The following is a 576,716-nucleotide window of genomic DNA, read 5'->3' on the forward strand; positions in this document are numbered from 1 at the left end:
CCGACCAATGGTGTTTCTACCACCAGCGGTGGGGCGCTGATGCCCGCAGGTGCTGGCCACCATGCAGGTTTCCAGGAAATGCCAGAGCCAGCTGCCGCTGATGGCTACGGCGGCTGGCCACCCGGATAGCCTCTTGCATGTGTGGGACAGGCATTCTGGATGTCATTTCCTAGTGGACACTGGAGCCGAAGTCAGAGTCATGCCTCCCAACAGCCACGAGACTCGCAACTGCACACCAGGACCCCCCCTCAGAGCTGCCAACAGCAGCGCCATTCGGACCTTTGGCACCCGATTGGTGCACCTCCAGTTTGGCACCTGCAACTTTACTTGGAAGTTCACCCTGGCCGCCATCGCGCAACCACTCCTCGGCAGACTTCCTTCATGCCAACAGTCTGCTGGTTGACCTGCGGGGTAAGCATTTGGTACATGCCAGGACCTTCCAAACGTTCTCCCTGGGTGAGGCCAAGCTACCGGCCCCACACCTCGCTTCCGTTACCACGTCGACCAACGAGTTCGCCAGGGTCCTGGCAGAGTCCCCGTCCGTACTAACGCCCCAGTTCTCCACCACCTTGCCTAAGCACGGCGTCCAGCATCACATCCCCACCCAGGGCCCTCTCCTCCACGCCCGGCGGCTACCCCTGGACAAGGTCCGCCTCGCGAAAGAGGAATTCGAAAAAATGGAGGGGTTGGGGATCATCCGCAGGTCGGACAGCCCATGGGCCTCTCTGCTACACATGGTCCCCAAGGCAGCTGGAGGCTGGCGACCCTGTGGCGATTACTGATGCCTCAACGCCATTACTACCCCGGACCGGTACCCCGTGTCGCATATTCAGGACTTCGCTGCCAACCTGCACAGGCGGTCCATTTTTCCAAGGTCGACCTCGTCCGCGGGTATCACCAGATCCCAGTGCATCTGGACGACATTCCGAAGATGGCGCTGATCACACCTCTCGGCCTCTTTGAATTCGTCCGGATGACCTTTGGCCCCAAGAATGCTGCACAGTCCTTCCAACGTCGGGCGCGACCTTGACTTCATCTTCATATACCTCGACGACATCTTGATCGCCAGCAGCAGCAGCCAGGAACATTTCACGCACCTCCGCCAACTCTTTTCTCGCTTGAGGGATTTCGGCCTGACCATCAACCCAGCCAAATGCCAATTCGGGCTTGAGACAATCGATATCCTGCGCCATCGGATGGACAAACACGGCGCCACACCCCTGCCTGCAAAGGTCGACGCCATCCGCCATTTCGCCAGACCCACCTCCATCAAGGGCCTGCAGAAATTCCTCAGTATGGTAAACTTTTATCACTGGTTCATACCGTCCGCGGCCCGCATCATGCGCCTGTTGATTGCTCTCCTGTCAGGCGGAAGCAAGGAGATTGTTTGGTCGGAAGAGGCTCACACCGCATTCGTCGAAACCAAGCAGGCCTTGGCGGACGCGATCATGTTGGTGCATCCTCGTACGGACGTCCCGACTGGCCTCACGGTCAACGCCTCCAGCACAGCGGTCGGAGGCCTTCTAGAGCAGCTTATCGAAGGGCGTTGGCAACCGCTGGCGTTCTTCAGCAGGCACCTTTGACCACCGGAGCTCAAATATAGCACCTTCGACCGCGAGCTGTTGGCGTAGTACCTGGCCATCAGATACTCCCGATACTTCTTGGAGGGCAGGCCGTTTACAGCTTTCACCGACCACAAGCTGTTGACCTTCGCTTTCAACAAGGTCTCAGATCCCTGGTTAGCGCGGCAACAGCGGCACTTGTCGTACATCTCAGAGTTCACCACTGATGTCCGCCATCTGTCTGGGAAAGAGAACGTGGTCGTGGATGCACTGTCACGGCCCACCATTCAAGTTTTGTCCGGGGGTGGAGTTTGGCGCCTTGGCGGAGGCACAGCAAACGGACATGGAGATGCCCAGCTATCGCACCGCAGTCTCGTGCCTGCAACTGCAAGACCCTGGTGAGCGCACCCTGCTGTGCAATATCTCCACAGGTAGACCCCGCCCCATTGTCCCAGCTGCCTGGTGTCGATGGGTGTTTGATTCCATCCACGGCCTTGCACACTGATCCATCCAGACTACTGTCCGGATGGTGTCCGACAACTTCGTCTGGCATGGCCTGCATAAACAGGTTTCCGAATGGGCCCAGTCCTGCACACACTGCCAGACCTCGAAAGTACAGCAGCATGTCAATGCCCCCCTGCAGGATTTTCAACCTACCTGCCGGAGGTTCGACCATATCCATGTCGACCTGGTCAGCCCCCTCCCAGTCTCCCGAGGAGCGCGGTACCTCCTCACGATTGTCGACCGTTTTACCTGCTGGCCTGAAGCCATTCCCCTTGCAGACACCTCCACCCAGTCCTGCACACGGGCCCTTTTGTCAACTTGGGTGGCCCGTTTCGGTGTCCCGACACATATCACCTCAGACAGGGGAGCTCAATTCATCTCCGGCCTGTGGTCTGCCATCGCCGACTTGTGGGGTTTCCAGATCCACCTCACCCGCAATCCAATGGGCTGGTGGAGAGGTTCCATTGACACCTAAAGTCGGCACTCATGGCCCGCCTTAAGGGGTCCAACTGGGTAGACGAACTCCCCTGGGTCCTGCTGGGGATACGCACCGTGCCAAAAGAGGACCTGCATGCCTCGTCTGTGGAGATGGTCTACGAAACGCCCTTAGTCGTCCCGGGCGAGTTCCTACCAGCCCCTCGGGGGCCAGAGGGAGAACCTGCCACGGCGCTCGACTGGCTGTGCAAGCAGCTTGGAAACCTAGCCCCGATACCCACCTCGCGACATGGACAGGCCCCAACCCGTATGCCAACTTCCCTCCAAGACTGTAAGTTTGTCTTCGTCAGGAGGGGCGCGCACCGAACACCGCTGCAGCGGCTGTACAAAGGGCCATTCTGGGTCGTCAGGAACAATGGGTCTACGTTTGTGCTGGACATTGGGGGGCGTGAGGAGGTTTTTACAATTGACTGGCTGAAGCCGGCTCATTTAGACTTGGACCAACCCGTGGTGGTCCAGCGAGCATTATGCAGGGGCAGGCCACCAAAGTCATAGTTTATTTAATTCTGGTTTTTGCGACAGTACCGCTGGTTCTGGGGGGGGGGGGGGGGGTGCGGGTAGTTATGTAGCGACTCAACGCACCAGCATCGAACCGGCTCCTGACATTGCGAACATCGCCAGAGGCCCCGATCCAAGATGGCGTGGGGCCCTCCTCCTTCCCCATTGTCAGGCTAGGAAAGCCCGCGCGCGGGAAGGTCAGGTGACCTGTGTGTGACGTCAGCGCGGGAACTGTAGCGTGGGAAGTTTTCGGATATTAAAGGTGCACCACGCCCGTGTCGTTCATTTGACTTCTGATTTCGAACCAGTGACTCTGTGTTTTCATTTCGTAGTGTGTAGCTGGCCGCTACAACAGCATCTAGTCAGTACTAACTGCACTGATTTTTGGATCAAAATGTAACCACAGAATCCAATTTCATAATTAGCTAGTGCTGATTGAAGCCATTCCTTTATATATTAAAGGAAGGTGCTGACTGATCCCAACTATTTTTGAAATTTACTTGAATAGTTTGGATGGTGGAGCATGGAAGAGAGCTGGTTTCCTGATTTTCTGACATGCCTCTGGATGCCTCTGTTGGCTTGGTGGAGAGGACGCGCAAGATCCTCTCCTCCCAGGTTTGCAGGAAGTATCTAGGCCCATACTGAAGACAGTAAAAGACAGTAATACATCTCCCCTCTCTCTTGTAGAATGAGATCCGAGGGCAATACAAACAAAAGCAAAATATTTGGCAGCAGCAGCAACAGGCCATTGGGGACAAGCATGTCTCCAGTTGCTCAGGGCCTCGAGGAGATGACCACCACAAAATCTGGGGATAGATGGATGGTTGGGATTTCTTTCAATAGACTTGGTGGTCTGGGTAACATTACTTTAGAGCAGTAATAAAAGATGTTGCTATGTCACCACAGGCATAGGCAAGACTTATTGTCTTCTCATTATTACTGGTGTTCCAGCTTGGCTTCTCGCTTCATGATGGGGTTTTTGCAGAAACAAACTATTGCACATTGGGCTAGATAATAATACTTCCGGAGCCACTGGGAAAGGTGTCTTGCATCGTGGTCCCAATCTGTTGAATGCTGCTGGAAATACTCTGTAATAATCTCAGTGGTATTATAGCCTCACTCTATTACAATCATAATGTTTACAGTTGCAGTAACAGTGTCAATTAGCCACAGCTTCTTGCATTCCATTGATTTCCAGGAATCTTGTTTCCTCTCTTAGTTCTATTTGAAATACAATTGCCAAAGATAATTGTTGTTCTATGAAAGCACAATGGGAATTCCAAGGAAAGGTGGCATTGACATCCGTGTGTGTGTGTGTGTGTGTGTGTGTGTGTGTGTGTGTGATAGTGGTGGGGGCGCATGGGGAGGAGTGTGGAAACGGCAGTCTTGGTTGAAGTAGGCAGTCCTCTTCTATGGCATCTATGGAATGTGATGAATAATACATCCACCACCTCTTGGTCTGTAAACTGAGAAATTCTCCAAGTGTGCCTAGTGCGGATTGAACAAACAAAGGTCAAAAACGTGCTGCAGACCGGACTGACTTATGAATTGGACTATCCCAATGGAAACCTCTAATGTATGTAATATTGGAACCAACATACGTAGGAAGTATAGGTTGGAAAATGGTTGATGCATGGTTTACAATTTCCCATCCATTAATATACAATGGTAGGATAAATCTTGGGCGTACTACTGGATTTTTCTGAGATGTATTTTTGTGATATTTATAGATGACTTAGATGAGGGGGTGGAGGGCTGGGTTAGTAAGTTTGCAGACAACACTAAGATAGGCGGTGTTGTGGATAGTGTGGAGGGCTGACGGAACTTACAGAGGGATATTGATAGGATGCAGAGCTAGGCTGACAAGTGGCAGATGGAGTTCAATCCGGAGAAGTGTGAGGTGGTACACTTTGGAAGGACAAACTCCAGGGCAGAGTACTGGGTAAATGACAAGGTACTTGGCAGTGTGGAGGAGCAGAGGGATCTGGGGGTTCATATTCACAGTTCATTGAAAGTTGCCTCACAGGTGGAAAGAGCAGTTAAGAAGGCCAATGGGATGTTGGCTTTCATAAATCGCGGGACTGAGTTTAAGAGCCGCGAGGTGATGATGCAGCTTTACAAAACTCTAGTTAGGCCACACTTAGAGTACTGTGTTCAGTTCTGGTCGCCTCATTATAGGAAGGATGTGGAGGCATTGGAGAGGGTGCAGAGGAGATTTACCAGGATGCTGCCTGGATTAGAGAGTATTGAATATGAGGAGAGGCTTAAGGTGCTAGGGCTTTATTCACTGGAAAGGAGGAGGATGAGAGGAGACATGATAGAGGTATATAAAATACTGAGAGGAATAGATAGACAGTCAGCGCCTCCTTCCCAGGGCACCAATGCTCAAGACGAGAGGGCATGGATTTAAGGTTATGGGTGGGAGGTTCAGGGGAGATGTCAGGGGGAGGTTTTTCACCCAAAGAGTGGTTGGTGCATGGAATGCACTGTCTGGGGTGGTGGTGGAGGCAGATACATTGGACAGGTTCAAGAGCTTGTTGGATAGGCATATGGAGGAGTGTGGGATGGGGGGATATGCGGGAGGAAAGGGTTAGATAGTGTGAGGGTGGTTTGATGGACGGCACAACATGGTGGGCCGAAGGGCCTGTTTTGTGCTGTATGGTTCTATGGTATGGTATTCTCTTTGTGCTCACAGTGATAGTCTTTACTTTTTTCTTGTTGGTCTTCCTCAACCAAATGACGTGCTCAAGAAAGAAATGGACAAGTATTTTGTGAACTGTAACATTAAGGTGCATTGGTTCCTTGAGTTCTCCCAAATGATAAGTTGGCTTAGCTACATCACCTGATAAGGAAGAGCACTGTGCATTGTAACTTAGTGCACTTTCTCCGTAATGGTTGATTTTGATGAAAGCAACAAACTAAACATTACTAAATCACCTCTGCTGAAAATTTCTACAGGAAAGACTCTTCCCCTTAAAAAGATTTGTAAACAATCCCAATTTTTCTGCTCAACCTTTAATCTTAGAACCATAGCTATTTACACAAGGAATGCTGTGTAAGATGAATTCTGTGAACAATATATAAAAAAGTTAGCCAAGCATTGACTAGACATTTCTTTAAATTGGAGAAATTATTTGAAATAACTGCAACAGCTTAATATCAAAGTGACCTATTTGGTGAGAATAGCTTGTTGCTAAGGGCTAAGAATTGATATCCAGCTTTTCCAAACTAGAGCAGCCTCATGGCCCAACACATTGGATTGAAAGAGAGGGGAAACAATTCAGCAAATTTGTTACCTACCAGAATCTGGATCATAATGTTGATAGTTAAGATCGTTATTTATTTGCATTAGAGAGTGTTTTGTGACAGCGAACGTTTCCACTAGGAATCATCAGCTGTCAGCTGTTTGCCACTTAGACTATCTCAGTCTTCTGCCTGTGTTTGGCCAAATGCAGAAGTTTGGTACATCCGATCTCTTGCTCCACTGCTGGACACACTATTGTGTCTTGCGTCGGAACTCTGGCATGCTAGAGAGAACACCCAGATCCGCTCAACGTTATAGGAGGGAGGTCTAGTGTACACGTGGTAATCCCATCATTTGAAATGACATTGCCAACTCTGTGGAAAGGCAGGTTATATTTTTTGACTATGCCTACTTTCACCATACAATACTGAGAAAGAATATACATCTACAACACCATAATCATGAACTCTGATTTGGATCATGTATTCTTAGGAGTTTGTAGTTTAATCTCCATAACTGATTTGAAAGTGGCGCACAGCTTTAATTTCAGCTGCAATGAATCTGAATAAACAACACTCTGCACAGTTTTGACCCAATAAACTAATTACTGTTACATGCACAAAATGTTTGGAGCTTCTGTGCCAAAACAGGCTGAGGGGAGGGTGAGGGGAGGTCAAATTGACTGTAGGATAAGACACCTGTTAAAGGAAGATTGCTCTTTCCTTTGGACCTGAGCACCAATGGCAACTACCACCAACAAAACCTCTCAAAAAGTGACATAAAATTTGCTTATTAGTGAAGATTTCAAATATTGAGAGAAGAAATGTCAATTTTCTTTATTAAAGTTTAGTTGCATTTCAGATGTTAAACATTGATATAGCTTTGTACAATCTCGTTGTAAATCCAGAATTATTTTTGTATCAGTAATAATTAAACATGGAAGAGAATGGTGGTTCTAGCACAGAAATCACATTAAACAGCAACCAAACATCCTGAACTCTTATTGCAATATCTTGTCAGGTGCCTTCAGACAAACATGTTTTGTCACTTTCTGCTTTTTTATAATCTCCTGAAGCTGAATCAACCCAGGGATGCTTCAAAGGACATTAGCACTCCTCCAAGGGATGATTCTTTATGTACAAGTCTTGAGTGCCAACACTATAGTGATTCCCAACTACTCACTCTCACATGTAACATATCAATCCCATCAACAGTGATGTTGTTAATAATAATAAAGCTTAATAGTATGTTAAAAAATTTAAAAATGTGCATACATGATTCTAATAGGTTTTGTCCAAATTCACCTGTTGGGTTCATATGAAAGCAAGTAATTGATCAGAAAATGCAAGGGAAGAGATTCTGCACAGCACCTTTGGTCAACTTGACGAAAAGAAATGCCCAGGTGAGCAGTGTTCTGGTGTGGAAAATTTTAAGAATGGGATTCAGGATCATTGATGTGTCAGGGTTAGCTAAGTAAGCAGCATTCTAGCCTCTGGGTCATAACAGTGTTGGTTCAATCTTCCCAGATACTTGAGCACAAAATCTGAGAATTACCAGGAGAGCACATCAATAATATGGTGCTGTGTTTTGGATAAACTGTTAAAACAAGGCCCTGCTTCCCTCTTTGCCAGTCATAAAAAATACTATTATTATTTGAAAAAGACAAGGGAGATGCAACCAAGTCCGGGCCCACATTTTTGCCTTAAGCTAATACAATTGAAATGCATTGATTATTTTTATAACTCATTATGAGTGGGACTTACTGTACAGATCATTAAAATATACAAAATAAACATAAAGGCTATTTGAACTCTGGCCGTCATACACAGAGGACTGGAGTACAAGGGATGGAATTAATATTACAGTTATACTAAGTCCTGGTTAGACTATACTTGGAGTGCTCTGAGCAGATTTGGTTCCACACTCTAGAAAGAATATATTGATCTTTGAGAAAGTGCACCAAAGCTTTACCTGAATAATAGCTAGGTTAAATTACAAAAAGAGATTACATGATTCTATGGAATTCAGAAGGTTAATGATAAACAATTTAAATTTTCTTTTCATTCTTAATCATGAATTCAATCATGATTAGCCAAACAACAGGAGCGGGTTTGAGGGGTTAACTGCCCTACTCATATTCCTATGTATTAGCTGCCATTTTGCCTTCCAGTGCAGGAGTTCAAAAATAGTTAATTAGCTGTGAGATGTTTTGAAATATACAGAATATATAAAAGGACCTACATTGATGCTTGTTGTTTTCTTTCTAAGTTAACCTACATGGCAATGGTTGTCATGACCACAATTTCGAAGTTGTCAATTATTAATTGAATAGAAATCCCATTATTATCCATCGCTCTCATATTTCATGTTTGTGTATAGTTTCTAGGATTAGATGTTAGTTGGTAGGTACTTTTCACAATCAGTATTTAAAGGCTTTATCACAGAATTAACTTTTTGATAATATTCCATGGTCCTATTTTCCTGGTCTCCTATCCATCCAACAGCATGCAAAAAAAGTCATCTATTACATGGAGATTGTTCCATATTATTTTTGACATTAAGTATCACTCTAATGTTGTTTGTGAAAATCACGTAAAGAGCGAGAACTTTGATTATAATGTTTACAGAGTTATTGGGTTTTCCTGTGTAAGACAGAACTGAAACTGACGTTGTTAATTTCCGCATTGTAAGCCCTATTGATGTATTGAAAGTTCTTACAATTCTCAGCAGTCATGCAGATATGATTTCTGTAGCCAGTTCTTAAAGAGACGTAACACATTACAAGTGTATGTCTCCCAGCTACAGAGGAGTGTTGCTACAGAATGAATGAATGCTACAATGATGAAAGGGCATGGGAGTGTACTTTCAGAGGGTTGGGTGGATCTGGATAGGCTGCTGAAGAACACTACCCTCTCGAAGCATGGTTTTTATGCCTGCACTTTGGGGAAGTGTATCATGCAATGCAGGCAAATGCACATCTGCACTACTTGCTTGATGGGGAAAAAAAGTAGCTGGACTCTCCTTGTGTATGGTGTTTGGGTGATCTCCCTAATGTACCAGTGAGTAGCAAACTGTGTCATGTGGCAGAGTTCAGCAGCAGCAGCCTACACTGATCCTGAGGCTAAGAAGCAGAGAGTGCCTGTGACCTGAGGTCCATGGGAGAGCAGTTAAAGGAAATGTAAGGTGGCTTTGAGGTCACTGCAGGTTACAAATCTCAGTGTGGACAAAAAGTCCAGTTTGAGTGTTCACCCTTCAAGCATCATTGGAGTTAGAAAAACCCGGTTGTTCTGTGAGTATATTTAAAAAAACACTACTTTTCAAACCAATTGAAAACCTCACTACAGACCAATGTTGCGTGTTGCATGTCTTGGTGTCATCTGGGGAAGTTTGACACTGGAAAAGAAGTGCTAAGGAGACAAAAATCCTGCAATTTCTGCTGTACACGGGGTTATATCAATTTTCAACAGCAGAGCATTATTTTCTTTCAAGTCACATGAACACATTTCTAGCTTAGGATATTTATCATGCACCAGATTATGTGCACAATTCAAACAATCTCAATTTTCTTTCATTCAACAGAATGGACTCATGGTGCCTGATATCACAAACTGTCAACGTCTCCTTCTGGGCTATACTTGTGTGGAGATTTTATGTTACTGTTCTCCTTTTCTTCTAATTTTACTGTCAATTTCTTTGTTATACTGCTGTTTTGTGACAAGCTTAAGCACTATTATTTTCACTTCACTTTACTCTTAGCTGGGCTAGTTCTATTTACAGTCCATACTTATTTTAATTACTTTAGGTTGCTGCTATTTACTGTATAAAAATTAAAATGTGAATAGTCTGATAAGGAAGTGAGATTCTTATTCCACTTCGATGCCATCACGGTTGTGATGTTTGGTTACATTCCTTAAATTTGCCAACACCAAGGAACACTCACTCCCTATAACTGGAGAGATGACTTTACACATGTACCTCACTGCATAGTGCAGGATCAAGAGAACCTCGAAATTGACACAAACCCATATGTTGGCATCAGAGTCCTTTAGTTAATAGAAGAACTATTACTCTTTATCTGCAATGAACAAATAAAGTTTATTAGAAGTAAAACTGGAACAGTTACAAATCATCAACAAATATATTTCATTACGTTGCAACATTTAACTTATCGCTCCTCACTAACTCTTGAACCTGGACAGTGTCAACCAATGATAGATCTGAATCTTAAGACATGAAATTATGCTGAGCCATATAAGGCCTTCAGCAGAATAAATATTGATGAGCTGGAGTGGGGTTGGGAATTGCTGGGGGGGGGGGGAGGGCGTGAAACTGATAATCATTTCCTTCCCCAATACCCGTCCCCACTACACTCACAGAAAGAAATTCAAAGTGACATCACTTGACTTGAAGCAATTTCACATTTAGCAGGTTCTTAAGACTGCAACTCATCATACTGAAAACATATATCATGGCACTTGACTGACTCTTTCCTGTGGAATATATTCCAAGTATTAGGAATTGTAATTATCAGTGGCATTTCACCCTCAAATATGTTATCAACAGCTTGAAGCACTTTGACTGACCAGTCAGAACAACTTGTGATTGCTTCCAGACTCCTGCCAGAACAAAAGGTAGACGGACTTACCAAGGCATTTTCGGCACACATGGGTTTGTGGATTTTCTGCCCAAGGGGTAAGAAGCTGCACCCAGTGGGGAAAGTGCCCACTTTACATCTGCCTGATGTTACTTTCCATTGACTTTAGGCAGCCAGCCTCTTTCAGTCAGTTTACCTCTCGGCAAGGTTGGATTCCTCCAAATTCAAAATTCCTCCAGGAAAACCAAAATCTTGAAATTATTCATGAATGGAAATCTTGGCAGAGGCGACAGGGTGATTCGGGTGTAGGGTGATGTGGAAATGGGAGGCCTGGGCAACTTTCTCCTCCTGGGTCCATCTCTACGAGTTGGTCAACAAATCACCCGAAGCAGGCAGGAAGTGGGGGTCGATAGTGCAGGCTGCAAGGGATCACCTGTTCGTGCAAAAGACAGGTTTTGTTGGTCTTCAGATAGTTCATGGGGGAAGTTTCAGAGGTGAAACTTTAGAAGTTTGTTTCAAACGGAAACAAAAGACCTATACTTCTCCAGAGAAAGCAGAAACACCAGAGCAGCTTCAACTTTCCAGCACAGGCCACAGTCTCAGACTGTCAGCTGCCTTTGCTCTCTGCTCAGGTGAACAGGTTTAGATCAAGTGGAGTGGGACTAATGAGGATAGTTGGTGGGTGAGTCACCTGGAGATTCTAACTCCCAGTCTCTACCAACTGATTCAGTTCCCAGTGTTAAGGAACGGAGATAAGAAGGCTCTTCTGTCTGAGGTTTTCTGCCAATCCTTTGCCAGAGTTAATGGTGGACAGTGAGAAGAGTACCCCAAGAAAATCTGTGCATCTCTGCAGCAACCAAAGCAAAATGACAACAGTTTCAGGCACACCTTCTGAGCAATTCTAATGATTGCAACAATAACCCACACACTGCAACCCACCCCCAGTCTTTACGGTGGACGTTAACGGAGCAAAAAACCCAATTTGCTGGAGGAACTCAGCAGGCCAGGCAGCGTCTGTGGAGGGAAAGGGACAGTCGATGTTTCGGGTCAAGACCCTTCATCTGGACGAGGTTTATTTTCCTCTCATTTAAATCGAGTCCATGTACTTTGACCTAATTGCTGATCTTAATTCTCTTTCAGCACAATGGGGAGAAGGCCATTCGGTATCCGAATTCTGCTGTTCTTGGCTGCACAATGACCGGCCTTGTTAAAGTGATAAGGAAAGCTGCAGAAAGAATCTCATCAGATCGTGAGACATAAATACCATACACTACATTAAAAAAAACAACTAATCAATGCTTCCCGAGGATCTGACCAGTGACCCACAATGAAGAAAAACACACAAAAAGCAAGGTTTGACTGGAGATAACAAGATAAGCTGGGGGCAGGATACCAGGGTCCATACTGTACCACTTCGAATACAACAGCTAAAATGCTACTTTTCACGTCTCGCACGTCGGTTGCATTACAAAGACATTTACACCGTGAGCCCATTTAGTGAAAATGTGCTGCATCTAACCCCGAAGAAAAGCATTCTGCACATCGCTTGCGCGGTTCTGGCGATAAATATCCGGAACTCCGCTCGCAGCCAATGTACTCCGCATTGTTACCCAACACAGGCGATGGGTGAGGAAGGGGGATTCCGAATCGCCCGTGGACTGAAGCCGCCCAGTGTTCGTCAGCGTTGGAGGGAGGGGGAGACATAGGACGTCAACATGGGGAGAGTGGGGGAGGAGAAGGTCTCCCCGGTTCAGCGCAGTGACGGGGCGGGGCGATGGGACGATTGACAGGGAGCGTTCAACCCCCTCCTTATGCTCTGGCAAGTGGTGCGCTCCACGGCTGAAATTGACACAGTTGCGGGTTACTCTGCGCTGCCTGGCAGATGCAGAAATGGCTGGAGTCGGGGCAAATCGGGGGGCGCTCCACTATGAACAAACTTTGGTAAGAACTTTGTTTTGTTATTAACCATTTTGTTACTAGGGGCCAGCGTGGCTCGGCATTTTGGCTGAGTAGTGACTAGCGTCGGCTCAGATTTGTGCGTTCCTGTCGGTTTAGTCTTATACGTTCTGCTGTCCAATCCAACCCCGTGAAGTCGGAGTTTCGCTGCAGCAATGTGCTCACGGTGTAGTTGGAACATCAGTGAAATCACGGCTGTTTTGCCAGATATAAGCAACGTTCCAGATGTATGGACCACGCGTATTCTTTTCCAACTAAAATCCGGCCTTGATAATTTGCAAAGGATAATACGGCAAACACACGCTGTAGATATTTTCTCTTTGGGATGGGGTGGAATGATTTGTTGGTAACATGGTACAGGTAAATCGCGCCATTCCCAAAGACACGTCCAGCGCTCTTTTTATTCACCGTCCAATAATTTCGAGATCCAGAAATACACCAGTGAAGCTTCAAAACAACACTTTCCTTTTAGAATTGTTAAGAATATCCTCCAAAGGCCTCGCCCAATGCCAACAATTGCTGGGATCAGTTGGTTAAATCTTCTGAGCGACTGTTTTGATTGCACAACCTCAGACTTGAGCTGGGAACTTTCCCCAGTGCTTTCTAAGTATTAACTGTCCAACTTCGATGGGGTAAATTTCAAAAATGGATAAGGATTGTCATTTGGTAAAGTAAGACCTCTGTTTGGAAAGGACGTACATTGATTAACAAATTACTTTTGCCCCAATTTATTTATCAGGAAATGTGAAAGAGTATAGATTTAGCATTGCACTTTTAAGTTGCATTTTCGAATTGAAATATCCTCTAATCTAGTTTCATCACTCTTTATCTTTGGTTGCAACACAGGGATATTGGAGAATAGTATGTGCATATGATAGTTGATGGATCCTAAGAATTGTGGGGACTAATTCCATTTGGAGATTGTGCTAGTGTATGTGCTGCTGTGCTTACCTCCTCTCCAGCTTTGGCATGGTTTATTGCCAATGGGTTTTTGATTCATCTGCTTTGGTTCGGATGGGGGACGTTGCATACCCAACTTCAGGAATGTGTGATGGTTGTGCTGACATGTTAAGGAAGTACTGGTGCTCAGCTAGGAATAGTGACCAGGTTATGGCCATTTTCCTCTTTACCTATCACCATAAAGGCCAAGGGAAGCAGGTGTGTGTGAATGCCACTGACTGCAGGTTCCCCTGTAAGTCACCCCGTGCGGTGCTACCAAGGAAATAAAGGCCTCCTTCAACTATATTAGAGGATGTTGAAGATTTTTTTTTCTGTGTGGGGGTGGGGAAGACTCCAAAAGTTCTTATTTTCAGTGAGCAGTGCTGGCCTTTGCCCTCTTTGCTATGATTTCTGGCCATGGGCTATCAGGTAATGCACACTTGCTTTCCAAATAATGTTTTATCTCACTGCTTTATTCTCATTGCTGGATCCAACTATCCTGGAACTCCTTATGATGGGGGGACTTTTACCAGAAGGACTGCAGTGGTCCCACCACCTTCATGCTCAATAATGAGCAAGGTGGATTGGGGGGGTGGGTGGGAAACTCCTTTGCAAGATCTCCCTCAATCCTGCTACTATTTCCAAATTATCAGACTGTAATCCAAAGTCCAGGATTAGGGTGAGCAGGCATATGACCCAAGTAAGCATTGGGAAGACCAAAAGCCTTTCTCTTTGGTCCCTAAAATGAGCTGCATTCCCCAGCAACAGACTCCATCCCTCTTCCTGGCAACTGTCTGAAATGAGGTGTTTGTCTATGGCACTCTCATAATATCACCTGACTCTGTCTATGCTTCAGATTATCAGCTGGTGGTTATCCATGCCTTTTGTTAGCTTTAAGACCGAAACACAATGCACTCCTAACCAGACTCCACATTATCTCTGTAAACACAGGATCATCCTAGGTGCAGATGTCTGTCTTGTAAATTGTAGCAGGTCCTGGAGTCATAGTGTCAGATAGCACAGAAATGGGTCCTTCAGCCCACTGTGTCCTCTTCAGCTCTTCTGCGCATTGGCTTCTGGTTTATCAATACATCGTCAATAATTCTGATTCTTGTTTTCAAATCGCTCCATGGCCTCTCTGTCTCGCGCTGTCTCTCTGTCTCGTTCTGTCTCATGCTGTCTCCCAGCTCTTGACATCCCTGAACTCTTCCACTGGCTATAGCTGTGCCTACATATCTAAGGTCTGGTTTCACTTCTTAAATCTCTCCTGCCTCTGCTTTTTAGTGAACTCTCAAGCATTCGTTATTGTTGCAGTTGAGGAATCCTGTTTCCGGGACACTCCAAAGTTCATCTCCTTCAATTGCTCTAATATCTCCTTACTGGCAATCTCAAATTTTGTTTGAAACCACTCCTGTGAAGTACTTGGGGTGTTTCACTGCAGAAAATTGCCATTCAAACAAAAGTCAAGATTACTTTCAGTTTTTAACTTTGATTTAAAATATTAGGGTGAGAAGTTCATCTTTGGTTGCTGGTATCCTGCATATGTAGGAATATTAGTTGTCAGTTGTACCTGCCTCCTGATGTGGACCAAAACGTTTCTCTTGTCTTTGAATTCCAAGTTTTCAGTTCACTTTCTTGGCTTCCATTTGTCATTCTCCTGTGAATTGGGTCTCATTCAACAATGTTACTCATTAGCATTTGGCCACAATTCACTATTATTTCAGCTTCATTTATTGTATCCTGTGTCATAAGGATTTTTCCTGTACCTTTAAGACTTTACCACTTATTCAGTCATCAGAAAACTCTCATTTTAATTTTGTTTTGTTGGTGACTCAAAATAAATGAGAAAACTGAAGCAGTATTCCTAAAGACCCCATTCTCCTCTGAATATCATAGATCACTTATTTCCAGCAAGACCAGAGACCCAATGGATACTCCCTATACCCTTCCCAAATCACTTGTCATAACATACTGCTGTCTTTGCTGACCAGCACAATGATATTCATATCATTACTACATTCGTTGATCAAGAGTTTTCTTTGGAAATCTAAACAAATAGAGGATCCCATTTTCAGACGCAGGATGTGCATGCTTTCCAGCTTTTCGCTTTCTTCACCAAACCGCAATGTCAAATGACATTTGAAATGCTTGTTTCTTGTTAATGTTGCAGTTGAGGAGTTCTGTTTCTGGAACACTTCGAAGCTTCCTTCTCGAAAACCACTTGAACCACGGATGTTGTGGTCCTTGTACAATTATAAGAGAGTCCTGTTTTGAAGTTGGTTTTCTGTATTTCTGATCTGAAAATTCTTGTTATGAATGGAAAATAGTCTCAAAGGTGGGAAAGAGGCTTGGGAGGGAAAATTTTGGTTGTTTTGGAGCAATGATAAGACACAGTGAGGAGTACGATATAAATTTGGGCCCTACACTTCCCCGAGGAGTACATTGGCTTTGCCAGGGGTGTATGTTATGTTAGATTAGAAGCAGGAGTGGTGATCCAATTGAACTGTTTAAAATATTAAAATGATTAGCTTCTGTTACTTCTAAGTGGTTTCTTTATCCCTATATTTAATGAAGGCAATAGAACATATTTGATCCCAGTTCAAGGTCTGGACCAAGGGGTTAGAGTGGGAGAAAGGGACTGACTACAGAGAGCAACCATGGACCTGATGGGCTGAATGGGCCCCTACTGTAATGATTACAGTAGCTTAAAATTGCCCATTTCTATTTCTGGTAAAATAATTTGTTATGACCTTGCCTCATCCTGTCCTGAACCATTATCCAGGACTTTGTTACCCCCCAGACTTGACTCTTCAAGTGCAATTCCTTGTTCTACTCTTCGTGATTGAAATTATTTAAAACTCTGCAGCCCATGTACAAACCTGCACAAAGTCCTGTTTTACCCCCCATCAAGCTGTGCCTCCTGACCTCGCTCCTGATTCTTTAACATTTTCATCCTTGTTTGTTAATCCTACCATTGATTTCGTGACTCTTGTGCATTTCCAAATTTAATTGTTCCACCATTGATACTACCCCCCTCACTTGCTACAGACCCTAGTTCCAGAGTTCCCTCGCAAAATCCTTCCCTCTCTCTTTAAAAGACAGCTTAAAGCCTGTGTCCTCTACATTGATATCTCCTTGTATAACTTCAATTTTGTTTTACTTGATGATGCTTTTCTAAAGTGTTTTGGATTTTTTTTTGCTACATTGAGGCCTGATGCAGTTAGCTCTATGTCAGTGGTAGGAAAGAATAATGGAATTTATTTTCTCAAAAGATGTGACAGAAAAGCAGCTGGATACTGAAAATATAATTAACCATAGCCTGCAGGGATTTCAATAGGAAAGACATATTTGATTGGCCTTTATTTGAGAATAACAGGAAAAGTGGACAAGGTTAATGCAATACATTTAATATATTTTGGTCTTCAATAAGATATGGCATGATTAAAGCAAGGGTTAAAGCAAGTCAATACAAGGAACTAATAATAAGCCACAAAACAGCAAGCAGGGAAATAAGGATTAAAGGTAATTACTCAGACTGGTAAAAATTTGGAAATGTTCTGCACAGATTAGTGTGAGATCACTGCAATTTACTTTAATGATATCGACTTGAGTGTTACAAGTACAAAATTTGCAGACTATATCATATTGGAGAGATGGAGTCAATGCAAAGAAAGATTGTGACAAAAAAGGACTTCTAATAAATTTGCAGAATTGTTGTGCAATTGGCAAAAAAGCTTCAGTGGAGATAAATGTGGGGCTGTGCATTTTGTGAAGAAGAATAGAATTGATGTACTAGCAGGGTAATAGAACATAAAACAGTACAGCACAGGAACAAGCCCTTCAGCCCACAATATCTGCACTGAACACTAAGTTGAATTAAACTAATTCTCTTCTGCCTGTACATGATCCAGTCATTCCCTGCATATTCATCTGTCTATCTAACAGCCTCTTAAACGTCACTTATTGTATCTGCTTTCACCACGCCTCCCTGGCAGCCCGTTCCAGGCACCTACCACTCTTTTTTTAAAACAAAAAAGAACTTTCCTTGCACATCTCCTTTACACTTTCCCCCTTTTCACCTTAAGTGCATGTTTTCTAGTACTTGACATTTCTACCCTGGGGAGAAAGATTCTGACTGTCTACCATATCTATGCCCCTCATAATCTTATAAACTTCTATCAGATTTCCTCTCGCCCTCTGCTCCAAAGAAAGCAATGCAAGTTTGTCCAATCTCTCCTTGTAGTTCATGCCCTCAAATCCAGGCAGCATCCTAGTCCAACCTGGTGGCATGAACCTCAAATTCTCTAACTTCCGATAACTGCTCCCCCCCCGTCCCTTTTGCCCCCTTTTTTTTCTTCTCTCCTCCTAATCCAGCAGCCCACATCACCCTCTCTTCTTCCCTCCCCCCGCCCACCCTCTCCATCTGCCCATCACCCACACACTCCTCCCACTGGTTCCCCTCCCCGTCTCCCTTCCTCTATTCCATGCTTCACCTTTCTGTCCTATCAGATTTCATCATCTTCAGCCCTTTGTCACTTCCTTCTATCACCGCCCAGCTTCTTGTGTCTCCTCCATCTCTCATCTGCCTTTCACCCACCTTGACTGGTTCCACCTAACACCTGCTAGCTCTTGCTCCACCCCTTCCCCACCCCCCCCCCCACCTTTTTATACTGGCTATCTCCCCTCTTTCTTTTAGTCCAGGTGAAGGGTTTCAACCCAAAACATCGACTATCCATTTCCTTAAGTAGATGCTGCTTGACCTGCTGAGTTCCTCCAGCACTTTGTGTTGCTCCAGACTCCAGCATCTACAGTCTCTGGTGTCTCCAGAATCCTGCTAAACCTCTTCTGCACCCTTTCCAAAGCCTCCACAGCCTTCCTGTAATGGGGTGACCAGAACTGCACACAGTACCCCAAATGTGGTCTAAGTAAACTTTTATTAAGCTGCAATATGACTTTCTGACTCTTGTACTCAATACCCCAACCAATGAAGGCAAGCCTTCTTTATCACCCTATATACTTGTGTGGCCACTGCTAGTGAGCTGCCAAAGAAATAAGGAATCGCAGAAGTTAACAGCACAGTTTGAAGTTTTTTTTTAAAGAAGGAAACCAAGCCATGGTGTTTTGTTTCCAGATGAATTGGAAACTTGTATTGATCTTTGGCAAGACAACAATTGCGGTACCATGCATGGTTCTGTCACCACTTCCTGAGAAGTTGTACACTAGTGGGGAAGGTGTGACAGTAACTCATACTGATGATGGCAGCATTGAGAGGTTCGACCATTTTGAGAAAAAGCAGAGGTTTCAAGAATAAGACAGCATAGTCATAAGATTAGAGCAAGGAAATTCAGGATCAGAATTAGGAAGCACTTTTCAACACACCTTGCTTTCCTGATTTCTTGTACTTGCATGTTAACTTCCAGTGATTCATGTAAAAGGACACTACAGGTCTCTCAAAAAACCAACATCTTTCAATCTCTCCCCATTTAAAAAAAATACCCTCCTCACTACAAAGTGAATGAAATCAATTTTTTTTGACATACTTTTCCCGCCAAGTCCTTGTTCATTTAGCCTGTTTATAACCCTTTGAAGCCTTTCTGCATTCTCCTTGCAATTTGAACTGCCACTCAGTTTTGCATCATTAGCAAACTTGGATGAAGGACCAAGGCAATTTATCTGGCCATTGATATGGATTGTAATGGCTGATGCCTTTTAAATGTTGTTCTTGCTCCTGCCTTGACCACCACTCTGGCAGCTCATTCCAGATACCAACTACTCTGTGTGAAACATTTACTCCTCAGATCACCTTTCAACCTCCTCCCTCTCACCTTAAATCTATGCCTTCTAGTTCTCGATGCCTCTCTCTCGGGAAACGTACACCGGCTATCTACCCTATTTATGCCTCATAATTATTATACTTCGATCATGTCACCTCTTAGTCTCCTTTTGCTTCAGGGAAAACAGACCTTGCCTATCCAATCTCTTATTATAACTCAAGCCCTCCAATCCAGGAAATGTCCTCATGAATTTTTTCTGCACCCTCAAGCTTAATGATATCCTTCCTATATATGGTGACCTGAACTACGCACAATATTCCAAGTGCGGACCAGCTGACATTTTGTACATGACGTCACAACCCTTGTACTCAATGTCTCGGTCAATGGAGCCAAGCACGTCATACACCTGCCTCCCCACCCTATCTACCTGTGTTGCCACTTTCAGGAAACTGTACTTGTATCCCAAGGCCTTTCTGTTCAACATCACTCCCCAGGGCCTTGCCATTCACTGCGCATGTCCTGCCCTGTTTTAACTTCCCAAAATGCATCACTTCACACTGTCCGAGTTAAATTCAATCTGCCTTTCCCTTGTCTGCTTTCTAGGTTGATCTATATCCTGTTGTAATGTTATTAAAAGCCTTTTGAAAATCTAAATATTATTACATCCTCTTGTTTGTCCTTATCTGTTCTATTAATGACAACCTCAAAAATCTCTAATGGATTTGTCAAACATGATTTCCTTTTCATTAATTTGTTTTGACTTTGCGCAACCGTGAGTGTCCTATTGCTACTTTCTTAAAAATAGACTGTCACTTTGTCTATGACTGATGTCGGGATATCCAGTCCGTAGTTCCCTGTTTTCTCTCTCCCTTTCCAAAATGATGAGGTTACATTTCCTTTCTTGGGAACCATTCTGTAGTAGATGGAATTTTTTTTGGAAGATGATAAACAGTACCTCTAGTGTTTCCATAGATGCTTTCTTCAAAATCTTGGGATTCAGGTCATCAGGTCCTGAGGATTTAACAATTTTCAGTCCCATAAATTTCGTTCAGCTCCTTATCCTCTCTGCACATGTTTTCCACTATTTTCCAGGAGGTGTTTTTGTGTCTTCTGTGATGACAAATATAAAATTTAATTTCCCTGCTTTTTTCTTATTCTTTTAATATAATTTCTCCTTCCCCAGTCTGTATGGGGCCCACATTGACTTTAGCTCATCGTTTCCATTCTACATCCGTATTTGTTTCTTGCTAGATTATTCTTGTATGTTGCTTTTCAGTGTATGGTCGTCCTTTGCCAAAACCTGCAATTTTCCAGTCCTCAAGTTTGTTGCCTGTTTGCCAAAATTAAACACCTTTTCCTTTGATCTATTATTGTCTTTAATTTCAACTGATTAGCCATAGTTGGACCACTCTTTGTGTTTTGGACTTTTTGTGCCTTAAAAGAGAGATTATTTATTGCAAACTGTCTACTAATTACTTGCCTGCTGTTGAAGTTTTAACATAGTGTTCCAGTCTTCATCCCATGCTTTATTTTCGGGCCTACCCCACTTTCTTCTGCATTTTGCCTAAATTTTCTAGTAAAAAATGTCTTGGAATATTTAATTCCCTACTTAGATCACTTTTGCAACCATATTTCTGTTATTCCCTATTAGATACTACCCGCATTTGCTGTCAATTCATGTCCTTTACAACTGCTACGTGCATCCAGAGGACCTTCAATTTTGTTATGTACAATTGTTTCTGAAGCATGTGTCTGCCTTAAGTCTTAATAAAAAGCTTATTGGAATTTCTGTTAATGTGACACTTCACTTAATGGTTGTAGCAATTATAGAAGATAGAACCTACAATTTTGGTGGGGTGTGAAGCTAGCAATATCATGTTGCCTGTTCATTTCACACCTGTTTGATTTTTACTTTCCACTAATGTAATTGCGAAGAGAAAATTTGCAATTTAAGTAACGAATGTACAATCTGATATTGCCCGTGTTAACACCTCATTGAAGTTCTGCCTTCACTCATAGTTTTTGAAACTTGTATACTTCCAGGTTCCAGAAGGTGACTTATCACTGCCCTCTCAAGGGTAATAAGGATGGATAATAAATCCTGGCCTTGTTAATGCTTCCCACATCTCATAAATGAAGAAAATTAAAGATTAGTTTTTAGATAAGTTAAAATTCATTAGGGATTTACTTATTGATAATAAAACCACCTTAAATTAACAGCTCATTAGATAGGTCCTTCATCAAAACAGATTCTTTTAGATAGCTAAACTGAGCCATCAGTTTAATCCATATTGGTACCAAAATTTTTCTTCTTAAAAATATGTGTAGAAAGTTTGTAGTTGAAACTGAGATCTTTTCATTCACATTACCTTTTGCCACAGTTCAGTCCACAATGTCTGGTTTGTTTTTCTTTTGGTATGTGAATCTATTCTGGAATAAACCTTAGAAGTAGCACAGGGGTTTTGCTGGACTGTAAGACACTTATGCCTTTAATTCCATTTTGGATGTTTTGAAGCACAGGGTACTCTTCTGAGTAGTGAGCCTAATAATCAGGGAGTGGCTGCAAAATTTAATGAAGATTTGATTCTTTCGTTTATTTTGTCACCATAAAGGAAGGGCCACAAATAAATATTTCTACAGTAAGCTTGGAATATTCCTCTGAATCTTCACCTTACCAGAGCAGAGGAAGAGATTTACCCATCTATTCATATAATGGAGTACTTTACATTCTCAGAAAATGCCTTGTGTAAATGCGGAAAATTCTGCAATTTCTTCAGACGAGAATCTGTGTAGTGCATGCTGTGTACTGACTTCTACCAGCCCCAAGTAAAAACCAAGTAATTAGCCCCATCTTTATCCTGGACTGATTTGAGTGAGTGAATAGAAAATATACTGTAACACGTAAATGGCAGATTATTTTGGTTCTGTATCACATCTTCTTATCCAGGAAAGTTCAGAACATGAAAGATGGGTGCTGGTTTCTCTTCTGTAAAAAAAAACTCTAGAATTTTTTTGACAGCTGGACATCGCTTTGCAATATTAAAATAATCCTACAACAAAGCTAAAAGTTTTGAGGAAGAAACTAAATTGAAGTCCATTGACAATACAAATTGAAGAAGAAAGATTGCAGATATAAAGGAAATAAAAGGAAGAGACCATTTTATAGAAAATGGAAGAAAATTATATATAAAAAATAAAGAAAATATAAGCGAGAGTAATGGCTCATGAGAGAAGCTTTTAGTCTGTGGCAGTAGTGCCTACAACTGTTTTCTGAATAGGTATTATTCATAATCACTAGATGATTTAACTATTCATCAATGATGGACCTTAATTCATTGACAAAGGGACAGCTATTTCTTTTATGTGGTACGTTATCAGATTACACTTTAATTTCCTGACAAGACAGTAACTCTAGATTTGAAGTAGGATCCACTTCATTGCAGCAATAAAACTTGCATGAGCTTTTTAAAAGCATTGTTTGTTCCTTTTCAAATTTTGTTTCCCTTGTAAATCTGAAGTTTTTCAGATTTTTTTTTTACCCCTGTCTCATTTTTCTCAAACTGTACGATTCCCTTCTATATCATTATAAAGGGACAGGCAGCACATATCTCCAATCTGAGTTAGTATCTTTTTGTGGAAGCTAACCTTCTGGACTTCAGCACCACTTCATTCCTAACGGAGATTAACTTCTTGCTGCATTTGGTCTTTTGTCATACCGTGGCCTTGACATTTAGTATTTTTAACTTGTATTGTCACTACAAATGAAAGTTATATTTGCTCTAATTGCCATATTTATGTTATTATGGCTAAGTGCTCAGTTCAAACCCAGCAGATTTTCAATGTTGTGTCAATTTACACCAGTAATAATGATAATATGAAATGCATTTCCTTTGTTTTTAAGTACGTTCAATTTAGTTGCAATATGCTATTAACTATCTGATACCTTATTTTGACTTGCTGAGTACTTTTTTGTAGTGGCACAGAATAATTTCTGATAATCTCAGTAAAAGGTAACTCATTTTATCGACTTGCACTGGCTCATTGTTTGTTGGAATCCTTGAATAATGTTGTACTCCGGCCCTGACTGCAGCACATCTCAGCATGAGATATCTATGAACATCTTCAAAGTAAAACACAACTACTACAGGTGCTGGAAATCTAAAGTAAAAATTGAAAATGGTGGAAATACCCAACAGGTCAGACTGCATCAGTGGGAAGAGAAACAGAGTTGACATTTCAGATTAATGACCCTTCGTCAGAACTGGGAAAGAGAGTAAATAAGCTCGAGCTTGAAGGGTCTTCAACTTGACACTTATAATTCTGTTTCTCTTCCCGCAGATGCTGCCTGACCTACTGAGTATTTTCAGTAACTATAGACATCTTAATTATTTATCTGCAATTGCAGTAGTGAAGTTTTTATGCTCTGCCAAACTTGTAACACTTAATTTTTTGTAAACTCCAATATTATTTCCATCTAATTTAGTGGCGATAGCTTGATATTCTCATGATCTGCCATTAATTCCCCCAATTTAAGATTAACTTTATTAAATTTTTGCATGGCAATATTTACAAATTGGTCCCCCAGCCTTTGGCTCACTTCTGGCAGCTCTTCTTCTAAATGCAATGTGAAAATAAACCTGCTGCCTGTTTTTTGCCCGCTACTGTTTGCCCTTTATTACCTGCCTTATTAAGGACAGTATTGTGACTATTGTTGTGGTGCCGTTGGCACATTGCAGTGGTAACACTGTGATGTAACATCAAAATGGTATTGCACATGCCCTCTATAGTAGCATCGTGACTTCAAATCTTCTTGCCTAAGGGCACCAACTAAAACCTTAATCAGTCTGCATATTGATGCAAAAAAGCTGTACAGTGCTCCTACAAATAAACATAGTTCGCTTTCTCTTAATGTAGAATGCAATATGAAAGTAATTTGCACTACATTTGGCCCTAAGTAGTGTAATCAAATAGAGCAAATGACTTTTGAGATTTTCAGAACGTGCAGCTAATATTTTAACTGTTGCATATTATTTGAACTGTTGCATATTAGAAGAAAGAAACAAATATAACAGAATAACAATATGTAGAAAAACTGAGCACACTGAGACCTTGCAAATCTTAAAAAGTAGAGCTTCACTGAAATAAAACTGTCTGGATTTGCACATTGCATCTGGGTGCGGGTGGACATTAGCCTGCTTGAAGCTGTACCAGGCAGTCAGTGAGGGAAGTGTTCCAGGGCAGTTCAAGTCAGACCACGGGCAGCTGGGGATTTCCTTTGCGTTGAAACTGGTGCTGGGGATTGAGGTCCCGGGACATCTTGGATGGACCCCAGCAGCTCTTGGACCAACAGTTCAGAGAGGAGGAAGTTTTTAAAACTTGATGTTTATTGGCCAAAAAGCCACTCCTGCTACAATTCTTTTTCAGGGCTGCAAATGGTGAGGAATTCTCCACACCCCCTCCTCTCCAATGCAACCAAGGAACTTGCGTCTGTCACTACCCCCATTGTATTTAACATTGTAACACCAATGGTGTCATTGGGCATGGGTGTCTGCATCTTGAGTAGGGCTGTTCTGCCTTGTTGGAACCAAGTGGTTGGAAATATGGGCTTGTGGGATAGGCATTCGGGAGCATGTTTTTGAATTTTCACTTCTGATTCCTTGGCTGAAAGATCCATGAAGCCATGACCACTGCCTCGTTATTCCTTCACGCACTTTATTTATTTTTTAATTTATAGCTTTTTGTCTTTGCACTGTACTGCTGCTGCAAAACAACAAATTTCAAGTCATATGTTAGTGATAATAAATCTGATTTTTGATTCCTTTCCTGCCCTTGTTGGATAATGGGTATGTCATGTACAGGCAGAAGAGATTTGGTTTAATTCAGCATAGTGTTTGGCATAGACATTATGGGCTTAGGGGCCTGTTCCTGTTCAATGTCTGGGATGAGTGGTGGGGAGATTAAAGCAATTCTGATGTGGCTAGATGTTTTTAAAAGGTTTCAGTTCACACTTTTTAGTGGAAGTTTTTTATTTGCATCAAATGTTTGAAATTGCCTCCTTGATGGGGATACTTTTTAGTGTGCATGCAATTAAAGAGTGAGAAGAGTTGAAGTCCAGTCATGGTGTATAGGAAGAACCAATTAGTGGTGATGTCAAAACCTCAGTTGGATTTGGGGTAACTGGTAGAGGATTAAGGAGTGTTGAGGGAAAATGATTTTGCTTGTAGTGGTGGGGCTCTGGAGCTGTTATTTAAAAGCATGGTGGAGGCAGAACTGCTCAATATATTTACAAAGTACCTGGATGAGTAGTTGGAAAGCAGGAACCTACAATGCAATGGAGTGAGAACTGGTGTGACCTCGTGAGTCCTTTGTCTTTTTGCCAGAATGGGCACATTGACTCAAATCACTGCCCTCTAAGTAAATTTCTGATTCTAAATTTTGATTCATTGATACTACATATTGTATAAAGGCTTTTGTCGATGACATCCCACCTTTTTGCCTGCTGTACACCCTTATACCTCCTCTTGACTTCCTTTGAAATGCATATATTTTGCATTTGGAAATTAAATACCCCTTTTTTTTGTCCCCTCTGAGATCAAATTTCACCCGTCTAGTTTTGAGTATTTCAATTTGCATTGATGACCAAATGGAGTTTGACCCCATCTATTTAAAGAAAGCTGTGAATAACAGGCTGTAATCGCATGATAAGGTTTATGCTCAACATTTTATAGACTACTTATAAACATTGGTTTAAGAGCTTGCTGGATTCTTCGAGATAAACCTGAGGGTAACTTCCTGAGTGAGTAGCCATAAAGTAGTAGCCACGGGCTTGGTTTGCTTTCCTTTTAATCCTTTGCCACTGAGAAAAGAAGCCAATGCTCAATAGACTGACTCCCAGAGGTTAAGGTTTCAAAGGAAGTTGTGTGCTGTGTTATGAAACAACTGATTTTAAATTTATTAATAGGAGCCATTGACTTCATGAGAAAGCTGCTTTGAGTGATCATTCCTCCATGGTTCTCGATTGAATACTGGTTGGTTCTTTCACTTGGAAGGCATCATATTGTACATGGTGTTATTCCAGTTGATATACACCCCAACATGTGCTCTCCTCATCCAGAGAGGCAAATCGCTATCAGAAATTTGAAGCCTGGCTGATTTTTGTACTCGGCTAAGTTCTTGCCTTTGAGAGTGTTGAAGCTAGCTGTACTGTTCCTCTTCGTGATAGCAAAGTCCAGGCAGAGTAGGGATTAACAATGAGACCTTTCTGATTATGAATATTTATGACTCAATTCAAGGTTAATCACCAAATTACTGATGACAAAACTATCTTGGTTCTTTATTTTTCCTCTCTCCCTCTGGAGAGAAGAGGCAAATAGATCAAGGTGAAGAGCATGAGAGTTGTTGTGATCCTTTAAAAATGGAGATTAAAAATTAGACCTCTCAGAGCTTGCATTTCCCTTTGTTATGATTTTTAAAATGTGCCAAATTTTACTGAAAGGCAGTCTGAAAAGTCTTTACTGGAGCAGATGGAAAATCACTGGTGAAATCACAAACCCACAATTTTATTTATGTGGCTTTCTGCCTTGCATGAGTGCAAAATTTACCAGCTAACCATGGAATGAGGCCCTAACCTGATGCAGAGTAAAATTCCAATGCCGTACCAACCCGTAGAAAATCCCTGCAGTCAGGGTCTTTCCTCAAGGATTGAAAGTTCAAATGCTTGTGCACGTACTGTGAAATCATTTAAAATTAATTGATTGGAAGGGAAGCTCCAAGGATTTATATAAACACCCATGTTTTTTGGCTGCGTGATGATAACCTGATTGAACATAACAACTTTGATGCACAGTTGAAAGAATAAAATGAAATGATGCTCACTGATTTCTTGCAGGCATGAGTTTTGCCCTTTTTTTTGTTAATAGAGCCATTAAGTTTAGTTACATCTCAACTGTGAGAATATGGGATGTGATCAGTTGCATAGAGTGTCTTGAGTGGAGATGTTTGCCAATATGCCAGTCAAAAATCCAATTTGATTCTCATGTTGGATGCTGCAAAGAGAAGAGGCAGAGACTAATTTTAATATTTTGGCCACTGGGGAGGATTGCACTGGTCTTTTAGTAATATGCAAGCTGTTTGTTGTGGCTTGATGTCCCTTGTTGATTCTAGTGTAAGGATATAAGAAATAGGAACAAGAGTGAGGTATACAAACCCTCAAGACTACCCCTCCATAAAATAAGATCTGCTCTTGACTTAACACTTTACTGCCTGATCCTCAGGGGTTTTTGAATTTTATAGGAAATTATTTAATACCCTGGAATCCAAAAGTCCTTAGAGTTTGAAAAATAGTGGAAGGGTACATACAACATAGCTAGAGTAATTTGTTCCTCCACTACTTATATATTCATTCAAGGGATGTGCATGTGACTAAAATTTTAATTTCAAAAAATTACCTAATTCATAAAATTTGCAAGTGTACAGTGCATTAATGTTGCCATTCTTGGAACGAGATGTATCATCCCATTTGCATGAAATAACCATGACATCCAATTTTCCTATGCATACATTCCTTGAGTAAATGATCCAAAAATGTTTTTAATATGTTGTTTCTAGCCACTTAGTGTACAGTGGGACAGGAGCTTTAAACCTGTGATCTTTTCCCACAGTCTTTGGGGGTGGGTGGGGCTATACAGAGTTTCAGAGTGTATTTCAACAGGTAGTCCTGAGTCATGGAATGGGACAATCCTCAGCCTTTGGTTGTCCACTGGAAGAACAGCAAGCTTTGAGTGACTGCCATTTAAGCATGTTCCTCATTGTCCTTGAACAACATTGCTTGCCAGAACGCTTCCAGGACGAGAGTAATGGTTGTGGAGTATCATTTTGGTGAGACTGGGCAAAGCCAGCCAATAGCCTTTCCTAGAGGGCACAGGTGAACAGTTGGGTTTTTAGCAACAGTTGGGTAGTCCAATGGTTGTCAACACTGTTTTCAGCATTTATTTAACTGAATATAGTGTGAGATTTGAACTTGACTCTGGTTCATCGATCCAGAGCCCTGGATAGTTTGATAGTAATTAAACCGTTACACTCTGCTCTCAAATTTTGCTTGCATCAAATTTCTCTGTCAGAAAAGGATAAAATTTGTAGATCTGCTTTGTGGGAGGTGGGGTGGGGTGCTGGGCTCAGTGCAAAACCTTTTTTTATATGGTGGCTGTTTAGTGTTTCACTATTTGAAAAGGTTGTTTTTTTCATCACTTTTTAAAGTCCATTCCTAATTTTGAGTAAGTATGTTAATGTGAAAACATAGTTTAGTTGTTTCTGTGTGAATGGAAGTAACCTGGTTGACTGACTTTTTTTTAATATATGATTGTTTTAAAGTGCGACCATTGCAACCAGAGGTTGAGTTGACTCTAAAAATTGAAACTGAAGCCTCTGGCTTGGAGTCTTAATTTATTTGAATGTAAACAATAAACCAAAAATTAAGTTTGAACTTGCCTTTTTAACTAACACCTCTTCTGTACTATTATTTTTGAGAACTCCTGCAACCACTCCCTCTCATCAAACAGTACCCCTCAACAATCCCACTGCAATGTTGTATCATACTTGCAGTGTAGCTGGAGGATACGGGGAAGATAATGTTAAATCTTTTTTTTCTTTGGCGTAGTGATTTTACTTTTATTCACTACAGATTAACAAATGTGACTTTGTTTTGATATGGGCTTGTTTTTGCCATTGTGGTTTCACAATTGACCGAATCAGAAAGTTTACAATTGGATGTGTAATGTCCATTATCATCCCTTGCCCAAAGCCTGCTGAAGATTTGGCCAAAAATGACTAACTCTGCTGAATGTGGCATCCTGTGCCAAACATGCTTGGGAATCAAATGGATGACTTTCTCATTGGGAGTCTAATGCTTCATTGCTTGATCTGGCAAACTGCCAGTAAGACCTTTGTCCTTGTCTGGTGACTCAGAACTAGTATCTGTTGGTGTTTGACATTGGTTACCTGTATTACAAATTTATTATTCCTGATCAGCTGCAATAAATTCCAATATTTTGATTCTAATGTTATAAGTGAGCACAAAGCCAATAATGTGTCCACAATTCCTGCCCAACTCAAAAGATTACTATAACTCCCAGAAAACTATTGCGACCACAGGTTTCAATCCCTTTCAATCTCCTTACTTCAATCAGGCATTTTGCAGCTGATATTTTCTCTTCTGAACATCCTTTCCAATGTTCAGTATGTTTTGTGGCAATGTAACATTTCAATTTTATAAATACGCAGCAATAGCCACCTTTTTTTTACATTTGTGGATTCACTATATTTTTAACTGGTAAATGCAAAATCAAAGAGAATGTTGGGCGACTGTGGCTTTTTGTCAACAAGACAAAATTCATGTGTTTATGCTGAATATGAAATTTGTAGAAGAATTTCTTTCTGTTAATTTCTCTGTGTTTTACATCATTGACGTATTTGGAGCTTGGAAACTATTTTGCACCACTTGATGTTTCAGTTTTATTTTTGTTTTTCAAAAAGTTGGCTTTACTGCATCACTGTAAGGGGGGAGAAAAACCTTTTTATGCTTTGGTGTAAAAGGCTTCCTGTGAATGTCTTGGCACAGAACGTTCCACTAAATACAGATTAATGCTGTGTATTGGTGGAAATGTAGAGCCTACAGAGCCTCTTCAGGATGTTGAAAGATGGCTTCAGATTAATTGGTGGTGTTGAAGCCACACAGAGGTTGCCTTTGTTTTCTACAGCCATGTGATTACAAAGTGAGGTTTGTTTAAGAAAACTTCTCAATGTATTTAATATACAATTTCTATTTAAATTGCCAAACCCAAATGCTATTTGAAAAGCTGTGGAAAGTTAGAAATTAAAGTAAACCAAATCTTTCTTTTGTAGATCAGGGTTTAAATGTATCTGTATATTCTAAAACAGACTTGCAACATAATGCCTACCTCTATGCTAGTATTGACATTGTGGGATCATGAGACACCACTAACATTACTAATGCATTTGTTAATGATGTGAAACTTATTGGGGAAAGGGTTTCATTTTATAGATATGGTCCAGATCAGTGTGCAACAAGTGAGTGGGAGGTAGATGAAGAAATTTCTTTTCCATAAGGAAGAAACATGGAATAATATTGTATCCAACTCTTATTTATGTTGCTTTGCCCTTGAATTGCACATTTTCCCCCAAACTGAATCTGAAGAGTCACCATGGGAAAAATCTACTTACTTCCCTCTGCTGAGAACTGGATGATTTTTGTTGCTGTTTCAGGAACACTTTTTAGCTCTGAGACTATGATCATGATGCATTATCCTTCCCGCTTCCTATTATTCAGCTACGTGGGAGAGTACTTGCTTGAAAATGGTAGGAGGCCATTGAACCACTTGACCCAATTGTGCCGTATCTCTGTTGCAGCCCAAACATATGCCTTTGTTCTGTAACCCTTGATGCACTCTCCTCACAAAGGATCTTGATTCCTAAAGTGACACATCTCTAACTTTAAAATTAATCCCCTTGTTCTGGATTCCCTCATGCATCACCAGTGCCACTGTTCTTGCTTTATCAGATCTCTCCAGCAATGAAACAGCTTGATTTTAAATTATCCTTGAACTGTAAACACGTGAATCAAAAGTGTTTGATCAGTTGTGATGTTGAGTATGAAAGTTGGGAAGTTGTGTTGCAGCTATATAAATCCTTGGTTGATGTGTGTAGTTCTAGCTACCACATTACAGGAAGGATGTGGAGGCTCTGGAGAGGATGCAGAAGAGGTTCACCAGGATGTTGCCTGGATTGGAGAGGATTAATTATAAGGAGACGTTGGACAGATTTGGATTATTTTCTCTGGAGCGTCAGAGGCTGAGGAAGCAACCTGATAGAAGTGTATATAGATGCAAAAGGCATAGCTTTAAGGTGAGAGGGGGAGATTTGAGGCGATAGGTGCCTGGAATGCACTGCCAAGGGAAGTGGTGGAAGCAGAAACGACAGGCATTTGGACAGGCACATGAACAGGGAGAAAATGGAGGGATATAAACCATGTACAGGCAGATGGGATTAGTTTAAATTGGCATCATGGTTGTTGCATTCATTGTGGGTCAAAGTGCCTGTACCTGTGCTGTTCTATGTTCTTGTGCTCTAAATCTTGACAAAGGAAGGTGGTTGTGGATGTTGGGAGGTCAATCATCTCCTCCCCAGGATGTCCCAGAAACAATTCGTGGCTGATATCCTTGTTGTGCCCCACCATCTTCAGCTGCTGCTTCAACAACCATCTGTCATGCAGTCGGAGTGGGAATGTTCACTGTGCAATTTGCAACTCCATTCCCAACTCCTCAGACACTGCGATCTATACCTGGATGTAATGAGACTTTGACAGAATTTTGGGCACAGAACAAATGGGTAAATAACACTTATGCTGTACAGGTGTCAGGCAATGACTATCTCAAATGAGGGAAGGTCTAACCTCTTAAGACTCAACGGCATTTCCAATGTCGAATCTCCCACCCTCGATAACATGGGAGTTATTATTGACTGGAAACTTAATTGGGCCAGCCACTAAATTACTGTGGAGATTAGAACATGCCAGGGATCTCTGCAGTGCATGACTTCTAAGCTGCCCCGCACCTTTTCCACCATCTATTTAGACAAGTCGGGAATGTAACAAGATTCCACCCATGTGTCTGGATGAGTGGAGTTCCAACAACTCTGGAAGCATGATGCCTATGCCACCTGGACAGTGCAACCAGGCTCCCTATTCTTCATCCAAAATATTCACTTCCCCGGCACTGATGGACGGAGGCTGCAGTGTGCATTCAGTAGGTCTCCAAGGTGACCACCACAGCAACTCCTAAGCTTGTGGCCTCAGCCATGTAGAAGGGCAATGGTAATAGGTGGGAATTCCACCACCTACATGCTCTTCCAAGTTGTGCACTTTCCAGACTTGGAAATATGTTGATGTTCCGTCAGTGCTGCTGGCAGCTTATACTAGAATTCCCTAATATTTTCTCAAAGGCAATAAATTTGGCCTTGCTAGTGACACTCACATCTCCACATGATGTGCAGCCCAGTAATAACAAATAAAAGACTTTCTCTATAGCTGGACGGCCTTGAGATTATCCACAATGAACTGGGCCTTTTTCCTCCTGATATCTCTAGTCCTGGAAGGGACCATCCCTCTAAAGACCTGCTTCTATGTTCAAGGCATGTACTGCTCATGAAGCATGTAATTGCATTGTGAATATCTCAACCATGTATTTTGACCATTGATGTCACTGCTACACCTTGGTGCACCATTGTGCCAAATGTAGAAAGGTTAGTGATGCAATATCCTAAAGTTGCTGATTGCAATCTATGTTCAGGTAAAATTCTACTGTCGTGCAGAAAAAACATTGCATTTTTGATGGACTTTCTAGCCCTTTATCTTTCCAATGCAGAATTTGCAGCAAGGCATTTTGCATTGATTTTGTATTTCAAGCTGCAAATTGGGTCCAGCAATGTAATGACTTAAATTTTCAGTACTCAGGACCCCAAGATTCCCAAACTCTGGCAAGGTTGTAAGATAAAACCCATTGCCTCAGCTCTTATAATTGAGGACCGAATTATTTGCATGCCTTCCTCTTGTTTCTCCTTCCATCTTTCTCTTTCACCTTTTTTTGCCTTTTATCTTTCTGTTGCTTTATTTATCTATTCTCCTCCCATTTCCACAACCCCCACCCCTTTTCCTTTTGTCTTTCTGCCTACCTTCACTCTTCGATTCTTCTGTTTCAATTTTTTCATATTAGTTGTTTTCATTCTGTCTTCTCTTCTGTGTTTATTCTTTCTCTGAGGAATGGAAAGAGTATGCAAACTCTGCATTTCCATGGAAAATCAAGCAGAAGGGTGATGTCAACCTACTTGTGACTGTCTGCCAGGAGATAATCAGATGCACAGCAATTTCGGATGAAGAATTTAAGCTGCTTGTTGGAACAAGAGAAGTTGTAATATATTGCTATACTTGGACATCCTTGCCGGAAACTTACGGCGACTTCTGCTACTTGTTTACAATGAGTGGTTAGCATTTAAACATCATTTCTTTAATGTATGCATACATCTGGATTATTTGGGACAGTATTTTGAATCTGTCGGAACAATGTATAACCTGCAGCTTTGGTTCTGCTATCTATACTCTGGGGACAATGAAGAAGACCAGCTTCATGGCTAAAACACTTTCTATTCAGTAGATTAGTGAATAATTCCCAACCTTTTGTATTTGTAATAGCAAAGACGTGTAGACCATTATTTTAAAACAAGGGTTTTGTAATTTGACATTGCTGATAATTATAGGGCTGTGAGTAAAATGTAATGTTATGCAGCTGCACTCATTATCTTGGTTCTGACAAAGCAGGTCTTGACACTTTCCCTAAACTGGGAGGTCTCCCTTTGCTTGGTGAAGGTTCTTTGCCAGAAATTGCCTGATCACATTTGAAGTGGTCTCAGGTGTTGAAAATTTCTTGCAGTTTGTGGAGTGACCCCATCTTTCCCTGTGGTTCTCAGACGTGAGAAATTTGCTTAGCTCGGATGGCCTCTGTTGGAATGTGCTGGCGAGTGGCTCTGTTTGCAATAGTTTTGGATTTCCTGGGGTGTGGAGAGAACAGAATTCAAGAGCTAGAGTGTGGCAAATGGCCCTTTTGAGTCTGCTCTGCTGTTTGTTAGCATCATCACTGATTTACCTCAGCGCTATTTTTCCCGCACATTCCGTGTCCTTTGATTTTAGTTTTCCCTACTATTCAGATATCTGATCTCTGTTTTGAGTGAACTTGATACCTAACCCTCAAAATCCCTCCAGGATCTAGAATTTCAAAGATTCACTATCCTCTGCACAAAGATATTTCTCCCTTCAGTCTGAGATGACCTACCGCTTTTTGAGACCGTGATGCCTGGTTCAAGACTCCTCAGTCGAACAGCTGCCTTGTTGGTTGGTAATTTTTTTTTGGAATCGAACTGACAGTTCTGTTGACTTTTTTTCCCCCTTTCAGCTCCTTTTTTTTTAAAAAAAGCATTTTAAAGAAACTGTTCTTAAGGGATACGGCAGGGTGACTGGTGCCCCTTCCAAAAATTTAAAATCTGTATCATAATGTTAGGTTTGTACCAGTTGTAGCAGAGGAAGGCAAGTAAAGCCCACCCTTTTGCTGCTGTAGCAGTGAGAGGAGTAAAAAGGCTGCAGTGCTTGCTTCTACTGGTGAGCTGGAATCTTGAGACTCTTGGACCCTTGTCCCACCATGAACTTGGACCATGCAAACTGATGCAAACATCAGCTTGGATAGCAGATCTGATCTGACCATCCTCACCACATTTCTGCTCGATATCAGGAACAACAGGACAATATTAAGAAATCCTGTGAAAGATTGTTCAATATTTTGTGCACATAAGAGAAGGTATGCCCATTTTGGACACCTAGGTTTTAACCTGTAACCTTTTAATAAGTACCAGATGTCATTATGCCCACTCATAAAGTGATGTTTGGGTCAGTCTAAACTTTGTATATTGCCATCAAGTCAATACATCTCAAAATAGTAAAAAAACAGGAAGTACTTTCAGCTGTTTCAGACAAGACTTGGGGTGTGGCAGCTGCTTGTGCAAGCAGCAACATCAGTCCTACAGTGCATGACCTATTAATCTGCTTCTTCAGGAAATTGTTGGAGGACAATGCTGTGAGAACTTCCTGCTCTTTAATAATAGCAGTGGGGAATCTTAACAATCTCAAGGATTGATGGCACTGTCTGGTTTACCAATTTCATTAAAGGACTACATTAACAAGATGGGAACTCGTCCGTGGTGTGCAAGATTGGCAGAAGGTACAATATTATGGCCATGAAAAATGAGCTGCCAACTAATCTAAGCTTAAACACTGCCCGGCTGTCCAGACTGGCTACAACACGAAACATTCTCCTACACCCTGGGTTGAAACTAACTCAAACATTGAATCTACAAACAATTGGCTTTGAGGGATTTAAATCATATTTGTCAGGATTTATATCCAGACTCTATTGATAAATATCCTGAACTGATGTTCTGAATCATTAACCTTGTTTTCTCTCTCTCCACAGATATAGTCTGACCTCCTGAGTATTTCCAGTGTTTATTTTTTTTAAAACTCTGATTTATTTTTTTGTTGTCCATTGTTGTACTCCTTGGCTAACCTGTGCAAGAGAACAGCTGAGTGGCTTCTTTATAGATTTCTCAGGGAAAAGAAACCCTTTTTTAACTTGGGCCATCCTAAATGATGTAACTGAAATCAGAATTCAGAAAATTTGGCCAAAACTTGCATTGTTTCACTCCTCTTGTGGCAACTTAGAAAGCAGCATTTTTGAGTGTAGTCTCTAGTTTGAATCACATCTTTTAAGTGGTTGGGTATGCAGTATTTTGTTCATTATCTGATCATTTGGCACACACAGCTATTGAGTGATCATTTGAACTCCAGTTTGTGGAATGCTAGTGATGACAAACAACAGACATACTGGTTAAATGCTAACTGTGTTAAGCAAGCTTAATTATGGGTATTGCAGTTGTGCATCACGAGGTTATCCTGTGTGAATACAATAATAATCACTTTGATTCAGATCGTGACTTCTGAATCAGCTTCGACTTGAGACAGTGGGACTTGTATGTTATCTTTCCCAATGGTTTGTCTGATGAATGACCTGAAGCAAGGTTGAAATGTACTTCACGAGAAAGTCAACTATTCCCAGCTTAGCTGATTTGAGTTGTTTTAGATATTTTGGAAAATATACTGGGGATTGATTTTTAACCCAAGGAATGAATGATGAAGCCTCCTAAAATTGATCATTTTGACTTTGGATGATTGCAACAAGACCAGGACTCTAGCAGCCATTTTAACAACCCTTGCTGCCAAAAAAAACAGACTTGTAAATACAAACAAAATGGGATATCATGAGGTGATGGGATTCGGGGTGGGGGTTATTTTAATGGGCTGTGACAGAAGCCCCAGCGGTTTTGGGTGGGACACCTACTGGAAGCACTATCTTGATTTACCAGGTCGGCTGTGGCTTTCCAAAAGAGATTGCCTTTTTCCATTTATTTCCTTTTGCTTTTGCCTTGACCAACATCCTTTCAAACTTTCACAGCTTGCCATGAATGCTACTTTCATTTATTTGCTTTGGGTAAAGGAAGAGATGGAATAAATGTATTAAAAGCTGTCTCACTGACCAGTGGTCGGGTCTGTTAGAGGAAGGATAGGTTGCTCTTTGTGCTTATTGCAGAGTCTTTGGGTACTGAGGAACATTGTCATGTGCAGCTGTTCTTTAGTTAGGTTGTTGCTAATCTGTGCAAACTCCTGCAGTAGTAGGTCTTGCTGCCTGTTGACTTTTAGGTGGCTGATCTTTGCCAGCAGCTACTAAAAAGGATAATTGCAGGTGAGCCCACTTTATGCCCCTTCAGGCAACAGAAATTCACCCTTTCAGAACTCTGAAATCCCTAACCAAAAATTTGAGATATGGAATAAAATTCACCCTCATGGAACTTGAGGTAAAGGTAATTAAGTGCAACTTTTTTTTCAACTCTTGTTTCTTGATGTTCATTAATGTAGCTTTGCATTACAGAAAGTCACAATTATGGGCCATTATCACAAAACGCAACCCCTAGTGTCCCTGTACCATTTACAGTTTTAATTTTTGATTGTGTGGCTCCTTCCACAATATTATAGAGGACATCACCTCATTGCCCAAACTGTGCGGCATTGAGCAGTTACTTTTACCACCTTCTGACCTTTGGTCAGCCAATAGATTGCCTTCCTCAAAAGTTGCAGCCACTCTGAATGAGAACTCCTGTAGTTCTAGCTGAATTTCCGTTGTGTGGCAAAGTCCTAGACGGTTTTCTCTGCCTATTTATTGTAATGCACCACATATCTCACATGATGATTTGGAGAGGATTGCTGTCGGAGGAGCTAAAGCAACGGGAAAACTCCACTTCTGATGAGGAAGATTTGAAAACAGGAGAGAGATGAATTGTAGTTGAATAGGTCAGAAATCATTTGCTCGAACAGCATTTCCAGTCACCTTCTCATTGAAGAATTGCACCAAGCTGCATTGCCAACCCAGTGATCTCTTTCACTGTTCCATTAATCCTGACTTCAAGTACATTGAAATGCTGAAAGCAGCTTCCAGGATTTCAAATATCCAGGCTTGAAGTCTAGGTTTCCTTGGCCTCACCTTAGTCCAGTTGTCAACTAGAGAGACCAGCAACTGAGAGAAAATAAAGATTTATTAAGTTGCCCTGAAATTTAGGGAAAACAAAATAAGACTGAAATCTGAATGAAAATCAGATCATGTATGAAAGAGGTCGGATTCCAATATTACTGACCTTTGTGTTTGTATCACTGTTGAAGTTCAGAGGGGTACAGTCAGGTCAAATGGAAGCTGGCTAATTTTTGATGAGAATGTGCAGAGTGCTCTTTTTCATTCTTAATTAAACAGCCACTTCTTGATTAGTTTGAAGGTTACATTTTATAATAGAGCTAATAAAAATATTATAATATAAATGAAGTTGCATCTGTGCAGATTGAAGAGCCCAGCAAAAATATTGAGATTACTTATTTGAGTTATGGTGGCTAGGATATTGAGTGGCATCCATGCTATTCCATGAATGACACTGGGAGGGCACTGGGCCATTGTTTAATGCTCGACTCTGAAGCCCATCTTGAACTTGGAAGCTTCTGATGAGAGTACTAAAACTGGACCAAGATGGATGGAATTTGATGAAATGCTCTCCATTTGCATGACTCAACAGTTCCAATAGCTCTTGAGTAACTCAGCAACCCATTTTGTTCATACCTATCTTCATCATCATCCTAATAATTCACTCCTTCCATCATTGTTGTGCAATGGCTGTAGTGTGCACCATTTATAAATGCAATTTGCGATTACATTTATAATGCATTACTCTGTTAGGCTGCACCATGATCACCTCTTGAACTCGCAGCCTCTATTGCCAAGAAAGATGAGAGCACCAGGGGTAAGGGCACACCACCACCCACAGGTTCTCCTCCAAATTGCTCAACATTCTGACTTGAAAATATTCTCGCCATTCCTTCATTGCCACTGGGTCTAAATTCTGGATCTCCCTACCCAACAGCACCCTGCATGTACGTGCACCAGAAAGAGGCAGATTTAAGAATTTGGCTCTCAATCACTTTTCCAAGCAGATGCCAGTGACCACATCCTGTAAATGAATTTTTAATTTAAAAAAAATTCAGATTAAAGTAGCCTACATTATCAGTACCCTATCTACACCTAGTTAAGATTCAGAGTACTTTGCTACGACTAATTATTTCCATCTTCTATAACACTGCCTGTTCTGCTACTGAATTCCCTGTCTCAATCCTTCCGTTGCTCAAGCTCCCCTTAATACACACATTTTTACATTTCTCTTGTTGACCAGGCTTTTGGTCATCAGTCTGAATGTACATTTGTGTTTCAATCTTGAAGTGCTTTGGGTTTACTTTCCTGTGTCAAAGGCACTACATACACTTTAGCTGCAGTGTACACTGCAGCCACTTGTTAAACTTCTGTGGCCTCTACAGACAAGGAGGACAGACTGTAGCTACGTAGCACCTTGAGCAATGCTCCCCTTCACATTGCACACTTTCCTCAAAGGAAACTGCATTAATGCTGTGGAGTTTTTAACATTGTTAAAAATGGTTGACTCACCTGATAAGCTTGACCTCCTACACTCCTTTTAAAGTATTAGGTACCACTGTTAATGTTGCTAAACTGGTTTTGCCACCATTCGTGGTGAGCCTTTCATTCCACCACAAATGGCAGTGGCCACCCTCCATGCCAGAAATACTTTGACATCTGGTTAAGCCACACTCCAAGTTTCCTAGCTATCAAAAGATATTGAGTGCATGCACATTCAGTGATCAGTATTAACATAACATAAGAAATAGGACTAGGCCATCTGGCCTATCGAGGTCATGGCTGACCTGGCCGTGGACTCAACTCCACCTACCTGCCTTTTCCCCATAGCCCTTAATTCCCCTACTATGCAAAAATCCATCTAACTGTTTTAAATATATTTAATGAGGTAGCCTTGACTGCTTCCCTGGGCAGAGAATTCCACAGATTCACTACCCTCTGGGGAAAAGCAGTTTCTCCTCCTCTCTGTTCTAAATCTATTTCCCCCTTAATTATTTAATTAAATATTAGATTGAAATTGTTTAAAAATAATGTTTTACTCAAACAGAGTACAATTTGATCAAAGGCTTTGGAAAACTTCCCTACCCATCCTCCTTGCAGAAGTCTAAATGAATGGAGTCACTCTTTTTGCACCAATTCTAACCTGCTGTGGTTTAAGCAGTCAGGTTTCCCAGCTCACCTGCTGGAAATGGCAGGAAATTGGAGTCCAGCCACAACAGTTCACAACTGTTGCATTGTGTGAGTGACCCTCGGAGAAGCCAAGGACTTCAGTCATGTTCTCCTCCTATAAGTGTTGTGCACCAGTGAGCTAAGCAGTGGTCTTTTATCAGTACATGTGATGTGGCTGTTTCGATACATCTTTTGTACCATTGTGTCACACTGGGCATTTTCTCAGGTCTGCACACCCTTTTGTGACTCTTATCCTTTTTGGCTTTGCACTTTTATTCTACTTGCTATGCTTTAAGGATATATTGTTTGTATTTCCTCATGACACAGGCTATTCAGTGTACTGGGTCTATGCCAACTTTGAGGATTCTCATCAGTCCCATGCCCTCATTTTTCCCTGTAATTTATTTTCTCACTCGTATCTCATCTACTTTTCCCCCCACCCCCCCATATCCCCCCCCCCACCCCGCCACATCTACACCACAGGATAACTTACAGTAACCAATTAACCTACCAACATGTCTCTGGGATGTGGGAGGACACCAATGCACCCAGGAGAAATGTATGTAGTTACAGGGAGAACCTGCAAATTCTACACAGTACCTGTGATTTAGGATCGAACTGGAACTGTGAGGCAAAAGTGCTAACTTCTGTGCCACATTGCCACACTATTAAATAACTGGAAATTTTAGCAAAGGAGGTCACTGAGTCCACTTGTGGTTGTTACAGCTCTTCAACCAGCCTTTCTTAATCTTATTTCCTTGTCCCATACCTACATTCGTCTATGGTCCTCTTCAAGTAGTAATCACTTAAGGAATAGGATATACTTATTGCCTCATAATGGGAGCTTGAGGTAAGGCATTGCATTTTCTAATAAATAACGTTGTAACTTATACCCTTGTTCTTCAGGTAATAAGGCTGTGTGAGCCTTGTTGCTGAATCACCAATGTGTGAGATCAATCTAAGCAGCGATCATTTACGTTCTGAAACTTCCCATTTATTTTGGAAACCTCTGTTCTAATTGAATGAACTTCTCCCCGATATCTTGGCTTCTGATAGGCCTTTGATTTTGTGATAAACCTGCTTTGTAATTAAATTGAGGTAACGTGCTTAAGGGTTTCATGTCAGGCTTTGCCTTGTGGAGAATTGTACTATTCTGTAATTTCATAAACATGGGTAGAAATTACCAAGCAACATGCACAACATTGCCAATTGATGACTGGTGTGGTTTAGAATGGCACCTCCGTTATTTGCTATGTTGATACATAGCCTTTTGGCAGATGTGGTAGGTCTCCATGTAATGAGAGTTCTTTATGTATTTAGTCTGTTTCAAAGCTTCTGGAAAAATAATCAAAATAGAACATTCACATTCATATCATATGAAAGCCATTCCATACTACTATTATGTTTTAAAACAAAATGACAGTCTAATTCAAGGTTGTATCCTGGAATTCAAAGCTCTGCTCTATACCATAACTACATTTTCTATCGCAACAAAAAAATTGTGAAAATCAATTAAAGAAACTCAATTGCATATGCAAATGTGACTCCCACAGTCATTTTGGAGATGCTTTTGCACAACTACTTTGATATCTTTGGGATGCTGGGAAATGCTCCACTGTAGTAGAAATACTCCGGATGGAAGTTTTGCTTTTTAGGTGAAAACGAGCAGCCAATTTGCACAGAAGGTGACTGGGAGAATAATCACATCTTGTTCCAAAAAGTGGCATGGATAGATGTACATTCTTCCTCAAATAATAATACGGTTTGTGTGGGTTTATTGTTATGAGAAAGGGTTTAAGTCTTGCTCTAAAGGTACCTTCAGTAATCCAGAGACATTTCAGCCAATCCTGGGGTTCCCAACCACCCTCACCCACCCCCACTCTTTTGACACTCCTGTGGTCTCTAAGCCTAAGGCCCATCCTCTCTGCCATTCCTACAGTCTCTAAAGCCCAACACCCACTTCTCCTCAGCCACTGTTGGGATCTCTGAGATCTCCCTTCCTGCTCTGGATACTCTTGGGATGATCAACCCCTCAGCTGCTCCTCGAGTCTCTGAACACACCCTTCTCTCTTCCCACATTCCACCAACCCCCCCCCCCCCAGGTCACTTCTAGGGTGACCACCCCAACCCTGTCACCTCCTGAGGACTCTGACCTTCCCTCATGTGTCCATTCTTTCGGCCACTTCCTGGGGTCTCTAACCTTGCTAATTGCACTGTGGTTTTCTTAGGTAATCCTACATTGACAATGAAGTCCTGGGCTTTAATGAGTTGGTTGATCTTTGCCGCTATAATGGTAGACTTGCTGTACTTTTCCTTCCCCTTTGAAGGAAAGGCCAGCTCATCTCCCGATTGTTATTGTGGGAATGCCATCGAAGATGAGATTACCCATTGTTTTGCTGCTTATAACTGAAGATTGTTGCTGTTTTGGGCAGTAAAAGATGTTTCAATCAATGAGCAGGCAGATGTTTCTTTTGGATCACTTTAAATGATGACACATTGCTACTGTACGATTCAAATTATCAGCTATCCCTTGGGAGCAACTGAAGGGATAACTGAAAAAACAATTTGATTACCATTATTGTGTTAGACAATTCCACATATTTTTGTCTATAATATTATGTGTAAAAACTGTCCAATTACATTTAGGAAATTAGATTACGTGTGATATAAAAATAATGGAGATGTGAGAGCCACTGATCAGGGCTTGAACCTTTGCTAATTAGCTCATTGAAAAGCTAATGAAGTATTAAGTTTGAATAAATGCATAAACAGCTGCTAAAGGACACAGATTTTGAAGGTAATTGCTGGTGGAACTGGTTTAATATGGCATTGCATTCAGCTCCAAAACTTGCTCTGTCTGCAAATTGAACCTTGAGAAGAAATGTGTGGGCTGCGGATACTGGGGACTAATTTACATTCTTATAATGTCATCGTGTCACGAGTGTATGTGAAAGCTGAATAAAATTTATTTTTTACTAGCATAATAGCTGCTTGTTGTTTTTGATTTGAATAATATAGCAAATTTGTGACAAATTGAAAGTGCAGATGGACAAAAAGAAACTGCATTAATGCACCAGTTCTGTGTTGTAAATGTTTGTACCAAGATGAGGAAGGATTGGGGGTGGGGGAAAGGGGGTTTAAAAAAAATCTTGAGCAACCCTTAACTTTTTGAATAAACTGCTTTAGTTAAACCATGTATCAACTATAGATTAGTTTCTCTTCTAATTGCAGACTTCCCTAGGTTACTGATTTAGTTTTTATGAAACAATGACCTTTTATTTAATTCTCATTGTACTATTTTGGTTTAAACCTACTGTTTTCATAGAATGCAGAAAGTATTTTGCATGATGATGAATTTGTATTTCAGCTGGAATTGGGTCAATAGTTTTCCCTGCTGAAAGCAGCAATTACTCATTGGAAATGGTTTCCAAGTGGGTAAAGAACAGTGGCAATTGGAAGATAATTCAGCGATGGGGGAGTGGAGTTGTGCAGCGCTGCATGCTTCTGCCTTCGCTAGAATTCCATAATTGCACTTTCCAACAGGTGTCACAGAGGCAGAAACTCTGGATGGTTTTCCACTTCCAGAACAGGATGCAATAAGGACCATTAAATGCTATTTCTTGATCTGGCTGTAATTTTCTAATTAGCTGAATTTTGGAAAATGCATTGTACCTACCATGATTTTATCTGTAGAGCCAACAATTTTTCTCCCATTTTCTGAAGTTATAAATGATCATTTTAATTACTAATGCAAATATCTTGCACACAAAAACAAAATACTTTAGATGCTGAAAGCAAATAAAAACTAAATGCTAGAAATGTTCTGCAGGTCAGGAAGCATCTCTGGAAAGAGAAATAGTGAACACATGTTGGTTCTTGCATCAGAACCCAGCTAACTCATCTATTGGATCTCATTTTATGTCATTTTAGCTGACAACCTATTATCAAAGTGTAGTAGTTTAAACAATTTATTATTTTAACAAATTGGTAAAACACTGGTATAATAAATCTGTAAATGTAACTCTTCCTTCAATCCTTCCCACCCTCTATGCTAATTCTACACGTGTATACTTTGTAAAATACTTTAAAGCAAAGAAACAAATGGATTGCCAATGCCTACACAAGGCAAAAGTGGTTATATTCAAGGTGTTACATAGCGTCCTGCAAATACAATTTTGCTACAAAAGTTTTCAACCTTGACTATTTTGTATTTTAGAAATCTTGAGAAGGGATATAAGATAAAATCCAGCTCTTTCTAAGTACAGAGTCTCACTTGCTGTTGAGGGCTTCCTAAAAGGATAAGATATAATATGGAACAGACGATGAAGAGATGCATCAGATCAATGCTATCTTTTAACATCAGCATTTCCTTTTTGTGCAAAGTCAGAATCTAGCAAAAATCCCGTGGTTTAGAAGGGGAAATGATGGTAGTGATTTTTTTAAACTCCTCTATATGGAGAGGTAATCTGAGAATACAGGTCGAGACATTCGAAGAAATGTTTCCTAATATTTGTGAATAGAGTGATTAAGCCTGTTGGAAAATAAAACTTTTTGAAAATGAAAAGTACAATGCATGAAGTATGTGTGGGTAAATACAGGACAACATATGCATTCATTTTGTTCCACACTCCCCTTTTATTCCCATTCACTCTCCTGAACAAGGTGAATTGTAATGGGTAATGTACAACTTAAGCATTTGGCTTTCCTCAATTCTTCTGCTTGTATGTATGAATCTTTTCTGAAATAACACTGGCTGTTGACATGCTGAACAGAGAGCTGCTGCAAATGATCTCCACCTCTCTTGGTTTGAAATGTTTTATTTACTACTTTAAAAGGACTGAAATCTTAAAGATGTGAAAAGAGCTGCAAAGTAACATGCTGCAAAAGCTGGAAATGTGAAGTAAAAACAATGTTCAGAGTGTCAGGCAGTATCTATGAAGAGAGAAACAGATTTAAGGCATTGTTAACTGCCTCTCTCTCCATAGATACTGCCTGACTTCGAGCATTTCTAGTAATTTGATAGAAAAGTAATGTAAATCAAAAACTGTAATACCAGATCTGCTTAATTGATTGCACATAATACGTCACTGGAAGACAATATAATTTTTGATGTTAATGCTTTTTTTGAAAAATCTTTCTTTATTTCTAGTTATCTTTCTGTAGCCTGTGTTGGTCATTCTTCAGATCACTGAAGGAGAAAGGACAAGGGGTCTTCATTTAATTTTGTAGCCAAAGTTGGCATCACCTTCTCTTTAGGAAAAATACTGCAAAAATAGAAGGCATTTCAACCCAGTCTGTAATCTAGTCCAGTGCATAATGAACTACCCACACACTAAAATACCTTTTGTTAAATCTGTAAGACAAATAACTTCACACAAATCTGTTTTGTTTTTTCATTTGTGGTTCTGAACTGAAGGAGAATTAATTAAATTTATTTTTTTCATTTTCATGAAGGAAATGTTGGATTTGTGCTTTGTAATGGAGTGTTCATTCCTTTAACAACACATGGGAAAATGCCATTTGAATTTTTAGTTCTTCAGTTAATTTGCATAGAACAGAGTTGACGTACAGTTGCTATGGTTTACATTGCTGTTCATTGCCAGTTCTCAGAGCCAGTTCATTGGTCTTGTTCCGAGATTGATGAGATTAAAATTTGGATGGCAAAACACAAACTAGACCTGTAATAAATGGGGATCATACTGTACTAGTTTTGAGGTAAGGGATGGAGTGTGTTTTTGCTTGAGGCTACTGAGGATTCTACAATGTTTCATTATGGAGTGTTAAAGGCAATTTTTGTTTTAAAACCTGGAGATAATGAAGATTTGTGTAATTCCGCCTAGCCCACGATCCTGAGATCATTGAAAGCACTGAGAATTTCCAATAGTGGCTAATTTCTCAATGGTGAGTATGAATAGGTGATCCCATTTTATTGTTTAAACAATGTGTTCAGAGTGTAGATTACTGGTAACCCAGTCGTATTCAAAGACCTTGGCGCTTTTAAAATCAGCTAAATCTGGAATTAAACAATAAAATCTCATTGTTTTGAATTCACAGCTAAAGTTGTACACTACTTTCTTCATATTTTGTTTCTTTTATTCTTGAACTCTTCCAGTTTGGGGAGTTAAAATCCTTTCAGTCCAGCTACAGCTGGGTGTGGAGCTGCTGCCCCATATTCTGCCGCGGTACCGTGCTTCTGACCACAGCTTTATATTTGTGCCAAAGCACTTCTCTTGGCTGTACTTCCATTTTTAAGGCCAGTATTTGAACTTCTGCTGATGTGGTGTTACGCTCTTCATCCTATTGAACTGGGCTAGTCCAGGTTTGGCCTAATTCAGTGCCCGTTAACAATCGGCTGGAAATAATACAATCTTGTGATCTACCTAAAGTAAGGTAACAGCACTTCATTATTGAGACAATCCAGTTAGTTGAAGTATAGGCAACCCTGCCTGGCTGCCGGCTGTGTGGACACTGTGGCTCACCAATGCAGTCAAAGGCTTGGATGAGGTTTCAGTATCCAGTGGAACCTACAATGGGCTCCCATGGGACCTTTTTAAATTTTCTGTTTGTGTGTTTTTATATTCAATACCCTCTCTTACATTTTGCTGAATTTTTCCTTCAATTTTCTATTTTACGTAGGAGGTTGAGCGTCCCATCTTTTAATAGAGATGGCATTGTTAAGTTTTATATTTGGTACAAAACTAGTTGTGGAGCACAGGTCTTCAGTAGTGTGGCTGGGATGTTAACTGGTCCCATAGCATTTTCTGTATCCAGTGCTCTAAGCCATTTTTTAATGTCACATGGAGTGAATGAAAATGAATTGGCTGGAGACTGACTTCTGTGATGGTGAGGAGCTTGGGAGAAAGCTGAGATGGCTTAATCCATAGGCACTTCTAGCTGAACGTGGTTGTGATTGCTTCAACCTTTTCTTCAGTACTCAACTTGGGCAGGGCCCAGCATCTTGATGCTGATTCCTGGTGCTATTTCCTCCCATTAGCTTTTTAATTGTCCCCCCACCATTCGTGACTAGATGTGGTAGTGCTGCAGAGCTTCTGTCTGATTTGGTTATGAGATTGCATGATGTTTTTGCTGCTTAGCATGCGAGTAATCCTTCATTGCACCTTCATTGTTTTTCGGTATGCTTGCTCATTGCATGTCCTTCTGCACTCCATCGATTCTGACTTGATAGTGATGATAGAGTGAGAGATGTGTTGGCCATGAGATTACAGACTATGGCAGTGTGCATTTCTGATGCTGCTGATGGTTCACAGTGCCTCATTAATGCCTAGTTTTGGGCTGCCAGATCTATTCTAAATCGTATTTATAGTGCCATACAACATGATGGAGGGTGTCCTCTGGCTGAAGACAGAAATTTCTCCACAACTCTCGTGGAGACTTCTACCAGCAATAGCAGGGCTGATGCATCTGCCACGAATAGATTGGTGAGAATGAGGTCAAATAGGTTTATCCCTTGTGTTGAACTACTCACTACCTGTTGCAGACTCAGTCTTGCAGTTATGTCCTTCAGGACTTGGCCAGCTCGAGCGGTGGTGGTGTAAACAAGCTGCCTTGTTGATAGACATTGAAGTTCCCCCATCCAGAGGGCATTCTGTGCCCTTGCCACTTTCAGTAGGCACAGAAGACTTCCAGGGCTATTCCCTTCTGCTTGTATAGCACTGTTTCTTTACCTGTGGTGGGCATGTTCTACCAATGGGCCAAGAGATGGCCAGGGATTGTGATGGATATGTCTGGCACATCATCTGTAAGGTATAATTCCGTCAGTATGATTTATGTCAGGCTGTTGTTTGACTTTTCTGTGAGACAGCTCTCCCAATTTATATACCACTCTCCACACATTCATAAGGAACACTTTGCAAGGTCAACTGGACTGTCTGATTTCAGTCCCTCCATTGATGCCAAGTCTGAAATATTGTATTCTGTTATTCTTTCTCTGTTTAAACATAGCCTAGTAAGCCACTCGTTTGCTAACTCAGAGGGCATCTGAGAGTCAACCACACAGGGATCTGGGGTAACAGGTAGATCGGATCAGATTGGGACAATGGGTTTTCTCCCCAAAGGACATTAGTGAATCAGATGCTAAGACTAGTTGATGTTTGCTTATCACCAAATTCCAAATTATTCACTGAATTTAGCTGCCATGATTTGTACTCTGGTCTCTAGATTGCTCATCCACCAACTGTTATACCACCACGCTGCTTCCAGTTGCTTAAGTTACCATTAAGCTTTTGCTTTCACTGGGCCTTGTGGGCTGCCCCCAGAACATTCTACGCAAAAGATGCATTTCGCTGTGTGTTTCGATGTACATGTGACTAATAAAGATACAGTATCTTATCAAGTCAATTTCATATTTTGGGGATTCTTTCTAAAAGAACCAACAAATATCCATTTTAAAATTTGCATTATAAAAGTTTGAATGTCCTGCCTGGGATGAATTCATCATTTTCCAGCTTTATTTTTCTTCCATTCCATTCACAAGGTTTAGGTACACTTGTCCCTGGAGGTTTGCCTGCATTGAATGGTGTAGGGACTGTGAGAATTGGCTGAACTCCTTTGGATTGTTTATTCTGGTGGAGTGAGGGGGGGGAGGGGAAGAGGAGATATTATTCAGGTGTAGAAGATACCTTTTTTGAAGAAAAATCTTTGATAATGTTCACCCATAGAAGAGAAAAGTCACACAGGTCTTTGACAAAGTGGTGAATCAGTAAAATCAATACCCAAGAAATATTTAATTGTTTTGCGGAACACCTGCAGTCTGTCCGCAATGGCTGTCTTGAGCTCCCAGCTGCATGCCATTTCAACTCCCCTTCCCATTCCCACAATGACCTGTCTGTCCTCTGCCTTTGCCTTTTCCACTGCTAGGGTGAGGCCGAACACAAACTGAAGAATAATGCCTCGTATTCTACCAGGTTAGTCTACAACCCAATGCTATGAACAGGGAATTTTCCAATTTTAGGTAACCTGCACATGATCTCTCTCCCTCTCTCCCTCTCTCCCCCCCCCTCTCTCCCTCTCTCTCTCTTCCCCCCCCGTTATCCAGTTTCGTTTCCCTCCCCCACCTGGTTCCTGGTTCCATCTACCTATCACTCGTATACTTCATCTACTGGGTCTCCTGTCCCTTCACCCAGCAGCTGCCCATCATCCCTCCCTTATCAGGTTCCACTTATTACCTTCCTCATCGGATTCCAGTGTCTCCGTCCATCACCTTTCAGCCACTGTATCCAGCTCTACCACCCCCCCCGCGCCCCCCCCCCCACCCACATGGCTCCATCTGCCCATCATCGCCCTCTGTACCTGGTTCCACCTATCACCTGCCAGATCCTGCCTCTCCTCTCCCCTCCCCTTTGCATCATTATACCGGCTATCTTCCCTCTATACACTCAGTCCTGATGCAGGGTCTCAACGCAAAATGTTAACTATCCCTCTGCCTCCACAGATGCTGCCTGACCTACTGAGTTCCTCCAGCAGCTGGTAGTATGTAGTTTGATGATTTTGCTGTGGGGGGGGGGGTACTGCAGGGATTTGGGTGGATAACTTTTTTGGGATTGACCCCATGTGTGGCACTTTCCAATATATTAAGCCCGCTATCGAGCTCCCTTTCCAAATGACTTTTGTACTCTGCTTTCTAGTGTTTTCATTTCTTTGCCTTGGTGATCAAAGTTGCATTTGGTATTTGATGTAGATTGGTTGGTTTTAGCATAACACTCTCAGACTTGTATTCTTCTAATTGGTGACACAGTTCACAATTCTATTTGCTTAATTAGCTATAAATTCCAATGTTATCCTGTGAAGATAATATTTCTGGATATTTAAAGTTAATCGTCTATTTTTGACAATATATGCATTAGATCATTTTGTTTTTTTCTCTCTGGTGTGTAACTTTAATCTAAATTGGAAGATTATCTTCAGTTTTTTTTTCAGAAGAGTCCTTGTGTGCAACTCCTGGCTGTATTCCTATCTTCCACACTTCACTAACTTACTCACATCCAATATTCCGCTTGCCATAATCGAACTTGTGCCAAATCTGCTTTTTCCAATGGCCCTGTTTGTGGACCGAAGTTGATTCTCTGTGGGGCAATACTTAATGGTTTTAAGAGTTGAAGCCCTTTTTAAATCTCTCCAAGGCCTTGCCCCCCTCCACCTCTGCAACACTCCATTCTGAGTGGCTGTCTGTCCAACTGTTGAGGATTTGACCTCTCAAATGCCTTCCCTAAATCCCTCTACCTCTCCATCTCTTTCCTCCCTTGGGATGTTCCTTTAAAAATTTGCCTCTTTGATCCCCTGCCTTAATATCCTCTTGTGTGACATAGGGTCAATTTTGGTTAATAAAATTTCTGTGTGAAATGACTGGAATATTTTATTGCATTAAATAGGATATAAATGCAGGCTGTTAGTGATATTGTCGTTGACCTGATATTTTTATTTCTGAGAACCAGCATAAACTTGATGGGCCTAATGGTCACTTCCATGTAAATTGATTCAAGACCATACTCCTGAATGCTGACAGTCACTCAGTGGTGCTGTTGACTTGATTTGACCCCTTCTGAAATCCAGCACTAGCTGAAATCAGGATTTGAAGATGTAAGATGATATATAAAGAAAAATGTAAAATAATTCAGTTCTGCTTTTTATAATTTTAAAGCTCAAAAATAGAATGGATCTTACAGCAATGAGAACAGGTCATATAGTCCCTTGAGCTAATGAGACTGATGACCTTTGAACAGTTGGCTGATATTCATAGCTGATATCAACTGATTTCTGACCTAATTCCATACAGCCATCATCGCCTCGTTATTCGTTAATACCTTTGGTGGAATCTCACAATGAAAATTAATGATTGATGCAGTATTAACTTCCTTTTATGGAGTAGTTTCAGAGTCCTCTTATCCCCTTCCATGTTGAGATGTGTGCTAGCTTCACTCATGAAAATCTAGCTCCAATTTCAGGCTAAATTATTTGTGCTATTCCGTATCCACCCTTTTACTTCTAATTTCTTCAAACGTTGATTAAGTTGCCCTTAATCTTCTAGATTCTGAGAAATATAGTTCTGGTTTGAATAATATCAGCTTTTCATAATTTAACCCTCGGAGACCAGATTTTCTTCTATCAAATTTATTCTGTACTACTTTTTTTTCCTGCCCTTACCTGGTTTGGCCTACATGTGTGTCATGACCCTGTGGTTGACTCTGAACAATCTTTTGATGTAACTTAGCATTTCCTGATAACAATAACTTGCTATGACAAAACATGAATAGAATTGGACCGGCTCTCCGAAGTTGACCCCAGTCCCAGAATAGTGCAGTCGGTCCAATTGACTACAAAGTCTTCCCACTGAATGTCTGGAAGCTTGTGCCTAAATTGGCAGAGCTGTCCCACAGACACAGTAATACTCAGAATTATACATTTTAGCCAATGTCCCAGTCACCTCCATCACCCCCTTTCTGAGGATGACCTTTGCCAATACAGAATAGTCCACTTGATGACCGTGCTGTGCAGGTTGAGGGGTGAGTGGATGGCTGCTTGGTGTGGTCTTGAGAGGCTTCTTCATTAATTCTGGATCCCAAGGAGACGCAACATCATGGACAAGGAAATCTCTGCTGTCACCTCCCACCCACCCTCAGCAGATAAATGATGTTGAACACCAATTTAAAGAAGTATGGATGCAGGATATTGTAGAGTTGATATTGTACAGTGAGTGATTCAGTCCCTGACTTTCTTAACTTCCCACCATCTACAAGGTATATCAGAAGTGTGAAGGAATAATCTCACTTGCCTGAATAAGTGAAGTTCCAGTGATGCTCAAGATTTTCAACATCATCCAAGACAAAATAGTCCATCTGATGGCACCCCTTCCCCCATCTTAAATGTTCATTCTCTCCACCACTGTTGCACCACATGCTGCAAAATGATCTCCAGTAATGTGCTATTGCAACTTCTGTACCATCCAGAAGGATAAGGGCGGAAGCTACAGGGGAACACGAACAATACCTCTTCGTGTCACGGACCATCCTGATTTGGAAATATAAAAGCAATCCCTCAAAGTCCTTGGGGGAAAAATCCTGGAACCGTCTGCATAATAGTTCTGCGGAAGACCCTTCAGTGCACGGACAGCAGCAGTGCAAAGAGACAGCATATTAACACTTTCAGCAGGCTATGCTGTCCGTGGCAGTGATGTCCCCATCTTTTTGGAAGGATAAAAATAACTCGTATGGTGCTGAGAATTGCGGGTGTGGTCTAATCATGACCTTGTATAGCTGTAGCATTCCTTCTAGCCCCAAAAGATCAGCATTCCATTGGCCTTTGTGACTAATTTTGTGCCTATGTTGATGGACTGCAGATCCTTTCGGGACTCTAGTTTTATGGGCATTTATGCTATGTTCTGATCTCTCTCTGGGTCCAGAGACTTACCTGTATTGAAATTTAATTGTAGGCTTTTGTCTTTTTCACAGCTTCAATGTAATTGTATGGTTTGATCTCGGCTGTTTAAAATGTTACTCATCTTTGTGCCACCTACACAAAGCTACGGGCTTGGGTGTGTACCTCTCTATTTTGTCAACTAGTCATCTATGAATACATTCACTATGAGGTTCCATCATAAATCCCCAAGAAACACTATAAGTTGCATACCGCCAACTGGTGTATTTGCTCATTATCCCTATTCTCTTTCACCTGCTATTCTGCTGATTTTTTTTTTCCCCGAACAGATCAATAATTTGCCAATGTTCTTATTCTTCAATTTCAACTTCAGCTGATAAATTCTCAGATAAGACACTATCACATGTGTTCTGGAAGTCCACTCAGGTATTACATGTAGACCTTCCCTGGCACCTCTTCCAAAAACAAAACAGTTCATTCAGGTTTGTTCCTGTATGGTAGATCTGATCCGCTGAGAATTTTCAACGTGTTCTGTGACTCCCTAATTGTGGGCAGTATTAATTTTCCAGCAACATATGTTAGACTAATTGGACTATAATTCCCTCCTTTCTCTTTAGTCTGTCTCAAATTGTAGAGTGACATGTGCAACTTTACAGTCCAGATAATTAGTTCCTGAATCAAGAGACCATTGGAAGATTTAAAGTTATGGGATTGATCACCTACATTCTTCAAAACCCTGGGGTAAAAATCATGTAGTTCTGGGGATATGTCAACTTTTAGAACCATTATTGTCTTCATTACTGTTAATTTGTTCATCTTATTTATCCATCATTGATTCAAAATTGGTTCCTTGAGAAGTCTGGCATATCATCCCTTTACTTTCTGCTGGTGTTCACACAAAGTAATTAACTGTAATGATTTGCAATTTTTTTCAAAAAAAAACTTGCATCTTTCTCCAGAATTATTTTCCAGAATTAGTGATTTATATATATGCTGATTGTAAGATTGCAATATCTTTTTCTTTAAAATGGATTTTTATTTTCTAAATAAAGAAATCTCTGCCAGTTAATATATTTTAATGGCTTCAGTGCATCATGCTTTTTAGTAAGAAGTTGCAATGATTAACAAAAGCCTGGTGAATTGATGGTGATGGAGTAATTGATTTGATAATTGAGCCACAAGTCAATGAAAGTTTCAGCCTACCAGTGGATGTGGAGACCAAAACATCAGGGACTCGAGGTCAGGCATAGAATTTCATCATGGAGTCATAGAGTTATAAAGCACAGAAACAGGCCCTTTGGCCCAACTGGTCCATGGCAACCAAGATGCTCCATTCAAGCTAGTCCCATTTGCCAGCATTTGGCCCATAACCTTCTAAACCCTTCCAATCCATGTACCTGTCCAACTGCCTTTTAAAAGTTGTTATTGTACCTGCCTCAACCACTTCCTCTGGTAGCTGATTCCACATAGATACCACCCTTTGTGTAAAAATAAAATAAAAGTTGCCCCTCAGTGTTGTTCCTGTTAAATCTTTCCCCTCTCACCTTAAACCTATGTACTCTAGTTCTTGATTCCCCAATCCTAGGGAAAAAGACTGAGTGCATTCACCTTATCTATGCCCCTCATTGATTTTATACGTCTCTGTAAGATCATCTCTCAGTCTCCTACGCTCTAAGGAATAAAGTCCTAGCCTGTCCAACCTCTCCTGTAATTCAGTCCCTCAAGTCCTGGCAGCATCCTTGTAAATCTTTTCTGCACTCTTTCCAATTTAATAACATCTTTCCTATAGCAGGGTGACCAGAACTGAACACAATACTGCAAGTGCAGCCTCACCAGCGTCCTGTACAACCACACCATGACCTCCCATCTTTTATACTCAATATCCTGACTTATGAAGTGCCAACAGCTGCCTTCGCCACCCTGTCTACCTGTGCCTCCATGTTCTGTCAATGATGTACTTGTACTCCAAGGTCCCTCTGTTCTACAACACTCCCCAGGGCTCTGCTGTTTACTGTGAAGGTCCTGCATGGATTTGACTTTCCAAAATGCTGCTACTCCCATTTATTCGAATTAAACGTCATTTGCTATTCCTCAGTCTTTTTACTCAGCTGATAAGATCCCCCTGTAATTTTTGATAACCTTCTTCATTGTCCACTATACCACCTACTTCAGTGTCATCTGCAAACTTACTAACTATGCCCTGTACATTCCTATCCAAATCGTTGATAGAGCTGACAAACATAAATGGGCCCAGCACTGACCCCCTGAGGAACGCTACTAATCACAGGCCTCTAGTCTGAGGAAACAACCTTCCACCATCATTTGCTGCTTTCTACCATCAAGCCAATTGTGTATCCAATTAGCCAGCTCTCCCTGGATTCTGTGTGATCTAACTTTCCAGAGCAGCCTACCTTATCAAAAGCCTTACTGAAGTCCATATAAACCATGTCTACTGCCCTGCCCTCATCAACTTCTTGGTTACATCATCAAAAAAACTCAATCAAGTTTTTAAGACATGATCTCCCATACACAAAGCCATGCTGACTACCCCTAATAAACCCCTGTCTTTCCAGATGCACATACATCTTATCCCTCAGAATCCTCTCCAGTAACATACCTACAACAGATGTTAGACTTAGTGGTCTATAATTCCCAGGTTTTTCTTTGCCACCCTTTTAATAAAGAGACAACATTTGCTACCCTCCAGTCTACTGGCACCTCACCAGTAATGATGTAAATATCTCTGCCAGGATGTCCACAGTTTCTCCTCTAGCCTTGGATATACCTGGTCAGGCCCTGGAGATTTGTCTACCTTCATACTTTTTAAGACATCCAGCACCTCCTCTACTGTAATGCCGACTATCCCCAAGACCTCCCCATTTACTTTTCCTAGTTCTGAAGTCTTCACGTCTTTCTCCACAGTAAAAACAGAAGAGAAATATTCATTAAGAACCTTGCCCACCTCGTGTGGCTCCATACAAAGGTGCCCCCTTTGGTTTTTGAGGGGCCCTATTCTCTCTCTTGACCCCTTAATCTACTTATAAAAATCTCTTTGGATTTTCCTTAATCTTCTCTGCTAAAGTTAAGTCGTGCCTCCTTTTTGCCCTCCTGATTTCCTCCTTGAGTACACACCTGCATCCCCTATACTCTGCCAGGGATTCGCTTGATCCCAGCTGCTTGCACCTGATCCATGTTGCCTCCTTTTCCCTGGCCAGGGCCTCAATATCCCTCGTCATCCAGGGTTCTCTACTCCTACCATTCTTGCCTTTCACTCTAACAGGAACATGCAGACCTTGAGCTCTCACTATCTCACTTTTAAAAGCCTCCCACTTGCCTGTGGTCCCTTTGCCCACAAACATCCTACTCCAATCAACCTTTACAAGCTCCTGTTTCCTACCATCAAAATTTGCCTTTCTCCAATTTAGAACTTGAACCTGTGGACCAGTTCTGTCCCTTTCCACAACTATTTTAAAACTAATAGAACTATGGTCACTGGTCCCAAAGTTCTCCCCCACTGTCACCTCAGTCACCTGTCCCACCCTATTACCCAAGAGTAGGTCGAGCTTGGCCCTCTATGTATTGCCCAAGGGAAGTTTCCTGAATGCACTTAACAAATTCCACCCCATCTAAGCACTTAACAGTATGGCAGTCCCAGTCTATGCTAGGAAAATTAAAATTCCCTACTACGACAACCCTATTATTCTTACAACTCTGCAAAATCTCCCTCCATATTTGTTCTTCTAATTTCTGTTGATTATTTGGGAGTCTATAGTACAATCCCAACAATGTGATCATTCTCTTCTTATTTCTCAGCTCCACCTGTTAGAGCCTCACTGGATGATCATTCAGTAATTTCATCTCTGACTACTGCTGTGTCATTCCCCTTAATCAAAAATGCAACACCCCATCCTCTCTTTCCTCCACCTTGTATTGAAGACAAATGTGAAGCAAAATCAAAAACAAGTTGCAATAATAAATCTTTAGTCTGTAAAACTAGGAAGAAACGTTTGATCGCTTGTCAAGCTACAAGGGATCATAACAATGAACTTGCAGCCAACACCAAACCATGAAGGAATATCTTCATATTGTGCATTTCTGCAGGATGTACTAAATCATTTTAATACTCAGTGAAGCACTTTGGAAAAATTGATGCTGTTTTAATGAAGCAAGGATGATCACTAATGCACTAGTACAGCGAAGAAGAGCTTAGACTAAGATGGTTTACAAATTATAGACATAGATGATTTATGAATGAAAGGATGCCATTGTATTATTTGGATGTTGTGTTGATTTATTAGGACGCAGAGTAGTGCATGCTGACATTAGACAGAACACGCTGGGCTGATAATTTAAGCAGATATTTGAGCTTGGACATTCTTAAAAACAGAGATTGGATAAATGGGTCATTTTTGGATTGGCAATCAGTAACCAATGGGTACCACAGGGATCAGTGCTGAGGCATTAACTATTTATCTGTATTGATGACTTTGATGAAGGGACTGAATGCATTTTAGCCATTTTTGCTGATGGGATAAAGATAGGTGTGATGAGGACATAGAGAGCAAAAGGATATAAAGGGGAAGAATTTGGCGGGTCCAGCATTATATGGGAAAATGTGAAGTTTTCCACTTTGGAAGGAAGATTGAAAAGCAAACAATTATTTAAATAGTGAGACTACAAAATGTTGCAGTACAAAGGGAGCAGGTGGTCAAAATGCATGAAGTAAAAATGGGTAATGGCAGGTAATTAGAGATGCTAATGGAATGTTGTCCTTTTTTGCAAGGAATATATAGTCTAAAAGTAGAAGTTTTGTTGCAACTTTACAGGTCACTGGTGAGACCCGGTGTACCACGCAGTTTTGGCTTCCATGTTTAAGGAATGATGTACTCGCAGTGGAGAGAAGATTCAGTAGGCTGATTCCTGGGATGAAGGGTTTGATATATAATGAGAAGTCGGGCAGGTTGGACCTATACTCATTGGAGTTCAGTAAAATGAGAAATGATCTTATTCAAACATATAATATTGTAAGATGGGTGGTGAGAGGATGTTTTCCCGAATGGGGCACAGTTTCAGAATAAAGGGCTGCCCATTTCAGACAGAGATGAGGATGGATTTCTTCTCTTTCAGTTGTGACTCTTTGGAATTCTCTAATTCAGAATGCAGAATCTGACTGTATTCAAGGTGGAGAATGACATTTAAACTGTATGGGAGTTAAGTAGTACTGGGGGGGGGGGGGGGGGAAGTGGTGTTGAGGCCATGATCTATTGAATGACAGAATGTGCTTAAGGGGAGGATACTATAAAGAGAATATCAGATGTCATAAAGAGGAAATGACATTGTGGAAAAGATAAAATGGATTTGAAGCTGTGGATTTTCCTAAAATCTGGGATGTTGAATAAATTGCATTACTGGTGTTAGGGGAAGAAAATTGATGCTAGCAACCGGGTGGAGGGCCAGGAACACTGAGAATATGAAAGCCTGGTGCAAGAGAAGTGAGCTGTATCCAACCCATGTAGGAGCAAAGAAATTTGTGAAGAAGATAAGGTAGCTAAGAAAAATTATTCTAATAAGGGAGGAAACAGTTATGTCCTTCCAGGAGCAAATAGTGACCGCAGATTAAATTTTAGTGGAACTGAAGGGTTCTCTAAATGGAAAAGGCAGCATACAATGTTAAAAGTTTAAGATTAAATTCAAAGAGACCTTGGGAGTCTAAGTAGAATTGAAGACAAATAGGTCCAAGCAATATAAAGCAGGAATCAAATAATCAATACAGTTTTGAACTAAATAGCCCAAACCAATTGAATACACATTACAGGAAGTTGTGATCTAACTGTAAGAAAGTTCTTGTCAATTGAGTTTTCACAATTTTCTTACAGCTGCTGAGAAGATTTTTCTCCCAAAGTTTTTGCTCTAGCTTATTTGCACTTCACCAGACACATTTCTTAAAAAAAAGAATTCCTTGATATTTTTAGGATGAAAATTTTGACTAGTTTGATATAAGTGAAAACCAGATTATCAAAACAAAATATGCATCTTAGTTCCACTGAGTAAATTAATTGTTGAAAGGTTTTGGCTATTAGTTGTGATGTTTTTAGATATGCCTGTGTACCATTGCCAAATTTTTACTTGCATTGGAATAATTTTATTAACCACTTTTTAAAGCCTTGCTATTTATTCCTTGAGTTGACGCATTTCAATCTTCTGTACCTTTTATTACAATTCCCATGTATTGTTTATCCACCTGGTAATTAATTAATCCCCAAAATACCAACTATAACATTTGCATCTTGTTTTCTGCCTGTTTTATTTTACCCTTCTTCAAGCATCTCAGTTGATTTGAGTCAGTTATGCAATACAGAAACGAGCCCTTCGGCCCAACTCGTCCAAGTTGTCTACAGTATGCTTTTCTTGTTTTACCTTTTTTGTTATGGACAGGCATCATTCATTTTTAAACCAGTTGCAATATTATAATAATTAGTAGCAGTGTACACTGATCAGATCAAAAGTACTTTCCTGATATTGGGACATTATACAAGTTTCATATATAATGCAAGTCAGTTAAGGGATAACTCTTGGGTCAGGAGACCCACAATCAATGTGTCAATATAAAGAAACAACAATGCATGGTAGATGGAACTGCAGTGAGTTGCTTACTCCAGCAGGGAGGGTCTGAACCTTGCCAGATCAGAGAGAGTACAGTGCTTTCTAGAATGGCATGATTTATGTGAAATTCGTTACCTGCCAGAATACTTCAATGCTGTTTGTGTCTTTAACATTCATTATGCATTTTAATGAGAAATTCAGTTTAAATGACTGTAAGATTGTTGAAAAGAAGCACTCAAGGTTCTTTGCATACTTCAGTGGGTAATTACATTAAATTATGTGAACCAGGGAGATTGGGAAGTTCTCTGGACTGTGTGGGATCTCACTTTGGCTAGATCAGCAGTGGGGGTGTGCTCTTCGTCATTTGGACTTTCCGAAAGCATGTCAGAGATGAGGGAAGGTGAGTGCTCTGCCAGGTTTTGCACTCCAAATTGCTCTCCACTGGTGGCTGAGCGGTGTTTGTGTATGGCTCTAGTGAGGCCAGGGACACTACTGACATAGTCCAAGGGCTGGCCGCCTTTGTTTAGCTTCATGCATGAAGAGCAGCCAGTTTGCTGAGACAGTGGAGGATTCCCGTGAGTCTTCGGAAACTTGGAATTTACTGCTTGGCCATTTACAATTACCTGGACTGGGCACAGACTCCAAGGATCAGATGCCTGCTATAGAAACCATTGAATTTTCACTCCATTGTAATGGAATAAGGGATTCATTTTATTCCCTTAGAATCATTAAAAACCTATCACTTTAAATGCAAAATCTGTTCCTTTCAATGTTTGCTCAGGCAGTCCTTAATAAGCAGTCATTCAAGTTTACACATCTAGATTTTGGAGGGGATGGATGCAGATACTCTCAGGTGGGCAAAGAGGATAAACCAAAAACTGCTGATGCTGGAAATCTGAAATAAAACTCTACTAACTTCAGAGTTTGATATAAATTGGCAATTAAAAAAATTCTGCCCAAATTTTGACAAGTAATGTTACTGATATAGATTCGCACCATTGGGCAGTCCGATTGCTGGCTCCGAACGCATTGCCAGATGCTTCAGCTTCTCGATGGCCAGTTATTAAATGGCAAGCCTCACAATCAGCACCCTGTCCACAAATGTTTGGTTAAATTAAATGTCAGGAGTTGTCAAATGGTCATGAAATTGATCTCGTGCTGTTCCATACAGCACATAATCCATTCTTTGGTTAACCAGTGCAGTGATGTAAGATTGAGAAAGAGCAATGAAGTTTGCTGAGTAATTGGTAATTCATCTGCTAACATGGACAATAAGAATGTGCTGACAGATATGTGACAGAATAGCAGAGTTTGGTACTGAAAGTAATACTGCCTCTGGGAGAAAGGAATTTGATAGTTGAGACTCCTTTTAATCTAGGCTGGTATTTCAGTGTTGTATTCCGATGGTCAATCCAAAAGTTATTAAACTGTGGCACATTCACCTTTTTGGACATCGAGGTACCCTCTGTGCAATATTCCTTCTTTTTGTGTCTCTGCTTGTCGCTTCTGCCTTCTCTCCTTCCTCCCTCTTACCCCTGCTGGCCCCCAACCCCGTGCACCCTCCCTGCCACCCTGTCTCTCTCTTTTGGTGATTACTTCTGATTAACAAGATGAAAATAAAAGTCATGGTGTGAATAATATTCATGCAGAACACTAGATGGCCCTCAGATGGCAGTAAGCACATTGAAGCAATTGGTCTCCCAGGTGTCCTCCTTATTGATTCTGTTACTCTTTCGAAGGAAGGTCTGGCAATAAAAGGCAGTTACTTAAGACCGCACCAGCATGCGTGGTTATATGGACAAAGTATATGTTTTCTTTTGTGTCTCTTTAATATTTGCTGCGTTCCTTTTGGTTCCTTTTGCTTACTGTTTCTTCATTTACGCTTTTCTCTCTCCACCCCAACCACCACCAATGTCTTACTGTTCCTATATTATGACCTCCTTTTAACTTGCATAATATTATGCTCGTTCTAAGTATTCAGCTGGAGTTGCAGAAAATTGCTTCCTTGCCAGACCACCAGTTTGGAAGTGACATGCTGTGGGTGTTTGACTTTGACAGCTGTTCAAAGGGAGTTCTCGGCTGACAAATTAATTTACTGCAAAATTCCTAGAAAAACAAAACATTGGGAGACTAAGTATTATGCTGCCTGGAGGAAAGATGACCTCATTTCACTCTCTCACTTTGCTCTGGCTCATATTTACAAACTCCTGTCATACTGCCTCCTGCTGCCAACCATGTGTGACGGACTAGTAACTTGTATTAGAAACAAAAATTTATAAATGTTATGAAACCCACATGCATGAAATTCCCCTCCCTTTACTTTAGACTTCCTTCTCACTGTGAAAGGAGCCCTGTTTACATTACCATCAACATTTTTGTCAGTTAAATGCACAAAGCAAGTTACATTTAGGAGTTTATTTGATGAACAGCTACATATTTTTTCCCCATCTTTTTTATTTTTAAAGCTTCACTGAAATAAGCTGGGAACTTAGCCTAAGTGAAACTGATTGTACAAGTTCTATGTCCAGCCCTTTACTAAAATGCCTGCTTCTCTGAAAATGAGCTAGCTTGACATTCCATCTGTTAATAATTGTTTGTTAATACAGATATATTATTGATATGATATGATCCTCAACTTCCAACTGCAGGGTAGATTTTGTGACTCAGTAATTTAAAAAAAAGCTGTATCTTTGTGATAAAATGAGAACAGAATCTATCAATAAGCACCATCAGTAACTGGAGCATTCTGCAGTTAGATTTTCCAAGATTGCCTTTATTTTTTAAGGATTGGAAGTGAGCACAGAAAGGGATTCTTCACAGTTTTTTACTGCATGTCATTTTGAAGGGCGCTATCTTTTTTTTTGAAATAGCTATTTTAAAAAAAAATGACTTCAATGTGGTAAACTATCCCAGAACTTTGTAACAGTGTTGTCAAAATTTGAACTCAAACCACATACGGAAATATTAAGATAAATAGAAATTTTTATGAAGTAGGTTGAAAGATGGAGTGATCTAAGTTGCAAATTCTAGATTTTGATACCAAGGCGGCTGAAAATGTAACCCCCAAAGGTGGGAAACAGAAACCATTTAAGCTGCGGGTACCGGCCTTGGGGGTCATGCATATGTAAGATAATAAGTGCTGGAAGAGTTACTTATGCTTTGTGAACATTCACCACCGTGGATGTGAGGTCATTGCAAACTGGGCCCTAAGTTGTTGCAGGTCATGATTAGTAATATTATGTTTAACAAATGGTGCTCTAGCCAATGTATAAAATAAACAGTACAGATAGCATCTGATCTGACTCTCAGCCACTGGTAGTCTTCAGTGCTCAGGATCTTACTGAACAGAAGTGATTTTGCCCAATACCTACTCCCTGCTCATTCCCTCCCCCAAATTCCACTCACCCGTCCTCCATTGCATCAGTGAAAAGTGCTAAACCTTATACATTCCATAACACCCATGCCACAATTATTTGCCACAAGAATTTATTAATATAATCACAATTTAGATTAGTTTATCAGTGTCATAACTATATTCAACACATACTTGGGCACTGAACAAAATAGTTCGGGCAATTATGATAACCTTTTAGAAAAGGAATGTTATTTGACAATACAAGAAATGGGTTTCAAATTGACCAGTAGGTCTTTGTTTCCTTGTCACTTATTTTTAAAAAAAACAAAAGGAACTGGGCTGTGTATTCAAATCAAGGAAGGTCTAAAGTGACTTAACTACAGATTTTTCTGTAGTATTATTTTGATTGCTGGCAGAGGTAAATGATTGAGGAAAAAATGACCTCCTTATCCAGGAGCAAATATGTTAATAGAGATAAGGGGGTTTAAGACTGTTTATTCCCATTAGTGAGTACTGGCTTCCAAAATGGATTTTCTTTATGATTGTATGCTTGGTTGAATGAAATTAAAAAAAAAGTCAAATTTGGAGCTTGTTGTTATTGCCAAATCAGATAACACTACACTGAATATGCTAGGCAATCTGCATAAAATATCCCATTGAATATCTAATGTTCCATTGTATACAATGCTAATGTCAATGCACATACACTGGTCATAAAGTCTAAAGGAGTGTGTGTGTATGTATGCCCCAAGTGCCCCTTTCAAAGTGATCACATCTGAATTTCATGCCTGACTCATTTTATTTGATAAATTCCATAGCCCAGAAGTAATGTGTGTGTGGAAAATAGAATACATTGTTTTTGCTTTGTTCATTGGGGTGGCAGTGTAAGTTGCTGTGTTGATGTTTGCATGAATTTCTGTTCTAAATAAGTTGAAGCAGAAATTGTATCTTCCAGTTTCATGTTCTTGCTGTGGCAGTACACTCTGTAGTTTGCTGATTTTTTTTATCAGTTGTGTGCTTATGGGTTGAAATTCTGCATTATCTCTAAGAGCAGCACCCTCTGATGGATAAAAATGCAATTGGATGAAATAATCTTTTTCCGCCAAAGTTTGAATGCACAAAGATGAATTACTAAATTTTGTTAGTGTGGATTCTTGATGCTCAATGAGAGTGATGTACATTTGTAGTTTGTTAAATGTGCTTCAAGTAATTATTAAATTTGCATAAATAATTTATTTCTTTAATGTTTCATTTGTAACTGTTTCCAAAATTATTACATCAACATCTTGTATTACAAGATCAGGTGAATATTTTTTATTATTCATTCAAGGGATGTGGGCTTTGCAGGCTGTACCAGCATTTAATTGCCCATCCCTAATTGCCCTTGAGAAGGTGAGCTGCCTTCTCGAGTCACTGAAGTCCTTGAATTGTGGGTATACCCACCATGCTGTTGGGAAAAGAGCTGCAAGGTTTTGACCCAGTGATGGTGAAGGATCAGCAATGTATTTCCAAATCAGGATAGTGTGTGCAGACATTATACAGGCATTAACTCAAGCATTTGATTCCTTTAACAGTAACCTCAGCAAAATGGTGCAGATAATAGACTGAATTTAATGCTGTTCCAGAGTAATTGACTGATTGGGGAGTTTGAGATTTGCCCTTTCTGAGGTAACATTTAGAACAAATAAGATGTTAAGGTATGTCATCATGCTTCCAGACTATCAAAAGCAAAAGAGTTACTGAATCTTGTGTTGCTTCTGGCCATCCATCTCCAAGTACCTCTGTGTAAGAAGTATACCATTTTTCTAACACTGAAGTTTCAGGCAACATTTTTTGGAATGTGATTTTTGGAACAGGAGACCACATATCCACAATTTCCCTCTAAGTAAAGCAAGTTAGACAAAGGAGCAGGAGCAGGCCATTCAGGACCACTTTAAGAGAAGAGTCTCAATCCCAACCCCACAAACCAGATTGTTTCCTAATGACAAATGTACAAGTGGATTACCACCAGTGTTCATTGGATGTGCATCAGCATTCATATAATGCATTTTCTAAATGAAGAAGAACTCTGAGCTACGGTGGAACAATGTCCACGTACATGTAAGTAAAATCAAGTACAGGTAGAAAACTTACTAAAGAGGCTTAAGGAATGTTTGTCTTCATCTCAAGGGTTTAGAAAACAAAATAAAAACAGAAAATGCTGGAAATACTCAGCGGCTCAGGCAGGATCTGTGGAAAGTGAATCAGTTATCATTTCGGGTCAGATCCCAGATTCCTTAATGGGAATTGGACAACAGTGGAAGACTGAGAAGTAATGAAGGCAAATACCAAAATCCTTTACCACTTGAGGTACAGAGGAAGATGGGATTCTTTTTAGAATTCCAAATTCCGTCAATGTCATCAAACTCAGAATCAGGTTTATTATCACTGACATGTTGTGAAATTTGTTGTTTTGCAGCAGCAGTACAGTGCAAGACAAAGACATAAAAATTACTATAAGTTACAAAAATAAATAGTACAAAAGAGGAAGAACGAGGTAGTGTTCATAGGTTCATGGACCGTTCAGAAATCTGACGGCGGAGGGAAAGAAGCTCTTCCTGAAACATTGAGTGTGGGTCTTCAGGCTCCTGTACCACCTCTGTGATGGTAGTAACGTGAAGAGGGCATGTCCCGGGTGGTGAGGGTCCTTAATGATGGATGCTGCCTTCTTGAGGCACCGCCTCTTGAAGATGTCGTCAGTGGTGGGAAGGGTTGTGCCTGTGATGGAGCTGACTGAGTCTACAACCCTCTGCAGTCTCCTTCGATCCTGCACATTGGAGCCTCCATACCAGGCGGTGATGCAGCCAGTCAGAATGCTCTCCACTGTACATCTGTAGAAATTTGCAAGAGTCTTTGGTGACGTACCAAACCTCCTCAAACTCCTAATGAAGTAGAGCCACTGGTGTGCCGCCTTCATGATTGCATCAATGTGTTGGCCCAGGATAGATCCTCTGAGGTGTTGACGCTCAGGAACTTGAACCTGTTCACCATTCCTACCGCTGACCCCTCAATGAGAACTGGTGTGTGTTCTCCTGACTTCCCCTTCCCGAAGTCCACAATCAGTTCCTTGGTCTTGCTGACGCTGAGTGCAAGGCTGTTGTTGCAACACCACTCAACCAGCCGATCTATCTCACTCCTGTATGCCTCCTCGTCACAAACTGAGATTCTGCCAACAACAGTGGTGTCATTGGCGAATTTATAGATGGCGTTTGCTATCAACTCAATTCAAGACTCACTGGCCTACAATTCCTTGTCTTATCTCTGTCTCTCTGTGGCTGTGCCGAGCCACACGGTCATGAGTATAGAGAGAGTAGGGCAGTGGGCTAAGCACACATCTTTGAGGTGCACTTATGTTGATTGTTAGCGAGGAGGAGATGTTACTACCGATCTACACTGAATGTAGTCTTTCATTAAGGAAGTCGAGGATCCAGTTGCAGAGGGAGGTACAGAGGCCCAGGTTTTGAAGCTTGTTGATTAGTATTGAGGGGATGATGGTGTTGAATGCAGAGCTGTAATCAATAAATAGCAGCCTGACGTATGATATGCTGTTGTCTAGGTGCTCCAAAGCCGAGTGGAGAACCAGTGAGATTGCGTCTGTTGTAGACCTGTTGTGGCAACAGGCAAATTGGAGCAGGTCCAGGTCCCTGCTCAGGGAGGAGTTAATTCTAGCCATGACCGATCTCTCAAAGCATTTCATCACAGATGTGGGTGCTGTTGGGCAATAGTCGTTGAGGCAGCTCACCCTGTTCTCCTTGGGCACCGGTATGAATGATGCCCTCTTGACGCAGGTGGGAACCTCCGACTGCAGCAGTGAGAGATTGAAGATGTCCTTGAACACCCCAGCCAGTTGGTTGGCACAGATTTTCAGTCCCCTGCCAGGTACACCATCAGGGCCTGACGCCTTGTGAGGGTTTGCCCTCTTGAAGGATGTTCTGACGTCAGCCTCCGACACAGATAACAGGGTTGCTGTGGGGATTCACACAGGCGTAGTGTTATTCTCCCTTTCAAATTGTACATTAAAGGCATTGAGCTCATCGGGGAGTGAGGCGTCACTGCTATTTATGCTGTTTGGTTTCCCCTTATTGGAAGTAATGGCATGCAAACCCTGCCACAGCTGTCGTGCATCCGATTGTGTCTCTAACTTCACAGGGAATTGCCTTTTTACTCTCACAATGGCCTTCTGTACGATCGTACCTGGACTTCTTGTAGGATTCTGGATCACTGGTCTTGAATACCATAGACCTAGCCCTCAGCAGACTCTGAATCTCCTGGTTCATCCAGGGCTTCTGGTTTGGGAAAACATGGTATGTTCTCAATGGCACTCATCTGCACAGGTCTTGATGAAGTTGGTGACGGCCACGACATATTCATTCGGATCCGAAGATGAATCCCTGAACGTGTTCCAGTCCACCGATTCAAAGCAGTCCTGTAATTGCTCCTCCGCTTCCGTTGACCATGCCTTTGCAGTCCTCACCACTGGTGCTGTGGTCTTCAGTCTCTGCCTATATGTTGGGAGTAGACGTACAGCCAGGTGGTCGGACTTGCCAAAGTGCGGGAGCTGGATGGCATGGGGTGCACACAGAAAAGTTGCCTCTTTCCAGTGCCACCTTCATTAAGTTCACAAACAAGTACAAGAACATTGTGGACAATGGAATTTATTTCCAACCTGTCAAAAATTAAACTTGTTTCCAAAGCATAGTCTTGCACATTGTTTCATGCATTTGCTACATTAGCAGCATATTTTAATTGAACTTTCCAGTGTCAGGAAAATAATTTTGTTTAACAATTGGGCACGGAGCTGAAACCGCTCATATGAATAATAAATCCATTTCATCCTCTTTTGTGACGTTTTGAGATACAGTACAAAAAATGCAATTAGGGAAATTTCTACCAAAATAAAAATAACCCATGAATGATTGCAAACATACACACAAACACATTTGCATTTTTCATCAGAATGCAACTAAATTTATGAACAATGGTTATAAGTTGTACTTTGTTGTTCCTTCCTTTAGCAATGAAATTTTATAAAGATGTGAGTCATAGGTTTGCAACAGTCATGAGCTTTTGGAATAACTTGTCTGCTAATATTTTGGCCTTTAGATTGATGGTTTTATATCAGGTTTATATATTATAGATTATTCACTTCAACTTCTCTTCCTGTCTTGATTGTAGAGGTGTGAATCTCACTAACATCCCAGATAAACCCCATCAAACCAGGCTGTTGGAGGTGTGGAAGCATCATTTACGCACCACTTTCTTTTCTTGGGAATCTTGTCCACATTAACTGGACAGTTATTGGAGCAGAGCTTGCTGGCACAAGCCCACCATTTGCACTTATGACCTGTGGTCATACCATGTCTATTCTTAGCTGGCCTGGATGCAAAGTTTCTATCTTGCTGGTCCAAAGCATCCTGATCTCAAATGGACAGGGCTCTGTCACAGTGAAAATGCCCTTCTCCTGAAAATGCCTTGAAAGCTTTGACTGGTGAGAAAGCCCTGTTCACAACATCAGCTGTCAAAGAGCATAAAAGCTATTAAAAATGAAACATAATTTTAGAAAGTAATATCCATCAAATGTATTAATTAAAAAGATTAAACAAATCTGAAATAATTTGAAGTAAGGAACTTGCTTATCTTGCCTTCAGCCCTACCGTCCCATTGAAATCAATGGGGTCAAAAATCCTGTGCCGGATCAAATGGTGCCGGATTTAAGAGCTGAAATTTACACTGTCCCTGTCCCCATTCCCTGCCCGAGCATAAATGTTGGGGAATCTCTCCTAGATGGAGCTCCACTGCTGGACTCGGTAAAATTCTGATAATCTTGCACTCCAGTTATTTGCAAGTCCTGATGGTTCAGCACCTGGCTCACTGGGAAATGCTTCCTCCACTGCCTTTAAACTCACTGGGGCCCCATGTTCCCATTAAACTGACTAGATTCTGCTACCTGCAATCCTTTTAAACTCAACGGGGCACCATTTCCTGTGCTGCTTTTAAACTTAACAGCTTCACGACTGTTTTAGACCTTAATAAAAAAGTGAATTTATGTGTTTTGGTGTATTAGTAGAAGTAGTATCCAAAAATCTGGAAAATCTGCCAGTCTGGCACCTTCAAAGTTCTAAGGGTGCCAGATTATTGGAGTTTTACTGTTGTCTTGACAGATATGGTGGTATCTTTCAGAGAGTTGAGGATTTCTGCATGCATGGAAGTAATGGATTTGTTGTCTTTTAAAATGGGTAGTTGCCAGTAGTATCCATGCCAATGGGTTTAAAATGAGAAGCTGATTGACAAACACTTTGCTGCAGCCACAAGATCACAAGCCATGTAAACTAAACAAAGATTCAATTTAGAAAGCAGTTTTCAAAAGGGGTAACAATCACTTTGTAACACTGGAAAGATCAGTGACTGTTCAGTATTTCACCAGTTTGAATGACTCTCATTTGCTTTTATTTCTTTGCTGAAAGACTGAGAAGTGGGACATAGAACTCAAAATGACTTGCAGAGTAGAAGCACCAGTATGGACTTGTTGGGGTGAGTGGCTTGTTATTGCACAGTACCATCAAACTAGTCTAATTCCATCCGTCTACTGCATTTAGCCAGTCTCAGCACCCAAACAGTATTAGTATTTTCCCTTCCTTACCTCATCTTGTCCACAATCATGCAAGGATAAGCAAATTTAACTGTTGATCTATGCAGAAGTTTTAAGCCCTCCGACTCTTACACTGTTCTGTTCACGATAACACATTACTTTGAGTGCACGGTGACTTATGTGCAATAGTGTAAGATAAGTCACAGCAAATTAACAGAAAATTTCACCTTTTTACTCTCTGCAACTTTTATTCCCACTGATACCAACTGAGATAAAGAGAGAGGGAGATAAAATTGGCAGCTGAATTGCTACCACCAGTTTTGCACCATGGAGCAAGTGTGTTCACAATGTGTGAACTAATCCTGTGAGAATTTTTTAATGGGAATTTCATCATGTGCTCCTACTCTGAAAGTCTGCTCCAAATGATAGATCCACACATCACACCCTTCCCAAGCGTAAACTGATCTTGTAAACAAGAAATTCATGCAGTTGTTTAATATAATTTTGTTGTTGTGGATCTGTCAAATTATTATCAAAAGAAATAGCACTAGGCAAATGGACTCCTTTGGGATTGTCATACTCACTTCTCTGCTCAGATTTCTTTTGATGTAACTTGGCAACTTGATGAGCCCCAATGTCACCATATAATGAATGTTTTGTCAATTCTAGGTATTGGCAGGCAAACTGGAAATCTCTGACACATGCTTTTAAACTCTTTTGAATACTGAACTCTTTTGAATACTGAAGATGTAGTCCAGGGTGACTAAGTGCCTCCTGGACTGTTTGGATTTCATTTTCACCTTTTTATGTGTTGATATCTCTAGTCTTTTAATTGGACCAGAAGCAAAAGTGCCAGTGATTTTACATAACAAAATATCCATAATTGAGCAACAGCCACTCCCTTGGAAGAAAAAAAATCTGACGTCTGCAGAGCGACCTTTCTTTAGTGCAAATTGTGTTCATTGAAAAGGTCAAACACTTCAAAGATACTGGAAAGGAACTTTTTGCTCAACATGGTGGGGTGTAGAGAATTGAAACAGGCTAATTGACCTTCATAGCCAATGGCCGCCTCTTTTTGATATGTGCAAAACTACGGCACATTAGCCTTTCCTAGTTATCTCTGAATAAGGATTAACCTTCATGCATTTGAAGAAGATGAGGAGTCTGCAAGTGGTATGAAATTGATACACCTGTCCGGTTGTGTTTTCTTTCCCCTCTTGAAAATGCTGACTATTTCTGGGTTCATTTCCACAAACATAGCTGGCTACGTCAAATAGAGAAAAATGCATTTGATTTAAAAAAAAATTGGGTTAAATTTTGCTCCATAGATGAATGGATTTAAACTATATTGACAGTACAGTGCAAACCAAAAGCTATTTGACCCTTCAAATCCACACTGGTGTTTCTATTCCACAAGTCACTTGCCTTTCTTCTACCATTTCTCAGCAGACAAATGGCACTGGCTACTTATTATGTGTGCACTTGTTTGCAAACATTGTGGGTTTTTGCACTGGAGCTTGTGGTTAATTAAAATCCAAAACGCCACAATAATATCGACAGGGAATAGAGGATAAGTGTAGGCAGGACAAGCAGAAAAATCTGTAATGGCTTTGCAGAGTCTGAACTAGGAAGTGATAGGATAGTAAAACTAAATTCCAAAATGGTGCTGGACATTGAGTGGAGAAAGAAGGAAAGGTGGTGTTGAGAGAGTGAACAGGGAAACAGTTTTTGTTTTAGGAAAATAGACTTCTTAAAATTTGAGGACTTGCTTTTAATTTCCAGTGCTATTAAGGTCAATTAGAAGTAATGAAGTCCTGATCAATTTATTAAAAGTGGTCTCGTATTGGAATGGTAATTTCTAACATTTTCTGCCAAACTGTCCCTATATTATTCTGAGTTTAGAGGAATGAGTGGTGATATCATTGAAATGTACAAAACTCTTACAGGGTTTGGAAAGGTAAATTAGGAGTTGGTTTCCCCTGTCACAATCAAGAATGGGGTAGGCAATTTAGGACAAAGAGTTCTTCATACAAAGTGTTGTGAATCTTTGCGATTCTCTATCCAAGAGGGATGTGTAGGCTCAATCACTCAATAACTTCAGAATAGAGATTCTTAGATATTAAAGAAATCAAGGGATATGGCATGAATATAGGAAAGTGGTACTTGGGTGAAAGATCAGCCCTGATAATAAATGGCAGAGCTGGCAAGGAGGGTTGAATGGTCTCCCTCTGCTGTTCCTTATACGATAGGTGAACATAAAAACAGAAGTAATGCAGTGACGAGTTGGTGCCTGGACTTCCACTCCAAGTCTGTGGGCAAACATCTGTTACAGCAAATCTCTTGGAGGAGGAGAGTAACTCGAGCAACAATGTGCTGATTTTCTGTATGTTGTACTTTTATGATTATTAGCTGCTGCTGTCTAAATTTACACTTTAACATCAATGAACGTGGACAGCCTCCCTGTTATTTCTAATGTAAGGATTGCACACCTACATTGCAAAGCATGCCAATATTTTATATCATAAATGTAGAGGTGAAAATTTATAATGGAAACTGCTTAAATAAACTCTGAACACTGTCAAATCTCTGTTGTGGGGAGGTTTAATTACAATGTAGAATGTGGTTATGCAAGATTATAATGGAAAAGTTGACAGGAAGTGCTTGCAGATGTAGGATTTTTAATAATATACTGGTTGGTTTCCTAGGCATTGTGCACAGGGAGTTGCGATCAAGGGTACATTTTAGGTGGCATGGATTAGATGACGAGGAATATTTGAACAGCAGCAGGCAAATGTGATTCTTTTCTTACGTTCAGATCATATATTGTGACTTTCAGTTGTGTATTTTCTGTCTCTATACATCCTTCAACAGTTTGTCTTTCTGACTTTGATATGATTTACTTGGTTAGTTTTCAGTTGTGAATTAAACATTGCTGATGTACAATGGCATAAAGGAAATATATGGACTCTGACATCAGCAGCCATTCTAGCATACTTTTTTAACCCTGGTGAGAGGAATGCAAAGCTGGATAGATAAAGTAGATTGATTTTTAATGAGGAACGTTAACTTCCACATTGATGGGGATAAGTGGACAAGCGGATAAATGGGTAAGAAGAGTTGTGAGTTGTTGAGTGTTCAGGACTGTTTTCCGCAATTAGTTATTCTAGACTAACAAAGAATTGGGCCAAATTAACTTTAATAATCAGGATTTAGTTAACCGACTAAGAATACGTGAATGTTTATCTAATAACCACCCTAATACTAGAGAATCATAGAATGGCTATAGCATAGAAGGACACCATTCGATCCATAGTATCCATGCCAGCTCCCAATCAGAGCAATTCTCCAGTTCTATCTTTTCTTTTCCATAGCCTTACAATTTTTTTTTCTCCACCATTTATTTCTCCAGTTTCCTCTGGAAGGTGACAAAATTTCAAAGCTATAAAAAGCTGGGAAACATAAAATACTGGATGTACCAAGTGGGTCAGGTGGGATGTTTGGAGAAAGTAACAGTTCAGTAATTGACATTTCATAATAACTGCGAAAAGTTAGAAATCAAAATGTTCTAAGCTGCAGAAAATAAAGTTGCATAATAAAGAAAGGTGATTCAGAAGCTTTCATTTCATCTCTCTATTGTTACTGCTACCATTTACATTATGCAGTCTCTCTCCATTTTCAACCCATAACAGACATTCCCTCTGTTCTGTCCATCCATCTCGCCTCTAATTTATAACATGCTTTTTTTAAAGCATTTTTAAGCAAGTTCATCAACCTGAAGTTTTAACTGTTTTTTTTCTTCACAGATGCTGCCTGACTTGCTGTGTGTTTAAAGCACCTTTTTTATTGTTTCAAATAACTATAATATGTTAAGAGTTCAATGTAAAGTTTGAAGGGGAAATGTGAATGAGAAACAGCAGCAAAGTTTCTGGACATGGACAGACCACATCACAGGGATGAGGCACAGATTATTCATGTTAGACTGGACAAATCTGTAAAGGGTAAAAAAAAAATTTTAGGGTTTTCATAAGAAAGGATTTATCATGATACAGAACCAGATGATAGCATTTTTTTGTTTAAAAAAAAACACATCTATTGCACAACTGAAGATGTAAGGGAAAATAAAATAAAATCACTGGCACAAATTCAAAACATAGCGAAAGATCCCGAGGGGAAGTGTTACAAAGGGAACATGTACGGAAGAATAACAAATTTAACACTTTTACACTGTGGCCCCATTAAAAGTGTTTTTCTAAATGGAATGGGGAAATGCCAGGTAAGTTAATTGTAGAATCTTTGGCTCCTTATTCCCTGATGTATTGATTTAAAAGTCCCTGTTTTGTGTTCAGGTTTTTCTGTAGCTTCATTTCTTTCTCTCATTGCAACCTTCTCTAAGTCCCCCATGTTAAATGGTAACAGCATAGAAGGCCTTTTCACCCTTTGGGTCAATGACTGTAAGAATAATGCTGCCAGTCTCAATCCCCCTTTTTTTTGAGTCCTGATCCAATTTCTTTGGTAATACCGTGATTGAACTTGCCTTCAATGCAGTGTCAGGCAGTACATTCCAGATGTACTGCATACAAAATGATTTTCTATGAGTCACCTTTGGTTCTTTGCCACGCATCTTATACCTGTATATTCTGAGTGTTGACCCTTCCACAAATGGAAACAGTTTCTCTTTGTTCACTTGGTTTGGACCCCACATTATTTTGAACATGTCTCAATCTTCTCTTTAACAATTTCAGGTTCTCAAGCTTCCCAACCCCACTGCCTGCTCTTCCCCACACAGTGAATAATGTAGCTTCCTCAATCCTGGATTCATTCTTGTAAATCTTTTTGAACCTTCATCAAGGCATTTACATCCTTCTTAAAGTACAGTGACTAGATGTTTGTTTAACTGGGCATTGGAAGTTGCATCAGAGATTTCAATGAACAGGTTTAAGAGACACGAGATTGCAGGGCCAAAAAATAAACTGCTGGAAGAACTCAGTAGGTCAAATTGCATCGGTGGAGGCAAAGGGATGGTCGATGTTACAAGTCAAGACCCTTCTTGATTAAATTCTAACAGGAATATGTCCTCTGTATTTTAATCAACTTTGGTTAGTAGACAATTAAATATATTGTATTGTGGCAGCCTGCACACGCGGGACTCGAACCGCCATCGGGAGCCACGGGCAGACACGCGGTAGCGCGCTTGGAACTACCTGCTCTGGATGGACCCTCCGGGGACAGTCAGACGTCACGTCCGCCCCGCAGGTCGCAGGGGCCCATGGGATGGGAGATTTAAGCGCGTGATTTTGTATCAGTAAAGGGTTTTTTGAGTTCAGCACTCTCTGCCTCCGTGTGTTCCTTTAGTAGCGCGTTGCGTGCGGCTACATTGGTGACCCCGATGTTCCAGACAGCATCTGGAGCCGGCGACTCAGCGACCAGCCATGAGTTTGAACAACTCGCACAGCGCGGTCTCTCTGAAGCTCCCGACTTTGTGGGCCACTCAGCCCCACATTTGGTTCGAGCAGGCTGAGGCCCAGTTCAATATTAGAGACATCACAGCCGACGCCACGCGGTACTACTACGTGGTCAGCACGCTCGACCAGGACACGGCAGGCCAGATCATCGACTTCTTACGCCAGTCACCAACGGAGGACAAGTACACTAAGCTTAAGGCGCTCTTGATCTGTACCTTCGGACTCTCCTGCCGTGAACTGGCCGCGCGGCCCCAACACATGGACAGTCTGGGCGACTGCACGCCATCCGAGCTCATGAATGATGTGCTGGCACTTATGGACGGCCATAAGCCATGCCTTTTATTTGAACAGTTGTTCTCGAGCAAATGCCAGAGGATATTTGCCGCCTCCTCGCGAGTGAGGATTTCAGCGACCCACACAGGGTCGCGGCTAAAGCAGACGTCCTTTGGCAGAGTAAGCAATGTGGAGCAGCCTCCATTGGTCTAGCCACGAGTGCGCGCCCCAAAGCCCAGGCCCCGCAACTGAAGGCGTCGAGACCCATGGGAGAAAAAGACGAAAGTTCGGAACAATGGTGTTTCTATCACCAAAGATGGGGTTCAGGCGTGCGCCGCTGCCGTTCACCATGTGCTTTTCTGGGAAACGCCGGTGCCAGCTGTCACTAGTGGCTACGACGGCTGGCCACCGAGACAGCCTCCTCTACCTCTGGGACCGACACTCCGGGCGGCGCTTCCTGGTAGACATTGGGGCCGAAGTCAGCGTACTTCCCCCCTCGAACATGGACACTCGTAACATGGTCCCAGGCCCCAAACTCATCGCTGCAAGTGTCACCAGTATTCAGACGTATGGCCCACAAACTATCTCACTGCATTTGGGGTCCAGCTGTTTCACTTGGACTTTCACGTTGGCAGCGGTGTCACAGCCACTACTAGGGGCAGATTTCCTACGAGCCAACTGCCTCCTGGTTGACCTAAAAGGCTGGCGTTTGGTCCACACCGAGACGTTCCAGACTTTCCAGCTCAGAGAAGCCAAGCTACCGGCCCTCCACCTAGATTCTGTGACCCTCTTGGGTAACGAATTTGCCAGGGTGTTGGTGGAATTCCCCTCCGTAGTCACCCTGCAGTTCTCCACGGCCGACCCCAAGCACGGCGTGCAGCACCACATCCCCACGCAAGGACCGCTGCTGCATGCCCGAGCTCGCAGGCTCCCACCCAACAAGCTCTATCTCGCTAAGGAGGAGTTCCGTAAGATGGAAGAGATGGGAATCGTACGCCACTCAGACAGCCCGTGGGCATCCCCGCTGCACATGGTGCCCAAGTCCGCAGGAGGATGGAGGCCCTGCGGAGACTACAGGAGGCTCAATGATGCCACAACCGCCGACAGATACCCGGTACCCCACATCCAGGACTTCACGGCGAACCTGCATGGAGCGACCATCTTCTCGAAAATCGACCTGTTCAGGAGATACCATCAGATCCCAGTGCACCCCAACGATGTGCCCAAGACAGCCCTCATCACCCCATTCGGCTTGTTCGAGTTCCTGAGGATGCAGCCCAAACTTTCCAAAGGCTCATGGACTCGGTGGGACGCAGCCTGGATTTCGTTTTCATTTACTTGGATGATATCCTGGTGGCCAGCAGTTCGCACCAAGAGCACGTGGCACATTTGTGCCAGATCTGCCAATGCCTGAGCAACCACGGACTGGCAATCAATCCGGCGAAGTACCAGTTCGGGCTGACGGAGATCGACTTCTTGGGCCACGGAGTCAACTGACATGGCGCAGTTCCCCTACTGGACAGGGTCCAGGCCATCCGCCAATTCCCCAAGCCCAGCATGGTCAAGGGCCTGCAGGAGTTCGTAGGGATGGTCAACTTTTATCATAGGTTTGTGCCGGCGGCGGCACGCATCATGAGACCCTTGTTCAGCCTGATGGCCAGCAAGGCCAAAGAGGTGGTGTGGGACGCGGAGTCCACGGAGGCATTCGAGCAGGCCAAGGAGGCACTGGCAAAGGCGGCCCTCCTAGTGCACCTGAGAGTCGATGTACCCACTGCACTCACAGTCGACGCTTCTGACACGGCAGTTGGCGGAGTCTTGGAGCAGCTCGTCAGGGGCCAGTGGCGACCACTCGCTTTCTTCAGCCGGCACCTACGGCCACCAGAGGTGAAGTACAGCGCTTTTGACAGAGAGTTGCTAGCACTCTACCTGGCTGTCCGGCATTTCTGGTACTTCCTCGAGGGAAGTGAGTTCACCATGTATACGGACCACAAGCCCCTCACCTTTGCACTGGCCAAGGTATTGGACCCATGGTCAGCTCGGCAGCAGAGGCACCTGTCCTTTATTTCAGAATTCACTACTGATGTCCGCCACATCACAGGGAAGAACAACGTCATCGCCGACACACTGTCTCACCCCTGCCTCCACTTGGCGGGCATATCGTCCTCAGGAATACACTACGCAGCACTGGCGGAAGCCTGGCTTACCGCACCGCCGTTTTGGGGCTCCAGTTGGAGGACGTCCCCATCGGCCTGGCAGTGGATCGACTCCTGTGTGACGTGTCTACCGGCAAGCCCCGACCCCTGGTACCAGCAGCATGGAGGCGCCGGGTGTTCGACACGCTGCACGACCTGGCCCACCCGTCCATCTGGGCGTCCATCAAGCTGGTGGCGGACAGATTCGTCTGGCACGGTTTGCGCAAACAGGTCGGACACTGGGCCAGGACCTGCGTACATTGCCAGACCGCCAAAGTCCAGCAGCACGTGAAGGCTCCCCTCCAGCAGTTCCAGCCAACACACAGGAGGTTCCAACACATCCACATGGACATCGTCGGCCCCCTGCCAGTCTCCCGGGGCACGAGGTATATCTTTACCATGGTAGACGGGTTCACCAGATGGCTGGAAGCCGTACTGCTTGCAGACACGTCCACTGAGTCCTGCGCCAGGATGCTCGTTGCAAACTGGGTCGCCAGATTCGGCCTCCCAGTGGACATCACCTCCGACAGGGGCGCAGTTCACGTCTGGTTTGTGGACAGCACTGGCACAGCTCCTGGGCACCCAGCTGCATCACACCACAGTATACGATCCCCAGTCCAATGGTTTGGTAGAGCGATTCCGCTGGCATCTCAAGTCGGCCTTGATGCCGCGCCTCAGGGGCCCCAACTGGACAGATGAGCTTCCCTGGGTCCTGGGCATCCGCACAGCCCCCAAGGAGGACCTGGGCACTTCCTTGGTGGAATTGGTCTACGGCGCCCCCCTGACGGTCCCAGGCGAGTTCGTACCAGAGGCCCAAGGTTCGGAAGAAACTCCAGCAGCGGTGCTAACGAGGTTGCGGGACGAGGTAGGGACTCTGGCACCGGTCCCGACCTCCAGGCGTGGTCCCACGCCATCCTTCACCCCCAAAGACCTCTGAGTCTGTGAGTGTGTTTTTATTTGCAGGGGCATGCACAGGTCACCTCTACAGCGGCCGTATGAGGGACCCTTCAAGGTGATCCGGTACAATGGATCCACGTGTGTCGTGGAGGTGGGTGGCTGGGAAGAGACTTTTACAGTGGACCACCTCAAACTGGTGCACTTGGACATTGAGCAACCAGTGAGGGTACCCGCACCGCGCTGGCGAGGCCGGACACCCAGGCAAGCCACACAGACTGGAGGCTCCACTTCCCTGATGGACATTTCTGGGGGGGGGGGGGGGTGGTGTGGCGGCCCACACACGCGGGACTCGAACCGCCATCAGGAGTCGCGGGCAGACACGCGGTAGCGCGTTTGGAACTACCCGCTCGGGGCAGACCCTCTTGGGGACAGTCGGACATCACATCCGCCCCACGGGTCGCAGGGGCCCATGGGGTGGGAGATTTAAGCGTGCGATTTTGAATCAGTAAAGGATTTTTGAGTTCAGCACTCTCTGCCTCCGTGTGTTCCTTTAGTAGCATGTTGCGTGCAGCTACAGTATTACCATAGTATATTGAAGGGCAATTAGAAAGGTATATCCATGGCCTTTTAAAAACTACTGTTAAACCTTTCCCCAAGCTCCTGCAGAGTGTTCTAGATACAATGGAGAGAAACCCAATAAATTTACTTCTGTTGGAGTAAGATTTGTTTTAAGATCTTGTAATAATCTGAAATGAGTTTTAAGGAACAAGGCTGCAGAATAGGTTAGACTGCTGTTCGTGCACCTCTAATCATTTCAATAAAAGTAAGGTCATACAATAGTTGCCTGTGATCTGGCAATAAGTTGACACTTTGATTAGTTGATATGTGAGATGCAAGCTGATATCAGAGAAATATAATGTGGGCTGAAGCAACTTGTACTTATGCCATACCTTCTGCATTTTCAGGACAGCTGAAAGCACAAACGAGCCAATAAACAACATTTAAACTCTCATCATTTGTTATTTAGGCAAATGCTACAGGAAGTTTGTGCACAGCTAGGTCCCATAAAGAGCACGTAAATAACAAGATGCTCTGTTGGTATTGGTGTAGATTTTGGGAGAACATTGAATAGTGCCTTGAGATCTTTTATGTTTACCTGAGAGAGTAGGCCTTGATGTCAGTGCTTCAACTCGAAAGGCAATACCTTTAATTACCGATTTATCACATTGAAGTGATAGCCTGATTGTTTTGCAACCTTTAATTACATGATACTGAGGAATGAAAAGGAATAGTATTACATTCCCCCTGGTGTTGGCCATTGTAATGGACACACATTCACCAATGACAAAAAATGAAAGCATTTGTTTTCTTTTCTTTCACACAGTCTTCATCGCTGCCAAAACCTGAAGCACAACTGCATTTTGTTTCTCATGAATACTTGTTCATCTGAAGATCACACTTCCCAACAGTTGACCTGGTTGAAAATTTGCTATATCTATAGGGTCATACAGCACAGAAAAAGGCCCTTTGGCTCCACTCATCAATGCTGACCAAGATGCCCATCTAAGTTAGTCCCATTTGCCTGTGCTAGACCCATATCCCTCTAAAACCTTTCCAGCCATATACCTGTCCAAATGTCTTTTAAGTGTTGTACCTGCCTCAATCATTTCCTCTGACAGCTCATTCCATATATGTACCATGATCTGTATGCAAAATAGTTGCCCCTCAGTTCACTATTAAATCTCTCCCCTCTCACCTTAAACCTATGCCCTCTAGTTATTGATTCCCCAACCCTGGGAAAAAGACTGAGTGCATTAACCCTATCTATGCCCCTCATGATTTTATAAACCTCTTTAACACTCAGTCTCCTATGCTCCAAGGAATGAAGTCCTAGTCTACGCAACCTCTCCTTGTAACCCAGTCCCTTGAGTCCTGGCAACATCCTCGTAAATCTTTTCTGCACTCTTTTCAGCTTAATGGCACCTTGCCTACTGCAGGGTGACCAAAACAACATAAAACTTCAAATGCGGCCTTACCAACATCTTGTAGAATTGCAACATAACATCCCAACTTCTATACTCATTGCCCTTACTGATGAAGGCCAGGGTGCCAAAAGCTGCTTTCACCACCCTCTCTCTGCCTGTGATGCCACTTTCACGGAACTATGTCCTTTTCTCCTCTGTCCTCTTCTCCGTTCACTGTGAAAGTCCTACCCTGGTTTGACTTCCCAATTCCTCTTCCAAGACTATTCCCCTTGCTTGTGATGAAGTAACCTAGTTATTTGATCCACTCATACTTACTACCATTGTGTACAAATTATGTAGAAATTCCAATAATTAAACAGGTCAGTCTGTTTATCCTGCCCCCGGGCAGCAGGCCTGATCCATATGCAGTCCCTGTTTCCATTTCCCATTATTTCTCTTTTCTTTAGCTGTGTGTCCAAAACTATTCTGCATTGTTGATCTGGCTTCTGCCTGTCATTAATTTAGAGAGGTAATGCATTCCATAACTTGAGTTTCTTCTTCTATGGTCCTAATGCTTTTGTATTTTACCTTATTATGATATCCCCTTGTTCTCTGGGACATCTGTTTTTATCTATTTTATCCAATTTATGAAATTATCTCCTCCACTTCAATGAAAACAACAACAATTTTCAGCTTCTTGTGCTTTTTTTTTAGCACCAGGAAATATCACAATGAATCTGTGCTACCCCTCTATCATTTCAATGTCCTTTCAAAGTTTACAGAGCAGAACAGCACAGAGTGCTTCAGTGGTGGTGTTATTACTATTTTGTATAGATTTACAATTACATTTTCTTTCCAATTTTGGATCTCTGAACACAAAACACAGAATGACATTGGTTGTTTTTCTGGCTGTATTGGCCTGTGACGTTGCTTTCAATATTTTGTGTTCTTGAGTTCTTCGTCCCCTCTGATCCTTCATATCATCTATCAAAAATACTTCTTAATCAAAATTTCACACTTTTCCCGATTTCACCATCCTATCCATGTCCATAAATGGCACGCTTTGTTTCATAATTATTTACTGTCATTCTTCTTTTGCATTCTCCAACAAACTTACAAGCTTTTCCTTCCAGCTTAATATCTAAATTATTGATATAAATGATGGAAGTGCAACCTTGTGTGATGTTTTTCTACTTTTTCTACCCCTCCTCATCTCAAAGCCTAAGTTGTTCTTACCTTGAATTCCATGTTCTCAATTGTATCTTATGTGGTATCCAACAATGAGCTCTCTGAAAGTCTATGTATGTCACATTCACTGCATTATCTTCATCCATTATCTAGCAGCTTCCTCATAGAACATAAAACATTATCTTCCATCCCTCCTGAAATCTTTCTTCACTGACGTGTGATTATTTTGTTCATCTAGACATTTAGTAATCTTTAATTTAAAAAAAAAGTCTGGAATTTTCTCAATTACATATGTTAAACTGGGCCTGTAGTTATTCTGTTTCCCCTTTGAAAATGGATATTGCTATTGACTACTCCAATTCACCAGTGTATAGCCACTATTAACAGAAGTTTGATGCACTTTTTCTTGTTTGCTGTTTTTCTGAGTTCCTGGATATATCACTCAAGGCCCTTGAATGTTGTTCTTTTCACTTAAATTACCTCTAACAATTAATTTCTGTTATAACAACTTTTTGTTTTAGCCAATTGACCACTTACCTCAATATTATTTTTCCCTTCTGTGAATTCCCTGCATATTTCTGCTCAGTGTCTTGCTTTGGTGTTAGTATGCCATGAAAGGGGACAGCTCCATCTCTTTCTTGTCCCAAAGGGATTAGTGAATCTTCAGAATCAGAACTAGATTTATTATCACTGACTTGTATGTCATGAAATTTGTTCTTTTGTGGCAGCAGTACCGTGCAAAGATATAAAATTACTATAATTTACAAATAAAAATCTTTCAAACCAAGCTTCTGTGTTTCATTAATACAGCTGAGATCAAACTGCTTAGCTCCAAAGGCTGTTGGGACGTAACTGAGGATGTGAGAGATGTTATGTAACCAACAGATTATTCTTCATTACTGCTAAATTTTTGTATTGCTAAATCTTTGTGTTTACATTTTGGTGGCTGTGCTTTTCTATTAATGTTGGTCAGCTACTGGGATCTAATCCATGATAAAGGAAAAATTAATTTGGGACATTCATGGAAGATGCCAAATATATCATCGCTAATTTTAAGCAATTCTAGTTTAGCTGCACATCTATGCTACATTACAACGCGTACCAAAGACTAATGCAAAGCTTTTATTTCCAGAATCCTGAACTTTAATTCAAGCGCACAACTGAAATGCATTTACAGTGACTAGAAAAGTTGCTTTTTCATCCAAGACGTACTTTTAAGCAATCTTTAGAAAAAACACATCATGCCAAGTGGCAATACTTTTATTTTTGCTAATGATTGTATAATGCAGGGCAGTAGGTTAATTGTGGGTGGACGTTTTTTTCCTGATCTCTGGGGTCTTTTATTATTTAAACCAAAGCTTTTCAAACTAGAGGTTTAAGTCTCAGATAAATATATTGCCCTGGGGACCCAATGTACCTTCATTGTTCTTGAGCCAAAGTAAATTACACCAGACAAAAGGCTGTATTTCATTTAGAATTATAAACGTGCACCAGGAAATGAGATTAGTGATTATCATTGCTTGTGCATTATCTGCAGGAAGTAACCAAATATGTTGTCGTCTAGGTTTGATTTTGTTAATCATTTGAACATAATAGTAATTCAAATTGTTCATGGTTGGAAATCCCTGATGATGCCCTCACTGTTGTAGATGTATTGCACCATCCATGGTGCTTTTCTCCCCTTTGTTTTTACATGGGTTGCCTTGTCTGTTGGTTCAGCTCTGTGGCTTTGTAACATGCATTGAGAGATGTGCATTGGATCTCTGAGGGTCGATGGTTTTCTGGGATGTAGTTATCAAGTTATTGTCAGCAGTGGGTGTATAAAAGGTAAGAAATTACCAGAGAAACAATTAACTGTGTGCTGTAATGGTGTAAAACAATCTAGGGAGTCCAATGGTATCTTAATCCAACAAAGCAGGGATCAGCCTACTTGAGCTGACGCCAGAAGAGCAGCATTATGGACCTCACATGGTGCCAATGTCATTTTTACTTTGTAAAACTTTATATATGGGGAATATTCCTAATTTTGTGAGCACATGTAAAATGGATAACAGGCAAACTATCAGCATGTTGAGCCAAACTTTCAAATACTGTATAATGCAGTTGAATTTATTTTCTGTTGGGACTTGAAGATAAATCCATCCTTCCTGCAATTAAGAATATCTTTTTGTCCAATGAATATATTTGTAATCTTATTTTAAAGCTGTTACAGGTTGATTCCTTTATTTACCTGGTGTTTAAAAGCAGTGAACGTAAGCTGTCTACTGTAATGCAGCATACAACAAGGAGAGAAATCTTATTGTTTTACTGGTGTGACGTAAAATATCTTGTGTCGTACAGTGAGTGGCTGATCCATACTTGGGTTCTTTTTTGCCTTTTGTTTTGTGAGGTGGTCATTTCATAATATTAGTCTAATTTTCAGAGAGCAGGTTAATTCACCAGTAAAGCTTCAGTAGTTGAGCAACATTAGGATTTGGTTGATGGTTATGTTGGGAGCAATTGTATAATCAAAGACAAGGCATCAATTCAGGGTGAGAGAGATGTTGGCCACCTGTATATGATGACTGGATGTGGCTGATAATCAGATCACTGTTTCTGCACATTTTTTTTTACCAAGTCCTCTATTAATTATTTGAGGATTGAGTCTTAATAAGAATAATAATGATAAAAATGCAGAGTCTTTATTTTTCTTGGAATGTGCTGTGCTGTGGGCACTACTCATTTTAAAGTTCATTATTTCCTTTTTCATTTTATTTTGATATTTTTGTTAAAAGCATCTATGGCTTTATTGGAAATGCTGATGGACAAGACGGGCACAAGAAGTTTGAGGCTGCTGATTCATTGGAAATAGATGCACAATTAATAACTTATAGATGCATTCCTCCCACTTTCTTTTGCAGTGACCATATGTAAATGCATATCCCAGTTTATGATATAGAATTAAAATAATATTTTCTGTAGCCAACTGCATTCAAGGAACAATTCTGCAATGGCAATTTCTTTGCTATCTGAAATATAGTTATTGCAGTAGGACTGTCTAGAATGCATAGCCTTGCACCATAGGTTCTACACCGTTTATATCACTTAATATGGAGATGTATATCTGTGTTTATGATGGAATACAATGTGCACAATTGACCGTATGTAAACAGGATTCTCAGATGGTTGAGATTTGCCCCTCTTTTAGCATTGGATGTATGCACGCACAGTACAATCCCATGCTGTCTGTTCAGCTAATACCAATACCAGTTTGGAAGACACTGAGACAACCCAAGCAAGCCAGAAAACTGAAGAAAAGTAGCTGAAAGCCAGGTTAAATATCTTTCTGGACTTCACAAGATCACAAGACAAGGGAGCAGAAGTAGGCCATTCGGCCCATCGAGTCTGCTCCAAAGAAAAGGGAAAAAGAAAAAGAAATGAGAAATTGGGGGGGGGGGGTGTGGGGGGGAACAAGAAAAAACACACTATTCTAACCCCAATTTCCGGCCTTATCCCCATATGCCTTGATACACCGACTATTTAGATATCTATCTATCTATCTCTTCCTTAAATGCCTCCAATGATCTGGCCTCCACTGCTGTACGTGGCAAGGAGTTCCACAAATTCACCACCCTCTGGCTAAAGAAATTTCTCCTCATCTCTGTTTTAAATCTGTACCCTCTAATTCTAAGATTGTGCCCTCTGGTCCTGGACTCACCCACCAAGGGAAACAGCTTGACCACATCTACTCTGTCCAGTCCTTTCAACACTTTAAATGTCTCTATGAGGTCCCCTCTCATTCTTCTGTACTCCAGTGAGTACAGTCCAAGAGCTGACAAGCACTCATCATACATAAGCTGTTTCATTCCAGGAATCATCCTCGTAAATCTCCTCTGAACCCTCTCCGACATCAGCACATCTTTCCTAAGATATGGGGCCCAAAACTGTGCACAGTATTCCAAATGAGGCCTCACTAGTTCCCCGTAGAGCCTCATCAACACTTCCTTACTTTTATACACTATACCTCTCGAAATGAATGCCAACATAGCATTTGCTTTCTTTACCACCGATCCGACCTGGTGGTTAACCTTTAAGGTATCCTGCACGAGTACCCAAAGTGTATTTCTGTTTCCACAGTGTACAACGGCACATTTCTCAACATTGAATCTCATCTGCCATTTCCTTGCCCATTCTCCTAAACTATCCAGGTCTCTCTGCAACCTTCCTGTCTCCTCAATACTCCCTACTTCTCCACCTACCTTGGTGTCATTCGCAAACTTAGCCACAAAACCATTTACTCCTTCATCCAAATAGTTAATGTACAAGGTAAAAAGAAGTGGCCCCAACACCGACCCCTGCGGAACACCACTAGTAACCGGTAGCCAACCAGAACAAGATCCTTTTATTCCCACCCTTTGCTTCCTGCCAACCAGCCAATGCTCCACCCATTCTATTATCCTACCTGTAATTCCATGACCTCTCTCATCTTATTAATCAGTCTCTTATGCGGCACCTTGTCGAAGGCCTTTTGAAAGTCTAAATACACAACATCTACCGCCTCTCCCTTATCCACCCTACCTGTGATTTCCTCAAAAACTCCAATAGGTTGGTCAGGCAGGATCTTACCTTCACGAAACCATGCTGGCTTGGACCTATCTTGCCTCGCACCTCTAGGTATTCCATAACCTCATCCTTGAGGATCTATTCCAATAACTTTCCCACCACCGATGTCAGACTAATAGGTCTGTAATTTCCTTTATGCTGCCTCCCACCTTTCTTATACAGCGGAACTACATTTGCGACTTCTGGAATCTCAAAGGGGAAGGGAGCTAAAATCACAAAATATATCAACAATGTTAATTCCAATTCATTCAGGGAAGAAAGACTTGCATTTATACAGCACTGTTGATGACTTCTGGATATCTGCAGATCAGCATTTGTAATGTCCAGTTTATGAAGGGCTTTCCTAAAAGCTAGTTTAATTTCTGGGCTCTGCAACTAAACTCATTGAAACATTAAACAAAGCGCACAAACATGTTTAGAGAACGAACAGGAATGTTCAACCACGATCTCACAATTGAATGTTTTAAGATGATCATTATTTCCCCATGTCTCAACTTGTTTTAGTCTCCATGATGTGATTTGCTGAGGCTGGGTAGCCAATTTGATAAAATGTACCTGCTTTCTTTAGAATAAAACTTGACAAACCTGCATTTATGTATCACCTTACATAACCTCAAATGTCTTGATATGCTCTCCAAATAACAAAGAACTTTTGAAAAATATTCACCGTTATAACGTAGTGGCAATTTGTGAGAAAGGGATTTCCATTTGAACGTGATAATGATCAGAGAACCAAACAACTGGGAGAAAGAAATTATGACCAAGGCTCTCTGGGTATTTCCCTAGCTGGATCAAAGGTAGATTGTGCTTTGCTTTAACATTTAATCTGAAAGGCAGCATTTCCAACAGTGCAGCACTCCCCCAGCACTGCGCTAGAGTCTCAGCCTAGGTTTTTACACCAGCTGCAGTAACTGACGCTGAATCTCTCCCATTAATGTTCGGTAAGGCGGATTATTATTTGTGTTGTATATTTTCCAACATGCATTTTTCTTTTTAAATGAATGACTTTCCAGCTAGCTCCTTACCAGTAAACTTTTTTTTTCTCCACATGAGAGGTTGTGCATTAATTTTCCTGATTCTAACCAGTACTATAGATTGGTTGAGGAAGATGAATTTGTGTACATAGAACATAGAACAGTACAGCACAATACAGGCCCTTCGGCCCACCATGTTGTGCCGACCTTTAAACCTCGCCCAAGACTATCTAACCCCTTCCTCCCACATATCCCTCTATTTTAAATTCCTCCATATGCTTATATAGTAATCTCTTGAATTTGACCAATGTACCTGCCTCCACCTCCGCCTCAGGCAGCGCATTCCATGCCCCAACCACTCTCTGGGTAAGAAAACTTCCTCTGATATCTCCCTTGAACTACCCACCCATTACTTTAAAGCCATGCCCTCTTGTATTGAGCATTGGTGCCCTGGGAAAAAGGCGCTGGCTGTCCACTCCATCTATTCCTCTTAATATTTTGTGCACCTCTATCATGTCCCCTCTCATCCTCCCCCTCGCCAAAGGGTAAAGCCCTAGCTCCCTTAGTCTCTCCTCATAATGCATACTCTCTAAACCAGGCAGCATCCTGGTAAATCTCCTCTGCACCCTTTCCAACGTTTCCACATGCTTCCTATAATGAGGCGACCAGAACTGGACACAGTACTCCAAGTGTGGTCTAACCAGAGTTTTATAGGGCTGCATCATTACCTCGCGGCTCTTAAACTCGATCCCACAACTTATGCATGCTAACATCCCATAAGCTTTCTTAACTACCCTATCCACCTGTGAGGCAACTTTCAGGGATCTGCCCTTCACAAAGCCATGCTGGCTGTCCCTGATCAGACCATGATTCTCTAAATGCCCATAGATTCTATCTCTCAGAATCCCTTCCAATAGTTTGCCCACCGCAGGCGTAAGGCTCACTGGTCTATAATTCCCTGGACTATCCCTACTACGTTTTTTGAATAAGGGGACAGCATTTGCCACTCTCCAATCCTCCAGTACCATTCCCGTGGACAACGAGGACTCAAAGGTCCTAGCCAAAGACTCAGCAATCTCCTCCCTTGCCTCGCGGAGCAGCCTGGGGAATATTCCATCAGGCCCTGGGGACTTATATGTCCTAATCTTTTCTAACAGCTCCAACACATCCTCTCTCTTGATATCAGCATGCTCCAGAACATTAACCTTACCAACACTGTCCTCCGCATCATCAAGGTCCCTCTCCATGGTGAATGCTGAAGGGAAGTATTCATTGAGGACCTCACCCACTTCCACAGCTTCCAGGCACATCTTCCCACCTTTATCCCTAATCGGTCCTGCCTTTACTCCCGTCATCCTTCTGCTCTTCACATAAGTGAAAAATGCCTTGGGGTTTTCCTTAACCCTACTCGCCAAGGCCTTTTCATGTCCCCTTCTTGCTGTCCTCAGCCCCTTCTTAAGTTCCTTCCTTGCTACCCCATATTCCTCAAGAGACCTATCTGATCCTTGCTGCCTAAACTTTATGTATGCTGCCTTCTTCCTCTTAACTAGATGTTCCACCTCTCTTGTCACCCATGGTTCCTTCACCCTGCCATTCTTTCTCTGCCTCACCAGGACAAATTTATCCCTAACATCATACAAGAGATCCCTGAACAACGACCACATCTCCACAGTACATTTCCCTTCAATAATGTCTTCCCAATTCACACTCGCAAGTTCTAGCCTTATAGTCTCATAATTTGCCCTTCCTCAATTCAATATTTTCCTGTCCTCTTTGCTCCTATCCTTGTCTACGACAATGCTAAATGTTAGGGAGCGGTGGTCACTGTCCCCCAAATGCTCTCCCACTGAGAGATCTGTCACCTGACCCGGTTAACTCTATGGACATGCTCAGGAGAAGTGCATATGATCAGTTTTAACATTGCAATTTTTGAATAAATTCCAAAAGACTTTTTGGCGACTGTTCATAGGTTCTCAGCAAGTCAGACTGACGTCAGTGTTGGGGAAGTTACTGGAGGGAATTCTGAGCAATAGGATTACCAGCACTTGGATAAACAATGTCTGATTAGTAAGAGTCAGCATGGCTTTGTGCATGGAAAGTCGTGCTTGACGAATCATTTTTAGAGTTTTTTGAAGAGGTAACCAAAAGGTTAGGTAAGGGTAGGGCAGTGGACGTTGTCTACTTGGACTTTAGCAAGGCCTTCGAAAAGGTCCCACATGGTAAACTGGTCTGTAAAGTTAGGTCCCATGGAATCCAGGGAGAGCTAGATAGCTGGATTCAAAATTGGCTCACAGGTAGGAAGCAGAGGGTGGTGGTTGAAAGTGGTTTCTCGGAATGAAGGCCAGTGACTAGTGGTGTGCTGCAAGAGTCAGTGTTGGGACCCTTGTTATTCGTTATTTATATAAGTGATTTGGGTGCAATTGCACAAGGCTTGATCAGTAAGTTTGCAGATGACGCAAAATTAGGGGGTGTTGATAGTGAAGAAGGTTATCGTAGAATACGGGGGGATCTTTATCAGCTGGGGAAGTGGCCAAGGAGTAGCAAATGGATTTGAATACAGATAAGTGTGAGGTGATGCATTTTAGAAAGTCAAACCAGTATAGGACTTGTACTATGAATGGTAGAGCACTAGGGAGTGTAATGGAACAGAGGGACCTAGGGGTAGAAGTGCATAGTTCGTTGAAAGCGACATCACTGGCAGACAGGGTGGTGAAAAAGGTGTTTAGCACACTGGCCTTCATCAGTCAGCGCACTGAGTACAGGAGTTGGGACATTATGTTGCAGTTGTACAAGTCATTGGTGAGGCTGCAGTTGGAGTGCTGTGTACAGTTTTGGTCACTCTGTTATGGGAAAGCTATGGTTAAACTGGAAAGAGTGCAGGAAAGATTTACGAGGATTTTGCCAGGACTAGAGAGGTTGGCCAGGCTAGGTCTTTATTCCTTGGAATGTAGGAGAATGAGGGCAACCTGAAAGAAGTGTTTAAAATTATGAGAGGCATAGATAAGGTGGATGGTAAGTCTTTTCCCCAGGGTAGGGGAGACCAAAACTCAGGATCATGGGTTTAGGGTGAGAGGGGAAAGATTTAAAAGGGACCTGAGGGGCAACTTTTTCACAGGGTATATGGAATGAGCTGCCAGAGGAAGTGGTTGAGGCAGGTACAATAGTGCCATTTAAGAAGCATTTGGATAGGTGCATGGAGGGACGGGGCTTAGAGGGATATGGGTCAAACACAGGAAATTGGGACTAGTTGGGTGGGCACCGTGGTCGGCATGGACTGGTTGGGCCGAAGGGTCTGTATCCTTGCTGTGTTTCTCTCTGACTCTAAGTAATTGAATGCAAAACTTCAACTGAAAATTCTTCCAACTTGTTGCCTACCAACATTGTATTTGGCAACTAGTGACTGTGGCTCTGTTTCAGAGACACTATAGGGAAAAAAAAATTAATTTGACTGTCTCTGTCATGTTGGATCTCAATGTAATCTATCACACCCAAGCCAACTGAGTATAAAATAGGTCACTGCAAAGACCTCCTATCGTTCACTGTAGGGCACTGCCTTCCAGTTTCATGAGATGTGGCATTTAGTGCAGGCAACTATTTACAATGTGTGTTGTTGAGAAGCTCCTAACTTTACCTGTCCTGGAAAGGCCAGAGACAGCAAACTAGCAGCCAGCCACACAGGGTGGAAAACAGTTTGTGAAAACTAAGGATTTTTTTGAATTATTTTCATTAAATGCATTATATATTTTTGAAAAAAGCAGCAGCTTGACGGTGACAGTAACGTGACAGCGCAGATCACAATGAGACGTATTATTATGCCTTGTAAGTATTGTCCAGCCACTAAGTATGATATCATAGTGGAGAAAGTAACCTTTTCCATTCTTCCTTCTTTCTCCCTCACCTCAAAGGCAAGTGATGTTATAAACAAAATAAACTCCTGTTGAGAAAAATGACTTCAACTTTGTGACAGGAGTTCAATGTCAAATGAATTGATTTCAAACCAGGTATTATGTTTTAAAAAAAAATCTTCTTGCATGTATATAGATGCTCAGTGCATGCCAAAATACATCAGGTAGTTTTTGTAGCAGAGTCACCATTGTATTCCCAAGAATCCCCCCCGACCCCTATCCCAGCTAATTTGCACGTAGTAATTTCTCACAATGTTGAGGTAAATGATAATAATCTGTTTTCAAAGCACTTTTGCAGTACTGCTGTGGATTACTTTGTACTTTGTATGATTACTTTGTTCAAGCACTTTGGAGAGGGGCATATGAATAAGAATATGAATATGAATAAGAGATTGGCATTTTGTATGACACTGCAATATAATGAACTGCAATATAAAATTTCCCCTGTGTGCAGATCTCCCTTCCCCTCTTTAAAAAGAACATTTTATTATTTGTTGTTCCCACCCATTAATTGGTTCATTCACAACAGCTAGCCTATGCATTTTTATCAAGTAAATGAGAATTAAAAACTGGGTTAGTCCTGAGTTAACTGGTGTTTTGTCGCAAAAAAAGTGATGATTTCAGTCCACGAAATGTGCCAAACACACAGTGGTAATGCAACTATAATCATGCACCTCAGCTACATCTGTCAACAGTATTTGCAGCCAGCTCTTAATTCTAGGCATTCATCTTGATAAACTCAATCTGCAGTTGGTTTCCATTGTAGACAAAAGTTGACTTGACAGAATGCTTGTCAAATCAACGGAGGTGAGGAAGGCAAACAGATGGTTGAATTTGGGACTGTAATCTGGCCCATCATTGTTATATTGTTAACAATGCCTCTCTTGTTATGTTATTTACCTGATTCTGCTTTTCCATTTTATTTCTAGATGTATGGCAGATATACCCAAGACTTGGGAGTATTTGCCAAAGAGGAAGCAGCTCGTTTGCGACAGGAGAAGGACCAGATAAGAATATTTTCCAGAGAGCATGCCAAGCGTGCGGAGTTGATAGAGTATGATCGAAGCCGTTGTGCTAGATGTAGAAGTAAGTCATTTTAAACCATATCTGTGTCTGTATATTGAAGCTACCAGAAAACAGCAGCAAATATTAATATTTCATATAGCTTGTTTAATTGGAACTAATGTAACCTGGCAAAATCTAATCTACCATTTTCCTTAATATTTCATTGTAAGATAATTGGGAGTCAGTGGTTTGGGGTACAAAATAGTGGACTTTTTATTATTCTGGTTTTCATTAGATGGTGATTTTATTGTTTAAATTTAGTTGTTTAATAGGTGTCCTTGTAATTTTGTGTAATTCTGAAAGCGATATTGTGGTGTCATGCTTTAGTAAAGAAATCCTTTTTAACAAATGAACACTTTTTTTTGGTTATTCATGCAGTTTTTTTTTGTTTTACCTGAGCTTAGAATAATAATGGATAACATTTTCTGTGGAAAATTTTGAACTTTCTCTAAGTAGACCACTACACTAATTGAAACCTGTCCTAAGTCGGGAAAAGAAGTATATAGTTTAGAATTTTTCTTGATAAGATATTAGTGGATTTTTTTCTGGTGCAAGAGGGAAATTTGTTGTTTAATTTGGCCGGAGAGCACTTTCTCTGTTAAAGGGAAGTGGAAAAGGAAGGAAAGTATTTTATCCATCCTATGTGAAAGTAAGCCTAATCAGGAAATCCAAACAGGAAGGATGGAACAATCCCTGTGAATGGAAGATTTTTTCCTCCATCCTCTGTGTGACTATGTTCCCTCGCAAGCATGCAGGGCATCTCCCTGCTTGCATCATTTGGTTACTTTCACATTTTCTCCTTCTGTAAGCTAAAGTGATATATTATTAGCAATTAATTCAAACTTCACAATATTTGAAACAACTTAGTTTATAATACCGTGGTATTTTAAAATTTCTAGCCTCTACCTTGTATCATAGTTTGTGCCTCAACTACTTCCCCACACCAATTGATTTTGTCCAAAGTCAATTTTATCTTAATGTATTCAAAAACAAGTAGCTGATAAGTTAGATAATGAAGGTTAGAATTTTGTTTCAAGTGTAGATGGCGATGTGGGCACAAATTATTCCCAAAATTTACTGGTCTCTGCTCAAATCCAATGCTCGTTATTGAATGCAAAATATGCTTTGAACTGACCTAGTGCATTGAATCAACACAGCTTAAATTAATCTGATATAAAAGGTAAATATTAAGCAATCTGTAGCCTGGTTTTAAGAAGCTGAAAAGGGCTTTTTTTTAAAAAAAGGAATCATTTGCTAGATAAATTAGTATATTAAAAAAAAGCTTTTAAAATATCCCAAAAAACTTGTTTTTTTTGAGCCAACAAGCAAACACAGCAGAAACTCTCAAAGGTGATTAATTCAACTTAAAGCTCTGGCCATTTTTGTATGTAATGTGCCTTCTTGTGCAATGGGTTTTTATTTAAACTGAGGCAATTTGTGTTTAATATTCTGCAATCCTTTGTGTTAGTTTTGCCAATTTTGGATAAATTGTGCAGAATAAAAGAGTGCAATTGAGTGGAAACTCCAGGCTCAAGCGATTTGCTTCATGAACAAGCCTAAGAAATATGCTGCCACTCTGCAAAAAGTTTTACTTTGGCTGCAGTTTCGAGACACCAAGAGGCTGTTAGTTCCCTAAGGCAACTATAATATGTTCACACACAAAGGACTATTGATTTTGGAGACAGAAGAGACTGCAGATGCTGGAATCTGGAGCAACAAACAATCTGCTGGAGGGACTCAGTGGGTCGAGCAGCATCTGTGGGGAGAAAGAAATTGTTGACATTGTGGGTCAAAACTGCTTCAGGGCTGAAAGTAGGGAGGGAAGATAACCAGTGTTAAGAGAGGGGGAGTGGTGAGACGGGCCAGTAGGTTATTGGTGGACCGAAGAGGGGTGAAGGGTGTTGGGCAGATGAAACCAGGTAGGGGAGGGGTAGGGTGGAGGCAGAGAAAAAAAAATGGCAGATGGAGCCAGGGGAGGGTGAAGGTGGAGACAGGGAGACAGCTAGCAGGGTGATAAGCGGGAACACAAAAGCTACCGGTGTTGGAATTATGATAAGGAAGGAGGGAAGGTGATAATTTTACCCCAATGTATTGCTGCTTTTTACTACTTCCCCCTTTGTGTGCCCTGTATGGGAAATGACATTGAACAATAATCCGGGTGCCACTCCTGTATTGATAAAATGATGGTTAATTTCTTGTCCTGCTCAATTGCATTCTATGACAGAGTGCTGACTTTTGATCTGGTAGTTGTTCCACCAGTGAAATATCTGCTACTACACTGCAATGGTGCAGGTATAAGGCAAGTGGACACATCCTTGCTCATTTTCCATCCAGCAATTGAACCATATCCCTCTGTTCCTTTCCTATCCATGTACCTGTCCAAATGTGTTTTAAAAATTGTGGTGGTACCTGCCTCTTCTACCTCTAACCATATACCCATTACCCTCTGCATGGAAAAAGTTGCCTCTCAGATCTCCTTTAAATATTTCCTCTCTCACCATAAACCTATGTCCTCTAGTTTTACATTCTCTTATCCCTGGAAAAAGACCATTCACCTTATCTATGATTATCTATCTATGATTTTATAAACCTCTGTAAGGTTGGATTAGGTTGGGTTGCTGGTTTTCAATTGACACAGGCATGATACAATGAATGGTTACCTCTTGTGAATCTTCTGTGGTTCTGTGACTTCATTGTGCAACTTGGGTTATAAAATTTGCAACTCTCCTTTGCAAATGGCAACTGATGCTCAGGTAATTGTTTATTTTAAATCTGAAATATAACACATTTTGTAAGCTATGGGTTTTGAGGGAACATGGGGCAAGTATGGAATAAGGTCACAGATCAGGCATGATCTCATTGAATGGTGGAGCAGGCTTAATGGGCCTGATTCTGTTCCTGTATTCTTGCTGCCTTACTATCAATAAGCACTGAAAGCTTCTGACTGATGGTGCCTTTACTCTGTGCACTGAGTAGAGGAGGAGAAATTGCAGCATGAGTAGAGATTTCCACTTACTGATGGTCTGTGCAGAAGATGGCAAATTAGGATCTGGATTGCAAAAAGCTTTTCTTAACCCATTGGGCCCCTTTATAAGTCTGAAAAAGCTCTGGTTGTCAAGATAGGATGTTTCTGCAGGAAAACTTGCTGTGTAATATATCAGGGCTCAAAACCACGTCTGGGCAGTAAAAGGGACCAGTGCCCTGCACTACTCCTCCATGGGATCATTTCAGGGTGCTACTGAGATATCTTGCACACCTTGCAGTTAATAGACTGCTAATACAACCAGCATAGACTAGATGGGCTGTAACCAATCTTTGATTCCATGCGCTATTCAGTAAGATGAACAAGTCAAAACATGTGGTACTATTGACGGTACTCTGCACCAGGTACAAGTCAGGAGATTTTGAAATCCCTAAGAGGCTTTGCTCCAATAATGTGCAGCTTGAATATAATAACAGAAATGCAGGTTCAAGTTCAAGTTTATTCCCGTAAGCATACATACCCAGGGTATACAGTAAATGCAACAGCAGCACAGTACATTACAAACATAAATTACATAAACTTAATTTAACATAAATTGTACATAACTTGCACAACAAAATAAAAATAGACATAACGGCATTAGTGCAAGTTGAGGGAAATGTAGTCCGAGGTAGAATTAGGTTTTTCAGGTCAGTTCAAGAACCTGACGGCAGTGGGGAAGAGGCTGTTGTTGAACCTTGAGCTGTGGGTCTTCGGGGTCCTATACCTCTACCTGATGGCAGGATCAAGAAGAGGGCATAGCCCAGATGGTGGGGGTCCTTAATGATGGATATCGCCTTCCTGAGACATCACCATTGTAGATGTCCTCGGTAGTGGGGAGAGCTGTATCTGTGATGGAACTGGTTGAGTCCACCACTCTCTGTAGCCTCTTGCATTCCTGTGAATTGGAGTTTCCATACCAGGCCACGATGCCATCAGTCAGAATGCTTTCCACTGTACATCTGTAGAAGTTTGTCAGAGTCTTCGATGACATGCCGAATCTCCTTAAATTTCCTAAGAAAGGGTCTTCCCCCTTTTAGCAGGAAACTGTCAGGACACATTCTACTTTGAATTGTCAAATAGTCCCAAAGCCCCAGCCCCACCAACCCTCAAACAGTTTGGCAGCAAACTTTGAGCAGGTTTCCAATACAGTTGCTTCCACTGTCTGATCTAGCAATTAATTCAAAAGACGGAAGAGAGGATGAAAAGTCATTTCTCCGGTGCACTGATGATTTAAAACCGTGCTGTTAGGAATCCTGACAGTGAGTGAGAACAGATTTTCATTGCCATCCAGGAGAGATCTCTTGTCAGTGGAACAGAGTAAGCCCCAAAATACTGCATTCAAACCAGAAAATTATTTTGTGGTTGGCCTGGTCTTGTAATGCTGTTAGAACCTTTGGCTGTGGACTTGTCAATCAATGTCTGCGACACTTGCAAGTAACAGGGTTTAAAATGTGAACGTTTGTAATGTGGTCTTCTATTTGTCTCACAATCTGGAGTATCTTTTAGCAAGTTTAAGGTTTATATCTGTCAGCAGTCTACAATTGGCACCAGCATCCAGGATTTTGCTTGATAGAATTTGGATTAATCCTTTACATGTTTACAGGCTCTGCTGTTTGGATTTAACTGCATTACACAGACTGCTGGTCATGGCAACGTATTATTGGTCCCTGCACCCTTTCGAGTTGTATACTCTACTGTATCACTAAGACATGGGAAGCGTGCTTTATGAAGAAAAGGGACATGGGACATCTAATAAGGTTGCCTTTTTTTCCATTGGAGGCCACGAATCTGCATGCAACAATTCTACCTACCAGACCTTATAGCAAGCAATACTTATGGATTAGAGAGTAATTGTTTGGTCCACAGTTAATACTGAATGCATTGTAAAATGAATTTTAGAGTTCCAAATCACAATAAGTATTCAAAGTGGATTGGTTCGTAGATTTGTATGGGATCAGATTGGAAAGCGTGGAGTGACAAAGAGAGAAAATTTGCATTTATGAAATCGACTTTCGCCTGTCTGTAACAAGATTGATGTTTTTAATACGCATGCAAGATGCATTGATTCCCCAGAACCAATCAACTAAGCTTCATTCCAACTTTAAGAGGATGCATATTATGAGAATGACTATTCCACAATGTGGGTCATTTGTCTTTTGAAAACGTGTGTTCTGGCCCGTGGGATATGCAAGGGAAGCATTATGTGGACCCGGGAGACTTTAACTCACAGGGTCTATCTCCCACGTTCATAGTCATACACCAGCCCAATCACTTCCTGGCCAGCAGGTGGGAGCGGGATCACATAGAGCAAGAGGCTGCCAGCTGGCAACAGAGGGCAAATGAGGTCAGGGAAGGGGTGGTGGAGTGGAATTGAGGGTAATTGAATTGGAGATGCCCAATGTTTGGTTATTGCCCCAGATGGGTCACTGCTGCTCTTGACAGCTTACAGAAACAAACAGAAATTCTTTTGTTTTCTAGCTCAGATTTGCTGGATATAAAATAAGTCCATGGTGATCAGGACTGCTTTCAAAATTCTGTCAAAGAATTTCATTTAATATTAATATGGCACTTGCTGGTTTTTAGTGTGAAATATCCTGTGCATGTCTCTACAGGTAATGGACTTTATTGTTTATCCTGCGGCCTGCTACCCCATGCATTTTCCTCAAGTCCAAGTATAATTTTCACAGGAAGCACATGCTTGTTTATGGAAGTGGGTGTTTCCATTGAATGTGACCTTAAGTAATTAGAGGGAGCTCCTAACAGGAGTTTTCCTATTGCTTTTACAGCTGCTTGTTTCTCTGGAATGAGTGATAATGTAGTGGCCTAAGTTCATTTTGTTAATGGTAATAAAAACCTGGTTCATTACTGCATTTGACAGACAATGACCACTGGAGGTAATCATAACAAAATAACTCTGTCTGACATGTTTCCAGAAGTATTTAAGAGTGACATTAACATAATTATTTCAACCTAGAGTTCCTGTTTTAAAAAAAAAGTAACTTGGCTTGTTTTGTTTTGTTTCATTTAGCTAAATCAGTATTCTAAAAATTTCAATGAACTCAAAATAGCATTATTAATTTTCTTTCTGGAACATAAAACATTGAGTGATTTGCTAATAGAATTTCTCACAGATATATATTTCCCTTCTCAAAAATATATAGTTTTGGACAACATATTGGAAACACCAGGATGGTGGTGGATGCCATTTGCTCTGAAGGTTTTTTGTGTATGCTGAATCTATTGGTGTCAGCAAAGGGTTAATGGGCCCGTTCTCGATCTGGCTGCAATGATGCTATCTCCGTGCATCTTAGGCACTGAATCAGCACAAAACCTATTTCACACAGCCAGTGTTGAAGTGCACAAAGATGAACTGAATTAGCACAACAGCAATTTTGCCAAGTTCATTTTGGAGCTGCAGTGAGATTGCTGTGTTGAAGTACCTAGTAAAGTTTCTGGCTGAGCATTCCATCTGACAAATTTCAAAAGCAGTGGCAAATTTAGGAGTGTGATTGACTGCAACTCATTCTTAAACTGCCATTGGGCACGCAGACCTTGTTGCTAATAGTTCTTCTAAGCAGATCCGACCTGTCCTGGCCCACCAAATCCAACCCTGCTGCTGTTGAATTTGAAGTGTACCAGGGCTATAATTATCTGTCTGATCCATACACACCTAGCTATTACATTTATGTCTGCTGCACTTGGGTAGTTAATGAGCTATGCTTGTCTTCTTTACAATTTTCTTATTGAAACTGTGTATGTCAGAAAGTTGATTCATGGAATTTTAGAATTCCAGGTTGAAGGAGGCTATTCAACCCAGCGTGCCTGTATCATCTCTTTGAAAGAACATTTCACGGAATAGATACAGTACAGGAGGTGGTCATTTGAGTCATCCCCGCCTCCATGTGAGAGCAAAGCAGCCAAACCCACTCCCCTGTCCTCTGCCCACAACCCTGCACGTGGTTTCCTCTTTCAGTTAGTCTCACACCCATGTTCTTGCCTTATAGCCCTGCAAAAGTTTGTTTTTGTTTTTTGCCAGCCGATTTTTCCCAGGCCTGTTGGCAGCTTATAGACTTGTTGCATCTCTATCAATCCAATAAAGGCTCTGTCCTTGATTGTTCCAGGATACTTTTCTCCACAGCACTACAATATTTTCTATTACCACTCCCCTATCTACCTTGCATGCAGAAATATTTAGAGCCCATTCCTGCCTGTTTCCTTAGCCATAACTTTATTGTTGCCACAATATTGTGATCCAACATGGTTAATTGTCCCTGCGGCATGTCAACTTCGTGAAATATGCTTCTTGTGTATACACACACACTCTGGAAACCCATCTTAGATCTTCTTGTATTGTCTCCATCTGGTTCTGTTGTAAAACTTTCTATTTCTCCCTTTGGTGCTATTTACTGTATCTCTTTCAATCCTGTGCGTGTGTGTGTGTTTTAAATCTCACCTCGCTTGCGGGTCCTTTGCCAAGTTCCTTCACGGAGTGTCCTCTGGATGATGCCCCTACTGCCAAGGTCATTAGCATGTCTTTGTTTACTCTTCAAAACTGCTGATAATCTAGAGCACCTGCAGTGAATCTCACCTAAACTTTCAACACTGTAAGGAGAACGATATCCCAGTATATCTAGTCTCTCTGCATAACAGAAGTCCTTCATCCTTTGCATGCAATTACATAATTATTTCTGCTGGATGTTTACATTTCCAAATCTTATCAATTCATCTTCGTGACTCCAGATACCACCTCGTTCACCCCCAGCAGAGGAAAGGTCAGAATATTTATCAATGTCTACTTGCCTTATTCTACCACGTGCAATCAGAACATTGCCCACAGGCTGATTTTCAAGAGGGGGAAGGGGGAAGCGAGAAGCGAGGGTCCCGGACCGTGCGGTGAGCTCAGCAGGTGCATGTGGTTTATCCGAGTGTGCTCCGGATACAGACTCGTGGGGGGGAGGTGGTTGTGTGGTTGTGACCGGGGCGATGCCGGTGGTGCCAGCGGCCTTTCCCACCCTGCCCCTGCCCGGCCTGGGCAGCTGGTGAGGCCCTGACCCTGGCACTTGCATTGCGAGACCCGCAGGCACACAGACTTCCTAGAGTGGCCCAGGTAACGGGTGGTCTGACGGGACATTTGTGCTTGAATTCATGTCATAAAATCCCAGGGAGCAGCAAAACCCCAGTCCCCTCCTGAGCCGAGGGATCTGACAGCCGCCCTTGGAGGGGGACTGCAGGTGACTTCAGTTCTTCTGGGAGGGAATCAACAGCCCGAGGTCCTGCTGGTTCAATGGGAAGCCCTTTGGAAGGAGGACAAATGGGCACCTTCCCCATTGGCCTGTCCTCCAGTCGGAAAAGGCCACAGATCCCCAACAGTGGTGGTGGTAACTGGCAGTGGGTCTTTGGAAAGTTCGGCCCAATGAATGATCGCACTGCGTTAGACAGGTACTTTGCTGGGGTTCGGGAATTTTTGCTGGGTTCTCTCCAATTCACCCTTTCAACGTCAAAGTTGGTGACCACCTTAAGCATTGGTATGAAAATCAATAGTGCCCATGTGGTTGTTGGATTTTCTCTTCATCTGCTTTGGGGAACTGGATGCTCTCATGTGGATCCTGAATGGTGTGTTTCAGGTTACCTTGTTAAGGAGCTGATGTTTATCTTGCAATGTACTCTCATGGAAACCTATGCCACAATCAACAGCTGAAACATTCAGTGTTATCCATTAACTTCCAGGCCAAATCTTGCTTAAGTTGACCAAATCTGGCCTGGAATTTCTTTTGGATAGTACTTGCTGTTTAAGCTCCACAAGTCAGAGCTATAGTGTAAGATCTAGTAGCTGGTAGTGTGTCATGTGCAGAGTGAATTAGTCAAACGCACTTTTACTTGGGTGTCTAGTGCATGCCCAAAGCTCTCGGGGCCATGTTGGTCATCAGGCAATGCCTGCCCCGTGAGCAACAACCTGCTGGAGGAACTCAGCGGGTCAAGCAGTGTGGAAAACACTATGAAGCTGGAGGAACTCAGCAGGCCAGGCAGCATCCGTGGAGAAAAGCAGGCGGTCAACGTTTCGGGTCGGGACCCTTCTTCAGGACTGAAGATAGGAAAAGGGGGAAGCCAAATATATAGGAGGGAAAAGCAGAGCAGTGATAGGTGGATTAAAGAGGGGAGATGGGGTGGGCACAAGGTGGTGGTAGGTAGATGCAGGTAAGAGATAGTGATAGGCAGGTGGGGAGGAGGTGGGCAGAGCAGATCCTCCGGGGGATAAGTGAAAGGTAAGGGGAGAGAGGGGAAAAAAAGATAGGGAAAAAAAAGGCTAGGAAAGGGAAGAAGAGAAGAAGCAAGGTGTGAAAGAGGGCGGGGATTACCTAAAGTGGGAGAATTCAATGTTCGTGCCATTAGGCTGCAAGGTTCCAAGATGGAAAATGAGGTGCTGTTCCTCCAGTTTGCACTTGGAATTCTCCTGGCAGTGGAGGAGGCCAAGGACTGTCATATCTGTGATAGTGTGGGAGGGGGAGTTGAAGTGACTGGCAACGGGGAGATACAGATCACAGTTACGGACAAAGCGCAGGTGTTCCGTGAAACGGTCACCTAGTCTGCGTTTGGTCTCACCAATATACAGCAGAGGAGGCCACACTTGGAGCACCGAATGCAGTAGGTGATATTAAGGGAGGTGCAGGTGAATCTGTCTCACCTGAAAGGACTCATTGGGTCCCTGGATGGAGGGATGGAGGTGGTGTAGGGGCAGGTGTTGTGTGTGTGGGTGTGTGTGGGGTGGGGGCAGAGAGGAATTGTTGATGTTTTGAGTCAAGACATTTGGACAGGTACATGGATAGGAAAGATTTAGAGGGATATGGGCCAAAAAAATGGGGCTAGCTCAGGAAGACACCTTGGTCAGCATGGACAAGTTGGGCCGATAGGCCTATTTCCCTGCAGTACAACCCGACGACTCCATTGTGTGCAGATGGGTAAATTGCAATCACTGGTGCTCGTTCAGTGATGGAATCATCCCACAAGCTGCACACAAAAATCCTCTGCTTGAGGGCATTTGATGGCATTCAAAGGGATTGAGAAAAAGTCGTAACTAGTGTTCCTAATTGTAAATTCACAGATAATGTATACAAACTGAAAATAATGTTCATGCTTAGAATCAAATCCAGCTCAAAGTCTTAGGTTTGGAATTTACTCAGCTGTTTTCTCAAAAGCAACAAATTGGTTACAGTTGGCAACTTTTGCAGTTATCTCTTCAAAGGAATCCGTCAGATTTGTGGGAGCTTCTGCACATGAAATTAATGGAAATAGTGTCCTGTGAAGTGGCCTTGGGCATTTTTCCCACTCCAGATGTCAGGCTGTGCTTCACCAATTCCCGTTATATTCCTCTTTGAGGAACAAAGTCATGTTTTTCCACCCCTCTGCCCTGTATATGTATATTTTGGGTTGTGCCTTTTGCAAAGTCCTGATGCCTTTGTCCTGTATGTATTTTAAGTTTTGCATCTCATACTGACTTTTCTTTTGTCAAAGCTTGCCAGGCCTGTTCTGACTGGACTTTCAGTTTACCTGCTCGTGTTTTTGTTGCTGAAGGACTTGGAATATTTTTCATCTTCATTCTTCTTACTGGCGTTTTTCAGATGATTTATATATTCGTGCTACCAGTGGAGAATACCTTGTTTTGAAAGTGGTCAACTTCACCCTTACTTTCCAATACAATTTGTACCCTGTTCTAAGGATAAATTGTAAAATGTGACAGCCCCTTGTTTCACGAACTGGCATCTTTATCTCAGATGAAGCTAAGGGCACTGTGGGTTTTGGTAAAGACTTTGTATTTCCTGCCACCTGCTGGCTGACCATTATTACTGCAGCAATACAGGTTATTAATGTGCAATCCAACAAAGTATAAATTTAGCTCTAAAGTTCTTTTGCGTCTTATGTGATGAATATTTAAGAACATAAGCAACATTTAACCATCTGTTCATGAATAATGCTGAAGTTTTCTGTCCTTTTATTTCTATTTGTTTCTATTAAGATTTAAATGGCTGTAATTGTCAGTGTTTCAGGGTTTATCATTAATGTTAAGTTGCTATTCCATATTTCCTTATGAAGGAATGAAGCCATTTCACAGAGCAATCCCATTCCCCTACTCACTTTCTTTACAACCTATTTTTCTCCCCTCTCTCCCCCCCCCCCAACCCCTCCCAATCAATTCCCATTAAATCTCCCCAGATTCTACCATTCACCTAACACAGGGAATTTACAATGGGCAATTCACCTACTATCCTGCATGCCTTTGGGACGTGGGAGGAACAGACCACTGGGAAACCTATGTTGTAGCAGGGAGAACATGCAAACTCCAAACAAACGGTGTTGTAGTTCAGGATCGAACCCGGGTCGCTGGAGCTGTTAGACCAGATCTTTAATCACTATGTCACAGTACTGAAGGATACAAAGTAAATAGACAATTAAAAGCACGACATTCGGATCGTAGAACATTTCCATAGAGTCATGGAAATTTATGCCATTTAGCCCATGATTAAAAAAAAGAGATTAGTCTAAATCCATTTCCTAGCTCTCAGTCTGCTCAGTTTTGATTGGTGCAGAATTAAAGCTATTTGACCAATGCAGGGTGTCCAGTATAACAGTTCCAGAAATACATCCTGAGGGAAAGTTGACTGTTTCTGACAGACTCTGTAATTCAGATCTGCACTAACAGAAAAAGACTGTTCGATTTGGGAATTATCACATAGTTTGGGCATCCTGTTTGAAGGAATAATTGCTGCAGGTAGCCTAGATATTCAGAGCCCTGAGAGCCTTGGCTTGTATACTCTCTGGGCTATCTGCAGCATTTATTGCAAATGTGTTAAAATGCACCTCGTTCTAAGTAGCAATGATTGTGGCTGTAAAAGGTTTTTAGTTTTGTAGGTGATAATTAAATGATCAAAAAGTAATTAATTGCTTGTATTCCAGTAGACTTGGAATGATTACCACGATCTGACTTGCACTAATGTCGTTGGATATTGACACTTCCTTTGTCGCTGAGAATACTAAAGTGGAAATGCTTTAACCGTGTCTGAGCACTGCTGTGTGATATTGAAAATGTCAGTGCAAGGATGAGTTTCTCTCAGCTTTATTAACAAAAAACGGTGGCAGTGTCAATTTGATTGGTGTCGAGTAACAGTCGAGAAAGCTGCCAGCTCTTCCTTAAGTAATGGAATATGCCACATTGGGCTGTGGGATTTGAGGTCAATTCCAGCAGGCACGTGCCTTTCCTACCAACAATTTTGATTATTATATGACTTGCATTTAGTACATTTGACAGAATTGGCCAGGCAAAAACGCTGCATAAAAGCCAGGATTTGACATCCTGATAAGTATAAGCCTGGGTTGCAAATGGATTCTTTATTCTTCTTTTAAAACTATGCTAAGGAATTGGGGGAATGGGATTCATGGCTTAAACCGATCCTTTGGCATGGACAACTCGGGTTGAAGGGCTTGTTTCCGTGCTGTATAACTCTATGACTTTATAATGCAGCTTGGAGCCAACATGGACCTGATGGGTTGAATGTTCACCTCTTCCAATAATAAGCAGCTAACTGCAGGCAAGTTCTGAAGGACATTGCACATTGTCTGGTCTAGGGAGTTGGGATGTGGGTGGTGAAAGAGAGGCCCAGTTGTCCCAGGCCCAGTTGGGGCCTGGTCTTGGGATGGGTCAGCAATCAGCTAAGAAGACCGGGGGGGGGGGGGGGGGGGGGGGGAGGAGGGTAGTCACCAAGGTCAGATTGGGTCGGTGGCTTTGGTCAGGTCACAGTTGGGTTAAACAGCTGGTGGCAAAGTGAGGATGGGTCTGTGTGGCAGCAGTTGGACGGGGCCTAGTTGAGTAGTGCAGGGAGTGGGGAAGGTTAACAGGTAGGAGTAAGTTGGAGCCTGAGCTGACCAGTGGGTTGAGGGGATTTGTATTTGTTGGGAGGGGATTGGGGGGGGGGGGTGCAGTGGGAAGAGTGGGTTACCTGAGGATAAAAGGTAAGTGTAGCACCTGGTTTAGTGAGGCCCACACTGCACAAATTGAGCTGTCTCAAGGTTGCCTAATGATTATTGCTCCCACTGCGGAGGGAACAATGTAATTTGCTGCTCAGCTGATGCAGAAATCACTTTGTAAGATTATCTTTATTTTCTCCTAGTTCATATAGATTTAGATCCTTTGAAGAAAAAATAAATTTTTGTTGATTTTCTTCCCGTGGTTAGTCCGCAGCATTCACTTTCCCAGAGATTTCTTTACCAGAGTGCTCTTTTCCTTTAAGAGTTATGAAATGTCTGATTCCATGGAGCCACTGATGCGCACACTCTTACTGAATTATCCAGCTGGGAAATGCCCTGCGATGGCCCTCTAAGGCCAAACAGTTCATCCAAGCCAATATGGCAAATAGACTTCCTAAGTAAAAGAGCAAATATCTACTGATTAAATACTCAGTAGGTCAGATGTCATTTTATTTAATTGCTCATCATCTCTAGGGTGAATAACCGTCTGACGCTATTGTTAACATATTGGAAGGAAGCATGTTCAGAACTAGTCCAATTTCACTTTGGATGTACACTTTTAGTTGTGCTGCCTCAGGCAGAACCACAAAGCACTGGACATTTTTGCTCCCAAGCACAATCTGGACATTCCACTCCCACACCCACCCCCCCCCCCCCCCCCCCCACCCCACTCCCCCACATCCACTGCTTTGCAAAGCAGGTTCTGCCTGAGTGGTACAGAGGAGGTTGACCCAGTGCTAAGTTGCCAGAGTGCTCAAGCTATACCTGCAACATCAATGCAGAGATCATAGTTAAAGTTGTGTTCTTTACGGCATCTGTAATCGTAACATTTAATTAATTACATTAAAAATAAAATATCTAATCTAGTTGGTCATTTTCTGAGTTCTGACCACATGTCGGTGCTGTCACTAAGGTTGCCTGTTTCCACCTCCAGAACAACTCCCATTTGACCTTCACCTCAGTTCATCAGCTGCTGAAACTCTCATCTATGTCTTTCTGGTCACCAGACTTGATTATTCCAGCTCCCTTCACTCTGTAAATTTTAGCTCATCCAGCACTCTGTTGCATGTGTCCTATTCACTCCTCACACCTGTCCCATTATTTAAAAATAAACATTTTGTTTTGTATTTTCTTTGTCATAGAAGGTGGTTATTTGGCCCACTGAGTCTTTGCTGGCTCTTAGAGCAATCTCATCAATCCATTCCAACCTGTTTCCTTATAATGAATTCTCTCTCTCACATGTCCACCAACTCCCCACCACCAGCCCCAAGATTCTTCTGTCACTCACCTACTCAAGGGGCAATTTACAGTAGCCAGTCAATCTGCAATCTAGCCTTTGGTATGTGGGAGGAAACCGAAGCACCCAGGGGAAACCCACATGGTCACAGGGAGAATGTGAGAATTCCACACAGGCAGCAGCTCAGTCAGGACTGAACCCAGGTCACTGGCTCAGTGTGGGGACAGCATGACCTATGGTGGGGCAATAAACAATCTGCTGGAGGAACTCAACAGGCTGAGCAGCGTCTGATGCAGGGTTTTGACCCAAAATGTCAAAATGAGTTCCTTCAGCAGATTATTTGTTGCCCCAGATGCCAGAACCTGCAGTCTCCTGGTGTCTCCTGACTTATGTCGGCTCCTTTTTAGTCAATGCACCAATTTTAAAATTCTTTTCCTTGTTTTCAAAGTTCTGCATGGGCTGCTGTCACCTCCACCAGCCCTACAGCTCTCCAATATATTACGGCCTCTTGAGAATCCCAATTGACGTTGGCCTTCCATTGATGGTTGTGCTTGCAGGAGTCAAGGCAGCCAAGCCAGTCTGCCTCACTAACTCTCTTTTCGTTCTCCAAGATGCTTGTTCATATCTATCTCTTTGACCAAGCTTCCCTAGTTTTCCTATAAGTGGCATAGACAAATTTTATTTGATAGCACTCGTGTGAAGCATATTGGGAAGATTTATTGCATTGAAGGTGCTATATAAATATGGGTGGCTGCGTTGTCTTTCCTAATCTGATTAATAGTGATTTCTGTCTTAATTGACCAATCACAACATCAGCAGCATGTGGATTGATGCTGTTGGTCTTCTGACTGACTGCATTTGTTTCTTTTTGTCATGCACCATTCAAACATCACAAATCTTGACAAGATTATTTTTGTCAGCATTATTAAAGAAATGTAAAATACCTTTCTGATATTTTTAATTCATACTGAACTAACATTTCACCAAGGAATAGTGCTGCACTGCGTCTTTATTTCAATAGTTATTTAAATAAGTTTGCCCTAATTTTGTGTTTTCTTTTTTAAAAAAAAACAAGTGATCTGGAAATTTGTGCTTGATGTTTTTTTCCAATGCTACATGTATGAAAATCAATTATTTTCCTTGCTTCCTGTTTATGACCATTTCCAGGTCAAATCACGTACTTCAGAAAATTGACCAGGCAATTACAATTGTTGTGAGTCAGCATCGCACACCTAGTGAACCTCCCTGTACTGTGTTCCTTTTGGATGATTGCCGGGGAAATTAGTCCATGTTGAGCTGGGAGTGCCCCTCACTGGGCACTCCAAGAGAAACTGTGACCAAGCTGAGCTCAGTCAGATAAGCCTCATTATTTCAATCCTGACCCCATCTCCTTTAATCAATCCTCCCTCTGCACCTTCCCCCAAGGTCTTGATCAGGCAGCCCTCTCTTACCTCTGGATGTTGTATTCAGTAACACTCAAGGTAGCCTCAGGTGCTGGTGAAGTTTTGCAGTGACTTTCCCTGTGTCTGCACAGTGTAGCGATCCACCACGGAGTAAACAACCATTTCTATGTGAGTGTGTCTGTTTGGTTTTAAGTTTTTAATTCACTTTTCATTTGAATCTTATTGACCAATTCCTGTACCTTAAATTATGTTCTATTTTGGTTGATAGAGATTAGGGAGGCATGAAGAAAGATGCATGCTGCATTTGAATCTAATGTCAGTCCTATAATTTAGCTGAGCTTGCAGTGCATGAGGTCTCAAACAGCAACCCAGTTTCAGAATGGCCATGGAAATGGAATGGAATGGAAATAGCTATCGATTGAACTTGCTGTCTGTCCATAACACTGTCTGATTCCATCCTGTAAATGTAAGGAAATCAAGACGCTGCAGGAAATCTGAAATAAAAACAGAAAATGCTGGAAACGCTCAACAGTTTAGGTGGCATCTGCAGAGAGAGAGGAATTGACCCTTCGTCAAATCCTTTGCTGCCTGATCTGCTGAATGTTTCCAGCTTCTTGTTCCAGTAAGTGTAAACCTAGAATGGCTTACTGTGTCCTTTGCTTGTGTAAGCGGCACTGTCTCACTTTTGTGTACCTGGCAGCGATTGTGTACATGCCATCAGTTCACTAAGGCAGTTAGATGCACTGGAGACCAACGTACAATGACAACTCGCTCAACAAGGTGTACTCAACAGCGCTAAACTCCACACCCACAACGGTGACAATTAAGAATGCCAACTTGAGAAGACTGGGTAGGAAGAAGGGAAGAAAACCTGCATATACAACAAATCAGTGCACGAGTTAGGAAGAAGCCTTAGAACGAAACACAACAGAATTGAACATTTGGCTTGTCTGCTGACATGTTCCAGGAGTACTGGGGCTAATGCTTATACTCATGATTCCCCATGCTGTGATCCTGATCTCAGATACATTATGGCATGTGCTGTGAGCTGAAGGATCACTTCTTCCCTGGGGGAGGTAAAGCAGATGAGTGAAAACACACTTCCCTTGGCATTTGTTCTGTCTCAGAAAATGACAGCCAATTGCTTTCCAGCTCTGTCCATCAGGGAATCAGCAAACCAGAAAAATAGAGAAGACAGTCTCTTGAGTTGGAGTACAGCAACATTCTGAAGCTGGAAGGCAGTAATATTCTGTTTGATGCTGTTGCAAGCCACTTCCAGATGTGGCTTAGTGATATTGAAAATTGGGGGCCAGTCCTTGATGTCCAGCAGAGAAACAAAGGACTGCAGATGCTGGAATCCAGATGAAAAACAGCATGACGCTGGAGGAACTCAGCAGGCCAGGCAGCATCTGTGGAGAAAAGCAGACGGTCAATGTTTTGGGTCAGGACCCTTCTTTAGCACTGAAGATAGGAAAAGGGGAAGCCCAAATATATAGGGGGGAAAAGCAGAGCAGTGATAGGTGGACAAAAGAGGGGAGGCAGGTTGGGCACAAGGTGGTGATAGGTAGATGCAGGTAAGAGATAGTGATAGGCAGGTGCGGAGGAGGAGGGGAGAGGTAAGGAAAGTGAGGGGGAAAAAAGGCTAGGAAAGAGAAGAAGCATGGACGGTGGGGGGTGGGCGGTGGGTTGTTTGTGGGGAAGAGGAGTGGGGATTGCCTAAAGTGGGAGAAATCAATGTTCATGCCATTAGGCTGCAAGGTTCCAAGGTGGAAAATGAGGTGCTGTTCCTCCAGTTTGCGCTTGGAATTCTTCTGGCAGTGGAGGAGGCTGAGGACTGACATATCTGTGATGGAGTGGGAGGGGGAGTTGAAGTGACTGGCAACAGGGAGATAAAGATCGTGGTTACGGACAGAGCGCAGGTGTTCTGTGAAATGGTCACCTCGTCTGCTTTAGGTCTCACCAATGTAGAGGAGACCACACTTGGAGCACTGAACACAGTAGATGATATTAAGGGAGGTGCAGGTGAATCTGTCTCACCTGAAAGGACTGTTTGGGTCCCTGGGTGGAGGTGGTGTCGGGGCAGATGTTGCACCAATGGCAGGGCAGTGGGAAAGTTCCCAAGGGTGGGAGTGGGATGGGTCAGGATGGAGGAGTGAAACTTAGGGAGTCGCGGAGAGAGCGGTCCCTGCGAAAGGCCGAAAGGGGTGGGGGAGGGGAAGATGTACTTGGTGGTGGGGTCCCACTGGAGATGGCGGAAGTGGCGGAGAATGACGTGTTGATGTCCAGCAGTTCTGTATCCCAAGAAGAGGCGTGACAGGTGGAGTATCCTATATCAAGAAGATCAAGAGAAGAAGAGGGAGTTCCAGCACAATGCACCCATCTCCCTGGCCAGTCTAGAGTCTCAGCCCAAGATTCCAGTTTCCCAAGTGTCATGCCAGCTGCTTAGCTCAAGACTTCCCAACCAGCAGTGAACCATCTGCGGCCCGTGTGGGAATTCTTGATTACTGAGAGATGATCTGCTGCTTCCTGCAACAATATTCTCTTCTGTTATATGGCTGCATGGTTTGGACCAACGTGGTTCTTTTCCCTTGAAGAAACAGGCACCATTCTGGATGCTCTAAGTGTGCCAGTCCACCCTCAGTTAGCCACCTCATTAGTTCTCTAGCCTACGTGGCTGCATCTAAAAGTCACTGCTGCTTGATTCTAAAATTATTGCATAAAAGTCCTGGGAATGCTTTTCAATTGTACTTTGATTTTTCTTCTTGTTAGAGTTTTTGGGAGCTGTGTCAGCATTTTAAAAAAAATTATCTGTCAGCTTTTTTGAGTTTGAATGCATACTGCTGAAAACTGTTTGACACTAAATTAGTATTTCACAGCTTGCTTCATGCAAAGGAGAAAAGTATCATCAGCGGCTTTTTAAAACCTGATATTACCTTGAGAGGAGAATGTTTGGAGTTATTTCGGAGGTCCTGCAATTAGCCAACATAGAGGAAAAAGACTGAAAAGCCATAGAGCATTTAGCTTCCTGTTTATTAAACTAGCTCCAACCTGTGTTAGTGCCTGAGAGTAAAGGGTTTCCTACAAGCTTCCAACACAGTTAATGGCTTCCCAAAGACTGCAGTTTGATGCCTGTTTTTAACAGCAAGAGGAAAATACAAACTTTTAAATGGTAGTCATTCAGTAACTTCCTTTTAAACAATCTATGAAATTAAGACTCTGGTAAAACTTTACTGCATAAAAATGCTTGGTTTATTTCTTAAAAAGAGATAAAGATGTTTCTGTAATAATATATTTAACTGAACGTCAGTGTAATAATTCCTTTGTTATTTTCAGAAAATTATGGAATGTGGCTTTTGGTTTGATTTTTTTAGATCTGTTTTTGTGCCCAATTTATTTCTGTACTTTTCAATTATCTTAACAGGTTCCTTTCATTGCAACAATTCTCAGTGAACTTTTGTTTTTCTCAATTAAAAAGGAATGTACAAGCGATGCCTCTTTTGCACTATTAATTTATTTTGCAATATATGGTAATTTTTTGTCTTGCACTGTACTGCTGTCGCAAAACAACAATATTTCATGTCGTATGTCAGTGATAATAAACCTGATTCTGATGCCTGATTTTAAATAGAATCTGAAATAGTAGCTGGAAGTTTCTTAGTCTTGGTGTTGCTATATGAAGTTCAAAGCATATCATGGTTTTTTGAAGACTAGGCCTTAACCATAATGGCTTTTCCATTTTATGGCATTTCTTGCAACCCATTCTCAGTGTTTTCAGTCCTTTGGTAACCACATCAAATCATGAAGGTTATGATGTGCTGTATTCCCTGAAGTGCCACATTTTGCATGGGTATACTAACGTCAGCTAAGTAAACTGTCAGCAACTGGGTGTTTCTCAGCTTGACAGCTATTATCTTACCATTTATATTTGTTAAATTCTCTTTTACAAGAACATATCTGGGTATATCTTTAATGTACAGTTTAACTGATTCCTGGAAAGAAGTTGTCCAATTTCCTTAATTATAGAATTTAAATCTATAAAGTGCATTAATCAAAATGTAAAATTAAATCCACAAATTCTGGAATTATTCAGCAGGTGAGACAGCATCTGTAGAGATGGAAACAGAGCAAAAACCTGGACTGTCTACCAATGTTACATTAAGACCATTGAGGGCTTCACCATTAGCTTGTACTTCAGATCCTGTGGATCAAATAGGACCACAGGACCAATCCAAGCAACCTGCATGAAGTTAAATCCAGCAGCATCAAAGCCTTTCTCTTGAGAAAGAAGCTCTTGTGGATTGGTCACTGTGTCTGGATGCCCAAGAACCATTTCCTTGCCTGGTTCTTTTCACTCAGCTCTCTGTTTGCCAGTGTTCAAAAGGTGGCCAAAAGGACCAGTACAAAGATGTGCTCAAAATAGCCCATAATCAAGAAGACACTGACAGCAATGACTGGAGGAGTAAGCAACTAACTGTCCAGTCAATGCCAGTGGCATTTTGACGTCAACTGTTGAGGTCGGACTACAGAGGAAAGAGAAGGGAATCATCTTGGGGCTGCAAACCCTACTCCCCCCAGCAATAATGAGACCCTATTGTCGAAGAACAAATGCATCCAAAATCTGGCTCTTCTGTCATTTGAAGACCTTCAAGACTTCTAGACATTGTCCTCGATTCTGTGTGACCACTGCCAATGATGATTATCAAGCCACAGGACCAACCATGGTGTGGGGTGCAGAGGAGCACTGGCAGGCATATCAATGAAGTGACAGTATGAAAGGAGTGAATTTTCAACACAAGACTACATTTGTGCTGAACCGCAGAAGCAGCATGTGTTGTCAAAATCAAGCAATCCCACAACCAATGAATCAGACCAAAGTTGTGCCTGTCTAGTCTTGAGTGTTGGTGGATAATTAAGCAACAAAGAGGAAAATACACTAAGAACATCTCCATCATTTTTTGTAAGTTCCAAGGTAAAGCCTAAATCATTTGCAACTATTTTTAGTCAGAAGTAGGTGATTCATCTCATCTTCCTCCAGAGAACTTGGCCAACCCAGTTTGATTCCCTGAACACAATATCAAGAAATGATTGAGATTACTGGATATAACCAATGGACCAGACAACATCCTGAATGAACTGCAGATTTATCTTCAAGAAACAGCCACACCACCAGTCAAGCTGTTTCAGTACGAATAGAAGATGCATCTGCAAGACAATTTTTTTAACACGTGGTTTATTTACATAATTACATAATTTTCAATTCATTATTTACAAATCTACATTAAATTTAAAATATCAAATTAAAATATTGCCAGTCCTGTCCAGGATACACTCGAGTCTCTGTGACGCTCAACAGTCCTGGAAAGCTTTTGGAAAGCCAGTGGACACCATGTGAAGTTGACACCGTATGACGAGTAGAGGGAACTGATATCAAGGGAGACCTGTCAAAAGTATAAAAAGTGTAGGGAGGTGCTTTTTTTTTTAAAAAAAAAAGTAACTTAGAAAGGCAAAGGGGGGGCCATGAGGACCTCTATGACTAAGGAGGACATGCAGCAGGTGCATGGGAACACCACAACTTGCAGGTTCCCCTCCAAGTTTTAGCTTTGAAATATATAGCTGTTCCTTCATCATTTCTTAGTTTAAATCCTGGAACTTCCTACACAATAGCACTACTTGTGTATCTTCCTCAGAAGGATGGATAGGGATGGCAGTATATGATAACAATGATTTGAATGTTCACTTTTAAGATTAGCGCAACATCCAATGTAGTGAGGTTGATGCATGCGAGGTGTATGTGTTCTGTATGTTTGTGTATAATATGCATGTATTTTTCTGTGTAGTGATGTTTAATCCAGTGAGAATTGTGTGTGAAGTATGAAATCCTGATTAACTCAACTCTTTCCAAGAACATAGCTCTTTAGTTATTTCTGAGATCTTTTGTTCTGCCATCTCTCATTCACTCCCAGAGCCTAGCACACTCCCCAATTCAATGTCATAATTTGTAAATTAACCATGATTGCACCCTGAAAGATTTGTCTGTGTTACAAGAAAATAAGTGATCCAAACATTTTTTGCATCAGGAAATTTGCCTTTTATGTAAGCTTTGATAGCTTAAATAAATTCGTTTCTCAAGCTGCTTTGGGACAATCCTTCATCTGATTCTGTGTTGTAATGCAATGTTTTGTTTTTTTATTTTTAAGCGTGGAGCCTATAGATAAAATGTAGTTTCTCTAATCTAGCACCTAATATTTTCCACCCAAAGCCATGGATTTCCATGGCTTGATCTAATTGTGTACAAGCAAACTAGTGTGCGCAGCAGTACTGTTGAGCTGAATCTCTCCTACGTCAATCTGTCTCATTCACTCAAAAGAGCCTCTTTCATCCTGCACTTCTTGCGTATTGATAATGCTGCTGTTTTGTTCCCTTCGGCACAAGTAGCCTGAAAAGGAACCTCCTGACTTTACTATTTTCCAGTGCTCATTTTTAGTTGCTATTCCCTCTGCTGATTAGTTTTTTTTATAATATGCAAAGTGTATTAAAAGGAAACTGTTTTTAAAAAAACCTTTAATCTTAATGTATTTGGCAAAACTTATACATTCAATTGCTCTTTCAAATACTGCAAGAACCTCGTCCTAATGGGTCAACAATCTGCTGTAATCTGAAAGCTACTTTAATGTACAGGATATATTTTACTGACTGAATAAATTGGGAATCAAAGCCATGTTAAATGTATATTTACATTTAGCTGGAAAATACTGTATAATTTCATCTGCTTCAATGGGAATTCAAGGTGAAATATCCGAGAACCATATCATCAAATGGATGTATATGAAAAAAAACCTTAAATTTTTCACTAATCTTTTAGTTTTTGCTGTTTATATCACTCTGCTAAGGATATCCTATAGATAACTTTTGGTTGATCTCTGTGGTGGGTTTTCATTGTAGATCTTGGTGCGCTTAATATGTGGATCATTCCACAAATTAATACTGAGGTCACATGAAATTGTCTTGCTTGTTTTCTCAGCATCAGTTTGAAATGGAAGCTTGAGCAGTGAGGTTGCAGAGCATGAGAGAGAACAGGGAGAGTCACAGTGATGCCATATTTGAGGAAATATTATCATATTTTCGAATCATGCCCAAGTAAGGACTTAAGTATATTTTCTCTTGAGTTTATTTTGTGGTTCATGTGTTAATTGTTGTCTCTTAAGATGGGAAATTAGAAAGCATTGCCGTCATATCTTAAATGTTTGATTAGAATTGATATTTGGCAATGTTTCATTAGTTACCATATAATTAGAAGAAAATTTTTCTCACCAGATTCAGGGTTTTTGCATTTGAAATATTTGCATTATTTACTTATCATATGTTCAGGTACTCTTAAACAATATTGGTTATTTTGCTTTATATTGTCGAATGATTTTGCACTGTGTGAATGTTTGAGAAATTTCAGTTTTTTATCTGTTCTGGTGGTGTTGGAGAACTATGTGCTTTATTCACTTCTTGTTGGTTTGTGTTTATGAGTTTACCATCAGTGTGGTGAACTTTTAAAGTCCAGAAAACCTGGGTTTGGGAGCAGTTGAGGGACTAATTTTGGGAAACAACAGCATGTCAGGAAACTGATTTCAATCTGATGACTTCTGGGTTTTATTGGGGCAGGGCAAAGAACAGGTAGCTAATCTACTTCCTGACGTGAGTGGCATTACAAATATTGAGGCTGGAAGCCTCTGATTTAACCTTTGCAATTTACTGTCTAGGTCCCTTGGAATCAGGCAGCCACAGAGAAATGTGAGTGTTTTCACAGCCATGACTTGAGGGCCAGGGGAGACATGAGTGATTTCTTTCTGAGGTAAAGGATCAGATAACTTGGGCATTGGGCAATGGTCTTAATTGGCCTGAGACCAGTCTAGAGCATTCACTTCCAATCAGGCCAGCTTTGGGGTGGAGAGTCTGTCAGGGCCAAAAGACGCTGCATTTTAACTCCAAAGGATGCAAGGAAATTCTGACTTTTTGGGTTTTTTACCTGAAAACCCGTCTGCGCAATTCTGTATAAGCATCCAAGTCGATGTTTAGTTGGGCTGCATCATACTTACCTGTGGCTGGCAAAACCACTTCAAGTTACCAACTATGTCCTCTTCATGGATCAATTTTTCTGACTTTCACGGATGTGCATTGCAACATGTAAGCCAGAGATGAGCTGGGGGTCAGAAGCTGGCAGATTCAATCTCCAGTTGCGCTGCTGGACCTGGTACTGACTCCAGGGACAGAGCACAAATGTAAGGTGCTGGAGGAATTCAGCGGGTCAAACAGCATCTGTGGGAGGAAAGGAACTGTCAACATTTCAAGTTGAAACCCTGCATCAATTCCTTTCTTCTCACAGATGCTGCTTGACCCACTGAGTTCCTTCAGCAGGTTTATTGTTGCTCCATATTTCAGCAACTGTAGTCTCTTGTGTCTTTTAATGTGCTCAGGGGCCAGATGCCCTTTGTATCCAGCTCCATAGCTTTGTGCCAGGGTGGCAGGCATAGGTAGTGTGACCCCTTTCATTGGAATGGAGTCAATGAGCCCGAGTTAAAAGGCAAATGTTTCACTCAATTTTCTTTATCTTATCTAACTGGAGAGGGTCGATCTGTTTTCCTGGAATGGAAGAGGTTAAGAGGGGACACGATTGAGGTATATAAAATTATGAGAGCCATAGATATGGTAGGCTACAAGAAACGTTTCCCCATGTCAGAGGTTGATAAAACTAGAGAACATGGATTTTGGGGTAAGGGGTAATAGATTTAGATGGGATCTGAGAGGATTTTTTTTTCACCCAGAGGGGTGAGTAGCTGGAGCACACTTCCTGAGAGAGTGGTGGAAGCAGTCACTGACAGCATTTAAGAAGTGTCTAGATGAGAAGCTGAATCACCCAGGCATAGAAGGCTGTGGGGCAAGTGCTGGAAGGTAGGATTAATATGGAAGGGAGTCCATTGGTTGATATGGATGTGGTGGGTCATGTGGCCTGTTTCCCTGCTGTATGACTTAACATTTGGAATTAAATCCTTTGACTTTCTAGGTTTTTCTAATGAAATTTATTGATTTTTTTAAAAATCTATTTGAACTGTTCTTAAATGTATCTGATCATCAGAGAAATTTAAAGACAGTTTAAAAATACCTTTGATAGAAGCAAGCTGTTTAGAAAAAGTCATGAGGGCAGCACAGGTGGGTGAGGCCTTGGGTTCAATGACTATCTGCTTCACAGGATAGCCACAGTAGGCAGACCGTGAACCCAACTGGTCTCGCAGAGCCTCAAGTGGTTAGTATGTCTGCGGGAGAAACTCGGACCAAGTGTGGGTAGTGGGCCAGAGTGAGCACAGTCCAGTCCAATTCATTTATTTTTATTCTATGTGATGGGCTTTTGTCAGTCTGCCATTGTCTAGATTTTAAAAAAAATTGAATTAATGGCTCCAATTAAAATACTTCACCAGAATTTCATCCAGATCATTTTAAGCATCTGTACAATAACATGCTTGTGAAATAGTTTTGAGGCCTTGTCTAAGATTAGGCATTTTATTTGGGCATATATTTTCCTTTACACAGGACCATGAGCATTTTCTATGTCTTTGGGAACTGCACCATGACATTGCTTGGCATTTATGTTCTGCATCTTTCTTAATCTAAGATGCTGGGCCAGTTTTTTTAACTGTCCTCACTCACAAGAGCAGGGTGAATGGATGATTTAAATTGCTGTTTAATATTTACTGCTCTATTCCCATGAATAGCCATTTTATAGGCATAATTATTTTCACTTGTCTGATACCTTGTCCCCATGAATATGGGAAAATCAGGGTCTTCTGTTATTAAGATCCCAACACCTTTTCAATAAATTCAATCAAATCTTACCTAATAAACCTTTCTGATGGAAGGTCATTGACCTGAAACGTTAACTCTGTTTCTCTCTCCACAGATGCTGCCTGATCTGCTGTGTATTTCCAGCAATCTCTGTTTTTATGTTACATAAAATCTAACTTTCCTGTAGGAACTGCTGAGTTTGGTCTTCTGAATCTCCTGGAACCACTATTTACAGGGTCGTTCTGTCAAACGTTATTGGATCACATGATCTGACTGCATGCCTCAAACTCGATGTCTCAAAGTGCTTTATGGTCAGTCACTATTTTTGAGTACAGTAGGAATGTAGGAAACATGGCTGCTAATTTGCACACAATAATTTCTCACAAGCAGCAATATGGTGATGGCCAGATACGCTTTTGTAATTGTTGTTAGCTGAGGGATAGCTGTTTGCCAGGAAGCTACGGGAGACCACCTACTCTTCTACAGATATGCTCGTGGGATCTTTTGCTCCTGTCCGAGATGGCGTTGGCTTACAGTTTCGTCCCAAAGCTGCACCTTCAACGGTGCTGCAGCACTGCCTCCGTGTAGCTCCTAAGTGTCAGCCTGGACTATATGATCAACTGTCCAGCGTGGCACTCATATTCATAACCTTCTGGTTCCGGGGTGGGAATGCTGCCAAAGCTGATGCCACCCTTCTCCCATTCAAATTGCCCAGGTAGGCTTCCAGCTTTGATTGCTTCTGATATTTTTGTCTCATTTGCTCCCAAGCTCTATTTACTTACCTTGGGTTTGTTTCATTGGGATGAATGAAGAAGTGGAATTCAAGGACCAGGAGTGGCCTCAGCAACCAGTATGAGTGCCTGCTGAAGAACGTAGGAGTGGAGCCAGTTAAGGGATGTTAGGCTCTGCACAGTGTTTCTTAAGCCTCACTGAGGTGAGCTGTATCAAGCTGCTCTGTATGTCAGAGATGTCTGCAAGGCACAGCCACATTAAGCAGATCACTGTTGCCCTGTTTGCCAGTTCCAACCATTACATCATTTTCCTCAGTGATATCAATAGGGATTTGGAAGCAGTGGCTAACTTCCCTCACACCCAGGAAGTCCTAGACTCATTTGTTGCCAACAGGGTGCCAAGAGCATCAACCAATAACCATTGTGGGTGGGAATCGTGTTCATGTCCAAGTAGTCTCCAATCACAAACAAGATAATGCACAATTTGCCAATAGGTGCCATGGTGATTTTAATGGTTTAACATTCAACTATGTAACTATTATATGTCCCTTTCAACATGTGGCAGTATGCTTGCAGATGACAACATAAGGTTGCAAATGACAACAGATCATCCTGTTCCTCTATTACCTTACAATAGTTAAGCAACACAGAAACAATCAAAGCCAGTGGATCACCAGGATTAGTACTGAGCACGCAATAGACCACTTCAAACTGAGAAAGCAGAACAGCAGGTGTCTTCAAGGCTAAGAGGACACAGCAGAAAATGGAGTGCCAGCTTGCAGGAGCTTGGTGTAACTGGGAAGGGGCCAGTGTCACCCACATTCTAAACTGCATTCACAGTTCTAACAAGGGTCGAAAGAAATGTTTTAGATGAGGGATTGGAGGGAAATATCTTGCTGTGGTCCATGGGGGGTAAAAAAACATTGAATTGATGATTCACAGTTGATTAATGAAGAACTAAAAAGGAAAAAATGGTTGATGAAATTTCTTTTAGCATGACTTAGGAGTTTGATTGCTGAAACCTTAAATTATAGTTTGCAGAACAGTAACATTGGCATCAGTTTTGTGCTGATTTTTCAAAGTGTTTGGCTTTTTCTTAACCTGGTTCCTACCTTTTCATTCCGAAAATTCAGTGACAGTAGGTTCTGGTTAACTCTTGTAGAAGTTTGAAGTGGAAGTGCTGATTGGAGTTTTTGTCACCATTACACAAGCAGCACATCTTTCTGCTGTACTTAGTGTCACAATTTAAGAATGTGGTTTGTTGGCACCAGTTACTAGTTCTGGCAAAAGCCTTTGTACACCCAGCAAGCAATTTTGTAAAAACAAATATTGAAATTTGTTCATCCTACTTTCTCTTTCTGAATTCTTAATTTGAAATTATGCTGAAACAATTGATGAAGACTTGACTGAAGATCCTGAGAGGGTATAACTAGCACTCCTCCAGCTTTGAAATGTCTGCAATTACTAGCCAAAGGGCTTTGTGAACCTCTGTAGTGTCCTTTAATCCTGCATTGTTTAGTGCATAGTTTCCAGTGTCATTGCAAGTGAAGATGATAAGATTCTTCAAGATAGGTGGTCTTTGATGAGACAGATCAGTGATTGGATTGAGGATGAGCCATGCAGTATTGTGGCAGGAAGCATAGTCAGGCATTGGGCAGGATAAAAAGTTAAATTTCATGCAAGGAAAATTAGTGTCCATCAAACAGAATATCAGATACTATGGCAACTCACCTTACCGGTATCGAACCAGATCCTGAGATCGCGAGCGTCGTCGGAGGCCCCGACCCAAGATGGCGCTGGGCCCTCTTTTTTTCCCTCCATCGTTGGGCTAGGAAAGCCCGTGCGCGGGAAGGTCAGGTGACCCACGCGTGACGTCAGCGTGGGAACTGAAGCGCGGGAAGAGTTTCGGTATTAAAAGGCGCACAGCGCCCCTGTCGAGCAATCAACTTCTGACTCCAAGCAACAGATTCCGTGTCTTTATTCTATAGTAGTGTAGCTAGCCGGTACAATACCACCATTTTCAAAAATGAATTCAAAAGATGGGAGCTGGTAAAAAAAGACTAAAAGCATGACCACTTCCTGGGAATGAATTATATTTACATATATGAAATTCTGAGGCATCTGCAAATGATAGTGGTTCTTGAAAGGATTTTTAGAGACACAATTGTGTTCCACATGATATTGAAATCATCACACTGCATTGTTTGGTCAACATTAGTCTGACCTGTTCTTCCAACACCAGTCTGACCTGTTCTTCCAACACCAACCTTCAAAGCATTCCCAGCACTTGGACAATCCTTTTCTTTAAGCAACCTGCTTCTGTGACGTGCCTATTGTGTCCGTAGGGGAATGCTGCCGACTGGCACATTCCAGGCTGCAGGAGTACGTGCTGAGGGACGCACTGAAGCTGGGTGCAGCCAACACAAGGGCTCGGTGGGGAAGGACGACAGTTTAGGGTTCTTCTGCCACTGGAGAGGGAGGGACGGGGTCAGGCGAGAAAGCCCCTTAAATATTGTAAATATGGGATTGGGGTAACACCCCAGGGAGCCACATGAGTGGCATCGGAGCTGTGGTTTTTTTTATATAAAAAGGTAACACTAATGATTGATCTGTACAAGAATGTAAAGGTTTGCACTGTTTTATTGTTGTATATGGTTTGTTTTTTTATTATGAATAAAGTTTATTTTGGATATTAAAAAAAATTGGTACTCAAGGGAGGGAAACGAAACTTAAACATTTATTTGATATTGCATTAATGCATTATTTTGAAGTTTGTTTAATGTTTTGAGGTTCATGTGCATTATCACTGTGCTCTTGCCCATCCTTGGATCTATGGAGGAGAGTTTCAGCACACACAGGCTAGTGTCCATAGCCAGTGAGAGAGCCAAAGTCCTAAATGCTATGAGTTAAATATAAACTCCAGATAGATCATTTTTTTAATGTAAAGAAATTTATAAGTGATTGAAAGAATTCATGTGCGTCTTGGATGATTCTTGAGGCACTTAATTATTGACGCTAAAAACTGTGTAGTGTAGCATTCTAGGCAGAAGGTGTAAAATGTTGTGTACACGCTGTCCCCAGTAACGAACAGGTTCCACTTTTATAGACGTCCATGTCGATTTTTGTCCATCAGTCAGAAAATACACAAAAATCGCTCAGTATGGTAAACATACCTCCATAGTATTGTAATGAATGCCATCAAAAGCACATAAGACTGATGAGAAAGAACAATTATTAAGAGTGGAGAGAGAAAGGAGACTAGTTCTGCTGTTCATAGGTACGAACGTATGTACTTTGCATCAGACTTTAGAATTTAATAAAATTTTGGGAACTTGTTCGTATGTCGAGGTGTCCATGTCCAGCCTGTACTAGAATGTGGTCCTTTGATAACAATGTGGGAGAAGGAACAAGCAGAAACACTTGATACTTCAATCATTATTAGTAACCAATAGCCTGTAAGTTTGAAGGAAAGAGAGTTGGTGACTTTCATGGTTCTCTGGTCTGTAATAAAGCAGCTCTGTTTGGAAAGTGTTATCATATTTTGTGGGCTAAAATACGTGAGTTGTTTGTTTCTGCAATGTTACAGATTAACTACTATTCCATTATCTACGTACTGCTTCATCAACAATGTTTTTATGTGAATAGGTTTTAGATAACTCCATAGCCATGCTGCTTCTGAAATGATTGCTAGGGCTAGGCTGTCTACTCACAATTGGTACTAATTGTCCTTGGAATTGTACTGATTTCATGAAATGAATTTATGGTTCAAGTTTTTGTCCAGAATTATTTGCATAACCACGAATGTGAATTGTCCAAGTGTGACTGTCAATTGGTGAGTTCAATAGAATGCATTTTTTTTACTCTTTTTCTATGTTTAAAAACCATTCCCAACTGTAGCTAAGTATTGTAACACAAGGCAAGTTGATAAAGCAGAAGATGGGAAGACCACAAATTGTCAAATGACTGTTTGGACAACCTAGGATTAACCTAATATAAAATCACTGAAAATTACTTTTTAAAAAAAAATACTTTTCCTTGGTGTACACAAGTCAGTTTCTTAATAAATTAAATATTTTGAATGTTTGAAATTTAAAAAAAAATGTCAACTTGAGTCAGAAAAATATGAGCTCACTTCCTAAGCCACCTTGACTATACAGAATACTTGGTATTATGACTTGGGGTTGTGGACAATTTTGTGAGTGAGCTAATTTTTCAATCAGTGTTAAAGGTTGTTGAATCTTAATTTGCACTTCATGTAATGAACACTTAAAATGATGCCATTCCCTGTGGTTTGATTGTCAATGTTTAGCTGGATAGTACTCATAAAATTAATCTTGGCCTGTGGTAGCTCCTAGGTATAGAAATTCTATTGAATAACTCATATCCACCACACAATAGAACTTCATCCAAATCCTGATCACTGACCATAAGCTATTTCATGTACCTGTAGTGTGCTCCTGTAAATTCTGTCCTAGACTTTTGTGTTATGATGTGTTAGTGCACAGACGCTAGAGGTTGTTGGGAAAAGACAGTGACGTCAATGGGTAAACTCTGCAGAATAGTCTTTGTCAGTGCATTGTGGATTTACATTAATGAACAACGCAAGCCTTGAGCAATTGAGTGGATTGCAACTAAGACAAAACTCTGTAGCAATAGGTAAATTTCTGCCTTGTCTTCCCCTCCAGCTTGATTGCCCCAACCACCTATTCCCCCCCACAGCTGAGCTCCTCAACCTACTGATGTCCTTCATGACATCTCAGACATCCATCTGCTACCCTTACTCAATCTGTGATTCACTTCTTGGGGCTGCAACTCTTCCTCAGCTTTCATCTTCTGTTTCCTCTCCAAACGCCTCCTCAGTACCATTCCTCTTCTGTACCCATCCCATCTGTCTGCAAATACCCAACACCCCCCCCCCGTGTTTAATTATGTATCTAAATAATATTAGCAAACATACTTGATAGCTGTGAATTTAATTACATTGCAAGTTTAAGTTCATTATTCTATTAATCAAATGGTACAAACCCTAATTTTATTTTCATTCTCTTGGAGTTTACAAAAAGAACACATGGCAAGGTCTATAAACCTGATCTTGTTCATGTGCATCACTTCATAGGCTTCAACTCCGCAGGAGTAACTCACGGGTAATCTGACAGCATTTCTGTTAGCGAGGGTGAGGAAGGAGATAGGTTAGCTTGTATTTTCTCAACTTTCATGGTTCTCCTCTATTTTGTGCCACTTTACATTTTGTACATTGCACTGTCATAGCACGAGATAAATTACAGTTTTGTGCAATGAAAATTGTATCAACACCACACCATTTTGTTCAATCAAAATGTTGATTTTCCTCACAAACCAACTCCTTAGCCTTCATTTATTTTATTATCATTTAATTTTTGGTCACAAATAATTGCAGAGTGAAAATGTTAATTCTGTTTCATTCAGCATCAGCCTGATTTTTGCACAATCTCACATCCACTACTGCCGCAGAAACCTTACCATTTCGGAAAGTATTATCATTTAATTTTAATTTCGCAAGGTCACCTGTTGTTCTTGCACCTGTTGGTTACTGCTCCCTGAGACTTAGAAACCAGCATGTACTGGCTCTCTTCTCAGTTGTGGCAGGGAATCGTGTCCCAAGCCCTGCTGATAATGGAAGTTTCACTCAACTTAAAGCAATCAGCTCTTGACGTTAATAATCACATCTCCATGGGAAAATAAATTATGAAAATGGTTAGGAATGTTGGTGAAGGAGAAGTTTCAAATAATTTTCCTATCCTTTACAGTTGCACCTGGATAACATTGCAAAATAAATGGTATGGCCTGTTCCTCAGTATTCTGATAATGCCACATTGACTTCTTCCCAGTTTACAGAATTGAAATAGCAGAGATCCCATTGAGTTAAAAGTCAAAGTACTTTATATTTTTAAAAATGAGGAGATAAGTTTAGGGAGGCATAATTGATATTATATTAACAAAATTGTCCAGAAGCTCAACGGCATAGTGTATGTAATTGAAAAATAACTAAACCTTGCATAACAACCTTTTCAGAGCCATTTCCCATCACTTGGGAAGTACAACCAGGCACAAGTAACCTTTCCTTTCCTGTCTAAGCAAGTTGTGCATGGGATGATGTCATTCCCCATGCAAGACTCCTTTTGGAGAACTGCAGGAACTTGGACTAAGTTCTCCTAGGAGTGACTACTACCATCACTGCCCTCAATGTTGTTCCTAGCCCTCTGTGGCCCATAATCTGACTTTCCAATCCTCCAGTGGCACAATGATATCAAAGGTCTTCATCCAGCGAATCCTCAAAGCAATCAAAAGAGGCACTGAATTTGAACCTCTACCTCTCTGCCATAGTGCTTGGCTAATTGCTGCCCCCAATTGCAAGCACAATATCTTTTTTTATATGAAGTATTAAAATGTGATGCAGTTTAAGATTTCTTTTTCTGGTATACATAAAGTGAAATTAGTCTTAAGACAGTGAGAGAAAAGGTCATGTGGAACGTAAAACTGGCTCTGCTTTACCAGTGCTCATTTGGTACCAGTGCCCCAGATGAATTTCATCATATTGACTCTTAGAATCAACAGATGCAACACCATTATGTCTTTGCTGTTGATATACTGTCCCACTTTTGAAATTCTACATTTAAATGAAATGTTTATGTGTCAGTTTTGACAAGTCTTAATTTAGCTTCTAATTGTAACCTTTATTTCATGTGTTGTATTGACTTTTCACTAACTGAAGATGCATTTCAGTGTGGAATGACACCTTACTGGGTACATTTTGTGCATCTGTAGGAGCGAACTCTAGAGTGACTGACCAGCCTCCTGTACTGAAAAGCAGCTTGGTAATGGTTAACCTTTTTAAACTTTTTTTTCCATAAACCGAAGACCTTGCAGATAACTTGGAGATAAAAAATTGCAGAGGACCATCACAGGATATCTTGCTGATATTATGTGGAAATCATGTTGGAAATGGCACAGAAATTCTCAAATACTTATTCCTACACTCTCCTTTTCATTCTTGATTACAATTAACTGAACATTCAGAGATAAAAGATAAATAACTGGGCTTTACTGCAAATATACTTGCATCATCCTTATTAGCAAAAGCTACACCTACAGAATCACTATGGTCACAGTATGTAAGGAGGTCCATTCATTCCATTGTCCATACTGGCTCTTCGTGAGAGCAATGCAGCTACACCCACTCCCCTAACCTTTCTCCGTAGCCCTGAAAATTCTTTCCTTTTAAGATACTTATCCAGTTCACTTTTAAATGGTTCCAATGTTTGAGAATGAGCCAGACATGGATAAAGATATGGAAATGTAGTTAGTATTTACTTAGAAAAAGTTAGGAGCTTGATTTGATCTTGAAGTATACCACTTTATTTCATTAGTCTTTTACAATCCAATTAAAGCAAGAACCACTGGAACCATTAAAGAATTTTAGCTTTGAATTATTATTAGTTCACCCTTTTAGCATTTGGTCATCTTCACAGCATAATTCACGAGCTTGGATAATTTACAGGCACCAATACTCAAGTGATTGAATATGTAGAAGAATCATTTTTAAATAACATATTTTAGTTCTGTAAAATTTTTATCTACATTTCCAAAATGAGTATCCATTTTGAAATAGCAAACCGTCCAAAACTGGCCTTTCTGGCAGTACTACAAATAATAAGACAACCAACTAATGATTCTTATTTAAGTCGTGTGATATCCATGAATGAACAGGCACTTATAGCTAAGAAACCATTAACTTATTGAAACCCCTGGAAGTGTTTCAAATCAAATTGACCATCAAACCTCATGCCAGATAATTGGTTTTCCAAGCAAAGCATTTTGATAAATGCTGCAGGTTCTACTTATTAAAATAAAGTCAATACTTATGGCACCTAGACAACAGCAAAACATGCATCAGGCTGTTGTTTATTGATTACAGCTTGGTATTCAACACCATCATCCCCTCAGTTTTAATCAACAAGCTTCAAAACCTAGGCCTCTGTACCTCCCTCTGCAACTGGATCCTCAACTTCCTTATTGGGAGACCACAGTCAGTGTGGATCGGTAACAGCATCTCCTCCTTGCTGACAATCAACACAGGCGCACCTCAAGTATGTGTGCTTAGCCCACTACTCTACTCTCTTTACACTCATGACTGTGTGGCCAAGCTCAGCTCTAGTGCCATCTATAAATTTGCCAATGACACTACTATTGTTGGTAGAATCTCAAACAGCAACAAGGAGGTGTACAGGAATGAGATAGATTGGTTGGTTGAGTGGTGTTGCAACGGCAACCTCGCACTGAATGTCAGCAAGACCAAGGAATTGATTGTGAACTTCAGGAATGGGAAGTCAGGAGAACACACACCAGTCCTCATTAAAGGGTCAGCAGTAAAAAGGGTGAGCAGCTTCAAGTTCCTGGGCATCAACATCTCAAAGGATCTATCCTGGGCTCAATACATTGATGCAATCATGAAGAAGGCACGTCAGTGACTCTACTTCATGAGGAGATTTGGTATGTCATCAAAGACTCTTGCAAATTTCTACAGATGTACGGTGGAGAGCATTCTGACTGGTTGCATCGCTGCCTGGTATGGAGGCTTCAATGCACAGGATTGCAAGAGGCTGCAGAAGGTTGTAGACTCAGCCAGCTGCATCACAGGCACAACTCTCCCCTTAATCGAGGATATCTTTAAGAGGCGGTTCCTCAAGAAGGTGGCATCCATCATTAAAGACCCTCGCCATCTGAGATGTGCTCTCTTCTTGTTACTACTATCAGGGGGGAGGTACAGGAGCCTGAAGACCTACATTCAGCGATTCGAAAGAGCTTCTTCCCCTCTGCCATCAGATTTATGAACCATCTGTGAACACTACCTCGTTATTCCTTTTTTTATATACAATTTATTTATTTTGTAATTTTACATCTTTGTAAACCTGATGATAAACCTGATTTCGAATTCCGATTTGCACTACATCCAATTGTGTCAAGTGTGGATGAAGAAGGAACCATAATGTACAGTTTATCCTCTTGCATGATTTACAAAGAGCTTACCTTACCTATGTGATCCCTGCAGGACTTTGTAGAACTTGGATTGTAAGCTGTGGACATAATATGGCTCACCGTCTTCATGGGATATAAGAGCTGTCAGACTCTCACTGGGTTCAGTACACATACTTGATGTACTGCCAGTGGATTTTCTGTATTATCTGTACTCAGTCATTAAAATTTTAAATTAAGCCATGTAAATAATGCACAGAAATTAGTATTCTGTGCTTAAAAAGTTAGCATGAACTGTGAAGAATAGACTCACCTTGTTTATCTTCCTTTTCTGTTCAACATTTGCATGGTATGTCATTTCTATCCTTGCACCATGCAATGAGCGAACGGCACTCATGGCAAAGTGAAGTTATCAACTGTAACCCCTGGCTCCTAACTATTAAAGCCAATATTTATGTTCTATGATTTTCTTTTTACCTGAAGTGTGGCATTTTTGATGTGTGATTCAGTGTATCACTGGACCTAATGGATGCAGTTACTGTCAAAATAACAAGCAAGGACTTGTAAATGAAGCAAGGCTTCTTTAGCAGGTACCAGAATTCCTTAAGTTAACATTCTTTTTCATTATTCACATTAATGATCAATAATCCTTTGACTGTCTTCAAAGAAAATGTTTGGATTGGCTTTTCTTTCCTCAATAAAGTCATCATGTAAGGTTTGATTTTGGATGAATGAAAATATGTGTTGAAAATTTAGAAATTGTGATATCCTGTGCCTTCATGAGATACACAATTTCAGTACATGAATTCAACAAAGAGACATTGATTTTTTTGTGATTGTCAACATTTTGTACATGCAAAATGTTGAAAATGCTGGTTGGTACAAAAAAACTGCAGACACTGGAAATCCAAAACAGAGAAAAAATACAAGATGCACTTGACATGACAGGCAGCATTAATAAAATGTTGGGTTTGGTTGAAAGAGGCTTAAGTGAACTTTTAAAGTCTTATCATGATTAGTAATTGTTGCTCAAACTTGCAGGCACTGGAAACTAATTAAATGTGTTGATTTCATTCCCTTAAAAATTACAGGGTTTTGCAAATAATATCAAATAATTTATTTTTTCAAAGTTTGTTTACCATCAAACACTGGCCTGGATTATTCCACTGTCTCAGATTGGTCCCACTGAACAATGAGCAGGAATTTCTATAACTAGGTATGGATAGACTGATGCTACTGTCTTTGGTTCCCACAACAAACCCAGTTCCTCACCACTACTTCCACTGCAATGACTTAAGCTGTATCTCACACTGAACTGAGTTTACTTCCACACATTTCAACATTGAAACTGCCTCACTCAATCCCGTAACTGGATAAACTCAGTTTTTGCCTCAGCTCATCTACTGCTGAAATCCTCCTTCATGCCTTTGTTACCTCTTGACGTAACCATCTCTGTGCTCTGGTGGATAACCGCCATCAACTTGTGCTCATCCAAAATTCTCTCCAAATTGAGTTAATGAACTCTGCTTGATCTTGCTGACCTGCACTAGCTCCCACTATGACAATGATTCAGCTATACAATCCATGGGCTTTCTAGATCTCTTATCCCGTAGCTCTGTAACAACTTCTAGTCCTGCAAGAATTGAGGATCTCTCTGCACCTCTGATTCTGGTTTCACTGTCCCCCGTCCCCCCACCCACAGTTTAATAGTTCCACTGTGGAACATTTTAATAGTTCCACGGTGGCTGTGGTTTCAGCTGCCTTGGCCAAAAGGTCTGGAATTCTTTCCTTAAAACATTTGGCCTCAATATCTCTAGTTCCTTCTTTAAAAATCCATAGCTTCGACCAGGTTTGTGGTTATTTGTCCTAATATCTCTTCCCTTCTTCCTACCTTTCCCTTGTATCAGATTTTTGTTTTATGATGTTCTTTTTTCAGTACCTTGGAGCATTTAATTGTGATGGAGCTGTCATATGAATAAGAGCTATTATTCTTGATGAATTTTCAGCTGCTACTTTAATTCCAAATGCATTGACCCCAAACATTATAAAATCTATGGTGAGTTGGTAAATGGGATCCAAAATTGGCTAGGTCATATTAGACAGAGGGTAGTGGTAGAGGGGTGTTTTTCTGACTGGAGATCTGTGACCTGTGGTGTTGTGTTTATGATTTGGATGAAAGTGTAGGTGGTTTGATTCGCAAGTTTGCAGATGACGTGAAGATGGTTGGAGTTGTGAATGGCAAGAATACAGCAGGATGTTGATCAATTGGAAATTTGGCACATAAATGGCAGATGGAGTTTAATCCAGGCAAGTGTGAAGTGATGCATTTTGGGAGGTCAAATTCAAGAGGAAAGTGCATAGTAAACTGTAGGCCCCTGAGGAGCATTGACGTACAAGGGAATCTTAGGATGCAAGTCCATAGCTCCCTGAAAGTGACAACACGAGTGGACAGGGTGGTAAAGAAGGCATACGGCATCCTTGCTGCCTTTGGTCGTGGCACTGAGTATAAAAGTTGGGAGGTTGTATTGCAGCTACATAAAACTTATGCCACATTTGGAGTATTGTGCACTGTTCTGGTTAGGAAGGTTGTGGAGAGGGCGCAGGAGAGGCTCACCAGGATGTTGCCTGGATTGGAGTGCATTAGCTATAATGAAAGATTGGACAAACTTGGATTATTTTCTCTGGGATGCTGGAGGGTGAGGGGTGACCTGATAGAAGTATATAAAATTATGAGGGGTATAGATAAGGTAGATAGTTGGGGTCTTTTTTCCCCAGGGTGGAAATGTCAAATACTAGAGGGCATAGGTTTAAGATGAGAGGGGAAAAGTTTAAAGGAGATTTGTGAGGCAAGTTTTTAGTTTAAACACAAAGTGGTAGGTAGATACAATAGCAACATTTAAGAGACTTTCAGGCAGACACATGCACAGACATGGAATAGAGGGATATAGACTAAGTGCAGGCAGATGGGATTAGTGTACATTGGCATCGTGGTTGGCACAAACCTGGTGGGCCGAAGGGCCTGTGACTTTGCTCTACTGTTCTATTTTAAGCTTTTACTTCCTGGTTTGCTCCTCGTAAGTGTCCTTCATGCTTTTCTGGGTGACATCATGGATCCCCTTCACACCTTGCCTGATTTAGATCATGTTACAAAAAACTCAGTCCACATTACAGCTTTGTCTTTATGGGTAGGTTCCATTTGATGTCCATGGCCAGTGTTGTGCCTTCATTACAGACGAAAATCCTAGAGGTAACTTACTTTAAGAATGATCATAACTGCCTGAAAGTTTTGCTGCCATTTCTTGCATGAGAAATTTCTGCATTAGTATTTAGCCCTAACAAAATTTCAACAAATATGCATGATAACTGAGTAGGATAATAATATCTGTTTTCCAGTAGGAGGTGTGATTAGCCTTTAAAATGTTCCCTGCACTGAAGCAATTGATTCTATTTTCCTTAGAAGCTGTTTTTTTCCGATCTGCATGAATTGTTATAGTTATTAGGATATGGCAGAGCAGATCTTGTTTTTCTGTCACTTTTGACATCCAAGAATATTTATAGTATTCATGTTGGTGTTAAATTGTTTTTTTTGACAAATGGTAGGAAGTATACATTATTCACGAGAGACTTTCCCTCCAACAAGCCTTTATTATCCCCTTTTTAGTTAGAATTTTTCCCAGTTCCTTTCAGCTCTAAAACTTTCCACAGCTAATTTGCTAGAAGTACAAGTTGATGACAGCACAGCGAGAACAAATGTATATCTGGGGTCTTTTTAAATGGAGTGGGGAAGGGGGCGAACCTGTAACCAATGAGAATCAGGAAGTAAATGGTGAATTAGAGTGAAAAGATTTGATGTCAAATTAGTTATAGAAATAGAAGTAAGCAGGAGGAACAAAAGATTGGATTGAGGGAGGGAAAAAAGACAAAACTTGACAAAAACATTAAATTTTGGACAAGTTTTCCAGTATAATATTTTATTCTGAAGAAATGAGAAATCATAGATAAATTGTTAATTTTTCTCGACGGGTTGGGGGGACGGTTTGTGAGTAAACATTAACTATGATCACGTTGCTAAAGAGGCAATAAAAGCTATTAATTAGTAACTTGTGCTATTAAATATATGACAATTTTCTGTGGTGGTTTTATTGTGTAATTAATGCACGAATCCAGCACATTCTTGTAAAATATGTGTGCTCAGTGTGTTCTTAACCTATAAGAAAGACTAATATAGGATGTGCAGGTTTACACATGAGACATGAGGAGCTCAAACAAAGTGTAATTTGTTAATTGAAGGGCTCTCATAAATTGTTGCTGCAACTGGGAGGATAGTTAGTCACATGACTCAATCCATAAAGGGGGTGTCAGCTTTAAGGTAACTGTCATTGTTCTCCGTTTTTCTCCCACATACCAAAGACGTACAGGTTAGGAAGTTGTGGGCATGCTATGTTGGCGCCGGAAGCGTGGCGACACTTGTGGGCTGCCCCCAGAACACTCTACGCAAATGATGCGTTTTACTATGCATTTTGATATAGATGTGACTAATAAAGAAATCTTACCTTATCTACTGTTCTTAAAACTAATGGGAGAACTGCAGTTAAGATGCTGTTTTCCCAAAAGAAACACGGAAGCTTTGTATACTGGCCAATGCTACAGATTTGCAATTCACAGGCTTAGAAATTCTATTATGTGATGTAATGCTTTAGTACATTATGTAGTGGAATTTTATCAGAAATTGTATTTGCGTCATGATTCTTGCAGGAAGCCAGACTGTTTCTGGTCTTTTGGTGCTTATTTATGTACTTGCGTGCAGAGGGGCCTTGATGTGCATAATGTCATCCAGTATGCGTTTGGGTGCCGTTTTGCTTAAAGTTCTGTGGCTTGTGATTTTCAAGGCCACTACTGTAGAAGCAGGTTTTCACAAAAACCATGAGGTCCACTTCAGTGCAAGTTAATGGGGAATATCCATATTTCTTTACAACATAGAAGAAGGCCTTTCCAGCCCACTGAATCTATTGACGGCTCGTTGAGCAACATGATTCTTCTAATTGTCCTACAACTTATTCTTATCACTATCCCCGATTCTACCACTTAACTACATACTAGAGCCATATTAGTGCCCAATATATCTACCAAATGGCTTCCTCTTTTCCTATTTTCAGTCCTGAAGAAGGGTCCTGACCCAAAACGTTGACCGTCTGCTTTCCTCCATGGATGCTGCCTGGCCTGCTGAGTTCCTGCAGCATCATGGTGCTTTTCATCTAGATTTCAGCATCTGGTCCTTTGTTTCTCTATCTACCAAATGGCTTGCCAGATTTTTCACCCTGGATATGTGGGTCATCTTTCAGATTTCTGATGTTAAGACTAACAATTTTTCTGCCTATAACTGGACCCCACTTGCCATTTCCCAATCTCACCTTTGTCTCTTCCTCGAGCCCTCTGTCCCTGGCCTCCATCCAAATCCTATGACCACTCTGCTTTTGCTCTGTATCTACAATACTGCATATAACGTTGGTCTCATTTAAGGAAGGATGTTAATGGACTGTAAGAAATTCAGAGAAAGTTTACTTAACACACAAGGAAAGGTTGTCTGATCTAGCCTTATATCTGCTGGAGTTAAGAAAATTGAGAGTAGACCTTGTTACGTATGCACAAAGCAAGAATGACAACTATGCAGTACATTGGTATTGGTTTATTGTTGTCATTTGTACTGATGGACAGTAAAAAAAACTTGTCTTGCATACTGTTTGTACAGATCAATTCATTACACAGTGCATTGAGATAGTACAGGGTAAAAACAATAACAAAATACAGAGTAAAATGTCACAGCTACAGGGAGGTGCATTGCAGGTAGACAATAAGGTGCAAGGTCATAACAAGGTAGATTGTGAGGTCAAGAGTCCATCTTATTGTATAAGGGAACCATTCAATAGCCTTATGACAGTAAGATAGAAGCTGTCCTTGAGCCTGGTGGTATGTGCCCTTAGGCTCCTTTATCTTCTGCCCGATAATAAACATCTTTACTGATTCATCTTAACTAAAAGAAAGAAATTGAGCAACTTGCAGTTGGACATCAACGAGAGGCCGACGGAGACCTAAAGGCGCACGAGCCGCTGAAGTCCCATGCCAAAACGTGTTTCCTTTTGTGGGAGAATGTAGAACTAGGGATCATTGTTTAAAAATAAGGGGGTCATGTTTTAAGACAGCTGCGTTTTTATTTCCTCCGAGTGTCCTTGGAACTCTCTTCCTCAGGGCGGTGGAAGCACTCTCAAGGTGTCCTTGAATATTTTTAAGGCATTGGTTGATACCTGATGAGCAAGAGGGTGAAAGTTACCATGGGTACATGAGAATATGAGGTGAGGTTACAATCAGATCTAATCGAAAGGAAGGGCAGACATTAATTAGAGCTCTCCAATGTTGGGAATATTGTACAAATATCATATTTGTTGTAGATTGCTGTAGGTGACATCTGTTATGCTGCAGTGAATTAATGTAAGATGCCAAATAATGTTTTTTGCAATGCTCATTACAAAGAGAGAAACAATTTTCCAAATTCTCTGGAACATGGGGGTAAGCTTTCATCTGCATATGGGGTATAAAGGTGGTCCTACTTATCAGCTAGCCAGTGTAGAAACGTTGAATTCCATTGAAAATTTATCCCATGAGGAACAGTTTCTGTCAGTAATGGATGGTTGTTTTTAAAACCCAGGAAGGGTAAGAATGCAGAGAATGATGAAAAGCAGATGCGGTGCATGGAGAAGGTCACCAAGCGTAGCATGAAAGGAGTTTGAGCACATGGATTGAAACTGCTGTGAATTTCACCCTGATACAATCATCTGACTGGTCAACTCTCTTAATTTTAAAGCTACATTACTGAGACAAATCTGATCTGGACAATTAAGCACATAGTAACAAAGGGGCATGTAAAAGTTAGGTATCCAGGCATACCTTAGAACAGACATTCTACTCTAATGATTTAGGGAAATAATTTTTGACCACACAGTAAAATTACTCTCTTTTCTTCTTTCTTGATTGGTGACCCCGATAATGATAACAATCCCTGCCCTGGGATGCCCTCCTTCAAAGGCACACTTTCCCATTTGCTGTTGAAGGTGTGTAGTGACCCAACTATTTGAAGTGGGGTTTCCCAGCCACTTTAAGAACTTACTACCATGGTGAGAGATGGCAGGAAATTGGGATGAACATATGTTTTGTGCATGATTCAAAGAGAGCCTAAGATTCAAATGTGGTAGACATTAGAATATTGGTCCCCTGCGGCCTCGCACAAAATTGTTCCTGCTACCCATGCACGGTGATCTTAACCCACAATCATATATGTCTGAGAATTACTAGGCAAGTGTGTTTCCAGAATTTGAGGATTTTTCTCAGACTACCAGCATTAGGGATATTCTACAGACTAAAACTTAGTAGGAAACAATAACACAATAATGAGGTTTATTTTGGGGGCAAACCAAAAGGAATTTTATTCTGGATATTGCTGTAATGATTAACTACCTTGGGACGACTGGCTTCTGTCACTGTTACCAATATACTGGGAGTCTCCTGATGATCTCAATAATTCACTATATTTAAAAATAAATGCCTACAATTCTGATTCTTCAGCGACAGCCCACGAATTCTTTAATGCTTTAAGTATGTGATGCATAGTTGCCCAACGTGTATTTTGTGCAGGTGCTTGCTGTTACAAAATTCTCTTGTGCACAGAGCCCAAGGTCTCGTGTGTTAAAGAGCATAGCATCTTGTGCCGCTGCTTCACAGCTCAAGGGACCTGGGTTTGATTCAGACCTCGGGAGCTGTCTGTGTGATTCTGTGGGTTTCCACCAGGTACTCCAGTTTCCTCCCATACTCCAAAAAAAAATGTATGGACTTGATGAGCTGAATGGCCTCCTTCTGTGTCATTATAAGAGCTTGCATGTTTAATGTGCTCAAGAGTCTTTCCTCTAAGAATTGGATATGGGTCCAGGTTACAGGACCCATATCCAATTATTGAAGTGTTACAAGCTGGGTTGTAATTTAATATAGATGAGGATCAGAACCTCAAGGGTTGATTTGGGACATCAGTGAAGGGTTGGTTTGGGGTTTGTGATCAATTTGTGTGTCAGGGCTGTACGTTGTAGTGATGTTGTTTGAGATGTAATGCATAAGGGGAAGCATTCAAATCAAGTTGGGGCAGTCTGACGGAGAGCCATGGTGAGGGATGAATTTGTAATAAAGGGTATCTAACTATTGGCCAGATCTTAAATTGATAAGGCTCTTGCCAAAGCAAGCTTCATACTTGCTCATGGGTTATGCTTGAGTAAATGAAGTTTGTTTCATGTCTGTCACTGAATAATATTGGGGTGCACTGTGGGTGGGAACTGGTCTGTCATGTGTTAGACATTACTGCACATGTTTGGCTACTGCTGTGTGTTAGCTCATCACACAGGTGGAAAGCTGGGAAGGGAAATCACAAACTTTAAGATCAGCACATTAAGTTGCAAAGATCAGTTTTCAGATGAAATATTATTGCGCATTGCAAATAAATACTGCACCATGTGATGTTATTTCTAGGCCTTCATACTAACAATCTGAAGTGCAGATTAAACAGAGAAATGTAACCAGTCCTACTTGGCTCTCCAAATGGGGTTTCTGCTGTGAATAATTCTGTGTCTGCAATTATTTTATGCACTGAAATAAATTTTACTTTTTTCAGTTGAGATTTTTGTTTATTAACAAACAGCTTTTAGTAGGTGTTCCAGGAAGGGTCAGCAGAACGATGGCTTTACTTTAACTATTTTATCCTCCTACATATCTAGGGAGGAGTTTCATTTCATGCTGTGTGATTTGTTTTCTAAATATATTTCCCGAATGAGAACAGCAAATATCTTTCCATAGAGATAGTGATAGGCAGATACGGCTATCTCTTACCTGCATCTACCTATCACCGCCTTGTGCCCACGCTGCCTCCCCTCTTGTTCACCTATCACTGCTCTGTTTTTCCCTCCTATATATTGGGCTTCCCCTTTCCTATCTTTAGTCCTGAAGAAGGCTTCTGACCCAAGACGTTGACTGTCTGCTTTTCTCCACAGATGCTGCCTGACCTGCTGAGTTCCTCCAGCATTCTTGTTGTTTTTTCATCTAGATTCCAGCATCTGCAGTCCTTTGTTTCTCATTGATCAAAACAAAATGTTAATTACTCTGTGAAAATTTATTTTATGTCTATTTTGTTTGGATTTGCAAATTATCCATAAAGTACACAGGAACACAGGACAATATGAACAGGAGTAGGCCCCTGGCGACTTGCACAAGAGAATTTTGCAACAGCAGTCAGTTCCTGCCGACTTCACTGCCCTTAGCCCCCTGAGTATGGAGTGAAATGTTGAAAAATATTTTGATTTCTGGTAAGTCTGTGTACAAAGCACTGAAGATCACTATGATGCTGCATGAACTTTCTAAAGGTGGCAATTTTGATATGTCTCCTGTGACAAAATAGGGTAAGAATGGAAGTACATCCCTGGCAAAACTTTCTAGCACCGTTAATAGTGTAGAAAGATGGACAAAAATCACTTGGAGGACCTACAACTCTTGTCCTCCAGATTGGCATTCCTTAACCGCAGTCTGGAGCAAAATTAATGTAAAAATGTACAAATAATAATCTCCCTATGGAAATCTTCATAATGAGTATTATAAGAGCTGTTTAACTGAAGCAGGAATGGATAATTTTTACTTTGCTCAGATATGATATGAGCAAAATGTCAGCTTCTTCTGGTAAACCTCAATTGCAATCCAAATGTAGTCCAACTCATTAGTTGCTCAGGTTTGATGAAGATCTTCAATTTTAACCCAGCTCACTTGGGCTAGGCTTGTTAAAATGCCAGTCAACTGCTTAAAAACAATATATTTAACTCTTTTGGAATAATTTGTATTTAAATATTTAAGACTGAAGATCATGAAGAGGCAAAGAAATGCAAATGCGTTAGCAAATGCAGTCTTTTTGGTAATGTGTAATGAAGCCTTCAGCGTGGGTGTGTAAAGTGGAGAGAAAAACAGAATTAATCTTTAAGTTAGTAACTTTGCATTTGAACTGGGAAAGTTAAATACATGAAGAAGTGGGGAAAGGGGAGCGAGAGAACTAAAGGGAAGATCAGTGATAAAATAGAAAGCAAGAGAGATTAAATGACAAAAATGATAATCTAAGGTGAAAGAAGATGGTGCTATTTTAAACAAAAGATCAACCTGGAGGAGGTGTATGTGGGGAAGCAGAATCATTATCTTAAGCAGATACAGTATTGATATTATCACTAAATACTATTATGGTACTTAATCATTTTATTAATTTGCAATTGGTTTATAATTAAATTCATCATACCATGGCAAGTAGTTTGGTTTGTTTATCCATTGGTGGGAAACATTTTGGAGGGAACAGTAACTTAAACAAAAGGATTGAAACCTTTATAAGCGAATAAGTCACCTGTGATTAAATGTCTCTGTTGGAGTTCAATATTTACGTACTGTATTTGGTACATTTGAATGGCTTAGGATAAATTCCACGTCATTTTTTTCAGGCAGTATTGTAGATCCTATAATGACGGTTGATAAATTAAAGTGTACATTGAATTTTGAAGAGATTTTATGATACTATTTGACTGGTTTCAAAATTTTTGATATTATTATAATTTACAATGGATCCTTTCCTGAGTTTATACATATGCCTACCCTCCCGTCCCACCCGAAAGTACTTGATGGAACATAATTTGTAATTGAATATCATAAATATTTAAAAATAAAGAGAACAGTATGTGAAATTAGTAAGCTGCTGATTTTTCCCTTGCTGGTGGATTCCTGCACCCTTTGGGTCAGGATTGTAGGTGGTGTGTCTATTCTCAGTACTGTTGCAGTTTTATATGAACAAATAAGAAAGAGTGCCTTTTGCCCAGTCAACAATAAACTTTCTTGAGTCAACTGTATCTGCTTGCTGATCTGGCCAGAGACTACCTTATTCCTCAGTAAACAGCCATTTAGCTGTCATTAAAGAATTGGAATTGATTTATTATTGTCACATGTGCCAAGGTACAGTGGAAAAATTTATCTTGCATACTGTTCATACAGATCAATTCATTACATAGTGCATTGAGAAGTACAAGGTAAGACAATACAGAATGCAGAGTAAAGTGTCACAGCTACATAGAAAGTGCAGTGCAGGTAGACAATAAGGTGCAAGGTCATATGAGGTAGATTGTGAAGTCAAGAGTCCATCTTATCATACTAGGGAACTGTTCAATAGTCTTATAACGGTGGGATAGAAGCTGTCCTTGAGCCTGGTGGTATGTGCTTTCAGGCTTTTGTATCTTCTGCCCGATAGGAGAGGCAAGAAGAGAGAATGTCCCAGGTGGGTGGGTAAAGTCACGAAAATTCATGACTGTTAATCTTGGAAGAGATGTGACTTGTGGCCCACACTCAATTTCTGTCCATAAGGACAGGGTGTACACATTGGCAGGTGAAGCAATGCCTGCACGCCCAACATCAGTAATAAAATAACATGGAAGCTGATGCAACTATGGCAACTTATTATTTTGCATGTTGACTGAAATTGGAAACCATTTTGGGGAAGGGGATAAAACAGGCAGTAATCATAGTCTTCACAGCAATGAAAAGGACGTGATGAAAAGGTCCAGGTTTATTTGTCGGCTGTCAATTTATTTAAAATATTATCAGTGGGGAGTCATTACTTTCTCATGAGTTAATAGTTATGATTCTTTTCTCCATTGGTTATAATGATGTAGAGTGTGTCAGTTATAGTTTTTGTATTTCTAAATACAGAAGTCAATTGTCTGAATACATCTGTTAAAGCCAGCAGCAGTGGAGATGGAGCAGAGGGGTTTGAATGTCTGAATGTCTATGAATAATCAATGTGTAATATTCAGTTGGTAAATTGCACCGGAATTCTTTTTTTAATATGACGCAGAAATATCAGGAAGCTCGAGACTCCACTGCAATTAATCCAGATGTCCCAAAATTTCAGAGAGGTACTCCCAAGGATTTTGCCACCACTGTGCACTTCATTGACTCTATGAGCAGAGTGCAAACCTCCTGCAATTTCCTGACACTGGGGAATCTGCCCACTGAACCAACACATGGTTGGACCTGGCACAAGTGGAGAGGAACAGTTGTAATGTATTTTTATTCATTGAATTTACTTACATAATTTATTCTATTTTAAGCAGTTTGATTAATTTTTAATTGGTTTTGGATGTCTAAGACATTCAGAAACATTTAGTGCTTTGACATTTTTGACATCTTGCTAAACCATGAAGCATAACGGGTAGCCAGCTATCAAAGAAGTTTCAGCATTTCTCTAGACATTGCTTGTTCTGGCCCCATCACGTGATAACATTTGGTTATGCACAGGGTCTTGCAGATGAGGATTGAGACAGTTTTGTAAGGAGTTTTTTGTAAGGAGTTTCTTGCTAGGTGTGCTGCAGAAAATAACTGCAGTCTCTGCTGCATGGTAATTTCTGGCGGCCTGTCGCTGCCAGGGTATTCTGTGCCTACTTTTCTCCTACGCAGACATCAGCTTTGAAGCCAAGCTATTCCTGCCCCAAATATGTTGTGATGCAAAATTGGCTATTGTAATAGTATGCAGTACACTTCAGTTAGTGCAATTCAAATATGAATCATTATAATTTCACTACTAGGTTGTTTTGTGCTACCTGGAAAATACATTTTCATTTCAATTACAGGTTTAGCTAATTAATCAAACATTTTATATAACTTTTAGGAAAACAATGAAAAAAAATTAAGATGAGTTTCTGTAGGTCCAGGCAAGGTAGTGTAGCAGTTAGAGTAACACTATTACAGCGCCAGTGACCCGGATTCAATTCCAGACGCTGTCTGTAAGGAGTTTGTACGTTCTCCCCGTATCTGCGTGGGCTTCCTCCGGGTGCTCCGGTTTCCTCCCACATTCCAAAGACGTACAGGTTAGGAGCTGTGGGCATGCTGTGTCGGTGCTGGAAGCATGGTGACACTTGTGGGCTGCCCCCAGCACGTTCTCAGTAATGCAAAAAGACGCATTTCACTGTGTGTGTTCGATGTACATGTGACTAATAAATAAATACCTTAAATATCTTAATACCTAATTCTTACCTCTTGTTGTTTGACAAATTTGCACTGGGGAGTGTTGTTGAATAGAGAGACCCGGGGCACAAGTACATAATTCCCTGAAAGTGGCAACACAGGTAGAGAGAGTGGATACGGACCAAACACAGGCAAATGGGACCAGCTTAGATAGACATATTGATCAGCGTGGATGAGTTGGGCTGAATGGCCTGTTTCTGTGCCATATAACTCTATGAATCTATGAAGAATTGCCCTCCAGTCTATCAGCTTCAATTTATAGCAGTTCTGTGTGTTCAGCATTTTTAATATAATGACAACTTGTATTCGACAGCACCTTAATTGTTGAAAGATATCCCAAGGCGCTTCAGAGGCATTATGAGACAAGAATGAGCCTAAGCCAAAGAAGCAGATAGAGGTTCTTTGTCACTGCAGGTTTTATGGAAGAGAGGGAGGAAAGGCAAGCATAGATGTTTATGAAGTGTTTAACACTCCATGGGGTCTGGAATCTTGGTGTACAGTGACTGCATTTGATTGCCAGTGATGCTTTCAAGAAATACTATGGAGATGGTTGGAGTAGGAGAATCATGTTGGGACCTAGCTTCTGGGCCAGGAATGTGGTGGAGATGATGGTCTTTTACAGATATTATTCTTCTTAAAAGAGAATCTAATACTTCCTGAAGTTGGCATAATTAATTCGGTGATATGGAAAACACAACGATGCTGGAGGAACTCAGCAGGCCAGGCAGCATCCGTGGAGCATCCGCATCCGTTTCTCGTATTTCTCCATGGATGCTGCCTGGCCTGCTGAGTTCCTCCAGCATCATTATGTTTTTCATCTAGATTCCAGTATCTGCGGTTGTTTGTTTCTCCAGCTGATATGGAAAGTGAAATACTGACTTGACACAGGGAATTTCAATATTTCTTAATATTTTTTTAACTAATCTAACCTGCCTGCCAACAAGGCAGTCTGAACAAGTATAAAATAATCACTCTGTTCGACTGCAAAGCTGTAACAAAGTTTTCAGCATTTATTTCCATTTCTTTCTCTGCCTAGCAACCATTGAAGCATATTATCACTCTCAGCATATAGAATATGATTTAGGATTGATGCGAGCAGACATTTTGGCATGTTGCCTTCTATTTGATGACCTGAGGATTTGATTCCCATAGTACAATTCAGTTATTTCCTTTTGGGAGCTTACTGCTGCAGTGTGACCCAGAATTTGCAATGTGTGTGATATTCTTGATAGTGAAAGGTTTAGTGGGGCTGATGTCTCCTTCCCCAATACATGGATCTGATGGGCAACTTTGCATGTTGTGCTCCATCTTTTATGATATTAAACATGGGAAGTATAGGGAATAAAATAGTTACTACACCCAGCTTGATAAAGCTGCTGGAATAAACTCTATAAAGGCTTTCTTGCTGTTTTTTTCTGAAATTTGGATAATTTTTAATACTACATCAAAGGAATATTTCACAGAACATATAATGTTTAATAAAAGTTAATAACCATTTATTAAGAAAACATTTCAGATCTAGTAATCATACAATTACTGAATTTTCATATTAACCTACCTAGTTCACTGACTTGCTTCAGGAGAGGAAATCGCCATCCTTGCCTGGTCTGACCTACGTGGTTACTCTCAAACATGGTTGACTCTCAACTGCTGCTTCAGTTTAGAAGCATTTAGGGTAGCACACAGCACTGATGTTAGCAGCAATGGCTACATCATGGGATTGAATAAATAAAAAGAAACAAAATAACTTGCTCTGGAGTTTGTTGTTATTTCAGAAAAAGAAAATGCAGGAAATACTCAGCTGGTCAGGCAGTATCCATGGAGTCAGACAAGTAGTTAGGTGTTCTGATGGAAGGTCATTATCCTAAAATATTAACTCTGTTTCTCTTTCCTTTAATGCTGCCTGACTGTTGAACATTTTTAGCATTTTCTATTTTAATTTTAGGTTTCCAGAAACTTCATACCAAGATTTGAGTTCTGCATTTTATTGGAATAATTTATACCTCTTATTTGAATTGTATAGATAATATTGTATCTGCCATGGGAGCATTAAGTCTACATTGAAATTGGTTTAAAATAACATCTGGATGACTTATTGCATTGATGTCAAAATGTGTGAAAGCCAGCTCGAAGATCCTTGTACATAACAAGATGGAAATGCAGTGTTTTAACATGGATGTCATCTGTGCCACATATAAAAAAAAATTCTCAGCAACATTTGCGGTGTCTTTTGGTAAATTTAAGCATTACTTTTTGATAATGGTTAGTAATAATGAGGATGTGTAACCCTTAAATGTTTTAAATATTTGATGATGTCTGTAGTGAGAGATTTCTATTACCAGTGCATTTACTAATTTCATGAGAAGGAGCAATTGACCTTGAGCACAGTGCAGTTATACTTGCTTGCTGGCCTAGTGAATTTTTCTAGCATGGTAGAACTGGATTTAGATATAACTGGATGAGAGAGGTGACCAGCAATGTACTGAGCCACATTGGTGGAACAATTACAGGGAATGTTTTTCCAATTTTTTTAATATATATGTTTGTATTTTGATCATTTCTGCCTTGGAGACAGGAATTTATTTCTAGATTTCTGCCTTCTGAATTCTGTTTTAGTTTTATTACATTCTGGTCCAGCCCACGAAGGAATTAAAACCACTTGCATCAGTGAACCAGCCTTTGACAGTGACAGTCAAGGCAGCAGTACTTGCTTGGGGGACTTAGTTACATCTTCCTCCCTTGGCCAGCTCAGCTCTCATTTTAGTCTGCAATCCTAAAATGACACAGAGCTCACTTCCTAGTACCGGCGGATTGAGTATTGCGAAATGATTTTCTGGCACTCAACCAACCTCAAGTTCTTTGTGCGTCAGGTTCAAATGGAAATGTGCCTCTATGACCATCATGGCTATTTCTTCTCTTAAAATGCTCTTTACATTTTATTCCATTATGTTTTATTGACATCAGTCACTCCTTGCTTCAGAACTAATTCATTACATTTGTATCCACAGCCAAATTAAGTGTGATGTTAGAAAGAAAGTCATAGATACCATAAGCATATATCAGAGGCAAAACTGAGGGTGCCTGAATTATAAAGGTCTATCCATTGAAGTTTGAAATTTGCTTTTATCCAGGTGGAAAATATTTGGGTATGTGGAATGAACTGCCAGAGGAAGTGGTAGAGGCGAGTACCTCCTAGAGTCATACAGCATGGAAACAGGCCCTTCGGCCCAATTGGTCCATGCCAACCAAGATGCCCCATCCAAGCTAGTCCATAACCTTCTAAACCTTTCCAATCCATGTACCTGTCCAACCGTCTTTTATAAGTTGTTATTGTACCTGTCTCAACCACTTCCTCTGGCAGCTCATTCCACACACATACCGCCCTTTGTGTAAAAAAAGTTGCCCCTCAGGTTCCTATTAAATCTCTCCCCTCATACCTATGCCCTGTAGTTTTTGATTTCCCAACCCAAGGAAAAAGACTTGAGTGCGTTCACCCTATCTATGCCCCTCATGATTTCGTACATCTCTATAAGGTCACCCCTCAGCCTCCTATGCAAACAACCTCCTGCACTGTCACAATGACACCCAACGCCAGCTTGAGGAACAACCCCTTATCTTCCGTCTGGGCAGAATGCAGCTTTCTGGCCTCACATCACACTCTCCAACTGTAGGGAACGCACTCCTCCTTCCAGCCACCATCTGTTACATCGGCTCAGTGTTTCTGTCCCCAGTCCCACATCACACAGACAACAAACTGCAACAATAACGCATCTAGTCTCACCCTATCAGTGATATTCCCCATGTTCTCCCCATCCCTTCCCCACCTTCACTACCATTTCTGACTTGAAACATTAACACTGGTCCTCTCTCCACAGATGCTGCCTGACCTGCTGAGCGTTTCCAGCATTATTTAGCTCATTGATCAGTTCACATGGACAGCAGGCAGCCCTCTCCACGTGTACGCACCAAACTGACCACAGAGTGCCCCTCCCACCTTTACCATCCAGCAGTAACCAGGACAGTGGCCTGACATCCTTCCCCTCACACCGCCATTTCAGTCCCACAGACACCACCTACCATGGGGCCGTGTTCAAAGTCAAACATGTAGGTCATGATCTTCTGTAAAATAAAGAGTCCGTCAGTGGAATGATCAGTAACGCGGGGAGGGGGAGCTGACATAATGTGGAGGGGGGGGGAGGAGGAGACGGAGGGGGAGGAGAGGGGGGGAGCCCGGGACCAGAAAGACCATGGTGAACGGGACGTCTCCCCAATCGCACCTACGACCCCCACCCCCTCCCCCTCCCCCTCCGGCAAAGACACAGCCTCACATTGATGTACTTGTAGTTGCTGTTGGTGACCAGAAACACTTTGCCAACTTCATTCATCCGACTGAGCAGCAGCGGCAGTTTCAGTTACAACGTTTAAAAGACATTTGGTCAGGTACATGGATTGGAAAGGTTTAGAGTGATATGGGACAAGCTTAGCTTGGTCAGTATGGACTGAAGGGTCTGTTTCCGTGCTGTGTAACACCGACTCTATAATGACAGACATTAATGGCACTAATTGCCTGTTGATTACATTGGAGGGAATAACATTTGCAAGTACAGGAGATCCTGCTTGTAGTATGAGACAACACCCTGGGTCATTGGTGCTGGAAACCCAGGAGAAAGGGCTAAGCCTTCTGCATTAGCTACAGAGCTACAGGAAGAGTTCAGCTATATGCCAAAGAGAATGGGAATGATATACAGTACGTCACAGCAAAGGAAAGGGAAGAATTAGGTCAATGCAAAGGCTCCCAGTGGACAAAATGGATGCTGAGAGGAAATTGGATTATAAGAGAAGAGTTGCATGGGTGCATTGTCACTATACATTGGCCTGGAAGGGAATTGTGAATGAAAGGGGAGTTTAAGTACAGCGTTTGTGGGTTGGATATGGGAGAATGACTCTCAAAAATGCTGAAAAGTTTGCCTTCTGTTCCTGTTGTTTAAATTTTTCCTCAATTTAAACATAATGATTTCTCCTATTTGAGTAATGCTATGGAAATATCTATTGTGTTATTTACATACATGTATGTATAATATGTATCGTATGTGATAATTTCCATGATTTTTTTGTATCAGTGAGTCTGAAATGTGTTGTTACCTTTGCACCTACATAGCCTTGCTATGTTATACTCAAGAATATTACCATCAGTGTATCTGTTGTTATTCAATCGGTAGTACTCTTTCAGAAAGATAAGGGTTCAAGTCCTGCTCCTATGCAATATTAAAGGAGAGTTAGATGGTCAAAGGTATTGTTTTTCTGATGAGAAAACCTGTTACTCTCTCAGGTGGATGTGGAAGATGCCAAAGCACTAATTCAAAGAAAAGTAAGGACATAAGCCCCAATATACGTCTCTAGCTTGACAGTACCAAAACAGATTATATGTTTGTTGCTATCTGTAGAAGCACTTCATTGTTTATAGACCAGTATGTGATGTCCTGAAAAGTATATGAAAGGCATTATATAAATGCAAATCTATCTTTCTTCAGATTGGGTATAAACCAAGTCAATTGTGACATATTTAAATTATCATTTAAAAATAGTGAATCATTAAAGTATCCTGTTGGTATCATTGTTCTGCTGATGTGATTGTCTGTGATCTATGACTCATTGCCTAAAGTGGAGTTACATGATGTGCTGCTATATGGATCAAAGTGCCTTTGGAAGCATTATGAAGTACATCAAAAAGTGAAAAGGAGAAAAATGTGTTAGAAGTTAGAGCATTAATGTTTTAAACATCTGTACTTGATTTTTGTTTGTGTTTTATTTGCTTCTATATTGTTCTCAAGGAAAGGATTTTTTTTTACTTGTATTATACAAACAGGAAAATTATTTCAACTGGTCCATGCCAATATTTGTTTCACGAAAGATGCCTCCAATCCCATCAGCATAACATAAATTCTGTCCCTTTGCCTCCTCTGTGTTTGTGCCATGAGCTTCAACTGCTCATTGTAAAAGAACACAGAATATTGTCAGCCATTCCTTCCCCAACACCTTGCTGTACATTTTTGACTGCAATAGACATTTTGTAATGTACAGAATGATGGGAAAGCTGAAAGAAAAAGTGGTAATCCATGTGTGTATCCTACCACCTCCATTGCTCCCTCCTTTCTCAATAATTGCTGGACCTCATCTTTTCTGGGTTATTGCTATACTTTCTGACTTCATGGTCTTTATTGCCATTAAACTTCTCTGCTTAAATTCGGGGAGTGCTTCACCGGTATGCATCAACAGGCTAGATCATAAGATAAAATTTCTTTATTAGTCACATGTACATCGAAACACACAGTGAAATGTACCTTTTGTGTAGAGTGTTCTGTGGGCAGCCCGCAAGTGTTGCCATGCTTTCTGGCACCAACATAGCATGCCCACAACTTCCTAACCCATACATCTTTGGAATGTGGGAGGAAACTGGAGCACCCGGAGGAAACCCATGCAGACATGGGAGAACATACAAACTCCTTACAGACAGTGGCCGGAATTGAACCCGCGTCCGCTGGCGCTGTAAAGCCTTACACTAACTGCTACACTACCATGCATGTGGCTGGATCCACCGCCAAAATTGTTGCCTCTCTATTGCCTATGTCCAAACTTATCTTGTCCTGAAATGGAGGAACAATACTGCTGCTCTTCCATGTCCCAGAGACTAGTGGTGTGGTCTTAGCAGCAAAAGGGCCTGAAGCATACATTGAAGAGGCCCACCTCTGAAACACCCTTTGGTCACCCTTAGCTAATTGAAATTTAATTGATTTTATATTTTCAGACTAATCAGAATCAGGTATATTATCACTGACATATATCCTGAAATTTGTTGTCTTGCGGCAGCAGTATAGGTAAAAACATAAAAATTACTGTATGTTACAAAAATAAATAAATAGTGCAAAAGACGAATAATGAAGTAGTTCATGGACCGTTCAGAAATCTGATGGCGGAGGGGAAGAAGCTGTTCTTGAAACGTTGAGTGCGGGTCTTCAGGCTCCTGTACCTCCTCCCTGATGGTAGTAACATGAAGAGGGCATGTCCAGAGTGGTAGGGGCCTTTAATGATGGATGCTGCCTTCTTGAGGCAACACCTCTTGAAGGTGGCCTCGATGGCAGGGAGGGTTGTGCCCATGATAGAGCTGGCTGAGTCTACAACCCTCTGCATCATCTTTCGATCCTGTGCATTGCAGCCTTCATACCAGGCTGTGATGCAACCAGTCAGAATGCTCTCCACTGTACATCTGTAGAAATTTGCAAGAGTCTTTGGTGACACACCAAATCTCCTCAAACTCTTCATCAAATAGAGCCACTGGTGTGCCTTCTTCGTGATTGCATCAATGTGTTGGGCCCAGGACAGATCCTCTGAGATTTTGACTCCCAGAAACTTGAAGCTGCTCACCCTTTCCACCGCTGACCCCTTAATGAAGATTGGTTTGTGTTCTCCTGAAGTCCACAATCAATTCCTTGGTCTTGCTGACGTTGAGTGTGAGGTTGTTGTTGCGACATCACTCAGCCAGCCGACCTACCTCACTCCTGTACACCTTCTCATCGCCATCTGAGATTCTGCCAACGACAGTGGTGTCATCGGCGAATTTATAGGTGGTGTTTGATCTGTGCCTAGCCACACAGTTGTGAGTATAGAGAGAGTAGAGCAGTGAGCTAAGCACACATCCTTGAGGTGCGCCTGTGTTGATTGTCAGCGAGGAGGAAATGTTACTACCGATCTGCACTGACTGTGGTTTCCCAATAAGGAAGTTGAGGATCCAGTTGCAGAGGGAGGTCCAGAGGTGCAGGTTTTGAAGCATGTTGATTAGTACTGAGGGGATGATGGTGTTGAACGCTAAGCTGTAATCGATAAAGAGCAGCCTGACGTAACTTTTGCTGCCGTTTAGGTATTCCAAAGTGGAGTGGAGAGCCAGTGAGATTGCATCTGCTGTAGACCTGTTGTGGCAACAGGCAAATTGGAGTGGGTCCAAGAGCTTGCTCAGGCAGGAGTTAATTCTAGCCATGACCAACCTCTCAAAGCACTTCATCACAGTTGATGTGACTGCTACTGGGCAATAGTCGTTGAGGCAGCTCACCCTGTTCTGGGGCACCAGTATGATTGGTGCCCTTCTGAAGAAGGTGGGAACCTCCGACTGCAGCAGTGAGAGGTTGAAGATGATGACCAACATTCAGATACATTGATAAACTTGTTATATTTAAAAAGTAAATAAATAAAATTATCTAAAACACCCCAAATCTCTTTTAAAAAAAGAACTGTTAAGGACATTTGAATAAAGGAAAATGATTAAAAATAGTTTCTTCCCTTCCTCTTTGCCTCTGGTTTCAGGTCAGACATGGCCTAGGTTCCAAGAGGCAGCTATCCAATGTAATACTGGGGACCCAGCAAAACCGGGCTCCATCATCTAGGGAGTGAACTCAGTGGTCTCTGAATTTATAAGCAAGTGCTGCACTTCCGTGTTTGACTTCACTTATGTGGACATCTGGGAGTTAATGCAGTTTCAGTGGCTGCAGTTGTTGGGATGTAAGATAAGAAGCAACCAGGAGTAGCCCATTTGGTCCTCATGCCTGCTCTGCCATTCAATAAAAACATGACTGATCTTTTACCTCAGTGTCGTCTTTCTTTCACTAATCCCATATCCTTTGATTCCCTTAACATCTAAAATCTTGCAATCTCTGTCCTGAAAATATTCAGCAACTCGGCTTCTCCAGCACTCCTGGGTCAACAAATCCAGTGACTCACTACCCTCTAGATGAAAAAGTTCCTCATTTCTGAACGGCTAACTCATTATTTTGAGACTGTGACCTTTGTTCTAGACATCTCATCATTGGAATCTGTCAAGCCCCTTAAGAATTTTGTATTTTTCAATGAGATCATGTCTCATTTTTCTAAGCTTTGGAGAGAAGAGGCCCAGTCTGCTTAATTTCTGCTCATATAACAAACACACCAACCCAGGCATCAACCTGATGAACCTTCACTGTACACACACCCTTCGGTAGGGAGACCGGACCTGCACACAATATTCCAAATGCAGTCTCACCAGGCCTCTATAAAATTAAAGCAAGGCATTTCTACTCTTGCACTCAAGTCTTTTGAAGTGCTCCTTCGCTGTCTTTAAGTTCACCTTGATCCTTAACACTGGTACTTTTGACTCCATCCCACTGCAGCTGATTTGATCCAGTCTCGCTGCCAGTCCTGATGGAAAAGAAGTTGAAAAGTTCAAATGCCAACTAAAAGACGATGCTTGGGATTAGTGCAGGAAAGCTGATATGGAAGTAGAAGATCAGCCATAAACTTATTGAATGGCAGAGCAGGCATGAGGAACCAAATGACCTACTGCTGCTGCTTTTTCTTTGTTATATTCTGACAATTGCAGCAATTGAAACCGCATTAAGTCCCAGGCTTTCATGCAAGTGCAGTCAATTGTGGAAGTGTAGGACTTACTGACACATATGGTGGCCAGCCAAGTTCACTCTTTATCATTGATGGAGTCGAGTCTTGCTGAGTCCCCACAATTACGCTGGGTTTACCTGCCTTTTGGATCCTGGGCCACATCTGACCTGAAACTGGAGGCAAAGAGGAAGGGAAGAAATAATTTTTAATTGTTTTCCTTTACTCTGCTTTATGCTTGATTCATGATGGTATGTGAGATCCTAACCAAGTCCACAATAGAGCCAGTCTCTGTGCAGACTGGTGTGAAGTAAGGCTGCATCGTTGTCCCAAAACTTCAGTCTTTCTCAGGACAGTGTTATACTTTGCACCCTTCAGACTTCCTGATGGTATGGAACTATTGTGTAAAAATAATGGGAAACTGTTCAGCCTGCACCCTCACTCAAGAACCGAGGCCAACCAACTTGATAGTTGATCTATAGTACAGCTATACTTGCATACGTTCAAAGGCTGAACTTCAAGCCATCATCAACTTGTTCACTGAAGCATCTGTGAAGGTGGTACTTGCACAGAGTATCCACAAGACAAGGTTCTGTACCAGCTTGTCACCATGCACAGCACTGCCCTCTGACAATGAGGGGCCATGATAAGACCCTGGAAAGCAGGGATAGTTTTGCATTTCTTGGGAGCTACCCACTGGTGAATGCCAACATCAGTGATGAAGTTCGCTATTGCCTTCACTATGCCAACACAGTCTTTGTCTTTCTGAGGGATAGGGTGCTCAAAGATCAAGCCCACAAATCTATTAGTTTTAATGTACATCTGCAGTATTTCGCTTTGTTTCAGTCATTTCAAAAAGATTTCCAAGTTTGTAGGTTAAACAGGTTCAGAATTGGGTTTGTTATCACTGTCTTAATATGATGAGAAATTTGTTGTTTTGCAGAAGCAGAACAGTGCAAAGACATAAAAACTAAAAATTACAAAATAAATAGTGCAATAACAAGGAATAATGAGGGAGTGTTCATACACTGTTCAGAAATCTGATGGCGGAGGGGAAGAAGCTGCTCCTGAAACGTTGAGTGTGGGTCTTCAGCTCCTGTACCTCCTTCCTGATGGTCGTACCATGAAGAGGGCATGGTGAGGGTCCTTGCTGATGGACGCGACCTGCTTGACGCACCGCCTCTTGAAGATGTCCTCGATGGTGGGGAGGGTTGTGCCCGTGATGGAGCTGGCTGAGTCTACAACTCTCTGCAGCCTCTTGCGATCCAGAGCATTGGAGCCTCCATACCAGGCGGTGATGCAACCAGTCAGAATGCCCTCCACCATACATCTGTAGAAATTTGCAAGAGTCTCTGGTGACATATCAAATCTCCTCAGACTCCTCATGAAGTAGTGCCACTGGCATGCCTTCTTCGTGATTGCATCAATGTGTTGGGCCCATGGTAGATCCTCCAAGATGTTGCTGCCCAGGAACTTGAAGCTGCTCACCCTTTCCACCGCTGACCCCTCAATGAGAACTGGTGTGTATTCTCCCGACTTCCCCTTCCTGAAGTCCACAATCAATGCCTTGGTCTTACTGATACTGAGTGCGATGTTATTGTTGCGACACCACTCAAGGAGCTGATCTATCTCATTCCTGTACACCACCTCGTTGCCATCTGAGATTTTTACCAATAACAGTGGTGTCATCTGTGACTTTAAATGGCATTTGAGCTGTGCTTAACCACACTGTCATGAGTGTAGAGAGAGTAGAGCAGTGGGCTAAGCTCACATGTTTGAGTTGCACCTGTGTTGATTGTCAGCGAGGAGAAGATGCTATCACTGATCCGTACTGACTGTGGTCTCCTGATGAGGAAGTCGAGGATCCAGTTGCAGAGGGAGGTGCGGAGGCCCAGGTTTAGAAGCTTGGTGATTAATGCTGAAGGGATGATATTGAATGCTGAACTGTAATCAATAAACAGCAGCCTGCCATACAGCTGAAGTGAAAACTGATCTGAAACCTATGGAGGAGACTTTTTAAAAGTTACTTTTAATTTTATATTCTTAATATGAGAAGAGCCTCTGTTAACTCTTTAAATGTTGTGAACCTTGCTGCTTCACTTGAGTGATGATCAGACCCACTGCACCATGATTAAGTCTGTTGCAAATATTTCTGAAGCTGGCCTTGTCATCCATGCCAAAATGTATGCAGCAGGCAAGTTTTCATCATTTCTTTTAATGATTGAATTGATTGATCCTGTGAGGAAACCTATATAGAGGCTGCTTGTTACTTGTTGTGGTTTCCAGTATGCACTGTTACTGGGCTGTTAAAAATATCTTGTCCACCATGAGATGAGCTGGCTCACTATGGTGCAAGTGTGATGAATATCTTACACATTATTACAGCATAAATTTCTTCTTCTACATTGTTAATGGACACCACACAAAATTTGTGGCTTAATTAAATCATTCACCCATTCGTCCAGTGGCGAGAATATTTGACTTTTGCATCTCAGCCCTGTGTTTTCCCCCCCAACTAATCTCACTTTACCTCTGGGCCGGACGTGGTCTTTATTTCCACTTAAGTGCAGTGGGAGTTGAATTCATCCTATTTGATAAATCATTGAAGAGTAAATCATTTTTACCTTCAAGTACATCAAACACACTTGTTTTCTCAGCTTTCTTAGGCCTTAGCTATTTTCGTTAGCTTTTCCAGGTTTTGCAGGTTATCATTTCTGAATGGCTATAGTCTACTCTCCCTTCCTGCCACCGGGATGTGTCTCAGTGGAGTGGGGGGGCTGTCACTTTTTGCCAGTTTTGGAGACCCCCAGCTCTATTCTCTGACTCAATCGATGTTATAACTACTGGCGTGTTTTCTGACTGCTCATGGAATGCATTTTTCTGACCCTGTCTTCTATGTGTGCCAGCCTTTGCTCTATTTCACCTTAATGCCACAGATCTCAGCTGTTCATTCTGGCATAATCACCCTAAATCCCTCTGCATAGCTCTCTCTCTTCCTTTCTTCATACAGCATATCAAGGTCCATCATTCTGACTGTGTCTTCATACATCTCCCCTAATCCTTTTCCCAGGATCTGCATTTACCTCTGAACCACTGTGCAATGCTTCGCTATGTTGATCATTTTATATAATGTTTCACGTTCCTATTCTTGAAATGTGCCATTTCATCATTCAAAATTAAGGTATATTTTAGGAAGTGAAAAACAAATTAACTGCACTATTGCAAAAGCTGAGCACACACCACCGGATATGTTGAAACAGTTATCTTGGGAATGGTTCTGAAACAAAAGTATATTTTTACCTCTTGATGTTTAGAAACTCTGCCTTGCAATTTATCACATTAGCAGCTTTACTCTTGTGATGTAAGCAGAAGCCAAGGTACGTCATGCTTTTATAATGAAGACATTATGTGAATATAAAACCTGTCACTGAATTTAAAGTCTGGTGTGAAAGTTTTGAGTTGTACTTGCATATTGTTGATTTTCATCTTTGTACTGCATTGCATGGGTGAAATTCCTAATGTTTCTAACCTTCACCTCCACTAAGTAAGCATAGACAAAGTAGCAGGTTATGCTAGTCATGATGCATGAATGAGTGATGTCTGAGATTTACTCTGCACAGTTTTGCAACACTGCTGCATGTAGTTGATAGTGTCTCAGGAAGGTTAATGTATATTTTTCATGGTAGTCTAAGATCACGTGTTTGGCATGAAAATATCTGTCTGGAAAATGAAGTTAATTATTCATTTATAAATATGATAATCAACTATTATATGTTCATAAGTGAACAAATCAAATTGTCGCACATCATCTGTGTGTGAGAATTGATAGTAAATATCAGCAGGCTATATGACTGTACAGCATTAAAACTTCAAGGCTTCACTGTTTTGATTGTTATTAATGTACTGATTATAATTTTGTTTGATCCAAAAGCATATCTATTGGGCTTTGTCAGGAAGCAAGAAAAAAATTCAAGGGCAGAAGTTTTTTTTTGTCTGTTTTGGATCGGACTGGAAGAAAAAATAGAAAAATTTGTTCATGCTTGTTACAAATTTAAATTTGCTGTTTCTGATATGAAATTACTTTCCAATGCAGATAAGATTAAGAAAAGTCTAGGTAGTAGTTTCCTTCTATATTTACTAATGTAAACGTTTGATGGACTAAAACTTTCACACGTCTGGTGACAACTATACATGTGAAGTATATGGAAACTTGATTTCTGAAATATGAATGAAGTAAACACACAAAGATGACAAAAAGTGTTTCATTCCTTGTATCAATCATTTTTTGAATTTGCTCCTGGGATTTGGGTAATGTCGGGAATGCCACATTTATTGTCTTCAATTTTTCCAGGGCATAAAGGATGAACTACATAAAAGTTGTGGGATGACACATAGTTGTACCATCAGGTGAGGCAGGCTTCCTTCACTGCAGGTCATTAATCAATCAGTTAATCAATTGCAATTGGTGATAATACAGTAGCTTTCATTGGCAGCCTTTTTAGTACTAGTCCACAAATTCGCTTCTACAACTTATCAGCTCAGCCTCTTATTTTCAGGTTTGACACCGATGCCACTGCTTAAGTAACTGATATTTTGCAAGGAAAATCAATTTCATTCACACGGGTTAGATGGTGCCAGTCATATATCAGTCATTTAGAAGGCAAGTGTGTAAACTGAGAAAGTGGTTCAGAGAATGGTACAATGACCTAATGATTATATGAATAGATTAGTACAGTGGTTTTCAACCTTTTTCATGCTGCGGCCCTCCAGAACATGTCCTTGTTAGATGGTGGACCCCCAAGGCCCACATACCCGTGGTGGTATGTGCGACAAACATACACGTATGTCATCCTCAATATTCAGTCTTGATCTGTATTTGGTTTTCATGGCAGTGACTGCAGAAAATGCTATTTCGCACAAGTAAGTGGTTGTAAATGGTATCAGAACATTGACGGCTTTGCCGGACAGCAGTGGATACTCCTGGGAACACGTTATCCAGAATGACAACAGTGACGTTCGGTTGAACTGCAAGTGCAAAGTCTTGTCAGATAACAGTTCAGCCAATTCTTCTTGTTCACATCCAGTTAAATCAGTAAGCATGCATTCAAATAGATTTCGAATCCAATCAAACATGCTCGTGTCATCGTCGCTGAAATACTCATGGAAGTAATGTGACAGCTGTTGAATATGGTTCAAAACGATGCTCACAATGGCCTCTGTCTTACACTGTCACTGTCGGAAAGTCAGCCAGCAACGGAAACATATCATAGATGCCTTGCTCACATCTTCCCTTCCAGACACGGAGTTTTTTCTGGAAGGCATTGATTTTGTCATGCGTTTTCAGAACATTTGAGCCAGGTCCTTGCAATGATAGATTTAAGCTGTTCAAAATGTTGAAAATATCGGCAAGATAAGCTAATCTGGCAACCCACATCTCATCTGTCAAGAACTGTGCCAATGATCCGTTATGCTCATTTAGAAAAATGAGCAGTTCATCTCGCAATTCATATACACGTTGCACAACGTGGCCTCGTGACAGCCATCTGACTTTTGTATGTATCAACAAATGCTTATGCTCGGCTTCCATTTCACAGCATATGTTTTCAAACAAACGATGATTGAGCGGCCTGGCTTTGATAAAGTCAACGATTTTAATGCACGTGGAAAACACATCCTCAAGACTTTCATCCATATCCTTTGTAGCCAAAGCCTCACGGTGAATCATGCAGTGGGTTGCTGCTACATGTGGAGCTACTTCTTTCACTCGTGCGACTAGACCTGACTTCTGTCCCGTCATTGCAGCAGCACCATCCGTGCATACACCAATACACTGTGTTCACACCAATGCCGATTGTACAAAAAAACAGCGTCAAGCACACAGAAAAGTTCTTCACCGGTTGTACGCCCTGGGAGCGCCTTGCAAAACAAAGTCTTCCAAAGCCTCTCCTTCCCAGCAATATTGAACATAAACCAACAACTGCGCAGCACTGGCAACATCAGTACTTTCATCGAGCTGAATCGCAAATCTGACTTGCTGAAGATGTGCTGTCAGCTGGCTCTGTATATCTTCCGCCATATCGCCAATTCTTCTGCTTACTGTGTTATCAGACAGTGGAATGGCTTTCAGTTTTTGACTGGATTCTTTTCCCAGTACAACTTCACACATATCTACTGCTGCAGGCAGTATAAGCTCTTCTCCAATTGTGTGAGGCTTTCTGGAACATGCTATTCATAATGCTACCAAATATGATGCGCGAAGAGCCTTCTCACTTACAGTGGCGCAAGCTGCCATTTTGCCTTTCTGCTTGAGGTACAGCTTCTTTCACCGCTCAAAATATTCCTTCGGCTTACTGGCAATATCTGGATGCACTGTTGTTAAATGGTGCTTCAATTTTGCTGGTTTTGTTGCATTGTTGGACAGTGTTTGCAAACACACAACACAGAGGTTGGTCCGCATTTGACCCCACTGCGATGAAGCCATATGAAATGTATTCTGGATCGTACTTGCGTTGTTTTCTCTTTCGGTCACCCTTATCCTCTTTGTCATCAGAATCTTCCCGTTTCTGGTCAGCTTTTCTCTTCAGAAATTTCTCCATACTCAGCAATACATGCTAGATAGTTTGTTTACTATTACTGATAAACAATATTATCAAAACTAATCTAAAATTTACACACTTGTGCACTTTTCGTTTAATAGTGAAGTCACTGTGGCGTAAATGCACGGTAAGTAAGCAATATTATTAAGGCACACCAACAACGTCACTCAGTCTCGCTAACACTACAGTACACAACAGAATAGTAGTGAATAGTGAACACTACCTGACTACACAAATCAAATATTAAGAGGTAGCTTATCAGAAGGGAACACTGTCTAAGTCTCTAAGATTGTCACTTATAACAGGTAGAATAGATATGGCCGATTTTCTGAATAGTGGAAAACTGGAACAAGCAAGTAAGCTACGTCTTTGTAACAGGTCGCTTTTCCATTTTTTTCTTGGCTTGCTCGCGAACCCCCTGACAACCCGCCATGGACCCTCAGGGGTCCGCAGACCACAGGTTGAAAACCTCTGGATTAGTAATCCACTCTGAGAGGTAATTGATCTGAAAAATTGATCTGTTTCCCTTTTTAATGTTAAGTATATCCAGTTTTTTATATAATTTCAGATTTTAAATATCTATTGTGTTTTTCTTTTATGTTAGTCTCAGGGTCTGAACTAATCCGATGATTTTTGAGTTCAAGTTCAGCCAGGCAATTTGAAAATCTGAGTTTAACGTTCAAAAAAAACTGGAATAAAATCTGGTCTCAGTAAAAGTTATTATGAAATTATTAGGTTCTTATTAAAAACTCACATGGTCCTTTTTAAAGTCCCACTTTACTTTCAATGTAACTCCTTATCTTCATTTGTTATTACTGCACACACATCTTTATCACTTTACTAATTTTGGAGGATTATACTTGTGTTCTTCAAATTTTGCTAGTTTACTAGCAGGGCCTATATTTAAGAATAAACAAAATTGAGGTCACATGATCAGGATAAAAATTTGTCTGCACTATCTCTTGCAAGTATATCCCTACTTTAAATATGGAGACTAGAACTGGAGGCATTACTCCAGGTTTTGTCTCATCAGTGCCCCGGACAATTATAGGAAGACTTTCTGACTTTTATTCTCCATGCCCTTTACTGTCAAGGTCAACATTTCATTTATCTTTCTACTTAATTGCTCTGCACAAATAGCAACTTTTTGCTTCAGAAATAAGGAAATTTTAAGGCCTCTGTACAGCATTTTTATGCAGCCTTTCTCCATCTAAACAGTGTTCTGTTTCTGTACTCGTCTGACCAAAGTGGATAACCTCCCATTTCCCCACATTATATTCCACCTTCCATCTTTTAACCACTCCCTTAACCTATCTATGTATCTGTGCAAACTCTTCGCATCCTGCTTTCACTACCTATCTTTATATTGTCAGCAAAGTTGGTCACTTTAGCTAAATCATCAAGGTACTGTAGATTGTAAATAGTTGAGGCCCTAGTACTAGTCCTTATGGCACCCCAATAGTTACTGCTTGTCAACCTGAAAATGATCCATTTATCCCAACTCTCCATTTTCTGTCAATTTGCCAATCCTCCAGCCTTGCCAATATATTATACCAATACCTTGAGCTCTTCCCTTGGTGAGTAAGCTTTTATTTCGCACTTTGTTGAATGACTTCTAGAAATCCATTGTTTGCCATTTATCCATCATACTCATTACATCCTCAAAGAAATCTAATAAACTTGTTAAATGTGATTTCCCACTTATAAAATCATGTTTGATTGTGTTATGGCTTTCTAAATGTCCTGCTATTTAATGGATTCCAACATTTTTCCAATGACTGATATCAGGTTAACTGGCCTGGAGTTTCCCCATTCTCTCTCCCTCCTTTCCTGAATCAGGATGTTCCATTTGCAATTTTCCAATATGCTGGAAATTTTGTGAGTTCGTAGAAACTCAGCCACTTCTTTTAACACCTCCAGAATGCAGGTCTGGGGAATGTAACAGCTTTTAGTTTGCCTAGTACTACTACTATTTCAGTGATTTTGTTACGTTCCTCCCTCATTTTGCCTCTGTGTTATTCTATTGTAGGGATGATTTTTAGAATCTATTGCCATGAGATAGATACAAGACTCTGCTTATTCCTTAACTAATTCCAGTTTCATATTTTATGAAATGTTAATTTACTCCCATTTTGTCTACTTATAAAAGCTCTTGCTTTTTTTTTCTTGCTATGATGACATATATATATTCTCTCTCCTCACTAGGACTTCAACATAAATGCAGAAGAACAAAATATTTATTCATAGGAACAACTTTCCATGAGTACAGTCTCCCTAAAAATCAAATGTACCACTACCACAGCAGTTGGGGATTTAAAAGTTCCTGAATAATGTGCACTTCATTGTTTACATTCCTGACAAAATTGGATCCCTTCACCAGAGCAATATTTCTCTGTGCTTTTCTAATAAAATTAAGAAAGTCATGCTGGAATTGTTAAACTTAACAACAGCCTGTTGCTGGGAAACACCAGCAAATACAAAACCCTTTTCTGATAAAATGCAGATAAATGCTTCTAATGGAATAGCATCCCAAAAATGCAACCTTCAAGTCCGAAATACTTAAGAATTTTAAATTGTTGGCTGAACTGTCAAAAAGAACCTAGAAATGACTGCAAATTAGTGAAAGGACACTTGTGTTTCAGGAGCATATCTTGGACTGAAGTTTTACTAGAGACTATTTACATAGATTAATGATGGTACCAAATAGATATCCCATTCAAATCCACTCAGAGTAATTTTGGCTCAATATTTCTTAAGATTGTTAAATTTATTGAATATTGTGGCTGATATTTTGAATGGGAATTTCATGTACAGTTTCACCTTAATGAATGAAAATTCAAAGAGTAATCCTGCAATAAAACAGAAAATGCTGGAAATACTCAAAGATCAGGTTGCATCTGTGGGAAGAGAAACAGACTTAACATTTCAGGTTGAAGAGCCTTTGTCAGAACTGCGAAGGAGACAGAAGAAGCTTGTTAAACTACAGGGAGTGGGAATATCACTGACAGGGTAAATGATCCTCCTGACTTGCTTTTCCAACCAGCAAGGCTCCACTTGTAAACTCACCAAAACAGAGTAATTTTCAAACTGTAATCATTTTTATTTTGTATTCTGCATACATATGAATGCTTGCCATGTGCATTGAAATATCTCAAATATTTTTGTGTGGAGTCATAGTTATTTTTTGACAATATCTTGGGTAGCAAAACGATTTGAAACTTTTGCTAGTTTTTATTAGGATTAGAGACTACCGTAATAAAACAGGACTGACTTGTGGTAAATAGCACGTTTTGAGGATGAAATTGATTTTAGTTTTTTTTATAGCACAAAGAAGGGATCCCAGTGAATCAGCACCATATATTGCACTGCACCCAATTTTATTTATAATTGCATGAACGCAGTGAGCTATTGATTTGCACTTCTGGCTTGGACGAAGTTCACCCCCGTAGACACAACAGTACAGCTTGGCCCCAAATTAAGACCCACTTTCCAAATGGAGGTCTGGAAATGAGGTTCTTGGGTCTGAACATTAGTTTGATTAGAACCCTATTAAATGTGCTGATCAAGCTAAATGCAGTCAGCTTAGGTGTTTATTATCTCCATTCATCATTGCTTAGAATTTGGATTTCACTCATTTTTCAAGTGCTTTGCCTGAGTTTGGCTGTAACACCAGTTAGTAGGATTGTATCTAGCCACGAGAAAGTTGAAAGCAGTTTTTAGAAGCCAATCATCTCACTCTCAGGACACTGCTGCAAATTTTCTCAGAGCTTAGTTGCAGGTCCATTTCTTTTTATTTGCCTCATCATAAGATTGGAAGTAGAAATGTTCATTGACTTCAAGGTTTCCATTTCCATTAGTAATTCCTTAGAAAATGAAGCAGTCTGTGACTACATGGAGCAAGACTAAATCAAATTTCAGGCTGCTGCTGAGAAGTGGCGAGGAGTAATCATTCTACGCAATGACAGTCTCCATATTGAGAGAATCTGGATATCTCCTCTTGATAATTAACCACATTACCAAAGTGCTTTCCCAAATGAGTACAGCTCCAACGAAAGCTGAGGCTCGGCATCATCCATGGAAGGACAACGTATTTGATTGTCGCTACAAATTCCACCCCCGTCTCCAAGATTTACACTTGGCACACCATGGCTGCAGTGTGAACAAAATACATGGGCATAACTCACCGTTGCCTTTCCAATAGCACCTACAAACTACCTGACAACTTGCCCAAAGGGACAAGCATCACAACGTTTGGGATCCCATTGCCTGCAACTCCCAATTCAAGCTGGATACAGTTCTGACCTGGGGGGAAAAGAAGATTAAATCCTGGAATTCTGTATCCATCATCACTGGGGCAATATCTTTGCCATATAGACTGCAGTAGTTCAAGAAGACAGCTCACCATCGCCTACTCAAAGCCACTTAGAGATGGGTAAGATATGCTGGCTCTACCACCAACCTCCCAAGAGGAAATAGGAAAAAGAAACTCTGTCGTGCTGTGACAACACAGAAACCATTGTGAAAACTACATTGAGTTCTCATCAAGCTGATCTGTATAGGTCATGACCTCAAGGTTTATATTGAGGCTGCACATAAAAGTGACTGCTCTGTGTGTTTGTTATTGGTCTGACTCACCTATTCATATTTGCTGTCTGTAAAGGGCAGAATGTTCAGAGCAGCTTTGATATCAGTTTGCTATGAATCCCATTCTTCATGGTATTGCTCAACCGTGCAGTGAGACAGCAGGAGCTTTCATACTGAAATCTTGTCAGAATAAGCACACTTCTTCAGGCCAATGAAGCTTGGATGTAGATTGCAACCTGCAGCCAAAGATTCTTCTTTCTTCCTCCTTCAGGCTCCTCTACTTTCTACAATCTTCAATACGATGCCACCACTGGACACCCCTTTGCCTCCCTCCTTGCTGCTCACAGCCTTTGAGCCTGAAAGGACTGTTCCCTCTGTGATTCCTTGGTTCACTCTTCCATCTCCAATATCTGCTCCCCTGCTCATGGCATCTTCCCGTGTGACCAAGGAGATGCAACACCTGACTTTTTATTTCTTCCCTTCTTACCATCCAGGGATCTAAACAGTCCTATAGGTGAAGCAGCAATTTGCTCATATTATTTCCAATCCAGTGTTCTGTATTTGAAACTTGCAATGTGGTCTCCCCTACATTGAAGAAAGCAAATACAGGTCGAGTGACTACTTTGCAGAACATCTTTGCTCAGTCCACAAAACTGATCCTGAGATTCCAGTTGCCTGTCACTTTAATTCTCTGTCTCATTCCCACTCCAAATTCAGTCTTGGCCTCTTGCACTGTTTTACAAGTGGCAGCAACACATTCTGCATCTTGATGTGCTACAGCCCTCACAATTCAACAGTTTCAGATAACCAGCCTTTGTCAGAACTGGCCAGATTTGCTGAACAGTTGTCAAGCTGTAATGTTCATTCAGTTTTTTTCCCCTCTCAATATATTCTGCCTGCCTTGATGGATATTTCCTGCAACGTCTTTTATTTTCAGAATTCTAGCAACTGTGATGTTTTGTTTTTCCACAGTTGCAACATCTTTTTTCCTCTCTTTGCCCTCATTTATCTCCTTTTATTTACATGTCACCAGCAGATGAATTGCAATTCACAATCCTTTCCACCCTTCCTCAACCTGAGCCACCACCTTTGGTGTCATTCTCTCTCGGTTTCCACCCCATCACAGACATTTCCTTTGTTCTCTCCACTCTGCTCCCTTATAGTTTGTTTAATTTCTAATTTTTCTTTGTTGTGATGAAAGATCATCAACCTGAAATGTACACGCCATCTCTCCCTGCACAGATTCTGCTGACCTACTTCTGTGTTTAATTCTGATTTCTAGCAGCTGCACTTTGTTGTTTTTCAATTAAGAACAGTAGTTTAATGGCTTCTTATTTAAATTGGATTCATGTCATTTTATACTACTATTTGCAAACCAGAATCAGTGTGCCCCACCTATAAGCTGCCCTGTTATGTAGTTCTTCTGCAAAATAAACAGTAACACTGCCAACATGTGCATTATACTTATAGACAGCCACAGTGGCAGTAGTGTGAGTGCTGATTTAGCAGGGATGTAAAAACTTCATGTGTAATCTTTTAAATGGGAGTTGATGTAAGTGTTGAGCCACAAGACCAAGGAAGTTTATTAATCTTGTATAATTTAATTCTGTAAGTAATAGCACCTTTGTAGTCATTCCATGTATATCTCGCACAGCATCAAAATATTGGCAGTGAATCTGCAACTGTGATATTGACGATGAAAACTGCAAGTTAGTTTTCGACACCCACTGATTAAAGTGTACATTAGGGGAAACAAACCACTGATCATCTCCCAAGTTGGCCTGCGGCCCCACAGGGCAAGCGACAAATTTGGGAACACCGATACCAGAGCAATGACCAATGCAGAGTATTGGAAGAAGACAACATGAAGACTGGAGGAGGCTTTAGCATTAAGAAATGTAGGGGATGTTAAATTTTAAAACTGGGATGAGAATTTAAAACTGACAGATATTGCAGCATTGGGAGCTGTGGTCAGAAAGTGGTGGTGGGTGAAGTATAAAATAGGATATGGTTAGGAGTTTTGGGTGAGCAAAATTGGGGTAGACCTGAAGACCATTAGAATATGACACGAAGGTTGGAGGTGTTGTGGATAGTGTAGAAGGTTGCTGTAGGTTGCAACAGGATATAGACAGGATGCAGAGTTGGGTGGGGAAGTGGCAGATGAAGTTCAATTCGGAAAAGTGTGAAGTGATGCACTTTGGAAAAACGAACTTGAAGGTGGAGTACAAGGTTAATGGCAGGATTCTTAGCAGTGTGGAGGAACAGAGGGACCTTGGGGTCCAAGTCCAAAGATCCCTCAAAGTTGTCGCGCTAGTTGATAGGGTGGTTAAGAATGCATATGGTGTGCTGGCCTTCATTAGTCGAGGGATTGAGTTCAAGAGCTGTGAGGTAATGTTGCAGCTCTACAAAACTCTGGTTAGACCACACTTAGAGTACTGTGCTCAGTTGTGGTCACTCTTGTAGGAAGGATGTGGAAGCTTTAGAGAGGGTGCAGTGGAGATTTACCAGGATGCTGCCTGGATTAGAGCATGTGTCTTATGAGGATAGGTTGAAGGAGCTAGGGCTTTTCTCTTTGGAGCGATGCAGGATGAAAGGTGACTTGATAGAGGTGTATAAGATTATGAGGGGCATAGATAGAGTGGACAGCCAGCACCTTTTCCCCAGAGCGGCAAAGGCCAATACCAGAGGACATTAGTTTAAGGTCAGAGGAGGAAAATTTGCAGGAGATGTCAGAGGTAGGTTTTTTTTTTCTACACAGAGTGGTGGGTGCCTGAAATGCACTGCTGGGGGTGGCGGTAGAGGCTGATACAGTAGGGACATTTAAGAGACTCTTGGATAGGCACATGGATGTAAGATAAATGGAGGGTTATATGCTGTGTAGGAGGGAAGGGTTAGATTGATCAAGGAGTAGATTTATAAGGGTTGGCACAACATCGTGGGCTGAAGGGCCTGTACTGTTCTATGTAATAGTTAGATTTGGTGGAAGCTGAGTTGGGACGAGTGTTTTGCAGCAGTTGCACTTCAAGTCGGCAGATTTAGCGTCTGACAATCCTTTCTGCTATGCTGAAATCGCAAGAGCTTTTGCTCACACAGTTATTTTCACAATGATATCAATTAAAAACTGTACTTTACCACATCTCAATCCCCAAACCTTAAAATGTTTCCAACTAATCATAATCTGACACTTGAAAATTAAACACTATTCAAATGCTGAATTGCAAGTTGAAAATAGCCTCACGGTACAATAAATGTTTTAAAACTTGGACTGCTACATTGTGCCACACTTGGCAGAGTCCTTTGTGCTTAAGTTGGCGCAGTTTGCTGGCATGGTAGTCATCTATTGTGCACTGCTGCATTTGGTTTGTAATGTAACAGAAGTAGATTAATTACAAAAGCTTTGTCAATAATGTGCTTTGAACTCCCAAATAATTCTAAACACACAAATAAATAAAACATTGTATTTTTCCTGAAGATACAGAAGTTCCACAATTAATATCAGCCTTTCCTAAATTTATAATCCTTAATTTTTAGAAGCCACTTTCTGAGACATTGAATCAGGGTTTCAGAGACTTAACACAATCACTTACTGCATCTGTGTTGCCTTTTCATCATGATTGCAGGCCCAGGGCTGGAGGAGTAAGCCAATTAAATGATGACCAGAGCACTGCCAGCCACACCATTCAAAATATTAAAAGAAACAAAATGGACCCAAGTTCTAAAAGAAAACAAGAAATAGAAGAAGGAATAAACTATTTGGCCCCTCCCATCCACTCTTGCATTCAATAAGGTCAAGAATGATATGTCACCTTGGTGCCACATCCCTTTAGTTTCCTATATCCCTTAATTTCTTTAATGTTATCAAATGTTTCATCTGTGCTGATACCATGTGAACTTGAAGGCTATGCTGGCATTGCCCTGATCATCATTTAATTGGCTTAATGCTCGAGCACTAGGCCTATGATCGTGATGAAAAAACACAGATTCAGTAGCTGATTGTGTTAAAAGTCTCTGAGAGTCTGATCCTATGTCTCGGAAGGTGGCTATTCTCTCACAAACAAACCCACGGAATTCTCCATGAGTTATTATCTGATTAAAATCTTCCCATTAATCCAAAATCCACCAACAGGTATATTCTCCAGCACTTCCATTATTATCTACCATTATTCTTGCATTAAGATTATCACTCCCTCAGGCTTTTTGTACTTTAAGTAATTCTTTACATTCCCATTTATCATGTCATGTTGGTACGCAGAGCTCCTTGGATTTTTGTCTACTAATTCCCAATCTGAAATATTAATATGCTGTTAGTGTGATTTCATCTTTTTCTAACAGTCACAGATCTTGGTGCTCAAAGGCAAGGGCAAATAAATAGTTTTGTTAGTTTTCAGTATATTCACCTTTATTATTAAGCAGATTCTTCAACACAGCAGACTTGAAATCCTTTGTGTGCAGACTGGCTGGACTTTCAAGAACCTTCCACATGCTTAAGTTTGAATTGCTCTTTCTAGACTTTGAATCGTGGATGCCACAGTTCACCAGAATGACCTTCCTACATGAAATGTTGCAAAATATATACGTTGGTGTCAGAAGTCAGTGGCCCAAGCTAGTGCAGAGATGATTCTTTTGGGACACAAACATCCATTTGCCCCCCAAGAAAATGAAAATGAAAGCTGGGAAGCAGCTAACAAGACCACTGAACCCATCCCATTCAAGTCCAGAAAATAAAAGGGAACAGATCAAGAAGTATCTTATACAAGTGCAATATGTAGCTTAGAATTTTTTTTCATTTTACATGAGCCTTTAAGTTAAACTAGAAACAAACCTAAATACATTTCAACAATAGCCTTTGATTTCAGCTGTAAACAGGAAATTAGAAATTATTTCCAAACATGTGCTCTATGTGCTAACACCTATGCAGTCATTGATTGTATTCCTCCCCATTTCTGCACTAATAATTATCTGTGTAGAGCACCCAGTTCTTCTCATGCAGACTGGTGTCCGAATTTTTATGAAGAGCCACTCCAGGGTAGTGAAATAAACATGCTGAAACAAGTTTGATTCATTTGAATTCTCCCAAATTAGTTATCCGAGAGTAGAATTGTGGAGTGTTTCAGGGATCAGTGCTGGAGCTTCATTTTTTAACAACCTATTTTAATGGTTTGGATGAGAAGGCCAAGTGTAAAGTATCCATGCTTGCTGGTGATACAGTAGGTGTGAAAACAAGTTGTAAGGAGGATGTGAAGAGTCTGCAGATATAGACAGATTACGTGAGAGGGCAGAAATGTAGCAGATGGAGTATAATGTGAGGGAAAGTGTGCGTTTACTTTGGAAGGAAGAATAGAAAAGCAACAAATTATTTGATAGGAGTGAATCTGTTGCATATTAATGTTCGGAGAGATCTGGGTGCCCTACTACAAGAAACTGCAAATAGAGGAAATAATTGGGAAGGCATGTGATATAGCAGCCTATGTTGCACGGGAGATAGAGAACAAGAGGAGGATGTTCCGTTGGAAGCATACAAATCTTTGGTGAGATTACATTTGCAGGAAAGCATACTGTTCTGGTTTTATTTAAGGAACTATATATTTGCCTTGGAGGCAGTGTGGTGTAGATTTACTAAAGTGGACAAGCTCCTCATCCCAAAAGTCAATGAGGCAAGATTAAGAAGAATAGGTCAATGCTTTTTTAGAGTTTATAAGAATGAGAAGTGATCCTGTAAAAACAGGGTAAATACTGTAAGAATATCTTGGTGGTGGAACTTGGAACCAGTAGGTTTTTAGTCATATAATAATAGGTCAGTGACTTAACATTGAGAAGGGAAGGAATTTCCTTCTTTGAAGATTGCAAATCTTTGATATATTTCCCAATACCAGGAGAGGGATATCAAATCATTAATTATCTTCAAGTCTGTGCTAGATTGTTGGTCTATTGTGCAGTCATTGGTTCTAGGGATAAGGCAGGAAAGTAACATTAAGATCAAAGGTTGGGTTAGTTATACTCGAGAGGCTTTCTGGCCTACTCGTGCTCCTATCTGTTATTTTCTTTAATGGGAAACTGCAAACCAATTCATTGAGTGTGCCACAGTTATCTTAAATTGGAACTAGATGTGTGCAGTTCCCCAGAGGTTGTAGTAGTAGTGGATTGCTGTGATAATTGAACAGAGAAGGCAAAGGAATGGGAGGAGAGATGGATTTCATGGACTCACAAAGAACAGAAGGGATTTGCTTTGTATCCCTGGACCTGATAACTTTGTGCAAAACCAAGCACTATAAAACGTACGTGTGAGGAACTTTAGTATGTTTTTTACTTAATTTCCTTTCTTTGGTTGAGGAACAAATGCATTTTTTTTCTAATATCTTGCAGTTTGCTCATCTGATCCGGAAATGTTTTCGTAGCATTGGATGTGTGGCTCTTCAGGTGCAATGTCATTCACTCATAACTGGACTTATCCAATGCTTTAGTGGGAATCTAACATTGCTCCATGGCTCAGTTGCTGAGAGAAATAGAAAAAGATCTTATTTTGAATATGTTTTAATATTATGTAATTCTGTACCACTGGATGGCTAGATAAACCTTAATTAAAAATATACCCTGTTGAACTTTTATGTTCCTTTTGATTTTCTTGATGTCTGTGGAGAAATGGCCACGTGGATTGCCACTGCTTAAATCATCAGCTTACCACTAGAGAAAACAATACCTTCATTTGTTAGTTATTCCTTTCTGATCTCAACTTGATATTAGTTTTATTTGAATCAGAAGTACCGCTAAATGCAGCCAAGAAACCACTTCTCTGAAGCTCTTAACTGTGCCATTTTAAGAAGATCCCCTCCAGTAGATGACGTGCAGTTTTAACTATCAAATTTGATCTCTGGTGTGAGATGTCAGACTGAGGCAGGTGGAGGCAATTTGTGCCATCTGTAGTTCCACATCTGATTCACCCTGCCCCTTTAATAGCAACTCAGCATGAAAATCCTGTGTTTCTGTGGTTCTGGAATGGAGGGGGTGGGGGTGGGGGGTGGGTGAGTTGCTGGGAGGTGGAGTACGTTGCTTTTTGCTTGTTGCTAAACAACATCAGTAACAGATTTTTTCTTTTAATGTGCTTCAGATGGCATAACCACAGGGTGCTTAAGGAAGTAACTGTAACTGGGACAGATGTCTTGTATGTTTGACCCTTTTGACTGCTGACAGCACAGTGATATTTGGAGAACTTTCGGTGTAATTGGCAACCTGCTTTCCTCGTTTCCAAGCACATGATCAACAAGCTGTCTCTTGTGATTGTTTTTGTGTATAATGGACAGAGTTTGAGGACACATTTGGTAGAAATTGCATCTAAAACTTTATTGCATATGTTCTTTTGTATTAATTCAGAGTTCTAGAGGTTTAATAAAATTCAGCTCTTCTTGGCAGACACATGGAAAATTTAAGAGTATTTCATTGTAGGGATGGTCTCATTGCTGCATTGTTGGAGTGGATGGTCTGCACTTGTGGATGGCTGACTTCCTCGAGGCAATTAAACAACCAAATTTTTGGATTGTTTCAACTGGTTTAGCAAACAGATTACTGAGAGGATCTCTAAGATTAATCAACATTGAGATCGATAATCTTGTAGAGTAGTGATATTGTTAGTGCTGAGTGTTTTTTCTTGTTTTATGGCTGTTCCAGCTTTTCCTCCAATATTTCTGAACATAAACAGATTATCTGATCAATGCTGTTTGTGAGTGCTTGCTGCATGCAAAATGGCTGTCGTGTTTATTACATTGCAATAGGGGTTACACTACTTTGGCTCTAGAGTGCTTTGGGTTGTCCATAAAGGGACCTAAGATTCCATGGAATGCAAGTCTTTTCTTTTTATTTTCTAGGTTTCTTTGCAACAAAGTTGAATATTTGCTTCCTGAATGAAGTTTGAAGTTTGTAGTGTGTAAAGCGTCTACAGTAGGAACGTAATCCACGGTGGATATAATTGCTTGTGCGTGCACTGTGCAATTACATCTAAAGGAATGAATAATTTGGCTTGAATGGAAAGAAGTCAAGCAGTGCTTCCAGGGGATGATTGGCAAATCTTTTCTTAATGGGTGTTGAAAGGTAGTATTACTGTAGGCTGAAATTTTGCCATACAAGTGTTTTGTTTTCGATTGACAGCCCTGGTAAAGTCACTACATTCTTCTTGCATTGCTTTCAGCCACACAGTATATTCCTCTTGGCATATGCTCTGGTTATTAGCCTTTGTTGTTCTAGTGGACTGTGTTATTCAGAATCTGCTCCGAAGCCTTCCCTGCCTCACATAGAGAAAGGGGACACCCTGAAGTACTTTTGATTGTAATGCTGCCTTAATCACTGTATCTTTCCCTTTTAAACCGCCACAGCAGAAGGAAAATCGCTAACTTCCAACAGGTATTGTTCACAATGGGAGTTTGCCTCTAATAAGCAAACAATGCTGATCCCAGAAATGTGTTTCTACTGTCCTCAAATTCAGACATTGGAGCTCAGTTTGGTCTGCTGCAACTTGTACACCAAAGTGCATGTTTTAAACAAAATGGTTCAAGACCCAGTCGATCTTAGAACCTGTGGTGACTTGAGTTGAGAACGTTTTCACTTGAGCCATGTTGATCCCTTAGGTGCAGAAGTAGGAAGTTGCATTCCTGTCATCATCATCTTATTGGCAGTAACAACAGGCTATTTCATTATGGACCACTATACTGTCTACTCTTGATCGTTTGAATTATTCCAAATATGACCCTGAGAGCAGCAGCAGTAACAGTTAGAATCTGACTGTTCCCTATCTACAATTTAAATGTATGTAAAGATGATCTTTATGAGTTGCAGTGGGATCCTGGCTGCCATCCAAGCAGTGGGAGTTTTGCAAACACCAATAAATAGATACACTGAAATAAATAATTAGATTTAAATTATTCTTCTGTTACATAATTTTGATTTTCTGCCTTTTGAAACTTCTACCATGCTGTGCGTAATGATTTCAGCTCTCCCTGGGTTTGGGAGGATAGAACATTCGCACAGTTTTAGTGTTGGCTTCATGGCCATCAAAGGTCCTGGCAGGAGGGGCCTTGTGCAAGAAAGGTGGGACTTGCTGAATGAAGTCTTTACTGTCTCCTTATTCCACCCTTGCACCCAGCCACTTTTGTAGTCAGTGCAAACTTTGCCTGCATCAAGCAGGAGCATTTGCGACAACAGGAAAGAAGTGAAGAATGTGTGGAATTTGCTGGCACATAGATTGATTGAAATAGATAGCCAAGCATTTAAAGGGAGCCTTGAGAATCATATCTGAGCTGAAGGGAGATACAGAGATATGGAAGGAGGGAACAGATGAAAAAGTGTACATGAAGAGCAAACGTTGATGTAGACTAGTGGGTCAATTGCTTGCTTCTGCTGATTCTATGTATTATAAATATGGAAATGATAGGATGGTGGGAAAAGGGAGGGGAGTCAAGTTCTGAAAGGCAACATAGTTCATTTTTGCTATTGCAAATTATTAGGTACATTTAGGAAATATTAGAGCAGTTAACCCAGTATTTTTATATCTACTCACAAATTCTCTGCTGCAGCTTCTACAGACACTAAGGATTTAATGATTTACTGAAAACTGTACTTAAAGCAATTAACAGTCTAAAGGAGTTTGAGATATTTCGTACAAAAAGATGCTGTGTAAAATCAAGTATCATCTCTGTGTCTCAGTTTTTTTTCAATTCCTTGATGGCATTAAGAGTTGGGAGGTGTGCTTGTATTTGTAACTTTTGTACTGATGCAACCACGTGTTTACTATAACAGTACAAGATTACAATTTGAAGGGTTAACATGGTAGTGGCTGTGAAATAATCAGCAGCTGATAACAATAATATAAATCATATTCAAATTCAATATTGGCTTCAATACTTACTAATAATCAGAGATCCCCCTTTTTCAGGCTTTTTCGAGGCACTAGGCAAGGCTGCCCTTTAAGTCCTTTATTATTTGATATTGCTTTGGAACCCTTGGCAATTGCCTTTCGGGACTCAACATATTTGGTACTACTCGTGGAAAGGGGATCCATAAAATATCACTATATGCAGATGACCTGTACTCTATATCTCTAACCTGGAGAAATCTATCCCTGCAGCATTATCACTGCTTGCTCAGTTTAGTGTTTTCTCTGGTTATAGATTAAATCTTAATAAGAGTGAACTTTTCCCATTAAATATGCAAGTCCCAATTTATAGGCAATTACCATTTAGATTAGTGACTGGTTATTTTACGTATCTGGGTGTTAAAATTGCCAAGAAGCATAAGGACTTATTCAAAGTTAACTTTTTACCTTTAATTGACCATGTTAAACAATTGTTTACTAAATGGTCCCCATTATCTCTATCATTGATTGACCTAATTAATGCGGTTAAGATGAATATTTTACCAAAATTTTTGTATTTATTTCAGGTGGTTCCAATTTTCATCTCGAAATCCTTTTTCGATACTATTGATTCTAAAATTCTTTCATATATATGGCAGAACAAAAACCCAAGGTTAAGTAAAAACTATTTACAAAAATTAAAAAAGAATGGCTGTATGGCTTTGCCTAACTTTAGATTTTACTGTTGGGCAATTAATATTAGATATTTAATTTTCTGGGCACAAGATTTAGATGTAATTCAATGTCCTCGATGGGTGTATCTTGAGTATGAGTCCGTGCAAGGATTTTCATTAGCTTCTATTTTAGGAGCCTCACTCGCTTTTGCACTTACTAAATTGAGTAAACAAATGATTAACCCAATAGTTAAACATACAATACGAATATGGTTTCAATTTTGTAAATTTTTTGGATTGAATAAATTCATTTTATCAAGTCCTATCCAATCCAATTTTTTCTTTCAACCATCCAGAATTGATTTAGCTTTTTCTTTATGGAAAATGAAGGGAATAATATGCTTTCGTGATTTATTCATTGGTAACTGTTTTACGTCTTTTGTTTTTTGTACGGCTATCTAATAAATACAATTTGCCTAGATCACATTTTTTTCGATATTTACAGATTAGAAATTTTTAAAAAGTTATTTTACCTACTTTTCCGATACCATATAAAATTGAAATTATGGAAAAAATTTAGGTTTTAATCCTTATCAGAAGGGCTTGATAGCAATAATTTATGATCTGATTATGAAAATACGTCCAGAAACACTTGATAAAATTAAGAACGAATGGGAAAGAGAACTCCAGATACTTTTACCTATAGAGACATGGAAGAAAATTCTCCAATTAGTTAATACATCTTCAATGTGTACCAGACACTCTTTGATACAGTTTAAGGTGGTTCACAGGACCCATATGTCTAAGGACAAGTTAGCCCGTTTTTATCACCATATAAATGGTATATGTGACAGATGTAATTTGGAGGTGGCCTCCCTGACACACACGTTTTGGTCCTGTCCTCCTTTGGAAAAATATTGGAAAGACATTTTTAATATTATTTCAACTGTGTTGAATATTGATATACAACCCCATCATATTACTGCAATTTTTGGGTTACCAATGATGGATGCTGGCCATTTATCCGCTTCTGCTTGTCGTATGATTGCTTTTGTTACATTAATGGCCAAGAGATCCATTCTATTTAAATGGAAGGATTCTATACCTCCTACCACATTTCAATGGTTTTCTCAAACTATATCATGTTTAAACTTAGAAAAAAAAATAGAAGTGGTACTGTTGATCCTTCGCTTAAAATTGAGGAAGTTTAGAGTCCATTTATTCAGTATTTCCATATGATATAAGCAGACCTTTTTCGAATCCCTTTCAATAACCTTTGAATATAGAGGAGTGGAGCTAACGACATTTTTTTTAAAACTGAAGAAATATCAGTCCAGTTTCTTTATTTTTTGAAGTTTTTGGTTTGCTTTTATTATTTTTTTTTGATTTGGGGGTTCTCTTTTCATATTATTAAATTTCTTTTCAAATTTTTTTTGTATCATGCTCACTTAGTAAGAGGTTGGGAGGTTCAGATTATATATTTTACTCCCTGTGAGTATAAATATTAACTGTTATTATTGTTATCCCGATCTCTTCGCACCACGTGTATAATCACTAATGTTATGTATATTAATTTGAAATTAATTTGAAACTCTAAGATGATTGAAAAAGAAGAAGAAATTCAATATTAATCTCAATTCAAATTAAAACTTATGATTTTAAACTTTGAATGCATTGACATTGGTCCTGAAGGCTCTGCTCCACATACTTTGCATGGTCCACCTGGATAATGAAAGACCATGTCAGACAAGAACACGCACACAATGTTCTTTCATTGTAAAAGCGGCAGCCTCCACATTCATGAGCTTCTAATATTTTTCTCAAGTTCCATCATATGAAAACAGCCCCTAATTGGTCATCTGGACACATTGGATTTGTCTTTCTAAATCATTACATCTGCTGTCTTATTTTTCAGTTCATTTTCCATCTCCCATCACCCCCACCTACCTTCCCAGTTCCTCCACAAATGCCTTAAACTAATAATACTTTAATGAATTAAATATCAAAATTAGATGGTAGAACCAGAGATTAGAAGAGGCATTATAAGAAAACTTTGGTTTTATTCAGTGGAAAGGATTGTAAGACCTATGTTTATTGCCCATCAGTAATTGTTCATATAAAGCAATATAGAGCCCAGATTAATCCAAAAGTCACCAATTTTAAAATTAATTTTAATTTTAAATATTTCCTTGTGTTTAATGAATTGAAAAATCACCTGAAAACATGACATTTCTAGCAAATTACTGCAGCTACTATTTACTCTAAATGTGAAAGTTCAGATGTTTTTGCAAAGCAGTTGTAACGAAATCATTGTAGGATCGACTTTTGTTATGTAGTGTAGGATATGCACGTTTTTTTTCTATTCCTCATGTTATGTGGAAAGCGCACACATGAGTTGGACAAGATGGGTCACAATTCTGTACATTACACCAACTTGCTCTTGGTTCCCTTAAATTGTACATATTTGAATTGGAAGCAAAGAGGCTAAGAACTATGTGATTAACCACATTGTCTCTGCTTGCTACAAGAGGCTCTCTAGGGTATCTATTGGCCTAAAAAGTTCAATAAATGAGTGCTGGCTGAACAGATTGCAACCATTACAGCTTCTGTCATGTGACTCAGCCCTTACTCTATAATGTGCACCTTTCATAATGAGAAATGATTGTAATGTAGGGCAGTGAAAGTCCTGGGGAGAAATTCACACCAGAAGAGATTTATAAAACAAGCTCCATGAGAGGGAAGCAGCATGGTTCACAATTTGTCTATGCCAATGCTGTCATTTATCCCGTATGGGGATTTTCTCTTGTACATTTGAGGCATCTTGTTCCAATCATTTAAATCCTTTAATTTTCTTCATATTGCGCATTTCTTTTCTTTTGAGCTGTTGTTTAACTGGAGAGGTATATAGCAAGTTAGAAAGAGTAACAGCGATGTTTAAAAGGTTCACTATATAGAGTCATTCTGTTAAAAGGTCATCCCTATGGCAACTGATGTAGTTGCTAGGGAGAGGGATGGTTGTAGAATCTATTCCTTTTAGAGATTTAAAGAAATAATCGCAGTCTGCCACACTTGAGTTCAGGTGATTATGGCAACTTAGAGTTGATGTCTGCTGCTGCTATGGAAATGGGAGTCTACGCAAAGAGTAGTACGAGGCAATAGAGGTTCTGTCTCCATGGCAACAAAAGCTGATGCTCCAGGGAAATCAGGCTAATCACAGCCGACTGGTTTTCATGCTTGAGCTCAGCAGATAAAAGGGTTGCTACGTTATAAATTTGCTGAGAATTACAATCATTATTTCTAATACTCTGATACTTGGTGAACAGTATTTTACATGAGGTTCCTGTGAAGAAGCATAGATTGTAACTACTAGGCTGTTGAATTAAAGCATTCTGTTCACTTTGGGTAAACAGGAATACCATGAGGCCTTGCAAGTTATTTGTGTACCTAAATGCTTTTGTGAAATTAATGCATTTGTCGCCAATAGTATCCTATTCTTAAAAAAGCAAGTGTATTCATTTTGATAATGAAGTTTCAGTAAAATTACAAGTGCCACCTGTAACTTTTATCTTTCTCATAAGAGTATAAAGAGTTAGTTTCCCTTCACCCAAAAGTACAATGGACAGGATGCTAATTGATCCTCAACTATGTTACCTTACATTTTGCAACTGTAAAGAAACTTACTATCATTATACTTCTAGTTCAATGTTGCAGTATGCAGTCAAGGTTGCAACTTTCATCATGTTCCTCATCATTTACATTGTTATTAGACTCCATGCAAGGGAGGACAAATCTTACCACAACAATAAATATCTCAAACCAGATTCATTAACTTTATCGGATGAGTTAAATAAAAAATAACGTTTGGTAGCATTACAGCTGCTTTTTGTATTCCTCTGAAAAATCGAACCATTATCATAAATTGTTTCGATGGTATTGTATTCTTTTAATTGGGCAGGACATCTATATAATTGGCTATAATAATCTATGATGACATCTTTTAGTTCAGTTTAATCTGTTACATTGTGACCCAAAAACAATCCATATGTCATGAATCACAAGCCTCTGAGTGTATCTGTAATCTGTTTGTAATGACCAATATAGGCCATGTTCTTTCAGCCTTTTCTGGCAGCACTTTTTCTCATCTTAGTAAATGCCAAGAGTGCTGGTAATTGAAATAATATGAGTGGAAGAACGCAAAATCAGACACGTTATAATGTTGCATCTGCCAACAGAGAATATTCTCGGTAGTAAAGAATATTGCACTGATAAATCTTTGAGTGTTGATTCAAGAGACTCCATTTTAAGAGTTCCAATGCAGCATTGAATTTGTAGCTTGCCTCAATGATAACTTCTAATGCTGTCGTTATAAGTTTAAAGTTTCTTTTAGCTTTGCATGAATATGATGGTTGGTTTGAGGAAAGTTTATCCTTGCATACTGATGTTTATATTAGTTGAGATTAACAGGAAGGTAAAGATACTATTTTGAGCCCCACTTTTGAAAATTTTATTTTGGCCAAAATGAGGAAAATGTATTTTGAAACAGATTTTGCTGCACCACTGCATTTAGCACTTGCCTTTGCAACAAATATTTTGCTTTAAATCGCATGTCAACATCTGGACTCCTTTTGGGTATTGTCTTGAAATAAGAGTCTGATATGTATTTCATTCATTTTGAGAAAGAAAATAGCCAGCAGAATTTTAGGGAAAGTTTGGAATGACTTGTTTCTGGTTAGGTGTACTGCTCCCTTTCGTGATGACAGGTGGAGATAACATAGAAAAACTACAGCACAATTCAGGCCCTTTGGCCCACAAAGCTGTGCCAAACATGTCCCTACCTTAGAAATTACTAGGCTTACCCATAGCCCTCTATTTTTCTCAGCTCCATGTACCTATCTAACAGTCTCTTAAAAGACCCTATCGTATCCGCCTCCACCACTGTTGCCGGCAGCCCATTGCACGCACTCACCACTCTCTGAGTAAAAGAAACTTACCCCTGACATCTCCTCTATACCTACTCCCCAGCACCTTAAACCTAGGTCCTCTTGTGGCTACCATTTCAGCCCTGGGGAAAGGCCTCTGAATATCTACCCGATCAATACCTCTCATCATCTTATATACCTCTATCAGGTCCCCCTTCATCCTCCGTCGCTCCAAGGAGAAAAGGCCGAGTTCCCTCAACCTACTTTCATAAGGCATGCTCCGCATTCCAGGCAGCATTCCTAGTAAATCTTCTCTGCACCCTTTCTATGGCTTCCACATCCTTCCTGTAGTGAGGCGACCAGAACTGAGCACAGTACTCCAAGTGGAGTCTGACCAGGGACCTATATAGCTGCAACAATACCTCTCGGCTCCTAAGTTCAATTCCCCGATTGATGAAGGACAATACACCATATGCCTTCTTAACCACAGAGTCAACCTGCACAGCCGCTTTGAGCGTCCTATGGACTCGGACCCCAGGATCCCTCTGATCCTCCACACTGCCAAGAGTCCTATCATTAAGACTATATTCTGCCATCATATTTGACCTACCAAAATGAACCACTTCACACTTATCTGGGTTGAACTGCATCTGCCACTTCTCAGTCCAACTTTGCATCCTATCTATGTCCCTCTGTAACCTCTGACAGCCCTCCAAACTATCCACAACACCCCCAACCTTTGTGTCATCCGCAAACTTACTAACCCACCCCTCCACTTCCTCATCCAGGTCGTTTATAAAAATCGCAAAGAGTAAGGGTCCCACTACAGATCCCTGAGGTATACCACTGGTCACCGACCTCCACGCAGAATACGACCCTTCAACAACCACTCTTTGCCTTCTGTGGGCCAGCCAGTTCTGGATCCACAATGTAATGTCCCTTTGGATCCCATGCCTCCTTACTTTCTCAATAAGCCTTGCATGGGGTATCTTATAAAACGCTTTGCTGAAATCCATATACACTACATCTACTGCTCTCCCTTCATCGATGTGTTTAGTCACATCCTCAAAAAATTCAATCAGGCTCGTAAGGCAGTACCTGCCCTTGACAAAGCCATGCTGACTATTTCTAATCATATTATACCTCTCCAAATGTTCATAAATCCTGCCTCTCAGGATCTTTTCCATTAGCTTACCAACCACTGAGGTGAGACTCACCGGTCTATAATTCCCTGGGCTATCCCTACTCCCTTTCTTGAACAAGGGAACAACATCTGCAACCCTGCAATCTTCCAGAACCTGTCCCGTCTCCATCGACGATGCAAAGGTCATCGTTGGAGGCTCCGCAATCTCTTCCCTCGCCTCCCACAGCAGCCTGGGGTACATCTCATCTGGTCCCGGCGACTTTTCCAACTTGATGCTTTCCAAAAGTTTCAGCACCTCCCCTTTCCTAATATCTACATGCTCAAGCTTTTCAGCCAGCTGCAAGTCCCCACTACAATCCCCCAGAACTTTTTCTGTCGTGAATACAGATGTAAAATATTCATTAAGTACCTCCGCCATTTCTTCCGGATCCATACACACTTTCCCACTACTGCACTTGATAGGCCCTATTCTTTCGCATCTTATCCCCTTGCTCTTCACATACCTGTAGATTGCCTTGGGGTTTTCCTTAATCCTGCCCGCCAAGGCCTTCTCAAGCCGCCTTCTGGCTCTCCTAATCTCCTTAAGCTCCTTCCTATTAGCCATATGCTCTTCCAGATCTCTACCGTTACCTAGCTCTCTGTACCTTTTGTAAGCTTTTCTTTTCCTTTTGACTAGATTTAGTATAGCCTTTGTACACCACGGTTCCTGTATCCTCTCGTGACTCCCCTGTCTCATTGGAACATGCCTATGCAGAACTCCACACAAATATCCCCTGAATATTTGCCACATTTCTTCCGTACTTTTGCCTGAGAACATCTGTTCCCAATCTAATCTTCCAATTTCCTGCCTGGGAGCCTCATTAATTCCCTTTACTCCAAGTAAACGCCTTTCTAGTCTGTCTGTTCCTATCTCTCTCCAGTGCTAACATAAAGGAGATGGAATTATGATCACTATCACATGATAACATGGTGGCTCAGATTTTTCATTAAAGGTAGCAGTGACCCTCCTTGTTATTGAAGAGTAAATCTGGACTCAGATGGCTGCAGGAGCACAGTTAAGCATTAAAAGCTAAAAGTTAGTGCCTTGCTCCACCAAAAGATTTTGTCCAGTACCTCATCCGGAGACTCAGTAATTCAGTGTTGAAATGCATGGAATGCCTGAAATTGCTGAATATACTTGACACTTACAAAGTTGATCAGACAATGAAAAACCAGATCTATTCAAGAATGAGTGCATTTTTAATGGTGTGAATTTAATGATTTTAATCATACTAAATCTGGGAAAAAAAATTTTTGTTACTTTTTCTTGGTCGATATTTTTTCCTCTGCCTTTATCCCAGCATTATTCCCTTATTTTATTTTGCTTTCTATAAATGTCTTGCCACTGAATTAAGTACTTATTGCTGCATATGTATATCTGCAGTACTAAATGCACTTCATAGCAGTGGCTTCATTTCCATGAAGTGGAACCAAATTTCAGAATCAGAGTAGAATGAACCATTGCAACACTATAGTATACTTTGGAATGTCAATTGAAGATGAATTTTTGGTCTTTGATGGCTATTTTTTCTGATTTGGACTCTGCAAGCCTCTGTGAAAACGCTTCAGAACGAAAGGTTGAGAGGATCCATGGTTGGTTGTCTTGTTTATTCAGATTCCAAACAATCTTAGAGGGTGCAGGATTCACTTAGATTTAAAAGCATGGCAACTTCCAGTGTAACAGCTCCCAATAAGTCCCTGTGCAAGTTTACGTTTACTGACCAGCTGCTGATGTTCATTTAGTATTGGCCTCAAATTTCAGCTGTTATCTGCATTGCAAAGAGGCTGTCGTTCACTGAGTCTTTTACTTTTGTGAAGGTGTAGGGAAAAAGGCAGCAGGCACTAAACAAAGTGGAAAATTGCTCGGGTGCATTCTGCCCACAAAAACAGGATGGGTGCAGTTTGCCCAGTTAATGCTCCATCATTCTGCTCCCAAGTGCAAGCAACACTTTCACCAACTCACTGGGATACTAAGACAAGTGTGACATCAAGGAGTAAAACTGGAGTTAGTAAGAATCAAAGGGAACATTTCAAAAGTTTCAAAAATTATCTATGATGTTTGGGCCTAAGTTTCATTCAATGTGTCATGCTTTGTGATACCTTTACTGGTTGTAAAATGATGCTATAGGCAACAGTGTTTTGACAGGACCACTGGCTGTTTCAGCATTTCTGGCGAAAACTAGATTCTCAGCAAAGAAATCACAAAAAGTATCCTCGGGGTCTTCCTAAAGGAAAAAAGTGTGCAAAGAAGGTAGAGTTGAGAAACTTGTAGAAAAACCATCTTAACACCTTTGAGAAGATTTGCACAAATGATAAACAGCAAATCAGAATAATGGAGTGGGTGTAAGAGGCAGTAAATTCATTTTATCTTTTGTGGCATGTTCCCCACAAACCAGTATCACTCAGCAGGGATCCCAGTCCCAGCATGTGCTTGAATATTCCTCAACTGAAATTGAATACCCATATTTCATGGTTCCAAATGAAATAAAAATAATTTCTGGAAAAGGTGAAAGTACTGTATGTTTGCATGTCAGCAATGAATGCTGGTTTTGCAGGTTTGTACACAATGTATGAAGAAGGCCACTGTATTGTTTGGAAATACTTTAGTTGATTTTGTGTTCTGCAATAGTATATACTCTTTGATAGATCACCAACCAGATAGTGAAATAGAATAAGGATGGTTGACTGCAAAGTCAAAAGATAAGTATACATAATAGAGACAATCTTTGCTGATCTGTCCAATGAGAAACAAAAGTCTGGATGTTGTTAGCAATGAAGTTGACACATGCCCTCTCATCTCGAAGAAGGTTGTCCACAAACGTCTGGCAGTTCCTGAGTCTGGATTTGTTGACCTGTGTTGTCAAGCGCCAATTCTTGGGATCTGTGGTGTCCAGCAATAGTGATGACATCAAGCTGACTGAGCAGCCAATGGCAATGAAGATTTTTCACAAACATGAGTACAATTATGATTTTTTAAATTTAAAATTGCAGACAAAATGAAATAAACGTGCAGGTGAAATTAAGGTCAAGGTGTGATGTTGTACGTTATTAAAATCCATTATATTTTTAAATATTTATAAAGAATTCATAATGCACATTATTTTATGACCAGTGAGGATATTTAGCAGTGGTTTAGTTAGTAGTGTATAGAAACTCATTTACACCTTGGGCAACAAGAGTGTAATGTTTTCAGGGTTATTTAAAGTGAGCACAGCTTGTAAATACTCAAACTCTCATTAGGTAACAGATTTCTCAAAATTATCTTGGAGAAGCTTGAAAAACAGTGTTCTCCATGGATGAGTAGGGAACCACTGACAGCAACTTCTGGACTGAATGTGTGTGCTTACTTTGGCAAGTGCTGCCACTTTCATAGTTAAATGACAATAAATGCCGACTCTCATTTCAACCACAAAATCTGGGCCATCTGGTTTACCATCCCTTGCCTCCCAATTAACACATCCTTGCTTGGCACATTGCTTCACTGTCAACTTTGAATATTAGTTACATTTAGAATGAAATAATCTTTATCAACATCAGTCCTAGATTGTTTTTTCACTTGTGTTGGATGATACCACCATTTGTACTCGTGGTTTATTACATTCGGACCAGTTCAGATCTTACATATTTTGTATATCTGCTCTGTTATCCTTTATGTAAAACAAAAGTCAAGTAAGGCTGAAATTTAACCCGGCACTATGAATTGGTTTTGTGGTTCCTCTCAGCAAGATTTGAATGTTTTCATGTGCTTTGGCAACCAAGACCAGACAAAATAGTCTGAGTATGTTCTGATCCAAGCCTTGTACAGGTTTAGCATCATATTCTCCAACATACATTTTTCAAATTATCATTATACTTGTGTATTCAATTACTTACTTTGTTGCAGCTGTACAATGGGTCAGTATGTTTAGTTTTGTCTATTACCCTCGGGTGTCTACATGTGACACTTTCATTTGCATCATGCATAACAATGTATTTGTTATTCCCGTCAACAATATGCTCATTAACACTTTTCATCAAAAAGCCATTGGTGGAAGCTATAAATCCATTCTGAGCAGAACATCGGCGGGGAAAAAATATTGAATAGAAACACTGCCATTGCTTTCACAGAATCTTTTGCTGTGAAATCAAAGTCTCTATGAGCCGTCTTAGAGTTGTGTTGACTTTTCCTGGGAATGATTTTTTTCTTGTGTATTTCCTCAGTACACAAGCCTTCAAACTCAATTACGATTTGGTATGCCCCCAATCAGTGAAGCTCTGCATTGAGTCACAGTGTGATACAGCAGGGAAAGAGGCCCTTCAGTCCACCACGTCTGTGTCAAGCACCAAGCGTCTATTTGTAAACCAATCCTATCCTAACCCATTTTTTTTTACTTTCCAAAATTTCAACAATTGCCACTTCCCAGATTCTACCAACCCCACATGTCTTTGAGACATGGGAGGAAATTGGAGCAGTTAAAGGAAACCCCCAAAGTCACAGGGACATTGTGCAAACTGTACACTGACAGTGCTGAAGGTCAGGATTGAAACAGGGTCGCTGAACCTTTGAGGTAGCAGCTCTACTAGGCTGCACCACTGTCTCACCCTAATAATTAATAATTCTAATTAGCAGAACTGTTTATTAAAAATTGCAGCAATAAATCTTTCCCTTGCACAAATTTTCCGATCCAAAAGAAGATTGAATTATTGACTGGGAGAAACCTGATGACAGTTCTAGGTTCCTTCTCTACAGTTACTGGTGTTACGGATTAGGTTACTATTGGTGAATGGCCCTTTAAGACATAGCATGGTAGTGTGTGTGTGGCGTGATTACGACAACAACAGGAGATAAGGACGTGATGACGTTTTTGGAGCAGTCAGTCAGAGAGAAGGAGAGAGACACCTGCCTGCTGGTCTCTGTATCAATGGACGAAAAACAATAACTGCGTCTGTCACTACAATCCATGTGTGGATTTTTGGAATAATCCAGTGGAGTCCACTTTGTCGTTAACCTGTGGAAGGAAACAGGTATTTGTGTGGACGGCCGTGTCTTGGATGCCTTTCGGGGTGGCAGATACTTTGGAACAAAAGAATAGAGATCATCAGTGATTGAGGTGTCGTATGGGTTCCATCGTGGAACATCTGGATTTCGTAATTGCTCTCTATTTTCTGTCTACATTTCCTCTTCAGTCAATGGTGGTTTTTCAGAAGCCATTGCTCACATTTCACCTTACGGCTTGCTGAACTGAACTTTGAGAACTATTCCTGGACTTGGAGTTTGGGAATTTGCCACACACACACTTTGAGTATAGTTTTTGGGGTTAATGTTTAAGATCTAACATTTTTACTTTTATTTTCCTTATTATCATAGGTAGTTATTAATAAAATAGTTTTTAACACTTATACATGACTCGGTGTGTTTCTTTTGTTCCTGGTATGTGACAAAATTGTTTTCATCCATCAATACAGGGACCAGCAGGCAGGTATCTCGCTCTCTCTCGCTCTCTTCCAAAAACATCGTCACGTCCTTATTTCCTGTTGTTGTGGTAATCTCCCCCCCCCCCCCCCCCCACACACACACACACACACACACACACACAACTATGCTATGTCTTAAAGGGACATTCACCAATAGTAACCTAATCCGTAACACTGGTAGAATCCGTCCAGTTAAAGCTTCATTTCCCTGGAATGATAGGGGAATCAGGAGTCAACATATAAGACTTTGAAAGTCTTCAGACCTCTTTAAAAGTGGTAAACAATAGGCATACTCTCACAGCTATTACCATCCAGTAATGAATGTCATGGATCTTAGTGGCTGATTGGATCACATTTGTCGGGAAAATCTTCAAAGATAGGTATGAGAAAACTTGGCTGTTATAGAAACTTGATAAGCTTGATGGTCTGAATGACTTGATCCCATATTTGACCATGTATATTTGGGCTTCACTTTTAAGAGGATCTGTGTTTTGTGATAGGTGTGAGATAGAAACTCAAATGGCAATTGTGCATGACACAAATTATAACATTTCTACATCATTAAACGACATGTAAATCTGCCCTGAAGTAAAACGTTGACTGCTAATCCTTGTTGTTTACCCCAACACTTTATCAAACTTAGTACTAAATAACCATCCTATTTACTGATCATTCATAAAACAATTTAGTAAATTTCACCGAAGTAGCCTTTGATCTTATTGTAATGTAATATGCAATTCTGTTACGATGCTTTACATCTATAATTTGTGTTTCTCACATACTTTTCATGCTGGAAATGGTTTACAATAGATCTTCAGGGGATTACACTGTCTGCTGTCTCCCTCGTAGGTAATAACTGGTAAACAGCAGAATACCCATCTAGTCCTTTTAGTGGATTTGCCTGCTCCTTCCTCATTCCTTTTTCTGATTTGAGAGAAAGCTTGACGTGGGATTTTTTGGCTTGTTTAGCAAAAGGATACAAAGCTTAAATCCAGCGAGAGTGTCTGAACAAAAGAGGAACGGTTCCAGCTGGCTGGGTGTATGCCAGCCAAGAACGGTGACTTTAAAAATGATTGTACTCCAATTGTGCTAACGTGAAAACGTTACATTGTCTGCCAACAGTATGACTTCAGAAGAATAATATAGCCATTCTTTTATAGAAATGAAAAATGATTGAAAAGAAAAGTCAGGGAGATTAGCAAAATCCGAGCTAGAAATAAAAATGAACTTTCATTAAAACACAATTGATGTCCAATTATCTAAGGGCATGACTGGAGTTTTTTTTAGGTGAAAAGAAAACTGATTTTACTCAGACAATTTTATATTGAATCAAGCTTAGATAGCAATTCTGTGGATGTACCCTTATGATAAAAGGGGTCAATGCTCAATGTAGCTTCATTGTGCAGATGATGCTGCTGGCCATTTGGTGGTTCAGTGGCAAACCAGTGGCCAGCTGTAGTGCATAAGTCAGCTCATTCCTGACATTTACTCCTGCGCATTGGACGCAGAAGATGTGAACAAGCTGGAGATCAGATGATGCCATGTATGACCTCTCATTCCACGACTGGGCTCAGCTCTGAATCCAGTGTCAGAGCTCAGCTGTGCTGAACCAAGGGGCTAGAAGCACTTCACATTTGGCCCCTCAGCTTTGCATCTGCCACAGCTGGTGAATGTAGCACAACCTCGTTCATTTGAATGGGGGAGTAGACCTGGTTAGTGGTTTGGTTTTTTTTTCTTATCTTCATATTAATATTTTTAATCAATTTCTATCACTTAAACGTTTTTGTAAGTATATGTATTTATATTTAATTTTTGAAATGTTTGATTTTTTTTACTATTTGCATCTATTTCATCAGTTTAATTTTTAGATATTATTAAAAAAAATTAAAATGGCCTTTGACAGTAAGTTGTCAAACTACGATTAAGGCAATGCAGGCGCATGGGATCCGCCCCTGAGGCCTACTTCACCATTCACGGGCTGCTCTGCCTTGTAGGATGGCTACATGCATGGAAAAAAACACTTTCATGCTGTTACACACAGCTAAAACGTTGAAGAAATACAGCTTAGCTATTGTCCGGGAAAGCACACTAGAACTTCAAGTGAAGAAGGCTTCACACACTAATATGAATGTAACATTGTTACTTGTGAAAGGAATTCTGAACCTGAAGAACATTTACCTTTGGAGAATACAAAATGATGGCAGAGCATTGCTCACCACATCACCCTAAAATTGTTTGAATTTTGGATGCATTATCGTATATTTTTTAAGTAAATATTGCACTGAAATGTTCTGAGGTCTTCTATAAATATTGAGCCATTTGTCAAATTCAATTAACTATATGTCCAATGTAGTTAACTTATTTTTTTCAGAAGTTGGCATGGTTTACATTGTGTTAAGCCAACATCATATCAACAAAAATACAATCAATTTATTTTCCATTTATTACCAATATCTTTGAAATTCCATTTGACTCTAGCTTCTGCATGATGTAATACATCCAGAGAGTGGCACTGCAGAGCTTCCAGTTCTTCACTCCATTATCATGGGCCAGAAAGAAAGTTAGTTTATAACAAGAGTTAATCCCAGTAATGCATTTAGGATGTTCACAGGACAACCAGAACATAGGAACAGAGCACCCATTTCATCATTCAGCTAGATTGACGATGTTAGTCCATTTATCTGCCTTTTCCCCATATCCCTCACCATTGGTTAAGAAACACCAACATCATTGGTTAAGAAACATGTCAATCTCAGATTTAAAATAACCTTTGACGTGGCAACAAATTCTGTTTGAGGAAGAGAGTTCTGAATTTTTACCACTTTCCACCTCTAAAGGCTAGGTTCTAATTTTGACTATGCCCACCTATATTACTCAATAAGTGAAAATATTGTAGGTCCTCACCACCTTTCCCATCAGTTCCCTCTGTATATCTTTAAAAACTTCATTCAGATTCCCCTCAAGCTAAATTTTAGGGAATACAAAGTCAGTTTCTGTAATCTATTAATAATTTAACCATTGGAGTCCAGTTATCACTCTAATAAATCTCTATACTCTGCAGTCTTTACAAAACTAATATACCTGATTTAAAGAGCACATTCATTTTTATTCATTTACAGGATGTTTGGGGATACTAACTGCCTTTGAGGGTGAGTTGCCGTGCTCCATGTAATGAAAGTAAGTCCACAGTACTGGAAAGTTGGGAGTTTCTCCATTCAGATAAAAGAAAGGGCAATTTTATTCCAAGCCTGGATAGTGTGTGACCTGGAAGAGGACTTGCATATGGCGGCACTTCCATGTGCCACCTTTCCTTGTCCTTCTAGTTCCACAGGTCTTCAGCACTATCAACTGAGCACTGTTGATCCTGAAGGCCTCCTTGTATGAGTGCTTCCACTATATTTCCGATGCCCAACGTAGTTAAGATTGGCTTTTCAGATGGAAGGATCTTCAAGAAGAAGCTGGCTGAATCTCACACTCAGCCATTCTGTCTGAAATTGATTGCAAATACTTCAGCCTTGTGTTTGGCACTCTTGTGCTGGATGCTCCCCACAACTGAAGATGAGGATGTTCTTGGAATGTCCTTATTCCTCACTATTCATGGCTGCTTATGACATAACTACAAAACTTTCACTTAATCATTCAGATGTTCTATCATATGTTGCATGTGCTGGTATGCACCCAATCCTGTGTTGTAAATTTACTAGGTTAGCATTTCGTTTAATGTTGCTTCTGGCATCTTCTCTTAAGCTCCTTATTGAACCAGGAATGGTATCTGATTTGATAATGTCAGGCCATGAGGTTATATATCATGGGATATGACTCTGCTAATGATGACCCACAGTGCCTCATGGAAGTTTCCGGCTTTCATTTTTGTTCTGAATATATCCTGTTTAGGACATTGTTAATGCCATATTGCAAGTTGTCCTCAGCATGAAGACAAGAATTTGTTTCTGCAGGGTTACTCCTCCCAAATACGGTCATGACAAGATCCAAGTGCAATGGGTAGGTTGGTGAGAATGAGGTCAATAGATTAGACTTGTCTCACTACCTGCTGCTGATCCAGTGCACCCGCTACATGCTTCACATGCTGGCAAGCTCCGTCTTTACGACTGCCACTGAGGAACTCTTTGTGACGGAGCTCTACTATAGATGGACTTCAGCAAGAGGGTTTTTTGCCTGTTCCTGAAGGATCTAGAGCCAACATTGAAGACTCTCAGTGATATTTCTTCCTACCACCTTCCCTCCACCATCCTGCATACTGTTGTACCATCACCTTTGGTGGAACAGGACATGCTTGAAGATCATGATGGCAGAAGGCAGGATATTGTTTCAAAGGTATGATCCTGCAAGTGTTATTTCAGGCTGCTATTTGATAAGTTTGTGTGAAAGTTGTCCTAACTTTGGCACAGGTCACCAGATGTTCATAAGGAGGATCTTAAGCAAATTGTGTTGGGTTGTATGAATGTCTTTACTATCTCCAGTTCCATGCCTCGGTTGATGCCAGGTAGTCCATACAGTTTTATCCTTATATTATTTAGAAATTGTGGTGTGATTCAAGTGATGGATTGCTATGGCATTTCTGAGGACAGTTGGTTTTCCAACCATTTTGCTGTGGGTTGGTATCAAATATAGGCCAGAGCAGGACTTGCGGGATTCCTTCCCTAAAGGATATTAGTGAACCAGATGGGTTTTTATGACAATAAAACTAGTTTCATAATCATACAGTTAATAACTTATTATTCTAGATTTATTTGAATTAACTAAATTTGAATTTTCCAGCTATGTTGGTGGTATTTGAACTAGACCTTCAAATCATTGGCCCAAGCCTCAGTAATTACAGTAATCACCATTCGTGTTGTAGTTGCTGACAACTACTTGTTTATTAGCATATAAAGGGCCATTGGCCCACAGTACATATGGCTAACATCAGCAGGTACTGCAGATTACTAGCTGAGAAGAAATGTGGTTTCACAGATGCTGCTTTCTACAAACTTCCAAACCTTTGAGAGTGAATTAGATAAACAATGATACAGATGAAAGGAATAGAATGTGTAGGCATATATTTTAACATTCTCTTGTGAAGTTGTTTAATCTTGTTCGAGCTCTGAGTTGTAGAGACGTACAACATAACAGAAGGCCAATCAGCCCATTGTATCTATACTGGCCCTTTTAAAGCTGCTGTCCAATTTAAGGCTCTTCCCTCATAGCCTTGCCTACTTTTCCTTTTCAAAATATGGCCATTTTATATTTGAAAATTATTTCCATCAGATTAAAGTTTTGCATTGATTGTAACAACTTAATGTGCGAAAAATTGTCTTTTCCACCTTTTTTTTAAGCAATTATCTTAAATCTGATATTGCTGACCCTCCTGCCAGAAACAATTTGTCCCTGTCTACTCTAGCAAAAGCTCTCTAGTTTTGAACACCCCTATTAAATGCTTTGTTCCAAGGAGACCAGCGTACCTAATCTCTTCATTTAACTGAAATCACTCATTCCAGGTACTATTATGCCAGACTGCATCTGCATATTCTCTTGGGTCTTGACATTATTATAGACTAAAGGAATTGGAGAAATGTAGGAGACAGAACAATCATGTATGTCCATGCCAGCCAAATGAATATAACCTTTAAATTGGAGCTTGGCTGCTTGGGTATGACTGAACACACTAGATATAAAAGGTACTAAGAATCTGAAACACTGTCCCAAAAAGCTGTTGAGTTTTGCATCAATTTAAAACTTAATCTGAGTTAAATAAATTTTTATTATGCAATCATTGACAGTAGTTGATTTCAGATATTGAAGCTGGGCATCCTTGTAAGTGTGTTGATATTTACAGTGTTATCATTCCCATTCCTCCTCCTCCTCCAACAACAACTTTTGAATCACATATATAGGAGTTAGACTATGCATTTCTTGCCTGATTCCAACTATACTAGGAAGCAATAGTAGGGTTACCAGAAACATTTTATATTTTGTCAGTTTAGAAGAGCCACTCTGGGTTATTTGATTTCTTGCTATGGGGATCTTGGTGAATCTTCTCCAGTGAGTTTGAAAAGAGAGGAACAGAATGAGATGTTGCATAAACCTGTGCTCTCTTGAGGAAGAGGAATGAAGGAGTAGAATTAATAAACCACCATTTGGTTTTATGCTTGACCACCTGCCTATTGGGAAGCATTTAGGAAGACAGACAATGCATTGCTCTTTATTGCAAAGGGATTTGAGTAGAAGAGTAAAAGGCATCTTGCTTCAGTTGCATGGAACCCTGGTGCAAATTCACCCGAAGTATTGTGTACCAGGCTGTCCTGCTTAACAAGGATTCACTGGATTGATTACAGGATTGGCATTTTGTTCCATGTGGAGAGAGATGAAGCAGCCTGGGTCTGTACCCTGCAGAGAAGTATGAGAGGTGATCTCATCGAAACACACAAAATCTCATAGGGCTTGACGTGATAGATGCAGAGTTGATGTTTCTCCTGGCTTGAGTGGTTAGGACCAGGAGTTATAGAGTCAAAATAAGGGGTTGGCCATTAAGGGCAGAGCTGTCAAGATATTTCTTCATCCACAGGGTGGAGAATCTTTGGAATTTACTGTCCAAGAGGCCTTTGGAGGCTCAATTGGTCAGTATATTCAAGACTTTTGGGTATTATGGGACTTGAGGAATATGAGGTTAGTGCAGTAAAGTAGTGGTGAAGTTAAAGTTCAGCTCTGACCTTATTGAATGGTGGAGCGAACGTGAAAGGCCAAATCGCCTAATCCTTCTGTTTCTGATGTTCGTATTTGACTTGCCACCTTCATAATTGAGCAATTTATGATGTTTCTGGGCCAACTCAGCCTGCATTGTGGGTAACCTGCCACAAATTGAGCAATGTCAAATGCAAAACAAAAGTAAATGATCTGCTTTGGTAGTCTTCTAAAGCTTACAGTAAGATGGGCACCATTATAATTTGATTGGTGTTTCATCCCTATGATGAAATATAATTGGTTGAGTTGGTTTTCCATTGTATTTAGGAATGAATGTGGTAAAAGTGATCTGCGAAACTTTACCCTGTTTTACCAATCAGGTGGGTTATTGCTGATATGAAATCCAGTTTGATAATATTATCATAATGCACTAAAATATCCTGCAGTATCACCACCAGAGCTTCACAATATTAATAAAACAGAAGTTGTTTTATTGATACGGTCCTGCAAAACTGTGGGTGAATTTACTGAGCATGTTCTATCCTTGGCTGCATAATTCAGATACGAAATAGAAGAATAAATGATGAGTTTCATTTGATCTAATTCAATTCTTAGATAGAGTGAATTTATAATAATCTTGCCTAAGTTGTCACATAACTAATTACAATTCAATTTGCATTTTTAATTTCATAATTTCTTAGTTTCATCTGTCCTTTTTTTTTAAACCCTGGAAAGGCTAGAAGAGGCAATTGAAGCAGGAAAAGAACTTTCAGAAGTATATTAATGAACCATGGCATTTAAGCAAGGTTCGGAACACACGTATTTTTGGTTGGATGACGATGGTATCGCCATACCAGCAGGATTTTTGGTTTTTGAATGATTAATATATGTGTGAAAGTTATATAGCTCAGTGGCTATCAGGAAAAGAGGCTCATGTGGCTGATTGTTACCTACAAGTATAAATATGATGGCTTATGTCCAGTTTAGAGAAGCTTGATCATTAATTTGAGAATCACTTTTTAGTCTGTCTGTTCATTAACACGTGTGAAAGTTAAATGCCTTAGTGGCTGTCAGGGAAAGAGACTCGTGTTGTGGCTGATTGTTACCTAAAATCATAAATGTGGTAGCTTATGTCCAGTTTGGAAGCACTTGATCATTAATTTGGGAATCACTTTCTAGTCTGTCTGTCCATTGGAAATAGATCATGAAAAATGAATTGGAAAAATACCTCCTCAGAACCCAAACATTACATATTTTAGTGACAATAAGATTTGTTCTTACCCACAGAGAGAAACATGAGTGAGAGCTGGTCCAGCAATTCATCAGCCTTTCAATGACATGCAAAGGGTTTGTAGTACTGCCTGCCTTTGACCATTTTGGTTGTGAGCTTCTTGCAAAATTCAATAGTGCCCAAGGCACAAACATAAAAGCAATTACATTTAAACAAATTGATTTAAATCAAATAATGAGGTTTGCTTATTTGATTTCAACAGGGCTACTGTACTTAAAACTGGCCCAGGTTCAGTGGGCAGATTTCCCACTCTGAGAACTTGGAAATCTGCAGAGATTTGTGCTTCCCCAAAGGACTTGGTAAGGAGTCCACAGGCACAATGCAGAACAGTCCAGGTGGCATAGCCTAAGCTCATGCCCGTGCTGGGGTTTAAGACCACCATGGAGAAATGCAATAAGTTCTGGCAGAAGTTTTGGTGTCTGGCCAGAGTCTGCACAATATATTTTTTCCAACAATTATTGTCCACCTCTATGTGATCTCCTTGGTTTTGAAGCCTTAGAAACAGATTTTAACCTAAAGCAGTTTTCATGTAGAAAGGTACTCACTGGCCTATATTTCTGGTCTCCAAGACTGACTCTCCAGTTGGTGATGAGATACTTTTCTGTTGCAATTCTGGGTGGGAAGAGCAGCTACCAGGAGGTAAAGACCAGGTTTTCCAGATAATGTTGGGGTGAGGGGTATGGAGAAGCTCAAGGAAAGAAATGTGGGTCCAAGGGAGGTAGCAGTTTTCCTTGAGGAGTATTGAAATGTTTCCACTTTTGGATCAGTGGATCCTCCTTGGAAGCTACCAATCTGCTACTGCCTGTAGCAACCTACTGCTCAGGTCTTGGGTAAAAGGTCACTGAGATCTTATTGACGTTATAGCCCTCCTAATTAGCATAAATGATTAAGAATTCTGCCCAAGTTCAGAAGGCATTCCATCCACTGCCAAAGTTTGAATCAAGAGATCAGTAAGTAAGAACTGGAACAACTTTGTATTTGTAGGTTCTTCGTTCAGTTCCTAGCAAGTGAAGAGAATTAGCTTTCCACAATAAAATTCTCCTGTCTTTGGCTTTTATGTCAAACCCTGACATTAGGAGTCAGCCTTATAGTATTTCTCTAGTTGCCTTTCAATGCTTGTTTGGTCTTTTTACTTATCCAAGCAGAATACTACACAGTTTCATTATGTCTCGCTCTGGCATGTATCCTTCTGCATTAGCTATAAAGTTAAGTATTCTGTAGGTTAAGCTGATTGCTGCACTCAGATAATTAGATATGATTGATGTATGTACTAATATCACTAAGTCTCTTCCAACTTTATCACTGATCATTTCAGTACATTCATGGAGTCTGTATGTTGACCCTGTTGTCTTCACACATGTAGTGCTTTATACGGAAATGCATTAAAATTTCTTCTGTTATTTATTAATCCAGTTATATATTTTAATTTATCATCTTGCTGTTTCTGACCACTTCCTTCAATTCCACCATCATTCATGGTTTGGTATTACCTGGCTATTTGATAAAATTTGCTTTGGATTTTTGATACCATGTTATTGATGTATATTTAAAACAGCCTGATGTTGTGGCTACTGCCCTGAGGTTATTTCTTTCATTTTTGCCAGATATTTCCATCCATAAAATTATTTATTTTTTATTTATTCATCCCTTGTTGCACTTAAATCTTCTGTCCATTAGATATAGCTTAAAGTTTATATACAAAAGGGCTTCAACAAATGCTGTGCAGAAGTCTCGAGTAAATAACAGTACAATGTTTATCACAGTCCATTTTGTTTTGGGGAGCTAGTGTATACTTTATATGAAATGAAGTGTTTTAGTAGAAGGCTAAAGGAGGTAATACTCTGGTTTCCTCCTGATAACAGATTTCACTGTTTTACATGGAATATAAATTAATCCAAGGATCTGTGTCTGCTTGGCCACCCTCTTAAAGGTAGAAACCACCCTGGCCCATCAACTCTCATATATTGATTGCCAATATCAGATCTCCAAACTGGTATTGTTCAACATTGGAAATAAAAACAATTTAATTTGTGGGATTAATTTCTTTCAAACCCTTGCCCAGTTTCTCCATCTTATTTATGCTAGTTATGTATGTATATTGCTTTGGTACGTTTATTTCTGGAGTTATTTTAAAGAATGAAAGTTATCTTTTCTCAAGTTTTTCCAAATAACTCGATCCTCTGATTGTTTGACAACAATCTTAACTGTCTTTTGTGCCATCAGTGAAATATATTGAAAAGGCAAAATGCTAAAACATGCACAGAGAATTTCTTGCATGTGCTGAAAGGTAACAGGAGTTGGTACCAACATTTCTCTCAGTAGGATCATTGCAGCCAACCTGTCACCATTTGGCCGTATGCCAAGCTTTGCTCTCAATTTACAGCAATTGAACACAGGAGCACTTAATGCTGCTGTGGTTTTAGCCATTTTAAGCATTCAGTTAGCGACAAAGTATAACAGGCCGCAAATGAACAGAATTAAGAATTCATTTTGCATGATTCAAATGAATAGAACCCCAGGTCAAAAATAATTCTGTGATTTCACAGATATGGGTTTGTCATCGAAGCCATGTCAGTTCTTCAGCAGCACATATTAGCCATGTCAATTCCAGAGCGCTCTCGGCATGTAATGGAGCTCCTGGTGGAGATATGAATATTTACCACTCTGTGATTTAATTGTTTTTTTCCCCATTTATTTTAATTTATGAGCATCTCAGATGAAGACATTATGTATATTGTTTCCTTTAGGAACACTTTTATCACATTTTTTACACAACTCCAGTCTCTTGCAAGTGCAGAGTACAGCTGTGCTTCAACCAGGATTCAAGAATCAACAGGCCCTTCCAAGATGCAAGGGGGATGAGTGTGGAAGTTATTTCATAACTTACTGTTGTTTGAAGAGCTGCACAAAATCTGAACTACCAAATAAAAGGAATCTCCTTTTTGAAGTGCCTGAGTCAGAGGACAAAAACAAAGTAATGAAGTCAACCTGCTCAATTTTGGACCATTATAAAATTGAACTAGTTTTAAACATGAACGATTGTTCCTTGGTCAGAGTGTGTTTGGCCTTGTCAAAGTTTAGCAAAGTTTAGTTGTAATTCCTTGACAGTAACTGGCAAAAACTTTCACTTTCAACTGAGTTTGTCAATAAGCCAAATGCAACATTATTGCTTAAGAATTTAATCAATCTTGTCAGTCCAGGCAACTGGCTGAGTGCCATCCTGAAATAGAAAGGAAGTTCCTTTTAAATTTTTAGGCCAAGCTTCATTTCTTTTTGTTGATGCCTGCAGCTGTGTGAAGTCCAGCAGGTTTTCTTTTTAATTTACACTTTTGGTTTTCTTGACTGAAAAGTTTTTCATCATCTTCCTATGAAAAATTCAGCTTATGGGTTTGTTATATATAATTCATGTAAATAGAAATGAAACAATAAATAGGAACCAATAATATGAATTTAAAACAAGAAAACTGAGATGTTTTATGAATTGTAATAATATAAATTATGATTTCAAAGCTTGAAGGACATGGATGCAATTATATCAATTTTATGTGCAATTAAAATCAGAATTAAATGAGATTAACATTTAAAATTGTGAAATGAATCATTTTTAATAACTTGACAGGCCTGACTATATAGTTCAATAGTCTATATTTTTATAATATATTAAATTGTCATTACATTTCATAGTTCACTGATTAGATTTAATAATATTACTGCGGATGTTAATGATCAAGTTACCTATTGCATTCATTAAATAACTAACTGCCTGAATTTGGTAATTCAATTACTACAGTATATTTTATAAATTGGTGACAATTCACAATGGTATTGAGAAATAATTCTCAGTTTATTAATTTATGACTTCAGGTCTGTTATTGTGATTCAATGCATCTTGTCCATGAGTGATGCCATGAGAATCAACTAATTTTATAATTTCTGTGAGACAATGCAGGAAAGAACTTCCTGAATGTATTATCACATTGTAACTGACTTTTTTCTGTCTTTTCTGCCATGGGCCAATGATGTGCATAGCATGCACGTCTTTCCTTGGTGATATTAAATGTAAAGATAATTAATAAAATAGACCAAATCAACGGAAAGAGCAAAAATTAGCCACCATCTTAACTAATGGTCCAGAATTTGCCGTTGCGATGACCACAGCATGTTGTTGTTCACTGTTTTTCCTCTATAAAACTGATAGCAACTTCTGTGAAACAGATGTCAGGATGTTACTGTCCGTGACAACCTGCTCTTTCATAAGGTGCACTGTTAATTCATTGGCAGTGCAGTCATCGCAATCAAGGAACTAATATGATTTTACTGTTTTATAGTTTTCAAGCTGTAAAAAAAAAGTAAAATATTAAGTCTCAATGAATGAAGTTTAATTGAATTTTTAAGAAGTATCTTAAGTTTTAATTTGTACGAAACAGTCAACCTGGCCTGGGACAAAGCAGATTTAATGTGTTGAATTATATTCCCTCAGAAAAACATATAAAATTTCATTATCTTCTCAATCTTCATTTTGCTTTTTGTGAAATAACTAATAGTCAAAATGTTTTATTTCCTGGTTTCCTGTTTGATAATTATTTAATTTGATTGGCTGCTCAATCTGTTCTGTGACATCGTGTCTAGGGAGTTTGACACCAAGTAGTATTTAAAAAAAAGTGTAAATCCGTGTCACAGAGCCAACTAGATTTCCATTGAGAGGTTTCTTCACAATCAGCAGCAAACAACATCTCTTTCTGCTAATCGCCAAATCTGGAACAATTTTTTTTCTCCATTTTCAGCACAAGTCTCAATGGTTTGGCATGTCTTCATTTATTCCTAACTAATCGATTGAATACGCATTAGTAGGAATTTAATAAATTTGGAAAGTAAACTACTAATTTGCCACATCTAATTTGATCAAGCATTTTTTTAGGCAGCCCTCATTTCTTCAATCATTTAACATTGGCTTCGAAGTCTATACATCAGTAAATGATGGATTATTCTCCATTTTGCACTCCCTGATGCTCAGTGTCACATACACCAAGGCCCTCTTCATATTGGAATCTTAATTGGTGGCTGTGACTTAGCAGTGGATTTGAGCAAAAGAATAAGTACTGTACATGATCTTGGTGGCCCTTACTAGTTCGTGATCAGTCCTTCCCACCTTTCGATCCAGCCTCTCTGGCATCCCTGGGTTTTTGCCTTCAAAGCAACAGGTTCAAGAGTCACCCTTTTGAATTGGGCATGTTGACCCAGCAGGTATGATGGGGCTTGTCTGCTCACTAAAATTATTAACTTTGTGGAGGACCATTTGCCTTCTGTCCTACGATTGGCCATATACACAAAAAGCAAATTTGGTCCTATGAACCAAAATGAGCCTGTTACTCCAATCTAGTCTTCAGCTCAGTGTTGAAGGCACTATTCACTGAATACTTTTCCATTTACAAATGAATCCTGGTAATTTTCATTTCAAAAGAACACAAATTTACCATATCACTTGGGAACTATAATAGAAGTCTCTAAATGGTTATAAATATTTCCACACAAATTTACCATATCACTTGGGAACTATAATAGAAGTCTCTAAATGGTTATAAATATTTCCTTCCAAATTGTATATTACTCTCATAGCCACTTCCTTTGTTTGTGTTTATTACTAAATTAATATTTGTGATGAAAAATTGCCAGACTTCTTTTTCACCTAACAAAAAATAGAGAATAGTACTGACAACAGTGAGCATACACTGTGTATGATTTCTGGCTGTAAACCGTGATGTTCTGCAAAGCATTTTCTATCATTTTGTTTGGATGGAACAACTGTTTGACTACAGCCTAAGTGAAATCTACAAGTCTGTGGATAGACCTTAGGTGCTGGCAGAAAAGCAGCGTTTAATGTTGAATCCTTAACAAGTATTTGACACTCTGGGTTGTTTCAGAACAGCTCTTCATTGGCCATAGACATCTATTGAATCACCATAGGCATTGCTGTATGTGAGGCTTCTTGGGAAGCCACATATTTATACAGCTGGAAAACTAATACTGTAATTTATAGGAAGTAATTTCAAGATATAAATATCTTCCAGATTTGGCCAGTTTCAAATAAAATTGGGTAAAGTAATTCTTGATATGGTTTATACTTCAAAGGTAATTGGCCAATTGTTTGAAAAGTACACAGCTAACGTAAGTAGGTATCCATTGGTGTTCCTGGTTCTAGCAAATGGGTGTGAGAATTATTTCATGTTATATTTGTGGCTATGTGGCAACTGTCATTGTATAATGGGTACCCAATGGGATGGCATGTTAACTATAAAATAGCAGCAGTATATTTACAGAAATAGCAGACCTGGTGAGGTGAATTAACAAGACTCGCTAATACAACTTAAGAACCAATGTACTCCATATTAACACCTAGGATGCCTATAGCAGTCCCAAGTTGTTGTAGCTTTATACAAGGATGTATCTGGAAATAATGGGGCTAGCTCCTGGGCGGTTCTCATTGTATTGAAGATAACTTCAGAATGTCCTCTATGGATGTCTCTATAACGATCAGGGGTGTGATTAGAGTGGCACAAACCTACAGAATTAGATCTGATCATGATGCCACCAGAGACTGATCATACAGGGCTATTGGTCACAGTCCTCTGTACAGGATTGGCTCAGTGTTAATAACTGAATGTTTGTACCTTGGGTGAAGATACTGCAATTTATTTCAAAGTGCATTTAAGAATGCCATGCTTTGTACAATCAGTGAGTGTGTGGAGCACGTCCAGTAATATGAATGGGCTCCTCGCCCTCCTGCTGGTGTAAGATTGATTGAAGTAAGTACTCCTCTGCTTGACCTGAGAACAGACGAGTGTGAGTGATTCTTTGCCGCACAAAATTCCAGTTCAGTTCCGTTTAAATACCTGTCATTGTCCTGGACCAGAACAGTAAAGTTAAAGGATATTATCAAAACAGAATTTTTATGGCAGATTTTGTAGTGTGACAACTTTGAAATTGTAAGATGATAGATTGAGTGTGTTTTTTGAAAAAAAAGATCTAGTTGGAATATAATGTTATTCTGGTATCTGATCTGATTAGTACCTTGCTGGTATTTCTGATGACATCAGCACACCATTCCCATTTATAGTTGTTAACTGTCTTACACGACATGTCAAGATGGTGAGATTGTGTCATTAAGTAAAAGCTATGATATGTTGGAAATGAAGGCCTGTTGCTCTTGCAGCTTGTAACAGAATTGAGAAAACAATGTGAAAGCTACTGACTGTGAAGATAATTAATAACGACATTGTTACCTGTTGACAAGTTGACAGGTGATCTCTTAAGTCAATGTTTGCAAATGATCTCATCTGTAATCTGTTGCACTATAACACCTTCCATTTCTTTTCGTCTGCAGTATTGAGCGTGCGATGCCAAACATTCCTTATCTCAAAAGTGGGGGAAGACTGGATTTTCCTGATTTTGTTGGGATTGTTGATGGCCTTAGTGAGCTGGGCCATGGACTTTGCCATTGCTATGTGCTTACAAGGTAAGAACACAACATTGCTGATGGTGAATGAAAATATTAAGCTCCACAGAAAGAGCCACTACTAAAAATGTTGTTTTTTTCCCAGCTGAGCTTTTCATTAGGGGTGACATAGGGGTGCAGCAATAGCAGCTGGTGCTGCTGCCTCTCAGCTCCAGGGATCCAAGTTTGATTCTGTCCTCCGGAGACGTGCTGTTAGGTGAATTGGTCACTGTAAATTACCCCTAATGTAGGGAGAAAGCAGGAAAATTGGGGGAGTTAATGGCCAAGTGAGAGAGAATAGGTTAAAGGAAAATATGTTGGGGAATGGGATCGATTGAATTGTTCTGAGAGCCAGTGTGTTTCCAATGAGCTGAACGGCCACCTTCTGTGTTATGAAGGAAAAAGTAACCAGTGTGGGAAATCTCCCATCATTTGGCTTATTCTGATGACTGTGAAGTATCTCCTGATGTTATAAGGCCACTTTAACAGAAATTGATAAGAATTTGCTTCCTTACGGGAAGGAGAGGCGGGCTTTCTCTGTAATTTCTCTGGTAGGTGATGGTTAATTGGTTAGAATGGAAACAGTAGCCACTAAAATAGACTCAAAGTTGGGCTATTTTTGAATTGGACAATATTACCAAGTTTTTTTGACCCTGTTATATTCAAATCCATTTGTACTCCAGATGACACTCTCATAGACCATGAAGGTAAGTGTAACTTCAAGGTTATGCAATAGCGAGAGGGTAGGAGAACTGAAAATTTAATGTGAACACAATCATCTGACGATGCGATAACAGAGTGAGATAACTTATTTGATTAAGATGAGCCAGATTATCTTCCCTTTGTACTTCAGTAACCTGGCAATATTTCAACAATTTTATCATTTCCTTGCCCTTCATAGAATACCTTGGCTCTGATATTTTTCTGGTAGGAATGAGGGTGATGTTGGGGGTGGGGTGAAAAAGCTGAGAATCCTGGGAAGTGCTGAATTTAACAATAGGTCCTAACTAGCATGATGCAGGTAACACAAAATTTGGTGGACTTGTGGATAGCTAGGAAGGTTTTCAAAGGATGCAATAGGAGATAGGTCAGCATATTGCAGCTGTATAAAACTTCAGTTAGGCCACATTTGGAATATTGTGTGCAGCTCTGGTTACCACACTATAGGAAGGATATGGAGAGTTTGGAGGGGATGTGGAAGAGGTTCACCAGGATGTTACTTGGATAGGAATGTATTACATATGAAGGAGAAGTTGGACATGGATAATTTTCTCTGGAGTAGCGGAGGTTGAAGGGCAACTTGAAAGAAGTATATAAAATTATGAGAGGCATAGATCGGGTAGGTAGTCAGGATCTTTTTCCCAGAGTGGAATTGTTAAACACTGGAGGGCATAGCTCCAAAGGTGAGAGGGGGAAAGTTTAAAGGAGATGTTGAGAGGCAAGTTTCTTTTGCACTGAGAGTGGTAGGTGCCCTGAACATGCTGCTAGAGGAGGTGATCAAAGCAGATACAATAGCAATGTTTAAGAGGCATTTAGACAGACACATGAACAGGCAGGGAACAGAAGAATACAGACCACGTACAGGCTGGTGGGATTAGTTAGATGGGCATCATAATTGCGTAGACATGGTGGGCCGAAGGGCCTGTTCCTGTGCTGTGCTTCTCTGTTTTTCTAAAAACCTGTGGGTTGGTAGGTGAATTGACCACTGTAAATTGACCGTAGTGTGCAGGTGAATCTGAGGGGGAGGTGATATGACTGTGGGGAGAATAAAAAGAAAACTAGGATTAATGTAGGGTGACTGTAACTGGGTCGTTTCTGGTTAGTTTGAACTTGATGAGCCAAAGAGCCTATTTCTGAGCTGCATCTCTCTGACTCTATCATTTTCTTCTCTTGTGGGATGGGTAGATTATCAGTGGATGGGTGGTGTTAAGGATGTCAGCTAATTGGAAGGCAGACTAGAGATTGGGATTAAAATAGAGGGCACAAGTTTGGCTGATGATGGGACAGACTGCAGATTAGAATTTGGATTCCCCTGAGTTCCTGGTTTGCCCATGGGCGGTCTGGAGCATGGGTTTGTGGGGTGGGGATGTTGATTAATCGCAGGTTAGGTTGAAGATTAGGATTTAGTTGAAGGAGATTTGGAGAAATTAGCCAATTATGGGGCAGGTTGGAGATGAGAGTTTGGATATTGGGGGATTTGGATCAGACTATTTATGGGGTAGTTTGAAAGGTTATAATTTCAAAGGGTTGACCTAACACAGAGCAGGTTAAAATTGGATTTGTGTTGAAGCTGTAAGAAGGTCAGCCAATCAAGGTTGTATTTAACATTTAGTTGACTGGCTGGCATTCTGATTGATCAATGGCAAATTGGAGACCGGAGTTTGGGAGATGAGCTCCAACCAATCACATATTAAGGCTGAAAATTAGTGTTAGTGTGGGATTAATCTATCTTTTAACTGACTCCTCTAGTGATGATCTGCACACTTGCTGAGTGCACTAAACAAGAAAATGATAAAAGATTCACATTGTTAAATTCACTTTTCAGAATTCTTACCTCCCCTTTCGCCATCCTTTCCTTGCATCCCCCAGCCAATCAAGTAGCACATTGTAGATTGAAGCTTGGGTGGGTTCGGCGAACCAACAGGTTGTTGATCAGTATTTGGGCGTGGCCAGACTGGAACAATATGACAAGTGGATAAGTGTTGGGTGGTCAAAGGCATCCAACCTTTGGGATTTATTGGGGATTATGGATTGGTCAGGGAGAGCTTGGATTTCCTAATCCTGACCCACAGATTTGTTAAGGGCAAATTGTCTTTAACCTCAATTTGATAGAATTTTTTGATGAGGTAGCAAATGGAGTTGTTGAGGGTATAGACTACCAGAAGGGTTTTGATAAGGTACAACAAAACAAACATTTACGTATGGTTATAAAGTTGGCTGAGTAATAGACAACAGAAGGTCGTGGTGAATGATTGTTTTTTTTGGACTGGACTGAATAATGCTATTTCCCCAGGGATCAGTATTAGGACCAGTTGTTTCTTTGATCTCAATTAATGACTTTTGTGCAACAATTCAACAAAAAGGGAAAGATACTAAAACACCACAAATTTTTGAATTAATTACATACATCTATCGTAGGGTCATTAATTTCCTCCTCATGCACTTCGTACAAATTTACCTTCCTCTTCTAATTGTGACTAGTTCAATTCACTCAAGTATTGATTTTAGCTCTCCCCCCGCCCCCCCCCAACTCCCCCTTTCAAAAGAACCAATAGCACCACTGCATGTCAAACACCTGTTGCTATGGTGATTTTCCTTTTGGTATTAAAACTGTAAAGGATTTATATCTCAACTATAATGGAGAAAGATTACAGTGGTGTTCCCCAGGGATCGGTATTAGGGCCATTACTTTTTTTTAAAATCTATATGCGAGCCACAATTTCTAAGTTTACAGATCACACAAAAGTTGGCAGTATTGTGAACTGCGAAGAGGATAGTGATGAATCATAGCAGATGGGTGGAATGGGCGGACGCCTGGACAAATGTGAGGTGATACATGAGGATGGGAAGAATGAGGGGAGTCAACATAAAATAAGAGATACTATTTTTTAAAGAGGTGCAGGAGCTGAGAAACCTGGAGTTATGGGTGCACAATTCACAGATCATGGCAGGATAGGTTGAGAAAGCAATTAAAGCATACACAATTCTGAGCTTTATCAGTAGAGATATAGTGTATAAAAGCATGTAAGATATGTTGAACCTTCATAAAATATAGTTCCAGCCTCAAATGGAGTATTGTGATCGGTTCATTATAGGAATGATATGAAAGTACTTGTATCTGGAAAAGATTTATGGAAATGATTCATAGGATGAGAGACTCCAATTACAAGGATAGGTTAGGACTGTCTTCATTAGAGAAGAGAAAATGGAGGGACATTTGATAGAAGGATATAAAAGGATAAGGGGTGTGGACAGAATGGGTGGTGGGAGACTGATCCTTTTGGTGGACAGGTCAAGGCCTGAGTTCATAAAGGGGAAGGGAATCGCGAGTGACTTGGACATTTTTTGTTACACAGCATATGGTTGGAATCTGGAAGACATGGTGGAGGCAGGTTCCATTGTGGCTCTCATTAGGAAATAGAATAAATTTATGGTGAGGAAAAATTTGCAAGGCTATGGAGAAGGGGCTGAGGGATGGAATCTGTTTGCTGGCATGGACATGATGGGCCAAATAGCTGCCTGCTGTGTTATAACTAATCTATGATCTCATAAGCAGGGCTCTGAAATGCCATTGCTATTTGATTGGCGCCTTTCATCTGTTTTCTCTCAGGGTTCCTATGTGCTTGGAAACCTGGTCAGCAGACAGTAAAGTGTATTACAGGCTCCCAAACGAATTGCAGGAGACTGATTTAAGTACTATACTTTTGGCCAGTAGGCTGAGAGTACACCATAGCCACATTAACCTTGAGTGACATTTAACCAGTACACTTTATCCTGCTCTCCCATTTTCAAGTGGTGGATTAATATTCTTAATCTCTCCACCACATTGCTGAATAACGATAGTTGTGAAATTTATGGGTTGGTATCTTGGATATCTCCTGTCCTCTCATCAGAAGGAAAACAGAGGTTGCTTATAATAACCAGTGGATAAATAACACATTGAATCTCATAAAACTCAATATTTTAACCTGCAGATGTAAAGGTTTTGCAGTACCAACTTGATATATCTCCAGCTACTCATGCAGAAATATTTTACAATACCATTTTAAGAGCACTATTTCACACAATGTATCTCTTTGGAATATTGGAATATACTGGTAAATATAGTTATTGTGTTTAAATCTGGAAGTCCTGATGGAGTAGGTGGTTCAATCTTGATTTTGATGGCAGGCTGCATTTGTCTTTTCTATAATACCAAACCTAGTTTTAAACTGAAATGGTGTGGGTGGTTTGGGGTGGGGGGAGCTGTGGATCAAGCCAGTCACAGAGTAGTTTGAAGATGAGGCTTTGAACTGGTTAGCAGTCACAAAGCAAGTTGGAGGCTAGGTTTGCGTTGAAGCTGGTGTGGATTTCCATTTGTGATCCTGTGTGGTCCTTGTACTTGACATTGTATTAGAGATCAGAATGTTGATTTGATACAAGGTTTTTTGAGGGGATGAACTTAATTGTAACTCGGAGCTACAAGGATTTTATATTTTTCAGATTCAACAACAGTTTGATACTTTCTAAATATTATTCAATTGGTTTGAGGGTAATTTTATATTCTAACAAGAAGGTTCTTTGCTGGGGAATGAAACAAAGATTTGGCTTTCAGTCCACAACCAACACATTGAGCATTCCTGGTTTAGGTTTTGGAAACCTAGGAATCTGTAAGCACTGCTATATTTATTGGTTTCAGCCCTCAGTCTCACAAGTTCATCAGTATTGGACAAGATTCACATTTCCATTTGCTGTTTTAACAAATATTTATAGACACTGTGTAGATTAACAAAGCAGTTCTGAATTTTGAATAATCTTGTGTTTTTGAGGTTTTATCTATTGAAATTGAATTCTGATTATCCAGACTTAATATACAAGCTATCCACAATTGACGTGGGTTTGTGCATGTTTAAAAACTTTGCTTAGCTTTAGGTGTGCAGGCAGATTGCAGAAGGGTGTAAGAGCAATAGAATTGTAGATGTGGGGGATTTTAACTTTATTTATTGGGATTTCCTTAGTGCAAGGGGCTTAGTTGGGGTGAAATCCATAAAATGCATTTGTGGGTTTTATGAAGCGGTATGTTGAGAGTTGTACAAGGGAGCAGGATGAACTTAACCTTGGGGAATGAAGATGGGCAAGTGATAGACGTCTCTCTGCAGGAACCATTTGGGAACAGTGACCATAGCTCGGTAAGCTTCAAGTAGTCAAGGATAAAGAAAAGGCTGGTCCCCGAGGTAGGACCCTGAGCTGGAGGAAGGTAGATCTCAATAGTGTAAGACGGGACCTGGCAGAAGTAGATTGAGAGCAGCTGCTAGGAGTGAAAACAACATCTGACAAGTTGCTCCAGATTTCCAGCATCTCTCATGTCTCTGATAGGTGAGAGGTAGTTAAAAACAAGATATTAAGAGTTCAGAGGCGACATGTCCCTGTAAGGATATGAAGTAATGTTTGATCAAGAAAAAGAAGGAAGCATATGTCAGGCTTTGGAAGTTGGTATCGAACCAGTCCTTTGAGGTTTATAGGGGATATAGGAGAGAACTTAAGGAAGAAATTAGGAGAACAAAAAGGGGCCATGAAATGACCTTGGCAAGTAGGATTGAGGAGAATCCTAAAATCTTTTTGTAAAAATGAATACTTGTCATCGGTATTCATCGGAGAAGGATGTGGTGACTGGACAGTAAAGGGAGGTGCACCCTGATATTCTGGAGCATTGCATGTCAGGAAAAAGGAAGTGTTAAAAATATTGGAGCACATTAAGGTGGATAATTCCTTGGGGCCTGACAGGATCTATCCCAGGATGCTAAGCAAAGCAAGGGAGGAGATTGCTGCGGCTCTGATAGAGATTTATGCTTCTTCGTTAACCATGGGTGAGGTTCCAGAAGACTGGAGGATAGCTAATATTGTCCCTTTATTCAAAAAGGGCAGTAGGGATAAGCCTGGAAACTACATGACAATGAGCCTTGCGTCAGTGGTAGGGAAGTTCTTGGACAAGATCCTGAAGGACAAGATTTATATTCAGAAAGGCAGGGATTGATTAGGTGGAGTCAGCATGGTTTTGTGCAGGCGAGACCACGTGGTTAAACTGGAAAGAGCGTAGAAAAGATTTCCAAGGATGTTGCCAGGACTGGAGGGCCTGAGTTACAGGGAGAGGTCGGCCAGGCTGGGTCTTTATTCCTTGGAACGTAGGAGAATGAGGAGCGACCTTATAGAGGTGTTTAAAATAATGAGAGGCAGAGATAAGGTGGATGGAAACAGTCTTTGCCGCAGGGTAGGGGAGTCCAACACTTAGGGGCACAGGTTTAGGGTGAGAGGGGAAAGATTTAAAAGGGACCTGAGGGGCAACTTTTCCACACAGAGGGTGGTGAGTGTATGGAATGAGCTGCCAGAGGCAGTGGGTGAGGCAGGTACAACAGGATCATTGAAGAAGCACTTGGATAGGTTGGTGGAGGGGTGGGGCTTGGAGGGATATGGCCCAACGCAGGAAATTGGGACTAACTGGGTGGGCACCGTGGTCGGCATGGACTGGTTGGGCCGAAGGGCCTGTATCCGTGCTGTATTGCTCTGTGACTCTGTGAAATCTGATTGAGTTTCTGAGGAGGCAGCTAAGAAAATGGATGAAGGCAGCATGGGGAACATAGTTTACATGGACTTTAATAAAGCTTTCGATAAGGTCCCATATGGTAGGCTGGTCCAGTAGGTTAAGGTACAAGGCATCCAAGGCGTATTGGCAAACTGGATCCAAAATTCGCTTGGTGATATGAGGTAGAGGGTCCTGGTGGATGGGTGTTCATCTGACTGGAAGCCTTGTATATGTGGTGTACTGCAGGGACCTTTGTTGTTTGTCATATATATAAAAGAGTGTAGGTGGTTCGATTAGTAAATTTGCAGATAACATGAAAATTGGTCGAACTGTAGATAATGAAGAAGGTTGTTTAAGGATGCAGAGGGAGATGGATCAGCTGGAAAGTTGGGCAGACCAATGGCAGATGGAAATTCATCCAGACAACTGCGAGGTAATGTATTTTAGGAAGTGAAATTCTGGTCGGGCATATAGAGTCAACGGCAGGGTCCTGAGGAGCTTTAATGTGCAGAGGGACCTTGGAGGTGCAAGTCCATAGCTTGCTGAAAGTAGCGACAGAGTTGGATAGGGCAGTGATATTTGGTGTTCTTGCCTTCATAGGCCGGCGTATTGAGTTTAAGAACTGGGGCATCATGTTGCAACTGTAATTTTTAAAAAAAGACAGCATTTGAAATGTAGTGTGCAGTTCTGGTTGCCACACCACAAGAAGGATGTGGAAGCAATAGAGAGAGTGCACAAGCGATTCACCAGAGTATTGCCCAGAATGGAGAGTTGTAGTTTTAAGAAGAAATTGGATAGACTGGGTTTATCCTCAGTGGAACATAAAAGACTTAGGGGTGACCTTGTAGAGATTTGTAAAATTATGAGGGGGCATAGACAGCACAGCTAATCAGGGCAGGGGAATCTAGAACCAGAGGGCCTGAGCTTAAAGTGAGAGGGGAGAAATTTAAAGCAGATCCGAACGGTAAATTTTTCATATCGAGGGTGGTGGTTAACTGGAATGAGCTCCAGAACAGGTAGTGGAGGCAGACAGAATTAAAAGGCATTTGGACAGGTACTTAGGCAGGAAAGGAATAGAGGGATGTGGGCCTAATGCAGGCATATGGGATTAGCATAGATAGGCATTATGGTGAGCATGAACAAGGAGGGCCAAAAGGGCTCATTTCTGTCCTGTATGATTCACTCCAAAAGACACATTGAACAAATATTCAACAGCTGCACCCAATGACTGATCTTGAAACATCAAACCTACTTTAGAGGAAATTTACAATTATGGGTGGAAATTTAGCAGCTTCACAATTTGACAGACACCACTTTATTGTATTCTGGACTGAAATTAGTTCCCAGTTTCTAGAGATGGAGGGAAGGTGTTACTTGTCACTTCATTAAACAGCTTGTAGGTATTAAGTGAGAATGAGAAATTGCTTTTCTTTTAATTTGATCTGGGCTAAATTTGAATTCAGTAGCCTGTGGGATAAGCTATGATGGTACAAGATGCATAGAAATGTCTTTACGCTTGTACTTCTCATCTTTCAGATGTGTTAAGATAATTTGAAGAGAAAATTATTACAAAACAAATGCTCTTTATAAATCAATCTCATTGTTGTTGATATTTTAAGTACTTGTGGCCTGTCTGGCCTCAACCATTACAGATTAGATTTCCTGAATATTGGGTAAATCGGTGTAAATCTGCACTATCTTCACAAAGAGTTTCTCTTCCAATGATTATTTTGCTGCAAAAATATTGTTCCTGACTCACCTGCTTTCCCCAAACTTACTGACAGGGCTGTTGTAGAACAGACTTCAATTCTTGCATCTTTTCATTGATATTATCATCATGATCAAACTCCCCAATGTGTACACAAAAAGATGATCAAGTAATTTTTGTGTTTCTCAGTTGACTCATTCCATCTTCAGACACTTTGATACTGTCATGACCTAATGTTAATATTGATTAAATACCCCAGTATTCCTAGCATTATGTTTTTTTGTTCATATTAAAACTGCGGTGCTATTTCTCCACACTGGGTTCTATATTTTGAGTATTTTCTCATCTGGATTTCACTTCAAATCTTTCACCCATGATACCTATCTACCGAAACATAGTCTTTGGGACAAGCTTTGCAGTTCATTTGATTCTATCAAGTCTTCAAGTAACGGAGAAATTCTTCCAAAACAGAAAGTCAACCCTTGAGGCTGATTCATTTCCAGAATATCAGTCAAAGTTTTGTATCAAGTTGGGCAGAGATAGAGAACAGTTCAATTGCCTCATAACATTGTTTTACAGTTCTTGCCCTCTAACCTTGGTATCCAGAAGCATCACATGGACTAATTTAAATTAATGGTAATGCATGTTAAGCTTTGGGTGATCAGTTTGTCCTCTTTGTAACTCAGATGCCTTATGGCACTTCCATGTTTAATGTTAAGAATGCATCTTTATTTCTCATCTGATGATTAGTTACCAACATCTTCTATTATGGATGGCAATAATTTCTAAGTAGTTGCTTTAAAAATATAACCTATTATTCTTTGAGGAAGTGGTTATGCTGCTTGGATGTATGGTGAATACCATTATTTAAGATATATATAACTTGTACCTGAATATATGAATATTACCAGTTTCTCCATAGCTAATATAAGGCAGTGAGAAAAGTCCTAATGTATTTTGATTCATTGAATACGTGATACTTTTAAGCTATGTCTTTTGTTTTCTGATCTTGATTAATCTCTGAACCTACTGCTTAACAAAATCCCCTGTGTTGTGTTTTGTCTTTTATCTGCCACTTGCAAGTTCTCTTGATCTAGTCTGTATAAATTAAATGCACAAGGCATTGTCACAGACATTTTTTAAATTCAGATTTTGGTTTGATTTACGACAGTTGACTATAACTGGAATAGTTGAAAACAACTGCTTTTGATGTTTTTTCATTGCTTTTAATGCAATTTCAATAGGATTCATGAAAATTCATCTTACTAGAGAACAAGGTGATTTTTTTCCTTCAGCAATGCCATTTTTTTAATCTCGGGTTACGTGAATCAAATAATATGGCATATAGATAAAGCTGAAACACATATGAATGAATTTGAAACAAATGATGCTTGTGGATTAAGACGTACGGGTAGGTTAATTTGGGTTTAAAATGGGCGGCGTGGACTCGTTGGGCCGGAAGGGCCTGTTACCACGCTGTAAATAAAAAAAATAAGTACTGATGCTGTGCAAAAGCAAAAGACTGCAGAAGCTGGAAATTTGAAATGAAAATGGGTGAAGCTGGAAATTCTCATCAGGTCAGGCAGCACCTGTGATTTAAAAAAAAAGAGAGTTAACACTTCAAGGTGACATTCTTTCATCACACTGAGCATTTCACTCATTTCCTGTTTATGTTGATGTATTAAACTCTCTTTTCTTATCACAGATGCTGGTGCAATGCACTTAATCTGATGACCTGCCCAAACAGTGATGAGAAAGATTTATTCACAGCGCTGTTTGCTGTATAGAGCAGGTTGACATGTAGACACATTGCCACATGTCCTTCAAACAATAACATATAGCTTGTTAACATTCAATGAACTGTCGATACTTGATTTTTCGTAAAAAATCAACTATAGTAAAGTTGGTCACCGTGAATTTCATGCACAATTCTGAAAGTTTTGTGAAGCTAATCTTAATTGAATGATTAGTGAGTTTTGCATTTATAGAATAGGGTCTAATTCAAGAGTCAAATTAGTAGAAGAATAAGAAATATAGCTTAGGGTTTAATAAGGATGATTAAAATAGGGAAAATAATGAACCAGAATATTACAGGGCTTTTCACTCTGTTGCATCCTTTGTAAAGGATAGGGAGTAAATGAATCAGAGTTTAACGCATCTTCCAGTTCAGACAAAGAACTGTGAACCTGGAAAACAAACGCTACCTTCTGCTCCTACCAGGTACTGCCAAACTTTCTGTATATAGTGCTGTGAAAGAATCTTACTCATCTCAGGTTGGGCAGATCATCAGAGTAGGTGCATCACATCAGCAGTTTAATACATCGTTATAAACAGAAAAAGATAGAAAATAAAAGAATGTCACCTTGAAGTGTTAACTCTCTTCACTTATCACAGATGCTGCCTGACCTGATGACAATTTCCAGCTTCACCCATTTTCATTTCAAGTTTCCAGTTTCTGCAGTCTTTTGCTTTTGCTCAGCATCTTGTTGTGAAATTAAATCCACAAGCATCATTGGCTTCAACTTTATGTCAAATTTGTTTCAGCTTTATCTATATGCCATATTATTTGATTCACAAAACCAGCTCCTGAGATCAAAACAAAACATGGCATTGCTGAAGATAAATCACTCCTTTCTATGTTTTGATTAATTTAATGAATATTATTAAAATTGCATTAAAAGCAATAATATATTTGCCATAAATTTTGTTAAATTTTTTAAATGAGTTGTACAAAGTCTTGGATTTTTGTCACATGCTATTTAGATATGATCTAGTTAATAATGTGCTTATAGGATGAATGGAAACAGTTTTCTAAGAGGTTATGAATGGAGTGAGCCTCATTAGTGCATACTCGTAAATTAATGTTTAGCTTGGGTCATAAGATAAATACAAAGGGGAACAGTCATTCAGCTTGTCTTGGCTCATCTGTTTGGAAAAGGCTGCTTAGAGCATGATAACTAAAGAGGATCTCAGAATGCCATACTGAGACATATCTGGTTCTAATGAGGCCAGTATGAATGGTGTGATGCCATGTAGGCATTATTTAGTTTCTTTCTATTTGAAAGTGATAGATGGTACTTAAGAGAAAATTTAACCAACTATTGCATTTGCACTGCAGTCATTTTTTGTTTGTCTGGATTGCTCTAGTTTTACTACATTTTTTGATTAGGTTCAGTTCCAAGTAAAAAGTTTATTTTCTAAAGATCACAATTTGTATAAATAATTAGTTCTCATGAATGTTATTTGCAATGGTGCATTCTGTCTTTCAAGTTTCATAAAGATATACTTTAAGGAGTGTTAATATGTTGTAATGAACTTGCCATACATTATGTAACAGCAGTACTTCTACAATTTTTGTAGTTAGTTCTTGAATTATTTAAGTTATTTGTAGTTTAATGAAAACTTTTCTTTCTGTTAAAGGAGTATATTATAACATAGCCGTTGTTACCTTATTCCTTCGTGGAACTTGGCTCCATTGCACAAAGTAAATGATGGTAGTACAGTGATTAATTTGCCAGAAGTTCAGGGGCCTCGATCAGTAATCCACAGACTCATGGTAGCTATGGAATTTAAATTCAATTAATAATCTGGAATCTTAAAAAAAATCATTGATGAGCCTCCTGAAGAAGACACACCCACAATATTTTTGGTTAGAGACTTCAAACTTTACGGAACTGTTGATGAAAGAACAGTGATATATTTTCAAGTCAGGATGCTGTGTGATTAGAGGGAATCCTGCAGATGGTGGCGCACCCATGCACCTGCCTCACTTTTCTTCCTTGGTGGATTCGGGAGATGCTGTCAGAGCAGCCTGGATAAGTTACTGCAGGGTGTTTTGTGGATGGTATACACTGCACTATGGTGTGCTTGTGGTGGAGGGAGTGAATGTTTGAGGCTGATGGCATTCCAGTTGGAAACATTTATCCTGGATGATGTCAAGCAATTCGAATGTTGTTGGAGCTGCCCTCATCCAGGCAAGTGGAGAGTATTTGATCACAGTTTTATGAATTATAAGTGATAGACAGGCATAGAGTGTCAGGAGGTGAGTCACTCACTGCAGGATACTCAGCTTCTGGCTAGTAGCCAGGGCGTTTATGTTGCTGATATGGTTCTGTTTCTCGTCATTGTTGGCCACAGGATAATAATGGTGGAGAACTCGGGTGGGAATGCTATTGAATATCAAAGATAAGTATTTGGACTCTCTCTTGGAGATTGTCATTGTCTGGCACTTGTGTTACTTACCACTTATCAGCCATGCCTTACTGTCATTTATGTCCTGCAGCTATCCGGCATGGGCTACTTCATCTGCAGTACATTGTGAATTCAATTGAACATTTGAATATCCACCACTTTGCCAATTATGTATCTAAGCCACCAATATCCTATGAATAATTTTCCCAGTAATCTTGCACATAGAATCTTATAGCTGTGTTTCTACGTTTCGTGGAATCGCACTGCCGGCGCACAAGGTTACGGGGGCAGGTACATTAGGGACATTTAAGAGACTCTTAGATAGACACATGAATGATAGAGAAATGGAGAGCTACGTGGGAGGGAAGGATTAGATAGATATGAGAGCAGGATAAAATATTGGCACAACATTGTGGGCCGAAGGGCCTGTACTGTGCTGTAATGTTCTGTATTCTATATACATCTGCTATGTGAGACTTTGATAAATCTTCCCTTTAACTGCAGCCAATAACTCTGAATTTCACCATCGAACCCTGACCAAAGTATGACTGTGCTGCAAATGAAGACCACCATGTTTGAATGCCTTTTCAGCCATTGTTTTGAAGGGGAGTGCACTATCTGTTGTACCACAGAGATGATCATGTCTTAAGTGAATGCCTGTTGCAGGGAAGGCTCAAACTCACGGCCATGGTTTAAACAAGACTGCATTCCCAAACAAGGACAGAAGACCAATCTGTTGTGCACTTAGACTTGTGCGTCACAATTGGTCAGTTTAATCATTTTGGCCTCCTGCGTTGGAAAGAATCTTAAATTGAGAGGTGTTCGTAATGAAAATTAAAACATTGATATTTTCATTTATGAGAGAAGCCGTCTTTTTGGCAGCATGGCATATATCAGTGATTCATTCACTGCAGGAACATGGCTACTGCGGCTCATAAATACCAGCTCTCAGCATTTGACACCTGTATTTCGATTCATGTGTCAGCCTTCCACAGGAACAAATAGCTTCTGTCCCCACCGGGACTGGAGGTCACCGGCCAAAGAAAAATGTTTGAGGGCAAGGCTGGAGCTCAGTAAAAACAATCTTCTTGATTGTTTAATTTAATTAGTCTAATGCTTCAATGAAAATAAGAGATGGAGGATTGCTATTTGAGAGCATTGAACATTTATGATTTTCACCAATGTTTTAAGGCTTTAAACACAATGACCTCAAATCTCATTAGTGTCCAGGCAAGCATGCCAAGGTATTGTGCTATGTGTCAGTAACTCTTTTTTATTCTGAGCCTCCCACAGCAAAATTCAGCTGTGCCTGAGGTCCAGGGAATTGGGCACAACTGAATAGCCTTTACACATTTTCTTTTGGACACTGCATGGTGCAGAGCATTGGGTAAGCCTGGGCAAGTGGAGGGTCTCAGGATTAAGTTAGGGCCCTAGTCAGGGGTGACGCAAATTCGATTATGGTAATCAGGGGTTTGTTGGGTGTGAGATCAGTGGACGGAAATAGGGTCAGTGCCACGGTACAAGGGGACATCTGGTAGCATAGTGGGGAAATCAGCAGCATCAAACAAACAGCTGGAGGAACTCAGTGGGTCATGCAGCATCTGTGCGAGGAAAGGAACTGTCGACATTTCAGGTCAAAACCCTGCACCAGAATTGAGCAGTCAGGACTGGGAAATCAGCAATCTGGGCACTGGGTAAACAGTTGAAGCAATGGTATGCCTCCAAAACCAATTGGGCTGAAAGACTGCAAAATTAATAGGCCAAAGACAGAGAGGCAATTGTAAATTAGACTGGAGAATTCAATTTCACATTAGTTTTAAAAACAGAAAAGATTGGAAAGTTCATATTAAGAGAGAGAGAAAAACAAAACTATCAATAAATTAAATGTTTTGAAATTTTATATATTAAAATAATGAATAACAATTCCTATCTGGAAATGTGAATTACAACATGTAATATTTTATATTCAGCCCCACGAATATTGTCTGGCATTAGTATTACAACACCTTGTTAAGCTGGGACTTAAACTGAACAAAGCAGGTCAGCTTTCTCCGGTCAGTTGAACTCAGTTTCTTTATACTGTGCAGTGGATCTCACCAGTCAGACACCAAGCTATTTCCATTGTTAAGTCTGGATCTACATAACTCGAATAACTAATGTATTTCTGAGTTTTTCAACATGTGCGCTCTGTGTACAATAAACCCCCCAGCCCCCAACCATCTTGAGAGCTTTTTATGGATCATGATGTTTGTTTAATTGCTAAATCAGCATAACATCAGCCTCTTGGATAAGGATGTGGGGAAGGGAGGGAATTTTTTAAAATAAATTCATTTACATGGATATCACTGAACATGCCTGAAAGCATGTACCACCAGGCTGAAGGACAGCTTTTATCCCACTGTTATAAGACTATCCAACAGTCCCCTAGTATGATAAAGTGGACTCTTGACCTCACAATCTGTCTTGCACCTTATGGTCTACCTGCACTGCACTTTCTCTGTAGCTGTGACACTTTATTCTGCATTCTGTTATTGTTTTACCTTTTCTTACCTCGATGCACTGTGTGATGAATTGATCTGTACGAATAGTATGCAAGACAAGTTTTTCACTGTACCTCGGTACAAGTGACAATAATATTCCAATTCCCCTGATGATGCTGGCATTTATTGTCCATCCTTAATTGACTCTCAACTGAGCACGCTGATAAGAGTCAACCTTACTGATGGGTCTGGACTCGTATATAGGCCAGATTGAGTAAGGATGGCAGATTTTTCTTTCTCTAAAGATACAAGTAAACCAAATTTTTTTTTCACAAGAATCCAGCAATTTCACAGATTTATATTTTAAATTGCCATGGTGGGCTTTGAATTTGTCAGTATCAAAGACCCAGAATTCTGGCTGCAAGTCTAGTTACCAAACCACCTATGTACTGTACTGGAACTTGTACTTCAATAGCATGGTGGAGGCCACTCAGCCATGCTGGCTCCCAGCAGTCTCATTGTTTCAGTTCTCTTCTCTTTATTCCCCTGTACTCCCACAGCTAATTCTCTCTTGCACTTGCCCATCAACTCCCACCAATTCTCCTGCCCCGCACCTACACCAGGGGCAATTTACAGTAGCCAAGTAATCTACCAGCACATCTCTGGGATGTGTGAAGAAGTCAAAGGAAACCCACACAAACTCAAGAAAATGGTGTCCAAAATCAGGATTGAACCTTGGCGCCTGGAACTTTGAGTTTAGATTCCAAATGTGGTAAAATTGCACCGATTGCCTTTCAACTATTTATTTGCATTGTTAAAATATCTATGACACTTCCTCCATAAAAGAAACGTGTCTTGATAAGCTTGGATTACAACAAACTCTAAAATGCTGAAAACAGCACCAAATAAAAATTGGACTTTATGGGACATGAAGATTGGTGGAGTTGTTGGATAGTCTTAAGCTACAGGGTGATATTGATGTGTCAGAGGAATGGCAGATGAAATCAGATGTATGTGAGGGAATGTGTTTTGGGAGCACTAATGAGTGCGGGACATGCACTATGAATGGTAGGGTCCTAGGGAGTATAGAGGAACACATGGACCTTCATGTACATCCAGAGCTCCTTGTAGATAGCAGCACAGATGGATAATGTAGTTAAGAATGCATATGGGAAACTGCCCTTCATTAGTTAGGGCAGTGAACACAAGAGCGGGGATGTTATGCTCCAACTTTATAAAACATTGGTCAGACCACAGTACTGTGTGGAGTTCTGGTCATCATACTATAGGAAAGGTGTGATAGCACAAGAGGGTGCAGAAGAGATTCACCAGGATGTTGTCAGGGATGAAGCATTTCAGATATCAGGAGAGACTGGAGAGGCTAGCTCTGCTTTCCCTGCAGCGGAGAAAGTTAAGAGGGTACATGAATGAGGTGCGTAAAATTATGAAGGGTATAGTTAGGATAGAGGCAGGAAACTTTTCCCCATATCAGAGGTCAATAAAACTAGAGGACATGGATGTAGAGTAGGAGGTAGACTATCCAGAGGGGATCTGAGGGAATTTTTTCACCCAGACAGTGTTGAGTGCTCAGAATATACTGCCTGAAAGAGTGGTGAAAGCAGAGTCATTGACAACATTTTAGAAGTGCTAAACGAGCACTTAAATCACCTAGGCATAGAAGAGCAGGTGCTGGAAGGTGGCATTAATATAGATGGATGCCCACGTCAGCATAGGTGTAGTGGGCGGAATGGCCCTGTTTCCATGCTGAATGACTCTACTGACTAGGAGGGGTAATTTCCCAGACTGCACCAGCAAATTTGAGATGAGTAAGGGTCAATAGGTGTCAAGATTTGATGGCAGAACATTAAGAGTATTGTGAGCTGTTGTATATTCAATACAAATTTACACTGGTCAGATGGACTTGTACTCCATACACTTTGACAATGTCAATGTCAAAATATTTTTTAAAACCCCCTCCCTCAGTATTGTGTTCTTTGGAAGCTATTTATCTACAGGTCTGATTACTTATTTTAACACCATCCAACCCCATCCAAAAATGGACAATTTGACTCCCGGATGGGTTGTCATGGGTTGTCAAAACTGTGCGCAGTTTTGGGCCCCGCATCTTAGGAAGGATGTGCTGACGTTGGAGAGGGTTCAGAGGAGATTTACGAGAATGATTCCAGGAATGAAAGGGCTTAAGTATGATGAGCGTTTGTCGGCTCTTGGACTGTACTCGCTGGAGTACAGAAGGATGAGAGGGGACCTCGTAGCGACATTTAAAATGTTGACAGGTAAGGATAGAGTAGATGTGGCTAGGCTGTTTCCCTTGGTGGGCGTGTCCAGGACCAGAGGGCACAATCTTAGAATTAGAGGGTACAGTTTCAAGACAGAGATGAGGAGAAGTTTCTTTACCCAGAGGGTGGTGAAATTGTGGAACTCCTTGCCACGCACAGCAGTGGAGGCCAGATCAGTGGGGGTATTCAAGGAGGAGATAGACAGATATCTAAATAGTCAGGGTATCAAGGGATATGGGGATAAGGCTGGCAAATGGGATTAGAATAGTTTTTTTTTCTCTCTCTCTCTTTTTTCCCACCCCATTTCTTTTTCCCTTTTCCTTGGAGCAGACTCGATGGGCCGAATGGCCTGCTTCTGCTCCCTTATCTTGTGATCTTGTGAACTTCAATAAACCTGTTAACAAACCAGCCGATCCTATCAGCTCTGTACTGACCTTCCCTCAGTTAATATTAGGCCTTGGATTCAGTGAAAGGAACTGATGAAAGGCGTGACACTGTTCTTTGTAAATGTGGATTTACATTATTTTTGAGAATTATATGATTGTTAATGCAGCGAAAATAAGACCATCACACAAGCAACTACTGACAAATAATCTCAGAAGTTTCTTTAAGCATGTTAAACAGAACAATAAAAATAAAACAATTAATGTACAGGTTTTATTGAGAATTCACAAATTAGTGTTGATGATTATTATATCATAGCATGGTAAAAGTCAGGTGAACAGAATTAAAGATACCTTTACCAAGTACCCCTTAGACTTCATTTTAACATTGGTTGCAATGCTTATTTCCACAGCTCAGAAATGGATGTACGGTGGCCTGGAACACAATGTCTTTCTTCAGTACTTGGCCTGGGTTACTTACCCTGTTGTTCTCATAACCTTCTCAGCAGGATTTGTCCAGATCATTGCTCCTCAGGCAGTAGGTATGTACCCCTTGATCTAAAATATTTAATACTGCAATGACTTTGTGTAGCAGCGCTGATCATTTCTATGTTGCACCTATTCTCAATATCATTTATATGTTTGCCTTTTCTTGGTGCCAGTCAGTAGCTGCTCTTGAAGGTGGCTTTCAGTTAACTTAAATAACTCAAAAATACCAAATGTACAATAAACTTTAGAACTTATTACAATCAAAAATGATGGGAACATACTCTGCATTAACCCAGCTAAGTGGTGCTGGCCAAGCATCTATGTAGTTACTGATTCTTCCTATTTAAATCAGGACTTTAGTTCACGTTGTCATGGGTCACTAATGTTCACCAATAATGCTATGCAGCCCAAATGTCTACCAAGTTCATGCTTTTCTCCCACATGGAGGAAATATTCTGATTTATTTTTTGCATGGACTTGTTTGTGATTTTGCTGATCAGGAAGATCTTCGCAGTGAAATTTAGTTGTGGTCGTCATTACTGTCTGTCTTGTTTTTAGCTGTGCTCACTCGCTTGGTTCAATGCAGCAACCTATTTACGTTATGGTGACCAGGAGGAAGGAACCTGGCTCCCTTTGTATAGTTGAATTTGTGAACAATCACCCATCATAAATACAACTCCCCACATCTCTTTGATGTTGACATAGTGCCACGGAGCATGTGGAGATTAATTCAGAGTGACGACTGGCATCTGCAGTATCACTGGGAATAACTGCTGCCTTCTCGCTCTCTACCACAAAAGACATTTTGGTTCATGCCATAAAAAATATTGACACAAAATGCAATGTACATTTGAGGTAGCACATGCTTGCATACACTTGCACACAGATGAACACCAGCTTGCATGTTTCTTAAGTGTCAAAGACTGCTATTTCATTTTACATTCAGTTTGGTAAAGGAGAGAGATGCAATCTATAATGATCAAGAATTTATATTTGCAAGAAATACAACCTGATTGTTACAATATGTGTGACAGGGACCAAGAATGTTGATCATTTAGTTTTCTTCCTTTATGTTGGAAAATGTCAGACTTCTGGGTTGTTTCCATCAATGACACAGCCTTGATTTCAAGTACGGTTGTTAACAAAAATACAACTGACAGCATTGTGCTATTGCATCACTTTTGAGGACAGATGAAATATGTATCAAGGTGTGCATCATTTACATTAAGTCCAAATCCCACTCCAGATAAATGGATAGAATTAAAATAATATAATTTAAATTTGGTTTTTGTGTTTGTCTAGTGCATTTTTCCTTCGAGGGAGACCCTTGGGCGTGGGTAGAACTGGTTTTGTATTTACTGCAGGAAGTTAATGAGGCTAAGCCTGCTTGTAAACAAAAAGACATGGATGCCAATTATGCTTCTGACACACACCACAAGAAGGTTGCAAATTATTATTGGATATGTTTCCATTTTTGCTGCACTTTGTTGGTTCATTAATCTCAAATGCACGGGCCATATTGTTTTCTTGCTGTTGTGACAGTGTGTGACTGATGATGAGCGGCAACCCAAGGTCTTGTTCAAATTAAGTCTTATTAATCCCATTTGGAAAAGAAATGAAAATTGAATCTTAATAACGCAGTTTATCTAGCTTGAGCTGCAAAGGTTAGGTTAGCAAAAGTTCTGCAGCAGTCTGCATTTACAAAATATCTTTAAATTCCAAATCTGTCACACAGGCTTGTACTGAAAATTAACTGTTGAGTGACATGACAGGAACAATATAGCCATTGCATTAAATTGAATTACTCAAACTAAAAAGAGGACCCTGGAAATTTGAAACATAAGCAGGGGAAAAAAAACCTGAAAATGAACAACAATTCAGTTAGGAGAAAGGATGGACGGTATCCTCAATAGAATAGATAATAAAGAGCACACCAGTAATGTCAACACCTGACTCTTTCTCTTAATGGATGCTAATTGACTAATTCATTGTTTGCTTTATTTTACACGAGATTGTATATTGTACTAGTTTACTTTTGATGGTATAGGATGTTATCAAATGTTTTTTGCATAGTTATGGGTATTTTTGGTGCTGATGGGGCTTTTTGATTTATTTAGAATCTACTCTGTTGGACATAGTGAAAAAGGCACATACACATAGCAAACTATTCTGATTAATATTTCCACAAAGCTTCAGTACACTGGAAAATTGCTTGGTTTATAAAAATGTACAAAGTGAAACTTTGGTTTTCAGAAGCAATGGCGTCTGCAAAATATTCTGCAAGGTGAAAGAGAAAGATTTGCCTTTACTCAGCACATTTCATGACCGGGACATCCAAAGGGCTTAACAGCAAATGAATTATTTTGAAGTATAGTTACAGTTACAGCACGGGAAATGCAGCAGCCAGTTTGGCCAGAGCAAGCTCTAATGGACAACAATGTGATACTGACCACATTTAATATCGATTAGGACACCCAAAATAGATTCCCTTTCCCTTCTTTGAAAGAATGCCATGGGATCTTTTGTATTAGCCCGAGAGAGCCAATGGGCCTCTTTTTAACATCAGCAGCATTAATCAGGTCACATCCAGGTATACGTGAACAGATGTTGTCCTGACGAAATTGTCATTTCTGAGTTCCTCATCTGTTAGACAAGCTTACAACCTACAATTACCGAAGTAAAGGATTTGTTAATAAACTCTTCCTGACTTAATTGAAGCAATGATTAATTTATTATTCTTTTGCATCTGTCCAATTTTCCTAATCGGTTCTGCACTTTCATGATCCTTTCAATAATGGCAGCACGATTATGGTACATACTTGAATGGTGTAGTACATCATTCATAAGTATCAACCATGACCAAGACTAATGGTTGTGGGGAGATGTTTTTATTTTTTGGGGCTGAATCATGGTACTTTCTCCTGGCTTGGGAATTCTTGCAGGTGAATAACAGTCTCTCTGCAGGAGCAGGGCAGCCCAGGATATGGCAATAAAGAGAAATCCCAGTCCACATCTGGGCCTGACTCTCCTGCTGTACAGCGGCTGGGAGACAGCAGGATATCCTGGTGGGGGGAGGTCCCTGCCGGCAGATTGCATTGCAATCAGGCCTACCAGCTGAATTTGAACCCATTCTCTGCACCGTTTCTACTTGTGATCGAGAAGAATTTTCCTGCTTTTACTGAAAGCAGTATGAAACTATCCTTAAAAAAAAGTTCAGAACTCCTTTAGAATAAAGTCTCTGTCCCTATCATTGCAAAATTAATTCTTTCCACGCACTTTACAGTGAAAAACATTTCTTCTATCCTGTTGCCATGGCACTTGCTCACCCACATACAATAATAGTCTTAAAAATAACATAATGTAACAAATACACGGAAGTTCAATAATGCAGTGAAAATCTTGGCTTGTCATTAACCCATTCTGCAAGAGCTTCAGCTGCCTCTACCTTGTCACACCTCAGCATTTCCCAGTGCCCCCTGTACCATTGCAGACCAGCCTAATGAGCCCCACTTTTACCACTGCATGCACGAGTAGGGAGATATCATAACTCCTTTTCTTTCTCCTGAACGTCTTTTGCAATGAGTGGCAGACAGACTGATTCCATGGCCTGTTTGTTCTCAAGGTCCCATGCTCCCCGATGCATTTCAGTTTCAGGAATGAATTACAGGCAGTCCCTGGGTTACGACAAGGTTCCAGTTCTGAGAACTGTCTGTAACCCAAACTGTTCTTAAGTTGGAAGTGAACAAAAACAGTGAGTGGGAGCCAGCAAATCCATCCCAGTGGTCTCCCAAACGTTCGTTCGTATGTACGGGGCTGACCATAAGGCAGCTGTTCGTAACCTGGGGAAGACCTGTAAATCATAGGCTTTATATCAAACTGGCATTCCAAATGGCATGAGAGATGACAGCGCAGCCTCTTCAACCTCACTCGGGCCACTGCGTTTTAGAACTACGTGCCTGCTATTGCCACTTGCACTGTAGAGTTTTCATGCACCTCCACCTGTCTGCTGTCTCTACAACACACACATAAGGCAGAGAAAATGGTACCCATATCCCCACCTTGTCATGTTAGCTCACTTTCTCCATGTTTTGCAGCACATCTAACTGTTATTTTTAACCTTAACATAGCCACGATTCAATAGCCTAGCTGGGCATCCCAAAATTCCTCAATTGTTCCTTGAACGGGTAAGTTTCTTGCTGTATTTTTCTATGTTAAAGATCATTTCTACATGTAAGCTTGCATACATTTGTTCGAGCAGTGAGTTTTGTTTTTAAGTGCTTGAAATTTCTCTTCCTATGGACCCATTGTTTGTTTATTCAGGTTATATTCCTTTTACCTGCCTCTCTTGTATTTATTGGCATTGAAAGACGCTGAGAAAATGATCTATCCTTTGTGTGTTGCAATAGCAGTCTTTGTAGCATGTGATATTGTTTGAAATCTGCTGGAGTGTGAACACCTTCAGAGCCTTTCATTACACAGGTGCAATTCAAGAAAGAGGGAGAACACAATAATGGATTCTTGCCTCACAACTTTGACAAGACCATAGGAAAAGAGAAAGTATTGAACTGAAGCTGCTGGCAGAAGTGGGCAAGTCAAATATTGTTTGGGGATGGGTTTGAAGTATCACAAAAGTTAGGGAAGTATTGTATTCATATATTACCTTTATAGCCCATTCAGGATGACTCATTGGAGTACAAGCAGGTAGAATTCTTACTTCAATTGTATAGGGCATTAGTAAGTTCACTCTTCAAGTGCTGTGTGCGGTTTTGATTTCAAAGGTATACATACTCTGGGATGCTGCAGCACAGATCAGTTGATTGATTGCTGGGATGACTAGTGAGTGAGTACAACTGACCATGTTTACTGGAGTTTAGAAGAGAGCTGATCTCATTGAGGTTTTCAAAGGTATTAACAGAGTATGTGCTGAGAGGCTGAATTCTTGGGGTGAGAATCCAGAGCTAGTTTTGGAATAAAATTTCAGCCATTTGGCATGAGGATGAGGAAAATGGAGGATGTGGATGTTCAGTCTTTGCGCATGTTCCGAGAATTTAGGCAGGTTCAAGAACAGCTACTTCTCCAACCATTTGGTTCTTGAACCAACAGGCACAACCCTAATCACTACAATTAAGCAACACTATAATCACTTTGATTACTGCACTAAAATTGACTTTTTTTTCTTTCTAATTGTGTTCTTTCTTGTAAACATTCTGTTTAATTAATGTTTTTCTTGTGAATGCTGCTTATATGATGCTATGTGCCTGGTTTGCTGCTGCAACTAAGTTTTTCATTGCACCTGTGCATGTACTTGTGCATTTGACAATAATCTCGATTTATAGACATGCAATTAAGGGATATCAGGATACTGAATTATGAAGCAGACTTGATGGACAGGGCCCACTCCTGCTTCTGGTCCAGTGAAACAGCATTGTATCTCGATAGTATCTGTCCTGTTCTTCAACCAAAACAAGATTAGCACTATCAAAAAGCTTAATTGATAAATTTAAATACCCTTCATCATAATCATCTGTCTATATTCCATTTCATTTTTGCATATTCTTTGGTAAATTTCCAGCACCAAGACCAATTTTCTAGAATATCCTTGATCTGTGAGGTATTGTTCTAGATTATGTGTTAATTAACAAGGAACCAACTGAAAAAATGTTCGAAAAAGTTTAGAAGGATTGAATCTGTGGATATCTTTATTTTTTGAGGAAATGTTGCCCAAATTTGATCATGATTTTGTAGAGCAGTTATTGTGTGGATGTTTAATAGCAAATGAGGAATTATTAGCCATTTTTTTTATAATTGAGTATCTATTGACAACACCCTATCAACCAATCAGTTGAAGACAAGGCAAATTGTACACCAGTCAATTAATCACAGAACAGAGACTATTTAAATAACTAATGGAAGTTATGGCCAAAACTATATCAATTATTTGTATAAGAATATATAAGGCATGGTTAGTAAGTTTGCAGATGACACTAAAAGAGGTAGTACAGTGGACAATGAAGAAGGTTATCAAAAATTACAGGGGGTTCTTGATCAGCCCAGTAAGTGGGCTGAGGAATGGCAAATGGAGCTTAATTCAGATAAGTGTGAGGTGTTCCATTTTGAAAAGTCAATCCATATAGGACTTTGACAGTGATCAGCAGGGCCCTGGGGAGTGTTGTAGTACAAGTACATGGTTCATTAAAAGTGGAGGCACAGGTAGACAGGGTGGTGAAGAAGGATTTTGGCACATTGGCCTTCGTAAGTCAAGGCATTGAGTGTAGAAGTTGGGAGGTCATGGTATGGTTGTACAGGATGCTGGTGAGGCCACACTTAGGAATATTGTGTTCAGTTTTGGTTGCTGTGCTAAAGGAAAGATATTATTAAACTGGGAATAGTGCAGAAAAGATTTACAAGGATGCTGCTGGGACTTGAGGGACTGACTTACAGGGAGAGGTTGGACAGGCTAGGACTTTATTCCTTAAAGCATAGGAGACTGAGAGGTGATCATATAGAGGTGTATAAATTCATGAGGGGTATAGATAGGGTGAATGCACTCAATCCTTTTCCCAGGGTTGTGGAATCAAGAATTAGATGGCATAGATTTAAGGTGAAAATGGAAAGATTTAAGAGGAACTTGAGGGGCAACTTTTTTTACACAGAGAGTGGTATCTATGTGGAATCAGCTGCCAGTGGAAGTGGTTGAGGCAGGTACAATAACAACTTTTAACAGACAGTTGGACAGGTACGTGGATTGGAAGGGTTTAGAATGTTTTGGGCCAAACACTGGCAAATGGGACAAGCTTGGCTGGGGCATCTTGGTCAGCTTGGGCCAGTTGGGCCGAAGGGCCTGTTTCCATACTCGATAACTTTATGACTCTAATGACAGCAACTTTGCCAAATAAAAACAAGGTAATTTCTCCAGAAAAAATGCAGTGAACAATGGACGGTTTCAAGTTACATGCATAAAATCAGCCCAGCTCTTGTGGCAGAATGCGTACCAGCCTTTCTTTCCTGGAGAATTACTCCGTCTCCACTTGTTGGGAATAGTGTCATCACTCTATGCAATTTTTTTTAAAATAGGCAACTCAAAAGACCCAAATAATTTTAAAATGCTGTGGTGTAATTTCTAATTCTACTTTTCAATTTGTATTGAAGAATCTATATCTCCACCAATTGTAGCTCTTTCCTGTCCAGTACTGTATCTCTTGTTATGACAAAATGATGTCTGGTTATCTTTTGGCTGGGCTTTAGATTGGCTTTGTACACTACTCCTTTAATTCTAACTCCTGTTGTTGGAAGTAATTACATTACAAACAATTTTTGAACATTGGACTTGAATAACTTATGTGCATCACCTATCTGAACACTATGTTTGGGCTTGTTTCATTTTGCACATTAATTCACAAGAACCTTGAATGATGTGAACAGACTCTATAGCTTATTGTAGGCTGTTAACTGCCCCTATATTGCAATACAATTCTTGTCTTTTCGGGAAAAAAAATGCTGGAGTTCAAACACTTTAACTTGTTGCTTTCTTATCTGAATGTAATCAAGTATTCATCATATTGATTTGATGAACAAATGAAAAGATTTAGTGAATGTAAATGCATGATGTTTCACACATCAGTCAATATTCAAATGCTGACGTAGCAGGCAGAATGATTAACTTGTGTCTCTGGAAGAGCTGGGTGCAGGACTTTAAATTTGCTGGCTTTTGTGGGGACCTGCATCTTTAAAATCTTAAATCATGTTGGGGAACAAATGTTTGGATATAATATTATAGCAGCTGATTTAATAGACTAAGTCATCAATGCTTCAGAGATACAAGTTTGAATGGAACCTGGCAGCTGTGGAATCTCAGCTTGGGCGATGAACTAAAATCTGGAAATGGAAGAAAAGTTATTCTCAGTAAACAGTAACCGTGAATCTACCAGAGTGTACTGAAAAGTGGTCTGGTTCACTGTGACATTTAGGGAAAGAAATCTTCTATCTTGCATGGCCTGCATATGTAACTCCAGATACACCACTGTGGTTGACTTTTTACTGCTTCATCAGTTATGGCAATAAGGGAATGGACTATAAATGTCAGTATAACCAACAAAAACCACATCCACATCTCATAACAAATAACTTCTTAAAAAATTTATCCAAAATCTAATGTTATACATTTTCCATGGATGATGATGGTGTGGGAGTGGGGGGATGCCCGTGTTCCCCTGCTCCTCCTCCATCTGCATGTTTTTGGTTTCTTGTGTGTTTTGTTTGCTATAATAAAAATATTGAGGTTAATAAGTTGTCCTTTACATCAAACATTTTTATCTCTTACTCTATAGCTGAGAGTAGATGGAGAATAGAAAAACAAATGTCGTCAACCAGATGCATTCTATTTTTTTCTATGTGTAACTATCTTTGTCAATTCCATGTGTAAAAGGTAGATCATTAATCAGTTCATGAATTAAGTCAATTCACTGAGCCCTCACTGCTGTCAGGAAGCCTTTTGCTGAGCAATCTCTTGTTAGGTTTCATAATAACGACAACGCTCTGGTCAAAATGGAATCATACATTTGAATGTTCTCAACATGTGGGAACTGAAGTTAAAAGACTATAAATATGCAACAACTAGTGAAATAACAATTACCAATTGTAAATGTTATGAACTGGATTGCAAAAAAAGTCTTATTTATTTTGGAGCTCTATGTATAGATTGGCTTAGCACCAAGCAGACAACAATTTAAGTAGAAAGATGCTGCAAGGCTATTGCAATTTCAAATGTTTAATCACATCTTGACTACTGTGTCAGTATTAATCTCCTTATTTAAGGAAGGATGTTAAAATGTTGGGAATAGTTCCGGAAAGTTTTACTAGACTAATAGCTGGGTTGGGCAGGTTGTTTTATGAGGAAAGGTTAGACAGGTTAGGGGTGTGTGTGTGTGTGTGTGTGTGTGTTGTTACGGACTCAGTGAAAGTCCCTTTAAGATAGAGAGTGTGTGTGTATGTGTGTGTGGGGCGTGCTTACGTCAATAGAAGATAAAGGACGTAATGATGTTGTTGAAGAAGTTAGAAGAAGGAGAGAGAGAGAGAAGGGAGAGAGACACCAGCCTGCTAGTTTTCTCTATCGATGGATGAGAAACCATAACTGTGTCAGCCACTGAAATCCATGTATGGAAGTTGGAAGTAATCCGGTGGAGTTCACTTTGTTGCTGACCTGTAGAAGGAAACAGGTATTTGTGTGTGGACGACCACGATTCGGATGCTTTTCGGGGTGAGGAAGTCACTACCGAGTAAACCCTGAAGTGTCATTTGGGTTCCATCGTGGAACATTTGGATTTTGTATTTACTCTCTCTATGTTTCTCTACGTCTACGTCTTATCTTCAGACAACGGTGGTTGTTGAAGAAGCCCTTGCTCAGGTTTCACCTTATGGCTTGTGGAACTGAACTTTAAGAACCATTCCGGAACTGGGAGTTTTGGACTTTGCCACACACACACACGACGAGTTTAGTTTTGGGGTTAACGTTCAAGGTTTAACATTTTTGAATTCTAACATACTAACATTTTTACTTTTATTTTACGTATTATCATAAGTAGTGATTAATAAAATAGTTGTTAACACTGAATCATAACTCAGTGTGTTTCTTTTGTTGCTGGTTCGTGACAGTGTGTTTTATATATATAATATACATATGTAGGAATTTGGAAGAGAGAGGGATGTTGATTGAAATGCGTAAAATACTGAGGGATCTTAATTGGGTGGATGTAAAAAAATGTTTCTTCTAGTGGAAGAATCTAGAAGGTCACTGTTTTTAAATAAGGGGTTGTTCATTTAAGATGGATGAGGTGAAATATTTTTTGAGTGGTTTCTATTAGAGTCTTTGGAACTTATTCTCAAAGGGCAATGAAGCAGAGTCTGAATTTTTTTATGACAGCTAAATGGTTGATAAGCAAGGCTGTGAAAAGTTAGCATGTGTGGGCGAGATTGTGGAGTTGAGGTAACAATTAGATCAGTCGTGATCTTGCTAAATAGCACAGCAGGCTTTGGAAGCGGCCTACTCCTGCTCCGAATTGGCAGGTTATCCCTGGCCCAACTCTTCCCTTCCAGCCAGGCAACCCTTAACATCCGCCTGATAATGAGCTGTTTCGAGTTATGACATCGAGTGTTGACAGTGGAATTATTTAAGAAACTCAGAGGAAAATTGAGTCAAGTTCTGATTCCAAAAATTGATGGGGAAGGAATGTTTAATCCAGGTTAGGAAAATTATTGTAATTGTTTTGACTGAATTCTAAAATGGGACAAAGAGATAGAACAGGATAGAAGAGATAGAAATAACTAACATCACATAATACTGTGAAAATGATCATATGCTGGATCATTTTCTGCTACTGTGGAGAACTTAGATCATTTGTAAGCATGTGGGATTTGCATGCCTTTGGTCCTTCTGCATGTATCGGTTTATTATTGTCACTTGTACCGAGGTACAGTGAAAAGCTTGTCTTACAAACCAATCATACAGGTCAATTCATTACACAGTGCAGTTACATTGAGTTAGTACAAAGTGCATTGATGTAGTACAGGTAAAAAGAGTAACAGTACAGAGTAAAGTGTCACAGCTACAGAGAAAGTGCAGTGCAATAAGGTGCAAGGTCACAAGGTAGATCGTGAGGTCATAGTCCATCTCATTGTATAAGGGAACTGTTCAATAGTCTTATCACAGTGGGGTAGTGTAGAGGGAATACAATAAATACAAATGCACTCTTTTACGTTGATAGGAAGTATTAATGCTGGAAGCAATATGCTAATACTATTTGAAGACAGCATTACCAATGGTAGTCTTTTGTTGCAGTAAACATTGTTTTATTAACCTCATACTTTTAATGTGTACTCATTATTGATTAAAATACTGAACAATCAGTAAGTTTTCTCCTGGGCACGATTTGAACTCAAAATGCATGTTCTTTTCTCACAGGTTCTGGGATCCCAGAGATGAAGACGATCCTACGTGGAGTGGTGCTAAAGGAATACCTCACCTTAAAAACTTTTGTAGCAAAAGTAATCGGGTTAACTTGTGCATTAGGAAGTGGAATGCCGTTAGGTAAAGAGGTAAGAGACTTGAAAATGGTCAGTAATGTTTTAGGACTTTTCTCCTTTTTACCAAATATGTGATTCAAGCAGTTAATGTAAAATTAGATTTGTATTCTGAGGAATATTTCCTGAAGGTTCAGGATACTTTTTGTATCTTGGTGAATGGTAATGAAAGGTTAAAGTTGTTAGAATGCAAGGGGTATTAAGTATTTAGCAAAGATATTGTTAAAGAGAATGTTCTGTATAACTGAGAGACAATAGTGGGGCATGTTAATATATTCTAATAACCAGTAATTTCAGACTTGGGTTTCTGCAAGTCTTCTGTAGCCTTGATTTGCCTGCCCAAAGGTCGCGATTACTGCTTTTACAGCCACCATCCCCGTTCTCTCCTCCTACGACATAACATTTCTCAAACGTTTCCGCCCATTGCCATTGTAAAGCTAAACCTATACGGTGCTTGTAAGTGGGAGAAAAGGGCGAGTATTATACAGGTCGATTCCCTGTTTATCCGTGAGTTGCTTCTGTTACTTTGAAGCTCTAGTTCTTGAGGATTTATAATTGCTTTGTGAAAACTGCTGTAAAATTGCTTCCGTGAGAAATTGAAATTGAAATTCGGGAGGGCTGCACTCTACTGACCAATTTACAGATGATGCTAGAAAAACCCAGGCTATAATGGGAGCTTACCTGAACACAATGTAGACACTGTAAGAGGAGGTTTCTATTCCAGCATAAAGGGATGGATGGTTATGGAGATTATGGGGATTGAGCATTACAGAAGTTCTGTTTGAGTTTTCAGATGGGCAATGTCTGAACATGCTGCAGTTTCATCCTGTTCCTGAAACAGAGTTTGTGTCAATTGTTGAAACTTGCCCTGCCATCTCTTTCCCAGGGGTCATGGCCTTTGTGGCTGTGATGAGCACAATAGCACTTGTATGAGTTAGTCAATGGCCTCTGACAACAAGGCTTCCCTCTATCTGTGTGATGCAATGAAGCTTCATACCTTTCTATCAGGCATCTAATATCCTCTCTATAACGGGACAGCCAATCACCATGTAAATTGGATAAATCTCTGGGAAAAGGCACATTATCAGTAATGAAAATTATTGCTACTGTATTTTCTATTCATTGTGCCATATTACTTACTGCATTTTCTTACCATTGTTGTACTGCTGAAACCGTAACTTCTTAAACACGTGTGATCCTAATGTCTTATCCTTGATGGTGTTAATATATTGTCTGGAGATTTTGTATTAACTTTGGAACTGAACCAGTGGAATGCTCCAACCCAGTCAACCCTGTTAGCGTGAAGAATGTTAAATCCCACTGAGCGGACCTGAAAGGGAAAAGGCAGGGTGGTGGCATAGCGGACCGTGGAGGGTGAACCGGGAGTAGGACAGCGCAGAGAGGAGGGACAACTCGGCAACGAAGGCGCGACAGTGATTGGCGGCAGGGAGAGCAGGGTGACTGGAAGTGCACCGCACAAAGTGAAGAGGTGCGGGGCGATAACCCGACGCTCCGCCACTGGAAACGGCAAACTGGGAGCGGACCCGGCGGAGGGGAGCGCAAGCGGACGTGAAAGGGAGAAGGCAGGCTGAAACTCAGGCGGACCTGTTAGGAAGACGGCGAGCTTAAGGGCTCAAGCGGACCTGAAAGGGAGAACTTTGGGTGGGGCTCAGGCGGACCTGAAAGGGCGGTGGCATAGCGGACCGAGCAGTGTGAACCGGGAATAGGAAAGCGCAGGGCGAGGGGAGAGCAGGGTGCCTGGAAGTGCACCGCGGAAAGTGAGGAGTCAGCGCACCAGGTACGGTGAAGCACGAACTGTCCAAGAAAACACAGCGGAGCGAGAGTGAACTTCAAGAGCGCCGAGGCAGCAGGCGGTGGGGGAAGGCGCAGAGGCGGCAGGATGACCCGGAGCGGAAATAGCAAACTGCGTGCGGACCCGGCAGGGTGGAGTCCAGACGGACCTGACCGGGGGGAGGGAAGGGAATGGAATGTGGCTCAGGCCGACCTGAAAGGGAGGAGTCAGGACAGTGGAAATTGTAAACTGCGAGCGGACCCGGTGGGGTGGCGCCCAAGCGGACGTGAAAAGGGGCAAGGCAGGGTGTGGTTTAGGCGGACCTGGGAGGAAGACGACGGGGTGGCGCTCAGGCGGACTTAGAGAAGTCAGAATGTGGCTCAAGCGGACCGTGTAGGGTGAACCAGGAGCCGGGATGGACCGAGTGAAGGGCCAGCTGAGCAAGGGATGCGCAACCGCAGGGTGAAGCAGGGAGATTGGAAGTGGGCTGGGCAGTGTGAAAAGGGTGCGGACACGGCATGATGGCATTGGTGCACAGAGGTGCAAAGGCGGCATAGACGTGGGCCGAAGGGCCTGTTTTTATGTTATGCTACGACTAATGTATGTATTGCTGGAGTATGTGGCACACAGGTTTAAGGTGAGAGGGGAAAGATTTAAAGAGAACAACTTTTTCACACAGCAGGCGGGTATATGGAGTGAGCTGCCAGATGAAGTGGTTGAGCTGGGTATAATTACACCTTTTAAAAGGTGTTTGCTCATGTTCATGAATAGGAAAGGTTTATAGTGATAGGGACCAAATGCAGGCAAATGCGAGTAGCTCAGGTTGGCAAGGACGAGTTGGGCCAGAGGGCCTGTCCGTGCTGTAGAACTCCAACCCCAGTAACCTGCTTTTGGTGTCACCTCACTTGCACATCCATTGCCTGATGTGATACAAAGCTCTTTGTGCAGGTTTAGATGGGGCCATGTTAATTCAGTTCCATTGCAATGTCATGAGAAGTAATAATATGTGCAACCAATCCTTGAAGCCCACTTGCACTTGCACCACACAGGTGGAACAGGCCCATTACTGGCGTAAATGTCCGCAGCTTGGATGTTCTTCGTGACATTACTCATGACAGCTGTGTGAAGGTGGCAGGTGCCGCTCCCTGATTTTTGAGGTTACGTTGATCTCCGGGGCTAGCACACTCGCCATGATGTTTCTCACTTTATGTCAAGCTTCTTGCATGGCACTGGTAATGATGAAATGATTTACCTCCATACCACCCACCACAACTGAGTAACAATGGGTCCTTTTCAGGCTGGAGTGATGAAACTGGGATAGAAAAGAAATTGGGGCAACCTGCATCAGAAAAGCAGGTGGCATCATTGAAACAGCCAGAAACATTGAGGGACGGGGAGAACAAGTGGAAAGAGAAGGATATAAGATAAGGTGTCTTTATTAGTCACATGTACATCGAAACACACAGCGAAATGCATCTTTGCGTGTCGCCACAGTTCCAGCACCAACGTAGCATGCCCACAACTTCCTAACCTGTACGTCTTTGGAATGTGAGAGGAAACCGGAGGAAACCCAAACAGACACGGGGAGAACGTACAAACTCTTTACAGACAGCGGCCGGAATTGAACTCGGGTCGCTCGCGCTGTAATGGCATTACGCTAACTGCTACACTACCGTGCCTGCCTATCCAATATACACTTTTAATATTGCAAGGTTATGGAGAGAGGAGCACTCCACTGACCACTTCATAGATGATGCCAGAACAATTCAGGCTACAATGGGAGCCTACCTGAACACACCATTGCAGTCGGGGAGGTTTCTAATCCAGCAGAAAAGGCAGCTCAAGTAGCATTGCTGTACAGGAAATACTGGGGGAAATCCAAAGTCAAACCTTAGATTTCTCATTAAATTAAGAAAAGACACAGACACAGATCCTTTCAGATTTGATGAGGGGAAGTAACCAAACTTATTGTGGACCTGCTTAGAATCAGAATCAGGTTTATTATTACTAACGTATGTCATGAAATCTGTTATTTTGCGGCAGCGGTACAGTGCAAGACATGAAGACATAAAAATTACTGTAAGTTACAAGAATAAATAGTGCAAAAGAGGAATAACAAGGAGGTGTTCATGAGTTTGTGGACCGTTCAGAAATCTGATGGTGGAGAGGAAGAAGCTGTTTTTGAAACATTGAGAGTGGGTCTTCAGGCTCCTGTACCTCCTCCCCAATGGTAGTAACGTGAAGAGGGCATGTCCTGGGTGGTGACGGTCCGTAATGACGGATGCCGCCTTCTTGAGATACTGCCTCTTGAAGATATCCTCGATGGCGGGGAGGGTTGTGCCTGTGATGGAGCTGGCCGAGTCTACAATCCTTTGCAGCCTCTTGCGATCCTGCGCATTGGGGCCTCCATACCAGGCGGTGATGCAACCAGTCAGAATGCCCTCCTCCAAACATATGTAGAAATTTGCAAGAGTCTTTGGTGACGTACCAAATCTCCTCAAACTCCTAATGAAGGGCCAGTTCTTTGAGTAATCACTGATCCTCTAAATAGATTGTGTAGCATGTTTTGTTATTTTTAATTACGGAAATCAGAAGAGCTTCTAAAATGAAGGGAGGGGAGGAGGAGGATTAGGAAGAGTCGTGCTGTAATCTCCAATGGTCTTGGACCTGCCTCTAGCCATTGGCTCTTTCATAACCATTCCATTTATGGCATGCACTCTGGTGAGGAACAAGGTGATGCAGCTGATAGGATCCTTGCTGATTTGCTGCTGCCTCCAATTGTGTGGCATCTTGTCTGGCAAGAGAAGAAATGTCAGTGAGTATTCGACATCGTGCTCGGAGCTTAGTGAGGATCATAGAAACGTGCAGCACACAAACGGGCTCTTTTGGCCCGTCTCGCCATGCCGACCATGACACCTGTCTGTGCTAATGGTCGTTTTGTGCTAATGGTCGTTTAGTGCATCTGGACAGCATCCTGTTTCCCCTGCAGACAAACATCATTCCAACTCGTCAACCGTGATCTCCCGTGTTCTCTCAGACAGCTGTGGACTCTTCCCTGTCCAGCATTGTGCTGTACTTGTAGCACGTTACAGTCACTTCCAGAATGATTTCCAGCACCTGCCACAGGCAAAATGGACCTTCCCTTTAGGAGGACTTGGCTGGCTTTAAGCTATGCAAGCCTTAAACAGTGGTCAGAAAACCTAGGCCCTGTAATGATGCACCAAAGCAATCAACAGCAAGACTCAATTGGATACTTGCACTATTAAAGCAGCAGAAATTTCATGAGTGGTATGCAATGAGCCAAACTGGCCCAGGTTAATCACACCTCACAATCCCAGCAGTTCTTCCCTAGTCTTATCAAGATTAGGCCACAAAATTTAATGTAATGTTCAGTTGAATTCCCATATGGATAGCTCTTCGGTGTTTTAAAATTGTTTTGGGTTTAGATTATTGAGAAACTTGTATTTAATATGTGTTTTAGGTGTCAGGGTGTTTGTCTAAGGGTATTATTATAGGCTATTCAGCAGCCATTTAATGCTGTGAGTTTATGCTACCAATATAAGTGAAACAAGAACTATATTTGGCTCCCATTGGATTTCTGAGAAATTGGCAATCATAAAACTATATTTAGTCTACTAATAGGAATACCGTGTTGCTTCACTGATGAAATCTACCAGCATTTGCTCTCCACTAACATTATTGATTCAGGCATAATTGATTTTATGGATTAGAACATTTATGGTGTTCTGAAGAGAGGAAATCTGTATAATATTTCAACCTGATAGAAAAGTGTTGGAAATCATCATCGGTCAATCAACTTAATGGAAGAAGAACTTTAATTTTGCATCCAAATACATTGTTTGTACAATGTGTCTTTACATTATGAGATTTGTGGTGGTTGCACTTTTTATTTCCCAGGATCAACACAATTCAGAAATTGCAATTCCATTTACAGTTTCTGACATCAGTAAACAACGTATGCAGGAACTCTAAAAATAGACTACATTCTAACAGTGCTGTTGTACTTTACTTTTTGATAAATTTTGTTTTTCTACCCTTTGGGTCCTTTTGCTGAGTATGGCAGTACTTGAAATTATTATGTCAATACTGACAGCTTGCAAACATTTGATATTGCATAAACCAGAGCCAGGAACTGGAGGAGCAGGTTAAACACCGGTTGCCTGATTAACCAACTGTGCAGCTTCCAATCTCCCTGTGAGTAAAATATTATAAAAGCCACTGTGATGTGACCATCCCCCAAAAAGATGCTTGGACAGTCAAGTCATTGGCCATAAACATTGCACGATGTCTCCATATAATATTTTGATGTTTTATAAAGATATAGGTGGAATACAGACCTTAACCATGCAATCCTTGTAAATTTATACTGTGGCTAAGATTTTTGCATACCCAAATTGTTTGGAGCCTTTTATGTGTCGTTGCCCTGCAGAGTGAACATGGTCTCATAACAAGTTGGGAGTTTTTTGGGCTTACCACCCCTCGTTAGCCTCTGCAAATTGGATCTTGTGACTCCATTTAGATCCCGTTCCAGACTACCTGCGGAAATCCAGTATTAGATTCTTGAAGTCTGTTGGAGAAGGTCAATGAAATAGTGAATTTATGTCCCTTAAATTGTCTGCTCTTCAAATATCAAATGACTCACCATTTTCTAAATAAGTTTTTAATATCAAGGAGAGTAAATAATCTGATGTGTAAATTGAAGTAGCAATACCCTGGAGCAGCAAGCTTGGTACTTACCAGTATCATGCCGGCTGAACTTTGTGGATTTGTTCGGGTAGATATTCATAGCAGGGTGTCACCTAGAGTAGGCCTGTTGGGTAGTGACCAAGGTAAGGATGACAAATATAATAATGTAGCAACTGGATGAGCAATGTCTAGAGGTCTTTGTATGTCTCCTTTCACCTTTGCATGCCATGTTTTTACATGAAAAGCTCTCTGCAAAATTCACATGGTCCCAAAGCACACTTTATTTCTGTTGTGTGAAAACTGAATACTTGGCTCTTTCAGAATTTGAACACAAAGCAATGATGGATGTTCAATTTGCACACAAAATGGGAAACAGAACAGCTATTTAACTAACCTTCATCTAATCAAATTACTTGTACAATGATTTATGGTGTTCAGCTGTAACATGACAGTGCAGATCAGTGCTGGGGGTGGGGGGCACTCTCCATTGAGTCCCTCAGCTGATACAAGTGAGTGGTAGTGAAACTGGAAATCTCTCAATGCCTTCAGTTTGGAATCATCCCTTGCTTGTTATTTTGCCCTCATTCACACTCTCGCTCCAGCAAATCAGTATGGTGTCATCAGCTTTGAGGTACTTTAGGGGGGGATAATTCAGCCACCATTCATTTCCTTCATGATTTTAACTGCAGTGAGGGAGGAAAAACTGGCTAGTTCAATCACTTGATTGTGGGTTCCCCTTGGAAGTCGAATTTACTGAACTTCATAGCATTCAGGTTCTACCAAGCATCCTTTGTTTTCTTTCACTAAATCTATCTGCCGATGAACAGTTTGAGAAAGACTAACCAGCGCTCGATTATCTCTATCATTATCGAATCTCCAGGGATAAAGAAACTTCATGTAAGAGCACACAAATTGCTACAATTTTCATGGCAAAGTGAGATTAAAATACCAGGGAATACCTTTAAAATATAATTGGTGAAAATGGAATTAATATTGATTATGAATATTAATAATCAAGGATGGGGTTATGGAATACCTAGGGGTGCAAGACAAGGTAGGTCCAAGCCAGCATGGGTTCGTGAAGGGAAGATCCTGCCTGACCAACCTATTGGAGTTTTTTGAGGAAATCTCAGGCAGGGTGGATAAGGGAGAGGTTGTGGATGTTGTGTATTTAGACTTTCAAAAGGCCTTCTACAAGGTGTCACACAAGAGGCTGATTAATAAGGTGAGAGGTCATGGAATTAAAGGTAGGATAACAGAATGGGTGGAGCGTTGGCAGAAAGCAGAGGGTGGGAATAAAAGAATCCTGTTCTGGCTGGCTACCGGTTACTAGTGGTGTTCCGCAGGGGTCGGTGTTGGGGCCGCTTCTTTTTACTCTGTACATTAACGATTGTGGCTAAGTTTGCAGATGACACCAAGATAGGTGGAGGAGTAGGAAGTATTGAGGAGACAGGAAGGTTGCAGAGAGACCTGGATAGTTTAGGAGAATGGGCAAGGAAATGACATGAGATTCAATGTTGAGAAATGTGCAGTTGTCCACTTTGGAAACAGAAATAAACGGGCAGATTATTATCTAGAAGGGGAGAAAATTCAAAGTACAGAAGTACAAAGGGACTTGGGGGTACTCGTGCAGGATACCCTAAAGGTCAACCACCAGGTCAGATCGGCAGTAAGGAAAGCAAGTGCTATGTTGGCATTCATTTCGAGAGGTATAGTGTATAAAAGTAAGGAAGTGTTGATGAGGCTGTACGGGGCACTAGTGAGATCTCATTTGGAATATTGTGTACAGTTTTGGGCCCCATATCTTAGGAAGGATGTGCTGATGTTGGAGAGGGTTCAAAGGAGATTTACGAGGTTGATTCCTGGAACAAAAGGGGTTACATATGATGAATGTTTGTCGGCTCTTGGATCGTACTCACTGGAGTACAGAAGAATGAGAGGGGACTTCATAGAAACATTTAAACTGTTGAAAGGACTGGACAGAGTAGATGTGTCCAAGCTGTTTCCCTTGGTGGGTGAGTCTATGACCAGAGGGCACAATCTTAGAATTAGAGGGTACAGGTTTAAAACAGAGATGAGGAGAAATTTCTTTAGCCAGAGGGTAGTGAATTTATGGAATTCCTTGCCACGTACAGCAGTGGAGGCCAGATCATTGGAGACGTTTAAGGAGGAGATAGATAGATACCTAATTAGTCAAGGTATCAAGGGATATGGGGATAAGGGCAGAAATTGGGGTTAGAATAGTTTTTTGTTGCCCATTTCTCATTTTTCTTTTTCTTTTTCCCCTTTTCTTTGGAGCAGACTCGATGGGCCGAGTGGCCTACTGCTCCCTTGTCTTGTGATCTTGTGAATATACTGTTCACTTGTATTAAATTCAACATACTGGCGCTGTTAAACTTTCTGATTAATTCTTTTACTTGCATTCATAATAGAAACCATTCATATAAATATGGACAGGATATTTTACATTGGATCAATGTAGTCAGCCACATCATCTCTTTAGCTATTCTTGAGTAACAGGAGCATGATGTCACTGGAATGATACATTACCCAAAGGACCAATATCTGGATAAAAATGTGCCAGAGATTACATGGCGAGGTTTTTGCAGAATGAATATTGGAACAAGTGCCTGGTGTATGTTTCTATTCACTTTCCTTAGCATTGGCTGTCTTCTTTTAATCTGTTCCCAGGTCATGTGGATAATGGACTTCATGTTAACCAGATCTTTTGGCCGCAGCCTCCTTTTTCCTGTCTTCACGTATATTTTGCTCTTCGTTGGTTTATCCTCAAACAACTTATGAAAACATTTATCTTAAATTATATGTGCAACTTTAAATTTGCATCTATATATGGCCACCTACTTTTCCAATTGCATTCTTTTTAATTTTCCACCATAAACCACAAGCTGCTGGTACGTGCATCCTGCTATCTCTGAAGAGAGCACAAAGAATCAGTCCCAATTCAGCACGTCACAAATATTTTCCCCAATGGTGAGAACTTATCATTGTGTCTTTGACAGCTTTAACAATTTCTGAGCCTCAGCCTGCTGAGCTCATAGAATACCTGACCTAAAGGAAACTTTAACAGATTAAAAATTCATGATTAGTCCAAATGTCAGCAAACATTAAGCTTGTACGTTGACTCATCATGAGGATTTTGTGAGTTCCAAAATCTGGATGGTGGTAAACTGGCAGTTTTAAGGAATGCATAATGTTTTAACATCAGCTCCAACCTTCAGTTTGAGAAGCCACTATTATGAGTATTATTCCACATAACCAAAAGCTTTACTGTGCTCTGCAGTTGCAAGCTGAAACTATGCTGTACTCGGTTGATGCTAATTTATGAAATCACTTTGAGCAGGAATACTGCACAGTTTTGTTGCGGACATGAGTGATGGATGTTCAGAGCTATTATTAGCTGCAGGATTTCTTTCCTACTGATCTGCTTGCCATTGTTCATCAATACAAATGTCAATGAGCCAGAACCATTCCTCAATCAATTATTGCAGTATTTTTGAGGTTATTTGAATGTTCAATTCAAAGTGACTACAGTAACTCTAAGCAGATAAGCTCAGCCTTTACTCAGAAACATAAAACGTGTCCCATCTTTCTGTCAAAATGGCTAGAAACACCATTAGATTGGAAAGCAGAACAGTTGCTTGGTATTTTCATTCATACATGATGTAGTCAATGCCATTTGCATTTTAGAGCAATTTTAGCAAAGAAAAACATTTCAAAGCACATTACACAAGCCAAGTCAGCCAAATACTAAATGTAAAGACAAAGAAGGATTTGTTAAAATGCTGTTCAGAGAAATAGGTTTCAAGGAGTGAAGCAGAGGGATATGAAGGTGCAGAGGGGCTTTGAGAAGAATGCCAGCATAAAGAGCCCAGATGCTGAAGACATCTTGCATTTGTAGTGGGAAGGAGAAAGGTGGCTGATATGTGATGAAGGAAATTATGAGCATAAACCAGGAAAAAACAAGGAAACCACCAGGAATGAGTCATAAATCTGTGTGGTCTTTAGGGCATGGTTGTTTACAATGATTTATTTGGAAACTCCGCTCAGGACTGGGCATCAAAGTTGTGAACAAGCTGGACCCAGGTGGGGAGGAAGGGAATCAGTGGAGAAGGTTTGGAGTTGTTTTCTGTTAGCTGGTGGAAATAGCTCAGTCACGACCAATTATTGGGCTGCATCTCTTGATGACCACTGCGTTGTCTGTACACTGTGCCTGGAGCACATCATGGGTGCAATCTCCTGAGATGAGACCAACCCCGAAATGACTCGGAAAACTATGTGCTGTGGAGTCGGTGGCCAGCTCCTCCCTGAATGTCTCCAGTGTGTTAAGGTCACAAGATCACAAGACAAGGGAGCAGAAGCAGGCCATTCGGCCCATCGAGTCTGCTCCAAGGAAAGGGAAATAGAAATGAGAAATGGGGAATGGGGGAAGAAGAAGAAAAAAAAACTATTCTAATCCCAATTACCGGCCTTATCCCCATATCCCTTGATATCCTGACTATTTAGATATCTATCTACCTCCTCCTTGAACGCCCCCACTGATCTGGCCTCCACTGCTGTACATGGCAAGGAGTTCCACAAATTCACCACCCTCTGGCTAAAGAAATTTTTCCTCATCTCTGTTTTGAAACTGTACCGTCTAATTCTAAGATTGTGCCCTCTGGTCCTGGACTCACCCACCAAGGGAAACAGCCTAGCCACATTTACTCTGTCCTTTCCTATCAATATTTTAAATGTCGCTATGAGGTCCCCTCTCATTCTTCTGTACTCCAGCAAGTACAGTCCAAGAGCCGACAAACGCTCCTCATACTTAAGCCCTTTCATTCCTGGAATCATCCTCGTAAATCTCCTCTGAACCCTCTCCAATGTCAACACATCCTTCCTAAGATGTGGGGCCCAAAACGGCACACAGTATTCCAAATGAGGCCTCACTAGTTCCCCGTAGAGCCTCATTAACACTTCCTTACTTTTATACACTATACCTCTCGAAATGAATGCCAACATAGCATTCGCTTTCTTTACCACCGATCCGACCTGGTGGTTAACCTTTAAGGTATCCTGCACGAGTACCCCCAAGTCCCTTTGTACTTCCGTGCTTTGGATTTTCTCTCCTCCTAGATAGTAATCTGCCCGCTTATTTCTGCTGACTTCCATCTCACTGGCTGCCACAGCAGTGGGATCCAGTGATCAAATTGATAGGGATTTCCTATAAATAGGCCAAAATATAATTTCCATCCAGCTCCTGGCAGCAGTGTGAAATAGCTCCAATGTAACACAAGGGATTGGCAAACACATAGATAAATGCAATTGTTTTGTAGCACATTGATTTCTATCCTGATTGCAGGAGAATTTGGACCAGAACATGTGCTTTTTAATGATTATCTAATTATGAAAGAGCCCTGAATTTGAGTTGGAATTGAGTTTAAATTAAAGGCACAGATAAATGTACCAGAAAGTACCTGGAAAGTGCAATATAGATTTCAAACTTCTAAGAAACATCTGGTGGGCACTCTGTCTCTTGGATAAATAAAGGTTCTCACTCCCAACTGGGACTGATTGGTCGGGTCTGGTCTAAACTCACAGGAGCACCTTTCAGCTGCATTGGCCTTAAACAAACATTCAAAACAATACAAAGGCATCAAGACACTTGCCTTCAGTGTAGTACCTTGGCAGAATTATGCCATTGCCAGTTGCAATTGCAATTCAATCCCGATCATATATCTGATTGGGAACCTTGTATTATTTTATTATTTGCATCATTCTCCTGCTGAATTTCCTGAATTTGTTGCATTGGCACTGAGATTTCAGCCTTCAACAAATTTCCACAGATGAGCTCAAATACCACACTTCATTATCCAGGAAAAACATTTGGCCAGGATGTAATGAGGATAGAGTCGTAGAACAATACAGCATGGATACAGGCCCTTCGGCCCAACCGGTCCATGCCAACCATGGTGCCCACCCAACTAGACCCAATTTCCTGCATTCAGCCCATTACCCTCCAAGCCCGGCCTCTCCATGTACCTATCGATGTTCATGTCCCAGCCATGCCAGGATTCCCCTATGCTGCTGGGTTCTCATGTTCTCTCCACAAGCATCACAACTCTAATTGTCATTAACTTATATTACCCAAAAACAACTTACAGTCTTCAGCTCCCTTTTGGTGCCTGGGTCACCAGTTTAGGATATTGTTCAGCAGCCCCGGGCTGTTTTTCCCATTGAACACCAGGCTGGGGCACTGAGCCATGCGGGTGCCAGGAGATTTCAGGTTACTGACGTCAGTGGACAGCTCAGAGTCCCGTGGAGGCCCTTACTGGAGTCAGAGATCAGCTGGTGGAGTAGAAGATGTGCAAGTGGCAATCTGCTGATGAGAAAAGCCAGCTATTGTGGGAGTAAATGACAGGGGGCCATCAGAGGATATGAAAACAGAGGAATTATAGAGCAATTAGCTGTAGTATTGAGAAAGCATAAGAAACTGTTGTCAGCTTCTGACCCCGTGACCTGAATTTTAGTCCAGAGGAATTCCTGGGCAGGGGATGCTGTTGAAGGGTTGGGGAATCTGCCAGAATTTAACCATGCTTGATGAGCTGGAGACCTTGGGGTGGGACAGCTGCTTCATGAAGCCAGAGCCCTTCAGTCAGGTGTGTTGCAAGAGTGGGGTCGTGAGGGGTGGGTAATGAGGTGTGGTATTTGTGCCCTGATGTGCTCATTTGTGGAAATTTGTTGAAGGAAGACACTTCAGCGCCAATGTAGCAAATTCAGTACGTTGAGCAAGAAAACGATGGGGCGGGGTCGACGGTCTGTGGGATATTCTGATGGGCAGGGAGGGTATGGGATCCTCATGGGGGTGGGGCAGTGACTGGGGTGCACTGATTGGTTGCGAGGACGAGGGCGAGACCTGTTTTCTGTGTGGGAAATAAAGCCAGAAAATGCTGGAAATAATCAAATCACCCAGTATCTGTAAAGAGGAAAAACAGTTAACGTTACAGGTCAACAACCTTCAATCAGAGCCTGGAAAAGTTAGGAAATGAGCATGTTTTAAGTTGCATTGAAGGCGAAGGGGTGGAGAGAACAAGAAAGACTGCATGATGCAGCTGGGGGTTGCTCCCAGCTGCGGGAGGGAGATGAAGGCTGTTTGATAGCAGCTGATCCATCTGGATGAAATGCAAATAGAAGGGGATAAACGAAGTTAGGAAAGGTGGGGAGGCGGGAAATAAAGTTCTGGAACTGTAATGCAGTGCTGTTGGTGGAATGCCAAGCAATAGAGTTGTACAGTGCAGAAATGGGCTCTTCGGCTCATCACATCCATGCTGACCCTTTGCCTATCTACACTAAGTCCCATTTGCCTGTATTAGATCTCTATCTTTCTATGCCTCTCCTATCTGAGTGCCTGAATAAATGTCTCTTAAACATATAGTTGTTACTGATCCCACCACCTCCTATGGCAGCAAGTTCCAGATATCAACCATTCTTTGTGTAAAAAAAAATTCCTTCAAATCCTCTTTAAAACTCCTTGCTCTTGCTTGCCATAAATCTATGACTTTTTTTTGATAATTCAACCATGGGTAAAAGATGCTGACTATCTACCTTATCCATGTCCTTTTTTAAAAATTTTATATATCTCAGGTCACCCCTCTGCCTCCTTTGCTCCAGGAAAACAAATGCAGCCTATCTAATCTCTTTCCATTACTAATGTCCTCCAGTTCAGGCAGCATCCTGGTGAATTTCCTCTGCACTCTCTCAAGTGTAACCATGACCTTCCTAGAGTGTGGAGACAAGAACTGCACACAATGATCTAATGTGGTCTAACCAGTGTTTTGTAAAGTTGTAAGATAACCTTCCAACTTTTACATTCTGTGCCCGATCCTCTGAAAGCAAGCATGGCATATGCCTTCTTCACCACCTCTCTAGCTGTGCTGCCATTTTCAGGGAACTATTGACCTGAACCCCAAGCTCCCTGTGTTCATCAATATTTCTTAGCACCCTATCATTTTCTTTATATGTTCTACCCCTATTTGACTTCCCAGAATACACACTTGTCGGATTAAATTCCATCTGCCAAGCACCGCCCAACTTTCCATCTGATCCATATCCTACTGTAGCCCAAGGCAACCTCCCTTGATATCCACAACACCACCAACATTTTGTGTCATCCGCAAACTTACTAATCATACCTCCTACATTAACATCCAGATCATTAATATATATCACAAACGACAAGGGTTCCAGCACCAACCCCTGCGGTACACCACTGGTCATAGACTTCCTGTCAGAGAAACGTCCTCTGACTCCTATTACCAAGCCAAATGTAGATCCACCTTGATCCCATGTGGCTTAACCTTCTAGACCAGCTGACTATGCAGGATCTTGTCAAATGCCATTCTATAGTCCACAAAGACAAGGTCTATTGCTCTGCCTTAATCAATCTTCTGAGTTACCTCCTCAAGAAAAGTCAATCAAATTGGTAAGACAGAATTTCCCTTCATAATGCCATGCTGATTATCTCTGATCAGCCCCTGCATTCCCAAATGTGCATAAATCCCACCCTAAGGATTTTCTCCAATAGTTTCCCAACCACTGACGTAAGACTTGTAGTCACCTGGCTTATCCCTGCTGCCTTTCTTGTATAAGGGAAGAACATTAGCTTTCCTCCAGTCTTCTGTCACCCCACCTATGGCTAATGAAGATGACCAAATCTCCATCATGGCAACCTAGGATAGATCTCATCTGGCTTTGGAGATTTATCAAGATCACAAGACAAGGGAGCAGAAGTAGGCCATTTGGCCCATCGAGTCTGCTCCAAAGAAAAGGGAAAAAAGAAAAAAAAGAAAAAGGGAAAAAGAAAAGAGAAATGGGGAAGGGGGGAAACTATTCTAACCCCAATTTCTGGCCTTATCCCCATATCCCTTGATACCTTGACTAATTAGATATCTATCTATCTCCTCCTCAAATGCCTCCAATGATCGGGCCTCCACTGCTGTACATGGCAAGGAATTCCATAAATTCACTACCCTCTGGCTAAAGAAATTTCCCCTCATCTCTGTTTTAAACCTGTACCCTCTAATTCTAAGATTGTGCCCTCTGGTCCTGGACTCACCCACCAAGGGAAACAGCTTGGCCACATCTGCTCTGTCCAGTCCTTTCAACATTTTAAATGTTTCTATGAGGTCCCCTCTCATTCTCTGTACTCCAGTGAGTACAATCCAAGAGCCGACAAACGCTCATCATATGTAAGCTCTTTCATTCCAGGAATCATCCTCATGAACCCTCTCCAACATCAGCACATCCTTCCTAAGATATGGGGCCCAAAACTGTATTCCAAATGAGGCCTCACTACTGCCCCATAGAGCCTCATCAACACTTCCCTACTTTTATACACTATACCTTTCGAAATGAATGCCAACATAGCATTCGCTTTCTTTACTGCCGATCCGACCTGGTGGTTGACCTTTAGGGTATCCTGCACGAGTACCCCCAAGTCCCTTTGTACTTTGAATTTTCTCTCCTTCTAGATAATAATCTGCCCATTTATTTCTGTTTCCAGAGTGGACAACAGCACATTTCTCAACATTGAATCTCATCTGCCATTTCCTTGCCCATTCAGCCTCTTGTGCGGCACCTTGTAGAAGGCCTTTTGAAAGTCTAAATACACAACACCTACCGTCTCTCCCTTATCCACCCTACCTGAGATTTCCTCAAAAAAAAACTCCAATAGTTTAGGCAGGATCTTCCCTTCATGAAACCATGTTGGCTTAGACCTATCTTGCCTTGCACCTCTAGGTATTCCATAACCTTATCCTTGAGGATCGATTCTAATAACTTTCCCACCACCGATGTCAGACTAATAGGTCTGTAATTTCCGTTATGCTGCCTCCCACCTTTCTTATACAGAAGAACTACATTTGCGACCCTCCAGTCCTCCGGAACCATGCCGGACTCTCTTGATTCCTGGAAAATTATCACCAGTGCCTCCACAATCTCTAAAGCCACCACCTTCAGAACCCGGGGGTGCACCTCATCTGGTCCAGGAGACTTACCGGTCTTATCTGATCAGTTGACTTATCAGTCAACCCTTTGTGTCCCGTGACATTGTAACATCTCCTCCTTCTTAACACTTTGACCTACTCCAGATTATCCATTACCCCTCCCTGAACTCAGCATCTTCCATCTTCTGGAAATACCTAGCATATGTGAGTGAGCAACAACTGAGTTAATGTTAGGAATTATAAACACTCAGTAGCTCAGGCAGAATCTGCCAATGAGAAGGAGAGTCAATGTTTCAGGTCAAAACTCTTCATCAGAATTTTCCACAGATACTGTCTGAGCTGATGGGTGTTTCTAGCATTTTCTGTTTTTATTTCCTATTTCCAGTGTTGACAATTTTTTGATTTTATTTACTGTCTCAGATTGAAGACTTCTCATCAGAGCTGGCCAGTTTTGGTACAAACTCTAAAGACTCGTTATCCATAATTGTCAAATTCCACATGGAGACCTGAGGGCTATAGTTGAAAAATGAAATGTTGTTTCCTGGGCTTTATTAGAATGCTGCAGGGGGGCCAAAGAAAGAGGTCAGAGTGGGAGAGGGATGGAGAATTAAATTAATGTGAGTGGGGAGGAGAGTTCCCTTTTCGGGGGAGTGGGCTCTGATGGTGGTTGTGGTAGAGGGACAGTTTACTTAGTAGTTTGTTGTTCTTGAAGGAAACTGTAGCTCCTTCTGCTGCACAAGTAGCATTGTAAGGTAAATACTAAGGGGATTCAGCCTTTGTTGAATTTGATCATCTGCTGAGTTTTCCAAGGCCAGGAAGCTCTGCCTTCTCTGGTTAAATATAGAATGACTATTAAAAGGAAGGCTGACGATCTTGAATTTAAATGAACAACTGTTTCCTGAGAGCAGTTTAGCCAATTCTCTGACCATTGCTGAAGTGAGGTCAAGTGAACCCTAACCCAGCTCCGTTCTTCCAGAATTTTTTTTCCCATTTTGTCATCCGCAACAGGGTTCCACAAAACCCTGAGACAGATTAATCGGAAATTTGGGCAGAGAAATGTCGGATGAAGTTTAATCTGGATAAGTGTGAGGTGATGCATTTTGGGAGGTCCAATGCAAGAGAAGAGTATACGGTGAACTGTTGGACACTTAAGATATCCATTAGTCACATAGACATCGAAACACAGTGAAATGCATCTTTTGCATAGAATGGTCTGGGGGCAGCCCGCAAGTGCCGTCACGCTTCCGGTGCCAACATAGCATGCCCACAGCTTCCTAACCCGTACATCTTTGGAATGTGGGAGGAAACCGGAGCACCCAGAGGAAACCCACGCAGACACGGGGAGAACGTACAAATTCCTTACAGACAGCAGCCAGAATTGAACCCGGGTTGCTGGCGCTGTAATAGCGTTACGCTAACTGCTGCACAACTGTGCCTGCCCCTAAATTAACCTAACTGGCCATGGTGAGATTTGAACCCATGCCTCCGTAGAGACTGGAGCCTAGAGCCAGCGCCTAAGATCGCTCGGCCACACTACTCGGAGCATTGATGTACAGAAGGATCTTGGGGTGCAAGTCCATAGCTCCCTGAAAGTGGCAACACGTGGACAGGGTAGTAAAGATGTATGATATGTTTGCCTTTATTAGTTGGGACATTGAGCATAAAAGTCGGGAAGTCATGTTGCATCTGTATAAAGCTTTGGTTAGGCCACATATGGAGTATTATGTGCAGTTCTGGTCACCATTACTTAGGAAGTATGTGGAGGCTTTGGAGAGGGTACAGAAGAGGTTCTCTGGGTTGTTGCCTGGATTGTTTTCCCTGGGGCACAGGGGTGACCTGATAGAAGTGTATAAAATTATGAGAGGCGTAGATAGGAAAGACGGTCAGCCTTTCTCCCAGGGTGGTAATGTCAAATGCTGCAGGCCATAGGTTTAAGGTGAGGGGGGGAGATGTGCAAGGCAAGTTTTTTTTATATACAGAGAGTGGTAGTTGCCTGAAAAGTGCTGCCAGGGGAAATGGTAGAAGCAGATACAATAACAATGTTTAAGAGAAATTTAGACAAACACGTGAACAGGCAGGGAATAGAGGGACAGGAACCACGTGTAGGTAGATGGGATTAGCTAGATTGGGATCATGAATGGCGCAGACACAGTTTCCTGCGCTGTACTGCTCTCTGTTCTACATTCAATATAGGTGAGACCCTAACTCACCCATTTCTAGGGGTGAAGATTCAGTCTCTTGTCTTTGGATTATTTCACTGAGGAGCAGTAAACACATAGGAGAGTGATATGGGCTTATAGTGAATCCTTTGGAGGCTCCAGTATTAACAGCACATTGATGGGAAGGGAGGATTCTCTGCCCATGATTGGATAGGCTGCAGGGAGTAGACCTGCAGGGACTAGGCAGTGGAGGAGAAGTTGTTGAGGAGGCTGGTGTGATATATCAGCGACAAAGAAAACTGATGTACTACTGTCATAGGGGGCTTCAAGACTGAAAGCAATAGTAGGAGCAAAGGGTGAGTAAGGTGTAGCTATTCATAGTGTAAGAAGCTATGTCGTGGTGCTCCACAAGGATTGTTGCTGGGACAACTGCTATTCACAATTTTTAAAAATAGTTTAGTCTTTGGGATATGAAGTTGTAGAAGATAGCAAAATGGGTTGTTTGTGGGTGGGGTGGCAATACTAAAGAAAAATAATAGGGTTAAGGTAGAGTAATACTAAAGAAAGTAAGCTATAGGTGAACTTACTTTTCTCTCTGCACTGGGCTTTTCCTACAGCTCTATCCTGCATTTCACAGTCTCTCTCTTCCCCCCTTCACCCCCACCCCCACTGTCTGCAACTTAAAACAAGTTTGTTTTCTCTTCTTCCCGGTTCTAACAAAGGGCTTTTGACCTGGAAATATTCTGCTGCCTGATCTACTGAGTGCTTCTGGCATTTTCTGTTTATATTTCAGATTTTCAGCATCTGCAGTTTTTAAAAATTTTTCATTAAAAATGAAAGGTTTGGAGTGATAAATCACTAATAAATGTTTTGAGTGAGTAAATTATTCAAGGGAAGTATATATATATGTAATTTGAAAACTCTGCATTCAAGAAGTAACAATGAATCAATTTTCAGTGCATAAATCTGATTTTAAATATCAGTGGTATGGTGTTTCTATGCATCATTCAACTTGTTTAAATTCAACATTCTTTCAGTAACTCCAATGTTCTTATTAAAATATTGATTTTAGATGAAAATATGTTTTTAAAATATACTTAGATTGCAGTATAATCTTCTTATATAGATTTTTTTTCTGCTCACTACTTGTGTTGATTTAGGTACAAATAATGCAGCTTCCTCCTTCCCTTGGCTGACCTCTGCTTTATAGACCAGATGTATTGGTTTATTATTGTCACTTGTACCAAGGTACAGTGAAAAGCTTGTCTTACAAACCGATCGTACAGGTCAATTCATTACACAGTGCAGTTACGTTGAGTTAGTACGAAGTGCATTGATGTAGTACAGGTAAAAAACAGTAACAGTACAGAGTAAAGTGTAACAGCTACAGAGAAAGTGCAGTGCAATAAGATGCAAGGTCACAACAAAGTAGATCGTGAGGTCATAGTCCATCTCATTTTATAAGGGAACCGTTCGATAGTCTCATCACAGTGGGGTAGAAGCTGTCCTCAAGTCTGGTGGTACATGCCTTCAGGCTCCTCTATCTTCTACCCGATGGAAGAGGAGAGAGGAGAGAATGTCCCGGGTGGGTGGGATCTTTGATTATGCTGGCTGCTTCACCCAGATAACGAGAGGTAAAGACAGAGTCCAAGGAGGGGAGGCTGGTGTCCATAATGCACTGGGCTGTGTCCACAACTCTCTGCAGTTTCTTGTGGTCCTGGGCAGAGCAGTTGCTGTACCAAGCAGTGATACATTCAGATAGGATGCTTTCTATGGTGCATTGGTAAAAGTTGGTGAGAGTCAAAGGGGACAAACCAAATTTCTTTAGCCTCCTGAGGAAGTAGAGGCACTGGTGAGCTTTCTTGGCCATGGCATCTACATGATTTGACCAGGACAAGCTGTTGGTGGTGCTCACACCCAGGAACTTGAAGCTCTCAACCCTCTCGACCTCAGCACCATTGATGCAGACAGGTGCATGTACACCACCCACTTTCCTGAAGTCAATGACCAGCTCTTTTGTTTTCTTGACATTGAGGGAAAGGTTGTTGTCATGACACCATTCCACTAAGCCCTCTATCTCCTTCTTGTACTCCAACTCATCGCTGTTTGAGATACGGCCTATGGCGGTGGTATCATCTGCAAACTTGTAGATGGAGTTAGAGCAGAATCTGGCCACACAGTTGTGAGTGTATAGGGAGTAGAGTAGAGGGCTGAGGATGCAGCCTTGTGGGGCACCAGTGTTGAGAATAATCGTGCCAGAGGTATTGCTGCCTATTCTCACTGAGTGTGGTCTGTTTGTTAGAAAGTCAAGGATCCAGTTACAGAGGGAGGTGTTGAGTCTTAGGTCTCAGAGCCTGGTGACAAGCTTGCTTGGAACTATTGTTGGTCATATTTATATCTCACTTTTTGTTTTTCCTCCTCTGATCCACAGGGACCTTTTGTTCACATTGCAAGCATGTGTGCTGCATTGCTGAGTAAATTCATGTCACTCTTTGGTGGGATTTATGAGGTAAGACTTTTTTTTACACAGTTAAAACTGCCAATTGAAGCAAGACAATTATATTCTCTTTTGCTTTCATCCATTGTTCACTTTTACTCTCTCTCTCATCCCTTTATCTCAACACTTCTAACTAGAACTATTGTAGCCAAAAGACTTAAAATCTAAGCTTTGTAACTTGACACTTAACCACGATTTCCTGGTTTATTTCTCCTTCTCTCTTCCCTTTTCAAACTTGGTGATGTCTTGCTCTTTCACCTGGACTTCTCTGTAAAGAGTTGGAAATATATTGAAAGGTCACAAACTTTGAGAGTTGCCCTGGTGAACTAAAGTCCAAAATTATTTCTATGTAGCCAAATGGGGCAGAGGAATCCAAGTGATGCACACTTTTAATTCTTTTCATAGATTAATTAATGAGTGGCAATAAGGCCAGAGTAGGGAAATTGAAAGAAGAAACTAGTTAACATTTAGACGATCACCTTTGCTGTAGCTCATGAATAAGGAGCATCTGGAAGACTGACCAGTAGTTCAATACAGAGAAAAGGATACCTTAAGCAAGAAGCTTGATAATGAGCAATCATGCATCCGAGGAGTGCGAGAACAAGCAATTATCACACCTGACCCTCATAACTCTGATTGACTTTCGTCAAGTCCTCACTCGATCTAAATGCCAGATGGCCGTGGAGCATGCCTTTGGGCACCGTGAATGGGAGAGAACTGTATATGATTTATATCCTTGAAACAGAGAGAGAGAGATGTACAATAACAATGGGATCTCTCACAGAAGTTATTACTAAGACATATGTTATAATCGTACACTGTTACTGATGCCATTTCCTAAATTGAAAGGGCTTGAGGGCTGTCAGCATTCTAACTTGGGACAGATTCCAAAGCTGCTTATGCCATATGTGAACCCCAGCGGAAAATTAAGGCTCAGATTTTAAATATATTCTATCAGTTTTTTTTTGGTTAACTGCATTCCACTGATTACCGATGTTGCCCACGATATCTCCAATTTCAGGATTAGTGTTGCGCATTGTAAGTGAATTGCTACATGTTAGATTGTTTACTTAAAGAAATGAAGTAAATAGCTGTGAATTAAATACATTGGTCTTTTTAAGCACCGCACAATTGAAAATCAGTGGGGTTTTTTATAGAGTAAATTGTGAAGTTTGGTTAATTTTGCTGATGCACAATAATCAGGAACCTTGATCTAGCACTGCACTTTGTGGTGCCTGTTAGTGCACCTTAGATGTTTGATGCCCAGGGTGAACACAGAATAATATCAGTCATCCTGCATTGGTTGTTTAGAGCTGGATGAAACTGCATCATGTTTTTCTGCTCGAGGCAAGTTGCCAGCCAATGATAGGGAGTCAAGTTTTCTCAGTGTTCCATTTTCTCAGCTGACCAATTTAAATGGCCAGTCACAGAATTGACACTTCTATGATCTGCTGTAGGATGCTCTGGAGAATGTTGATGTTCTTTATTTACTCATTCATAGGATATGGACGTTACTGGCAGTACCAGCATTTATTGCCAATATCTAATTATTCTTGAGTGAAAGAGATAGTTGATATTTAACCTCATAGGTGGGTCTGGCCACATATCAGCCAGACCTAGTAAAGATGATAGGTTACTTTCCTTGAAAGATATGATTGAACATGATGGTTTTTGACAGCTGTCTAATAGCTTTGAAATTACTTAGATAAGTGTTTTTTAAAGTCCAGATTTATTTTATTGTTTAATAACATAAGAAATGGAAGCAAGAGTAGGCCATTTGGTCCCTCATGCCTGTTTTTCCATTCAACAATATCATGGCTATCTTTCACCTCAGCTCCACCTTCCTGTGTGAACCCTGTATTCCTTGCTTTCCTGAATATCCAAAAATCTGATATGCGACGAATAACATTTACCCCACAAAAGTGCTAGGCAATGATCATCTCCAACAAGAGAGAATCAAACCACCTGTCCTTGATATTCAATGACATCACTATCACTGAATACCCCACTGAGGGTCAACACTGATCAGAAAATCAACTGGACCAGCCACACGAATACTGTAGCTACATGAACAGGTCAGAGAGTTGGTATACTGCAGCGAGTAACTCATTTTATGACACGCTTCCTCCCCCCCCCACCCACCAAGGTGATTCTTCCATCTGTAAGGCACTAATCTGAAACATGATGAAATACCTTGCATTTGCTTGGTTCAGTGCAGTGTCAACAAACTCAACAACATCTGGGGCAAAGTTGACCACGATAGGCGTAGCATAGGCCACCCTAAATACTCCTTCCCTTCACCTCCAGCACATACTGTCTGCAGTGTGCACCATCTACAAAACATGCACTCAGGTGATTCCTTCAGCACCTTGCAAATCTGCAATCTCTACCGCCAAGAACGATCAGAGGAGCAGGTTCCTCTTCAAGTTGTACACCATGCTGACTTAGGTATATCGGTGGTCCTTTATCATCAACGAGTCTAAATCCTGAAATTTCCTTCCTAACAGTACTGTGGAAGTACCTTCACTAGAAGGACTTGAAACAGTTCAAGAAAATGGCTTAACAGCACCTTCTCAAGGGCAGTTAGAGATGGGCAGAACATGCTGGCCTTGCTGCTGTCCAGATCCTGGAAACAAATTTTTAAAGAATTGTCAATCTCTGGTTTGAAGATACTCAGCGACTGATCTTCCACAACCCCCCTGCCTAGGGAATTCCAAATATTTACTGCCCTCTGGATAAAGCAATTTCTTCTCACTTTCTGTCCTGAATGGCCGACCCCTTATTTTGAGATTGTGTTCCTGGTTCTATACACCCCTGGTAACATCTCAGCAGCTACCCTGTCAAGCTTTGTAGGAATTTTTTTATGTTCAATAGAGATCACTTCTCTTTTCTAAACTCTAGAGAAGATAGGACCAGTCTGCTTAATCTCTCTAAAGGACTATCCTGCAGCTCAAAATGCCCCATCCCACCCATTCCACAAATCCATCTGTTAAATGTCCTTCCTCAGATAGGAGCCCAGATTCACACAATATTTTAGGTGTGGCCTCACCAAAGTCTGATATAATTTCAGGAAAATTTCTTTACTCTTCTACTCAAATGCTCTTGCAATAAGGATCAACATACAATTTGCATTCCTAATTACCTGCTGTATCTGCATGTTAACTTTCAGTGATTTGTGTACATCCAGATCCTTCTGAAGACCAACACTTTCAATCTCGCATCATTTAAAAAAAAATACTCCGGGTTCCTGTTTTTCCTACCTATGTGGATGACCTTGCATGTTTAACATTATGTCCCATCTACCATGACCTCATTCATTCACTTAACCAATCTATAGCCCCTTGAAGATTCTCTGCATACTCTCAATTCATGCTATCATGTAGCTTAGTATCAAGACAAGTGGAAAGTATGCCTTTACTCCTGTCTTGTGCTTTAGTGGGAAGATTATGTGTTAAGTTGGTTATCACAGAATACCGAGTCTCTGACCTGTTCTTATAATCACAATGGTTATATAGTTGCTTCTGTTAGGTTTTTAGTTGGTGATTACTGGCATGTCATTCAGTGAAGACACAAGAGATTTTGCTGATGCTGGAAATCTGGAGCAACACATACAGAATGCTAGAGGAACTCAGCAGGTCAGGCAGCATCTGTGGAGGGAAATGAACAGTTGACGTTTGGGACCAAGACCCTTCACAGGACTTCATGAGTCCTAATGAAGGGTCTCTGCCCAAAGCGTCGACTGTTCATTTCCCTCCACAGATGCTGCCTGACCTGCTGAGTTCCTCTAGCATTTTGTATGTGTTGCTTATGTCATTCAGTGAGTAAGGATTCAAATACCAATGCAACCAAATTAAGTACAAACCTAAAATGCTGGAAATAATGAGTAGATCAGGTAGCATCTATGGAAAGAGAAACAGTGTTAATGTTTCAGGTTGTTGACCTATTAAGAGAAGTGAGTTGCACCCAGCATAGATATAATTTCCAATAGTGCCAATGAGGATTCCTCAGCATGCTCATAATTCATTACAATCAAGTGGATTCATTGAGAATACTCGCAGAGAACTGGTGTGAGAAGGCAATCATTTTTATTTCAGATTTCCAGCATCTGCAGTTTTTTTTTTGCTTTTCAGCCAAATTAAGTATCTAGCAGCTATGAGTAAGAAGGGAAATTTGCAGCCTTACGCCATAACTTTACAAGTCCTCCCCAGGTTCTGAATACCCGATTTATGTACAGCCTGTACATATGAATGAATGTTTGGGTTACAAACCGTTCACAGGAACGGAACGCTGAGAAGAACCTGTACAGGGCAGACCACTAAACCACATAATTCCTGCATTTACCATGGATTTACTATATTTAATTTGGGAAGCATGCAGCAAGGTTCATTTTTACTGTTTAAGTGTAAAGAAGCTACACATTGATTAAAACTGCAAAAGAATGCTTTGGCGGACAGCATATAAATCCTTCTGGAGAAAGTGATGAATTACCTCCTTTTTGCCATCTAAATGGTTTTAACTTTAAAGAACCCATATCAAGAGTTTCAATCTTTCTGGAAGACCTTTGATGTTATACTGCATGTGTACAAGATTGCAAAAGTGCTGATGTTGCACATCGAGTACCAGAATACTGTTGCTTGGTTACTGCTGCAATACCAGCTAGTGTGGTTTTTATTAACAATTTTTCACAAGGTGACTCTGAAATATCCATGTTGGATCAGAGCACCTTAACTTAGCAAAAGTCATCAGCCATTTTCATCTAATGTTACTGACAATTGCTTCAGATTCTAGTTGGAATTTGTGTTTCTTGTATTTTGTAGTTTTAATTCCAGAGCTGCAGTTCTGAAGGATTGACTTGGCAGCCTCACTGGGATCAACCCTTCATTAGAATTCTGTTACAGTCTTCTGTATTTTATGCTAGATATATGAAGTGATAGGATGTCACTGGGACCAGGGAAGAGGAATATATAAAACAGTGTTTTGCAAAATCTTTACCAATGCCAAAAGTGTTTAAGGAACGTGAACCATGGGGGAATAAGTGAATATTCTGAATGAGGAGCTAGAAAGGCTCAGGATCAGATTTTTCTTTTTTTTTACCTAATATGGGCCTTATAGTTATTTCAAAATACCAAAATACAGCTTTAATGTGAATAATTATGGTAATACTAAACTCCAATATGTCTTCCAACAACTGGCAGTTAACAGCATTAATTACTATTTTATTTTTTTAGCAGCCATGGCTGTGTGCAACCTATTTCTTTTTAAGACAGGATTGAAATAAATGGCTTTTGCAGGCATTATAATAATGGAAAGTCTGGACTATTTCTGCACTAAACTAGAGTTTAGTGCAGAAAAATTGGGGAAAAAATGAAACTTTAATTGAATAGCCTGATTCAATGATCAGTCCTCCTGAGCACAATTTAAGACTTTATATCTTTAGGTTATTTACAAGAGTACATTGAGATGTAATTTGTATGTAATTCTTGAACAGCAAAATAGTAGATCAGACTACCTGTCATAATATACTGGTGAAAATAAGCACATAATTTATCACTGCAAGTAGTAATGTGAACTGGAGCAAATAACAACTAAATATGTCACTGATCAGGATAATTCTCTATATTTGAGATGTTTTTCTGATGCATATTTTTGCAGTTAGATAATACTTTCAATACCATTACTGCCTATTTATTTAAATAAACTCTTATTCAAGGGACTATGCAGCAAATTTTCACAAATGTTGGATGGTTCAATACACAGAGTTGAGAGATGGAAACAGATTAATGGCCAAGAGGGTTTTAATGTGAAGGCTGCTAGGACTACTGAGGGATTAAAATGAATTTTGTGGTTGGTAATGGCATTGCAGACAAAGCTTAATGAGAAACTGATAAGGAAGGGCATTCATTTTATTGGCAAATGGGGCAGTGTTGTTTTCTTTAACAGTGTTGGTGGAGATGAGAATTGGAGTGGATAGGAATACAGAATATTAAAATATGTAAAACACAAAGAAGCAGCACTTGTGTTCAGCGTTATGTAAGTGCAGTCTGTCTTCTTGCTGACAGATTGTAAGATCACGACTGAATAGTTCAAGTTGGTTTGGTTGTGGTGACCTCCCATGCAAAACACTGTACTACAAACACAGTGAAATTTTCTATTTGGGTAAATAGTTCTTCCTTTTTATTGTGAGCAAAGCACTCTTCTTTGTCCAGTGCCTGGAGTTGTAGTCCTGGAATTTTGTCAGTGGATTTCTTAATCTCCGACCATAACTTTGGCAGGCGATCAGCGGGAGCATTTGGGTACGTGGTATTGGACCACTAATGTTGATTTTCAGAGGTTTCTACTGAAGTTATAATGGGAGATCAGGAGAGTCCCAACAAGAATTCTGTCACTAAGTAACACTGCCTCAGCAAACACTGAGCTCTGGCATAGGTTGTTGAAATCAACAGACTGCAGTCTTTTCCTTGGAGCCAACATTATTGGAATTACAAATGTACAAGTTATCAGAAATGATCAATTTTCTTATCATGAATTTAATTTCTGAAGCAAGAATGCGTAATCCAACCCTTCAAAATAACACTCTTAGCTTCAAATACAGGTTATATTTTTTGCCACCTGAAACCTGAAGAATTTACAATATTATCAAGTACTTATCATTTTTATAGATGCTTCAGTCAAATCTGAATTACAATCTAGTTGGGTAATAATTTCAGTGGTGTGTATCAGTGTGAGTTGTATGAACAGGTTACTTGCCTATAATGAGTCTGAATGTGTCTGAGTTGATAAAATTATTCAAGCAGTGCTGGACTGTACAGACTTGATCCATATTTGAAATAAGATTGAAAAGAGGGGATGTGATTCTAACATATTACAATCAATTTTAAAGGGATACCAGAACAGCTTTTCATTTGTACTCACTGGCTGAGATTCCAGGAAAGCAGATTGTCCACATTATGTAGCACTTGCCTTTTCGGACAGGATTTTAGCCCCATCGGATTAGTGACCAAGAAGCAGTTTACTATTTGTAAAAAAAATACTAAATAGTTTCGACACCAAATTTTTACATAAGATATACCTCTGTCTCTTCACCAGTTTATTCTACACAGGGCATTGTTAAACTGCAACCTAATTTCTACCCCCTTGCATAATAAAGTCAGCATTCAAATAGCTTTCAAAGTACTTGTATTCCTATCCATGATACTTTAATGGTGTATGTGCCAGGGCTTTTGGAACTATCATTGTTTCTTGCTTTTCCCATTTGGTTGGTCCTTTTTCCTTTTTAAACCCAAAACGCTTGCCTAGATGTGCTATTTGCCATATTTGTCCAACTCAATCCATTCCTATCCCTTCATAATTTGATACTTCCATTTACAATATTTACAATGCTAGCTATCCTGGTGTCATCAGAAAATTTGAATGTTTGACTCCCTATCCCTTCATCTGAATTGTTAATAATTGATACTTGTGGGGAAACCACTGAATCCTACCAGCCAGAGTATTTGCCTGTTATTATTTGTGCTCCATTTCCTGCTGCTTAGCCATTCTTCTAACTTGGTTAATAACCTGCCTTCAGATGCATGAGCCTCATCTTTAGCTCGCAGTCTGTTTTGAGAAATATAATGAAGGCCTTGGTATGTGGAAATACCATCTATAGACATTCCCTTGTTTGCTTACTTTAGTCACATTCTCAAAAATTCTGATGTGACTTGCCATTTAAGATAAATACATGTCATAGGTTTTGTTGAGCAATTGCGTGCTCCATAATAAGAGCAACCAATCTCCTGGCAGCCAAACTCTTCCATAGATCCACAGTTTCCATCTCTCAGCCTCCTTAATGTTTGAGTGGAATGCACAAATTTCCATTCCAAGTGAGTATTACTGACTGAAATATATTTTGAGTATCTGCACTAAAATTCTGGGATGAAAACTGGAGATTTGTTGCTCTTTGTGCCATTACTTTATTGTTAAAATGGATAAATGACAGAAGATCAGTAGGAGGAGTTCAGAAATTTAGTTAGCATAATATAGCACCACTTTCTGTCCTGAAGAGGCGAGATTACTATTTGACAAAACAAAATTGACTTGGACAACTAAAAAGACATAAAGAAAAGGATTGTAATATATATTAATGACTTGGATGAGAATGTAGGTGGCATGATTAGTAAGTTCGTGGATGACACCACAATTGGTTTTGTAGAGGACAGTGAAGAAGATTATCTAAGGTTATAACAGGATCTAGATTAACTGGGAAAGTGAGCAGAGGAATGACTAGTGGGATTTAACTCAAACAAGTGTGAATGATGCAGTTTAGGAAGTTAGACCAAGGAGGAATTGCACTGTAAATGATAGGGCCCTGGGTAGTGTTGTAGAACAGAGACAGAAGGGTAAAGTACATATTTCCCTGAAAGTGCTGACACAGGTAGACAGGGTGGCAAAGAGGGCGTATGGCATGCTTGCCTTCATTGGTCAGAGCACTGAGTATGAGAGTTGGAATGTCATGTTACAACTGTACAAGATGTTGGTGAGATCACACTTGGAGTAGTTTGTGCTGTTCTGGTTGCCATGTGATTAAGCTGGAGAGGATTCAGAAAAGAGTCACGAGGATGTTACTGGGACTAGAGGATGTGAGTTATAAGGAGAGCCTGGATGGGCTGGGATGCTTTTCCCTGTAGCATGCAAGGCTCAGGGTTGACCTTTGTAGAGGTTTATCAAATCATGAGGGGCATCGATAAGCTGGATGATCACAGTCTTCCTCCCAGGGTAGGGGAGTGTAAAACTAGAGGGCATAGGTTTAATGCGAGAGAAGAAAGATTTGAAAAGAACCTGAAGGGCAATTTTTTCACACAGAGGGTGGTGGGTATATGGAATGAGCTGCCATAGGAAGTGGGTGAGGCAGGAACAGTTACAAAGTTTAAAAGACATCCAGCAGGTACATGGTTATAAAGCGCTTTAGAGGGATATGGGCTAAACACAGGCAACTGGGACTAGCTCAGGTAGGCACTTGTTCAGCATGGATGAATTGGGCCAAAGGGTCTGTTTCCTTGCTGTATGACACTCTGACTCAGTGTGGATGTGCAAGATGCAGAAAAATAGCACAGGTCCTGTTTAAAAAAAAAGCTGAGACACAAAGCAGAGCAAGGGGTGATATGTTTGTGCTGGGATTGCCTCATTGAAGCAGAATCACACCACACATTACTCCTCACTAAAGTGTATTTAGCAGAATCACTCCCTGAACATCTTCATTGGAAAGGACTTCCTGCCAAGGGCATGTTTCCTTTATCTTCTCAACTCTCTTTGAGTTGGTTGCTCTGTTATACTGGCCCTCTCCTCATTGCCCTTGTGCTGTACTCCTAGGGGAATGTAACCATAGCACTTGTGACATTGAATTGGAGAAATCTAGTACTTCCTCAGCCATACTTTGCAGATTCCATAAACACTGTCTCTGAAATTACTCCAAACAATATTTTGTGCAAATACATCAGTAATTAAATAAAATTCTAAACAAATTTGCAGATGCTGGGAATCTAAAATAAATTAAGAACATTCTGGAAATACTCAGCAGGTCAGACCCCATCTGTAGGAAAAGAAACTGTTCAAGGTTTAGCTCAGAGCCCCTCTGTCAGAACTGGGAAGGAGACAGAAGATGTTTGTTAAGTTATAGGGAGGGTGGGGGAGGGGGATGTCTCTGATAGGGTAAAACAGAGCGACCATGGGGATAAACTGTAAATAAGGTTATCTTGTCCATGAGTGAATGGGAGTAGCTGGAGAGTGAGAACATGGACAAAAAAATACAGGAGTTGCAAAGTGCAGACCAAGAAGACATGCCCATCAGGTTAGGCTGGGCATGTCCTCCACTCCCAGAGGAAAAAAAGCAAACAAGCTGAGCCAATATCACAGATAATTAATCTGAAAGTAAATGATGATCCCAGTGAAGATCCCATGTAGGTCAACGTATCCTTCTGCAAATCATTGGATTCTCCACGTGTTGAAATTGGATCTTGTAATGGCTGCTTTTTCCGCTCTGTGATTGAACTTATATGAAAAGTAGAATGTCTTTGAAAATTGGGGTCTTATGTTGACTTTGAGGTCCCTGAATTTTCCTCTGGGTCCTCCATGCATTTGTTGCTTTGGCATTGCGGAAAGCTACTGCGGTGAAGCAAGGGAATCGTTCACCAAGTCCATTCTCTGGTCGAACAATATCATATTTATTCAACCAATTTTTTTTTACCACAAGGAGGACTAGAAAGGCCTCTTCATCTTAACAGTGCAGTCCACACACTCTCTCACCAATGGTATTTTATACACATCTGGAGATAAGGTAAAACATCTTCATCAATACATAGGCTTTCAGCTGTCACTCCTTGACCAATCCACGACAAAAGGCATGTGATCAGTATTTTCTGATATTACCATGCTATATCTTGTGCTGGTCAGTGTTTGATCTGGTGACCATATGCCTCAAGTTTCCTTTTGTTCAGTTAAGATTTTGTTTATCATGGTGATGGTGCTAGAACCAGGCGAGCTCTCTCCAAATACCACCTTCCTCACAGGGACCTTTCTGTATGTCTTATTTTGTATTCTCCTACACAAACAGGACCTGAATTTACTTTGAGCAGTAGAAATATAGGATCTTACACTATGATATCTATAATTTATAATATGCAAATTAATCCTTCAGGCTTTGTCCAACCACTTCATGACTGATGTGAGCAGTAGCATCTAATGATGTGCACTTTATGTCTGCATACTATTTTTGAGATTTTCAGTTGAGTGTATATGTGTGATGGATAGCTTTTTCTCCTGTAAGACTAGTTCAGTAGCACATGGGGCTTTATGCACTACTGAAACTTCCTAGCTGCTGGTCCACACAATAAGAATTTGTTGGCTTACCATGCAGTGTCTAATTAATGTGTCCTTTTGATACTAACTAATTTTTAGGTGATGGAGTGTTGAGGATGAACTTGGCAGTATTGGTATCATTGGAGTGACAACCATGCATGAAAACAATGCAACCAATCTTTTTAATTTTTTTATATATCAATACATAGAAGGAAGTTGACCAGGATGGAAGTATTAACCAGTATTAAAATTTTACCAAGAGTTGGAACTGCAGAGGGGCCATTGGATTAACATGAAATTACTCAGGACTAAATGTTCTCATGTTCTCATCTTCTCTCTGAAAGCTTATGTTGGCACAAACTACATTATTTTGATTTTTTTAAATATTTCTACATTTTTCTATGTGACTAAAATAATCATTATCTTTTCCACTTCATTCTTGTGTTTAAGTAAAGATTAGTTTGATAGTTTACTTCCTCTTTTAAGCAAGGCTTTCTTTTTGTTAGGAGGCAGAAGCACACTATTTTAACTGCCAATTTATTTACTTTTTTTTTCAGAATGAATCCCGCAACATTGAGATGCTGGCAGCTGCCTGTGCTGTTGGAGTTGGCTGTTGCTTTGCTGCACCAATAGGAGGTAAGAATACTTCTCCATTGGAGGGAAAATTATCCAAAATGCATGGTCTCCATTTGTATTCCAGATCTATGGATTTAAAAATAGTCAAATTTCACTTCAATAAAATGATTTAAGTCTTGAGGCGTGGGTAGTTGTGGTATATGGCTGCCTGATGAGAACCTCCTTTTAAGATAAAGACACTTTAAAGGGTTGGGACTCTTCTTCAAAAAGTCATTTTTATATCAAAAAAGTCTGCTTACCATTTAATACATTTTTCTAAAACGAGCACCAATTGACCTATGGAGGAATTCTTAATTGGATAAGGTATTAAAAATGTATGATAAAGAGGTTGCAGTGATTTATAAGTGATTAAAACATAATTGTCGAAATTAAACTTTCAAGAGTTAAGATGCAGTCTGTTTTCCCATTTTCACCACAATTCCCTTCTAATTTGTAAAGTGACTGTATTAAGGATCAGTGAGTGACTTGTGTTACATGTATGATCAATGAATTTTTAAAAATGAGCAAATTCACAGCAATCTTCCTATACGGGAGGTCAATGAAGAATTCATCAGCCTTTTTATAAATTTATTGAAATTAATAATTGATCTCAGATTTGGATTATCTAATATATTTGATAGTCTTGCCAATTTGATTTAAAATTTTTGAAGTAAAATTAATTTAAAGGATAGGAAAACTCTTGCTGCCAGCTTTTATCTGGCTTAGGATGAAGTTTATAGGCAGCTGAAATAACAGGTGTCTTGAAAGTCCCAGCTGTTTCTGAGAGCAGAAACAGTTGGTAAAATTAGACGGAGAAGCCAACTGGCAAGCCAGAGATTGTCCGTTACATACTGGCAGCTATATATTGGTGGGTGATGGTTAACTCTGCTGTATTCAAGAGACTCTGGAAGATAACATTTCTGAAGAGGTTGGCATGCATAGTGGGAAGTTTATGTGGAGGTAAACAACTTGTATTGTGTATTTTCCTAACCAACCATAAGCATGGTTCCAACTGCACATTTGCATGTATTCAGGAACTACATGGTTTTGGAAAAAATATATTGTTTGTCCGTAATGAAATAATTGAAGAACATATTTCCAGACCCATTGAAACATTTCCAAGTCTGCATGAGATGGCATTGGGACATTATCACTTTTCATACTGCTGACTTTTGTCCTCACAAATGAACTGTGCATCTTTGGTGGAAGGAATAGGAATCTGTGCTCATTCTGGCTGTCAGCTGGCTGCAACGTCTGACTATAATGCTATATTGATACTGCTGGGTAGAGGTCCTGAAGTCTGTCCTTGCAGTTGGCAGTATCTTGATAGATGCAACAGATTAGTCTATACTAGGTGACTCGTGCAGTACCTATGGCACAGTACTGTGAATGGCGTAGTTTGAAGGAAGTATTCAATGTCATCTATCGTCTGGAAGTCATAATGGTTGGAGCATAGGAAACAGGATCACATGATGGAATCAAAATATGAACCTTCTTGCTCTACATGACTCAGTTAATCATGTTGTCATGAATCTGGGATGGGAAGCTATGATTCCTCGAGAACTCATGCTTAACAGTGGAAGTATTTTTTGCTACCCTAAGTGCTTGTTGACCTACATTGATTCTTGGTCTGGCAGTGCATCAGTTCCCAAATTCTCATTCATGTTTTTAAATTCCTTCATGGCCTCGGGCCTCCCTAAACCTCTCTGCTCTTACAATCTTTTATGGTCACTTTGCTCCTTCAATTCTGCCTTCATGCATGTTAATTTCAATCTGCACAACATCAATCTTGGCTCTAATATTTGGAATTCCTTCCCTTAAACTCTCTGCCTCCTCTCTTCCTTTCCCTCTTTTCAAAAAATTCATTGCAGCCTAATACTTTTTGAACAAGTTTATGGTCATCCATCCTAGTTTCACTCCGCCTGGTTCACGACAAACCTTGTTTGATAACTCTGCTGGGAAGTCTTTGGAATATTTTTCATAAAGGTACTATATAGATGCATTTTAATTCATTCTTGGGATTTGGGCATTGATTATCAGGTCAGAAATGATGGGCCCTCTTCATTTTTCTTGAATGTAGTGATCTATTAAGTTAAGTTGATTCAGAAGTTAGCTGAAGTTAATTAAGTTAAGAAGGATTGCAGAAACTTTGTCCTAGGAACCAAATTGTAGTCCAAAAGCTACATTGTCACTTCTGCTAACACCAGCACTTGATTTCCATTGTTTCTTGGGATTTGCCTGTGTTCTCATGATTGCACCAAGCCTTCGGCTTGTTTGTCTAATGCCTTAAACACAATGCCAAATGACTTCATGTCTGGGTTACAAAAACAACAAGCTTCTAATGTGGAGCAAATGCTAGAAATCCAAAACTAAAAGCAGAAAATACTGGAGGCACTCCGCAGGCTGGGCAGCATCAGTGGGGGCGAGAAACTGAGTCAGTGTTACAGGTCAGGGGCACTTTATCAGAATTTGGAAAAGTGAGAAGACAAGTGGGTTTTAATTTGCAAAGAGGGAGAAGGAATTTCTGTATTTAGGTGCCAGCCAAGGTTGTCAAGGTAACAATCATCTTAAAAACTGGCATTTGGATACTGAAGAGAAAAATTAAATGCATTGAAACAGAAAGATACAGCCACGTCCATGTGAGGGGGTAAGAAGAGAGGCTCCCTGAAATTGTGAACTTCAGTATTCATATTTGCATCTGAGAGCTCCAAGTTATTCCTTGAAGGAGAAAAATGAGAACTATTGCTCCACCCGTAGGACAAGAACAAAGTCAAGTATCTTAAGGTGTGGTTACTCACTAAAGGTTTTATAGTTTCAAGTTTACTGAAAGTTGAGTCCCACCAATTAAGTAAAACTGTCCCATATAAGATTATTTAACTGGAACTAATAGAATGATTTAGCCACAGTTTAACATTACTTTTCTCTTTCTGACTCTTTTCCCTTTTTCCATTTTTTAACAGATTAACAACAGCAATGATATATTTATTATACAGATTTCTTAATTCCTTTGGCAGTGTCAGTATTTTTAATCCATTCTCATTTAACCTAATTGTAATCCTAACTAATAGCCACAGATAGTGACCTGGTGGCTTTTGCTGATCTTGCAGTTATTGCTTTTAGGTTAGCAGAGCCTAGCTGCCCCCTTATTTGAATGTTGGCATTGTGTTACCCTTTGACTTGTGCTTCTCTGACTGCTCTGGTGCTGCTGTGGCTGCTCAACTTTATTTGCATGTTTGCAATAGTCCTTGAACAAAGGCAAGTTATATGCTTGCTTTAGAATTTATTTTATTTGTATGCTGTTTCCTTCCTGGAATGTTTGTTTTGTATTTATTAAAAAATGTGCAGAATTAACTTTCATCCCATATCGATAAATTTGTTAAAATTGTTGATCAGTTTCTTCTGGCTTCCTTCTAATAGGTGTTCTTTTCAGTATTGAAGTAACATCAACATTTTTTGCTGTCAGAAATTACTGGCGTGGCTTCTTTGCTGCTACCTTCAGTGCCTTTATCTTCCGTGTCCTGGCTGTCTGGAACAAAGATGAAGGTATATCAAAGTAGCAAGTAGATTGTGATTCTAAAATCATGTCCTATTTTTGAGAAATACTGCCCATCTGTCCTTAAATAATTAACAAGATATGAACTTTCATCCATCTTTTGCAGAAACCATCACTGCCTTATTTAAAACTCGATTCCGTCTCGATTTTCCATTTGATCTTCAAGAGCTCCCTGCTTTTGCAGTAATTGGGTATGTTTTTGTAATGAGGCAGTTATAATTTGTTTAAATAGCTTAAAGCAATGTGCAGTTATTATAACAGAATTTAGAATAAATCAATATGTAAATGTGAGATAGGTCACTTTTGTAAATTAAAATGGTTTGATCTGCAATATTGGATTAGTAATCTTCATAAGTGTGCCTAATAGGATGCAGGTGATGTCAGTAGTGAAACTTAATGCCATTGTATTGCAGGTAACATTTGGTATCTGCTCCAGATCAAGGACTTTGGAGCATTGAGTAATAGTGCCCTCTTTACAGCTCTTTCTGATCAATAAAATAAAATGCAGGGACATGCTAATCATGATGTGACCAATGTTTTGACGTTATTCTGACTGAAGTTCTGTGACCAGCAGTTGTTCTGCAAGCATCAGTGCTGGGACCTCTTTTATTTTTCTGATGCATGTAAATGATTTGGATAAAAATGTAGATTAGTAAGTTTGTAGATGATACAAAAGTTGGTTGAGTTGTGGATAGTGAGAAAGGTTGTCAAAGGATTCAGCAGGATATAGACCAGTTGGAAATGTGGACAGAGAAATGGCAGATGGAGTTTAATCTGAACAATGTGAGGTGTTGCAATTTGGGAGGTCAAATTTAAGAGGAAAGTATACAGTAAATGGCAGGACCCTTAGCATTGATGTACAGAAGGATTTTGGAGGTGCAAGTCCATAGCTCCCTGAAAGTGGCAACACTGGTAGATAGGATGGTAAGGAAGGTGTATGGCTTACTTGCCTTCGTTGGTCAGGGTGTTGAGCTGTATGGACTTTGTTTGGGCCACATTTGGAGCATTGCATGCAGTTCTTGTTGCAGTATTACAGGAAGGATGTGGGGCTTTGAAGAGGATGCAAAAGAGGTTAACTAGGGCATTGCCTGGGTTAGGGAGTATTAGCTATGAGCAGAGGTTGGACAAACTTGGAATGTTTTGTCTCCAGAGCATCAGAGGCTTTGAGGCGAGACCTGATAGAAGTAGATAAAATAATGAGAGGCATAGTCAGGGTCTTTTTTTCAGGGTGGAAAAGACAAATACTAGAGGGCATAGCTTTAAGGTGAGAGGGGGAATATTTAAAGGAGATTTTCGAGACAAATTTTTTTTTTACACAAAGAGTGTAGGTGCCTGGAATGTGCTGCCAGGTGTTACGGACTCAGTGAAAGTCCCTTTAAGATAGAGAGTGTGTGTGTATGTGTGTGTGGGGCGTGCTTACGTCAATAGAAGATAAAGGACGTAATGACGTTGTTGAAGAAGTTAGAAGAAGAAGAAGAAGAGAGAGAGAGAAGGGAGAGAGACACCAGCCTGCTTGTTTTTCTCTATCGATGGATGAGAAACAATAACTGTGTTTGCCACTGAAATCCATGTATGGAAGTTGGAAGTAATCCGGTGGAGTTCACTTTGTTGCTGACCTGTAGAAAGAAACAGGTATTTGTATGTGGACGACCACGGTTCGGATGCTTTTCGGGGTGAGGAAGTCACTACCGAGTAAACACTGAAGTGTCGTTTGGGTTCCATCGTGGAACATTTGGATTTCGTATGTACTCTCTCTATGTTTTTCTACATCTACATCTTATCTTCAGACAACGGTGGTTGCTGAAGAAGCCCTTGCTCATGTTTCACCTTATGGCTTGCGGAACTGAACTTTAAGAACCATTCCGGAACTGGGAGTTTTGGACTTTGTCACACACACACACGAAGAGTTTAGTTTTGGGGTTAACGTTCGAGGTTTAACATTCTTGAATTCTAACATACTAACATTTTTTACTTTTATTTTACGTATTATCATAAGTAGTGATTAATAAAATAGTTTTTAACACTGAATCATGCTCAGTGTGTTTCTTTTGTTGCTGGTTTGTGACAAAATTGGGGGCTCGTCCGGGATAGTTCCCAAGGTTAACGAGTGTCGTCTGGGATTGTACCCCAGATTGACGAGATTTGTTCGAGATTCAATCCAAAGATTTTTGAGGGAGCTCTGATAAATTCTTTTTTAATTGGCTTGTGTGTGTGGAAACCAGCAGCAATGGATATTAAGGCATTTTTGGAGTCACCAACCTAAAAGGGATTGGAGGTGGCGAAAAAGGATGATCTGATAAAGATTGCTACAAGGTTAAACCTTACAGAAGTAAAGCAGTCTATGAGAAAGGCAGATATTCAGAGACTGATAGCTGGCCATTATGTGGAAAAGAAGGTGTTTGAGAAGGAAGTGTTAAAACAGTTTCCTGGCAGTGAAATAGCAATTTCTGAGGCACAGGTGCAGCTGGCAAAGATAGAGGCCGAACGAGAGCAAACCCAGTTAAAGATAGAGGCCGAGCGAGAGAAATTAGAGGCCGAACAAAAGAAATTAGAGACTGAACAAAAGATAACTCAGATGAAGATAGAGGCTGATCTAGCAATGAAGCAGATGGAATTGAAGAGGATGGAGCTGGATAGTGAGGAGAAGGAGAAACAGAGGCAGCATGAGTTACAAATGAAGCGTAGGAGTTCGGAATCTGATTCTGATGATGGTTTTTCAGCCAGCAGGGAGGTTCGATTAGTCCCTCCGTTTGAAGAAGATCAGGTTGATCAGTATTTCCAACATTTTGAAAAGGTTGCTGTGAGTTCAAACTGGCCAAGGAAAGGATGGGCTCTTATGGTACAGAGTGTGATTAAAGGTAAAGCTCAAAAAGCTTATTCTGCTTTGTCTGTTGAGGATGCAGCTGATTATACCAAGGTAAAACAAGCTATTTTGAAGGCCTATGAATTGGTCCCTGAGGCTTATAGACAAAAATTCAGAGACTTGAGGAAATCTGCAGATCAGACTTATATGGAATTTGCCAATGGAAAGAGAATATGTTTTGAACGATGGTGCCTGGCTAAAAATGTAGATGGGGATTACGATAAATTGACAGAATTGATACTGGTGGAAGACTTTAAAAGATGTGTTCCAGCTGAATTAACAACATATTTAAATGAAAAGGCAGTGGAAACTTTACAAGAAACTGCTAGGTTGGCAGATGATTATGCTTTAACCCATAAATCCAAATGGGGACAACCTAAAACCTTTCAAAAGAGTTACAAAGACAATCCAGGTAAACCAGAGATTAAATTGGGAGGTAATCAAAAAGGAAAAGATGAAAAGAAGCCAGGGCTGGAGAAACCTGTTGAGCGTACTTGTTATTACTGTAGGAAACCTGGCCACGTGATATCTAATTGTGCCCTTTTGAAGAAAAAGAAGGAAGCTGGGCCCAATGCTTGCTTTCAGGCAATTAAAAATCAAAAAGGTTCAGGAGATGCTGTTAAAGATCAGTCCTTGCAAGAGGGAAAAGCGGAAAAGTTGGAGGAGGTGAGAAAGGAATTCCGTTCGTATGTATCAGAGGGTTTTGTTTCACTGAATGATGAGTCACCCCAGGTGCCAGTGAAAATTCTTAGAGATACTGGGGCTAGTCAATCTCTCTTGCTGGACAGTGTTTTAAATTTTGGTGAAGAAAGTGACACTGGTGAAGTAAATCTAATACGAGGCGTTACAGGTGAGACCATGTCTGTCCCTTTTCACAGGGTGATTTTAAAGTCAAAGTTCGTAGAAGGACCAGTCGAGATAGGGATAAGACCTAGTTTGCCAGTGGAAGGAGTTTCTTTGTTATTGGGAAATGACCTTGCAAATGGAGAAAGTGATCCTGTGGTACGGTTAACAACCAAACCAAGGATTGATGAGTCTGAGGATGATTCAGATGTTTACCCATCATGTGCGGTGACTCGAGCTAGAGCTAAAGAATTAGCCAAGACAGACAGTCCGATGCAGTCTGATGTAGTTCCTTGTGACAGTCCTAAACAGGAAGAAAATTTTGATGCCTTATCTGAGACTTTTCTGTCTTCACTGGAGGATCAACATCCTTATAGTGAGCCTGAATTTAAAGATTTGTCTTTGTCGAGGAAGGATTTTATGGTGGAACAGACAAAGGACCCTGAATTGACAGAATTGAAAGAAAAAGCACTCTCATGTGAGGAGATTGAAAAGGTGCCAACTGGATACTATGTCAAAAATGGAGTGTTAATGAGGAAATGGAGACCTCCTCATGTTCCTGTTAATGAGGAATGGGAAGTTATTCATCAGGTTGTTGTTCCAAAAGTTTATAGGGATGAGATTTTAAACCTGGCCCATAGTATGCCTTTGGGTGGTCATTTTGGTGTGAATAAAACTGTAGGGAAGATCTTGAAACAATTCTATTGGCCTGGTTTGAGAAAAGATGTGGTGATGTTTTGTCGAACCTGCCACACATGTCAGATGGTAGGTAAACCAAATCAAAAACCCCCTGTGGCTCCTTTGAAACCAATTCCTGCTTTTGGTGAACCCTTTTTGAAGGTGATTGTGGACTGTGTTGGCCCCTTACCAAAGTCTAAGACTGGAAATCAGTATTTGTTAACCATCATGTGTGCCACTTCTAGATTTCCAGAGGCAATACCCCTTAGAAATATTAAGGCCAAGACGGTGTCAAAGGCTCTTGTAAAATTTTTTACCTTGTTTGGTTTGCCAAAAGAAATCCAATCTGATCAAGGTAGTAATTTTATGTCAAAAATTTTTCAACAAATAGTCTATGAGCTGGGAGCAAAGCAGATTGTATCATCTGCATATCACCCAGAATCTCAAGGAGCTCTGGAGAGATTTCATTCTACTCTCAAAAATATGCTGAAGACTTATTGCTTTGAAAACACCAAGGATTGGGATGAAGGTATCCATTTACTTTTGTTTGCCGTTAGAGAATCGATCCAGGAGTCAATCGGATTTAGTCCGTTTGAGCTTGTGTTTGGACATAGGGTGAGAGGACCTTTGGAGTTGTTAAGAGAGCAATGGGTTAATGAGGAAGTTCACTTGAGTCTGTTGGACTATGTCCAAAAATTTAAAACTCGGTTGGAGAGAGTCTGCCAGCTAGCGAGAGAGAATTTGAAAACAAGCCAGATAAGAATGAAGACATATTTTGATAGACGTGCTCGGCCTAGGACATTTGCAGTGGGGCAAAAGGTGTTGGTATTTTTCCCTAGCCAAAATAATCCCTTGCAAGCTCGTTTTTCTGGACCCTATGTTATTGAATCTCGAGTGACTGATCTAACATATATAATCAAAACACCAGATAGACGCAAGAAAACACAACTCTGTCATGTAAACATGCTAAAACCTTATTATGAGAGGGATTCAGTTGTGGCCTTGGTGGATGGTGAAAAGGTTGTTTCTAGAATGCCTGATGTTGATGTTGAGGAAGGCCAATTTAGACCAAATATTGTTCCATCGAAACTGAAAAACCAAAATATCATGGAGAACCTTGAAACGAAGTTGGACCATTTACAAGTTTCACAAAAACAACAGATGAGAGAATTAATTTTAAAATTTAAAAATCTGTTCCCAGATGTTCCAAACAGAACATCGATAATTACCCATGATGTTGATGTTGGGGATGCAAAACCAATCAAACAACACCCATATCGAATGAATGTGGAAAAAAGTAAACTTGTTGATCAGGAAATCAAATACATGTTGGAAAATGATATTATTAGACATTCTACTTCAAATTGGAGTTCGCCCTGTGTTATTGTACCTAAACCTGATGGAACTGTTAGATTTTGCACAGATTACAGGAAAGTGAATGCTGTAACAAAGTCAGATGCTTACCCTATTCCTAGGGTGGATGATTGCATAGACAGAGTGGGAAAGGCAAAATTTCTTACAAAGATTGACCTATTAAAAGGGTACTGGTGTGTTCCATTAACAGATAGAGGACGGGAGATTTCAGCCTTTGTAACCCCTTCTGGATTGTATGAATACAATGTTTTGCCATTTGGAATGAAAAATGCTCCGGCAACATTTCAAAGAATGATTAATTCAGTGATTCATGGGTTAAAACATACAGATGCCTACATTGACGACTTAGTGACTGGGAATGATACTTGGGAAGATCACATCTCTGCGTTAGAAAGGTTGTTTGAAAGACTTTCCAAGGCTAACCTTACAGTTAACTTGGCTAAAAGTGAATTTGGCCATGCCACTGTGACGTATCTTGGTTATGTTGTAGGTCAAGGCAAGCAAGCTCCTGTTCAGGCAAAAGTTCAAGCAATATCTGAGTTCCCTATTCCCACAGGTACGAGGACTGTTAGAAGATTTTTGGGAATGGTTGGATATTATCGAAAATTTTGTAAAAATTTTGCTGATATTGCTCTTCCCCTAACTAATCTTCAGAAGAAGGGAGTAAAGTTTGTTTGGACAGATTCTTGTCAAGAAGCATTTGAGAAGCTGAAAGCCATTTTATGCTACCATCCTGTGCTCAGAACACCTGACTTTGAAAAGCCATTTTCATTAGCAGTAGATGCCAGTGATGAAGCTGCAGGAGCTGTGTTGTTGCAGAAGGGTGACCTTGATGATATTGACCATCCTGTAGCTTACTTTTCAAAGAAATTTAATGAGCATCAAAAGAATTATTCCACCATAGAGAAAGAATTACTGTCACTTGTTTTAGCCTTGCAACATTTCAGTGTATATGTTTGCACCGCTCAGAAACCATTGACTGTGTATACAGATCATAACCCACTGGTGTTTCTGAGCCGAGTCAAAAACAAGAACAGAAGGCTGTTAAATTGGAGTTTAATTTTGCAAGAGTTTGATCTCATGATAACTCACATTAAAGGCAAAGATAATGTGATTGCTGATTGTCTTTCTCGATGTTAAATGGGAAACATGTATCTGTACTAATCTGATAGTCTGTAGTTGTGTAGCGTGATAATTAACATTACTAACTCTATGCGCGGTTAAAATTTTCTTGGGAAAATTTTTTTTTTAGGTGGGAGGTGTTACGGACTCAGTGAAAGTCCCTTTAAGATAGAGAGTGTGTGTGTATGTGTGTGTGGGGCGTGCTTACGTCAATAGAAGATAAAGGACGTAATGACGTTGTTGAAGAAGTTAGAAGAAGAAGAAGAGAGAGAGAGAAGGGAGAGAGACACCAGCCTGCTTGTTTTTCTCTATCGATGGATGAGAAACAATAACTGTGTTTGCCACTGAAATCCATGTATGGAAGTTGGAAGTAATCCGGTGGAGTTCACTTTGTTGCTGACCTGTAGAAAGAAACAGGTATTTGTATGTGGACGACCACGGTTCGGATGCTTTTCGGGGTGAGGAAGTCACTACCGAGTAAACACTGAAGTGTCGTTTGGGTTCCATCGTGGAACATTTGGATTTCGTATGTACTCTCTCTATGTTTTTCTACATCTACATCTTATCTTCAGACAACGGTGGTTGCTGAAGAAGCCCTTGCTCATGTTTCACCTTATGGCTTGCGGAACTGAACTTTAAGAACCATTCCGGAACTGGGAGTTTTGGACTTTGTCACACACACACACGAAGAGTTTAGTTTTGGGGTTAACGTTCGAGGTTTAACATTCTTGAATTCTAACATACTAACATTTTTTACTTTTATTTTACGTATTATCATAAGTAGTGATTAATAAAATAGTTTTTAACACTGAATCATGCTCAGTGTGTTTCTTTTGTTGCTGGTTTGTGACACAGGGGAAGTGGAAAGCAGACATGATAGTAAGAGGCATTTAGACAGGCACATGAATAAGCAGTGAATGGAGAGATATAGACCATGTGCAGGCATATAGGATTAGTTAAATTGGTATGTGTGGCAAAGTCGTTGTTGGCTGAAGGGCCTATTCCTGTGCTGTACTGTTCTCTGTACTCCATGAATAGCTTTGCCTTCAGCTGCCATGCTCCTAAACTCTGGAACTCTCTCTCTAAATCTCTCTGCCTCTTTGCTACTCTTTCCTTCTTTTGAATGTTTCATCAAGTATCATCAATGCCAATGTTCTTCCTATCTGTCTCTAAGTAAATTTTGTGCAGTTATGCCCATGTGAGACACCTGGATGTTTTACTACTTCAAAGACTGCTTGTGGAAATTGTTGCTGGTGTTAGTAGGTTAGAGAAATTTGACACAAGTTAAATCAGTAGGAATAAAAGTTAGTGATTTAATATTAGAATAAAAAGGAGAAAAATTGTAATTCAATCCTACTTACATGGCACATACCACCAGGCTCAAGGACAGCTTCTATCCCACTGTTATAAGACTATTGAACGGTTCCCTTATATGATGAGATGGACTCTTGACCTCACAATCTACCTTGTTATGACCTTGAACCCTATTGTCTACCTGCACTGCACTTCCTCTGTAGCTGTGACACTTTACTCTGTATTCTGTTATTGCTTTTACCCTGTACTACCTCAATGCACTGTGTAATGAATTGATCTGTATGAACAGTATGCAAGACAAGTTTTTCATTGTACCTCGGTACAGGTGACAATAATAAACCAATACATGGCTGCAATTCAAGTGTTAAAGCCTTCCACATGTGCATCCAGGGTGCTGCTGAAGAAGATAAGGGCTCGGTTAGTAGACAGTTTAGTGATGGCAATGAGGGACATGCTGGAAATCAAACATAGTGAGTGGTCAGGTATTTTAAAGACTCAGAGCATAAATCAAAATGGTGTCCTACCAGTTTAAAGATAAAATTACAAAATAAGTTATGGAAAGTGTCATCAATGGTGCTGTTAAGTGGCAATTACACACTACTAACCTGTTTACCAATGCTCAGAATGTCCTGATGAATGGTCTTCAACCTGAAACATTAACTGTTTCTTTTTCCACAGATGCTGCCTGACCTGATGAGTTTTTCTAGCATCTTCTCTTTTTATGTCAGATTTGCAGCATCTGTGGGTTTTTTGATTACCATAACTTGCCTGTTATCCTCCAAGTTGTACACCATCCTAACTTGGGAATGTATCATTGTTCCCAACACATGAAGTAGCTTCACCAGAAGGATTGCAGCTGTTCAAGTTTTTGGCTACCCATGCCTTTGAAGGGCAGTTAGGGATAGGCAATAAATCTTGTCATTGACACCCCAAATTCTGAAAAATGAATAAATGAGAAAACCTCATTGTTATAGTTCCATACATATTAAAGTAAATGGATTTTACAAATTTATTGCAGTTATGCTATTTTTGATTCCACTACAACAGAACAATAATAATGTGGTAGTATTGTGATTTACAGTATACTTGGTTATTTTATTTTCCAAGCTTTGCTGGGGAGGATGGGATACTTGAATAGAAATTGGATCCCATTTTGCCAGGGCAGCAAAATCTTTATTGTGGAATGCTGTTCCTCCTAGCTGAAAGTTGATGATGGCAGGCAAACAGAAGAAATTGTGAACCAACAGAAGAGTAAGCTCCCTGTGGAAAGTTGAATGGTTTCCGGTCTTCAGCAGATTTCCACCTGTGAGAGTCTTTGTGGGGCTCAGCATAGGTCATGATCAATCACTCGCTCATTATCTTAAATTAGCAGGCAATGTAAATTAATGGATCTTTCCCGGATTGACCAATTAATGCACTTGTAATTTAAAAAAAACATGCGATATGGATGCATGTGTACATCAGCTGAACATGCCTATGTGTAGCTAGAAGGAGTTTACCACTGATGGTAATTATTGTTGAGGGCAGGTTTCTGTTAACTTGGGAAACAATCTGGTCCATTGTGAGATTGTCCATAAATCCAAAAAAAATCTTATTCACAACCAGGCACTTTTTCCGAGAGATCACTTAAACCCCTGTTGTTAAAACAGCCATTGCCATTTAGCTTGGAAGTAAAGCTGTTAGAAATTTTAAGCCTCTGCAAATGGATAGTAGTCTTCATTATTCAGGAATTGATGTTGTAATCCCCAAATATCTGTTGAAGGTATTTGGAAGTATTGTAATGGTTTTTGGAATAGGGCACACAATAGTCCCAGTAGTGTATATTAGCAATTAGAGCAAATTCTGGACAACTTCTCCTCGGGGTTATGAAAAAGGAAATATCTTCAAAGGTTATTCCACACCTGAAGGAGACTGTCTCATTCTCAGGGATAAGAAATTGTTCAAATATTGTTTTTGTTACTTGGGAATATGCAATAATTGCTAAGGCAAGTTACTATAGAAACCCAGAAGTGGAAGTTGGAATTTATGCTGTGAGGAAACAGGAGAAAATCAGGGCCTCAGCTGTGCAAATGTTAGCTGTGATTACCTTTAAAGAGTGAATTGTAGAATTAGCATATTAGGCAATTAATAATCTTTTAGTATTTACAATAACCTTTTGCATTTTATTCTACTAAATTTCATCCTAAGTTGCAATACAGTTTTTCATATTATTCTTAATGATCTTGTTGAAAATAGTTTTGATAATTTTGAACAGTTGCTTTAAAACAGTCTCGACGGTGTGTTAATCAGCCTGCAAAAGTGTTTGAATGGTACTTTGAATTCACAGCAGTGATTCAAACGCTGCAATATGGTGAGGTTATTTTTCCCTTTCCATCTAGTTACAACTTCCTGTGCTATTATTAATGATGTTTGTGTCTCGTCTCCTTCAGCAGTTTGATTTTTCGATAGAAATTTGCTTTTGAAAATATTCTTGTTGAATAATGACAATTTAAAAAGGCCTTTGGATTTGTCTTCTAAATAAAATTTGATGGAAGTATGAGGAGGAAGTGATCATTACAATCGCGGAACAGAAATGGATTCGTAGTGGTCTAAGGATCGAATGTTTAATTAGGGGGCTTAATGCCGGGAACTGAAACTCACCTGCAGTGATAAAGATACTAATTCATATCATCTTTCTGGCTACATATTGGAATCTTCAGCTGTAATGGCCTCCATACAAGCACAATTTTTTTAATGACAAGTACAGGAAGAGGTTTTAGGATCAATAGTTCACACAAACATTTTAGACAATAGTTAATGGATTATTGAAATCAATCAGATATTTTAAGGCAGCTTATAGTGAAGTGGTTGGAAGGAGTTGCTGCACAATCCATCATTGGTCTGTTTGGTATAAAATTCCCTTATTATGGGACAGATGTGAGCAAAGAAACACTTGTATGTGTAAGTGGAAAACTTGATTTGCACTAACATGAAAGACAAATATATTGGAATAAAACAAAAAGTGCTAAAAGCACTCAGCAGATCATGTAGTGTCTGTGGAAGGAGAGTTAATGTTTCAGGTCTGAGACTCTTTGTATGAACTTTTTTAGTTCTGAAGAAGTCTTAGACCTGAAATATTAACTCAGTTTTTCTTTCCACAGATGTGACCTAACATGCTCAGGTTTTGCAGCATCTTCTGTTTTCATTTCAGATTTCCAGCACCTGCAGTTTCCTGGATTTTCAGAAATGTATGGGAGTCAGTTTGTCATGGATATTTTTCTCAGTATGACTGAGAGCGAGGATTTTGGATTTTTCTTTAAAGTTTATTTGATTATTTTATTATAGAAGTAATTTGTACATTATTGAGTAGAAATAAGGAGCCCTCTGGTATCAAACAGAATGCTGTGTCCCATGATGATGAACATTTGAACAACTTGTTCTGTTTATTTTCTTCCTTGTCTTTTGTTAAACCAAGAGCATAGTTTAAACTGAGCAAGTTTTTAATTACCAAAATAAACATAGTAACAGTGAATGTTTGATCGTATTAGTTCAAAATAAGAAATCAGTGTAAAAAAATTTCATTCTGTTTGTCATTGGCAATCCCACAATTTGAGGATATTCTCTATCACAGATTTACTAATTACTCCTGAGATGACTTGTGAGTCTGATTGTGGAACCACAAACCCAAGCTGCACAAGGTGCAAAAATCTTTGTGCAGGTCAGCTGCCTGCTGGCGATGGTTCTTTCCTTTTCCTTACTATGGGATTCTCCTCTGAGCCAGCCATTGCCTGATTCAGCATGAAGGCCCATTATTGGCCTGCTCGTCCAAGCTTGTGATGGTGACAGCTTTTTTCAGCTGTCCTTGTAGTATTTCTTCTGACCACCATAGGACTTATGGCTATGGGTGAGCTTGAGAGTGGATGGTTTGTTTGAGAAGTCGAATCTTGCATCTGCTTAATCTCTTGTCTTGTGTAGTTGGTGCATGAAGACCATTGCCTCAGTGCTGGTGGCATTGCCTTCACTGAGTTCATTGGCACTAGTGTGGTGATCTTCCCACTTGATGAGGAGGATCTTCCCCAGTTACCTCACCAGACATTTCAGATACAGCTGGTAGGTCACCCAGGTTTCATCTTCACAGAGAAGTATAGAGGTGATCACTGCATTATAAACCTTATGTTGGTCAACATAGAGGGTAGCTTCCCAAAGGAAGCACTTGTGCTCTTGATAGTGTGTTGAATTCTGCAGCTGATGCTCGGATTTTAAGAAGGGTGGCCACCAAAATAATAAAAGTGCTCAACTGCCTCCAATCTTTGGTTTATGGAGGGTTATGTACTGGTCTCCTCAATGTTACAGGAGAATCCTGGGCTACATTAACTTTGCGCAAGAAGTTTCAATCTAGATTTGTATGCAATAGTCATGACAGAAATATGAAAGTATATTGGGCATCGTAGAAAGCAAATGCTGTGGCTGATACGTTTACTTTCATGTCAGATTTAGATAGAGCTAACTGCTCAAACCCATGCTAAATAGGAAATTCTTGGAGGAAGCCAACAAATATTTACAAGGTGGACTGAGAGATGGTCACAGCAATTCAATCAACTACATTTATGTTTATCCAGAGGCTCACACAATGCCAGCATTCAATGGTGTTGCATTTCTTGAGAATATGAGGATAGGTTGAGTGAGCTAGGGCTTTTCTCTTTGGAGAGGAGGCGGATGAGAGGTGACTTGGTAGAGGTCTACAAGATAATAAGAGGCGTAGATCAAGTGGACAGTCAGAGACATTTTCCCAAGGTGAAAATGGCTAACATGAGAGGGCATAATTTTAAGGTGATTGGAGGAAGGTATGAGGGGGATGTCAGGGGAAAGTTTGTTTTTCCACAGAGTGGTGGGTGTATGGAATGCAGAGGTTATGGGGGCAGATACATTAGGGACATTTTAAGAGACTCTTCGATAGACACATGAATGATAGAAAAATGGAGGGCTATGTGGGTGGTAGAGAAATGGAGGGCTATGTGGGAGGAAAGGGTTAGGTAGATATTAGAGCAGGATAAAATGTCGGCACAACGTCGTGGGCCAAAGGGCCTGTACTGTGCTGATATATTCTACAAAAGTACGACTTTGGTTGGAGAATCTTGAGCTCTGGAGTTCTTTAGAATAAAGGGTCAGCCATGGAGAGTTGAGGTGAGGAGAAATTACTACATTCAGAAGTTTGTATATCTTTGGAATTCTCTGTCCCAAAGATCAGAGAATGCTCTGTTGTTGAGTACATTCTGGACTGAGGTTGATTGGTTTTTGGACACTGGGAAATGGGGACTGGTCAGCAAAATGGATGAGGTTCAGAATCAACTGTGATATAATTGAATAGGGAGGCAAGCTTGAGGAGCCATTTGGCTTCTGCTGCCTGTATTTAATAATGTAAATGTTGTAAAATCTCCAGAATTTTGAACTTGGATCAAGAGCAGGTATCAATGACTAGATGCTCCAACTTCAAGTCCTAAGGCTGCAAATTAAAGAATGTTTTCTCAGGTCATATGTTTATCATTCGGGGGCAAAGTGACATTATTCAGATCAAAATAACTAAATGTGTACATCAGGGTAAATAATGTGCATTAGCCACTTAATTACATTCTAATATCTTAAATATAATGTTCTGGCTAATATGTTTGGTGTCAATCTGTCAAGTGACCACTCATTCTTCAATCATTCATGCAATCCTCTTTATGCTTGAAGTGGCTTGTAAGGCTTCCAAAGACAAACTGTTGCCACTAATCTGTGGCCCATCCTATGTCGGTATAATACATCTATCCTCATGCCTTTATCTCATGTTTGTATGTTAGTTACCTTGTTGCCCGAGACTACATTTTAGGGTTCCTGCCTGATGCCCCACGTAGGACTATGTGGGCAATGATTTTATTGCACTGTTACATTGTCACATCAAAATAGAATCCTGTATTTGCTAGCAAGATAATTTAGAAGCAGATTTTTTTAAATTCCACATAACTTGCCAAGTAATTTCATTACTTTGTGCCCTTGATATACATTTCAATAAACATGTTAAATCAAAATAACTGCAATGTGTGAAAATAAATTCATGGAAAAAAGAAAACAACTTAGAATGTTCGTCTTCTAGAGCAAGTTGTCCTGATGCTAAAAGAGAATTTCAAAAATTAGCAAATTATCTTTATTTTTTTTAAATATTAAGTTTAAAAATTAAATTTACTAGCAAATATGATAAATGAGGTCAGGTATGGGGCAGAAGATGTAAGATGTTTAGAGTTTCAAGAGATGTCTATCCAGCTTTTTGTTTTTGTAGTGCTTTTGTTTAAAAAGACATTGGTCCCAATTCTGTTTTTAGACACAATTACCATTTTTCCAATGCAGAAACTATTTCTATATTTGTATTTTAATCTGTAAAAATGAAATCAGATGAATGCCAGGCAAGCTAGCCAGTAATACATAAGTAATATGCTATGGTTGCAAAAAATCAGAACATGTTAGAAATGCTTAGGAGGTCGGGCAGCATCTATGGAGAGATATACAAGGTGAATGATTCAAGTTATTGAGCTCCCTTCAAAAATGAACACTCATTCAGTCCTAATAGGAGATTATTGACTGAAATGTTAATTATTTCCCTTTCCACTGAGGCTCCCTGGCTTGTTGAGTATTTTGATGGAGATATGTAAGTGATCAACAGCATGTATAATGGTGGTTGCACAGGGAAGTCATGATAATGGGCAGGACACAAAGGTACCTTGCTATCTGTTTTTACATTGAAAGTGGTGCACACAAGGTAATATGAATTCCCATATTATTTCCAAGGATGATCTCATCTAGTTCTCCCCTCACACCCTCCTTAAGGTGTTAACAGATTGTCTGAAATGGAATTACTTCAATCTGATAGCATTGAATTCTCTTCCTGCTATTTTCTTTGAACATTGGATAGAGCTACCAATTTAAGCACATTTAAAGTACAAAAGATGTCAAGATTTTTATCACTTTTGTACTCGAGGAATTCAATTCCAGAAAACATTGAAGGAAACACTAATTTCATGCATCTTTTTCTTAACCAATTGGAAGAAATCATATCATACAATTGAAACGTGGTAAATATTTGATTATATTCACTAATGCTGCCCAATAGGTAATTCCATGCTGCTATCTGAAACAAAATCCAACTCCCAAGCGAGCAACGTTTGCTGTGGCCAGGAGAGTGAAATGAAAGCACTACTGTGGCAAGCTGAACCGCTTTTATCTCATCTGTAATGTATTTCTGGCCAGAGTGCAAAACCCACTTTGATTTGATTGTCTTTTTACAAGAGGTTGACACGAATGTTTTACCTTGAGAATGAGTCACTTGGCACAGCAACCTGAGCTAAGGATACATTAATTGAAGTAACTCGACAAGAGACTGCTGTTGCCATGCTGACCAGATCGTACCTGATTTAGTAGCATGGTTGGATTTACCTGAAGCTTTGTCCTTCACTGTCACCTCTGGAGCTATTTGTGGTGTAATACTAGCAAACAATTTGTTTTGAAGCTTAGATATTTCAACTCGTGTGCCTTTTCTTCTTTGAAGAAGTGAAGATTTTATAGCAAAATGTTGACTGCTTTGGTGATTTCTGTAACCTCTAGGGCTTGTATGAGGAAGGACATTGAAGCTGATTGAAGTTTTGGCTCAAGTATGAAAAGTCTGCCAAAGTATGCTGAAAGCTTCACTTAGCTAAATCTAAAGCAATTCTACCAATATAGATACTCCATCTCTTGAAATCTTTGCAAATTATCCATTTCTCAAATAAAAGTATGTCACTGATTCCCTGATGTTTTGCAGGTGATAAATAGCCTTTCGTTGCTGTGTGATCTCTTCTCCAAGGTCCATTGCTGTTCAACAAGATCATGGCTAAGCTTCTAGCTTGACTGCATTTTCCTACCTTATCCCATATCCCTTGATATTCCAGAAATCAATTGACTTCTGTTTGAAATGCAATCTATGACTGAGCCTCCACAGCTCTCTGGGGGAAAGAAATCTAAAGACTCACAACCCTCTGAGTGAAAATATTTCTTCTAATTTCTTTTCTAAAATGCATATGCCATATGTTGAGACTCCCAGTTCTAGACTCATCAGCTATGGGAAATATCCTCCCCATATCCAAACCTTTAATGCCCTCTAAGAATTTTACATGTTTCAGTGAGGGCCCTAGAGAATAGAGGCCCAGGCCACTCAATTTCTCCTTGTATGACAGACCTACTATCCCAGGAACCAGTTTGGCTGTACTCCTTCTTAAAGCAAGTAGATTTTTTTCAGATATCGGACCAGAACTGTGCATTGGGTGTGGTCTCACCAAGACCCCATGTAGTTCTTGTTGGACGTGTTTACTCTTGTACTCAAATTCTCTTGCAACAAAGGCCAACATACCATTTTCCTTGCTGATTGACTGCAGCACCTGCATGTTTGCTTTCAGTAACTTGTGTATAAGGCCACCCGGGTCCCTCTGAAAAACAACATCTACCAATCTTTCACCATTTGAAAAATGCTCAGAAGTTCTATATTTTTCTTAGTGGATGATCTTGCATTTTCTAGCTCCTTCTCCCATGCTGTTACCCACTCACTCAGCTTGTCTGTGTCCCCTTAACACCCTTTGCATCCTCTTCACTTCTCAAATTTTATGTCACTTAGAAATGTTACATTTGGAGCCCTCGGCCAAATTATTGAGACAGATTGTGATTAGTTGGGGCCAAAGCACTGATCCCATTGGTACCTTAATAGTTCCAGACCAAGGAGAACTCATTTCTTCCTGCTCTTACACTGGCTATCTTCTCTCTCTACCTTCAGTCCTAATGCAGGGTTTCAACCCAAACTGTCAACAATTTCTTTTGCCCGAATGATCTGCTGAGTTCCTCCAGCAGGTTGTTTCTTGCTCCAGATTGCAGCATCTGCACTCTCTTTTATCTTCTTTCTCTTAAAAAATAAGATATATTTATTAGTCACATGTACATTGAAACACACAGCGAAATGCATCTTTTGCGTAGAGCGTTTTTGCGTAGAGAACATACAAACTCCTTACAGACAGCAGCCAGCATTGAACCTGGGTCACTGTCACTGCAATAGCGTTATGCTAACTGTTACACTACCATGCATCCTACTCTTTGTTTTATATACATTAGCCAACAGTCAATTAACGCTAGAATATTACCTCCATTTCCATAGCTCTAATCCTGTTTACCACCACCTTCATGGGATAGAACATAGAACACTACAACACAGTACGGGCCCTTCTGCCCACAATGTTGTTGAAAATTCAAATGCCCCGTGCCCACTGGTTTTCCCCTCAACTATTCACCTGGATACATCATCAAAGAACTCCAATAGTCATATGTAATTTCCTTTTCATAAATCCATGCTGAATCTGGTCAATCATATTCTTATCTGTGTCTTGAAGTCACATCACTTATTAATAATTCCAGCATTTTCCCCACCACTGTGTGTCAGGCTAACAGGTTGGTAGTTTTCTTTCGTCCTCTTTACTGAAACAGTGGGGTCACATTTACTATTTTTCCAATCTGTAGAAACATCAGCAACAAACTTAGTGGGACCACTTTTCCTTTTCTTCCCTGAGTTATTTACATTTCCCTACATTTTAACTGCAACTGCACTTCAAGAAGTAATTCTTTGGCTGTGAAATGTCAGATGTCATGAGAAGGCACTGTGCAAGTGCATAGTTGTTCTTTCCTATCTGAAAACTGGAACTAGAGGGCAAGCTTTCACTCTGTATTCTGTTATTGTTTTTACCCTGTACTACCTCAACGCACAGTGTAATGAATTGACCTGTACGATTGGTATGCAAGACAAGTTTTTCACTGTACCTTGGTACAAGTGACAATAATAAACCAATACCATTGCTGGATTCCTTTAAGAAGTGTATGAAGTAATAACCATTGTTTTCTTTTGGCAGGGGGGCGGTGGGGGTGGGGGTCTCCTGACCATGGCCCAGAGGCAGCACTCTAGGACCTGAAGCAGCGAACTCAGTCAGCACTCAACCTGTTGCCATTCTGTCTCCAGTGTCATTCTAAGAGAATGCTCTTGGCAGTAGTCTTCCAAAGTAGTCAGTAAACCCAAGCCTCTTCTACCTTCTGGGATTGGTGTAAAATATTTCATGATGCTTTTGAAGGAAGAACAGGGAGGGTCCCTAGCTGCACCCCCGCTTCTAAACCCCCCAAAACCTGACAAATATTTATCACTCAGCCATGATCCTTGAGGAAAAGTGAAATATTTGGTTGACTATCTCAAAACTATGTTTAGGAATTTATTAAATTATTTACAACACTTTCCTACATTATTACAGCAACTGCACTTCAGAAATTAATTCTTTGGATGTGAAATACTAAGGATGTCTGATGGCATGAAAGGCACTGTGTAAATGCACATTTGTTCTTCCCTTCTATTTGAAAAGTGAAGCTAGAGGACCACAAGCTCCATTGATCCCCTGCAGTCCCCAAAGTATAAATAAAAGTTGCATAGTAGGAGATGGAAAGAGGTTTCTTTCAAGTTTTTCCAGTCTGAGTAGGGTGTGTGAAACCTCTAATGGCCTGCTGCTGCTGACACATCTTCAACCTCCACTTGGATGGAATCACTGGAAAAAGAGGCAGACTGATTGTTTCTTATTTGCCTTTCGTTGTTTGCTTCCCTCTCTTTTAGGCTTCTGGACTCTGCAATACCTCCAGAAATGAGCATGAGACACTGAGGAGGCTTGGTATATATTGTGTTTTATCCAGTTTTGATTGTGCTTAGGAATTACAAGTTATGTTAGGAGAGCAGGGAGAAATCAGTTACAGTGTGTTGCAGAAATAAATCACATTGAAAATATTAATATCACCGTTCTTGTTTCTTGCAGGATTGCAAGTGGCTTTGGTGGTGCCTTGTTTGTTTACTTCCACAGAAAAATCGTGGCTATAATGAGAAAACAAAAAACAATTAACAAGTTTTTAATGAAAAAGTAAGTATGAAATGCTGTTTCATTACTTAAATGGGTAGGGCTTGTTCGTATTTCCAGTGTATGAGAGCTGATTTGATGAAGGTCTTCAAAATAATGAAACGTCTTCACAGAATAAGTAAAGGAAAACTCTTCCCATTGGCTGAAGGACTGAGATACAGAGGAAGTAGATCTAAGATGTTTGGCAGAGGTGGCAGGAGTGATGTTTGGAAAATCTATTTCACCTGGTGAGTAGATGTGATCTGGAATTCACTGGAAGAGTATTGGAAGCAGATCCAGTCGAGTTTTCAAAATGAAATTGGACAGAGTCTAGAAGAGAAAATATTTCAGGGTTATGGGGAAGGAGCTGAAGAATGTGACTGAGTAGATTGCTCTTGCAGGGAACTGGCGTGGATTCACTAGCCTGAATGGCCTCCTTCTGTTCTGTAATGATTCAATGACTATTTCTTTACTCTCATGTAATGATGCTGCTGTTATCTCTAGAAGCCAATATATTTTCCTGAACTGCAAATGGAGAGGTTATACCAAGGTTTGCATTTCTTCAAACCTGTTTTGTTACACAGAGGCCAACAATATGGCTACAGAAAGTTGTTCAGATGGTGTCAGCCACCATTCTGCTCCATGTTCACCCACAAATACAGTGTAGGCAAAACCAAAATGAGACTCAGCATAATTATTTGAGTCATAAAGATTTTATTGACAAGGTGTTACTGTAGTTTTATATTTTAAATTGAACAAAATTCCTGCTCCAAACTACCATGTATTGGCACAGTGTTTTTTAACGCTTATTTTTCAAGCACTGGTTCCAGAATTTGGATAATCTGATTCAAATATGATGCAGAATATATTATAATAGATTTTGAATTCTAGTTATGAATTTAGCTATTCAAAAAGAGAAGATATCTTGAGCTTCTAAAATAACACAGACCATGCTGGGAATACTCAGCAGGTGAGGCAGCATCAGTTGAGAGAGGAATAGATTTGTATTTTCAGGTTAATAACCCATCCTATGAACCTTTAATTTCATGGAAGGCTATTGATCTGCAGGGTTAGCTCTGAGACTTTTTTCACAGCCATGCCTGACCAGCTGAGTACTTCCTACACTTAGTTCTATTTCAGATTTACAGCATCTGTAGTATTTTATTTATGGATTTTTCTTAAATTGAATTTAAGAAAAGTTGAACTTTTCTGAAGCTCTTAACTTGGGTGCAAGTATGCATTTGGTGTTTAAACAGAACCTAATGCCAGTGGAATAGCATTTCAACATGTATGTTGCATTTACACCGTATAAAGAGGGTATAGACAATGCAGCTTTGTGTGATGTGTAGGATCTGCTGGAATGAAACATAAGATTGAATGAACCTGTCTCCCTTTCTTTTAGGCGCCTACTTTATCCAGCACTGGTGACTTTGCTTGTTGCCACTCTCTCATTTCCTCCTGGTTTTGGCCAGTTCATGGCTGGAGAGGTATGTCTCATTTTTATAAATCCATCTGCATTGAATTCTACTATCAAGTAGGGTATTGCTACTGTAGTTCTGAAATAATAGAGGAATATATTATTTATCGTGATGGAATTCCGAATGAGTGTGGTGGAACATAAGAGCTCTATCTGGAGAGCCAGAAATTTAACAAAACAGCCCAATTATTAAACGTAGCAGCAGAAGAGGGAAGAATCTTGGGGGAGGGGGAAAGCCTTGAAGGTTTACTGATGGTGAAGTTGTGAAATGCAGAATTTGGTCCTTCAGGATACTTAAAGAAATAGTACTCTTCCTGATGTTTGGTGTGGTCTGAAGCATCCTTGAGACATTGATGATTGGAGTTCTAAAGGACTCAGAGGAGATGTAAACAAAATATAGGATTTTAATGGTGCAGAAGGAGATAGCTCTGCAAAGCTTTCAAGATTCAAACCCTGATGGACTGATCTTGTAACAGAGTCATAGCTATGTCCAGCGTAAGATAGGCCCTTCAGCCCACTGTGTCTACGCCGAACATCATGCCTATCTATACTAATCCCACTTGCCTACATTAATTTCATATTCCTCTACGCATTACTCATTCCAATACATGTCCAGATGCCTCTTAAATCTTGTTACTGTTGCTGCTGCACCACCTCCTCTGGCAGTTCATTTCAGATACCAACTACTCTTTGCATGAAACATTCACACTTCAAATCCCCTTTAAACCTCCTCCTCCCTCTCACCTTAAACCTATGCCGTCTAGTTTTAGGCACCCCTACCATGGGATCTATCTTATCAAGGCCTCTCATAATTTTATATACCTCAACTTTAGCTTTTATAGGATTACTGCTCTAATAATGAGCATGAAATTAAATGGGTAAGGCTTGAGCCTTGCAAATGGTTGCAATATTTTTCCATTCAGATGGTCAGCCTAAGTGGGTTCATGTGAATGAGTTTACCATAAAGTGTGTTAAACAGCATTGAATAAGTACCTTAAGGAATTTTCATGGTAGGAAAACTCCATCAGGGACATGGGAGCCCCCAGTAATCATTAATTATGCTAAGGGCAAGTGCTTTTGCACACACAAATGTAAAATATGCCTCTATTTAAAGTATTCTTCCAAATGCCATCAAATTTAAATTCCTAAACATGTTATCCTCCAGTGTCTCTCCACCATCATACATCAGGGTGGAACAGTACTGATTAGGTTCTTCATTATCCAGTTGTGGTCAGAGAATTGTCTGAACTGGCTTCTCTTCCTTGCCTGCACCGGTCCTGTAGTAGCCTTCACGCATCAGGACCTTACCTTTGCTATCGTACAGACTTCAATTGGATGTTGTATTTGGAAAATCAACATCTAATATCTGGAGGGCTAATCAATAATAAGAAAGGTGTGTATCCACTTAGCTTGTGCTTGTTGGACAGTCTCATCTGAAATATGAACTTTGTGTTGTTTCTCTGTGTGTTTGAATCATTGAGGATGAATACCAACCAGGTGTAGTTTTTGCTTCCCTGTCACGAGATTTTTGGGTTTGGGGATTGGGTTTGCGGCCAGGTTGCATTTGCCTGGGGAGATGGGCCTGAGTCAACATGTTGCAGTTGTAAGCTTTCAACCTGAAACTATTTGGAATCTTTGCTGCATCAGTCGAAATAGCAATGATTGTTCCTTGAGATTCCTTTACCAGTGTAGTCAAGTCATGGACAAAATATGAAGAAACTTTTTTCATTCCAGCAGGAAAAAAATTGTCCATTGTACTCCCATCTGTAGGTACTGAAACATATAAGTTGATATGAACTTGCTGGCTTCAGCTGAACAAGGAGACATTTGTGGAGTTGATTAAACAACATGAGTGCTCCACCCAGTTTCCTAGATCAGCAGTACAAGTTTAACAGCAGGAATCAATATGCTGATAAACCTGTTGAAGACTTTGTCACAGATTGGTACAAATCTGGAGACGTCAGTTCGCAGCATCAGGAGTTACTATCATGAGGACAAGTAACACCATTAGCATCTGTGAGGTTTATAAGAGAACTATCAATGGAAAAAAAAGAAAAAAAATGTCTGACATTCCCCTACCTCTGACGATTTGTTGGGCCAACTAGATGAAGGGCAAATTTTCACAGCGCTTGACATATGCTTACCAGAAGGTCTTATTTGAGAAAGTTTTGAAGGAGTACTTAATGATAAAAACTCGCCTCAATCTGTTCCAATGCAACACGTTGTTATTTGGGGTAATGTCAGCTCCGAACATCTTCCAGAGCATAATGGATAGTTTGATTGAAAATTCTGCCAGGCTACTTAAGTTAACTAGATGACATAACAAATTGTGACTCTATCCACCTATGGGTGTATGACCTCATCAAGCATACTGTAGATGGGGTGAAGAAGGTGTAGATAATTGTTAGCATGTTACACTGTCCAGAGTGGTGTGGTTCTTTGAGGATCCAGGTTGTTGTTCCGCCAGAAGGAAGACCAGCAACTTTCAAGCCGTTACATGAAGTATACCAAAGTGCAAATGGTATCAAGTCAGAGGTTGCCAGAAGGTTTGATTGGAGGCCTGGAACAGCTAAGCAGTTGGAGGACGCTATGAAGGAATCTAAACAACGTCAAGGTGATTGCAAGAATCTACCAGCCGCTTCTTTCAACGCACATCCTTGTCTGAACAAACTGTGGTCAAGAATACAAGTGAATTTTGCAGGTCTATTGTTAAGATATGCTGGTACTAAATATGATCTTATATTTGGAATAGCACTATCCAGATGGCTGCACAAAACTTCCACATGTTGGCCATCTCATGGTGAATTAGGACTTGTTGTTTCTACACATGTTTGGATCAGATAAGTAGTGCTACTGTGATTGTCCATTTCATTCTCTCATCTAAGTGCAGTTAGAGCAATACAGCATGCTGACCATGGTGCCCACCCAGCTAGTCCCAATTTCCTGCATTCGGCCCATATCCCTCTAAGCACCGCCCCTCCATGTACCCATCCAAGTGCTTCTTGAATAATATTATTGTACCTGCCTCAATCACTTCCTCTGGCAGCTCGTTCCATATACTCGCCACCCTCTGTATGGAAACGGTTACCTCTCAGGTCCCTTTTAAATCTTTCCCATCTCATCCTAAACCTATGGCCCCTAGTTTTGGACTCCCCTGCCATGGGGAAAAGATTGTTAACATCCACCTTATCTATGTCTGTCATAATTTTACGCACTTCTATAAGGTCACCCCTCATTCTCCTATGTTCCAAGGAATAAAGACCTCGCCTGGCCAACCCCTCACTATAACTCAGGCCCTCTAGTCCTGGCAACACCCTCGTAAATCTTTCCTGCACTCTTCCCAGTTTAACCATATCTCTCCTATAACAGGGTGACCAAAACTGTACACAGCACACCAAGTGCGACCTCACCGACGATTTGTACAACTGCAACGTAATGTCCCAACTCCTATACTCAATGCCCTGACTGATGAAGGCCAGCGTGCTAAATGACCTTTTCACCACTCTGAAAGCAGCATCACTGGTAGACAGCGAGCTATGCATTTGTTCTCCTAGGTCCCTCTGTTCCCTTACACTCCCTAATACTCTACCATTCATAGGATAAGCCCTACGCTGGTTTGACTTTCCAAAGTGCATCACCTCACACTTATCTGTATTGAAATCCATTTGCCACTCCTCAGCCCACTCTTAGGAATCATCATCCAGATGTGTGCTAATGGCACACAGCTGTATTCTGCCTCCATTTTCTAAGACCTTTTCCACTTCCTCTAAATTTTCAGACTGTTTGTCTGATCTTCAGTACTGGATGGGCAAAAATTTCCTCCACCTAATGTTTGAGACAACTGAAACGACATCCTTGATCCCTGTGACAAACTGTGACTGCTCATTGACTCTACCCTTCTTGCATTCGTTTCAAACCAAACAAGACTTTGCTGTCATGTTTGTCCCTGACTATCTGCAGCATCACTAAAATCACCTATTTTCATCTCCCTACTGTTGCCTGACTCCATTCATACCCTGGCTCGTCTACTGCAGAAATGTTTATCCAATTCTTCACTACCTTTAACCTCAACTCCCCCATTAGCCCTGTACTTAATAACCTACACTGACTCCTGGTTAAGCAATGCCTTGGTTTCAAGACTAAAATCCTTGTTTACAAATCCTCCCCATTTCAACCCATCTAACATGTAGAGAGGCTTTGAGGAAGGAGAAGCAGAGTACAGGGTATAAAAGTAGAAAGGTGAATGGGCTAAAGTGCATTTACTTAAATGCAAGAAGTATCAGGAATAAGGGTGATGAACTGAGAGCTTGGATAAGTACATGGGACTATGATATTGTGACTCTTGCAGAGACTTGGCTGTCACCAGGGCAGGAATGGATATTGAATATTCCTGGATTTCAGTGTTTTAAAAGGGATGGGGGGGGGGGGGAGGAGGAGGGGTGGCATTACTGGTCAGGGATACTATTACAGCTGCAGAAAGGGTGGATAATGTAGAAGGATCCTCTCTAGAGTCAGTATGGGTGGAAGTTAGGAAGAAGAAAAGGGCAGTTATTCTACTGGGAGTATTCTATAGGCCCCCCGGTAGCAGTAGGGATACTGAGGAGCAGATTGGGAGGCAGATTTTGGAAAGATGCAAAAATAACAGGGTTGTTATCATGGGAGACTTCAACTTCCCAAATATTGATTGGCACCTGCTTAGTGCCAAAGGTTTAGATGGGGCGGAGTTTGTTAAGTGTGTCCAGAATGGATTCCTGTCACAGTATGTTGACAAGCCTACAAGAGGGAATGCCATATTAGATCTAGTATTAGGTAATGAATCGGGTCAGGTGACAGATCTCTCGGTGGGTGAGCATTTGGGGGACAGTGACCACTGCTCCCTAACCTTCAGCATTGTCATGGACAATGAGGAGCAAAGAGGACGGGAAGATATTTAATTGGGGAAGGGCAAATTATGAGGCTATAAGGCTGGAACTTGAGAGTGTAAATTGGGATGACATTTTTGAAGGGAAGTGTACTGTGCAGATGTGGTTGTTGTTCAGGGATCTCTTGCAGGATGTTAGGGATAAATTTGTCCCGGTGAGGCAGAGAAGGAATGGCAGGGTGAAGGAACCATGGGTGACAAGAGAGGTGGAACAACTAGTTAGGAAGAAGAAGGAAGCATACATAAGGTGTAAGCAGCAAGGATCAGATAGAGCTCATGAAGAATATAGAGTAGCAAGGAAGGAACTTAGGAAGGGGCTGAGGAGAGCAAGAAGGGATCATGAAAAGGCTTTGGCAAGTAGGGTTAAGGAGAATCCCAAGGCTTTTTTCACGTACGTGAAGAGCAGAAGGATGACGAGAGTTAAGGTAGGGCCGATTAGAGACAATGGTGGGAAGATGTGCCTGGAAGCCATGGAAGTGGGTGAGGTTCTCAATGAGTACTTCAGTATTCACCAAAGAGAGTGGCCTTGATGACACTGAGGACAGTGTTGGTAAGGTTAATGTTCTAGAGCATGTAGATATCAAGAGAGAGGATGTGTTGGAGCTGTTAGAAAATATTAGGACAGATAAGTCCCTGGGGCCTGACGGAATATTCCCCAGGCTGCTTCGCGAGGTGAGGGAGGAGATTGCTGAACCATTGGCTAGGATCTTTGAGTCCTTGTTGTCCACGGAAATGGTACCGGAGGATTGGAGGGTGGCAAATGTTGTTCCCTTATTCAAAAAAGGTAGTAGGGGTAGTCCAGGGAATTACAGACTGGTGAGCCTTATGTCTGTGGTGGGCAAGCTGTTGGAAAGGACAGCCAGCATGGCTTTGTGAAGGGAAGATCATGTCTCACAAGCCTGGTAGGGTTCTTTGAGGAGGTGACCAGGAAGATTGATGAGAGTAGTGTCGTAGGTGTGGTCTACATGGATTTTAGTAAGGTGTTTGACAAGGTTCCACATGGTAGGCTTCTTCAGAAGGTCAGAGGGCATGGGATCAGGGAGGCTTAGCTGTGTGGATTCAGAATTGGCTTGCCTGTAGAAAGCAGAGGGTTGTGGTGGAGGGAGTGCATTCAGATTGGAGGGCTGTGACTCGTGGTGTCCCACAAGGATAGGTTCTGGGACCTCTACTTTTCGTGATATTTATTAATGACTTGGATGAGGGGGTAGAAGGATGGGTTAGCAAGTTTGCAGACGACACAAAGATTGGTGGTGTTGTGGATAGTGTGGAGGACTGTTGAAGCTTGCAGAGGGATATTGATAGGATGCAGAGCTGGGCTGAAAAGTGGTAGATGGAGTTCAATCCGGAGAAGTGTGAGGTGGTACACTTTGGAAGGACAAACTCCAAGGTGGAGTACAAGGTTAATGGCAGGATTCTGGGTAGTGTGGAGGAGCAGAGGGATCTGGAGGTTCATATAAACAGATCACTGAAAGTTGCCTCACAGGTGGATAGGGTAGTTAAGAAAGTTTATGGGATGTTAGCTTTCATAAGTCATGGGATCAAGTTTAAGAGCCATGAGGTAATGATGCAGCTCTACAAAACTCTGGTTAGACCACACTTGGAGTACTGTGTCCAGATCTGAGAGATAAGATGAGATATCTTTATTGGTCACATGTACATCAAAACACACAGTGAAATACATCTTTTGCGTAGACTGTTCTGTGGGCAGCCCACAAGTGTCGCCACGCTTCTGGCGCCAACATAGCATACCCACAACTTCCTAATCCGTACGTTTTTGGAATGTGGGAGGAAACCGGAGCACCTGGAGGAAACCCACGCAGACACGGGGAGAACGTACAAACTCCTTACAGATAGTGGCCGGAATTGAACCCGGGTCGCTGACGCTGTAATAGCGTTACGCTAACCGCTACACTACCGTGCCTGCCTCATTGTAGGAAGGATGTGGAAGCGTTGGAAAGAGTGCAGAGGAGATATACCAGGACGCTGCCTGGATTGGAGAGTATGGATTATGAGGAGAGACTAAGGGAGCTAGGTCTTTACTCTTTGGAGAGAGGGAGGATGAGGGGAGACATGATAGAGGTATACAAAATATTAAGAGGAATAGATAGAGTAGACAACCAGCGCCTCTTTCCCAAGGCACTAATGCTCAATACAAGAGGGCATGGCTTTAAAGTAATGGGTGGGAAGTTCAAGGGAGATATCAGAGGGAGGTTTTTCACCCAGAGAGTGGTTGGTGCATGGAATGCACTGCCTGGGGTAGTGGTGGAGGCAGATACATTGGTCAAGTTCAAGAGATTGTTAGATAAGCATATGGAGGAATTTAAAATAGGGGGATATGTGGGAGGAAGGGGTTAGATAGTATTAGGTGTGGTTTAAAGGTCGGCACAACATGGTGAGCCAAAGAGCCTGTATTGTGCTGTATTGCTCTATGGTTTTTACGGTAATCACCTCCATCCCTCTCACCATTAGAACTGTTTGGGCTTATCTAATTCTGCCCTCTTGAAAAGCCCTGGATTTAATTATTCCAGTTTTAGACTGCAAGAAGCAATAAATGAGCAGGAAGATGACAAAAGGAATTTGATGAAGTGAAATGTGAGCTAATGATAGGAAGGATATCAGTAAGATTGAAAGAGTACAGAGAAGATTTACTAGAATGTTGCTGGGTTTTCAGGAGTTGAGTTATGGGAAAAGATTGAACGGGTTAGGACTTTATTCCTTGGAGCACAGAAGAATGAGGGGAGATTTGATAGAGGTTTACAAATTTATGAGGGGTATAGACAGAGTAAATGCGACTAGGCTCTTTCCACCTAGATTAGGAGAGATAAGTACGAGAGGACATGGCTTTAGGGTGAAAGGGGAAAGATTTAGGGGAAACATCAGGGGGAACTTCTTCACTCAGAGAGTGGTGGGAGTGCGGAACGAGCTGCCATCTGACGTGGTAAATGCGGGCTCACTCTTAAGTTTTAAGAATAAGTTGGATAGATACATGGATGGGAGAGGTCTGGAGGGTTATGGACTGGGCGCAGGTCAATAGGACTAGCGGAATAAAGTTTCAGCACAGACTAGAAGGGCCGAATGGCCTGTTTTCTGTGCTGTAGTGTTCTATGGTCTGGGGGATGGTTGGGGGGAGCAGTGGGTGCAGCACAGCAAGGAAAAGTACAATAAGTGGGAGGATATTGAGTAGTGTAGAGAAACATGGGGACCGAGCAGTGTATGTGCACAGATCCTTAAAGATAGCAGGACAGGTCAATGAGAAGGTTTAAAAGTCTTGAAAGGATGCTTTCCTCTGCGAGCTAAGGCACCGAATATAAGAGCAGGAACATTAGGCTAGAACTATATTTGATGTTAGTTAGGCCACAGCTTGAGTACTGTTCTGGTCACTAAATTACTGGAAGAATGTAAATGCACTGAAGAGAATGCAAAAGAGATTTGAAAGGATACTGCAATTTATAGCCAGCAGAAAAGATTAGAAAAGCTGGGGTTCTCTTTGGAATGGAGGAGATGAAACTTAATTAAGGAGTATAAAAGTATGAGGAATCCAGAGAGAATAAATAGGAAGGACCTATTTCCCTTTGGAAAGGGGTCAAAATAGGTCATCACACATTTAACATAATTGGTAGAAGGATTAGAGAGGAGATAAATATGTCCCGGTGAGGCAGAGAAGGAATGGCAGGGTGAAGGAACCGTGGGTGACGAGAGAGGTGGAACGACTTGTTAGGGAGAAGAAGGTAACATACGTGAGGTATAAGCAGCAAGGTTCAGACAGGGCCCGTGAGGAATATAGGGTAGCGAGGAAGGAACTTAACAAAGGGCTGAGGAGAGCTAGAAGGGGACATGAAAAGGCTTAGGCTAGTAGGGTTAAGGAAAATCCCAAGGCCTTTTTCAAGTACGTGAAGGGTAGGAGGATGGCTAGGGTGAAGGTAGGTCCGATTAAGGACAAAGGTGGGAGAATTTGCCTGGAGGCGGTGGAAGTGGGAGAAGTTCTGAATGAGTACTTCTCTTCGGTATTCACCAGGGAGAGGGGTCTTGATGATGAGGAAGGGAGTGCTGGTAGGGGTAATGTTCTCGAGGTTGTTGATATCAAGAGAGAGGATGTGTTGAAGTTGTTAAATAATATTAAGACAGATAAATCTCCGGGGCCTGACGGGATTTTCCCCAGGCTGCTTCGAGAGGCGAGGGAGGAGATTGCTGAACCGCTGGTAAGGATCTTTGAGTCCTCGTTGTCTACGGGGGTGGTGCCGGAGGATTGGAGGATTGCGAATGTGGTCCCCTTGTTCAAAAAAGGTAATAGGGATAGGCCAGGGAATTATAGACCGGTGAGTCTCACATCTGTGGTGGGTAAACTGTTAGAAAGGATTCTAAGGGATAGGATTTATGAACACCTAGAGAATCATGGTCTGATTAGGGACAGCCAGCATGGCTTTGTGAAGGGAAGATCTTGCCTCACAAGCTTGATAGAGTTCTTTGAGGAGGTGACCAGGAAGATTGATGAGGGCAGTGTGGTGGATGTGGTTTACATGGATTTTAGTAAGGCATTTCATAAGGTTCCTCATGGTAGGCTTCTTCAGAAGGTCAGAGGCCAAGGGATCCAAGGAAGCTTGGCTGTGTGGATTAGGAATTGGCTTGCATGTAGAAAGCAGAGGGTTGTGGTGGAAGGAGTGCCCTCGGATTGGAAGGCAGTGACTAGTGGTGTCCTGCAGGGATCGGTTCTGGGACCTCTACTTTTTGTGATATTTATAGATGACTTAGATGAGGAGGTGGAGGGCTGGGTTAGTAAGTTTGCGGACGACACTAAGATAGGCGGTGTTGTGGATAGTGTGGAGGGCTGTTGGAGCTTACAGAGGGATATTGATAGGATGCAGAGCTGGGCTGAGAAGTGGCAGATGGAGTTCAATCCGGAGAAGTGTGAGGTGGTACACTTTGGAAGGACAAACTCCAGGGCAGAGTACAGGGTAAACGGCAAGGTACTTGGCAGTGTGGAGGAGCAGAGGGATCTGGGGGTTCATATTCACAGTTCGTTGAAAGTTGCCTCACAGGTGGAAAGAGCAGTTAAGAAGGCCAATGGGATGTTGGCTTTCATAAGTCGCGGGATTGAGTTTAAGAGCCGCGAGGTTATGATGCAGCTTTACAAAACTCTAGTTAGGCCACATTTAGAGTACTGTGTTCAGTTCTGGTCGCCTCATTATAGGAAGGATGTGGAGGCATTGGAGAGGGTGCAGAGGAGATTTACCAGGATGCTGCCTGGATTGGAGAGTATTGAATATGAGGAGAGGCTTAAGGTGCTAGGGCTTTATTCACTGGAAAGGAGGAGGATGAGAGGAGACATGATAGAGGTATATAAAATATTGAGAGGAATAGATAGAGTAGACAGTCAGTGCCTCCTTCCCAGGGCACCAATGCTCAAGACGAGAGGTCACGGCTTTAAGGTTATGGGTGGGAGGTTCAGGGGAGATGTCAGAGGGAGGTTTTTCACCCAAAGAGTGGTTGGTGCATGGAATGCACTGCCTGGGTGGTGGTGGAGGCAGATACATTGAACAGGTTCAAGAGCTTGTTGGATAGGCATATGGAGGAACGTGAGATAGAGGGATATGCGGGAGGAAGGAGTTAGGTAGTGTGAGGGTGGTCTGATGTACGGCACGACACAGTGGGCCGAAGGGCTTGTTTTGTGCTGTATGGTTCTATGGAGATGAGGATTTTTCTTTTGACCCAGAGAGAGATAGGGCTCTGGAAATCATTGTCTGCAAAGGTGATAGAGACAGAAATCCATATCAGACTTAAAACAATATTTGGATGCATACTTGAAGAGCCGTGGCCTGCAGGGTTACTCAGCTGGAGGTGGGAGGTAGGATTAGGTTGGGTAGCTCTTTTGATATCAGCAAGGATGCATGGACTGAAGAGCCTTTTTCTGTGTCGCAAATTTTTCATGACCTGTCAAAAGGCCAGACTTTTAGAATTCCCTTCCCCTCGCATTCTTTCCAAAGTTCTCTCCTTCCTCCATTTGGACACTCCTCAAAAGCTACCTCTTTGACCAGGCTGCAGTTATTGTGCTGCCCTCTGTGGCTCAGGGTCAGATCTTATTTCCTAATGCTCCACTGAAGTACCTTGGGATATTTCACTAGTTTAAGAATATCGGCTTGGGAATTCTACTTTGTGACATAACGTATACTACCCCATTAAATTTCTGTGAAAAATTTTTGTTACAGAAAATCTGCTCCTATGTTTTATGGTCTAAAATTGAGAATTTACCGAGCAGGTCATATTTCTGCGGAATTCCATGCATGTGGTCTTGTGGTCTTATGGTCTTGAGGCTAAGATACCTGTCCTGCACAAGGTCACCCAGTGGTTTGCATAAAACACCCAAAGATACTTGCCCACCAGGAGCCACTTAACTTGAAGTGGGACTATGCATTTCATCCTCAGTTAAAGGGAACCACTCTATATGACGATACAGAAACTAGTGTTCTGAACCAACCCCTCTGACTGCCAATCTTCTGGTATGAGTACCCCTCACTCTCTGATTTGTTTCCTGCCCATTCCTGACACCCTGATTAGTGATCTGACCTCATGCTCCAGACTACTGACCTCCCATTGGACCCCTCTTCTGCCTCCCAACCCCCAACTCCTCCCTCAGTCTTGCTGACCTAACAACCTCCACTTTGATCCTGGCTGCCAAAGTTCTTCCAGTCATTGACCCATCAATACTCGTGCAATCCCTGGCTCTAATTCCCATTCCCTGTCCTCTGCCAGCACTCAGACCCAGTTTATCAGATTTCCCATGCAGAATGATTATGTAAAGCCTGTCCAGTAGTCCATGGCACCTTGAACAATGCTTCTGAACTTTGTAGCAGTGGCCCTTTGAGCAAACAGTTCATTGACTCACTCTGGATTGACTGTTTAACTCATCCCATATCAGCATAGCATTCTTCATAAAAGGCAGCAGTCTTTAAATACCTTTTCGTAGGTCTCCTCTAATCCTTGTGAAAGGTCGCATGGAATTAAACATTTGCAGTTTCTGTCAACCTGGAATTAAAATTGATTGAATTAAAGAGGGAAACTTTTCAAATCAAATTACTTTGACGATTTGCTAAATGGTTAGCTTGAATTGTTGATAATTTAATTAGTTTGGAAAGCAGTCTTTGTAAGCCTTCAAAAGAGTTTGTATCCCTTTATAAAATGCTCTCTTATTAATCTCCTATTTGACATTTTAGTTTAGTATTACACAAAGTTCAGTTGCTTCTTGTGAGTGCTGAAAATGTATTCACAGAAACAGCCGCCACAAGAGGACTTAGTAATTTCCTTTTGTAGGTTTTAGAAGCAAAGACCGTGTGTTTTTACATTCCAAACATATAAACAATTGAATTGCTGCTGGACTTTCTTAGGGGAAATTAATTAATGGCCTTCCTTCCTGTGGCTTTGACATTTATATACATAAACTATATATGACTAGCCAGAATGAAGGATTTTCTAAAGACTTTAATCTTTCATTACAATAAACATGGGATATGTGAGCAGCATAGTTGGCAGCCTATTCTTCAATTATCTGCCCAGTGACTCATCACTGCAGTGCCCATTCTTGCAATCCCTTTTGCAGATTGCTTTGGGCATGATTTTAATCAATTCTGTAAGCCTATGTTCTTTCATGACGGCTATCATTTTAAAAGTCACTAATAAATGCATATTTCTTGCAAATTGGAGCAGCTGGCTGCAGTCTGGTTATTATACTATTTTATAATTAAGCATTGTCTCGAAGAGAATTCAAACCAATGAGCTGAGATTGCCCAGCTCCGTCTACCTAATTGGTTCCCATGTCAGCATAGCATTGTTCATAAAAGGCTGATTGGTCTATCAAAAAGACTGAAATATTATCACTCTGGTATAGTTAGAAAAAAATCTAATTATTCTGAGTATAAAGTGCAAATTGAGACAATTTGTCTTCCAAAATTGCAGCATATGTCATGGTGTTTGAAATACCATTGTATTTGTTAAATAGTTGAAGTACTACAAGCTAATAAAATTTATGAAGTTTTGTATTATAGGAAATTGTCAACAGAGAAAGCAGTGTTTACACACGGGGCTAAAGATCTGTCCATGAAGAATTTTTATATTTCTGGTTTGAGAGCTATTATAAATTAGTAATTCTCGTTGGTCTCTGCATGGTTAAAGAATTTTCTTCTTGCTTTTTTACAGTGTTACAGTTTTCAGTTGGGGGGTGGGAATTTGTGAAATTTCTCTTCTACATAATGAACCAGCTAATGCAAGGTACAGGGAGCAGAAGTAGGTCATTTGGCCCCTTGAATTACATCTCATGGAGTTAAACCATGCTGATCATAAGAGCAGTGTTTTTTTTATTCATTCAAGGGATGTGGGCTTCACAGGCTGAGCCAGCATTTAATTACCCATCCCTTGATGCCCTTCAGAAGGTGGTGGTGAGCTATTTTCTTGAACCGCTGAGATATGATTATACCTACAATGCTGTTAGGGAGGGAGATCCAGGCTTTTGACCCAACAATGGCAGAGGAACGGCAATGCATTTCCAAGTCAGGATGCTGTGTGGCTAGGAAGACAACTTTACAGTGGTGGTGTTCCCATGCTTCAGCTACCCTTGTCCTTTTAGTCGGTAGAGGTCGTGGGTTTGGAAGATGCTGTCCAAGGAGTTTTGGTGAATTACTACAGTGCATCCCGTAAGTGGTACAAACTGCTTCTACTGTGCGTCAGTAGTGGATAGAGTGAATGGTTGTGGTTGGGGTACCTATTAAGTGAGCTGCCATGTCCTATATGATCTTGAGTTTCTTGAGTGTTGTTGAAGCTGCACTCACCCAGGCAAATGGAGAGTGTTCCATCACACTCCTGACTCGAGCCTTGTAGATGGTGGTCAGGCTCTGGGGAGTTGGGAGGTGAGTTACTCACCACAGGATTCCCAGCTTCTGACCTGCTCTTGTAGTCACATTGTGTATATGGCTACTTCACTTTACTTTCTGGTTGAATAGCTACTTTCTTTCCCAATTTGTTTGTCTTTTCTGAAGACAAACAAATAACTAGTTTATAACTAGTCCAACAGGCTTATAACTAGTCCAACAATCCTTTTGAAGACCTCACAATCCAAAAAGACGAGTAATTGCAAGATGTATTTTTGATCAAAGAGACTCTGTCCAAAGGGTGCGTGTTTCTGATTGGAGGGAAGAGATGAACAGCCAGTCCTTATCCCTTTTCATGATGATGCACTGTTAATGGAAATGTATATTTTATATCCACTGACACATATTGGTGGCACATCATAAATACATAATGCTGAACAGCTCAAGGTTAGTGTCTCCACTACTGAAGAAATGAGTCTTTATTTAAGCATGGAACCTTGTGACAACATTAAGTACCTGCACCTTGGGTGGGATTCCTATGTGCCCTGTCAACTACCTGATCTGAAATATGTGAAATAAATAATTTTGCAGTTTTGAAAAGATATGCAGGTTGTGATTTCTTCGATGTTCATTGTTATGCAGTGACATTTACGGTGATGTTTACCTTTTGGTAGCGTTAACAAACAGTGTAATGATATAAATAGTAAAATAATTACTTCTGTGCTAAATATTTTTCAGGTTTAATATGTTCATTGTTGTGTTTCAAAGAGGTACCACTGTATAATGTCTAACCAGTGTTTGGTTGCTAAAGAATTGGAGAGCTGCAGTTCAGTCTCAAAGCCAGTTCATCTGGTTCATCGGCCACCAGGTGTCTTGAGCAGACTTTGTTTAACTCATCATTTGTTTGATGTGCATGTATAAATTCTACTAAACGAGTTCATTATGTTTGTCTGCTAGCTCACCCAGAAGGAAACTTTGGTAACCCTCTTTGATAATCGGACATGGGCAAAGCAAGGTGTCGCAGAGGAATTTGACTACATTGAAATTTCAAAGGCCTGGAAAAATCCTCAAGCAAATGTTTTTGTGACACTAGTGACATTCATCCTGATGAAGGTAAGTCATTAATAAATTATTTCTAACAGTAAATGTAAACAACAGTGACATGGCACTTATTTTTAAGTAAAAGAACAACAGTTATCCTTCACCTTTTAATGTGAGTGTTGCCAACATAAAGCAAGGAGCAGCTTGTTGTTATTCCTCCTCCCTTAGGCTTTCCTGAAGTTTACATTGGGGAATGGAGCTTTTCTCCCACCACCTGTTTGGGGAAAGAAAACTCCAGAGTTTCAATTATCTTCCTCAAGTCTTTCAAAATGACAGATCTTGGTTAAAATTTAAACATAGCTACTACTTTTCAGTGTCATTTTTACATAAGAACGTTATGCTTTTTGTTATTATGACTGATTCCTCAAGGTCCAGATCCACTAATGTCGATCTCATGTAAATTACTAATTGAAGACTGTATCAAAGTTGTCTGTTCACGCAAATAAGCAGATACACAAGTGCTTCATTGGCTGCAGTTTCAGGGCTTCAAAGGATCCAACAACTGATGCCAGAAATCTGAAACAAAAAATAGAAAATATTGCAAAACTCAGCAGGTCAAGCAGCATTTGTGGAAAGAGAGACCAAGTTAACATTAAATGCTCTTCATCAGAACTGGGAAGGAGAGAATGCAAGTTTATTTTAAATTTCAGAGAGGGTGGAGAGGGATGGATAGGACAAAGGGAATATCTGAGTGAGTGAGGCCAGGATTGTGTTTGGGATAAACTGTAGATGGAGTCATCCAGTTGATAGATTAACAAGGGTTGCGTGTGCACGCGTGCATGCATGAGAGAATATGAACAAAGGAAAATATAATCAATGAAATGAGAGCAGTTATAAGGAGAGAAAACAATCAAAGGAACATCAAAGCTGCAAACTGCAGAGCTGTAGCAAGTGCCTGGTAGGTCAAGTGCTCAAAAAGAGAAAAAAAATCTGCCACCTTCCACCACCAGACACATTTTCTTTTCCTTTCCTTTCCTCCTTTCAGCATTCTGAAGGCAACTGTTCCCATCACAATTCTTTGATCCACTCATCCATCTCCATCAACCACTCTCCTTCCTGCACTTTCCCATGCAGTCACGGGAGATGCAACTCCTGTTCCTTTTCCTTGCCCCCTTTCCATTATTCTGAGGCCTACTCAATCCTTCCAGATGAAAAACTTGCATTTCTTTCAATCTGGTGCACTGCATTTGGTGGTCACAATGTGGTCGCTCCTACAATGGAAAACTAAATGTCTTTGAGTGACTGTATGTTGGAATGGCTGCATTCAGCCAGGAGGCAACCCTGAGTTTCTAGTTGCCTACCACTTTAATTCTCCATCCTGGTCTCACTCTGACTTATCTGTCTGGATCTCCTGCACTGTTATATGAGCAAGCTTAAGGAACAGCACTTCATTTTCTGTTTGGGCATGATGCAGCTTTCCAGATTTAACATGAACTTTACTACCTCAGGTACCTCACATTCTCTGTATCAGAACCAGTCAGTTCTACTGTAGGTAATCCATCAGTAATATTAGCTCAATTATTTTTTCTCTCTCCATTCACAGTACCTGACCAGCTGGACATTTCCTACAGGTCTGCATTCACAGCTTTTATGTCTCTTTGATTCTTTTTCCCTCCAACAGCCCTTCTTAACCTATCAATGCAATAACTCCATTTACAACTTATCCTCACCACAATCCATGCTCACCCTATCAGAGATATTCCCTTTGCCCTATCTGTCTCTTCCCCCACCATCTCATTTTTCTCCTTCCCAATTCTGATAGCAGTCTGTTGATTTATAAGTTGATCAGTAGAATGGCACTAACTTCCTAGGCTGTCTCTTCTGACTCTCTGAGGTTCAATCTGCTGCTTTTCTGTGTCCCTGGATCAAATGACTATCAACATAACTACCTTTGTGCTCGGGCGTGAGGTTGTGGATGATTCAAATTTCTTCCAGTAAAGCAATGGGAAGACCAAAGATGTTGCCTTTAGAATCCATCATAAACTTGCAGTGACCTTAACTATACATGCAGAGTCATTGAACTTCATGTGGCACTGTGCTGAGGCCCTTGGGACTAAACCCTTAGTTTTAACCTCTTTGGCTATCTGTCCCTAAGTGCACAGCATGTAGCTTGTTCTCTCACGCTGTGCTGTTCCTCAAAGCCTTCCAGGTTAAATGAAGTGTGGAGCACCAAGCAGTATTGACACAGTCACAATTCACCACCACCTTTAAATAACGTCGGCTGGCTTCAGCTGGCGCCTGCATCTCATGCTATTGACCACCTGTAGAGGCATGCAGATAGTGAACAGTATGGTTAATGCTGGCTGCACACAGCATCTTGCAAATGAACAGGCGTGCTGCCTGTATCAGAACCAACAGGCACAGCTTAATCATTCATCTCAAACCCATGTTGTTTTCACAGGCTATCGAATTTGTCTACTAGGGAACAGATCCTGAAAGCAGAAATCCAAATACATAAAAGAGACTCTGTAAAGAAATTGAAATTTCTAGATTTTTGTTAAGTTGTGCTCTCTTGTGTCTAAATCACAATGTTTGTTCTCATCTGTATTAGAAAAGACCGTATGCTGATTTGCTTCTGTTGTGCTTTCTCCAATGAGAAGTGCTATGTTAAAACAATTATTTTTGCTGCTGCCTAAATGATTAATCAGACTTCACCAGCAAAATCTCCAAATGTTTCTCAAATTACTGGCAGCCTCCAGTCACACAAAATATTGCATGAGATACAATTTCAGTGATAGATAGCAAATGGATGCCCAAAATTATCTCAATGTTCCTTATTGAAGGAAAAGTTTTCATTTTGTTATAAAGGGGGGAAAAGCCTTCATGGGGTTATAATTTTATTTCTGTTTTAAATGGCTTTGTAATTGCCTATTTATTTGTCAGCTTTGACTTGGTTCTGGTTCCTCTTTGTGTAATTTAGTGTAGTTGAGGGTGTAAATGTCCTCCCTAAAATGAAACTAATTATATATGCCCCTGATTTACTGCTGGTTCCAACTGACGTCAGTCACAGCAGGCTTATAACTGCCTGATTATTGCAGCCCTGGTATTAATACTCTGTCAGATTTTGGAGCTTGTGTGAAGCTACCCTGCAGGTTGTGCTTGTAATTAGACAAGGCTTGAAGCATGAGTTTAAGCCCAATAAATGAAAGCAGCTTAGCATACGCAGTTATTAAGGACCCCTAACAAGAGGTGAGATGCTAAGGCTAATTATGTGGAAGTACTGTAGAGTTGTTGAAAGACAATACATTTGTAAAATAAGGTGGTTCAAATTTAGCATGTGTTGTTTTTTTTCAAAAAGAAAGGCATGCCATTGCAGTTGGAATGCACAGAAAATAGCTCTTATAAGGCATGTTAAAGAGTGAACTTTTTGCCATTTCAGCTTTAATTTATAAGCATGATTCTAGAAATTATGTTTCTAGTTGCTGTATTTGGCTTCCCCAGTAGACACAGTGTGTGATATTTATATGACATGCTTTATTAGAAAAGCATCCCTTGTACTTCCCAAAAGTGTAAGGGAAGATGGACATTGAGACAGAGAAGTAAGTATTACAGAGGATTGCAAAAAGGTTGATCAAAGAGCTACATTTTAAAGGGGGCCTTAAAGGGCAAAGTGAGTGGAGGTGCAAGAAACAGTGGCAAGGTGAAGGGATTCGGATGCTCAAACTCAGGTCATAGGTATGGGAGGTTCAGGAACTGCAGCACCAGAGGAACCACTGAGCTACAGATTAGGTTGGGGCAAGGAATTGAGGGACTTAAGCAGAAGACAAGTGTAATTTTAAGGAATTAAAGGATTGAGTACAAATGAAATGAAGGGTAATAGCAAGTGGGATTTGTGCAGGAAAAAATATGATAAGCAGGGTACTGAATGTGCTGATGTTTGTGTGTGAAAGACTGAAGGCTGACTGAGATTCAGGAGGAAGAAAAAATAAGTGCTTCAGCAAAGAATAATTTGAGGATCAATGCCGGGTGATGTTATTAAAATCTTTGTGAGAGGGAGCATTTGCTTTGGGTGCTGTGTTGCAGCATTCATGTTACTGGGCTGGTAAAACAGAGGGAGGGATTAACAAGAGTTCAACCGATATCCCTGGGGATGAGGGTATGGAGCTGAGGACCACATTCCAACTGGCTGATTTTTAGGAATCACACCCACTGCTGTTCTTTCAATTGGCACTCACTACTCACTCCTTTGGGGTCTGAGGTTAACCATTGGGTGAGTTCTGAACTTGGGCCTCCATCTTAAGGTGTGCAGATTTGTGTTCAACATGCACAGTCTTGGCCCATTGCACTGGAGTGGCTCAAGAGGAAATTTTCAAGAATGTTGCCATGACTGTATAGATTCCTGACCTGAAATGTTGACCGCCTGCTTTTCTCCACGGATGCTGCATAGCCTGCTGAGTTCCTCCAGCATCATAATGTTTTTCATCTAGATTCCAGTATCTGCAGTCCTTTGTTTCTCTTACATAGATTCAAGTTGTCTACTTTGGAACAGAGGAGGCTAAGAGAGGCGGAAATGAATTGTATAAAATTATGATCTTGATGTGCAAGTCCTCAGCTCCCTGAAAGTGGCCGCACAAGTTGATAGGGTGGTGAAGAAGCCGTACGGCATGCTTGCCTTTATTGGTCGAGGCTCTGAGTTCAAGAGTCAGGAAGTTAGGTTGCAGCTTTATAAAGCTCTGGTTAGGCCATATTGCATTCAATTCTGGTTGCCCCATTATAGGGAGGATGTGGAAGCTTGAGAGGGTGCAGAAGAGTTTCACTGGGAAGCTATGTGCTATAAGGAGAGGCTGGGCAAACTTGAGTTGTTTTCTCTGGAGCAGTGGAGGCTGAGGGGATACCGGATAAAATTTTATAAAATTATGAGAGGTACAGATAGACAGCTGGTATCTTTCTCCTGGGGTTGAAATGTCTAATAGTAGAGGACATGCATTTAAGGTGAGAGGGGGAAAGTTTAAAGGAGATGTGCGGGGCCCAAGTTTTTTTTACACACAGAGAGTGGTGGGTGCCTGGAATGCGCTACCAGAGATGGTGGTGGAGGCAAATACAATAGAGGCCTTTAAGAGACTCTTAGGTAGGCACGTGAATGTGCAGAGAATGGAGGGATATGGACCATGTGCAGGCAGAAGGGATTAGATGTCATTAGCTTAATTAGTTCAGCACAACATTGTGGGCCGAAGGGCCTGTTCCTGTGTTTTGCTGTTCTGATTTTGTGATAGTTAAAAATACACAAGACCAGCAAACTGTTAGTATTGTGAAAACTCAGCTGGTTCACTGAAACCCTTAAGAGAAGGAAACCTTACCTAGCCTGGCCATTAGTGACATCAATCCCATATTGGTACAGTTGACACTTCACTGACATTTGATGTGGTTTAACAAGTGACTTTATCCTCAACGTGTCAAAAATCATACCCAGAGCATATTCCTAACACATTTTCATACAGAATATTGAGGCAGTTAGTTCCTTATTCTAGCTACTCTCTGTGTGGAAAAAAAATCCTCCTCAAATCCTCTCTAAATCTCCTACCACTTAAACATATCCCCTCTTGTCATGGACACCTCTGCTAAGTGGAAAGATTTCCTACCATCTCCCCTCATTTTATCCCTCATGGCATTATATGCCTCAATCAGATTACCCCTCAGTCTTCTCCTCTCAAAAGAAAACTAACTCAGCCTAACCAATCCTTCAGAACTGAAATGCTCCATCTGCACCCTCTCCAATACAATCACATCCTTCCTACAGCATGGTGACTGGAACTGCACACTTTATTTCAGCCATGTCCTAACTAATGTTTCATTAAGTTGTACTATAACCTTCTTGTTCCTGTATTCTATGCTCCCACTAACGAAGGCAAGTATGCAGTGTCCCTTCTTAATCATATTGTCTAACTGTGCTTCTGCCTTCAGGGATCCTTGGCCACGTACACCAAGATCTTCCTGTTCCTCAGGCCCTACCATTCATTGTTCTTAGGGCTAACAGTGCAGTGAAATACCTCTCAGCTGTGTGGAGTTCATGATGCATGGCCTTACGAGTAGAGGAAATGGCACTGCCCAGAATTGAGTTAAAAATGCTCATTAGTTGAGTAGCGTGTCTCTGCCTCTTTTGCACTCCTTCTCGGTGCTAACCCAAAGTACTGGTAGAAAGCTGCTGACTTTCAGTGGAAGAGGAGACCTCAGAGGATGGCCTCCTACAGCTCTGGGCCTGCAAGGCCGGGTATTGGCCTGCACTTAGTGGCCTTGAGCAGAACAAGTCTGTGCTGGCCAGCTCTCTGGCCACCTAAACACTGATGGGAGCTGCGGTGGGATCTTGAAAGAGAACACAGATTTATGCCCCACAAAAAACATGTTGGGCAACACCACAGCAATGCTGGTTACTTCTTGGAGGATGGATTACTGGACAACAGTGACACCCTGCTGGTCACTGTGAACACTGATGCCCAGAGCGATGAAGGCTGAGCTTACATGGCAGAAATCTGTGCTCATGCTGCATTGTTCATTGGGTTACAGATGTCAAGAATCAGGTCTATTATCACTGACATATAATGTGAAATTTTTTGTTTTGTTGCAGCAGTACAGTGAAAAGTCATGAAAATCTATAAATTACAAAAATAAATGGTGCAAAAAAAATGAGTAACAAGAAATAAGATATCTTTATTAGTCACATGTACATCGAAACACACAATAAAATGCATCTTTTGCGTAGAGTGTTCTGAGGGCAGCCGGCAGATGTCGCTACGCTTCCGGCATCAACATAGCATGCCCACAACTTCCTAACCCGTACGTCTTTGGAATGTGGGAGGAAACCAGAGCACCCGGAGGAAACCCACACAGACACGGAGAACGTACAAACTCCTTACAGATAGTGGTCAGAATTGAACCCAGGTCGCTGGTGCTGTAAAGCGTCACGCTAACCGCTACACTACCATATGTCAAAGGACCATTCAGAAATTTGATGGCGGAGGGGAAGAAGCTGTTCCTGAAATGTTGAGTATGGGTCTTCAGGCTCCTGTACCTCCTCCCCGTAGTAACGAGAGCATGTTCTGGATGGTAAGGGTCCTTAATGATGGATGCTGTCTTCTTGAGACACCGCCTCTTGAAGATGTCCGCAATGGTAGGGAGAGTTGTGCCTGTGATGGAGATGACTAAGTCTACAACCCTCTGCAGTCTCTTACGATCCTATGCATTGGAGTCTCTATACCAGGCAATGATGCAACCAGTTAGAATGCTCTCCAACGTACATCTGTAGAAATTTGCAAGAGTCTTTGGTGACATACCAAATCTCCTCAAACTCCTAATGCAGTAGAGCTGCGTTCTTCATGATTGCATCAATATGTTGGGCCCAGGATAGATCGTGAACGCCCAGGAATTTGAAACTACTCACCCTTTCCACTGCTGACCCCTCAATGAGGACTGGTGTGTGTTCTACTGACTTCCCCTTCCTGGAGTTCACAATCATTTCTTTGGTCTTGCTGACATTGAGTGCGAGGTTGTTGTTGCAACACCACTCAACCAGCCCATCTATCGCACTCCTGTAACCCTCCTCATTGCCAGCTGAGATTCTACCAGCAACAGTGGTGTCATCAGAAAATTTATAGATGGCCCCTGAGCTGTGCTCAGTCACACAGTCATGAGTGTAGAGAGAGTAAAGCAGCGGGCTAAGCACGCATCCTTGAGGTGCACCTGTGTTGATCGTCAGTGAGGAGGAGTTGTTACTACCAATGCGCACTGACTTTGGTCTCCAAGTAAGAAAGTTGAGGATCCAGTTGCAGAAGGAGGTACAGAGGCCCAGGTTTTGAAGCTTGGTTATTAGTACTGAGGGAATGATGGTGTTGAACACTGAGCTGTAATTGATAAACAGTATCAATTGGATATCTAGGTGCTCCAAAGCAGAGTGGAGAGCCAGTGACATTGCCTCTGCTGTAGGCCCGTTGTGGCGGGAGGCAAATTGCTGTGGGTGCAGGTGCTTGCTCAGGCAGAAGTTAGTTCTAGCCATAACCAACCTCTCATGGCACGTCATCACAGTTGATATGAGTGCTGTCAAGTGATAGTTGTTGAAGCAGCTCACCCTGCTCTTCTTGAGCACCAGAATGATTGCTGCACTTTTGAAGCAGGTGGGAACCTCCGACTGCAGCAGTGAGAGGTTGAAGATATCCTTGAATACTCCAGCCAGTTGGTCAGCACAGGTTTTCAGTACCTGGCCAGGTACATCAACGGAGCCTGATGCCTTGCGAGGGTTCACCCTCTTGAAGGATGTTCCAACGTCGGCCTCCAAGGCAGGGATCACAGGTTCACTGGATTCTTAACGGGTTAATTGTAAGTGTGGTAATGGAGTTACCCACCATCTTTTTGTTGGAAAGGATGAGTTCAAAACTCTGCTCAAATCCCTCTGCATGGTTGATGCTAGACTCCTCCATTCTGTCTGCATTGTGCCCAGGCATTTTGAGAACCCTACATTGCATAAAGCGTTCCCTTTTGCCTTCTCTTGTGGCTGTTTTCAGTTTCCATATCTGAGCACACTACTGCAGAAATCTTGTTCATTCTGGGGAGCAGGGACCTGGAGAGCAGTGACCGTAAACTGTACTTGGTGGCTCTCTCCTATATTATGCCCTGGGTCTTCTGACAAGTTAAATTCAACTTCACAGTGAATTACACCGGCCATGATATATCAGCATTTGAAGAGCTGAATTTAACCTGAGTAGTGTATCTTGAATTGCTGTTGGCCACTAGGCAATTGGAATTCCCATGTTGATATAATGAGGAAAGTAAGATGATTAGCACTGGTTTCCTGCTAAAATCATGGTAATGAGTGGGCAGCATGAATTGATGTACTGCCTGCACTATGTCGATTGTGCATTGTGATCATTATGCCTGCTTTCAGGAAATATTCTGTTCACTCCTTTTGGAGTCATAGAGCATGGAAACAGGCCTTCCATATTAATCCCATCTTCGAGAACTTGGCCCATAGCCACCTATGCCTAGTTGGTTCAAGTGTTCATTTAGCACCTAATGCTGTCAGTGACTCTGCTTGGTATTGGTTTATTATTGTCGCATGTACCGAGGTACAGTGGAAAAACTTGTCTTGCATACTCTTCATACAGATCAATTCATTATACAGTGCATTGAGGTAGTACCGGGTAAAAACAATAACAGAATAAAGTGTCACAGCTACAGAGCAGTGCATTGCGGGTAGACAATAAGGAGCAAGGTCGTAACGGTAGATTGTGAGTTTAAGAGTCCATCTCATCGTATAAGGGAACAATTCAATAGTCTTGTCACAGTGGGACAGAAGCTGTCCTTGAGCCTAGTAGTGTGTGTCCTCAGGCTCCTGTATCTTCTGCCTGATGGGAGAGGGGAGAAGAGAGAATGTCCTGCGTGGGTGGGGTCTTTGATTATGTTGGCTGCGAGAGGTATAGAGGGGAGTCCACGGAGGGGAGGCTGGTTTCCGTGATGCGCTGGGCTGTGTCCACAACTCTGCAGTTTCTTGCGGTTCCGGGCAGAGCAGTTACCATACCAAGCCATGATGCATCTGGATTGGATGTTTTCTATGGTTTATAGGTAAAACTTGGTGAGTGTCAAAGGGGACATGCCAAATTTCTTTAGCCTCCTGAGGAAGTAGAGGTGCTGGTGAGCTTTCTTGGCCATGGCATCTATGTGGTTGGACCAGGACAAGCCTATTGGTGATGTTCACTCCTAGGAACTCGAAGCTTTCAACCCTCTCAACCTCAACACCATTGATGTAGACAGGTGCATGTACACTGCCCCCTTTCCTGAAGTCAATGACCAGCTCTTTTGTTCTGCTGACATGGAGGGAAATGTTGTTGTCATGACACCATGTCACTAAGCTCTCTATCTCCTTCCTGTACTCTGGCTCATTGTTATTTGAGATATGGCCCACTAAGGTGGTATCATCTGCAAACTTGTAGATGGAGTTAAAGCAGAATCTGGCCACGCAGTCATGAGTGTATAGGGAGTAGAGTAGGGGGCTGGGGACGCAGCCTTGTGGGACACCAGTGTTGAGAATAATCGGGCTGGAGGTGTTGCTGCCTATCCTCACTGATTGCGATTTGTTGGTCAGGAAGTCAAGGATCCAGTTGCAGAGGGAGGTGTGGAGTCTTATGTCTCTGAGTTTGGTGATGAGTGGTTCTACCATTCTTTCAGGCAATGTATACCAGATACTCACTACTCTTGCTGCAAAAGCTCCTCCTCAGATCCTCTCTATGTCTCCTACACTTTACCCTACATCTATGCCCACTAGTTTTATGTAGCTCCAATATGGGGGGAGAAGTTTCCTCCAGTCTGTCCTAATTATATCCCTCATAATTTTATCTACCTCAGTCATGTCCCCTCTTTACCTTCTCCACTCCAGGGAAAACAGAGCTAGCCTCTCCAGTCTTTCTCCATAACTGAAATGATCCAACCCAGGCAACATCCTGGTGAATCTCCTCTGCACCCTCTCCAGCGCTATCACATCTTTCCTATAGTGTGGTGGCCAGGACCATGTGTCTAAAGCACCAAACTTACTAATCATGCCACCTACATTCTCATCCAAATCATTAATATTTATGACAAACAATAGGGGACCCAGCACCAATTCCCTGTGGCACACCTCTGGTCGTAGGCTTCCAATCTGGGAAAAACAACCCTCCACAACCACTTTCTGACTCCTTCCACCAAGCCAATTCTGTATCCAATTGGCTAGCTCATCCCAGGTCCCATGAGATCAGCCCACCTTGTAAGAAGCTCTGCGAAAGTCCAAGGAACAGCATATGATTTTCTTTCTCTGTGTTACAGCCTTCAGGACTCAACATTGAATTCAACAATTCCAGATAACTAGCCTAGAGTTCTAATAAAGAGTCATTAATCTGTTCTATTAACTTATTTTTTCCTCTTTCCCCACCTGCTACCTGACCTGCTGAGTATTTCTTGTTTCCTTTATTTCAGATTGCCAGCAACTGCTGTGCTTTGAACCTCATGATTCCAGCCTTGTTTTCTCCTCCTCCTCTCAGTTCCCATTCATTTTCATTCATGTCCCCTCCAGACAGATCAGCAATGTTTAATAAGCCTTGACTATCTTCTCTCAGCCACCATCACTTCTGTCATTTAGACTTTCCTGATCTCTACCCTATCACAAACATTACTTCTGTTTTCGCCATCCATGTCTGAATTCTTACTTTTCCAAATTTTGGTGAATGGTCATGAACCTATTATGTTAACTCTGTTTCTCTCTCTACTGATGCTGTCTGACCTGCAGAATATTTTCAGTATTCTGTTAATATTTTAGAAATTCCCTTAATGCCTTTTAATAGCACCAAAGCAGCATTATGAGTTATCATAACCTTATTTCACATTAAGTTACATCAAGATCAAGAACTTGAATTCTGAAATTCACCAAGAAGTGTTGTTAGGTTTCCCTGTACATTGATGCACTAAAACGTATTGTTGCATTGCAAGTTCTTGCAGCTGTTGGCTTTTAGCCCAGCAGGTGTGCTCACTGAAGCCAACTCTTAAAGAAAGAACAGTGCAAGCAGCATTCTTCCGGCTACTGAGGAGCGATACTGCCAGATGTGGAGGTGATTCAGTGATGGAAGCAATGTAGGATAGTGTTCCAGGAACACAGACACAGTGGTGATCCACGGTGCCCGCAAGACAGAATTTCTTTGTGCAAGGAGGGGATAGAGATCTTCCAGGGCTACAGTTTGCCACTTCTGGCAGGAGATTACTGGGGCAGTCTCCGTAAGAGCATGAGTGTGGTCTATGAGGGCCTTGACTTTGGAGAAGCTTGCAGTGCAGGCAAATGTTAGTACCTACTCTCACCCTACTTGTAAGCTGAAGGTAAATTTGATGAAGTCTTTCCTTCAAATGTAGTTGGGTGATCTTCCTAATGCAGCAAACTATGAGATGTGGTAGCGATCAGGAGCAGCAACCTGGTATATGCCTGAATCTAAGAACCAGAGAGTTACTGTGACCTTGACCTCTACGGGCAAAACACCCAATGCACACAAGCTTGTATTTGAGCTCATTGGATGTCACAGAACTCGAAGCTGATAAAGAATGTAGTTGAGTGTCGGCCGTTTAAATAACCCCATCTGAAAGGAAACCAGATTCGTCATACATTTTTCTTTCCTAAGTTAACAAAAACCCTCACTTTTCAGGACAGTGAGGTTGAAGGTCTCACTGCAGATAATATTTGTCACTTCACTATTGATGTCATTTGGGGGAGTTTTATACTGGGGAGGAAGGTCCTGGGGCAAGTAAAGATCTTGCTGAAAAATTAGGGGTTGTATTTCCTGATGCTAAAGCACCCAGGAATGTGTGCAGTGTTGCTCTATCCTGACACGACATGGCTTTTTTTCCTGTGATTTCTATGCCATTGTGTCTTTTTATCTCTGAGCTCTGAACTTACTGGAGGGTAAAATAAAAGAAAGCAAAGGAGGAAAGAGATGATATATTTCTGATCTGAGCTCAATTCCATCTTTTCATGTTTTAGACCAAGCTGAGGATTGAAGATCAGTGTGGGAATTCCCTTTATCTAACCCCTACAATTTGCTTGAATATCATGGTGGGCATGCACAGAAAGCAGTGTGATTGATCTTGCACTGAAGTGGAAGATTCATTACACTGATCAATCTTCAATCATTAACACAGGGGCAGGTGGTCACTCACCTGGGTCCAGTCCAGACCAGCTGATTGGCACCAACATTTGTATGGAGCTCGTGTCAATGGATTCCATTCATATTTCCCTCTAACTCTGATGCAAACAGCAATTCCCCCTGGTATCACAAAAAAAAATAAATTTCATTAGTCTGTAATGATTATTTAATTTTTAAACTACCATGGAAAGAAAATCTGTTCATTTTTGAGTGTTTGCTAGTACTTGGGCTTTGCAGTTGTTCATAAATTGTCTGCCTGGTTGCCACAGCAACTTGCAAATTTGTAGTTCCACTGGAGCAGAGTTGAAAATGAGCAGTATTATGACATGCCTTTCTTCACTGATGCATCTCGTTCATCAGATGGTGGCACAGCTCTGCTGTGACTTAATCAGTGGTGTTTAAACCCCTCTCAGATTCTGGGTTGAAGTCCAACTCCAGACACAAGCAGAAAAATTCAGGCAGCAATTCCAATGCAGTACTGAGGGGGAGCTGCATTGTCAGAGGTACAGTCATTTGGTTGGGATATTAAACTGACCCAGGCTTCACTCTCAAGTGGATGTTACTGATCCCATATTGATGTTGTAAAGGCCAGTATACTAGCCAATGTTTATTCCTCAATTAACATGTTAAAAACAGTTTATTTAGTTATCACAATGGTGTTTGTGGGAGCTTGCTATGATCCTTGTATTGCATTACCCTCATGACTACACTTTAAAAATATTTAATCCTTTGTGAACCACTTTGGGGTATTCTGAAAGGTTCAGGAATTAGTGCTAGATAAATATCATTTTTTCTTTCAAACTTTTCTTCAGGGTGTTATGTTATACACATTATTATCAGACACTTAGATATTCTAGATCTACATGGGAAGGGCAAAAATAGCAATCCAGTAGCAACTCCACAGTGCACATTCTAATTCACATGGAATTAAATGCGCTAACAAAGATGCCAGATTACTGCCCAGTTTGTAAGGATGAAAGTTACCACCTGTGACCAACACTAACATAAATGCTCATTTATAATATGAATAGGATACAAAATTTTAAAACGTAAGGTACCACAAGCCTGTAGTCAGCTGTGGTGTCACAGACACCAAATAAAAACAAGTGAAAAATATCTAGGCATTGTAAATTGTCCCTGAAGAAATGGTTTGCAATTTAGCCTTTCTTTAAATTATTTAGAAAAGTCTTTGAACAAACACTGTTGCAATATTCCATAGATACAGCTGACCACACAATATTGAAACAGTTTGGAAAATTCAGTTAAATCCACATATCACTCCATAGTCACCCACCTGGGCCCCGACCTCTGGAAAGGCCGAGCTCATCGAGTACTGAACAATCCAGAGGAATAATTATTTTTCTCTTTGTTCACAATTTCATTAATGTCACTGGCAAGGCGAGTGGTTATTTTTCATCCTGAATTGCCCTTGGTCTGTCAAGGCACTCAGTTCATTTCAGTGGGCATTTCAGAGTCAATCACAACAGTGGGTCAGGAATTGCATGTAGGCTAGACCAGGTTGTTTGAGAAAGTGGGGAGAGTGACAGTTTTGTTCCCTAAGATAGGTGTGAGCCTCATGGGTTTGTAACCACAGCTGGGTTGTTTCGTGGTCATCATTACTTGTTACTAGCTTTTTATTCCAAATTTATTTAAATAACTGAATATAAATTTCCCTAGTGCTGTGGTGGGATTTGAACTTGTGTCTCTGGATCAGTGGGCTTGACATCTGGATTCTAGTCCCATAACTACAATACTACTGTATTGTAATGTTGCTCTTTCTTGAGGAAAAAAATGCTTTAAACCCTTAAAATTAGTCCTATCAATACTGAGTAAAGTTTATATAAAAAAAAGGAACACATTTTGAATGATTGCAGAAATCTATTTGTCAGCCTACGCAACCTAAGTGATTAAAAACTGTCATCGTAAGTGTGAATACAAAAATTTATAATGGTGCAAATTTGACTCAAAAATGTACTAAAACGACTTATGATTCTTTTGGAACTGTGTGCAGATGTCAGGTTTTCTTTAATAGCCATAGATTTTACAATTATGTATAATAGTCTAAACTATTGTGTAATGGTTGTAAAAGAACCAGGAAACTAAATGGGAAAATGATGTACATTCACACATTTGTCATATTAATGTCCATACAGTACTGATGGCCAATGCAGCTATTATAAGCAGTATGAAATGCACTTAACACTATGTTGCAGAGAATTTAGAACTACTTTGATTATTTTGTATGATAAACTGCAATTAGAATTACTAATCAGAATAGCTATTACGTCATTGTAGCAGATCTTGGACAGAAGAGCTGCAGGCATCAGCTTCCTCAGGAAATGAATTTTCATGCACATGATTATAGTTGTTGGACTTGGCACCTAACTGTTCTAACCACAGGACACCCTGGTGGTATTGCATCTTTGACTTGTCTATCATTATGTTAACTCTTGCCCTCCAGAATATAGACATATCTGATGCAGTGAGGATTTTGCTTATTAATTTGCACTTTGAAATTCACATTCCTAGTTAGTTTAAAACTCAGTGAGCATTTTTTTTCTTTTTCATTGTCTAACTCGATGAATTATTGATTTGTTCATAAGTACATCAAAATAGATGGTAATTGTAAAAATGTTACAAAATGAATGGTGGGCATGGTTAAAAGAGTAGTTTTTCAGAGAATTTTGAATGTGAGACAGGAATGTGGGGTGATTTAAAGAAAGCAAAAGATTATAGGGTTAGGAAGAAAGCTGTACCACACAAAATAGAGTAGAGGAGGGGAAAAAACTGTGTCTGTAGTGAACATAACGTTTGGGAGTGATTACAAAATAGTTTCAAACATATTGTCCCTGGAATTCTATTTCAGAGGTTGCCTATTATAATAAAACCTATGAATATTGAAATCAGATCCAGTAACTTGTGGGTGCAGAATTGAAAGCTGTGTGTCTAAAAGAGAACATCACTGCAAATTATCTCGCTCCAACTTAATCACTTCATGCTTTCAGAACTCATCCATGTAATTAAATGAAAATATAACTGGGAAAGCTGACAAATGAACATTTACATTTATCTAATTACGTTTTTCAATAAATTAGTTTATCTGATTTTTAAACTCAGGGATGTTATTGGTCACTTTACTCTACACCAAGATCTTAGTGTATGTATTCTTAAAGGGGAGGTATTAGATTAGATTAACACATCAGGTTAGAAATTATGGGGTTCAAGTGCTGCTTTAACTCTCCTGAAGTAATGTCTGAATCCATTCAATTTTTAAGTGATGAAAATCTCCTTTACTAACTATAAGTATTCTATGTGAAATCAGCTTGAATATTAAGCTAGTTTCTAATCAGCATTAAATTAGAATTAAGCATGAAATGGCACCAAATAAGCCATTTCATTTCAAAGCCATGTGGATAGCTGATGTGGAAACCACATATGTTGGAAGCATTTGGAATATGCTCAGTTGGAACATCAACTTTGGTTAATGTCAATGTGAATAATGGCAGAACCAAGGGAGCTTAACCCAGTAAAAGCGCTGATTGTGTGGTAGGTGTAAGTGCAGATATGTCCTGTAACTGCATGTTTAACAATCAAGTACTTTCATTTACATCCTTCTTTAATATGCCTTTTGTGTATTAATATGTGATGTTTGTTCAGGAGTAGTTAACATAGAACATTACAGCATAGTGCGGGCACTTTGGCCCATCGTGTTGTGCCGACCTCGCATCAATGAAATTTAAGGGCACCTGTAAATGTCCATTAATGGGCAATGTAAATTGTCCAAAGAACATTTTGTACAAGGGTGCATCACTGCAAAATTCTGCAGTGCTCAAGCATGCTAAGGAGGGCGGGTAAGCCCTAGTCTGTGTTGTAAAGGTCCAGGCTCATTAGAGAGAGTAGTTCAGAGGGTGAGGGGTGGGTTGGGACAAAAGTCCAGTGAATCAACACACGAAGATTTGAGGGGATTGATAATCAGCTGTCAGGAGTCAGTGGAGGTGTTGGGGTGAGGATGAATGCTGAGAATCAATAGAAACATTGGTGGGAGGTCAGCTGGAGGGGTTGGGCTGGGAGACCGTTTTGGGCAATGAGATGACGATCAATTTCCTGGGGTCAGCAGGGGTTGGTGGGGGAAGGAAGACAAGTGTGATAGATTGGTTGTTGGGAGGGGTGGGGGAAGGGTGTATAGCGAGGTTTGTGAGCGGTGGGGTGGGATGGCAGTTCCTGAAAGAGAGCTGCCACATTGGTATGAAGGCTTACCTGAGGCTGGTTTGCATCAGTGGCCTCCATGATCCATGTCTGGGCAACTCCCTCAGCATAATGATATGGCTGGCCTTACAAACAGTGCAGAGGCCTGGCTCTGCGTGTGTGCCCTATACTGTCCTTATGCATGATCCCCAATCCTGCAAGTGGCAATCAGACTGTGGGATGATACTGGACATACAAGAACAATTCTGTTCCACACCATGAGGAAGACCTGGAAGGAAAGTTGTGGAATTCACAGATCTACAGCTATTGGTTAAGTGCCATATTGGAAAGCTATTTTGAAATTTAAAAGGATGCTGAAAACAGTAAAAGTTAGTCTGGGCTACCTGATGGGTCAAGACACAATGCTGTACAAGCTCTAATGCGTGATAGGAACTGGTTTTATCAGAATGTTTTTGATGCCTCTTTGAAACAGCCTTAAACTTAATCCACTAACTATTTGACTAATTCCTCTGTGAAAGCAATTAATGAATTTGCTTCCACTACATCACAACTTGCAGGAAAATGTTTTCTCCGTGGCCTCTGGTTCTCTGGTTGGTTATTTTAAACCTTGCCTTTGGTTGGTATCTGAAGAATCCTAGGTCCAATGTTCTTATCAGTGACTAATATTTCAAATTTTAGGAAACTTTACATCTATTTAGTTGCCTGGGAAACCTACAAACAGACCTCAAGATTTGACCGCAATCCATCCCTGAATTCAATTGGTATGCTTTATGCTTACTTTATATTCATAAATTGGGCGAAAGGTGAACCAGTTTCTGCCCCATTAAGTTCTGAGCATCTATGAATCTTTGTGAAGTTGGAGTCCACTTCACAGCCGGTCAAATCAATTAAGTTCATCAGTCAGTAGAATATGTTTTAACATTCTGAGTCTCATTAAAGCAATATGAGGAACTTTCTGCAGTGTATGTATGGAAGGCCTCCTTCAGTACCTTCTGAAGCTACAGCAGTGGCACTAAGAAAGAGTAGAGAAGCAATCACGTCAGTCCCATTATTGGCATCGCCTCTACCCAATTTGTGCACCATCCTGACTAATTAATCATTTACTGTCATTTACAAGAAATCCTACAATTCCCATACCAGTGGCACTGTAAGAGTAGTCAAGTTCACAAGAGCTGCAGCATTTCAAGATGTTAGCCCCCACCACCTTCACAAGGGCATTTAGGGGTGGGCAATAAAATGCTGGTCTTGCTACATGCCATAGCAAAAGAAAACATGCTAGAACTTATTCCCAGAAAACCATGCCATGCAGGATCTGTTATTGGTTGTTTTTCCCCTAACCATCATAAAACAGCTTTGATGTCATAAAGTATTCCCTTATTACAGCTATAAATGTCTTTCTTTTTAAATAACCACTCATCAGCTCTTCAGATATAGATAGTTCATGATGCAGACCAGAACTGAATATTAATATTATTTGTAAGAATGCAGAACCTGCTCGACAAAGTCATAATTGTACCCACCTCCACCACTTCCTCTGGCAGCTCGCTCCATTTGCCCACCATCTTCTTTGTGGAAAAAGTTGCCCCTCAAGTCCCCTTTAAATCTTTCCACTCTCACCTGATTTCCCTCTCGTGTACTCCTATATCTTTATACTCAAGGGATTCACTTGATTCCAGCCTCCTATACCTAATATGTGCCACCTCATTTTCATGACCAGAACCTCATTATCCTTCATCAAACAAAGGGTTCCCTAATCCTGCCAGCATTGCCCTTACCTCTGACAAGAACATGTTGGCCCTGAACTTCCCCCTATATCACTTTTAAAAGTCTTCTACTTGTCAGACATCTCTTTACCTGCAAGCAGCCTCTCCCAATCAACCTTTGCAAGTTCCTGTCAAAATTAACCTTGCCCCAATTTAGGACTTTAACTTGTGGACCAGTTCTGTCTTTTACCATAACTATTTTAAAACAAACAGAATTATGATCACTGGTCCGAAAGTGCTCCCCCACTGACACTTCAGTCACTTTCCCAGCCTCGTTTACCAATAAAAAAGTCGAGTTCTGCCCCCTATCTGGTTGGGCCATCTACATTTTGCATAAGAAAACTTTCCTGGACACGCTTAGCAAATTCTGCCCCATCCAAGCCCTTTGCACTATAGCAGCAGTCAATGATATTGAAATTAAAATCACCTACTGTTACGAGCCTACTATTCTTGCAGCTATCTATGATCTCCCTACATATTTGCTCCTTTAATTCCTTCTGACTATTGGGGGAGGGCCTATATATAATCCCATCAAAGTGATCAACCCCTTATTTCTAAGCTCCAACAATATAGCCTCATTGGATGATCCTGCAGAAATATCCACTCTACTGCCATTGTTCTCCCTAATCAAAAACTCAACTCCGCCTCCTCTCTCATCTCCACTTCTATCACGCCTGTAGTATTTGTACCCCAGAACATTGAGCTACCAGTCCTGCCTGTCCTTCAACAATGTTTCTTTAGTAGCTATAATATCCTAGTCCCACGTAACTGTCCATGCCCTGAATTCATCTGCCTTGCCTGTTAGGCTTCTTGCATTAAAATAAATGCAACTTAGTCTATCAGACCTTCTTTGTTCCCTGCCCTGCCCCTGCCTACTGAAGTTGCTTGCTTCAACTTTTACATTTACCTTGACTTTCTCATCTGCCACACTACTGCATTGGGTGCCACCCCTCTGTCAGACCAGTTTAAACGCTCCTGAGTAGCTCTGGCAAATCACCCTGCAAAAGAGATTTGTGACTCCAAGGTTGCTGTGTTATTGGGATGTTCTTTTGCCCCATTCCTGTAAGCAAATTACCAAAAATTTGGAGAAGGCAATGTTTCTATTACCTTTGTCATGATAGGAGGAATACTTGACGTATTCCAGGAATGCTTGTAACATATGTGGGTGTTATATTTTTGATGAAAGTGTTCATGGCAAACTGAAAATTAAAATTATTGGAGGCAAGCATCTGCATAGGTATTACTTCAAAGTTTGGGTTGTCCGCAATGTAGCTAAAATGATTGACGTTGGTGGATTCTGCAATATCAAGAAGAAAACTGAATGTTCTCCTTACTGAAACTTTGAAGCTCTTTGATCTAAATACATTTTTTGTTAAAGCTTCCCACCATAAATCAACCCAATTTTACTTACTTGGTCTGAAACTCCAGCATCCATTAGTGAGGATATCTGTGTGTACACTTGTCCTATCTAAGTTGTAGCTGTGAGGACTGAAGAAGTCCCACCCAGGCTATCTCTGTAAAATCTTCAAATTCTTCAGCAGGATAAGTGTACCAACATCAGGCTTAGAACCCCAGTATCAAGTCTTATTAGAATCAGTTAATCCAGTAGGTGACCAAGGCTTTGTCACGGGAGATGGGTCATTCACTACAGGACATCCAGCCTATGTATTGTTGGACAGGTCGTTGTCTGACACTTTTGTAGTGTGAATATTACTTGCCATTTATCAGTCTGTGCCTGAACGTTGTGTAGGTCTTGCTGCACGGGTAGTTTCAACTAGAAGTGAACACCCACAAACATCCTCAATTCAGCCTTCAACCACAACTATCTCCCTTTGTGCAGAGTATCACAAAGTTGCTACCCATTGATTTCATTGTTCCTAGGGCTACCTGATACCACACTTGGTAAAATGCCTCCTTGATGTCAAGGGCAGTAATTTTTACCTCACCTATGGAATTCCATTATTTGGCTAATGTTTGAAAAATGGCTAAAATGAGGTCTGGAGCTGGTGGTCCTGGCAAAACCCAATCTGGACATTGGTGGATAAATGCTGCCTGCTTGCATCATTGACAGCTTCCATTATTTTTGCTGATGATTGAGAATATATTGAGTGGTCACTAGCCAATTGGACTTGTGCTGCCCTTTGTTAACTGGACATATCTGGGCAACTTTCCAGATTGTCAGGAAGATGCTGATATTGTAACTGTTCTGGAACAGCTCCGCTAGAGGAAGGGCTCGTTCTGGAGTGCAGGTCTTCAGTATGACAGTTGGAATGTAAGGGACATACTGGGTTATAAGGTTACCCATTGTGGTGGTGTACATTTCTGTTGTTGATTTTGGTTTCAAGGCTCAACTGTACCTCACAATTGCAAGATTATGGTGCCACATGGCACAGGACAAAGAGACTGCAGGTGCTGGAATCTGGAGCAAAAAAAAACTGCTGGAGGAACATAGTGGATTGAGCAGCATCTGTATCCTGATCAGTCTTTTGTGGAATCTTAGTTGTAGCATTTCAGTACAGTTGTGTTCAGTCTGAACCACAGGTAACTAGCAAAATTTGGGTTGTTGCTCATAGTGTCATAATAGATTCAGAGGTAACTGAGAAATAACTGCTCTATCAATGTAGTTTAGAAGAGATCATGTTTAATTTAACAATTTAAGTCTGTACGTTTTGAAGGGATCACAAATACCAAAATTTGTTTGGTCATCTGGTACTTGACATAATATCTCTTGACTTGTGGGGAGAGAAAGAACAGAACAATGTAACTGGGACAATATCAAGACCACTTCATGAATTCGCTACTATTTTCTTCTGTTTGTAATTTCAGAGTTCTTACTGAGTAAATGAAACAGTTGAACAGAAGCAATTTTGGAATTGACTTATCCAAATCAAAATTAGCATTCCAACGTAGATAGTTCAGAAGGATAATGTATGGGTAAAGGCTAACTATTCTAGTTCTTTGCTCAAATTTTCTTAATTAGCTTAAGGACCTCATGGTTTGGCTTTATTTCCAGTATTCCAAGGCACTCTTATCGTTCATTATTACTTGCTTTCCACATGAGCCATTGGGTCAAATGCCTTAGACCCATGCGAAACCTATGTATTCCTTGCTGCATTTTGATCAATGAATTCCCCCTTTTTTTGTTATCAATATTGTTTTATCCAAAGGCACATTTGTCACCCAGCACATTGCAAGAGCAGCAAGCTGAACATTTTAAATACTGCTGCTGAAATAAGATCTTATTGAATTTGGATTTGATGCCCCAGATAAAAACAGTAAAAAATCAATCTGAATGAGTATATTTCATTGCATTATTTTCGACTGACTGTTTTAAAGCACTGTAAATGCACTGTAGCATGCTGCTGTTAGTTTGATTTTTGGGGGGGGGGAGTTTTGTTTGGCCAGAGTTTAAACATTAGCTATATTGTTTGTACTCTTCATATGGAGGATCAGTTGAAGTACATCCATAAACAAAGGTCACTTACAATGACAACCATACTTTTGGCTGTTTTTTGTATATGTTTTGATTAAAGTTTCTTCAGTGTTTAATATATATTTCCCTTTTATATTTCCCCTTGGTAGTGTGGAACAAATAAATCAATTGCTAATTAGGTTAAAAGCCCTTTTTTTTATTATTTCATTCCTTGAATTATAATGTTGTACATTACATGAAATCCATTGTGGTCTCAGACTCTGATTTTTTTTAAAAGGCTAAAACATTTGTAATGCTGTCGAGGGGTCAGTGTTGGACAACATTACAGATGTAATAGCAATAATTCTGTTTGTGAGTACATTTTCTTCATCCTGATTAACAGCCTGCAGCTTTTAGAATTTGCCTTTTAAAAATTATTTTTTGGATGTACACAGAGAATCTCACAAAGAGCCCTGTGAGAAGACTTTTTAAAACATTGGCTTCAATATCATGCAGTGCATGGCTTTACTGTGTTACGCAATTGATTTGGAAACTAAACTCTGTACAATTGGGATTTTATAGAACAATGCACATGTTGAAACTTTGGATTATGTGCTTCCATGTGAACGATGTGCTTACACCCAAAGGCAAACACAGTGGTGATATCAATCATCATGTAGCACGTGTTTGGTATCTCTCTTTCTACATTGACCTGCAGATGTTCAGTAAAGAAACATTGTGAGCCGCAAACAGGAAAGCATTGCTAACAGAAGGAAATAATTGTTCAAGAGCATTTTGAAGGCACCATCTTAGCTTATTTTTGTTGGCATGTCCATTACGGAAGACATTGATCAGTTCAGCTCACATCCAACACTGGACCAGATTTCTGATCATTATTCTAATGAAGCCTACTATATTTTGGCAGGGGGGCCTCAAGTGTTCTGATTTTCTTCCTGGTTGTCCATCTCTGTCACCAAGGTCTCCAGTGCATGGCAGAGAAGTAGGTTACCAACAGCAGATTCAATTGAGAACTGTTGTATTAAGTGTTCCAACCAGGAATGAACACAACACAGGCTAGTTTGTAGTCACCAGATGGCTACCAGGCTTGCATGCAGTTAGTCTGTGGAACAGCTCAAGATATTGCCAATCACACTTCTTATTCACATGCTGTTTTGTATGATAGACATATGTCGAAATCTTTCCCCAGCAGCACTGGAACAAATGTCATGCTTCTACCATTCCCTACCTCCACTCCATCACCACCACCTATGTTTTTAAGCATGGTGGGATTTCTAGTCCATTTTCTATTTTTCTTTCATGTTGCCAGCATGTCAGAGCTCTGTTGTGGCAGTTATGGCAGAGACAGTTTCTTTTCCCCATATATGAGCTGCAGTATGTTCTGTAGTTTTAGAGGAGATGGGTTACACAAGGAGACCAGTGACTGACAACAGAGTCTCATGCTTTAAAGTAGCTTGAGGTCAAATTCATCCACTGGAACTGTACTTTTAATAGTTATAAAGATCATAACAGTTGTTTGGGGCCTAAAGCTGGTTTGCAATATCCCATGTGTACTTGTCTCAGTTTTTCTTGTTCTACAACAGCCTCACCAGTGATCCTCACAGGGACCACAAAGGTAACATAAGCCTTCATTTCTAAGTCAAAGTTGAGTTATTGTCAAATGCACAAGTACACGTATCCAATGAAAAACTTACTTGCAACTGCATCACAGGCACATAACATCATATAAATAGCATTCACAAGAAAAAAACATAAAATAAACAAAAATTAAACATAATTTTTTTTACAAGAAAGACTACAATTAGAACAAAGAAAAGAAAAGCAAAGTCCATTTTAGTGCAAAGTGATCAAAGTGGTCATAGTATTGCTGAACTATGGTGATTATGGTTGTGCAGGTTGGTCAAGAATTGAGTGGTTGAAGGGAAGTAGCTTTTGTAAATTGACCTATCATGGAGCCAGGAGAGGAAGGTACATTCTGCCCAACTCCACAGCAATATTATGAATATCCACCAATCTGCCCTTGTCCCACTCCAGTGGGACTCAGCCACAACCAATCCCTTTGCAAGGTTGGCTGGATTTTCCAGGGCTCTGACTGGTGAAATACATTGAGATATCATCAAGCATTGACATGAAAATACTCAGCATTATTTAAACTTCTTTCTGTGAGCCCACTGCATCTCATCCAGGCATGCACCCAGCTTATGTCATGACTATACAGTGTAGTCTACAGTATATCTGCTCCTCTATCAGTGCAGGAGCCTTTAACCTTCATGACTTGACATTCTGGAACTCTCATCTGTCACTCTAATTAATGGAAGTATGGAGAACTGTTAACTAAGAGGTGTGATAATTCATGAACTGTACATAATATGGTTTATAATTAAATCAGAAGATTGATTAAAAAATAAATAAATCTATCTAACATCCTGATAAAGTTGGTAGTGGGTTAGAGTCATTGTAGCAGCCTTTTATAGAACACAGCTACTATCACTGGATTGGCAAAACAGTACTGAAATTGAAGTCATTATTTTGCTTCAAATTAAATTCATTTCTTGTATCAACAGTATAAAGAAGAAAATAATAGTGCTGACTTTGCTATTTTGCTGTGAGTTAGACTTGTGTATACTTGGGGTGAGTTGACAGCAGTGAGGCGAGAGAAACAGGAAACCTAGGTCTTGGCATGATGATTGTTAATTACTGCAAATAAAACACTCTGGTACTGAACAATAACCATTACAAGTATGGCCTCATTCCTTCAACTGTTGTGTCAACTGTGCATCTCCTTGACTAATGTGACTGTAGGACTGAGAAACAGAGGAAGGTTGAAGAAGGAAGTAAGAGTGTTTAAAGGAGTGACGATGTAAAGCAATAGTTGAAGGAATGGTTGTGCACTTGTAATAGTTCATGTTCAGTGCTGGATAGTTTGGCAATAATTAACAATTGTGCAATTATCATATTGTGTCCTTTTGCCTGTAATAACAAGACAGTTTTATGCATTGCATTTAGTTCATGTGTCGACTACTAATTCAAAATTTGTCAAAGGTGAAGCAGACAGCAAAATTCCGATTTTTTTCAAAGCTAATCATGGGCAACAAGCACTGATCATATTTAGCTGCGCATGTTCTGTGACTGAATTTGCTGAAGCGTTTTCTATTAATAATTGCAAACATCATTCACCATATCAGCGTTTTTGCTGCAAAATTTGGACCTGTGTCTTCATAGTGATGTATTTTGTTATGAAAGAGAATGTTGTTCAAGCACTTACTGCTTGGTACAATGTGATTCTAAAGGGTCACGTGAAAAGTTGTTTCCATGATTAATGATAAATTCATTACACTTTAATAAATGATATTACTCTTATCAACTATCTCAATCTGCTAATTTACACTTTCCAAATCTAACATTGCACTCTTGATGGTATTTTATCTATTCAATGTCAAAGTTGAGTTTATTGTCAAATGCACAGGTGCAATGAAAAACTTACTTGCAGCAGCATCACAGGCACAGAGCATCGTATAAGCAGCATTCACAAGAAAAATATAAATTAAACATAAATTATACACAATTTTTACAAGAGAACAACACAAAACAAAAAAAAAGTCAATTTTAGTGCAAAGTGATCAGAGTCCTTATGATTTTGCTAAACTGTAGTGGTAATTAGGGTTTTGCCAGTTGGTTTAAGAACTGAATGGTTGAAGGAAAGTAGCTGTTCTTGAACTTGGCAGTGTGGGACTTAAGGCTTCTGTACCTTCTGCCCAATAGTAGCTGTGAAAATATGGCATGGACTGGATGGTGGAGATCTTTGATGATGGATGTTGCTTTCTTGAGGGATCACCTCTTGTAGATACTACCAATGGTGGGGAGGGATGGGCCCATGATGTATCGGGCAGAGTCAACTACTCTCTGCAGCTTCTTGCATTCCTGTGCTTTCGAATTGCCACACCAGGCTATGATGCAACCAGTCAGGAAACCTTTAACAGTACATCTGTAGAAGTTTGTTGGAATGTTTGGTGACAAGCTGAACCTCCTAAGAAAATAAAGATGCTGGCACACTTTCTGTATGATTGCATCAATGTGCTGGGCCCAGGACAGACATAGTTACACCCAGGAATGCTGCCAGGCATTAACATGTTGTTAGCATTAACATGTTACTAATGTTCACTGGATATTAACACATTAACATAAAGCTGCTGACTTTCTCCACCACCAATCCCCCAATGTAGACTGGCACATGTTTGCCCCCCTCCTCCTTCCCGAGGTCAACAATCAGCTCTTTAGTTTCACTGACATTTAATGAGAGGAGGTTGTTATAGCACCACTCAACCAGGTGTCCTGACTTACGCTGATTATATTTCATAATGTAATTCTTAATCTTATTTATTTTGGCTTTATTAATTAAAATAAGATTAAAAATGTAATATGTATGGACATATAGCTGATACCAAGAGCATGCATCTGAAATGTTCGATTAACAACAATGCAAATTAACAAAAATTGGGATCTATTGTTCAGTAATTCAGTCACACCTAGAAGGTGATTTCCAGCTGTTTGGAATTTGCATCAGTTGCAGTGTATCTTCTGCCTGGTGCAAAAATGTGAAAAAAATTACTTGGTGGTTTATTAGATCTTCTGGGAACTCTTGACCTTCATATGGGACTTGTGTAATGAATCATGCACTTGCAGATCTCTGCTACTAAGTTTCAATGCAACTTATAATGAGGTTCAGTCAGGTATAAGGCTATTTATAGCTTTTTTTATACACATACCAATCTCGGGCCATTATGTAATATCAATATTGTACATTGACGTGTTAAAGATTCAATTTGCATGTATTCTATCTGATTTCCAATTTATAAGATAAGATATCTTTAGTAGTCACAAGTACATCGAAACACACAGTGAAATGCATCTTTTGCGTAGAGTGTTCTGGGGGCAGCCGTAAGTGTTGACATGCTTTCCGGCACCAACATAGCATGCCCGCAACTTCCTAACCTGTACGTCTTTGGAATGCGCGAGGAAACAGGAGCACCTGGAGGAAACCCATGCAGACTTGGGGAAAACGTACAAACTCCTTACAGACAGTGGCCAGAATTGAACCCAGGTCGCTGGCGCTGTAATAGCGTTACCCTAACCGCTATACCACCATACCTGATTTTGATGCAAATGTATATTCATACCTCAATTGCTTGCATTTTCCATCTCTGACAGCAAGTATATAGAACATATAACAGTATAGCACGGGAACAGACCCTTTGGCTCACAATGTTTGTGCCAACCTTGATGCCAATTTAAACTGCACATGGTCAATGTCTCTCCATTCCCTGCTTGTTCACGTGCCTGTCTAAATACTACTTAACTGTTGCTATCGTACCTGCTTCCACCACCTCCAGTCAGAAAAACACCCCATTCACCACTACCCTCTGTCTTCTATGGTCTCCTGTTTTGAATCCAATCTACCAAGTCACCATGGATCCCTTATTCTGAATCTTTTGCAACAGCTGCCATGAGGGACCTTGTCAAATGCTTTACTAAAGTCCATGTATACAACGTCCACTTCCCTACCCTCATCAATCATCTTTGTCACCACCTCAAAAAGCTCAATTGAGTAGAGGTGGTCTTTTCTCAAATATGAGAGCTCCCAAACTGTGATTACCCCGAATCTATCATTAGTTCAACTGGGCTTTTTTTTTCCATTTATAAGATGCACTCCAGGAAAAATAATTGATGAGATTCTGACTTTTTTGCTATTACCTCATTAATAATTAATTACGTTTGAATAAGGGTATCACAATGAGATTTTTCCAATCTTTTCCTACCTTCTAGAATTTGAGGATTTTTGGAAGATACAGCCAAGGCATCCACTGTCTCTGTAGCAACTTCATCAAATCCTGGGGACTTAGCAGCCTTCAGACCCACCAGTTTGCCTTATACCAATTCGCTAGTGTTGGTGACGGTACTTAATTCCATATCTGTATTTTTTAGTATCAGTGGGATGCTCATAGTATCTTCTACTGTAAAAAGCTGATACAAGATATCTGTTTCACTCCCATGGCACTTCTGTGTTCTTCATAAGTATTTCTGCCGCCTCATTCTCTGTGGGGCCACTGTTCACTATGACCTCACTCTCTCTCACTTGTCGGTTTTTAATTTCCTCACAAGTTTACCCTCATAGTTTATTTTCTCCTTGATGATTTGTTTAGTCTTCCTATGCTAGATTCTGAATTTATCCCAATCTTTGGACCTACCATTAACCATTGATTTGAATTCCTATTTTCTATATTCCCATTTCTTTCTGCCATGATAGGCCTAGTGGCCTCTTTCTGAATCTCTGCTGGTTCTCAGAGCATTCACATCAGTCCCATTCCTCCATTTTTTTGTTCTCTGTAGTCTATTCTCTCACAAGCTCATCCAATTCCCCTAATTCTCCTACTACTTACCCCACTACAGTCATGAATTAACTCACTGGCATGTTGTGGGCTGTGGGAGGAAACCAGAGAACCTGTTTTGTTTACATTGTTCCTTAGTTCCAAAATGATTTGTCAAAACATTGCTTCAGGTTTAAAGCAGTAGAAATGGCTCTGTAGGTTGAAATAAATTTAACTGCCTTTCAGTATGTGGTCACAGTATTTTGAGAAAGTTTGCAGCAATCTGTTAAATGTAACCTGCCAAAATGTATAACATCAAAGCTTTGGTGCATGTTCATCCATTAGGAAATTATTCATTCTAGTTACAGTGAACTAATGTTTTAACACACATCAATGCTTGAACAATCCACAAAGGGTAGGCAGCATATTGGTATTAAATGATTTCTTGCAAATAATCTTGTATTTGGATAAACCTACATCTTTCTGTGGATTTAATTTTCAAACTGCTTTTTCCCTAATGGCAGAGAATGCTTTCTCTTAAAAATGGTCAAAAGTTTAGTATTGAATTAGCTTCACACTGAAGCAGTTCAGATGATCAACATCTCCTTGCATTGGTTAGAATTGTGTGAATAGCCAATGGATTGGTCTTGGCACATAATTAATTAATTAATGGCAGATTGCTGTAATGCATCTGTTGCATCTTATATAAAATCAATCTTGTTTGCCTTCTTTCTCAGATGAAAGCACTCCCTGGGTTAAGGTCACACTTTTCATTTATTTATGTTTTGGTGGAGAAGGAAGGGAAGATAGTTATTGTAAGTGTTAGGGTGAAGGTTGGTAGTTTACCCTTTTTCAAATATTCTGTAATTACAACTGAACAGAAAATTTGACCAGAAATTTCTCTTGTTCACTCACTTGTTGACCAAGAAGCAAATTTGAGCAAAAACTGATCCCTTGATTAGTTGTCCTAATTCCTCACTAAAGATGTTGGAGATGTAAACATTCCCATTCAACTTTAGGGCAATGGATTATAGAGTCATAGAATCTTACAGGATGGAAACAGGCCCTTCAGCTCACCAAGTCCAAGCCAACCATCAAGCACTAATCCCATTTTTATTCTCCCCTCACTTCCGTCACTTGCCAACACACTTGGTGTAATTTGCAACGGCTGATTAACCTGCCAATCAACACATCTTATGGATGTGGAATGCAACCAGAGGAAACCCATACAGTCACAGAGAAAATGTGCAAACTCCACACAGACAGCATCAGAAGCCAGGATTAAACCCAGATCACTGGAGCTGCACCACCATATTGCCCCTTCCGGGAAAAGCAAGAAAGCAGAGAGGGTATCACCAACCATACCTCCTGATTGTTGATTTAAGCAGAACTATCAAAGACAAGGCATCACTTACCAGCAGCAATGAATTAATGATAATGAGAAAGTTATATTTGAGCTGGGTATGAGGATTCTGGGCACTGAGCTGGGTACAAACAGGAAACATGGTAGAGCCATGGAGTTTCTGCTCAGCCTGGCAAAAGGTGGGACATGCTGTAATGCTGGGCTAACTGATGTTTGCAATTTCTATTTGTGATTTGGACTTTGGAACTTCAAGTGCAATTTCTAAATGTGCAGAAAATACCAAGTGCATATTGTTAGCAGAGAGGAGGATTGTGATATAATACAGGACATTGGTACTACATTCTGAAAATATTATTGGCAAACAAATTTCAAAAGGGACAAGCGTAAGATGGAGTACCTTAGCTGGCAGAAGGCGGAATGTGTGAATGGGATTTGAGGAGCTAGGTGAACTAGGAGCAAAGTTATGTACATCTTTATAATCAGTAACAAAGACTAGTGCTACAAATAAAACAAATCAAAGCTGGTCTTCATTTCTGGAGGGGGGTAAAATTCAGAAACAAGGAAGTCATCCCAGACTTCTACAGTGCCATGGTTAGGTCACATTTGGGATATTGTATGACATTTCTGGTCTCTCTATGAAAAAAGGGGAAAAAGAAATATTGTTGTGGGTCAAAGCAATATTCACAGTGGTGATACTAAAACTGAAATGTTATAAGTATCAGGAAATAAATTGCTTAAGGGTAACCTTAGAAGTCTAAAATAATTGAGAGTTTACTAGAACAAACATGGAGAAAATGTTTCTGCGTGGGGTCAGTGAAAACCGGTGGCCATACGTGTAAGACGGTCACTAACAAATTCAAGAATTTTGGGAGAGTGGAGCCAAATTGAGAGCAACTAAGTTTTTAGGAAGGATGGGTGGAAGGATGCAGAATGCACAAACCTTGGCATAAATCATTAGGGCTGAATGGCTTGCTCCTGTGCTGCATATTTGATCCATCCTTTTCCAATGTCTCATCACAATCCATTCCTCCAACTTTTTCCAGCTCTATATCGCTCCTTGAATGCTCTATTTGTTTATTGAAAACTTCTTTCCTTCTTCCCTTTTTGACTCTCCCAGTGGTGGCGAATTAACCTTCTTGGATTTCAGTTACAGTGGTCACTGTCTAAATGTTTCCATCTCTCTACTTGCTCTTCAAACAAACATTAGGTCCCTAACTTAATTTCTCTTATCACAATGTCTGGCATGGGGCCAATGGGACACTGAAGAATAGCAATTATATTTGGTTCTACGTACATGTTCTGTAAAGTACCTCAGGACTTGTTGAAGAAACCAAGTATAATTACTATTCTTCAGTGTCCCATTGGCCCCTACCTTCCTCCCACCCTCCCTTAGACCCTTACTATCTCTTGCATCCTTCCACTTGGCCCTCTCCTTCTTGCTGCACATTGAACCAACCCTCTTTTTCTCAAGAACTCTGCTGTCCATTCTCTGCACCTTCTCTTCCACCCACCTCACGCTACCCACATCCTTCCCTCACTCCAGCTCTGAGAACACCATCCTTCCCTGCATTGCCAGCATTGGAAAGCAATAAGACTGCAGGAGAAGATGCTGTACTTCCTCCTGTCTTCTGGTGTTGAGATGTATGGATCATATTGCCGCTTCTGGATCTACTGTGTGCCTTTGGTAAATGGCATTGTGACCAGTGTCTTTTCCTCTGTTACCTGTTGACATTGTTCTTCGTTAGTTCCTTCCAAGTGTAGAAGTGCCTTGAGATTTGTTCTTTACTTTTAAATCACTCATCATATTAAACAATTTTCATTTATGTGGCAACTTTGCCAGGATTGGATCTGAATCACTCCACTTTTACTGACCAGATCTCCAACTGCCTAGGCATCATGATGTGGAATTCGTTCCCTTGATTTTTCCACCTTATGAACACTGTCTTCAGCTTGAGCATCCCTACTTCTTTGCTGAGTACTTGGTAGTCTGCAGGATGTCAGATTTTCTTTTTAACATTGATCATTATATCAAAGGCACCAATTAATGGAAGGGGTTATTGAATAAAGTCCCACAGTGTCATGTAGAGGAATAATCAAGAAGATGGATATCTGTGGCTTACTGGAGTCATAGAAGTGTAATTACAGAAGTAATTCCGGAGATGACAATATTTGCTGACATGTTATGAAATCTGGTGGCATTCACTTTGTTTCATTTATTTTTATCTTGTTGAGGGATACAAAGAAGACTTCTTTAAATATGGTTAATATGGTTTATACTTACATAAATAAAAAGAGGATAACTAAGGAGAGGGTAGATCTGCTCAAGGATAAAGGAGGGAATTTGTGATTGGAGTCAGAGCACATGGTTGAGGTGCTAAATGAGTACTTTGTGTCCGTATTTAGCAGGAGAAGGATTTGGAGAATAGTGAAAACTGAGTGGGATATCCTAATGTACTGGGACATTTTGAAATTAAGGAAGAGGTAGTGCTGGGTCTTTTGAAAAGCACTATGGTGGATACATCCCCAGGGCTTGATGGCATATATCCCAGAATATTGAAAGAAGCAAGTGAGGAGATTACTGGAGCTTTGACAAAGACCTTTGTGTCCTCACTAGCAACAGGTAAGGTCCCAGAGGACTGGAGAGTGGTAAATGTTATGCCTTTGTTCAAGAAGGGAAATAAGGATAAGCCAGGTAATTATGGGCCAGTGAGCCTCACATCAATGGGAGAGAAGCAGTTGGAAAGTTTACTTAGAGGTAGGATTTATGTGGATTTAGAAAGGCATGCAACACACACAAAATGCTAGAGGAACTCAGCAGGTCAGATAGCTGCTGCCTGACCTGCTGATTTCCTCCAGCATTTTGTGTGTGTTGCTCCAGATTCCAGCATCTGCAGAATCTCTTGTATCTTTGGAAAGACATGGTCTGCTTAGGGACAATCAGTACGGCTTTGTGTGGGGCAGGACGTGCCTTACAAACTTGTTTTTTTTGAAGAAGTGACAAAGGTGCTTGATGAGGGTAAGGCAGTGGACATTTTCTACATGGACTTCAGTAAGGCATTTGATAAGGCCCCTCATGTTACATTGATTCAGAAGATAAAGATGCATTGGATCCAGGGTGAATAGCAAGGTTGGATTCAGAACTGGCTTGCCCATAGAAGACAGAGAGTGGGGGTGGAAGGCTGTTCTTCTGGCTGGAGGTCCATGCTGGGACCTCTGTTGTTTGTGATTATATATAATATGCATAAACACACACACACACACACACACACACACACACACACACACACACACCTCTCTCTCTCTCAGTGATTTGGATGAAAACATAGATGGGTGGATTAGCAAGTTTGCGGATGACACCAAGATTGGTGGAGTTATGGGCAGTTTGAAGGACTATCAAAGAACACAGTGGGATATAGATCAGTTATAGAGAAATGGCAGATGGAATTTGGTGTTGCACTTTAGGATGTCAAATGACTGGAGAAAGTATACAGTAAATGGTGGGCCCCTTAATAGCACTGAGGTACAGAGGGATCTTGGGGTCCAGGTTCATAGTTCACTGAAAGCGGCTACACAAATGGATAAGGTGGTAAAGAAGGCTTATGGCATCGTTGCCTCCATTGGTAGGGGTGTTGAGTATAAGAGTAAGGAAGTCATGCTGCAGCTATATAAAACTTTAGTCAGACCACACATAGAGTATTATGTGCAGTTCTGGTTGAAATATGTGAAGACTGTGGAAAGGGTACAGAAGAGGTTTACCAGGATGCTGCTTGGATTAGAGGGTATGAGCCATAAGGTTGGACAAACTTGGATTGTTCTCCTTGGAGTGTCAGAGGCTGAGGTTTTTAAAATTATGAGAGGCATAGATAGGGTAGAGAGTTAGAATCTTTTCCCCAGGGTAGAAATGTCAAACACCAGAGAACATGCTTTTAAGGTTAGAAGGGGGAAGTTTTTTTTTTTGCAGAGAGTGATAGGTGCCCAGAATGGGTTACCGGGGTAGTAGTGGAAGTAGGCAATTTGATGGGGTTTAAGAGGCTTTTAGATAGATACATGAATATGAAGGGAATGGAGGGATATGGATGATACACAAGAAGAGGACTTTCAGTATAGATTGGCACAACATCATGGGCCAAATGGCCTGTCCAGTGATGTACTTTTCTATGGTTAAGGAGCTATTCTTCTAAACAAAAGCAGAACTGCTCTGCAGTTTGCAGGTTCCAAATTATTGAACATTTAATGAAGTACGTGATGTCATCAACTCCCTCCTATACCAAGGTGGATGGATTTTATGCTATTGTTACATTCGTTGACACGAAAACAGCTTGCTTTGTGAAATTAGCGAAGACTTACTTGTCCAATGTTTTGGACTTAAGCGTAGTTCAGCAACACTGCAAAATGGCACTTCAATTCGGATACACCGCCTGGAGGTTTTAATTGATAGAAATATTGTGAACAAGATTTGATGGCAGATTTTCATTGTATATTGCACTTAAATCTCATTTCTTCAATTATAAAGAGCACAATAAAATTTCAAATATTTATTACTTTGTGTAACTGTTCACCTAACATAAGGGGTCCCAGTTACAACAGCTTTGTTTTCACAGCCCTTCCCTTTTTATTTTTATCCTACATTGGAAAAATAGATGAGAATTCTGCAGTTTGATATGATGAATTTGCCTGTTTTCTGTTTTACCTAATTTCTATCTTGCAGCCATGTTGACACAAGAATTAACCAATAGTTTATTTAATTCTGTTTTGATTGTTTGCCTTTAAGGTCTATTTTGCCCTGCTTAAAATTAATGAAACAATTTTTTTCTTTTCAGTTCTGGATGTCTGCGCTGGCCACAACAATTCCTGTACCGTGTGGAGCCTTCATGCCAGTCTTTGTCATTGGTGAGCTTTTCTTTCCCTTTTTTATTTTTAGAGATATCTAATTACAAGTTTTCCCCTTTTTTCCCCTAATCTTATCCATTTGTTCTTTGCTGTATCATTGTGACCCATTTTTCATTTTAACCACATTTCCACATGTCCGTCCTTCACCTGACATGCACATATGCAAAATTCTCTGTGATTTCTGTCCAGACCTGGTTTATGTATGGTTACCTTGGTATCTCATTGCATGCTCCATACAGTGGTTGAGTTTAACAGAATGGTTATATTTTTCTGTATTTCAGCTGACCTTTGTGTCTTGTCATGCACAGAATCGCTGTACTACTTCAAAAATTCAAATGATTATTATTACAATCTGTTTTGTAAGTGGAACTTCTGCGCCAAATGAGGTTTCTTTGAAATCTTGCACTTATGCTTTTCAACCCTGCACCTTACAATATTGTTAGCCAGGGGCCTCTTTTGGAGGCCATACAATAGTAGTTAAAATCTTACCAACAATGGATACGTGTTCTTACATGCATTTATATTGGTGTCTGAATGATTCTCACAGTAGGTTAAAAAAAATAAAGGCAGTCTGCTTGAGAGCAGACTATTTGCATTGTGAGTGAGGAACAGGCACATTTGAAATGGATCGAAATCTAGTTTGCTTCAAGGTCCATGTTCCAGCTTTGCTGTTTAGCTGCTGTCAAGACAGCATGGTAGCATAGCGGTTAGTGCGATGCTATTACAGTGCCAGCGATTGGGGTTCGATTCCCGTCGCTGTCTGTAAGGAGTTTGTACGTTCTCCCTGTGTCTGCGTGGGTTTCCTCCGGGTGCTCCAGTTTCCTCCCACATTCTAAAGACGTACAGGTAGGTTAACGTGGGTTTAAAATGGGTGGCGTGGACTCGTTGGGCCAGAAGGGCCTGTTACTGTGCTGTATAAGTAAAGTTTTAAAAGTTTTAAGGCATTGTGCTCCATGGGGGGGCATTGAGGATGAAAATAATAAGAGTGGTTTTGATTAGCACTGGAGTGGGAGGTGGGGCTGCCATCCAGAGGAGGCAGCATGGGATCCATTGTGTTGAGCCATTGTTAATTCTGGGTCATAGAGCTACTAGCACAAAATATTTGATCCAACTGATAGTTCACAGTGCCTACATGAAACAATAGTTAGGCTGTAACTGAAGCCTCCACAGTAATAGCATGAAATATCAGCTACATTAAGATGTGAACCTCAGAAGCAAGATCACCGAAAGTTCTGTCAGCTTCAGCTGACGGGTGAGGACTGCTCCAGTTATCACTGAAAAGAGCCAGCTGTTGACTTGAACAGTGTATTGTTAGTGGGTAGTAGCAAGAACAGACATCAGATTGAAACATAAGTGGACTGCAATCTTAATCATGGTACTTGACCTGCATTTGGCTTATGAAGGCCCCACCTGTTTCTGGCAGGAAATCCAGTCACCAGGATGCAGGTCCAGCTAAAACTCAGGGTGGATACTAACATGGGTGAGTCAGCATGACTACCCACCATTTGATATTAGTTCCACTGCTGTCCTGTTATTAAGTATAAGTGATGCAGTATCCTGTTGTCTTTGAGACATATTACTTCAATATTTATTCTGTATTTAAATCAAAAAGCATGTTAGAGCCCTGGTCAATATTTCCTTTTGTTTTAAATCCTGAGCAGCAATGAACCAAAATTGCTTTAGCCCATTATTGTGAAATAGCCGTTCTAAAATTACTTTGTCATGTATTCTGTACCTTTTCTCTTATTGCTGTATGTATTTATTCAAGTCGTTCCTCCAGTGGCTTCAGAAAGTTTGAAATTTTCACAAAATGCCATCTTATATTTTGTAACTGTGTCCAACTGGAGTGAGTTAGTTGGTGAGAGCTGACCTTGTTGCTTTGTAATCTGTAGACCTTGACTGCCATTTGGTGTGTGAGTTTGTGGAACAATAGCGCCTATTAATGTGAGTGCGCAGTAAAGTGTATTTTCCATATTTTTTTCCATATTTTCTTACAACATGGAAGGAGGCCACTTCAGCCCATCAAATGTACGACAGCTCACAGAGCAATCCCATTTTCCCACTAATTTTTCCTCCAACTTATTCTCCCCACATTCCCATCAAACCCCTACCTACCAGATTCTACTACATACCTACCCACTAGAGGCAATTTATAGAACATAGAACAATTATGCACAGGAACAGGCCCTTCAGCCCACAATGTCTGTGACAACCATGATGCCTATTTAAACTGTAATCTGCCTACATGTGATCTATTTCCCTCAGTTCCCTGTCTGTTCATGTGCCTGTCTAAATGCCTCTTAAAGGTCGCTATCATATCTGCTTCCACCACCACCCCTGGCAGCACGTTCCAGGCACCTACCACTCTCCATGTGAAAGAAAATAAATGAAAAAAAATTACCACATAAACCTCCTTTGAACTTTCCCCCTCTCACCTTAAAACAGTGCCCTCTAGTATTTAACATTTCCACCCTGAGAAAATGACTCTACAGTGGCATGCAAAAGTTTGGGCACCCCTGGTCAAAATTTCTGTCACTGTGAATAGCTAAGCGAGTAAAAGATGACCTAATTTCCAAAAGGCATAAGGTTAAAGATGACACATTTCTTTAATATTTTAAGCAAAATTACTTTTTTATTTCCATCTTTTACAGTTTCAAAATAACAAAAAAGGAAAAGGGCCTGAAGCAAAAGTTTGGGCCCCCTGCATGGTCAGTACTCAGTAACACCCCCTTTGGCAAGTATCACAGCTTGTAGACACTTTCTGTAGCCAGCTAAGAGTCTTTCAATTCTTGTTTGAGGGATTTTCGCCCATTCTTCCTTGCAACAGTCTTCTAATTCTGTGAGATTCTTGGGCCGTCTTGCATGCACTGCTCTTTTGAGGTCTATCCACAGATTTTCGATGATGTTTAGGTCGGGGGACTGTGAGGGCCATGGCAAAACCTTCAGCTTGTGCCTCTTGAGGTAGTCCATTGTGGATTTTGAGGTGTGTTTAGGATGGTTATCCTGTTGTAGAAGCCATCCCCTTTTCATCTTCAGCTTTTTTACAGACGGTGTGATGTTTGCTTCCAGAATTTGCTGGTATTTAATTGAATTCATTCTTCCCTCTACCAGTGAAATGTTCCCCATGCCACTGGCTGCAATACAAGCCCAAAGCTTGATTGATCCAGCCCCGTGCTTAACAGTTGGAGAGGTGTTCTTTTCACGAAATTCTGCACCCTTTTTTCTCCAAACTTTCCTGCATCCTCACCACAAAATTCAGCATAAGAAGCTTGCAAAGGAACATCTAAACAAGCCTGATGCATTTTGGAAACAAGTCCTGTGGACTGATGAAGTTAAAATAGAACCTTTTAGCCGCAATGAGCAATGGTATGTTTGGAGAAAAAAGGGTGCAGAATTTCATGAATTTCTTGTCTTTACACGGAGGACGTCCTCCATCATGTAACTGAGAGGTTTTCAATCTGTGGTCCGTGGACCCCTGGGGGTCCACGGCGGGTTGCCAGGGGGTCCACGAGCAAACCAAGAAAAAAATGGAAAGGCAACCTGTTACAAAGATGTAGCTTACTTGCTCCAGTTTTCCACTATTCAGAAAATCGGCCATATCTATTCTATCTGTTATAAGCGACAATCTTAGAGACTTAGACGGTGTTCCCTTCTGGTAAGCTGTTGCTTAATATTCGATTTGTGTAGTCAGAGTCATCAGTAGTGTTCACTACTCACTACTATTCTGTTGTGCACTGTAGTGTTAGCGAGACTGAGTGACGTTGTTGGTGTGCCTTAATAATATTGCTTACTTACCGTGCATTTACGCCACAGTGACTTCACTGTTAAACGAAAAGTGCACAAGCGTGTAAATTTTAGATTAGTTTTGATAATTTTGTTTATCAGTAATAGTAATTAAACTGTCCAGCATGTATTGCTGAGTATGGAGACATTTCTGAAGAGGAAAGCTGACCAGAAACCGGAAGATTCTGATGATGAAAGGGATAAGGGTGACCGAAAGAGAAAACAATGCAAGTACGATCCAGAATACATTTCATATGGCTTCAGCGCAGTGGGGACAAATGCGGACCAACCTCTCTGTGTTGTGTGTTTGCAAACACTGTCCAACGATGCAACGAAGCCAGCGAAATTGAAGCACCATTTAACAACAGTGCATCCAGATATTGCCAGTAAGCCAAAGGAATATTTTGAGCAGCAAAAGGAGCTGTACCTCAAGCAGATAGGCAAAGTGACAGCCTGCACCACTGTAAATGAGAAGGCTCTTCGGGCATCATATTTGGTAGCATTACGAATAGCACGTTCCAGAAAGCCTCCCACAATTGGAGAAGAGCTTATACTGCTTTCAGCAGTAGATATGTGCGAAGTAGTACTGGAAAAAGAATCCAGTCAAAAACTAAAAGCCATTCCACTATCTGATAACACAGAAAGCAGGAGAATAGGCGATATGGCTGAAGGTATACAGAGCCAGCTGATAGCACGTCTTCAGCAAGTCAGATTTGCGATTCAGCTCGATGAAAGTACTGATGTTGCCAGTGCTGTGCAGTTGTTGGTTTATGTTCGATATTGCTGGGAGGGAGAGGCTTTGGAAGACTTTTTGTTTTGCAAGGCACTCCCAGGGCGTACAACCGGTGAAGAACTTTCCCCTGTGCTTGACACTTTTTTTTTGTACAATCGGCATTGGCGTGGACACAGTGTATTGGAGTATGCACGGATGCTGCTGCCACAATGACGGGACGGAAGTCGGGTCTAGTCGCACGAGTGAAAGAAGTAGCTCCACGCGTAGCAGCAACCCACTGCATGATTCACCGTGAGGCTTTGGCTACAAAGGATATGGATGAAAATCTTGCGGATGTGTTTTCCACGTGCATTAAAATAGTTAACTTTATCAAAGCCAGGCTGCTCAATCATCGTTTGTTTGAAAACATATGCCGTGAAATGGAAGCTGAGCATAAGCATTTGTTGCTACATACAGAAGTCAGATGGCTGTCACGAGGCCGCATTGTGCAGCGTGCATATGAATTGAGAGATGAACTGCTCATTTTTCTAAATGAGCATAACAGATCATTGGCACAGTTCTTGACAGATAAGACGTGGGTTGCCAGATAAGCTTACCTTGCAGATATTTTCAACATTTTGAACAGCTTAAATCTATCATTGCAAGGACCTGGCTTAAATGTTCTGAAAACGCATGACAAAATCAATGCCTTCCAGAAAAAAAACTCCGTATCTGGAAGGGAAGATGCAAGCAAGGCGTCTATGATATGTTTCCGTTGCTGGCTGACTTTCTGACAGTGACAATGTAAGACAGAGGCCATTGCGAGCACCGTTTTGAGCCATATTCAACAGCTGTCACATTATTTCCCTGAGTATTTCGGCGACGATGACACGAGCATGTTTGAATAGATTCGAAATCCATTTGAATGCATGCTTAGTGATTTAACTGGACGTGAACAAGAAGAATTGACTGAACTGTCATCTGACAGGACTTTGCACTTGCAGTTCAACCGAATGTCACTGTTGTCGTTCTGGATAGCATGTTCCCAGGAGTATCCACTGTTGTCTGGCAAAGCCGTCAATGTTCTGTTACCATTTGCAATCACTTACTTGTGCGAAATAATAGCATTTTCTGCAGTCACTGCCATGAAAACTAAATACAGATCAAGACTGAATATTGGGGATGACATATGCGTATGTTTGTCGCACATACCACCACTTTTGGACAAGCTCTGCAGTACAAAACAGGCACAACCTTCACATTGAACTGAACACTGAAAGACATCGCTGGTAATTATCGGTGATTGAAATAGTCACTATTTCAATAGGGCCTATGTGCAGTAATTTAAGTTTTGTATGCATCAATTATCGATTGTTTGATTTTGTGGGCTTTGGGGGTCCGCTATCTTACAAGGACATGTTCAGGGGGACGCAGCATGAAAAGGGTTGAAAACCACTGATGTAGCTGACTGACTGATTCACCTGCTCTTTTGCGCCTCATGCTGAAGTTGTAACTGTGCCATTTCAAATGGCTGGGGATTGACCTAATCCTGGAATTTCTGTATTACTGAGAATAGGACATCTTTGTTTTTTATAGGACTACCAGATTAGTTGGGTCTCAGAGCTGACAGAATAGTCATTTAATGCTTTCTCATATCAGTGCACTATGTCTGCACATTTTTGACATAATCCTCAACTTCAAGAATATTGTTATCCATAAAGAACATTTCCACCCATCTATACTGTGAAGTGCTCATACTTGTAGACCCCTCGTCTGCCTGCATTGTCCATTTAGTCCTGCTTTCCTGCACACACAGCTTCTGTACCCTTTGCTTGCAGGTTACTTCAACCATGACTTGTGCTGCAGACTACAGCTGTTTTAATGTGGCACTGCTTACTCTGATTTATCAACTCATCATGCATACAGGAAAACTTTAATACCCCAGCCAATTTTTACCACCCCCCCAGCATAGGACCTTGAGATCCTGTCTTCAGGCCACTGATCTACAACACTCAGTAGTTGCTTCCAAGTTTCTTCAAACTGCTGTCTTATTTTTCAGAGTTGTTGAGCATCAGCTGTGATTATTCTTGATGTTGGTTGTAGTATATTTGGTGATCTGTGAACATGACTTTGTAGTGCTATCCATACTAATCTCTTGGAGATACCAGGAGTTTCAAGGGAACAACTTATTGCAGTCCAACAACAATTAATTTGTGCCATAGTAGTAGGCTGTATCTCCAATAACGATGCGTCAGAGTACAGGAAGGAGATAGAGAGCTTAGTGACATGGTGTCATGACAACAACCTTTCCCTCAATGTCAGGAAAACAAAAGAGCTGGTCATTGACTTCAGGAAAGGGGGCAGTGTACATGCACTGGTGCTGAGGTACATCAATGGTGCTGAGGTCGAGAGCTTCGAGTTCCTTGTGTGAACATCACCAATAGCCTGTCCTGGTCCAACCACATAGATGCCATGGCCAAGAAAGCTTACCAACATCTCTACTTCCTCAGGAGGCTAAAGAAATTTGGCATATCCCCTTTTACACCAACTTTTATCATTGCACCATAGAAAGCATCCTATCTGGATGCATCATGGCTTGGTATGGCAACTGCTCTGCCTGGAACTGCAAGAAACTGCAGAGAGTTGTCAACACAGCCCAGGACATCACGGAAACCAGCCTTCCCTCCATGGACTCTGTCTATACCTCTCACACCTTGGTGAAGTAGCCAGCATAATCAAAGACCCCACCCACCCGGGTCATTCTCTCTTCTCCCCTCTCCCATCAGGCAGAAGATACAGTAGCCTGAGAGCACATACCACCAGGCTCAAGGACAGCTTCTATCCCACTGTGATAAGACTATTGAACGGTTCCCTTACAGGATGAAATGGACTCTTGACCTCACAATCTACCTTGTTATGACCTTGCACCTTATTGTCCACCAGCAGTGCACTTCCGTGTAACTGTGACACTTTACTCTGTATTCTGATATTGTTTTTACCCTGTACTACTTCAATGCACTGTGTAATGATCTGTACGATCAGTATGCAAGACAGGTTTTTCACTGTACCTCGGTACAATTGACAATAATATACCAATACCCACGTAATGTGTATGATGATATCATTACATTAGACACTGAGGACTTCTGTACGCCATATGTTGTTGAGTGAATGTGCAGAAGTATGAAGTGACTTGGTGTATGAGTGTGTTAAACTATGGTCTCTGTTGGAGTGTGACTGTGGATATAAATGCACTGAAATTCATTTGCAGCATAACAAAATCACTTTTCTCCACTTCCGAATAGTTGTATCAGTCCAGAAATTCAACCAGCAGTTCCTAATGAGAGTCAGCTTGTGCTCTGACCTGATTTCTGCATGCAAGGCTGCTTTTGATGCATTGCAGGACATTTTGGGCACTGCTGAAGCAACGTGGCATTTCTGGTACTGTGGATTTCCTTGTAGATATCTGAACTAGTTGCCTTTATCCTTTAGGCCCACACCACCCCCTGCTGCATGACCACCAGCCCATCATACATACTCCCACCTGATCTCCCCACCACACAATTGTCCAAGTGTCAATCCCTCCTGAGACTCTGCAATCTTTGCAATCCACAACAGAAATTACCATTCTCTTTCCTCAGGCATCTCTGCCCAATCATTCAAACTGGCAGCCCAATCCATTTCCACCTACCACCCCCTCCATCCACCCCGCCCAATCCATTAACATTCAGCCTCTCCCACAAGTCTCCATCCTCACAAGCCTGATTGGGACCTTGGCTGGCCATTCTAAACCTGACCACCAAAAGAAGTAGAGTGGCACATTTCTGACGCTGAAACTGTGTAACACCCAGTCCATTGTATTCAAAATTTACAGCAGAAGATCAGTACCTAAATGGTCCTTAACTGCCTGCTGCAGTATCCATACATTATTAGGCTGCACCAGAATTTCTAGACAATTTTAAGATAAGACAAGATATCTTTATTAGTCACATGTACATCGAAACACACAGTGAAATGCATCTTTTGCGTAGAGTGTTCTGGGGGCAGCCCGCAAGTGTCGCCATGCTTCTGGCGCCAACATAGCATGCCCACAACTTCCTAACCCGTACGTCTTTGGAATGTGGGAGGAAACCAGAGCACCTGGAGGAAACCCACGCAGACACGGGGAGAACATACAAACTCCTTACAGACAGCAGCTGGAATTGAACCCGGGTCACTGGTACTGTAATAGTGTTATGCTAACCACTACACTACCATGCCTGCCCTGCATGTAATATTTGCTTGTCTGTAAGTGTGCAGAACAGTCACTGGTGTGTATGCGTACAGAGGCGGTCGCTGTTGGCATGCATGCATGCAGGGGCGGTCGCTGTTGGCGTGTATGCATGCAGAGGCGGTCGCTGTTGGTGTGTATGCATGCAGAGGCGGTCGCTGTTGGTGTGTATGCACGCAGGGGTGGTCGCTGTTGGCACGTATGCATGCAGAGGCGGTCACTGTTGGCGTGTATGCATGCAGGGGTGGTCGTTGTTGGTGTGTATGCATGCAGAGGCGGTCGCTTTTGGCGTGTATGTCTGCAGAGTTGTCACTGATGATAGTGACGGCCCTGACAGAGGTAGTCGCAAATGTCGTGTCTCAGTGTAGTGGGTGTGCATTTGCAGTGGAGGTCGTTGTTGGTATTCGTTTTAGTTTATTATTGTCACTTGTACCGAGGTACAGTGAAAAGCTTGTCTTGTGTACCATTCATACAGACCAATTCATTACACAGTGCATTGAGGTAGTACTAGGTAAAACAGTAATAGAATGCAGAATAAAGTGTAACAGCTAAGTGCAGTGCAGGTAGACAATAAGGGGCAAGGTCATAACGAAGTAGATTGAGAGGTCAAGGATCCATCTTATCGTACTAGGGAACCATTCAAAAATGTTATAACACTGGAGTAGAAGCTGTCCTTGAATCTGGTGGTACATGCTTTCAAGCTTTTGTATCTTCTGCCCGACAGGTGAGGGGAGAAGAGAGAATGTCTGGGGTGGGTAAAGTCTTTGATTATGTTGGCCGCTTTACAGAGGCAGCAAGAAGTATGTGAGTATGCAAGAGGGTATGCAGGTGTGAAGAGATGGTTCCTCCATATGTTCAGGTTATCTTCTTTATATATTTAAATGGTATTTATGTATTTAAATGTGCAATTCCTTGCATCCATTACAGTGATAACTTGATGCAGCCCTTCTGCTGGAAGGGAACCTTCCTTATGCAAATCAAGATATTATGCTTGTGCTCGCCACAGTTATACTTCCACTAAAGTAAATGCACAGAAAAACGTGTAGCATGCCTGCAATTTCCTGATATGAGTGCCCTGCATGTGAGGCCCCTCATCAATAGTATAAACATAGAAAACCTGCATTTGTCTCACTTTGTGAATCATCTTTCACTTGTTAAGTCTATGTAAATTCACCTTATATCATCTCCATCATTCTGATACACTAAGGCATTCCACAGAAATGTTCAGTTGTCAGCAAATTTTCAAATATGCTTTTAAACCTCTTCTGCAGCATGTAGATAGGCAAAGAGGCAAATATTGATCAAAGAAACATCTTTGAACATGTGCTTCACAGTGATTTTCCCAATTTACAACTATTATTTATTTTTTTAATGCAGCTTTACATTTCTATTATTAAAAGATTTGAGGTTTTTTGAAAATGCAAATAAATAATACTGTTTCAGTTAGTTTTATCCATCAATTCCTTCAGAAAGATATAATATTTCTGAGCTGTGACTGTTCTTTACTGAAGCCACACAATCTTTTACATGTCAAACTAATCTACCTAAAAATCAGTTATTCATCACTGTTGGCATATTTCCTATAGTTAACTCAATCATTGCCTTGCCTTTTCTGCTATTCAGCTACCTTGCATGCTTCATTCTTCTATTGAACTATTTCGCATTTTCTGTGGTTTAAAGTTTTGCCCTAAAAGGCTTTGGTATAAATAAAATCTGTTCAATTGTAATCCAGTGTTAGAATCACAGTCCGTTTCTGCAGAAATGCTGATTTATCTTTAGTCTTTGTTGTCCCAGCTGAAATCTTCATGTAGTTTTGCTACACTTTGGCAAGTTCAAAACTGGACAGAAGCAAGGACTGAATATAGAGGTAGGAAAGATACTTCCAGCAGCCATGTTATTCCAATTACCAGAAGGCATTGGCACTTATTTGATATTCCTTATTTTTCGGAGGCAGAATTTACTGCAAAGAAACGTGGATAACACTCTCACAATCCTGCAAACTGCCCAATAATTTGTAGTGACGAAGAGAGAACCTTGTGAATTCTGAATCGCCACTGTCTTTCTTATTCAACCATGAAATATGGATATTATTGGCAAAGTCAGCAATTATTGTTCTTCCCCAATTGTCCTTGAGAAGGAAATGGTGATACTCCTGCAGTATTGCTGGATAAGGACCATCAAGATTTTGACCAAGTGACAATGTAGAAACTGTGATATATTTCCAAGTCAGAATATTGTGTGACTCGAAAAGAAGCTTGGAGAGGTGGTGTTGCACAGAAAATACTGTCTTTGTCCCTTTAGCTGGATGGTGAGATGCTATCAAAGAAGTGTTAGCAATTTGTTGCATTGTATTATGTAAACTGTGTGCATGCAGCCAGTCTACAGGATGCAAAGCAAGAAATAATCATATTACCTATCACTAAATTTCTCCCATCAACATTCGTGAAGTTACCAGATGAAATCCTTTCAGGCTAATTACTGCCCCATCATTCTGCTTTCCAATGATAGCAAAGTGATAGAAGGTACTGATAAGCAGCACCTACTCACCAATAATCTGCTTATTGACGCTTGGGTTGCGCCAAGACCACTTGGCTTCAGATCTCATCACTGCCATGGTCCAAACGCCAACCAAAGAGCTGGATTCCAAAGGTGACTGCCCCTTGCTGCTGATTGAGAGTAGACTGATTGAATTGTAATTAGCCAGATTGAATTAGACCTGGTGAACCGAAGGGTGTTGATGAAGGATTTTAGTGATGGTATTATAGTTGTCAAAATTAGACGATTGGATTCCTTGTGAGTGGAGATGGTGATTGCCTGGAAATGGTGGCATGAGCGTTTCTTACCGCTTTGCCTATGCCTGAATCTTGTCTAGATTTTGCTGCATGTGGGCAGGGACCAATCTCATGAGTTGCAAATGAAACTGTGCATGCATTTTTCTGGCTTGCTAGAAGGAAGATATTCACAAAGCAGTTGAAGATGATTGGACCAAACCACTGGCCAGAGCAACTCCTGCAACAATGTCCTGGGGCTGAGATGACTGACCAACAACAGCCACAAACATTTTGTGTCTGAGTTGTGACTCCAACTGGTGGAGAGCTTTCCACCTTGATTCTTAGTGGCTTCAAAGTTATTAGGACTCCTTGATACCATGCATATTGCGAAGGATATGGACTCTCTCCTCAGCCCTGAAATTAAGCTCTTTTATCCAAGCATGGCTGTCATCCTTTACTGTGAAGCCTTCAATATTGGGAAGTAAAACAAATCTCTTAATAAAATGGATAAATGGTCAATTGGAATTTTCTTGTTTACCTTTGAAGAATCATTAGAGGCAACTTTCACATCAGATGAAGCACAGTAAATTGTGCTTTCACTGCTCCATTCCCTCACCAACCACCACCACCTTCCCAGTGTATCTATGACTTTGCTTCATATTTTTACACTTCCCTCCTTTCTACCCATAAAATAACATCATCTTAATCAACCATAGGGAAGAATGAAACAGTGTGAACTTTCTTTTAGTTTGATCAATGACTAAAGCCCTTTGTATAGTACTTCAGCAAGTTTAGACAGATAAAAAGTGAAGCGTTATGACTTGGCCTTCCTACGGGTTACAAACCTGTTGACTTTAGGAGGAAGAGAAGCCTTGATGACTTGGTTATCATCGCCCCAGCAGTAATGTGCATGTGAGTGGCTTTTTTTTCAACAATATAGATTACAGATAAATCAACCAATGTGAGATGAAGATTAAAACCTGTACGTGGCCTTGTATCATTCACACCACAGATTCCAGCAAATTGCACACTTGCACTCGCAATTTGCAAAAATGCAAAAAAAACTCATACTAGCACATTTACGTGTGTACCCATGCATCTGTCCTTTGTGTACATCCAATATGCATTGAACAGTGCTCTTTCTGAACAGTTTAACTTAAAACCTCTGCTCTAAGACCTGAATCATAATGTAAGTTGAGCTTTGAATGTCTTTGATATTCCTGATCCATCGCCCAGACTTGAAAATTTCACTGGTTTGCATGCCTGTTCTTTTGTGTTTCTTATGACTTTTCTTAAGCTGCACCCACTCTCATTTACTCATTCCCAGTCTTATTTCATAATTCCGTATTGATGCTACCTTACTGATGACTTTTCACCCCATTGCAACCTGTTATTTCATGATTGATCACTGGCATTAATTTCATTCTTACTGTTTGCAGTTGCATACCAATTGCTTTGAGTCCATAAAGCGCAATCAGCAGTTGCTTTTAGTTAAAAAATTGCAGAACAAAAATAATCAACGTGGAACAGGCATGAGGATAGGACAAAATCAATCAGAGCTGCTGTTAAAATCACTGAAGAAGGAAAACAATCACTGACAGAAGTGCAAAATCAGCAAGTGTGAGAAAGCTTGTGATCAGTGAGTAACTATTAAACAAGACTGGAGTAGAAATGGGAGGGAGGACTTTTCTTGGTTACCATTGATCTCAGAGTATCAGAGACACTCCCTTTATTCTTTACATTTCTCCCCTTCCCCACACTTAAAACATGCCTGTCTTCTCACTTTTCCAATGCCAATGAAGAATCATTGACCTGAAACATTAACTGTTTCTTTCTCCATAGATGTTGTCCGACCTGTTGAGTATCTCCAGCATTTTCTGTTTTTAAATTACTTTCTTAGACTGGTGTCTGTTTTGAGTGGATTATAGATGAGATCCAAGGTAAAATCCAGAGCTCGCATCCAATCTGAGCCACCAGCGAGGCATGCAATCTTGGGGATGTCTGGTTGAGCACTGAGAGATATCATGAGAGAACCTTCCAAACGCATACATCTCATGTAAGCTAAAACCAGTAAAGCCAGGGTGCACTTAGAGATGCTGGAATATAATAAGAGAGAAAATCAAGATTTAATACCTCTGAATTATATTTTTGTCCCACTAAATTGTCTCAAAAAATTTTAAAGAGGATTTAATGAGAGCATTTGACATTTACCACACTCTTTTCCCAGGATCTGACAGGAAGATGGTACCTTAATGTGACCAATCACAGTCCCAAGAATCTCAGAGTACCTCTTAATGTGACCAATCACAGTCCCAAGAATCTCAGAGTATACTGTTGAAAATTTGACATTTTCCAGTCTTGGAAATTTAGGGAAAACAGTTTCTGAACAAAATATGGATCTCAGTTGCTGGATTTGAATGATTTTGTTGATATTTAGAACCTTTGTACTTTAAACTGACAATCACTCCGATTTTGTTCTAATCTGGTATCAATTCCTTTTGATTATTCTTATCCTACAAGTTTAATTCAAATACAATTGCTGTGAATGTAAAGGAATACTTTGATGTGCAGCATTGTACTTTGGATCAGTCGAAGCAGGAATTTTGAATCAGAAATTTAATGGACTAATTAAAGGGGGAAGCATTGCTCTCATTGTATTCAGAAAATGTCAAAGATTTTGGTACCTACAGAAGAGACAAGCCTTCTTTCAGTGTTGTATATGAACAAATGGATGTGTATTTTTTTAATTAAAGTATGACTACTTTATTTACTTCAAGCTATTAGTCTTGGTTTCTGTTTCAGGAGCTGCATTTGGTCGCCTTGTTGGAGAGAGCATGGCAGCCTGGTTTCCTGATGGCATCCATGCAGATGGTAGTACTTATCGTATTGTGCCGGGTGGATACGCTGTTGTAGGTGAGACCTTTTCTGTCTGCAATCATTATTTTTGGCCACAACCGAAGAATAAATGAACACAGTTTATGCCAAGCTTGCCAGCCAGGTGCTTCATTCACCGATTTTTCTCCCTAGGTGCGGCAGCGTTGTCAGGTGCAGTGACCCACACAATTTCCACCTCAGTTATTGTTTTCGAGCTCACAGGCCAGATCTCCCACATTCTGCCAGTTATGATTGCGGTCATCCTGGCCAATGCTGTTTCCCAAAGCTTGCAGCCCTCTGTCTACGACAGCATCATTCGCATCAAGAAACTTCCGTACCTTCCTGAGCTCGGCTGGGGACATCTTGAGTGAGTAGTCTTATCAATTGCTCCTCTTGAAAGGGATTGGTTATATCAGGGAATTTAAAGTTTCAAAGCGTTGATATTTTCATTGTAGATTATCAGAAGTATTTTGGCAAGTTAATTGATGGTTGGCACCCTATGTTTTAATCTCACTATTTTTAACTGCTACCCAAGGATCATCAGAGCAGATATTTCTGAAATTGAAGGATGGAATGAAAGCATTTGGAAGAATGCAAAGGGAATGCCAGCTTTGTATCATGGTTGGAAGAAGTGATAGCCACGGTGGCAATTAATATCAAAGCTTGGTTCCTCTTTAGTTTAATTTGAGTCAAAACCCAACCTGTCTCATTAATTGGAGACAACATTGACTGCAGATGCTATAGTCTGGAGCCAAAAAAACAAACTGCTGGAGGAACTCAGCAGGTCAAGCAGCATCTGTGGAAAGAACGGAAATGTCCATGTTTCGGGTTCAGACCCTGCATCGGAACAGGAATGCAGACTCAAAACATCAATAATTCCTTTCCCTCCACAGATGCTGCTCGAAATGCTAAGTTCCTCCAGCAGTTTGTTTTTTGTTCTGTCTTGTAAGTTGATCATTAAGATGATATTTGGGCAAAGGTGCAATGAAACCTGATGTTGAGCAGTACTGATGAAACCCAAGCTTAGCACTGGGTTCAGCAACACTTTTACTCCTTGACCAACAGAGATGCATGAAACAATTTAAATTTGCCAGTTTTTGGCTGTGTGCATGTCCTTAATGTAACAAAGCAAACATGCATGTTTATGCTTGTAATTGGCAGTTTGTATCCCCCCCTTTTAAAGGTAATGCCCATTGCTCCATCTCCTTTCTTGCTGATCACCCATGAATGTATTAATGCCGATATGCTTATTTCCCATCCATATTCAGTTTGCAGGCAGATTTTTGCTACTAGATCTTCCTGTAAAATATTTTTTGTTCTTCCAATATTTTTCCACAGTCTGATTAATACAAAAAATGCATTTCACTCTTTTTTTTCCCCAAGATCATGAATCTTTTTGTTATCTCTGCTGATACCCATGATATCTCTTATCTTTACTGCAGTCTCTTTCCCTTTGCAACTTATTTCTGATGTTGATAATTTATTTAAAGTCTTGCACTTGAAATATTCTTCTCCTGACTTCATTTTTAGTACTTCGGTTGTAGGTTTATTGCAAAATATTGATAAAATTGATTATTGCTTTCCAATTTACTTATGACGACACAGAAGAAGACTGTTCGGCCCATTGAGTCATGCCGGCTCCTAGTAAAACAGACCTATCAGTCCCATTTATTTTTCTGCAGCCCTTCAAATTATTTTCTTGCATATGTCCATCAGCTCCCCTTTGATTTTTTTGCCACGTACCTGTATTAGTGGATAATATTCAGCAGCCGGTTAACCTAACATCACATATTTGGGATGTGGAAGGAAAATCCAGAGAAAATCTATGCAGTCACGGAGAACATGCAATCTCCACACAGAGAGCACCTAAGGTCAGGATTGAACCTGGATCACTGTAGGCCATAAGCACTGACTACTGCACCACTGTGCTGCCAGTGATCCCTGTTTAGGAGTTGTATCATAGTCTCCTCATGATAAAATACCTCACCAGCACTGTTAATGGTAATAGATTATTAATGGATACTCTTTAGATGTACTAAGATCAATAGACACCCTGGAACTCTGATACCAAAATGAATTAAATTGAGGAAAAAAAAGTTAGCAGAGGAACTTAAGATTAAACAAATCATCAGCAACTAAGCATTGAAAAATTGCATGAGCCCCTCTGGTTCAATATGCAGCCTGGTTAAAGTTCAAAAAGAAATCAGAATGGTTTGAATTTGATCCCAGGTTTGTGCTGAGTTAGCCGATCATAACAGGGATGACGCTACAAATACTGAGAATGGACTGAGCACTTCAAAGCCAGAGGGAAAAATCACAGCAGGACTCCCAACTCCTGACTCTTTCCATGATCCCTGTTTTATCATGCGGCAAATAGACAAAATAATTGTGATTGTGACTGTGACGCCCTGTTAGATGAAGCATCTCTTGGCATGCACTGACTGGACTTGCCCTTGAAGAGGTTACTGAAGGGCTATTAGCAGTATGGAACCATGCCCTGTAATGCAGCAATGCATTAATTTATCAATTCAGATTCTTGCCAGCCAGCATTATTGGGATTAAATGAAGAATTACTGAACCTTATGGTATAAATGTAGAGCTGAAGTTTCAGAATTAAAGGAGAACTGTAATCTGTCGACTATATCTCTACTTAAACTAATTATGATCTTTGATACTTAAGCTTTGGATCTTTATTGAACTAGTTCCATGTTTGTTGAAAAATTGAAGACTAAAAATTCAATCATCCTATGCATGTTTCTTTAGTGTGTTGATTGAATGGTTTACAAAATAGCCCACGAATGTGATTGGAGCTCCCCAGCATGCAGAGCACATAATACAATTTTGAATCTAATGTCTCTATGTATTTAGTACCTGACGCTTGGAAAATGTAGAGGACAAATGGGTGTTGTCAAGCTATGTGCAACATCCATTTGGGACCACCCCCCCCACCTTGTGAAACTGATTTAAAGATTTGCAATTAACACCCTATACAAGAAGGAAAGTCTTGGTAGCAGGAACAAGCACTTTACCAATACTATTTAAAGAAATCATTAATTAACTATAGAACCATAGAACAATACAGCACAATACAGGCCCTTCAGCCCACCATATTGTGCCGCACTTCAAACAACACCTAAGACCATCTAACCCCTTCCTCCCACATATCCCTCTATCTTAAATTCCTCCATATGCCTATCTAACAATCTCTTGAACTTGACCAACGTATCAGCCTCCACCACCACCCCAGGCAGCGCATTCCATGCACCAACCACTCTCTGGGTGAAAAACCTCCCTCTGACATCTCCCTTGAACTTCCCACCCATTACTTTAAAGCCACGTCCTCTTGTTTTGAGCATTGGTGTCCTGGGAAAGAGGTGCTGGCCGTCCACTCTACCTATTCCTCTTAATGTCTTGTATACCTCTATCGTGTCTCCCCTCATCCTCCTTCTCTCCAGTGAGTAAAGCCCTAGCTCCTTTAGTCTCTCCTCATAATCCATACTCTCTAATCCAGGCAGCATCCTGGTAAATCTCCTCTGCACCCTTTCCAACGCCTCCACATCCTTCCTATAATGAGGTGACCAGAACTGGACACAGTGCTGAGTGTGGCCTAACCAGAGTTTCGTAAAGCTGCATCATTACTTCGCGGTTCTTAAACTCGATCCCATGACTTATGAAAGCTAACATCCCATAAGATATCTTAACTACCCTATCTACCTGTGAGGCGACTTTCAGTGATCTGTGGATATGAACCCCCAGATCCTTCTGCTCCTCTACACTGCCCATAATCCTGCCATTTACCTTGTATTCCGCCTTGGAGTTTGTCCTTCCAAAGTGTACCACCTCACACTTCTCTGGATTGAACTCCATCTGCCACTTGTCAGCCCAGCTCTGCATCCTATCAATATCCCTCTGTAAGCTTCAACATCCCTCCACACTATCCACAACACCAACGATCTTTGTGTCATCTGCAAACTTGCTAACCCACCCTTCCACCCCCTCATCCAAGTCATTAATAAATATCACAAAAAGTAGAGTAACTACAGGTTTTGGGGGGGAGTTGATGTTGAAGAAATTGCAAACTCAATGCTGCAGTTGGAAAATGTGCAGAAGGTGTAGGTGAATGCTGAGCATGTTTTGGAAGGATTGATATTGATCCTTCTGGATCTCCATCTTGACAAGGGGTAAGAGGAGCAAAGGCAAGGCAAACTTGCCGGAAGAGGATTGGATACAAGCATACTGTCATCCTCAAAAATTCCCCATTCACCTCTGGTTAGTGATTGTGACAGCCATGCCCATGATGAGGTAGAAGTATTATTCCATATGTGGCACTATCTCCTTAAGGTTGAGTAGCTATGGCAATAAAGCACAGAATTTATGAGCGAGTAGGCTAGCTTTAGTGGGCAAGTGCAATAATTCAACCTTGACCAGACTTGTGGCAATTAAGCATCTTGCTTTCACTTATTACTGTGGACATTGATCTCTCCTTTCTGCATTTGGTGACTCTCTGGACTCTCCGGGTGTCTTCCTCTTCCACTGAGGTCACCAGGTCTGTGCATGTGAAACAGAGTTCTAATTCCTGTGCCTGAAGCTGCCATGGCTGCCGTAAGTGCTCCACAACCTGCACCATGACTTTCATCAGTCATGGTTCTATGATCACTGCCCCTTTATCTTCCCCTCTGTACCTCTTAATCAGGCTTATTATTTGCTGCATTAGTGCTAATTAAGATTGTGCACCCAGGTCCTTGTATAAGATCTGTGTATGAAAATTCTGCTCTAAAGGTACTATGGCAACCTGGCATGGGTCCCTATTTTTACAAATACTTATAATGGCTTAGCAAATTTCTAGCTCATAATCTTTACAAAAATCAGCCACAAAAGTAATGCACAGCAAGCTATTTATCATAACTATTCCTTTTAAAAGAACTTGCACTGAAGTCTCTTGGTAATTTTGGTTCTCACCACCTACAAGAGCATAAAGCAATAGAGAGACCAAAATTGCCTCTTAAAAGTCTAGCGATTATCTTTGTCCTAGCAGCTCTTCAAAAGAAACATTAAAAGCATAACTCCTTCCAAGCCTCTCAGGGTAGATTGCACTGATTTGTTTACTATGAGCCTGCCACAGTGGGTTCAGCTTTCAACCCTTAAGTGATCTATCACATTTACTGCCACTTTGAATTGGTGCCTTACTGAGTGAACATCACTGTCATTGAATAGTAACAGTGGGTGTTACCATGACAATGTACAGATTTTGGTATTCCTCAAACACACATTAATTCACAGGAGTATCCTTAGGGGCCTTGAATGTTTTCTGGATGGTCTTTTCTCTTGATAACAGCATCTCTGTAGAAGCCCACTTTGCACTATTATCACACATACTGCATCTGGTTGCAAGGGAAGACACTATTAATGTATCATTTTGTCTGGGAAAAGAATGAGTGGAAATTTAAGATGTCAGATCTCTGCTCACTTTTCCTCATGTACAGCCTCCCAAGATCTGGAGCAATTATCTGCCTTAAAAGCAAGCAAGAATTTGATTAATAAGTTGAGGCCTGGTTCAGTTCTGCATTTCCTACCATTATGGTGTGCAGGACATTGATTCAGCCCATGGGAGGGGGGTTACATGGTTGTATTTACAAATATAGAATGATAGAGTTATATAGGATAGAAACAGGCCCATTGGCCTAACTGGTCCATGCTGACCAAGATGCCCCGTCCAAGCTTGTCTTATTTGCCAGCATTTGGCCCATAACCTAAACCCTTCCAATCCATGTACCTGTCCAACTGTCTTCTAAAGGTTGTTATTGTACCTGCCTCAAGCACTTGATTCATTCCACATACATACCACCCTTTGTGCTTTTAAAAAAACATTGTCCCTCGAGTTCCTATTAAATCTCTTCCCTCTCACCTTAAAGTTATGCCCTCTAGTTCTTGATTCGCCAACCCTGGGAAAAAGGCTGAGTGCATTCACCCTATCTCTGCCCCTCATGATTTTATACACCTCTATAAGATCACCTCTCAGTCTCCTGCGCTCCAAGGAATAAAGTCCTAGCCTGTCCAACCTCTCCCTATAACTCAGTTCCTCAAGTCCTGGCAACATCCTTGTAGATCTTTTCTGCACACTTTCCAGTTTAATAACATCTTTTCCATAGCAGGGTGACCAAACCTGAACACGATACTCCAAGTGCAGCTCAGCAACCGCACCATGTCAAGTCTCAGGAAGAATACAATGACATTAAACCAACGAGTTCAACTGTTTTTTTCCCTCTTTTTTTTCTCTGATGTCTTGGTTTATTTTGCCACTGATATTACTGGCACCAATGGTCTTTCTCAAAGGGATTCCTGTCTGAAATGTTTGAAAGAAAAAAAGCAACTGGGGGATCTGGGTCATGTGAGAGGCACCATAGGGACCAGATCACTTGCATGAGAAAAGAGGAGTTTGGTGCAGCTGACAGAGCAGACCTGAATGCACTTCAAGTATGTGAATTAATGTTAATGCTGGATGCTTCCAATATTCTGCATAGTGTTCAGTTTAGTGGAGCTGTATCAAGAACAGTGTGCCAAAGTGGTCAAAAGCCAGCAAGATGTCAGCAGGTTCTGCCACATTAACATCGCTATACCTGCAGAGAATCGTTTATCCTTGGTGTACCTTGTGATAATTCATCTCATTAGTTCTCAAACCTTTTTTTGTTCTGCCCACTTCAAGGATATTTGTTTTCTTCTCTCTCTGCCTATTTTTCATTTCAGTTATAAACTGAATAAAAACTATTATTTTTATAATTGCATCCCTCTTCAAAATCTACCCTTTCTACCTGGGATTTATCCAAAGCTATGAATGTTCACAAGAAATTAGTGTAATGAAAATTGGATATATTTCTTCACAGTTCTCAGGTTGCAGAAGTGCTGGGTTAATGTCTGATGTAAATATTCAAACTACACAACGAATGGCCTGCTGCCACAGGCTTTCTTTTTTTTTGCTGAGACACAGTTGATGATCTACATCAAGGATGGAATTGGAAGTTAAAAGCTTCCTGCTGTGTATAAGTTAAACAGTTCTTTCAGAAACAAAGGAGGACAAATTAGCCAATAAATCGGCCTTTCTGCAGCCCTTCAAAGTAATGTTTCTCCTGGACGTGGTCAATGAAAAGTTACATCAATGGTAATTTTGCTACTCTGTCCATGGATTTAATATCGTTTAATATTAAATATTAAAATTCAATCAATATAAGCATCTCTGAGATATATTGAATCTGAAGGCAATATCTTCAGTATGTCAAAGAAATGCCTGTTACTATTGTTAAAATATCAGATTTAAAACTTCTTAAAAACTCTGTAGATTCTGTTCCTACCTAACCAAGAAATTCCAAGTTTAGTCCATTGCCCCAGCCTGGTTTAATGCTCATTTTTTCAAGAAAGCCAATACGTCTTCTGCAATGGTTTCTCACCTCACTGCCTACCACTTCCATATTCACCTCGGGTATGCCCCAGGTCCATGCTCAGCCCTAATAATAAAACAGAAATTGCTGGAAATACTCAGCAGCATTTGTGGAACATTTTGGGTTGAAGACTTCATCAGCATTGGAGCCTTCAATCCAAAATATTATCTATGTTTATCTTTCTATTGCCTGACCTAATGAATGTTTGCAACATCTTCTATTTTTATTTAAGATTTACAGCACCTGCACTTAATTTATTTTCAATTCCTGTACTCATCCTTCTTCCCAGTTCACATGCTGCCCCTTTGCATGTGATTTGTTTTTGATAAATGTTTATTACATTGCATTAACAGCTCTTTCTACCATGGACTTCTGAACCACCATTGTGCCATCCAATAGCACAGCCAGAAACAAGTATCAAATATCGCTTCCACAAAAGAGTTCCCAACCACCCCTTTCCATGGTTGCTCAAACTGATCCAAGCAATGTATCTGTGTGACCCTAACCTGACCCGTGTCACCAATCCAGCTTGTTTGTACCTTCACAGCATTTCTTGGTACTGCCTTTTTCTTGGTCCACTAATGCTGAAACTAACCATATTTAATTACACCGTTAGTTTCTGTGCCAACCCACAGAGTTCCATTCAATAAGCAGAGACGCAAAAAATTCTGTAGATGCTGGAATCTGGAGCAGTACACAAAAAGTGCTGGAGGAACTCTGCAGGTCAGGCAGCATCCATGGAGGGAAATAAACAGTCAACGACGTTTCGGGCCAAGTCCTGATGAAGGGTCTCGGACCGAAACGTCATCGACTGTTTATTTTCCTCCATAGGTGCTGTCTGACATGCTGAGTTCCTCCAGCACTTTTTGTGTATTGCTCCATTCAATAAGCATTGCAATTCACTAAAATTCCTACACCCAAAGCCTACCTGCTCTGCCTTATTCTTTCATTCATTTAGCCTGTGCATCAATTCCAAAACCTTTATCTCATCAAGCTGCTACCTGATCCCATCATTCCTAACCACATCAGTTTCATTACATTTTCAAGTCCATAGATCCCTCAAGGTTACTGCGCAGATTGATAGGGTTGTTAAGAAGGCATATGGCATGTTGGCCTTCATTAGTCATGGACTGAGTTCAAGAACTGTGAGGCAATGTTGCAGCTCCATAAAACCCTGGTTAGACCACACTTAGAATATTGTGTTCAGTTCTGGTTGCCTCACTATAGGAAGGATGTGGAAGCTTTAGAAAGGGTGCAGAGGAGATTTACCAGGATGCTACCTGGATTGGGAGAGTATGTCTTATGAGGATAGCTTGAGTGAGCTAGAGCTTTTCTCTTTGGAACGAAGGAGGATGAGAGGTGACCTGATAGAGATTGTACAAGATGATAAGAGGCATAAATTGAGTGGACAGCCAGAGACTTTTTCCCAGGGCAGAATTGGCTAACACGAGGGGGCATAATTTTAAGGTGATTGGAGGAAAGTACAGCGGGGGTATCAGAGGTAAGTTTTTTTTTATACAGTGGTGGGTGCGTGGAACATGCTGCTGGGGGGGCTGGTAGAGGCAGGTACATTAGGGACATTTAAGAGACTCTTAGATAGGCACATGGATAATAGAAAAATGGAGGGCTATGTAGGAGGGAATGGTTAGATTGATCTTAGCATAGGCTAAAAGGTCAGCACAACATCGTGGGCAGAAGGGCCTATACTCTGCTGTTTGTACGTTCTCCCCATGTCTGCGTGGGTTTCCTCCGGGTGCTCTGGTTTCCTCCCACATTCCAAAGACATACGGGTTAGGAAGTTGTGGGCATGCTACGTTGGCGCTGGAAGCATGGCGACACTTGTGGGCTGCCCCCAGAATATTCTACGCAAAAGATGCATTTCACTGTATGTTACGATGTACCTGTGATTAATAAAGATATCTTATCTTACCTTATCTTATGTTCTATATCCTCTGCTGTTGGAGAAGCTGACTCCATGCTCCCTCTCCCCAACCTCCTTTGCATTCTCTTCCCATCACCTCACATTCAGAAGCAGACTCTTCAGCTACCTCAGCCCCACACTTTAATCTATGCCATGACACTTCCCAATCTCACTTCCCAAAACACCGCTCAATACCCACTTTGACAAGCGTTACTTGTGTCACCAGCCAACCACTTACTCTCAGTGTTCAGTGTTTGGTTGTCTTTGCCACCATGAAGCACTTTAGTATTTGTTATTAATTTTTTTTGACATTGAGTTAGCTGCTTCTAATTAGGATGACAGCAGGCACTTTACAATTTGCTTTGGTGTTCCTGGGTCATTAACCCTAATAATTATTCAGTGTGTCAGGTTGGCAGTATGTGTGTGGATGTTGGGTTAGTGCAGGATTAAGTGCAATTATAGTTTTATAACCTGCCATCACTCACTGCCAAGGTTCATGAAGGATTGATGGACACTTAGTTGAGGTAGCTGTATGTGCCTGGTACCAATAGAAGTGTAGCCAGCAAGGAGCCAACAGCTGCAGGAAAGGAAGAAAATTATTGGTTGATTTTGTTTTTTAAATAGATCAGATAGAATTTTATAAAATAGATGCTAATTAATTCTGACAATTGCAGAATGGTAGGAGTAATAATGCAATGTTATATGCTGATAGCACACGTGCTATTGAGTGCTGTTTGGGGCTTCCTGGGGTAGCCACAGTGACCTTAGAGGTCTGCAGGCTTGATTACGCAGCAGTTTATATGTGGTGGCATGGACTTCGCCTCCATCGAGGTCCTTAAGCCATAGGGGCTACATGGCCAGTGTGAAGTAATTGCAAAAGCTGGTGATGTTGAGTTATCAAACTGTAGTCATTCAGGACCAAAAGTCTGTGCAGGTCAGCTGAAGCAATATTTGAGACTAGTCCTCTAACACTAATGGAATCATTCTGATGTGGGGATGTGTGTGTTTTGTTTTCTATTTATTAGCAAGAAAGCTTTAAGGGAAGCTGCTGTGACAGATAGCCCGTCCCACAATTCTTCACAGTTTGCTGGAACAGTTTCTCTGCCCTGTAACTGAGCTGCCCTTGACTTTACAGTACAATGGTATCTCACAGCTCTCAGACATGCCATGGTCCCATCTGTGCCCATAACTGAGCTTTTTTATCTTATGAAATCCCTTTCTGCCCTACAGTTTGTGGCACAGCCCTCAATGGGGTCAATCTTTCCTCCCACCTGAGTCTGTATATTATGCATTGCTCCACTGAGGGGGAGTCTGTTAGGCCAATTCCCTGAGTGAAGTCAAGCATAGTTAAAGTTCTGTTTTCTTCCAGATAGACAAATTGAAAAATGTTGAGGATAATCAGCAGGTCAGCCAGAATCTGTGAAGAGAAAAACAGAATTAACATTTCAGGTCGATGACTCTTCAAGGGAAAGGTACAGGTCCCTTCGTAGCAGAGAGGAGGATAGTGTGGCCTTTGTTAAATCTAAGCTTCTGCAAATGCGCACCTTGTTTTTAAAAATAAGGGTTGGAAAAAGCCTAATTCGTTATCCTAGTTTTTTTTTCTTTTGGGCACTACTCCAGGGTCAAGGATGACTTGCTTCCACTCCGAATTTTCATGTTCTGAGGTCGCCAATGTAGGCCCCACATTAGCCTCAGTCTCTGACATGTAAAGCAGAAAGTGCTTGATGTGCAGAATGGGAGGTGCTTCTTGCACTATGTATGTTGGTTGAAAAATGAACTTGTGGTTCTCTATGCATGATCTCCATTTTGAACATTTATGGGCTATGGGTTGCCAAAGGTCGGTGGGGATGTTGCACTTTTCTCAAGGAGGCTTTGAGAACTTCCTTGATTCCTTTCAGCAGAGCACAATGTAATTTCTTGCTGTGACAGAGATTAGAATAGGAGATCTGTTTCAGGAGTCTGGCATTAGGCATGTGAATGACATGGCTTGCCCATCGGAGATGACGGAATGTATTTAGGGACGTAATGATGCAAATAACGGGGAGAGGACACAAATTTTACAGAAACAACATTGGTGGTATCTCTCCAGTGCCTCCTGCAGGAAATCCATGACCTAGGTGGTGCAGGTGTTAGGGACCTCAGCTGTCAGGTAGACCGTGAACTTTTGTGCCAGCTTTAAAGTCTTGATCTTCAAATACCCTTTTCATCAGGCAACAAAATGCCATGCAGGTGCACTAAAGGTGATGGTCAATTCCATCATTGATACCTGCCTTCGTTGAGAAGTGACTCTTGATATATGAGAAGCAGTCCACATTTTCCAGGGACTTGCGTTGAAGGTTTATTACCAGAGGGTAATGTTGTACAGCAGGGCAGGTCGGTAGAGGACATTTATTGTGCAGATGTTAGGTGTAAGGGTTGTCCTCTTGTATGCTTCAGTGAACAAGTTAATTATGACTTGGGGCTCTGACTCCAAATGTGTCATCTGTATTTTGCAGCTCAATGACTGAAGTGGGGGTGACATTGGATGACATGAAAAATGGTGATGTTGTTGATAGTGAGGAGGATAGTCTTAGGTTACAGAATGACATTGATCAGCTGGTAAATTGGGTGGAGCATTGGAGATGGAATTTAATCCTGTTAAGTGTGAGGTGATCCATTTTGGGTGGTCTAATATAGGTAGGACATGCACCCTGAATGCTGGGTCCGAGGGAGTATTGGAAAGCAGAGGTGTACAGGTACATAGTTCCCTAATGGTGACAGCACAGATGGAACAGGTGGCGAAGGAGGCATACAGAATGCTGACCTTCATTTGTTGGAGCATAGAATGGTGTTCACGGCACAACTTTATAAAACCTTGGTTAGGCTGGAATATTGTGTGCAGTTTTGGTCCTCGCACTGTAAAAATGACCTGAATGCACCAGGTATGGAGAAGGGGAGATTTACCAGGATGTTGCCTGGGATAGAACGTTTCATTGAGGAGGAGAGACTGGATATACTGGGTTTGTTTACCGTGGAGCAGAGGATGCTGAGGGGGGGATCTCACAGGGGTATGCACAATTATGAGGGGCATAAATAGGGTGGATAGTGAGAAACTTTTCTCCAGAATAGAGACATCTAAAACTAGAGTGCACAGGTTTAAGGTGAGGAGTAAGAGGATTAGAGGGGAACTGAGGGAAAAAAATTTTCACCAGGAGGTTTGTTACTATCTGGAATCCTTGCCTGAGAAGGTGGTGGAGGAATTTCCAAAATAAATGATGATTTTATGATCCACCAAGTTACTCTTGTAATGAATTAGCACACTACAATCATCAACACGTGTACCCAACACTGAAAGCTGTAGGTGTGATCAAAGGGACTTACTTTGACCTGGAAGAAGCCCTAATTGACATCTCAATAAGTAACCATACTACTAGGCAATTTCAATGCCAGGGTCAGAAGAGTGATAATTCCCTGGTACGATTTGAAGAGGGATTGGGTAGGGAAAACTAACTCCAACAGAGTTCTCGTCCTTGGGACAGGGGGTTTTCATCCTGGCAAAATATTCCAAGGAAATCAGCATTATTCATGCCATGATAGGTACTCATGACTGTTGGACTCTCCACCAAATCCAATCTGTCAGCCTGACCACAAAAGCAATAGCAGCAACTGAAATGTTGCTCAAGAAAATCAGTGGTGAATGGCTCTTGGCTTCTCCACCAGAAAACACCAAAAAAAATCACCAGGAGGTCCTGAAGCTGATTTAACTACAAATGCAAGGCATTCTTGGATTGGAAACCCTTCATGGGGTAAAAGATCTGCTCAGTAGTCACCTAAAGGCCAAGTTCCAGTAGAAAACCCATGGCTTAAAGAACAGAGAGTGAGTGTAAAGGATACAGAAGGTCCAGCAACTTGCAATAACCGTGACATGCATGGGTTCCGCAGCACTGTCAGGGCTATCGTCAGCCCACACTCCACAAAAAGAACTGAGAATGAAAATTAACTTATCAAGGGAAGAGAGGCAGCCAGCACCCGTTGGGAAGAACTCTTTGAAGAGCTCCTCTGGCATCACTCTCTCGTTGACTCTCCAGAGTGTAGTTCACTCTTCACAATCCAATTCAGCCTCACCACCACTCCTGACCAACTAGAAGTAAAAAAGGCTACATGTCAACTGAAAAAAAATGCTATCCTTGTGAAAGTTCTAAAACTTGGTGAAGAAGAAATTCAATCACAAATTCACAATCTCCTCTTCCTATATCTTAAAAAAAAGGACAAGCTAGAGGACCTCAGAGATGCCACATTCATGATCAGCTTCTAGAAAGAAAACAGCTCTGATTGGAGTAACTGCAGAGAGTCTCCGTGCTATCTACCTTGGGGAAAGTCATCACCAGGGTCCTCCTCAGCTGCTTCCTTCCAGTGGCTGAAGAGCTGCTCGCTAAATCACTGTATAAATTTTGTCCACCTTGAGGCACAAAGAACATCACACTCCAAGAGGAATGCATGGAACAGCATCAGCCACTGTATGTGGCCTTTTTTGACTTCACAAATAGCTTTATGTCCGGTCTAATAGTTAATACAATATAGCAGGTTCGGTAAGTGACTTAGATCTGTAGTTTCATTTTGCATCAGAACAAACAATATAAATTAATGGATGATTTTTGCATTGCATTTGGCGATACAATCAATACAAATCAGTAAAACCAGATGCACATCAACTTCACTCATTCAGCACCATCAACTATGATGTGGTGAAATTTAATAGTCACCAATCCTGACCTCATCTCTCCTTGCAGGAGTAGCATTTTGGGTTTCTTAGTGTTCCTTTGCAGTTTTTTTTGTACTTTAAGTACCCATTTAAAAATGCTAAAAATAATTTTGTTTTGTGTTTTTTTTTCAAATTGAACATCCACCCCCACTAAGCCAGGTACACCAGCATGAATGGATTGCTTAGTTGATCTTCTGTAGGTGCACAAGCAAATACATGTGAGGCACTCAGCAATTTGCTATCTCATTCCTGCTGGTAAAATTGCCCTGAATTATAGGATCCATCACCAGAAGGACAAATTACCTTCAGAAGAAGCTGCGTATTAGGTTTGTTTGCGATTCAATCCACTCCTTAATATAACTACTAAACATCATTAGTGTAGTGTATTTATCCATGTACTCTGTTCAGTTCACCAGTGGTAATCAAACCGATAACCATGTGAACAGCTATTAATTTAGCCTGCAATTACATTGTCAGAACTACTCTGAGAATAGTGCCTGCTGATTGTGAAATGCAGACAGCAAACCTTTATTATACTGCAGACTTATCTGATGAAATCAAGATGGTGGCTTTGAGAGGTGTGTGCATGCATGCATGCATGCATCTGTGACAGCAATATGTACTTTTACCTGATGGCAGCATGTCTGGAACATTTTACTTCACTGAACAAAATGACTGCCTGGGAACATTTACAAAGAGGCCATTTAAAAATGCAACGTTACACCAACTAAAGTATGCTGCTGGTGGAAAGTTGATACAGACTGAGATTGCTTTGTATAGAGCATACTTGCACTGCTTATGTCCCTGAGGTCAGATCAGGAAGAAGCTGCTTTTTACACTCATGTATAATTAAACCCAAATTATGTTGAGATGACATGCTGTGTGTGCTGTATGGGTTGACTCTTAGGAGACCTAACTATATGAATGTGGCGGAAATGGTCTGTGTGCACCAGTGATACATGAGCACCAGGGCCTGTAATGCAGGGAATGGGCCAGCTGAGCTTTGCTGATTGTCTTTTCCCAGAATTAAACAGGGTGCAGGCATGTGAAAATCTTTTGAGAGAAAGCTTGACTGCATCTGGAGAACTGCGTACAGTGTTGGTTTCCTTATTTAAGGAAGGATAAAATTGTGTTGGAAGCAGTTCAGAGGTTTACTCGACTGGTACCCAGAATAGCTTGGTTGTCTTATGAACAAATGTTGGACAGGCCAAGCTTGTATCCGCTGGAGCTGAAAGGAGTAAGTGATGTCTTGATTGAGACATTTAAGACCATGAGAGCTTCTGATAGGATGGATGTGGAGAATCTAGAACTGGGGTAAAGGTTTAAAAATAAGGGGTCGCCCATTTAAATTGGAGGTGAGGCAAAATATTTTCTCTGAGGGCAATGAGTCTTTGGAAATTTCTTCTTCAGTGGAAGCTGAATCTTTGAGTGCTTTTAAGGCAGAGGTAGACAAGACAGGCAGACAACTAAATAAACACGCAAGCAAGCAATAGAATGAAAGGTTACCAGAGTCGGTGGGAACGTAGGGTTATAATTATAATCAGACCAGCCATGATTGCATTGAATTGTGGAGCGGGTTTGAGGGGTGAGTCACTGACTTCTGCTCCTAATTTGTATGACCTTCAGAATAAAGCTGGGGCACACAAAATTCAGAATGGTAGCAGCTTTCAAAGGGCTTCAGCACTATGAAAATGGGGAAGACATGATGTGTGCAGAAACATGAAAAATTATTAATAATTGCATAGTGGAGCTGTGGACAACATGGTTTCCTATTAAACTATAAGGTTAGCATTGCTGCTTCATGTGGCACATTGCCAATAAAAGTACAGGTGCAAGCTGCATGGAGGGTGCCGCAGTTATCCTCACCACAACTCCTCCGTCCCTGGATGCAGATTGGAAGAGGTGTGCTGGTACAAAAGGAAAATACTGTGTTTCTCACATTTGCACATGATATTTCCGGGTCCCTCTGCCATTCCCTGGGCGATGCACAATGATTGAGAACTGTCAAAACCCTGGGAGATGTACAATGATTGTCCCTTTAAACAGAATTTGTATAGTGATTGAGCCACTTTTTTAACGTGAAGTTAAACAAAAGCAGGTATTGACATGTGCAAGATAAGGTGTTCTTTTATTTCTGTGGTGAGAAGCCAAGCTTTCAGGGGACATTGCTCTAAAAAAGCCCATTGATTCTGTTTCTTCTCCTTCAATGGTGCTGGAAAATGGAAATGTAGCTGCACCCATCTGGGCAAGAAGACCTGCACCCATCGAGAAGAGTATTCCATCAGTCACCTGATCTCTGCCTGGTGGAGATGGTGGAATGACTTTGGGGAGTCAGGAGATGAATCACTCACTCTCTGACCTTTAGATTTCCTCTTGATTTCCATTGACTTCAGTTTTCCCAAGGCAGTCACTCTCACTTTGCCACTTGAATTCAGCTTTCTTATCCATGTTTGGATCAAGAATTTAATGAGATCTGGTATCAAGTGGTCCTGGTAAAACAAACTGATTGGTAAATGCTACTTGGTAACAATGTCAATGACATCTTCAGTTACTTTGCTCATGATAGAGAGTGCATTGATTGAATGTACAGTTTGAAACTCTCTTGTCCGATGTTCTGTAGTCCAGCAATTCCCATTGTCTGGCATGTTTTGAATCTATAGTACAGTTCTATATTAATTAACTAATTCTAACCAAGATCTAACTTAGATCTGAAATTAACCAACATCTGTACTAATCTGTAGTTAATTAACCTACTAGTTCAACTTCTGCAATCTCAGCCCACAGCATTTCTGACTTACAGAAACTTTGGTTTACAGACAGTTCTCAGAACCCTTACATGACCCAGGGTGTATCTGTACTTAAAAAGAACAGTTCTCCTGGAAGATGATTATGTGCTGTCTTTGGTCTGGATTTTCTGTGGGTCCCAAGGATGGCAGACTAGAGAGTTTCAACCTGTAGTTATCTAAATTGGATTCTCCTATTCTTGTTGCAAAAAGCATACCTGGGAGATACTCTGCATTGTAGAATATTCTACATTGTCAGGTAGATGATAGTGTTGTTCACTGCATTGATACAAGCTACCTAGCAACCTGGCTGGTTCTGGAGCTCTGTCTTCACTGCAGAGCCAGGAAATTGTCTGGTTCTGTGGCCTTTGTCGTGTTGAGTGCTCCTAGCCAGGATGATGGGGACCTATGGAGAAGACCAAAGTGTACCATTGCATCAAAGCCTCCTCATAAAATAGTCCAACAAACAATCACAGCAGAAGAGGCAGTTTCACCCCACCTCCACTCGGGTCACTGCCTCGGAAGAAACTAGCATTCGGTTACCAAACAATAAAACCTGGCAGAGTAGTTAAATGAAATAACAAGTAAAACTGTTAAATTACATATTTATTAAATCATTTTTGTTTTAGTCTTTGGAATATATTTGAAATCACTTTTGTCAATGTAAGGATATTCGCTCCAGGCTTTTGGAGGGGATTCTGTGCTGCACAATTATTATTATTCACAGAGACAGAGTTATACAGCACAGGAACAGGCCCTTTGGCTCAACTCATCCATGCCGATCAGGGTGCCTACATAAGCTAGTCCCATTTGTCTGTATTTGGTCCATATCCCTCTAAACCTTTCGTATCTGTGTACCTGCCTAAATGTCTTGTAAACCTTGTAATTGTACCTCCTCTGGCAGCTCTTTCCATTTACCCACCACTCTGTGTGGAAAAACTTACCCCTCAGATCCCTTTTTAAATCTTTCTCCTCTCACCTTAAACCTATGTCTCCTAGTTTTAGAATCCTCCACCCTGGGAAAAAGACTGTGACCATCAACCCTATCTGTGACCCTCATGATCTTATAATCCTCTGTATGGTCACCATTCAGCCTTCTTTGCTTCAGGCAAAGCACTCCCAGCTATCCACTGTCTCCTTATAACTGCCTCACCAACATCCTTGCAGTTGTAACATGACATCCCAACTCCTGTACTCAATACCCTGACCAATGAAGGCCAGCATGCCAGCCACCTTCTTCACCACCCTGTCCACCTGTGGTGCCACTTTCTGGGAGCTATATACTTGTACCCCTTGGCTCCTCTGATCTACAACACTCCCAAGGGCCCTGCCATTCACTTTGTATATCCTGCCTTGGTTGAACTTCCCAAAATGTGTAATTTCACATTTGTCTGAGTTGAATTCCATCTGCCATTTCTTGGCTCACTTTCCCAGTTGATCTAGATCCTGTTGTAACCTTAGACAACCTTCTGCATTGTCTACCACTGATTTTGGTGTCATCCACAAACATAATAATCATGCCATCTAAATTCTCATCCAAATCATTAATATACAGTATATGACAAACAAGTGAGGAATGCTTTTGGCATACTGGACTTTATCGGTCAGGGTAATGAGGATATAAGTTGGGAAGTTATGTTGCAGTTGTGCAGGATGCTGGTGAGGCTGCAATAGGAGTAATGTGTTCAGTTTTGATCACCTTGCAATAGCAAAGATATTATTCTGGAAAGAGTGCAGAAAAGATTTACAAGTATCTTGCCAGGACTCGAGGGACTGAGTTATAGAGAGAGGTTGGATGGGCTTAGAACTTTTTTTTTCCGTGGAGCATAGGAGACAGAGAGGTGATCTTTTAGAGGGGTATAAAATCAAGAGGGGCATAGATAAGGTGCATGCACTTAGTCTTTTTGCCGGGGTTGGGGAATCAAGAACTAGAGGGCAGAGATTTAAGGTGAGAGGGGAAAGATTTAGTAAGAACTTGAGGGCAACTTTTCTACACAGAGGGTGGTACGTATATGGAATGAGCTACCAGAGGAAGTGGTTGAGGCAGGTACAATAACAACTTTTAAAAGACAGTCGGACAGGAAAGGTTTAAAAGGATATGGGCCAAATGCAGGCAGATGGGACTAGCTTGGATGGGCATCTTGGTCAACAGTGACCAGTTCAGCTGAAAGGGCTGTTTCCATGCTGTATGACTCTATCACAACTGATCCTGGTGGCAACACCACTAGCCACAGGCTTCCAACCTGAAAAAAAATCCTCCATTGCCAACTTTTGCCTCCTACCACCAAGCCAATTTTGTATCCAGTTGCCTAGTTTACCCTGGATCCCATGTGTTCTAACCTTCTGGACACCAGCCCACCATGCAGGACCTTGTGTAAGGCCTTGCTAAAGTCCATCTGGACAATGAAACAACCTTTCCCTCATCAATCCTCTTGGTCATCTCTTCAATAAACTCAAATTGTATTTGTGAGACATATTTCCTACTAACAAAGCCATACTCCCTCTCCCTAATCAGTCTTTGCTTTTCCAAATGCAGATGGATCCTGTCTCTCAGAATCCCCTCCAGTAACTTTCCTGCCACTGATTCATTTATTAATATCCTGAATATTTAATATCTTTATGTCAGTGTGACTTCTGTTGCTGGGTTTGGAAATTGACCCAAAAAAAAACAAACCACTTTGCAATTATAAATCTCAATAGATTTGATAAACAGCAGGCTACAGGTCAGCTTCGTAGTAGCATTATCCAACAAATTTGGCTCTGAGCCAGTGAAGTAGCAGGGAAGAAGACAAAGTATTTTGATAAATGAGAAAGGTTTTCATTAGGGTCTCAAGGAAAGAACAGTAGACAGGTTTGGGGAGAGAATTCCAAATCCTAGAGCTACAGCAGCTGAAGGCACAGTCATTGATGGTGGAGTGATTCAAATTGGGGCTGATCAAAAGGCTAGAACTGATGGAATGCAGATATTTGGATAATAAAGGGCTGGAAATTATAGGAATAGGAAGCATGAAGCCATGGAAGTATTTGAAACTGAAATTAAACATTTAAAAAGGCACTGTTTAATCTGGCCCTGGTATAACTCAACAAGGACATGAATAATGGGTGAAAGTTGCAGAGTGCAAATTAGGACATGGATAGCAGAACTTTGAATGACCTCAAGTTTATAGAAGTTGGAACGGGGGGTGGGGGTGGTAGTTAAGAAAGTTCACAATGATCAAGTCTAGAATTAACAAGGTTTTGGATGAGACTTTCAACAGCAGATAAGCTGAGGCACCAAGTGATGTTATTTGGGGGGTGGGGAGGTGTAGGTTGAGATATGTGGTCTGAAGTTCATGTTTGGCTTAAACAATGGACACTAAATTGGAAACAGTTTGATTAATTTCAGACTGGGAGAAAGGAGATGACTTTGGAGATGGAACAAAATTTATATTAGAGATTGACAGCAAAGGTTTCAGTCTTCACAATATTTAGATGGAGGACATTGCTGCTTATCCCTGCATTTTATGTCAAGAAACATGCAACAGTTTAAGAGAAATGATGGTCTGTAGAGTTGAGTGTTGTTAGCCTGTGTGGGCACTACCATCATGGTCTTGCTGTTGTTGCTGAGAGGCTGTATGTAAATGAGAAATACAAAGGGGACAAGGGTAGGTCACAGAAAAACAGTAGAGGTAACAGTTTAGGCAGGAAGAGAAGGATGTCCTGGTGATTCACTGATTATGACTGGGTAGTAAGAACAGAAACAGATGGATGTGATCCCATCTATTTGGACAATAGTGGAGAGGCTTTGGAGAAGGATGCTGTGGTCAGAAGAAGAATTGAGTGAGGTTGAGTAGGATGGAAGATAACTTCATTGCAATCATGTAAGACTCACGGTAACTTTGATAAAGAATGGAAGCATTATTGGTTGGATTCAAGGAAAGGGTTTGTGGAAAGGGTGCTATGAATTTGGAAGGTGTCAACGTTAAGGATTTTGGAGAGTTGGTGATTTGCAAGGACAGAGGGATCAGGGGTTAGCTCTTTGAGGAAAGGGCTAATGACAATAGAATTAACGGAGAGTGGACAGTCACAATTGCAGCCAACTCAAGGGCTTCAAGAGAGATTGTGTGGTCAACGGTATAATGGGAATGAAGTTGAGAGTACACTTAGGAGGTGTCCTGGACAAGATAAACTCAGATTGGGCATTGGAAGATGGGGACAAACTAAACAAAGAGGCATGTTCAGGGCTAGGATTGGGGAGAACCTAAGAACTTCAGCCCAGTGCATTAGGAAAAAGGAGGAAAGAGAAAGAGAACTGACTGGATGCTCTCAATCTTAGAGACCAAAATTAAATCCATCACCACCTTGCACTCATTGTAGTACGGCTCAGAGACCTCCATGCTCATCGTTTCTATGAGCATTTAAGCAGAGACTAGAGGAGAAATTCAACCTTGATCATGTTCACAATGCATGCAGGTGCTGATGTCAGCAGAACTGAAATTTGAAAATAGAGTACAATGCACAGTCAGCATTTCATTGCACAATTGGTGCATGTGACTGAGGAAAATTCGCTTTCATAAGGTAGCTATATCAGAACAGTGCCTTCTATAAGGATACTGTGACATTTGACAGCATAGCATAAAAATTGAGAGTCTTCAACCAATCAGATTTAACCATTGTAGCAAAATGAATAGGCTAAAAGGGAATGAAAATACCAGTTTAGTTTTGTTCTGAGGGAATGTGAGTTCACACTTATTAAGATCAGGTTTTCAGGGCCGGTGAGTTTGTTCAGCGACAATTGTCATTTATTGACCTTTGAGATTCACATGCAAGTACAACATTCATATTGTTACAGTCATTCATAAATCTATCACCAGAAGACAAAAAAGAATTTACATGGAATCCAGGGTTTACCTTCAGAACAAACTTCCTCTTTATTACAAGCTGACGTCAGTGGGGAGTCACTTATCCTGGAACAAATGCTCCCCGATCCAAAGTTTCCATTATTCTTGTACTATTTCTTCCCCCCCCCCCATTATCTCTACCCCACATGCACTTTGTATACATAGAATGAGGTAAGCCTGTTGCAGTGTCAAGCTTCAGTGCCCATGTGTTACGTGAGCCATCAAGCTTGAGCACCTTGTGTGCTACATGAGCTATGTGCAGTTCAGTCTTTACCTTGTATGTACAATGGCAAGCTTCTGTCCTGGAATTTATGGGATTGTTAGGCTGGTAATCAGGCAGCAGTTTACTGTAGTTCACTTCAACCTGTAGTTTGCGGTTCAGGTTGGTTTGAACCGGATCCAGACTTTCTCTGCTGGGTACCAACCCTGTAGAGTCCCCCTTTATATCTCTGCTACATGATCATCCCCCTGTTCTCTCCTACAGTGCTACAGAGCCACTTCACTATTCCCTACTACACACTAAAGACTGCATCACCATACTCTTTGGAGGAGCAGAGAATCTTATTTATTCGTGCATTTAAGTACACAAGAGTGGACTCCAACAGTAGTTCTCAGCTTACTCTGATAATATGGTTGGTACTTTTAGCTGCATTATTATTTGTAATAGAAATTAAGAATAGTAAGAAATTAAGAATGGCTCCAACAGTTTGCCATTCTAAAATTGCATGAAACAATTTTTATTTACGGCACAATTAACTTTTTTTTCAAACAATGTACTCTTGAAGTCCCATGACTGGGAATTCTGTGCATCTATTCATTTGTGCAAACAACCAAGCATCCATACAAAGGAGAGTTTTTTTTACATTTGCACATTTGATGTTTCTTTAAGGTGCCATTTGATGCATGTTTACAAATTAGTAACAAGTCTTGCATAAATGACTGTTCAATCATGCAATGCTACTTACAAATTTTCCTGCTGTGCGCTTCAGCATAACTAATAACATTTTGATAAAAACAAACTTAAGATATTACAGCAAACTTTAAAGCTTTGAACACAGATGTTCTAGCAGATTGTTTCACAGTATCTCAGTACATGTGACAATAATAAACAAATTACCAGACCAGCATATTTCAACAGTTCAGATTCTGGCAAACAAAATCATATATTCCTCAAAACACGTGCCTGGTGATCCCCTTCACCTTGCTATTTCACAAGGCACTGATACATCTGTGGACTCAGGGTCACTTTTCATCATTTTCTTTTCTCACTCTCCACCCAGACAAAAAGGTTTATCAGGTTTCTTGTTAACTCCTATTTATCTAAAGGAAGTTTTTAGTTAAATGCACTTCTCATCCCATTGTACTGTATGGGTAAAAATCCATTCATGCCAACGATTTTCATCCTTTTGCTCCTTTATTGTCTGGTTCAACCATTTCGCCATCAGTTTCTGCCTTTACTTATTCCCACTCGAGTCTTTTTGAAGAGTTTCTTTCATTTTCCATTAGAATCGCCTTCCTTTCATTCTTATCTGGAAAAAGTGGAACACTGTCCTTTAATTCTTTCTTCACAGTTTTACAGAACATATCTTTGTCGTTGCAAATCTCAACTAAATATATTAGTATGCTACAAATATTTTCTAGCACTCTTACTCCCCTTTGGGATTTTTCCCAGTGGTTCTTAATGAGACTGTTGGAGTGCTCTCAGGAAGAGGTTATTGAAACAAAAATATTTCAATTCTGTGGATCAGCGAGAAGCAGACATCTTCTCTCCTTAGGTAATCCCTCTGGGTCATCTTTGATTTGTTTCCACTCTAATTCTTTGGGTACTGAGGAGAACGATGAGCCCAATGTGATACCTACAGACTCTACCATAGGAGGCCCTTGATAAGACAGGTGGGTAGTTTAGGTGGTGATGCACTCCTTCTGCTATTTAGGTTGGGATTCTGTGAGCTGCCTACAAAAGGGATTTGAGAATCTCAATGGCATTCCAATGTTCTTTCTCCACTTTGAACAGTTACAGCTGAGGGATTTCCTTTTCTTTTTCAATCTTTTTATTAGTTTTCAAATTAATACAGATTAATATATAGCATCAATGTTTGTACATGTAATACAAAGAGATCTGGATAACAATCATGGCATCGATAATCATAAAGAACAATAAGATATAAAAAAATCTGTAGATCCAACGATCTTTTAGTAAATGAATATAATATAAAAGAAAGGAAAGAAAAAGATTTATTATATAAATTTAAAAAAAGAAAAAAAAACCCAAATCAATAAGAAAAATTATAAACAATATAAACTAAACTAAACAGAAAAATTTCAAAAAAAGACAAATGAAAAAAAAGACTGGACTAAAATTTCTCAGTAGAAACAGAGCAAATATTATGTCATCAACTCCGATCCTCTAAGTTAGAAAGTTATTGAAAGGGGATCTACATCATGTGAAAATATTGAATAAATGGACTCCAAATATCTTCAAATTTAAGCGAAGGATCAACAGTACCACTCCTAATTTTTTCCAAGTTTAAACATAATAAAGTTTGAGAGAACCATTGAAAAGTAGTAGGGGGTATTGGATCCTTCCATTTAAGCAAAATGGATCGTTTGGCCATTAATGTAACAAAAGCAATCATACGGTTAGCGGAAGCAGATAAGTAGCCAGACTCTATTCTTGGTAATCCAAAAATTGCAGTGATAGGGTGAGGTTGTAAATCAATCTTCAATACATTAGAAATAATATTAGAAATGTCTTTCCAATATTTTTCCAAAAGAGGATAGGACCAAAACATATGTGTCAAAGAAGCCACATTCGATTTACATCTATCACATATAGGATTTATATGGTTATAAAAACGAACTAGCTTATCTTTGGACATATGTGTCCTGTAAACTACCTTAAACTGTATCAACGAGTGTCTGGCACACATTGAAGATGTATTAAATAAATGAAGAATTTTCTTCCAAGTCTCTGTAGGTATAGATGTCTGGAGTTCGCTCTCCCATTCATTCTTAATTTTGTCCAGTGATTCTGGACGTATTTTCATAGTTAAATCATAGATTATTGCTATCAAGCCCTTCTGATAAGGATTAAAACCTGAAATTTTTTCCGTAGCTTCAGTTTTGTAAGGTGTCGGAAAAGAGGGTATAGTAGCTTTTAAAAAATTTCTAATCTGCAAATATCGAAAAACGTGTGATCTAGGCAAATTGTATTTGTTAGACAATTGTTCAAAAGATGAAAAACAATTATCAATGAATAAATCACGAAAACATACTATTCCCTTCCTTTTCCATATCGAAAAAGCTGAGTCAACTCTGGATGGATGAAAGAAAAAATTAGATTGAATGGGACTTGACAAGTTAAATTTATTCAATCCAAAACATTTACGAAATTGAAACCATATTCGTATTGTATGTTTAACAATTGGGTTAATCATATGTTTACTTAATTTGGTAAGTGCAAAAAGGGAGTGAAGCTCCTAAAATAGAAACTAATGAAAATTCAAGTACTGATTTTACATCTAAGTCTTGTATCCAAAAAATTAAATATCTGATATTAATTGCCCAATAATATAATCTAAAGTTAGGCAAGGCCATACCACCATCCTTTTTTAGTTTTTGTAAATATTTCTTACTTAACCTTGGGTTTTTATTCTGCCAAATATATGAAAGAATTTTAGAATCAATAGTGTCAAAAAAAAGATTTTGGGACAAAAGTTGGAATTGCTTGAAATAAATATAAAAATTTTGGTGAAATATTCATCTTAATCGCATTAATTCGGCCTACCAACGATAGAGACAGTGGGGACCATTTAGTAAATAATTGTTTAACATGGTCAATTAAAGGCAATAGATTAGCTTTAAATAAATCCTTATGTTTCTCGGTAATTTTAACACCTAAATACATAAAATAGTCAGTTACCAATCTAAAAGGTAATTGCCTATAAATTGGGGTTTGCATATTCAATGGAAAAAGTTCGCTCTTATTAAGATTTAATCTATACCCAGAAAAAACACTAAGCTGATCTAGTAGTGATAGTACTGCGGGGATAGATTCGTCCAGATTAGAAATATAAAGTAACAGGTCATCTGCATAGAGAGATATCTTATGAATCTTCTGTCTGCAAATAATGCCCCATATATTTGAAGAGTCCCAGAGTGCAATAGCCAAGGGTTCTAAAGTGATATCAAATAATAAAGGGATTAACAGGCAACCTTGTCTAGTACCTCGAAAAAGCCTAAACAAAGGAGATCTTTGATTATTATTAAGTATTGAAGCCATAATATACAGGTGAGCAGGAATCACTGCTGCCTGGTAAACCATAAGTTTTGTGTGTGGTTTGAGGTGTTGACCTTCAAGTACAGGCTCCCCACACATTACAAGGAGGTTGTGTTCATAGAAAACAATTTTCTGTAATGCGAAGCCATGTCATCTATGCATGTGCCAAGAAACATAAGTTTGAAAGAAAAATGTTGTGCTTATCTATTAACTTTTTCCCCACGTGAATTCCATGAGAACAAATTTTATTCTGTATCTCAAATACTTGGGTCGTGTTTTGTGAATTCTATAACACTTTTTCAGCAACATAATAGCTTCAGCTTAGATTATAGACTGGGACCTACACACACAACCAACCAACAGATCTCAAAGCATGTGTGAAACCAACTAAATCAAGAGCCTTGCATTCACTCATTGCAGGCAACATATCAAGTGAACTCCATGAAAAATCTCATTCACAGTTTTTATACCTTTAACTGATATATGTTTCCAATTTTGTAATGCATCAATTCTAGAAAGGAAATACAATTTAAAAAAATATGCACTAACATTTTTAGGTCATTATTACCTTTTTTTATATTAAATTTTGAAACAATATCTTCCTATGCAGCAGGGTTTACTTTGAAGAAAGCAGTTACTTAAAGTACAATTTTTTACAAAAGGTTTTTACTACCAAGTGTAAACCTTATAAAGCTATCAATCAAATTAAGCCTCTGGATTGTTGAATCAGAAATGCACATAATTTGTCAAGCAGTGTCCCTCTGCGAAGTGTTCAGTTATATTTCTGTCAAATGTAATCTAAATGTCAAATGTTGGAGGAATGCCTAGGCAATTTGTAACACCTCTGAAATAATGTGAGAAACAGTTAATTGTTTTGAGTCTGCTTTATATTTTCAAAGAAAATTTTCAAGTACTTTGGTAACTGTAATAGCAATATATAAATGCAAATTAAATCTAGTTATCTATTTATAGTGTATTTTCAAAACTTAATGTATATTACCTATTTTGTTCATCCGTTTATAAGGACCAGTTAGGCAAATAGAATAAGTATTAAATATGAAAGTTATGTCCTTCTAAAGTGCAGTCAGTATCGTGACACAATGTAAACCTGGCAACCAGATTGTGTCTTTCAGATTTCCTCCCATCAGCAGTATGATAAAGAGCAAACAAAGTGGAAGCTAAATAGAAGAGCAAACAGAAACAGGCATAGGGATCGCAATGGATCCCTCATCAGTTACTTCCAAAGCAAGCCAAATTCATGTTGCTTTCTCTTTTACATATTGCTGCAGGTAGCAACTGTCAGTTTTGCTCTTTGCAGTCTTATTATTTCAGCAGGGACTCTAATGTCATGAATGGCTGGTGCCAGCTCATGCTAGCATGCACCCCTTAAAACTACCCTGCACCTCTTGGAGGTGCCTTGTGACAGCAGCAGGTGCTGGCAAGCATTTTTGAACCTATACTGCATTGGGGTCATTCATAAATGATACAACATTCAAGGCAGTGTGCTCACTAGTTTTCCAAGAGAAATTATGGCCAATTTCTCTTTGCAACAAATTGCAACAAGGCTCATCGTTAAAGAGGACGTGGTACGTGATGGCAGCAAGTGGAAGTGCTGCTTTGAACCCATTTTCACTTTGTTTTGGAAATGTGTTGGAAGACTTAATAACATGGCTGTTCTACCACCACCAGAAGCATGGTGGAATTATGTATGTTGATGGAACTGGAGCAGGAAACAGAATGAGTTGAGGGAGCAACACTTTTTCCCATGATAAGAATTGAAGTCTGTGAGAGTGAAAATGGGGATAAAGGAAAGGAAAAAGCATTCCCCTTTGAAGATATAAATTTAACAAGAGAAAGAAAGGTGCTGATGAATCCAATAATCGATACAGAGTATTGCAAGAGAATTAACAGAGGCTGTGAATTTCATGCAATTATGCTGGAAGAAATACTCAGACAGAATAGTGTTGGGAATTGCAGACTGAAAGGTGTGAGAAAGATTGTTTTGAGAAAACAACCCAACCTTGTGGGGAAGAAAAAAAACAAGTCAGATTTGCTATGCACCAGAAAACAGGAAGTTTCTTGGACACCTTGATGAAGAAGCAATTTTACATTGTGATGCAATTCAGTCTGGATTTGATGCAACAGTGATGCAGAATGTACAGCCTATTATCTAGGCATCGAGGACATGAACAGAAGCAGAAATGAGATGTGCAGAAATCTTGGTAATTGTTTTTGGCTTTATCAATGGAAACATTGTGATAAATGTTGAAACAGATTTTGTATATTGGAAACAATTGTTATTAAGCCACTCAGTCCTGCACCTAAAAGATATCAGAGAATGGTGCTGAGATTGCCAAAATTTTGTTTGAAAGTAGTGTACAAGAAAGAGGATATTGGAAGATCTATAAATCTGAAAATATTTGCAAGAGGTCAGCATCTGTGATCTTACATCTGACCTGAAAGAGATTGATCACCATGAAATACTTCCAGTTAGAGATGCACATTGGGAGCAGCTATATCATGTAGCTGCAAATGGTCCAATTCAGGAACAACTGCAAATTGTTATTCAGCAAGGATAGGCTAGGCTTAAGTTAAAGGCACCTAAATGCCTTCATTACCTGTTGACTTTTGACTTGTATTAACTGTAAAAAGGCGGTCTAATATTTTAAGAGTCATAGACTTTATGAGTTAAACACCATGGAAACAGGCCCTTCGGCCCAACTGGTCCACACCAGCCAAGATGCCCATCCAAACTAGTCCCATTTGCCCGTGTTTGGCCCATAACCTTCACAGGATGGAACAACAACTTGTGATAGAAGCTCTGTTGCATAAAGAGATAATGGCAGTTGCTCATTCAGCACACATTGAGAAAGAAAAGTTGTATTCAGAAAATGCAGTGTCCAAAGGCAGAAGGACCTTCATCCATGGTTCTTCCTCACAGAACTTTTGTGTTAGCTGCACCAAGTTTCCGTGTATCCCTCAACATGCACCATCACAGCCACAGGCTTTTTTTATCATTGATCTGCTCAGCAGTTGAAGTTGTGTGGCTGGCATATTTCAGTAGGGATGGTCTAACTATATGCATATGCTCATTTGCCACCATTTTGGAACTAACTTTGCTTTGGCAATGGCCAAACAGCAGCCACCACTTGGTCAACATTTGCGGCCCACGTTTGTTTTTAGTAAGTCAATCTTTGGGGAGCAGTATTGGCCACATTAGAAAAACGAAGTATTTACTTTTCCCAAAGCTTTCATTTACAAAATTGTTACACACATATGACCTACTAAACCACACATACCAAATACTGAAACTGCTGCAAATAATAATTGCAGAAATATGTATTTTATTGTTATTTAGTTTTCAATGGGACTCATCACATTTGTGAGATCAATACATTTTTAAACAATGTTTTTGAAGGTCTATTTGCAAAAGCTCAGCTCCATAACTTAAATACTGAAATAATTTAAACAAAATATTGCTGATTTGCTTTTTGGTCACCCTTGTCAGGAAGGCAGCTGATTGGTGAAACAGCACCCTGGGCAAAGATCTAGAGGCAATAGATCAAATGTCATTATATTTTATTAGCTTTCAGGCTCATAATGTTCATTCCAATGTATTTTCAATATTCAATTGCTACTCCCGTGTTTAGACAGCAGATCAGTATTTTACTTTATTATTTCAGCTACTTATTCATTTTGATATGCTTGTGCACAATGTTCAACAAATTTGTCTTCAACAAATGTATCATTGTTTTCTGTACCAAGAAACTCGTACTGTTGCTGAGCAACAATGAGCATCAGCCAGTTAGCTATTTTTGTAGGTAGAAGCAACTTAATTTGGTTAGTTGTTCAAATGTGGCTCAAATCTCATTATCTTGAATATGTATGGGAGGTTCAGGTGACAGGCAATTTCTTCAAAAGCTTTGATGCAAAAATTACTTGTCCTTTGACATCATTAAAGGAGTTACTGTGGTTAGGAGACACTATTGTGTTCGGACAACAATCCTGTCTTCTGGGGAGTAGGCAGTGTTGGAAAGTGAATTTTGAGAAAACAAACAACTGTCAAGTATTCGTCCTCAATTGGAAGTGCCAAATGCACTGCATTGCAGTAGCAGTGAGTTCAAATTCCATTTCTGAAGTTCAGTTCCATTGTGATATTAAATTTTGGAATCAAGGTAGAAATTGTTGCCATGACAATGTAGGACATTTTGTTCTACTCACTGGGAATGAATTGTTGGTAAATTGTTATGAATCATTGGTTATTGAGGCCAGTTGTGGGCACCACACTTCAAAAAAGATGTCAAGCCTTTGGAGTTGGTGCAAGTGTGATTTATCAGTATTATATCAGGAATGAAGGAGTTCAGTTGTTTGGAGAAGCTGTAAAAATTGGGGTTATACCCCATAAAGCAAAGAAATTTAAGGGGAGATTTAAGTGGAATGTTTAATGTAATATCGGGGAATGATAGAATGGATGATGGAAATTGTTTTCAATGTGTGAGTCACTGGTCACATAAGTATGATAATTCGGATGAGTACAATTTCTTTCTAATTAGTTCCTTTGAGGATCTTGAATGCATTGCATTAAAGGATGGTGGAAGTAGATGATGTAATAACTTTTGATTTAAAATCATACGAATGCTAGAGAAATGGGGGACTGTGGGAGGGAAGGGTTAGAAAGGTTTTAGAGCAGGATAAAATGTCGGCACAACATTGTGGGCTGAAGGGCCTGTACTGCACTGTGGTGTTCTATGTTCTATCTACGGGAGGTGCATCCAGCTGCAGCTCCTTGCAGACCGTGTTAGGGAAATGGAGCTGCTGCTGGATGACTTTCGGCTCATATGGGAGAATGAGGAGGTGATAGATAAAAGCTACAGGGAGGTAGCCACACCTAAGTGCAGGAGGCAGGTAGCTGGGTGACTGTCAGGAGAGGGGAAGGAAATAGGCGGATAGTGCAGAGTACTCCTGTGGCTGTTCCCCTCAATGACAGGTATACTGCTTTGGACACTGTTGGGGGAGACGACCCACCAGGGGAAAGCTGCAGTGGTCAGGTCGCTGGCACAGAGTCTGGCTCTGTGGCTCAGAAGGGAAGGGGGAAGAAGAGGGAGCCATTAGTGATAGGGGACTCTATAGTTAGGGGAGCAGACAGGAGATTCTGTGGACGTGAAAGAGACTCCCAGATAGTATGCTGTCTCCCAGGTGCCAGGGTCAGGGATGTCTCAGATCAGATCCACAGCATTCAAAAGGGGGAGGGTTAGCAGCCAGAAGTCATGGTACACATTGGTACCAATGACGTGGGTAGGAAAAAGGATGAGGTCCTGAAAAGTGAATATGGGGTGCTTGGCAGGAAAGTGAAAAGCAGGACCTCAAGGGTAGTAATCTCTGGATTGCTGATTGTGCCACGCGCCAGTGAGGGTAAGAACAGGTTGATTTGGCAGATGAATGTGTGACTGAGAAATTGGTGCAGGGGACAGGGTTTCAGATTTGTGGATCTTTGGGATCTCTTCTGGGGAAGGTATGACCTGTACAAAATGGATGGGTTACACCTGAACTGGAGGGGAACCAATATCCTTGCGGGCAGGTTTGCTGCAGCTGTTGCAGAGGGTTTAACCTAATTTGGCAGGGGGTTGGGAACCTGAGTGATAGGTCAGAGGATGGGGCAGTTGGTGTACAGGTTGACGCAGCGTGTAGAGAGACTGTGAGGAAAGATAGGCAATTGATCGGTCAAAATTGCAGTCAGTTGGATGGGTTGAAGTGTCTATTTTAATGCAAGATGTATCAGGAACAAGGGTGATGAACTTAGAACGTGGGTAAGTACATGGAACTACGATGTTGTGGCCATTACAGAGACTAGACTGTCACAAGGGCAGGAATGGCTGCTGGATATTCTGGGGTTTAGATGTTTCAAAAGAGACAGGGAGGGAGTTAAGAGGTGGGGGAGTGGCATTGCTATTCAGGGATAGTATCACAGCTGGAGAAAGGGAAGATATCCTGAAGGCATCATCTACTGAGTCAGTGTGGGTGGAGGTCCAAAACAGGAAGGGAGTGATCACCCTATTGGGAGTATTCTACAGATCCCTCCATAGCAACAGAGACACTGAGAAACAGATTGGGAGGCAGATTTTGGAAAGGTGCAAAAATAACAAGGTTGTTGTCATGGGTGATTTCAACTTCCCTGATATTGATTGGCACCTCCTCAGTGCAAAAGGTTTGGATGGGGTGGACTTTGTTAGGTGTGTTCAGGAATGATTCCTGACACAATATGTAGACAGGCTGACTAGAGAAGAGGCCACTTTGGATCTGGTAATAGGCAATGAACCTGGTCAGGTGTCAGATTTCTCGGTGGGTGAGCATTTTGGAGGCAGTGACCACAACTCCCTGACCCTTACCCTTGCCTTGGAGAGGGATAGGAGCAGATGGTATGGGAAAGTATTTAATTGGGGGAGGGGGAATTATGATGCTATTAGGCAGGAACTTGGGAGTGTAAATTGGGAGCAGATATACTCAGGGAATGGACAATGGAAATATGGAGGTTGTTTAGAGATGGGGACGGATAGGTTTTTCCCTTTGAGGCAGGAAAAGGATGGTAGGGTGAAGGAACCATGGTTAACAAGAGATGTGGAATATCTAGTGAAGAGGAAGAAAGAAGCTTACTTAAAGTTTAAGAAGCATGGATCAGAGAGGGCTTTAGAGAGTTACAAGGTAGCCAGGAAGGATCTTATGAATGGACTTAGGAGAACTAGAAGGGGGCATGAGAAGGCCTTGGTGAATAGGATTAAGGAAAACCCCCAAGGCGTTCTACTCGTGAAGAACAGGAGGATGACTAGAGTGAAGGTAGGACCAATTAGGGATAGAGGACGAAACATGTGCCTGGAGTCAGAGGAGATAGGGAAGGTCCTTAATGAATACTTTGCTTCAGTATTCACCTGTGAGAGAGACCTTGATATTTGTGAGAACATTGTAAAACAGGCTGATAAACTAGAACATGTCGATGTTAAGAAGGAGGATGTGCTGGAACTTTTGAAAAACATTAGGATACATAAGTCCCCGGGGCTGGACGGGATATATCCCAGGACACTACGGGAAGTGAGGGAAGAGATTTCTGGGCCCTTGGCGATTATCTCTGAGTTCTCATTGGCCACAGGAGTAGTACCAGATGATTGGAGGGTGGCATATGTTACTCCTTTGTCCAAGAAAGGGAGTAGGAATAATCCTGGGAATTATAGACCAATGAGTCTTACTTCAGTGGTGGGCAAATTATTGGAAAAGATTCTTAGGGACAAGATTTATGAGGATTTGGAGAAACATAGTCTGATTAGGGATAGTCAGCATGGCTTTGTGAGGGGCAGGTCATGCCTCACGAGCCTGATTGAATTCTGAGGATGTGACAAAAGAAGCTGAGGGTAGATCAGTGGATGTGGTGTATATGGAGTTCAGTAAGGTGTTTTGATAAGGTTCCCCATAATAGGCTCATTCAGAAGGTCAGGAGGCATGGGATCCAGGGAAACTTGGCTGTGTGGATATGGAATTGGCTTGCTCATAGAAGGCAGAGGGTGGTTGTAGATGGGAGCATATTCTGCCTGGAGGTTAGTGACCAGTGGTGTTCTGCAGGGGTCTGTTCTGGGACCCCTGCTCTTTCTGATTTTTATAGATGACTTAGATGAGGAAGTAGAAGGGTGGGTTAGTAAAAGGTTGGTGGTGTTGTGGATAGTGTAGAAGGTTGTTGTAGGTTACAACAGGACATTGATAGGATGTAAAGCTGGGCTGAGAAGTGGCAGATGGAGTTCAACTCAGAAAAGTGTGAAGTGATTTGCTTTAGAAGGTCGAATTTGAAGGCAGAGTACAAGGTTAATGGCAGGATTCTTAGCAGTGTGGAGGAACAGAGGGATCTTGGGGTCCATGCCCATAGATCCCTCAAAGTTGCCATGCAAGTTGATAGGGTTGTTAAGAAGGCAGATAGCATGTTGGTCTTCATAGATTGAGTTCAAGAGCCATGAGGTAATGTTGCAGCTCTATAAAACCCTTGTTAAACCACACTTAGAATATTGTTCAGTTCTGGTCGCCACACTATCGGAAGGATGTGGAAGCTTTAGAAAAAGTGCAGAGGGGATTTACCAGGATGCTGCCTGGATTAGAGAATATGTCTTATGAGGATAGGTTGAGTGAGCTAGGGCTTTCCTCTTTGGAGCGAAGGAGGATGAGAGGTGACTTGATAGAGATGTACAAGATGATAAGAGGCATAGATTGAGTTGACAGCCAAAGACATTTTCCCAGGGCAGAAATGGCTAACACAAGGGGGCATAATTTTAAGGTGACTGGAGGAAAGTACAGGGGGAATGTCAGAGGTAAGGTTCTTTTTACACAGAGTGGTGGGTGCATGGAACGTGCTGTAATGTTCTATGTTCTAAAAAAAAATGTCCTCCTTTGCTTTCCAATTTGTTTGCTGTTCCTGCGTGCTAATTCTTCATGGTTCATGTGCAAGGAGCAGATTTCCCTCTGAGTACCAGCATCTACTGATCTTCCACTTTTCAAAAAATATTCTCCTTCTTTCATTCTTCCCACCAAAGTGGATTGATTCATATTTCCCCATGTCATACTGCAACTCCCTTCTTATTGGCCACTCACTGAAGTGATCCATATCACCTTGCAGACTACTTGAATCCACAGTTTATTTTCCCACTCAGCTTTGTATCATCAGCAAACATGGATAGACTACATTTAGTCCTTTCATCTGAATCATTGACATGGATTGCAAATAGTTCACAAGACCACAAGGCAAAGGAGCAGAAGTAGGCCATTCGGCCCATCGAGTCTGCTCCATGAGCTAAACTAAACTATTCCTATCCAGCCCCAATTTCTGGCTTTATCCCCATATCCCTTGATACCTTGACTAATTAGATACCTATCAATCTCCTCCTTAAACGCCCCCAATGATCGTGCCTCCACAGCTATATGTGGCAAAGAATTCCATAAATTCACTACCCTCTGGCTAAAGAAATATCTCCTCATTTCTGTTTTAAACGGATACCCTCTAATTCTAAGACTGTGCGCTCTAGTCCTGGACTCACCCACCAAGGGAAACAGCTTAGCCGCATCTACTCTGTCCAGTCCTTTCAACATTGGAAATGTTTCTATGAGGTCCCCTCTCATTCTTCTGTACTCCGGTGAGTACAGTCCAAGAGCCAACAAACGCTTGAGAACCAAGTACTGAACTTTGCCGAAGTCCTCTATTGCTATTCTTTGACCTCTGTGTATAATCAATCCTCAATCTGTGCTAATGCATTACCCACAATATCATGAGCCCTAATCTGGCACAACATTCTCTTTTTTGGCACCAAATTAATTGTCTTTTGAAAGTCTAAATATAATATATTCATCAGTTCCTCCTCATCTACCGTGTTAATTACATTCTAAAAAAAAACTAATAAAGTTGTCAAACACGATTTCACAATTCCATTTTAAAATGTGCTACAGGAATGAAAAGGTCCAACTAAACATAACATGGAAGTCAGTAAGACGTGCACGTGTTGGTTTGTCTCACATTAGATCCAGATTCCTTTAAACATTTTCACGGAAATATGAGGATAGAAAATGTCTGTAGAACTACTAATAAAACATTATTAGTCAACTTACATTTGAGGTTGTTTGACTAGCTAACTTGGCATTATCTCTTGAATGTTGCTATTATGTTAGTGGTGGTGATGTGAGAATTGTGACAGGTAAACCAGCAGCCATCTGTGGACAGACAAGGACCTAGAATTAACCTTTAATACAATTAAGCACCAGCTCATTAAGTTCTGTTATTTTGCACATTAATGATTCCAAGCACTGTGAGGAAATTAGTATTATTCAATTCTAGCACTTAAAGCATCTTAAGGGCTTTTGTGTTGCCAAGAAAATAGAGAAAATGGGTAGAAAAGGTCATATAATGTAGTAGTTCCAAAACAAACTAAAGATACAATGCTATAAGGTCTATGGGAAATATCAGATAGAGGAGAAGTCACTTTAGTGATTGTGTATGAAATCATTTTAGGTATAAGAGAGGCCTAATGAAAGATCAGCAGGCAGTGGTCTATATGGACAAAAATACAAAATGATTTAGGGCAATGGTGAGAGTTGTGCTCAGGTGACTGGCTGAGCAGTTGTGATGTGGTAGAATATATAAACTCGAAGATAAAAGAAGCATCTAATACAGGGTAGATTTAATGGTATAGATTTACTTAGATTGGTATAATCAAACTAGTTGTCAAAAAGTAAGTTGTCAAAAACTTTTGAGTTCGTTCAGATAATTTCTGAAACAATGTGTCCTGGAACCAATAAGGCCAAGCCATTTTATTTTGGTTTGAGTAATAAGTAATGAAACAAGTGTAGTCTTTGAAAACAAAAGAAATCTGGAAGTCTAAAATAAGAACAGAAAATGCTGGAAATTGTCAGCAGTTTGGATGGCATCCATAGAGAATGAAGCAGTTAACATTTTGGGTTGATGACCTTTCGTCATAACTAGGAAAAGTTAGAAATCTAAGATGTTTTAAGTTGCAGAGAACTGGGGTGGGGTGAAAGGGATGCATGTGAAAGGGTAGACACCAAGAGAGGCTGAAAGAGGCAAATGCTGAGAGAGGGTAGTGAAGGCTTGCTAATCACTATTGCTCTTTCTGGAGGAGGAGTAATGGGAAGAAGATGAATGAGGACAGGGGAGAGAGGAAAAATACAATGCTGGAACTGTGTGAAATGGAACACAACAGCTGCCGGAAATCTGAAATAAAAGAGAATGCTAGGAATACCCGGCAAATCAGGCGGCATCTGTGGAGACCTTTCAACTACCAAGATCCATTTTGCATCATCGTACACATCAACAATAGTCTTTGGATAAAGCAGAGGGGATTTGGAGCTGGTTTTGGTAAATGGGGTGATTGTAATGTTTTTGTGGTTGGGAAACACTCAAACTTTATGTTGCACAACTAAATTCTGTCCTGCATTTTGAGAGGATTTCTTCACACATATTGGCACTCTCTTCATCATACAGGAGGGATGCAGCATCTATTTTAAACACCCAAAAATGTCCTGAACAGGCCACCATACTGCTAAATGGTTTTGCTTTTCACCTGGTTTGCAATGTAAACTATTTTCCAACCGTGGTGAACTGTCAGCCTAGTTCATCTATTCAATTGTGCCTTTACTCTATCCTTTGGTACATTGTTCCAGCAAAACCTGTGAATGTTGGTCTTGAAGATTTCACTTACTCCAGAATTTTCCACTGGGACACAATTGCAAACTTGTGTCAAATGACACTTACTGATTTACTTCCAGATGGCCTAACCTTGATTAAAAATTGTGCCATGCTAAATTAATTGTGATGAAATTCAAACAATCACAGTAAAAATAAATCTATAATAGTACATAGGGTAAATCCAGGATCATGTTTTGGTATTGCCATTCATAAACATGCTAAGTTCTTTTGACCTAAAACGGTCAGAGGATACTTTTTTATTTACAGATCATTTCACTTTGAAATACTCTTTTCAGAAAATACAACATCCGTGTGGAAGATATCATGGTAAGAGACATCCGATTCGTCATTGTAAATTGCAAGTACAGGGACCTGCAGGATCTACTTCACAGCACCAAACTTAAACACCTTCCTCTTGTTGAGTCAGCAGGTAAGAAAATGAACAGCATTGAATAATTTGTGTTATAGGACTAAGAATTAGAGAGGTTTCTGTATGCTAAAGGAGCTGAACTTTGAATCATGAAGGACTAAACTATTTTTGCAATCGTCAGACTTACTTTGCTTTGATGTTCCTTCAAGAAGTACAATTCATTATCCACGCCTGTCAATTTGGAAATCACTTTGGTCCTGAAAAGGTAATTAGAGGTCAAAAAGGATATAGAACAGGATTTTTATTTTAGAGCAACAGCAGCAGGCAAATGGCATTGCTTATTTTTACTAAAGTATTTCAGGAATGCATTTGTTCTGTAAAAAATCAATTTTTGAAGTATTTTCTACAACAAATCTATGCCATGTGACTTTTCATTCTTCTTGTTTTGATATTATTGTCAAGGTCAGCATTTAGTGTCTATCTCCAATTGATCTTGCAAAAGTGATGGTGAGACTTGAACCACAGCAATCCTTGTGATGAAGGCAATTCCACAGTTATGTTATTGTATTTTGATATAATGGTTTGATACAACTGGGTGACTTACTAAACTCTTTCAGAGGACAATTAATAGTCAACCACTTGCTCCTTGGCTGGAGCTACATACAAGCAGGATCACGTCAGGGTGGCAGATTTTCTTCCTGAAATGGTATCAGTAAATCCAATATGTTTTTCAAAGATACAATTATATCATAAGTTTTTATTTAATTTCAAACTATTTAATTAACTGTTTTTAAATTCCTTGGTTGCTGTGATGGAATTCAAACTCTTGTCTTCAGGCCATCAGTCCAGGCTTCTGCATCACCACTCCAGTAATACAACCTGAAATTTACTGTTTCTGTTATTTGCATATTTAAGTACTATGGAGATAATATTAACTCTAGGTGAGTTACGTGATTGGATGCCTTATGTGGACCTTGTATATAAATTGCACAATTGGAGCGGATCAATAATGGCTGTTTAACACCCACACAAAAAGATAAAATTATTCCCCAAAGTTGAAGTTGTGAAAATGCTATTTCCTGGCTCCCTTAATGCTTTCAGCATTGTTAACAAAAGAGCTCCCTTAGCATCAGCAAAAGTAATTGGAGCACAAATATTGAAATTTCCATCTGTATGTTTTATGATTTTTGTGTTCATTCTTTTTATTTATTTCATTTTAGTTGCTGAATGTTAAGAGCAGTTTAAATTACCTGCCTGATGTCAGTACTCTGAGCCAGACTAAGCCAGTAAGAAAAAAATAATTGGTTATAAGAGAGGTGTGATTCACTGTTCTCTGACAGTGTCCTCTTGCAGTAGTTGGGCTACTGCAGTAATTAAGTCAGTATAAATTTGAATTGAATAACGAGCTCAATTGCAAAACACAAGAAGTCAACAGAGTGCAAAGTTCATTGTCAGTGGGAATTAAACTTTGAACTGTTATTAGATGGTGTATTTTTTTCTCTACAATTAACAATTTTATGAAGTGAGTGGGAAGAATTTGATTCATGCAAATTTGGCATTATAGGAAAAGGCTACATTTTAAACACAGGGAAATGGCAATACAAGAAACCTTTGGGTGTTCATAGGACCTTAGTACATTCAAGAGGTTGCAGCAATAGCATAGAGAGTTGGGTGACCATCCAGTGGTCATAGAGGGAGACTGGATTCAGAACTCCAGAAAATCCCTGAGTTATTGGTATTGTCTGAGCAGGGTTTGAACTTGACAAATACGGAGTGGGCAATAACAACAGCTCAGGGATCAGGCCCAAGAGCATCACTGTGAAGCAATGAACGTGGGCTTTCCTTGCCTGATTTAATCAAGGATAGCTAGCAAAGATTTGTTCATAACAATCGACAAATTTAATAAGAGTTAATTGAAGAATGACTGGGTGTACAGAAGAAATACAATAGAGATATTGTGCATCTTTTTTTGAAGACAAGATATAGTTATGTGGGGGTTCAGCAATTCCAAACTTGTGATCTTAGGGCCTTGAGATTGAGTTCTATCGTAGCAGATGGAACTTACAGAGAAAAAGTATTCTCAGCAATAGTAATCATGAAACTACCAGATTTTCATAAAAACGTATCCAGTTCAATAAATAAGAAAAAAATAGACTTATGCAGAGAGGAAAGTAAAGAAGGCATTGTGGAAGAGAACTGTACTGCACAAATTAAAAAAAACAAATAGGTTGAGAGAAGGAAACAAATAGTTAAGGTAAATAAATGTTGTTTAGAATAGGAAAGGGTTGGAAGTGGTATAAACCAGAAGTTGGAATATGTTTTCTGAATAACATATAAAAGAAGGGCACAAATTCTCAAACCATGCCACAAATACAATTGAAAATTGGCAAACAACAAGGGAACTGGTGTCTTGATGGTGTCGACAGGTGGCAAATGCACACAAGGCATGGGAATCTGTTTTGGAAGGAAAAAGCAAGGAATAAATGTTTGCAATGGATAAAGATTTGCTGAAAGCTGGGGTTGAGTAAAGTGTACAGTTTTGGTGCCAGATTACATTCAAGGGATTAATATTGCATCGTGTTTCTGGCATTGACGTAACACAATGATGCCGGGAATGAGAATCTACATTTATGAGATGCCCACTGATTTTATCCAAAATCAAAATGGTTGATCAAATGGTGGGGTGTAGAAAACTTGGGAGTAGGGAAAGCTCCAGATTCTGCTACTTAAGCAATAAATTCTGGATGATTTTAGCAGCCAGGTCTCAGATTTTTGACTTTTTTATTAAAAGGGCAGGTTAAAATTGAAGCTGGAAAGATACTGCAGGATGTTTTATGAAGGAAACATTGATTATTGCAGAATTGAATGGAGTTTACATGTGAAGTATGCTATTTTTGGTAAACACAATATTGCAACATGTTTAGGAAATAGATTTATTCATATACTTGAGCCTGTGAAATAAAGGTGGAAGTATGTTTTCCATCTTGATTTCTCTCTCGTCTTGTAAATATTTATCCTGTTCCAATAGGCATTGATTTAACACCACCATTAATTCACTTGAATTAAATAGGTTCGCACCAGAGATAAAATAACATGGCTTATAATCTCTGTTCTTCCTGCTCCTACCTCTGACATCTCCCAATATTTTTCAGTTTTCTTCATGCTTTTCACTCTTTTTGCTCCTGTTTTGCTCTTTCCTGTTGCATTTTTCATTTTCTTGCTTTCAGCATTGAACCTATGCATTTTGTGTCTAAACTATCCTCTTTTCCTGGATCAGTCCTTGCATCTTGGTTTAGCTTTCCAATGGTTCATTGTACAGACCAAAAATAATTTATATACATCTACCAATTTGTAGTCTTCGATAGTTGGTATTAGTCTGTATTGACCATGTTATAATCTTTGTTCAGAATAGTATAAAAACTGATCAGTAGCTATTTGCAAGATAGCTTCAAGATCAATTTACTTTTGTGCTATAACTGTAGCAGAGATCTGAAATGGTTAGCAATACCTTGTCGTGTGCATTAACCTTAAAAGTACTCTTAAGTCTTTGGGTGGAGCGACTTTGGGTACTTCAGAAGAACAGCATGTTTTGAACACTAGTAGGCAAATTGAGAGCTCACAGTTGTTGCTATTCTATGAGATGTGCAAGATGATACGCATACCTAATTTGTTTGAGTGAGTATAATTTAAAATGTTCCTAACCACTGCAGGCTACCAATTTATACTCTCTTAAATACTGCATTGGATTATAAAACTTGACAAACATGCTGCTTCCAACACCAGTACTTTTTTTTATTCTTGTTACTCACAGATTCTATATCTACCTTTGCAAGCTGCACATTATGCAGTGCAGGAGTGTTCCTGACTTTTCAATCTCCCACGATGGATTATGTAAACTAATTATTATGCTGTAAATGGTTTATCCAGCTAGTAAGTCATCTTAAAGTTGCACTATGTAACTATTGAAAAGTATCACTTTGCCTGAAAATGCAATTTATTTTTCCGTTCTGAACGGTGTACATTCGACATTACAGTGGAAGCCAAGCACATTCTGTGAAAACTTTTCACATTTACGTAATCATTTTAAATCTCTCTTAACATATTAGCTGATTGAAATGACCACTGTTTTCATGGATATTGATCTTTCTGTCTATCTGCTGTGTTATGTTACCAAAGCAAATATGAAAGCATGGAAGCAGGTGTGTACAGTGTCTGTGTAGCAAATATAGACCATTCAGGCTGATGGAGAGTAGCGCTGTGATGAATTGATGGACAGACATCTGCAGTTCTGGTTTACATTGAGTACTGGCTTTACATCAATAGGTATCTAACTTGGGCTGATTTTGCCTTTAGATTCCATGATTCTGCTGGGCTCCATTGAAAGGAATCAGCTGCAAACCCTTATTGATAATCAACTGAGCAGACAGAGGAGGATGGAGTACCTTAGACAGAAAGCTCAGGCCAAGGAGAAAGTGGATCCTGACTCCCTCAGAATTATCGATGAAGGAAACAAAGATGCCCATGATTCTGGAGTCAGATTTGAGGTGAGGATTTGTACCCACATTAATGAAACATACAAATCACTGAATAGTAGTCCATTATTTTCTCAATTTTAAACTATTTAAAATTTACTGTTTAATTTGAACCATTTCTAAATACCATTGATATTGATGGTAGGTCGTCATCCCATGGTAAACTGGTCTCAATGGCGCTGAGACTCTGGTACAATCTATAAAGAATGCACAGACTGCAGCACTGTCACCTTTTACGACCAGGCAGCAGGTTGATAATCTTCCCCAGTAATTATTTTATTCATTTACCAGACAAGGACTTTGCTGGCTAGACTGGCCTTTATTGGCCTTGATGATCCCTGCATTCCTTTGGGAAGAGGTATACCCCTGGTATCATTGGACCGGGAGTTTCAGGATTTAGACCCACCAATGACAAAGGATGGTGAGAGGCTTAGAAAGGAATCCGTAGGTGTGGCATTCAATGTGCTTCTTATCCTTGTCCTTCTTGACAAAGGATTGGAAGGTTCTATCTGAGTGGCCTGGATAACTGCAGTGCATTTAGTAGATTGTACAGACTGCAGCCACAGTGGTGAATGGAGAAATGTTTGGTGTTATGAAGGGTTCCTAATCAAGTAGCATATTTTATTCATTTATTGTGCTCAATCTTTCAGTTACCAGCAATGATACCTTCTCAAAAATAACCAAATGTGAATGTTGAGTTAGCTTCCAAAATATTTCAATTGGAGTAGATGATCCTGGAAGTGCTTGTGAGGTACACTGAGAGTGCTAACTATCTGCACCCTAACCACACAAACACATGATACAGAAATGCATATTCTTGCCCATGCCCCTTCCTCGATTCCCACCTAATACCCTCCCTCTCTCAGTATACCTTTTCCTTAAACCTGTCAATTCCTCAGCCCCTCTGCTACCTTATTTCCTCCTCCTCTGCTCCTTTCCTTTCATTCAACCCCCTCAGACCCCTTCCCCTTAACTCTTTCTTTTCCTCCCCAAGCCTTGTTTTATCCCCTTCCTTCTCTCCGCACTCACTAGCTGCCAGCTATGCTGTGCCCCTAGGTAAGTCCTCTCCTCCCAAATCACTCACCACCCAAGACTGCAGCCTAGTATGGATGTCTCTCAACCTCTCCCAAAAACCTTGGAATAGACTTCAGCCACCCATTAGCAGGCCCTAGAACCCACTACTATAAGTAGATTGCTAGGTCCCGGCACATGTTACCCTGTCCCAACAAGGGTATATGAGGGAGCATGTAGGGATCAAGCAGAAGGAGGCTGCAAGAACCCATTCAACCCATCCAGAACATGTACTATCTGTGGCAGAGTCCAATGATCTTGCATTGCACTCAACAGTCACCTCAGAATCCAAAGAGAAGAGGAGGATCTGGTTACCCATCTTGTGCATCACATTTGGCTGAGTGATAGCACTCATTGGGAACATTGTGAGTTTAATAATTCGACCTCAGGGGATAATTTAGGCTGACACTATGAAACAGTACTGAAGAAGTGCTTCAATGTTAGAGATGCAGTTTTCTGGATAAGATTTCTCCAAATTCCACATTCACTGATACAGGGAGTGACTATTTTTCCTAATTCCTTAAAATCTGCATGCAAGACCTCATTCCTTTTGATCCTCTCTGTTATGATATCAGTGTGGGCTACAATCTCTGCCTGTTCGCTGTTCCTCTCCGGAATTTTAGGCAGTCTTTCAATAATATCCTTAATCCTGGATTAATGTCTGTAGCCAAAGAAATGTCCATCTGATCCCCCAACTGTAGAATCCCTGTAACTGTTGCTGTCTTGCCCTTTCTCTTCCCTTCTAGTACAGTTGAAGCACCCATGGCACTTTGGCCCTGACTGCCCTTCCAGAGAACCCCTTTCCCCTATCGATACTCAGAAGTGACTGCTGGTCAGAGAACAAAATGTCGTCAGGGTTTGCCTGAGGCATCTGCTTGTTCTTTTTTTGACTTCCTGACAGTCATCAATTCTATCTCTGCTGACCACTCTCTTGAGCTGCGGAGCGATCCCCTGCTAAAATGTGCTATCCACGAAATGCTCAGCCTTGTGGTTGGACCCGTAGTGACAGCAGTTATTGCTGAACCTCCAAGACTCAGATCTCAAGCTCCACCAACAGACAACTTTCCATGCCTGTGCTTATCCAGGACTGAGGATGTGCCCTGGAGTTTCCATGGTGCAGGATCTACAATCCACAGGTTTGAGGTGCACCACCATTCCTCCACTTGTAAGATTAACTCAATTAACAGAAAAAGAGCATACTTAAAAAACTATTAGTGTCAAATTACTTGTTTTATATACCTGATCAATTGTTCTTAATTGAACTCTTTGTTTAAATCAAAAACTTATTTTAACTCTCAGTAGTATACTTTGTATGCTTCTTTTGTAAACCTCACACAAGCCCTTTTCCTTTGCTTTTTATTTTAACTCAACAGGCTTTCTTTCCCATGATCTTTTTAAACTCTCCTGGTTGCTCTCTGCCATGTTCCTTTCAAGCACACAGTCTTTCTGTTTCCTGCACTACCTTCAAACTCACTGGGTCTCTGTTAGTGGCAATCCTTTTTAACTCATTGGGAATCTGCCTCTGGTGGTCCTTTTATGTTCACCATGTCTGTCTCCTTTGCTCCTTTTACTCTCCGGCTCTCTGTCTATTGTGCTCCTTTTAAACCTCCTTTTCTTGGTGACCTGGTCCTTCAGGAGAGCCTTTTCTGCATTTTTTTGGCATTTTTGTATACTGGAATTCTCAAATTTTTGAGAATATGAATTGTTACGAATCAGCAACGATAGAAACACACTGAGTCATGTACAAGTGTTAAAAACTATTTTATTAATAACTACTTGTAATGATAAGAAAAGTAAAAATGTTAGATATCAAACATAATCCCCAAAACTAAAGTCAGTGTGTGGGTGGCAAATTCCCAAACTCCAAGTCCAGGAATAGTTCTCAAAGTTCAGTTCAGCAAGTCATAAGGTGAAACGTGAGCAAAGGCTTTTGCAAAACCACAGTTGACTGAAGAGAAAATGTAGAGAGAATATAGAGAGAATTTACGAAATCCACATGTTCCACGATGGAACCCATGCGACACCTCAATGACTGATAATCTCCATTGCTTTGTTCTGAAGTATCTGCCACCCCGAAGGCATTCGAGACGTGGCTGTCCACACAAATACCTGTTTCCCTCTACAGGTTAACAACAAAGTGGACTCCACTTGTTTGCTTCAAAAATCCATACATGGATTGTAGTGACAGACACAGCTATTGTTCTTCATCCATCGTTACAGAGACAGTCAGTCAGTCAGTCCGTCCCTCCCCCTCTCCCTCTCCCTCCCTCCTCTGATTCACACACACACTACTACTCTACTGTCCATGTCTTAAAGGGACCTTCACCAAATAGCAACCTGACCCGTAACAGAATCGAGAAAAAGATAAATGTGCCTATCTTAAGTAGTCTTCCAAATAGTTTGAACCTAGATGAAAGACACTATGACTCTGGAGGAACTCAGCAGAACTGAGACCTGAAGAAGGGTCCTGCCCCGAAATGTTGACCGCCTGCTTTTCTGCATGGATGCTGCCTGGCCTGCTAAATTCCTCCAGCATCATAGTGTTTTTCATCTAGATTCCAGCATCTGCAGTCCTTTGTCTCTCTTCCTTTGAACGTAGTATACTTGCTACAATATGCCACTCAAACTTTTCCACTGTTTGGAATCAACTTCCAGGTATATTATCCTCATTATTTGATGCTTTTGTTAATTTTTCCGCTGCATCAGCATATATTGTAATCTAGGCTCCCCGGTTTGAAAATGTGAGGACCAGCAAGGCTTTTATTCACTGCTCCAGTGAGGAAGATGCCATGACTCTGAGCTCCCCTTGTAAAGATGATAAACATAGAATCTTGTCTATTCCTTGTAAACATGAGACTAAAAGGTATAAACAATTTAAATTGGCATATCTTTCTCAGTTGCAGCTTGCGTAATCTCAGTATTCTCAAAATTGGTTTACATGAAATAGAGACTCAAGAGACACATGCTGTTATTTAGAATGAGAAACAAACTGCTGGAGGAGCTCAGCAGGTTAGGCAGCATCTATGGAGGCAAAGGCTTGGTCGATGTTTTGAGTCAAGACCCTGCATCAGGACTGAGAGTGTAAAGGGGAGATGGCTAGTATAAAGAGGTGAGAGGGAGGAGTGAGGCAGGGGCTGCCAGGTGAGAGGTGGAACAAGGTGAGGAGGGGGATGATGCACAGATGGAGCCAGATATGGGGAGGGGTGGATTTGGGAGACAACAGGTGGTGGGTGCTAGGTAGAGACAGATAAAAAGAGAGAAAACAGGGCAGGTGGGGGGAGAGGAGGGTGGAGGTGGAGACAGAGACTGAAAGGTGATAAGCGCAGACACAAGGGGCTGCAGATGCTGGAATCTGCAGGAAGGAAGGTGATAAATAGAACCAGATAAAGAAGGGATGATGTGCAGGTAGAACCAATTGGGAGATGGATAGGAGACCCAGCAGGTTAAATGTGTGGGTAATAGGCAGACGGAACTAGGTGGCGGAAGGCAACAAAACTGGATGAGGGGGGTTAGGGGTAGTTGGGAGAAGCTGGATGGATCAGAAGGAGAGAGAAAGGAGCACATGGGGTACAGGTTATCTGGAAATTGGAAAGTTCAATGTTCATACCATTGGATTGTTGACTACCCAGCCAGAATATGATGAAATAGATGTAGGTATCATTTCAGCAATAGAACAATGACTCTGCATCATAGATTTCTGCTCACCTGCATTGTCCATAAATTGATATTAGAAAATCATTGGATATGGGTCTTTCTCACTCGTTTTGCTGTTGCAGTGCTTTTAAAAAAAATCTTTAATTTATTTGGGCAACAATAGGTGCCATTTTTATTGTTATGATGTTGACTTCTTAGATTGGTGAATACATTTATGAAATGACCAATATTTTAAGTCAATCCTACTGCTCATTTAGCTGCCTAGTGTTATTAGTTCAGTCAAAGATCAATAAAATTCTATTAAGAAGCAAAATCAATGCTTAAAAGGATGGTCAACTCCTCTAAAGTTTGAATTGCATCCTGTAACCAAAGGAAAAATTGGTTTGTTGACCGGGAATTCTCTTCTTGAAGTCCAGTCACCAATATGATAACATTAGTCCTGCTATTCCTCTCAACAGAGTGGGTTTCCATCCCTCTTAGAATTTATTCAAGACCAAATTGCAAACCCCTTGCGTTTCACCAGCCTCAAGATATGGGTTGTTTTAAACTACATTCAAACAGGACGTTAGAGATATGATCACTTAATGCTTAAGTGGAAAATCATTTCCTCCTTTGCCAATGAATGTGTAACCATGGTTAAACAATGGACAATATCGTCACATCCTGCCTTTTGATATAAATTTTACAGATAAAACATCTTGCCAAATAAATCAAGTACTGGCTTACAGTCTTCAAACTTAATTTATAAATGATGCTGCAGCCACATTGCAAGAGGAAAAGTCAAAATGAGATGTTTCTTTGGGTATAAGTTTACCTTGGGTTACAGGACAGGATTTATAGAATTGTTGTTTCTGATGATGCTGCAATGACTGGTGCTTTTCTGAACTCACTATTGTTCCTCCCAAGATTGGGACTGAGGAATCGTCATTTTCTCCATCTCGAAGTGGATCGCAAAAACCACTGAAGCCAGCGTTGAAGCGAGTCCCAAGCAGTACACATGATATGTCAGGTATGTATCAATTGCAGGTGGATCAGCAGTTAAAAATTATAAAGTTCTCAGATAACAATAATTTTCTTAGAAACAGTTCTTCAGCTATAGGAATTTAGATGTTTCCAAGTGCTTGTACTTTGAGGCCACATGTGCCAATAGTTTCATGGCTGCTGATTTCTTTGTGATACTGGAAATTATGTGAAAATATTCATCAGTTAACTAGGTCACATTCCAAAATTTGATTTACAGTTCACTAATCTCATGCACTTACAAAAGGCATTTTATCTGAGAATAACTTTAGATGTAAAGATTTAACTTATCTCTGACCAGCTTGAAAGCCACTTCACGAAGGTCTACACAGAAAATCTACATAATACATTAAAAATAATGTCTGCTCGTGTTCCTTTCTTGCCAATAGTTTCTGCTTTCAGTTCTTATACTTACATTTACAATGGATACCACTGAGGCAAAGCACGTCAAGATGTAATTACACTCTACTCCTAGTGGAGGCATGAGAACAGGTTGTATTATAAATGTGGACAAGGACATTTTGAAATACAAAGAAGTAATCAAAATATCTAAGTGAGGATTGAATCTCATCAATGCATCTTGGTTCTTAGGCCTGCTTCACTTGAAGACTAAAAAATGTTCTTGTCTGTGTGTTCAAAATGCCACAGGAGATATATTGGAATAAACTAATAGTCTTGCTGGCTTTTACCAATGGACGGAAATTTGGGGTCATGAGCAAAGATGGGACTTCTGGTAGTTTTGCTCAGCTGATCATCGATTCCAGGATTACTGTGCTCTGCTGATGGACTCCTTGTGGATTCCAGCAGGGCAGTACAAATATCTGCCAAATGTACAGCATAGGCTGGGAAATCAGACTGGTGAGCCTACCCAGGTTAACCTGGCATAAGTCCAGCAACCACATTGAATTCAGTTGAAAGGATGGCCGCAGAGAGAAACATCAGCACAAAGCGATTTCCTATTTTATGGATTTAATTGTGTCTATTTAAGTAAATTTTTTGTTCTGTTTACTAGTATCTTTGTGGATTCATTTTTAAAACTTAAGAATTTAAAATGTTTTACTTGTTTTTGAAAGTTCAATTCTTTGGAATGTTTCTGAGAGTCGCAGACATTTGCATGCATTTGATCTTGACAGCTTTGACAAGTAAATCCAGGGCTGAGCTTAAATGTCTCCCTAAGAAAATCCAGGGGCAGAGCCTACCAGCCTTACTTAGAAAGGCCTCTGCATTGCACTGAGTCTCACAAGTCAGCTAGTAGCTGGCTTCCCAGGAGTTGATTGTGCCTGTAAACTTGCTCCAGATAAGAGCCATCTACAAGGGTAAATGACAGGTGAACTTGCTCACCAGTCTGTACAAGGTCGAGGTCAATAAATTAATTGGCCCTTCAATTTCATCACTGGTTAAAATGAATTATCCACAAGAAAGTGAAATGCTAATCACTCTTATATGAAGTAACAATTCAAGAACATGCAAATTCATTATTGCTGTCATCACTTAACAGAACTTCCTATATGGAGGTTCTATGAATCAAAGTAGTAGTATAAATAGCAACAAATAACGTGTTGGAGGAACTCAGCGAGTCATGCAGCGTCTGTGGGAGGAAAGAAATTGTTGACATTTCGGGTCGAAACCCTGCATCAGGACTGAGATTCCAGCATCTGCAGTCTCTTGTGTCTTCCTGGTAGTATAAATATATTGATTTACATAAGATGGAGATATACATTGAGTATTTGTTTCATATTTTAGAATTTCATGCAAAATGAATTAATGGTTAAAAATTATAAGTATCTGATAGTTGTATATGAGCCTTTGAATTGGCCAATGAAATCTTAGGATTCATATATAATATTTATAATTGGAATCAATCTGTGGAAAAGCGCACACCATCTGACTGATATTAGTAAATGTACTGTGTGATTCACTTTTGATTGTGTGTTTTATGCTTGTACTCTTCTACATATACAGTATGTCCTGCAGTGGTTGGTGCTAAGAGATCACATAGCTGTAAATCTGCAGCAGGCTTTATTAATCTGAGCCACCCAGTAGGGAGTGTGAAAAAGCAGCAAAACGATGAATCAGTTTTCTCACCTCTCTGGAAAGTATCTTTGATTTTCCTGATGGCTGCTCGCTGTCATACAACTGAGATTGGGAACTGAGTAGATTGGAGATAATTGCTGCAAAGCTGGATCATATTCTGATACAATGCACTGTTCCTGTCACTTCATTCTGCCTTTACAAAAACCCTAGCTGGATGGTTGCTACGGTTCTACATTATTTTCCACAACAGTCCCAGTCCATATATCTGCCAATTCAATGCCTGGCAATTTTTTTTCAGCAACATGCAACTTAAAATCTCTTATTTTCAGAATGAGACATATTAACAACCATTTTTTGGTCATGTTGCATCAGTCTGGAAACTTGACATCTTACTTCAGGGCATTGAGTACTTTTCAACCTTTTGCTGCAATTTCTGATTGGGGCGTAAGGGATAGTGTGGTTCCTCATTTCTTGTTCCTTCAGTCAATTCTAGGAAAACTTGGAAAATGTTGTATAGGAGTGACCATTGCTGGGTGCTCCTGAAACACTATGGTCTTTCCAGCACAATGTCGGGCTGAGACAGCTGCAAGATTGAGTAAATAACCTACCTTCATCCTTAAGCAACACTGCTCCCCCAACTCCGCATTGCACTGATGAACCCAACACCCCTACATCCATGATCCCACTCCCTGTATTCCCCCCCAACTTTATGTGGCAATTCGCCCTATCTTCTCAAGGAATTATTGATGGGTAATAAATGCTTGTCTTGCCATGTCCCATTTAAAAAAAAGAATCATTATTCATCACATCAATCAAGACAACAACTAGCACTAATTTATTTACAGGATGACAGTGTTAATAGCATTTGGTGTCCATCCCAATTACCCACAAGAAGGTGGTGGTAAGCTGCCATGGACCTCTGCAGACCCTTCCTTCTAAGGTACTCCTTCAATGCTGTTAGGTAGGGAATTTCAGGGAAATGAAGGAAGGTGGTATACTTCCAAGTCAGGATGATGTACGGCCTTGAAGGAAAACCTATAGGTGGTGGTGTTCCAATGCGCCTGCTGCCCCTGTCCTTTCTGGTAGAGGTCACAGGTTTGGGAGGCACCATCTTCATATTCTGACTTTAATAAAATAAAATATACCAAAGCACTTGATGGCAGAGTTATCTGACAAAATCTGAGTAAGATGCATCAAATTATATCAAAGCTAAAGACAAAGAATAGATGTTAAGTCAACACCAGGGATAGCTCTGCTGAAAGAATCAGGGGATGGGGGCAGGATGGGGGTGTGAAATTCTGGCATTAGCTGAATGTACATGCACTAATGATGGAATTGTTCAAAACATGGATGCATAGTAGTCAAGAATCAAAGGAATGCACAGTTCCCAGAGGGTTCTATGTCTGAAGTACATCACAGAGGTAGAGTGGGTCAAGGCCTTGCAGTGCTTTGAATACTAAGAATTTTAAAATTGAGGTATTGCTGAACTGGGAATTACATCATGGGGGAGAATGGTCCCTTTAGAATGAAGAACTTAATGGACCTGATTAAGGGTCATGCCTCAGGGAATCTCAGCTATTAAAAATAAGTAGAATATTAGAAACTCTGATGTGGAAAAGGGCATTGTCAGAGCAAATGGAGAATGAGCATAATATATGGAAGTAAGATTAGATTGTTTTGTCCCTCATACCTGCTGTACCATTCAATGACCCTGGTTGACCCTTCAACTCAGCACTACCTTTGTGACTAAACATGTATGCCTTAATTCCCCTAATATCTTAAAAACTATGGATCTCCGTTGAATATATTCAGGAGCCAAACCTCCATAGCCCTTTTAAATTCCAAAGATTCTCATGGTGATAAGGTTCAATTTCATCTCAGCCTCAAAAGGCTGTCCCCTTATCCTTTTGATTCTGTCCCTGCTTCTTGACCCCTAGTTAAGGGAAACGTCATCCTTTATCTACCCTGTTGATTTGTGTACAAAAAAATATTGGTAACTTGGTTTATTATTGTCACATGTACTGAGGTACAGTGAAAACCTTATCTTGCATATCGTTCATACAGATCAATTCATTACATCAGTGCTAAGTCAAAGTCGAGTTTATTGTCATATGCACAAGTACATGTACGCACAGGTGCAATGAAAAACTTACTTGCAGCAGCATCACAAGCACGTAGCATCATATAAGTAGCATTCGCAAGAAAAACATAAATTAAACATGAATTATACACAATCTTTACAAGACAAAAAAAAATTAGAACAAAGAAAAAAAAAACAAAGTGCATTGAGATAGTTCAAGGTAAAACAACAGTGCAGAATAAAGCACTACAGTTACCGAGAAAGCACTGTGTAGGTAGACAATAAGGTGCAAGGTCATAACAAGATACATTGTGAGGTCAAGAATCCATCTTATCATACTAGGGAACCATTCAATGGTCTTATAACAGTGAGATAGAAGCTGTCCTTGAGCTTGGTGGTATGTGCTTTCAGGCTTTTGTATCTTCTGCCCGATAGGAGGGGAGAGAAGAGAGAATGAGCAGGGTGGGTGGGGTCTTTGATTATGCTGGCTACTCTACTGAGGCAGCAAGAAGTATAGACAAAGTCCATGGAGGGGAGGCTGTTTTCCATGATGCGCTGGGCTGTGTCCACAGTCTCTGCAGTTTCTTCTTGTTACGGGCAGAGCAGTTGCCATACCAAGCTGTGATGCATCCAGAGGGGATGCTTTCTATGGTGCGTTGATAAAAATTGGTGAGTGTCAAAGGGGACATGCCAAATTTCTTTAGCCTCCTGAGGAAGTAGAGGCACTGGTGAGCTTTCTTGGCCGTGGCGTCTACGTGGTTGGACCAGCACAGGCTATTGGTGATGTTCACTCCAAGGAACTTGAAGCTCTCAACTCTCTCAACCTCAGCACCATTGATGTAAACAGGAGCATGTGCACCGCCCTCCCTCCTGAAGTTAATGACCAGCTCTTTTGTTTTGCTGACATTGAGGGAAAGGTTATTGTCATGACATCATTTCATGAGGCTCTCTATCTCCTTCCTGTACTCCGACTCATTGTTATTTGAGATACAGCCCACTATGGCGATATCATCTGCAAACTTTGAAAGTTTCTGTGAGATCACCTTTCGTTCTACTAAACGCAAGGGAGCATAGACCCAGTCTACTTAACCTCTCTTTTTAGGAGTAACCCCCGCCAATCCCTCCCTCCCTCCCAACCACTCCCCCCCCCCCACCGCTATCTCGAGAATTAATCTGGTGAACCTTCCCTTTTATCATAAGCATATCCTTAGGGCATCCAGACCTGGAGACAATATACCTGTTGTAATGTATTTTCTACTCAATTTCACCTGAAGACCATTTACCTTTCTAATTGCTCTCATCCAAGTCCCTCTGATCCTATCAGAGCAATTGAGGCAAGTAACTGCTATGCATCTTATGACACACTACAGCCATATACGATGGCGATGGAAAGACTGAATGTTTAAAATGGTGGATGGGGTGCCAACCAAGCAGACTTCTTTCTCTTGCTTAAGGTGAGAGGGGAAAGATTTAAAAGGGACCTGAAGGGAAATCACAGAGGGTGCTGCGTATATGGAACCAGCTGCTATAGGAAGCTGTGGAGGAGGGTACAATTACAATGTTTAAAAGACGTTTGGACAGATACGTGGATAGAGCTTCTGAGGTGTTGGATGAGTACAGCTGCTACTGGTAAGTTGATCATACTTTTGAATTGTGACTTGCAGATGATGGGCAGGCTATAGGGTGTCGGGAGATGATCGCTTGCCTCAGGATACCCAGCCTGCTTTTGTCACCACTATATTTATGTGGTTTCCATTTCAGTTTCTGGTCTTGGTGACTCTGAGGATATCGGTGTTGACTCATGATCGGTAACACCATTGAAAGTAAAGAGAAGTGTTAAGACTCTGTCTTGTTGGACCTGGTCATTGTTTGGCACCTTTATTTAGTCTTGCTGCATGTCAACTTGGACTGGTTCACTTTTTGAAGAGTTTCAAATGGACTGAACATCGTGCTGTCATCAGCAAACATGATAAAAAGAGGGTCATTGTTGAAGCAGCTGACTATGGTTGAGCAGTGGACATTCGCCTGAGGAATTCCTGCATTGATGTCCTGGGCTGGGATGATTGTTGTCCAACAGCCATAATCATCTTCCTCTGTATGAAATGCCACTGTCAACAACAGCTTCCATTGGTTTGCTGACGATTCAGAGAAATAATTAGCCAGATTGGATTTGCCTGCTTTTTCTAAACAGAATATCTGCGGGAAAGTTTTGGTATTGTTAGGTAGATGCAAGTTTTATAACTGTACTGGAACAATTCATCTGGGTACGTGGCTAATTCTGGAGCACAAGTCTTCAGTGCTGCAGCCAGGATTGTCTGGTCCTTCAGCCTCCACTGCAGACACTGTATTCAGCCATTTCTTGATATCACATGGAGAGAATGCTTGAAGATTGGCTTTCTGTGACCATACATCTTGCAAGCTGAGATGTATTACTTTTGGCTGAAACTGCACACAAATCCACTCGCGTGCTGTACCCTGCCATTGTTGAGGGTCTAAGAATATCCCCATGTTGACATGGGGGTATTCTTAAGAATCTCAATGCTTCACTAGCTTTTTAATTGTCCAACATCATCCAAGAATAAAATTTAGTATGCCCACAATATTCAGTGCTTCAGTAACCACTACCTGAAATTCACCCATTCTGTCATCCATTTCCTCCTGTTATTCTCATTTTTTCATTTCGTGCTTGATTAGCTTTCTTCATTGCTGCATGATGTGTCATCCTTACCGCCCTTCCATTGTCCTCTTCAGCCTCAATGTCTTGTGTCTTGTGAGGACACGAAAACTTAATATTGTAAAATTGGCAGTTGTTGCCTGGAGCTGGGAATACATGAAAGTTGTTTGTTGTTTCAAACCATGTAACAATCTTAGCAATTTTAGAATTTCATTTAGATGCCAATTTTATTAGCAGCTGCAATATAGTTTAAAATATTGAAGAAAATGGTTCAAATAACATGTTGTCCAAATTAAATCTTGTTAATTCTGATTTTCCAGTTGAAAATGCTTTGCCATAATGTCAAACTTGGGAATTTTGAACCATTAAAAATCAACATAGTTTTTATCTGTGGGTTTTCTAATGTAATATCTCATGTAAATGTAGCTCTTATTCTCCTCAACCTTTCAAACAAAACTTAATAAGTTTTCAGATGATTTGCAATTCAATCAAATCAGAACATTGCAGCTGTACAGGCAGCTATAAAATATTTGACGACTGTCAGAGGAATGTATTTAGAGATATAATTTAAATGTCAAGTAGTTTAAAATGTAAAGCAGTGAAATTCACTTTGATGCAAACCTGAAAATTGTTAACTCGTCTCATGAAAAAAATTCAAGGTCCAAATTTTCTCTTATTTGTTGCTGTGAAACTTAGTTTGTGAATACATAGATTTCTCTTGTATACAACCATCTTTAAAGTTCCATGAAATGTCATAATGTAAATGGAAGAATGTTGTTTAGATTTCTTTGCATTAGAAATAAAATTAGAATTGGATTGTAATCATATCAGGATTTTAACAGCAAACCCTCTTCCTATTAGGACTAGAGAAGATGATGTATACTTTAAGGATGATTTGTATTAACTGGAGATGAAGTAATAAAGATAAAGCTGAGCTCTTCAGAATTTTAAAATATGTACTAAGAAAAGACTTTGGAACTCCATAAAATAGTAAATAGCATTGGCAAGATAAATCTGTACACTGAATTGAAATAAACCATTGCAGTGGGGCAAGGGAACCATAGGTTCAAACTGGACTTGTACAAACTTAAGTCTAAAGTCAGGCAATTCTTAATATCTAAACTTCCGAGAAGCATGAGAGATGAGAAGCCAGAATCCAGTTGAACCATAGAACACTACAGCACAGAAAACAGGCTGTTCAGCCCTTATGGTCTTTATTCCACTAGTCCCATTGACCTGCACCCAGTCCATAACCCTCCAGACCTCTCCCATCCATGTATCTATCCAATTTATTCTTAAAACTTAAGAGTGAGCCCGCAATTACCACGTCAGATGGCAGCTCGTTCCGCACTCCCACCACTCTCTGAGTGAAGAAGTTCCCCCTGATGTTTCCCCTAAATCTTTCCCCTTTCACCCTAAAGCCATGTCCTCTCGTACTTATCTCTCCTAATCTAGGTGGAAAGAGCCTAGTCGCATTTACTCTGTCTATACCCCTCATAAGTTTGTAAACCTCTACCAAATCTCCCCTCATTCTTCTATGCTCCAAGGAGTGTAAAGTCCTAACTTGTTCAATCTTTCCCTGTAACTCAATTCCTGAAGACCCAGCAACATTCTAGTAAATCTTCTCTGCACTCTTTCGATCTTACTGATATCCTTACTGTTGGATTCTGTACTTGGGTTAGGTTATTTCTGGTTGAATGAGCCAAGGTAAGTTCAATATCATTCCTTTCCTTCAATAATCTTCTAATGCATTTAAATAATACATTAACACTGCAGACAGACTTCTGCATATTTTAATGTCTATTCATGTATCCAGTCAGAAATTATCACAAAATTTCTCTTCCATATTGAAAAATCTATCCAGTTCCCTGTTTAAAGAATTTAACCTAATGATCTCTGTATGAAAAATTATTTTATTAGTAGATAATAGCATGCACAGAAAGAACACGCGAAACACTTTGCTTGATTAATAGCCCCTTTAACCTCATCGATCACCCAGGTTGTTCAAATCATTCATTCCTTTCTATTTTATCACCACTCTTAAATTTTGAAAGCTGAATCTTTTCAATTTTTACTCTTCATTTTGTCAAATAGTATTTTGTCATAGATCCTTTGGAATACATCAAAGGCCTGGAAGTTCAGAATTTGATACTGTCATGCCTATTTTCTATGTTCAGTGCCGTCAGTCTCTTTTTAAGTAATTTCAGCATTTTCCTCCTTTTGAAAGATGACTCACAGTACCACATTTAAATTCTGGACCAAATACCCTTGATCCAGGAAAACACTAGATGAGGCAGTGCTTGATTTAAATAATTCATCTGTTTTGGTGCTCATTTAGGTGAACATTAAAGAACAAGAAGTATCAAATTTACTTAATAGCTAAATCTTATTTATGTGTAATGATACAATGTTAGAAAAATTCTACGTTGCACTAGTATCATGCCTGACTCAAGGTTATTTTCTAAATCCACCCTTCATTTCCATACATCACTGCACACCTGTTTTAGTAAAAATCTCATTTTTTTTTCTTTCATATTTTAGCTGCACCTGTTGCTTTCCTAACCTCACAGGAAGTCAAGGTTTCATTCTCCACACCAGAGTTGGCTAACTGAGCCTTCACATTCTTCCTTTGAAAATAGCTTCATGTAGAACAGAAGAAAGAATGTTTCACCACTGCTCCCTGCCCAAGACTTAATGACCCGTGTCCCAAGGTTTTGAAAGAGGTGGCTTTGGAGAGAAGGGATGCATTGGTTGCCATCTTGCAAAACTCCATAGATCTTACGATGGTTCCCAGAGAATAGAAGGTAGCAAATGTAAGCATACTATAAAAGAAAGGAAGGAAAGAGAAAACAAGGTACTATAAACCAGTTAGCCTGACATAAGAGGTAGGAAAATGCTGAAATCTATTATTACGATAATGATAGCAGGGCATTTAGAAGATGATAAAATTGGGCAAATTGGATACAGATAATGGCAGGACCTTTAACAGCATTGATTTTCAGAGGGATCTTGTGGTCCAGGTCCATACCTCCCTGAAAGTGGCAATGGAAGTAGATAGAGTGATAAAGAAGGCATATGGCATTGCTAGGGGCATAGAGTATAAGAGCCAGGAAGTCATGTTGCAGTTGTATAAAACTTTGGGTAGGCCGCACTTGGAGTATTGCGTGCAGTTCTGGTCGCCCCCACTACAGGAAGGACGTGGAGAGTTAGAAAGGGTGCAGAAGAAGTTTGCCTGGATTAGAAGGTATTAGTTATCAGGAGAGGTTGGATTGTTTTCTCTGGAGCAACAAAGACTAAAGGGAGACCTGATGGAAGTTTACAAAATTATGAGAGGCATAGATAGGGTAGACTGCTAGAATCTTTTTCCCAGGGTGGAAATGTCAAGTCCTAGATGGCATAGCTTTAAGGTGAGGGGGGTGGGGGGGAACTTTAAAGGTGATGTGCAGGGCAAGTTTTTTTTTTACAGAGTGTGATAGGTGCCTGGAACACTCTGGCAGGGGTGGTAGTGGAAGCAGATACAATAGTGACTTTGAAGAGGCTTTTAGATAGAACATGAATATGCAGGGAATGGAGGGATATGGATCATGTGCAGGCAGAAGCGATCAGTTTAATTCAACATCTAGCTCGGCACAGACATCATGGACCAAAGGCCGTTTTCCTATGTTGTACTGTTCTATCAACGTGGATTTAAGAAAGAGAAAATCTGTTAGTTGTTTGAGGTTGTAACTATCATAATAAGTAAATAGATGCAGTTAAACTTCCAGATCTTCAATAAGGTCACTGGAGATTATTTAGCAAAATTAGAGTGCATGTAATTGGAGGTAATATATCCATGGATTGAGGATTGATTATCAAACAGAAAAGACAATAGGAATAAATTAGCTATTTCAGGTGGGAGGCTGTGATTAGTGGGTGCTTCAGAAATTGGTGCTGGGGCCTCAGCTGTTCACAAGCTTTACAAAATGCTGGAGGAGCTCAGCAGGTCAGGCAGCATCTATGCAGGGAAATGAACAGTCGACATTTTGGGTTGAGACAATTCTACCCTCTTCCTTTCCAGTCCTGATGAAGGGTCTTGGCCTGATACATTGACTGTTCATTTCCCTCCATAGATTTTGCCTGACCTGCTGAGTTTCTCCAGCATTTTGTGTGTGTTGCTCCAGATTTCCAGCATCTGCAGTCTCTCTTCTGTCTCTATTCACAATCTTTATCAATGATTTGGGTGAGAGACCAAGAGTAATATATCCAGGTTTGCTGATGATATAAATATGATGCACTGTTTGTTGAGTGGAGGATACACGGGCTTACAGGTGGGCTAAGTTGAATGTACTGTGGAAAAATGTGAGATTATCCACTTTGGTAGAAAAAAAGAAAGTTAAACTATCTTTTTAAATAGTAAAAGATTGAAGGGATTTATTGTCATAAGGACCTGAGGTCTTTGCACTGGAAACATTGCGAATTAACGTGCAGGTGTGGCAAGTAATTAGGAAAGCAAATAGTACACTGGCCTTTATTACAAGGGAATGTGAGTTGAAGAGTAGAGACATCTTACTGCCATTCTATTGGTCCTGGCCTGATCACACCTGGCACCTTATCTACAGGTCTGGTTACCCCTAACACAATAAGGATCTACTTCCAATAGTGTGTGTGCAATGAAGATTCACCAGATTGATTCTTTGGATGGGAGATTTGTCCTATGAGGAGAAATTAAGCAGGTTATTGTCCCTTGAGTTTTGAAGAATGAGAGATGAACTCATTGAAATGTCCAAAATTCTTACAAGGGCAGATGCAGGGAGGATGTTTCCCTGGCTGGAAAGTCTAGAATCAGGAGTTACAATCTGAAAATAAGGATTGGACAATTCACAACTGAGATGAGAAGAAATTTCTTCACCCAATATGTAATGAATCTTTGGACTTCTATACCCAAGAGCACTGTGGAGTCTCAGTTGCTGAGTATATTTAATAGAGATTGATGGATTTTTTTTAATTGAAGGGAATCAAGGGATATGAAGTTAATGAAAGGAAAAAGAGCTGTTCTCTTACCTCAGCGACAGATGTTATTGAATGGCAGAACAGGCACAAGGGGCCAAATAGTCTGCTCCTTCTTCTAATTCATATTCTGATTAGTACTGACTCCTTTGATTTCCAGCATTCTAGATAATGATACACAGTCAAATTTGAATGCATTCACCAGCTTATGGCCCACCTTCAGAAAGATTACCTCTGTAATGCAATTATCAATCATTATGTTTCTGAAAATAACAATTATGACTATATTACACAATGCAGAAAGAAAATTTTCTGACACCATTTGACTTTGTTTCATTCTTCAAGATATCTGTGCATTCAGAAGAACAATGTCTAAAACTATTTGCTATAAGAGTTTATTTTGCAGAGTTAATACCTAATCATTGAACTCATGCTCCTAGCTCTATTATTTTATCTCACAGCACAAAGGGCAAACTCAGGCCAGTTTTAATTTCTAACATCTTTAAGACTTGGCACTATTAGCCACCAAGAAGGCTGAGTGGCAATCTGTTCTTGATTCTCGTAGTGCCGTCTGAAGCAGTTCATTCAATAGTCTGTGAAACCTTAGGACAGTTTTTACAAATGCAGAGCTGAGCCACTCCAAGATCTTTCTCTTGAATAATCTAAATCAAAGTTCAGCCTTGTATCTTGTAATCACAGCTAATGTGATTTGTAGCAACATGCACACTCTCATTTATCTGCACTAAACAGCATTAGCTCGACAGCTGATGCTCTCCAGATCTCTTTGAATCATCTCCGAGTGTCATGCATTTTGACATCCCATGCCATTTAGTGTCAACAATGAACTTCAAAATTGTCCTCGTAACATCCAAATCAAGTACTGTGCCATTCCCTTTGAACTTGCATTAACAAATGTAAATTGCAAACCAGATTTCCATGTTGTAACTTGAGTATTTTGAAGTTCATAATTGCTTATCGCCCTCAGACCATTTCAGGATAACAGTCACCTAAGTAAACACACAGAGTGTGCTATGCATTTTGCCACGTAAACTACACACAGACATTTTCATATTGCAACCCATTCGGCCACTTCTCAGTCAGAACATGTCAACTAAAGCACTTTTATGCTAACTCCAGCAAAAACAGGAGAGAAAGCACAGAAAGACTGTGGAGAAAACAATTATAAACTTGTGTAAATAATCATGGTTATGAACTCCTTCATCCCCCTCTCCACATTCTACTTCAATGGTCCACGACCTGGCACAGTCAGAAAAATGGATAAGAAAGCTCTCCCCTCTATGTATTTCCTTATGACATCGGAGGCAATTCAGCCCACAAAGTCAATGCCAGCTCTCACAGAGGACATTTCTCTGTGCCAGCTGTGCCACATCAATATCTGCTTTATTTCTCTTTTCATTCATTTTTATTCATGTTTCAGGATGTGACCATAGCTTGTGAGACCAGCATTTATTGCCCCTGAAATGATTGTGGTGAGCCACTACCGTCCTTTTTGTGAAGATACTCTCCCAAAGCTGTTGGTATATTTCTGTGACTTTCAGGATAACCTGCACATGATGTTATCTCCTTGCACTTGCTGCCCTTGTTATCATTGATAGCAGAAATTGTGTTTTCAGGAGGTGCTTTCAGAGTGACCTGTGCAAGTTACTGCAGTATATTTTGTAGATGGACTGACGTCTAATTGTTATGTATGTTATGTATATTTCAATGCTGTAAGATAATACTGAATGGATGTGATTTTTTAAAAAAACTTTATACAGGATATAGAGTGAAAATGCTCAACACAACAGATGGGTTACACCTGAACTCCAAGGGGTCCAATATCCAGGCGGGAATGTTTAATATAGCTGTTGGGGAGGGTTTAAACTAATTTGGCAGGGGGAAGGAAACCAGGATGTTAGGATAGAGGAAGAGGTATATAGGAATCAGCCCAAGACAGTGTGCAGTGAAGATGGAAAGAAGGACAGGCAGGTGAAAAGACAGGATAATTTGCTGAACAATAGAAATACAGCAAAATCGGCAGCAGATACTGGTCTAAATGTACTATATTTAAATGCACATAGCATTAGAAGTAAGATGGATGACCTAGTGGCACAGCTACAGATTAAAAAATATGACATTGTGGCAATAACTGAGTCAAGGCTTAAGGAAGGCTGTGAGTGGGAACTAAATGTCCAGGGGTACACAGTGTATAGGAAAGATAGACAGGTAAGTAGAGGGGGTGGTGTGGCCCTGATGGTTAGCAATGATATAAAATCAATGGAGAGAAGGGACATAGGGTCAGAAGAAGTGGAATCCTTATGGGTGGAGCTAAGAAATGGGAAGGGTAAAAGGACAATAATAGCAGTGATATATAGGCCCCCTAACAGCAGCTGGGATGTGGACTATAAGTTACAGCTAGAAATAGAAAAAGCATGTCAGAGAGACAACGTCAAGATAATTATGGGGATTTTAACATGAAGGTGGATTGGGAAAGCCAGGAAGGCAGTGGATCTCACGAGAGCAAGTTTGTGGAGTGTGTACGGGATGGCTTTTTGGAGCCCACCAGCGGATCAGCTGTTTTTGATTGGGTGCTGTGTAACAAACCGGAGGTGATTAGGGAACTAAAGGTAAAGGAGCCATTAAGAACTAGCGATCACAATATGATTGAGTTCAGTTTCAAATTTGAAAAGGAGAAGCTGATATCAGATGTGTCAATATTTCAGTGGAACAAAGGAAATTACAGTGGCATGAGAGAGGAACTGGCCCAAATTGATTGGAAAAGTAAGCTAGTTGAAGGACGGCAGAGCAGAAATGGATGGAATTTCTACAAGAGATAAGGAAAATGCAGGATAGATATATTCCAAGAAAAAAGGTTATGAATGGAAAAATGGCACAAATGTGGATAACGAGAGAGGTGAAGGCTAAAATAAAAGCAAAAGGGAGGGCATACAAGGAAGCAAAAATTAGTGGGAAAACAGAAGACTGGGAAACTTCTAAAAACTGAAAGAAACTAAGAAGGACATTAGGAAGGAAAAGATGAATTATGAAAGGAAGTTGGCAGATAACATTCAAAAAGATACCAAGAGTTTTTTTTAAATATATGAAGAGTAAAAGAGAGACACGGGTTGATATAGGACCAATTGAAAACGGTGCGGGACAGATTATAATGGATAACAGAGAGATGGCAGAGGAACTAAATGAGTATTTTGTATCAGTCTTCACTGTGGAGGACATCAGCAATATACCAGACAGTCAGGGGTCTCAGGGGATAGAAATGAATTCAGTTAAGATTACTAGAGAGAAGGTGCTCGGGAAGCTAAATGGACTAAAGACAGATAAGTCTCCCGGACCGGATGACATGCATCCCCAGGTTCTGAAGGAGGTGGCTTCAGAGATTGCAGAGACATTAGTGATAATTTTCCAGGAATCAATAGACTTCAGCATGGCTCTGAAGGACTGGAAAGTCGCAAATATAGTTCAGCTGTATAAGAAGGGTGGGAGGCAGCATAAAGGAAATTACAGACCTATTATTCTGACATCGGTGGTGGGAAAGTTATTGGAATCGATCCTCAAGGATGAGGTTATGGAATACCTAGAGGTGCAAAGCAAGATAGGCCCAAGCCAGCATGGTTTCGTGAAGGGAAGATCCTGCCTGACCAACCTATTGGAGCTTTTTGAGGAAATCTCAGGTAGGGTGGATAAGGGAGAGGCTGTGGATGTTGCGTATTTGGACTTTCAAAAGACCTTCGACAAGGTGCTGCACAAGAGGCTGATTAAAAAGATGAGAGCTCATGGAATTACAGGTAGGATATTGGAATGGGTGGAGCATTGGCTGGTTGGCAGAAAGCAAAGGGTGGGAATAAAGGGATCCTGTTCTGGTTGGCTACTGGTTACTAGTGGTGTTCCACAGGGGTCGGTGTTGGGGCCACTTCTTTTTACTTTATACATTAGTGATTTAGGTTATGGAGTAAATGGTTTTGTGGCTAAGTTTGCAGATGACACCAAGATAGGTGGAGGATTAGGGAGTATTCAAGAAATAGGAAGGTTGCAGAAAGACTTAGATAGTTTAGGAGAATGGGCAAAGAAATGGCAGATGAGATTCAACGTTGAGAAATGTGCCGTTGTACACTTTGGAAAAAGAAATAAATGGGCAGATTATTATCTAGATGGGGAGAAAATTCAAAGTACAGAAGTACAAAGGGACTTGGGGGTACTCGTGCAGGATACCCTAAAGGTTAACCACCAGGTCAGATCGGCGGTAAAGAAAGCGAATGCTATGTTAGCATTCATTTCGAGAGGTATAAAGTATAAAAGTAAGGATGTGTTGATGAGGCTCTATGGGGCACTGGTGAGGCCTCATCTGGAGTAGTGTGTGCAGTTTTGGGCCCCTTGTCTCAGGAAGGATGTACTGATGTTGGAGAGGGTTCAGAAAAGATTTATGAGGATGATTCCCGGAATGAAAGGCCTTACTTATGATGAGCGTTTGTCGGCTCTTGGACTGTATTCATTGGAGTACAGAAGAATGAGAGGGGACCTCATAGAAACATTTAGAATGTTGAAAGGACTGGACAGAGTAGATGTAGTTAAGCTGTTTCCCTTGGTGGGTGAGTCCAGGACCAGAGGGCACAATCTTAGAATTAGAGGGTACCAGTTTAAAACAGAAATGAGGAGAAATTTCTTTAGCCAGAGGGTAGTGAAATTATGGAATTCTTTGCCACATACAGCTGTGGAGGCCCAACCATTGGGGGCATTTAAGGAGGAGATTGATAGTTATCTAATTAGTCATGGTATCAAGGGATATGGGGATAAGGCCAGAAATTGGGGCTAGAGAGAAATAGTATTAGCTTAGCTCATGGAGCAGACTCGATGGGCCGAATGGCCTACTTCTGCTCCTTTGTCTTGTGATCTTGTGACTACAATTTTATGTTGTGTTGGTCTCTGCATGAGAAAGGTAGAGACCAACACAAACAGACATTTATTTGACCAAAAAGGGCAATTTTACTCTGTATGACAAAATTCTTTCTTAACCAATTACGTGTGACAGAATTATAGAATATGTAGCTCTAATAATAGCTGTTATAATGCATTCTGCATTTCAGCTTGATAATCTTCTGCTTTGCTTTGATTTCTCCTGAAGTTTTACCAAAAGTTTGCAAGTGGTAAGGTGATTGACACACTACATAATTTGCACATTCAGTCCAGATTACGAATAGAGAATTTTGTAACCAACCCAGATGGACTTTTGTTATGTCTAGCTCCATTTTGTTAAGGTACGCACTATATACTTAACTGGAGAAGTAATAGATGGCTGAGAAATTGATTCACAAGTCTACCTGGTGCTTTCTTTTGCCTGCTTTTGTAACTAGACCCTCCAAAGCTTTTCCACCATCTCAAGATACCTCAATAGTGTGATGGAATAATCTTCATTGTTGGGATGAGTGGAGTTCCAATAACACTCAAGCTCAACGCAATCCAGGATAAAGCAACCTGCCTGATTGGTACTCCATCCAATGTCCTAAATAATTTCTTCCCCATCATGTGTATTGTGACCTCAGGCTGTGCACAACCATAAAATGCATTGCAATTACTTGCCTCGACTCTCTAATAGCACTTCCCTAACCACGATCTCAACCATCTTGGAAAAGGATAGCAAGTTCGCATCCAAGCTATGCACTAACAATATTCCTTATCATACCTGAGTGCTGGAACCCCATGTTCAAATGCACTGTGGATGTAGCTTCACTACACAGACTAAAGGTCTTCTTGAAGGTAGCTTCTAACCACTTTCTCAAGGACTGAGCAAAAAATGTTGGCATTACTGGTGATGTCCACATCCTGTCAATAAATATATAATGAAGAAATCCATGTTGTCAATGCCTGTTTTATATCTTGGAATTTTACTAACAAGTTTAGAAGCATTCATTTTTGATTAGGTGAATGCACATCAACCTTATTACCATTATCATTCCAGTAGGCTCCCTCACCAAATAAGTCAGTCAGAGAAGTCCAATAAGATTTTTGTTTCATCCATGCTTCCTTCATTAGCAACTAACATTTGAAATTAATTTTGTCCCAGAATATTTCCCTAAAAGTATTCCCTCCATTAATGAGAGACAGACTTGATCCTTTCATTAATGAGTTTACCCCTTTCCTGTTTTTTTGAACAGGCTGTAACATTTGCCATCCTCCATTATTCTGACACTACATCCATGCCCCAGGAAACTTGTAGGATTTTGATCCAGGCTCTGCATTATCCACACTTCACTCAGTAACCATCCAGACCGATTCAACTGGCTATTTTGAGAACAGACGTTCTTTAACATATGTATTTCTTAACTATTTATCTTTAAATATCATTGCATCACTACTTTGGGTCTTCAGTGAAGATCGAGATATGGTACTTGTAGCTTTTCTCAGAACCATCCTGTGGGTTTGACAAAGATTATTGACACTGGGAATGTTTACAAATGTTCATGATATGTCGTTGCAATAAAAATCAGATTTAAGTTCTCCCCACATGTAAACCTCATTGTTTTGGTAGTATACAACTTAAAGTAGTTGTTATATTAATACACATCAAATCATTATTCAATATTTTACTTCTGTTAAAATTTTACACTATAGTCTTGGAAACTTAAGAAAGAACAAATCATTATTTTGGAAAGAACTAAATGGCTTTGTACTTGTAAATTTATTGGAAAGAATGTAAATTTTAGTCACAGTACATGTAGGGTTTACTCTTTTGCCCTGGGGTACATCTTGTAAAGGGAAAATTAAGTGTCTGTTCAAGTAGAAGGCTGCTGCCGAGAATACTGATCCACACTTTTAGTCGTTTAGTTGCCGATCATTCTGCTTAATTTGCCTCTGGTCAGCATCAAGCATTGTGGATTCCCCAGATAGTTACCTTTAAAGATTGTTTTAAATCTCACTTTCTGCTTTAATTCTCCTCAGAGTGTGTTTCATTGACGTTGATCCTGATTGTAAACTAAAGCTATGTGCATCAATGAATGTTGTCTTCAGCAATGTCTTCTGTGTGGAGGTCATTGTATTGTTTTAACTATAAAAGAAAGACTCAACAAGATTTCTGCCTCTTTTTAAGATAAGCTTTAGTACAATAATTGTTAGTTTGTGACACCTGTGGTGTATAGTTGTATTGCATTCTGTATCAGTGCGAACAACTTCTGCTTTGATCCACTGCTAAGCACGCAAGGAGTGATTTTAATCACAACTACTGTCCACTGGAAAAGGATGGGCAGTTAAAATAGAGTGATTGATTCATCCACCCTGTTCTTGAAAACTTAATTTTAAAGAATGTGGATACTGAGATGAGTTCAGTGGAATTTTTAACATGAATTTCTTTTCTTTAGGTGCCCTGGATCAGACAGGAATTGCACTGAAAAGTCTGTTTTGTGTAAACTCAGTGGATGAACCAGGAGAGGTATGTGGCCCCCTCGTCATCTGTTCGATCCTACTAATTTTGCAATCATAGTTCAAAGCACATTTACCCTCATGTATGAAGTGTTGGGAAGTACATCTCTAGCTGTCAGGAGCAGACTTCATCTGTGAGTCTTTGAAAAGGCTGTGTTCTTCGCACCATTGGTGAAAATGATTTCCATTATAACATGAGCTTTGGCCAAAGTCTTGTGGCTCCCCTCATGTTGTAAGCTCTGCTCCAAATTTTCTTGTGCTTTCCTCCTCATTTAACAAGATTATAATACATACAATAGACCTTTGCTGTCACTTTGCCATTTCATGATGAAACCTTTTCAAGTGATAAAATGAATAATCACTACATATTTTAATATATTTTTGTTGTAACTTATACCAGTTCAAAGAAAATGATTGCGCATGACTGATTCTCAGCAAATCTACAGAAAAATGCTTTTATATCTTATTCAATTCATAGGATAAGTGATATTAACTGACAGCTTTACTGCCAACCCATAATTTACTGCAAACTTGTTTCACTTTGGCACACTGGAATTCTCAATGGAATTGTGGATGTTTACTGATGTAATATTGCAACCTTGAACCTCTTAGCATTTTAACATCTCCAAATTCTTCAAAGTCAATTATTAAGTTTGTAGTCACAGTAAAACATTCATGTAAAAGATACTGGCCAGAAATTGTAATGCACCTATGAAGTATATGTCTATAGATCCTTTTAGGTGGCAACGCAGATAGATAATGTGGTTAGAAAGGTATATGGGACACTGGCCTTTGTTAGTTAGGCATTGAATACAGAAGTAGGGACGTTATGCTCCAACTTTATATAACTTTGATCAGACCTCACCTGGAGTACTGCATGCATTTCTGGTCCCCAAGGTATAGGAAGGAAGCAATAACATAGGAGAAGGTACAGAGGAGATTCTCCAGGTGCCCATGAATTGCTTAGGCATGGAGGGCCATGGACCAAGTGCTGGGTGATAGGATTAATACGGAAGGGTGCCCACTGGTCAGTGTAGATGAGTTGGACCGACTGCCTGTTTCCATACTGTATGATTCTACGAAAAGGTGCCTCACACGGTGCTCTGCAGACAACCCACCCTAATTTTGTGTGAGGCCTCAGGCTCAGATGTGCTCCCAGCCACAGTTCCAAGGTGTTGTGTGCAGTAGTATTAGCCTCAAATAATGGAACTTCACGATTTCCTGCCGTTGTGCGTCGTGCAAAGAGTGAGTTGGGGTAAGACGATCTTGGGTGGTGGAGGAGGTGCAAAGGTAAAAGAAGAGTGAATTGCATAATGTGGGAGTGGATCCTGGTGTGAAGATGGAGGGGAGAGTTTCAAATGTGGAGTTGTTTGGGGGTTGTGGGGTGGATGTTTGAGTAGCAAGAGTTATTCAGAAGGATGATGAGAAGCATTTCAGTCAGGGGAAGCATTCAGATTAGGAGTCAGCAGTTTGGAGAAGTGATCAGATGGAGTCGAGAGAAGATGGGGGGTAATTGAGAAGATGAGTAGAAGGGCTTTAGTGTGGAGATGATCTGAGTGGGGTTGGTGCCATTGGGGAGATGAATGAAGATGGTCAGGCTGATTACTGGAAGGAGTGAACCAATCTGGGGAGAGGATTAGCTAGGGCCTTGTTGCAGGTATTATCAGGAGCCTGAGGACACCAGCACCAAGAGGAGTGCATGAGGACAATCAGTAATTAATGAACTTTAAAATGGCACCTACCTTGTGCCGACACACACAGACAGGGTGGTGAAGAAGGGTTTGGCATGCTTGCCTTCATTGGTAAGGGCATTAGGTACAAGAGCTGGGACATCATGTTGCAGCTGTACAAGATGTTGGTGTGATTGTACTTGGAGTGTTGTGTGCAGTTCTGCTCACCTAGCGATAGTAAGGATGTTATTGTTGGAAAGGGTGCAGAGAAGATTTACAAGGACGTTACTAGGACTGGAGGGCTTGAGTTATAAGGAGAGACTTGATAGGCTAGGGCTTTTTTTCCCCTAGAGTGTAGGAAGCTGAGGGATGACCTTATAGATGTATATAAAATCATAGGGTGAATGGTCACAGTCTTTTTCCCCAGAGAAAAGGAGTCCAAAACTAGAGGACAAAGGTTTAAGGTTACAGGGAAAGATTTAAAGGGGAACTGAGGCTCAACTTCTTCACCCAGAGGGAGGTGGGTATATGGAATGAGCTGCCAGAGAAAGTGGGAGAGGCAGGTACAATTACAACATTTAAAAGACATTTAGACAGGTGCATAGGAAAGGTTTAGAGGGATATGGGACTAGCTCAGCTAGGCAATTTGGTTGATAAGGACAAGTTGGGTCAAAGTGCCTGTTTCTGTGCTATATAACTCCATAACTATAACACTAAGAGTGGTTCTTACCTCATCTTAATGAGAACTGTTGAAACATAAAACATAAGGAAGATAGTCATCCAAACATGTTTTTTTTCCATATGAAACTATGAATTCTATATTCCAATCAGTTTTGAAAATCTAAAGGTAACTCTTCAGAATGAAGAAAAAAATTGGTGTACGAGGTAGTTTGGGTCAACACAGCCCAGCTTTTACTCCAGTAACAAGCTTTTCGATGCACTATGGATGAATAACATTGTTTTTTCACAAATAAAGTGGTAAAATTGATGGGATTTGAGGAACAAGAAGGCTGCTGTTGAGAGGTTGAGATGCTGAAATCACAGATTAATATGTTTCTAGTGAATAAAGTGTGACTTTCACATTGAATGATGTTGCTCTAAAGTCTTCCTTTAACATGAAGGAATATGGTAAGCAAACTTGAAAATACTGTGAATTAATGTCTTGATAAAATTATGCTGCTTTCCATTGCATGAAGGCAGTTGGTGAGTGACAAGTGAAAAGCTCCGTTCACTCCTCCTCATACAGTGTGCCGTGCTTTTATTATGTAATAAATCTCCTGTGCTGCTATATTTGTACCATATCTGTCATCTTTCATAAATTGTAGCTGAACAGCTAACAGATCCTATTGTGACACCCTGTCACAGTGTGATATAACCTCCAGTGACGTGAATCGTCAGCAACTGCATCACCACTAAGTACTACTGCTTTTTTGGGCACAGTAGAAGATCATTATTATGAAATAATATTTAAAATTATGATTGGTAGGTGGAGGACAAAGAGAAATTTAACTGTTACAGGAAATCATCTTTTGACTGAAAATATTGCAGCTAATTTTAAGGCAGATGCAAGGCTTCACCCTTGATGGTGCTACAAGAGATGTATAACCTGCATTATCCTCTTTCTATCAAAGAATCAGGCAATGTCAGAGCACAGAAAGTCGAAACGTGTACGAATATCTATAGTGGTAAGTGAGGAAATGACATGCGGTCAGACCATTTTCATCAATATGTAACCGCATTGTCCAATCAAAATTAATACAGATTTCTTTTATTTTGCTCAGAGCATCATGCAAATTCATTTAAATTTTATCCTATGAGCTCAAAAGGGAGATAACTAGACACAGCTGTGCTATTGAGCAGAAATATTGGGACATTATCATCTGATGGGACTAGAGGCTTTATAGAGTTAATGCTATACAATGGAGAATTTGTTTCACCTGCAGAACTTGTTATAATTTGTGACTGTAATTCTTCAAAAAAAAGTATAATGTATTCATATACTTTCAATGAAGATGACTGATGTGTTTACTAAAAGTCTGCCTGAACATTGAATGTCCTCAGAATGTTTAAACTATTTCCATGAAGTTCAATGCAAATGTGCTTAATTTTGGGAAACTTAAATGAACTATAGTTACCCTTCTTAAAATAAACTTTTTTGCATAAAATCTAGTACTTGTTAGAGGAAAATGTCATACTTTCCGAAATCTAACAAAGAAAACTATGAATGCTGCAAAACACAGTGCCTGAGAGTGTCGATTAACCACGATCTCCAACTGTTACAGTGGTTATAGATTATCACTGTATCTTTGAAATTGGTCATCAGGCTGCTAATCCACATCAGCCCAGTGATAATGGTATGTTATGCATTGCAACAACCATCAACCAGGTTAGCCAGCCCATCTGAGGGGTCCTAATTGAATGGAATATTTGTGTCTACTGTAAAAGAATTCTCTTTAGAGCTCATAGGATAGCCTTTTCAATAAATACTTACATGAAAATCATTTCCATTCTGAAAGAGGTACTTGCTATAGTACTGCAACAATATTTTGTCAAGAGGAGCGATGCTGTTCAGCCCTGTAAGACTATCAAAAATAATTATCTTTTGGCTGAACTCAGGCTGTGGCAGCATCAGCACTGAGATAACTGCTGTCATCAGTAGAGCCACCTTTGAAATGCTGATGCTTCCACCTCAAATGAGCAAACAACCAATCAATGTTGAACAAATCCATTCAATTCAAAGGATGACCAGTTTTGACAATAGCTGATTTGTACTTGATTTTTTTATTTCTAAATCATATATTTACATAGTTACTAACCTGTTTTGATTCCATTTGGCTTTGATGAAAGAAATCATTCAGAATTCACGTATTCTGCATATTGACGAACTGTTGGTGCTCTTTCTTGTTGTATTGCTTTCCAGCCACCATCTCCAACCACCATGCTTTGCCATGTGGCATGGGAACAGAATTGTCTGGTTTGTTGATGCTGCCATTCTTTGATAGACCACTGAGTGTATTTCATGGCAATGAGATTTGTCCATTTTATCTTGCTGCATTTCACCACTTACTGTGAACTACTTCAATGCTGCACAATGCTCCAAGTAGTTAACTACTAACAGTTGGCAGAGTTTGACTGTATTATCAGAGTTGAGTTTTGATCTCAGCTGCAATGGTTTGGTGTCATTGTGGTTATGTTTCTGGGCACTAGCCCTTGTCTGGTCTGTGGCTTCGTGTATGGGGCTGATGAATATCAAGAAGATGGAAATAAAACAGAAAATACTAGAACTACAATTTACATTTCAGGTCAACTACTTTTCATTGGCACTGACAAGTTGGAGCAAAAGCAAGTTTTAAAATGCAAAGAAAAGTTGGGGATGGAGGAGGGAATAGAAGGGAAGGCCTCTGATATGGTAAAGGACAGGAGAGATTAAATAACTGAAGAGTGATGGGGGTTGAGAAAGACATTAGTGAATAACATGAAAGGTAGTGTTGAATCTATATTGAATGATGGCTGTAATGCTATTAGAAACTACTTACTCATATGAAAAGGGTTTTGGTGAGATCAGAAATATGATATATTTCTGATAACATATCATTGATGAGATGATATCAGAAATGGAGAAATTATATATCCATAGTGATTCTGTGATCACATACTCCTCGACAGAAGATTACAGTGCAGTGGCTTGAATACATTGCTGCAGAGTTTAAGCTATTAAGTGTGGCTTCCTACGGGAAGACTGGCACCAGGAGGACAGAGTCCCTCGTTCAGCCAGAAGGAAAATCTGGGATACAGCACCTTAAGTAGGGGTCAAATAAAAGTATAAAAATTTTGAAAGAGTGTAAACGGTGAACTATCTACTAGAACACTGGACAGACTGTAGTTAATAAAGTCAAAGGAAAAGGATGTTAGATGATTATTTGTGAAAGAACAACAATTGTTGCAAAGATAGAGCCATCACTGACAGGCAAGGTTCTCCTGCATTGCTGTCTGGTTTCATAGTGAGCCCTGATAGCACTCGTCACTGCTGGGTGATCATTAAAATCTGTGTTCCACTTGTCATCTGGATTTTGTTTCCTCTTGCAAACAAGCAATAACATCTGGTTATTGTCTGCACCTTGTTGGGGGTGAAGTTGAGTGAGATTGGATGGAGGGCTAGGCATAGAAAATGGACACATCTGATTACATTTGAAGGCTGACAGCACCTTTTAAAGAAGCTGTTTAGTGTGGCTGAGATAGGAAAGCAAAACTAATGACAAGAAAAATAGTGGGTTAGGCTCTGAGGTTCTCTCCTACTACTGGGAGAACCCGGGTAATAATCAAGCACATATTGAAGCAGTGTAGACTTGAATAAAGCTGCTGCTTAATTTTTTCCAGTTAACTGTCATTCTAATGTGAACCAGATTGTTGAATTAAATTTTATGAAATTTACATTTGAGATTGGTGTTCCTTTTTTAATCAATTGAGGGCAAGACCTGTGAGGTGCAATGGAAGGCAGGTAGCCGAATGCTGGTGATGAAAACTGTGGGACTATCAAGGTATGGGAAGGATAGCTTGGGTGAAAGGTCCTTAGAAGAACTATTCTTAGTGCTCTGGCTGCCCTGGTGCTGGTGGTTAATGTTTCTGCTGAACCTGCTCTTCTCCACCTCCTCCTTCTCTTATCCCTTCTCCTAGTTTTTCTGTCTCTCTCTGCCTTCAGCCCCAAAGGCAGCCTAATCAGAATAAACAGGAATTAACTGATTCTGCAGCAGATTAGAGCATACCAGCTCCAGGCATTGCCCCCAGACATCAAAATTTATTTCTAGAATGAAAGAAAAAGCCTAAAGATATACTTGAAAAATGGGGAAGGTGTTATTGACTTTCTTGGTTTATTTGGATCACATACTATTGTTTCCCAGTTGCAGAAGAGCATAAAAGCAACAACATGCTTTGAACTGTAAAACTGTACCAGAATTAATCTGGCAATGGCATCAGTTTTGGAAAAGAATATACACATAAATCTCTGGAATTGATAACTACATGTTATACCTTTTGCTATTTTGGATAAGGTTGGCTTCCTTAGTTACGTTCAAATAGTTTCTGCAAGAAAGGAGCAGTTACTCTACTAGGAGTATTCTATAGGCCCCCGGTAGCGGTAGAGATATAGAGGAGCAGATTGGCAGGCAGTGTTTGGAGAGAAGCAAAAATAACAGGGTTGTTATAATGGGAGACTTCAACTTCCCAAATATAGACTGGAACCTGCTTAGTGCCAAAGGTTTAGATGGGACGGAATTTGTCAAATATGTCCAGGAGGGATTCTTGAGGCAGTATGTTGACAGGCCGACTAGAGGGAATGCCATGCTAGATCTAGTTTTAGGAAATGAACCGGGACAGGTGAAGGATCTATTGGTGGGTGAGCATTTGGGGGACAGTGACCATTGCTCCATAACCTTCAGCATTGTCATGGACAGGGACAAGTGCAGAGAGGACAAGAAGATATTTAATTGGGGAAGGGCGAACTATGAGGCTATAAGGAGAGAACGTGGGAGTGTAAAGTGGGATGTCCTTTTTGAAGGGAAATGTACCATGGAGATGTGGTCGATGTTCAGGGATCTTATGCAGGATGTTAGGATAAATATGTCCCGGTGAGGCAGAGAAGGAATGGCAGGGTGAAGGAACCGTGGGTGACGAGAGAGGTGGAACGACTAGTTAGGGAGAAGAAGGTAGCATACATATGGTATAAGCAGCAAGGTTCAGACAGGGCCCGTGAGGAATATAGAGTAGCGAGGAAGGAACTTAAGAAAGGGCTGAGGAGAGCTAGAAGGGGACATGAAAAGGCATTGGCTAGTAAGGTTAAGGAAAATCCCAAGGCCTTTTTCACCTATGTGAAGGGTAGGAGGATGGCTAGGGTAAAGGTAGGTCCGATTAAAGACAAAGGTGGGAGAATGTGCCTGGAGGCGGTGGAAGTGAGAGAAGTTCTCAATGAATACTCCTCTTCAGTATTCACTGAGGAGAGGGGTCTTGATGACGTGGAAGGGAGTGCTGGTAAGGGTAATGTTCTCGAGGTTGTAGATATCAAGAGAGAGGATGTGTTGAAGTTGTTAAATAATATCAAGACAGATAAATATCTGGGGCCTGACAGGGTTTTCCCCAGGCTGCTTCGAGAGGCGAGGGAGGAGATTGTTGAACCGCTGGTAAGGATCTTTGAGTCCTCGTTGTCCACGGGGATGGTGCCAGAGGATTGGAGGGTGGCGAATGTTGTCCCCTTGTTCAAAAAAGGTAGTAGGGATAGTCCAGGGAATTACAGACCGGTGAGCCTTACGTCTGTGGTGGGTAAGCTGTTAGAAAGGGTTCTAAGGGGTAGGATCTATGAACACCTGGAGAATCATGGACTGATTAGGGACAGCCAGCATGGCTTTGTGAAGGGAAGATCTTGCCTCACAAACCTGATAGAGTTCTTTGAGGAGGTGACGAGGAAGATTGATGAGGGTAGTGCGGTGGATGTGGTCTGTATGGATTTTAGTAAAGCGTTTGATAAGGTTCCTCATGGTAGGCTTCTTCAGAAGGTCAGAGGCCAAAGGATCCAGGGAAGCTTGGCTGTGTGGATTAGGAATTGGCTTGCCTGTAGAAAGCAGAGGGTTGTGGTGGAAGGAGTGCCCTCGGATTGGAGAGCAGTGACTAGTGGTGTCCCGCAGGGATCGGTTCTGGGACCCCTACTTTTTGTGATATTTATAGATGACTTAGATGAGGGGGTGGAAGGCTGGGTTAGTAAGTTTGCAGATGACACTAAGATCGGCGGTGTTGTGGATAGTGTGGAGGGCTGTCGGAACTTACAGAGGGATATTGATAGGATGCAGAGCTGGGCTGACAAGTGGCAGATGGAGTTCAATCCAGAGAAGTGTGAGGTGGTACACTTTGGAAGGACAAACTCCAGGGCAGAGTACAAGGTAAACGGCAAGGTACTCGGCAGTGTAGAGGAGCAGAGGGATCTGGGGGTTCATATTCACAGTTCACTGAAAGTTGCCTCACAGGTGGATAGAGCAGTTAAGAAGGCCTATGGGATGTTGGCTTTCATAAGTCGTGGGATTGAGTTTAAGAGCCGTGAAGTGATGATGCAGCTTTACAAAACTCTAGTTAGACCACACTTAGAGTACTGTGTTCAGTTTTGGTCGCCGCATTATAGGAAGGATGTGGAGGCGTTGGAGAGGGTGCAGAGGAGATTTACCAGGATGCTGCCTGGATTAGAGCGTATGGAATATGAGGAGAGGCTTAAGGTGCTAGGGCTTTATTCACTGGAAAGGAGGAGGATGAGAGGAGACATGATAGAGGTATATAAAATATTGAGAGGAATAGATAGGGTAGACAGCCAGCGCCTCCTTCCCAGGGCACCAATGCTCAAGATGAGAGGTCATGGCTTTAAGGTTATGGGTGGGAAGTTCAGGGGAGATGTCAGGGGGAGGATTTTCACCCAGAGAGTGGTTGGTGCATGGAATGCACTGTCTGGGGTGGTGGTGGAGGCAGATACATTGGACAGGTTCAAGAGTTTGTTGGATAGGCACATGGAGGAATGTGAGATAGAGGGATAAGTGGGAGGAAAGGTTTAGATAGTGTGAGGTTGGTTTGATGGACGGCACAACATGGTGGGCCAAAGGGCCTGTTTTGTGCTGTATGGTTCTATGGTTCTTAAGTAATAGTGGTTTTAGTCCATCTGTTTGACAGGAATAGCCTTGCAGCATAGGTATTTAAAAGACCAGCTTAAAGAAATGGCTCCAGAATCATGTTTGAACACTAGGGATGTTCAGCACCCAAAATGATTTGGGGTTTCACTACATCACTAAAAAGGCTGCTATTTCTCCCTGGCATCAGTTCTAAGGCAGGATAATCAGAAGTGAGACACAGTAGACTTAAGCTGACAGCTAGCATGAATACCCTTTGGCAAGGTGCTTCCAAGGGGAAGTAGCTAAATCTGTATTGAATTATGCTAAATCTGTATTGAATTATTTAGATATAAGTTGTTATTGTTGCCAGCTGTAATTGTAGTTGACTCTTTCTGTACCTGAAAAATATAATATCAATCAAGGGTGAAACAAAACATATGGCAGACCTCCTAGGCCACTTCCACATATCCTTTCCATTGCAATCAATGAAAAGAAGAAATGTGTATAAACAAGGTTGGAATTCATGACAGATGGGTGATCTAATATCTTCTGCTTTATATTTCCACCAGAAGCTTAAAGTTGTGACTTTAGTCACTGTGATGTTGCAGTCTTGAACTGAGCTTAGCATCCTGAGAGACCAAAAACTGACCTTCAGGTGCACGCCCACAATAATTCCAGTGGAAGTCTGGTGAAATGCCCCAGAAGTGGATCAAGATGCAAGTAGATCCAATACATGATGCCTGCATCTGACAGGATGTGATTTCATGTATTGAACTAAATTAGAGCTCATAATGTCTACTTAACTTTTCTCATGTGTGGTTCAGTGTATTATTTTATTAATAATAGAGCCAATTTATCCTCAAAGCTTTGCTGAGTAATGCTGTGAAATCAGCTCTCACTCAAATAAGTTAAACCCTGTTAATCATTTAGTTGAGCACCAGCTAAATACTCTGATGTTTCTTGCTGCACACTTAAATAGCAATGGCTTATTTTGTGTTCCATCACTTAAAGCGGTGGAATATATTCAGACGCCTCGTACAAGTAAAAGTTGAGCCAGTTGAAGGTGATGTGGTCTACTTTCTTTAGAAACAAACTGGGCCTTTACTAGTAAGTGGCCTGGACGGCAACCTCCTTGCATTTCTTCTACTTTTATTCAAGTGTGGCTGCCATGTCCATCACCATAGGCTATCACAATAAGAAGCTTCAAATAGGACAGATCCAGCCTATCAATGATAGGAATAATGGGGACCATTTCGTAAATAATTGTTTAACGTGATCTATTAAAGGTAACAAGTTAACTTTAAACAGGTCCTTATGCTTCTTGGTAATTTTAACACCCAAATACGTAAAATGGTCTGTTACTAATCTAAATGGTAATTGCCTATAAATTGGGGTTTGCATATTTAATGGAAAGAGTTCACTCTTATTAAGATTTAATCTATAACCAGAAAAAGCACTAAACTGAGCAAGCAGTGATAATACTGCAGGGATGGATTCCTCTGGGTTAGAAATATAAAGTAACAAGTCATAGAGATACCTTATGAATCCCCTGTCCACGAGTGATACCAAATATATTAAAAGAATCCCGAAGGGCAATTGCCAAGGGTTCCAAAGCAATATCAAATAATGGAGGACTTAGAGGGCAACCCTGTCTAGTGCCTCGAAAAAGCCTGAACAGAGGGGATCTCTGATTATTAGTAAGTATTGAAGCCATAGGTGTATGATAAATCAATTTGATCGCAGATATAAAATTGGGACTAAAATTAAATTTCTCAAGTGTATGAAATAAATATTCCCATTCAACTCTATCAAATGTCTTTTCAGCATCTAATGAAATAACACATTCTGGAATTCTAGATGAGGGGGTATATATGATATTCATTAACCTCCTAATGTTAAAATGCAAATAACAATTCTGGATAAATCCTGTCTGGTCATCAGAGATAATTTGTGGAATAACCTTTTCCAATCTAGAAGCCAATATTTTGGAATCCACATTTAATAAAGAAATAGGTCTATAAGATGCACATTCAGTGGGATCTTTATTCTTTTTAAGAATTAAAGAGATAGTAGCGTCATAAAAGGATTGTGGTAGTTTACCCACTGATAGGGCATCTTTAAAAATTTTTCCTAAATAGGGAGAAAGAAGATCAGAAAAAGATTTTAAAAATTCGACTGTATACCCATCAGGACCGGGTGTTTTACCTGAATTCATTGAAAAAATTGCCTTCTTTATTTCTTCCTCCAAAATGGGTGCATCTAATATTGAATGTTCATTACATGATAATTTTGGAGTCTTCAGGTCCCTTAAAAATTCATGCATTAATGTAGAATCCTCAGGGAATTCTAATTGGTATAAAGAAGTATAAAATTCTTGAAAAGATTTATTGATTTGTTCATGGTCCACCGTATAGTTACCATATGGTTTACAAATTATAATAATCTGACGTTTAGTTGAAGCAGCTTTCAATTGATTGGCAAGCAATCTACCAGATTTGTCACCATGTATATAAAACTGACTTCTGGTTTTAAGTAATTGATTTTCGATTGGAGATGTTAATAGTAAACTTATGTTGTAATTGAAGTTCCGTTCTCTTCTTATAAAGCTCCAAATTAGGAGCATCAGAATATTTTTTATCGATTTCTTTAATCTCATCAGCCAATATACGTATTTCATTATACGGTTATATACGTATAATGTGGTTAAGATGAATATTATACCAAAATTGCTATATCTATTTCAGGCGATTCCAACTTTGATCCCGAAATCTTTTTTCTGACACTATTGATTCTAAGATTCTTTCATATATATGGCAGAATAAAAACCCAAGAAATATTTACAAAAATTAAAAAAGGATGGTGGCATGGCTTTGCCTAACCTTAGATTATATTACTGGGCAATTAATATCAGATATTTAATTTTTTGGGTACGAGATTTAGATGTAATTCAATGTCCCAAATGGGTATACCTTGAGTATGAATCAGTGCAAGGATTTGCATTAGTTTCTATTTTAGGAGCCTCACTCCCTTTTGCACTTACTAAATTAAGTAAACATATGACTAACCCAATAGTTAAACATACAATACGAATATGGTTTCAATTCCATAAATTCTTTGGATTGAATAAATTTAACTTACCAAGCCCCATTCAATCTATTTTTTTCTTTCAACCATCCAGAATTGACTTAGCTTTTTCTTTATGGAAAATGAAGGGAATAACATGTTTTCGTGATCTATTCATTGATAACTGTTTTTTATCTTTTGAACAGTTGTCTAATAAATACAATTTGCCTAAATCACACTTTTATCGATACTTACAGATTAGAAATTTTTTAAAAGTTACTATGCCACCTTTTCTGACTCCATATAAAATTGAAATTACGGAAAAAATTTTAGGCTTTAATCCCTATCAGAAGGGCTTGATAGCAATAATTTATGATCTAATTATGAAAATACATCCAGAGACACTTAATAAAATTAAGAATGAATGGGAAAGAGAACTCCAGATACTTTTACCCAAAGGGACATGGAAGAAAATTCTTCAATTAGTTAATACATCTTCAATGTGTGCCAGACACTCTTTGATACAACTTAAGGTGGTTCACAGGACCCATATGTCGAAGGACAAGTTAGCCCGTTTTTATCACCATATAAATCCTATATGTGATAGATGTAATTCGGAGGTGGCTTCCCTGACACACATGTTTTGGTCCTGTCCTCTTTTGGAAAGATATTGGAAGGATATTTTTAACATTATTTCAACTGTATTGAATATTGATTTACAACCTCACCCAATCGCTGCAATTTTTGGGTTACCAATGATGGAATCTGGCCACTTATCTGCTGCTGCTTGTCGTATGATTGCCTTTGTTACATTAATGTCCAAGCGATCCATTTTGTTTCAATGGAAGGATCCAATACCTCCCACCACCTTTCAATGGTTTTCTCAAACTATATCATGTTTAAACTTCAGAAAAATTAGGAGTGGCACTGTTGATTCTTCACTTAAATTTAAGGAAGTTTGGAGTCCATTTATTCAATACTTTCATATGATATAGATCCCTTTTCAATAATCTTTGAATTTAGAGGAGCTTAGTTGACAACATAATAATGCTCTTTGTTCATCGAGAAACATCAGTCCTTTTCTTTTCTTTTGAAATTTTTTTTAGTTTGTTTTGTTTTATTACTTATAATTTTTTTTTCGATTTGGGGTTTTTTTATATAATAAATCTTTTTCTTTCTCATTTTGATTTTTTTTTGTAATATATTTGTTTACCAAGAAACTGTGAGGCCTATAATATAATTTTTATTCTTTATGACTATATATCATGATTGTCCTCCCGATCTCTTTGTATTATGTGTATAATTACCGATGTTATATGTATTAATCTGTATTAATTTGCAAATTAATAAAAAGATTGAAAAAGAAAGGAAGACAAATAGGACATCCTAAAAGTAGGGGAGAAGTGGCACGGTACTGAACCTGGCTAGCATCTCTGACAATGTCAAGCTGCTAGCATTTAGAAATGGCTGCCGAAACAATGTAATTCTATCCAAGAATGCTTAAAAGTAATCTCTTTCTTTTCAATACCAGCCCATCTCATTAAACCCTAAAATAGCTAATGACAGCTGAAGGTGGAGTGGAAGGTGTTTATGATTGCACCCTGCCCTTCATTTGAACTTCACACGATTTGTGTGTAAATTCATCTGACATTTCATTGTATATAATTTATCAATTCGTTGCTGAGTTTGGTGCAGAAAAACACAGGGTTAATGCCATTCAGATAGATTAAGGGGTATGGATTAATGCTCACGTTGCACCCATTCAGCAGGGCAAAGGAAAGGCGTACGTTATCTCTAACATGACATGTAACTGCTCTTTCAGGCAAGATGGAATTACAAAGAAATAAAACACAATAAATAGCCGAATCTCTTGGAATTATATTAAATCTAATGTATTGTGTGAAGTGCTAGTCGCCCAGCTCGAGAAAGGATGTTATTAAGCTGGAAAGAGTGCAGAAAAGATTCACAAGAGTGTCACTGGGACTGCAGGGCTTGAGCTATAAGGGGAGACTGGATGGGCTGGGGCTTTTTTCCCTGGAGTGTAGAAGGCTGAGGGGTGACATTTCAGAGCCATACAAAATCATGAGGGGCATAGGTCAGGTGAATGGTCACGGCCTTTTTCCCAGGGTAGGGGGGTCTAAACTAGAGGGCCTAAGTTTGTGAGAGGGGAAAGATTTAAAAGAGACCTGAAGGGCAACACTTTCATAGAGATGGTCGTGGGTATATGGAATGAGCTACCAGAGGAAGCTGTAGAGGTGGGTACATTTACAATGTTTAAAAGACATTTAGACAGGTGTGTGGATAGGAAAGGTTAAGAGGGACGGGGGCCAAGCACAGGCAAATGGGACTAGCTCAGGTAGACAACTTGGTCGGCATGGACAAGGTGGGCCAAAGGGCCTGTTTCTGTGCTGTATGACTCTATATGTAACGTGCACAAGTGTAGCACTGAGTAAAGAACTTTATAAATCAAGTTCACCATGTAGAACAATCTTGATATATTAATGTGCCAGGCACTGCTGTGTTAGTTGAGAGTTGCTGCTTATCTCTGCCTAATCTCAACATGAAGAAACCTACGTACACATCAGTATCTATCAATATTAAATGTTTTCCTCATCTTTGACGATGGTGTTTAAATATGATGGTTCCAGGCACACAAGCTTTGATTAAGGGCTTCAACCTGAAAAAATAACTGTTCCTTTTTCTACAGATGCTGTCCGACATGCTGAATATTCCCATCATTTACAGATTTTATTTTGGATTTCCAGCATCTGCAGCTTTTTTTCAGTTTTCATGTAAGCATTTAGCATCTTACACTGCAGTTATGCTTCCCCTTGTGAAGTCCATGTAGTCAACTTGCCAGGTCTGAGCTGATGCTCTAGTGATTCCAGTCAGAAAGAATTCAAGTCAGAAATTTAATGCAGACATGAACACAAACATTTCATTGGCAATATGTTTTAAGCAATTTTTGAGCTGAGACTAATTTAAAATTTAATTGGAATTATTTTCTATTAAATGGTCCAGATTGCTGTCCTGCCTGCAGCACAGCTGGCAACACACCAATCTTATGCTCACTATCTCCAGGGCTTCCTTTATTAGCCTCTTTTACTTGCTCCTTGTTTTCTTCACTAAGAGCAAACCTGCAAGCATGTATCAAATTATAGTCACCTTGGATGTCACTATGGGGCTGTTCGGTTAGGCATTCCCAGATCTTCCCAACTGGTGCATCCTTTCCTTTTCATGTGCCAATGGTATACTAATTTATGTCCTTGTGGAAGTATGGCTTTGTTGTATCTTATTTAGTTGAATTTCAAATTTTGGGTTTGGCCAAAACGCAACTTCTCATAGATCTATCAAGCAAACAATAGAGCATGAAATCAGCTTGGCAGTGAATGCTTCCAGGGTGGTGCAGTTCAACATCCAAAGCATCACAGGTTCTGGTGATTCCACAGTCAGGATATGTCTCACATGCTCATACTTGTAACACAGAGCAAACGTACATGGGGGAAAGAGAATCAGCAGGTCATTGAATAAGGTTGGAGGAGTATCCTTGCTTGGGAGGTTATCAAGCTATACATAATGGGCAGAAGTAAGTGAAAATATACTAGTCAGGGCAACAGCTGTCTGCAGTACCCCAGCCTATAAAGCTTGCAGAGGGAAACTGTTGCCAGTGTATGATTCATTGTGCAGGGTATACAGATAAAGGGCTGTACAAGAAGTAGAAAATGCTTGAAATACTCAGCAGGTCAGGGAGCAGCTGTGGAGAGAAACTGAGTTAACGTTTCAAGTTGACACCCTTTATCGGAACTGGGAAGAGATGGAGATAAACAAGTTTTAAGGCACAAAGCGAGAAAGGAGCTGAGAAAACAAAAGTGGGTGGAAGCTATTACATGACAAAAAAAGATGATAAAGGTGGAAGAGAACGATGATGGAATAAATAGAGGAAAAGAAGATTAGTCTGGAGGAGATGCAGGTAGGTGGAACAAAACCTTTATCTAAAATTACAAATGGAAGTTAACGGTGTTCTGAAATAGAAACTGGAAATGCAATTATCTAAAATTGTTGAACTCATTGGTGAGTCCCGAAGCTGTAATGTGCTACTTTGGATAACAAAATACTGTTCTTTGACCTTACATTGAGATTCATTAGACAAGAATACTAGGCTGAGGACAGAGTGGGAATGAGACAGGAAATTAAAATAACCGTCAACCAAAAGCTGACAGCCACATTGAGCAGAGCCATTTCACAAAGCAGTCACTCAATGTGTGTTTGGCTTTCTTGGTGTGGAGGAGATCACACTGTATGCAGCAACAGTCATGTAATAAATCGAAAGAAGCACGACCAAATCACAATTCCACCTGGAGAGAGTGTTTAGGGAAGAGATGAGGTAAAAGGGCAGGTGTGGCTTCAAATTCCAGTTGCATGGGAAAGTGCCATGGAAAGGGCTGGGGTCATTGGCGGAAATTGAGGAGTGGTCCTCGGTATCATGAAGGGAAAGGTTCCACTGGAACGTTGAAAGAAGGAAGTGAAATTGTATTTAGCAGTGGCAAGACATCATTGTCAGAACTGATGGAGGTTGATCCATGGAATCTGGAGGCTAGTGGGGCAAAAGGCAAGAACAAGGGAATCTTGTCCTAGTTCTGGGAATGGGAAGAAAGGGTGACAGCAGAAGTGCAGGAAATGGAATGAAGTGAAAGGAAAACATTTTGGAAATGGAAAGTGACATTGTTGGAACAAAATTGAATATAAACAATGAAAGGGTAACTAGGAAGGGAATAAGTCCCCTTAAGGATCAACATGGTCATCTTTATGTGGAGCCACAGGAGAGGGGCGAGGTATTAAATTAATGTTTCTCATCTGTATTTACTGTGGACGTCATGGAAGCTGGAGAATTCAGTTAAGAGAATAGTGATGTCTTGAAACATATCCACATTACAAAACAGGAGGTGTTGGCAGTCTTGGTGCTTAAGGGTGAATAAATACCCAGGGCCTGACCAAGTATATCGTAGGATATTGTGAGAAGCCAGGCAAGTAATTGCTGGGGCCCTGGCAGAGATACTTGCATCATCGTTAGCACCGGGTGAGGAACTAGAAGATTGGAGGGTGGCTAATGTCAAGAAGGGCTTCAAGGACAAGCCGGTGAGCCTAACATCAGTGGTGGGAAGGTCACTGGAGGGGATTTAGAGAGGCAGGATCTACCTGCATTTGGAAGGGCAAAGATTGATTTGGGATAGTCAACATAGCTTTGTGCATGGGAAATCGTATCTCATGAATTTCATTGAGTTTTTTGCAGAGATGAGCAAGAGGATTGACAGGGCCAGGACTTGTTAGTGAGACCTTACTTGGAGAATTATGTGCAGTTCTGATCACCCAGCTATAGGAAAGATGTCATTAAGCTGGAAAGGGTGAAGGAAAGATTCACAAGGATGTTACTGGAACTGGAGGGCTTGATTTACTAGGAGAGACTGGATAGACTGGGGCTTTTTTCTCTAGAGCATAGGAGGCTGAGTAATGACCTTACAGAGGTATGTAAAATCATGAGATGAATAGTCACAGTCTTTTTCCCAGGATAGGGTTGTTTAAAACATAGATTTAAAGTGAGAGGGAACATTTTAAAGGGGATCTGCAGAACACCTTTTTCACACAGAGGGTGATAGTTTTGTGGAATGAGCTGCCAGGAGGAGAGATGGAGGCGAGTACAATTGCAAGTTTTGTGAGACATTTAGACAAGGATGTGGATAGGAAAGAGAAGGGATATGGGACTAGCTCAGGTAGGCAACTTGGTTGGCATGGGTAATTTGGGCTGAAGGGCCTGCTTCTGTGCTTTATAACACTGTGACTCTAAGATAGAGAAACCCGGGGAGTGAAACTGAGCCCTTAGAAGAAGCAGGATGGGAGGAAGCATAGTCAATGTAATAGTGAGATCCATGGGATTCCAGTAAGTGTTGGGAGCCAGCCTATCCACTAGGATGCACATAGCAAAGTTGGGATGGAAGGAGTAGGAGATGGTTGTGCGCAAGTGAGAGATGAATTGAAATTTTGGATGATTGATTTCTTTAGTTCAGGGAAAGTTGCACAAAACGCTTTTCAATGCACTTAAAAAAGGGGTGAGCAGGAGGGCCTGAATATCAACTGAAGCAGGGAATGTTTCACATATTTCTCAAACAGGTGAGATTAGTTGGGCCCCTTGGGTCCCCATAACAACACTTCTTTTAGAGTGGAGTCATAGAAGAAGATTGTCCATGTGAGAATAAGTTCAGTTCAGTGGAGGAGAGTGGTGAGCTCTTCTTCTTATTTATCCGTTTCTCGGGATCTGGGTGACAATTTCAATGCCAGCACTTACTGCCTGCCCCTAATTGCACTTGACAAGGTGGTGATGAACCACTGCCGTGAACTGCTACAGTTATTCTGGTGAACCAACTCGCTCAATGCTGACAGGTATGAAATTACAGGAATAAAATCCAGCAATGGTGAAAGACTGGTGATATACTTCCAAGCCAGCACGTTGTTCAACGTGGAGGGAAGCTGCAGGTGGCAGTGTTTCCAGTGTCCTGTGCTTTATGACGGTGAATGCCATGAGTTTGAGAGGTAGTACTGGAGAAGCCTGACTGAGTAACTCCATTGGATTTTTCAGGTGGCACCCATTGCAGACTCGGCATCAGTGGTGGAGAAAATGATTGTTTAGTGGTCAATGGGGAGCAATCTGGAAGGTTGCTTGAACCTGGATGGCGTTGAGCTGCTTGAATGTTGTTTGTCTTACGCTTAGGCAAATGGAGAGTATTCCTTTGTGTTCCTAACCTGTGTCTTGTGGTGTCAGGTGGCAGGCCACTCACTGCAGGGTACCCTGCCTCAGACACCAAGTGCTTATGTGACCAGTTCAGTTGAATTTCTGGTCAACTGTGATCCCCTGGATGTTGATAGTGGGGGAAATTTAGCGATGGCAATGTCATGGGCAGGTGGTTGGACTCTTTTGTTGGAGATGGTCATTGTCTGCCACTTTTGGGCTGTGAATATTGCTCATCATTCGTCAGCACAAATCTGAATGTTGTGCAGGTCATGCTGCATGCCCCTTCATTTGCTGAGGAGTTGTGAATCGTATGGATCATTGTGCAATCATCAGAGAACATCCCAATTTCCGACCTTGTGATAGAACAAAGGTCATTTTTGAAACAATTGAAGGTAGTTGGACCCAGGGTGGTGGTGGCCAGAGGAACTCCTGCAATGCTGTTCTGGGACTGGGATGATTGACCTCCAACAACGACAAACATCTTCCTTTGTGAGAGGTGTGACTGGAGCGATTCAAATATTTTCCCACTGATGCTCTTTGACTTCATTTTTACCAGGGCTCCTTTATGTCACACTCAGTCAAATGCTACCCAAATGTCAAAGGTAGTCACCCTCATGGCCTGTCTGGAATTCAACCCTTTGGTTCACCTTAGGACCAGCTTTCTCAGAAGGGTAAACCTGGAAGACTTATGAAGACCAAGTACTGCCCTTATGTCCAGAAGATCTCAGTCAACTTCTCTGTTATTAGAAGACAAATCCAGAGGGCAGAATCAAAGTAAATAGCTTGTACAAAGTACAATGGAAAGAATCTAGTTGATAATCAAGACCTTGTTCCACTATGAAAGCCTGGTTACTACTTCAGAATTAAAACCTGCCTTACCTGTCAGCTCATGCAGATTCATTGATCAGCATGTTTCCATGAGACACCATTGTACGGTACAAAATACAAGCTGTTTTGCAGTCAAGCAACTGAAGCTCTGAGAGAAAGAAGGCAAGTGAGCACAATCTTGCCAAAAGCCCACAGCACCTGATGCAGTTAATCTTGGCTAAAGAAACACAGAGGGCATTCACTGGCTCATGTACATCCTTACATTGTTGGCACTTCTGCCATGTCCGGTCACGGATGAACCTGAGGTATAATGTGTTGAAATGGTTCAGGGCAAATGAAATAAGGCTAACCAGTTGGAAACCAGTCCATGGTGTAATCAAATAATATGATAAAAGAATAAAAGTTCTTGCGTATCTTCTCCATGATTGTAAAAGTGGTTCAAGAGAAGCCTCCCATCCCAGATGTGAAAAAATCTGTAATCTTGGATAAAGTTCAGTTCTTTATGTTCAAGGCCATTTTGAGAAAAATAAATGTTGACGTGCGAGGAAGAGTCATTTCTTGGAAGCAATTTTAGCAACAGAAGAGCTCTGTGAATTTCATTGGACGTGAAGAGGCCTGGCATGTAGGCAGGTGACAAAAGCTTAAGGCAGGTTCATCAAAGCAAAGAAGTTGTATTAACCTGGTAATAGAGAATCTGTGCTTTTGAGGATATCAGTGGAGCAGAAACTCTGTTTGGTAAAAGTACAGTGATAGAGCAGGGGAGCAACAATCACTGAGTTCACACAGCCATCCCAATATTATCCCCGTCACAAATGTTCCCATTTCACCTGCGGAGACCGCTCACCTCATAAAGTTCAAGAATAAAAGTTACAGCAAGCAGTAAAATCTCCAGGCAGCTTTGGAACAGCTGTGATTTCAACCCCACACGCTGCCTTCACGTGAAATGTAGAGATTAAAATTGCAGATATGATTTTCATTGTCCAATGGCAGAGTCTGGAAGAAATCAAAATATATTGAGTCAGTCTCAACTGCCAGTAGGAAAGGCAGCCACCTGAATATTTACAGCTAAGATGATCAAGTACTTTCCATAGTTGTTTGCCTTCTGGAATTGCTGTATCATGAAATCAAACCAAAGTCAAAGAATGTGGTTCTAAAGATAAGGATTTTGAACTATCAACAATGAAGGATTGGTGATGTATTTCCTGGTACATGTCTCATGATCCCATGTGCCTGCTGCCATCCTGGGTAGTAAAATGGTCACAGTTTGAGTGGTGGGTGACAAATTGCTGCACTGCACCTTGCAGACAGTACATCCTGCAGTGGTTGTGGCAGAGGTGAATGAATTTGAAGGTGGATGAGGGGCCAATCAAGTATGCTGCTGGGTCTTTGCCACTGAGCACCCTGAGTGTCATTGGTGCTGCACTTCTCCAGACAGGTGAGAAATATTTCATCACATTTCTCATGTGTCTTGTCGTTAGTAGTAAGCGTTTAGAGAATCAGGAGGGGAATCGATAAACACATATTATCCATTCACAGATTTGATTTTGTAGTCAGTTAAGGTTTTGGTCAGTGATGGTCCCCAGAAGGTTATTGACATTAAATATGATGAATGTCATGTGATTGAATATCACTGGAAGATGGCTGAATTCCTCATATTAGAGATAGTTATCATTTGGTATCATAATGGTACAATTAGTTTCCCAGACTAGTAATGACAAAGGCCTGGGCTAACAATGGTAGAGACCTGAGTTCAAATTCTGTCTTGGCTGCTATGTAATTTAAATTTTATTGATACCCTGGAATTTAAAAACAAGCTGAACAGTTGCAATGATGGCCACAAAATTACTGGATTATCATAAAAATTTATCTAGTTGGCACATATCTTTTGGGGGAGGAAATCTGCCATCCTTACCCAGTCAGCCTGTATGTGACTTCAGGCTATCAGTGTCAGTGACTCTTCAATGGCCCCTCAAACAGACTTGCAATTTACTCATTTCAGTAAATGTTGCCCTTGCCAGTTGCTTCCAGATCCTGAAATTTAAAAAAAACAATTTGGCATTTGTGACCTGGACAACACTTTGTCACTTAACCACCCATCCCTGCATGTTCAGATCTTGCTGCGTACAGAAGTAAATGACCTTGTTATCACCAGAGACTGTACAACATTACACAAAGCAGCAGGCCCCAGTTTTTCTTTGAATAAGACAGTATATATTCTGATATCATTCACTGAGGAAGGATTTTAAAAAAACATTTTCATATGGCAGTGAAGCTCCCAAGCACATGTTCTTGACAGCCTGGTTTATAAACACGCCTCAAAGGGAGGATATCTTTTTTTCCTAGATTTCCTTTAAAAGTGCTGTACATATTTGGCAAAAATACAATAGTCAACTTTTATGAAACATTAAGTGCATATATGGTGATTAATAAAATATTATGTAAAAATACTGCTTCAAAATTAGTCCTAGAAATATTTATTTTATTTAAGTTCATGGTGATTACTTTCACATCAAAGATTACTTTTTGAATAATACATCTTGGCTGACATGTTTTCTGGCTACTTTATGGAAAGCAGCCATGTCTTTGATTTGTGGATGAGGATATAGTTACTGCTGGATGAAATGCATTAATGAGGCCACAGCGAGAGAGCTGTGTACAGTTCTGGTCACCATCCTGCAGGAAGAATGAGTTAGCACTACAGTGGGTGCAGTGTTAGTTTTTGAGAAACATGAGAAGAGACTGATTAGGTTGGGTTTGTTTTCTTTAGAACAATTATGAGAGGGTTAGAACAGGAAATAATCCTTCCCTGAAGCAGAGAAGTTGATAACCAGGGAACATTGATAATTGGTAAACAGAGTGAAATATTTTTCATCCAGAGTGAATGGAGGTCCGGATCTCGCTGTAAGAAATAATGGTGGATACAAAAACGTTCATTAAATTGGTAAATTTAATTGGTAATTTAGTTTATTATTGTCACCTCTACCAAAGTACAGTGAAAAACGTTGTTTTGCATGCCATCCATACAGATCATTTCATCACATCAGTACATCAAGGTAGTACAAGGGAAGAGCAATAACAGAATGCAGACTACAGTGTTACAGTTAGAGAAAGTGCAGTGCAGGCAGACAATAAGTTGCAAGGCCACGACAAGGTAGATTGTGAGGTCAAGAGTCCATCTTATCGTACTAGGGAACCGTTCGGTAGTCTTATGACAACAGGATAAAAGCTGTCCTTGAGCCTGGTGGTACGTGCTTTCAGGCTGTTGTATCTTCTGCCCGATGGGAGGGGAGAGAAGAGAGAATATCCGTGGTGGGTGGGGGTCTTTGATTATGCTGGCTGCTTTACTGAGGCAGAGAGGAGTATAGAGTGTATAGACAGAGTCCATGGAGGGGAGGCTGGTTTCCATGATGTGCTGAGCTGTGTCCACAACTCTCTGCAGTTACATTACATTTAAAAGATTCCTGGATGAACACATGAAGACCTGTAGCCTACTAATCAATGGCTGGAGAGCTATGAAGTGCAATAAACCCAATAATAATAATCTTACCCATTCCTCCCTCACATTTGTGCAGCATAAATGGCCTTTTGGATTTCTCTTTCCCAGTTGTGACAAAGGGTCTCTGAATTGAAACTTTAACTGTTTCTCTTTCCACAGATGCTTCCCAAACAATTGGATGTTTCCAGTATTTTTTGTTTTAAACCCAAATTGATCCATGCCTGGCATGGATATATTGGGCCAAATGTTATCCTCCTCAATTCTATGATGTGAGTTTTAATTTTTGTAGAGTAGACTCTGGATGTTTATTAGATTTCTGTGAGGGGGCAGCAATTTGTTCTTTCTCTGCCCCGTTCCCTGGATGGGTCAAAAGCTTTGGCTGGCAGCATTGGAGATGCAAGGTCATACTTCAAATAAACTTAATTAGTGGTCTGAATGGTCTTCAGCTTGTCTCTAGACTTGTCGGCAGTGCAGGAGTTTGGATCAGGCTCTCATCAATACTGAGGTGTTTCTTTGCTATGGTTCCAGGAAGTGTAAAGGAATGAATCTTTAGCAGGAATGCTGTTGGCTGCCTGCTGGCAGTGTAAACATTTGAGATGAATAGAGAGAAGCTCATTGGTTAAATAATAGATTGTCCTTGTAAGGGCTTCCAGCAGATGACGTTCTTCTGGGAAATTGCAGTCCAAAGCTTTACCATAATGTGAACTTTTCTTTCCTATGAATTCAAGATCAGTAATATTAGTAGCTGGAAAATAAGTGAAACTCACCGCAGATACACTCTGGCCTGATTATTAAGAAGAAAGTTAAAATAATGAATATCTTCCATTCAGTCAAATTTCACTTAATTGGATTCATTCTGGACTATTTGCTGGAATTTATCTTTCAGAAATCAGATGTAATGAGCCATCTTTCCTTTTATTTGTGGGTAGTTCCTTTTCCTAATTGAAGAACAAATATTTATATCCTGTTGCTCAACTCTTGGCAATATACGTAAGTCAGGAGACTAAAGCTTAGATTTGATAACTCATAATCCTTTACAATAAAAAAGAGAAATAAAGGACTGCAGATGCTGGAATCTAGATGAAAACACTGAGGCTGGTGGAACTCAGCAGGCCAGGCAGCATCCATGAAGCTGCCTCCACCTCCACGGATGCTGCCTCGCCTGCTGAGCTCCTCCAGCATCATAGTATTTTCATCCTTTACAGTAATTCCAGTGTCTGTAATCACTTCATCACTTTACTTCACACAGAACGTTATGGCAGCAAGCATCAGACCTCCATTCTGTACAATTTTTGTGCACACCCAGAGTTATAAATATTACATCAATGGCCTTCACCTGCTTCATGTCTTCCACATGGGACGTCTGTGATGCTTTCTCTAATAAATAGTCTCTTTTTATAGTCGCGTTCATTGACCCCTTCTCATGCTAAGACCTCTCCCCCTAAGTATTTTATGCAGCTTCCATTCTTAGTCACTTCCTTTTTTGTTGCTATTCAACCCCTCAGCAAAGCCATTCTGAAACAGACTGACAGTTTTCATATCTACACCATCAACGGTGAACACTATCTGTTCACTCATTGATCCAAAGGCTGTTGCTACACTCTCTATCTGCATACCTCATGATCACCAAGATTAGAAATGAATTACTGGAGCTCTGACCTTTAGTTCCCAACTACATGCTTCTCATCTTATTCCAGTCATTTCCCAGACAGCCATCTCAGGCTTTTACAGGATCTTAGTTTGCTGCTTGATTCCAGGGTGTGCCTCTTTCTCTCCATCCATTTCATTAATTACCAGGACAGTACTTTCTCAAAGTTGGCAGACTTTACCCCATCTTACTCCTCCTGTGGCCAGTCACTTTAAGGTTCATCTCCAGTTCAATCCTAGATAACCTAGGCACTCTACAATTGACCAATCGTCTTGAATCGCACAAATATCCAGTCACTTATTACCCCGTCTGCTCTGTGGTTTGACCTCACTTTCAAGTCTCTTCATGGCTCCGCTTGTCATACTCTGTCTCCTTCCATGTTTCTTTTGTCACCCTCGCTATTCCTTACACCCTGTTGTCCACTTCTTCTGCAGCACCATTGGTGGCCTTACTATGGGACACTATTCCCCTCCCCTTTTAAAATTCACTTCCCAGGTCCCACAACCATGGGAATGACCTCCCTGATTTTAAAACCCTCCTCAAAAAGTTCATAAACTCCCACAACCTTCAACATTTCCCCTTTATAGGCCATTCAACAGGTCTCATTCTTCCACCACTTTGAGGTGTCCTCCCCACATTATCCAGTTATCATCATGAACTTTTGCAGAAGATGTATCCACTCCGTCTGCAAAATTGAGCTAAAAATGAAGGTGATCACATTGCTCAGCCATGTGAAAAAAAAAATTTCAGAGTGTGCTGCAAGCTTCTTCTCAAAGTGAGAATATTCCGTGTATAGTTTTATGAGCTGTGTAAAAGATTTCCCAGCAGTGTGCTGCCTCATAAACCAGGTTGTCTGTCACAGATTAGATTATAGAGCTGTGGGCAATTGTGTAGTTACAGCCACTCCAAATTAAAATCAAAGTTTTGAACTAACCTCCCACAGAAACCTTGAAGGTTTATTAATTCTGCCACTTATACTTTCAATTTGATGCTGAAATGATAACAATACCTTTGAGAATTCACTTCTAATTGCAAAGGAGAAATAGTATCTGTCATTGGGCTCCAGGTGTGACAAGTATTGCTAAAATCTCTTCCCATGTAGGTGTCATGCATTTGGGAAGACAGTTATGTAAATCATATCATAGAACATAGAATAGTACAGCACAGGAACAGGCCCTTCAGCCCACATTGTTGGCGCTGAACACAATGCCAAATTAAATTAATTCTCTTCTGCCTGTACATGATCCATGTCCCTCCATTCCCTGCATATTCATGTGTTTGTCTAACAGCCTCTTGAATGCCACCATCGTATCTTCTCCCACCACTCCCCCTGGCAACCCATTCCAGGCTCCTATTACTCTCTGTGTAAGAACAGTTTCTATCCTGCTGTTATAAGACTATTGAATGGTTCCCTAGTACAATAAGATGGACTCTGGACCTCACAGTCTACCTCGTTATGACCTTGCTCCTTATTGTCTATCTGCACTGCACTTTCTCTGCAGCTGCATTTATTCTGCATTCTGTATTTTACCCTGTACTACCTCAATGCACTGAGTAATGAATGGATCTATATGAGTGGTATGCAAGACAAGTTTTTTACTGTACTTCGGTACAATTAACAATAATATTCCAATTTCAAGAAGACTTGCCCCGGACACCTCCTTTGAACAATCCCCCTCACACCTTAAACCTTTATCCTCTAGTATGACATTTCTACCTTGGAAAAAAGATTCTGACTGTCTACCCTATCTATGTCTCTCATAATCTTACAAACGTATCAGGTCTCCCCTCAGCCTCTGCCACTCCAGAGAAAACAACCCAAGTTTGTCCAACCTCTCCTTGTAGCTCATACCCTCTAATCCAGGCAGCATCCTGGTAAATCTCTTCTGCACCCTTTCCAAAGCCTCAACATCCTTCCTGTAATGGGGTGACCAGAATTGCAGCCTAACAAAAGTTTTATATAGCTCCAACATGACTTCCTGACTCAGTGCCCCAACCAATGACAATAATCATGCCATATGCCTTCTTTACCACCATACCATGGTCATAAGCGTGGCCACTTTCAGTGAACTTATGGACTTGGACCCCAAGATCCCTCTATACATCAGTGCTGTTAAGGGTCCAGCCATTAACTGTGTACTTTTCCCTTACATTAGTCCTCCCAAAGTGCAACACCTCACACTTGCTTGGATTAAACTCCATCTGCCATTTCTCTGCCCATATCTGTAACTGATCTATATTCTGCTGTATTCTTTGACAGCCCTCTACATTGTCTACAACTCCACCAATCTTTGCATCATCTGCAAACTTACTAACCTACCCATCTACATTTTCATCCAAGTCTCCCATCCTTCTGGGCAGACCCGAGAGCTTCAGTATTAAATTGTTTCTGAAATGATACCAGAGTCTTAATCACCAATCCATTGTATGTTACTTATTTTCTGTGTGAAGAATTTCTTGTTATTGTCACAAACCTTGATAATTGAAGCCTCTCCACCTTTGTGTTATTTGTGAATTAACATCCAGTGAATTTCACAGTGCATAAATTTTCTGTATGGCTTGCTGATCTGCTCACCCTTATTAACTAATTTAATCCTTGCAAAGCTGAGAAGTTCAAGTGTCTCAGTTTTTCCCTACAACTCAAATCTTTGACATCAGAGACCAGCCTCGTGACTCTTCCCTGCACACCATCCAGCATTTGTATTTAAGTGGTCAGAAATGAACTCTGTAGTCTTGGTATCACCCTAAGCAAAACTGCCTCACATTCCTAAATGTCATTTCCATTCAGTTAGTCATTCCACATTGAATGTTAAGTCCTCTGTATTAAATAGTTTCATCTGAATTATTTCATCACTCATTCTGCATATTCAGTGACTTCACAATCCCTGGTATCAAAAGATCAAAAATAGTATCTCCTGCTTGTGACTTCACCCTCAGCAATCTTTTTTCTCTGGTCCCTGGTGACACGTGCCAAACATGTAGCTCTCAGAAGTTTCTGATGGTACCAAACCTCTTCCGTAGTTTGTGGTACTGGTACACTCTTTACATCTTGTGTTTCTCTGGCCCTATCACCAGCAACAATATCACCTTCCTGTATTTCTCTGTTCTCTATCCTCCCTTGAACTTTGACAATATGGTTAGCTTTCAGGAATATCTACACACAAGCAGGATGAATAGGTGAGTCTGATCATATCTTCCAAGCTTGTCGACATATTCGCCATATCCACTGTTTGCCATTATCACTGCTCTACCAGGAGACTTCTGTTCATTAATCACTTCTTACTAGATCACGGTCCTTCTACTCCCTCAAGCACAACATTCCTTATCAACGCCATTTTAGTGTCCATAGGTTTTTGAGTGTTGCTACTTTCAAAGCAAATAACAGAGGTAGATCTCTTCCAGAACATCCATCATTGGGGGCAGTATACTCTCAATTAATCATCCGTGTCTGATACAAGAGTCCCTAAATGTGCAAGTGGATCCTTTTGATAAAAGTCTGACACCCAGAAGTCTATCAGCTTCTCTTGACATTCAACTGCATTACCATTGCTGGATCGCTCACTTTCCTGGGGTCGCAAATGGCCAGAATCTTGCATGGACCAGATATAATTAATGTACTGCAGCGTTATCTCCTACATCATCAAAGCCCTTCCAACATCTGTGAAGTATAAGTTAGGAGTGCGATGAAATATCATCCTCTTGACAGCATGAATGCTGCTAACAACATATTGATGTCATCAAGGATAAAGCAGCCTGCTTGATTGGTGGCCCATCCACCACCTTAAAAGTTCCTTCTCTCCAATATTAGCACACATCACTGCAGTGTGTGCCATCTACAAACTATACTGCTGCATATGCAACAGCAACTGCCAAACCAATGATCTCAAACCAATGAACCAAAGACAGCTGACAGAAAGGGAACGCCACTGCCTACAAGTTCCCCTGCAGCTTTGGACAATATCTGTGCTACTCCCTTGTTGCTGTGACAAAATCCTGGAGCTTTCTGCTCAATGGCACTGTGGGAGTGCCATCACCACAGTCAGCCACAGGCATTATCGGGGTTTAAAAAGGCAAATCTACTCCCTACCAGCTTTGCAACTGCTGACCAATTAATGTTGTCCTGTCAGTGATGGTCTTCTTCCACAAATGAATGAAAATAATGAAACAAATATTCCTTGCTCTGCCACAGATCCCATCTTACCTTCCTTCTTGCTAATTATCTCCAGCTCTGCTGTACCAAAACTAATGAACACAAGTCCCAAGCATATCAACACTCCAAACCAGCTTTATACATTCAATCAAGACTAAAAACTTAAAACTATGAATTAATCACCTTGTGCATCAAACTTATGTATGGCTTTTAACAGTGTTGTTGCTTCAGCCTATTAGATTCAGCAGGGCTGGTGGTGTACCTTGTCTTTTGCAATGGAGGAGACTGCAGAAGGCATTGAAAGATGCATTCACACAGTTGTGGGCCTGGGTAATAGGCCTCAGACAGCATCCTCTTTCCATGACGGCAGAACTCTGGACCAAATGGTGGACAAGAAAAAGAGCACTGGCTGGGAGATAGTGATAGAATTCTTAAAGCTAATAACCTGAGAGAAGACAACTGATTTATATCAATGAGTTCCACACAGGGGCAGAGCCTTGGCAACTCTAGAAATCTGTAGAGTGGATCACTGGAGTGCCATCATGTCTTCAAAGCCCCTTTGTACAAAGCTATCCAGCTCCATGATGAACTCATTGCAGCTGTTAATCCTTGAGTAGTTTCTGCTTCTGTACAATGAAGGCTGGCATACCAGCCACTGGAAATGACAGCATATTTTTTCTCAAATAGTGAACCAGAGCTGACAAAACTCTTGTACTAGAAAGATGACCTCTTGACATTATGTCATACCACATGCAAGGTAGGTGTGGGCTATCTGTGGTCCTTGATATATTACACAGGCATGCTTGTCATTGCCCCAAGCATCACATTGGACAGACCCATCACGTTTCATCTACCGGCAACCCCAGCAATCTTGTGTGCATTGCCTGAAGCAGTTTATATCTGATTTCACCCTCCGGGAGCTGCCACCTGGGATATCCTCAGCATCTGGAAATAGTCCACTCACATCCAGTGGCTGACCACAAGACATCCAGATCCACACTCTCCTCTATAGTGTGTGAAGTGCCGGAATCCCAGCTGGTGGCTGTGCACCACCAGCTGTCCTCTCCATCATTTTCTATGTGGGTATCTGAAAACAAGGCACAAGGGTCGGGTCCCGTTGAGGGGTGGAGTAAAGTAAGACGAGAAACCCTCCAGATTCTGGAGTTTGTAAATTGGAGAAGGTTGTGGACTGAGCAGATGGAACAGAAATAAACAGTTGACTTCAATGATGTCTTTGATGCCATTGGCCACAGTTTTAGTGATGACAACAGTAACAATGAACTGATGACTTGGGCCTGTTCCCCATTTCTTCTCTTGCTGGCACTGGTCATGCAAAATCTTCACCTTTGAGAGATAGAGAGAGGGAGAGATGCATTTACTTATTGCAACAGAGGAGGAGGCCATTGAGCCCACTGGCTCCATGCTAGTTCTCAGCAGCACAATCCCATCTCACCAATTCCACTCCCTTTATGACCATATTTCCCTACAGCCCGGCAACTTGTATATTCTTTCATGCCCATTATCTGCCCGTTTGAACCCTTTGGAACTTACCTACATTAAGGAGTAATTTACACTGGCTAGCACATCTTCAGATTATGGGAGAAAACTGGAGCACAGAGGAAACTGATGCACTCACAAGGGAATGTGCAAGCTCCACACAGACAGCTCAGGAGGTCGGGATTGATCCAAGGTCACTATAGCTAACTGCCCTCATGACTCGGTGGCTGCCTTGTGATATGCCTGGATGATGCACCTGCCAAGGTTGAAAAGCTGTACTTGTGCAAGTTGCAAGACATTGGTCTAGGTTTGGATTAGCGGTGAATACGTGACAATGGTGGGGCACGTGAATATTAAATAGGAGTCCTGGATGGACAGGTTTGTTTTGAAGTGAGTAATGGCAGTGTGATGAATGGAGAAGTTTGTGAGCTTTATACTGCTGTTGTTGTAAGATGTGATTTGATGATGCATCATGATTTAGACCATACATTTGAAATCATTTGTTGTTTTGTGACATTGCATCCATATCCTTGTTGCTTGATTTCTGATACTGACATTGATTTCGACTTTTGCCAGCTGTGTGTTTCGGTATTGTATCTGAAGGCTTCCTGAGTCACAGTAAGTAGAAGAATCTCTTCTACACCGCATCAGTCAATTTACTCAGAGTTGCATCAGAATCTCTTGCCTGTGCTCCACCATGACTTCAGGCACCTTTACAAAAAATTCCATCAGCAGTTGCAAGGGTTGACCTTCATTTTCAGAACATGGCTTCAGTAAATGGTAACTGGCTTCTATTGGTGTTGGACGCTGATAAAACTGGGCCCCATCTGTGTGCGGTGAAGCAATAAACAGCATGATTAGCACTGGTGGGATGCCACAATCATAATACTGAGTTGAGAACACAGTTATTTTGTGTGCACAGCACAGGGTTAAATGGACATGGATTAATTTTGCATTATATTACTGGCGCACACCATTTAGTGCTGTCCAGTTTGTGCATCCAAGGTCTGGTCTGACCAGAGCACTAAACAATTTGATGTCTTCCATTTGAGATGATCTATTTTTTATCTGCATTAGTTGAATACTGGTTTTGTTAACCAATGTACCGTGAAGTTCATCCAGCATTTCCTCTCTTACCATTCTGTTGATTCTCCTTGTAACTGCACAGCTGCATCCCTTTGTATGGTAATTTTTTTAGGTGATATTTGGGTTATGATAGTTAATGTCTTGGACCTGCCTTGTGGTTTATTAGAACCAATAATGATCAGCACACAGTGAAATGTGGGCACAACAAGTTGCTATGGATGTTTGTAGCTCAACAATGCCAGCTGCTTTTGGGAGCTATGTATTGGTTTATTATTGTCACTTGTACCGAGGTACAGTGAAAAGCTTGTCTTACAAACCGATCGTACAGGTCAATTCGTTACACAGTGCAGTTACATTGAATTAGTACAAAGTGCATTGATGTAGTACAGGTAAAAACAGTAACAGTACAGAGTAAAGTGTCACAGCTACAGAGAAAGTGCAGTGCAATAAGGTGCAAGGTCACAACAAGACAGATTGTGAGGTCATAGTCCATCTCATTGTATAAGGGAACCGTTCAATAGTCTTATCACAGTGGGGTAGAAGCTGTCCTTAAGTCTGGTGGTACTTGCCTTCAGGCTCCTGTATCTCCTACCTGATGGAAGAGGAGAGAAGAGAGAATGTCCCGGGTGGGTGGGGTCTTTGATTATGCTGGCTGTTACACCAAGAAAACGAGAGGTAAAGACAGAGTCCAAGGAGGGGGAGGCTGTGTCCGTGATGCTCTGGGCTGTGTCCACAACTCTCTGCAGCTTCTTGCGGTCCTGGGCAGAGCAGTTGCCGTACCAAGCCGTGATACATCCAGATAGGATGCTTTCTATGGTGCATCGGTAAAAGTTGGTGAGAGTCAAAGGGGACAAACCAAATTTCTTAAGCCTCCTGAGGAAGTAGAGGCGCTGGTGAGCTTTCTTGGCTGTGTCATCTACATGATTTGACCAGGACAGGCTGTTGGTGATGTTCACACCCAGGAACTTGAAGCTCTCAACCCTCTCGACCTCAGCACCATTGATGTAGGCAGGTGCATGTACACCGCCCCCTTTCCTGAAGTCAATGACCAGCTCTTTTGTTTTGTTGACATTGAGGGCAAGGTTGTTGTCATGACACCATTCCACTAAGCTCCTTCCTGTACTCCGACTCATCGCTGTTTGAGATACAGCCTACAACGGTGGTATCATCTGCAAACTTGTAGATGGAGTTAGAGCAGAATCTGGCCACACAGTCATGAGTGTATAGGGAGTAGAGTAGAGGGCTGAGGACGCAGCCATTGTGGGCCACCAGTGTTGAGAATAATCGTGCTGGAGGTATTGCTGCCTATCCTCACTGATTGCGGTCTGTTTGTTAGAAAGTCAAGGATCCAGTTACAGAGGGAGGTGTTAAGTCCTAGTTCTCGGAGTTTGGTGACAAGCTTGCTTGGAATTATTGTATTGAAGGCAGAGCTGTAGTCAATAAACAATAGTCTAACATATGTGTCTTACTGTCCAGATGCTCCAGAGCTGAGTGTAGGGCCAGGGAGATGGCATCTGCTGTAGACCTTTTTGGCCGATAGGCGAATTGAAGTGGGTCCAGGTTGTCTGGTAGGCTAGAGTTGATGCGTGCCATGACCAACCTCTCAAAGCACTTCATGATGGTGGATGTCAGAGCCACTGGTCGGTAGTCATTGAGGCACGTTACCTTGCTTTTCTTTGGTACCGGGATGATAGTGGTCTTCTTAAACAGGAGGGAACCTGAGATTGAAGCAGGAGAGGTTGAATATGTCCGCAAATACTTCTGCCAGCTGATCTGCACAAGATCTGAGCACGCAGCACTGGTACACCATCTGGGCCAGGTGCCTTCCCCGTGTTCACTCTCCGGAAGACTGATCTTACGTCCTCCACTGTGATCACAGGTTCAGCTGCATTGGTGGCTGTCAGGGTGGGTGGTGACAATCCACTTCCCTTTTGTCCAAAACGCACATAGAATGCGTTAAGTTCATCAGGAAGGGATGTGCTATTGTTTGCTATGCAGCCCGACTTCGTCTTGTAGCTTGTTATGGCATTGTAAGCCCTGCCATAACTGGCGGCTGGTCAGGGACTCTATTTGAGTTGGTATTGCCTCTTGGCATCCCTGATAGCTTTCCGAAGGTCAAACCTCGATTTCTTGTACAGATCAGGATCACCAGATTTGCGTGCAAGCAGTCCTCGCCTTCTGCAGGGAGTGGATCTCCCGGTTCATCCATAGTTTCCTGTTTGGGAACACCCGTATTGTCTTCCTTGGGTACACAGACCTCCACACACTTGCTGATAAAGTCCGTGATGGTGTGACATACTCATCAAGGCTGGCAGCTGAGTCTTTGAACATGGACCTATGCAAAGTATTTGGAGTAATTGTACTGAAACAATATATACACTTCAGATTGAAGGCACAGAATCCTAGCCAGGATGACTGAAGTTTGTAACTTGCGTCCTAGGCTTTTGATTAGAGATATTGAAGCGATGGATTTCAAGATGGCAAAAGAGGAATTAATATTCTGAATTGAAAGCATTTAGTATTTTGAACAAAAACTCTTGCATTTAGTATCTTGCAGCAGTTCATTTTTTTTTGTATGTCATGATGATTAAAGAATTTCAATTTCCAGGTGACTGCTCTGTATTCGATTTGGACTTTAGCCAGTGATTCTGCCGTGTGTTTCCATTGAAAGACGAGTAGACTGAGTTACTTATGAACAAACACGGCATTCATGTGAAGTATCATGTGCAGTTTCAACTGTTATCCCTGGCGATAATGTACATAACACCAAAGACCAAACGAGGTAGTTCTGCTGTAGCCTTCAAATGGCAGTTGACTTCTTTTTATCAGACAATGGGTAGAGGCTAAAATTTATATATGGGTTGATTGCTCCTGCACTAGCTATTTCTGTCCACTGACTGCAAAGCAGCAAGGTGATTGAGAATGTAATATTACAGTGTAATTAGTTAATAAAATTAATTCAGCTTGTAGAGGATTTTTTAAAAAATAAAACTGCTTTCTGAAATAAAGTTCTTACATTGTGTAATAATCAATAGGCTTTTGGATAAATCTTGGAACTTCATGGTATGATGTTCTTGGGCACTATTACTTAAACATTTCAGTTTTCATATCACAACTAAAAATTGAAGAGCAGTGACTTCTACTACATATCCTCCAAAACTTACTCTTTTTGCCAAATCTTGATAGTTAGAAGTGTATTCACTAATTTGAAAGGGAATAGAGGCCTCAGCCTACTCCAGAGACTATGAATTGGCTCTTTGGAGTTGGGAGGAGAGATGTGTGTAATATTGAACATTATCCTGGGGTCTGTTCAGACAGATGCCCTCTAACTGATCATGAAGCGGACCTCACGTGTGTCATAAGGACCTGCTTCTGTGTAATCATGAATGAATGAAAGTTACAGAAGAGGTGCATGGGCAGGTCTTACACATTCTTGATGCCCAGGCACCTCTGTGTATTAGTGCTTCAGACATGCAGAAGGTCCAGAGGGAATATAGTGGACTGTGCACTCAGTCCTGGATTTTACATTCAGTTGGTCCTCAACTTTCTTTAACAAATCCGTTTTCATAGAAATTGTGCTCTCACATGTGGACACACGGCTCCTGGGAGAATCTTACAGAAATTGTGTAGTTATTCCTGTAGTGTTGGCCAATGTTTATCCCACAATCAACATCATTTAAAGATGATGTCTGGTCATTATCATACTGTGGTGTATTATGATTAGATTTAATTTTCAGAATCCTAGATCAAGTTTTAAGTACCATAATAATTCCTGATTTGTGAAGAGCCGCCAAGTTCACTTTATTTCATTTGGAATGTGCAATAATCATCCCATGGAATGTACACCAGTGGATGAATTCATGGACAATTTGTTGTGCATTTCCTTCTAACTTTATCAAAACAGGTTTTAATTTGTGAAGTTCTAGATTGGTTGTTCATCTGAAAGCATGGGCATATTTTAATTTACATGTGTGAAATGAGTAAATATTAATCGATATTTATTTTTTCGAGTCAGGATGAATATGAAGTTGAAGATGACATGACACCATCAGAGGTAAACCAGCAGTCTTTGGAATTTTAAACTTGGTTATGTTTTTGTCCACCTTTTTGGTTAGTAAAATTAGTAAATGTTATAATTCATTCACTTGAATATCTTTTCCAGATGTATTTATTCTGCCATGTTTACATAATGTGATGATGTTCTCTAGTCATATTTGAAATATTTCAATAAATCGCTTAGGGGTTCGGTTAATGTAAATGCAAACTTTAATTGGCTTAAACTCTGATATCAATACTTGAGATGAAGCCTAGATGAATCATAGGAATCAAAGAATTCTCCACCACTTCATACACAAGTTGTAAAAGAACAAGATTACAAAGATGAAGACAGGCAATGACAAACTTATTCTTTGCTAATTTTATTAAGAGCAAAGAATGTACATTAAAAGGACAAAGAAAATGTTACTTTTCTAATGCAATCAATCAGGGCTAGAATGGCTGTCTGTGTTATTGGATTGCTGCCTTGTAAAGACTAAGTAAGCAGGGAAAATTGTGCGGAATCAATAGAAGGAATTAGTTTGGTATGTCCAGTTATGCCCTTTCTTGTGTGATCAGTGACAACATACTTTTAACAAGGTTATTGCTCTGCAAGTGCAGCAAACTCTCTCAGTTACAGTCATCCAGTAATATTTGATCAACACTGAAGTGAGCAGATCACAAAGGTAACCAGAAAAGTTTATAGAAGAATACGAATCATCAAAAGTCTTTGCTTCACCTAGGCCATCAAAGTTATTGATAATCATATGGAAGACGAGATTCATGTAGTGGTAGAGCATTGTTGGCTAATGCAACAATTTATTTGCTAATCTTTTATTTGATTTTAATACCCTAAACAATTGGAGGCTAGTAAACTCGATCAGAATGTAATCCCTACAAGATCTAAGAAGTCTGTTTGGGTTGTCATATCCATACAGGGCTGGTGCATTCAGAGGAGTGAGTGAATTTTTAATGTAGTAGTGTCCTAATTTCTGCCAAACAGATCCCAAAAATTAACTTAATTCTAATGGCTCTCATTCCCTCAGAAAATCCTTTTTCACTTTTTCTTTCTGAACACTTCATTCCTCCCTCATTTCCACACTTCTTTTCATCTTTCCTTCCATTCAACACTTTACAATGTTATCGTTCTAATATATCTTTCCAGGCTTAACTTCCAGGTTTAGAATCTGCATGGCTAAGTGAGGATTCTTTGGTTTAATTGGTTGAAGAGACATGCTGTTTCTTGACCTGTCCACAGACATTCCCGATCCCCTGTAGTGGGCTCCACACTAAATCAGGCATGTTATGACAGCAAGAATGTACTTAACTCGGTGGGTAGCTGTTAGTGTAGTGAAAGGCAATTCCCATTCCTTTGGCACGGACAGCAAAATCTGGACCATAAAGGTGAATTCATCTTAGGCTCTGCTTTAGTCTCAGTTTTACAAAATGTCCTTTGCCTTTTTATAAAGTTGTATGATAATCTGCCTGAAAGCCCTTAAAGGCAGATCCTTGAACACTAAAGTCTTTTAAGATTATGATGAAGGTGAATTAAGATTTCTTTCCCCTGAAGCCACCAGCTCCATTAAGGTAATTAATTCTACCTCCTCTCAACTTCCTTTGAAGAATTTGCCTTCAGGTGAGTTGCTTCTACCTTACTTGTCAAAAAGTTAGCATAACAAGTGGGAAGTGTTGTGGAACTAATACAATTTCATTTATAAAGCCCTGCTTTTAATGATCTCTTAACTGCCAGGTAATGAAATATATGGAACACAAGAACAGAAGAAAATAGGAACAGGGGTAGACCACCAGGTCCCCCAAGCCTACCTGCCATTCAATATGATCATGGTTGATTATATTCAGCTTTCCTGAGAGATTAATTATTTTCTTGTTGATTATTGACTCTAGCATCTAGCAACAATAGATGTTAACCAAACTTGCCTCTACTTTCCCACCTTCTGTCTTCCTCCTATATTGAACAAGGGAGTCACATTTTCTGGTATCCTCCTGGAGTTTAGCAAGTTGTAAAAAAAAATTCAACCAGTAGGTCCGCTATCTCTGCAGCCCCTTTTTAAAAACCCTTGAGTACAGATCATTGGATTCTGGTGTTCTGTCCACCTTTATCTATAATACCTTATCTCTTGTGATTGGGATTTATAGAAATTCCTCCCGGTTGTTTGAAATTAGCCCATCTGTTACCTTAGCGACGTTTGAAGAAGGGTACAAAAATTGATTTAACGTATCTGCCATTTCTTTGTTTACTGTTTTTAATTCCAAAATCCTACACTTGTCTTAGCTGCCGCCTTCTTATTTAATTATCCGTAGAAACTCTTACTGTTTATTTTGATATTAGATGCAATTTTTCTCCCAAAATTATTTTTCTCCCTTATAAGCTTTTTAGTCTTCCATTGCTGGATCCTAAAACTTCTGACCTGCCACCAGCCCTTGCTGCTTCATATACCCTCATTTTCAGTTTAACAATGGTGCTGAGCATTAGTTTCCAGCTTGTAAGTGTAACCCTGGTTTCTCTAATGCATGAGATCTAAAATAGTCTGATAGATAATAGAACAATCCTATGCTGGATCCTCCTGTTGATTTTAGCTAAGGCAGCAACTATTTCCATTTGTAAGCATATTTACCGTAGCAAAAATGTTCCAAATTGTTTCACACTTGTATTATCAAATTTTTAAAAATCACCTTTATGCGAAATTTGGACATCACAGAGAACATTGCTGGGGCAGCAAGAGAAACCGGTAAAGGCAATTCACAATTGTAAGTGGATGTATGAGAATGACACCAGGCAAATAAAGTGGTAAAAAAAATATGGAATGTTGGAAGTACTCACCAAGTAATGCAGCATCTGTGGAGAGAGAAACAGAGTTAACATTTCAGATCAATGACTGAAGGCTGCCTTACTTGTTGAGTACTTCCAACATTTTCTGTTTTTATTCTGGATTGTCAGCATCTGCAATGTCTTGTTTTTGAAGTGTAGGCCCATTTAGCTGGGTATTTATGGGGAGACTTTGAAAGAGAATGATATGGTCAACCATGTCAAAGGCTGCAGACATGTCAAGATTGACAAAGGAGGATAGTTTACATTACTGTAAATATAAACTCATTTCTCCCACTTTGTAAACTATCATATACCATTACTATTTCATTTATTGCCAGTGTGAACACTTTGGCAAATGTAACTCTTGACATTAAGAAAAAACTAATTCTATGCCATATGATAGGAACTGTGTGTGATGTAATTATGCATAGTCATATTTAAACTGTACCAACAGAGTATAATGAATCTCACAATTGACCAGTAATTTACCTGTATTGTCTGTTAATTTGAATTTATTAATTATATTATGTAAATAATGGAAATTACTCTTTTAGCGGTGTGATCTTAAATCTTTCAAACAATATTTTGTGCTGCATTTTATTACAAGAAATCTATTCTTCATGTTTTAACTGACCACATACACACAAGTTTGCCAATGACCATAATTTCCTTCATAATTGCTGTATAATTTTGTGATATTGGAGCAGTTGAGGAGTTAATTAGGAATTGAAGAATTAATTAGGATTTCCAGTCTGTTTTCAAGATGACAAATTTCAGAAAGGACATCAGAGCTTCAGTGAACTTGATACTGAATTTGTCACTGTGAGGAACTAAAATTGCGGAGATGCTCTAACAACCTGAACTGCATGGCTTCCTGTAATGACAGAGGGAATACTTAAGTAAATGAATGTAGTTTGAACTCTAATCTACACACTGAAGTGCCATAACTAATTGCCTGAATGCCTCTATGCCCTGAATTCGGTTGTGAACCATTGAAACTCTGTAACTGCAAACTGATGATTAAAAATATTTTCCTAGATTATGGAATGGGAAGAAAAACAGTTTGATGAACAAGTGGACTTCAACAACTGTAAGATTGACCCAGCACCCTTCCAACTCGTAGAATGGACATCTTTACACAAGGCAAGACCCATTAGATGCCTTTTGTTGCTGTATTGCTGTTGTTATTGTAATTTGTGCCAGTGGATTCTCATCCACTGATGTTGCTACAGGTTAAATTGTTAAGTAAATAATTAATTGGTGCTGTAGGTTTTTGTTTAATGTTTCTCAGTACATTATTAGTGGTAATTAGAATTTTAATAAAATATGTTTGAAATTGAATCATAGTATTTAGAAGCACTGTTCAATAATCTGAGAGATTATTTCTATTTGCATGAATATATAGTTTGTAGCTGCTGCATCTGTTTTTGAAACATTGCACATGTACTTGCATCCTCTTGTAATAAAGTCCAACCTACAATTTGCCTTCCTAATTGTTTGCTGCATCTGCATGTAAGCTTTCAGTAGCTTGTGTACAAGGACACTCAGGTCCCTTTGAGCATCAACATTTCCTAATCTCTCCTCATCCTAATCTCTCATCAATTAATAGAATACTCTTTTTTCTATTTTGTACACCAAAATGACCAACCTCTCATTTTTCCAATTACATTCCATTTGCCATATTTTCACCTACTCACTTAGTTTATCTATATCTACTTGAAGCCTGTTTGCACCCTCCTCCCTATTCATGGTCAGTTTTGTGCCATTAGTAAACTTCTAAAGATGACATTTGGTCCCTTCTGCCAAATCATTGTGATTGATTGTGAATAACTGAGGCCAGAGGACTGATCCCCGTGGTAGCCTGTCAATCTGAGAAAGACTTATTTATTCTCACTCTTTGCTTTCTGCCCATTAACCAATTCGCAATCCATACTCGCCTGTTAGCCCTGCTCCACATGGCTCTGACCCCATTGACCAACCTCCTATGTGGAACTTCATTGCTAGCCTTTCTGAATATCCAAATACACTGCATCCACTGGTTCTTCTTTATATTTTCTACAAGTCACATTCTCAAAGAATAGGTTCAAGCATGATTTCCCTTTCACAAATCAATGCTGACTCTGCTTGATGTTATCATTATTTTCTTCTTGCATCCTTTATTATAGATTCCAACATTTTCCTAACAACTGACCTTAGGCTAACTAGTCGATAGTTCCCTGTTTTCTCTCTCCCTCCATTCTTAAGTAATAGGGTTACCATTTGTTAGACTCCTATTCACAAGAACAGTTCCAGAATCTATAATATTTTAAAGATGATAACCAAAGCAGTCACTGCAGCCACCTCTCTCAAAACTCTGGGGAACGCAGTCGTCGGCTCCTTGGGATTCAGTTGTTTCAGGCTCGCCAATCTCTCAAGTCGTTTTTTTCGAATACTAAGTTTCTTTAGTTCTTCGTTCCTGTTGGACCCTTGGTTGTTCAGTATTTCTAGCAGGTTTTTGTTTTGTCTTTTTCATGAAGATTGACAGAGTATTTGTTTAATTTCTGTGCCAGTTCCTTATTCCCCATATTTCAGTATATAAAGGAACCACATTTACACTTGCTAGTCTTTTTAAGTATCTATTAGAAGCTCTTACAGTTTCTTTTTATACTTCTTGCCAGTTTACTCTACCTTCCCTCTCTTTATTAATTTCTTAGTACTCTTTTTTTAGTCCCATGCTTCCTTTATCATAGATTCCAGCATTTTCCCAACTATCATGATTTTAGGATATCCCAAAGTGCTTTATGGACAACTAGATACTTTTCAATTACAGTTTCAGTAGTAGTGTAGAACGCAGAGCACAGTTGGCTCCACAAACTCCACGATGAAATTACTTTTTTTAAATGTCTTTAAAATTGATGAGTAGTGTGGAGTGAAATTTTAAATTGATATTCTGGTGTTTCACTTGAATATTTATGGAAGCATTTTCTGTTTAGAAGAAGGGGTTTACCTGAAACACCAACTTGTTTCTTCTCTCCCAGATACTCCATCAACTGTTGATTGTTTTCAGACCTACCAGACATTGCTTCAGAATTCCAGCATGTCCTTTTTTTTTGCTCTTTGTTAATTAAGAGTTCTTTACGTTTTGGTTTCCTTTTGTAGTGTCTGAAAAGGACCTTGCCCTGTTGACATGAACATTGCATTATGTGCAGCACCCACTCAGGCCTTTCTTGAAAATTTACTAGTACTTTTTATACTGACGTACATACATGCCTCAAACCTTACTGAGGGATGATAAAAAAATATATAGAAGATTCTCGTATGGATCAGGTAGATAAAATTTTGATTGGGTTAACTGTGTGTTTGAATTTGTACATGAAATACTCAGTGTGCATTGAAAATTAGAAATAATTCCATTAAAAAAAATTCAGACATTGAAATTGCACAGTTGAATAAATGATATATTTTCCCTGAAGATTTTACCAAACAGTGCTACAAGTAAAAATAATTGCCTTAATGTGGATAATTCATAATGTAGGCAGCTCTGAGTTTGCTGTCTCATTGTTTAAATCTCTGATTTGTGAGTATGTCTGGCAGCAGTAGGCACATTATTCATCATGTAGTGTAATAACATTGCAAATAACGCTGTGTAGAGTTACTGTCATAAATATTTAAAAAAGGAAGATAATAAAATAACATGTTGCACCTCTCCACAGAGGGTTGACAGTATGATATAAGTAAATTTTGACATGGAATGATGCACTGTTTCTTTACATACGTTTTCAACAGCATTGTTTTAATCATTAGAAGATGTCCTATCAGCATGCACCACTTGAACAATTGATTCTATTAAGACCACAGAGTTAAATTTCAAGTTATGTAGTATGCACAAAGACAAGTTGATTAAAATAGTCAGTATGTCCTTCTGAGCAGGACATTAATGAGCATGTGCATTTGTTAAAATGCTGATCTCAGAACTAATACACTAATGTGGCAGTACTTCACAGAGATTATTTGTCAAGCAATACTATTCCACCCCAGTCCTGAGGAATGCTTATTAATAACTATTGATATTTTATCTTCTCTGCATGGTCTTTTATCATTACACTTCTTTGTAATGTTTTTCTACCATGTAGTCTTTTTCCATTTCTTTTGTATGTGAAATATTTAGTGTGTATTGAAAATTAGAAACAATTCTAATAGTCGAACTGAATTTTATTCATCGGAATTTATTTTTTGTTTAAATATGCAGTGCTGCTTAAAAATTTTCCTTTCATTCTGAAACATAAATTTCATGAGTTTTATTTGAAGCATTCCTTCAGGCAGATAGTCATACAGCACTTATTTTGGTTGGGAAAGGTTAAAGGCTCAGAATTGCAAACTGCAGATTGAATGACTGCGAGAGACTGCTGAAGAGGGAAACTAATGATGTGCTCTCGGTTACAAAGTAGGTTCAATATCCATTTTTCATCAGATTTAATGCTCACTGATAATATGATTGGAATATGTGACTTTGAGCTTGACTAGTGCACCCTATCAATACCTCTTATAATGTTATATACCTCGATCAGGTCACTCTCAGCCTCCTTCACTCCAAGTAAAACAAATCTATCTCTCTCCATAAGTTAAGGCCTCCATTCCGGACAACTTCCTGATGAATCTTCCTGCACTTTCTCTGGAGCAGCCATGTCCTTCCTATAATGTGACACCCAGAACTGTAGACAGTGTGTAATTTTCTGAGAATGCATGTTTGCTAACTACTTGCCAATCACAGCACAGTATTAATGACTCTTTAATAAATGATCTACTTTTTAACTTTGCAGCTCACGGCAAATTAGCAGTATGCATATCTGTCAGCATTGTGATGATACTTCAAAGTGTTCACATTCATAACATTTGTTAATACAAAGGTTGAACTGCGGCAAGAGGCAAAACCATGCAATTTTTTCTCGTGTACTGTTATTCTTGAACCCACTTTTGGAGGGGTGGGAAAGGTCTACAAATAGCCCATTAACAGTGCTAACTAGGAATGGTTGATGTGAGAGAATTTATAAGAACTTTCACCAAATGTTTCCATTCACAGAATTAAAAATGATCATTAACAAAATTTTAGTAACTTCAATTCTACCAAAGGTCCAAAACTTTACAAACTGCCTTTATTATGAGAACTGCTGACTGTTGAGATGATTCATTTTCTTATGAAAAGAAATGATCATAATATTTACCATAAAATGATGTCAGCAAAAACCATTGTACTGACCATAGATAACGTCTTCAGAAGTATGTGGGGCAGTTACTCTTGGTTTATGCTCAACCATTAAGAAAGTAAAACATTGAAAATTTATTTTAAGTTTTGTTAAAATGCTTTTGAAATGTACTGAAGCAATAATTGAATCACAATGTTAAAATAGAATCTTTTGTTGGATTACAATCAATCATCTGATCAAAAATTCTCATCTCCTTTCAGACTCACACCATGTTCTCCCTGTTAGGACTTAACCATGCTTATGTGACGAGTATTGGAAAGTTAATAGGAGTGGTAGCTCTTAAAGAGGTGAGATATTTTACATTTTATTGGCAACATATAGTTGAGTGACTGCAGTACAGAGTCCATTCAGGGTGCCTGTCTAAACCCCATTTACAGTTCGAAGATGTTGGACGTAGTGTTGTTTCCGTGATTAACGTTGAAGGATTAGTTGAGCCAGGAATCAGTTCTTATGGTGTGAAAGGGACATTTCCCAAATGAACCTTATTTCCACCACCATTAGTCAGATTGGCAAAAAGAAGATGGACTCATTCATCTGAGGACTTAACTCAGAGATTTACTCTCCGCGTAGTAGCTCTCTATGCCACTACAAAGGAGATACAGAGAAAGAAACCTTTTTTTTGCACTATTAATGATGTCTGCTTTTCATTAGGGCTAAATTTGCCACTTAGCATAGGTAACAAATAGGGATTTACTGCGGATCCTTTTGTAAATTCAGTGGAGCCATTTGCGTCCGAAGTGATCAGTGCATTTGTTTTTCTGAGAGCTGATTAACTCATCCTTTTCTTACTTGCACAATAATATGTTCCAGAGGTATAACAGTAGAATTCCATCATGACTGCCGGCTAAATCCTTTACAAGTGTTTTCAATCTCTCTGCTGGTCGACCAAATTATCACTACATGAGGCAACATTTGGTTCAAATATTTAGGAACTTTAGTCAGTAAGCTGAGATGTGTTGAGAAACCACATTGTTTCCATCTCTTACAAGGCAGTACTTTAAGGTTCAGAGTGTGCTGGTGAGGGTGGGATTCTCCCCAAGACCAGGAATTCCCTTAACTCCCGTCTCAGGTACAGCATCTCAAAAATAATTTTTTCCAGAAGAATTTGTACTGGGCTCATGTATGGCAAAATAGGCACCGTGTTGGAAATCCAAGCATGTGAAATGTCCTGGATACCAGAAGATAAGGTTTGTTTTCATCAGAGCAAAAGCCCTGGAAGACCATCCAATGGGAAGAGTGTTTCCACATTTTTAGAAGCAGTTTTGAAGACTTCTTGAACAACAATGCCAGTTTTGTGCATCCATGCCTAAAGGATGATTAAGATGGTGCAGGTGTCTGTTTGCTCAGTCCTGAATAGTAACCTTCCCATATCTCTTTGTGCTTCAGTGGAATGAGTGTTTGTAGGAAAGTGTGAAATGTGTTGTGTCTGTGCCTGTCTGTGTATGCATGACAGAGAGGGAGAGGATTGCAAACCATGGGATTTAGCTTGGAAGTAATCAAAGTAGCTTCTCACAAAATTCTAAGAGGAAACAGGTTCATGGTGATGAACAGAAAATTTAAATCCAGTGTCAGGAATTGTGGAGTAGAAATTTGTTCTCAGCAAATGCAAAATGCAGTTGTAACTGCATGTTGGACCCTGATTCCAAAGTCAAAGGAATGAAATTTTGGAAGGAGAATACAATGCACAGCTGCTATTAGAAGACATAATTAATGCAACAGAATTTCTACAAAGTTCTACAGCAATCTCTTTACCCAGAGGGAGACCAACACTTTATACCACACCATAAAATTTTACAATGTAATCTAATTCACTGACTATCAATTAAATTTTCATTAATGTTTGAAGTTTACACATCATGAATAAGATAGGTGTTAAACTAAATCTGTGATATTAAATGACTCTGGAGCTTTTAAATGTTTCTTTGAATGTATTTAAATTACATTCAGTTTGTACTACTTTGGATGTAATTATATCTGACATAGAAAAAGAGGAAGAAGTAAAAAGTAAACCAGGATTGGTGAGGGTGCTGTACCTTTTATGACCATCTGTTTCCTGCCAGTATAGGGCATCAAGTATCCTAACTGAATATTAAAGCATTTCTTCTGAAGCTTTAGTATTGACTTCACTAATATTAAATTTTAAAACTACTATCTCCCTATCCTTGCCACCTCAACAAAAAAAAGTTTATTCATTCCCTGTATGAATGCCAAGATTGGAAGTGTACTGTCCCCTGGAGAAGTGTGCATGACATATTTATTACTGTTCATGTATTTGCTTTTGGAGTATCCCTCAGTGATTAAATCTATTTATGGTGATGTGAAGTTAATGTCTCTGAGGTAAGGGAATTAATATTTTCATTGGTGAAAATTAATTTTGTCATTATTTTTGTATTTGAAGTCTAAAATGCCTAAATATAGCCCCTGGATGTCAAATGCACTTTAGACTCTGTATTAGAAAAAAAAATCGTACCAGAAATCTAACCTGTGAAATATCCTATCAAATGCGATAACGTTGTAGGTTGTTTCTTATTCTAGCTTTATAGATATAAGATATAATTTTCATGGCACGGAACTTGGTCAAATCAGAAAGTAGATTGGGAAACTGTGTACACAGAACCTATATGTTTTGTTCCATGTAAAGCTCTATATCAAGAATAAGCAGTTATTTATTTTGGTGTTCAATTACATGTGAAGGTAGTAAAACAAAACATTAATAAGAATAGTTGTCTTCTTATGACCGTTGTCTCTAATATGTATATACATTCTCTTCAGTTCTATTATTTTTAATTGCTCAGAAAAGATGTCTATTTTCCTGTGTTAATAAGACATTCCAGTCTTGTAAATTTGATGATTGTTTTATGAAAGAAGTGTTCATTTCTCTCCTTGTTTCAATTCATTTAGCTGAGAAAAAGCCATTGAGGGTTCAGTCACGTCCAAAGGTGTGAAGATGAAGCCACCTTTGGCCAGTTTCAGGGAGAATGCCAACAGCAGCAGTGAATCAGACACCACAGAGATCCACAAGCTGTGGGACAGAAGGGAAAGCCTTACACTTCCACGTGAATCCAGTCCATCAGACACAGATGACAAATCACACTGAACGAGCCTAGCAGGGAACAAATTGCCTGAGTAAAACTGCACTATTCACACTTAAAGCACTTGATTTGGATGTGGAAATGAAATCCTTCAGCTGTGGTCAGAAGGGTTGGATTTGTATGATGCACTTCTAAACAATAGAGTAATTTGAATTTGGTAAACCTTAAAAGCACTGATTGTACATTTTGTTGAGAAACTTATAGAGGTATGCTGGTCTTCATATGCTAGCAGACATCTTTTTTCAAACTCATATAAAGCCTGATTTTTAAATTGATAAGTCAATGTCTAAAAATGAATGCAGAAAATATGGAAATGGAGTAGTTGACAAGTTGATTTCACTTCCACGATAGAATTAATATATATGTGTTTCTTAGCAATTTATGTCCTGATTATATCATTGTTCAGTTGTACCAGTGTTTACAAACAAACATGCATATGGGGTGATGGTAGAAATATCTAGAAACAAGTTTGGAAATGCAAGTTCAACATTTAGCCCCCTCTGGAAAGTTCAGTTGAAGTGTGGGAATATGAAGAAGTTCATTCCATTTACTGTATTGCTCTACCCAGACATTCTTCTGCTAATGAAATATGCTCATTGAATAAGCTGTATTAACATACGGTGTTTTAAATTTGGATTGAAAACACACACCAGTCAGGTTCCAGAATTTTATTCTAATGCAGCAGCTGATTTGCAAGAAATGTATCCTCGTTCCAGTTATGGTCCATCTTCCCAATAATGTGATGGTCGTTGTATATGCATTGGTCTTGTTTGTTAACCAGATATTAAATTCTACTACTGAAGCTCATTCCAGGTGCTATTTTGGGTGGCAGCCAAAGGGCTGGCAACAGCTGCTTCCAATCCCAAAACATTTCAATTGTATGTTTGGCTCTGAATTATCAAGTGCACATTTCAAGGAATATAGCCTCTGCAGTTATTGCAGTAAAGTCTGTTGAAATCTTAATACCTCATAATATGTTGTGTATCCAGGAATGAATCATTGCTGTGGAATCAGGCTATCAGCTTATTTTAAGCTCTTACTAGTAATACATTAGTTTTATTTAAAATCCAGGAAATCTCAAAATAATGGGAATGATTGGCAAATTTGTTCTGGATTTTTATTCTTGGTCAGTCACTGTGCAGCCAAGACTGGTATATTTCTGGTGTGACGGTATGTATTCACAGATACACTTTGACTTGTTATGGATGCGTTGATTGTGGTGTGTCAATTCTATTTTTAAAACCAGAGGTATATTTCATGGTCACTGCACATGGGTTTTACAAGACTCTACATATTAGTGTCCCTATATATGTAATTGAGCTTGAATGTCAATAAATTGAAATCCGAACTCATTGCACAACAAGTTAAAAGTGCAGCTATCAAAAGCCATTATCACTTTGTATTCGTCAGCTTCATTGGAGTTGTTTGATCCTGTTCTGTTGATAACCACTCATTAAAACCCATAAACCACAGTGCTTACTTAACTAGAACAAACTTGATCAAGCAAAGGTTCATTCTTTACAAATGAGATCCCACTGTAGATCAAGGACTTTGAAGTCAAATGTCAGATCAAGATTAGTTATGTTCAATTTTCTTTTACATTGGCTTCCCTGCCAATGTTTTTAACTCCTGTTTAGAACTGCAGGCCAGGTCAGGTCATAAACAGATCATGTTTCGTGGAAATAGAAACCAGCCTTCTTTTGCTTGCTGTGATTGGAATAGTAGTACCTCGGTACTCATGGTGCCCCTGAGGTATAATGTACCTGTGGCTGGTTCTGCAACAGGTGATAGATAAAAAGCCATCAGATTATTGTATTCAAGCTAAGTCAAATTATCAGATATATTTACAAGTGAAATAGTGCTCAGAAGTGCCATGGCCATGTAAGTGAGTGATGGTCCATACAATAAAGAATACAATTAGTCCACAAATTATTAATATTATTGGTAGAAAGACATAATTTGCTGAGTCAGGTCCAAAGTTAACCTTTCTGAGTTCAGCTTTGCAAACAAATTGGACAAAAGATGAGGAACAAGAAAGTTTCCTTTATTAACTGTGTGAGATTATGAATTTGTCTGCTTCCCCATAATATGAATACACGTACTTTGATACTCCAGCTACCAAACAAACTTTGACCAAATTAGCGTTCAGTTCCAGGCCAAGGCTTGACAACTCTCAATGCAGATAATGGATGGTCATTTCTGTGAATACATGATTCTATAAAAAGAAAAACAAAGGGAATTAGTTCTAGTGAGCATGAAACTAATCAAAAATTATAATGCACTAATTCTCTTGTATTACATTTTGCCTTTTTTTCCAAATGACAATAATTAAAATAAAAGATAGTTTGATCCTTGTTCAAACATCAATCATCAAGGTTCCTACAACACAATATTATCTTTGAGTCTTGCTGTTTAAGTGAGAGTGTTAAAGATAGAGGAAACCCCTTGCTATTGACCGCTTTTATCAGATTGGTGTGTTATTACCTTTCACTGACTCTCCTTCTTCCACTTTGAAAGGGGCTCTTGAATTTAACGAGTTCAACCAGTGACTATAATTGGCAATGCTTCACCTCTGCAACAGTTTTTCATTCATTACAATCAAGAATTCATTTGGGAGGCAGTGTCCCTGTATAAAGACTGAACATTGGCATAGTTACCCAATGTTGCAAAAAAGGTGCACATAGAATTAGTAACCTAACCATATTCTTTCTTCTTGAAATTGACCTACAATGTCGTATTCACAACTTCCAGACCATTTTTTTGGAGAACTAATTTCAGTATTCAATGGTTCTATTTCTATCTCTTCCTACCCATTATTTAGAGTAGTGTAATTGCCCTGATTCACAACTATTATGGGATAATTTATTCTTCCTATGAACTAACAACATATGTTTACAATTTATTATTCCATAAGTTCATTTTTTTACCATTTTTACAGATGCTTCTCAGTTATACAATTCACATAAGAGAGATGGCTACAGTTGATTTAAAAATGCACCTTTGTATCTTTATGGAGCATGTAAAGTGGATCCGAGGCAGCACCATAAAGCTTGTGCTGTAATTTTTCAAATGTACTGTGTTTTAGCTTTGTTCTGCATCAGTTCTCTTTACAAGTGATCTTGCGTCTCTTGATATTTTGTTCTCTCGGTATCAGAACAGACTCCCAAGCATTTAACGGGCAATTTCTCAGTTTTGCTTCATCTACCTCTGTTCATTCTTACTGCAGTTCTGTTGTGATTGAAGACTACCATAACTTTTGTATTTATTAACAGTTTCCATCTTGAAGATCTTCTTTGTTCAATTGCCTGTGAGTGATTCTTGGCACAAAAATGATGTGCTGAAGATAAACCTGAAGTAACTTAGGTCTGGATTAGTCACTTGCAAAATGATGACAGGGAAGTTATTGAAATGAATCTGGTTTAAGGCATTAGACATTATATCTTTTCAAAATCTAATATTAGTGTGCACGAGTGACTGCCTTAAGTAATTAAATAAAAATAAATTACCCAACCCTACATCAGTGGTGTGTCGTAGATTGAGATTTGTGAATGAAGAATAAAGATGTTCTAAGTTGTTTTACTTTATGTACGTTATCATTGTATTCTCAGTCTCAGTGATCTTTCCTGAACCTTTTTAATATCGCTATCTTTTTCTCTTAGTGGTCACTTGCATGAAACCACAAGAAATAAAAGCAGGAGTGAGCCATTCTGCCCCTTGAGCCTGACAATAAAAAATGTTTGAACAAACTACACCAGTTCTGGACTGCAGAGATGTATCTTCAATGTTTATTCCAATTATTTAGTAAATTATTACTATTTTTTGTCTATCTTGCACATCCTTTCTTTAGGAAGTACAGGTAGTTCATCAGCAGAATCTTAATACGTTTGGTTTATCTATGATCTCGCTGAAATAAGGAATCTTACATTGAGTGTTTTCCAAATTCCTTTACCTGCTGAATACAGTTGGAGTACCCAGATTAGATTATTTTTTAACTATCCTTCCAAACGAGAATTTAATGGGTGCCTGGGATTTTCCTGGTTAGGTTCATTTTGCTTTCAATTTATATGTAATGCCTTAAAATAATGCTAATAGCTCTACTTTATCTATTTTCTCATTCCAACTCAGCAACCAGTTACTTTTGTATCCTTCAGGAAAAGACGGTGAACCATTGTACCATTGCTATTTTATCACTTAATCAAAAGGAGGTAGGTGCACTAATGGGTAATTTGATGGGCTTCGTGATTATTGGTTTGAATTAAACTTCCCAACTGTAACACCTCCATCATCTTTTTAATTGTCCGTTCCCCAGTAAGAGATTTGTCCTTTTAATGCTTAGGTTTTCAACCTGGGTAATAGGCACTGCTAGCACTAAGGCAAACTTGTACCCATGAACCTTGTCTCTGCTTATCATCTGGTTTGACTGACACTTCCACAGATTTTAATGGCTATGTAAGCTTCCTATTAACTGTGTAGGACATCATTAACATATAAATCTAAACTGTGTTGCTTTGTGCATTTTTTCATAAATTGTCTGAATATATATTCTGGGATTAAACTTGAACTTCTTTTTACCACTGGCTTTTGGGAGCCCTTCTATTAAACCTTTGATAAGTTAGCTGCTCATTTTTTGACCTCAAATTATCTCTTCAGCAATAGTTTGTTTCTCAAGATTCATCCTTTGCTTTAAATTGAATTGTAAAATTGCGGGCAATTTTGTAGCAATCGTTTAGCTCCTTCTCAAAAGTATTATTGATTCCACAGAAAAATGGTTAAACGTTATGCAAGTAGAGCTCAAAATAAGCCTGGAGTACAACATATTACCCTGGATAGTCTATTACCTTGGATGTTCTTTCAGCAATGTATGACTTTCTGATCAAACATCCTGTAATAATGGCTATTTATGTAATCTTTTTAATTATCCCCAAAAGACGACATATTGCTTCTACAATGTCATTTATTTTAGTTAATTTTCATTGAATTTGCTTTTTCAACTCTTGACTGTGCAGGGACCTTCCATAATGAGATAAGAGTCAAAATATCACAGAAATATAGCTGTTTTTTCTGCAGCTGTCTTTAGGGATTGTTCCTGAAATGACATGGTTCGTGAGCTCATTTAAATTCAGAACAATGTACGTTGTTTTAAATGTTGATTTATAAAATATTAATGCTGATATGCTGGAGAATTAAATTATCCACAGAAAATATAAAATTTGCAGTTTTGTAAACACTGAGATGATTGGAAAATATAATTATTAGCTTGGATTTTTGAGCATTACAAATATTCTAAAATCTTAAATGATATCTCTGCAGTCATTAAGTTCAAGAAGACAACTCTGTCTGCAAACTATAATAATATTTTTACATTGATTTATGAAATTTTATGACAATTACTGTGAAACATTTTGCAATCTATAGGGTTTGTGTAAGAATTCAAAATCAAATACTACATATTATTGGACCAGTCCCTAATGCATGGTCTGTGTAAAATACATGCTGTTTTATTGTTGTGATTCTTTCTAACAATGGAGCAAAATTGTGATTCTGAAGTGAGGTATCAATTTAGAAGCATTATTAATAAAATCTTGAGAACACTAGATAACAATCTGATTTTGAATATCTGTAATAATTGGCCTAAGATATAATAATAATTGGATTGCATTTTAATATTTGAGTTATTCTTATATTGCTATAATTTAATTTGAACATATATTTTCTATATAATATGACAATGTGCTCTAAAATGGAAGCTGTTTATTTAGATTCTTGTGCAGTTTTTCACGATTATAAAACTATATGGGTACTCCATGTTGATATTAGCCTCAGAATCACCACTTGTGCAATAATTTTTTGAATGGCAGATTTTGCCGTTCAATTCTATATATGGAATTAATTCAATTAACTTCATTTTTTTTATCAAGGATAGTGGTTTGTTTAAACTGCCTATTGCAATTGATCAAACTTCAGCCTTAATTTTTTTTGTGCTACATTCAGATTATTTCTGATCTGTGTTAAATCTTCTGTAAAAATAATTTCTGTATATTAGTGTGAGCTCAGAGTTTAACAAATTTCAGTGTTATTTAAAAAAATAATTTGTTTATCTTGCAACTACAAGGAATAATAAATTTTTAACCAATGTTTACTGCTTTTGGAGTCTTGCTTGAGAAAATTGATTCTCATCAGTAATGGTCAATTAATGATGTAGAAAGCGCTAATGCAAGATTGATGATGACTGTTGGTAGAGTACTTAGAAGTGGAATTCCTTTGTGCAATACAACATTAACTTTACATATGTTAATCAGTGACCCTCGAAGCCACTGCTGGAAGAAACAAAATATGTTATGATAATATTCTTAAAATGTTTAGGGTAAAATGTAATTTAGTTGGTTCATTGAAACTGTACTGCCTCAACTGATGTGATAACATTCATTAACCTATTCAGAGAAAATTAAAATTTTGTCAGGACATTGAAAATTTGCAGCCTAGAAAGTGTATCAAAGATTGGCTTATGAGAATGGGGGTGTAACTAACAAGGCAATTTACAACTAATGCAGGCACCTTGCACCATCTAGGATGATTTCTGCTTACACCAGAGCTGGCCATTTTATACACTGGCTGCACATCCATTAAGTGCTGGGAGTGGAACTATTTTGGGAGTAGAGGTTACTACCAAAAAAGAACCAATACCTCTCAAAGGGAAGATGTGTTCTGGCTGCAAAAACCTGATTAAGAAATTGCTAAACCACAGATCAAGTGAGTCAAAGTTTTCCTGATCCTCATTTGGGTCTGGGATAGATAGTAAAGTTGGGAGGTCAATTTTACCCTTTGAGACTAGGAAGCCCCTCCACATTTTTTTGTACTGAGAGGCAATGGAAAAGATCACTGAGTGTAGTTCTGCGTTTCAGTGAAAAAGAGACTGAGCGACTTGTAACAATTACGGTGTTGTTGGATGGTATTCTGCAGAGGGGAAGGTGAAGGAGTTTGGTCTTCCAGTTTTTAGTGTGAGACCCATCCTGTCATATTGGTGATGAAAGACTTGGTGACGGGTTGGGGCACAGCCTTCAGGTGTGCATAGAAGCAATCATCACCTGCATACTAAACTTTAAATTGGTGTGATCTTGACTGTGGCAGCAAAGCTTTCTCCCTCTCTACCTACACCCTTATCTCCCTTCTTCCATCTCTCCCGCTCACATGCATCTGCCATGCCCCCATGACTCCCATTTTGCCTTTACTTTTCCACCCTACCTCTCTCACCTGTTCTCTCCAGCCACCATTCTCTCCCACACAGATCTCTCCCCCTCACTGCTCTCTCCCTCATCCTATCTTCTATTGTCTTCCCACGCTCTTCCTTGTTCCTTCCATACTCCTCTTCTTTCCTTCACCTGTGACCAGTGGTGTGCTGCAGGGATGTTTGTCATGTATGGTAATGATTTGGATGAGAATGTAGGTGGCATGATTAGTAAGTTTGAGGATGACACCAAAATTGGTGGTGTGGTGGACAGCGTAAAAGGTTGTTTAAGGTTACAACAGGATCTAGATCAATTGAAAAATTGAGCAAAGGAGTGATAGAAGGAATTCAACTCAGACAAGTCGATAGGAAGTTAAACCAGGGCAAGATGTTACTTAACTGAATTAAATTTTTTCCAATGGCTATTGTGGGATTCGAACTTGTATCTCCACATTATTAGTCCAGGTCTCTGGATTACTCAAAATATGAGTCCTTGGCAAAGGTGAATGAAGTTTTGTCAGCAGTTGCATTTATTTTGCAAATAAAAACCAACATTAATTAAATCTGTTTGCATACTGTATGGACCCTCTGGCAGAAAACATTTTCAATGTAACTCCAGAGATATGTTGGTGTTTAAATTTGTTGGACTGTCATCTAATTAAAAATATTCAAAGTGTTTATTGTCAGGTTACTGATGTCACTGGCAAAGAGAAATCATCCCATGAAAGAAACAATAAATTTGTGCCTTCAAAAGAGAATTACATAGCATTTGAGAAGGAATAATTTGCAGGATTATGGAGAAAGAGCAGGGTATGGGATTGCTCTAAGGGACAGGCATAGGCACAAAAGGCTGAATGGCCTCCATTTGGACTGTAACAATTCTCTGATTCTAAATACAAACCGAAAACTTAACCCAGTGGTCAGGAGATTAAAGGTTCTGAGCCTTGTTATTTTGGCAGTTCCTCAAGTTGGCTAACCATTGATCATGCCATCAACATAACAATGTTTGCATCATGTACACAGGAAAAAGTTTTAAATTAAATTTCATTTCATTATCACAAACACTTGCAATGTCACCGATCTCAGTATCTGGCCCAAAGTCCTAATCATGTAATACGTTGTCTAATGATTTTCATTCACCATGGCTTAGAACAAAATACAAGTACTGTATTCTCAAAAATTAAGTTCTCTTATCTACAGCTGTGAAGTGTAATCAGTGCTAACTCTGTTACATGCAGAACAAAACAACTTGATGATATTGCTTAATGGTACTTAAGAGAATTGGGAGATTGCCTTAGGAGGGTTGCCAGCATTTTCATCTAGCACTTCCCCTTTCAAGCTTTCCACGTTTTACCTGTCATCAAGTCATTTCAAAACAGATTAGGTTGCTGGTGGAGAAAACAATTTTTGCTGCATCTTCCAAGCATTGTTGTAATTTTTAAAGAACTATTGTAAACCTTTCATGTCTTAGAAAAGGAACTTGTCTGGCTTTCTCAAGAGAAAGGATTGAATCAATTCGAGGGCAGAAATTGATTATTGTACAAGTAATTATTTGCTTTGAGAAGAATTGCTGTGAGTCACTATACTTTATATCACAGGAGTCATTCCTCTTCTGAGATGTTGTTAAAAAGTTAGGCAATAGGCACTCATATTTGTTATTGGATTTGTTATACCAATATGCAATATGCTGAAAATGCAGATACTATTTTTGGAAAGTGCCTTTTTAAATTCATGCTTACCTCCTTTTAAAAAAAAATCCCTCCAATGTCTCTGATCGGTTAGTGCTTGCACTTGTGTTTTCCCGGAGACATTCAGTAATTTTAATTTCAATTCACTTCATACTATCTATATTAATACCATTAATTCTAAATACCATTAATTCTAAAGACCATGAACAAAACAGAACTGAGGTTTGACATAGTTTCAAAGAGATGTTCTAGGATTCTTAATAACTGGTGTAGGTGGGTAAAATAAAATGATGCATCATCTCTGCTTCACCACATCTATTTTGCTCTTCTATTGGGATTTTGTGTCATATTTATATCGTTAATTACTGTAAAAATCTAATGTAGAATGAATGCCTCCAGTGAGACTTACTAAGAGGGCAGATCAATTTGTGTCATCAATGCATCAGCTGAAGGTGACACAGTGCACGAGAACCAACACATCAGAAGTGGTTTAAAATCCAGCCCTGAGTTGAGCATGCGCATGGTTCGGTGATTTAAGCCCTCAAGTGAGACGAGGTCAATTGAAAACTTTAGAATTGAAATTAATTGATTTTGTGAGGCCAAGGCTTTAGGGGGTTACAGGACCAAGGCTATCAGAATTAATATTTGGATTTGTCATAATCTACCTGAGTAGCGGAAACAGGCGAGGGCTGAATGGCCCACTCGTATTCCAATACCCACTCTCCCTGTACATGGACACATGCAGTGGGATATGTAGCATAGTGGTTAAGTTACTGGGTTTGCAATCCAGAGACTCAACTTAAAATCCAAAGACATGAGTTCAAATTGTGGCAACTGGGGAATTTAAATATGGTTAAATAAAAAAACTAGAATAAAAGGGGAACATTGATAATAGGAATCATGAAACTATTCAATTGCTGTAAATCCCCTCCTAAATTTAAACAGTAGCTCACCTTTCAGAATCTATATTTGAGCCACAACAGCTGATTGAGTGCACCAAGCACATGTTCCAGCTAATTCAGTGCATTGTAGGAATCTAAGTCCTATTAACTCTATGGGACCTTGCATATCTCATTAATAAGCCTCTTCTCTTGTGTGCAGGGACTGCTCCAGCAGTCAACACAAGGTGGATGTAACTGTGACTGTTGACCACCTTGGGGCCTGATCTTCTAGTACTTGACCATCCCATCTCCCAGCGCCATGATCTTCCAATCACCTGAGTCCTTGATTCCTCAAGACTGCTGATGGAGCCTTCAACACCTTTCAGTCTGGGCTGGAAATTAAGTCCATCCAGCACCAGCAGAACAAGTTGTACCTGGTGCCGTAGATCCTGAATTAATTGTTCTTGCAAAAGTTTACATTCTGTATTCATGACATAAATCCAGAATCTACCCTTGATAACACTTTTCAAACAATGAAAATGTGATTACTTCTTGATCTGAATGGTCACTAATTTCACATCCCAAATTACTTCAAATGCCTCAATTCCATGTAAATTCCATTTATCTGAGGTTGAAGAATTCAGATCAATTCTAAATGATGCATTTCTACTCTACCACAAGGTTTTTGTAATCTTTGACACATATAGTGAAGTTGACAAAAATAGTAATGTCTTAATTACTCAGCATCTAATAAGTAACATCAGAATCTTGGTAATCTAATTTATCTCTTCCAATCCTATTCACATGTGATAATTAAATATCCTTTGTGAAGGAGCAAATTCAATTTAGTCCTTTTGCATTGATTGCCTTTACCATTTTCCCATTGGTGTGCCATTCCATGCCAATCTATGCTGGCATTACCATCTCTGGCTGGGTGATGAGTGTGTCATATCTCCGAAAGGCAAATTTATGTAATATTTAGTTACTTTTAATATTACTTTAAAATACTCAGAACGGCGTCTTTCAGAATTAAGATGGCTAAAACATGCAACTCCATTGTTTCTTTAAGATGTAAAGAAGTTCCCAGAAATATTCACATTATCATGTATATCTGACCTAGTCAGATTTTGACAGTGACTGCCCAATAACTGCTTCAGAAATTACCTCTTTGAAACATTAATATATGCAGATTTGCAGACACAGCAGATGATAGTCATTAACTCATCAGCTGAATTTCACTATGGTCAACATTTTAATGTGCAGTTAGATCTTGACATGTCAGAAATAGAATTAGAGTCAAATGTTAGCATTCAATACCGGTAGTTTGCATAACATCATAATCTTGGGTATTGAAGTTTGTCTTTGAAAATATGATTTTTATGCAAACTTCTTATGCACCTTGGTTTTTCAGTTTTAGCTGTTTCTGCTTTTAGATGATAAGTAAGTTCTTTGTTGGTAATATGTGTAATGTGTCACTGGAGACTAAGCACAAATATTTTTGGATTAGATTTTTAAAGATTCAGCACTCTTTGATGTTTTTAAATAGTGTATTCAGTAATTCAGAGGCTGCTAGTTTCTTGTTCTGAGTCCCTGCTTCCGTGTGATTAACTTGCTGGTAAAAACATGGACCATTTGTTTTAGCTTGAATGGTTCAATCTGACCTTGTCACATTGCATGTTGTTTGAGGGCGACTGGAGAACATGCTGTATATCCCATCTGTTCCCCTGGTTGAAACATCCAGTTATTGCATTACAGAGAAAGGCGTGAATTTCTGTTGATAGGAGAGTCAGGTCAGTTGGTGGAAATTTTCTTTCATTTCTTAAGATATAATTAACAACCTAAGAGAAAACCAGAATTCTAACACCCATATTCCCATTGACATGGGGATGTGGTCAGATTACTGTCATTATGCCATAGATGCTATGAAGTCATATAGCAGGGGAAAAGGCCCTTCAGCCCACCACAATAGTGCTGACCATCAAGCACCACCTATGCTAATCCCATTTTCCTTCCACATCTTCATCAACTCCAACCCCCCTCAATGTAATTACTCAATGTAACTGCACTGTGTAATGTATTGACCTGTACGATAGGTATGCAAGACAAGTTTTTCATTGTACCTTGGTACAAGTGACAATACTATACCAATACCAATACCCCACCCATCTCCTGCCATTGATCTTGCCACCCACCTTCTGATGGAGTGATTTACAGTAGCCAATTAATCTCCCAACCCATATGTCTTTGGCATATGGGAACAAGCCCTAGTATCCAGGGGAAACCCACATGGTCCCAGGGAGAACGTGCATACTCAGCACCCAAGGTCAGAATTGAACCCATATGTCTGAATCTGTGAGGCAGCAGTGCTGACCACTGTGCACCACCCCACCCCCAACCCTCACCAAATATTCATTTTCCTCAGCACTCAGAAGAAGAGAGAACCTTATCTTTGATGGTAATTTGAATGAGTGTTCTTTGATGGCTAGGAATGACACTGGATCCTAGGCAGTATGGTGGCTCAGTATGTGCTATTTTGCTGTTAATTACTGAGTTCTGGGGCATGAGGCATGGAAAGCAGTGGTCCCCAACTTGGTATCAGTAAAATTATTTTCCGAGTGTAATTGGTGGGATGCAGTCTTATCCCTTGCGATCCAAAGGAATTTGCAGGCCAGGTAATATGACTGACAATTGGGTAAGGATTTGGGAATGAAATGGATAAGGTTGGCCATTGGGTGATAGGATGTAATTGGGCTGAGGTGGGACGGGGTGGCCGATGTCCGTGATCAGAATAGGGGCAAGGAGATGGTGAAAGTTGGAGTCTGGAGGATCCATCAGCAGTCTTGAGGAATCAGGGACTCAGATTATTGGAAGATCATGGCACTGGGAGATAGGATTGGTCAAGTACTAGGAGATCAGGCCCCTAGGTGATCGGAGGATTTTGAACCTTGGTGCAGGGACCTTGAAAACTAGTCATCAGGGTGGAGGTCAGTGATGAGGTCACTACCATAAGAGGGGTGGCCCATGCTTGAAAGTAATACTGCTTCTTAATTTAGTGGCTTCCTGATTCAATACAGGGCTGTGGAAATGGTTGTCCTGAGAGGAGTAGGTGATGGTCACTTCCTGGAGAACTTTTACCAATTTGCCCAGCATGGTTTGTAAAGAAATATATCGTGGAACAAGGGGAAAAGAACTTCAATGACTACAATGATGTGTTTCACAAGTCATCAGTAATTAGATAGCCTTGCGTCCTGTCCTGGTATGTTTTGAGGTTTAATTGGTTCTCTTGCAGCTAGATATTTTCATATGCATGGTTGTTTTCATGGTTAGTTTTCCAGAAGCAACTGAAATGTCTGGAGCTTTCCTTCTCCTCTTTGCTTGAATACAGCAGAGGCTGTTCCACTGTAGGAAATGTCAAGTTAGTTTGGGGATTCCTGAAATTTGTTGAAGTTGGAATTTATCTGGCCTTTAACTCAAACAGCAATAAAAACAGCAGGAGTTAAGAGCTAAGCATTTGCTACAGACCGTACAAGTAGCTTAAAACATAAAATGAAATATTTTACAAGCACTTTAAAAGCAATAATGTTTAATCTTACCCAAGAGTGTAAAGTAGTCACAAGAGTTTATCCCAGAACTTGTTCTGTAGCTCTATATATTTCAGCACAATATGAATTTATACAAATTTTCTTTGATTTAGTTAATTAATTGTTTGTTTTTGTGTGGTATTTTAGAAATAGTTTAATATTCTTTCCCCTAAACGTCAACTTGTGAATTGAGTGCACAATTAGGAACTTTACGAATCTCTAAAATAAAAAAAAGTCATGCAAAGGTTGTACAGAAACATTCATATATTTTTAGCCAATATTATTGAGCCAGTATGAATTAATACATCTACAACTGAACTTCACTCCTGTAAACTGGTTGTGGAGATTCTGCTTGTTTCAATGGATTCCTTCTGACATTGATTGTCAGAATACCAACATCGGTCCGTGAACAGCTCACAGACAGAGGGTCCATGTCTTCAGGGAGCTGACACTTATGAGTGAAGGTATTTATGATGGTTCCATCTTCATCCACCTGAAGAAATGAAAGCAAACTCTCATTATTGTTGGAGGTTATGGTCTACAAATAATTGTTCCAATAGAAATGTGCTTCATTTCACAATCCTAGACCTAAAACACTGTTTCTCTCACCACAGGTGCTACCAGACTTGCTCAGTATTTCCAGCATTTTCTATTTTTATTTCACATTTCCAACATCTGCATTTTTTTGTTTTTTATTTCTCATTAATATGCAGTCAAATGCCTCAATTTTTTAAGCCTATATAGCGAAATGTTATTTATTACTTCAGTGAAAGAAAGGTACCTGAATTAGTGTGAAAATAATGCTGAAACAAACAGATTTTTAACCAATGCAAGAGTAAGCAGTCCTTCTACATTATAGTTTGTTATCCAGTGCTTATACATTATTGGTTTGCACAGACTAATTATGTGATATGTTTGTTGTCAAAGTATAATTTACTTTATGTATCTCTGCATTGCAAGCAAAATAATGCTCCAAATTTCACTTGCAACAGATGAGATTTTCATCAGGTCACAGAAGGTTATATTTGAATAAAGGAAATTGAAGTCTAATTGACGAGAAATCCATTGTATTTCTCTTTCTTCATTTTATTTTACAATGGGGTTCATAGACCTGATCCATAAATTCACTTATTGTGTCTTTGATCTGAAGGCCCTTTATTTCAGTTGTAGACAGGGATATTCTACTTCTCTAATCCTACCTTTTGACTAACATTGTATATTATTTGAGCTGTTATCCTGCAGTTTGGACTAATGCTGATTTCATCCTTCAATGTTCTGATTAGTTAATCCACGTGGTAATCGATGCAAGTTTTACACTTAAAAGATGTATAATGTTTTCTCATGTGGCAACTATAACCTCTAAATGATAACAAATAATATGCAGCTATGAAAGAAACTGCTTAAACTAAGTTTAGATAAACCATTTCTTGTCTGGAAATGTTTTAAATATTTGCTTTTGATATCTTGTATACAACAATATAAGGATTAATCACTTGGACCTTTTCTGCTTTGATGACTATGTGGTAGTTGTACATGGTGACAATGATCTCTTCTGGATCAAACTGACTGACATCAGCTGTAACTTGATAAGTATCCCCAATAGTTCTGACGTTTCCAAGGCTCCCTGGACGCCCAGATACTGGAGCTATATAAAACAAAACAGAGTGAAAAGCAAGAAAGGATTCTTATGTATATTATACATGCATATATTTCTGACTAAGACAGGCTAACAAGACTAATAATTAGAGATAACATAATGTGGAAAGAGTTGTGCCAGACTGAGGTGTCAATGAGGTTTGATTGGCAGGTTATCTTGCTGCCGGTTGCGACCTTTTGCTTTGCGAATGTGCAAGATGAAGGGACAGTATTTTCTGAGATGTGGGACAAATGAACAGGAAGGTCTTCATCAAGCTGTCACTCCAGATCCCAGCAAATAATCAAGACCAGTATCGGCTTCAATAGATTGTGGTATTATTGGGCTAAATAAAGTTGTTTGTGAGCTTGGGACTTATGCATTTCATCAAGGTGGACATTTCAGTGTAGTACTTAGGGAATGCTTTACCACTGGACAGAGTTCTTAAAGCTTTCTTAAATTTTAACTCTCCTTCAGTCTGTTTAGCTGACAAGGCAGTTTCATAGAAGACCAGGAAATCCTGACGTCCTGATTAACAACCTCAAGAATGTAAGAACAAACAAAAACTTCTGTTGATATTTTATAAACAGCAATGTAAAGAATAATCACTTGGACTTCTTCTGCTTCGCTGACTGTGGTAGTTCTACATTGTGATACGCTGGATCAAACTGACTGACATCAACGATGTCTTGATTGGTATCCCAAATATTTCTGAGGTTCTAAGGTTTCCTCAATGCCCAAAAACTCCCAGATTTTCGATTTCCCAGTCTCCATTGTAACTACTCTAATGATGAGATTTTCCACACCAGTGACTTAAAGGTATCTCCCTAATTCCTTAACCATGATTGCCTCTCTACCATAGTTGACGGGACTCCCAATGGCATCTTTTCTATTTCCACCACTTCTTCTCTCACTCCCTCTCCCTCGAGCCACAACAAGAATAGGGTTCCCATTATCCACCCCACCACCTTCCACCTTCAGTGGATCATCCACTATAATTTCCATCACTTCCAAAGGGATTCCATCACCAGGTGCATCTTCCTTGTCCCTTCCTTTCAGCAATTTGAAGGCACCATTCTCTCTGCAAATCCCTGGTCCACTGTTCCATCTCTGCCACCCTCTCCCCTTCTCCCAGCACTTTCGCATGTAACTGTAGGAAATGCCACACCTGCCCTTTTAACTCTTTCCTCCCCACCATCTAGGGACCCACATATTCCCTCCAAGTGAAACAGAATTCACTTGCATTTTTTCCAATGTAGTGTATGCATCTGATGCTCATGATGTGGTCTCATTCACATTGGAGAAACCAAACATAAATTGAGAGACCACCTTGAAGAACACTTCCATTCAGTCTGATGGGTAACCCTGAGCTTCCAGTCATCTGTCACTTTGATTCTCTGACCCACTTCCATTCTGAGCTTTCTGTCTTCACCCTCCTATATTGATCCAACGATGCCCAGTGTAAGGTCAAGGAACAGCACCTGATCTTTCATCTGGGTACATTACAACCATCAAGACTTAGTATTGAATTTAACAATTTTAACTAACACCTTTTTATTCCTCTCCATCAGCGTGGCTGTACCTTTCTGTCCAATTTGTTTCATTTTTCTTTTCTGTCTCCAACTGCTGTTTTTTTAAACTAATTGTTACTTTGACAACTTTGGTCTACACCCTATCACAGACATTCCCTCTGTTTTCTCCACCCCCCTATCTCTGCTACTTAAAACATGGTTGACTTCTCCCTTTCCCAGTTCTGATGAAGGTCCTTGACCTGTACCTTCAACTCCATTTCACTCCCCTCTAATGCTGTCTGACCTGGTGAGTGCTTCCAGCATTTTGTATTGTTTCTCAGATTTCCAGTGTCTACAGTTTTCTGTTCCAGCAACATCTGTGTTTAACTTCGCAAAGCAGCATCAAAAATTAATTTAATTTCAGCTTTGGAAATATTTATTTGCTTATAATTTAGCAGCTACAATCACAGTTATAACAAGTCATTTGTGCTAAAATAAAGAGAAATTCTTTGAGTTTTTTTTAAAGATCTAGTTACACAATCCTTTCTTTTGGTATGGATAGAGAAGTTTGTGCACTAGCACAAAAAATTGTAAAAGGTTCTGCCAGGTCTGATTTAGTTAAGATGTAAGCAAAAACCAAGAAAATATCCCACACCAGGAAAGGAAAAATGGAAAGCAAATTGCAGAGGAAAGAATATAAAAGCCAAAAGCAAAGTAATTGAGGAACCTAAGGCTGACAAATCTAAAATTTGGGAAATAAATGCAGATCGAAAAAATTAAAAACAGTGATCGAAAAAGTGATTGGATCAAAAAACAACAACACATTATTTTCTTTCAATTTTGATAATCTTGCTTCATACCTTTCCAGATGGGGAAATGTGGTTATTAGAAATGAAACAATTTTCATTTTTTGCATTAATATTCATGTCAACCATCTAGTCTCTGCCTTTTTACAAATTTTTCCTACATTTCGGGTCATAGTTCTTGTTCACCTTGCATATCAAAGAAGGTTCAAAGGGGTTACATGCAAAATAAATGTCTTTATATTCCGATAAAGCTTTCCGAATCTCGGAATAATGAGTTTTCTCCATATCAAGCAGTTCCATTCTCTTCCAGAATGAGACTGCAAATGATGGACAGCTTTGTACTGTTGGCTTATACTTATGTGAAACTGGATTATGGTTGCCTGAAATTCTATTGACTGGGACACTGGCAGCCAACAGAAAAGACTCATTCTTCCAATTATCACATGGGTGGAAGACAGTATAATTGTTGCCTTTGATTTTGTTCTGCCTTATTTTAGCTTCACTTTTGTGTTATGAGTAAATAGACACATTGCAGCAAAGGTGTGACTTTTGATTTATTAAGCCATTTTAATTAGTGTATTTGTGGGAAACATCTTGAGTAGCCTTTGACATTTTCATTATCACAGATAGAATAATATTCTGTTCCAATACAAACTCCTGTAAAAATCCCACTAACTTCAACGTTAGGTAGCTGTGGTGTGATTTGCTATTGGTGAGCATGGATTTTGCATATTATCAGGAAAGTGGTGAAAATGCCAACATCCAAGCAACAAAAGAAATGCTGCAACATTCTAATTACAACTAGTCAAGAATTATTCAGCAAACCCAGTAATTTAAACAATTCTAATCTTTACTATACAGCAAAAATTGATAGTTTCCCATTAGAAGTATATGGTGATAAAGGAGGATTTGATATATAATTAGTTTTTAATTAATATATCATCATTAAGAACATTCTATATTTTGACTTATTTGTAGTGCAGAAGCAAAGGCTACCTAAGAAGATTCTAATTAACTATGAAGTCAAAGACAAAAGAAGTCAGACATTAAAGAGCAAACCTGTGTATCCAAAGGATTCATTTCTAGGCCTTACAAAATGACCATTCCTGAAAGAGGATTTTTCCATTTCTTCCTCAAATAAATTCCGTGCTGCGTCTATGTATTGATCGAAGCAGGGGTCACCCGAGGATCGTCGGCTATAGTTGCTGTAACGCTTGGATCTGAATGTTGAGGAAGAACTAAGAGATGACATGGTATATGCAGTAAAGCAGGAGAACAGTGAGTATGGCCGGTATCCGGGATAATAGCAGCAAACCTCACAAGTTCTGGCTCAAAGTCAAAGTATTCTTAATAATCTGAAGGACCACCTCATCAGCCAATAATAATTCTTCAATTGTTTCCATATATAGGAGCTATCAATAGTTTCCAATACAAATAAGTATAAGGATTCAAAGTACTTGACTCATGATAACAAAAAAGGAATAGTGTTCATGGAATGTGAGATAGGACAGCTTTCTCCGATATCAGGAAAATTCCATTGGACAGATAGAGTCCATGAGGATTTTATAAAGGCACCGCAAACATTAGGTTTAGAAAGAAACAACAGTGTAAGAGGAGATTGAATAGCCTGCAAATATACTTGATGTACTTCTGTGCGACAACAAACTTAGAGTTGGGGGTTGCTCAGGTCATTGAAAATAGATGGATATAAATGCTCCTAAGTACATCTTAAGCACTGAAGTTGAAGTATGTGGTTATAATATAAACACAGTCACTCTGCCCACGAACAGCAAACAAAAGGTGCCTCTGAGAAATCTTGTTGAAGGTATCAAAATTAGGGAGTATTGAACAATGGAATAGCCTTCAAGAATGTCAAACCATACAACAGTGAGTTATAACCTCTGGTTAACCTTTAGTTTTGGTTTGGAAAAGAATTCTTGTCTAAATCTTCACAGGGGAAAAAATCTTAATGGAAGTAAGTGAAGTATTGAGACTTCCAACCAAATTGAAGTAGTATAATGTATTTATAGGTGCAGGAGGTGGGTTGGATCACACTGGACTGAGCCTACTGCTTGGAATTGCCCCTTTAGACCCTGATTGCAGACGTATACCTGGGGCTATCTCAAGTTGGATTGTGAGGTCTGAATGACAACTAAGTGACTGGCAGTAAAATGCAAAGTTCCTACCCTGAAAAACCCCTGACAACTGCTGACAACCAGCAGACCTGGGAGTGGAGCAGAGCCTTCCCCTCCATCATTTAAATTTCAAATGCTCCTGATGTTTAATGATAAAAATAAGTAAAACTTAAAAGATTATAAGATAATTAAAATACATTAAAACCACAAAAATAATTAAGAAAAACTTACCTTCCCCTATACCTAACAATCTTCTGACATACAATGCCCACCGAATCCACAGAACTTTGGATCCTGTGGTGGGTCCAATTGGCACAGCAACTGAGAAGACATTCCACAATGTACTCTTGAGGAATCCCTACAAGATTGGGTCTGGGACTGACTTCTGTTTGAATGGCTAGACATTGACAGTTCTTGTTGGAACCTCCATCCACAGCCAGCAAGATTTGTCTCCAAGGATACTTTAGTTTTCGCACGTGCAGAATTTAAGTGGAGATAAATCATGGATCAACATGATCATTCCTCTGCCAGCTGCCACACTTCTATGTGTACTTCATCTCATTAACTACTTCATCTGATACTGCAAAAGTACTTCAGTGAGTGACGATAACATTTCCAAAACTATAAACACATTTATGCCACATACAAGAAATTGCATTTCTTAAATTATTGAAGTACTTATTTAATAACTCTACAGGAAATCATTTGATTTTTCTACCAGACCCTTCATAGCATTGGTTATGCTGGATTGTTTGTAACCCAATGAGAAAGCTGATGTATGAAGATTGAGAGTTGACAAGTGAAACACCATGTAGAAGCTTCAAAGATCACCTGTGCTGGATAAGGCTGCCAGGTCACTGAGGATGTTGGGGCAGGGTGGTGTTTGTGAGGTGGAGCAGGGCTATTGTCTGTCAGCATTAGGAGGAAGGGTCCTGTGATCCAGAATCCAAGAGCTGTCTTTAAATGTAGGAGCAATGAGTAATAAGGTTTATTGGTTGAAAGCACTGGCAGTGCTTCTAGAACTGCAGCACCTCGAGGGAAATGAGGTGAATACTGAGAAAGTCCAAAGTGAGAATATGTCTGGTGGGGAATGGGGGATGGTGTTGCTGTGAACAATTGGGATTGATTAAGATTTTGAAGGTGACGTTATCTGGCAATATCAAAATTTCCTAGGGTGTCTGCAGTAATGGAAGAAACAATGAGACGGTTCAGGAGGAAGTGATGTGGCTTCACCATGTTCTTGTTCTTAATGACCCTTTCTCAATCCCTTTTATACCCTCAGTTTCCCTCCCTCCATCTTCTTATCATCATCCACTTTTTTTTAATTCCCAACTGATAGAGATCAAGAGCTAGCTGTCTGATTTTTGAAATTTATGGCCAAACAATCCGAGTGGGATAACTCCCTGTAAGGCTCTGCTCTGCACACAGAGCACAATAACAGAAACATTATCCTGGGGCTTCTGTTTCCTCCCACATCCCAAAGCAGTGCTGTTAGTAACTGGTCACTGTAAATTGCCCTTTAGTTTGGGTGGCTGGAGAGTAATGAGAAAGGAAGGCACTTGAGAATAAATTGCAAGACTAAAGGGGAATAAGACAAAGTGGATTTGGATTTATGGGATTGCTCAGCTGAGAGCAGGCATGGCCTCGATGGGTTGAATGGCCTCCTTTTATATTGTAATAAGCATGTTCAGAGTTTCCATAAACAAGCAAAAAGTACCTCCTTAGAAACTCATATATTATACAAACTTTGAAGAAACCACTTTCTTCTGTTATAATTACAGCTGCTGTCTCTCACCGGCACCATATGGGCAATTGATAACAGGAAACATCAGTGCTCACTAAATGTCATTGCTCTTGAAAGTGTCTGGCCTTTCAGGTAGATATATAAGATTCCCTGGAACTATTTCAAAGAAAATTAGGGGAGGAAGGCTGATATTTATTCTTCAGATTATCTAATCATTATCATACTGCTGTTTATTTGGCTGAACCATTCCTAACATTGCAACAGTTGCAAAGAACTTTGTTGAGTCTAAAGGACATCAGGGCACTAAAAGTGAAGAAAGGGGCTTAGTAAACTCAAGTCTTCCATTTTGTTTTTGTGTACAGTAACAATGTGGTGCTATCTCAAAAATAAAAGCAATCTGCATTTATATAGTGATGTAACTTAATAAAGCATCTCAAGGGGGTTCACAGGAATATTATCAAACAAACTTCGACACCAGACCACGTAAGAAGAGGTTGGGTCTGTACTGCCGTTGGTGGTCTGCCCTTTGACTCTGCAGCTTCTTCTGCTGTGACCCTCGGCAGTCTTCTGCTTGGCTCAGAGTGAAGCCCTGCTCCAGCAGAGTGATAATAACAAGCTTTTTAAAATATCTTAAAGGAATAAAACAGCAATAGGAGGTAGAGAGATTTAGGGACCTTAAATGGAAGGATCCAATACCCCCTACTACTTTTCAATGGTTCTCTCAAACTATATCATGTTTGAACTTGGAAAAAATTAGGAGTGGTACTGTTGATCCTTCGCTTAAATTTGAAGATATTTGGAGTCCATTTATTCAATATTTTCTGCATGATGTAGATCCCCTTTCAATAACTTTCCAACTTAGAGGAACGGAGTTGACGACATAATATTGCACTGTTTCTACTGAGAAATTTTAGTCCAGTCTTTTTTTTGTTTGTTTTTTTAAATGTTTCTGTTTAGCTTAGTTTGATTTGATATATTGTTTATAATTTTTCTTATTGATCTGGGGATTTTTTTCTCTTTTTTTATTTATATAATTAATCTTTTTCTTTCCTTTCTTTTATATTATATTCATTTACTAAGAGATCGTTGGATCTACAGATTTTTTATATTTTATTGTTCTTTATGATTATCTAGGCCATGGTTGTTCTCCTGATCTCTTTGTATTACATGTACAAACATTGATGTTATATATTAATCTATATTAATTTGAAAACTAATAAAAAGATTGAAAAAGAAAAGAGATTTAGGGAGGGAATTCAGGGGCTTAGGCCTATGAATGCTGGAGCAACTAATGTAACAAGAAAAAAACATGACACAGAGGGCAGACTGTACTAAGGAATTGATAAAGCTATTACAGGAGAGCAACTAAGGCATTTCATAACAGCACCATATGTCTGTTAATTTCTGCCTTTGTTATTTGAGCATTTACTATTCTTATTTGCGCAACATTGAAATATTGCTCCCAAACCAAGAAGTCTACAGGTGCTGAAAATTTTTGAAATAAAAACAGAAAATGCAGTAGGTCAGGCAACATTTGTAGAGAGAGAGAACCAAAGTTAATGTTTCAGGTTGATGAGTTTTCATTGGAACTGAACAGTTCATGATAGCACTGATAGGAGAGACCAGTGTATAGTCCTTGAGAAGTCAAACCCCTGTGCAGATAAGATAAGGTATCTTTATTAGTCACATGTACATTGAAACACACAGTGAAGTACATCTTTTGCGTAGAGTGTTCTGGGGGCAGCCCGCAAGTGTCACCACAATTCCGGCTCCAACATAGCATGCCCACAACCTCCTCACCCATACGTCTTTGGATTGTGGGAGGAAACCAGAGCTGTGTATTGTAGCACTTCAGTAGTATTAAATGTGATGGATTCAGATCAGATCAGACAGGTTGAAACTGGGTATCCATAATCTGAACCACACTATAATTTATTCTCAAGGCAGGTCCAACCCTGGTCCCAAAGGAAGTGCAAAGGGGCATGCTGGGACCAGTACCAGGCATACTAGAAAATGAGGTGCAAACCCCTGGTGAGTCTTCAACACAGAACATCATGAATATTGAACAGCATGTAACAGAGCTAAGCAATTGCAACAGGTATGTTGTACAATCTGGGGGGGTTTATGGGAATTAACGAGAATAGGTCACGAAAAAATTTTGTTTAAACCAGCATAGACTTGATGGGCCAAATGGCTTACTTCTATGTCATGAAATATGAAATGTCACTGCAGGAGCTCCTCAGGGCAGTGTACTTGGCCAACATGTTCAGCTGCTTCATTAATAACCTTCCTTCCTTCACAAGGTCAGAAGTGGGGATGTTCACTGATGACTGCACAATGTTCATGATAACAAAACAGCCCATGCCTGCATGTAGCAAGACCCATGCAACTTTCAGGCACCGGCTGATAAGTGACAAGTAATATTCACACTACAAATGTGGAAGGTAATGACAAACTTTAATAAAAGGAACTCTGGTCACAAACTCTTGACATTCAATGACATTATTGTCTTTGAGTCACCCACTATTAATATCCTGGAGTCACTAGTGAAAAACAAACAGCTGGAGGAACTCAATGGATGAGAGAGCATCTGTGGAGGGAAATGGACAGTTGACGTTTTTTGGTCAAGACCCTTCATCTGGACAGTCCCTTCAATTTGTACTCCATCCACCACCATATACACCACTCACTCCAGGCACATCATGCCGACAGTAGGTGTCATGTGCAGAATTCACTGCAGTTACTCACCTAGGCTACTCACGCAGCACCTCCCAAACCAGCGACCTCTAGCACCAAGAAGAAGAAGAACAAGAACAGCAGGCATGTGGGAACACCACAGCCAGCAGCTTCTCCTCCAAATCACACACAATGCTGACTATGGGAAGCATTGCCGATCTTTCATTGAGTCTAAATCCTGAAAGTTCCTAGTCCACCAGCATTAAGAAGATACCTTTATCAGAAGGGCTGCAGCAACTTTGGAAGGCGGCTTACCACCACCTCAAGGAATTAGGGATGAGCATTAATGCCGACCTTCTCAGTAATGCTGAAATTTTGATTTTTTTTAAATCTAAGAGACTACAGATACACAAATATTTCCAGATACAATCTTAGGCTTTTCTGGAAGAAAAACTTTGATTCTAACAGCAAAATACTTTTATCAAGCCAAAAATTTGACTATTTGGCATTTAAATGTAAAATATGTGCAGATGTTTTCAACCTGCCTAATTTTTCCTTATGATTTTTTTCCTATTTATTTGTCTTTGTATACTTTCCACCGTTTATCAATCCAGTGGAAAGAACAAATGCCTGTCCCTGCATTAATTTATCTTTCATCATTACACAGTGCTGTTCAATGTTTACATTTGCTGGATGTCAGAGTGTGCTTATTCCTGCTTAAAAAAAATTTGCAGATTATATGCTTCAGTTTCTGTATCCACTCTGATTTTCCACTTACCACCATTCTCATCTTCATAGCCATTGGTTGGTCCATAAATGCAAATATAGGAAGTATTGTGTTTTTCTAATTTAAACTTAGAAGAGAAATGCCAACTCTTTTAAAGTTAAGAAAATCAAGAATTTAGCCAAAAACAGAATTCTGGACCAATCTGGACTGATATTTTCTACTTCTTGTCAGTAGGGGGCTCTGCTGCAGTTCTTTCCTCCAGTGCAGTGGTCAAACTATGGGCCTGATCTTACTGACTGATGGCCAAGATTTCCAAAGGGAACTGCCAGCTATCAGCTATTCATGCTTTAAGAAGTCTCAGACTTCCAAGAATGTGTAGATAAGTATGGAAGTCTGAGACTTCCTGAAGGCCAGATGTTGAGGCATTTGACAGTCTGCTCCATCACTGACTTCACCATTGAGCTCAATGGTAGAACATAGACTTCCTGAAGAGAGGGTCCCAAGGCACTTTATTTGACTGGAGTCATTAACCTTGTTTTACTTCAGTTTAACATTATTATTTGTCAGTATTATAATGAGTTTTACTTTTTTATTCATTAAAATAGTTTGCTAATTTTTAGTATTTTACTTATTTAAATCTATTTCTATAGTTTTTAAATATCTCTGACAATTGGAGACATTTATAAACTGTTAAAAAGTTTTACAGCCTTTGACAGCTGGTGAGATGTGGACAGGATCAGGATATGAGACCTTGAGGCCTTCACGCGTACGGATCCCACTCCTGTTCGTCAGATGCCTGTCAGGTGGGGAGGGTCAGGTCATCTGGCCCTCTATATCAGAAAAAGTCGATCCAAGCTGTTCCTCCATCTAGGTAAGTGATACAATCCTAAGAAACATTTTGTTAAGTGAAATGTTGTTAATCAAAAAGGCTGGACAAAATAGCTAATGGGCATTGCCCCCACTAAAGCCAATATAAACAAATTATGTAGTTTATCAATTTTGCTTGTGATAATAATTATTTTTAACTATTTATATAGTTTTTTATATAAACTATGAATAATACTGCTAACCTTGGTATCACATGTTCATAGAAAGTGGTGATAAACTGTCTCCTCAATCCAGGTGTTGAAAGTGCTCCCACAATGCAATGCAGCAGGAAATTTTTGGATTCAATGGGCTGAATGGTCTAATTCTGCTCCTATGTCTTATGGTTTTATAGCTTTCTACCCAGCAACATTGAAGGAATGGTGATGCACTTGCAACTCAGGAGGTTTTTTGACTTGGAAGGAAATTTGGAGTCAGTGATCCCAATGGCTCGACTGTCTTCGTCAGGTGGGTATCAGTAATTAGTTCAAGAGCTCCTGTTATTGAAGCTCTAAGGAGTTGCTATGGTGTAATTTCTATATAATGTACATTACACAAATGGTGAACTGGCCCTGGAAGGATTGAATGGAGATTGTGGTCAATGGGAGGGCAAATTAAGTGGGATGCTTTGTTCTAGATGGTATCAAGCTTCCTTTGTGTTCTTGGAGCTGTCTCATCCAGGCAAATAGTGAGTATCCCATTGCACTGTTTACTTATGGTTTATAGGCGTCAGAAAGTTTTTAAGTAGTCAGGAAGTGAGTCACTCACTGCAGAGTACCCAAGCTCCTAAGTGTGCCTCTAATCATGTTATTTATGTGACTGATTGAGTTAAGCTTTTGGCCAATGGCGACCACAGGACATTGAAGGTAGGGGACTGAGTAATGGTGATGATTGAATGTGTAACTCTCTCTTATTTGGGACAACCATTGCATGGTAATTGTGTGGCAGGAATGTTACTTGTCAGTTATCATCCCTATCTGGTCTAGAACATGAACTTAAAACAGAAAATGCTAGAAAAGCTCAGCAGGTCAAGCAATATCTGTGGAGGGAGGAACAGTTAACATTTCAGGTCTGGGACCCTTCATCAGGATGTTACTTTCAGCATGTTACCACAGTGGTTGAGGAGACGAGTTATCACCATTTTCATAAGGTGTGCAATACAAATGTTGGCGGAGATATTGACACATCCATAGAAAGTGCTGTCTCAACAAAATGATTTGATTTTAATAAAGTCAACATGTAGCAGGAACAAACTAATAGAAAATACCGACTAGAAACAAGTAATCTTATCTAAATTGATCTCAAGTGGTTTGCTTTATTGAATGCAGTTAACATACACACACATTGTGATACAAGCTCAGGTTCAGAGGTAATAAGGATTCACAGGTTAAAAGAAGGATAAAAACAGCAAGATCATCAAGATAGGAAATCATGTAAATAAAGGCCATTCATGTTTCCGTGGAAGACCATTCATTAGGAACTGTGAAAGGGTCCACACATAAAACTTCATCTCTTTTCAAATGCCAAGAGGCTGCTCCATATTTTAAACATCTCCTGAATGGTATATAACTCAGTGCTGACTTCAGTGCAGAATAATTATAATTCAAGTCAGGGAGTCATAGGGAGATAAAACATGGAAATGGGCCCATCAAGTCCACACCAACTATTTGATCCAACACAACCATCCATTTTACACAAATCCTACATTAATCCCACTTTTTTTATTCTGTCCACATTTTTTTCAACTACCCCAGATTATTCCACTCATCTACACACTGGGGGCAATTTACAGTGGCCAATTAACCTACCAACCTCCACATCTTTGGGATGTGGGAGGAAACTGGAGCACCCAGAAGAAACCCATGCAGCCACAGGGAGAATGTGCAAACTCCACACAGACAGTATCTGAGGTCAGGATTGAACCCATCCAGGTCTCTAGCAATGTGAGGTAGTGGCTCTACTAGCTGTGCCCTTGTGTGCTACAGTGTGTGCCAATTATGCCTTGTAATCATCTCTGATATCACCACAAGTAAATGGTTATGCTACATGTCTAAAATTACATTGCGATCTATTGTGTAACTGTATTCTTGCAATATTTTCTCAAAATGTCATAAACTTTTTTTAGATGCTGCTGAGGTAGATTTTCTTCCTCTGTGCACAGCTTTGATTGTTACGATACATCTGTAGGTCATTGGCAATTTGCTGTCACATCAATAAGACAATAATTGTCCAGATTCTTTTGTACCAGCATGATGCTATTAAGAACACTGACTTAACTTCAGACAATGAATTAAACAACAACATAACCCACAGAGACAAATCAGAACTTGGCAAATCATTTGTACCTTGTTATGATTTAAACCAAGACTGTGTGATAACAGTCTGCCTAATTAGAAAGATTAAATCAACACCTCTTTAAATTGTTTATACCCAGATCTTACACAGATATATCTATTCCATCCACCTAACTGTTGTGTATGGGACACAAAGGCACAATAATGCAGGATTTTTCTTCTACTTATTTTTTCCTCAATTTTTATACAGTTGTTTAAAATAACTTACAAATAACAGAACATATCCAAGCACTCAGCACCTGGGAGAGTGAGCTCTCTGCCTCTTTGAAAACCAGGGCCAGAAGTTTATCTGCTCTGTTTACTCGACTTTAAAGCATAGTTGGTATTGGTATTGGTATTGGTTTATTATTGTCACTTGTTCCGAGGTGCCGTGAAAAACTTGTCTTGCACACTGTTCGTACAGATCAACTGATTACACAGTGCATTGAGGGTAAAAATAATAACAGAATACAGAGTAAAGTGTCACAGCTACAGAGGAAGTGCAGTGCAGGTAGACAATAAGGTGCAAGATCATAACGAAGGTTATTGTGAGGTCAAGAGTCTATCTTATTGTACTAGGGAACCGTTCAACAGTCTTATAACAGTGGGATAGAAGATAAGATATCTTCATCACATGTACATTGAAACACACAGTGAAATGCATCTTTTGCGTAGAGTGTTCTGGGGGCAGCCCGCTAGTGTCTTCATGCTTCCGGCGCCAACATAGCATGCCCACAACTTCCTAGCCCGTACGTCTTTGGAATGTGGGAGGAAACCAGAGCACACAGAGGAAACCCATGCAGACACAGGGAGAACGTACAAACTCCTCACAAACAACAGCCAGAATTGAACCCAGGTCACTGGTGCTATAATAGAGTTACGCTAACCACTGAGCTTGGTGGTGTGTGCCCTCAGGCTCCTGTATCTTCTGCCTGATGGGAGACAGGAGAAGAGAGAATGACCCGGGTGGGTGGGGTCTTTGATTATGCTGGCTGCTTCACTGAGGCAGTGAGAAGTATAGACAGAGTCCATGGAGGGGAATCTGGTTTCTATGATGCACTGGGCTGTGTTCACAACTCTCTGCAGTTTCTTGTGGTCCCGGGCAGAGCAATTGCCGTACCAAGCCATAGTGCCTCCAGATAGGATGCTTTCTATGGTGCATTGAAAAAGTTGATGAGTGTCAAAGGGAACATGCCAAATTTCTTTAGCCGCCTGAGGAAGTAGAGGTGTTGGTGAGATTTCTTGGCCATGGCATCTATGTGGTTGGACCAGGACAGGCTATTGGTGATGTTCACTCTTAGAAACTTGAAGCTCTCAACCCTCTCGACCTCAGCACCATTGATGTAGACAAGTGGATGTACACTGCCCCCTTTCCTGAAGTCAATGACCAAATCTTTTGTTTTTCTGACACTGAGGGAAGGGTTGTTGTTGTGACACCATTCCACTAAGCTCTCTATCTTCTTCCCGTACTCTGACTCATCATTATTTGAGATATGGTCTACTACTGTGTTATCATATGCAAACTTGTAGTTGGAGTTAGAGCAGAATCTGGCCACGTAGTCATGAGTGTATAGGGAGTAGAGTAGGGGACTGAGGACACAGCCTTGTGAAGCACCAGTGTTGAGAATAATTGTGCTGGAGGTGTTGCTGCCTATCCTCACTGATTGCAGTCTGTTGGTCAGAAAGTCAAGGATCCAGTTGCAGAGGGAGGTATTGAGTCCCAGGTCTTGGAGTTTGGTGATGAGTTTGCTTGGAATTATAATATTGAAGGTGGAGTTGTAGTCAATAAACAATAGTCTAACGTGGGTGCCTTTACTGTCCAGATGCTCCAGAGATGAGCGTAGGGCCAGGGAGATGGCATCCACTGGAGACTTGTTTCGGCAGTAGGCAAATTGCAGTGGGTTGAGGTTTTCTGGGACGCTGGAGTTGATGTGCACCATGACCAGCCTCTCGAAGCACTTCATGGTGGTGGATGTCAGAGCCTCTGAGCAGTAGTCATTAAGGCACGTTACCTTGTTTCTCTTGGGTACTGGGATGATAGTCATCTTCTTAAAGCAGGTGGGAACCTCAAATTGAAGCAGGGAGAGGTTAAATATGTCTGCAAATACCCCCGCCAGCCGATCAGCACAATATCTGAGCACACAGCCAGGGACACCATCTGGGCCAGATGCTTTCTGCGGGTTCACTCTCCAGAGGACTGATCTTATGTCCTCGACACTGACCACGGGTTCAGGTGCATTAGAGGCAGTCAGGGTGGATGGTGACATTCCATTCCCCTTCTGTTCAAAACGCTCATAAAATGTATTAAGCTCATCAGGAAGGGATGCACTGTGTTGTCGGTGATGCTGCCTGACTTTGTTTCGTAGCCCGTTATACTGTAGCATGCAAGCCCTGCCACAACTTACAGCTGGTCTGGGACTCAATTTTGGACTGGTATTGTCTCTTGGCATCTCTGATCGCTTTACAGAGGTCGTATCTCAATTTCTTGTAAAGGTCAGGGTCACCTGATTTGAATGCAGTAATCCTCAACTAAAGTAGGGAGTGGCTCTCCCGGTTCATCCATGGTTTCCGGTTTGGGAACACCCGTATTGTCCGCTTTGGTACACAGTCCTCAACACACTTGCTGGTAAAGTCTGTGATGGTGGTGACATACTCATCTAGGCCCGCAGCTGAGTCTTTGAACATGGACCAGTCCACTGACTCAAAGCAGTCACGTAGAAGCTCATATTTCCTCAGACCAGCAATGTACAACTTTCTATACTGGATCCTCCTGTTTCAGCTTTCTCATATCTGCATATCTCCCTCATACTGATATAAAAATATACCGATGTTGAATGCTGCTTTTCATAAAACAGTGTTTTTTGGCTGCCTCTTGTAGCGCCACACATCTCCACAAACAGTGGGTGTTATATGAAGTGCCACCTAAAATATATGCAGCAGTGGGACTTAGCCACAACCTCATTATCCAACCCTGTAAGCACACACACATATCACACCACCAGCACTCTTCCACATACTGAAGAGTGCTGCTTACTTGTAGGTGGCTACACCAGTAATTACTGAGAGCAGAGACTGTTTTCAGGATTAGTGAGAAGGACCTTAGAGACTGTGGATCAAGAGTGATGTCATCTGCTTAAAGGAGCCCCAGAGACCCTGCAGGACTACCTGCAGGTGAGATCATCTGAAGGTAGAGGGGCCTCCATTAGGAGCAACCCCCCCCCCCCCCCCGCACCAGTGACCAGTATGAGGAAAGATTGTAATCTCACAGTTGATCAAGGTGAGTCCTCACAACTTAAGACTGCATTACATCTACAGACCTTGCCTTCTCCTTCATTTTCAGTGTTTAACACCTTTCTCTACAACAGACTCACCCTGTCACTCACACACACAAGCTGTTTCTGCCTCCCTCTTCCTTCTATCTCCCTCTTCCTTGCCATGTTCCTGCTGCTTTGCCTGTCCCTTTCCCTTTCCCTTTTGTGTCTTGCTCAACTTCGCTTTAATCCATACCAAATAGATTTAATTTACATTGCTCACTTATTCAGAGACAGCACCAGCTAAAGATGCTTGCACCACCCTATTATAGACTAAGGAAGTGTAACACTCTTATATCATGAGAACTCCTTCTAAGGATGCTTCGTAGATGTGAGGTCACAGTTTGTAATTAGTGCACACTCATAATGTTAGAGAGTCGTATGCAAGACTTTATTTAGAAATACTTGGCTTGTGTCCACATGTCCAGTGGTGGAAGCCAATCCTGGGTCATTAGCTTCAGCATAAGCTCATCTCTCCGACATATTTAACAAATTGTGCCTTTGAATGTGTACAGAAGTTGACATGTGTAAAATGATGCAGGCTGCAGTGCATCACAAGCACTCTCAATGCAGTTAAGAAGCATTCTTGGTGATAAAATTCAACTTCTGTTGATCAGCATGGCTGCAGGACCACCCAGATATATTCCTTTTACTTTTCAAGCTCTCCTCAAGGAGGCAGGGGAGGGAGACCTGAGTCATGGCTGGCTGCCCCAGAGGTGAAGTCGTGGTCAGCCGCAGATCAGGAGGAGATTCTGCTGTGACAGTTGAAATTTTATGCACCTCGTTCCTACAGAGCAGCAGCCCAGATACTGGCACCCTGAGGGAAGGGATTAGACGGGTGCGCTTCACAAGGGAGGGACATCAGATAAGATAAGATATTTATTTATAGGTCACATGTACATCAAAACACACAGCAAAATGCTTCTTTATGCGTTACCGAGAATGTGCTGGGGGCAGCCCGCAAGAGTTGCCACACTTCCGGCGCCATCATAGCATACCCACAGCTCATAACCCGTACGTCTTTGGAATGTGGGAGGAAACCAGAGCACCCAGAGGAAACCCACGCTGTCACGGGGAGAACATACAAACTCCTTACAGATAGCGGCGGGAATTGAACCCGGGTTGCTAGCGCTGTAATAGCGTTATGCTAACCCCTACACTACTGTGCCATCCATCGGGCAGTAGTGGGCTGTAGTCAGTCAGGAGAAGGAGACTCATTTCCATGATGGAAGTTGAGCCCAGTCAGTGGTGCTGACTCTATCAGACAGTCGGACAAGCCCCAGCACAGGGAGACATTTAGGGGAAGGCTCTTGGGTAGATATTCTAAGATTCCTGGAGACGCATCCATCCTGTCGAACTAACTCCATGAGATGTAAGAGTGTGGAAGGTTCCATGTCCACGTTATATCAGGAGCTGGTGCAGAACCAGGAGAACCTCCCTCCCTTGGAGTGATTTGTTCTGTGCCTAGCAATGACAGTGCCAAGGAACATAGTGGCTGAGGGAACAGCTTCTATTTTCTACTGAGACACAGTCCCAGTCCTCCAGAGCCCTACTAACCCTGAACCAGCAGTGGGCTGATACCCAGGAACAGCTACATGCTCTGCTGCACACCGATGCCACTATCAGCAAGCAGACAGCTGTGCTCCACAGTCCATTTGCTGCCTTGCCAGGGTTGTGGAGACTATATTGACATCTGAACAACACCAGCTGTGCGCACTGTTGTCTGCCCTGCTGTAGGAAAGGGCAATGGGAACGGAGACTGCCGACCTCACCTGGGGAGTACGACCCATCCTGCAGCTTACAGGCTCTCAGGCACTGTCCTTGCCAGTACACCCAAACCTGCTTCCCCAGACTATAGGCACACCGGTTGGTATCTCCTAGTCTGGAGCCAGCCCAACAAGGGCATGCACTCATCATGGTCATTGTCAAAGCCAGCCGCAGGGAAGTACCACTGTGTAGTGGTAACACTTCCAAGTTGCATGGAAAATTGCCAATGCAGAGGTGCTAACAGTGAGTGGATTTTGATTCATTGCACATTGCCTCATTGATGCAATTATTTCAGTAAGTTTCCTTTTCAGCTCAATATTTTGTTCCATTAAAGTTGTTACTTCCTTCTGTGCAGCTCATGCTGAGTAAAGTCACTTAAATGATGGCAGACCCTGCTCATCCTTTTTGCCCCTCAGCTTGTTAACCTCTCTTAACCAAGGTAGGTCAGCTGAATGCATTGGAGCATTTCTGCAGCTGTCACCACAAAGCACAAAAGCCTTTGTCAATAGATGCCATGTGCACCCCACTCTCATGTGCTGCTGGAGTATAAAGTGCTTTACTTATGTGATGCGTGTCCTTTCCCTGAATGCACACAATGCCTCATTCAACAGATAGAGCGTTGAGCCTCAGAGTGGAAGGCCAATCTAGGGTGCTGTGCCGTGAGGTTAGGTACCCAGTCTAATTGATTGAATGCAGGCTCAGAGCGGTCTGCTAATGTTGACTCTGTTACAGTACAACAGTTTCTATGTTAGCAATAATAGTGGGCTAATACAAATGGTTCAAAAGCTTATAATGGTGATATATTAGAGACACAGAGTTTCGTCAGAAATTCTATAGTAATACAAGGTGATGCCATGATAAGTGGGATCCCATTGGTAGAATCACCAGCCAGTGACATAAGCTGCCTCTGGATGATCTCAATGCTGATGACACTGACAGATGCCATACATCAGAAGGGAGGGCTATGCTTCATGTCTTGCTGTTTGCAGGATGGCTGTCATTCTAAAATTGTTGTTGGGGAAAAGAAATGTAGAGCCAGGGATACCTTCTTGAGCTACATTCATTCACAGGTCTATTCACTTTGTTGGGAGGCTTTGTGGGAGCAGTCCAAACCAATTTTGGCTGTCAGATCTGTAATTGAATAGACTGAAATGTCAAATAGGCTGCAGTGTTAGTCTTGATTGAAATTTCAGCCAGTTCTCTATAAGGCTGCTGAGTGTATTTCTGGCTCTGAATGCAGGTTTAGTGTGGTTGACCATAGAACAGGAATATTTTTGAGACATCTGTGTTAGTAAAAGCTGGTTCTTCTGTGAGTGAACATTAACTGTTCTTTTTCATTAATGTTTATGTAACTGGCAGAAGGTGAATATTGCTTATTGCACTAATCCTGGTGTCATTTGATTATATACTTACGAAGATATTAGGAAAGGGAATAGGTCACTTGGCCCCTAGAACCTGCCCCACCATTCAACCATCATTACCAATCTGTAAATTCAGCTTGTTCTGCCTGCTTACCTGTGGTAAATTTACACCCCCTTGCTTATGAAGAATCTATCTACCTCTGTCTTAAAAATATTCAAAACTCTGCTTCCATCAGTCTTTGAGATAAAGAGTTCCAAGAACTCACAGCCCAATGAGAGAAAAGATTTTTTTCTAATCTCTGCCTTAAGTGTACAAACTCTTATTTTTAAACAATGAGCCCTAGTCTAGATTCTTCTGCAACAGGAAACCCCTTCTCCACACCCACCCTGTCAAGATCGCTCAGGTTCTTATATGATTGAATGCAGTCTCCTCTCATTCTTCTTGAGTGGATACAAGTCTGGCCTGTCCAATATTTCCTCAAAAGACAGCCTGTCCAATCTAGATATTAGTCCTGTCAAGTTTCTCTGAACTGCTTCCAAAGTGTTTACATCGTTCCTTAAATAGACCAATGCTGTCAACTATACTCCAGATTTCAACTCACCCATGACATAAAACTGAAGCATAACTTCCCTATTTTTGTATTCAACTCACAATAATATCGTGTTAATTTCATTAATAACTTCTTATACCTTCGTATTTTAGCAAATCATGCACTAGGACAGCCAGATCCCACTGAGGCTCAGCATTTTACAACCTCTCACCATTTAGATAAATTGCTTCTATTTTATTTTTCCTGCCAAAATGAACACTTCCACATTTCCCACAGGATACTCCACTTGCCAGATCTTTGCCTACACACTTAAACCTATCTCTTTGTAACCTCCTTGTGTCCTATTTATAACTTACTCTCCCACCTATCTTTGTGCCATCAGCAAATTTAGCAACCATATGTTCAGTCCCTTAGTCCAAGTGTATTGAAGTATAAATTATAAAAGTTAAGGCCCCAGCACCAATCTCTGTGGCAAACCACTCATTATACCTTGCCAACCGTAAAAGGACCCATTTATGCCTACTCTCTGTTTCCTGTCAGTCAGCCAGTTTTCTATCCACACCCATATACTTCTTACATTGCAATGGGAAAACAGTGCTAGCAAACATGAAAATCTTGCCCAAAAATGGACAGACACTGTTAGTAACTGACACTGATATCCAGAAGTGTGTCCAAAGAATTGCTCTGCATTAATTATAAACCATGAAATGCTCTTCTGACATTTATCCCCCAGTGTTCAAATATATTTTCAGTTCACTTTTTGTTGCAAAACCATTTTCAAAGATTGCCTTTTGTTTCATCCACTCAGGATGTCCATCTGCAACACTTGATTTATGTGCATATATATTAAAAAAATTGCTTTAAAGTTGTTCCTGTGGAGATAATGTCAGCCACATCATTCAGTTTATCTTGAAAATGTAACTGCTCATAGAATAGTACAGCATCTTGCAACAAAGGGCGGGAGTATAGAGAAAGTGAGGGATAAAACAGTATATTAAAGGGAAACATATCTTTTTCACATACCTTGTTGCTAAAATACACTGTTGGTACCATAGAGATTCGCAGTAGAATGTGTGTGTGTGTGTAATATGTGCATGCAATCTACTATCACTCATTGTCTTGGCTCATGCCAAACCGGTTCATTAGAAGAGTGGTGAGTTTTTATTGCGTTCAATATTTTAACCCTGGAGATGGTGGAAATGCTGAAGTTAAATTGTATTGGCTGGGAGATCTCATTGATGCCAATCAATGTGTGTATATGAATGCATTCCTATGGTCAGAGATGTGTGAATGTAAACTGAAAATTTATTTTAGATTTTCTTTTGTTACATGTCATTAAAAATATAGTTTTTGAATATTCAAACACTTCCCTCCCCCCACCCCCCACCCTTCCCCACCCTGGTCAAGCACAACATTCCCTCTAAAGTAGAGCAAAGCATTGTTTTTAAATGACTGCATGAAGTTAATGGGATAAACATAAAAATTAGTGGCCTTCAATTAGAAAATTATTTTGATTTCATTAAATTAAGTGCCATGTAATAGCCCGAAACTGGTGAAGTGGTGAATCTTCCGCCAGGGGACTAATTTTCTGATACCAAACTCGCGTTTCATCAGGTAGGACCCAGTGCTGGAGCAGGTTTAACAGGCAGCAGTATCCACTTTGCTGAATTGCTGCCAGCTGCTGCCACACTGAACTCCCCACAGGCAGCATAGATTTCAGTGGGAGATCCAGCCTCTTGCTGGCAAATCTGCCCACCTAGAATGGTGAGTAAAGCATTATATTTAGAACATAGACCACTACAGCACAGTACAGGCCCTTCGGCCCACACTGTTGTGCCAACATTTTATCCTGCTCTAAGATCTATCTAACCTTTCCCTCCCACATAGCCCCCTATTTTTCTATCATTCATGTGTCTAAGAGTCTCTTAAATGTCCCTAATGTGTCTGCCCTCACAACCCCTGCCGGCAGCGCATTCCACGCACCCACCCTCTGTGTAAAAAAAACAACTTACCCCTGACATACCCCCCTATACCTTCCTGCAATCAACTTAAAATTATGTCCCCTCGTGTTAGCCACTGTCGCACTGGGAAAAAGTCTCTGACTGTCCACTCAATCTATGCCTCTTATCATCTTGTACACCTCTACTTAATTCAGTTAAAGTGTAAATAATTCTTCCATAAGCGTGCAAGTGATTTTCAATATTTTTATCTAATTTTCTTTGTATGGTTTGGAATGTTTGAGAGAGTTAGAGACATTCAGAACCATCCAATTTAAACAATAGCTCTGACAGCTGGTGAACATGAGGGCAGGACCTCATCGGCTGTTGCAACCCTTCTGTAAGTGCAACCAGCAACTGGTTACCAGCTTGTGTTGGGCCCTCAACCTCACTGGAATAAACAGCGTGTGCCAGAGGCATGCAGCTGGCGAAGAGCAGGCCAAAGTGGTTTCAGTTTTTATTTGTTGACAGAGATCTCTGTTTAGAAATAGGATTGGATGGACCGGTAACAGTGCAACAAATACTGGGCCCTCTGCCGTGCCTGGGGCCAAGTGCCTTGGGTGTAATGGACAGGGCACTATACATATTTGGAACCCAGGAGTGGTGGCTTGGAAGTAGCAGAGGTCGGGGTATAAATGCAAGAAGATCAGGGACCTGCATATTGAAAGGCTGCCATATAGGAGACCAGCAGTCAGGTCAAGTGGATTTGGAAAGCAACAGTGGGACAGTCAGTCAGGGGGATCAGGAGTGGCATTTGTTAATTTGGGGGGGATGTGGGGAATTGACAGGGGTGGGGAGGTGGAGGAGGAAGTATTGCAGGGTTGGCAGATCAGGAGCATGTTGGAGATTGAGGGGAGATGAGGTGGGGTGGTAGTGGATGCAGGGCTGATGCCGAAAAGGTGAAGGTATTTGGCTTACCTGGCTGGGGTTCCAGTCCAGTAGTATGGTGAGACCAGGTTGTCGGGGGAGGGGTGAGGGGAACGATGTCCCATTATAACTTGGTTCAAGATCCCCTGCAAAAGGTGCACTGAAAGGAGAAATCGTACCCTCCCACAGACCTCAACACAGAAGTCACAGCAGGTGTACAAAGGTGACTCCGACCTGAAAATGCCCAGAGAAGTGAAATAACGCAAAAATAGTTGTTAATTGTGTTTCACTGGAGCGTGAAGGTTGGGGGATGGAAGGGGGAGAAATCAATTTCCAATTGTACAGTGCTGACAAGTGTCATGCAATTGAATTGCTAGACACAAATCTTTTAAACCCTAGAGGTAGTCCTGGTGGTTGAATGAGGTACTTCAGTTTAGCAATAATCATTACTAAAATAAAATATTGCTTAAATATTTTCACAAATGTTTACTATACACAGAAAGAGAATGATTTCATTTGTGTAACAAGTGAGAGAAGTGCATGTCTAATCATTCATTACAAAGCTTTACTGCAGTCAGAGGCAGTCTATGAATTTAGACTATCTAACTCACTTGGATAATCAGAAAATAGAATGAATTATGCACAATTTTTATTATATCAAATCCATTTGCTTCCCCCATGCCCGAATTTCATCTCTAACCCAACCACTGTTTCAAGTCACGTTAGACCATCCTATTTATGTGACTTCTTGAGGTCAAACAACTGGTCAGAATACACGTGCATTCTACTCAATGCTAGTACATGTACATTACATGCTGAACAGGGGCAGGGTTTGTTTTTTTTTTCATCTGTACATGTATAGGTTAAAGCAGAAATGCCTAACTTGTGGTCAGTGATTAGGGTCTCTACCACAGGCTGTGCTGTTTTGCAGGTATCTCCACTACAATCAAAGCAAATAAGTTGAATTGACAGAAACCGAAGATAGTTATGAACTAGCATCAGTATAAAATAACTTGAAGATACCCTGCTTGGTTGTACAAGATCCATGAGTTTTAATACACAAACAGAATTACTGTCCAGCAGACACTGGTTCAATAAAACCATAAAAACTTAGTGAATTGCAATAATAAATTAAAATCCATTATATCGGGCAGTTAGCTATGTTAAGTTTCTTTATGTCATTTCAGCTTCTAGCTTAATCATGTGTGAACGTTCCCATCTTCTTTTCAGGCTCTGAACCATTGCAACTTTTGTTGAGATCTGCCCTGAGTATGCCCAATACTGGAAGCTGTGGTGTAACCTTCCTTTCAGCAGAATACTTACCATGGAACCCTACACTGCTCTGTTGGACACCTCAAGCCATCCAATGGGGTAACATAAAACTCCAAAGATTTCACAATGGCTAAAAACTGTGCCACTCCCGTCCAGGTTTGCTGTGAGAATTCTTTAATGTAATTTGTTGCATGGCCAATTTGATGACATCAAGGCTGTTGGGTGATAGGTATCCAATTGAACTGGCCCTTATAGACACTGAGGTCAGGGAAGAAGTCCATGCCATGGAAACCACCAGGTTTTTGAGAGTAACTTACTTCATAGGCAGCACTGAATCCTGTCATATCACTACTGACTGTAAAACCCAATTAACTTTTGCATTTATTCCTACAACCTTGGTGAGACAATATAAGATTAGCAAATATTTTTCACTAAATTTTTATTATTTTCAATGAAATATTATTATTATTTGTGCAGAAACAGTCATAGCAATTTCCAAAACTATGTTTTCTTTGAATTCTAGACAGAGACAGCAGATTGCAGAAGATTTATATCTACTGAAAGATCAGAAAAGAAAAGTCCACAAGCTGTTTGAAGCAAACAAAAGGAACTTCACCGATAGTTTATTTGGAATTCTTAATTGTTGCTATAACAAAGAAAATGATAGACAAAAGAAGACATTGTTTCCTAAAGAACAGTACCTCATCATACATGTACAATTTTACAAAATAAATGAGTGCAAATAGATTTCATCAGAACATTCACAGTGGCATCTTCCATTAAACTGGGAATTTTTAAAACCTTCAGGAGAAACAAAAATATTTGCAAAGCTTGTAATAGAGTCTGTAACCTATGCTAATCAGTGTAGAAAATCATTTGAAATGGTTTATTCAGCAAGGTTTCTTAGATGCACAAAGCAAAATGGCTGTGTTAAATCAAAAGACTTTAACAAAGACTAGCATATATCATTGGTTGCAGGCTCAAACGCATCCAAACAACAGGCAATATCATCAAATGTCCATGGCCGAAAAGTGATTGATTAACAGTTTTTCCAATTGTAGGGAGTGATTACTTAACGTTACTCAGTTTTTATGTTTTAACCGGAAGGTACTATACACTTCTCTCAAAAGATTTTTCAAGCAAAAACAGAAATGAATCATATTATTTCAATATTCAGGAGAAGATTGAGAGCAGATTAAGTCATGAAAACATTTTAGTACACAAAGTAGATGACGTTTCTTGAGAAAATTAAGAATACCTACAAACAAAATGCCAGTCCCAGTCAAATAGGACTTCTTTTGCTCATGAGGTCCAGCAAAGTCATGACTGAAGCAAATGGACTTCTGATTTTTCAGGAAAACAGCCATTGGCAAGAAAAAACATTGCATGGGGGAATTTTCTTTCCATAGCCAATCCATCATCATGCCAAGAGAGCATCAACAACACAAAAAAGCTAAAGGCAGAGAACTGTCATCAACTAAAATCTTCCTCACATGCAAGTATGTGATCTGATGTGGTTTAATGAGAGCCCTGGATACTGTAATAGTGCACCTTTCTGAATAGAGTGGGAAAGAAAAAAATTGCACCATCATTACTAAAGGAGTTGTCAAATCAATTCACTTCCAGAGAGAATTTACTGTTGATTTTTTCTGAGTTTCACATACCTAACTTCTGAGTGTGTCTCACCAATCAGTATTTCAGGCTGCCGCATGTGTTTTATTGGAGTGGGAGGATTCCTGTATTATTTTGTTATGCATATGTTTGTTGAAACACTTGCAATTTAAACAGCATGATCATGAAAGTCAGTAATACCACAGTATTCTTTGTTTGTAGACGATATCACACAGTGATAACAAAGAAATATCCTACAGCAACAGCACTGAAGCCCCGTGCAATCCAATATACAGCAATACCTCACAAGATGCAGACACAAATACAAAAATATAAAATTTGAACCATAATGCACTTTTCCTTTACTGCATCAGTGGAAACTATTTTATCCAAAATTAGAGGATTCAACTGTGGGAATTTAAAAGATTTAGACACTTCCATGTGTTTCATTAGACCATTGAAAATTAATTATTTGTCAGACTTTAGTATGTTGAATGGTAGAAAACTAGTAGGTTAAAAGCAAATACCTCTCAGGTGAAATATTTTTAAAAAGACATTGTTTGTCTGTTTTTAAGAACATTCCAGCAGCTGTTTAATCTTGTATGAAGATTATAATTTGGCCATTTTAACACAAGACGTAGCCATGCCGTTGAGACTGGAGAGTGCTTTCCAGCATGAAAAATAATGTAGCATGTAATTTAAAGATCAGTACGAAAGGTTCTCAAAGCTTGAGCTACATACCGTGCTAAGAACATTTCAGCAAACAGTTCCTTTCAGCACTTCGTAGCATGCAAACCTGTGAAGTGCTTGGACCTTTGCACCAAACCTCAGGCAATTATTTGTGCGAAGGATAGTCTTTTACAAAATACAGAGCGATTGTGTGGACGCCTAAAGACCAGTATCAAAGGGAGAAATGCATGCCAGGGTCACAAGGATTCATTGATCTTCAGCATCGTCCTCATCCAGAGATACTACACCTGAGGAAGCAACATCTGATACCTTCCTCCGTCCCTCATACTCCCCATCCTCCTTCTTAGAAATGCTTTTGTAGTCTTGGCATGACATATCGTCTTCTTCTGGAGTAAAACAAGATTCAGCATAAGACACAGAATAAGAGGAGTCCTCACAGATAAGGTTCCTAAAGGCACATTCAGTGTTTCCGTTTGGGTGCAGCTGAGAAATCACATCCCGATGGTCAGGCATTGCACCTATCTGGCCAAATAGTTTTGCAGCTAATTCAGTCGGGGTCCCCAGCTCCATCTTAAGCAAAGGATGGTCTTCCAGACTGCACAGACTTGAACAAAGGGTCTCTGGGGAGACAGTCTGGGAGGAATCACTCTCCTGCTCACATGATGCCTGCCTCACTGCAAGTTGGCACAAATGGCTATGCAGCCTGTCTCTTGAATAATTCACTTGAGGGTGCTGTCCTGCTGGATCTGAAACAAGAATAGTGTATCTCGTGAATAGTGGTACACTTACAGTCATTACAATTTACTGATTATTGGTAATGATCCTTAACAGCAGATTGAGATTCATTGCATTCATGTAAAATCTAAATAGGATACATAATACATTCATTTAAAACAGTGTCCAAAACAAACAACATGGTGGTTGTTCCCATTCCCATGTAGCCATCCTTGCAACAGTCCTACTGCCTGAAATGGAAGATGTGCCCAAATATTGGGTTCCACATAAATTTGTGCATCAAATCAATGTGTTTAGTGCTAACATCCATTCAGCTCCATGGCTTCTAATCACAAAATTGGATATCTTATCTTATCTTATAAAAAAAAGACTCTTGAAATAGCATTAGGGTGGTTTACACTCAGAATCAGGCAATAATTCGAAACCTATGCCATTCGCTATGGGATCACTCAGTTGAACACTGTTCTGACAATTTACTATGCACTCACCTAGGACGTCTTTAAAGGCTACTCCCCATGGCACCCAGACAGCATCACACAGTGTGTGTGTGGAGAGGGAAAGTCCCCAGATTTAGTGAGACCTGGGGTTATAAGATGAACACCCAGGAGGTCCTGAATACCACTACAGGGGTGCCAGGAGATCCAGGAGGGCTGTGATAAGAAGAGCCCAGCAGGAAGTATCCACAGCTGTCTCCTCCAGGTATGAGAATTCATACTCAGTGGAGCAATGGAGAGATTTGAACTGTGGATAGAGTCGTTTGGTTCACTTTGGGCATCATGATCTTGCAGACTTCTTGATAGAGAACATGGTTCTTGCAAAGCAGTCTGTCATATCCGAGGGAGACAATGCCAGTCTCCTCTGCTCAGTTGATAGAGGAGACTGAGTGCTGAGGCAGGACATCCCTCTGGTTGCCACCTTCTTCTTCCTGCTCCTGCCAGACTTCAGGTGAGGAAGGGGCCTTGGCATTCTTCCTCTTCCTTCAGTTGGCAGGTACACAGTATACAGCACCCCACTGAAAAGGTCTCTGCACCTATTGAATGTATGGTGCAGATCATCCTTGGCTGATGCAGGTAATGAGATCCAGTGTTGTTTTCTACAATGGATCTGGTTCTTGCATGGCTCTTGTAGCAGCAATCATCTTTGAAACAGGAGAGGGAAGTTTAGCATAGTCATTCTCTCCCAAGATCCATCTTCTCGGGACATGGCAGCTGTTCAACATGTCCAGTGGTGTGAACTCCCTGAGAAAGAAGCCTTTCTGTGCGCTTTCTGGAAGTATGGCATTAACCATGAGGAGATTCTTCTGATGTTTCATCAGCTCCTGAATATCAAGTGAGTGGGAACCTTTCCTCTGTAATAACAGTGCTGGAAAACCTGAGCCTGCAAATGCTTTGTTCATCCGAGAGGTAAAGGTATGTGAACTTCCAAGGAAGTCAAGTTAATGACAGTAGCAAAAATAATCACATTCAGTGCAAGTTGAATGCAATATTTCTTCAGGAGGCTAAAGAAATTTGGCATGTCCTCTTTGACGCTCACCAATTTTTAATCGATGCACCACAGAAAGCATCCTATCTGGATGTATCACAGCTTGGTATAGCAACCGCTCTGCCCATGACCACAAGAAACTGCAGAGATTTGTGGACACAGCTCAGCACATCACAGAAACCAGCCTTTCCCCTCCATGGACTCTGTCTATACTTCTCACTGCCTCAGTAAAGCAGCCAGCATAAAAGACCCCATCCACCCCAGACATTCTCTCTTCTCCCCTCTCCTATCAGGCAGAAGATACAATAGCCTGAAAGCACGTACCACCAGGCTCAAGGACAATTTCTATCCTGCTGTTATAGGACTATTGAATGGTTCCCTGGTACGATAAGATGGACTCTTGACTTCACAATCTATCTTGTTATGACCTTGCACCTTATTGTCTACATGCACTGCACTTTCTCTGTAGCTGTGACACCTGTATTGTTTTAGCCTGTACTACCTCAATGCACTGTGTAATGAATGGGTCTGTATGAACAGTATGCAAGGCAAGGTTTTCACTGTACCTCAGTACAAATGACAATAATAAACCAATAATTCCAAATCCAAGCTGATGAAGGGTCTTCAACCTGAAAAACTAACACTGTTGCCTCACTTTTTGAGCTTTTCCAGCATTATCTGTTTATTTCAGATTTCCAGCATCTGCAGTTTTTCTTTACTTTTCAATAGTTTAAAGTCCTTCTGCTTAAATCAGATTACCCCTAAAGAGGGACATCAGTAAGTTGTATTGATTGCATCAAGCAAATAGGTTCAAAAATGAAAGCTCGTATGGAAGCAATTGATAGCAATGAACCAAAGAAGGTGTTTCCAGAAATAGTAATGTTGGCATTTAAATTTTAAAGAGCACTTGAATTGTCCATAGCAACACCATATGTTAAGGACATCTGTCAGATTTTGGCAACCTGCATTGCCATAGAAGTGACTTAAAATACTTATTTCCATATGGGTCTCTGAGTGCTTCAGATGATAAATGAAAGAAAGATGGCAGGAACAGAGCAATCACATGCTCATCGCTGTTCTTTTGTACCATCCAGCTATTTTGCAATGCCAATGGTACAACTGAACTCAAGTTCCAAGATCTAAAGTTGAAAAAGCTGGGCAGGATCCTCTCCCACGACAAGAGGTGTCCATATCTAGAGGTCAGGCAAGTTAAAGAATGGATCTAGTTATGACCCCTGCCAAATTTTAGATACAACCACTAGCAAGGATTGCACATGAGTAACAGTCACGTGTAAAGGAGTGACAACTCGCCAAGAGACCATGGCCCAGAGAGGAAACATCAGAAGGCAGCTAAAAAATAAATTAGTGATGACTGGTAAAGTTATTAAAATTGCAGCAACTAACAACGTACCTTGAAGAATTTCTGAACTGAGGAGATGTGGTGGAAAAGACAGAAAGAGAAGGAACATGAAATCCAAGTCTTAAGTAACATTGTTACTTATAAACTTTTGACATGTACTAACAGTACGATTGTTTCCATACCTTTTTACTGCTTTCACACTTGAATGGGCTAAGGGGAATATGCACAAGGATAACTAAGAAAACACAGGATAAATTGTGAAGAAATAATTTTTATAGCAGCACTAAATCACATTGATTCCATAGTTGCAGAATAATTATAAATACCACAGAAATGCTTGGAAAGGTCACCATTACCAGCTGGTTGTGTGCTGTCAGTAGTTGGTACAAAGTCTTCATCATACGAATCATCATTTGACTCATCGCCATCAACAGATGACCACGCTTTGAGTTTGGCCTCTGCAATTTCAAATTGTTCTGCCACACCTGAAATACAATTAATCTCATGTAAAACTATTATGCAAATGGATAGTGAACCAACACAAAAATAAGAGTTACCCAATCAAAAGTTTGTACAGCCTGGAAGAGTGAGTATGCATTACAATTGCCATTTGAACTGCAACCTATTCCTCAACTGAACAAGAGCAACTTGCATTTACATAGAATAAAACTACAAAATGCTGGAACCACTCAGTGGGTTAGACAGCATCGGTGGACAGAGAAACAGTATTTCAGGTCAAAGACCCTTCATCATAATTGGGAAAGAGAAAACAAGTTAGTTTTAAATTGCAGGGAATGTGAGGTCAGGGTCGCCATGGGGAAAGTTAGAGAGGTCATCTGGTTGATGCAGGGCTATAGGGTCTAGCAGGTCAGGCTACATTAATGGAGAGAGCAAAATTGAGCCAATATTGCAGATGGATGACTTACAGCAGAAATAGTCAGTTTTGACACAGATTTTAGAAAAAGTGAATTACCTCAGGCTGTAGCATTCAATGTTGAGTCCGGCTGCAATGTACCCAGATAGAAGATGCAGTGTAGTTCTTCAAGCTCCCTATCTATCTATGGCCTTCTTATTACATTGCAATGAGGTACAGATAGGTAGGTCAGAATGGGAATAGGATAGAGAATTGAAATTGCAGGTAACAGGATGCTTGGTGTGTCTGTGGTCTGAACACAGGTGGTCTCCAAAGCGGTCATCCACTCTGCATTTGAATTCCCCAATTTAGAGAGCACATTGTGAACACTAATTGCAGTATATTAGTTTGCAAGAAGAGCAAGTGAATTGCTGCATCACTTTGAAGGACTGTTTGGGTCCCTGGATAATGGAAAGAGAAGAGACAGAAGGACATGGTATCTCCTGTAGTTACATGGGAAAGTGCTGTGAGGGAATGGTCGGTGGAGACAAAAGAGCGGACAAGGACTGCATTAAAGGTAGAGGAATTGGAAGAAAAATTATCCAATTCGCAGAGTGTGTTACCTCTTCTGAAGTTTTTCATGGAAATTATTTTTCTGAAAAGATGCACAAATACTTTTATACATGCTAGAATTTCTAGATAAACTTCAGTAATGGTGCCAAAATTTCATCTGAGAATTCCACGTCTAAGATTTTTTTTAAATTTCCCACAAGTTATTAGTTTGTCTGAGCCTTGTCTGCACTTTTTCGGATCGTGTTTGGTTCAACTTCAGAAGATTTGCACATGTGAAAAGTATCCAAGCACAATTTCAATGACATCACTCATCTGTCACTGTTTAAGGGCTACAATAAATGAGATTTATAGTCCATGGTTTAGATCCTCAACATGCAAAGCCTCAAAGCTCAGAATCATTCAGTGCTTTCATATGTTAAAAATAGAATGCATATACTGATCTTCAGTTTTAAACATATTTACATTTTAAGCAGGTAATGAAAAGCTATTCCAGTTTAATATTAAAGGAGAAAAGTCTGAGATACTGAGATAGTTTCAACACAAGCAAAAAGAGCCAAGTGGAGACCTAGCAGACTTCATTTTTAGCTATAAAACTGGTGACCTTGTGCCCACTAAAACCCTTACTCTCCCCAATTCATGTCATTCCCTGTAGGACTTTTCTCCCTTACTTCTAAAGGATACATAATTGGTTGAACACTCCATCACAAGAACTGGCTAGGCCATATCAAAAAATATTGGACCTCTATCTCCTGTGACAAAAAACAGACGTTACTCATAGTTTATCCAAAAGAACAAAAATAATACCTGACTTCTTCATTGCCATGTTCCTAATCTCCCCTGCCCATCCATTTCCACCCACAGGTAGTTTAAAGAACTCATGGACTTCCACGATCAAATGATCAAGACCATCCACCCAACGGACTCTATTTGCATCAGTCTACCTACTGCTCACTAAATCAATCCTTACCAGGCTCACTGTTCTCAACTCTGTTGCTCTCAAGCTGCTCTCCCAGCTCGTATTGTATACAAGATCCATCTCCCTCTAACCAAATTTCCACTAAACTTTTCCTGGGACCTCTGCTAGATGTCTTTAAAAATAATTCTCCCTCTTCAGATATTGTTGTCCACTCTTTCAAAAGAACAAATCTCTGACCCCTCTTCTTTTAAGCTGCCATTTCATCTACTATCTCCTTCTTCACTCCAAAGTCTACAGCAATCCCTAATCTGTGCCCAATTTTCCTGAAATACTCTCACAAAATAAATTACTGAATGACCCTAGTAAAAGTGGTAATTTACAAGGGCCGGTATTTTATGGTTTAGATGCTGCATCCCTCACTGGTTGTTCTTGAATCGGATTTGGTTAGGGAGATAGTGTTTCCCCTATTCACACAGGCCCAAGATCCTCTATAATGGAGACTGGGCTGAAAGGTTTCTTTAGTCACAGGAAGTTCCAGTGAAAAGTTCATTGCAAGTCTCCGAGTAACAAGCAGCAAGCAGTGATTGTTGTCTGCTGGGCCCATTCCACTGGACTGTGAAAATGATGCATTTTCTTTCCTTGTGTCCAATGCAACTCTTGTCCATACCATCCTCCTCTAACTCTCTGCCATTGTTTGGGGTAATGCCACCCTCTCTTATTTAATCCAAGTATAGCATGTCTATAAAAGACTTCTTTTCCCACCTCTACAATTCTCTGAAATTCTCCCATGGGCTGTTGCTTAGTCTCGTCTTCTTCATTACCTAAATACTACTACTTGACAAGTCAACCTGAAGACATGGTGTTAGCAACCCCATGTACATCTCTTGCCTTTTGCTTATATGGCATCCGGCTGCTTACCAGATATGTGCTCCTGGAAGAATTAATGTCTAATTTTACTCTGAGCAGAGTTTCCAAACCTGTATATGCATTTCCATAAAATCACCTTGGTCCATTCTTGGCTTAATCCAGTCACTGCTGAAACCTTGCCAATACTATTATATCTAGAGTTGAATATTCCTGTGTTCTTCTGGCTGTCTGAACCATCTTTCACCTTCCACAAAGCAACATCTGAATCTGACTTGCCTGTATCTTGACTTTCTCCGCTCACCAACCACTGCCAAGTTCTTTGAGCTAGCTTCACTTTCATTTCACTGATACCGTGAATCTAATATTATTCTTCTTCAGCAGCCCCTCAGGCTTAGGATGACTCTTTCCATTCCAGTTTTGTGGGTCTTGAGGTGGCTGCAGAGGCCGATGTGGGAACCACAAAACTCTTCCACAAATGGGAAAGGAGGTGCCTGATGGGACAGGTAGCTTGTGAGGCAGTGCACTCCTTCCACCCACAAGGCCTCTGTGTGCATCCAACGTATAGACTCAAGGTCCTCAATACCATCCAAAATGCTTCTTCTCACTCTTCCTTTCTACGTTACTTGTTGCATTACGAGTACAATTTCTGGAATGGTTGTGATACCAACATCACTAAAATTATTTCAATAAAATTTCAATCTGCTCCCTGACATTCTGCAGATGGAGCCCTAAAGAGCAATTAGGAACTCGGGCACATTTTTTTGCAAGTACAAAACAAGCAAAGACTCCCACTCATATTGGTAAGCACTAAATATGTCCACCAGCATATCCAAAAAGGAATTTGAGCCAATTTATCAAAACCACTTTCGCTCTGCCAGCATCTAAGCTAAAATCTACCCAAATCCACTACCAAACAGATGCAAATGCTGTGTAAAGACTCTCATTTTAAGGAAGGAGAGAAATTTTAAAAGAAAGTTTTGAAAGAAAACAAATTAAGCTCAGTTACTGCTGTCTTGAACAGTTTCATTTACTTACAATTTAATTTCCGTGCAATGCACATACCCCAAATGTCAGGCTACACTTCATTGACATATTCAATCTATTATTTGCAAAATGCATTCATCTGTAAGTAACTGAGAGAACTTATCACCTGTGTAGCAGGAGTTTGAACTTCACATATTCTCATTGCATGTGATTTTTGCTAACCACGTTAAATTGATTTCCTTGGAAAACCAATGCATAAGCATTGGGCGCTTGAATAAACTGTGATATACCGCTACCCACAAACAAACATATTTGCATTTCTTATCAACATGAAGGCACATTCCTCAACTGAGGAAGTTCCCATGCTAAAAAAAATATGCAGTTACGAGGATTATTTCTTTATGTACTTGCACCAACTTTTCAAATAAGAAAAAGTGGATTGAACAGCACTAGAGCAAAAACTATGCTTGTTACCTGTTAGCTGCTTTAGTGCACAAGTATGGTCATTACATTGTTCTGGTTTGAAACTTCAATCCCCACAGAAAATCTTTAAAGCGCATAAATCTAGGCTGACACTTCAGCACTGTACAACAGTAAGGAATTGGTGAACTGTTAAATGGCCAGAAAGCATTAAAAGTGCAAGAAAGGGGGGAAAAAAAACATTTTGTAAGGATGAAACCCCTCTTTAGACAAGAAATAAATTTAAAAGGAGTTCAAAATTAACATTAGTTACTGCATAAGAAGAAAACTTCTTGAAGGCAATGAATTAACAACTGAACCAGCTCCAATAATGCAGATAATTTGGAATAGTTCTTCACACAAGTTGACAGTGTAATTATCATTAAGAACGCTCATCAACACCTTCCCAAAATATATCATTTTTATCTCAAAGGACTAAGCAGATTTCAGTGTATTAAGTGAGGTGTCTGTCTAAGGGCTGGATTTACCTGCTGCAAATCGTGCTTCCTGTTCGCCTTCACTTAAGTCGGAGTAGGAGTTGAAATCAATCTCAAGAGTCATTGGCGACTCCATCGGCTTACACCAACCTTTCCACTCGATGAGGTGAGCAACCCGGCCCTGAGCCATGGCTGTAGGTTTGGTTACATGGTCTTTCACCACCTGGGAGAAACCTGGAGAAAGAGATCAGAATAAACACATGGAGAGTGTGATCATCTTCAATGAATGCACTAATCAATGTAACAGGCCCTGATTTAACCATTCAATCATTGAATTAATCGCTTTTATTACAATTCCAGGGAGTTGTATAAAGAAATTTGTAGAACGAGTAAACATCAACAATTATTTAAACACAACGTTACTCTACATCATTGCAAATATTGCCATGTGTTCAGAAGCGTAACAAGCCTCACATTTATCGAGTGTAACCAGGTTCTAAGGATAGAGGACAAGGACCATATAGGCCAAAAGCAAAAGGCCCAGTTGCATCCTGACTTTACCATGACCAAAAGGCAATAGAGGGATGTAGAACTTGACTTTGAGTTCAGGAAACCCAAAGTATAAATGATAAACATGTGAGAAAGAAAATAATACAGTTGCTAATGCCTCCAAATATTCTAACAGAAGGTTACAATATGATCTAGGAAAATGACAAATACTGAATTGTTCAGGCTTCAATTTTACTTTTGGACAAAATAGAGAAATATTAATAGTCAAACAACATAAGGTAATTTTAAGTTCAAATTTATTAATGGATGCAGTACAGTAATCTGCTCTATGGCACAGGTGAGTGGCATGTTCTTTAAATACACATAATCTGATTTTATTTGTGCATTGTCAAGGTCCATTATGACATAATTGTCATTGACAGGGTCCCGGATAATGGAGGTCAGAGCAATCTACCTGGAAATAAGAAGTACTGTTCTAAAGCTTTCTCTGATATTGTAAAGTTTCTCTTTATATGTGGCACAGAAATTGGCAGTTGAAACTAGATCCTCTGAAATAAGCTTCAGATGCAATTACATCTGTAGTGTTTTTATAAAAATTCTATTCTGCCTAGTAGTTCAAACAGTTGTTTGCAGATATATACATGTCCAATTATCCAACATTTGAGTCAGTATGACAGAATATTGGGAACCTCTACAAGCCCACAGACAGCCAGATGGCCCAATGGTGTAAAAGTGGATCGGCATTCAAATCCCTCCATGTCCAGTGAGTTAGGTTGATGAAGGGATGAGTGGAAAAAAAGATGCATTCACTTTTTCAATTTGTTCAGTCTCCATTTCTCCCCTATCCTTCTGCTGTGACTCCACATCTGGTTTTACATCCGTGTTATGGTTACTGAACATCATCCACACAGGAGCAGCACAGTATAAACACGGTTTATTACTGAGATAAGATTTATTTGTTTTCCTCACTTTAGAGTTCAAGTTTTAGAGTCCAAGTGAAACACTAATGTACTTGTACTTCTATTTTAGCATGCTGCATCCAATGCTCACAATGAGGTAACCAAGGCAGATGAGTTGGTTACTCTGCAGAACGCCTCCATTCAGCGTGCAGTGATGATCCTGAGCTTCTGTTCTCCATTCCTCTCCAAGCTCTGTCTTGAAGCTCAATGCAAGCTCCAAGTACTGCACCTCCTCTTCAAACCGTGTACTCTGCAGCCTTAAGGACTCAACACAGAATTCAACATTTTCCGACAACCACCTATTCCAGTCTTGTACCTCATTTCTAGCACTCAGTTTTGTCCCCCCTCTCTCTCCGTATTTTAGATTCCATTCACGTCCTCCTTTTCACACCTCCCCAGACAAGGCTGATGTTGTTATTCACTTGCCCTTACCAGCCTCTTTCAGCTCCATTTGTACCATTCAGTCTCTCCTGGTGTTTATACTCTCTCCCTCTCTCTTGTCCTCACCACCCCTCCCCACTTTCTCTGCAACTTTCAGTTATAATTTCTCAGCTGCAATGAAAGGTCAACAAGCTGAACCCTTATTGCTCTTTTTGCAAGTGCTACTATTTCCAGCATTTTATCTTAATTTTGTTCTTCCAGCATCAGCAGTATTTTGCTGTCAAATTTTAGTTCACCTGATTCTAAAGTATGTTTATATAAACACAATTAATTATTAATGCACACATACCATGCAAAGATGACCTTGCAAGTGCAGCAATCTCCTGGATAGTAAGCCCGCGTCTTGATTTTGGTAACATTTCAATAGTGTCTTCAACATTTACCTGGAAAATTGGAAATCAGGTACAGAGGTCAGGCTTCTGCTTAAACGTTCTCAGCAATTTTAAAAAAACTACATATAATGTCTTTTCTCATTCTGAGCATTACCACTTAATAACGATGTATAATCTGTTTTTGTTATGATTCTTTTTCCTCTGTAAAATTGCACATTAGAGTTAATTATAATACCCGAGGCTAGCCAGGTCTGTCTGTGTGCACACATGCTTTACTGTCCATCTGTCTCTGTGCACATCTCTCTGTCTATGTGCTCATATCTCCTGAGGACACTGGAGTTTTCTGCAGAAAGTGTTATTCTAGCTTTTTTGGTGCAGTCCAGAATAGTTATATAGAAAACAGGAGATTTCACAAATTTTCTCCCCGCAATGCTCAGTTTAAAAAATGAAAAGCTCTTATCTGGACTGTAGTCTCTGTGCGCTTGAATGGTATAGTACAAACAGGTAGTATTACCCAAGTAGTCATTCAGTTATTAAGATTTCAATTTTTGCTATTTGTAGGAGTAACCAACATAGTCAAACAACTCCAAATCATTACTGTCTCCTTAGCATCAAAAAGAAACCATGTAGCAGTAAGTCAGATAAAATAAGCTTATTATAGGAGATACATTCTCATAAGATAGAGCATGAAGTTTTGATACTATGTAGTGTTTCCACTAAAAACAATTTTCATTTCAAACTATACAGGCTTTATGCACACCCCTTCACATCCAGTACTGTCAGATACAATTGCTGTCATAACCTTTGCAGAGTTTGCCAGTCCAGGGGCAATCGTTACTGTTATAAATCTGTCACCTCCTTGCTCCAGACAGTGATTTTTGTGTGAATGTTACTAACAATGCAGGGACATAAGAAATAGAAATAGAAGCAGGAGCAGGCCATTCACCCCTAATCTTTGCTGATGGCTGATCGTTTTACCTCAGTGCCGTTTTTTTCAACTCTCCAATATCCAAAACTCTATCTTGATCTTTTAATAAACTAACCAACGGAGTCTCCACAGCCCTCTAGAGAAGCAAGTTCCAAAGATTCACCACCAGGTAGGGGAAGAAATTTTTTTTTCACATTTCTGTCCTGAATAGGCACCCCATTATTTTGAGACTGTGACGTATGGATCCAGACTTCCCAATCAGGGAAAACATCAATTCTGTACCTATCCTATCAAGCCACTTAACAGTTTTGTATATTTCAATGAGATCACCTTCATTCTAAACTCTAGAGAATACAGGCCTATTCTGCTTAATCTCTCATTGTACAATCAACCCTTCATCCCAGGAATCAATCTGGTGATCCTTTGCTGTGCTCTCTCAGTCACAGGTGTCTCCTTCCCTAGGTAGGGAGACCAGACTTGTGTACAATATTCCAGATACAGTTTTACGAGGTTTCTATACAATTTGAATGCAACAACTATACCTTTGTACTCAAAATTCTTACACTAAAATACCAACACACCACTTGTCTTCTGAATTACTTGCTGAACCTGCATATTAACTTTTGGTGATTCATGTACAAGGACAACCAGGTCCCTCTGAACACTAGCATCTGTCAATCCTCAACTTTACTAAAAACTGTCTGCCTTTTTAATTTTTATTAAACTGAATGACCTCACATTTTCCATAATATATTCCATGTGCCATGTCTTTGCCCAAACAGTGAGCTTGCCTATATCCCCTAAAGCCTCTCTGCATTCTCCTCATAGCCGTCTACTTTGGACCATCAGTGACTTTGATGAGGGGACCGACCCCTGCCACAACCCACTACTCACAGCTTCCCATCTTGAAAATGATCCATGACAGTATGTTACCCCCAATCCTACGTGCTCTATTTTTTAAAAATAATCACATCTTATTAAAGGCCTTCTGCCAGTCCAAATATACTACTTCAACTGATTCACCTTTATCTATTCTTCTATTACTACCTCAAAGAGCTCTAATATATTTGTTAAACATGATTTCCCCTTTATAAATCCACATTGACTCTGCCCAATCCTATCATTATTTTCCAAGTGCCATATTAGCATTTCCTTAATATGGATTCCTGACTTTCCCTACTCTTGATGTTAGGCTAACAGGCCTATTGCAAAAAAACAAACTGCTGGAAGAACTCAGCAGGTCAAGCAGCAAAAGGAATGTGTCAATGTTTCATGTCAAGACTCTGCATCAGGACTGGACTATTGTTCCCTGCATTCTCGCTTCTTCCTTTCCTAAAATTGGTACCTTTCTGGAAATCTAAAGAATCTAAACAACCAACTTATATCTTGTGCCTTTGTAGTTTGATTTGTTCAGGTTTAAGACCCTGGTTTCAGATTGCCTATCTTTTTGTATAAAATTTTAATCACTGTAAAGTGCAATAAGTGCTTTATCACGACGATAAAGACAAACTCTTGATCTCTCAATCTCCCTCATCACGGTCCTCGCACCTTATTTATCTGCCTGCACTGCACTTCTTCTGTAACTGTAACACTATATCCTGTATTCTGTTATTGCTTTTCCTTCTGAACCACCTTGATGTTGTTATGTTTTGGAATGATTTGGCTGGATGGCGTGCAAAACAAAGCTTTTCCCTGTATCTCAGTACATGTGACAATAATAAACCAATTACTGCTGTTTCCTAAAGACCCCTTAACAATCAAGTCATCAATTATCCCTTCCTCAACACTTAATACTAGATCTAAAATAATCTGTTCCCTCACTGGTTCCTCAACATACTGAACTAGAAACAATGTCTGTAAGTTTATCCTCCACGCTATTACTGCTAATTTAGCTTTCTCCAGTCCATATGCAGATTAAAGTCCCCATGACTATTGTAATGACCTTGTTACATCCACCTCCAGTCTCCCTATGTATACTCTGGCCTACATTGCCATTAATATCTGAGGCCTTTTTACAACTTCTTTTGCCCTTCGCTGTGTTTTTTTTAGCTCAATTGATTCTACTTGATTTTCTGAGCCAAGATCTTTCCTCGCTGACGTCATTATCCTATTCTATAAAATCAGGCTACCCAGCCTCCTTTCCCAGTTTGCTTCCCCCTTCTAAAACTCAAGTATCCTTGAAACTTGGTTAGTTCGCAATGACATTTCTGAAGTGGCTCTTAGACTGTATCCAGTATTTTTATTTGTGCCATTAATTAATGAACCTTTTTATGAATGCCATGGGCATTCAGATAAAGATCCTTCAGTTGCATTTTTATACCATTTTTTCCTGTTTTGGCTCTAATTGAAAGTATACCCTTACATTTCTTTGCACTGTGCTTTCCTGACAAAGTGTGGTTATTTTGTTAACCTGAGCTATCATATTCATTCTCTTTAACTCTCTAAATTTCTCATGAAAAGAATTCATGCCACCAAGTAATTAGTTTAAAACTTTATCTACAGTCCCATGACATTGATCTATTGGCTATGACATTGATCTCAGCCATTCTATCGGCCATGGCATTGATTCAGCCAAATTGTATTCCAACAGAACAGCTCCCTCTTTTGCCATTAGTGTTTCCAGTGCCCCTTGGTAGGAAACCCAAATCTCCCACACCATCCTTTGAGCCAAACATTCAATTTTCTGATCTTATTGACCCCTGCACTACTTTGTCCACAGCACATGTTCCATTGTTTTATCTATATCCATGGTTCCCAGATGAACCATATTAACTGGATCTTCCTCTCTAGCCCCACAGAGATGTCCATAACCTTAGCACCAGACAAGAATTCATGCCACCAAGTAATTAGTTTAAAACATTATCTACAGCCCCAGTTACTCTATTAGCCATGATGTGTTCATGGCTAACATCCCCCTAAACATGCTGTCCCCTATTACACCACATTCCCCTTCATGCTACCAATCTGAATGGCCCTTGTACCACAGTGCTGTGGTCAGTTTGCTCATCCACTGCTCTCATTCACACTGTTAAATTCTACACTGATATCACCACTTCATTGATTGTCTAACTCTTCTCATGCCACTCAGGGGCAGCAACAGACAAGAGCAGGAGCCGCTGAGGAAGTCAAATGCCCTAATTAAATCTCAAGGCCCTACTAATGTTCAGAAAACCAAGCATAATTAGGCTTTGAGGATCATTAAATCTTCTCCGTTGAAGTCCAGCCTTGTTATTTATTCAGTACTCATTAATACTAATTTACAATGCAATTCATAATTTTATACACAGTCACGATCTTGTGATGTAGAAACATCAGATGAAAGTGCAGGTGGGACTCAGATGAGGGCATCTTGACTCTGGCGTCCCACACTCACACATCTGCAATGAGCAACCAAACACAGTACCAGGCAGGACTGCTGTTCAGGAACTCCAAAAGAAACATTGCATTGCATGGACAAGTATAATTGCTGGAAAAAGGTAAAGAGCCCTTAGTTGCTGAGTACACCTGCATTTTCTGCCTTTATTTTAGATTTCCAGCATTCACAATATTTTGCTTTTGCATTTTAAAGAAAATTATAGGTTTTACAGCTGGCTAAGTCAAGCAGTGTGGCTTAGCTGGGTGTCAAAGCTTTCTTGGCAGTTCATGAGTAGGGCTTCTTCTGACGCTGTCACATGATGAACTTTTCAAGCAGAAGAGTTTGCCACATCGCGATGCCTTGCCATAGAGGGCCAAGTCAGCTTCGGCAGGCAGTTCACAATAGAGAACGTGGAAAAAATTGTGAGTGGAAACGAAATTCAGAGATCAGTGGAGAACAGGGGCAACTCCACACAGAGTGGTTGCAATGATTGCATTTATTGTCCATCCCTAATTGCCCATGAATTGAGAGGATTCTCAGAGTTAACCTCATTGATGGGTCTGGCATCATCTATGATTTAAACCAGAAGAAAATGGCAGATATTGATGAATCAGATGAGATTTTGCAACAATCCAGTAATTTCACAGATATTGTTACTGAAGCTAACCCTTGTTTCTCCAAAAATTCCAGATGTATTTAATTTTTGATTTTAATTTCCCAGCTGTCATGGTGGGATTCAATCGTCCCGAGCTCCAGCTGCTAAATGTGTTTATAATAACGTGCATCATTACCACTGGTATTAATTTAACAGCATTTCACCCAGGTAGTTAGGTATGAGGTTTTAATAGGTTCATAAACAATGAAGATGTGGAGGACTGATTCAGTATGAGCAATAACTACAACATTTAAAATTCAAAATGTGGGAAATGCAATATTGCCTTAACAGGATAATTTACAGGAAGTTATAATCTTTAGTAGGTTATGCAATATCACAAAATTCTTGTTATTACTTGTGGTGAAAAATAATAGCAAAATAAGATTTTTTTTAAAAATGTAATCAGTTTAGTATACTCTGTTCATCTCCAGACACCAGGAAGAATATAAATACTAAATATAAATACTAAAATACCAGTAAACGATGGATTTTGGCCATTGTTTCTGTAGATGACAATGCTAATTCAGCGTGATATTATTTGCTCTCTCCCTGTTTTGTGGGGGGACAAGCAACCTTGCTTCATCGCTAAGGGGAGAAAATGGATTTGTTTACAATATTTAATGAAAAGCCATAAATTAACAATGCCAATGAAAATTAAGTAATGCCTCAAATTTTATCCAATTTCTACCTTGCCATCAATTATGTGCAAGTTTGTTATCAGATATAACACGGGTGAATGTTTAAACAAAGTTCTGGAAAAGGACAGCTGTAAACAAGTAAACTGTAACAACCTATTGTGATCCAAAAGCAAATCACCAGAAGTTGGCAATTTCAGATACTGGCAGCAAAATTCTGAAAATTCAAACTGGTTAGTTAAATAGGATTTTGGAATGCGCCCATTCTTACAACATTAGCCAGAAAATATTTTTAAGTGTACTCAGTGGTTCACTTTTAGAGGAAACAAGAATTTAGAGTACAGTCCAATCCCACTATAATAGAGCACTGCTCCATGTTTTGCACCCACTCTTTTTTGGGACGGTTATTTTGGTCACTTTTCCAACACTTGCGACTCATGACAAGCTCCTTGCATTCCCTTAATGCAGATGCTGGAAATTATTATAACAGCTGTACTTTAGAGGTGGGTTTTTGTCAATCTGGGGTCAAAATCTTGTTTTTCATTACAACCTAATGAATCGATGGCATTAATGAACAAAGGGACTCAGTGATGCTGTCCCTACAGCCAATGGGCGTAAGAATTGCTTCCAGGTTGGCAGTCCAAGCCACCCTCCTTGTAACAGTGTGAATCAGATTGCATCACCACCTCCAATATCAAATCAGGGATTAGATGAGGAAGGCACTTAGCAGCCACTGCAAATCTGTCATGGTAGGGCTAGCCAGCAGATTTGTTTAGCAAGTATAATTGGCAGAGAGTGCATGTCAGAGAGCTTCCTCTCAATCTGTTACAAATGGACCAAACCTGCACACCAAGAACACAGACAATATCATGCTTTACAGCAGCAAGAAAATGTTCATGTTGCCACTCGAAACAAGGTCTATATCAGCATTTGTAAATACAATTCCATAAACTCCTCACGAGCAAAGTACATGTAATAATTAACCATTTCCCCTCACATGCCGTGGAGTCCAGGAGGGATTCAATCCGTTTTTCAAATAATTCATCACAACCATCCTGGCTTTAGGATAAGATGGCACAAAACAAGAGGAAATAATCATCTTGGAAGAAATCTCCCTCAACTTCAAGCTTTCATGTGCATTTAGGCCTTTTCACAAATCCAGAGACTGTAGAGCTTAGAGGCAGAATTAAGGCTGATGTAACTCCTACATCAAAAAGGTGACTAGCATTCTTGATGTTCCATCTCATTTACCTCATTCACTCTTACTCTAGCACACAAATATCCCAGCACATCAGTGTGCAAACACGTCAACACAATCTGGTATTGATGCATTCTGAGCAATTTCCTCTTCTTATAACCATCCCTGCCAAAGCTAAGCCAAATTTGCAAAGACAGGCTTAATTTAACAAAGAGTAGACCTGACAATTCAAATGAAGTAGTTTATGTATTTTTAATATCTATGACATGACACTTGACAGGTCACCCCTATCTAATTATTGCTGGCTTGCTTCCCCTTGGCTGATGAGAACGCACATTGCTGGCAGGTTTACAAGATTTTACTTTATGGGCATTATTCAAATGTAATATATTTGGATGCAAAGCAAGTACAAATCAATCACAGATTGCCCACTTGTTCCTTCCAGATTCTTTCAAATGAAGATAATATGTTTGGTAACAAATGTAAATGGTGTAATATACTGTGTTCAGATGTATGCACACCACAGAAATGCAAATGTATGGGATTGAGCTATTAAGCTTACAATCAGTTTTCTGTGTTATTGACAGAGGGTCATACTTAGCATGATTAGTCCAATGAAATGTGGCATTTCTGACTAGTTTGGTACACCCATGGAAAGGGTACATTAGCAGTTCTGTACTGACAGAAAAATGGGTATTGACTGTACCATCGTTTAGCATCTTTGGACATTACCATCTTCTGACAGAATGTTTCATCTTTAATTTTCCATATCTAAGAGATGGTGTGCATCATACCCACCAAAATAATAACATAACAGTGGTTTCTGATCAACCTCAAGGCGAGAGTAAATTATATGGTGCATGTGAAATCAAACTCCATCCCATGGGAGCACAGGCTTGTTATGAGCACAGTATGTGCAGCACTGTACTGGAAAAATACAAGTGTGCCCAACAGTATATCACAACATAGTATGTCACAGCACTTAGTGTTAACTGTTCCATGCACCACAACCCAGGACAAGTTAGATTGTCAGTTTCAGGAGGGTGTGCACATGAACCAGAGCAGGTGGTGCTGGTAGTAAAGGAGCAGACACTTGTTGGTTACAGAGCTAACTTGTATTCTTCCTCAGCTTCAAAATCCAGAGATTCTGCCTGCAGTTCCATAAAGTCACTGAAGAATATTTAACACACACTCCAATGTGTGCTGATGAATTTGGAAATGTCCACCAACCACATCTGCGCAATCACGTGCAAATGTTTTTCTGAATGACAGGTCACAATGGAGTTTGACACCTCCAAAGGCAAGAACTATCAGTGCCAAGAAATCCTTCACACTTCTGGTGTAGAGGGACTTAGTTACAAAACAATCTCTTGTCGGGAAGATGAGGAATCAAACCACTAAAGCCAATGCACAGGCATCCATTGCCCTCATTGCTGCCTTGAGGTCTATTCACTCACAGTTTCTGAGCATGCTCAGAACATGCCCAGCAGGAGGCATGTTCAAAGACGTAACAAGCTATTTTTTTAGATGATGACATGCAGATCTCATTCTGCACCAACTCCAACACCCACTCTCACTCCCAAATTCACATTTCCGTGTACATGCAAGAAAATAGGCACAGCTGGCCAGATGTGCAGCATTGGATGTGGTGGAAGCAATTACAAGGCTACCTTACAAACCTAGTGAAAGAGGCAATGAGCTACCTCACTAATACACAGCCAGTAGCCATCTTGTTCATTCCAACCTGGGGCACTTGAAAAGAGCACTATTTATTATGTAAACAGAATCATTTTAATCCTAAAATGGTAACACAAGATACTTCTACAAAAGCATTTTAAATCATCTTAATGATTGTCTAAATCACATCCTGTGTGAAATGGTAGAATCCACAAAAAGGGATTCCCTAATGAAGCTCCTGACCCACTGGCCTGAAAATACACCTTGTGGAATATTAACTTTTATGCAATTAAGCACTAAAGTAGATATAAAATTAAATTATTTTTAAAAAGTTCATAATTTTGTTAAAACCTACTGCCTAGTCCATTCATTTAAGTTAATGGTTTCACTTTTGCATTAAAGTGTGCTTTTATTGCAGGCTTTTGAGTTATTTTCAAAGCATTTGAGAGCATGTTAAGTATTGTTTCCTAATCTTTCTGGAAGACCAGTGATAAAAGTACTAAGTGTGACTATTTGGCCACACAAAAGTTTTCTCCTCACTCATTCTGTGCATCAAATAGAATTTACTATGAAGCATTTCTCCACTTTTGCCTTTACCTTTAAGCCATTTTATTGTCTCATTCCAATGTGCTGTTTAAGGGTGGGGTTTGGGAAACCAATCCAGTGACAGTGAATGAATGGCAGCAAAGTGTTTCCAAGTCAGGATGATGTACAGTGGAAGGGAAATCTAAAACAGAGGAGATCCCATTTTATTTCTCAGTGTGTGGTATTTTACATTTGAACACTGGCAGCTACTGACATTTTGACAGGCAGAACATGTGCTTAATCATGCCTAACCTGGCCAAGTTGTTACCATGGCAACAGATCCTTTGTGTATACACCTGGTTCACATTGCCATAACGAGTTGTGTGTTGTTTTTGTGATGAAAAAGCAAAGAAACAACAACTGCATCAGAAGCCGACTACATTATCCCGGGACCTGGAGAAACAGGGTCTCCATCCACTCCAAATCCCAGACAATGACAATAATCACTCTCAGGGTCTAGATGAAGTAGTGCCTCACCCAACCAGTTGCTGGTACTTTAAATTCCTCCTGGTATCGTTCACTTGGATCAACATTTCACTATGAAGATCAGAATCAACCCGATGCTTCATTACATTTAAGTCCTACACTAATTTGACTCAGAGGGAACGCGCCATAACCAAAGGAATAAAGTTAAAACTATTCCAACACATGTATCTTGAGAATTATATTGAGAATTGTGCTTTCCTAGTTTCATGTTTTAGGATTGTGAAGGTCATTAGTTTCAAATTTACATTTTCAAGGTAATTAACTTGGAATGAATGAAACACTGACAGGTGAAATTTAATTGTCACAACTAAAATGGCTTCAGATAACTCTGATAAGCTTTTAAATCTGGCCTCTCATCATTTTAAATGGCTCAGGTTGCATGAGATCAACTACTGTAAATACATAACAAACACTGATAAATATATACCCATTGTAATCATAAATGGAACACAACATAAGAGGTAGCCATTTGGCCCCTTTATCCATACCAGCTCCATCAATATCAACCCTTTGTTCTCTCCCCTATAGCCTTGAAAATTCTTTCCTTTCAGATGTTTATCCTGCTCATTTTGAATATGACAATTGAATCTTCCTCCACTACTACTCATGGCAGTGCAATCCAGAGCAAAGCCATCCACTGTGTAAAATGTTTCCCCATATCACTTCTGGTTCTTTTGTCAATCACTTTCCATGGAAATGGTTTCTTTTTCTCTCTGTCCTGTAGAAAACCTCTATCAGATCTCTTCACAACCTTCTCTGTTCATAAGAGAACAACTCTGGCTGCTCCAGTCTAACAACATAACTGAAACCACACATCCATGGAATCATTCTATTAAGACACTTTTGCACCATCTCCAAAGCCCTCACAACTTTCCTGAAGTGTGGAACCCAGTTGTCATCAAATCAGTGTTTTACAAAGGCTCACCATGGCTTTATTAGTCTTTTGCTTTATGCCTCTGTTTATAAAGTTCACGGTCCCAAATGCTTTTTTAACCACTTTCTCCTGTCCTGCCACTTTCAATGAATTATCACGTGCATCCCCAGATCTCTCTGTCTTGTGCCCATTTTAGTTTATATTGCCACTTCTCATTCTTCCTATCAAAATGTAACACTTCACATTCCTGAGCATTAAATTTCATCTGCCACCTATCTGCCCATCCCACCAAACTGTCTACATCTTGAAATCTATTACTATCTTCTTTAGTCTATTGAGCTCCAATATCTATGTTATCAACATGTTTGGAAAATGTCCAATTCATTAATGTAAAGAAAACCCATAATCTTTGTATCCCTGAAGAATTTCATTGTACATTTCCAACCACTACTCTGTTTCCTGTTATTCATACAATTTACTAGCTATGCTGGTACACCACTTTTATCACATACCTTCAATCTAGATTACAAGCCAATTATGTGGCAGTTTATCAAATGCCTATTGGGCCTAGCTGCAGTAACCAAGTCTCTGGCACTGGGACTGGTACTGCTGCTCAGAAAGGAAGGGTGGGAAAGAGACATGCGGTAGTGATAGGGGACTCGATAGTCAGGGAAACAGATAGGAGGTTCTTTGGTAGTGAGCATAAATCCCAGATGGTATGTTGCCTCCCAGGTACCAGGGTCCGGGATGTCACTGATCGGGTCCACAGGATTCTTGAGCGGGAGGGAGAGCAGCCAGAAGTTGTGGTCCATGTTGGCACCAACGACATAGGTAGGAAGGGGGATGAGGTCCTGAAGAGCGAATTCAGGGAGCTAGGCAGAAGACTGAGGAACAGGACCTCAAGGGTAGCAACCTCGGGATTGCTGCCGATGCCATGCGATAGTGAAGGCAGGAATAGGAGGAGGTGGCAGACAAATGCGTGGCTGAGGAGTTGGTGCAGGAGGGAGGGTTTTAGATTTCTGGATCATTGGGATCTCTTCTCGGGAAGGTGGGATCTGTACAGAGAGGACGGGTTACACCCGAACCAGAAGAGAGCCAATATTCTTGTGGCTAGGTTTGCTAGGGTGGTTTGGGAGGGTTTAAACTAGTTTGTGAGGGGGAAGGGAACCAGAGGAGTAGATCAGAGGAAGAAGGGGATGGGGAAAAGTTAGATCAAACAGGTAGAGAGGCTTTGGGGAAGGAGAAGCAGAATACAGGCTATAAAAGTAGTAAGGTAGATGAACTGAAGTGTGTTCACTTAAATGCAAGAAGTGTCAGGAATAAGGGAGATGAACTGAGGGCTTGGATAAGTATGGGGGACTATGATATTGTGGCTATTACTGAGACGTGGCTGACGTCAGGGCAGGAGTGGACATTGAATATTCCTGGTTTTTGGTGTTTTAAGAGGGATAGGGAAGGGGGGGGGGGAGAAGAGGAGGAGGGGAGGCGATACTGGTCAGGGACACTGTTACAGCTGTGGAAAGGATGGATGTTGTAGAAGGATCATCTCTAGAGTCCGTATGGGTGGAAGTAAGGAACAAGAAAGGAGCAGTTACTCTACTAGGAGTACTCTATAGGCCCCCCGGTAGCAGTAGAGATAGAGAGGAGCAGATTGGCAGGCAGTGTTTGGAGAGAAGCAAAAATAACAGGGTTGTTATAATGGGAGACTTCAACTTCCCAAATATAGACTGGAACCTGCTTAGTGCCAAAGGTTTAGATGAGACGAAATTTGTTAAATGTGTCCAGGAGGGATTCCTGACGCAGTATGTCGACAGGCCAACTAGAGGGAATGCCATGTTAGATCTAGTTTTAGGAAATGAACCGGGACAGGTGAAGGATCTATTGGCAGGTGAGCATTTGGGGGACAGTGACCATTGCTCCATAACCTTTAAAACTGTCATGGACAGGGACAGGTGCAGAGAGGACAAGAAGATATTTAATTGGGGAAGGGCAAACTATGAGGCTATAAGGAGAGAACTTGGGAGTGTAAAGTGGGATGTCCTTTTTGAAGGGAAATGTACCATGGAGATGTGGTTGATGTTCAGGGATCTTATGCAGGATGTTAGGGATAAATATGTCCCGGTGAGGCAGAGAAGGAATGGCAGGGTGAAGGAGCCGTGGGTGACGAGAGAGGTGGAACGACTTGTTAGGGAGAAGAAGGTAGCATACATAAGGTATAAGCAGCAAAGTTCAGACAGGGCCCGTGAGGAATATAGAGTAGCGAGGAAGGAACTTAAGAAAGGGCTGAGGAGAGCTAGAAGGGGACATGAAAAGGCGTTGGCTAGTAAGGTTAAGGAAAATCCCAAGGCCTTTTTCACCTACGTGAAGGGTAGGAGGATGGCTAGGGTAAAGGTAGGTCCGATTAAAGACCATGGTGGGAGAATGTGCCTGGAGGCGGCGGAAGTGAGAGAAGTTCTCAATGAATACTTCTCTTCGGTATTCACCAAGGAGGGGGGTCTTGATGATGCGGAAGGGAGTGCCGGTAAGGGTAATGTTCTCGAGGTTGTAGATATCAAGAGAGAGGATGTGTTGAAGTTGTTAAATAATATCAAGACGGATAAATCTCCGGGGTCTGACGGGATTTTCCCTAGGCTGCTTCGAGAGGCGAGGGAGGAGATTGCTGAACCGCTGGTAAGGATCTTTGAGTCCTCGTTGTCCACGGGGATGGTGCCAGAGGATTGGAGGGTGGCAAATGTTGCCCCCTTGTTCAAAAAAGGTAGTAGGGATAGTCCAGGAAATTACAGACCGGTGAGCTTTACATCTGTGGTGGGTAAACTGTTAGAAAGGATTCTAAGGGATAGGATCTATGAACACCTGGAGAATAATGGACTGATTAGGGACAGCCAGCATGGCTTTGTGAAGGGAAGATCTTGCCTCACAAGCCTGATAGAGTTCTTTGAGGAGGTGACGAGGAAGATTGATGAGGGTAGTGCGGTGGATGTGGTCTATATGGATTTTAGTAAGGCGTTTGATAAGGTAGCTCATGGTAGGCTTCTTCAGAAGGTCAGAGGCCAAGGGATCCAAGGAAGCTTGGCTGTGTGGATTAAGAATTGGCTTGCCTGTAGAAAGCAGGGGGTTGTGGTGGAAGGAGTGCCCTCGGATTGGAAGGCAGTGACTAGTGGTGTCCCGCAGGGATCGGTTCTGGGACCTCTACTTTTTGTGATATTTATAGATGACTTAGATGAGGGGGTGGAAGGCTGGGTTAGTAAGTTTGCGGACGACACTAAGATCGGCGGTGTTGTGGATAGTGTGGAGGGCTGTCGGAACTTACAGAGGGATATTGATAGGATGCAGAGCTGGGCTGACAAGTGGCAGATGGAGTTCAATCCGGAGAAGTGTGAGGTGGTACACTTTGGAAGGACAAACTCCAGGGCAGAGTACAGGGTAAATGGCAAGGTACTTGGCAGTGTAGAGGAGCAGAGGGATCTGGGGGTTCATATTCACAGTTCACTGAAAGTTGCCTCACAGGTGGATAGAGCAGTTAAGAAGGCCTATGGGATGTTAGCTTTCATAAGTCGTGGGATTGAGTTTAAGAGCCGCGAAGTGATGATGCAGCTTTACAAAACTCTAGTTAGACCACACTTAGAGTACTGTGTTCAGTTTTGGTCGCTGCATTATAGGAAGGATGTGGAGGCGTTGGAGAGGGTGCAGAGGAGATTTACCAGGATGCTGCCTGGATTAGAGCGTATGGAATATGAGCACAGGCTTAAGGTGCTAGGGCTTTATTCACTGGAAAGGAGGAGGATGAGGGGAGACATGATAGAGGTATATAAAATATTGAAAGGAATAGATAGACAGCCAGCACCTCCTTCCCAGGGCACCAATGCTCAAGACGAGAGGGCATGGCTTTAAGGTTATGGGTGGGAGGTTCAGGGGAGATGTCAGGGGGAGGTTTTTCACCCAGAGAGTGGTTGGTGCATGGAATGCACTACCTGGGGTGATGGTGGAGGCAGATACATTGGACAGGTTCAAGAGTCTGTTGGATAGGCACATGGAGGAATGTGAGATAGAGGGATATGCGGGAGGAAAGGGTTAGATAGTGTGAGGGTGGTTTAATGGACGGCACAACATGGTGGGCCAAAGGGCCTGTTTTGTGCTGTATGGTTCTATGGTTCTAAGTCCATATACATCACATCAGTGACATTTCCCTCATTGACCCTCTCTGTTGCTTTATCAAGTAACACCATCAGGTCTGTTAAACACAATTTGCCTCTAACAAATCCATGCTAATTATATCTATTCAATCTGAATAAAACCAAGTGGCTGCTCATTCTGTGCATGATTGTTTCCAGAACTTTTCCCACTATGGTGATTAAACTGGCTGGTCTTAGTTACTGGATTTATTCCTCTTTATTGGAGCAATATAGATTGCATACATGTTGATATTAATATTTTATTAAGGTAAAGAAGTGCAGATTTAAAATTTTACTGCAGATACTAAAGTTGTATTTGAGGAACATTGCCTTAGAATGTACCAATGTGGTCCCATTGGGAAGAATAGGGAATAAGATTATTATGATAATTCAAAGCAGTTAATCTATTTACAACATGGTGCTGTGGTGGAAATTCAAGTCTTTTAGGATCTTTCCAATAATTCCTTTATGGATTCCAATAAAAAGTATTTCACAAAATCAAAACCTTTAAATAAAAGGTCACATTTAAAATTTTCAACAAGGATGTTCCCCTAGAGACACAGGATCTACAGTGCCCACAATGTATGACAACCTATCTCTTTTTCTATAAATGATAACAGACCTCCTACATGTTTCTAGCATAAAGGATTTTTATTTTACAAATCCTCACAGGCATTAAAAGGCAACTCCTGAAATGAGTTATTTGCAGATGACGTTATGCATGAGGTCTCCTTCTCAGATGGCTCAAATTCAGCAGAAAAGCTGAGAAGTTCTAGAAAAATGGCACCAACAAGGAATAGGCAGTTTTCCCAGGGAGGTCATTGCTCTTCTAAAAGACAAGCAGGAGAAATTCAATCTCATATCTATGAACTGAATTTATGCCAATCAGGCAACAGAAAGCAAGTGATCACAAATGAACAAGTCTCTGTATAAAGCAAGTGACTAAGAGGTCCTACCTGGGCAGTTTCAAGTATCCTGCTGGTTAAATTACTTTAAATAAAGAATTTTATTTAAAAAAAAAGAAAATACTGGCAAGACAACATCAGGGGAAAATTTCAGATTCCAATCTGAACATGTGGGAAGAACACCTGCCCAAGGCAAGTGGATTGTTCTTTAATTATGCAGATCATGTTCCAATGATACCAGTGATTTTAATCAGTGGGATGCACAAGGGAGCTGTTACAACATTCCCACCAGGCCAAATTGGCAGCAAGAATCAAGGCTCGAGCAAGCCACAAGAAAAAAAAATATTTTTTGTGTACACTTAACTTTCTATGTGGGACCTTCTAGAGAAGTGGTCATCCAGGCCCCAAAAAGAAGTTTAAGTCTTTCCTTTCCCAATCCTTTTCCTCCCTCACCTAATCAGAAATCCTGCAAATACCTGCCCAGCAACTTGCTGAATGCTGGCGGCTGTCCCTTAAGTATCAATCTTGTTTCTGTCTCTTGCTTCTGCATTGGCCCGATACCCACAGGACAGACAATGCTTTCCTAATAGATGCAGGTAAAAGGGCGTTGGCTCTCACCACAGAACTGCTCTCCAGAGTTAAAAATCAGGATTATTGTGTAGGAAGAGATTTGAATAAATTAAGCAAGAGGACTTTAGACTGGATATGTAACACGTGATGAAATATAAAATTTATGGAGACACAAGAGAGATTGCAGATGCTGGAAATCTAGAGCAACACACACAAAATGCTAGAGGAACTCAGTGGGTCAGGCAGCATCTATGGAGGGAAATGGACAGTCGATGTTTTGGGTTGAAACCCTTCATCAGGACTGGAAAGAAAGAGGGGACATAGCCAGTATAAAAAGTTAGGTGGGGGGGTGGGGGGATGGGGTGGAGCAAGAGCTGGCAGGTGATTGGTGGATCCATTGAGGGGGTGATAGGCAGGTGAGGAAGGGAGAGAGTGGAAATGATGCAAGAAGCTGGGAGGTGATAGGTGATAGTGAAAAAGGACTGAAGAAGATGGAATCTGATAGGAGAGGACAGTGGACCATGGGATAAAGGGAAGGAGGTGAGGAGGAGAACCAGAGGAAGGAATGTGTGGGTGATGAGCAGATTGAGAGGGCAGGGGAGGGGAAAAAAGAAGGGGTGATGGGGCCGGTTGGGAAAGGGGGGAAGTAGTTACCGGAAATTAGAGAAATCGACATTGATACATTAAGGGCGGAAACTAGCAAGGTGGAATATGAGGTGCTGTTCCTCTGATCTGTGTCTAGCCTCAACTTAGCAGTAGAGGAGGCCATGGACAGATATGTCAGTGTGGGAATGGAAAGTGGAATTAAAATGGCTGGCCACCAGAAGATCCTGGCTGATATGGTGGATGGAGTGAAGGTGCTCGACGAAGCAATCCCAAATCTGCATTGGGTCTCGCCAATGTGGAGGAGGCCGCACCAGGAGCACTGAATGCTATAAATGACACTGATGACACAAGTGAAGGACTGCCTCACCTGAAAGGGCTGTTTAGCGCCCTGAATGGTGGTGACAGAGGAGGTGTAGAGGCAGGTGTAACACTTAGCAGCGTATAAATCTATATACAAAATTTATATCTTTTTCTCCTATTTTGCGTCAGTGTTCAATTGTGAAGCAAGAGCGTGAGGTAGTTTTGAATGCCAGTATCAACCATTCACTCTAATTGCACATAATCTAAGGTTTTATGCAAATATTAGAACAAAGGGAAACCAAATGCTACATGCTAAAAAATTCTCTATGTACCAGGAAGCAAATGTCAATGCAACCTATGAGCTGATCTCACCCCCAATGCCTCCTAAAAATCCCTCACACTATGTTACTAAATCATAACAGCATTAAATGTGCCTTATAAATATTCTATTAGATTAATAAATAACTGGACAGCATGTTTAAAACTTCCATTATAATTTGAGGGAACACCAAGAGCTTATAAAGCAGAGATGTGACTTTTGATCCTAATACAGCAGTTGGAGAATCTGAATTCAAGAAACCTGCAACAACAAAAAGAAAACTAGTATAGTATCAGTAACATTAACCATGAAACTGCAGGATTAACATTAAAAAATCTAGAGATTAAATAATATACTTTAGTAGTGAATAATCTGGTCCTCACTAGCCTTGCCCCTACCCAATTCCGTTATGGTTCATTCTTAACTGTCTTCTGCAAGACAACAATTCATTGAGTTGTATCAAATATCGACAAAGCTCTGCAGTAAGAAAATCCTCCCTCCCCACCTCTCCTCTCCTCTCCTCTCCCCCCCCCCCCCCCGCAAAATGCACATCACTACCTTTTCAGGGCAAGGAAGAGCGTCAAAAAAAATGCTGGCCTTGTCAAAGAAGCACACAAAACAACAATGAGAAATATGACTAAAAACAATAGAAGAATTAATACACCGCATTTGTACCACTTTCATCATAATTTTGGCATCTTGCCTTCAAAAGAATATTGGTGCACTATAGAGGGTTCAGAGAAATGTGATAAGAATAACTAAACTATGAAGAAAAGCTCTAAAAGCTGAAACTGTTTGCTTAAGAAACTGTTGATCTATTAAAAGTTTTACAAACAGGCATGATAGAGTGTGTATACATCCAATTTATAGTTATCACAGACCTAGTCGATATAAAGACAAAATAAGCAATCCTGGCTTTTTTTTATATGAAATATTGAATAGTGAAGTTTATCAAAAGCAGTTAATTATATGGTAATTAACTACTTTGAAAGGGAAATAGATGAACATCTGGCTTGGATCAAGATTGAAGATTACACAGCTAAATAGAGTATTAGCTGAGGAAGTATTCCATCTGTCTATTATGTTGAAACCCTGGATGTTTCTCTTGTGGAATGCCAACCAGTCAAAACTGAATTTTCTAGATTGTAAAGACAGATGTAATTTCGAGTGTTGCTAGATTAAGAACCAAGTCAACACACACGCACAAGATTTTTGTTAAAAGAAGAAAATAATGTTTACATTACTTTTCAGATTACATGAATGGGGCAGTTAATACAAATTGTGCATTGTTTTGTGGAAGGGATAAGTTCAAAGGATAAATCAACCTTTTTCAAACATTTTTATATTCATTACTGTAGAGTTCAGGTTTCCAGCTGCTGCAGTCTTGACAAAATGCACAAAAATTGACTGGGCCGTGAGTTGAGCACATTTGCCATAACTGCACCTTGCTCTGCCTTCCAGTACCAATCTGCTCAGAGTGTGGAATCAGGGGAAGTTAATGAAGTGCATTTTAATTGGACCAAAGAAGAGGCCTTTCTTCAATAACATTCAAGCAAGTCCAATATTCTTCGCTTGTCTCCACACCAAATGTTGATTTTGAACTCCACTTTAAGGGAACGTGTTTTGTAATCAACGTTTCACAGATCATTTATTTGGTTTACAATTTGCAGGCTCATTGCACGAGGAATGTGCAAAACATCTGTAGATAGGTCAAGCCAGCAGCAAAATTTTGCCAGAGGCAATGTGGGGAAATCTAGATCCAGGTTGTGGTTTAAGAATCAGTGCATCCCCTATGTAAAATGAAGATGGGGAGGAAGTTCTCATCTCAGAAGTTCCTGTCTCAGAGGGCCACAAATCTTTGAAACACTGGCCCAGAGAGCAGTGGTGACAACGCCATTGTGGGCAAGAAAGACAGACAGATCTGTAGGGGAGTTAAGGATTATAAGTGGAGCTGAGGATATAATCAGATCAGTGGTGATCTTACTGAAAGGCTAAGCAGGCTCTGGGAGACATATGTTTTACTCCTGTTCCTTTTTCTTATGTTTAACAATAATATAGGCTATAAAGTATTAGAACCAAAATAGCCAGCCTACACAGATTACAGTAACTCTGATGCCCCACGAGCATTTATGTTAGCTTCTTCCTACTTCTCTTCTACATGCTGTCCTTTGGCAATTTCATCTGTAAGCAGAACCTCCACACTCCATTCCACCTCACCACCATCCATAACTTATCAAATTGATGTCCAGTATCCAGTAATGCACAAGTAGAGATTTCCAACTACTAAACAATGGAAAGACCCAGGCCATTACATCCAATCCCCACTACAAATTCAACTCCCTGGCCCTTGTCCCGAGGGCAAGCCAGATGGTTTACAAATTTGGCATCGTATTTGAACCCAAAATGCACTTACAATCAGATATCCACACAATCATCAATGGTGTCTACCTCCAGCTTTTTAGCAGCATTATAATGTCATCCCTGATTTTTCATGCTAACAAGAAGCATCTCCTGCAAGAGAGAATATGAATGGCTCAAAATCAGTATCTCTGAAATTCAGTGCTAATATATTCAAGATACAACAGCGGCACATAATACTAATCCCTTCAGAAGGGGAAGCAATATTCGGTATCTTCAAGAGGTGAGAATTGAGAGGAATAGTAAATGTCTGCATGGAAGTGACCAATAATTAAGCAAAACTGGATTATAAAATAACACCACATTTTAAAATTTTGAATCTGAATCCTAAATCAGGTTTTATATTTCACTTCAATTGTACAAAACCACAGCATTCTGAAATTCAATTCCAAGCAAATAACTGGTCCAATTACCTGCTGAGTATATCAGTGAGAACGGGCAACTTATCATATGACAAATTTCAATTTGTTAAGATAGGAAAAGACACATAAAAGAGGGAAAATTCCACCAAATAAGATATTACTTTTTCATTCAATTGCATCCAAACCATTTTATAACATGTTACCTCCTTCACTGCAAAGGTCTTGCAGTTATAATGTAGTATTTCCATAGTAACAAGAAATGATGTAGCAATTCTCCCTGTGATTACACCAACATCACAAGAAACATATCAAGTACTGGATGGCTTCAACAAATTAGCTTTGGCTTTCACTTTGATGCACAAAACTGACTGGGAGAGTAAGATCATTATTTAAAAAGCAATGGTTTTAAATCTAATCCTGTAGCAGAACACGAGTTGGCATAGGTTTTTTATTGCAGTAGCACATATGGTTATGGTGCTACTTGTTTAAGAGGCCCCCCAGTGGTTATTCCACAAATGGCAGAACAGTTCTTGTAGAAAATATTTCTTCTATGCTGCATGTAATGTCGTCCACTAACGATAGAAGCAGTGGGTAAATATACTGCTCAATGTGAAATCAGACAATATAATTATATAGTTATAGCTGGGACAACTTCAGAAAATGCAAAATTGAACACGGGTCCAGGGCCAACCAAGTGAAAAGAAAGATCTACAAAAATGTAGTATTAAGGGACTACTGAAGGACCCACCAGTTAGGTATAAGGTGAAGTGAAGCCATCAGCGGTAGGATTATGATCAAACAGTATGTTGATATTCAGGATCTAGATTCACACATTCATGCAAGATGTCAGCACCCATAAAAAATGATTATCCAGCAAGAGTCAGCGTCTCCAGAGAAGGAAAGCGTTTCATTAACAAAAAAAAACTTAGCTGACTGGATGTTGTGATAACCTTATCTCTTTTACTTGCATTTTCTTCATTATCATCATCCAACTGCAATCCCAGTAACTTTTTGAGAATGTATTGCGTTGGAGTAAAAATTAAGTACTTTTAAAATAAAAGCAGATTTAAAATATGCTTTTTTGGTGCATTCATTACTTTAAATTGTAGTATTTCCATCAAAAAGGCCCAAAAGAAAAGCATGCAATTCTTTCTAAAGTTGCTCTGGTTATGAGGCAATTAGATTCTAATGCATCTGTATTTCACAGTGGTAATAAATAAGGAAATTACAACAATCTATAGATGATTATTTACGCACTCCACTGTTACTTAAGCACATTCATTGCTTGTTTATTCAGTGGTTCATCTGCAATGTTCAGTGCCATTAGTCCCAAAGGATCTTTTCTGCACACTGCTGTTGAATCCCCTAGGCTTTCATTATGTTTTTAAATCTCATGAAATACTACACTGGAGCCATGTGACTCAAGGAAGTTAATTACCATCTTAGGTAGCTTCCATGATTTACTGTGATATATTGCAACTGTGCATTGTGAACAGTTGAGTTCTTATGAGATTTTCACCCTTCTTTAACCCTTATAGTGCTGGCATCCCCCAGGAATTCTCTACAGCATGAATAATTTTAAGCTATTATCAGCTCACATACTGCAAGGTTCTACAACCATAAGAAAAGCACTAATAAAACATTAAAATTCAATTATGAAACATTGTATTATCTTCTTTCTAGTTGTCTTTGAGCTTTATAATTTCTAAGGTGCTCTGTGCTAATCTTAGAAGTTGATATTTTCTCTTTTCCATCAATCTACATTGTTTAAAATCTGTCAACCACAAGAATGAATACCAAAATTCAAACAGATCAATGCAACCAAATAAAACCTTTCACTCAGCTTAACTGCTGTAACAAGAGTGGTGTACAAATCTACTTTCCCAATATTTTGGGAAAGAGCTGAAAAGAGAGGCTGCGGGGGTGCAATTTATACTAGTTGCACCAGGGTGTTCATCTAATAAAATTGGGCTTGGCAGATTTCAACATTTTTTTTTCCAGAAACACTTGTTGATGTCTTCATTATGTTAGTTTATATTTTACTTAAGTTTACCTGAAGAAATGAAACTCTAAGGCACAATATAGAATACATGATTAAATGAAATAAATGGGGTTTCAAATTCCATTTTTTTTTCATTAATAGCCCAAAGATTAAAGGGGATATGCTAAATGTATTTAGTCTTATTCAGCTTTAAGAAAGGTGTTCCCTAAAACTAAAGTCCCCAAAAAGGAGAAGACATCAATGCAATTTATATTCTGATTTTTTTTACAGTAAATAGAAGAAAAACAAGTTTTTCATTAGAAGAGTTGGGTAAAACAAACAGGATCACTTCCACCTTCAATGCTCGGCAAGACAGGTTGACGAAGCAGATTGCTTGCCCATTATTGAACTACAATAGAAATGAAAATTGGGCTTGTTGTATAACAGGCAAATAATTACTCCAGCAATCCAAAGTCTATATGGTGATTACATACAATTCTATTGATATTATGCAGTTCACTCAACAGAAAAAACATACTACACTGAGCCCTAAGATCATTTACAAATCCAATATTTATTCTGCTGTGTTAATACCTTCAACATTAAGATAAAATGTGCAGTGTTTCCAAGCATCCCCTGGTTATCAAGTCAACAATTAAATTGGCAATATTGCTTGAATAAAAGCCACCAGAAAGGCTGGTATACACAATATTTCTTGATTTTACAGGCAGAACAAATTGGCCCAAAAAATTCTTGTCAAAATGGTGGTAAGTCTAACTACTTTTTTCATGTTCAAATACTACAGCAAATACAGGCGCAGACCGAAGCTGATTAAATGGAACCACTGAAACTTTTGCTCAAGATGCATCACCTAGTCACCTACCTCACAAAGGCATCATCGAGCTCCTAAATACATTTTCAAATACACTGAATAATATAAGTTTCTGCACTTGCACAATAAAGATGAAGTGAATTCATCACAAGAAATAATTTTGAGGCTAATTACATAATTTTACCATTCAGCCTCTTTGGTCATGATGCAGTGTAGGGTCTCAGCCTTTCAAATTTTAATAGTGCCAAGAGTTTATTTTTTAATTTTAAAAAATTACCTTTCATATATTCTTTCCATTCAATTCTCTTCCTAAACCCAAGTTGATAACTGAGTTCACCTTCTTAGCTTAGACTTCCTTGTTCAGACCTGTGCTACTAGAGGCACAATCATTCAATTTGATTGGTTAATGAGATACACAAGTGCTTGCCTTAATCACTTAGATCCCAGATGCTCCATAAGGGATGCAGTGTCATGTTCAACTCCCACTTTTAGCAATTTACTATGCAAGATATCATCGGTATTAAGCCAGTACCATTAATTGAGCTGCTCCTGAAATTTTTGTTCAATCGTTATGATATTTTAGAATAAAAACAAAGGCCTCCAATGAGAATGATTTCCCCTTTCAGGTTACTTGATCAATACAGTGATGGAATTTTAAGAAATGTAGGGAGTGTAATACAGAAAAAAGTCATTTTATACAGGTTAACAATTACATTGAAATAGAATATAAAATATTTTTAATTGAGTGCATTACCAAAAAAATTTTTTAAACTTGCTAAACAAAATTATAGTCAAATACCAAGCATCTAAATATAAACTATTTAAAAAGAGTTACTTAGCACAGTAACAAAACATTTTTAGATAGTGGAAGTGTTAAATGAGGTTCCAAGGCCATGTTTGGAACCCACATAATTAAAATAAGGCCAAATCCACTTTTGCCTGATGAAAATAGAGTTTAGGCACTTTATAAGAATAAGTCCTAAAATAACCTGTCAGTAGGAAATTATTGGAGCAGTTTTAAGTTAGTTATATCAATATATCAGTATTGAATGCATAAGCATGTATTTACAGGTTTGTACACCTGAAGTTAATGCAGAACACTCATATCCCTACAAACATATGAATTGAGAGTAGGAGTAGACCACTCAGCCCCTCGTAGCCCCCCCTTCACTCCTTTGATTATCCAGTATCTATCTACCTCTGTCTTTAAATTATTCATAGATTCTGCTTCTCCTGCCCTTTGAGGAAGAGAGTTTCAATGATTCACAGCTCACTGGGAGGGAAAGTTACATTTCATCACCGTCTTAAATAGGCAATCCCTTATTTTAAAACAGAATCCCCTAGTTTAAGAAAACATCCTCTTTTCATCCTATCAGGACCTCAAGGGATCTTGTATGTTTCAATAAAGCCCCCTCTAGCGATTACAATCCTAGCCTGTCCAAACTTTCCAAGTAAGATAACCCACCCACTCCAGGGATCAGACCTGTAAACCTTCTGTGAAATGCTTCCAATGCATTAACATCCTTCCTTAAATAAGGAGACCAGCACTGGACACAGTACTCCAGATGTGGTCTCACTAATGTCCTTAACTGAAGCGTAACTTTGTTACTTTTGTATTCTATTCCTGTCACAATAAACAGTGATGTTTTGTTAGCTTTCCTAATAACTTGTACTGTACCTGCATACTATCCTTTATCAACTCATGCACTAAGCCACTCAGATCCCTCTGTCAAAATTCTGCAATCTTTCATCATTTATAACATGTATTTTTATAACTTTTTTGCTGAAAGAGACAATTCAGATTTTCCAACATTGTACTCCATTTGCCAGACCTTTGCCCTCTCACTTAACCTACCTATATTCCTTTGTAGCCTTCTTATATCTCCTTCACAACTTACTTTACAACCTGTCTTTGTGTCATCAGTAAATTTAGCAAACATACCTTTGGTGCCTACATCCAAATTATTAATATAAATTATAAAAAGTTGAGGACCCAATACTGATACCTGTGGCCCACAACTCATTACGTCATACCAACCAGAAAAAAGACCAATTTATGCCTGCTCTCCACTTCCTCTTAGCTAGTCCATCTTTCATCCAGGCCTCTACACCATGAATTCTATTTCCCACAATAACTTTTGATATAGCACTTTATCAAATTATTTCTGGAAATTTCAGTGTGTCCATTGATTCTCTTTTATTCACAGCACATATTACTTCCAAGAACTCCAATAAGTTGGTCAAACATGATTTCTCTTTCACAATGCCATATCAATTTTGCCTGTTTACTCTGAATTTTCCTAAGTGCCCTGTTTAAGATCTGAGAAATGTTCACTGGTCTGTTGTTTACTGCCTTCCGTCTGCCTCCATTTTTAGATAAAGGAATAAATTTGCCAATTTTCAATTTAGTGGAACCTACCCCAAATCTAGGGAATTTTGGCCAAAGAATCAACTTTTTAAGTAGCCATTTTCTTTAAAAGCTTGGAATGAAGTCAATTAGGGCCCAGGGACCTGTGAAACCTCAGCTCCATGAGTTCATTCAGTACTACTTCCCTCATGACTGTAATAGTCCTGATTTCCTTCCTCCCTTTCAAATTTAATTCACAGCTCGTTTCGGGAATGTACTTGTATCTGCAAATAATGAAGCCTCATGCAAAATACCTGTTTAATTCATCTGCCATCTCCTAGTTTTCCATTCATAACTTGATAGAACCAACACTTACTGTGTCAGCTTTTCTTTTTTCAATACCTACAGAAATGCTTATCCTCCATACAACTAAAGACTACAACAAATACATTTGGAAAGAATGAAATGCAGAGTTTCCCTCTGAAATAAATAGTAAAACAGCATTACAGTTATTAGCAGCAGCAAACCTGTTATGACAGTTCTATCGTGCACTATTGCATTACATTAAACCCACACTCAAATATCTCAATTTATTCAACCATTCTCTTAACAATTAATTACATCAGGAGTGCTCTTGTTCAACCTATATTATACTTTTGAAGCCACATGCATATCTTACACCATAGAAGGTAAAAGTTCGATTCATTTAATTCAGGCCTGTTAACTAAGCTTAAATACAGGACAGAATATGCTGAAAATACCCTGCAGGTCAGACAACATCTGCAGACACAGAAGCACAATTAATGTTTCAGTTTGATGACTTTCCATCAGATCTTGGAAAAGTTAGGAAACGTGCATGTTTTACGTTCCAGAGAAGGTGAGGGTTGAGTGTGTAAAGAGGAGTAGAGAGAGCAAACAGGGAAAGCTTGTGTTAGGGTGTAGACTGAGGGACTGAATGATGCATGTGGTGGTAGTGCTGGCTGAATAAGAGAGGTAGAGGCTTGGTAATCACAGCCCATCTGACTGGAAAAGATAGGTTGGTAAAGAAAGTATACGGCCTGCTTGCCTTTATCATTCCAGGCACTAAGTATAAAAGTCAGGAAGTCGCAGCTGTATAAAAGCTTTAAGGTGAGAGGGGGAAAGATTAAAGGAGATGTGCAAAGCAACTTTTATTTACACAGAGGGTGGCAAGTGTCTGGAAGATGCTGCCAGGAGAGGTGGTAGAACCAGATGATAGTGCCTTTTAAGAGGCATTTAGACAGACAAATGAGCAGGCAGGGAACAGAGGTATATGGACCAAGTGCGGGCAGATGGGATTAGTTTAGATTGGCATCATGATTGGTGCAGACATGGTGGGCCATAGGGCCTGTTCCTGCACTGTACTGTTCTATATTCTATGTTCTATAGCAGATGTTGCGCCTCCTGTGGTTGCAAGTGAACATGGGTAAGAAGGGAACCAAGGAGTTACAGAATGAATGGTCCTGAGAATGCTAATAGAAAGGAGAAAATGTATCTAGTGGTGGCATCTCATTAAAGATGGTGGAAAGTGTGGAGCATAATCCATTGAATATGGTTGGTGGATGGAAATTAGGACATGGGGAAAACCATCCTTGCTCTGATTGAGGGAATTGAAACTGACATGAGGGAAATGGAAAAGAACCAAATGAGAATCCAGTCAATCATGCTAAAGAGGAGGCCTCCTAAAAATGTCTCAGTAGCACGGGTGTGAAAGATATTGTCATCATAATATATGTTAGGGAGAATAGAAAGTGTTCTTAAACTGGGTTATGAGGAGTTGTCAAATACCGCAGGAGACTGTGAACTTGAAATTAGTCTCTAAACTGTCCACAAGATAGAGATAGAAGCCAATAAAGGGAAAGAAAGAGTTCGAGATTGATCATGTGAACATGAGAGCAGGGTAGAAAATGGCAGCAAAGGCAAAAAACTTACAAGTTCTATACAACAACAGGAAACATCACCAATACAGTCACAAATATACCAAATAAAAGAGGTGAGATCACAAGATCACAAGACAAAGGAGCAGAAGTAGCCCATTTGGCCCATCGAGTCTGCTCCATGAGCTAAATTAATACTATTCCTATCTAGCCCCAATTTCCGGCCTTATCCCTTGATACCTTGACTAATTAGATAACTATCAATCTCCTCCTTAAACGCCCCCAATGATTGGGCCTCCACAGCTGTACGTGGCAAAGGATTCCATAATTTCACTACCCTCTGGCTAAAGAAATTTCTCCTCATTTCTGTCTTAAACCGGTACCCTCTAATTCTAAGATTGTGCCCTCTAGTCCTGGACTCACCCACCAGGTAAAACAGCTTAACCACATCTACTCTGTCCAGTCCTTTCAACATTCTAAATGTTTCTATGAGGTCACCTCTCATTCTTCTGTACTCCAATGAATACAGTCCAAGAGCCGACAAACGCTCATCATAAGTAAGGCCTTTCATTCCGGGAATCATCCTCGTAAATCTTTTCTGAACCATCTCCAACATCAGTACATCCTTCCTAAGATTAGGGGCCCAAAACTGTGCACAGTAATCCAAATGAGGCCTCACCAGTGCCCCATAGAGCCTCATCAACACTTCCTTACTTTTATACTTTATACCTCTCAAAATGAATGCCAACATAGCATTCGCTTTCTTTACCACCGATCCGACCTGGTGGTTAACCTTTAGGGTATCCTGCATGAGTACCCCCAAGTCCCTTTGTACTTCTGTACTTTGAATTTTCTCCTCATCTAGATAATAATCTGCCTGTTTATTTCTGTTTCCAAAGTGCACAACGGCACATTTCTCAACATTGAATCTCATCTGCCATTTCTTTGCCCATTCTCCTAAACTATCTAAGTCTTTCTGCAACCTTCCTATTTCTTCAATACTCCCTACTCCTCCACCTATCTTGGTGTCATCTGCAAACTTAGCCACAAAACCATTTAGTCCATCATCCGAATCATTAATGTACAAAGTAAAAAGAAGTGGCCCAAACACTGACCCCTGAGGAACACCACTAGTAACCGGTAGCCAACCAGAACAGGATCCTTTTATTCCCACCCTTTGCTTTCTGCCTACCAGCCAATGCTCCACCCATTCCAATATCCTACCTGTAACTCCATGAGCTCTCATCTTATTAATCAGCCTCTCGTGCGGCACCTTGTCGAAGGCCTTTTGAAAGTCTAAAGACACAACATCCACAGCCTCTCCCTTATCCACCCTACCTGAGATTTCCTCAAAAAACTCCAATAGGTTGGTCAGGCAGGATCTTACCTTCATGAAACCATGCTGGCTTGGGCCTATCTTGCCTTGCACCTCTAGGTATTCCATAACCTCATCCTTGAGGATCAATTCCAATAACTTTCCCACCACCGATGTCCGACTAATAGGTCTGTAATTTCATGCTGCCTCCCACCCTTCTTATACAGTGGAACTACATTTGCGACCTTCCAGTCCTCCGGAACCATGCCGGAGTCTATTGATTCCTGGAAAATTATCACCAATGCCTCTGCAATCTCTGAAGCCACCTCCTTCAGAACCTGGGGGTGCACCTCATCCGGTCCGGGAGACTTATCTGTCTTTAGTCCATTTAGCTTCCCGAGCACCTTCTCTCTAGTAATCTTAACTGAATTCAGTTCTATCCCCCGAGACCCCTGACTATCCAGTATATTGCTGATGTCCTCCACAGTGAAGACCGATGCAAAATACTCATTTAGTTCCTCTGCCATCTCTCTGTTATCCATTATAATCTCTCCCACACCGTCTTCAATTGGTCCTATATCAACCCGTGTCTCTCTTTTACTCTTCATATATTTAAAAAAAACTCTTGATATCTTTCTGAATGTTATCTGCCAACTTCCTTTCATAATTCATCTTTTCTTTCCTAATGACCTTCTTAGTTTCTTTCTGCAGGTTTTTAAAAAGTTTCCCAGTCTTCTGTTTTCCCACTAATTCTTGCTTCCTTGTATGGCCTCCCTTTTGCTTTTATTTTAGCCTTCACTTCTCTTGTTATCCACATTTGTGCCATTTTTCCATTCATAACCTTTTTTCTTGGAGTATATCTATCCTGCATTTTCCTTATTTCTTGTAGAAATTCCATCCATTTCTGCTCTGCCGTCCCTCCAGCTAGCTTACTCTTCCAATCAATTTGGGCCAGTTCCTCTCTCATGCCACTGTAATTTCCTTTGTTCCACTGATATATTGACGCATCTGATATTAGCTTCTCCTTTTCAAATTTGAAACTGAACTCAATCATATTGTGATCGCTAGTTCCTAATGGTTCCTTTACCTTTAGTTCCCTAATCACCTCCGGTTCATTACACAGCACCCAATCCAAAACAGCCAATCCCCTGGTGGGCTCATCAACAAGTTGCTCCAAAAAGCCATCCCGTAGACACTCCACAAACTCACTCTCCTGAGATCCACTGCCTTCCTGGCTTTCCCAATCCACCTTCATGTTAAAATTCCCCATAATTATCTTGACGTTGTCTCTCTGACACGCTCTTTCTATTTCTAGCTGTAACTTATAGTCCACATCCCGGCTGCTGTTAGGGGGCCTATATATCACTGCTATTATTGTCCTTTTACCCTTGCCATTTCTTTTGGTTTTGGTATTGGTATTGGTTTATTATTTCTTACTTATTTCTTAGCTGTTTCCAATTCCCTGGTCCCAATCAGCTCATTTTCACCTGTCTCTACAATCAATCCCAGATGGGATGGTCACTTATTTCTTAGCTCCACCCATAAGGATTCCACTTCTTCTGACCCTATGTCCCTTCTCTCTATTGATTTTATATCATTACTAACCATCAGGGCCACACTACCCCCTCTGCCTACCTGCCTATCTTTCCTATACACTGTGTACCCTTGGACATTTAGTTCCCACTCACAGCCTTCCTTAAGCCATGACTCGGTGATTGCCACAATGTCATATTTTTTAATCTGTAGGTGAGGGAGGAAGGCTAAGTAGGACTGAAAAATGCAACATAAAAAGGGCTGGAGGAATTCAGCAGGTCAGGCAGCATCTATGGAGGGAAATGGACAGTCAACATTTCGGGTCGAGACCCTTCCTCTGGACTGCTGGACACCAGTCCAGAAGAAGGGTCCCAACCTGAAATGTTGACTATCTATTTCCCGCCATAGATGTTGCCTGACCTGTTCAGTTCCTCCAGTGATTTTTATGTTACTCCAGATTCCATATCTGCAGTCTCTTGTGTCTCTAGGACTGAAACAAAGGTTATGCCAGAAAGAAATGGGCATAGTTTGGACCCATGCAGGTTCCCATTGCTACACCTTTGGCTGGAAGGAAGTAAGTGAAGTTAAAATGATAAATTTTAACTCCAATGTGCAGACAAGTTCAGCCAGGCAAAGGATGAAGTGGCAGAGAGGATCTGTTTGGACTCCGTCCAAGGAAGAAGCAAAATGCCCTCAGGCCATCCCAATCTGGGATTGATTGTAGAGACTGGTGAAAATGAGCTGATTGGGACCAGGAAATTGGAAACAGACAAAATAGTGGAAAGCATCAGCGGTTTCACAGATGTAAACGGGAAGAAGAATAGAATGAAGGCAGAAAGAAATAAGTTCTGTGGGACAGAAGCAGGCTGAAACGATGGGTGTACCAGGGCAGTCCTGCTTGAGAATCTTGGGAAAGAGGTAGAAGCAGGCTGTATGCTTGGGGAACCATAAGGCTGGAGGCCATGAAGGGAAGGTCTCCAGCAGAAGATAAGTCAATGACTATTTAGGAGTCAATGGCCTGACGCTCAGTGGCAGGGCCATAGTCCAGAAGGAGGTATGAGGAGGTGCCAGAGAGCTGGCATTTAGCCTCTGGGAGGTAGAAGGTAGTTCAACAAGCAACAGCTACAACATCATTGTGACAATATTTGGGTTGCTCTTCATTGACTGGAGTGCCACAAGTTCATGGGGGTGGGGTTTAGGTTAGAGTGAGTTAGGGCAGTGGAGAAACTTCTTTTTTGGTACACTGTCGATTGAACTGCTTCCTGCTCTCATAATGAACCAAAGGTTGTGTTACCTTTGCTGCCAATTTCCACTCTGCCCTCACTTCCGCATGGTCCAGCTCTGACTCTTCTGTTCCCCTTCTCAAATTCTCTTTTTCAATCTCAGTAAATAACAATCTATATCCATTACAAGTCCACAAACACCTACCTTGACTACATCTCCTCCCACCCTCTTCCCATAAGGACTCCATTCCATTCTTCCAGCCTCTCTGGCTCCGTCATCTCTGTTCTGATGGCATCTTCCACACCAGTTCTTAGGAGATATCTTCTTTTTCCTTAACCATGGTTTCCCCTTCACCATAGTTGACAGAACTCTCAACTGAAATTGTTTTGGTTCCTGCACTTCTGATCCCGCTCACTGTGCTCTCTTCCCACACAGAGGAAGGATAAGTTCCCCTTGTCCTCAACTTCCACCTCACCAACCTCTGCATTAAGGAGCACTGATGTGCAGAGGGATCTTGGGGTATACCCACGGCTCCCTGAAAGTGGCAACACAAGTAGATAGGGTGGTAAAGAAGGCATACAACATACTTGCCTTCATCAGTTGAGCCAGTGAGTATAAAAGTCAGGAAGTCATGTTGCAACCGTATAAAACATTGGTGAGACCACATATGGAGTATCGTGTGCAGTTCTGGTCACCACATTACAGGAAGGATGTGGAGGGTTTGGAGAAGGTGTAGAAAGGGTTCACCAAGATGTTGCCTAGATTAGAGTCTATTAGGAAAGGTTGGACAAACTTGGACTGCTTTCTCTGAAGCGTCAAAGGCTGAGGGGCGACCTGATACAAGTATATAAAATTATGAGAGGCATAGATAGGGTAGATGGTCAGAGTCTGTTTCCCAAGGCATAGGTTTAAGGTGAGACGGGAAACGTTTAAAGAAGATTTACAAGGCAAGTGTTTATTTTACACAGAGAGTGGTAGGTGCCTGGAACCCACTGCCAGGGAAAGTGGTGGAAACAGATACAATAGCAACGTATAAGAGACATTTAGACAGGCGCATGAACAGGCAGGGAAAAAAGGGATGTAGACCAAGTGCAGGCAGATGGGACTAGTTTGGATTAGCATCATTATTGCCACAGACATCATGGGCCAAAGGGCCTGTTCCTGTGCTATACTGTTCTATGTTCATTCAACTGAGCATTCTCCACAATTTCTGCCTGCTTCAGTATGAAGCTATCACCAGACTTATTTTCCCCTCCCCTCTTCCTTCTGCAACTCCCTGTTTTCCCTCCCCTCTTCATTCCGAAACTCTCTGATTCACTCTTACAACCTCAGAACATGCAACGGATACAATAGCAACAACTTGCCTCGTAAATCTTCTTTAAACTTTTCCCCTCTCACCTTAAACCTATACCCTGGGAAACAGACTCTGACCATCTACCCTATCCCCTTTTACCACTTCCCTTCCTTCCATCCAGAGACCCAAACATTCCTTCCAGTTGATTCACTCCAACTTCTTCCAATTTATTACCCTGCATTTGGTGCTTACAGTATGGTTTGCTTTACAATGGAGAAACCAACTGCTGATTTGGTGACCACTTTGCAGAACACCTCTGTTCAGTGCACAAGAATGATCAAGCCAGAAAATGTTAGTTCTCCATCCTCCTCACTCTCTGACTTCTCCACCTTTTTGCCTCTTACACAGTTCCAACAAGTCCAATGCAGGCTTGAGGAACAGCATTTCTTCTGACTAAACACATTACAGTCCTCAGGACTCTGGCAACAATTTCTGATAATCAATCTTACCACTTTGTATCACAACTGGTCAGTTCTGCTGAAAAGTCATCAACCTGTAAAATTAACTCAGTCTTTCCCTCCACAGATCCCGTTTGACCTGCTGATTATTAGACTTTTTCCTCTGGAGCAACTGTGCTGTTTTGTATCTCACACTTCCAACATTTTCAGAATCAGAATCAGGTTTATTGTCACTGACATATGTCATGAAATTTGTTGTTTTGTGGCAGCAGTACAGTGAAAGACATAAAGACATAAAAATTTCTATAAGTTACAAAAATAAATAAATAGTGCAAAAGAGGAATAACAAGGTAGTGTTCTTGGGTTCATGGACTGTTCAGAAATCTGATGGCGGAGGGGAAGAAGCTGTTGCTGAAACACTGAGTGTGGGTCTTCAGGCTCCTGTACCTCCTCCCTGATGGTAGTAATGTGAAGCGGGCATGTCCCGGGTGGTGAGGGTCCTTAATGATGGATGCCGCGCATTGGAGCCTCCATACCAGGCTCTGTTCTCTCTTCATTCATCTTGTTCTACTGATAGCTCCTCCAGACAGATCAGCTGTGTGTAACCAGCCTCCACCATCCTCTCTCAGCCTGCAGCACCACCACTGTGTCACTCAGTCTGTCCCAGTCTCCCCTCTATCACACACCTTCCATCTCTTCACCCCTCCCCTCCCTGCAGCTTCAAGTATGTTTGATTTCTAACTATTCCAGTTCTAATGAAAGGTCAACCTGAAACATTGACCGTTTCACTCTCACAGATGCTGCTTAGCCTACTGTTCTTCCTGTATTCTCTGTTCCAGTTTCTTTTTATATGCCCAATGTAAAACTCTTCCGAGAATTCCATTAAAACAAAGCTAAATCTCTAGTTCCATTCAAATAAAATATTTGCATCAAGATCACTCAAATCTGCACATTCCAACATTAGTATAATTAGATCCCACATCAACATGAACGTTTACTTAAATGAAAGACACATAATACAAAGATTCAGGTACATATATTTCAAAGCACTTTACCTAGTTTCCTACCGATAGGTTAAATATTTGCTGTCACAGTGCAAACATGGATATATTAAAGAGCAGTTTAAAATCTATCCCATTGCTCTGCAGTCATGCCTTGAGTTATACTTTGGTTCTGTAAGCACACATCCAAACGCGACGGAGCCATACCTCGGCAGTTTCCGGGCTGTCTACTGATGTCTGGTGTGCCAGCCTTCGCACCAGAGAGGTCGTAGTATTTCCCAGCGGAAAGAGAGCCGCGGCCGACTTCACTTCCTTCCACTCCACGCGTAAGGTAGTATCGACTGCCACTGTGAAAGAGAAAGCAACACTCCATTCATCCAGCACATTGGGTAAATACTAGCTTATCCACGCCAAAATACACGACTAACTGTTTTGGTAAAACTGACAGCTATGAGGCGACTTTAACACGCCACGATTAATTCCGAGCGAGGCTGTTCCATATTCCAGTTTTTGGAATACAAATTTCATACAACTTTATCAATTGGTCTTCCTTTCGATGCAATACCTTGTAAAGTAACCAGGCGTGCATGAATCAGTGTTTATGTATCCCAGAACGAGCGCAGATATCGCAGCATCTCCTACGGCTCTGTGTGCGCACGTCGCTGCTGCAACCCTGCTGATTCGCTCTCTCCAAAACACAATAGCATGCTGACATTCAGGGAAGATTAGCACAACACTGGGACACGGCAATGCACGTTGCCAAGGAAACGCATCGATTTGCAATTTTGCTTGCAACTCCCACGCAGGCAATGCATAAAGGAAGCAAGGGGCGCAGCAAGCAATCTCAACGTACAGGAGCTAGGTACTTAAAGTAACATCTAATTGGAATCTCGACAAAGATGTCCCTACACACACATTCAAGCGCGTTATGTTTAGAATTACATCGTAATATTTAATAATCAACCCCGGTCAGACGGTTATCCTCCACAGTCTGAAGCTATTGATGCCACCGTGTTGGTAACCGTTGTCCTAACCGGTTCCAATATAGAAGGAAACCAGCGACGTGGCAACAATGTGCCTTCTGCTTTGTCATGTGAGCCAATTATCGCGGTCGAATAAATATTGATTTTGTTACTAAAGAAATTTTACTACTTGCAGCTTAAACAAAATCAAAATCTGTCTTTAACGTTGGACTTTGTCGCTGATTTATTTACTCTGTGGCCGAAATACACAACACAGATACAGACTGTTTAGATCCCTCCCATTCTTGTTAGCAATACGTTAGAAGCTATCACTGATAAAAGCCCGTGGCAGTCTACGGTATATAAGTATTCGGTCTTCAATTAAATATATTGGATTTCAGTAGAAATATTATGCCAGCGATATTATTTGGACTGTTCATTTTTCTCGGATAAATAAGCCTGAATTTGTTATTAATTCGTAAGACTGTCTCGGGTTTTTTTAACTACTTGTTCTATACTTACATATAACCATCAACTCATTCTCTCAAATTACATCATTAAAGCGGGTCTAAATTGCAAATTGAAGAGAGTAAAAAGCATATTTGGAACAACTGTGCTCAGGAAATAAATTTACTCGCAGAGAATAATTAATCTTTGAAATAATCTATCAAACCAGATAAGAGGGACAAATAGATTCACCCTAAATGCAATTAACCTCTATAAAGGCATAATTTAAGTGAACAACTGCTGGCGTATTTTCAGGTCTGTTTTGTTTTAATGTAGTTTCAGTTAGCTGATTGAACAGAGCTTCATCACAGAACCGTGAAATGCGCGTCCGGTTCGAATTCCGGGCGATCTCCAGGAGGTAAACTAGCACCCAGAGGTGATTCGGGCGCAATTTTTCCACAGAATCGGATCTGACGCACCCTTTCCATCTCGAACTGGTTAATGATCTCAGTGTTTCTGCTCTTCTTTAATTATTTCCTTCATGATCATACTTGGCCGTGAAGGTTGTGTGTTTTAACAGCGAGGTAAACCTGTAATGCTAACTTGTGCATTGAAGCAGTTATCGAGTTAGCTCAACAAGTAGTCTAATCTCAGGCTGTTGTTATACTTCAAGACAAAGGTCTGGCTTGGTCTTGTTCAAGTAGAGGCCTCATGAGCCTGCCAGAGCATACGGTGCGGCTCCACTAACCTCGACCCAGGCAAATGAGAATCAGGTGTTAACGCCAACTTTTACAGTGGGTCGTGAAGATCAGGAGACCCTTGCAGGACGTGAGTTTTCAATTCAATTCAATGCAGCTCTATGAACTACTTGTTTTTAATAACGAAAAGGAATGTCGGAAAGATAAAGGTATGAAAGAACAGGAGTTGGGTATTTAATGATGTCAGGAAAAGAGCGGGTTGCACATTTTTTGTTGCATGTTCCAATCGGCCTAAGAAATTGAAACTCTCAGCGTTAAGTATATTCGCTGTCAAATCAGCACCACGGGCCATCTGAAACCCCAGGTCCAGCGAACTGAAATCACTGGGTCTACACATAACATATTCTCAATCAATCATGTCTCTGGCTTCCATCCATTCTCTGCGATCTTGATTTTAAAAACTTCATTCAGCACAAAAAGTAACTGATGCGGAATATTCTCCCGGGATATAGTTGCAATGCTTAAAGGTATATTAATCACACAGCAGCTAACGATCTAGAGGGTGAGGACTCCCGATGGGAAGGATGATATGTCTCTGGTGGGGCTCTGGAAGTTGCTTTCATGATAACGTATTCTCTATCCAAATAAATTCTTAATGTTCCCTGGGGAGAAAATGGCCGTTTACTACCGCTCCAGGCTCTTTATCATTAAACAGGAATTACGCGTGAGGAAAGTCCGGAACTTTGGGGTCGGCTGCCTCTTTATGTATTGTTCTACAATATTGGTGGTCAAAAGGCAGGACTGTATTAACACCTGCGCATCAAAATTATGTCAAACTGGTTTAAATGTCAAATGTTAAATGAAAAGGGGTTGTTCTCCATTTGTTCTGATGGTGACAGGGATGGATCGTGGTCTATGCACAGAACAATAGCCTGGACAGCCCTTGAATGGTGTAATGAAATTTATTGATCGCACCCCTTGTGTTGTGGCATTGATGAAGCAAGATTGATTCGCTTTGCTGCTGGCCAGCTTTGCTACCACGACTCATCTTTGCAGCAGAGTCTCTCCATCTGATGAGCCCGTTGGTTCCCACTAACGTGGAGGGGCTGCTGGCTATGCTGAGAGGATACTGCCCATGGGTCATTTTTCACTCGCTGTACATGTATGCACCACGTATATCTGGCAGATGTGTAGCGAGTGAGAAATGTCAATGGAAGAATCGCGCTGGGCCACGCCCGAAGGAAAGATGTCGCCAGCTGTGGTCGCCACCTATCTATCCTCTGTTATATCTGATACTCCTGTTTCGTTTATCAAAGCTGCGAACCAGCGGTTATGCAAAGTTAATTAAACCGTCATATAATTTGATCAGATCAAATATCCTGTCATGTAATTCTGGCGCCAGTACTGGTTAGATCTCAAAATCCATATTACAGAGTCCAAAATCGACTCCTTGCTGGTACCATTCTTGAAGTAGTAAGTGAAAATAAACTCCGGGCTTGTGAAGTGCACCCCATTTGTTAAGATGATCTCATCGTGTGTTGTGACTTGCTTTTCTGAAGCATAACTGGACACTTAATAACTCGGGTTTCACACCGCTCTCTTTCAGCACACTGCGACCTGTTTCCAATCATTTTCACTCGCTTGCAGCCAAACTCTCCGATCTGAGTTCTGAAGTAAAACGTCGTGTGACACTGTATTTGCAGCGATCGAAATCCTGCTGCTTCTTTTATTCGGAAATCCGAATCAAAACAAAAAGCGGCTCGATACGATGCTAAACCGGCAGATTTCAAAATTGGAAGGGGAGGGTTAAGACAAAATAGAAGGAAAACGTTCGACTTCGGGAAAACTGTTACAAAATGGCCATTAAAATAAAGGCACGTAAGGTCCAATCACGTAAAATATCTTCGGGGAGAAGAAATATGACTACACGCTTCTGGGTGTTATTGGTACTGGAAATTATGATTGCTTATTGAATGGTTGGTTCCATCTAAGTAAATTAGTCTTTTACTGGAGAGGATAATTACTCCTGTTTACTAAGAAACAAGAATCTGCATGTACAACGGAATCTTATTATCGAGCCCCTTGGACGAATTGGGCTACCGTGGCCCATTGAAGATGCGGAGGGATCCACGCTTTACGCTCAAAACCTCGCTTCAGTGAGCAGAGCTGCTCCCTCTCAATGCGAATCCCAACAGCCTACAACCCTTGGTTTACGATTAGAGGCCGTGCAATTGAACTCTGCCCAGCCCTGAGCACAATAAGAAAGCAAAGCTTACCAATAGTTGTTTTGGAGCCTATACAGCCCATAATCGGCGCTTTTAGATGAAAAATTAACCCTTGTTCCAGACTGGAAACATTTCCACAGTACCTCATGGAAATTGAACTCGCTGGATCTGAACGCTTAAGCTTCCCCGGCAGTGAATTCGCAGCGCTGGTAGCTTTAAAACGTGCCAATAAATAGACAAGTTTGCCTCCTGGCTGGCTTGATGTGCTCTCTTGGGCTCTCGTTCTTGCAGATTTACCTTAGCACGTAACACAGGCGGGTCTGCGTGGGGTGCGGCGGTCTGTGAGGGAGCCCTGGCTGCTGGTGTGATCTTTTATGGACGGTTTTTTTTTGGATGGGCGGGGGGTGGGGGGGGGGGGTGCTGCTGCTCACTCGTTCTGCATCTCGTTGTTAGAGGACAAAGCGGCGGCTGATGGTCTCTGCTGGCAGTCTGCTGGAAGTACACAACAAAAACCACAGGCAGGATCCAGCGGTAGCACGCAATCAGCGGTGCTGCTGCTGTGAACATTTCATACTGAAATAATAAAAGGTTACTCGTATTATCTATCCAACATGTTTTGTTTTGCATCTAATAAACAGCTGCTGATAAATCCCTCCACGTCTAGGACTGCATGGCAGTCTAGAAAGACGGGAGGAAGCTTGCCCTTTGTAATCTTTGCAGCTGTGCTTAACTGCAATATTGAGTGAATTACTTTCATCATTTGAGGGAGCGAGATGTCTGATCATTCGGAAGTAGCCAAAAGCCTCACTACCTCTCTCAGCGTCTCTCGCCCACTCTATCTCAGATCGCTGCCAGAACAGACCCTTTGACACCGAACAACGAAAACAAACTGTTCGACTCCATTGAGTTTGAAAATAAACGAATTGGATCTCGTTGCGAGGAGTGACTGAAACTGGATTCCCCATTACCTCCCGATTCCCACAAAATGGGGGTTTCGGGTGAGATGGAGCCCCTCCTGAGGCGGTGGAGCCACCTGCACCCCAATGGAGAGAGCTCCGCATAACACCAGCACGCAGGATCTCTCGCCAGTTTTCTCGGCTTTGTTTTTAGTTTTGCATCATCCCAGTTACTCAAACCCAGTGTGGAATTGCTCCTGAAAAGTGGCCAGGTGATGCATCTAAAATCCTACCTTTTAATTTTTTTAGTGTGAGCTTGCTTAACCAAATATTGTAGTTTCGCCTTAATGTTATTCATTTACTGCTCGTTGGTTACCTGTCAAAACACACGATAGAACTGTGTCCCAAACTCAATGCTTCACTGAAGGTCACACTGTACAGATAATCTGAGATTTTATCTGAAGTATAAATGCAGCCTAGGGGGAAAGTTATTCCATCAGCGATATATTTAAACAGGGCACAAGTACAACAAAATCAGATGGTGCAAACCATGAGATTGCGTTAACACCTTCCACATAGGCGTGTCCATCCACTGTTTCTCAGATGCTAATTCACCCAGATAGTATGGGCACTAAAAAGTAGACCTTTTGATTTTGTGCACTTTCGGTAGCGGACCTTTACTGTTCATTTCTGCACATTTTTATTTCATTGGTGTTACAAAACTCACAGCCTACCACCAATTTAATAAAAGGATCGAGCAGTGGGGTAGATGGCAAACGCAGGCCTTCAAGCCATTCACAAACTCACGTCTTCATTGTTCAGCGGACCTATCCCTGAACTCTTACAGAGAATCACGTAAATGAAAGGAAATAAAACTATAACACGCTTCACCGACAGGCTGTTATTCCCCACTATCTGCTTGTTCTGCTGTAAAATGTGCAGCCAAAGTGTTCTGACATCTTACTTTTAGAAAGTGGTCAAGAATCAAGTTCTGGATAATGCATTGTATCCAGGTTTAAGTACTCCAGGAGTCTGCTCCACATGGAACACCTACATAAGCAGTGGGCATGGGAGGCAACTGGATTCTGTTAACACCAATGCCCCGACCTTCACTGGACCCGAAAGTCTGGTCTGAAAGATTGCCTCTTCATAAGTGCTGCACTTGCCCAGTGCAGCTCTGGGTGGAAAGCAAATAAAACTACAGATGCTGGAATCTGAAACAAAAACAGAAATGCTGGAAGAACTCAACCAGTCAGGCAGTATCTGTGGAAAGAGAAACCAGCTAATGTTTTGGGTCAACGGCCCTTCCTCAGAACTGAGTTAGCCTTGATTTTCATGCTCAGGTCTCTGTGAATTAACTTTCTGCCACAGACAAGAGTGGGAAACACTCATTAAGTGTTTGTTTCTGCACCAGCTGATTTTTTTTTTAACGTCAGGCACCCAATTTATTCTCTATCAGAATGGCAGTGGATCCTTTGTGAGGCATGATCTCCATATGTGGCCCCAGTACAAGCCATCTGCAATGATCAACTTTATCATATTTTGGACAGATGCCCAAGACATTTAAGGAACAGCTGCTGCGCTTGTCTCAGGTGTGGAAATTCACCACAGCACCAGGTTGCCAAGGAAGTGGGTTGACAGGAAATTTAAATAGGAAAAGGTCCAATTTTCCAGAAGGAAAGCTGAGTATTTAATGTAAATGCTCCTCCTTCAGAGGCAATTTTTACCCATTGTTGTTTCAAGGATGCACTGTACATGGCGAAAAAACATTGATATTTTCCCCTCCTTTCTATGTCCTGTTACTTGAGCTCTGAAATACAATACAAATTCTGACAAGTGGGGTATGAACCTGGGGTAAATGAGTACCGCTCTAATTTCCACCCAAATCCTGTTGTTTCTAAGTAGATGCAAGAAGTATTTGGTTCCAATGTTCTCTTGACCATGGATACTGCAACCCTTAAGATTCAGATCAGTCAACAAATCCACCATGCTTTTCACATGCTTTCCCTGACGATATTCTCCCTATTCTGCTAAGGCGATCATTCTTTGAAGCACTGATCCATATTTATCTGGTTCTTGCCACAAATGGTATTCCTCCCTAAACTAAGGTGCTTTCCCCAGACAACAGTCTAAGTGAAGTCTCCATGACTGGACCATGAGAACTGCCCAGTCTTCAGTTAGACAAGTGAAATAAAAACTGAAAATGTTGGAAAAGCTCTGCAGATCAGGCAATGTCTGTGGAAAGAGAAACAGTTAATGTTCCAGATCTGGGACTTTTCATCAGGCTGATTCTCTTTGTACAGATGTTGCCTGACCTGCCCAGTGTTTCCAGCATTTTCCCTTTTTATTTCAGATGTCCATGAACTCCAGTTCTTTGATTTTCATTTCCCGTTGGAGAGGAGTGGGCATTTTGAAAATTAGTTATGTCAAATCCCTGGCTTCTCTTCCTCCCACTGAAATGTGCAGCAGCTTTGAAGTAAACAATTAATACAACATCTTGATGTCAAATTATTTGAAAATGGAGATATTACTTAGCAGAAGTCCTCTGTCAGGCTGATCACACTGTGACTCCAAATACTTTGCTTCTTCTTCCCTGAGGCAGCTACTTCAGCCAGCATCTATGGATGCTATACACCACCCAGCAGGAAAATTGTTCTTACCCAATCCATTCAAAACATGATTCCATCAGGAACGCAAGTGCATCCCCTCACTGAGGATCTGCAACAACACCTGATTGCTCATCGATGAATACAATCGGGCAAAGTTTGTATTTCTTTATGAATAAATCAAAATTAACCTCAAAGATTGAGTGCCCTCTGCACTTGGGTTAACATTTCTTAATATCCAAATAAAAACAGATGGAATCAAGCTTATTCAGATCACTACATTTTAGCACAGTAAAAAAAATTCTGACCCCAGTTGTTTAATTTATGTTGTGAGACAGCCTATGTTTTATTAACCAAATAAATAAGAGCATTACTAAAATTTCCAACTGCAAACTAGCAAGAAACATTTAAATCATTCACAGCTGAGGATTCCTTGTTGTGTTAAATTGCTGCCTGTTTATAATAATCTCCACAGATGTTCAATTAATTATCACTTGAGCAGAACAGTCAAGAGTCTACAACCAACTCTATCAATATTATAAACTATTATAATAAGCTATTATAAGCAATATTATAAACAGATAAACCAGGTAAGTGGAATTCACCTTTTTTGTCAACAGTTTTATTTTGTTTTGTTCAATGTTTGATTCTCTGGCAACTTCACTTTCACAGATTTAGTCAATATCAAGTTTTAGATTTTTTATAAGGCAAGGATTAACATTCTACTGGGCTATAATAGGCAATTAACAAAAACAATCTCCTGACGTTTGTCTTTTTGCACCGGCAGATATTATAACAATGCAGAAGCAGTGTGATGGTAATTGTGCAATGATGCATTTACTACTGAGCTGATCTTATCTTATTATTGGTTCCTATGGTTTAATTTATGGTGCTGAGCATATTTTAAAAAACATTGAATCAGATTTTGGTTGGCAATCTAAAAATGTAGCATTTTCAATCATTGAAGTAGATCTGTGCCCAAGCAATACCAAAGCAAATGAAGTGTTTTATTACATTAGTGGCAGTAAGTCGCACATACAAAACACCACACTAGCCCACGGATAAATGAGCGAGGAGCTTACACATCAAAAGCAGAAAAAGATGTCTTTTAAGCAAATATCTTTCATTGATCTTGCTGAGCTATGAGGAAGCATTCCTCAGAGAGTGAACTTACTCTGAAATACATAGGATAGCTGTGATTGTAAGAAGAAGGTTCTTAAGAGGATTGGGAGAGATAGACTCAAGAGACTGCAGATACTGGAATCTGGAGCAACACGCAAGGTTTTGGGTGTTAATGTTTTGGGTCAAAACCCTGCATCAGGACCCGATCAGTCTTGATGCAAGGTTTCAACCCGAAACAACAATTCCTTTCCTCCCACAGATGCTACCTGACCCACTGAGTTCCTCCAGCATCTTGTGTGTTGATTGGAAGAGGTAAATGGAAACAGAAAGCTGGCTACCAAGAAAATCACTGATAAGAACACAGAACGTAAGGCAGGAAGAAAAATGTTAAAATAATCTGTGCTTGCAGTATCCAGTAAGTGAATAAAAAATGAAATACAAATGATATTCTATCATAAATTCAAACACAATTCAAAATGAATTGCTACATGGTGGCATTGATATGCAGTAAAACATGGAGAAAATTAATCTGGGGTGGTGGAGGAAATTTCTTGAAGACCACATCAGCAATGGAAACAATATGGAAGTTCCACTTGAGTATAAAAGAAGCAATAAAGTTATCAATAAAAATGTGTAATCAGATGTTGGTCACTCTGTGTCTTCACTTCACGGCCAGAAGTGACATGATTCATTCCAGAGTCAATCTAGTGGCGTCCCTCTAACCAGAATTTAGTTTCCCTTTTTCCTAGAGGGAGCACAGCAAAAATTCACCGGTTTCCTAGGAAGGCAGGTTTGCCATATGAGGAGAGATTAAGCAGACTGGACCCATACACTCTAGAGTTCAGAAGAATGAAAAGTGAGCTCATTGAAACCTGTAACATTTTTAGGGGCTTGACACAGTCGATGCAGAGCTGACATCTTCCCTGGCTGAAATGTCTAGAACCAGGGGCCGTTGTTTCAAAATAAGGGGCTGGTCATTCAGGACAGAAATGAGGAGAAATTTTTTCACCTAGAGGTGGTAAATCTTTGGAATTCTCTACTCAAGAAGGCCATTTAATTTCAGTCACTAAGTATATTCAAGATAGAGATTGATATAATTTTAGATAGTAAGGGAATCAAATGCTATGGAGTTAATGCAGGGAAGTGACACCATGGTAAACAAAGAATCATGTTCTTATTGAACAGTAGAGCAGACACAAGAGCATGAATAGCCTGAACTCACCTATCCCCTGCCTGCGTGTGCTTCTCCCCCTCCCCCTCCCCTCACCTTCTTATTCTGGCTTCTGCCTTCTGCCTTTCCAGTCCCGATGAAGGGTCTCGGCCTGAAACGTTGACTGCTTATTTCCCTCCATAGGTGCTGCCTGACCTGTTGAGTTCCTCCAGCACATCTGCAGAATTTCTTGCGTCTCCACTTCTAATGTTCTTGCATTTCTCTCTCTCTCCCTTCTTTCAAGCATGTTACCCTCACTACCTTCCAATGTGCTGGGACAGTTCTGGGATCCAGGAAATTGTGGAATTTCAAACATAAAGGAAAGGTAGAGACCAGGCCAATTCTGTCAAATGGAGTCCCTTGGGCATCCTTTAATTTCCTTCATTCTCCTCATCCCTTTTCCTCCCTGCAACACAAAACATGACTGCTTTCTTGCTTTTCCAGTTCTGGTGATGTGATGATATTGAGTGTACCATCTGAGAGCTCAAAACTTAAGCTAAGGCTTTAAATTCTATCTAGCATAAGTATCTATGAGTACCCTCACTATAGGGAGATTATACTGTATCAACCTACACTTCAAGGACTAGTTTACTTCACTGCTTTAGTCTCTACGGAAAGGTCTAGCTGTCAAGAATCACTATTTTGAGTGGTGGGTCCCTCCTCCCAACCAAGGAGAAGATACTGCCAGCTAATGAAGCAGTTTAAATACAGTTTATTTTATTTTAAGTGAGACATGTTTAATTCAGAAAAGTAATTCTTAACAACAACTTGTAACTTACAAAGGATTTCCAAACACAAGTACAATTCTTACAAACTAAAAAGTCATACCAACAAGTTACAGACGAACATGTCGCCCATCACTAAAACCAAAGGCTGAGGAATGAATTCTAGGCCTTCTTTCTGTAACCCCTTCTCTCTGTCATTGCCCTACCCTGACTGCTTTCTAACATTTATACTGTTTTTTCACTTAGTTGACATCATTGGCATGTGATATTTTTTCAACTACATTTTCAGGCCAGGTGACTGGAGTGTGTTTAATTAAGTAAACTTGGATCCCATTGTTCATTTTAAGAGGCTGAGCAGGGAATATTGGTTAGAAGTTTTACTTAGCAAACAACAAACATCTTGAGCCTTGGACAATTTATATGCTGAAACATTTATTTGCAGAAGGTGGAGAGAAGTTGATCACATGCTATAATTACTTATAGGGGAGTACTCATCCAATATTTGCATCAGCCACATACATTACAGCCGCCAGGAATTTGCTAGTTATTTTACCTCTGTAAACCAGCACAGCAAAGTTAAACTTCGCTGCCAATGTTTGAAGATGCAGTAGAGTTGACGTGTGCTTATTCAATAGAATGAGGATTTTATCTAGCATATATGAGAAAAACATGGTAATGTAATGACGCAAGTCTCTCTTTGGTGTTAATGCCTAATCCAAGTGTGACTTCTAACATCAATGGTGTAATATTGGGATGTGAAGTGTTACATATATTGATTACAAGCATACTAAGTAACCGCTGTTATCAATGGTGAACTTTTAAAAGAAAGTTAAATCCACATCAAAAGAAGCAATTTGACCTTTAAGCTACCTGAAAGAATATTTGAAGCCCACTGGCACTCCATTGACATTAAACTACTGTAGCCTTGAAAATAGCTTTCCAAGATAATTTACAACTTTTAAACTGAATTGAGTTTGGTAATGGGCTATAATTATCCAAATAGATATTCCTGCCTTACATTTCATTTTCAGTTTGAATATATCATAAAAATTAAATAATGACATACTGCAAAATCAATTTAATTATGCTTCTCTTCCTTATACAAGTATTACATTAATTGCTTTACATTCAAACTGCCAAAGTCATCAACAGCGCATTACCTTTACTGAATGGAATATTTACTGTACCACCTGAGGTTGATTACATTAAATACATTGTGACTGAATATTACTGTAAAATTCACCACTATTATTAGCTTAAGGAAAGATCGTACAGTTAACAACTAAATGATGTTGCATTAGTGCCCCCTGTGGAATTCAAGTTGTAATCACCTAACATCTTTAATAGACTCAATATTTCCATATTTTTAAACAATATCCTTTCATGTAAAGCTCTATTAATAATGTGAATGTTTGCATATTTGAATTTTTAATTAAAGTTTACCCCCCTGCTTTAACTATAAATGTGCAGCACCTACAGGGCATACTACTCTGCCAAACAGCACCCAGATGCTCCCCAGTGACTCTGAGCGCATTCCTAAACAGAAGATTTGTTAATCAAGCTACCTTCGGCCTTTGGAAAGGGAAAATCAACAGTTATAAATAGGGTAATCAATTCATTCCAGGATTTTTTATCTTAGTCTGGAATAAGGCCTAGGGTCTTGCCACAGCCTCAACAGAAGTGACAATAACCATTGTCTAACTGGCAAAAGTTCCATTGCACTATTATATGAACACAATGGCAGAATATTTTGTATGGTCCAAGAATTTCCCAACCATTCAGTGCTGGGAACAGCACACAGGACTTGTTTATTCCAAAGCCCTGCTCAGAACTTGGAATGGGACTTAAAAGCAGCAAGAAGCTTACAGTATGTACATATATATCATCTGCTATCAGCTTCCAGTAACTTTCACTCTGATGCCAGGTCAGAACTCAGACCAAGGTAAATAAGAACACAGTGATGCTTTAAATAGGAGAAGAGTCTTCATCTGTTAAGTGTCTCCGTACAAACCTCCCAACTGTAAACTGATAATGATACTTTGTTCTTCTGGATATTGCCCTCATCAAAGTCCCACAGGGACAAGAGGCACACTTGTCAACAACGTGAGGATTTATTCATCATTCCCTTTTAAAGATTGTGATTGTAATTACTACTTTCTTATCCATTAAAATGTAAAATATTTTGTGAAGTCATCCAGCTGCCTCTCATTTATAAATCTGAAAACAAATTGATAATAGACAAAATGTAACTTCCAATTCCTCTTAATACCATATACAATAGATGTTCATTTATTGCTACACTGCTATGCCATATTCCAGATGATACTAATGACTTTAAGGTCATTTTTTTGGTTAAAATTCAGAGCTTTTTTGTTCCATATGTCTCCATCTGGAATATTGCCCAGTATAGGAATTCTACTTTATTGCCATGTTTGCGACCATGGAAAATTCATTTCATTGCAATATTATTTTTCCATTATCAGATTTTGTACCTTAGCACCTGGAGTAATTATAACTTCTGTCACTGTATCACTTGTCTTGGTCTTCTTGTATGCAACCATGCGGAACTTCTCTCAAAGTTTTCAACCTGCATCAGTAATAAAAGTCACCTTTCAGTCCAGAACACAGAACAGTACAGCACAGGAACAGGCTTTTCAGCCCACATCGTTGTGCCGAGCTAATTAAACCAGTAATTAAATGTCTAACTAAACTAATCCCTTCTGCCTACACAATGGCCATATCCCTCCATTCTCTGCACATTCGTGTGCCTATCTAAGAGCCTCTTAAATGCCACTATCGTATTTGCCTCCACCACCACCGCTGGCAGCACATTCCAGGCACCCACTACACTCTGTGTAAAAAAGCTTGCCTGCACATCTTCTTTGAATTTACCCCCCTCACCTAAAATGCATGCCCTCTAGTATTAGACATTTCAACCCTGGGAGAAAGATACCAACTGTCTAGCTATGCCTCTCATAACCTTATAAATTTCTACCAGTTCTCCCCTCAGCCTCCATCGCTCCAGAGAAAACAACCCCAGTTTGTCCAACTTCTCCTTATGGCACATGCCCTCTAATCCAGGCAACATCCTGGTAAACTTCTTTTGCACCATCCCCAAAGCGTCTAATAATCTAGTGAAAGGTTATTGACCTGAAACAGTGATGGTGTCTCTCCCCACAGATGCTACCTGACCTGCTGAGTATTTTTAGCAATTTGTTTTATTTTGATCTCCAGCATATACAGTTTTATTTTTGGATCCCCCCACCACCACCACCACTCTCACTGAAGATATATAGTAACAGCTGAAGTCAGTCAAATTGGCTTGGTTTAAGGACAATTAATAGTCACTTTGCAGAGCACTGCTCTGAAAATTTGGCCTTTGAGTTAATGTAATCTCTTTAAGCACCCCATTAATCCCTGTAGCCTATTAGAGTCATAGAGAGAAACAGGCAATTTGGCCTATCGGGTCAGCACCGACCATCAACCACCCATTCACTCTAATCCCACATTAATCCATTCTCCCTACATTTTATCAACTCCCCCCAGACTATACCATTCAACTACACACAAGGGGCAATTTACGATGGCCAATTAACCTAATGACTCACACATCTTTGGGATGTGGGAGGAAACCCACGCAGTCACAGGGAGAACATGCAAACTCTACACTGGCAGCATCAGGAGTTGGGATTGAACCCTAGTCTCTGACGCTGTGAGGTGGTGGCTCTACCCAGCTGCACCACTGTGCTGCCCTATTCTCTCTCAGTATCCATCAACTCCCCACCCACCACACAAGAAACAATTTACTACAGCCATGAACCTACCAGTCAGCATATTTTAGGATGCTCTTTCCAAAGACTTTAGGATTTGCAACTTCTTGGCGGCTTCAAGATTTTCAATCTCCTGAAGAATCCAGAGTATTCACCCTTTAATCTTAACTTTCCTTAATTCCTGCATGTTGATTTATCTATGCTTATTTTCACTTTTCTGCAGATTGATATTCTGTGCAATAGTCCTAAACCTTTCATCATTGTTCCTTCATTTGTCATTACAACTGTCTACTAGCATCACGTCCAGCTTCGAAACAAAACAAACTCTTCAAATCAAATAATGCAAAGCAGCAATAACCGTAGTACTACAGGAACTGCAGACAACCACAATAAACCAGATGACTAAAAAATATTGGTAACATGTTAAAATTACAGAACAAAAATTGAGTTGTAAGATTGCTGTCAAAATAAAGCTATGCTATTTAAGTACTAAATCTCCAGTAATGTAGTGAAAGTTGTAGCACAGCTAGTATAGTTGCTGTCTCACAATTCCAGTAAACAGGTTCAATCCTGACTTTGGGTGTTGTCTGCATGGAGTTTGCATACTCTCCCTGTGGCTGCATGAGTTTCCTCCAGGTGCTGCCATTTCCTTCCACATTCCAAAGACACGCAGGTTGGTAGGTTAATTGATTAGTTAATTGCTGCTCGTGTATAGGCGAGTAGTAGAATCTGGGAGGAGTTGATAGGAATGTGGGGAGAATGAAATGTGATTAGTGCTTTCGGAGAGCTGCCTTGTCAGTTCTACAGCTTCTGACATCATCTGAAACCTTTTAATATTTAATATTGTATTCTCTGGTTGAAGCGAACAAGGTTAGGAAACAATTTTTCGGTCAGCTATAATCCAATTTTTCACCTGGGTAAAGCAGTACAAATTAGATGCTGTAGGTTAGCCATTTCCTTCATTCTCAGTGTGCCCAGAATTGAGAGCACCTCTGGAGCTTGGAGAAGGCCAAGTCAATGGTGACTTGGTCCTCCATCTGTCCATTTTTTTTCAAATCAACCATACTAAAGCTAGGTGAAAGTCCATTGAGTTTAATTAGTGTATGATCTTAAAGTGGATAACAATAAAAATAACAACGATGAAGATCTCACACATTGGTTAGTGATGTTATAAAATTGTATAGGCACCTGCAGGGGGCTGTGGGGAGGTTGGGAATGGAGAATTTGGGTGGAATAATAGTGAAATATATTTTTTCAGAACCTAACGCAGGCAGCAATAAACCTAATTCAGTTAATGATGGGCACCCCATTGTAAGGATATGAAAGCTGTTGAGAAGGTATAAAAAGCATTTGTCTGTTGACTGGTGAGCTGCTAACCTAAGATAATGAATTGCCCAAGGAAGTGAAGGAGCTGGTTACAAAAAATTCTAAATACGAAGATAAATTTTAAAAATAAAATATAAAAAGACATAGGATGCGAGCAGGAAAAGATGGGCTAGACGATGGCTTTTTGAAGAATAATTGATGTGTCTTTCCATCCTGTAACATTTTATGCTTCAATGACAAAGTATAGAGATCTTTCTGGAGGATTTCTACCCACTCTCTCCACCTACAGTCTATTTTTCCTTCCACTTTCTCTGAAACTTAAACAATTACAATGTCAAGTTACTAGATTTTTGTTAATTAAGAGAATTTCTAATTAGTTAAAGATATTAATTGAATAATTTCAACACTGAAGATAATATATTTGATAAAAGTTCAAGTATTATTTTTAGTCTAGTGTTAATCTGTAATTTAATATTTAATTTGAAATGTAGATTGTTACATAAAAATCAGCATTCAAAATGCTCAACTAAGTTGTGATGTCAAGTAAATGTTTGGGCACAATCTTTATCACAGCTCCAGCGCACAAGCCAATTCCCTTATGAACAAGAAGAGGTCCCATCAAAATGTATACAATTCCTAATAGTCTGTTTTCAGGTATTTCCCCTGGCCAAGAAGTCTAGGACCATGGGCACAAATTCAGAGAAAGGGGTAGGCCAGAGAAAGGGGTAAAGAAACCTCTTTACCCAGAAGGTGGTGAACCTTTGGAAATCTCTAACCCAGAGAGCTGTGGAGGCTCATTTGTAGTGTTCATTCAAAACACAGATCAATAGATTTCTGGACATTAAGGAAATCAAGGGTATGGAGATAATGTAGGAAGATGGCACTGAGGTGGAAGATTAGCCATGAGCTCAAAGATTGGCAGAACAGGCTCAAAGGGCTGATGGCCTATTCTGTTCCGATTTTTTTATGTTCTTACTCTCACAGATAAAATTTTGGGAATTATAAGCAAAACTAAAATTAGTTTTTAGTATTATTTCAAAATTGGGATTCAGAAGGAAAAAAGGCAGGATATCTAGCCTTGGTGTCATACAGCATAGCAGCAGGCCCTTTACCCTTTCAAGTATTCATTTACGCTAATCCCATTTCATTCTCCCACACATTCCTATCAACTCCTCCCAGATTCTACCGCTCACCTACACACGAGCAGCAACTAACAGTAGTCAATTAACCTACCAACCTGCGTGTCTTTGGAATGTGAGAGGAAACCACAGCACCTGGAGGAAATTCATGCAGCCACGGGGAGAATGTGCAAACTCCATGCAGGCAATACCCAAAGTCAGGATTGAACCTGGCTCACTGGAATTGTGAGGCAGCAACTGTACTAGCTGTGCTACTGTTCTACCCCTACTAGTCAGGTCCTGAGAATGAGATGTATGTGGAAATATACGTAATAATTCAAAGCCACATAGCTCCCTATGGCTTACAATTATCATAATGGGATGCAGCTATTTGTAGACAAAATTAATCTTAATCTTCTTCATGAAATGCAAGTTACAGTTACCCTAATTAAAATATCTCCAAATTCAAGATATAAAAACACTTACTTCCATTCAACATGATGAAATGAATGGTTATAATTGGCATCCTTATCAGATTTTATTCTGCTTTATTGATCAATTTTTGGACCAACTTCATGTTTTGCTTTATAAGCTGCTCCTGAGCAGAAGTAGGCACTCTAGGCTTACAACCCATGCATAAAGATCATGATTGATCATCTACCTCAGAACTATTTTCCAGCACTATAATCCTTGGCTCTCTTTATCTATTGCTTTGTGCTTTGAATGAATACAACAGCTGAGACTCACAGCCTTCTGAGATAGAGAATTCCAAAGGTTTGCCACCCTCTGATTGGCTACCACTCTTTGCTTTCTGTCCAATAACCGATGCCCAATCCATGTCAGTATATTACTCCCAATTCCATGTGCCCTGACCTGGTTCATCAAACTCCTGTGCAGGGCCATATTGAAGGCCTTCTGAAAATCCAATTGCATCTCAACCACTGGTTCCTCCTTATCTTTTATATGAGCCACATTCTCTAAGAACTCCAGCAGTTTGGTCAATCATGATTTCCTTTTTACAAATCCATGTTAACTCTGCTCAATCCAATTATTCTTTTCCAGGTATTTTGTTACTACATCCTTCATTATGGATTCCAGCATTTTCTTTACCACTGATGTCTAATGGGTCAGTAAATCCCTGTTTTTTCTCTCTCCTTGCTGCTGCCCTCACCCCCAACCCTTCACCCTTTTTTAAATAGTAGAGTCACGTTTGCTGCCCTTTAACCCACAAGAACAATTCCAGATTGAGAACTTTGGAAGCTGATCACTAGACCAGCCAATATCTCCTAAAACTCTGGGATATAAATCACTGGGTCTTTGGAGTTTATCTTTCAAGCACACCAACTTCTCTAGTACTATTTTTATCTAATACTCAGTTCCTTCAGTTCTTTATTCACTCAGACCTTGATTATCTAATATATACAGCAGTTTTTCTGTGACTTCTTCAGTGAAGACAGAAGCATAGTAATTGTTTAATTCCTCTGCCATTTCCTTGTTCTTCACTATAAGTTCCCCCGTCTCTGTAAGGTGCCCATACTTGGGCTCACCAGTCTTTGTTTTCTCTGTACCGATGAAACCTCTTGCTGATATTTCTGTTTTGTGATATAAAAGTACAAAAACACTTCCAGTCAAAATAAATGATTTGAAAAACTGAATTTCTCTCAAGATGGACTCATGAACTCTAGCTACCACAAAGTCAGGCCTTTGCAGTGCAGTAATATTGCATGTATTTATTTGACACTAAAGATACTTCAAGTACAATGAAAGAAGTTGGCCTCTCTTATTGCCTTTTTTACTTCCCCATGTGGATTTCTGCCTCCAACACCTTTTTGGGCTTCGCATTCCCAATACCCATTAACCAATCAGTGGAATTTTCTTCCTAATTCTTCTCTAATCAATTAACTGAAATTAAGCCTCCTGGTTATTGACTTCCCCACTAATGGAAATATGTTTGTCATGTTCATCCTGCCCAGCTCTCTTACTGTTTTACATTCCTCATTTAAATCTCACCCTCTGCCCCCACTATCTCCTTTGAGTGGAGTATGATTATTTTCTTTGGAACAATCCATATTTGTTACTAAAATTCTCCAGCCTTAACAACACCCTTGAAAATCTCTTTTCTAGCCCTAGCACACCCTTCCATTAGTGTGGTGATCAGAATTGTGCACCCTACTTAGCTGTGAATTAACTAAAGTTTGAAGCATCTTGCATTCCCTACTCTTGCATTCTATGCCACATCGGATTAAGGGACGTGTCCCATATGCTTCTAGATCACCTTACATACCTGTCCTACTGTATCCACTCCAAGATCTGACTCTTCCTCCACACTTAGAATCCTATCATTATTCCTTTTCCTTATGCAGTTCCTTGGGATTCAGCATGACTTGATACCAGCCCAGTTTTATGGTGTCTGTTGAGGCCAACATGGAACAGTAGACCCTTCCATAGATGGGACAGGAGCTGCTTGATAGGGTGGGTAGGTGGGTAGATTGTGAAGTGGTATGCTTCTTCCAGCTCTTGGGGTTTCAGTGTGCTCCAGGTGCATGGTCACAAGGCTCTCCATACCGTCCTGAATGATTCTTTCCTACCTGGAACAGTTATGGGCCAAAGGTTCTTAGGAGTTTGTGAGGACGTTGCATTTCTTCAAGGAAGCTTTAAGCACATCCTTGTGTCTAATCCTCTCTCCACCAGGTATTTTCTTCCCATGACAGAGTTCAGAATACAGTGTCTATTTCAGGAATCTGGTGTCAAGCAGATAGCCTGCCCAATGTGGCTGATGGAGATTAATCAGGGCCTCAATGCAGGGGATGTTGGCATGGGAGACGGCACTGACGTTGCTTTGCTTAACCTCCCATTAACTTTGGAAGATTTTGTGAAGATAGTGTTGGTGGCATCTTTTCTGTGCTTCGTGGCGTCTACTGTATGTTAGGGCAGGATTCACTACTGTCCAACAGATCATGAGCTTTGTGTCAGGACTTGATCTTCACATTCCTTTTCCTCAATCAACCAAAGCTGATGCTGGTACATTGAAGCTGGTGGTGAGTTTCATCACCTTCGCTGAGAGGTGGCTCCCAAGATATGGTAGGTGATCTTTTTTTTTCCAGGGTCTTGCCATGTACTTACACTGTTTGAGGGCAGCATGGTGCAGGGAGGCAGGTTGGTAGACATTTGTCTCGTGGATCCCCTCACATGCTTCAATAAATGAGCAGGCAGTGGCTTGGAGCTCGGAGTGTGCACAAATGCAACTGTCGTCTGCCTCCTGCAGCATGACTACTGAACTTCAGGTGATTTTGGTTCTGGAGTGTAATTCCTGTAGGAGGAACAATTTCCCATTAGTTGTGAAGATTAGCTCTGCTGCTTCAGGGAGTTTGTTTGAGGTGAGGTGCAACATTGTGGCAAGACAGATTGATAGAAGTGTTAAGGCAATAACAGAGCCTTGTTTGACACTGGTCTTCTTTGAGAGTAGCTCTGTTATAGACCTCTCTGGTTAGTATCATGGCTTGCATGCCATCATGGAGTAAATATAAGATGGAAACCAATTACGATGAGCATCCAAATGCGAGGAAGGCATATCATAGTTCCTTCCAATTATGGAATTAAAAGACTTAGTGAAGTTGAAATAGCCTATATGTAGTTGCTCCATTTATTTTCTTGGAATTGTTGCCCAGTGAAGATTGTGCCCTTTGTCTTTCTGGATGGACAGAATTCCACAGGCTATTAAACAGAGGAGATTCAGAAGGACTTGGTGAAGACCTTCACTGCAGCAGGCAACAGAGAGACCCTCCTGTAATTGCTAAAAGTTACTTTAAAGTAGAACTCCAGTGGGTTGTTATTTACTGTCAAATGAACCTTTTCACATGCAAGCCTCGGAGCACCTTCAGCTAATAACTGATGCGTGGCTAAACATGAAAGCCCAGCATTTGCACTCCAGGGTGTACCACACTGCCATCAACTTCTGGAAAATGGTACCTGGCTCTGATTCACCTATCACAAGCACTGAATCATGTGAATTTCCAATACTTGCACCGGAGAAATGAGTAAAGAATTGTTCTTTCCAGAAAGAAATTGGATAAATATTTTAAGGTAGAAAAATGAAAGAATTTGAGGAAAGAGTGAGGGAATGAGACTGACTAAATTATCCTACAAAGAGCAGACTCAATGGTCTGTATGACCTTCATCCGTGACACAACCATTCTAAAATTCTAGACACACACTAAACTTGCTACAGGAACTTGGTCCGTCCATTTCAATCCTTTTTTTTTACAAAATAATGAGATTTTGTTATCCTCAAATAATTTATTTTCCCTTCGCCATCCTCCTGCTCTCCCTCTTCCTCCTTTCCAAACCCAATGTATTCCCCCTCTCCCACTCCCCCTGCATTCACTATTTCCCCTGAAGATGTACTGCAGTGTTGAAGATGGTTGAGTTGTTTTCCAGTGCAGCCTGGGGACATGTTATCTCTTCCACCACCACCAGCCTCGCCTCCAACCTCATGAAGGAAATTTTAACACCCCTCGTCTCACACAAAAACTGGCTTGTGATTACTATTGCAACTGCAGACTCTAATAAATGCTGGTAATGGTTTTCCTAATTTAAAAGAAATATCAAGTCCCATCACAACTCCAGTCCTCATTTTATTTCCAGATGTTGGCAATCCCACATCAGGGAATAACCAGACTTTCCCCAAAAAGTCCATTTAATAAAATTATAATTACATTTTAGCTTCATATGCTCTTTAACTTTACTGTGGACAAATACTAAATAAACATTTTTATCACTGTAACTGTCAAGTCTCATAGTAAACATGAGAATGGAAGGACTGTGCTTTCCATACTGGTTTTAGGTGCGGGGATCCTGAGAAATTTCCTGCAGCCCTAATTCTTGGCTTGAGGCAAAGAGTGGGCCAAACTAAGGCAAATCTCACTGATATTGCAATGAAAGGCATGGAGGAGGGAGGGAGGTGCTCATATCTCAGGGTGTGACTGGAGCCCCCAGAAGTCTAATGTTGGCTCTGAAACAATGGCTAATGACCCTAGCAATAACAGGAGAGGAATAGGGTTGGATTGGCCCTGACAACTTAGCTGATTTTCTGTTACTGTGAAGTGTTCCATCTGGTGAGATGGTGATTTGTTAAATGTTTGGCACATGAATGGGAAGTGACTGTTTGTGCTGAGATTGTATTGCTTCTATCACAGCCAAACGCCTGGTGGAGTGGAGTTCTCTTGGTATTGGTATTGGTTTATTATTGTCACTTGTACCGAGGTACAGTGAAAAGCTTGTCTTACAAACCAATTGTACAGGTCAATTCATTACACAGTGCAGTTACATTGTTGGCATCTCAGGATCACTGTCAGCTTCAATATGCATCACTGCTGTAAGTTCATGTCATTCATGTCAAATATACCTGTCTATCATTATGAAGGGATACAGTTAACCATATCTGGTTCAACACTCATTATCGAAGCCAACGAGGTCTTCCTTTGTTGTTTCTAGAACAGAATGTTGGAGAAAACTGTCCAGAAATTCTCTACCTTTCAGACGCCAGGTAGTCAGCTCATCAAAACCTATATGAAAGTTAAAATCCCCACTAAATTCACACTGCCTTTGTTGCATGCTTAGTTAATTTCTGCTGTGATGCATTTTATCATTTCGCAACTACTACCAGGGGTTTTATTCACAATTTCCAACAGAGTCTTACATCTATTTCTATCCCTTAACAGCACCCATAAATCATCCACTGCCTGCTGATCTCCCTTTATATCCTCTCTTGTCATTGAATGGATTTTATCTTTAACCACCAAGGCTACTCCTCCACTAGACCTTATAGCCATTTCCTGTAGACATTACAACTTGACATATGGTACAGACAGTAGACACAAGAGATTCTGCAGATGCTGGAATTGAGCAACACACACAAAATGCTGGAGGAACTCAGCAGGTCAGGCAGCATCTATGGAGGAAATAAACAGCTGAAATTTCAGGTTGAGATCCTTCATCAGGACTGAGAGTAGAACTGCTGCTTCACAGCTCCAGCAATCTGGGTTCATTCCTGACCTTGGAAGTTATTTGCATGTTTTCCTTGTGATCACATGGGTTTTCCCAGGTAGTCCAGTTTTTTTCCATATCCCAAAACCTGCCAGTTGGTAGATTAACTGGTTGATGTAAATTACCCCTCGTGTAGGTTGGTGGTATATGAACCAGGGGGAGTTGATGAACAACTGAGAGAGGATTGCCAGGAAATAAGTGGGGGAATGGGATCGATAGGATTGACTCAATGGATTGAGGCGAAAGAAAAATATGACTACCATGTCACTCCTTACAAATTGAATTCAGGCCTGCAATTCATTTAGATTTTATATTACCCTACATGGTTGAATGAATAATGCTATTTTGGTCTCATACAATTCTTATTTCTCGCTCTGGCTTCAATTACTCTTTGGCTGTCCTTTTAGTAGTCTTGTCAAAAATCTTTTTTCCCTCTCTGTATTAATGATCCCTAATGCCCCAAGAACCCTCCTCCCCTCCCCCGCCCACCCCCCCCCCCCCCCACCACACACACCACCCCAACACCCTCCCCCTCACCGGTTCAATATCCTTGTATCTCTGGAACTCCAAGGATCCCCTACATCTACATGAGGTGCTGCCTCAAGAAAACAACATCTGTCTTCAAAAAATCCCCACCATCCGGGCCATGCCATCTTCTCATAGCTACCATCAGGCAGGAGGTACAGAAGCCTGAAGTCCCACATCACTAGGTTCAAGAACAGCTAATTCCCTTCAAACCAGTTGGTTCTTGAACCAACTTGTACAACCCAGTCATTACCTCAGTGTGGTAACACGGCGATCACTTTGACCACTTTGCACTACAAATGGACATTGTATTTTTTGTTCTAATTGTGTTCTATCTTGTAAACATTGTGTATCATTTATGTTTAATTCATGGTTTTCTTGTGAACGTGTATCCGATGCTATGTGCCTGTGATGCTGGTGCAAGTAAGTTTTTCATTGCACCTGTGCATACATGCACTTGTGCGTATGACAATAAACTCAATTTTGACTTTTTCCCAGATCGGGAAGCGCTGGCCTCTGAGATGTTGCTGATTGGTCGAGGGTTGCTCACCTGTTGGCCTGCTGAGTAATCTTTCCATGGACTGAAGAATATTAGAGGGTAAAAGATGGAAGATAACTATAGGAAAAAATATTGGTTCCTTTCAAACAAAACCACCAAAAATGACATGTCATAAGGTCTGGATATTCGGGAGAGCAGCTGGGTGAGTGTAGATTGTTACATTATTGATGTTACGGTATACTTGGTGGGTTACATTGTTATTGTACATTATATAGAGCAGCGACGTGGAGGTACAGTGTGGTGGTCTCTTCTGTGGTGTCCGGGTCTGCGCCCTGCTCTCCCCACAACACCCGCAGCCCCACTCCCCTCTTGGTAATCAGAGGTAATTAAAAGCAGTGCAAATATATTTACATTTATCTTAAAAATTAAGAATTTTAAAAACCTGCAAAGCACATTTAACTGATAAAAATTAGACACATTAAGTTAAAGAGAAGCCCACTTACTTAGCCTCCCGTTTCCATCTCGGCTGGCGGCGGAGGTGGATATCGGATGTCCCGGCAACGAGGTTCGTCGGCCGACAAGGAGCATGATCTGGGCTGTTCTCATGTTGGACAAGACAAGTTGAAGTATAAAGAAAGACGAAGAAGGGGGAAATAATTTTATATTCTCCAGTTCTTTCTCAACGACCGGCTGTTCAGGTTTGGGTCCAAGTTTTCTTTCAGCACTGATCACTACTGGGAAACCAGGCGTCAAGCTGACTTTCCTGTCTCTATGCAGCCTTCAAGGCCGAGATATTCACGCAGAGGTGTTGATAAAAGGTGTTCGGTGAGTGGCAGATGGTCTATGAACATTATGCCATGTATTTCCATTAACTTATTTTAACTCCAAATGGGAACGGTGCCCATTGGAGAGAGTGTGAGAGTAGAGTGGAAACAATGTGCTATGGTCATCAGTGCATATGCCCCAACCCTGGAAAAGAAGCAGTTCTAAAGGCAGAATTCCAGCAGAAAACTTGGGACCTAAAGACCAGATGATGGATGGAAAGACTGCAGGATGCTCAACAACTCACTTGATATGTGGAGATATGTGTAGGTTCTTCAGTGCTGTAAAAACTATTGCTGGCGCCACACCCCACTGAAAGCCAAGAATGTGGGTGAACTGATCAGGGACTAGAGGCAGTGAGTGCCTGCTGGAAGGAACAGATTGAAGACCACCTTAACTGTGAATCTGCTCTTGATGTGAGTGCCCTTGACTTCATTCGACAGCAGGACATTTGGGCCACTCCGGACCACCAGGAGATTGAGAAGGCCATGTGGAAACAAAAAATAGGAGAAGAAAACAAAAAAAATAGGAGAAGAAAGAGGCCATTCAGCCCTTTGGGTCTGCCAACCATTCAACAAGTTCATGATGATCCCCTACTTCAGTACCTTGATCTCACCTTCCCTCCACATTCATTGATCCCCTTGGCATCAAGAAGTACATACACCTCCTCCTTGCGATAAATAGACATGTGGATTTCAACACATGGATGGGTTGCTTGACAAAGAATAAAAGTGGAGTTTAATCCATTGACCAGTAAAGTGTGGTAGGAATAAAATGCAATCATTTAAAAGATATAGAGTAAAATTAATTTCAGCTAAAATTCCTGCCATCACTTGCTATTAATACATGAAGAATGGCTACTATTTCAAATTTCTCATGACATAGGAAGCCATTCAACCCATCAAGTCTGTTGGTTCTCAGAAAAATCCCATAAATCCCATTTCTCCATTAATCCCATCAATCCCTTCCAATTCTCCCGCTACCCATCTACACTTGGGGTAATTTACAGTGGCTAATTAATCTATCAAGCAGCTCATCTTTGGGATGCAGGAGAAAACAGGAACACTGGGGGGAAACCCATGTGGTTACAGGGAGAACATGCAAACTGAGGTCAGGATCAGACCAGGATCCCTGGATCTGTGAGGCAGCAGCACTAACCACCACATCGTCATGCCACCAAAAGGAAGAGGCTAGCATTCGTGAAATTATAATCTTCATCCCCACTGGGAATTAAAACATTTGGAAGATAATGGGAGGAATGAAATGGAAATAAGCAAAAAAACACATTCACGAGAGCCACTTGAAAGAGAACATGAAGAGATTGCATTCTTTTTAGAAAGGTTCTAGTAATCAGGTAAAATCAGATTTTATAAGAATGGTAGTTTGGCTAAAGAACTAAATATCTTGGGCTGGATCATTCTGGACCAGCAGCTGCATGGAGAGACTGCCCACAGTCCCCACACCTGTGGCTGCCTGTGCTGGATGTGGAAGGCCAATCTCACTGGCCCTCCAAGTCAGGATCACATTTATCATCACTGACATATGATGTGAAATTTGTTGTTTTGCATCAAGAGTGCAGTGCAAAGACATAAAGATCTATAAACTACCAAAGTAAATAAATAGTGCAAAAAAATAAGAAAAATGAGGTAATGTTCATGTGTTCATGGATCGTTCAGAAATCTGATGGCGGAGGGGAAGAAGCTGTTGCTGAATCATTGAGTTTGGGTCTTCAGGCTCCTGTACCTCCTCCCCGATGGTAGTAACAAGAAGAGGGTGCGTCCTGGATGGATGAGGACGGCTAGACCTCAGGTAGCAAAGTGCAGAGCCCCTGCCCCCGGAGTGCCCCTGACAACCAGTGGTATTTTAATACTATTAAGGTTGAAATACGTGGTTTTAAAAAAAACTATAAGTGTTTCTAAAAGTAGAAAGAATTAATGACAATACTCTGAGATAATTAGAAACATTAAACAAAAGTCAAATATTTAAAAAATTACTTGCCTCCTAACCCACAGGCTTAGAATCAGAATTGAAATCAGTGGGGTTTCTGATCCCACGGGGCTGACAAGCCAATTCCCAAACATAGTGTTCAGGAATCCCAGCCAGACTGAGCCCCCTGCTGGACTTTGTGTGAAGTCCAGCTGCAAAGCACAGTGACAGATGCAACTTCATCTGTGAGCTACTAAATGATGGACTTCCACATTTAACAATGCAGGCACAGAAGACTAATAAATAAGGAAGTTTAAACAGCTGAGTTTCACTGGTTTCGATCAGAACAATTGATTCTAGCCAGCATGCTTTTCAAGTTTCGACCTGAAACGTTGACAATTCCTTTCTGTCAACAGATGCTGCTCAACCCACTGAGTTCTTCCAGCAGATTGTTTGTTGCTCCAGATTCCTGATTTGCAGTTTCTTGTGTCTCCATGATTTTCCCTCATACGTTGCAAAGTCCATCCGATCATCTGACTGTGTGTAGACTCAGTCAAGTTAAACTGGTTTTGCCAGTTCTTGTTGTTGTTGCTGGAGAGAAGCCTTCCTTGCTTCTGTGGACAAGGCCTTTTATTCAAACTACTTCTTTTGGTCCAAGCATCATTCGCGTAAATCTTAACTGAATCGTCTGGTTCTAGCGTTCTTCCCGTAAAGAGGTACCCAGATGTATTTAAAAATGTGTGTTCTAATTCAAATAAGTGATCAATAAAACAGAATCAATATGAAAATTGTGTTGCAAAAGTTTGTGGTGTACAACAGGGGGGTCTTCCAAAGCATCTGCAGAATTTTAGCACTGCACCATTAGACTCTGTCATACAGCTGTCACTTTCAAAATGGGAAAGAAATCTCAACTAGTGGTCAGGTAATGTGTGGAAAGAGAAACAGAGTTAATGGTTCAAGGCTACAGTCCCTTCATTAAAACTGGCTTTGCAT

The 576,716-nt window shown here is 40.4% G+C and overlaps 3 protein-coding genes across 7 annotated transcripts; 1 reads left to right on the forward strand and 2 right to left on the reverse strand.

Moving 5' to 3' along the window:
• Window positions 1-12,733: 12,733 nt before the first annotated feature.
• On the forward strand, window positions 12,734-468,872 carry clcn2c (chloride channel 2c). Of its 2 annotated transcripts, XM_052017638.1 has the most exons (26): window positions 12,734-12,838; window positions 91,292-91,448; window positions 197,827-197,958; window positions 216,689-216,817; window positions 227,722-227,855; window positions 248,934-249,011; window positions 260,390-260,468; window positions 263,865-263,990; window positions 264,107-264,191; window positions 283,066-283,167; window positions 284,546-284,630; window positions 299,354-299,509; window positions 334,089-334,158; window positions 348,497-348,607; window positions 348,722-348,935; window positions 386,126-386,259; window positions 390,553-390,743; window positions 396,363-396,465; window positions 415,618-415,688; window positions 418,980-419,033; window positions 451,553-451,591; window positions 455,441-455,545; window positions 459,846-459,932; window positions 459,967-459,970; window positions 462,552-462,771; window positions 466,397-468,872. In XM_052017638.1, the coding sequence occupies exons 1-25, from the start codon at window positions 12,788-12,790 to the stop codon at window positions 462,740-462,742; spliced, it is 2,688 nt and encodes an 895-aa protein (XP_051873598.1). In that variant the 5' UTR covers window positions 12,734-12,787; the 3' UTR covers window positions 462,743-462,771; window positions 466,397-468,872. The 2 variants fall into 2 exon arrangements, with proteins under 2 accessions (XP_051873598.1, XP_051873597.1); XM_052017637.1 differs by lacking the exons at window positions 451,553-451,591; window positions 455,441-455,545; window positions 459,846-459,932; ... (1 more) ...; window positions 462,552-462,771; window positions 466,397-468,872 and adding an exon at window positions 425,555-425,640.
• Window positions 468,873-476,419: 7,547 nt separating this feature from the next.
• On the reverse strand, window positions 476,420-481,314 carry LOC127571879 (heat shock protein beta-7-like). Its single transcript, XM_052018625.1, has 4 exons — window positions 481,122-481,314; window positions 478,175-478,273; window positions 477,606-477,757; window positions 476,420-476,605 (listed from the first exon to the last, which is right to left on the reverse strand). The coding sequence occupies exons 1-4, from the start codon at window positions 481,312-481,314 to the stop codon at window positions 476,420-476,422; spliced, it is 630 nt and encodes a 209-aa protein (XP_051874585.1).
• A 20,946-nt stretch (window positions 481,315-502,260) lies between these two features.
• On the reverse strand, window positions 502,261-553,490 carry LOC127571620 (protein FAM131A-like). Of its 4 annotated transcripts, none has more exons than XM_052018174.1 (6): window positions 553,185-553,490; window positions 549,009-549,148; window positions 514,834-514,927; window positions 512,686-512,868; window positions 507,902-508,030; window positions 502,261-504,714 (listed from the first exon to the last, which is right to left on the reverse strand). In XM_052018174.1, exons 1-6 carry the CDS (start codon window positions 553,279-553,281, stop codon window positions 504,215-504,217), a joined length of 1,143 nt encoding a protein of 380 aa, XP_051874134.1. In that variant the 5' UTR covers window positions 553,282-553,490; the 3' UTR covers window positions 502,261-504,214. The 4 variants fall into 4 exon arrangements, with proteins under 4 accessions (XP_051874134.1, XP_051874132.1, XP_051874135.1 ...); XM_052018172.1 differs by having other exon boundaries at window positions 502,269-504,714; window positions 507,872-508,030; XM_052018175.1 differs by lacking the exon at window positions 553,185-553,490 and adding an exon at window positions 549,766-549,776 and having other exon boundaries at window positions 502,269-504,714; window positions 507,872-508,030.
• Window positions 553,491-576,716: the final 23,226 nt, after the last annotated feature.

This window comes from Pristis pectinata, chromosome 6 (assembly GCF_009764475.1).
Source record: "Pristis pectinata isolate sPriPec2 chromosome 6, sPriPec2.1.pri, whole genome shotgun sequence".
In the NCBI taxonomy this organism is placed as follows: domain Eukaryota; kingdom Metazoa; phylum Chordata; class Chondrichthyes; order Rhinopristiformes; family Pristidae; genus Pristis; species Pristis pectinata.

Excerpts from the sequence above, each read along its gene's own strand:
- clcn2c (XM_052017638.1), top strand. The coding sequence starts at position 12,788 with ATGGCTGGAGTCGGGGCAAATCGGGGGGCGCTCCACTATGAACAAACT. Across the intron at positions 263,991-264,106 it reads TGTCTGGAACAAAGATGAAG|AAACCATCACTGCCTTATTT; the intron begins GTATATCAAAGT and ends CATCTTTTGCAG. Across the intron at positions 348,608-348,721 it reads GGGTGGATACGCTGTTGTAG|GTGCGGCAGCGTTGTCAGGT; the intron begins GTGAGACCTTTT and ends TTTTCTCCCTAG.
- LOC127571879 (XM_052018625.1), bottom strand. The coding sequence starts at position 481,314 with ATGTCATCTCTTAGTTCTTCCTCAACATTCAGATCCAAGCGTTACAGC. Across the intron at positions 478,274-481,121 it reads TGAATCCTTTGGATACACAG|GACGTCAGGATTTCCTGGTC; the intron begins GTTTGCTCTTTA and ends GTTGTTAATCAG. Across the intron at positions 477,758-478,174 it reads TTTAAGAACTCTGTCCAGTG|CTCCAGTATCTGGGCGTCCA; the intron begins GTAAAGCATTCC and ends TGTTTTATATAG.
- LOC127571620 (XM_052018172.1), bottom strand. The coding sequence starts at position 553,281 with ATGAGGTACTGTGGAAATGTTTCCAGTCTGGAACAAGGGTTAATTTTT. Across the intron at positions 512,869-514,833 it reads TGCAAGGTCATCTTTGCATG|GTTTCTCCCAGGTGGTGAAA; the intron begins GTATGTGTGCAT and ends CTCTTTCTCCAG. Across the intron at positions 504,715-507,871 it reads CCTTTCCAAGCATTTCTGTG|ATCCAGCAGGACAGCACCCT; the intron begins GTATTTATAATT and ends TTCTTGTTTCAG.